The 529359-nt window shown below is 45.6% G+C and overlaps 3 protein-coding genes and 2 long non-coding RNA genes across 13 annotated transcripts; 4 read left to right on the top strand and 1 right to left on the bottom strand.

Annotated features, from left to right (window-relative positions):
* Positions 1 to 4101: 4101 nt before the first annotated feature.
* On the top strand, positions 4102 to 7315 carry LOC134929373 (uncharacterized). Its single transcript, XR_010178517.1, has 2 exons — positions 4102 to 4373; positions 7163 to 7315. It is a non-coding gene; the product is annotated as an uncharacterized LOC134929373 (long non-coding RNA).
* Positions 7316 to 42007: 34692 nt separating this feature from the next.
* On the bottom strand, positions 42008 to 309604 carry LRRCC1 (leucine rich repeat and coiled-coil centrosomal protein 1). 6 transcript variants are annotated; one of them, XM_063924032.1, is made up of 20 exons: positions 308321 to 309604; positions 257287 to 257375; positions 255526 to 255731; positions 198075 to 198140; positions 190786 to 190953; positions 183860 to 184032; positions 166370 to 166588; positions 166073 to 166284; positions 156413 to 156593; positions 156181 to 156329; positions 155182 to 155386; positions 130988 to 131127; positions 97424 to 97625; positions 95379 to 95564; positions 93307 to 93481; positions 84868 to 85031; positions 79670 to 79878; positions 79430 to 79567; positions 63837 to 63972; positions 42008 to 42386 (listed from the first exon to the last, which is right to left on the bottom strand). In XM_063924032.1, the coding sequence occupies exons 2-20, from the start codon at positions 257349 to 257351 to the stop codon at positions 42264 to 42266; spliced, it is 3117 nt and encodes a 1038-aa protein (XP_063780102.1). In that variant the 5' UTR covers positions 257352 to 257375; positions 308321 to 309604; the 3' UTR covers positions 42008 to 42263. The 6 variants fall into 6 exon arrangements, with proteins under 6 accessions (XP_063780102.1, XP_063780104.1, XP_063780101.1 ...); XM_063924034.1 differs by having other exon boundaries at positions 257287 to 257370; XM_063924031.1 differs by lacking the exon at positions 308321 to 309604 and adding an exon at positions 257707 to 257921.
* Positions 309605 to 442317: 132713 nt separating this feature from the next.
* Positions 442318 to 445569, top strand: LOC134928366 (paraneoplastic antigen Ma2 homolog). 3 transcript variants are annotated; one of them, XM_063924029.1, is made up of 2 exons: positions 442318 to 442791; positions 443828 to 445569. In XM_063924029.1, the coding sequence occupies exon 2, from the start codon at positions 444223 to 444225 to the stop codon at positions 445567 to 445569; it is 1347 nt and encodes a 448-aa protein (XP_063780099.1). In that variant the 5' UTR covers positions 442318 to 442791; positions 443828 to 444222. The 3 variants fall into 3 exon arrangements, with proteins under 3 accessions (XP_063780099.1, XP_063780098.1, XP_063780097.1); XM_063924028.1 differs by having other exon boundaries at positions 442318 to 442929; XM_063924027.1 differs by having other exon boundaries at positions 442318 to 442929; positions 443024 to 445569.
* Positions 445570 to 470656: 25087 nt separating this feature from the next.
* Positions 470657 to 499621, top strand: LOC134929372 (uncharacterized). The gene is made up of 4 exons (XR_010178516.1): positions 470657 to 470766; positions 479755 to 479866; positions 499369 to 499455; positions 499540 to 499621. It is a non-coding gene; the product is annotated as an uncharacterized LOC134929372 (long non-coding RNA).
* Positions 499622 to 500078: 457 nt separating this feature from the next.
* LOC134928365 (putative nuclease HARBI1) lies at positions 500079 to 504852 on the top strand. Of its 2 annotated transcripts, XM_063924025.1 has the most exons (5): positions 500079 to 500944; positions 501030 to 501402; positions 501711 to 501732; positions 503039 to 503593; positions 504717 to 504848. In XM_063924025.1, the coding sequence occupies exons 1-3, from the start codon at positions 500200 to 500202 to the stop codon at positions 501712 to 501714; spliced, it is 1122 nt and encodes a 373-aa protein (XP_063780095.1). In that variant the 5' UTR covers positions 500079 to 500199; the 3' UTR covers positions 501715 to 501732; positions 503039 to 503593; positions 504717 to 504848. The 2 variants fall into 2 exon arrangements, with proteins under 2 accessions (XP_063780095.1, XP_063780094.1); XM_063924024.1 differs by having other exon boundaries at positions 501030 to 501732; positions 504717 to 504852.
* The last annotated feature ends 24507 nt before the right edge of the window (positions 504853 to 529359 follow it).

Raw genomic sequence — 529359 nt, 5'->3', positions numbered from 1 at the left:
AATCATGCATATGTAATGAGCGGCGGAACGTCATGACGTCACGCCGCTCATTACATATGCGCAAACTGTGCTGGGGCCGGACGTCTCAGCGGGACTTGAAATCTTGTTTGAAAATGCGGGGGCGCCCGCTCCTGCACGCCCGCCCACCTGCCATCCTGTGGGGGTATGTATTGTTTATCTGATACTGGGGGTATACGCGTATCTTACACTGGGAGCATATATGTATTTAACACTGTGGGGGTGCATATGCTCATCTGGCACTGGGGGGCATATGCGTAACTGGCACTGGGGGGGCATATGCGTAACTGGCACTGGGGGGCATATGCGTAACTGGCACTGGGGGGACATATGCGTACCTGGCACTGTGGGGGATATGCACATCTGGCACTGGAGGGCATATGCGCATCTGGCTCTGGGGGGCATATGCGTATCTGGCACTGGGGGGGCATATGCGTAACTGGCACTGGGGGGCATATGCGTATCTGGCACTGTGGGGGATATGCACATCTGGCTTTGGGGGTCATATGCGCATCTGGCTTTGGGGGGCATATGCGTAACTGGCACTGGGGGGCATATGCGTAACTGGCACTGGGGGGGCATATGCGTATCTGGCACTGGGGGATATGCACATCTGGCCTTGGGGGGCATATGCGCATCTGGCTTTGGGGGCATATGCGTAACTGGCACTGGGGGGCATATGTGTAACTGGCACTGGGGGGCATATGCGTATCTGGCACTGGGGGGCATGTGCACATCTGGCTTCGGGGGCATATGCGTATCTGGTGCTGGGGGGCATATGTGTAACTGGCACTGGGGGGGCATATGCGTATCTGGCACTGTGGGGGATATGCACATCTGGCACTGGGGGGCATATGCGCATCTGGCTTTGGGGGGCATATGCGTAACTGGCACTGAGGGGCATATGCGTATCTGGCACTGGGGGGCATGTGCACATCTGGCTTTGGGGGCATATGCGTATCTGGCGCTGGGGGGGGATATGCGTAACTGGCACTGGGAGGGCATATGCGTATCTGGCACTGTGGGGGATATGCACATCTGGCACTGGGGGCATATGCGCATCTGGTTTTGGGGGGCATATGCGTAACTGGCACTTGGGGGGCATATGCGTATCTGGCACTGTGGGGGATATGCACATCTGGCACTGGGGCATAAGCACATCTGGCACTGTGGAGGATATGCACATCTGGCACTGGGGGGCATATGCGTAACTGGCACTGGGGGGCATATGCGTAACTGGCACTGGGGGGCATATGCATATCTGGCACTGTGGGGGATATGCGCATCTGGCACTGGGGGGCATAAGCGCATCTGGCACTGGGGGGCATATGCATATCTGGCACTGTAGGGGCATATGCGTATCTGGCACTGTGGGGGCATATGCGTATCTGGGACTGTGGGGCACATGTGTATCAGGAACTATGGGGACATGTGTATCAGGAACTATGGGGACATATGTGTATCTGGCACTGCAGATTGGGGTAAAAGTGTCTGACCACGCCCCTTTCTTGTGAGACCACACCCCTTTGTGTGGCATGCGCGCTGTTCCTTTAAGAAGTTTATCCCATAAAAAGGCGGTGAAAATTTTATTTGCTTACTAAAAAAAAATTGGCTCTGGCCGGCCCTGGCTACACGCTGTGTAAAGTAATAGCAGCGGTGTTTGACGCACCGCTGCTAATATAGCGCGGGCAGCGCTGAAGCTGCCTGCCACGTATTCTCCGCCCCCCACCTCATCTCCGCCAGTGTCTGAGCTCTGCGACGTGCTGCCAGTGAGGTGACAATGGAGGTAAGCAGCTGCATAGTTGCTTCCGTCTAACATACACCAACAATGTTGCATCAATAATACAGATCAATAGGGTAAACTTATTCAGGCATAAACAGATATAATGCAGTAATTATATACGTTCCTGTCATAGGCTTTTGCCTTTGCATGGAATTCCAACTTTAGGTGCTTCTCATGCAGATCCCTTTTTCCCTTGCGATGTCACTCATAGTCATCATATATAAAACAAGAATATTGTCTATGGAGAACTCATGCAATACGTTTTTTAATTTAGACGATCAAACAGACAGAAATTCCATACGTCACATAAAAAAATGACACATAAAAATACAGTGTAAATTAAAAAACTATGATTGTGATTATATGGTTCTCCTAACCATATAATCACAAAGCACACATCGTACAGGTGAGGTCCCAGTATCGGACCAAGAGGGGGTCATTACCAGAAGGTTTGAGAACTGAACCAGTCCTCAAATAGATGTAAAACAATGACTTCAGATGTCCTCCCGTATAAGCTTTGTTATGGATTTCGATACAGAGCCCCTCTGGATCCAATCGTGGTAGTCTCTTGTGCACCGCCAACACGTTTCAAGCCTTTCTAGGCCATTTTCAAGACCATTTGCCACCACTTTTCACCTGTGCGATGTGTGCTTTGTGATTATATGGTCAGGAGGACCTTTTTTTATAGAATTTTTACACTGTTTTTTAAGTGTAATTTTTTTATGTGACGTATGGAAGTTCTGTCTGATCGTCTAAATTAAAAAACGTATTGCATGAGATCTCCACATATTCTTGTTTTTTTGTATGATGACTATGAGTGACATCGCCAGGGAAAAAGGGATCTGCATGAGTAGTACCTAAAGTTGGAATTCCATGCAAAGGATAAAGCCTATGATAGGAACGTATACAATTACTTCATTATATCTGTTTATGCCTGAATAAGTTTGCCTAATTGATCTGTATTAATGATGCAATATTGTGGGTGTATCTAAGAAGGGAGCGCCTGGAACAATTGATACACGATTTCTTTGTGTTATTGCTCACTGGGGTGTGGGAAGCGCCCCACAAGTGTACTAATTGTTAAGGCTGACCCCATTTTGCGCACCAGAGAAAATACAATTTTGTTCTCGGATGCATAGTTGCTGACCGTGGGGTAGGGAAGTGGAGCACAGGAATGAGAAGGAGAAGAGAGAGGAATGAGGAGAGGGGGAGCTCTACAATGTATATAATGGGCTCTGTCAGGCATTATGTGTGTAAGAGGCTCTACCAGATATAATGTATATAAGGGGCTTTACCAGGCATACTGTGTGTAAGGGAGCTCTACCAGACATAATGTATGTAAGGGGTCACTCACTCCCAGCTGCTCCATAAAGTTCCGTACAGGTACAAGTGACCCGTCTAAGGTGGCCATAAATTAGGGGCGCCAAACTCAGATTTTATCTTGCCCCCCCCAACTGAAAAACGTTCTGACGCCCCTGATACCGGCTGTCGAGATCCCAGCGGTCAGGATACAGACGCCGGAATCCCGACAGCCGGGGAAATGCCTGTAAATGGAATCCTGACACAAACCCAGTATTTCCAATTGGGAATATTACTATGACTTATGCTTATTGTGTTATATACTGTAAATACATAAATAGCCACCTATATTTATTTTGCATTAGTGGCAGTGGACTCTGAAGGAGGCTTTAGCAGGCAGCGTGTGGGTAATACAGATATACAGGATCTTGTGTTGCAGACGGGAGACATCCGGCCACCGGAAGAAAAGGGATACACTGACCATTGGAAAGAAGTCATCAGAGAGAGCCGAAGATGGAATGACATCCACTGCACACACAGTGCTACTTTAGGAATGGATTTTGTGGAGCCCGGGTGGGTGTTTAGGTAACCTTGTGGTAAATTTGGGTGAGAGGCGGCGGGGACAGGTGGGGTGGCTGGGTAGGGTAAGAGGCCGTGGGGACAAGTGGGGTGGCTGGGCAGGGTGAGAGGTGGCGGAGACATGGGTGGCTGGGCAGGGTTTGAGTCGACGGGGAGAGGTGTGGTGGTTGGGCAGGGTAAGAGGTGTTGGGGACAAGGTAAGAGGCGGCAGGGACAGGTGTGGCTGGGCAGGGTGAGAGGCGGCGGTGACAGGTGGGGTGGCTGGGCAGGGTGAGAGGCGGCGAGGCCAGGTGGGGTGGCTGGGCAGGGTAAGAGGCGGCGGGGATAAGTGGGGTGGATGGGCAGGGTTTGAGGCGGCGAGGCCAGGTGGGGTGGCTGGGCAGGGTAAGAGGTGGCGGGGATAAGTGGGGTGGATGGGCAGGGTTTGAGGCGGCGAGGCCAGGTGGGATGGCTGGGCAGGGCAAGAGGCGGCGGGGATAAGTGGGGTGGATGGGCAGGGCTTGAGGCGGCGAGGCCAGGTGGAGTTGCTGGGCAAAGTAAGAGGCGGCGGGGCCAGGTGGGGTGGCTGGGCAGGGTATGAGGCAGCAGAGACAGGTGAATCACGACATATTGGCATAATGATGAAAAGTGCCAACACCTACCGCCCATCAATGACATCCTGCAGTAACTTCATCCACCAAGCCAGGCTTTAAAAGTAAGTGTTTATGTGTATTTGACATATGTATGTTTGCCTGTTTATGTATATATCTATGGTATGTGTTCTTTGTGTGAGTGTATATTTGTATGATTACGTGTTCTATGTATGTGTATACAGTATCTATGTGCTCTATGGCTGGTGATACAGATCTGATCGCTAGGCTGCTAAAATTGTAGCCCTGCAATCAGATAGTCGCCGCCCAAGAGGAGTGTATATTCACAGCGCAAGTGTGTGATCGCATGTGTACGTCGAGCTGCTAAAAACCCTCAGTCAGCGGACAGCTGCAAGTCCATTCACACCTCATTCACCGGTAGCTGGTTTTCACATGTATGTACAGTCCCTGCGCAGCTCAGGACTAACTCCTACAGGGCGATGAGAACGGGCTGATCGGGGCCGGAGCTGACCTCACACACCCTCCCTGAAAACACTTGGGCACGCCTGCATTTTCCCTGACACTCCCTGAAAACGGTCAGTTACCACCCACAAACGGCTTCCTCCTGTCAATCAGCATGCGAATCAGAGGCGGAACTACCGCCAGTGCAACCAGTGCGTTGCACTGGGGGCCGCCTCTGTCTAGGGGCCCAAAGCATGTAATGAGTCACAGCCGCCCGGAGAGAGGAGAGAGGAGAGGAGCAGCGGTAAGGGGGAGAAGGAGGAGGAGAAGGAGGAGGAGGAGGGAGCCGAAGGAGGGAGCCGCAGCAGCGCTTTACTACTGGTGGAGGTGCTGCTGCTGCTGCCCCTCTGCTTCACTATAGGCTGTCTTCCGAGAACAGCCTATAGTGAAGCAGAGGGGCAGCAGCAGCAGCAGCGCCTCCACCAATGACACAGCGCTGCTGCGGCTCCCTCCTCCACCTTCTCTCCAGCCCGGGAATCGTCTGACGCTGCACCGAGGAGCCTGAGCCAGCGGAGACTCCGGAGAGGGTAAGTATAATTCTTTCTTTCTGTCTCTTTCTCTCTTTCTTTCTTTCTTTCTTTCGACTGCCTGCCGCTATGTGTAAAAATGGCGGACTGCCTGCCGCAATGTGTAAAAATGGGGGACTGCCTGCCGGTGTAAAAAGGGGGAATCTGCCTGCCGCAATGTGTAAAAATGGGGGACTGCCTGCCGCAATGTGTAAAAAGGGGGAATCTGCCTGCCGCAATGTGTAAAAATGGGGGACTGCCTGCCGCAATGTGTAAAAACGGGGGACTGCCTGCCGCAATGTGTAAAAACGGGGGACTGCCTGCCGCAATGTGTAAAAACGGGGGACTGCCTGCCGCAATGTGTAAAAATGGGGGACTGCCTGCCGCAATGTGTAAAAAGGGGGAATCTGCCTGCCGCAATGTGTAAAAACAGGGGACTGCCTGCCGCAATGTGTAAAAAGGGGGAATCTGCCTGCCGCAATGTGTAAAAAGGGGGGACTGCCTGCCGCTATGTGTAAAAATGGGGAATCTGCCTGCCGCTATGTGTAAAAAGGGGGAATCTGCCTGCCGTAATGTGTAAAAAGGGGGACTGCCTGCCGCAATGTGTAAAAAGGGGGAATCTGCCTGCCGCAATTTGTAAAAATGGGGAATCTGCCTGCCGCAATGTGTAAAAACGGGGGACTGCCTGCCGCTATGTGTAAAAAGGGGGAATCTGCCTGCCGCAATGTGTAAAAAGGAGGGACTGCCTGCCGCTATGTGTAAAAAGGGGGAATCTGCCTGCCATAATGTGTAAAAAGGGGGACGCTGTCTGCCGTAATGTGTAACAAGGGCACACTGTCTGCCGTAATGTGTAAAAAGGGGACGCTGTCTGCCGTTATGTGTAAAAAGTGCACGCTGTCTGCCGTAATGTGTAAAAAGGGGGACGCTGTCTGCCGTTATGTGTAAAAAGTGTACACTGTCTTCCGCTATGTTTAACAAGGGCACGCTGTCTGCCGTTATGTGTAAAAAGTGTACGCTGTCTGCCGCTATGTGTAACAAGGGCACGCTGTCTGCCGCTATGTGTAACAAGGGCACGCTGTCTGCCGTTATGTGTAAAAAGGGGACGCTGTCTGCCGTTATGTGTAAAAAGTGCACGCTGTCTGCCGTAATGTGTAATAAGGGGGACGCTGTCTGCCGTAATGTGTAAAAAGGGGGACGCTGTCTGCCGTAATGTGTAAAAAGGGGACGCTGTCTGCCGTAATGTGTAAAAAGAGGAATCTGTCCGCTGTAAGGTGTAAAAGGGTCTCTACCTGGTGTAGTGGTGCTACTGTGCGGCGTAATTTGAAGAATGAAGACTACTGTGCACCGTTTTATGAATTGGTATTATTTTGTGGCCACAAGCCTTCCCCACGAAGCCACGCCACTATGTATTTTTGCGCACGCCTACGGCGCGCACTGCCCCTGTTTTGCATGCAGGGGTGGGGCTCCGATGCCGTTTCTTGCACACAGTGATAAAATGTCTAGTTACGGCACTGTTGCTAGGTATCCATTTCACTGGCCCTGAGCAGGTCCCCCTCACCAGATCCTCTCCAGGGGTGAGGGGGTGGACTTGGATGGGATGTGGGGGGGGGGGGGGGCGGCAAAGCATTTTGTCGCACCTGGGCCCACCGCTCGCTAGTTCCGCCACTGATGCGAATGGCTGTGCGATTAGAATTGTCGCACCAGCCTGTCGCTGACCGGCGATGTCTACTGTTGTTGGCCGACGTGCGTGCTCATTGCGGTGCATACGCATGCGCAGTTAATGCCTGATCGACCGCTGTGCGAAAACGTGTGTGTATGAGTTGCATGTAACTTGTATGTGTGTATGTTTTATATATAATAATAATAATAATTGTATTTATCATTAGACTCCGCGCCATGACACTGCCAGAGACAACACCGCCTGCACTGATGGACGGAATCCTTCCTGCCTCTCACCCACGTGACACATCCATGGGAAATGCTCTTCTATCTTTATTTATAATATTATCTCTTATATAATAAAGTCTTATAGTACAGACCATTATTGTGGGAGCTGTCATGTTGTGCTGTCATACATGAAACACAATTTGCGCTGTTATAATCTAGCGGATACAACTGAAATCCCGGCGGTCAGGATGCCGACACCAGAATCCCGACTGCCAGTGAAATGCTGACCGTCGGCCCGTATTTCCGTTCAGGTGGTGGTCCACGCTAACACCCGAGGGGGAATAGAATAGTGTGGGCAGTGAAGCTCGCCACTGGGCCCGATGCTTGGTGAGCGAACTCACTGCACTCGCACTTGGGATTCCGGCTGTCGCAATTCTGGCGTCGATCTCCTCAACACCGGGATTTCATCCCCAATCCAATCCATTCACTCACTGCATCCACATCAGAAATAGCCCTATAAGTTACAATGCAACATTTGTACTGATAGTCACATAACATGTTTCAGTATCAGTGTCGTTATGTGTCAAAGAAAACTCAGTGAAACACACAGTTTATAACCTGTTACATGACTTGTATGTGAATGTGGCAGATGCTTTAAAAGGCTGTTACTTATATATGATACAGGCTGAGTATCCCATATCCAAATATTCCAAAATATTGAATTTTTTGAGTGAGCGTGAGATAGTGAAACCTTTGTTTTCTGATGGCTCAATGTACACAAACTTTGTTTAATACACAAAGTTATTAAAGATATTGTATTACATGACCTTCAGGCGGTGTGTATAAGGTGTATATGAAACATAAATGTATTCTGTGCTTAGACTTAGGTCCCATCGCCATGATATCTCATTATGGTATGCAATTATTCCAAAATACTTCTGGTCCCAAGCATTTTGGATAAGGGATACACAACCTTTAGTACATACACAGGACACATTACATTAGATTACTATGGCCCTCATTCCAAGTTGTTCGCTTGCTAGCAGTTTTTAGCAGCCGTGCAAACGCTATGCCGCCTCCCACTGGGAGTGTATCTTAGCTTACCAGAAGTGCGAACGAAAGGATCGCAGAACGGCAGCAAAATATTTTTGAGCAGTTTCAGAGTAGCTTCAGACCTACTCAGCGCTTGCGATCACTTCAGACCATTCAATTCCTGTTTTGACATCACAAACACGCCCTGCGTTCGGCCCGCCACGCCTGCATTTTTCCTGGCATGCCTGCGGTTTTTTTTTTCAAACACTCCCTGAAAACGGTCAGTTGACACCCAGAAACGCCCCCATCCTGTCAATCACTCTGCGGCCAGCAGTGCGACTGAAAAGCTTCACTAGACCTTGTGTAAAAAAAACATTGGCTGTTGTGAAAGTACGTCGCACATGCGCATTGCGCCGCATACACATGCGCAGAAGTGCTGCTTTTTTGCCTAATCGCTGCGCTGCGAACGAAAACAGCTAGCGAACATCTCGGAATGACCACCTATGTTCCCACTCTCTCCCTTAAAAAACAAAAATATATCAAAAGTGATTAAAAAAGTTACACGGAGGTAACACGGAGGTAACCAACTACAGGTTCCGATTCCCTCATACATTCAATATTCAAAATAGTAAAAAAAATAATAATAATAATTTGATTCACTTTTAAGAGTAATTAACAACAATGAAATTAACAATAAAGAGTAATTAACAATAATAAGAGCTATGTTACTAGAACAATGTTGTATCTAATGTCAATGACAGTAAATTTATTTAAAAAGAAAAATAAACAGTGTACATAATAGGGATCAATAGACAAATGTCACAAAGAGATTCTCTCATACAAGACAGAAGTTGATAACTAGTGTCTTCCATTGAATGACGTCACCCCACATGTAAACTATCTTATTGGAAGTTGTACTAAAAGGATAATCACAAAAAGGGACGATCGGGATGATTGCCTAAGTTGCCCCCCCTCCAGTGTGTACTCCGAAAGACTGTTTAGTGCATCCGGTAACCTTGTCAGCGATCGGCGTAGGAGGTTACTTCCACAAAATGTAGAGAAGAAACCTCCTACGCCGATCGCATGGGGGTAATTCCAAGTTGATCGCAGCAGGAATTTTGTTAGCAGTTGGGCAAAACCATGTGCACTGCAGGGGAGGCAGATATAACATGTGCAGAAAGAGTTAGATTTGGGTGGGTTATTTTGATTCTGTGCAGGGTAAATACTGGCTGCTTTATTTTTACACTGCAAATTAGATTGCAGATTGAACACACCACACCCAAATCTAACTCTCTCTGCACATGTTACATCTGCCTCCCCTGCAGTGCACATGGTTTTGCCCAACTGCTAACAAAATTCCTGCTGCGATCAACTTGGAATTACCCCCCATGTGCGGTTTGGGGCCTATTTTTTAAATCTGCTATCCTGTCTGCCACTGCAGTGCCACTCCTAGATGGGCCAGGTATTTGTGCCGCACACTTGTGTCGCTTAGTTTAGTCACACAGCTACCTCATTGTACCTCTTTTTCTTCTTTGCATCATGTGCTGTTTGGGGCCTATTTTTTAAATCTGCCATCCTGTCCGCCACTGCAGTGCCACTCCTAGATGGGCCAGGTGTTTGTGCCGCACACTTGTGTCGCTTAGTTAAGTCACACAGCTACCTCATTGCACCTCTTTTTCTTCTTTGCATCATGTGCTGTTTGGGGCCTATTTTTTAAATCTGAAATCCTGTCCGCCACTGCAGTGCCACTCCTAGATGGGCCAGGTGTTTGTGCCGCACACTTGTGTCACTTAGCTTAGTCATACAGCCACCTCGGTGCAACCGTTTGACCTAAAAACAATATTGTGAGGTGTTCAGAATAGACTGAAAATGAGTGGAAATGAATGTTATTGAGGTTAATAATGCCGTAGGATCAAAATTACCCCCAAATTCTGTGATTTTAGCTGTTTTTATGTTTTTTGTCAAAAAACATCCAGATCCAAAACCAAAACACGAAAGGGTGGTTTTGGCAAAACCAAGCCAAAACCAAAACACGAAAGTGGAATTAGAACAAAACACAAAACACAAAAAGTGCCAGCCGCACATCTCTAGTAACAGACCCTGACATGCAAGAAGAGGCTGGCCAGTAATTTGGCCTGGGGACAAGCACACATCACTAGACCATTATCACTGGTCTATCAAAATAAAGTAGTTTAGATATAGTACACAGGGGCTTATTTAACCTATCTTTTTGGTGAGTCTATTGACTTTTCCTTATCCGTCAGTCTCAGCTCAGCCAATGTTTGGGTACTCTGAGGATCTTCATCTGTTTTAGTAATCTGTGACAAGGTGACATAAAAATGGCTAATCATAATCGGACAAGTAGGATCACCAAGTTTTAGACATATATGAAATACAGATGCTGCATGGGTGGCTCTGTTACATTTAGATGCAAACTACACATAATCCTAGCAACAATCCAGAGTCAGGCTAAGACCTCATGGGACCCTAGGCAAGATACAGACACATAAAGGGAGAAAGAAAGGATAAACGCACAAAGGCCCTCATTCCGAGTTGTTCGCTCGCTACTAATTTTAGCAGAATTGCTAATAGGCTAAAATCCGGCAGTTCTGCGCATGCGTATGCATCTCAGGGCGCACGCGCTAAGCAAATTTACACAAAACTATGCTATTTTACTCACATGCGAACTAAGCTTTTCAGTCGCTCTGCTGATTGACAGGAAGTGGGTGTTTCTGGGCGGAAACTGGCCGTTTTCAGGGAGTGTGCTAAAAAACGCAGGCGTGTTAGGTAAAAACGCAGGAGTGGCTAGAGAAACGGAGGAGTGGCTGGTCGGACGCTGGGCGTGTTTGTGACGTCAAACCAGGAACTAAACGGACTGAGGTGATCGCAATCTAGGAGTAGGTCTGGAGCTACTCAGAAACTGCAAGGAAATTGCTTTCGTTAGCAATGCTGCTAATATTAGCAGAATTGCTAATCTTTCGTTAGCAATTGCTAATCTTTCGTTAGCAATTCTGCTATGCTAAGATACACTCCCAGAGGGCGGCGGCTTTGTGTTTGCATTTCTGCTAAAAGTAGCTAGCGAGCGAACAACTCGGAATGAGGGCCCAAGTGCAGAAATATGAGGAGAGATATAGGCAGATAAAGGTGCACATTCAAATTACAGACAGACAAACAAAATAGGGAAAGATAGCGACAGACACACATAGGAGGGTAGAAAGGTATGGAAGGGGAGTAGAGGGAAGATTAATGTTATTAATTTAGCAAAACGTATATTCAGTCATTAGAGAACTTATATCACAATTGTATTTAATAATCCAAGTAAATAATTCTGTGGGTATAATATACCAAATTTAAGGTGCTCCCTGGAGTAAACATAGAATAAGCAAACAAGAAAAAGAACAGAACAGTTCTACCAAGTTAGGCAGAATAGTGTGCATGCAGGGATGGCGGAGGCGTGACATCACTGAGCGATATGAGCGGTCATATGGCTCAGTGTATACAGTCGGCCACCGACTGGCCGGCCCGGGATGGGGAAACATTACACGACGTCGCTCACAGAGCGACATCGTCTAATGGGGGTCATTCCGAGTTGTTCGCTCGCAAGTTGCTTTTAGCAGCTTTGCACACGCTAAGCCGCCGCCTACTGGGAGTGAATCTTAGCTTATCAAAATTGCGAACGAAAGATTAGCAAAATTGCGAATAGACACTTCTTAGCAGTTTCTGAGTAGCTCCACACTTACTCGGCATCTGCGATCATGTCAGTGCTTGTCGTTCCTGGTTTGACGTCACAAACACACCCAGCGTTCGCCCAGACACTCCTCCGTTTCTCCAGCCACTCCCGCGTTTTTCCCAGAAACGGTAGCGTTTTTTCGCACACACCCATAAAACGGCCTGTTTCCGCCCAGAAACACCCACTTCCTGTCAATCACATTACGATCACCAGAACGAAGAAAAAACCTCGTAATGCTGTGAGTAAAATACCAAACTGCATAGCAAATTTACTTGGCGCAGTCGCACTGTGGCCATTGCGCATGCGCATTAGCGACTAATCGCTCCGTTGCGAGAAAAAAATACAGAGCGAACAACTCGGAATGACCCCCAATGTGTACAGACCTTTACATTTTAAATAAATATTTGTTCAATTTAAAAAAAAAAAAAAAAGAAAAAGTCAGTAATGAAAGTAGTGTTTATGAGTCACATACATATTTAACAATTTGTAACAATTATGCTGATGTGGGGTATGGTTGCTATGTTCCTGGATAGAGGACACTACCTCACATTAAAAAGGAAAACAGAAAAACAGACACTGGGGCAGATTTATTAAGCATGGTGAAGTGATAAAATGGAAGGTGATAATGCACCAGCCAATCAGCTCCTAACTTCCATGTTACAGGCTGGGATTGAAAAATGACAGTTAGGAGCTGACTGGCTGGTGCGTTATCACCTTCCACTTTATCACTTCACCAGGCTTAATAAATCTTCCCCACAATACCTAACAAGTGGACACAAATGGAAATGAGAACGTTACCACGCTAATCAACTCAGTGTAATAAAAGTAGGCAAAATAATAGTGAAAATAACAATGTTGAAATATAAAGGAAAGCGAAATTAAACCGATTGCTGTGTCCCAGGTGCAGCAGCGGCTGTGATCCACAGCGCTGGCAATCTCCGGGGTGAGGCAGCCAGCATATATATTACATATATGTTTATATTGATTAACCCACACACACATACGCCCCAATGCAATCTGTGTTCAGCACTCTAGCCCACGGGCACCAGCCGCCACCGTTCTGCACTATATCCCAATATTTTTAGTTTCGAAATACAGATTTTCCATGCCTCTTCACCTGCTCAGGAGGTTGCACACAAAAAAAGAAAACTTACCTCAGCTAATTAAAGGCAAGCTTGGTTTTAAATCTGAAATTAAATTTGCTGCACGAGAAACAATTTACACATAACTGGATTGACCCCAAAGTCAGAAAAATATTTAGCGGATGTTTAGGACTCAATGGATTATGTCAGTGGTTCCCAAACTGTGTGCCGTGGCTCCCTGGGGTGCCTCGGGACACTTGCAGGGGTGCCTTGGATTTGTGATCCAGGACCAAATCAAATTATTTATGGTCAATGTAATAGGCAAAACTAGTGCTGGTGGCTGCCAGTCATAAAATATGTAGACAAACAGAAGCAAATCTTTCCCCTCAACACAGTTGAACATAAGTATGACATATAAACACAATTTACTTAATTTAAAATTTCTTTCCAAATTTCTCAATAAGAAACTTTTGGCCTAGGGGTGCCATGAAAAAAATTATTATACACTAGGGCGCCGTGACTCAAAAAAGTTTGGAAACCACTGGATTATGTAGTTCCACAAGTCTACCTTTTAGAAAATACACACACACACTGAGTGTACGTAGAATGTAAAGTATACATATTTATCCTATGAAATATTTCAAATCCCTCATTTTCCACTTTACTTCACTCCTAAATCCAGTAAATCAGGGATTCCCAAACTTGGTCCTTAAGGCAATCTAGCAGCCCAGGTTTTAATGATATCTATGCTTGAGCACCAATGGTTAAATCTAACTGATTAACTAATTAAGGGCCTTATTCAGGTTTGTTAGCAAAACAAAAAAGGCACACTAATGGGAAAAAACCCATGTGCGGTGCAGGTGGGGCAGATGTAACATGTGCAGAGAGAGTTAGATTTGGGTGGGGTGTGTTCAAACGGAAATCTAAATTGCAGTGTAAAAATAAAGCAGCCAGTATTTACCCTGCACAGAAACAATATAACCCACCCAAATCTACATCTCTCTACACGTTACATGTGCCCCACCTGCAGTGCAGAATGGTTTTAGCCATTAGTGTGCTTTTTTGGTTTGCTAATATACCTGAATAACTCCCTAAGTCACCTGTGCTTTGTTAAGTCTGTTTAACTTTCAGGAAGAAAAGCAATACCTTCTATATACAAATGTTCAGGCTGCTGCAACCTTCTAATAGTGTGTCAGTTAAACCTCTATGAAATGCATACACGTTGCATAAGCACACCGTCACGCTGTAAGCACAAAATAGCTACACGTGCGGCCTATACACTTTAACCCCTAACAGGAAAGGAAATGCGACACCAATTGTATATGTAATGTTGAGGTCCAACCCAGCAACAAGTATTTACTTAAAAGGGGATTACAACAGAAATACAATCACATAAGAGAAAAGGCTACAATCAATGGATACATACGTTTGTTCACCTGCGCAACTCGGTTCCGGTCCTCAGTCAATCTGGATAGATGCCCTTCAGAGAATAGACTGAGGCCGGCCAGGAGGCTTGGTTTTTATACAATGGTCCAAAGCATGAAACAAAGGAAATTGTAATCTCTTCTTTCATAGGTCAAAGAGCTGGTCATTTACAGTACAGGAGGGGTCATAGGTTGGTTTGAACAGGTGGGCGATGCTTAGTCCAGGTGTACTTGCAGATGTCTTCCACTGGGATCCCGCCGAATATCAAGAGTACAGTACATACAGTGTGATATTTATATTGTACTCCTGCGCATATCCATGCGCAGGAGCTTGCTAGTTTCTGCAAACTGCCATCAGAATATTGCCCTTGAAATACTGTACAACTGGATACCAAACACCACCTCCTATCTGTCCCCTCATATCCTGTAAAGTTGAATATCTCTATTGTTCCCTTTCCAAAGTAAATGTAACTTGCTGGTGTGGTGTGTGTGGGCTATGTGTAAATTATGTACTATGTGGATTAAATATGAGATATGTATTGTGGCTTTTCCATGCGAATGCGTATGCTACCGTATTTACTCATACCACGCATTATTACGCAGGACCTCGTGAGCCAATATACGCAACGTGCGGGTATGCGCATGCACGGCAGAACAAGCACGCGCACAGAGGCCACTCTGTGTGGTGTTTACACGTGATGCATGTGTCTATAATATTTTCGACTTCGACAGTCCACCCTTTGGCAGTCAACAATAACTGCCACACATTACTAATAAACTGAAAATATTTACATGTACATTATATACAGAGTTCAAATGTATCCGGAGAAGATATGTAGGTGGGAAATGTATAGCCTAGTGGGATAGGAAAAATCATGTATGTATGAATTAATGTCTGAGGGGCATGTATCATCGTTTCTTATATGTTCTAAGTAAGCTTCGAAGTATACATTAACTCCTTCTCATCCCGTATTAAGGGTCTGTAAATGGGCAAACAAACACTACCGAGCTCTTTTTAGGCAAAGGCCATTAGCCCTCACCTTTCCGGCTTCTTATACCAACAAATGGGGAGCACATTTATCTGATGATACATGGAGGGGAAACGTATGTGTGCTACTATATGTAGATAACGTTTATCGACTATGTGTGCCATTAACTGAAGATTGCAGAGATGAAGGTAAGACGCATAAAAATACATTCACAGAAATTTGGGTATGGTTGACGTCTTTTCCGGTTGGATGTTTCTGAGAAGAGTGGGAAACAGAAAGAAATGGTGAAAGAAACAGGCCATCATTTGAAATCCTTATCATACCACTGTTTCTACAGATGGGTCATAAATCAAATCTGCTGCTGTAACAACGCCCTCGCTCCTTAGACTCATCAAATTTGTGCTGTGTTTGCGCCGCGTCAAAATTCGAACACATCTGAATATCAGACCAATAATTATGACAACACCCAGTATACAAAGGAGAAACTTTCCCACACTTTCAATTACATTTTGCGCCCACTCTCCTAATCCAGAAAACCATTTGAGTGGGTTCAACCATGAGACCCAGCTGGTCAATTCATTACCCACAGCCGTCAAGGTAAGGTTGTGTTTCCTTCTGAACTCCCACTTTAACTGTAAGATATCGTCCATCTTTTGATCGATGATCTCTGTGGGGTCGTCAGTGCTGTTCGTAATATACGTACAGCACTTCACACCATATTGAGTTGCCAGAGTAACACAGTACCCACCTGTCACAGCCGTGACATAATTCAGGACCATCCTGTGCTGGACCAGCTCCTTCTTGTAGGCTTGTAACTCCCTGCCCGTATACCTGAAGGTGTCATCATACATCTCGGTGATATTATCTATCAAGTTCGCTAGCGCATGGATATACCTATAATTTATAATTCTTCTGGCAGTACGGGTGATGTCTAATGCAAGAAGAATTTGAATCCCGGTGGATTCATGGATCAAATCAGAGGCTGCATGCTCTGCCCTATCTATGAGGTGTCTCTTGCTGTTGTGTTCATAATGGGTATGAGTATAAGGTGTCTGAGCGTTGCGGTGAAGGTCTTTCATTTTGTCGTGTGTTATGGTCCTAACCTCTGGTAGTACTCTGCCAATATAACACAACCCTTCAGAGCTCGGAGTAAGCTACTTGTACGCTTTCCTTCCACATATGAAGTAGGCATTGTCTGGGAGAACATAAGGGACAAAATGCAACACCACCATATCACATATCTTCCTTATAAAGAAACTGATCCCCAGTTCTCTCATTTGCTCAGTACAAGTATGGGGCTGGATGATGTGGGCACAATACCCCTGCGATACTTTTCCAGCCCACATGGTTTTGATCCCACGTGTATACCTATACCGAAAATACTTCCCACTTGCGGCTATCTTGCGTACAAGTTCGGAGTCGATAGGTACTTTATCAGCTCTATGTGAAAAGGTCATTGTCTGGTTATTCCATGTCACTTCCCAATTTCCTGGTTTCCGGAAATTGGACATGTTAAAGCACAACAGTGACCTATCTACGTGGTACTGGTGGAGCTTCAAGCTAGGGGGCCTAGATATATTGAATTTCTTGTCCACCGGTCTCCCACCACGTAATTCGAGTACCTCATCTATCGTTAAAGGATATGGCACTAATTCCGACTTACTCTGTCCTTGAGGTACTTGTGAGCACACCCAGCATTCTGTTTGGTTTAAGACCGTACCCACTAATGAGTGGTAATCACTTAAAGGATGTCTGCCAATGTCGATATTACTGTTTGCCTGACATCTCTGGATGCACCCATCTTCTGCTATATTTTCGCAATTTCTACATATACAATATTCATCAGACAATAATCCTTCACATTGCCTCCGAGCTCTGTGACTACCAGACCTCTTACTGAAACCAGCCTTGACTTGAGTGATACGCTGCTCCTGGGGTCCTACAAATCCTTACTCTCCATCAGAACCCATTCCAGATCCTTGCTCAACGTCTCGGGGGCCCTCACAAAAACAAGTTGTCCTGATCAAAAACAGAGTCACAAGAAAAAGCCGGAACACAGTCTCTTAGTGTGAAACCATTTCGTTAAGGAACAAAAATAGGAAGAGAGAAAAAAAGAAAAATGCAGTGGGAAGGGGTGGGGGGGTGAAAAAAAGAAAAATGGTACGACAACCGTCCTTGATTTTGTTGTTCTCCTTGCTCAGGTGCCGTTCAACAGTCCTGCCTCTCAGTTTTCCCGGAACAGACTCTCTACTGATTCAAGATTCTCTTCACCTTTCTCTTTGTCACGAGTTTTCTCCGGGTCAGCGACCTTCTTGCAGTGGCACGAGTGGACCCAAGTCTCTCTCTCTGCGACCTTTAGTGCTGTCGTGTTGGTCAACAAAACTTGATACGGTCCTTACCACCTGTCAATGAGGCAACCTGAGCGTAGAAAATTTAGAATCATCACATAATCCCCAAGTTCAATGTCATGACAATTACTGTTCGGTAGGTCAGGAATCGCCAGTTTTAGATTCCTTTGCTGGTTTCTCAGTTGCTGGCTCATCCTAACCAAATATTGCAGTTATTTCGTGATTGCACTTCAAATCATCCTGGGGGTCTATCATTACATTGGGTTGTTGTCCAAAAAGAACTTCGAAGGGTGATAAGTTAAGCAGTGACCTGGGAGTGGTTATGATGCTGTACAATACTAGTGGCAAAGCCTCTGGCCACAAAATTCCTATTTCAGCCATCACTTTGCTCAGCTTGTTCTTAATAGTGCTGTTCATTCTCTCCACCTTCGCACTTGCCTGTGGCCGGTATGGAGTATGCAGCTTACTATTAATACCCATCAGTTTGCACATGACTTGAAATACTTCACCTGTAAAATGGGTACCCCTATCACTTTCAATCATTCTAGTGATACCATATCTGCACACAAATTCCTGCACAATTTTCTTTGCAGTGAACACAGCAGTATTTGTGGCAGCGGGGAATGCTTTTACTCAATTTGAAAAGACATCGGTACATACCAACACATATTTGAAATTCCTACAGGGTGGTAACTGTATGAAGTCGATTTATATTACCTGGAAAGGTCCATCTGTAGGAGGGATATGGGATGGCTCCGTTGGTATTGTCTTACCAATATTCTTCCTCAAGCAAGAAAGACATGTCATTGTTTTCTTACCTGCATGAGAAGAGAACCCTGGTGTACTCCAGTAGGCTCTCACCAATTTGCACATACCTTCTTTGCCCAGATGAGTCAGACCGTGTGCCGCCTCAGCTAGGCTTGGGAGACATGCCCTGGGGGCCACTGGCTTACTGTGTCCATCTGTCCAAAGTCCTGAGGACTCCTGACCATATCCCTTCGCCTTCCAGACTGCCCTCTCCTGTAGGGAACACAAATTTTGTATTTAAATTTTACTGTTGTGTATTTGTCGTGTGGAGTAAAAACATCTCTAGAAGAGAGAATAACAAAAAAAAAAAAAAAAAAATGTCAGGTTTGCGTTCACCTACAGGCTGTCATGCATATCAGTGTCCGTACACATTTCCCTTCACCAGTATTCCCATTCTCCACCCTTTGTGCATGACCAGGCACACTGCAAGTAATACTGCTGCCATCGTGCTGGTGAGATATACCGGGTTCGGGCAGCACTCTGAATCTCCGATAAGGCATGTGGTGTATGAACTGTAATCGGGTCCCGGTATTGTACCCTCCTGTAGGTGAACATAAGCGAAGAAAAGGAGACTTTGGAGGAAAACCACATATAGATTGGTAATAGATAAGTTTTCAGAGGTGGAGAGGATTTTATAAAAATGACAACTGGATTGGGCACTACGGGAAATGACTCTCTACTTGGTCTACCCCCCTTAAAAATCTGTGTTTGTTGTATGACTACTGGGACTATCCCAGCCATCAATCCAGTGTCCTGTCCATCCTAAGTTCATAGGGAACCCGGTATCTGTGAGATAATTTCCTCTACCTGTGATGGACATGACTCTAGAACAGTGAAATGCAACGTTAGTCTCCGTGGGTGTCTAACATACTTTGTACTTCCTGAGCGGGAGCACACTATATGTATATCATATTTAACAAAGTTTCTGTTAAGTTAGTCAGGGGCCACTGCTGCTAGGAAAATAAGTAAAGGTTTAGCACCATAGAGGCCCCATCTTAACCTCAGCAAGTTTTGTCAAAGGGTAATGTTGCATTTACTTCATTCTTCCCATTAGCCGAATCTGTGTTTTCTATATGGCTTTTGAATCCTTACTATATGTTCCTTGGTCCTGTCTATGCGTTTAATAATGTGGCTCGTGTTCTTTGTCTAGGGGGTCTATATACGTTATGTGTCCCGCTACTTCTACAGTCCCTGGCAAAATGCCCTTCCCTTTTGCAAAGATAACATGTTGTTGACCGTTTCTTACCCTCAGGGGTCTTTGGTTTAGGCAGATGGGACTTTCCTGTATGTGCCTGTATACTTACAGTCCTCAACCTCTCCTCCTGTTGTTCTCTGCGTCTGGAGATATTCTTGTGATGTTCAATAGCACACTCTCTGAGATTATCTACTGTGACCCCTCTCCAATTAGGCAAAGAAGTCAGCACCCTGACCCTCAATGCCTTATTGAGCCTGTCCATTAGCACAGAGACAGCCACCTCCCTGTAACTCGCATCGTTCCCTATATCCGATACCCCAGTGTATCTAGCCATTATTTGTAAGGCCCTATGGAAATATTCAGATATCATTTCATTTTCTCTCTGTTTTATGGGGAAAATTTTGCTCCACTTAACAACAGTAGGGAAATACAATCCTAGTTGTATGTTAATTCGTTCCACGTTCTCCTGATTGTGTTTGTTGGTCAGAGGACCGTCTGACTCATTTTACAATCCGTGATAAATTTTTGGGTGTCAATATTAGTGGGTAGGCACGCTTTCAAAAGTGTCCGCCAATCGGTGTTTGCAGGTTCATGGGCATTACCCAGATCCTTGATATACTTCTGACATCTGGCTAAATGCTTCCGGGGATCGGGGAATTCTGAAATGATTAACCGCAGTTCTGATCTGGTCCATGTCCATGGGCAATACATTACATTATTCCTGGTATCGGTTCTCAAATTGGGAGTTGCTATTTCCAAGACAGGATGTAACCCAACCATTCCGTTCCTAATTTGCTCACTGTGAGGTGTTATTGTCTCTGTGTAATGAACAGTCTCACACTTACCAATGGCTGTGATCTCACCAGTCCTTTCAGTGGGAAACACCGTAACTGCTCTTGTTGGTTGGGCCGGGCCCACCTGAGTTTCCTGCAAGGTGACTGCCTGGATGAGGGCTGAGAGTAGGATGGATCCATCATTTTCCTCCCACCTAGGACCTTGGAGAGAACTTAGGACAGGGTACAAAATACATGGGTTAGGGTTAATACATTTTACATGAATGTCCCCATCATTTGCCGATGCACCATTGGTTGTAGCCATTTTCTTCCCTTCGACATGTGTCGGTAATGGTGTGCTCGTACTCACATTCCTGTCAGGTTTGGAACTGGCGAGCCAGTTCCCTTTGCACCTCCCCCTCTTGTTGCTATATATTTAAACAGTCATTATGTCTGATCCTCTGTTTTCTAGATTTGATCAGACATATTCTAATACCTACATTCTGCAGTACCTCTGGTTCAAAGCCACCCACCCTAGGGAATGATGTCCTATCTTCAGCAGTCATACATACCCATTCATTGCAATAAGCCTCCGCGTGTGGACCATATTTTCCACACATTATAAACCGGGCTGACCCCTTGGGCCGTAGCTCTCTAGCCTGAACCCTGGCTGCCGCACGTCTCTCACTTGAGCACTTGGCTCCCATTGTGGGCCTTCTACCATAAACACCAAATACACAATGCAAGCAGATGGTGAAAGTTCTCAGAGCGCCTTCACCCGCTCTCGCCCACGCTGGCCAGTACAATGATACACTGTTGATAGTGGATCGTGATGTACCCAACTTCGGGCTCCTATCAGACCTTACAGCACCGTAATTTCTTTCGGTGGAGGTTCTGTTGGAATATTTTCCTGAGAGAGGCAGCGAAAAATTCCTTTTCGGTATCTTTCCACTGTAATTTTTGTAGGGTGAAAAACAGAAAACTCACCCTTTCCAATGGACTTCCACCAGGGAGATTTCCTGACGTAATCAGCAAAAAAAACCTTGTTTACACAATCACGTCTGTGTATGCTCTCCACAGCGCATATGACACACCTAGTATCACGTTGTGCTGTGTAGAACACACGGACGTGTGGTTCAATCGCACGGCCTATATATACTTGTTATCTATATGCCCTACGATCGCGGGAGTCGGATTCACAAGCTGCGCTCCTCAGCCGGAGCGTGACACAAAACCTTAACTTCAATTCACAATTCTATATTCACAATTCAATATCACGCTCCTGTTCAAGTCTCCTCATGACTCCAATATCATCTCTATGCTGATGACACCCAAATCTATCTTTCCTCTCCAGACCTCTCCCCTGCTCTCCTCTCTCGTATCTCCAACTGTCTCTCTGCTACCTCTTCCTGGATGTCCCAGCGCTTTCTTAAACTTAACGTCTTTGACCGAACTGATCATCTTTCCTCCCTTCCGCATAAACTCACCTCCTACAATCTCATTATCTATTGATGGCACTACTATCTCCTCTAGCCCCCAAGTGCGCTGTCTTGGAGTAATCTTTGACTCCTCCCTCTCCTTCAAACCACACATTCAGCACCTCTCACAAACCTGCCGTTTTCATCTAAAAAATATTTCCAGGATCAGACCCTTTCTGACCCAGGATGCTACTAAGACTCTTATCCACTCACTGGTCATCTCCAGACTGGATTACTGTAATCTCCTCCTGACTGGCATTCCTGACAAACACCTCTCTCCACTCCATTCTATCCTCAATGCTGCTGCCCGGCTCATTTTCCTCACCAAACGCACTACGTCTACCTCTCCTCTCTTACTAGACCTTCACTGGCTCCCCTTCCCTTTCAGAATCCATTTCAAGCGTCTCACACTCGCTTACAAAGCCCTCACCCACTCCTCTCCCATCTACATCTCTGATCTTATCTCCTTTTACATTCCCACACGTCCTCTTCGCTCTGCTAATGCACGACAACTTTCCTGCCTACGGATCATCTCCTCCCACTCCTACCTCCAAGATTTTTCACGTGCTGCACCACTTCTCTGGAATTCCCTACCTCTGCCCCTCAGACTCTCCACCTCTCTACAAAACTTCAAACGGGCTCTCAAGACCCACTTCACCAAACCCAGCCAAATCTCATCCTAACCCTCTGTTCTACACTCTCCATGTACCCCATCTGTGTCACCCCTGTCTGTCTACCCCTCTCCTTTAGAATGTAAGCTCTCACGAGCAGGGCCCTCTTCCCTCATGTGCTTATCCTTTCTTACTTTAATAATCTTCAACTGCATCAACTCCAGCAGTCTTCTGCCACCTGATACTTATTCCAGTGTCATCTGCTGATGTAACTATGTTTATTTACCCTGTACTTGTCCTATACTGTCATCAACTGTAAGTTGCTGTTTTCCTGTTTAATTATTTATGTACTCTGTAATTGGGTGCTGCGGAACCCTTGTGGCGCCACTCAAATACAGTATTTTTCTGTACAGAAAAATATCACTCCCTTTGTTTGATTACTTTACCCCAGAGGTAGTACAGTTTAAACAAAATATTATATTAATCTGCTTTTGAAATCGGATAGTTATGTGCTACAGTATTAAATGTATACTATCCCACCTTAAAATGAACAACTATCGTGTGGTCATACCTTGCGCCCGCAACTCTACGCAACCTTGCGTAAACACACAACCGTGCATGCCTCTACGCCACGTGCACGCTTCTGTACGCTGTCCTCACGTTCCGTACTACGTGTAAAAACGTGCGTTCGCAATTCAATAAAACCATATAATCTTGATAAATGTGAGCAATAAAATTACTATTACTCACTAACACAACACACAATTGTTCCGTACGCTCGCCGGAAGTCACCCACACGGGCACTCTCCTTTTGAGTGTAAACCTAAACGTTTTAGGGCGGAACTGCGTCTCGTGTTTTAAATTACACCCTTAACACGCTATCAAATATATATATATATATAGCAAACAAATGTATCCAATTTCACACAGATCTATAATGACTGTTAACCTATGGCAACAATATGTGAGAAAGCATGCAAAGTATTGGTACGCTTTGTGTACGCTTTTCGCGCCAAAAATGACAGATTTTAAACAGCTTTTTTCCTGTTCGTCCCCTGGGTTACAGCAGCACCTCTAAGACTATACAGGAACAGACGTGGTCTCACAACACAAGAGAGAGTTTCAAACACAAAGCAACAAGGCAAGGTTACTTAAGATGCGTCTCCACCCTTTGTTGGTAGATCAAAGTCTGTTTATGGCCTGCAAGTCTGTGAGTGTGTGATGAACCGGACAGAGCTCCCAATTGTTAAGTCTGTTTAACTTTCAGGAAGAAAAGCAATACCTTCTATACACAAATGTTCAGGCTGCTGCAACCGTCTAATCGTGTGTCAGTTAAACCTCTATGAAATGCGTACACGTTGCATAAGCACACCGTCACGCTGTAAGCACAAAATAGCTACACGTGCGGCCTATACACTTTAACCCCTAACAGGAAAGGAAATGCGACACCAATTGTATATGTAATGTTGAGGTCCTACCCAGCATCAAGTATTTACTTAAAAGGGGGTTACAACAGAAATACAATCACATAAGAGAAAAGGCTACATTCAAAGGATACATACGTTTGTTCGCCTGCGCAACCCGGTTCCGGGCCTCAATCTGGATAGATGACCTTCAGAGAATAGACTGAGGCCGGCCAGGAGGTTTGGTTTTTATACAATGGTCCAAAGCATGAAACAAAGGAAACTGTAATCTCTTCTTTCATAGGTCAAAGAGCTGGTCATTTACAGTACAGGAGGGGTCATAGGTTGGTTTGAACAGGTGGGCGATTCTTAGTCCAGGTGTACTTGCAGATGTCTTCCACTGGGTTCCCGCCGAATATCAAGAGTACAGTACATACAGTGTGATATTTATATTGTACTCCTGCTACTTTCTGCAAACTGCCATCGGAATGTAGCCCTTGAAATACTGTACAACTGGATACCAAACACCACCTCCTAACCTAATTCTGTCCCCTCATATCCTGTAAAGTTGAATCTCTCTATTGTTCCCTTTCCAAAGTAAATGTAACTTGCTGGTGTGGTGCGTGTAGGCTATGTGTAAATTATGTACTATGTGGATTAAATATGAGATATTTAACAAAAAGGGAGGTAATCTGCGCACTGGGGTGGTTTTACTGTATGGGATGTGCTGCTAGTCAAAAGGGTGTCCTTGCCCTTTGGTTCAATATGGATATCTGGTTTTCACCTGACTGCGCTCATCCCCTACAGTTTGAGTACTCGTGAAATGATGCAAATGGATACTTATATAAAGGTGTGTTTTACTTTCATATGTATCAAATATGACACTCAATATAATGAAACAGTGCAGATAAATATTGTTGAACATGAAAAAGGTGGTAATCACAATGTGTGCTCCACGGGGAGCACCTGTTTAACTCAGTCCTTTAATCACTCAAATTGGTGATTAAATCCTTTAGGTTCTTGGCGTGTGTGTTCTGACACAAAGGCCAATGGGCTGGAAAAAAATATATAAATGTAATGATTAAATCTGGCTGTGTTGCTTTAAAAGTCAAATATAGATTTTCCAGTGGAAATGTCTCTAGTCCTGACCGGACTGTGTGGGCTTTAAAAATCTGTCTTTAGTAATTAGATTCATATAGTTGCAGAGGACGGCGTCCCGTACCTCTGCGTGTGGAAGTCAGGTATTCGTGCACTATCGTTGCGGCCGTACTTGTAAGATGTACAGGTGCGGGGGGCAGCGGGAACCTCCTGGCAGCTCCGGACAGACTCGTCCCTCAGCTCGCACACCCGCTCTCCGGTTCGTCCTGTTAGGGATCTCCCCGTGTGCCTGCGCCGCTCGCTGGGTTGGTCGTGTTCGCGTGGGGGGGAGCTCAGCCGCAGGATCTAAACAGAGCCTGTGGCAGTGTTGCACCTCCCCACAACGGAGTACTCACCTGTGTGGTCCTCCTGCTGCCCGTCCGTCTGTACTGCTTACCGATGTCTGCACCGTAGGTCCGAGGGTCTCACAGCACTCTCCTGTCCTCCAATGGTTTGATGTCTCTTAGTCGTCTCCTCCAACGCGTTTCAACCGGATCGGTCTTCCTCTGGGAGTTTTTGCAGTGTTCTGATAGTGGTGGATGTTAAAATGGCTTGCGGGCGGGACCAGCATCAGTTCCTCCTTTGTTCCACTGATTTGATTGGTGGTTGAGGTTGTTAGTATTGCAGGGGGCAGATCACATGTTCCTGCAATCTGTCCCATTTGTAAGTTTCAGAAACAGGGAAAGTATGAAAACATGGCAATGCAAATGAAATTCCCTTTTGTTTTTTGTTTTTTTGATTGGTGGTTGAGGTTGTTAGTATTGCAGGGGGCAGATCACATGTTCCTGCAATCTGTCCCATTTGTGAGTTTCAGAAACAGGGAAAGTCTGAAAACATGGCAATGCAAATGAAGTTCCCTTTTGTTTTTGTTTTTTTGATTGGTGGTTGAGGTTGTTAGTATTGAAGGGGGGCAGATCACATGTTCCTGCAATCTGTCCCATTTGTGAGTTTCAGAAACAGGGAAAGTCTGAAAACATGGCAATGCAAATGAAGTTCCCTTTTTTTTTTTTTTTGATTGGTGGTTGAGGTTGTTAGTATTGCAGGGGGCAGATGGTATGTGGCTTGTTAGTATGCTATCTGATCACGGAGCTTTTAAAAAATTCAAGATGTTTCTTGTGTGTCAACAATTATGGTAAAGTGGATTCTTTGGTATTGTTATGAAATATTTGGGATATATATAACTTTCCTACTTTGGAGTGGTTTATAAGCCTATGTTCCCTGTGGGCTTTTTCTGGGTATTGGATATCTGTATACTAAATGATTGGTTCTACTTGCAGATGATAGACCTTATTTCATTATCAATGTTTAACCCTTTTGGTGCTAGTGTGCCAAAGGAGATTATTAAACGTAACTCTTCTTTATTTATTTTTTGTATGTAATCCCCTCCCCTCCAGTTCTTCTTGACTTCTTTCAGCCCCGTAAACTTTAGTAATGCGGGATTTGATTCATGATAGTCTCTAAAGTGTAATGAGAGTGGATGATCTTCTGTTTTTCGTTTAATATTGCGAATGTGTTCACTGATTCTGATTTTCAGTGGTCGGACGGTTCTCCCTATATACTGTAACTTACATGGACATTCTAGTAAGTATATGATGCCTTTGCTGTGGCATGTGATTCTGTCTTTGATTTTGTAACTGTATGAGTTAGTTGCAGATTGTTTCATGATAGTGGGTAATGTGCTTCTTGCTTTTACCATATGGCAACCTGAGCAGGTCCCATTTTAACATCCACCACTATCAGAACACTGCAAAAACTCCCAGAGGAAGACCGATCCGGTTGAAACGCGTTGGAGGAGACGACTAAGAGACATCAAACCATTGGAGGACAGGAGAGTGCTGTGAGACCCTCGGACCTACGGTGCAGACATCGGTAAGCAGTACAGACGGACGGGCAGCAGGAGGACCACACAGGTGAGTACTCCGTTGTGGGGAGGTGCAACACTGCCACAGGCTCTGTTTAGATCCTGCGGCTGAGCTCCCCCCCACCCGAACACGACCAACCCAGCGAGCGGCGCAGGCACACGGGGAGATCCCTAACAGGACGAACCGGAGAGCGGGTGTGCGAGCTGAGGGACGAGTCTGTCCGGAGCTGCCAGGAGGTTCCCGCTGCCCCCCGCACCTGTACATCTTACAAGTACGGCCGCAACGATAGTGCACGAATACCTGACTTCCACACGCAGAGGTACGGGACGCCGTCCTCTGCAACTATATGAATCTAATTACTAAAGACAGATTTTTAAAGCCAACACAGTCCGGTCAGGACTAGAGACATTTCCACTGGAAAATCTATATTTGACTTTTAAAGCAACACAGCCAGATTTAATCATTACATTTATATATTTTTTTCCAGCCCATTGGCCTTTGTGTCAGAACACACACGCCAAGAACCTAAAGCATTTAATCACCAATTTGAGTGATTAAAGGACTGAGTTAAACAGGTGCTCCCCGTGGAGCACACATTGTGATTACCACCTTTTTCATGTTCAACAATATTTATCTGCACTGTTTCATTATATTGAGTGTCATATTTGATACATATGAAAGTAAAACACACCTTTATATAAGTATCCATTTGCATCATTTCACGAGTACTCAAACTGTAGGGGATGAGCGCAGTCAGGTGAAAACCAGATATCCATAAATATGAGATATGTATTTGTGGCTTTTCCTTGCGAATGCGTATGCTACCATATTTACTCATACCACGCGTTAATACGCAGGACCTCGTGAGCCAATATATGCAACGTGTGGGTATGCGCATGCATGGCAGAACAAGCATGCGCACGGTGGCCACTCTGGTCGGTATTTGAACGTGATGCATGTGTCTATAATATTTTCGACTTCGACAGCTTAAATATGGATATCCTTACATCCTGAACTGTTTGGGTGCCTTGTGGACCTAGTTGAGAATCACTGCAGTGCATCCTTTCTTCTCTTTTATAGTAATCCAAATGGAAAAAACCTAATAGGACATTATTATTAACCATTACATTTGGATCAATGTAGGTTGTGATGTACTCATGAAACAGACTGCTACTTTCTGGTATAGACTAGTAGACTCGCTGCTCCTGCCTGTCTGCCCCTTATGCATTGAAAAGGTTAGACAAACTATCTCCTTTAACTGGATTGACCTTAAAAATGAATGAATGGATTTATATGCAAAGCAATGCTCTTAATAAACAGAAAGTGGACATTCTTTATGAAACAAAACTTTCCCCGTCATTAGCTGCTCGGCAGGCTTTAAGGTTCATTGAAATGAGTTCTCCACGGGTAATTACAAGTTCTTGCATCATGCAGAATGGGAAATACAAAAATTACACAGCAACATATATTGTCAGCATGATGTCCATTGCCAGTTTAATCTATTTGCCATCTGAATGGGATATCGTCTGAAGAGCTCTAGAACTGCTCTGTGGCTACACCACAGGAACTGGAGTAAAGACCATTATTGGAATAATCTCCCATGTTACTTAATAAAAAAAGAAAAAAGAAAAGACTACAATGATTTTGTCAAAATGGATATCAATTTGTGATTCAATTGAACAATTGGTGCACAAATCCTAGAAAAGGTGTGCGCGCCAAGCAGGCACATTATAAGTGACATTTCTCTGCCTTTTATCATTGAAATAGGATTTTAAGTGAATGACACAGTTGAGAATATTGCAGCAGCAATGGGAAAATATGCTAATGCTACAGAAGATGTCTAGTGTTAAAATACGACTCCTGCCAGCTTCTGTGATCCACTGCTGCTTCCAAAGATGCAGCCATCTGACCACTTATGTGAACATTGGCCATCTGAGTAACTTTCAGGTTACTCGGGAAGGCCGTGTATTCCAGGTTTGCACGGCCAGGAAATATGCACCGGAAGACACAGACCCTGGCCTTGGCACACCTACAAAACAGGGGCCCTCCAAACAGCTGCAGCATGTCAATGTGGCTTTATGGCACTGCAGTACAGGTCCTGCACATGTGCTGACCAATAGGCATTGGGTGTAAACCATAGGCAGAGCTGGCCCTAACCAATATGATGACCTAGGCAAGATTTTGTCTGGCGCCCCCTAGCACAGCCACTAGTTCTGCAGGAAATGCTTGGCATGAGTCAGCTGGTAGCTCTGCTAATGTCAGGTGCCTTTTGTTTATGAAAATGCATCTTATTTGCATTACTATGTGGCTAGGATGCACAAGCAGCTTCTGCTGATTAAAATGATATGCAGCATGTCTATATTCTGTGTGCGACTGCGGCTGTATCTGCATACGAAATGCTACATTACATTGATTTCCAGGAATACACGCAATGTAGCATTTCGGATGCAGATACAGCCGTAGTAACACACAGAATATAGGCATGCCGCATATCATTTTAATCAGCAGAAGCTGCTAGTGCCCCTAAGCATACCAAATGCCCTAGGCATTTGCCTAGGTTGCCTATGCCTAAGGCCGGCTGTGACCATAGGGTTACGTACAACTCTGAATCAAGCCCATATCGGATGCAATTGAGCAATTTATTTTCTAATGCACGTGTCCAGAGACCATGCTCACAGATACAGCTGCAATTGACATGCCTGGTCTCAGAAATGTCTTGAATACGTTTTGGGCATTCCTGGGTAGTGACTGGGAGGTGGCTATGTGGACGCAGAGACTTATATCTTATGGTAGTGTTCAGGAAGTGTCGCTGAAGTGATTGCAAGCTCAGATGCTTCATTACTTATATTGAACGCCATAGTCTGACGGACAAACTGCCCTTAGCATGGGGCTGTTGCAAGTTTCAACAGAGGTAAAGATACACCGAGTGGTATTTAAGTGTCTAAAGATACTGAAAGTGGGTATCTCAGTCCTTTCACACACAAATGCATGGCTTCTCACCAAGAAGAGTTATGCAGAGGTATTTCCAGAGTGACGCAGCTGTGTGCGTCTGGCAAAAGACACACACACCCGGGCGCTGCTGCGTCTGACATGAATCAGGCCCCTACTGGGGATCAGCAGCCCCCATGTAGTGTCAGGACATGTCAGGGTTCATTACTAATCCTGCATAGTTGCAAACAAACAGTGGTAGCAGCTCAATCATTCTGGAGATAATTATACCAGGTGCTAGAAGAGGGGAGGGGTCACAATAAACAGAAGTGAGGGTGCTTTCCCTCCCTCTGGTATCCCCCCAGCACACTGACTATTACCTGTAACAATACTTGAACCTATCTGGTAATAGAATTTCAGAGAAATTGGTCGCATGCGTTTGCAAAGACATATTTAGCTTATGAGCCGCATCACTGCTTCTCTGATGTCAGTAGTCCTAACACTACCTAATAGCAGTGCCCACATAGACCATGGGATTTGTCTACAGTAAGGCCTCATTATAAAGGCTCATACAAAAATACAGCCAGATTGAGGGCTAGCTTACCTGGGAGCCACTGCTAACATCTCCCATTAGCACTGTAAGGACCAGTATCGACTGCTGCTCCCATTCAATACATTCTCACACATGCAAACAAACAGTGGTTCTCACACATGCAAACAAACAGCTTAATACAAACAGCCCGGGCTGGTTATGCTTGTGGTTGCGAAATGGCCGCAACTTTGTTTTTAAATTTTTTTTTTTTAATGAATTTCCAACAGGTAGTTTTACTCTAAAGATCATTAGTTACAGAATCCAGTGGGATATAATTGTGCAAAATAGTTTATTTGAGTAGAGTTACTCTAATTTTAACTGGCATACATCTGCTGCATTTATCCATCTTGTCTATTTACGGAGTTAGGGAGCAAATTGCAGATTGTTATTTGCAGCCATCAGTTGCTAGATTTTCTTTCCAACCATCCAACTATTTCTATGGGTCAGCTTCATCTAGAACCTGGATAATTGATTCTTACTGAAGAAGTCAAACTGGAGTTTATAATGCTAATATAATAGTAAGAAAAGCTGAAAAAAATTGTGGCTTCCCAGAAGAGACTTGGGGGTATTTTTGACTAGTAAATGTCCACTAGCAGTTTATCACCCAGCCAAAATGCATACTGTATATGGCAGAGCATTGTATTACAGTGATAGATTTTATTTTTAATGCTAATTATCTCATAAATGAAATAAAAATGTAAGAATGTATATTTGCAGGAGATTAATTTAGGATAATTAAACTGATAAATAATAAATAATAGGATTTTAATACCTACCGGTAAATCCTTTTCTCTTAGTCCGTAGAGGATGCTGGGGACTCTGTAAGGATCATGGGGTATAGACGGGATCCGCAGGAGACATGGGCACACTATAAGACTTTGAATGGGTGTGAACTGGCTCCTCCCTCTATGCCCCTCCTCCAGACCTCAGTTAGAAAACTGTGCCCAGGGAGACGGACATTTCGAGGAAAAAATGTATTGTTTAAACACGGTGAGTGTCATACCAGCTCACACCACGAACCTACCGCAGAACGTGGCATTCAATAGAACACCAGCCAAAGGCATGAAAAAATACAGCCATATGCTGCGATAATATGCAACACAACCAGTGTGTCAACACAACCAATAATAAGACACCGCATGCCATGGCATGCACAACGTCAGCAACAGCCTGACAGAAAAGAAACACCACAAGAGTGTAACCATAACTGCAGACACAGTACGCACTGGGACGGGCGCCCAGCATCCTCTACGGCAGGCATTCCCAACCACGGTCCTCAAGGCACACCAACAGTGCAGGTTTTAGTGATATCCAGGCTGCAGCACAGATGGTTAAATCAAAATAACTGAGCTACTAATTAAGTCACCTGTGCTCAAGCCTGGATATCACTAAACCCTGCACTGTTGGTGTGCCTTGAGGACCGTGGTTGGGAATGCCTGCTCTACGGACTAAGAGAAAAGGATTTACCGGTAGGTATTAAAATCCTATTTTCTCATACGTCCTAGAGGATGCTGGGGACTCCGTAAGGACCATGGGGTTTATACCGAAGCTCCAGATCGGACGGGAAAGTGCAGACGACTCTGCAGCACCGATTGAGAAAACATGAGGTCCCCATCAGCCAGGGTATCAAACGTGTAGATCTTAGCAAAAGTGTTTGAACCCGACCAAGTAGCCGCTCGGCAAAGTTGAACCGCCGAGACTCCTCGGGCATCCGCCCAAGAAGAGCCCATCTTCCTAATAGAATGGGTCTCCACCACTTCGGTAACGGCAATCCAGCCATAGAACGAGCACACCGAATCGTATCACAGATCCAGCGTGTAACAGACTGCATAGACGCAGGTGCCCCAATCATGCTGGGAGCATACCGGACAAACAGAACCTCTGTTTTCCCAATCTGAGCCAAACTGGCGACATAAATATTCAAAGCCCCAACTACATCAAGAGACTTTGAATCAGCCAATGCTTAAGTAACCACAGGCATCAAAATAGGCTGGTTTCTGCGAAACACAGAAACCACTTTTGGCAGAACTATTATCCGAGTTCTCAATTCCGCTCTATCCACACGGAAGATCCAACAGGTGCTCTTGTGAGACAAAGCCGCTACTTCCGACACCCACTTTGCGGATGCCAAAGTCAATAGCATGACCACTCTTCAAGAGAGAAATTTTAACACAACCTTTCCTAAAGGTTCCAATCAGTGTGACACAAGTAACGCAACACCACGTCAAGGTCCCACGGTGCCAATGGGGCACAAATGGAGGTTGGATGTGCAGTACTCCTTTCACGAAAGTCTGAACTTCCGGAAAGGTGACCAATTCCCCTTTTTTTTTTTTTTTTTAAAGAAAATTTATAAGGCCAAAACTGCACTGAAAAGGAGCCTAACTTTAGGCCTGCATCCACACCTGCTTGCAAAGCATGGATAACAATGACCCAGCTGAAAGTCTTCCGTAGGAGCCTTCTTGGATTCACACCAAGACACATAGTTACGCCAACTACGGTGGTAAGGCTTTTCAGTTACTTCTTTTCTAACCTGAAGAAGTGAGGAAACGACTTCACTGGGAACATCCTTTCGGGCTAGGATATGGCATTCAACCGCCACGCCGTCAAACGCAGCCGCGGTAAGTCTTGATACACGCCCGGATCTTGCTGTAACAGTTCCTCACGTAGAGGAAGAGGCCAGGGATCTTCTATGAGTAAATCATGAAAAACTGGATACCAAGCCCTCCTTGGCTGGACCAGAGCAAAGAGGATCGCCTGAACCTTTGTTCTTCTTACGTTTATCACCTTCAGAAAGAGTGAAAGCGGAGGGGACACATAGACCGACTGAAAACACCCAAGGTATCACGAGGGCGTTTACTGCTATAGCTTGAGTGTCCCTTGACCTGGAACAATATCCCTGAGGACTCTCGTTGAGGCGAGACGCCAACATGTCCAATTGAGGCACTCCCAAAGTCTTATACGACAAGGAGAAAATAAATCAACTTTTATTAGCAGCACTCTTTCCCTTACATGAAAAATGTTTTAATTCTTCTTTAATAGCAATAACTTGTTTATAATTTTATTAATAATCTTGTAAAAATAAAGTAGTAGTTCCAATACCCATATGTGATGTTGATATCTTTTATTGGCATCACATGTGATGTATTATATGTCCCCTTGCTTTTAAGGGGTCATGTAGAGTGAAGTTTAAAATAATTAGAGACAGAAAAACGTGTGAAGAAAAATAAATAAATACACTATCGTGAATAAAGATATTTTAAAAGAAATGATAAAAGCTAATGCGTTGTCTTAATTCTGTAACTTAATCTAATACCTGTGATGTTTGATTAAAGGTCCTTAAATGTCTACTGACTATTATAGCCAGTGATGTGCAGGGAGGGTTACAAATGCAACAATGTTTACATGCTGTTGGCACAGTTATTACTTCAGTGATCAAAATGCAACATTTGTTGCTTATTGAATAAAGCTGTTTGAAACAATACTGCAATGTGAGCTTTATTCTTATTCTAAGTTACTGAATAGTGTGAGATTTTCTGCTTCTCATTGATAGGCTGATGCACACTGAATTATGCACTGATAGTATCTGTTGTTAGCTTATTCTAGCTAGATTTTTGAGGAATAGTGCCTAAGAAGCGGATCCAACTTCCTGACACTATATAGGCCCCCCACAATGAACACTTTAGGCAAGCTCAATAAAATGAATATGTTGTGCATCTCCCCTCATGAACACTGCAGTTTAAGATATAATCCCGCTTCCAATTCCTGGATGATGATATATGTTCAGCACTGAACAATGACTGCTACTATCTCATGCTGAATTCCACAGGCTTTGTTAATCAAGAACCAAGTACATGTGGATCTTTATACTTCTAGCACCTTTTGATTGACTATACAACAATTTCAGTTGCTATTGTCTTGTATTTTTTCTTTACACAAATAGCAATTCAATGAATGTTATTATTTATACATATAGCTGATATTGCTCTAGACAGTATAAATATAAATAGTTGTGCTTGTTGGTTAGGTATAATCATACATTCACAGGATTTAAGTACACATATTGAGACAGTATAGACAGCGCATTGGCATTGCTATGCGCTGTCTATACTGTCTCAATATGTGTACTTAAATCCTGTGAATGTATGATTATACCTAACCAACAAATATTAGAAAAGGGTTACTAGGGGTTACTGAATAATGCTGGCAATACATATGTGTATTATTATAGAATCATTCCCTAATATCAGTTCCTGCTTAATTTAATTACATGTGGGCAATGTGGATATTTGTGGGCCGTTTTCCCTGTTAGGATAGCTACTTAAGGCAGCAGTGAGACCTATATCGACTTGTTTAAAATGTAACAGTGGTAACTCATATATAATCCACTGAGTTAAAATAAATGGTCTCAAGCACAACTGTTTATATTTATACTGTCTAGAGCAATATCAGCTATATGTATAAATAATAACATTCATTGAATTGCTATTTGTGTAAAGAAAAAATACAAGACAATAGCAACTGAAATTGTTGTATAGTCAATCAAAAGGTGCTAGAAGTATAAAGATCCACATTTACTTGGTTCTTGATTAACAAAGCCTGTGGAATTCAGCATGAGATAGTAGCAGTCATTGTTCAGTGCTGAACATATATCATCATCCAGGAATTGGAAGCGGGATTATATCTTAAACTGCAGTGTTCATGAGGGGAGATGCACAACATATTCATTTTATTGAGCTTGCCTAAAGTGTTCATTGTGGGGGGCCTATATAGTGTCAGGAAGTTGGATCCGCTTCTTAGGCACTATTCCTCAAAAATCTAGCTAGAATAAGCTAACAACAGATACTATCAGTGCATAATTCAGTGTGCATCAGCCTATCAATGAGAAGCAGAAAATCTCACACTATTCAGTAACTTAGAATAAGAATAAAGCTCACATTGCAGTATTATTTCAAACAGCTTTATTCAATAAGCAACAAATGTTGCATTTTGATCACTGAAGTAATAACTGTGCCAACAGCATGTAAACATTGTTGCATTTGTAACCCTCCCTGCACATCACTGGCTATAATAGTCAGTAGACATTTAAGGACCTTTAATCAAACATCACAGGTATTAGATTAAGTTACAGAATTAAGACAACGCATTAGCTTTTATCATTTCTTTTAAAATATCTTTATTCACGATAGTGTATTAATTTATTTTTCTTCACACGTTTTTCTGTCTCTAATTATTTTAAACTTCACTCTACATGACCCCTTAAAAGCAAGGGGACATATAATACATCACATGTGATGCCAATAAAAGATATCAACATCACATATGGGTATTGGAACTTCTTTATTTTTACAAGATTATTAATAAAATTATAAACACGTTATTGCTATTAAAGAAGAATTAAAATATTTTTCATGTAAGGGAGAGTGCTGCTAATAAAAGTTGATTTCTTTTCTCCTTGTCGTATATGTATATCCAAATCAACTAGCAGCACCATTTATATGGATTTGTGTTGAAATATTGGTGCTATCAATACAAATTGTCATGTTATTTATATTCCCTCTATAATACCATTTATTAAAAACCTTGTGCGGGAGTTTTTCTAACTCGGAACTCCCAAAGACTTGTCACTTCTGTGAAAACTTCTGATGACGACTGTATTTCTCCCGGATGGTTATCACGTCTGCAGAGGAAATCTATTTCTCCGTCGTTTACCTCCGGAACGAAGACTGCTAATATAGTGTTTACCAGTCTTTCCACCCAGCGGTAAACTTTTGCATCTTCTGCCATTGCCGCTTTGCTCCTTAATCAGCCCTAGCGGCTTACTTATGCCACTGCTGTCAAGTCGTCTGACAGAACATGGGCAGATCACGAAGAATATGTTCGTCGAAAATAGCTCTTAATTCAAGAAAGCTTATTGCAGACAAGCTTCCCAGCTTGACCTTTTCCTCTGGAAATACATCCCTTGCAAGGACTGCTCCTCAGCCTCAGAGATCTACATGCATGGACCCCAGGATCTAATCCTAGATCCCGAACCTTCGTCCCTCAAGAAGGTGAGAATCGAGCAGACACCACAGGAGCGATGTCCTGGCCATTAGGATTATATTCTGGTGCATGTGCAGGTGAGACCCAGACCACATTTCCAACTGGTCCCTTGAAAACCACTCTGGCACTTGACCTGCTCACCAAAAAGGCCTCTTAGGCCGCACCCATCTGCTTCATTAAAAGAACCTATTGATGGATTGTCACAGCAAACCTGATCCGACTCTGGATCCTCAGACCTCTTTCCACAGGAAAAACACAGAACCTCAACCGGTCAGTATCTACTCCGATACCCCCCTCCGACATCTGCGTCGTTGGGAACAACAGCCATTCCCTGTGTTGAAGAACAGTCAGAGAGAAACAACGAATTGTACCTCTTGTTTCTTGATCTCGCCTTAATCAGGAGAGCGTCTCAGTACAGAATAACAATGGCTCATACTATTGCAAGAAAACCATCATACTGCCATCACTCCGGTGAAATGGCAAAGACAATCCTGGATATCCACCCAGGTAATCTGAATGCGGAGAACAACGCATTTAAACCTCTTAGTCTTTTTTTTTTTTTTTACAGGGACAGCAGGACAATGCCCTGAACCTGACGCACCTCTGTATGGCGTCGCGTACTACCTCCCCTTCCAGAGGGGAAACGGCAAGATCTATTAGAAAAAACAGTGAGGGGAAACATCTGTAACTCAGAATGTCCCCCTTTGGATTCTATAATTAACTCACAGGTCCTAGTCTATTCCCGGACTAACTGAAAATTAGTAGACGAGTCCCCACCGGAGTGGGGTCCAGCCAAATAGACTCAGCGACATGTGGTGGATGTGGTAGAAACAGAAAACGACATCCGCTTCTGTGAACCTAACAAGGCTGCAGAACTCTTACCTTTTCACTTTCCACTGTCTGCACAGAAAAGGAAAAAAGAACGGTATCAAACCGGTTAAAACGACTGCATCCTACAAAAGAATGCGTCACCAACCGTTGTGAAGGAGTCTAACTTACGAAGTTAGACTTACCAGTGGTATCCGCCGAGATTGACTGAACTGAGGCATCCCCAAACAGCTGTATACCGTCCCTCCAGTATCTCTCGGAGACATCCTCAGCATTTCCCCGGCCACACCTCCTGCCGTCACGCGGCAGCCTGCTGCAATGTTATAGAGTAGAATCAACATAAGCAACCTTACCCACTCTCTTTAGGGTAATTCTATCGGATGCCTATCCGAATATAACACTCCCCCACGTGCATGCAATGCAAATAAGTCCAAAGTATAGAAATAAAATATCACTTAGCTTCCTGTGTATGATCCTTTGTGACCGGGCTCCGTGTCGACCAGGAGTTGACTTCCACAGTATTCTCTCCGCGTCGGGAAGAGAATAAACATTCGGACTCCTTGAGAGGATCGAAGACCAACTCGTCACGGCCGATCTAGAGCTTAATCAACAGAGCGACCAGCACATGAGAAGAAATACTATTACATCAGCATTCATGAATATACATAATGTAATACACAATATAACACACACATCCTAACTATGTATAACATATACATAAGTGGATTGTCCAGACCCGTCAGGTCCCTAGTGACAGTAATGTGTTCTGAATGTGTATGACCATGTACTGACATGCCCCAGTTGTGGATCTACCAGGAACGTTATGGTCGACAGAAACCTTAGTAGTCGTCGACAGCAGGGAATAGTAAGCAGGCAAAAAATAACATTCTTGGAACCCCGAGGGGTCTGAGGGAAGCATACATATATAAATTCAATAACACTCCCCCCACATATACCTATAAATATATATACAGGTATAAGGCAGTTACAGCGTGTTAATTTTCACCCAGTAATAACAGTTGATGCCGACAGGGCACCCACATACGACTGTTTCCCATACCGTGTTTACTTTTAGAAGCATACAACTACTGACCTGCTGACACGGCATCTTCCGAATCAAGTAGCAACAGGCGTCGGCGATGCCGACAGTGATCCCCACAGCTGCTTGTGACAGCCCTCACACATGTCGACATAAGTCGACTAAAAACTATAGTGGGTAATCTGACAGGAAAAACACAGTTACATGCACCACAACAATGATTATACGCCCATTATTGAAAATAGTGCTATATTTCTCTCTATATAGCACTAAAACACTGTGCCCCCTCTCGTTTGTACTGTATACATAATAGCCTTGGCGGGGACATGGAGGAAAATGGCGCTGAATCTGTTGTGAGGGCTAAGCTCCGCCCCTTCCCGGCGCGCTTAAGCCCCGCTAAAATATATATATATATATTGAGCTGGGGGTTCCATATACAGCACTACACCCTGTATATATATATATATATATAATTAGCGCTGCCCAGGGCGCCCCCCCTGCGCCCTGCACCCTCGTAAGCCGTTGGTGTGTGGGAGCAATGGCGCGCGGCCGCTGCGTTACACTGGCGGGGTATCGTACGCGGTGCCCAGGCACCTAGTATGTCCCTCTTGCCAGCGATTTTAGCCTTTAGTAACTTGCTGCCCAGAGCGCTCCCCCCCAGCGCCCTGCGAGTGCCGTTGGTGTGTGGGAGCATGGAGCGCAGCGCTACCGCTGCGGTTACCTCCGTTACTGAAGTCTTCTGCCGTCACTGAAGTCTTCTTTTCTTCCAATACTCACCCGGCTTCTTTCTTCTGGCTTCTGTGAGGGGGGTGACGGCGCGGCTCCGGGAACAAGCAGCTAGGCGAACCAAGTGATCGAACCCTCTGGAGCTAATGGTGTCCAGTAGCCTAAGAAGCAGAGCCCTTAACTAAGAAGAAGTAGGTCTGACTTCTCTCCCCTCAGTCCCTCGATGCAGGGAGCCTGTAGCCAGCAGGTCTCCCTGAAAATAAAAAACCTAACAAAGTCTTTTAGAGAAACTCAGTAGAGCTCCCCTAGTGTGTGTCCAGTCACTCCTGGGCACAAAGTCTAACTGAGGTCTGGAGGAGGGGCATAGAGGGAGGAGCCAGTTCACACCCATTCAAAGTCTTATAGTGTGCCCATGTCTCCTGCGGATCCAGTCTATACCCCATGGTCCTTACGGAGTCCCCAGCATCCTCTAGGACGTATGAGAAAAATAAAGTGACAATAAAATATAACCTTTCTGAACCTGTAAGAAAATATTGTTAAGATATATCACCTTAACTAAAACTCACATTACTTTGAAATGCAGTAAATGAGATGCCCATGTGACTAGAAATCCGCTGAAGCCCTAAATCCACTATACAGTATACCTCCTTTTGGCTTCCAGAGTAAAAACCTATACACTCCACAACAGGAATTCGGATGGCGGGAAGAAAAAGGCATTGCAAGACAAAACTTTCAGGGTACACTGTAAAAGCCTCTCCCAATTTCAGTACAGTTCCGTATCACATTAAACAAGTTTTTTTTTTCTTTCAAGTAACTATTTGAAAATACTAACAAATGAATCTGTCTCCGATTCGCATGAGTCATTTTTAAAGAGAAACTCAACCCAAACATCACCCCCGTTAGAGCGCATCCCCGCAGGCAGCATAAATTCTCCCTATAACCTCCATATAAGACTGTTTTAGTGGTAGAAAGAAACTGAACAGTTGTCATAGGTGGAGTATCCGTGCAGACAGCAGCTGACTGTACATAGTGGGCAATTCAGACCTGATTGCTGCTGTGCGTTTTGATCAGAGGCAAACTGCACATGCGTATGTACCACAATGCGCAGGCGCGACAGACGGCTGCTAAGCGGATCGCCGGCCAGCGACGGGTTTGTGCGAAGGATCCATTCGCACGGGCGATCGCAAGGAGATTGACAGGAAGAGGGTGTTTGTGGGTGGTAACTGACTATTTTCAGGGAGTGTTTGGAAAAACGCAGGCGTGTCCAAGCGTTTGCAGGGAGGGTGTCTGACATCAAATCCGGTCCCGAACAGGCGGATGTGATCGCAGCGGCTGAGTAAGTCCTGGGCTGCGCAAAATAAGTTTGTGCAGCTCTGCTACACATGCAATCGCACACTTGCACAGCGAAAATACACTCCCCCACTAGGCGGCAACGATCTGATCACAGCAGTGCCCAGCGATCAGGTCTGAATTACCCCCAAAGTCTGCAGCCTCTGTTCAGGTGCTGCCTGCAGTACATGTACCTGCCCATGAAATAACCATCATCTTTTATACCTGATATCAATGCTCTTCTGGGTATTCAAGAGGGATGCAGTCAATATACCAGCTGTCAGGATCCCGGCATTCAGGTGACCGACGCCCGAATCCCGACAGCCGGAAATTTACAGACGCCCGGAAACCCAACACCCGTCCACTATTCCCACTTGGTTGGTGGGTCCACGCCACCAACCGAGTGGGAATAGAACCTGTGGCGAGCAAAGCGAGCCACTGGACCCAATGTGTGGCAAGTGCAGCGAGCCCACGAGGGGACTCGCTGCCGGGATTCTGGCAGACGGGATGCCGATGTCCATATAGTGACAGCCGCCATCCCGCCTGCCAGGATTTCATATGTATCCCATTCAAGAAAGGGTTACTGTGTGTGGGTGGTGGAGTATTCCTTTAAATCCATACACAGTAGGATTAGTGTTTATATTGGTACGATGTCCAGTCACTGGTCAACAGGCCCCATGTCAACATCCTCACAGTGTCAACATCTGAAATGTTGCCACGTGAAATGACATTCTCAGCAAACTGATGGTGAGGCAATAGGGAGGCGCATTAGATAACTGCTGGAACTGATGGTCAAATGACCGCCAGGACCCAGAGGACGACACTAAAGACACATTTGCCCGCAGGGACCAGGTATGTAATTGCTGGGCCACCAGGGATGCTAGGTTGACATTCTATCATGTCGATATGAGTGTCAACATTTCTACCATGTTGACACTCATATTGACCTAATGCCAGCTGGTACATAACGCCATGTGAGCTGTAGTAATATACATGTTTCATTTCATCAATACTAAAGATTCGTCTTTGTCTTGCAGACTGGTCAGCTTATATACAAAAAGTCATATAGAGTTTGCCCCTCCTACCCCTTCCTTCACCATCACTACAGCTGGTCAGCCTGGCACCTTGCAGTCATGGTCATTTTCCTGTGAGAAACCATTGGGTATAAATAAGATGTGATTGACAGTGTTTCTGTAAATGGATTTCATGTACTGTGAGAGGATGGAAATGAAAGTAAAGAGTAGAGGATGACATTCTGTGACATCATTGATAATACTGTATATACATTTCTCTGAAACCAGCGACAGTGAGAAAATAGCCTATCAATTCCTCCGAAACCAGTGACTTCACTAAGTATAAAGCCTAACAATTTCTCAGAATCGGTGACATGACTAAGGGACTAATGTACTACTAGGCAGCATTTTTATTAATATTAGTCCAACCCACAAAATGGCTGTGCAGGTCACGTGTCGGGTAAAAATAATGCCATGCATTTAGTGCAAATAATGTTTATTACAAACATCCCCTCGTTTGAAAATATACAGGTTAAAATGAGACAAGGTTATACTGTAATTTAGAAACATAATTTGTAAAAATATAATACTGTACATAATAGACAGTGAAACGTGAACTCTTCATTGAGTTGCATTTCACAGAATCTTCCAAAACAACTGTAAACAGATGTACTGTAGGTCTAAAGTCCGTGCAACCATTTTTACAACCTATACTCTTTCCCTAATGCGGGAGAGCTAGAACTCTTGTTCAATGTCGCTTAACGCTCTGGTGAGCCGTTTTATCTTTTCCTCCATTACTTTTTTACTCTTCGCTGATTCCTGCAGGAGCTGGCGCATTTCCTCCTCAACTTGATAAACCTGTAATGGTAAGGTAGATATAAATAAGGCCCCTCTGTATCCTTTACTGCATTTAATGGGTCTTTAATTTGCATTAACACTTATAGTTCATGCTACCAAGAGATGCTATGACCTTTTAAAGTTCAATCTGATTTGATGTCATGGTGGAGGATCAAGTCAACGGCTTATAGTGCGAGTGTGTGACCCTTCACCATGAGATTGGATCCAGGAAGGATACGATCGCATGGTGATTGACAAGCGACGAGCGTCTAGGAGTAGCAAAGTGGCGTTGGGGAAGAGGTGATCGGGAAATGCAGGTGTGTCATAGCCATTTTCAGTGGCCAGCCGATGACGTCGCCTGTGTTTCCTGCAATAGGAAACATGGCAGTGGAACCACTGCCTACACAGCCAGGGGTCAACCTCTATTCAATGCGATCGCAATTGATTTACAATCGTATCTCGCCACACATGCTAGACGGTCTTGCCCTGTGTTGGGCGTCCCCCAGCATGTGAGTACAGGTTGAGTATCCCATATCCAAATATTCCGAAATACGGACTTTTTTGAGTGAGATAGTGAAACCTTTGTTTTCTGATGGCACAATGTACACAAACTTTCTTTAATACACAAAGTTATTAAAAATATTGTATTAAATGACCTTCAGGCTGTGTGTAGAAGGTGTATATGAAACATAAATGAATTGTGTGAATGTACACACACTTTGTTTAATGTACAAAGTTATAAAAAATATTGGCTAAAATGACCTTCAGGCTGTGTGTATAAGGTGTATATGAAACATAAATGCATTCTGTGCTTAGATTTAGGTCCCATCACCATGATATCTCATTATGGTATGCAATTATTCCAAAATACGGAAAAATCCGATATCCAAAATACCTCTGGTCCCAAGCATTTTGGATGAGGGAGACTCAACCTGTATATGGTCACAGATTCTGCTGCGAGAGCAAAATCTGCAACCAACTCTGAATAGCCCACTAGAATCGCATTCACCACTAAACAAGCTAAACTTAATCAGAAAGTGTGCTATAATAAAAAGTTCTGGGGGATTGAACCTTCTTGGAGAACAAGAGATTTAGAAACAAGAGCCTAAAACGGAGATAAATTAGATTTTTAAACTTGGTACGCTTATTCCTAAAGATTTAAATTCTGATTTGAAATGAATTCTTTTCAACTTGATTTTACTATTTATGTATTTCTTTTATTTTTTTTATAAATTCTTTATTTTCAGAAAAAGTTTTTTCAGAACAAATCCATCACATAAAAACATACAATATGTTAATGCAGACATGCACCTTACAATCGAAAAACCTAGAGACTTGAAATCACCAACGTATACGAGTCTCAGAAGACAAATACAATAATAAAAAAAAAACGTCAGGCGCTAGTAGACATAAAGATAAAGAGAAAAACCTGTTAGAAGTGGTAAAAAAGAAGAAAGTGAGAGGTGAAACCAAGAACAAGGGAAGTAAGAAAAGAGATAGAGAGAGAAGAGAAAGAGTTCCACTCGACTGAAAGGAGCCATCAATAAGAGTCGTTAAATCAATGACCAACAACGCCAAGGTTACAGGACCAATCATAAGAAGGAGACGAAGGAGAGAGTACCAGGATCCCAAAATTGAACCAAAGATATAGTAAACCACAGCCTAAACTACAAATGAGGTGACGATGGATGTATTTCTTTTATTTATTGTTAATATTCCCTTATTTATTTAATCTTCTATGTGCATTTTATAAGGATGGACTTTATAATCAATCTACTTTGTATGGATATGATATAAAAGGAAAATAAGTAGAAGACTGAACCAACCACATTAAACACTTATGGAGCAGTGGGCCCTGCAGTGGTATACATTCTTTGTGGACATGCATGGTTTATAGGCTCTGATAAAATGAAAGGATGACTTTATAAAAGTGGAATGCAGAAATGTTTGTTGGAACGCAAGTTGGATACACAACGGTACACCGACTCCTGGTATACAGTGTTACTTCTGGATAGAAATGAAACACCCGGTGAAACGTATATTGCACTGTCCGGACATGTGTAGTAAAACTTTAGGTGGAACGCACAATGTTACTTCCAGACATGCGCAATACATCCGGACATATGAGCGTGTTCCTTCCAGACATGTGCAATATACCCGGTGGAAGAGGTAGCGTTTCTGTGATTGTATTAATGTAATGAGAAGCACAGCTGTTAGATGCACTGTCATTTATTGGGGTATTTATATCCGCTGATTGTGAGTAGCCACATAACGCTTCTGAAGGAGAATATATTTGGATATGAAACACGTTAAGCGGTGTGGCTGTATACACTGACCGGCTGTTGTGAGGACTCACTTGCTTTGACCTACCAAGGAGATATCCGGAGCTCTGTGAATATTCTTGGATGAGATCTGGTCTGATAACGATATGATGTCCTTGCACTTGAGACTACTTGATACATGTTTGTATATATGTTTTTACTTTGTGAGCAAATGTTCTATCATTATCTAGAGTGTCTGCACTACTGGTCTTTCTTTTTGGTTTTCTTTTTTGGTTTTCTTTATCATGCAAATGATTCCTTATGCCCATTAACGAAAATTGGATGGAAAGCGATTGACCCATTATACTACTTCATCTAGATTATTCTTCTTTATTACCACTAATTGATTCCAATAGATGGTGGGACTTTGCTTTCAGAAACTATGGAAACTAAGGGCATTTACTGCAGTTTTTTGCACATTATAATACTTGTCTATTATGATACTGTTTAGAGCACAGGTTCTCAAACTCGGTCCTCAGGACCCCACACGGTGCATGTTTTGCAGGTCTCTTCACAGAATCACACGTGACATAATTAGCTCCACCTGTGGGCCTTTTAAATGTGTCAGTGAGTAATTAATACACCTGTGCACCTGCTGGGTTACCTGCAAAACATGCACTGTGTGGGGTCCTGAGGACCGAGTTTGAGAACCACTGGTTTAGAGGAATTCTGGGTGAGCTTTCCTCTTTTAGTGCTATTGTGCTGCATTGATTTACCATTCATTTCTGTAGAAGAGACTTAAAAAAATATCCATACGTAATACAGCTAAAGACTTTACAGCTTCATACATTTATACCTTAATTACCAAGATTTCATTTTTATATAATATACATTGAATAGTTTTTTTTAATCTGTATTCAGAGGTGGTCCTTTGAACCCCAAGGAGGGAGATTTGCTCACAGTAGGTCTGCATGTAATTAGAGAAAACTGCTGTAAAAAGAACATGGGCCAAATGTAATAGAGTGAGAGTTTCAGAAAGTAAGAGATTTGGTAAGGTTTTGCAGTTTTTTTTAAAAGTGGCAATCATTTACACAGCAAGATCAACCTGGTTTTGCAGTGTAAATGATTGCCACTTTAAAAAAAACTGAAAACCTTACCAGACCTCTCACTTTCTAAAACTCCCACTCTATTACATTTGGCCCCATATTTCTGTTCCCCATAGTGGATAGCTAAAGGTTTTCAAGGTAGAGGAATACTTGGATTTTAAATGATATTTAGGCAGAAGTAACAAATGACAAAATATATACTGTTAAAGAGAAAAAAACATAAGCGTGATGCTATAAATAGAATCCCAACAGAATAAAGCTTATGGAACAATGGGTTGACATGGATTAGGTCTACAGTGAATAGGTCGACCACTATTGGTCGACCTTGACATGGATGACACATGAAAATGGTCGACATGAGACATGTCAACACATTGAATTGTCAACATGACATTGTTCAACTATTCCCAATCGTAGTCCATGTGGATGGTAAGGAATGAATAAGTTAAAAATAACTTTTATTAAAAAAAAACCCTCAACCTTTTCATATCTCGACCTGTCCCGTGTCAACCATTTTAATGTAACAACCTTTTACAGTGTCGACCATGTCAATGTCGACCAATAGTGGTCGACCTACCATCTGGATACCCATGAAAGACCCAGACCCATACAAAAATGTATTTAAGATTTTAATAAGTTGCTGTGAAGGATACCCAAAAAGGTTGCACATGCACAATTGTTTAATTTCCCCCCGAAATATGTTAAATTCAGAAAAAAACATGTTAATTGTGCATTAGAATATGCAGAAATACATCACAATTAGTTTGTTACCTTACATATATAAGTTCTTTTCACATTGTCAAAATGAGTGCCGGAGGCGTGGCCTGGACGCTGAAGTGATAAGACGTAGGGCTACTGAGCTCCTGTGGCCATGTACTTTTTATACCATAATTATATGCACCTGCAGCCCTGTCAGTGCTTCAAAGCCTGCATCTCGCCCCCCTGCCTCCCTGTGCCCCAATCTGAACCACTCCGGGAGAGTCAGTTCCGGGAGCGGGGCCTAACCCTTGGTCTGCAGCACTGGGCTCAATTTCTAGCCGCGGCTGGGGCATCTGACCGTGGCACAGTTCGCAACTCATCGTCCACTATCTGCTGGACCCGCTGACGGCTCGGAAACTAGGCAGGCAAGCCTCTCAGCCCCATTTCAGATTCCCACCTCTCTGACCGCTCTCCTGGCATTCCTTGAAGGAGTTGGATTAACTGAGCGTCGATCCCCGGCACCCAAGACCGGAAGTGCCACGTCTCTCTCCTCCTGCGTTCCTGTCTGCAGTCGCTGCTGCCTCCTAGCCCCGGCCGGCTCCTGGGACGCTGTATGCTGGCTGGTCCGCAAGCTGTGTCCTCTGGTCGTGCGTACATTACATGCCTGTTAGGCGGTGTTAAGTCTCCCATGAGCACTCCAGTGTCAATTCCCTCTCCCTGCATATGACTACCCATTACCTGTTCCTCAAGCTTCAACTCTGGGCACACCTCACTGCACAGCTAAATGGATGTCCCTCAGTTAGTGTGGCTCGGCACTGTAAGTTGAGAGGGGTTTGTTTACACTTTATAGTGTTTACTCTGCTGCAGGAGTCCTTAACATTAGTGGTTGGCGCTCCCCCTTGTGGCCGTCTCCTGTTACTGCACCACTACTTTGCTGCTGCTTTCTACTAAAACCTGATTCCTGCATGTGATATAAGCGGCAGACTTGAACCACCGTTTCTGGAGTATCCGGTGGCTGCTGTCCTGGTAAATATGCCGGAGTGACCATTTTGGATGTCTTTCAACATCTCAGCTATTTAATGGTCTGATTTTGTTATTTACGTGGAGCCGTTTCCAGTATTGTGCTTTCTTCGGAGGATTATATTTTGCTGTTTTCACCTGTTTCATGATGCCCCCTAAGCATACTAAAGTCGCTAAATCTGCCTCCCAGGATGCTTTCTTTACACCCTCATTGCAGTCTGCCAAATCTAAGGGGACCGGGGTGTCTGCCCCTCCGAAAGGTTCTCCTGTTGCTGCTTCTGGTGGGTCTTCTTCTAGCACCAGTATGGGACCCCCCCCCACCAAGGGCGATGGAGATGCACCCAATTTAAAGACGAAATGACTGCTGAATTCCGCGCGACTTTTCAGGTGTGTCAAAAGTCTATTGATGACTTGGGAGGTCATACAGATCATTTGGAGACAAAAATGGGAGAAGTCGCGGGTTCTAAAAATGACTTCATAGTTCTTCATGAGACTCTGGAGGTGGAAGTGATAGCCCTTAGAGATAAAGTCAGTGTCAGGATTCTGATTTAGTATGTCCCCGGAGGGGGCACCAGTGGGTCAGTGTAGGAGTGATAGAGGAAACTGGGAAATGGACAAAAAGTTCTGCGCATGTGCGCTTGATATTTATTATCACACAGGGATAACCGATGACAGGAACAATGAATAATAACTTAATCCGATAAATTAATATTTCAAAAGTCACTGGTAACAAATAAGCAATGAAGATGAACTTGAAACTTGATATAAATGATAAGGCAATAATGAAATCAGATGCAGCAAACAAAACTCTGGTATATAACGAATAGCCATCAAAGCACACAGTCTCTGTAGAAGCACACGTCTTTAAGCCAAGCAAGGCCCTAGCAGGAGACAGTCCCAACACAGCAAGATGTTAAGTGCTAAAGGCAATGCACAGTGTGGAATGCTGGTAATTAGGTGAAGAGGCTGAGAACACACCTGAGGAAAGTCTCTACTGCAGATTGGTGTAGCAGACTGTGGCTGGAGTTTGTAGCAAACTGGAACAATGAAGACTGGAGACTGGAACACAGGAACTTGCACACTGAATGTGACTCGCAGGAGAGCTGGAGTGGTTGCTGCTACTTGTAGTTCCACAGGAACACTGGAACAGGGAAACATCTTGGAGATGCCAGAAATAGGAGATTGCTGGAAACAAAGAATTGAAGACTGGAACCTGGAACTGAACTGCTGGGACCTGTAGTTCCACAGGTCCAATACACAGGGGTATCTCTGCAGACAGAGGACTGCAAACAGGAGACGCCTGTTCACAGAATGTGACGTGTTGTCCAAGGCAATGAGACTGAGCCAGGAACTGGAGTTTATACCCCTTGGTCTGTGATGATTGGATGTTGCATCTCTGTGAGAGCACACCCCGCTGGATTAGGCGTTCAGATCAGCTGTGAGTTAGCTGAAGCACTGTGTACTCCAGGCTGCAGTAGACTGAAAACTAGAACTGGAACAGAAATGAACTGCTGGAACCTGTAGTTCCACAGTAGTGATGCGATGGAGAATGCAGATTCATGACAGTCAGTGACTTGGAGGACAGATCTTGCGCAACAATATTAAATTGCGGAGGGTCCCGAAAACAGTCTCGAACAGCAGCTTACACGATTTTGCGTCCTCCTTGTTTCATAAGCTTCTTCCTACTGCTCAGACATCTGATCTATTAATTAATCATATCCATAGACTCCCGAAGGCTAGAAATGCTCTGGACGGTGCCTCTCGGGATGTGCTGATGTGGATCCACTTTTTCCATATCAAGGAAGCGTTCTTGAAGGCTGCCAGAACATCTAAGGAGTCTGAGGATATCCTTGAAAACCTGCAATTATTTGAAGACCTTTCTCAGGCTACACTGAATAAAAGGCTTTCTTTTCAGCACATTACGAGTGCCTTGAGGAAGGCTGGTATCCTATATCGATGGGGATTCCAGACTCATCTGCTGGTCAATAGAAATGGCTCCGCTACTTCAATTTCTACTCTTGAGGAGGGCATGAAGGCTTTCTCGAAGTGGAATATTAATAAGCCGCCTTCTGATTCACCTCCCGGCAGTGGGTTACAGCAGGACTGGTGCACGGTGGAATCACAATCCTGAGAAGCTTGCTCTATATTATTAGTTACTGTATGTGTTGACTTTTATTACTATGTTGCTTTATTCATTGTGTTTTTTAATAATTTCAGGTATTCAAGCTGTTTTTTTTTTTAATAAAGTAATTTTTATTCAGTAGTCTGGAGAATAAGGTACAGACATTGCAGAGCATCATCATATCACAAACAATACATCAAATTGTCTTGAATCAGAGCCACATTTTGAGCGAAGCTTACAGCAATGAAATATCAGGTCAATTTCAAGAGGTAATATACAAGGATTTCCTATTGTTCGGACCATTAGGGTCTGCAAAATCCGTAGCCAACTATATTAGTCTCCATTAACTTTTATATTTACACCCGTAAACTAAACAGCAAGAAAAATAACAAAAAAAACCCCAAAAAAAAACACAGAAGCAGAGTGAGAAGGAGTCATCCGATTCAGGACCACATTAGTCATACATATAAGTAGGCGAACACGCAGGGCCCAACCGCCAAACATCTCAGTATACATCAGTAACAGTAAGTTTTTGATATGTTAGCACTTCAGTGCCCACTATATTTGGGGAACCAGGTGAGAATGGGGGGAATCTATCCATGGAGACCAAACCTTTTCAAACTTGGCTGATGCGTTTTGTTTCATATAGACGTATCTTTCCTTAATTATTGTGTCGTTAATTAAGGTCTTAAGTGCAGATATTAACGGGCATTTAGGGGCCATCCACATCCTTGCAATGCAAACCTTAGCCAAGGCACATACACTGAGAGCATAGAGACCCACTGAAACAGACACAGAAGTAGAGCATCCCATCCCCAAAATACAGAATTGTGGGGTAAGCAGTCCGCCAGTCACTCCCGTACTCTCCAGAATTGACCTGACCCCCAACCAGAACACCCTCAACCTCGGGCAATCCCACACTAGATGCCAGAATGTTCCCACCGCCCCCCCGCACTTAGGACAAAGGCCAGATCCGCCCGTCCCAAAAGTAGCCAGCCTAGCTGGAGTCATATATGTTCTGTGTAAAATGAAGAATTGAATCTGTTGATATCTGAGTGATTTGGTAACCCTGGCAGGGTATTCCAGAGCAAGGACCCAGTCCTCCTCAGTTATCAGACCCAAATCCTCCTCCCATTTTCCACGGAGACGTGTCAAAGGGTCCGTATGGAGCTTGGTAAGTAGATATCCATACGCAAGGGAGACCATCTTAGCCCGACCCAAAGCAGCCACAAAGGTCTTGATGGGGAATGGGAGGATTCGTGGGGGGGAAGGTATTCAAGCTGTTTAACGGCCCTACGGATGTACTTGTGTCTTGAACGTATGCGTGAGTTCCGTCGAACAGCTCGCCTTTTTTTTCTACTATGTAACTTTTGTTATGCTCCCAGATATTTTATTTTGTTACAGAAGGTCGTTCCTCATTTGTGCAAACCCTACAGGTTTCTCCTGCAGTACGTTCTGCTATTCTAATTAGACATTGTACTATTTGTTCTATTTTTGACACATGTTCCTTACCCTTCACGATGTTATATGGCTGTATGACAGCTGTCAGCTAAGGGGGCTAAGGCTGTGTATGTTGTAGCACGTACCATGTATAGGAATGTTGGAAGACTGACCACTACCCCCCTTTGCCATGTTGGTGCTGCCGAGGTTTGGTAGCCTTCTCTGGCCTCAAGTGAGGTCATTTCAGTTTTCCTTCTTTTATTTTCTTTGTTACTTTTGTTTTTCTTATTAATCACCCTTTTATTTTGTGTCGTTGTTTATTCCCACTATCATCAGGATTACATTGCCATGATTTTATGTAAAACTGCTCTGATTACCATAGGTCTGCAATGCTATTTGTTTCAATGTTATAATGGTAAATATAGTCTCTATTAATGCTAATGGACTTAATTCCCCTCACAAACGAAGACTTGCCCTTAATCACTTTCGTAAATTGAAAGCCCATGTAGTCGCAGTGCAAAGAAACACATTTTCAAAGAGACGCCCCACCTTTATTTAGTAATGCTAAATTCCCTCAGTGTTATACAGCCAATAGGCCCTGTAAGAAGGCCGGTGTTGCAATACTGCTATCTCCGGATTGTCCTTCTGTATTGTCTGGTCAGCTGTCTGATACTAACGGGATATTTGCTTTTGATGGGTCAATTGGATGGTACTGATGTAACCCTGATATCTGCTTATGCACCTAATAATGGACAGCTTTCTTTTTGCCGTAAATTATGTTCTGTGTTTTCTACGCATAGTAAAGGGGTCGTCTTAGTGTTGAGGGATTTTAATATGGTTCTGGATTCGGTCTTGGATAGATCCAAGTCCACTTCTCCCCGATATAAGGTATCTCATGATTTTTCTAAAGGGTTCAGACAGCTTCTAGCTGAATATGATCTTTAAGATGTGTGGAGAGTAAAAGTACCCCAAGGAGAGAGATTATTCCGTTTATTCTCATGTGCATCATTCATATTCCAGGATAGACTTGGTATTGGCAGATAAATAGTCTTTACCCTCTATTACAAAAATAGATATCTTACCCATGACGTGGTCTGACCACTCCCCAGTGTTCCTGACCTGGGATACCAAAGCTAGATCAGTTCCCTCAGGCCCATAGAGGTTGAGTGCTTATTTGTTGTCCCAACCAGAGGCACAGCAGTCTCTCCAAAGGTCTTTGTCCCTATTCCTTGAAACTAATAAACCGGAGGAAACGTCAGTTTTTAATTTCTGGTGTGCTCTAAAGGCTGTGATGCGTGGGTCAGCTATTCAGACGGCAGCCAGGCTGAAGCGGGTATACAGGCAGCAGTGTGAGGCAGCAGAAGTTGAGGCGTCAACACTTGAGGAGGCACATAAAGCTGACCCAGCGAACAAGGCACTGTATAAGGCGCTGCTTAAGGCAAGGGAGAAGGTTAATACTTTCGCACTTAGGGAGATTCAAAGGAATCTTTCTTGCCTTAACCAGCTTTTTTATGTATATGGTAATCAGGCTAGTCGCTTACTGGCGCACAAGTTGAGGGGAAGGCGGGCTAAAGAGAGGGTACAGAACATTTTTAACCCTAATGGTAACAAAGTCTATGATCCTGTTGAAATTGCGAATGTATTCACAGATTATTACTCCCAATTATATAATCTTGAGACGGATCTGCTAGTGAGGAAATTGATACATTTTTGAGTGAGATAAATCTGCCATTTTTAGACAGTGTAGCCTGTCTGACGTTGGAAGCTAATGGTGGTGTATCTGCACACTCACAGTTAACCAAAAATAATTGTTTCGGAATCAAAAGTTCCTCTCAAGAACCCCTATAATTTATTGGTAATTACCATTTATATTGGGGGTGCTACCAACTACAGCTAGAATGAGTACCAGCACAAGAAGAAAAAAGGGCTGTATTGTTAGTGCACATAAGCAGTGGATTGATTTCCACTCATCCATAAAACTTAACTTTTATTATTAATCTCCTAAAACATCAGGGCTGACGAAGCTGTCAGAGGAACGGCGGAACACGCGTGTGGGCAGCGTGTGCTCAGCGTCCGTCTATGTCCAAATCCAAACACTCAATCATTAACTAGCCAGCTAATAATTTAGTAGATAGAATGGAAGTTAGATATTGATGTGAAATGCAGTCAGATATTTAGATTACAGCACAAAAGAGAATCATTTATACCATACTGAGTATTCAGCACCTTAGTAATAGAAGGCAAATAGATGGTGAATAGCAATTGAAACAACAAGTGCAGGTTATGATAATGGGAGGAGCATGTGATTAGTGTGACAGACCTGTGGTGTAGCTATCCCTACAAGGATGCAACAAATGTTTCATTTCTAACCTCCTGTATTATTTACATGAATGTGTAGACCAGTGGTTCCCAAACTGTGTGCCGTGGCACCCTGGGGTGCCGCGGGACACTTGTAGGGGTGCCTCGGGTTGGTGGTCCAGAACCAATTCAAAATATTTATTATCCATGTAATAGGAAAAACTAGTACTTGTGGCTGCCAGTCATAAAATATGTAGACAAACAGAACAAATCTTGTCCCTCACCACATAACTGAACCTAAGTATGACATATAAACATAATTTACTTAAATTCATATTTTTTATATATTTCCCAATTAGAAACTTTTGGACTAGGGGTGCCGTGATAAAAATTCTGATACTCTAGGGAGCCGTGATTCAAAAAAGTTTGGGAACCACTGGTGTAGACACCACTGTTGCCAATAGATGGCAACAATGTCAGTTTAACACTGAGACATTGTCTAGATACAGGAGAAGTTTAGATAAGCTGATGTACACTGGAGACAGAAATCAAACTGACAGGCATAATCAATGTCTCAATGCTATTGTGCATAATCACCTAATAAGCACGTGGCTGTGGCATGTGAGCAGTGAATAATAATTAAATCAAACACACAGAAAAATCTCTTTCATAATAAATATATCTTAGATATCTAAAATGGTGTGCATGATTCAGTGGTATAATAATACACCTTATAAAGAGGCAGTGTTAAATATTGGTTGAAATATACTCATTATTATTACATGTATGAACTAGAATGTGATTAGTTGAAAATAGTGCCACTAATCCTAAATAAATGAGGATGTTTCTCCTCTAAGGATAATAACTGTGTGAGCACTGGATAATTACAACTACTATATAACTAATCTGCAATGACATGCATTCTCTAAGATATATTACCTAACACTACTGGACCCAATACATTATCTTTAACAGAGGAGATTTATAAACATATTCTGCTGATTATACTTAAAGTTCAATTTCCAACATTAGGCAAATGTGTATATAGATGCCATAATTACTAACAGATGGCAACAATGTCAGCTTATGTATGAGACACTGTATATACACAGGAGAAATCTATGCAGACTATGATATCTCCAATGGTTTTTTACAGTTTCTGGGAATATGCAGAAAAATTGAAATTCTGCATATAAATAAACATACCTTGGTTATTTGCAAGGTGTGCAAAATCCAGTAGTCTAAAAAAAGACATCTTATAATGAGGCATCACAATTGATATACTGCTAATATATCTATTTTCCTCATATGTATATATGTCTAAGTGATTAGTTGAGAGGGTGCCACTAGTCTTAAATAAATGAGGATGCCTTTCCTCTAGAGACAATAAATTCGTGAGCACCGGGTTACTATCACTATCACACAAATAATTAATGTATACATATATCCTCTATAAGGTGTGTTATATACTCAACAGATTATGCACCCAACAACGCTCACTACACTCATGAATACCATACCTTGCTATGTAACCAGTGTCATTATTACCTATCAGATAATGGTTAAAGGTTTCTAATACTACAATAAAAAGAAGGAAGAAAAAAAGAAAAATAAATAGAAACAGAAATAGAAACAGTGAATTACAAGTGACTCATGTGCTGTGATCCAAGATGTAATATGAACAAATATAATTTTCTCTTTTTGAATTAAGATCTCACAATGAACATACAATGAGATCAATATCTACAAATACATGAATAGTGATAAATTAAAGAAGAATTGTATGCTGGTTTAATGCAGGATAAATACTTTAATATCGTTAGTGGACATTAGAATAAGGCACGCCGACACACATTTTTTAAATCTTTATTCACATCTATTGCACTTTTATATGTTTGTCTATGTCAATGATTTTAACCTTTATGTTTCGCCTCACCTTGTAGATTAAATAAAAGCAACCTAATGTTTTAGGAGATTAATAATAAAAGTTAAGTTTTATGGATGAGTGGAAATCAATCCACTGCTTATGTGCACTAACAATACAGCCCTTTTTTCTTCTTGTGCTGACGTTGGAAGCTCCCTGGTCCGCGGAGGAAGTTGAGAGGGCTATTGATTCGTTACCTTTAGACAAGGCCCCAGGGCCGGATGGGTATCCATCAAACTTCTATAAAACTTTGAAAGGGACCATGGCCCCGATACTGACATCCGTGTTTAATGAGGCTTCGGAAAGGGAAAATTTCCCACATGAGATGTTGGAAGCTAGGATTATAGCTCTTCCTAAACCGGGGAAGCACCCCAGTCAGTCCAAAATTATCGTCCCACTGCATTTTTGAATACTGATGTCATGTTATACGCTAAACTGGTTGCAAATAGGCTTTGCCCCTTACTCCCATCGTTTATTCACCTGGACCAGGTGGGGTTCATAATGGGCAGACAGGCTCCTGACAACACCCGTCGGGTTTTTAATGTTCTTGAATACTGTGAGAAGCGTTAGGAAACCTTTGCTGCTGCTCTCATTGGACGCTGAAAAAGCGTTTATTAGACTCCACTGGGGCTATCTTAAGGCTGTTTTGCAAAAATAGACGTTATGGTAAGAACTTACCGTTGATAACGTGATTTCTCTTATGTCCACAGGTATCCACAGGATAACATTGGGATATGGTTGAGCGACAGCGGAAATGGCACCAACACGGTCACGAGCTTTCTGGCCTCCCAGGATGCATCGGGGCCTCACCATATAGTCCCGCCCACTGACTCAGTCAGATCAGTTCTTTCCACAGCGATTTAGGCAGGAGCATCAGGTAGAGACCTGTTTAGGCGATAAGAACACACATGCACACTCTTCCATACCAGAAGGAAGAGGTTTAGTGATTGTCTAGATCCTCAAATCAGGTGCGTCAGGGTGGGATCCCTGTTGATACCTGTGGACATAAGAGAAATCACGTTATCAACGGTAAGTTCTTACCATAACGTCTATTTCTCTGGCTGGGTCCACAGGATTATCCACAGGATAACATTGGGATTTCCAAAGCCAATTTTAGTGGTGGGGACGCTCCTGATTACACAGGAGGACCTTTCGCCCGAAGTCAGCGTCATGAGAGGCAAAAGTATCCAAGGCATAATGTCTGATGTATGTGTTTATGGAAGACCATGTGGCTGCCTTACATATCTGTTCTGCTGAAGCACCCTGTTGTGCTGCCCATGAAGGACCTACCTTACGTGTAGAGTGTGCAGAGACATTAGCCGGAGTAGGGAGATCTGCATGAGAATAAGCTTCTGCTATTACCATTCGGAGCCATCTCGCCAGCGTCTGTTTACTAGCAGGCATCCTCTTCTATGGAATCCGTAGAGGATGAAGAGAGAATCTGTTTTCCTGATGGCACTAGTACGATCTACGTAGATTCTTAAGGCTCGGACTACGTCCAGCGACGCTTCTCCCGCAGATAGTCCCGGTACCTGAAAAGCTGGGACTACAATCTCTCCATTCAGGTGAAACTTTGAAACCACCTTTGGAAGATAACCAGATCTCGTTCTGAGAACTGCTCTGTCTGGAAAAAAACTAAGGAAAGGAGACTTACACGATAACGCTCCTAAATCTGACACTCTTCTGGCTGACACCATTGCCAGTAGAAAAAGTACTTTAATCGTTAACCATTTAAGATCTGCTCTCTTAAGTGGTTCAAACGGAGGACCCTGGAGGAATGTAAGAACTACATTCAAATCCCAAGGAGCTGCAGGAGGAACAAATGGAGGTTGAATATGTAAAACTCCCTGAAAGAAAGTACGTACATCCTGTAATTCAGCAATCTTTCGCTGAAACCAGTTAATGCTGATACTTGAACTCTCAAGGAAGCAACTTTCAAATCTTTATCCAATCCTGCTTGAAGGAAATCCAAAATCCTGGATACTTTAAAAGATCTTGGATTAAATTTTTTTCCAGTACACCAATGAATATAGGCTTTCCATATTCTATGATACACACGAGCTGAAGAAGGCTTTCTTGCTCTAAGCATAGTTTGGATTACTTGTTTCGAAAATCCTCTCGCTTCTAAGATAGAGGTTTCAACAGCCACGCCGTCAAAGACAGGCGATCCAGATAACTGTGGCAACAAGGACCCTGCATTAGCAGATCTGGACGTTGAGGGAGCAGTATCGGTGCTTCCACTGACATTCTTAGCAGATCTGTGTACCAATGACTTCTTGGCCAAGCTGGAGCTATTAGAATTATTACTCCCTTTGCTTGCTTTATTTTTCTCACTACTCTAGGTAACAGAGATATTGGAGGGAACAGATACGCCAGATGAAATTTCCATTCTACTGACAGTGCGTCTACAAGGACCGCTCCTGGGTCCCTTGTTCTCGATCCGTACCTTGGAACTTTGTTGTTTAGACGAGACGCCATGAGATCTATCTCTGGTAGACCCCATCTGTTCACTAGTGTCTGAAACACTTCTGGGTGTAATGCCCATTCGGTTTCCTGAATGGTGTGTCGACTGAGAAAATCCGCTTCCCAGTTCAGAACACCTGGGACAAACACTGCTGACAATGCTGGGAGATGGAGTTTTGCCCATCTTAGAATGGGAGTTACCTCCTCCATCAGTCTCCTGCTGTGAGTTCCTCCTTGATGATTGAGGTATGCTACTGCTGTCGCATTGTCTGAGCGAATCTGGACCGGTCTTCCTTGCAGACTGTCCTTTGCCTGAACTAGAGCCAAGTAAATGGCCCTTATTTCCAACAGATTTATCGGCAGGCGACTTTCCCTTGCGGTCCATTTTCCCTGGAACCAAAGGCTTCCGAGTACCGCACCCCAGCCTTGCAGGCTGGCATCTGTTGTCAGGACTTGCCATTCTTTTATCCAAAAGGGTCTCCCCTTGTTTAAATGGTCTGTCTGTAGCCACCACGCTAGAGACCTTTTTACGTTTACTGGAAACTTTAGCATCTGCTTTTTTATCGTCTGATGATTTCCGTTCCATTTGGTCAGAATAAGGTGCTGCAATGGTCTGGAGTGGAATTACGCATATTCCATCATGTCGAAGGTTGATACCATCAGACCCAACAGTCGCATTGCTGCATGGACTGACATTGTCCGGGTGTGCAACGCCTCCTGAGCCATGACCTGCACCTTGACTATCTTTCTCTCTGGTAAGAGAACTTTCTGTAGGTCTGAATCCAATATGGCCCCCAAATGAACCATCCGCTGTGACGGATTCAGAGACGACTTTTCCCAATTTATGAGCCACCCGTATCTCTGTAAACAAACTACTGTCTGTTGAAGATGGCGCCGAAGTAAATCTTGCGAATGTGCTAAGATTAACAGGTCGTCGAGGTATGGGAATATTCTTATACACTGTTTGCGCAGACAAGCTGCCATAACCCCCATGATCTTGGTAAACACCCTGGGTGCTGTTGCTAGCCCGAAGGGCAAGGCTTGGAACTGAAAATGTTCCTGGAGGATGGCAAACCTGAGGTAACACTGATGAGACAGTGCTCAAGGTACATCCAGAGATACCATGTAATCTCCCGGTTCCATAGCCAACATCATGGAGCGTAACGTCTCCATGTGGAACTTCGGGATCCAAATGTATTTGTTTAACATTTTTAGATTGAGAATTGGTCGATATGACCCATTTGGCTTCTGGATCAGAAACAGATTGGAGTAAAACCCCTGTCCCCTTTGTGATGGAGGTACTGGGACAATCACACCTGACTGCAGTAATTTTTGGACTGCTTCTTGCAGGGCATTGGCCTTCGACTCTATACGAGATGGGCTGGTGCAAAAAAATCTTTGAGGAGGCTGCCTCCTGAATGTGAACCCATACCCCTGAGATACAACCTTCTGCACCCAAGTATCTGTTGTTGACTGTTGCCATATGTGTGCAAAATGAAGGAGTCGGCTCCCAACCCTGGAATCCTCCAGGCGGAGGCCCGTCTCTGCAGGCTGATGGTTTCTGTTCAGGCTTGGAAGCTGGCTTTCTGCTAGCCCACTGCTTCCTACCCCTAGTTTTGAACTAGGGTTGCTTAGACTCCTCTTTGGCTTTCGCTTTGCTTTGCCAATGAAATGAGCGAAACTTTGAACCCTTAGACTTAGGGTTATAAGTAGCCGTAAATCTGACCTTCTTTGATTCAGCCTCCGATTCTAGGATATCAGATAATGGTTTCCCAAATAATATATTACCCACGAAAGGCAATGCTTCCAATTCCTTCTTGGACTCCGCATCTGCCTTCCAGGTACGTAGCCAAACTGCTCTGCGAGCGGCTACTGTTAAGGCTGAAGCTTTAGAAGCAACTGTACCCATATCAATTGCTGCTTCTTCCAAGTATTGGGCAGATTGTCTTAAACGGCTTAAATGATACTCTTGCTCCGTAGTAGGAGAAGAGATGTCATTCTCTAGTTCCTCTATCCATTCGCCCATTGCCTTTGCTACCCAGGCCGAAGCCATAGCAGGTCTTACCACTGCTCCTACTAGAGAAAACACATTTTTCAAAAAACTATCTACCCTTCTGTCAGTGACATCATTTAGTGAGGTAGATGACAGTGGTAAAGCAGATTTATGCACACGTCGCAGAACATGTGCATCTACTTTTGGAGGAACTTCTCTTTTCGAACAATCCGCAGCTGGAAATGGATAATAAGAACTCCATCTTTTCGGAATCTTATATTTCTTGGGCGTCGCCCAAGATTCATCCATCATTTCCGTCAGCTCATCTGACGCTGGGAATTTAGTTTTCACGGATTTTGTTTGTTTAAACACAGGTGCTTTAGATTTTAACACTGTCTTGGCTGGCTCTTCCAAAGAGAGAACAGCCTTCACAGCATTAATAAGTTCAGCTACACCCTCTGAACTAAAACTCTGCGACTGATCATCATACGGAGTATTTGAATATACTGTATCATCATCTGTTGTATCATCTTGTGTAGTCTGCCACATAGACGTATCTGTCGTGGTCTTACCTGTCCCTTGGTTGCTTGTAGAGGCTACTAGAACCAAGCCGTAGGAAGGGAGCTGCATGTATGGGTTCATAGTGTAACCTAACCCTTGAGGTGGTGCTACCGGAGCTAACCTGTCCGCTATTGAAGATAGAGTCTTTGCGAACATATTCCATGGTGGCTCTGTTGGTGGTTGAACCAATTCCTGTTTTTTACTTTGCTGAAAAGCAAAACAGTTCGCACACAAGCCCCCATAAGTGACTAATTAGTCCATACCAATTAACCCTGTCTTACAAGATAAGCATGTTAGGGATGTAGGAGTGCTTGATAAATTATCCTCGTCACTTTTGCCGCTCACAGACATGGTAATAATCTGTTAATGACTACACAATTTGTGACTGAAAAATCACCTATATATGAGTATATAGAAGTGAAATCAATCTGACCACAGTGCACCTGAATTGAGGGTCAGAACAGGACTGACATTACACAGAGTCAGCACTCATACTAGCAGTCAGTCACATGTTAAAGCATTAGACATTGTCATATGAGAATACAACCCCCATTACAACTTATAAATAAGTAGGAAAATTGTACTTCTGTTTTTAACTGGTTCTTTTTCAACATTACATGCAGAAAACACAGTAATATACAGATCTCATATGCAATAGGTACTAAAAATTAACAATTCATACTAACAAAGTAGAGAGGATTTTTAGTACTGTATACCCTTCCTCTGGAGAGCGGGATACAGGGAGACTCACCACACTTCCATATCCAAGCAAATGCGCTCGTAAGACGCTACTGATGTACACTACCGCTCTTGTATAACTGATAACGGACACAGTTGCTCAGCGACTTCCACGTGTATGCAGATGCTAAGGCCTGCGACTCGGTCTAGGCGGGATCTCTAGTGTACACAACCGCAGCATCTAAGCTGCGACGAGTACCCTCGTGGTAGCGTCTGAGCCGGAGGTGAGGTCATTCAGTCCATGAAACGAGAGACGCGCGGAAACTGACCATGAACTCGGAGGAGGGGCGGCCAGGAGAGCGTCTGAATCCTCCTGTTGACTTAAACTCTAAGGATCGCGGCCTCAAGCCTAGTCCTGGCGCCTATGATCCCTGGAGCGTAGCGCTGTCGCACTCGAGATGTTCGGCGCATCAACACACTGTTTGTAGTCTCCACCAAATCAGTGTAGCTGTGTCCGGATCCCCCTAGTAAGGGGAAATCCATAGACTCACCTTCCCCCCATGCTCCGGCCACAGCCTGGTTACATCTGCTGGACCTGCTAGAACATCCGACACAGACGCCCGTCGAGACAGCACTATTACCGCGAAGGTAAGCGTTGTTGCGACCTGGTGGGGAGTTGTTGGAGCGACTCTTTCCAGTATGCGTTTAAGATGCTGTTAAGAAAAGTCGCTCGAAAAAAAATATAGTGAGTCTATAAAAATAAAATAATAAAAGCTTGAGGCTGCTTTATTCACAGCAGCCCTGTGACCATGCGGCTTCCTGCCGCACCAAGCAAAAAACTGATCTGACTGAGTCAGTGGGCGGGACTATATGGTGAGGCCCCGATGCATCCTGGGAGGCCAGAAAGCTCCTGACCATGTTGGTGCCATTTCCGCTGTCGCTCAACCATATCCCAATGTTATCCTGTGGATAATCCCGTGGACCCAGCCAGAGAAATTTGGGTTTAGCGGTAGGCTACTCGACTCCATTTTGACCTTATATTCCTCTCCTTCAGCGAGGATATTCGTAAATGGTTTCTTCGAGTATTATGATCACTAACGGTACTCATCAGGGTTGCCTGCTTTCCCCTCTGATATTCGTGCTTGTTATCGAACCGTTAGCGGAAAAAATTAGAAGCTCTGACTCTGTCCAGGGCCCACATATTGGTGGTATAACGCATAAGATCTGTCTGTTCACAGATGATGTATTGCTGTGTTTATTGTGCCCCGAACATTCCCTTATAGCACTGATTTCGGTATTACGTAGTTCTCCAGACGTTTCCTTCTATAAACCAAATACCAACAAGACTGAGGCCCTACCATTTCATATTCCCACTGATATATTGAATAACTTACGCTCTACCTATATGTATGCTTGGCAAGTGCGCTCCTTGAAGTATCTGGGAGTGCAGTTAGCTGGTGAACATGATCTCATGTCCTGTAATTACGATCTTCTCCTTGAACTGTTTAGTGGCTTGGATGTTTCAGGAAGTGTCTTGGATGGGACGATTAGCAGCAATTAAAATGGTTTTACTACCACTCTCAGGTAGCTATAGTTGAAACAGGTAAATTAGCCTGTCAGCTTATATGGGAAGGAGACCACACGCAGTCTCTAACTGAGGAAGTCTGAGAGATTGTTTTCCATACTTGCTTTAAAGTGTCTAGATGTATTAATCATACAAAGATGTTTTATAGACTTCTCCACAGAACATATCACACCCCGGATAAACTACATGTTATTTGGCCGTCTATCTCCAAATACTGTTGGAGGAATTGTGGACAGGTAAGTTATGGCACTTCTTCAGCTGCTTTGGAGAGACGCGTTTACCCTGATCGGTAAAGTCATTGGGGTTCCTGTACAGGTCGACCCATTGGTAGCTCTTTTACATTTCTATCCTGGGGATTTGTCTCTAGGAGATAGATATATTATGGGACATATTCTGGTAGCTACAAAAGCTGCCATCGCCCAAAAATGGAGGTCTGCTGATATCCCTAGTCTACGAGCCATTGAACATAGTGTTCAGAAACATTATGTTTTCGAGATAGCAGATTGCAAATATACTTCTTCTGCATCCTCTCCACATATGATGTGGTTTAATTGGTGTCCATATAGGGAAGGGCAAGGTCTTTCTTGTGGAAAATGAATAAAAACTATAAAAAAAAATATTAGTGCCCAGATCTGTTACACATTTGTATCAATAAACTTTGTGGTTAAGGCCACTTTCACTGGCATCCCATGCTGTGCTAGAAGTATCTCAGTGTATGCAGGCTTCTACGGGACCGAAGGTCGGCCCGACAAATATTTTAACGTATCCAAAATCATTTACTGAAAAAGAAAAAAAACAAACATCGGAGCATTGCGACTTTGATCTTTCCAGCGGCTGCTCATCTGAGCAGCCACCAGGTACACAGGGGAGCTGGGGTGGGGGGTTGTTAATTTACAATTCCCTGGTGGCTGCTAATGTCTGCAGCTGCTGGGAGGTGGGTACTGCTGTGCTAACCAGTCAGCAGCACAGCAGACACTGATGCAGTGTGAAGGGAAGCAGACGAACTGGAAGGTCCCTCTGAGAGCAGCAGTTGCGGGAGGAATATCTTCCTGCAGCCACCACACAGTGTATCTTACTGGTCGCATAGTTTGCGACCAGATCAGATAATGCACTCCCTGGGGTGGTTGCAAATGATGCGACCATGTGAGGAAAGTTGGTAAAAGCACTGAGTGTGTCTTAATAATGAAATGGAATTAGAGCAGAAAAACCAAATAAGCAATATGGTATTTTATACTTCTATGTTCAGCAAGACAGTAGGAATGTAAGTGCAGAGTAAGCGAACACTATTCACGATTACAGGACACGGATGTGTGACGCTTACTTTATCATTGGCTGCTTCTATTTCCTTTTGCTTCTCACTTGCCACCTTAGTAAGTTCAGCCTGGTGGGCAGCTAGAACAGACTCCAATTGTCTCCGAAACGCATCATCCACGGAATGAAGTTTCTCCATTATAACTCTGAGAAGAGAGACATTTGCAGAAATTACAGTAAATGGGAATGGTCTACAGTCAGATTACAAGTTTCCACAAATCAAGGTGATTCTATTTTGTGAATAGTTTAGTCCAGGCCTGGACAACCTGTGGCTCTGCAGATGTTGAGAAACTACAAGTCCCAGCATGCCCTGCCACAGTTTTGATATTAGGGAATTCAAAAACTGTGGCAGGGCATGCTGGGATGTGTAGTTTTACAACAGCTGGAGAGCCACACATTGGCCAGGCCTGGTGTAGTCTATCAACATATTTCATTCACAATAAAGGAAATGTATGATTTAATAAATGTATGTGTAATAAAAAGCTTCTGGGTCTGGAACGGATCACGGCAAAGGAGTCTGAACAATAACCCAACACAGAGGACCACTACCTGCGGCTTTTCAGTTTAATTGACATGTTGTGGATGTATTATCTCTGTTATAATTTCTATATGACTTGTAGCATTGTCCCTCCAACTATCTACTGTATTATGTTATGGGGCACTAACCATTGGACCATGAACAAACATGATTGAAGCTCATGAGAATATTAGCCGTGCTGCGTTCCCAATTGCCATACTCTAAATTTAGCAATAAACTTTTCGGAAAACTATGACTGAATTGGACAATCAATTATTTACCTTTAATAATTCCTACTCTTGCATTCTTGAAGAGCCACAGAATACTGAAACACATACTGCAAACTACTTAATGGGACTGCTCACAAATGTCTTCTATCAGAAGTACCACTAAAGTCATAACTGGAAGTGAGATCCCCATTTCCCAGAATTCTGGATCCTTAATTGGTCCAGAGTCTCCAATTCAAGTTACAATAAATAGTTAATAAAGCATTTAAATAATGGCGCAAACAGTTCCTACTAGAGGGGAGGTAGTTAGTACCTCAACATTCAAATCATGTTTATATAATCCGCTTAGGGTATTGGGTTTCAAATATGTCAAAAGTGAGTTGGAATAAGGTTTATAATTGGACATTCGGTCCTGTCCCAAGATTTCCACATTCCGGGACAAGATATCGACCCTTCTCTCTCCTGCATTTCCCTGTGCATACAGTCCAGTTGTCCTTCCTTCTCGGTCACCCTCTCCCAGGTGCCGATGCTCACTGGACTTTGGGATGTGATGTGGCAATGGTCTCAAGACCTAGAAGTCAATACAATTATACCGTTGTCCTAGGAAGTACAAGCTAGTCCGATCCCCTATTCCAACTTGCCCTGGTTGTGTCTTTGTTTTTAATGTTCATGGTTAGTTTTTTGCATTAAGTCAAGTTTAATGGTGGTTTAACGAGTGAAAGCAGCAATAACCATCTGATAAAATCTTGTCAGTTAATTTGCTTTGAGCTTGATTGCAATGTTATGCTGGAAGATGAAGCACTTGTAAATAAAAAATAAGATTTTACTCACCGGTAAATCTATTTCTCGTAGTCCGTAGTGGATGCTGGGACTCCGTAAGGACCATGGGGAATAGCGGCTCCGCAGGAGCCTGGGCACAACTAAAGAAAGCTTTAGGACTACCTGGTGTGCACTGGCTCCTCCCTCTATGACCCTCCTCCAGACCTCAGTTAGGATACTGTGCCCGGAAGAGCTGACACAATAAGGAAGGATTTTGAATCCCGGGTAAGACTCATACCAGCCACACCAATCACACCGTATAACTCATGATACTATACCCAGTTAACAGTATGAACAATAACGGAGCCTCTCAACAGATGGCTCAACAATAACCCTTTAGTTAAACAATAACTATATACAAGTATTGCAGACAATCCGCACTTGGGATGGGCGCCCAGCATCCACTACGGACTACGAGAAATAGATTTACTGGTGAGTAAAATCTTATTTTCTCTGACGTCCTAAGTGGATGCTGGGACTCCGTAAGGACCATGGGGATTATACCAAAGCTCCCAAACGGGCAGGAGAGTGCGGATGACTCTGCAGCACCGAATGGGCAAACTCTAGGTCCTCCGCAGCCAGGGTGTCAAACTTGTTGAATTTTGCAAATGTGTTTGACCCCGACCAAGTAGCTGCTCGGCAAAGTTGTAGAGCCGAGACCCCTCGGGCAGCCGCCCAAGAAGAGCCCACCTTCCTCGTGGAATGGGCTTTCACTGATTTAGGATGCGGCAGTCCAGCCGCAGAATGTGCAAGCTGAATCGTACTACAGATCCAGCGAGCAATAGTCTGCTTTGAAGCAGGAGCACCCAGCTTGTTGGGTGCATACAGGATAAACAACGAGTCAGTTTTCCTGACACTAGCTGTCCTGGAAACATAAATTCTCAGGGCCCTGACTACGTTCAACAACTTGGAAGCCTCCAAGTCTTCAGTAGCCGCAGGCACCACAATAGGTTGGTTCAAATGAAAGGCTGATACCACCTTAGTGAGAAACTGGGGACGAGTCCTCAATTCTGCCCTATCCATATGGAAAATCAGATAAGGGCTTTTACATGACAAAGCCGCCAATTCTGACACACGCCTGGCCGAAGCCAAGGCCAACAGCATGACCACTTTCCACGTGAGATATTTTAATTCCACGGTTTTAAGTGGCTCAAACCAATGTGACTTTAGGAAATCCAACACCACGTTGAGATCCCAAGGTGCCACTGGAGGCACAAAAGGGGGCTGAATATGCAGCACTCCCTTAACAAAAGTCTGAACTTCAGGTAGTGAAGCCAGTTCTCTCTGGAAGAAAATCGATAGAGCCGAAATCTGGACCTTAATGGAACCCAATTTTAGGCCCATAGTCACCCCTGACTGTAGGAAGTGCAGAAAACGGCCCAGCTGAAATTCCTCCATTGGGGCCTTTCTGGCCTCACACCACGCAACATATTTTCGCCAAATGCGGTGATAATGGTTTGCGGTCACTTCTTTCCTAGCTTTAATCAGCGTAGGAATGACTTCCTCCGGAATGCCCTTTTCCTTCAGGATCCGGTGTTCAACCGCCATGCCGTCAAACGCAGCCGCGGTAAGTCTTGGAACAGAGAGGGCCCCTGCTGCAGCAGGTCCTGTCTGAGCGGTAGAGGCCATGGGTCCTCTGAGATCATTTCTTGAAGTTCCGGGTACCAAGCTCTTCTTGGCCAATCCGGAACAATGAGTATAGTTCTTACTCCTCTTCTCCTTATTATCCTCAGTACCTTGGGTATGAGAGGAAGAGGAGGGAACACATAACCCGACCAGTACACCCACGGTGTCACTAGAGCTTCCACAGCTATCGCCTGAGGGTCTCTTGACCTGGCGCAATATCTTTCTAGCTTTTTGTTTAGGCGGGACGCCATCATGTCCACCTGTGGCCTTTCCCAACGGTTTACAATCAGTTGGAAGACTTCTGGATGAAGTCCCCACTCTCCTGGGTGGAGGTCGTGCCTACTGAGGAAGTCTGCTTCCCAGTTGTCCACTCCCGGAATGAACACTGCTGACAGTGCTAACACGTGATTTTCCGCCCATCGGAGAATCCTTGTGGCTTCTGCCATCGCCGTCCTGCTTCTTGTGCCGCCCTGTCGGTTTACATGGGCGACTGCCGTGATGTTGTCTGACTGGATCAGTACCGGCTGGTTTTGAAGCAGGGGTTTTGCCTGACTTAGGGCATTGTAAATGGCCCTCAGTTCCAGAATATTTATGTGTAGGGAAGTCTCCTGACTTGACCATAGTCCTTGGAAGTTTCTTCCCTGTGTGACTGCCCCCCAGCCTCGAAGGCTGGCATCCGTGGTCACCAGGACCCAGTCCTGTATGCCGAATCTGCGGCCCTCTTGAAGATGAGCACTTTGCAGCCACCACAGCAGAGACACCCTGGTCCTTGGAGACAGGGTTATCAGCCGATGCATCTGAAGATGCGATCCGGACCACTTGTCCAACAGGTCCCACTGAAAAGTCCTTGCATGGAACCTGCCGAATGGAATTGCTTTGTAGGAAGCTACCATTTTCCCCAGGACTCGCGTGCAGTGATGCACCGACACCTGTTTTGGTTTCAGGAGGCCTCTGACTAGAGATGACAGCTCCTTTGCTTTCTCCTCCGGGAGAAACACTTTTTTCTGTTCTGTGTCCAGAACCATCCCCAGGAACAGTAGACGTGTCGTAGGGACCAGCTGTGACTTTGGAATATTTAGAATCCAACCGTGCTGTTGTAGCACCTCCCGAGATAGTGCTACCCCGACCAACAACTGCTCCCTGGACCTCGCCTTTATCAGGAGATCGTCCAAGTATGGGATAATTAAAACTCCCTTTTTTCGAAGGAGTATCATCATTTCGGCCATTACCTTGGTAAATACCCTCGGTGCCGTGGACAGACCAAACGGCAACGTCTGGAATTGGTAATGACAATCCTGTACCACAAATCTGAGGTACTCCTGGTGATGATGGTAAATGGGGACATGCAGGTAAGCATCCTTGATGTCCAGTGATACCATGTAATCCCCCTCGTCCAGGCTTGAAATAACCGCCCTGAGCGATTCCATCTTGAACTTGAATTTTTTTTATATATGTGTTCAAGGATTTCAAATTTAAAATGGGTCTCACCGAACCGTCCGGTTTCGGTACCACAAACATTGTGGAATAGTAACCCCGTCCTTGTTGAAGGAGGGGCACCTTGACTATCACCTGCTGGGAATACAGCTTGTGAATTGCCTCTAGCACTGCCTCCCTGCCTGAGGGAGTTGTTGGCAAGGCAGATTTGAGGAAACGGCGGGGGGGAGACGTCTCGAATTCCAGCTTGTACCCCTGAGATACTACTTGAAGGATCCAGGGATCCACCCGTAAGCGAGCCCACTGATTGCTGAAGTTTTTGAGACGGGCCCCCACCGTACCTGGCTCCGCCTGTGGAGCCCCAGCGTCATGCGGTGGACTTGGAGGAAGCGGGGGAGGACTTTTGCTCCTGGGAACTGGCTGTATGCTGCAGCTTTTTCCCTCTACCTCTGCCTCTGGGCAGAAAGGACGCGCCTTTAACCCGTTTGCCTTTATGGGGCCGAAAGGACTGTACCTGATAATACGGTGCTTTCTTTGGCTGTGAGGGAACATGGGGTAAAAATGCTGACTTCCCAGCTGTTGTTGTGGAAACGAGGTCCGAGAGACCATCCCCGAACAACTCCTCACCCTTATAAGGCAAAACTTCCATGTGCCTTTTAGAATTTGCAACACCCGTCCACTGCCGAGTCCATAATCCTCTCCTGGCAGAAATGGACATTGCACTTATTTTAGATGCCAGCCGGCAAATATCCCTCTGTGCATCTCTCATGTATAAGACTGCGTCTTTTATATGCTCTATGGATAGCAATATAGTGTCCCTGTCTAGGGTATCAATATTTTCCGACAGGGAATCTGACCACGCAGCTGCAGCACTGCACATCCATGCTGAAGCAATAGCTGGTCTCCGTATAATACCTGAGTGTGTATATACAGACTTCAGGATAGCCTCCTGCTTCCTATCAGCATGCTCCTTTAGGGCGTCCGTGTCCGGAGACGGTAGTGCCACCTTTTTTGACAGACGTGTGAGCGCTTTATCCACCCTAGGGGATGTTTCCCAACGTGACCTATCCTCTGGCGGGAAAGGGTACGCCATTAGTAACCTTTTAGAAATTACCAGTTTCTTATCGGGGGAAGCCCACGCTTCTTCACACACCTCATTTAATTCCTCAGATGGGGGAAAAACCAATGGTAGTTTTTTCTCCCCAAACATAATACCCTTTTTTGTGGTTCCTGGGGTAATATCAGAAATGTGCAACACATTTTTCATTGCCTCAATCATGTAACGTGTGGCCCTATTAGAATGTACATTTGTCTCATCGTCGTCGACACTGGATTCAGTATCCGTGTCGACATCTGTGTCTGCCATCTGAGGTAGCGGGCGTTTTAGAGCCCCTGATGGCTTTTGAGACAGCTGGGCAGGCACAAGCTGAGAAGCCGGCTGTCCCACATCTGATATGTCGTCAAACCTTTTATGTAAGGAGATGACACTTTCATCCATCCACTCAGGTGTCGGCCCCGCAGGGGGTGACATCACATTTATCGGCACTTGCTCCGCCTCCACATAAGCCTCCTCATCAAACATGTCGACACAGCCGTACAGACACACCGCACACACACAAGGAATGCTCTGACTGAGGACAGGACCCCACAAAGCCCTTTGGGGAGACAGAGAGAGAGTATGCCAGCACACACCAACAGCGCTATATAACACAGGGATTAACACTATAACTGAGTGATTTTTCCCAATAGCTGCTTGTATACACAATATTGCGCCTAAATTTAGTGCCCCCCCCTCTCTTTTTTACCCTATGTAGTCTGGAAACTGCAGGGGAGAGCCTGGGAGCGATCCTTCCAGCGGAGCTGTGAGGGAAAATGGCGCCAGTGTGCTGAGGGAGATAGCCCCGCCCCTTTTTCGGCGGACTTCTCCCGCTTTTTTCTATGTATATCTGGCAGGAGTATTTTTCACATATATAGTCTCTATGACTATATTATGTGTTTTTTTGCCAGCCAAGGTACTTAATATTGCAGCCCAGGGCGCCCGCCCCCCCCCCCCCCCCCCCAGCGCCCTGCACCCATCAGTGACCGGAGTGTGAGGTGTGCATGGGAAGCAATGGCGCACAGCTGCAGTGCTGTGCGCTACCTTGTTTGAAGACCGAAGTCTTCTGCCGCCGATTTCCAGGACTCTTCTTGCTTCTGGCTCTGTAAGGGGAACGGCGGCGCGGCTCCGGGAACGGACGATCGAGGTCGGGCCCTGTGTTCGATCCCTCTGGAGCTAATGGTGTCCAGTAGCCTTAGAAGCCCAAGCTAGCTGCAAGCAGGTAGGTTCGCTTCTCTCCCCTTAGTCCCTCGTAGCAGTGAGTCTGTTGCCAGCAGATCTCACTGAAAATAAAAAACCTAAAATAAACTTTCTTTTTCTAGGAGCTCAGGAGAGCCCCTAGTGTGCATCCAGCTCAGCCGGGCACAAAATTCTAACTGAGGTCTGGAGGAGGGTCATAGAGGGAGGAGCCAGTGCACACCAGGTAGTCCTAAAGCTTTCTTTAGTTGTGCCCAGTCTCCTGCGGAGCCGCTATTCCCCATGGTCCTTACGGAGTCCCAGCATCCACTTAGGACGTCAGAGAAAATAAAAAGGATATTGGTACCACCCGCGATCCTTGCTAGTAAACTGGCTGCTGGAATTTTTAAAGTGACTCCACTAATCACAAAGTAACAATAAAAAAGGAAGGGTGAAAAAATTCCTGCGCACTAGAAAGGGTAAATAACACACTTTTTTACAGTGTTGAAAACACTATAAGATGATTTTTAGATGAAAATATGTGAGATTTTTTCCTTAATCACAAAAAATCTTCACATCAGAAAATATACCACACGTGTGGTTGTCTGACAAAGGAACATATACCATACGTCTTATTTCTCGCAATACAACAATAGTGGAAAGTCTCGTAGTATGTTCATAAAAAATATATACATAAAAAAAGTCCAATAAAAGTCCGAAAATAGTCTGTTATCTGGTATCCTCCTTATTGCAGTAAGTCGTTCCCACCATATATGATTCTTTGTCTGGCTCCTCTGGCAGCGGAGAGAGATTAGCGTACCACGTGCCGGACAGTATTGCAGCACCTGGTGATATTACCGATGCAATATCACCAGGTGCTGCAATACTGTATATTTTCTGATGTGAAGATTTTTTGTGATTAAGGAAAAAATCTCACATATTTTCATCTAAAAATCATCTTATAGTGTTTTCAACACTGTAAAAAAGTGTGTTATTTACCCTTTCTAGTGCGCAGGAATTTTTTCACCCTTCCTTTTTTATTGTCAGAGAAAATAAGATTTTAAACCTACCGGTAAATCTATTTCTTCTAGTCCGTAGAGGATGCTGGGGACTCCGTAAGGACCATGGGGTATAGACGGGCTCCGCAGGAGATAGGGCACCTAAAAAGAACTTTGACTATGGGTGTGCACTGGCTCCTCCCTCTATGCCCCTCCTCCAGACCTCAGTTAGAGAACTGTGCCCAGAGGAGATGGACAATACAAGGCAGGATTTAGCAATCCAAGGGCAAGATTCATACCAGCCCACACCAATCATACCATGTAACCTGGATCATACATAACCAGTTAACCGTATGAACAACAACAGTAACGGTCCAAAACCGATTTCAACTGTACATAACCCTTATGTAAGCAACAACTATATACAAGTCTTGCAGAGTTTCCGCACTGGGACGGGCGCCCAGCATCCTCTACGGACTAGGAGAAATAGATTTACCGGTAGGTTTAAAATCTTACTTTCTCTTACGTCCTAGAGGATGCTGGGGACTCCGTAAGGACCATGGGGTTTATACCAAAGCATCCAATCTGGCGGGAGAGTGCGTATGACTCTGCAGCACCGACTGAGCAAACGCTAGGTCCTCATCAGCCAGGGTATCAAACTTGTAGAATTTAGCAAAAGTGTTTGACCCCGACCAAGTCGCCGCTCGGCAAAGTTGTAATGCCGAGACGCCTCGGGCAGCCGCCCAAGAAGAGCCCACCATCCTAGTGGAATGGGCCTTAACCGAATTTGGTACCGGCAATCCAGCCATAGAGTGAGCCTGCTGAATCGTATTACAGATCCAGCGAGCAATAGTCTGCTTCGAAGCAGGAGCGCCAATCTTATTGGCCGCATACAGGACAAACAGTGCCTCTGTTTTCCTAATTCTAGCCGTCCTGGCTACATAAATTTTTAAGGCCCTGACTACGTCCAGTGATCTAGAATCCTCCAGGTCACTTGTAGCCACAGGCACCACAATAGGTTGATTCATATGGAACGAAGAAACCACTTTAGGCAAAAATTGTGGACGTGTCCTCAATTCAGCTCGATCCACATGAAAAATCAAGTAGGGGCTCTTGTGTGACAAAGCCGCCAATTCTGACACTCGCCTTGCCGATGCTAAGGCCAACAACATGACCACCTTCCAGGTAAGAAATTTCAACTCAACCTTGTTAAGTGGTTCAAACCAGTGTGATTTTAGGAACTGCAACACCACAATCAGGTCCCATGGTGCCACTGGAGGCACAAAAGGGGGCTGGATATGCAGCACTCCCTTTACAAACGTCTGGACTTCTGGAAGAGACGCCAATTCCTTTTGAAAGAAAATCGAGAGGGCCGAAATCTGAACCTTAACAGAGCCTAATTTCAGGCCCATATCCACTCCTGTCTGTAGGAAGTGGAGAAAACGACCCAGATGAAAATCTTCCGTAGGTGCATTCTTGGTCTCACACCAAGACACATACTTTCGCCAGATACGGTGATAATGCTTACCCGTCACCTCCTTCCTAGCCTTTATTAAAGTAGGGATGACCTCTTCCGGAATCCCCTTTTTCGCTAGGATTCGGCGTTCAACCGCCATGCCGTCAAACGTAACCGTGCTAAGTCCTGAAATACACAGGGCCCCTGTTGCAACAGGTCTTCCCTCTGAGGAAGAGGCCAGGGATCTCCTGTGAGCATCTCTTGTAGATCTGAGTACCAGGCCCTTCGAGGTCAGTCTGGGACAACGAGTATCGTCTGTACTCTTCTTTGCCTTATGATCCTCAACACTTTTGTGATGAGAGGAAGAGGAGGAAACACGTAGACCGATTTGAACACCCACGGTGTTATCAGAGCGTCTACTGCCACTGCCTGAGGGTCCCGAGACCTGGCACAATACCTCCGAAGTTTTTTGTTGAGGCGTGACGCCATCATGTCTATTTAAGGAGTTCCCCAAAGACGTTTTATGTCTGCAAAGACTTCTTGATGAAGTCCCCACTCTCCTGGATGGAGATCGTGTCTGCTGAGGAAGTCTGCTTCCCAGTTGTCCACTCCCGGAATGAAGACAGCCGACAGAGCGCTTACATGATTTTCCGCCCAGCGAAGAATCCTGGTGGTTTCCGCCATCGCGACTCTGCTTCTTGTCCCGCCTTGGCGGTTCACATGAGCCACTGCTGTGACATTGTCTGATTAAATCAGAACCGGTAGGTTTCGAAGAAGACTCTCCGCTTGTCGAAGGCCGTTGTAAATGGCTCTGAGTTCCAACACATTGATGTGTATACAGGACTCCTGGTCTGACCAAAGTCCCTGAAAGTTTTTTCCCTGTGTGACCGCTCCCCATCCTCGGAGGCTCGCGTCCGTTGTAAGCAGGATCCAGTCCTGAATCCCGAGCCGGCGACCCTCCAGCAGGTGAGCACTTTGCAACCACCACAGGAGATACACTCTGGCCCCTGGGGACAGAGTTATTTTCCGATGTAAGTGCAGATGGGACCCGGACCACTTGTCCAGAAGGTCCCATTGAAAAGTCCTTGCATGGAACCTTCCGAAGGGAATGGCCTCGTAGGCCGCCACCATTTTTCCCAGAACTCGAGTGCATTGGTGAACTGACACCCTTTTCGGTTTTAGCAGGTCTCTGACCATGTTCTGGATGTCCTGGGCTTTCTCTATTGGGAGGAAGACCTTCATTTGTTCCGTATCCAGTATCATACCTAGGAACGGTAGTCGAGTTGTCGGAATCAACTGTGACTTTGGTAGATTTAGAATCCAACTATGTTGCTGGAGCACTCTCAGAGAGAGGGCCACACTGCTCAGCAATTTCTCCCTTGATCTCGCTTTTATCAGGAGATCGTCCAAGTATGGGATAATTGTGACTCCATGCTTGCGCAGGACCACCATCATTTCCGCCATTATCTTGGTGAAAATCCTCGGGCCGTGGAAAGTCCAAACGGCAACGTCTGAAATTGGTAATGACAATCCTGTACAGCGAATCTCAGGTATTCCTGATGGGGGGCATATATGGGGACATGAAGGTACGCATCCTTTATGTCCAGAGACACCATAAACTCCCCTTCCTCCATGTTGGCTATTATCGCTCTGAGTGATTCCATTTTGAATTTGAATCTTTTTATGTACAGGTTTAGGGATTTCAGATTCAAAATAGGTCTGACCGAACCGTCCGGTATCGGGACCACAAATAGGGTTGAGTAGTAACCTCTTCCCTGCTAGTGCAGGGGAACCTTGATTATCACTTGCTGTATACACAGCGTTTGAATTGCAGCTAACACTACATCCCTTTCCGATGTGGAAGCTGGTAGGGCCGATTTGAAAAATCGGCGAGGGGGCACCTCGTCGAATTCCAGTTTGTACCCCTGGGAAACTATTTCCAACACCCAGGGATTCAGGTCTGATCTGACCCAGGCCTGACTGAAAAGTCGAAGACGTGCCCCCACCGGTGCGGACTCCCTCAGGGGAGCCCCAGCGTCATGCTGTGGGTTTTGGAGCAGCCGGGGAGGACTTTTGTTCCTGGGCACCTGTCGAAGCAGGTGCTCTTTTGCCTCTGCCCTTACCTCTGACGAGGAAAGAGGATCCCGACCTCTTTTGGACTTGTGCGACCGAAAGGACTGCATCTGATAGGGTGTTACTTTCTTTTGCTGTTGGGGAATATATGGTAAAAAATTTGATTTACCTGCTGTAGCTGTGGAAACCAGGTCCGTCAGCCCATCCCCAAACAATACATCACCCTTATAGGGTAGTACTTCCATATGTTTTTTGGAATCCGCATCACCCGTCCATTGGCGAGTCCATAAGGATCTTCTCACTGAGATAGACATGGCATTGGCCCTAGAAGCCAGCAATCCAATGTCCCTTTGAGCATTCCTCATAAATAAGACTGCGTCTTTTATATGGGCTAGAGTTAAGAATGGGATCCGGTCTGAAGATCGACAGTGTCTAGGTCGACAATGTTTAAGTCGACATGGAGGGAAGGTCGACATGTGCTAGGTCGACAGGTCTAAAGGTCGACATGAGTTTTTCACATTTATTTTCTTTTTTAGAATTTTTTCATACTTAACGATCCACGTGGACTACGATTGGAACGGTAAAGTGTGCCGAGCGAAGCGGTAGCGGAGCGAAGGCACCATGCCCGAAGCATGGCGAGTGAAGCGAGCCATGCGAGGGGACGCGGTGCACTAATTTGGGATCCCGGTCACTCTACGAAGAAAACGACACCAAAAATAAATAAAAAATCCTCATGTCGACCTTTAGACCTGTCGACCTAGAAACCCTGTCGACCTTCCATCCATGTCGACCTAGTGACTGTCGACCTAGACACTGTCGATTTGATGAACCACACCCGTTAAGAATATAGTATCCTTATCCATATTATCAAATTGATCTGTCAGCTCATCTGTCCAAGCTGCAATTGCGCTACACACCCATGCCGACGCAATTGTCGGTCTTAGCACAGCCCCTGTATGAGAATAAATACACTTTAAGGTAGTTTCTTGCCTGCGATCTGCAGGGTCCTTAAGGGCCGCTGTGTCAGGAGACGGTAGCGCCACTTTCTTGGACAAGCGCGTCAGGGCCTTGTCCACAGTGGGGGATGATTCCCAAATCTCCCTGTCCTGCTTAGGGAAGGGGCATGCCATATAAATTCTTTTGGGGATCTGCGGTCTCTTTTCCGGAGTCTCCCAAGCTTTTCCAAAGAAATCATTTAATTCATGAAATGTGGGAAAATTAATAATCTGTTTCTTTTCCTTAAACATGTGTACCCTTGTGTCGGGGACCGAGGGTTCATCCTCAATATGCATCACATCCCTTATTGCCACAATCATACACTGAATGGTTTTAGTCACCCTAGGGTGCAATTTTACTTCGTCATAGTCGACACTGGAATCAGAATCCGTGTCGGTAGTAGTGTCTTGTGTTAAGGGACGCTTTTGAGACCCCGACGGGCCCTGTGAGTCGGTCCAATCCGAGGATTGACCCCCTGATGTCCCCCCTAAATCAGCCTTATCAAGCCTTTTATGTAAAGATGCCACACTTGCATTCAACATATGCCACATGTCCATCCAATCCGGAGTTGGCACAGCCGACGGGGACACACCACTCATTTGCTCCACCGCCTCCTTGGAGAAGCCTTCTGCCTCAGACATGTCGACACACACGTACCGACACCCCCCACACACACAGGGATTAACCTATAAGGGGACAAAACCCCAACCAGGCCCTAAGGAGAGACAGAGAGAGAGTATGCCAGCACACACCAGCGCTTAAAAACACTGGAATATATATACCAGATAGCGCTTTTTATATATACAGGTTGAGTATCCCATATCCAAATATTCCGAAATACGGAATATTCCGAAATACGGACTTTTTTGAGTGAGAGTGAGATAGTGAAACCTTTGTTTTTTGATGGCTCAATGTACACAAACTTTGTTTAATACACAAAGTTATTAAAAATATTGTATTAAATGACCTTCAGGCTGTGTGTATAAGGTGTATATGAAACATACATGAAATGTGTGAATGTACACACACTTTGTTTAATGCACAAAGTTATAAAAAATATTGGCTAAAATACCTTCAGGCTGTGTGTATAAGGTGTATATGAAACATAAATGCATTCTGTGCTTAGACTTAGGTCCCATCACCATGATATCTTATTATGGTATGCAATTATTCCAAAATACGGAAAAATCCGATATCCAAAATACCTCTGGTCCCAAGCATTTTGGATAAGGGATACTCAACCTGTATAGCCTTAATTCCCACTCACTGCGTTCCAAAGTGCCCCCCTCCTCTTTTTTCCAGCCTGTGAAGGTTAAGCAGGGGAGAGATCAGGGAGCCAGCTTTTCCTCATGCAGTTTCTGTGGAGAAAATGGCGCTGGTTAGTGCTGAGGATCAAGCCCCGCCCACCCGACGGCAGGCTTCGGTCCCAGTAAACTTATATAAAAAAAATAGCGGGGGATTCGCGGATTTACTGTGCCACAGCCTAATCCTGCTTATATTGCCACAAAATGAGGAATATTGCTGCCCAGGGCGCCCCCCCCCTGCGCCCTTCAGTGCCTGCTTGTGTGTGAGTATTGGGAGCAATGGCGCGCTGATGTCTTCTTGCCTTCTCATACTCACCTGGCTTCTTATCTTCGGCATCTGTGAGGAGGACGGCGGCGCGGCTCCGGGACGAACCCCAGGTGAGACCTGTGTTCCGACTCCCTCTGAAGCTAATGGTGTCCAGTAGCCTTAGAAACAGTGCCCAACTTGACAAGCCAGCTTTGTTTCTCTCTCCTCAGTCCCACGATGCAGGGAGCCTGTTGCCAACAGGACTCCCTGAAAATAAAAAAACCTAACAAAATTCTTTAATACAGAAAACTCTGGAGAGCTCTCTGCATTGTACCCTTTCTCCTCTGGGCACAAGATCTAACTGAGGTCTGGAGGAGGGGCATAGAGGGAGGAGCCAGTGCACACCCATAGTCAAAGTTCTTTTTAGGTGCCCTATCTCCTGCGGAGCCCGTCTATACCCCATGGTCCTTACGGAGTCCCCAGCATCCTCTAGGACGTAAGAGAAATGATGGTTCTGTGGTTCGGCACGTTTACTGATGCACCTTAGACTGGCTAAAACACTTCTGGGAATTATTTTCAAAGTACAAGATATCAGAGGGGATGTAATTGCCTGCAAGAAGCAGGAAGTGAGAGAATTGGTGGGGGGGGGGGGGGGGTTGGGGGCATTCTATTAGTCAAAAAAACTGCACATTTCGTCAGTTTTTAGGTCGAATTTATATTTGACCTATTCAATGCTTGTGACGTTTTTTCGACTGGTCGAAAAATTCAGCACCAGCGAAAACCACGTGTATTGGCAAATTTGCGGTTGTTTTTGCACGTTTTTGGCGCAATTTTCGCACATGCAGATTCGACAAAGAAAAAAAAAAGGAAACAGCATGGGTGAAAATGGATTAAAAAATGGGTGAAAACGCCCGCAATTGAATACCCTTTGTGCAAGTTGTCCCGTTTTTTAAAGCAGCAATCATTTACACGGCAAAACTAGGTTGATTTTGTCGTGTAAATGATTGTGGCTTTAATAAAACGAAAGAACTCGCACAAAGTCTCACACTTCCTACTTCTCGCAGGCTATTACATTCGACCTATCATCTTTATAATAAGTGATATACAGCACATTCTTATGATTCTGCCCATGATTATCATTATTGGTATGGAGAACTGACCCAGGAACATAACTCCAAAAACTCACGCACACCCTGGGTGAGCTCTTATAATGCATGGAAATCCCTCCTACTAACATCTTGCAATAGATCTATTAGAAGATGTTAAGTTCTTTAACCGCAGTTCCCAATTTACTTGATAAAACATTGATTCTGTCATGCTCAGTTTATTTAATGTGCATATAGGCTATATGTGAGCCTTTGTATTTTATGTAAGAGACTTTATGCCAGTTGTTGGCAGTAATTAACAATATACACACGTACGCTTCCAATACTGCTAATTGCGCCCAGAACAGTAAATATAATTCTGAAGACATCAAGCAGTGCCATTTTGCTTAACTCCCCTTGTTGAGTTGCAATCGTATGTGTCCGTGATAGGCGGCTATTATAGATAAAATGGGTCACTAATCATTAGATTAAAAATAAATAAATAGATGGAATTCAAATTCCTTAAAACCAAAATAGCCGTCTACTGACTTCTGGTTGTGAAGGCTTTTGTCTTTCTCTTCAATCAGCTTCTTTTCCTTGGCATCAAAATTCTCTTTCATCTGCCTGACTTGTGTCTCAAGCTGGCTTAGTAATTCCGCTTTATCCTGCCACTTCTTATTCAAGGCACTATGAATAGAAAGAGCAAATGCCTGAAATGAGCCCAGATTCAACATCAAACAGCACAAGCTACATTTAGTAAAACCTCTGCTCCAGAGTCTGGTTAATTACCTGTAAGCTTTCTTCACATCTTCCAACTCTGCGTCCCTTTCTTCTAGTTGTAGCTTGACTTCCTCCTTTCGTGCCATCTGCCTTTCCAGCTTCTCTTTCAGTTCCTGCAACTGTGTTCCTTTCTCATCATTCTGTTCCCTTAGTGCCTTCTCAAGCTCGAGATTTTCTGCACGCAGTTTTCGGATGCGTTCATCCCTCTCCTGCAGTCCCTGACCAAACACAGTGTGTAGCAGTTAACAACCTATGCCTGACTATCTGCTTCACTGCTTTCCACCAATAAAGTAGACTAGCAATAAGTTTCAGTAAGGAATGTTGTTATCCATCTACTCAGGCAAATTTACCAGTATCCTCCCCTCCTGAATGCTGGTCTAAGAGGTAGCTGGGAACAGATTTAGATGTCAATAAAATAATCGTTATGGTAGACTTACCGTTGATAACGCTATTTCTCCACAGGATAACATTGGGATATGAGGTAGCGACAGCGGATTGGCACCAAACGATCAAAGCTTTTGGCCTTCTAGCATGCAACGGGCCCGTCCCTATATCCCCGCCTCCTGGCTCAGGCAAATCAGTTGTTTTTCCAAAGCTCAAGGCAGGAGCATCATAGAGAGCCCTAATCAGGTGAGAAGAACACACATGCACACCCTTCCGTACAAGAAGGAAGAGGTTAGTATGTGAAAGGATCCTCAAATCAGGTGCGTCAGGGTGGGATCCCTACGGATCCTGTGGACTTAGGAGAAATAGAGTTATCAACGGTAAGTCTACCGCACGATTATTTCTCCTACAGGGTCCACAGGTTATCCACAGGATAACATTGGGATGCCCCAAAGCAATTTAGTGGTGGGGACGCTCCTGACTGGACAGGAGAATCCTTCACCCAAATTCAGCATCCTGAGATTCAAAGGTATCCGAGGCATAATGTCTAATGAATGTGTTAATGGAAGACCATGTGGCTGCCTTACATATATGTTCTGCTGAAGCACCACATTGTGCTGCCCATGATGGACCTACCTTACGAGTAGAGTGAGCAGAGACATTAGGAACAGGGAGATCAGCTTGAGAATATGCTTCTGAAATAGTCATCCGAAGCCACCTCACCAGTGTCTGCTTATCAGCAGGCCATCCTCTCTTGTGAAATCTGTAGAGAGCGAAGAGAGTATCTGTTTTTCTAATGGCACTGGTACGATCCACGTAGATCCTTAAGGCACGGACAACGTCCAATGATGCATCTCCCGCAGAAAGGTCCGTCCCCTGGAAAGCCGGGACTAAAATGTATTTGTTAAGGTGGAAATTAGACACCACCTTAGGAAGATACCCAGATTTGGTTCTGAGAACCACTCTATCGGGATAAAAAAAATCAGAAAAGGAGGGCGACATAAAGCCCCTAAATCTGAAACTCTTCTTGCTGAAGCAATAGCCAGTAGAAAGAGAACTTTAGCTGTTAACCATTTATGATCCACTTGTTTTAGTGGTTCAAATGGGGCAACTTGAAGGGCCTTTAGGACTAAACTTAAATCCCCAGGCACTGTAGGAGGAACAAAAGGAGGTTAAATGTGCAGCATTCCCAGGAAAAAAGTGCGCACATCCTGTAGGTTAGCAATTTTCTTTTGGAACCATACAGTCAATTCTGACACTTGCACTCTCAAGGAAGCCACCCGTAGACCTTAGCCATTCCTGCCTGAAGGAATGCTAAGACCTTGGAAACTCTGAACGCCCTATGGTCAAATTTCCGGTCACTGCACCATTGCCATATTCGGTGATAAATGCGAGCTGAGGAAGGTTTCCTTGCTCTGAGCATTATTTGAATTACCTGTTGTGAGAATCCTCTTGCTTTCAGGATGGAAGTCTCAAGAGCCACGCCGTCAAAGACATTCGATCCAGGTGCTTGTGATAGCAAGGACCCTGAGACAGTAGATCTGGACGTTGAGGGAGTAGGAATGGAGCATCCATCGACATCCTCTGCAGATCTGTATACCAATGTCTTCTGTGCCAAGCCGGAGCTATTAGTATCACGGCACCTTTTCCTTGTTTTACCTTTCGCTTTACCCTTGCTAACAGGGCGATTGGTGGAAACACATAGGCCAGACGAAAGTCCCATCTCACTGACACGGCATCCACAAAGATCGCTTTGGTATACTTTGTTCTTGATCCGTATGCGGGAACTTTGTTGTTCTGGCGTGACGCCATGAGACCTATCTCAGCAATTAGTGTAGTCCATGGGATTGGACCAGGGCTAGGGAAGTAATTGTGCGTCTTTTACCACTGTGCGACACAACGCGCCGGCTGTGTCGTTACAGTAAGCATCCTGGATATCCAGGGATACCATAAAATCCTCCAGCTCCATGGCCAAAATAATGGAACGTAAAGTCTCCATATGAAACCGAGGCACCCAAATGTACTTGTTAAGCACTTTGAGATTGCGTATGGGCCGGAACGACCCATTTGGACTAGAAACAGGTTGGAATAAAAACCTTGTCCTCATTGTGCAAGAGGAACTGGAATTATCACTCTTGACTGAAACAACTTCTGAACTGCCTCTTGCAAAGCCCTGGCCTTTGTTTACACTGAAGACAGGCTAGTACAAAAAAACCATTGATTTGTGTGTGGAAGGAAACTTTACTTTCTTGGAATCTGCTTCTGACTCCAAAATACTGTTTAATTCTACTTTGATTCTGAGTCAGCTTTCCATGTACATAGCCAAACCACTCTGCGAGCTGCTACTGCTGAGGCTGATGCCTGAGAGGCAATTGTACCCATATCCAAAGCTGCCTCTTCCATAAAAATAGCCGTCTCTTTGACATGTGCAATATGGGATTTTTGCTCTCTAGATGCCATTGAAAGATCATCCTCCAATGCATCAGACCAGGCTGTCATTGCTTTTGCCACCCAGGCTGAAGCCATGGCTGGTCTTATGATTGCCCCAGAGAAAATGTTTTTTTAGTAAACCATCTATCTTCCTATCCATGACATCATTTAATGATGTTGAAGGCAGAGGTAATGTAGATTTTCGCACCAATCGAATGACATGCGTATCTACTTTGGGAGCCACCTCCCTTTATAAACAGTCCCCAGCTGGAAGAGGATAACGGGAATTCCATTTCTTTGGAATCCTAAACTTCTTACTGGGCATAACCCAGGCCTCTTGCATAATTTCCGTCAGCTGATCTGACCCAGGAAACTCAGTCCTAACTGTTTTGGGACGTTTAAACACAGGTGCCTTAGATTTTAACAAATGCTCTGCTGCCTCCTCTAAGGATAGAATGGCTTTCATAGCACTAATTAGCTCAGGAATATCCACTGAGCTGTGGCCTTCCTCCTCGTATGCAGACCCGGAGTGCGATGAGTCCTCATCTGAAACGTGTAGACTGTGAAGATGTTGTTGTTGTTTCATGTCTGTGATTTACTTACCACTGGCCTTTTAGCCTGCTTTTGTTGAGAGGATGCCAATGCCTGTGCTGGATGTGATACACCCCAGGTGGAATGTAGCATGTAAGGGTTAATAGGGTAACCTATCCCTGGTATAAGAGCTGGTATTATCCGCTCAGCTATACTGGAAAATGTCTGTGCAAAAGTAGCCCATGGGGGTTCAACATGAACCTGTACCTGCCTCGGATTATTTAAGAGGCTTTGGTGAAAGCTAAAACAATTTGCACATAATCCATTTTGAACCAGATCATGAGAGGTTAACCCAGCTTTACGAGACAAACATGAAATGAGTGTTAGTGCTGCTGTGGAGAAAGTATCCTCCTCACCCTTGCCTCACTTAGACATGATAAATAAATCACACACCTGTACAGTGTTGCTACACAATTTGTGACTGCAATCACTTTAAATTTTGTTAAAGTGACATACAATTCGATCCCTCCCTGTTTTGCACCAGCATTGAGGATCGGAATAGACAGAAGACTGACAGAATTATTAGTAAAGTCAGCAATCACACTAGCAATCAGTCACAGGTTATGCATTAGTATAATAAGCAATATGAGCACATAATCAACTACAGATACATTTCAAGTATGTAGGAGAAACATATTACTGCATTACCTTATATAGGAGTTTAAACGTATCCAACTATTCGTACTCAAAGGTAGATAGAGACTTAGTGCTGTATCACCCAGCTCAGAAAGAGTGGGATACAGGTAGACTGCACCCCGCTTCCAGGATCGATCAATACGTTAGTGAATGCTGAGTGGATCCAGACAATATTAGAGTACACAATCGCCCTGTGAACCTACAGTGAACACAGACGCCCAAGTGAACACTGACGCACCAGCCACACAGCCGCCTATGCTGCGACTGGGTCCTTTTAGATACACAACGTCTCAGGCGGAAGCGGGAACTCATTTCATGGCGGGAAACTGGTCATGAACCGGGGGAAGTGGCGACCAAGGGAGCGTCTTACTCCCCACTGCTGACATCAACCCTAGGATCGTGGCCTCATCCTATCCCTGGAGCCTATGATTGCTGAAGACTAGCGCTGGTTCAACCGAGGTGGCAGCAGCATCAGCGACTGTTCGGTAGTCTCCATCCTGAAACAGTGCGGCTGTGTCCGTGTTCCCCCTCTAAGCGGAACCGATGCCTTACCTACCCCCCGTGCTCAAGCCACAGCCTAGTAACGTCTGCTGTACTTGCTATTACATCCTACACAGACGCCCACCGAAACAGCACTGTACACGTGGGTAAGCGTTGTCGCGACCCGGCGGGGAGTTGTTGGAGCGACTCTTTCCAAGTTATGTATAAAAGACGCTTTTTAGAAAGATCACTCAAAAACCATAGTAAGACTATAAAAATAAAATAAAAATCTTATGGCTGCTAAAAACCAGCAGCCCACTGACCATGGTCCGGCTCCTGCCGCACGAAACAAAAAACTGATTTGCTTGAGCCAGGAGAAGGGGATATAGGGACGGGTCCGTTGCATGCTGGGAGGCCGAAAGCTTTGATCGTTTGGTGCCAATCCGCTGTCGCTACTTCATATCCCAATGTTATCCTGTGGATAACCTGTGGACCCTGCCGAAGAAAATATATATATTAAGAATCCACTAAATCCACTTTCATCCGAACAAAGTAACGTTGGACGAGAGCTCTACCTTGCTAAATATTGGAACATCTCTAACAGAAAGTCTTAGAGTTACAGAGTAAGAAGCAAAATCAATAAAAGAACAATTTGGAAATGATTCACAAACAGGAATATTACTTACTTCTTTCAGTTTCCTGATGGTTTCCGTTTGATCATCAACCATTTTAGCTTTAATTCTTAGTGCATCGTTATCTCGTTCATTTTGCTTTTTCAAAGTCTCTATCTCTGTGGAAAGGACTTCAATTTTGGCATCAAGCCTCCCTCTGTCCTGGGCCAGAGAGACACCTACAACATATTATACTATTTTGATGAGTACCACACACAGGCTCCTAGAGAAATGACGGCTGATGAATACTGACTTAGACTACAAAATGTCTGCCCACGTTGTATTTATTAGGCAGATACACTTTAAGAGTAGGGTTTGGCTGTTATGTACGGAGTACACATTTTATAGCAGAGCATACTTTTTTCAAAACTATTATACAGTAATTCCTCTGAGAAATCAGTTTTTTTTAAAATAATTTGTATTTTCTTAAGTGATTTTTATTATAAATTCACTCCTCCAACCATGGCTTACATTCTGCATTTTTCATAGGCATTTCTCTGTGTTTGCATACCTCTGGAGGTGTACTACAAGTTATATAGGGGTCTATTAGTTATTTATTATCAGTTATTTATATAGTGCACACATATTCCGCAGCGCTTTACAGAGAATATTTGCCAGTTCACATCAGTCCCTGCGCAGTGGAGCTTACAATCTATATTCCCTATCTCATAAACACGCAGTCACATTCACGCTAGGATTCATTTTCTTGGGAGCCAATTAACCTACCAGTATATTTTTGGATTGTGGGAGGAAACCAGAGTATCCGGAGGAAACCCACGCAAGTACGGGGAGAATATACAAACTCCACACAGATAAGGCCATGGTGGGAATCAAACCCATGACCTTAGTGTTGTGAGGCAGTAATGCTAACCATTACACCATCCGTACTGCCAGCCTATGTAGTAAGCCTTGGAGAGAGATAAAGTGGACAAAGATAAAGCACCAGACAACCAGCTCCTAACTGTCATTTTTCAAACACAGCCTGTAACATGGAAGTTAGGAGCTGATTGGCTGGTACTTTATATCCTTCCAGCTTAGTACATAGACCCCATGATACTCAATGATCAGTGACCTCAAAATCTCTGTGACATCTCCAGAGACCTGAAAGTAAAAAAAAAAAAAAACCTTTCTAGGGTATGGCAAATAGAATGGATTACCACTGTTTCCACAATACTAGCCTTGGGATGGCACTACAGAGTGCTTTAGCGGGGAACACAAAGTGCATTAGAAATGGACACTTGGGGGTAAATTTACTAAGATGTGAGTTCTGTTTGAGATGGGATGTTGCCCATAGCAACCAATCAGATTCTAGGTATTAACTTCTAGAAGGTGCTAGATAAATGAAAAGTAGAATCTGATTGGTTGCTATGGGCAACATCCCATCTTAAATAGAACTCCCATCTTAGTACATTTACCCCTTGGTAGATAGATATAAGGCTACAGATGGAGCATGTTTCTTTATCACACACTGTGTGACTGAATACGTGTTGCATCGACTGCTTTGTTCACATTTAGCCATACCACACTACTGTTGGTGTGCAATAGGGTGGGTGGGTTTATTGCGGCATTTCCTGAACACTTTGGGAGACACCAGATTACAAATCTGTCAAACAAAAATGTAGGCTATTTGTATGTGATTAATATGATGAATTAACAGTTTTATCTGTAACTAAAAACATGTTAACCACTTAACTGGCTAATTTATTTTACAAAAAACACTCAGAAATGGTCATTTTATTTATGATTGAGTTAGGTTAAACACATCTATTTAAAAGTTATCCATCACAATTTTCTATAAACAAATAAAATAATAAAAAATAAAAACAATTGTTACAACATCGGTGACTAATACATCAGACCATGGATGACTGGTGCATTGTGACATTGCAGATTTACTTTTCCCCAGCAGCTGCTCCTCTTTACAGTTGCCAGGTAGGGGGTTTTGCTGGGCTGTCCGATCAGCAATAATTGGCTGCAAGGCAGGCACTAAGGGTTAAGAACAAGGAAGCAGAGGGGTCAGGAGGTCCCTCTGAGAGTGGCAGCTGGTGGAAGACGATCTTCTTGTATCTGCCCACTGGGCTTTTCTTACTGGTCAGATGTGATCATGCCAGGGAAATCCCAGCCTAGCCCTTAAAGAACTTATGGTCTAGGGAAGTCTCACGGTCATGCAAGTAAAATTATTACATTGCTGGAGCGGACGAGCACCACAGCTTGTAACCATAAATAGTCTGATGAGTGTAGATCTTGTGTTACACAAAGCTGACAAAGTCATAGACATGGAGCCCGGAATTTGTACAGATTGCCAGTGGCTAGAAGAAAATAGTGCACTGTCATACAGTAATTACATGCCTGAGAAATGACCTTTCCACTATATCACCATACTGTCTAGTAAGAATGGGATATAAAATAAAATATGGTTTGTAACAGACCATACATAAGAATGCTTTTTGTATGATATCATTTGATATGACAATTGACCATTTGCTCCCAAGCACTGGAAAATAGGATTTTAATTACCTACCAGTAAATCCTTTTCTCATGGGGTATAGACGGGTCCCTTGGGAACCATGGGCACTTTAGGAGTTTAATAGTGTGGGCTGGCTCCTCCCTCTATGCACCTCCTACCAGACTCGGTATAGAAAACTGTGCCCAAGGAGTGGGACAACTTCGAGAGAAGGGATTTACACAGAAAGTGGTGAGATTCACACCAGCTCACACATAAGACAAACCAAGCTAACCAGCTTGAAGAAGTCAGCAACAGCTGAACAACAGTACTTAACCAAGTAACAATGCAGTACTTAACCAAGGAATAAGGTAGTACCGAACCAAGTAACAACTGCAGGAGAACGAAGCGCTGGGCAGGCGCCCAGCATCCTCTACGGACTACGAGAAAAGGATTTACCGGTGGGTAATTAAAATCCTATTTTCTCTTACGTCTTAGAGGATGCTGGGGTCCACATTAGTACGATTAGTACCATGGGGATGTACCAAAGCTCCCAGTATGGGAGGGAGAGTGCGGAGGCCCCTGCAGAACTGATTGACCAAACTTTAGGTCCTCAGAGGCCAAAGTATCGAATTTGTAGAACTTAGCAAACGTGTTCAATCCTGACCAAGGCAAAGCTGTAAAGCTGAGACACCCCGGACAGCCGCCCAGGAAGAACCCACCTTACGAGTAGAGTGGGCCTTAACATATTTAGGACAAGGCACACCTGCCGTAGATTACGCATGCTGGATAGTAAACCTGATCCAGTGAGAAATCGTCTGCTTAGAAGCAGGACACCCAATCTTGTTGGAATCAAAGGACAAACAGAGAGAAGTTCTCTTCACATAAATCTTCAAAGCCCTCACAACATCCAAGGACTTTAAGGTAATTGAGAAGTCAGTAGCCACTGGACCACAATAGGTTGGTTGATATGAAAAGCCGACACAACCTTCGGAAGAAATTGCTGACGCGTCGGGAGCTCAGCTCTATCTTCATGAAAAGTCAAGTAGGGGCTCTTGCAGGACAATGCCCCCAATTCTGACACATGTCTAGCAGATGCCAATGCTAACAATGTGACCGCCTTCCAAGTAAGAAACTTGACCTCAACCTTCTGTAAAGGTTCAAACCAATCAGATTGCAGGAACTGCAACACCACGTTAAGATCCCAAGGTGCCGTAGGAGGCACAAAGGGAGGCTGGATGCGCAGGACCCCTTTCAAGAAAGTCTGAACCTCAGGGAGGGAAGTCAATTGTTTCTGGAAAAAAATGGACAAGGACGAAATCTGGACCTTAATGGAGCCCAAACGCAGGCCCACATCCACACCTGCTTGCAGGAAGAGGAGAAACCACCCAAGTTGAAACTCCACCGTAGGAAACTTCTTGGACTCACACCAAGACACGTACTTTTTCCAAATTTGATGGTAATGTTTAGGCGTTACTCCTTTCCTAGCCTGTATCAGGGTAGGAATAACTTTGCTGGGAATGCCTTTCCGAGTTAAGATCTGGCGCTCAACCTCCATGCCGTCAAACGTAGCTGCGGTAAGTCTTGATAAGCGAACGGCCCCTGTTGCAGAAGGTCCTCTCGAAGAGGAAGAGGCCTCGGATCTTCCAGCAGTAACTCCAGAAGATCCGCGTAACAAGCCCTCCTCGGCCTGTTCGGAGCAATGAGGATCGCCTGAACTTTTGTTCTCTTTACGAGCTTTAGAATCCTTGGGATGAGTGGAAGTGGAGGGAGCACGTACACTGACTTGAACACCCACGGAGTTGCCAGGGTGTCCACCGCCACAGCCTGAGGATCTCTTGACCTGGAACAGTACCGCCGAAGCTTCTTGTTGAGGTGTGAGGCCATCATGTCTATTTGAGGTACACCCCAAAGACTTGTCAACTCTGCGAACACCTGATGAAGGCTCCACCCTCCTGGATGGAGATCGTGCCTGCTGAGGTAGTCTACACCCGGAATGAAGATTGCTGACAGCGCCACCGCATGCTTTTCTGCCCAGAGGAGGATTCTCGTCACCTCTGACATCGCAGCTCTGCTCTTCGTTCCGCCCTGTCAGTTTATGTAGACCACCGTCGTTACATTGTCCGACTGCACTTGAATAGCCTGATCTTGCAGAAGGTGTGCTGCTTTGTAGAAGACCGTTGTACATGGCTCTTAGTTCCAGGATGTTTATCGGAAGAACGGATTCCAGACTTGACCACCTTCCTTGGAAGGTTTCCCCTTGGGTGACTGCGCCCCAACCTTTGAGACTTGTATCCGTGGTTAGAAGAATCTAGTTCTGAACCTGCGGCCCTCTAGAAGGTGAGGCAGTTGTAGCCACCATTGGAGTGAGATCCTGGCTGTCGGCGACAGACGTAGTCTCTGGTACATGTGTAGGTGAGATCCTGACCACTTGTCCAGGAGATCCAGTTGGAAGGGCCGTGCATGAAATCTTCCGTACTGTAGAGCCTCGTAGGAAGCAACCATCTTCCCCAGAAGGCGAATGCACTGATGGACCGATACCCGGGCAGGCTTCAAGACATCCCTGACCATTGAATGGATCACCAAAGCTTTCTCCACCGGTAGAAACACCCTCTGCACCTGTGTATCGAGGATCATCCCTAGGAAAGACAATCTCCTTGTCGGCTCCAAATGTGACTTTGGAAGATTCAGGATCCATCCATTAACCTGAAGTAAACGAGTCGTGAGAGTAATGCTCTGCAACAACTTCTCCCTGGATGACGCTTTTATCAGCAGATCGTCCAGATATGGAATTATGACGATATGGAATTATATTTACTCCCCGCCTGCGGAGGAGAACCATCATCTCTGCCATCACTTTGGTGAAAACCCTTGGTGATGCGGAGCGGCCGAATGGCAGTGCCTGGAACTGATAGTGACAGTCCAACAGTGCAAATCTTAGATAAGCCTGGTGAGGTGGCCAGATTGGAATGTGACGGTACGCATCCTTGATATCCTCTCCCAAAGACCTGAGATCACCGCTCTCAGAGACTACATTTTTAATTTGCATTCCCTCAAATAAGGGTTTAGCAACTTCAGGTTCAAAATTGGTCTAACCGAACCATCCGGTTTTGGTACCACAAATAGGTTTGAATAGTAACCCTTGTTTTCCAGATGAGCTGGCACCGGAACAATGACATCTGCCCTTTCCAATTTTTGAATGGCTTCCTGTAGGATAGCCTTATCTGTCAGCAAAGCTGGTAAGTCCGATTTGAAGAATCTGTGAGGTGGGATCTCTTCAAACTCCAGCCTGTACCCCCCGGGACACAATATCTTGTACCCAGGGGGATCCAGGCCGGAGGACACCCAGACGTGACTGAAATGTCTGAGTCTCGCTCCCACCTGCTCGATCTCCAGGCTGTGAGGTCCACCGTCATGCTGAGGATTTTGAGGAGACAGAGGCAGGCTTGGACTTTTTAGCTTTTGCGGACTGAAAGGACTGCATCGTGGACGTAGAAAAAGGTTTCTTCGTTGACTGAGAGGCTGAGGGAAGAAAGGTTGACTTACCAGCGGTTTCCGTGGAAATCCATGCATCCAATGCTTCCCCAAATAGAGCCTGACCTGTGAAGGGTAGGTTCTCCACACTTCTCCTGGATTCCGCGCAGCCAGAGTCTCCTGCGTGCCGAGACAGCCATGGAAGACGTCCTTGCATTCAGATGACCCAGATCCTTCGTGGACTCCACCATGAAACCCGCAGAATCCTGTATGTTACGTAAAAACAATTCAACGTCACTTCTTTCCAGAGAATCTAATTCCTCTAGCAATGTGCCTGACCACTTAACTATGGCTTTAAAAATCCATGCGCAGGCAATAGTGGGCCTTAACGTCACGCCAGACGCAGTGTATATGGATTTGAGCGTAGTCTCAATCTTGCGGTCTGCCGGTTCTTTCAAAGCGGTAGACCCAGGGACAGGCAACACCACCTTTTTAGACAGTCTAGATACAGAAGCGTCCAGTATAGGTGGGTTTTCCCACTTTTTCCCATCTTCCTCAGGGAAAGGAAAGGCAACAAGAACCCTTTTTGGGATCCGGAATTTTTTCTATGGGTTTTCCCAGGATTTCTCAAATAATGCGTTTAATTCCTTAGATGCAGGGAAGGTCAGGGAGGCTTTCTTATTGTCAGTAAAATAAGCCTCCTCAACCTGCTCAGGTGGTTTGTCAGTTGTGTGTAACACATCCCTAATGGCCTCAATCATGAGCTATACCCCTTTTGCAAGGGAAGCCTCACCCTCCCGCATATCCCCCTCACCATCTGCCGTGTCAGAGTCGGTATCAGTGTCGACCTGCATAATCTGGGCAAGCGCACGTTTCTTTGGGAATATACAAGGGGAATTTGAGGTAATGGGAACAGAAACAGATAAAACCTCCACAGATTGTTTTAAAACCTGTGCTTCAGTCTCACAAAGCGCAATCCTAGTAGAAATTTGGGATATCATTCCCTTAATAGAAGCCACCCACTGGGGTTCGGATTCCGCAGGCTGAGACATAATATTACATTCCTAAGTACATGGAATGAATTCCACTGGTGAAGATACATACTCTGCAGCACAAGATACAGAGTCCCTGGACATCGTAATGTGAGATTTACATACACACACAGAGGACAATGTCAGACACAGTTTCCCCCAAGTACCTTTAGAGAGACAAAGAGATAATGGAGGCAGCACACCCAGCGCCCCAGTAGACAGTTAGAAATAATTGTCTGGCGCAGACTGTGTACACTTAATAGACTACACAGTTTGAATGCACCCCCTCCCCCCCCCCCCCCCCCTCCCCTTCTATAACCCCCTGGTACCGCACATGATGACTGGAGGCCTGTGGAGGGTCAGTGTTCACTGTCAGCATTGCTGTGTGATTTCTGCATGGAGAAAATGGCGCTGGAGAGCTGCTGGATCCGCTCTGAGAAGCTCCGCCCCCAAAAATGGCACGTCTTCCCGCACTTGAAATTCTTTATACTGGCCTGAAGTTAGTGTTTAGCAGCAGTTCGGAGACACTGATAGAGGTAGTGACCAGACCAGTGTAAGGGTATTGCGTTGGTCCAGGGCACCCCTCACAGCGCCGCACCGCAGTACCGCTGAGCCTCCAGAGCGCAGCTTCAGTACTGCGCTCCCACCCTATAGCTGCAATTCACACCCCGGTTCCCCACTTGTCGGGTTGCCGGTGACTAACTCACCACCGCGATCTTCTGGCTCTGTTAGGGGGAGGTGGCATGCTGCAGGAGTGAGTGGTCACCTCGGGGGTTAACGATTATCACCCTCAGGAGCTTAATGTCCTGTCAGCGGAAATAGTGGCCATTAACCTCAAAGGGTTGGACACTACTTCCCCCCTAAGTCCCACGAAGCAGGGAGGCTGTTGCCAGCAGCCTCCCTGTGCCTAACTCTAATTAAAAAAAATCATAAAACTAGAAAAACTCCTATGGAGCGCCCCTAGCTGTGACCGGCCCTCCGGGCACATTTTCTAAACTGAGTCTGGGAGGAGGGGCATAGAGGGAGGAGCCAGCCCACACTATTAAACTCTTGAAGTGCCCATGGCTCCCAAGGGACCCGTCTATACCCCATGGTACTAATGTGGACCCCAGCATCCTCTAGGACGTAAGAGAAAATGGACAAAACTAATTCATACAAATTGGTTAAACCCATGATTTAACTGATTTGTAGGAACGACAGGCTTTTATCCATTTTCCAGTGTTTGGGAGCAAACACTGGAAAATGGATAAAAGCCTGTCGTTCCTACATCTATATGCTCTCATCTATTACAAGACTTTCATTCCAACCAGCCAGATCTGGCAGATAATCTGCCAGATAATTGTATAGTGTATGCTCATATTTATCAATATTTTTATGAACAGAGAGTAGTTCACTTATCTTCACTTCCAAGATAAAATCTCAGTACAATACAGTGAGCTAGCTCAAATGATTCTGCAAACAATATGAAATACAAATTGCTGAATTAAACCAATTCAATAACTTCACCTTGCTGAGTTAGCTCTTGCCCCCAGATTTTCCTTTCGGCCCTTAGCCCATCTATAAGTGACTCCTGGGCAGTAAGTTGTGAAATAAGTTTGGACTTTTCTTGCTTCAGAAGTTCAATTTGGACCATTTTATGTTTTTCTCCCTCAGTGACCACTTCCAGGTTTCGGATTTTCTTCTACAGGCACAGCAACCACAGGATTACAAATTGTTAAAAGTAAAAAAAATAATATTAAAAACATAAAACTCTGCCTGATAGAAACTAATATTATTGGCATCGTATAAATAAAGTTACAGTATACACTAATTTTGTTCTATATCAGGCTGTTAAATGATGGATTTTTATTAATACTGTGGATACCAAATATGATACCCTTGGCCTGTGTACTCTACAGTGCTACATAAACATTTTGCTAAGGTGAAGCCGTGCTCCCAAACTGTGGGGCAGATGTATTAAGCCTGGAGAAGTGATAAAGCAGTGATAAGTGCAAGGTGATAACGCACCAGCCAATCAGCTCCAATATGTAAATTGCCAATTAGGAGCTGATTGGCTGGTGCATTATCACCTATCACTGCTTTATCACTTCTCCACGCTTAATACATGTCCTTAAGGCACCCTAAAAGTCCAGGTATTAATGTTAACCATGATTTAGCACAGATGGCTTAATTAGTACCTCAGTCAATATGATTTAACCATCTGTGCTCAAGTATACATATGCTCAGCTGTGCAAGTGTGCGGGTATGGCGTACCCTTAAGAATTTAGCTGTGGGTACGCCGTACCCAAACCGACGGCCCACCGCTCCCCATCCCTCCCTCCCCAAGCTGCTCACCGCCGCTGTGAGGGAAGGAGAGCGCAGCCTGCGCCTCTCCTGCCCCTCAGTGTCTTTGTTTAATTCAGTGCCACCTGTGAGCCAATCAGAGCTTGCGGACGTGAGCTTTGATTGGCTCACGGATCGGCGCTGAATTGAACTGAGCCACCCGCCAGACACTGAGGGGAAGGAGAGGCGCAGGCTGCGCTCTCCTCCCCTCACACGTACAGGACAGCACAGCAGCAGCAGTGAGCAGCAAGGGGGATGGGGGCACTGGGGGCATGTATACCTGGCCCTGGGGGATATCTGGCACTGGGGGCATATCTGGCACTGGGGGCATATCTGGCACTGGGGGCATATCTGGCACTGGGGGCATATCTGGCACTGGGGGCATATCTGGCAATGGGGGGACATGTATATCTGGCACTGGGGGCATATCTGGCACTGTGGGGCAATGTGTATCTGACACTGTGGGGCATATCTGGCACTGTGGGGCAATGTGTATCTGACACTGTGGGGCATATCTGGCACTGTGGGGCATATCTGGCACTGTGGGGCATATCTGGCACTGGGGGCATATCTGGCACTGGGGGCATATCTGGTACTGGGGGCATATTTGGCACTGGGGGCATATCTGGCACTGGGGGCATATCTGGCACTGGGGGCATATCTGGCACTGGGGGGACATGTGTATCTGGCACTGGGGGGACATGTGTATCTGGCACTGGGGGCATATCTGGCACTGTGGGGGCAATGTATATCTGGCACTGTGGGAGCAATGTATATCTGGCACTGTGGGAGCAATGTATATCTGGCACTGTGGGAGCAATGTATATCTGGCACTGTGGGGGCAATGTATATCTGGCACTATTGGGGTCATATGTGTATCTGCCCCTCCCCCATATGTGTAGCACGCCCCCATTTTCATTGACCACGCCCCATGTGACATTTGGCCACACCCATTTTTCGACGCGCGCACACAGTACCCGTAAGACATTTTTTCTACTTGCACCACTGCATATGCTTAAAACCTGGATTGATGGGGTGCCCTGGTGACTAAGTTTGGTAACAACTGTTCTACAGGGTTACTAGTATGCACCCCAATCACACAACGCAGGACTATTGCTTCAAGTAGCTATCCTGGAGTAAAAAATGGTGGCGTACCTTTTGAAGTGGTGCCCACTGTTCTTCTATTAAGAGGAATGTTCACATAAAGGCCTTATTGGTTATTTGGGTTTTCAATTTACAAAGAACCCCAAACTTACTTTTAGATCACTTGTAGATTCTTGCTTGGCTTTGGTGATGTCCGCTATCCTTGCCTTTTGCTCCTTCACCATGGTAGTGAGCTCCTGAATTAGACTTGCAGACTGCTTTTCTTTCAGTCGGCAGCGCGAGAGGGCTTCTTTATGCTCTGCTAACTCTGCTGTAACATTATCAAAGCCATCTTTAACCTGTTACAATGAAAATGCCTTTAAATATACTGTACATTCACATAACATACACATAGGAAAACTCTTGTAAATGTGCCCACATAAGAAAAGGCTGTACTGTTTATATCCCCCAACTATAGATTTGTTTTATTTTTTAAGCTACAATAGAAAATGACATCTAGTATGTGACTGGATGCTAGATACAACACTTCCTTACTAGAACCTCCACTGCCAAGCTACACTTAGTAGATGCATGTATCAGACTAACAATATTTATTACCAGTTATTTATATAGCGCACACATATTCCACAGCGCTTTACAGAGAATATTTGACCATTCACATCAGTCTCTTCCCCCAGTGGAGCGTACAATCTATATTCCCTACCACATGTACATTCATGCTAGGGTTAATTTTGTTGAGAGCCAATTAACCTACAGTACCAGTATATTTTTGGATTGTGGGAGGAAACTGGAGTACCCGGAGGAAATCCACGCAAGCACGGGGAGAATATAAAAACTCTGCACAGTTTGGGCCATGCTGGTACTCGAACCCATGACCTCAGTGCTGTGAGGCAGTAATGCTAACCATTACTACATCCGTACTGCCCGATATAAGACCATTGTGTTATTATTATATTTCATGACTATATATTTTATATGTTTTGCAATGGTTATTAAAGAACCAGAATGAATCCCTTATTACTTTGTTAAATCTTTCAATAATCAATAAAGCTGCAAATTCCCCAGAGTCTTTCCATCAGTGAAAATGATTTCTATTCTCAATGCTTAGCTGCATTTATGATCTATACATGAATTTATGTGAAGAATGTTTGAGTAGTTGGCATCAAAAAGCAGATTACATTTGCTATGTGATATAATTCACAAATTGGTTACATGTCCCCCTTTTCTGCCTTGGGAAATCACAGCGTTGATGCAAAACCTTGCTTTTTACACTGATATTAAAATGCTTTATATTCCTCACTCATATAACTACTGTAATCTATTACTAGCACGATACAGTCTCTTGCATTCAAAGTTTATCTTAAATCATTTCAGTAAGCTATTGTGATATCACCAATAATAGCGAGTGTATTTAAATCAACCTAGATAATTGTAGCAGAAATGTACAACTGTTATAATAAAATAATAATACAAATGATTAACACCAAGGGGGGGTTTCAATTACCCGCGATAGTGCAATTTTACTTAAAAAAAAAAAAAATCACCCTATTCAATTAGGTCCTGTGGAAAACAGGTGAAAATACATAGGTCCCGTGAAAAGCCGTGAATCTATGTATTTTCACAGCACTTATCAGGAGTCTAAGGGGCACTTATCGCGGATTATGCTTCGCGCGCATATTCCACGATAAGGGCCGGCATTTGGGATAAGCTTCGCCTTATCGGGGCTAATTGGATTGCCCACGGGGAACCAATTAGCTATGGTAAATTACCGCAGCTAATTGGATACCGCCCCAAATGCTATAATTTCAAAGGTCTATGAAAATATAATGCTGGTGAGGGTCAGGTTCTCTCTTCTGTTATTTGGGGGCTATGAAAAGCTGTGGCCAGAATAATTATAGAAGCAAGATGAAACACATTCATCATACATCCCAACTGTCCCACTTTTCAGAGACTGACCCACCGCCCCACTTGCAGGCTGCAGTATACTGCTGTGGGGGATGAACAGATGTCGTACACGTGCGCACGACAACTACACAGTGTGGGGTGTCTCTGGGGCAGCCCAGCATCTATGGAAGTGCAGGACACCCCCCCCAGACTGATGAAACAGGGATGTGCCACAAGGTCACGCCCTTCCCTGTGAGGCCACACTCCATTTCCAGCGCGTGTGGTCCCAATTTAAATGGTATGCATTCATTACCTCTTTAAATCTTCCTGCTTCTATAATGAGAGCGGCACGAAACTCATCTTCTAGATCTGCATACTGTTGGGTCAGTGCATTTATTTTCTCCTGGAACTCCTTCATCTGCTGGTTATGGTGACGTTCTTCCTTGGTCACTTCCTTAGCCACAGCGTCTTGGAATTCTGGCCCATTTAATGTTACTCTTGCATCAAGTTCCTTTCTAGGGATGAAACAAAAACTCCTCATTACTGGTCAGTAACAACTAGTGGTTCCAAGTCTTGGTAATATTTGAAAATATATGTGCAGCTCTGGGGGACCTACTATCAGGATATAAAGGGAAAGAATAGAAAAGGCTTGAATGCATATCCTAGAACACAGTCACTTACGGAATGCCCAATTGTTTAAAACTGCACCTGTGGAGGGAATGAATTAATAAAGACCAGCCTCTCTCCCCGTGCTCCGTAGTGAGACTCATAGGGCCAATAAGAGGGACTTTGCAGCTTCAAGTAAAGATTTTGGTCATTGGCAAAGATAACAATCATCACTTTAGATAGGGGATACAGTCATTAGGTCGACATGGTCACTAGGTTGACATGTCACAAGGTCGACATGCGTTTAAAAAAAATAAATCACTTTTTTGAACTTTTTCATACTTTACGATCCATGTGGACTACGATTCAGAATAGTAACCTGTACCGAGCGCAGTGGCAACGGAGCTAGGCCCCTTGCCCGAAGCATGGCGAGCGAAGCAAGCCATGCGAGGGGACACGGTGCACTAACTGGTGTTCCCCGTCATTTTACGATGAAAACGACACCGAAAAAAGTAAAAAAACTCACGTCAACCTTTCTCATGTCGGCCTAATGACTGTCGATCTAGTCACTGTCGACCAATAGTGGTCGACCTAATGCATGTCGACCCTGTGACCCATACCCTTAGATAGTAACGCACATTGAATAGCCTTTACCTGAACTTTTATTTAATACAGGCTTCTCTCCTTCTAAGTACTTATCTCAGTTGGTGCTAAGCACAGGTTATAGATTGCTACAGGTTGAGTATCCCTTATCCAAAATGCTTGGGACCATAATTGCATACCATAATGAGAAATCATGGTGATGGGACCTAAATCTAAGCACAGAATGCATTTATGTTACATATACACCTTATACACACAGCCTGAAGGTCATTTTAGCCAATATTTTTTATAACTTTGTGCATTAAACAAAGTGTCTGTACATTCACACAATTCATTAATGTTTCATATACACCTTATACACACAGCCTGAGGGTCATTTAATACAATATTTTTAATAACTGTGTGTATTAAACAGTTTGTGTACATTGAGCCATCAAAAAACAAAGATTTCACTATCTCACTCTCACTCAAAAAAGTCCGTATTTCGGAATATTCCGTATTTCGGAATATTTGGATAAGGGATACTCAACCTGTATTACACTTCTCTTATTTGAATGGGATGCCTCACAGAGGACAGCATCATGATGAAATGAAGATTATAGACTGTTCTAACTGAATGAAAAGAGCTTACAGGCACTATCATTAATAAACACTTACCTTTTCATGCAATACGGAGGGCAAACCGTACAGGTCATCAACAGTATACTAACCAAAAGCGGGATAAATGCCAACAAAAGGCCTAATGTAATAACGGGATGCAGTTACATTGCCGGCAGTCAGGATCCCGCCGGTCAGGATACCGACGGCAGAATCCCGACACCTAACAATGCCGACACACGCAATCCTGACCATCAGGGTATATTCCCACTCGTGGGAGTCCACGACACCCGTAGTGTGTCTTGCAAGGGGCTTTGTTGCGCTCACCCCCCGCCAGCATTCTCGCAGCCGGGATCCCGGCGTTAGGATGCTGCTACCCTTTGCCTTTCCTTTCAAGCAGAAGGATTCCCTGTTAATAAACTACAGATACACATACACCTTTCCTCAAAGTGGCTATTTGGCACGAGACAAACAAACCATGCCATGCAACAAAGTGACACCTGAGATAGCAGGGCAATATATAAAGGCTGTTAGAGGCCATAAGGAATGTACTGGAGGTTTTTAAAAGGTTGGAAACATGATACCAAGTATTTCCAGCATTCTGTGTTACGGAAAATGTCTGCATAGTCATTTTTTAGTTTTTTGTAAACAGTTGGAATAAACAATAAAAAAGCGTTTACACTCCCTTTTCGGGCGCAGGATCCTTAACTACCTATTGCAAGGTGTAAAAGACAATGCTTGTGAATTTTATTTAATAAAATCACATTTAATAAAAAATAGGATTTTAATACCTACCGGTAAATCCTTTTCTCTTAGTCCGTAGAGGATGCTGGGGATGCTTCAAGAACCATGGGGTATAGACGGGATCCGCAGGAGACATGGGCACTTTAAGACTTTAATAGGGGTGTGAATTGGCTCCTCCCTCTATGCCCCTCCTCCAGACTCCAGTTATAGGAACTGTGCCCAGGGAGACGGACATTTCGAGGAAAAAGGATTTATTTTGATTTAAACTAAGGTGAGATATATACCAGCTCACACCTCAAGCATGCCGTACAACATGGCATTGAACACAACGCATGCAACGGCATGAATAACGACAGCAACAGGCTGACTATAAACGCAACACAACACGTGTGTAACCAAAACCAATAACTGCAGATACAGTACGCACTGGGACGGGCGCCCAGCATCCTCTACGGACTAAGAGAAAAGGATTTACCGGTAGGTATTAAAATCCTATTTTCTCCTACGTCCTAGAGGATGCTGGGGACACTTCAAGAACCATGGGGTTTATACCAAAGCTCAAGAACGGGCGGGAGAGTGCGGACGACTCAGCAGCACCGAATGAGCAAACATGAGGTCCTCCTCAGCCAGGGTATCAAATTTGTAGAACTTAGCAAAAGTGTTTGAACCCGACCAAGTAGCTGCTCGGCAAAGCTGTAATGCCGAGACCCCCCCTGGCAGCCGCCCAGGATGAGCCCACCTTTCTGGTAGAATGGGCCTTCACGATTTCGGTAACGGCAATCCAGCCGTAGAATGAGCTTGCTGAATCGTATTACAGAACCAGCGTGCAATAGTCTGCTTGGAAGCAGGAGCCTCAATCTTGCTAGGATCATACAGGACAAACAGAGTCTCCGTTTTCCTAATCTGAGCCGTTCTGGCTAAATACATTTTCAAAGCTCTAACCACATCTAGAGACTTCGATTCCGCTAAGGCGTCAGTAGCCACTGGCACCACAATAGGTTGGTTCATGTGAAACGATGACACCACTTTCGGCAGAAACTGCTGACGAGTTTTCAACTCAGCTCTATCTTCATGGAAGATCAAATAGGGGCTCTTGTGAGACAAAGCCGCCAATTCAGACACCCGCCTTGCAGAGGCCAAAGCCAACAGCATGATCACTTTCCAAGTGACGAATTTCAACTCTACCTTACTTAAAGGTTCAAACCAATGAGATTGCAGGAACTGCAACACCACGTTAAGATCCCATGGTGCCACCGGGGGCACAAAGGGAGGTTGGATCTGCAGCACACCTTCCACGAAAGTCTGAACTTCCGGAAGGGAGGCCAATTCTTTTTGAAAGAAAATTGACAAGGCCGAAATTTGTACTTTAATTGAGCCTAATTTTAAGCCTGCATCCACACCTGCTTGCAGAAAATGGAGAAAACGGCCCAGCTGAAATTCTTCCGTAGGAGCCTTCTTGGATTCACACCAAGACACATTTTTTCCAAATACGGTGATAATGTTTTGCCGTTACTTCTTTTCTAGCCTGAAGAAGTGTGGGAATGACTTCACTGGGAATACCCTTTCGGGCTAGGATCCGGCGTTCAACCTCCAAGCCGTCAAACAAAGCCGCGTTAAGTCTTGGTACACGCACGGCCCCTGCTGTAACAGATCCTCTCGTAGAGAAAGAGGCCAGGGATCTCCTATGAGCAATTCCTGAGGATCTGGATACCAGGCCCTCCTTGGCCAGTCTGGAACAATGAGGATTGCATGAACCCTTGTTCTTCTTATGATCTTTATCACTTTTGGAATGAGTGGAATCGGAGGGAACACATATACCGACTGAAACACCGACTAGGGCGTCAACCGCTATTGCTTGAAGGTTCCTCGACCTGGAACAATATCTCAGAAGTTTCTTGTTGAGGCGAGACGCCATCATGTCTATTTGAGGAATTCCCCAACGACTTGTCACTTCTGCAAAGACCTCTTGATGAAGATCCCACTCTCCTGGATGGAGATCGTGTCTGCTGAGGAAGTCTGCTTCCCAGTTGTCCACACCTGGAATGAAGACCGCTGACAGAGCACTTACATGCCTTTCCGCCCAGCAGAAAACTTTTGTGGCCTCTGCCATTGCCGCTCTGCTCTTCGTTCCGCCCTGGCGGTTTATGTACGCCAATGCTGTTATGTTGTCCGACTGAATCAGGACGGGCAGATCGCGAAGATGTTCCGCTTGTAGAAGGCCGTTGTAAATGATCCTTAATTCCATAATGTTTATGTGTAGACAAGCTTCCTGGCTTGACCATTTTCCCTGGAAATTTTCCCCCTGTGTGACTGCACCCCAGCCTCGGAGACTCGCATCCGTGGTCACCAGGATCCAGTCCTGGATCCCGAACCTGCGCCCCTCTAGGAGGTGAGAACTGTGCAGCCACCACAGGAGTGAGATTCTGGTCTTGGAAGACGGGATTATCTGTCGGTGCATGTGCAGATGGGACTCGGACCACTTGTCCAACAGGTCCCACTGAAACACTCTGGCATGGAATCTGCCAAACTGAATGGCCTCGTAGGCCGTCACCATCTTCCCCAGCAACCGAGTGCATTGATGAATCGACACTCTTGCTGGTTTCAGAAGCTGTTTGACCAGGTTCTGAATTTCTAGAGCCTTTTCCACTGGAAGAAAAACTCTCTGTAATTCCGTGTCCAGAATCATACCCAAGAATGACAGGCGTGTCGTCGGAACCAACTGCGATTTTGGCAAGTTTAGGGGCCAACCAAGTTGTTGCAGAATTGTCAGGGAGAGCGTAATGTTCTGCAGTAATTGTTCCTTGGACCTTGCTTTTATCAGGAGATCGTCCAAGTACGGGATACTGGTGACTCCTTGCTTGCGCAGGAGCATCATCATTTCCGCCATTACTTTGGTGAAAATTTTCGGAGCCGTGGACAGACCAAACGGCAACGTCTGAAACTGATAATGGCAATCCTGCACTGCAAACCTCAGGTAAGCCTGATGTGGAGGAAAAATGAGAACATGCAAGTAGGCATCCTTTATGTCTACCGACACCATAAAATCCCCCTCCTCCAGACTGGATATCACTGCCCGGAGAGATTCCATCTTGAATTTGAATTTTCGCAGGTAGAAATTGAGGGATTTGAGGTTCAGGATCGGTCTGACTGAGCCGTCTGGCTTCAAGATCACGAACAGGCTCGAATAGAAGCCTTCTCCCTGTTGCGACAAAGGAACCCTGACAATGACTTGATTTTGACACAATTTCCGTATTGCTTTCGCATACCGCCTCCCTGTCCGGCGGAGAAGCTGGCAAGGCCGATTTGAAAAATCGGTGAGGGGGAACGTCTTGAAACTCTAGCTTGTACCCCATGGACACTATTTCCAAAACCCTTGGGTCTAGGGACGAACGAGCCCAGAACTGACTGAAGAGTTTGAGACGTGCCCCCACCGGTGTGGACTCCCGCAGAGGAGCCCCAGCGTTATGCAATGGATTTGGCAGAAGCCGGAGAGGACTTCTGCTCTTGGGAACCTGCCACAGCCGGTGATCTCTTTCCCTTTCCTCTTCCTCTAGAAGCAAGGAAGGAAGACCCTCGTCCTTTTTTGTATTTATTGAGCCGAAAGGACTGTATCTGATAGTGGTGCGTTTTCTTTGTTGTGCAGGAACATAAGGTAAAAAGGATGACTTACCCGCGGTAGCCGTAGATACCAGGTCAGCGAGGCCGTCACCAAACAAGACACCACCTTTATACGGCAGAGACTCCATCGCCTTCTTAGAGTCAGCATCAGCATTCTATTGATGAATCCACAATGCTTTCCTAGCTGGGACTGCCATGGATATGCCACCGGAATTCTCTTGGGAATCTGAAACTTCTTGTCAGGATTTTCACAAACCTTTTCAAAAAGAGCGTTCAGTTCATGAGAGGGAGGAAACGTTACCTCAGGTTTCTTTCCTTTAAACATACAGACCCTTATTTCAGGAACAGCAGGGTCCTCCGTGATATGTAACACGTCTTTTATCGCCACAATCATGTACTGAATGCTTTTAGCCAGTTTTGGATTTAATCTGGCATCACTATAGTCGACACTGGAGTCAGAGTCCGTGTCGGTATCCGTATCTGCTATCTGGGTAAATTAACGCTTTTGTGACCCCAAGGGGGTCTGAACTTGTGACAACACATCCTCTACGGATTTTTTCCATGCCTGGCTCTGAGACTCAGATTTATCTAGTCTCTTATTTAACAAAGCCACATTCGCATTCAAAGCACTCAAAACATTTACCCAATCAGAAGTCGGCGAAGCCGACAGGGTCACTCCCACAGGCGTTTCTTTCCCTAATCCAGTCTCCTCCTGGGAAGAGCACTCAGCCTCAGACATGCCGACACACACAAACACACTGTGCATATAGGGGACAGACCCACAGTAAAGCCTGTCAGAGAAACACAGAGGGAGTTTGCCAGCTCACAACCCAGCGCTTATCCCGGTTCTGAAATCCCTTATATAAAGCCTCAGACCCGTTAGCGCTTTTATAATTACATATACAGCACCAAAATAACTGTGCCCCCCCCTGTTTTGCACCCTGTTACTTGTACAGCAGTGTATAGGAAGGACCAGCGTCTCTGCAGCTCTGTGAAGAGAAAATAAGAATTTACTCACCGGTAATTCTATTTCTCGTAGTCCGTAGTGGATGCTGGGAACTCCTTAAGGACCATGGGGAATAGACGGGCTCCGCAGGAGACTGGGCACTCTAAAAAAAAGATTAGGTACTATCTGGTGTGCACTGGCTCCTCCCTCTATGCCCCTCCTCCAGACCTCAGTTATGGAAACTGTGCCCGGAAGAGCTGACATTACAAGGAAAGGAAATTTTGAATCCAGGGTAAGACCCATACCAGCCACACCAATCACACCGTTCAACTTGTGATAACCTTACCCAGTTAACAGTATGAACAACAACTGAGCCTCACTCAACGGAAGGCTCATAACAATAACCCTTATTTAAGCAATAACTATATACACGTATTGCAGAGAGTCCGCACTTGGGACGGGCGCCCAGCATCCACTACGGACTACGAGAAATAGAATTACCGGTGAGTAAATTCTTATTTTCTCTGACGTCCTAGTGGATGCTGGGAACTCCGTAAGGACCATGGGGATTATACCAAAGCTCCCAAACGGGCGGGAGAGTGTGGATGACTCTGCAGCACCGAATGAGCAAACACAAGGTCCTCCTCAGCCAGGGTATCAAACTTGTAGAACTTTGCAAATGTGTTTGAACCCGACCAAGTAGCAGCTCGGCAAAGCTGTAATGCCGAGACCCCTCAGGCAGCCGCCCAAGAAGAGCCCACCTTCCTCGTGGAATGGGCTTTTACCAATTTTGGATGCGGCAATCCAGCCGCAGAATGAGCCTGCTGAATCGTGCTACAGATCCAGCGAGCAATAGTTTGCTTTGAAGCAGGAGCACCCAGCTTGTTGGGTGCAAGCAAGATAAACAGCGAGTCAGTCTTCCTGACTCCAGCCGTTCTGGAAACATATATTTTCAAAGCCCTGACTACGTCCAGCAACTTGGAGTCCTCCAAGTCCCGAGTAGCCGCAGGCACCACAATAGGTTGGTTCAAATGAAACTATGACACCACCTTTGGGAGAAATTGGGGACGAGTCCTCAATTCTGCCCTGTCCATATGGAAGATCAGATAAGGGCTTTTACATGACAAAGCCGCCAATTCCGACACACGCCTAGCCGATGCTAAGGCCAACAGCATGACCACTTTCCACGTGAGACACTTTAGTTCCACGGTCTTAAGTGGCTCAAACCAGTGGGATTTCAGGAAATCCAACACAACGTTAAGATCCCAGGGTGCCACTGGTGGCACAAAAGGGGGCTGAATATGCAGCACTCCCTTAACAAATGTCTGAACCTCAGGAAGTGAAGCCAGTTCTTTTTGAAAGAAAATGGATAGGGCCGAAATCTGGACCTTTATGGACCCCAATTTTAGGCCCATAGTCACCCCTGACTGTAGAAGGTGCAGGAATCGACCTAGCTGGAATTCCTCTGTTGGGGCCTTCCTGGCCTCACACCAAGCAACATACTTCCGCCATATACGGTGATAATGTTTTGCTGTTACGTCTTTCCTAGCTTTTATCAGCGTAGTAATAACTTCATCCGGAATCCCTTTTTCCGCTAGGATCCGGCGTTCAACCGCCATGCCGTCAAACGCAGCCGCGGTAAGTCTTGGAACAGACAGGGCCCTTGTTGCAGCAGGTCCTGTCTGAGAGGCAGAGGCCATGGGTCCTGTGCGCATTTCTTGCAGTTCCGGGTACCAAGTCCTTCTTGGCCAGTCCGGAACAATGAGTATTGTTCTTATTCCTCTCTTTCTTACTATTCTCAGTACTTTTGGTATGAGAGGAAGAGGAGGAAACACATATACCGACTGGTACACCCACGGTGTCACTAGGGCATCCACAGCTATCGCCTGAGGGTCCCTTGACCTGGCGCAATATCTTTTTAGCTTTTTGTTGAGGCGGGACGCCATCATGTCCACCTGTGGCAGTTCCCATCGGTTTGCAATCAGTTGGAAGACTTCCTGATGAAGTCCCCACTCTCCCGGGTGGAGGTCGTGTCTGCTGAGGAAGTCTGCTTCCCAGTTGTCCACTCCCGGAATGAACACTGCCGACAGTGCTTGCACGTGATTCTCCGCCCATCGAAGAATCTTTGTGGCTTCCGCCATTGCCATCCTGCTTCTTGTGCCGCCCTGGCAGTTTACATGGGCGACCGCCGTGATGTTGTCTGACTGAATCAGCACTGGCCAGTTTCGAAGCAGGGGCTCTGCTTGACTCAGGGCGTTGTAAATGGCCCTTAATTCCAGTATATTTATGTGTAGAGAAGTCTCCAGACTTAACCACAGTCCTTGGAAGTTTCTTCCCTGAGTGACTGCCCCCCACCCTCGGAGGCTTGCATCCGTGGTCACCAGGACCCAGTCCTGTATGCCGAACCTGCGGCCCTCGAGAAGGTGAGCACTCTGCAGCCACCACAGAAGAGACACCCTGGCCCTGGGGGACAGGGTGATCAGCCGATGCATCTGAAGATGCGATCCGGACCACTTGTCCAACAGATCCCACTGAAAGATCCTTGCATGAAACCTGCCGAAGGGAATGGCTTCGTATGAAGCTACCATCTTTCCCAGGACTCGCGTGCAGTGATGCGCCGATACCTGTTTTGGTTTCAGGAGGTCCCTGACCAGAGATGCTAATTCCTGGGGCTTCTCCTCCGGGAGAAACACCTTCTTCTGTTCTGTGTCCAGAATAATGCCCAGGAAAAGCAGACGCGTCGTAGGAATCAGCTGCGACTTTGGAACATTCAGAATCCAGCCGTGCTGTAGTAACACTTCCTGAGAGAGTGTTACACTGATCAACAACTGCTCCCTGGACCTCGCCTTTATGAGGAGATCGTCCAAGTATGGGATAATTATAACTCCCTTCTGCCGAAAGAGTATCATCATTTCGGCCATTACCTTGGTAAATATTCTCGGTGCCGTGGACAGGCCAAACGGCAACGTCTGGAACTGGTAATGACAGTCCTGTACCACAAATCTGAGGTACTCCTGGTGAGGTGGGTAAATGGGGACATGCAAGTAAGCATCTTTGATGTCCAGCGACACCATAAAATCCCCCTCTTCCAGGCTTGCAATAACCGCTCTGAGCGATTCCATTTTGAACTTGAATTTCTTTATATAAGTGTTCAAGGACTTTAGATTCAGAATGGGTCTCACCGAACCGTCCGGTTTCGGTACCACAAACATTGTGGAATAGTAACCCCTTCCCTGTTGAAGGAGGGGGACCCTGACAATCACTTGCTGGAGGTACAGCTTATGAATTGCCGCCAGCACTACCTCCCTTTCCATGGGGGAAGCTGGCAAGGCTGATTTGTGGTAACGGCGGGCGGGGGGAGTCACTTCGAATTCCAGCTTGTATCCCTGAGATACAATTTGTATAGCCCAGAGATCCACCTGTGAACGAATCCACTGGCTGCTGAAGTTTCGGAGACGCGCCCCCACCGCACCTGGCTCCGCCTGTGGAGCCCCAACGTCATGCGGTGGACTTAGTGGAAGCAGGGGAGGACTTTTGTTCCTGGGAACTTGCTGCATGGTGCAGCTTCTTACCTCTACCCCTGCCTCTGGCAAGAAAGGATGCACCCCTGACCCTCTTGCCTTTTTGGGAACGAAAGGACTGCATTTGATAATACGGTGCTTTCTTAGGCTGTGAGGAAACCTGAGGCAAGAAAGTGGACTTTCCAGCTGTCGCTGTAGACACGAGGTCCGACAGACCGTCCCCAAACAACTCCTCACCCTTATAAGGCAAAACCTCCATGTGTTTTTTAGAATCAGCATCTCCTGTCCATTGCAGAGTCCATAAGACCCTCCTGGCAGAAATGGACATAGCATTAATTCTAGAGCCCAGCAGGCAAATGTCCCTCTGAGCATCTCGCATATATAAGACGACGTCTTTGATATGGCCCAGGGTTAGCAAAACAGTATCTCTGTCGAAGGAATCTATGTCGTCTAACAGAGTATCTGTCCACGCGGCTACAGCACTACACATTCAGGCTGAAGCAATAGCAGGTCTCAGTAGAGTACCAGAGTGTGTATACACTGACTTCAGGATAGCTTCCTGCTTTCTATCCGCAGGCTCCTTTAAGGCGGCCGTATCCTGAGACGGCAGGGCCACCTTTTTAGATAAGCGTGTTAGCGCCTTGTCCACCCTAGGGGATGTTTCCCAACGTAATCTGTCCGTTGGCGGGAAAGGGTACGCCATCAGTAACCTCTTAGAAATCACTAATTTCTTATCAGGGGAACTCCACGCTTCTTCACACAATTCATTTAATTCATCAGATGGGGGAAAAGTCACTGGCTGCTTTTTCTCCCCAAACATATAAACCCTCTTGGCATTAACCGGGTTACTCTCAGAAATGTGTAATACATCTTTCATTGCAATAATCATGTATCGGATGGCCTTGGTCATTTTATGTAAATGTGCCTCATCATCGTCGACACTGGAGTCGGACTCCGTGTCGGCATCTGTGTCCACCATCTGAGATAGAGGGCGTTTATGAGCCCCTGACGGCTTCTGAGACGCCTGGGCAGGCGCGGGCTGAGACCCCGGCTGTCCCAAGGCTGCAGCATCATCAAACCTTTTATGTAAGGAGTTTACATTGTCATTTAAGACCTTCCACATATCCATCCAATCAGGTGTCGGCCCCGACGGGGGCGATACCACACTTATCTGCCCTTGCTCCGCCTCCACGTAACCTTCCTCATCAAACATGTCGACACAGCTGTACCGATACACCGCACACACACAGGGAATGCTCAGACTGAGGACAGGACCCCACAAAGTCCTTTGGGGAGACAGAGAGAGAGTATGCCAGCACACACCACAACGCTATATAACACAGGGATTTTCACTGCTAATAAGTGATTTTCCCAATAGCTGCTTTTTTGTATTGATTTGCGCCTAAATTTATGTGCCCCCCCTCTCTTTTTAACCCGTCTTGTACCTGGATACTGCAGGGGAGAGCCTGGGGAGCTGCTTCCAGCGGAGCTGTGAAGGGAAAATGGCGCTGGTGTGCTAAGGAAGAAGGCCCCGCCCCCTCAGTGGCGGGCTTCTGTCCCGCATTTCATGTAAAAAATGGCGGGGGGTTTTACATATATACAGTGCTAGAATGTATATATGTATGTTTTTGTGCCAAAGGTACCTCAATTGCAGCCCAGTGCGCCCCCCCCCCCCTCCCCCCAGCGCCCTGCACCCTACAGTGACCGGAGTGTGTAAGTGTGCTGGGAGCAATGGCGCACAGCTGCGGTGCTGTGCGCTACCTTAATGAAGACAGGAGTCTTCAGCCACCGATTTCGTCGTCTTCCAGCTTCTGTTCTTCTGGCTCTGCAAGGGGGACGGCGGCGCGGCTCCGGGAACGGACGATCGAGGACAGGTGCCTGTGTTCGAACCCTCTGGAGCTAATGGTGTCCAGTAGCCTAAGAAGCACAAGCTAGCTGCAAGCAGGTAGGTTTGCTTCTCTCCCCTTAGTCCCACGTAGCAGTGAGTCTGTTGCCAGCAGAAGCTCACTGAAAATAAAAAACCTAATAAATACTTTCTTTTCTAGTAAGCTCAGGAGAGCCCACTAGGAGCACCCAGCTCTGGCCGGGCACAGATTCTAACTGAGGTCTGGAGGAGGGGCATAGAGGGAGGAGCCAGTGCACACCAGATAGTACCTAATCTTTTTTTTAGAGTGCCCAGTCTCCTGCGGAGCCAGTCTATTCCCCATGGTCCTTACGGAGTTCCCAGCATCCACTAGGACGTCAGAGAAATAGGCGTTGATGAGAGCTGTGAGGGCTAAGCCCCGCCCCCTTAATGGCGCGTTTCAACCCCGCTATTTTTTAAAATATTTATACTGGCAGGGGTTCGGATTTAGTGCCTAGGCACTTAAAAACCACACTGCCAGTCCATATTGAGGATTTTTATGCTGCCCAGGGCGCCCCGGCGCCCTGCACCCTGTAGTGCAGTCTGTGTGTGGGAGCATGGCGCGCAGCGCGCGGTACCTCAAAGCCGTCACTGAAGTCTTCTGATCTTCTTCTACTCACCCGTCTTCTGACTTCTGGCTCTGTAAGGGGGGTGACGGTGGGCTCTGGGAACGAGCATCTAGGCGTACCTAGCGTTCAGACCCTCAGGAGCTAATGGTGTCCTGTAGCCAAAGAAGCAGTGCCTTGAAACTCACAGAAGTAGGTCTGCTTCTCTCCCCTAAGTCCCACGAAGCAGGGAGACTGTTGCCAGCAGGCTCCCTGAAAATAATAAACCTAACAAAGTCTTTTTCAGAGAAACTCAGGAGAGCTCCTCAGAGTGCATCCAGTCTCACTGGTCACAGAATCTAACTGGAGTCTGGAGGAGGGGCATAGAGGGAGGAGCCAGTTCACACCCCTTTGAAAGTCTTAAAGTGCCCATGTCTCCTGCGGATCCCGTCTATACCCCATGGTTCTTGAAGTGTCCCCAGCATCCTCTAGGACGTAGGAGAAATATATAGAAATAACATATGAATGGCGATGATGTGCAAATACATCAGAATATTATCGTTAAGAAAATCACATAGGTGGCAGGAATGTGATTGTACCGGTGGAAATGGTGAGAGCTGCAGGTAATAAATGCCTTGAAAAAGGGACAGAATAGTCCCGAAATGCATTGGTATTGCCCCACTGTGCCTTTCACCGCTGGATGGACTTACAGGACGCTGAGGATCACACAGTCGGCTAAGCGGGAATCCAATCATAGGAGCCACAAGCAGGGTATTTCCCGGGATACTCTGCTTCATTTAACACCTGCGGCTCCCACCATTTCCACTGGACAAAGAGAAAATAGTTTTTTGAAAACCATCTATTTTCCTATCCATGACATCATTCAATGATGTTGAAGGCAGAGGTAATGTAGATTTTCACACCAATCAAATGACATAAGTATCTACTTTGGGAACCACCTCAACAGTCCTCAGCCGGAAAAGGATAATGAAAATTCCTTTTCTTTGGAATCCTAAACTTCTTACTGGGTGTAACCCAGGCCTCTTACATAATTTCAGTCAGCTGATCGGACCCAGGAAACTCAGTGCTAACTGTTTTGGGACGTTTAAACACGGATACCTAAGATTTTAAACAAAGGCTCTGTTGCATCCTCTAAGGATAGAATGGCTTTCATAGCACTAATTAGCTCAGGTATGGCCACTGAGCTGAGGCCTTCCTCCTCGTCTCTGTATGTAGACCCGGAGTGCAATGAGTCCTCATCCTCCGATGAGTTCTCATCTGAATCATGTGTACACATAATCCATTTTGAACCAGATCCTGAGAGGTTAACCCAGCTTTATAAAACAAACATGAAATGAGTGTTGGTGCTGCTGTGGAGAGTGTATTTTCCTCACCCTTGCCTCTCTTAGACATGAATAATAAATCAAACACCTGTACAGTGTTACTACACAATTTGTGACTGCAATCGCTTTGAATTTTGTTAAAGTGACATACAATCCGATCCCTCCCTACTTTGCACCAGCATTGAGGGTCAGTATAGACAGAAGCCAGACAGAATAATTAGTAAAGTCAGCAATCACACTAGCAATCAGTCACAGGTTATACATTAGTATAATAAGCAATATGAGCACATAATCAACTACAGAAACATTTCAAGTATGTAGGAGAAAATAGGATTTTGGTTATCTACCGGTAAATCCTTTTCTCGTAGTCCGTAGAGGATGCTGGGGTCCACATTAGTACCATGGGGGTACAGACGGGTCCACCAGGAGCCAATGGCACTTTAAGAGTTTGAGAGTGTGGGCTGGCTCCTCCCTCAATTCCCCTCCTACCAGACTCAGTCTAGAAACTGTGCCAGAGAAGACGGACATCTTCGAGAGAAGGATTTAACACAGATAGTGGTGAGATTCATACCAGCTCACACATACAAGGCACATCAAGCTAACTAGCTTGAAAAACTGCTGAAACATTACTTACCAAGTAACAATGCAGTACATAACTAAACAAAGTTGTACTGAACCAGATAACGGTTGCAGGAAAACGAAGCGCTGGGCGGGCACCCTGCATCCTCTACGGACTACGAGAAAAGGATTTACTGGTAGGTAACCAAAATCCTATTTTCTCTTATGTCCTAGAGGATGGTGGGGTCCACATTAGTACCATGGGGATGTACCAAAGCTCCCAGAACGGGAGGGAGAGCGCAGAGGCTCCTGCAGAACTGATTGACTGAACTTCAGATCATCAGAGGCCAAAGTATCGAACTTGTAGAACTTAGCAAACGTGTTCGACCCAAACCAAGTTGCAGCTCGGCAAAGTTGTAACGCCGAGACCCCCCGGGCAGCCACCCAGGAAGACCCCACCTTACAAGTAGAGTGGGCCTTAACAGATTTTGGACATGGCAGTCCTGCCGTAGAATAAGCATGCTGGATAGTGAATCTGATCCAGCGAGATATAGTCTGCTTTGAAGCAGGACACCCAATTTTTTTGGGATCATACAGGACAAACAAAGAGTCCGATTTCCTGTGACGAGCAGTCCTCTTCAGATAGATTCTCAAAGCCCTCACAACATCCAAGTACTTTGACGAAATTGAGGAGTTAGTAGCCACTGGCACCACAATAGGTTGGTTGATATGAAATGCCGACACAACCTTTGGAAGAAATTGCTGACGTGTCCGGAGCTCAGCTCTATCTTCGTGGAAGATCAAGTAAGGGCTTTTACAAGACAAAGCCCCCAATTCTGACACACGTCTAGCAGAAGCTAAGGCCAACAACGTGACAGCCTTCCATGTAAAAAATTTGACCTCAACCTCCTGTAGAGGCTCAAACCAGTCTGACTGGAGGAACTGCAACACCACGTTAAGGTCCCAAGGCACCGTAGGCGGTACAAAGGGAGGTTGGATGTGCAGAACTCCCTTCAAAAAAGGTCTGAACCTCAGGGAGGGCAGCCAATTGTTTCTGGAAGAAAATGGACAGGTCCGAAATCTGGACCTTCACAGATCCCAACCTCAGGCCCATATCCACACCTGCTTGCAGGAAGAGGAGGAAATGTCCCAGTTGAAACTCCACCATAGGAAATTTCTTGGACTCACACCAAGAGACATATTTCTTCCAAATACGATGGTAATGCTTCGACGTTACCCCTTTCCTAGCCTGCATCAGGGTAGGAATGACCTTCTTCGGAATGCTCTTCCGAGCAAGTATCAGGCGCTCAACTTCCATGCCGTCAAAGGAGCTGCAGTAAGTCTTGATAGGCGAACGGCCCATGCTGCAGCAGGTCCTCCCGAAGAGGACGAGGCCTCGGCTCTTCCTGCAAGAGATTAAGAAGGTCCGCGTACCAAGCCCGACTTAGCCTTACGAGATTTAGAACTCTTGGAATGAGTGGAAGTGGTGGAAACACGTACACCGACTGGAACACCCACGGACACACCAGGGCGTCCACTGCCACTGCTTGTGGGTCCCTCGACCTAGAACAATAGCGTCAAATCTTCTTGTTGAGACAAGAGGCCATCATATCTATTTGGGGTAACCCCCAAAGGTCTGTTATTTCCTTGAACACCTCCGGATGGAGACCCCACTCCCCTGGATGGAGATCGTGTCTGCTGAGGAAGTCTGCTTCCCAGTTGTCCACTCCCGGAATGAAGATTGCTGAGAGCGCCATGCGCGTCTTTTTCTGCCGAGACGATGATCCTTGTCACCTCTGACATTGCCGCTCTGCTCTTCGATCCGCCCTGTCGGTTTATGTAAGCCACCGTCATTACATTGTCCGACTGTACTTGAATGGCCCGATCTCTTAGAAGAGGGGCCGCCTGAAAAAGACTGTTGTAGATGGCTCTTAGTTCCAGGAGGTTGATCGGCAGACCAGCTTCCAGACTTGACCACCTTCCTTGGAAGGTTTCCCCTTGAGTGACTGCGCCCCAGCCCCGAAGGCTTGCATCTGTGGTTAGAAGGACCCAGTCCTGAATCCCGAACCTGCGGCCCTCCAGAAGATAAGGCAATTGGAGCCACCAGAGGAGTGAAATCCTGGCCTTTGGCGACAAACGAATTCACTGGTGCATGTGGAGATGAGAACCTGACCACTTGTCCAGGAGATCCAGTTGGAAGGCCGAGCATGGAACCTCTCGTACTGGAGAGCTTCGTATGAGGCCACCATCTTTCCCAAAAGGCGAATGCATTTATGAACCGACACCCGGGCTGGCTTCAGGACATCCCGGACCACTGTTTGTATCACCAACGCCTTTTCCTGCGGAAGAAACACCCTCTGCACTTCTGTGTCATCCCCAGAAAAGACAACCTATGGGTTGGTTCCAAATGTGATTTTGGAAGGTTCAGAATCCAACCGTGGAGTCTGAGTAGGTGGGTTGTGAGAACAATGGACTGCAACAGCTTCTCCTTGGACGATGCCTTTATCAGCAGATTGTCCAGATATGTAATGATGTTCACCTCTTGTTTGCGGAGGAAAATCATCATCTCTGTAATCACCTTGGTGAACACCCTCTGTGCTGTTGAGAGGTCGAATTGCAGGGCCTGGAACTGGAAATGACAGTCCAGTAATGCGAAACAGAGATAACCCTGATGCGGCAGCCAAATCGGAATGTGGAGGTATGCATCCTTGATATCCAGGGATACCAGGAATTCCCCCTCTTCCAAACCTGATATCACCGCACGGAGAGACTCCATTTTGAACTTGAACTCCTTTAGAAAGGGGTTCAATGATTTTAGGTTCAGAATGGGCCTTACCGAACCATCAGGTTTCAGTACCACGAAAAGGTTTGAATAGTAACCTGTGGTTTGCAAATGAGGAGGAACTGGCACAATGACTTGTGCCTCCACCAACTTCTGGACAGCCTCTTGTAGGACAGTTCTATCTGCCAGTAGAACTGGCAAGCCTAATTTGAAAAATCGGCGAGGAGGAAAATTCTATCTATCACCCAGGGATCCAGGCCGGACGATACCCAGACGTGACTGAACTGTTTGATTCTCGCTCCCACTGGCCCCACCTCTAGGCCGCACAGTCTAGCGTCATGCGGAGGACTTTAGCGTACCTGAAACAGGCTTTTGTTCCTGGGAACCTGCAAGAGCAGGTTTCTTGGATTTAACTTGACCTCCCCTAAAGAAGGTATTGGACGGTTTGGCCTTTCTAGGCTTGTTAGGCCGAAAGGACTGTGATGCTGATGAAGAGAAGGATTTCTTTGGAGCAGGTGCAGATAAAGGAAGAAACAGAGACTTACCCGCTGTAGTCGTGGATATCCACGCATACAAAGCTTCCTCAAAGAGAGCCTGACCTGTGTAGGGTAGGGACTACACACTTTTCCTGGATTCCGCGTCGGCCGACCACAAGCGCAGCCACAGTCCCTGACGAGCTGAAACAGACATGGAAGAGATTCCCGAAGCCATGGAACCCAGGTCTTTCATGGAATGTTACGCAAAAACAATTCAACATCACCCTTATCCATCGCATCCAAATCCTCAAGTAAGGTGCCTGACCACTTTACTATAGCTTTTGCAATCCATGCACTAGCCATAGTGGGACGTAATATGGCCCCTGAAGCGGTGTACATTGATTTAAGTGTATTATCAATTTTACGATCAGCTGGCTCCTTTAAGGCGGTAGATCCCGGAACAGGTAAAACCACCTTTTTTGAGGGTCTAGACACAGATGCGTCAACAATTGGCGGGTTTTCCCATTTTTTTTTTTTAATCCTCCTCAGGTAAAGGGAACGCCACCTGGACCCTTTTAGTGATCTGGAATTTTTTCTCAGGGTTTTCCCATGCTTTCTCAAATATAGCAGTTCATTCCTTTGACGCAGAAAAGGTTAGCGAGGCTTTCTTATTTTCAGTGAAAAAAGCCTCCTCAACCTGCTCAGGTGTGGTATCATTAATATTCAATAGATCCCTGAGAGCCTCCATCATCAATTGCACCCCCTTTGCAAGAGAGGCAGACCCCCACAACACATCCTCATTACAGTCTGTGGTGTCAGAATCGGTATCTGTGTCATCTTGCATGACATGAACAAGCGCACGTTTGTGGGGGTATATAGCGGAGCGTCCTGAGGTACCAGAATTGGGCCATACTGCCACAGAGTTCTGTAATACCTGGGTTGCAGATTCATTACTTGCAACCCTGTCTGAAATCTGAGAAATCCAAGATTTGATAGAGGAAAACCACTCAGGTTCCCTTGCTGGAATCTGTGCTAAACCAGTGCTATCCTGATTACATGGAATGGGATCATGGGAGGACATATCCTCCGCAGCATATGACAGTGTCCCTGGACATAGCTAAAGGAGACCACCAAACACGCCACACACACATACACACACAGGGGAGGGCAGACAGAGTCCCCCCCCCCCTCCCCAAGAATGGCAAGAGAGACAAGAGATTGGAGCCAACCCACACACAGCGCTGCTAACCAAAGGGACAACCCTTGTCAGCGCTGACTGTGCAACTTAATAGGATACACAGTCGTATTGCAGCCCCTCCCCCCCCCCTTCTACAACCCCCTGGAACCGTTTACAGATAGCTGAAGTTGCTGTGGAGGGACCTGTTTCTCCTGATCAGCGCTGTGCAGGCAGGAAAATGGCGCTGAACGCTGCTGGGTCCGCTCTAAGAAGCTCCGCCCCCAAAATGGCGCTGTCTTCCCGCTCTTCCACTGATTATACTGGCCTGAGGATTGAGTGCTGGCTGAGATCCGAGGACCCTGACAGGCTTTAAGACCAGTGTAGGGTGTCGCGCTGGCTCAGGGCGCCTCTCACATCGCCGCACCATGTACCGCTGAGCCTCCCGGAGCCATTAATACTGCGCTCTTACCCTGCTGCCGCCATCTTCACACCGACCCCCCTGCTTGCTAGGGGGTCGGTGTCTCACTCGCCACCGATTCTTCAGCTCTGTAAGGCGGTATGCTGCTGGGGCGAGCGATCTGACCCTCAGGAGCTCAGTGTCCTGTCGGCGGAGTAAGTGGCACAGACCCCGCAGGGTGGACACTACTCCCCCCCTTAGTCCCACGAAGCAGGGAGGCTGTTGCCAGCAGCCTCCCTATAAAATAATAAACTCTAAATAAAACTTTTCTAGGGAAACTCTGGAGAGCTCCCCTAGCTGTGACCGGCTCCTCCGGGCACATTTTCTAAACTGGGTCTGGTAGGAGGGGCATAGAGGGAGGAGCCAGCCCACACTCTCAAACTCTTAAAGTGCCAATGGCTCCTGGTGGACCCGTCTATACCCCCATGGTACTAATGTGGACCCCAGCATCCTCTAGGACGTAAGAGAAACATATTACTGCATTACTTTATACATATTCAGTTGCACAGTGAAAGAAACAGCAGTAATAGTTTACCGACTCATATGCATCAGGCACTTATCCAACTATTCGTACTCAAAGGTAGATCGGGTCGGAACTGCGCATGCGCGGCAGCCGCATTGCACAGGCGCGTCGTTGCCCGGCGACGCCTCCAATGAAGAAAGCGGTCGCAAGAAGATTGACAGGAGGAAGGCAGATCCGGGCGTCAACTCACCGTTTTTGGGGCGTGGAGATCCGAACGCAGGCGTGTCGAGGCGTTTGGAGTGCGGATGTCTGACGTCAATTCCAGGACCTGCAACGCTGAAGTGATCGCACAGGGTGAGTAACTCTTACCCTAGTCTACTTCTGCACAAAACATTTTTTGCACAGCAGGGCTTCACAAGCGTTCGCAGCCTTGCTATGCAAAAAAACCACTCCCCCATAAGCGGCGTCTAGTTGATCAAACGGGCTGCAAAAAGTTGCAGCGTACGATCAACTCGGAATGACCCCCTTAGTGCTGTATCACCTGGCTCAGGAGAGTAGGATACAGGGAGACCTCACCCCGTGAACCTACAGTGAACACAGACGCCCAAGTGAACACTAACACACCAGCCACCTATGCTGCGACTGGGTCCTTTTGGATACACAGCGTCTCAGACGGAAGCAGGAACTCCGTTCATGGCGGGAAACTCGGAGGAAACTGGTCATCAACCGGGGGGAGGGGCGACCAAGGGAGTGTCTTACTCCTAACTGATGACATCAACCCTAGGAATCGCGGCCTCATACTACCCCTGGAGCCTATGATCCCTGAGGCTTAGCGCTGGTGCACCCGATGTGGCAGCCGCTTCAGCGACTGTTTGGTAGTCTCCATCCTGAAACAGTGGGGCTGAGTCTTATGTTTCCCCTACTAATCGGAACCCTTCCCCCCCGTGCTCTGGCCACAGCCCGGTAACATCTGCTGTACTTGCTAGTACATCCTACACAGACGCCCGCCGAAACAGCACTGTACGCGTGGGTGTTGTCGCGACCCGGCGGGGAGTTGTTGGAGCATATAAGACGATTTTTAGAAAGATCGCTCAAAAAATAAGAATTTACTTACCGATAATTCTATTTCTCATAGTCCGTAGTGGATGCTGGGGACTCCGTAAGTACCATGGGGAATAGCGGCTCCGCAGGAGACTGGGCACATCTAAAGAAAGCTTTAGGATTATCTGGTGTGCACTGGCTCCTCCCCCCATGACCCTCCTCCAAGCCTCAGTTAGGATACTGTGCCCGGACGAGCGTACACATTAAGGAAGTATTTTGAATCCCGGGTAAGACTCATACCAGCCACACCAATCACACCGTATAACCTGTGATCTGAACCCAGTTAACAGCATGATAACAGAGGAGCCTCTGAAAGATGGCTCACAACAATAATAACCCGATTTTTGTAACAATAACTATGTACAAGTATTGCAGACAATCCGCACTTGGGATGGGCGCCCAGCATCCACTACGGACTATGAGAAATAGAATTATCGGTAAGTAAATTCTTATTTTCTCTAACGTCCTAAGTGGATGCTGGGGACTCCGTAAGGACCATGGGGATTATACCAAAGCTCCCAAACGGGCGGGAGAGTGCGGATGACTCTGCAGCACCAAATGAGAGAACTCCAGGTCCTCCTCAGCCAGGATATCAATTTTGTAGAATTTTACAAACGTATTTGCTCCTGACCAAGTAGCTGCTCGGCAAAGTTGTAAAGCCGAGACCCCTCGGGCAGCCGCCCAAGATGAGCCCACCTTCCTTGTGGAGTGGGCATTTACAGATTTTTGGCTGTGGCAGGCATGCCACAGAATGTGCAAGCTGAATTGTACTACAAATCCAACGAGCAATAGTCTGCTTAGAAGCAGGAGCACCCAGCTTGTTGGGTGCATACAGGATAAACAGCGAGTCAGATTTCCTGACTCCAGCCGTCCTGGAAACATATATTTTCAGGGCACTGACAACGTCTAGCAACTTGGAAGCCTCCAAGTCCCTAGTAGCCGCAGGCACCACCAATAGGTTGGTTCAGGTGAAACGCTGAAACCACCTTGGGGAGAAACTGAGGACGAGTCCTCAATTCCGCCCTGTCCGAATGGAAAATCAGATAAGGGCTTTTTCAGGATAAAGCCGCCAATTCTGACACGCGCCTGGCCCAGGCCAGGGCCAACAGCATTACCACTTTTCATGTGAGATATTTTAACTCCACAGATTTAAGTGGTTCAAACCAATGTGACTTTTGGAACCCAAAACTACATTGAGATCCCAAAGTGCCACTGGAGGCACAAAAGGAGGCTGTATATGCAGTACCCCTTTTACAAACGTCTGAACTTCAGGGACTGAAGCTAGTTCTTTTTTTGGAAGAAAATTGACAGGGCCGAAATTTGAACCTTAATGGACCCCAATTTCAGGCCCATAGACACTCCTGTTTGCAGGAAATGTAGGAATCGACCAAGTTGAATTTCCTCCGTCGGGCCTTACTGGCCTCGCACCACGCAACATATTTTCGCCAATTGCGGTGATAATGTTTTTGCGGTTACATCCTTCCTGGCTTTGATCAGGATAGGGATGACTTCATCCGGAATGCCTTTTTTCCTTCAGGATCCGGCGTTCAACCGCCATGCCGTCAAACGCAGCCGCGGTAAGTCTTGGAACAGACAGGCTCCTTGCTGGAGCAGGTCCCTTCTTAGAGGTAGAGGCCACGGATCTTCCGTGAGCATCTCTTGAAGTTCCGGTTACCAAGTCCTTCTTGGCCAATCCGGAACCACGAATATAGAGCTTACTCCTCTCCATCTTATCAATCTCAGTACCTTGGGTATGAGAGGCAGAGGAGGGAACACATACCCTGACTGGTACACCCACGGTGTTACCAGAGCGTCTATAGCTTATTGCCTGAGGGTCCCTGGACCTGGCGCAATATCGAGTTTTTAATCATGTGGAAGACTTCTGGGTGAAGTCCCCACTCTCCCGGGTGGAGGTCGTGCTGAGGAAGTCTGCTTCCCAGTTGTCCACTCCCGGAATGAATACTGCTGACAGTGCTATCACATGATTTTCCGCCCAGCGAAGAATCCTTGCAGCTTCTGCCATTGCCCTCCTGCTTCTTGTGCCACCCTGTCTGTTTACGTGGGTGACTGCCGTGATGTTGTCCGACTGGATCAACACCGGCTGACCTTGAAGCAGAGGTCTTGCTAAGCTTAGAGCATTGTAAATGTCCCTTAGCTTCAGGATATTTATGTGAAGTGATGTCTCCAGGCTTGACCATAAGCCCTGGATATTCCTTCCCTGTGTGACTGCTCCCCAGCCTCGCAGGCTGGCATCCGTGGTCACCAGGACCCAGTCCTGAATGCCTAATCTGCGGCCCTCTAGAAGATGAGCACTCTGCAACCACCACAGGAGGGACACCCTTGTCCTTGGTGACAGGGTTATCCGCTGATGCATCTGAAGATGCGACCCGGACCATTTGTCCAGCAGGTCCCACTGGTGCGTGGAATCTGTCGAATGGGATTGCTTCGTAGGAAGCCACCATTTTACCCAGAACCCTTGTGCACTGAGACTTGGCTCGGTTTTAGGAGGTTCCTGACTAGCTCGGATAACTCCCTGGCTTTCTCCTCCGGGAGAAACACCTTTTTCTGGACTGTGTCCAGGATCGTCCCTAGGAACAGAAGACACGTCGTCGGAACCAGGTGCGATTTTGGAATATTGAGAATCCAATCGTGCTGCCGCAACACTACCTGAGATAGTGCTACACCGACTTCCAACTGTTCCCTGGATCTTACCCTTATCAGGGAATTGTCCAAGTAAGGGATAACTAAAATTCACTTCCTTCGAAGGAATATCATCATTTCGGCCATTACCTTGGTAAAGACCCGGGGTGCCGTGGACCATCCATACGGCAGCGTCTGAACTGATAGTGACAGTTCTGTACCATAAACCTGAGGTACCCTTGGTGAGAAGGGTAAATTTTGACATGAAGGTAAGCATCCTTGATGTCCCGAGACATCATGTAGTCCCCTTCTTCCAGGTTCGCAATCACTGCTCTGAGTGACTCAATCTTGAATTTGAACCTCTGTATGTAAGTGTTCAAAGATTTTAGATTTAGAATCGGGCTCACCGAGCCGTCCGGCTTCGGTACCACAACAGTGTGGAATAATACCCCGTTCCCTGTTGCAGGAGGGGTATCTTGATTATCACCTGCTGGGAATACAGCTTGTGAATGGCTTCCAAAACTGTCTCCCTGTCAGAAGGAGACATCGGTAAAGCCGACTTTAGGAAACGGCGAGGGGGAGACGTCTCGAATTCTAATTTGTACCCCTGAGATATCACCTGAAGGATCCAGGGGTCTACTTGCGAGTGAGCCCACTGCGCGCTGAAATTCATTGAGACGGGCCCCCCCACCGTGCCTGATTCTGCTTGTAAAGCCCCAGCGTATACTGAGGGCTTGGCAGAGACGGGAGAGGGTTTCTGTTCCTGGGAACTGGCTGATTTCTGCAGCCTTTTTCCTTGCCCTCTGTCACGGGGCAGAAATGAGGAACCTTGTCCACGAAAAGACTGCGCCTGATAATACGGCGTCTTCTCATGTTGAGAGGCGACCTGGGGTACAAACGTGGAATTCCCAGCTGTTGCCGTGGCCACCAGGTCTGAAAGACCGACCCCAAATAACTCCTCCCCTTAATAAAGCAATACTTCCAAATGCCGTTTGGAATACGCATCACCTGACCACTGACGTGTCCATAACCCTCTACTGGTAGAAATGGACAACGCGCTTAGACTTGATGCCAGTCGGCAAATATTCCGCTGTGCATCACGCATATATAGAAATGCATCTTTTAAATGCTCTATAGGCAAAAATATACTGTCCCTATCTAGGGTATCAATATTTTCAGTCAGGGAATCCGACCACGCCAACCCAGCACTGCACATCCAGGCTGAGGCGATTGCTGGTCGCAGTATAACACCAGTATGTGTGTAAATACCTTTTAGGATACCCTCCTGCTTTCAGCAGGATCCTTAAGGGCGGCCATCTCAGGCGAAGGTAGAGCCCTTACAAGCGTGTGAGCGCTTTATCCACCCTAGGGGGTGTTTCCCAACGCACCCTAACCTCTGGCGGGAAAGGATATAATGCCAATAACATTTTAGAAATTATCAGTTATCATCGGGGGAAACCCACGCATCATCACACACCTCATTTAATTTCTCAGATTCAGGAAAACTACAGGTAGTTTTTCCTCACCGAACATAATACCCCTTTTTGGTGGTACTCGTATTATCAGAAATGTGTAAAACATTTTTCATTGCCTCAATCATGTAACGTGTGGCCCTACTGGAAGTCACATTCGTCTCTTCACCGTCGACACTGGAGTCAGTATCCGTGTCGGCGTCTATATCTGCCATCTGAGGTAACGGGCGCTTTAGAGCCCCTGATGGCCTATGAGACGTCTGGACAGGCACAAGCTGAGTAGCCGGCTGTCTCATGTCAACCACTGTCTTTTATACAGAGCTGACACTGTCACGTAATTCCTTCCAACAGTTCATCCACTCAGGTGTCGACCCCCTAGGGGGTGACATCACTATTACAGGCAATCTGCTCCGTCTCCACATCATTTTTCTCCTCATACATGTCGACACAAAAGTACCGACATACAGCACACACACAGGGAATGCTCTGATAGAGGACAGGACCCCACTAGCCCTTTGGGGAGACAGAGGGAGAGTTTGCCAGCACACACCAGAGCGCTATATATATATACAGGGATAACCTTATATAAGTGTTTTTCCCCTTATAGCTGCTGTATAGTTAATACTGCGCCTAATTAGTGCCCCCCTCTCTTTTTTAACCCTTTCTGTAGTGTAGTGACTGCAGGGGAGAGACAGGGAGCTTCCCTCCAACGGAGCTGTGAGGGAAAATGGCGCCAGTGTGCTGAGGAGATAGGCTCCGCCCCCTTATCGGCGGCCTTATCACCCGTTTTTCTATGTATTCTGGCAGGGGTTAAATGCATCCATATAGCCCAGGAGCTATATGTGATGCATTTTTTGCCATCCAAAGTGTTTTTATTGCGTCTCAGGGCGCCCCCCCCCAGCGCCCTGCACCCTCAGTGACCGAAGTGTGAAGTGTGCTGAGAGCAATGGCGCACAGCTGCAGTGCTGTGCGCTACCTTGTTGAAGACAGGACGTCTTCTGCCGCCGATTTTCCGGACCTCTTCTGCCTTCTGGCTCTGTAAGGGGGCCGGCGGCGCGGCTCTGGGACCCATCCAAGCTGGGCCTGTGATCGTCCCTCTGGAGCTAATGTCCAGTAGCCTAAGAAGCCCAATCCACTCTGCACGCAGGTGAGTTCGCTTCTTCTCCCCTTAGTCCCTCGATGCAGTGAGCCTGTTGCCAGCAGGTCTCACTGAAAATAAAAAAAACCTAATCTAAAACTTTCACTAAGAAGCTCAGGAGAGCCCCTAGTGTGCACCCTTCTCGTTCGGGCACAGAGATCTAACTGGGGCTTGGAGGAGGGTCATGGGGGGAGGAGCCAGTGCACACCAGATAATCCTAAAGCTTTCTTTAGATGTGCCCAGTCTCCTGCGGAGCCGCTATTCCCCATGGTCCTTACGGAGTCCCCAGCATCCACTTAGGACGTTAGAGAAAATATAGTAAGACTATAAAAATAAAATAAAAAAGCTCATGGCTGCTAAAAACTAGCAGCCCACTGACCATGCTTCGGCTCGTGCCGCACCAAACAAAAAACTGATTTGCCTGAGCCAGGAGATGGGGATATAGGGATGGGCCCGTTGCAATCTGGGAGGCCGAAAGCTCAGATCGTTTGATGCCAATCCGCTGTCACTACCTCATATCCCAATGTTATCCTGTGGATAACCTGTGGACCCTGCAGGAGAAAATATATCCCACTCAAATCTAAATCGCTCTGCACATGTTGCATCTGCCCCACCTGCAGTGCAACACGATGTTAAGCATTTGCTAGCTTCTTTGCTTTACTTACAATCATGAAACAGGCCCTTAGTACACTATTATCGAAATAAAAGACTCAAATTAGGGAAAAAGTACTAAGCATGGGAATCACTACAGCGAAGAAGCGTCTAATGGCTCATTTACATCAGCGGCCCTTTTTCCCTGATACACACAGCATCGATGATCGTTTTCGGTCTTGATCGGGGAGTCAGGATTTTATTCATGTTTCATTTCCCCATTTCCCTGGCCTGACCATCAGAGAATCGGCAAAGATTGGCAATATGTTGCGGATGTATGGAGTGGGAATAGAACCAGTGGCGACCACAGGTCACCACCGAGCCTGCAAGGGGCTGGTTGCGATCGCCCCACCCCCCTGACGGCACTCCACCGCCGGGATGCTGACCGCCAGGATACCGGCGCCAGTAAGATGATACACAGCCAGATAAAAAGGACAGATATAAGAGGACACATCTGTAGGATATTGGACTGGTAGCTGTAAGTAAGAGTACATCATTGAAAATAGAATTTCTAAAAAGGAACAAATCTAGAACTGTTGTAATGTTATAATAAGATTTTACTCACCGGTAAATCTATTTCTCGTAGTCTGTAGTGGATGCTGGGACTCCGTAAGGACCATGGGGAATAGCGGCTCCGCAGGAGACTGGGCACAACTAAAGAAAGCTTTAGGACTACCTGGTGTGCACTGGCTCCTCCCTCTATGACCCTCCTCCAGACCTCAGTTAGGATACTGTGCCCGGAAGAGCTGACACAATAAGGAAGGATTTTGAATCCCGGGTAAGACTCATACCAGCCACACCAATCACACCGTATAACTCGTGATACTATACCCAGTTAACAGTATGAACAATAACTGAGCCTCTCAACAGATGGCTCAACAATAACCCTTTAGTTAAACAATAACTATATACAAGTATTGCAGACAATCCGCACTTGGGATGGGCGCCCAGCATCCACTACGGACTACGAGAAATAGATTTACCGGTGAGTAAAATCTTATTTTCTCTGACGTCCTAAGTGGATGCTGGGACTCCGTAAGGACCATGGGGATTATACCAAAGCTCCCAAACGGGCGGGAGAGTGCGGATGACTCTGCAGCACCGAATGGGCAAACTCTAGGTCCTCCTAAGCCAGGGTGTCAAACTTGTAGAATTTAGCAAATGTGTTTGACCCCGACCAAGCAGCTGCTCGGCAAAGTTGTAGAGCCGAGACCCCTCGGGCAGCCGCCCAAGAAGAGCCCACCTTCCTCGTGGAATGGGCTTTCACTGATTTAGGATGCGGCAGTCCAGCCGCAGAATGTGCAAGCTGCATCGTACTACAGATCCAGCGAGCAATAGTCTGCTTTGAAGCAGGAGCACCCAGCTTGTTGGGTGCATACAGGATAAACAACGAGTCAGTTTTCCTGACACTAGCTGTCCTGGAAACATAAATTCTCAGGGCCCTGACTACGTCCAACAACTTGGAAGCCTCCAAGTCTTTAGTAGCCGCGGGCACCACGATAGGTTGGTTCAAATGAAAGGATGATACCACCTTAGGGAGAAACTGGGGACGAGTCCTCAATTCTGCCCTATCCAAATGGAAAATCAGATAAGGGCTTTTACATGACAAAGCCGACAATTCTGACACACGCCTGGCCGAAGCCAAGGCCAACAGCATGACCACTTTACACGTGAGATATTTTAATTCCACGGTTTTAAGTGGCTCAAACCAATGTGACTTTAGGAAATCCAACACCATGTTGAGATCCCAAGGTGCCACTGGAGGCACAAAAGGGGGCTGAATATGCAGCACTCCCTTAACAAAAGTCTGAACTTCAGGTAGTGAAGCCAGTTCTCTCTGGAAGAAAATCGATAGAGCCGAAATCTGGACCTTAATGGAACCCAATTTTAGGCCCATAGTCACCCCTGACTGTAGGAAGTGCAGAAAACGGCCCAGCTGAAATTCCTCCGTTGGGGCCTTCCTGGCCTCACACCACGCAACATATTTTCGCCAAATGCGGTGATAATGGTTTGCGGTCACTTCTGTCCTAGCTTTAATCAGCGTAGGAATGACTTCCTCCGGAATGCCCTTTTCCTTCAGGATCCGGTGTTCAACCGCCATGCCGTCAAACGCAGCCGCGGTAAGTCTTGGAACAGACAGGGCCCCTGCTGCAGCAGGTCCTGTCTGAGCGGCAGAGGCCATGGGTCCTCTGAGATCATTTCTTGAAGTTCCGGGTACCAAGCTCTTCTTGGCCAATCCGGAACAATGAGTATAGTTCTTACTCCTCTTCTCCTTATTATCCTCAGTACCTTGGGTATGAGAGGAAGAGGAGGGAACACATAAACCGACCGGTACACCCACGGTGTCACTAGAGCGTCCACAGCTATCGCCTGAGGGTCTCTTGATCTGGCGCAATATCTTTCTAGCTTTTTGTTTAGGCGGGACGCCATCATGTCCACCTGTGGCCTTTCCCAACGGTTTACAATCAGTTGGAAGACTTCTGGATGAAGTCCCCACTCTCCCGGGTGGAGGTCGTGCCTGCTGAGGAAGTCTGCTTCCCAGTTGTCCACTCCCGGAATGAACACTGCTGACAGTGCTAACACGTGATTTTCCGCCCATCGGAGAATCCTTGTGGCTTCTGCCATCGCCGTCCTGCTTCTTGTGCCGCCCTGTCGGTTTACATGGGCGACTGCCGTGATGTTGTCTGACTGGATCAGTACCGGCTGGTTTTGAAGCAGGGGTTTTGCCTGACTTAGGGCATTGTAAATGGCCCTCAGTTCCAGAATATTTATGTGTAGGGAAGTCTCCTGACTTGACCATAGTCCTTGGAAGTTTCTTCCCTGTGTGACTGCCCCCCAGCCTCGAAGGCTGGCATCCGTGGTCACCAGGACCCAGTCCTGTATGCCGAATCTGCGGCTCTCTTGAAGATGAGCACTTTGCAGCCACCACAGCAGAGACACCCTGGTCCTTGGAGACAGGGTTATCAGCCGATGCATCTGAAGATGCGATCCGGACCACTTGTACACCAGGTCCCACTGAAAAGTCCTTGCATGGAACCTGCCGAATGGAATTGCTTCGTAGGAAGCTACCATTTTTCCCAGGACTCGCGTGCAGTGATGCACCGACACCTGTTTTGGTTTCAGGAGGCCTCTGACTAGAGATGACAGCTCCTTGGCTTTCTCCTCCGGGAGAAACACTTTTTTCTGTTCTGTGTCCAGAACCATCCCCAGGAACAGTACACGTGTCGTAGGGACCAGCTGTGACTTTGGAATATTTAGAATCCAACCGTGCTGTTGTAGCATCTCCCGAGATAGTGCTACCCCGACCAACAACTGCTCCCTGGACCTCGCCTTTATCAGGAGATCGTCCAAGTACGGGATAATTAAAACTCCCTTTTTTCGAAGGAGTATCATCATTTCGGCCATTACCTTGGTAAATACCCTCGGTGCCGTGGACAGACCAAACGGCAACGTCTGGAATTGGTAATGACAATCCTGTACCACAAATCTGAGGTACTCCTGGTGAGGAGGGTAAATGGGGACATGCAGGTAAGCATCCTTGATGTCCAGGGATACCATGTAATCCGCCTCGTCCAGGCTTGAAATAACCGCCCTGAGCGATTCCATCTTGAACTTGAATTTTTTTATATATGTGTTCAAGGATTTCAAATTTAAAATGGGTCTCACCGAACCGTCCGGTTTCGGTACCACAAACATTGTGGAATAGTAACCCCGTCCTTGTTGAAGGAGGGGCACCTTGACTATCACCTGCTGGGAATACAGCTTGTGAATTGCCTCTAGCACTGCCTCCCTGCCTGAGGGAGTTGTTGGCAAGGCAGATTTGAGGAAACGGCGGGGGGGAGACGTCTCGAATTCCAGCTTGTACCCCTGAGATACTACTTGAAGGATCCAGGGATCCACCCGTGAGCGAGCCCACTGATTGCTGAAGTTTTTGAGACGGGCCCCCACCGTACCTGGCTCCGCCTGTGGAGCCCCAGCGTCATGCGGTGGACTTGGAGGAAGCGGGGGAGGACTTTTGCTCCTGGGAACTGGCTGTATGCTGCAGCTTTTTCCCTCTACCTCTGCCTCTGGGCAGAAAGGACGCGCCTTTAACCCGCTTGCCTTTATGGGGCCGAAAGGACTGTACCTGATAATACGGTGCTTTCTTTGGCTGTGAGGGAACATGGGGTAAAAATGCTGACTTCCCAGCTGTTGCTGTGGAAACGAGGTCCGAGAGACCATCCCCGAACAACTCCTCACCCTTATAAGGCAAAACTTCCATGTGCCTTTTAGAATCTGCATCACCCGTCCACTGCCGAGTCCATAATCCTCTCCTGGCAGAAATGGACATTGCACTTATTTTAGATGCCAGCCGGCAAATATCCCTCTGTGCATCTCTCATGTATAAGACTGCATCTTTTATATGCTCTATGGATAGCAATATAGTGTCCCTGTCTAGGGTATCAATATTTTCTGACAAGGAATCTGACCACGCAGCTGCAGCACTGCACATCCATGCTGAAGCAATAGCTGGTCTCAGTATAATACCTGAGTGTGTATATACAGACTTCAGGATAGCCTCCTGCTTCCTATCAGCAGGCTCCTTTAGGGCGGCCGTGTCCGGAGACGGTAGTGCCACCTTTTTTGACAGACGTGTGAGCGCTTTATCCACCCTAGGGGATGTTTCCCAACGTGACCTATCCTCTGGCGGGAAAGGGTACGCCATTAGTAACCTTTTAGAAATTACCAGTTTCTTATCGGGGGAAGCCCATGCTTCTTCACACACCTCATTTAATTCCTCAGATGGGGTAAAAACCACTGGTAGTTTTTACTCCCCAAACATAATACCCTTTTTTGTGGTTCCTGTGGTAATATCAGAAATGTGCAACACATTTTTCATTGCCTCAATCATGTAACGTGTGGCCCTATTGGAATGTACATTTGTCTCATCGTCGTCGACACTGGATTCAGTATCCGTGTCGACATATGTGTCTGCCATCTGAGGTAGCGGGCGTTTTAGAACCCCTGATGGCTTTTGAGACAGCTGGGCAGGCACAAGCTGAGAAGCCGGCTGTCCCACATCTGATATGTCGTCAAACCTTTTATGTAAGGAGTTGACACTTTCACGTAATTCCTTCCACAAGTCCATCCACTCAGGTGTCGGCCCCGCAGGGGGTGACATCACATTTATCGGCACTTGCTCCGCCTCCACATAAGCCTCCTCATCAAACATGTCGACACAGCCGTACCGACACACCGCACACACACAGGGAATGCTCTGACTGAGGACAGGACCCCACAAAGCCCTTTGGGGAGACAGAGAGTATGCCAGCACACACCAACAGCGCTATATAACACAGGGATTAACACTATAACTGAGTGATTTTTCCCAATAGCTGCTTGTATACACAATATTGCGCCTAAATTTAGTGCCCCCCCTCTCTTTTTTACCCTATGTAGTCTGGAAACTGCAGGGGAGAGCCTGGGAGCGATCCTTCCAGCGGAGCTGTGAGGGAAAATGGTGCCAGTGTGCTGAGGGAGATAGCCCCGCCCCTTTTTCGGCTGACTTCTCCCGCTTTTTTCTATGTATATCTGGCAGGGGTATTTTACACATATATAGTCTCTATGACTATATTATGTGTTTTTTTGCCAGCCAAGGTACTTAATATTGCAGCCCAGGGCGCCCCCCCCCCCCCCCCAGCGCCCTGCACCCATCAGTGACCGGAGTGTGAGGTGTGCATGGGAAGCAATGGCGCACAGCTGCAGTGCTGTGCGCTACCTTATTTGAAGACCGAAGTCTTCTGCCGCCGATTTCCAGGACTCTTCTTGCTTCTGGCTCTGTAAGGGGGACGGCGGCGCGGCTCCGGGAACGGACGATCGAGGTCGGGCCCTGTGTTCGATCCCTCTGGAGCTAATGGTGTCCAGTAGCCTTAGAAGCCCAAGCTAGCTGCAAGCAGGTAGGTTCGCTTCTCTCCCCTTAGTCCCTCGTAGCAGTGAGTCTGTTGCCAGCAGATCTCACTGAAAATAAAAAACCTAAAATAAACTTTCTTTTTCTAGGAGCTCAGGAGAGCCCCTAGTGTGCATCCAGCTCAGCCGGGCACAAAATTCTAACTGAGGTCTGGAGGAGGGTCATAGAGGGAGGAGCCAGTGCACACCAGGTAGTCCTAAAGCTTTCTTTAGTTGTGCCCAGTCTCATGCGGAGCCGCTATTCCCCATGGTCCTTACGGAGTCCCAGCATCCACTTAGGACGTCAGAGAAAAAGCCCTTTCCAAAGTATACACTGACACAAAGGGATATGAGCACTGATCCCAAAGCTGCAATAGAATACAGAAGGATTTTTTTACTTTAATGTAACACATTTACCACATCACTTTTCTCTGCACAAACAAATGGACACAGCAGGGCAGTATCCAGAAAGGTTCTCCAGCATGGTGGAGGTTGCGGGAGTTCATATACTGCTTTTGAACATGATTTTCACAGTGGGAGATCGGACTGATAAGAGCAAGCGCTGTTAGCCCCATATTTCATGTGTGTGTGCTGTTGACAATCACAAGTACCTGTGTTCCTGCTCCCTGGAAGTAAGCAGGTCATGGAGCTGCTGGATTTTATCTTTGTGCTGACGTACAGATGCCCGAAGCAACTCTATTTCTCTTTGGGAGGCAGATACTTTGCGGTCGGCTTCCTGCATCTGCTTCATCTGTGCTCAAAAGAAGTTTCATTATTATTCTCAATATCTTAGAAAGAGATAAAAAGTCACATCTTATACTATAAGCATTAAGAGCAAAAGGAGAATACTGCACTTCCTAGACTTAGTATACTTTACTGCTTCCATCATCTGCAAATAGGGCAATTTGTGCTTAGTGGAAATTTAAAAAATATATTCAGGCAATTCACCATAGACTAGTGATGCGCAGCCAATCAATTCATGTTAGTCCAGCTCACAAGATGGCTGCCTCCATCATGTATGCAGGAAGAAGCTGAGGTAAAAAAAATAATGTACAGGCCCACTGTGGCTCTATAATAAATGAGCTGTAAGGTACTGTATATTGTTTTTTTACTCAAATAGCGTGTCTCAAACTAAACGCTAGTATATAGCAGATTGTCAGTAGTAATACAATTACATATATACATTCCACAATGAAAAGCTCTCAAGACTAAGGGGTAAATTTACTAAGATGGGAGTTCTATTTAAGATAGGATGTTGCCCATAGCAACCAATAAGATTATAATTCTCATTTATCTAGCACCTTCTAGAAGATAATACCTGGAATCTGATTGGATGCTATGGGCAACATCCCATCTTAAATAGAACTCCCATCTTAGTAAATTTACCCCTAAGAGAAAAATGTTAAATGCAGTAACAATTGCAGTTCCAGCAATAAAATGTATTTATTAATTTTTGCTAAATGTATTCACTAAAATTTATGACAAATATGAAGACTTGGGGGGAAATTCAACTGTGCCTAATAAATTTTAGGGTGAAAAAAATGGCCTTTAGTACGATTTTTTTGCTGGATGTGTTTTATTGGGCAATTAAATTACAGGTCTTTTTTTTAAAAAAGACCAGTTTTTCGGGTGAAAAGCACAGAATCTGAGATACGTTCCCAGAGTCGTATGTTCGAACAGACGTGATTGCAAAACAGGTCGGTTATTGGGGATGTAGCCTAATGAACCCTTACAGACAGTTCTAATAACTTGCATTCACTAACCACAAAGGTTAATATTGATCCAAAAGCCCTTTTGGTTTCACCAGTAGGTGCAGATCATTTCGGTTACCTAGAAGACTCAAAGGATCAGAGTTAAACCACCATAGAAGGAGCTTGAGCACCAAGCAAACACTGTACTGCAATGCATTACTTCAAACTTACTTTCACAGTTTCTAATCTAGCTTTACGCATGATAAATTATACTAACTTTCAGTGTGTCAAAAGGCACAAAATACTACCTCATACTGTATTTGGGAATATATAATAAATCTGAAAATTATAAAATGTACTTTTACTTAATTTGTTCCATATTGTCTGCTTTATTCTTCCAAGAAATATGGGTGGCATTTCTCTACATTACTGAACTCTGGAGCAAAGTAAAGACAGAACCTGTGTGATTGGTTTTCAAGTGTCCTAGGCAAAATCTATGTAAATAGACTGCAGATTGGTTGATTCATACATAGGGTTAGTGCCTGTGTATATACTGTATTAAATTAGGTAATAATGAGGCAAGAAAGGATAAGGAAGGCAGATTTAATGACCAATATACAATGGATACATAAGCAACATATGATCTAAATAAATGTATGAACATGTGCCAATTTTAATAGAGTCACATATTATATTTCAGTAATAACTGTCCTAAAACTAGATAATAATTATCAGTAATAATTATCCTAAGAGAAAAAACAGGATTTTTGTTACCTACCGGTAAATCCTTTTCTCGTAGTCCGTAGAGGATGCTGGGGTCCACATTAGTACCATGGGGTGTAGATGGGTACACCAGAAGCCACTGGCACTTTAAGAGTGTGGGCTGGCTCCTCCCTCTATGCCCCTCCTGTCAGTCTCAGTCTAGAAACTGTGCCCGAGGAGACCATCTTTGAGAGAAGGATTTAACCAGTTAGTGGCGATATTCACACCAGCTCACACATACAAGGCACATCAAGTTAACTTAGCTTGAAAACTCAGCAATGGCTGAAACATTACTTACCAAGTAACAATGCAGTACTTAACTAAAATGAAGTTGTACTGAACAAAATAATGAAAGCACAAAAACGAAGCGCTGGGCAGGCGCCCAGCATCCTCTACGGACTAAGAGAAAATTTTTACCGGTATGTAACCAAAATCCTATTTTCTCTAACGTACTAGAGGATGCTGGGGGCCACATTAGTACCATGGGGATGTACCAAAGCTTCCAGAACGGGAGGGAGAGCGCGGAAGGTTCCTGCAGAACTGATTGAGTGAACTTCAGATCATCAGAGGCCAGAGTATCGAATTTGTATAACTTAGCAAACGTGTTCGACCCAAACCAAGTTGCAGCTCGGCAAAGTTGTAACGCCGAGACACCCCGGGCAGCTGCCCAGGAATACCCCACCTTACGAATAGAGTGGGCCTTGACAGACGTAGGACACGGCAATCCTGCCGTAGAATACGCATGCTGGATAGTGAACCTGATCCAGCGAGAGATCGTCTGCTAAGAAGCAGGACACCCAATTTTCTTGGGATCATACAGGACAAACAGAGAGTCCGATTTTCTGTGACGAGCAGTCCTCTTCACATAGACTTTCAAAGCCCTAACAACATCCAAGGACTTTGATGAAATTGAGGAGTAAGTAGCCACTGGCACCACAATAGGTTGGTTGATATGAAACGCCGACACAACCTTCGGAAGAAACTGCCGACGTGTCCGAAGCTCAGCTCTATCTTTATGGAAGATCAAGTATGGGCTTTTACAGGACAAAGCCCCCAACTCCGACACATGTCTAGCAGAAGCTAAGGCCAACAACGCGACAACCTTCCACGTAAGAAATTTGACCTCAACCTCCTGTAGAGGCTCAAACCAGTACAATTGGAGGAACTGCAACACCATGTTATGGTCCCAAGGTACCGTAGGTGGCACAAAGGGAGGTTGGATGTGCAGAACTCCCTTCAAAAAGGTCTGAACCTCAGGGAGGGCAGCCAATTGTTTCTGGAAGAAAATGGATAGGGCCGAAATCTGGACCTTCACAGATCCCAACTTCAGGCCCATATCCACCAAGGCTTGCAGGAAGAGGAGAAACCGTCCTAGTTAAAACTCCACCGCAGGAAATTTCTTGAACTCACACCAAGATACAGTACATAATTTTTCCAAATTCAATGCTAATGTTTAGACGTTACTCCTTTCCTAGCCTGTATCAGGGTAGGAATAACCTTGGTCGGAATGCCCTTTCAAGCTAGTATCAGGCGTTCAACCTCCACGCCGTCAAACGGAGCTGCGGTAAGTCTTGATAGGCGAACGGCCCCTGCTGCAGCAGGTCCTCCCAAAGAGGAAGAGGTCTTGGCTCTTCTTGCAGTAGATCCAGAAGATCCGCGAACCAAGCCCTTCTTGGCCAGTGTGGAGCAATGAGGATCGCTTGAACCCTTGTTCTCCTTATGAGCTTTAGAACACTTGGGATAAGTGGAAGTGGAGGAAACACGTACACCGATTGGAACACCCACGGAGTCACTAGGGCGTCCACCGCCACTGCTTGCGGGTCATAGTAACATAGTATTTCAGGTTGAATAGAGGCAAATTGCCCATCGTGTTCAACCTGTTTTAAGTTGTGATGATTCTACATACTTGCTGAATAATGTTTTATGACTAGTTAGCTACTATAACTCATGTTACCCCCGGATTAACCACGTTGATATTTTAAGCATTATAACTTTGGATAGCTTTTTAATTCAGAAATGTATCCATTCCTTTTTTAAATCCAATTACAGAGTCCGCCATTACCAACTTCCCTGGCAGGGAAATCCACATCCTGATTGCCCTAACAGTGAAGAACCCTTTCCTCCGTTGCGTTCGGAACTTTCTCTCCTCCAGTCGCAGCGAGTGCCCACGTTTCCTAAACTGTGTTCTTTTAATAAATAATTCCTCTGATAACTCTTTGGGATGTCCCTTTACATATTTGAAGATATTAATAATATCTCCTCTTAGGCGCCTCTTTTCTGATGTATACATATTCAGCCTAGTAAGTCTTTCCTTATAGCCCAGTCCTTCTAGGCCTTTAATCAATTTAGTAGCTCGCCTTTGAACACTTTCGAGTTCACTGATGTCTTTTTTATACAATGGTGCCCAAAACTGAACACAATATTCCAGGTGCGGACGTACCAATGCCTTATACAGCGGCATGATTACATCCGAGTCCCTTGTCTCAATTCCCCTTTTTATGCACGCTAGCACCTTACTTGCCTTCTTTACTGCGTTTTGACATTGTGTATGGTTATTAAGCCTATTATCAATGAATACCCCCAAATCTTTTTCCAACTCTGTTTCCCCTAGGCGTTCCCCATTTAATATGTAGGATGCAAGTTTGTTTTTAGTCCCAAAATGCATAACCTTGCATTTGTCTGTATTGAACCTCATTTTCCATTTAGACGCCAAGAGCTCAAGTTTAGATAGATCATTCTGCAAGGACTCCACATCCAATTCTGAATTAATTACCTTACACAGTTTAGTATCATCTGCAAAGATTGACACTGTGCTTTCCAGGCCTATTTCTAGGTCATTGATAAATATGTTGAACAGTAGTGGTCCGAGTACGGACCCTTGTGGTATTCCGCTGACTACTGGGGACCAGGTTGAGGACTTCCCGTTGACCACTACTCGCTGTACCCTGCTATCCAACCAGCTGCTTATCCATGTGCAAACAGTTTTTCCTACGCCAAGCTCCTTTAATTTGATCATCAGTCTCCTGTGAGGAACTGTATCAAAGGCTTTTGCAAAATCTAGGAAGACCACATCCACTGCTTTTCCTTGATCATTATTATTGCTCAATTCCTCGTAGAAGCTAATTAAGTTAGTCTGACATGACCTGTCCCTCACAAACCCATGCCGGTTCTTGCTAATAATCCTAGCGGACTGTAGATACTCCTGTATGCCGTCGCTTAGAATTCCTTCCAATATTTTCCACACTATAGATGTTAAACTAACTGGTCTGTAGTTTCCCGGAAGATTTTTGGATCCCTTTTTAAATAATGGCACTACCTCAGCTATACGCCAATCCTTCGGTACCATGCCTGATCTAATTGAACTATTGAAAATCAAGGATAGGGGTCGTGCTAGTTGTAAACTAAGCTCCATAAGAACCCTCGGGTGAAGTCCATCAGGACCAGGTGATTTATTAATCTTAATTTTGCTTAGTCTCTCCCGGACTACTTCTTCGCTTAAACAAGTATCTAACCATGAATCATTACTGTCACAATTGTTATGCTCTACTCCCACCATCAGTTCTTCACTGGTGAATACTGATGAAAAAAATGTGTTCAGTATTTCCGCTTTTATTTCGTCATCATTTATCAATTCTCCTAATTCATCTTTTAATGGACTTATATTCTCCTTTTTTTAACCTTTTACCGTTTATGTATTTAAAAAACTTTTTAGGATTGGTTTTACTCTCTATAGCGATTTGCTTGTCATTTTAGCTGCTCTTATTGCTTTTTTGCCTTTCTTATTACATTCTTTGTAATACTTGAAAGACTCCTCCTTTCCATTAGATTTAAATGCTTTGAAAGACCGCTTTTTTTAATCCATTTCTGCCTTAACCTTCTTGTTAAGCCACATCAGTTTGAGTTTAATACTCCTGCGTTTACTGCCCATGGGAATAAAGTTATGAATATTGCTATCCAGCAACCCTTTAAAAAAATCCCACATTTCCGAAGTGTTCTTGTTATTAAACAGAACCTCCCACTCTAGGTCGTTAAGTGCACATCTAAGCATACTGAAATTAGCCTTCCTAAAATTAAAAGTTTTGGTGGAAACCCTGTAGCTATGTTTCCTGAAACTGATGTCGAATGTGATCATATAGTGATCACTGTTACCCAAAGTCTCCCCAACTTTAGTTGTCCCTCGACCTGGAACAATACCGCCAAAGCTTCTTGTTGAGACAAGAGGCCATCATGTCGATCTGGGGCACGCCTCAAAAATCTGTTTCCTCCTTGAACACCTCTGGATGGAGACCCCCTCCCCTGGATGGAGATCGTGTCTGCTGAGGAAGTCCGCTTCCCAGTTGTCTACTACCAGAACGAAGATTGCGGACAGTGCCAATGCGTGTTTTTCTGCCCAGAGGATGATTCTTGTTACCTCTGCCATTGCAGCTCTGCTCTTTGTTCCACCCTGTCGGTTTATGTAAGCCACTTTTGTCACATTGTCCGACTGCACTTGAATGGCCCGATTTCTCAGAAGATGGGCCGCTTGGAGAAGACCGTTGTAGACTGCTCTTAGTTCCAGAATGTTTATCGGCAGGCCGGCTTCCAGACTTGACCACCTTCCTTGGAAGATTACCCCTTGAGTGACTGCGCCCCAGCCCCGTAGACTTGCATCCGTGGTTAGAAGGATCCAGTCCTGAATCCCGAACCTGCAGCCCTTCAGAAGGTGAGGTAACTGCAGCCACCAGAGGAGTGAAATCCTGGCCTTTGGCGACAGACGTATACTCTGGTGCATGTGTAGATGGGATCCCGACCACTTGTCCAGGAGATCCAGTTGGAAGGACTGAGCGTGAAACCTCCCCTACTGTAGAGCCTCGTAAGAGCCCACCATCTTCCCCAGAAGGCGAATGCACTGACGAGCTGATACCCGGGCTGGCTTCAGGACATCCCGGACCATCGTTTGAATCACCAACGCCTTTTCCTCTGGAAGAAACACCCTCTGCACCTCCATGTCGAGGATCATTCAGAGAAAGGACAACCTCCTGGTTGGTTCCAAATTTGATTTTGGAAGATTTAGGACCCAACCATGTTCCCTGAGAAGCTGGGTCGTGAGTGCTATGGACCGTAACAGCTTCTCCTTGGATGATGCCTTTATCAACAGATAGTCCAGATACGGAATAATGTTTACCCCCTGTCTGCGGAGGAGATTCATCATTTCCGCCATCACCTTGGTGAATAACCTCGGTGCTGTGGAGAGGCCGAATGGGAGGGCCTGGAGCTGAAAGTGGCAGTCCAACAGTGCGAATTGAAGATAAGCTTGATGCGGCAGCCAAATCAGAATGTGGAGGTACGCATCCTTGATATCCATGGATACTAGGAATTCCCCCTCCTCCAGACCTGATATCACTGCCCTTTGGGACTCCATTTTAAACTTGAACTCCCTCAGAAAGGGGTTTAGTGATTTTAAGTTCAGAATGGGCCTGACCGAACCATCCGGTTTCAGCACCACGAAAAGGTTTGAATAGTAACCCTTGTTTAGCATATGTGGCGGTACTGGCACAATTACATGTGCCTCCACCAACTTCTGGACGGCTTCTTGCAGGACAGTCCTGTCTGCCAGCGGAGCTGGCAAGCCTGATTTGAAAAATCGGTGAGGAGGGAGATTTTGAAATTCCAGCCTGTACCACCGGGACACAATATCTTGCACCCAGGGGTCCAGGCCGGAGGACAAGCAGATGTGACTGAAATTTCTGAGTCTCGCTCCCATCGGCCCCACCTCTGGAGCGTGCAGTCCACCGTCATGCGGAGGACTTTGGTGTACCTGAAGTAGGTTTCTGTTCCTGGGAACCTGCAGCCGGTTTCTTGGACTTGGGCTCACCTCCCCGAAAGAAGGTGTTGGACGGCTTGGCCTTTCTGGGCTTGTTAGACCGAAAGAACTGTGATGTAACTGAAGAAAAGGGTTTCTTTGGAGCAGGTGTAGCTGAGGGAAGAAAGGGTGACTTACCAGTTGTAGCCGCGGAGATCCACGCATCTAACGCTTCCCCAAAGAGAACCTGACCTGTGTAGGGTAGGGTCTCCACACTTCTCCTGGATTCCGTGTCGGCAGACCACTGGCGCAGCCACAGTCCTTGACGAGCTGATACTGACATGGAAGAAATTCCCACAGCCATGGAACCCAGATCCTTCATGGATTCTACCAGAAATCCTGCCGAATCCTGAATGTTACGTAAAAACAATTCAACATCACATTTCTCCATAGTATCCAAATCCTCAAGTAACGTGCCCGACCACTTTACTATAGCTTTGGTAATCCAAGCACTGGCAATAGTGGGATGTAGTATTGCCCCAGAAGCCGTGTACATGGATTTGAGCGTATTATCAATTTTACGATCAGCCGGCTCTTTCAAGGCGGTAGACCTGGAACAGCTAAAACCACCTTTTTTGAGAGTCTGGATACTGACGCGTCAACAATAGGCGGGTTTTTTCCATTTTTTCCTATCCTCTACCGGGAAAGGAAATGCTACCAGAACCCTTTTAGGTATCTGGAATTTTTTATCCGGGTTTTCCCAAGCCTTTTCAAAAATAGCATTTAATTCCTTTGACGCAGGGAAGGTTAGCGAGGCTTTCTTATTTTCAGTGAAGTAAGCCTCCTCAACCTGCTCGGGTGTTGTATCAGCAATATTCAACACATCCCTAATAGCCTCTATCAACTGCACCCCTTTTGCAAGAGATGCCGCCCCCCGCAACACATCCCCATCATCGTCTGCAGTATCAGAATCTGTATCATCCTGCATGATCTGTGCAAGAGCACATTTATGTGAGTATACAGCGGGGAGACCTGATGTACCAGAACTGGGCCAGACTGCCATAGGGTTCTGTAAAGCCTGAGTTGCAGATTCATTTTGTGCAACCCTATTTGAAATCTGAGAAATCATAGATTTGATAGAGGATAACCACCCAGGCTCCCTTGCTGGAATCTGTGCTAAACCAGTGCAATCCTGATTACATGGAAGAGGACATATCCTCTGCAGCATATGACACAGAGTCCCTGGACATTGCTTAATGGAGACCACAGACACTCCACACACATACAGGGGAGGACAGACAGAGTTTCACCCCCAAGAATGGCAAGAGAGACACAAAGATTGGAGCCAACCCACACACAGCGCTTTTAATATAAAGGGAGACCCCTTGTCAGCGCTGACTGTGCACCTTAATAGGTTACACAGTCGTTTTGCAGCCTCCCCCCCACCTTCTACAACCCCCTGGTACCATGAGAGATAGCTGGAGTTGCTGCGGAGGAACTTGCTCTTCCTGGACAGCGCTGTGCAGGCAGGAAAATGGTGCTGAACGTTGCTGGGTCTGCTCTGAGGAGAAGCTCCGCCCCCAAAATGGCGCTGTCTTCCCGCTCTTCATAGGATTATACTGGCCTGAGGATTTATGCTGGCTGAGATCCCGGGACCCCGACAGGCTGTGTGACCAGTGTAGGGTGTAGGCGCTGGCTCAGGGCGCCCCTCACAGTGCTGCACTATGTACCACCGAGTCTCCGTGCACCCTGATGCCGCCATCTTCACACTGCCCCCCGCTTGCTAGGGGGGGTCGGTGACTCACTCGCCACTAATCTTCAGCTCTGTAAGGGGGTGGTGGCATTATGCTGGGGTGAGCGATCCCCTGTGGCGGAGAACAATCTATCCCCTCAGGAGCTCAGTGTCCTATCAGTGGAGATAGTGGCTCAGACCCCGCAGGGGGGACACTACTCCCCCCACTTAGTTCCACGTAGCAGGGAAGCTGTTGCCAGCAGCCTCCCTGTAAAAATAAGATTTTAAACCTACCGGTAAATCTTTTTCTCGTAGTCCGTAGAGGATGCTGGGACTCCGTAAGGACCATGGGGATAGACAGGCTCTGCAAGATACATGGGCACTTTAAGAAAGACTTTGACTCTGGGTGTGCACTGGCTCCTCCCTCTATGCCCCTCCTCCAGACCTCAGTTAGAGAAACTGTGCCCAGAGGAGACGGAGAGTACAAGGAAAGGATTTTTTTAATCCAAGGGCAAGATTCATACCAGCCACACCAATCACACCGTATAACTTGTGATATACTATCTAGATAACAGTATGAAGAACAACATATCATCGTCCCAAAACCGATGAAACTATAACATAACCCTTATGTAAGCAATAACTATATACAAGTCTTGCAGAAGTAGTCCGCACTTAGGACGGGCGCCCAGCATCCTTTACAGACTACGAGAAAAAGATTTACCAGTAGGTTTAAAATCTTATTTTCTCTAACGTCCTAGAGGATGCTGGGACTCCGTAAGGACCATGGGGATTATACCAAAGCTCCCAAACGGGCGGGAGAGTGCGGATGACTCTGCAGCACCGATTGAGCAAACAGGAGGTCCTCCTCAGCCAGGGTATCAAACTTATAGAACTTTGCAAAGGTGTTTGACCCCGACCAAGTAGCAGCTCGGCACAGCTTAGAGCCGAGACCCCTCGGGCAGCCGCCCAAGACGAGCCCACCTTCCTAGTGGAATGGGCCTTAACCGATTTCGGTAATGGCAATCCTGCCGTAGAATGCGCATGCTGAATCGTGTTACAGATCCAGCGAGCAATAGTCTTCTTTGAAGCAGGGCCGCCAACCTTGTTGGCTGCATATAGGACAAACAGTGCTTCTGTTTTTCTGATCCTAGCCGTTCTGGCCACGTAAATTTTCAAAGCCCTGACCACATCAAGGGACTCGGAATCCTCCAAGTCACGTGTAGCCACAGGCACGACAATAGGTCGGGCGGGCTTCTGTCCCGCTCAATTTTTTCAATACATGGCGGGGGCTCTTTTTATACATGTACAGTGCCCAGCCGTACATGTATATATACATCTGTGCCATAAGAGAGGTTTATATTGCTGCCCAGGGCGTCGGCGCCCCCCCCCCCCTGCGCCCTGCACCCTTACAGTGACCGGAGTGTGTGAGGTGAAGGGGAGCAATGGCGCACAGCTGCAGTGCTGTGCGTTACCAAGTGTCTTCTGCCGCCTCAGATGGGTCTTTTCCTCACATACTCACCCGGCTTCTTTCTTCCGGCTCTGCGAGGAGGACTGCGGCGCGGCTCTGGGACGGACGGCGAGGGTGAGACCTGCGTACCGATCCCTCTGGAGCTAATGGTGTCCAGTAGCCTAAGAAACAGAGCCCTGAACTCCGAGAAGTGGGTCTGTTTCTCTCTCCTCAGTCCCTCGATGCAGGGAGTCTGTTGCCAGCAGGCTCCCTGAAAATAAAAAACCTAACAAAAATGCTTTCTTACAGGAAACTCAGGAGAGCTCCTGAAATGCACCCAGTCTCCACTGGGCACAGTATCAAACTGAGGTCTGGAGGAGGGGCATAGAGGGAGGAGCCAGTCAAAGTCTTTCTTAAAGTGCCCATGTCTCCTGCGGAGCCCGTCTATCCCCATGGTCCTTACGGAGTCCCAGCATCCTCTAGGACGTTAGAGAAATAATAAACTCTAAAAATAAAACTCTGGAAAGCTCCCCTAGCTGTGACCGGCTCCTCCGGGCACATTTCCTAAACTTCGTTTGGTAGGAGGGGCATAGAGGGAGGAGCCAGCCCACACTCTCAAACTCTTAAAGTGCCAATGGCTCCTGGTGGACCCGTCTACACCCCATGGTACTAATGTGGACGCCAGCATCCTCTAGGACGTAAGAGAAACATAAGTGTAGACCAGGAAAATAATTCTATGATTTACCAAGCATTACACATGGCTGCGGTAACGCCTAACCCCAGGTCAGAGATATGAAATAAAGGATTAAACCTAAGTGAGTAACCTACATTTCCCAGCCTTGTCCAGTCTGCAACAAATGAAGCAATTAAAGTAAGCAATGCTCATAATCACTGATAAAAGTAAAAGTAAAATGATCATTCGAAAGCTGTAATTTGGCTAAGTCTGGTGCTCTATCTTGACACATACGTTTTTATATCACCATACAATGCTTTTAATTCTTTTATTGCTTACTTCAGTTTGTTTCATTTCTGCACATTACTTGTGTGATTTTGAATTGATGCTTCATACTATGAAATATATTTTTTTAGATAATAAAGCTGTAATTTATAGATCGCTACACTTATTCCATTACTGCAGTAATTTTCTTCCAGAAGGGAAAGGCACTTATTTCAGGTTTTACTTTTTTCTCTCTTCAATATTACATTTTTATTAAGTATTTCTGTATAGGGTATAGAGAAAAAAAAAGAAAAGGGGGAAGGGCAGGGGAAGAAGGGAGAGAGCTTATATTCTCAGCACAACACAGAATATTCAGTCAGTAGCCATGCACGGCGCTTAGCGCTCAGCAAAGGGATGCAGTGCAGGGAGGTGCAAGGATGGAGAGGCGCTCTCCCTGCTCTACATCCCTGTGCTGAGCTGATGTCTCTGCTGCTGCCGACTACTGCGCCTGTCACACTCTGACACAGGCAGCGGCAGCATGAAGCCTCCTCTCCCCTCCCACAGACTCAGGGTGCAGTGTGCAGACCAAAAAGAAGGTGTAGCTAAATGGGGAAAAGGGGCGGAGCTACACGGGACCAGGCTGAAGCTTACAACACAGGAGGATGAGCTGCCAGACTTCCTTATGTAAGTGGCTGGAAAGAGAATGAGTGAAAGTGTGTGTGTGTACTGTATATGTGTGTATATGTATACAGTATCTGTATGTGTGTATACAGTATCTGTGTACATGTATGAGTGTGTATGTGTGACTGTGTGTGTGTGTGTGTGTGTGTGTGTAATGTATGTACAGTATGTGTATGTGTGACTGTGCGGCTAATGTGTGTATGCGTCACTGTTAGAGGTGCGTCTTGTATAACCGTCCCTGCTACAGGGGGCGTCACGAGTGCAAGCGTTACTGGTACATAGGGGCATTACGTGTGCAAGCGTCACTGGTACAGGGCGACATTACGAGTGCAGGCGTCACTTTTACGGGGGGGGGGTTTACGAATGCGTCACTGTTACAGGGGGTGTTACGTGTGTAAGCGCCACTGGTACAGGGGACGTCACGTGTGTAAGCGTCACTGGTACAGGGGGCGTTACGCGTGTAAGCCTCACGTGTGCAAGCATCACTGATACAGGGGGGCGTTACGCGTGCAAGCGTCAATGGTACAGGGGACGTTATGTGTGCAAGCGACACTGGTATAGGGGGGCGTTACGTGTGCAAGCGTAACTGGTACATGGGGGCGTTACGTGTGCAAGTGTAACTGGTACAGGGGGACGTTACGAATGCAAGCGTAACTGGTACAGAGGAACGTTACGAGTGCGTCACTGGTACAGGGGGACGTTACGAGTGCAAGCGTCACTGGTACAGGGGGACGTTACGAGTGCGTCACTGGTACAGGGGGACGTTACGAATGCAAGCGTAACTGGTACAGAGGAACGTTACGAGTGCGTCACTGGTACAGGGGGACGTTACGAGTGCAAGCGTCACTGGTACAGAGGAACGTTACGAGTGTGTCACTGGTACAGGGGGACGTTACGAGTGCAAGCGTCACTGGTACAGGGGGACGTTACGAGTGCAAGCGTCACTGGTACAGGGGGACGTTACGAGTGCAAGCGTCACTGGTACAGAGGAACGTTACGAGTGCGTCACTGGTACAGGGGGACGTTACGAGTGCAAGCGTCACTGGTACAGAGGAACGTTACGAGTGCGTCACTGGTACAGGGGGACGTTACGAGTGCAAGCGTCACTGGTACAGAGGAACGTTACGAGTGTGTCACTGGTACAGGGGGACGTTACGAGTGCAAGCGTCACTGGTACAGGGGGACGTTACGAGTGCAAGCGTCACTGGTACAGGGGGACGTTACGAGTGCAAGCGTCACTGGTACAGAGGAACGTTACGAGTGCGTCACTGGTACATGGGGACGTTACGAGTGCGTCACTGGTACAGGGGGACGTTACGAGTGCAAGCGTAACTGGTACAGAGGAACGTTACGAGTGCGTCACTGGTACAGGGGGACGTTACGAGTGCAAGCGTCACTGGTACAGAGGAACGTTACGAGTGTGTCACTGGTACAGGGGGACGTTACGAGTGCAAGCGTCACTGGTACAGGGTGACGTTACGAGTGCAAGCGTCACTGGTACAGAGGAACGTTACGAGTGCGTCACTGGTACATGGGGACGTTACGAGTGCGTCACTGGTACAGGGGGACGTTACGAGTGCAAGCGTAACTGGTACAGAGGAACGTTACGAGTGCGTCACTGGTACAGGGGGACGTTACGAGTGCAAGCGTCACTGGTACAGGGGGACGTTACGAGTGCAAGCGTCACTGGTACAGAGGAACGTTACGAGTGCGTCACTGGTACATGGGGACGTTACGAGTGCGTCACTGGTACAGGGGGACGTTACGAGTGCAAGCGTCACTGGTACAGAGGAACGTTACGAGTGCGTCACTGGTACAGGGGGACGTTACGAGTGCAAGCGTCACTGGTACAGAGGAACGTTACGAGTGTGTCACTGGTACAGGGGGGCGTTACGAGTGCGTCACTGGTACAGGGGGACGTTACGAGTGCAAGCGTCACTGGTACAGAGGAACGTTACGAGTGCGTCACTGGTACAGGGGGACGTTACGAGTGCAAGCGTCACTGGTACATGGGGACGTTATGTGTGCAAGCGTCACTGGTACAGGGTGCGTTACGTGTGTAAGCGTAATTGCTACAGGGGGACGTTACGTGTGTAAACATCACTACTACAGGGTTTGTGTGCATAAACGGCACTACAACAGGGAGCATTATGTGTATACGTGTCACTGCTACAGGGGGCATTATATGCGCTGTTCCTTTGTAAAGTATGGCAGAGCGCAAATTTATAGTTAGCAGGGGGCGCTGAACACCCTAGTACCGGCGCTGTCAGTAGCACAAGGTAAGATTAGCGAAATAACACTAACCAACCAAAGATTTAGAGGTTGACTCTATTAGGGGGATTAGGTTAAATTGTAGGGAACAGAGTCCTGGAGAATGGGGAGAGCGGCTGGAGTTTCCCCTCTCCTTCCGTAATGCAGAGGTGCCAAGGATACCATTTCATGATAGGTGATGAAGTATGGGTGGAGTATTGCGATTCCACAGTTTCCATTTCAAAATGTTACTGGGCCTTTGATATAACCTTGTCTATAGTGGGCATGGAGGAGGACTTTCCAGTTTGTGCGATAACTGCTTGAGCCATTATCAGGAGATGTCCAAGGACCTAACGATCTGATTTGAGAACAAGAGGATACCACTGAAGCATAGCCAACAGGGAGTTCAGTGACAATAAGGAGAGTTATGGAAGACTTACCCATTGTTAACTCTCTTTCTGCGAAGTACATTGGGTTCCACAGGGAAACATCGGGGGGTGTAGAGTGGATCTGGATCCAGAGGCAAAAGCTGTAGCTGTCCCAGGATGCATAGCCCCGCCTCCATGCACTCTGAGCTCAGTTTTGTTAACCAGTACAATGCAGGAGCAGGCAAGAGAGAAGGCAGATGTTAGTCACATAAGAACAATCTCATGACAGGAGAAGGTACCAGTGGCTAATGCCATACAAACCCAAAGAAGCTAGGTGCGTCAGGGTGGGCGACCTGTGGAACCCAATGTACGTCACAGAGAGAGTTAACAATGATAAGTCTACCATAATTCTCCTTTTCTGCAGCAGGGTGCATTGGTTTCCACAGGGAAACATCTGGGATGTCCAAAAACAGTTCCTCAAGGGAGGGGACGCGCCTTAGCGGATGTGAGAATCCGGCGTCCAAAGGAAGCATCCTGGGAGACGAAGGTATCAAAGGCATAGAACCTAAGAAACGTGTTCACAGAGGACCAAGTAGCTGCCTTGCACAATTGTTCTGCGGACGTGCCACAGCGGGCCGCCCAAGAAGGTCCAACAGACCATGTAGAATGGGCCTTAATTGTAGCAGGCGCTGGAAGACCAGCTTGCGCGTAAGCATGTGCAATCACCATTCTAATCCATATAGCCAAGGTTTACTTATTCGCAGGCCAACCATGTTTGTGGAATCCAAATAGGACAAATAGAGCATCACGCCGTCTAATAGAGGCAGTCCTGTCCACATAGACACAGAGAGCCCTAACCACATCTAAAGACTGTTCTTTAGCCGACAAGTCTGAAGAGATAAAGGCCGGGACCACAATCTCTTGGTTCAGGTGAAAAGAGGACACCACCTTAGGTAAGCAACTGGGCCTGGTTCGGAGAATTGTCTTGTCTCTGTGGAAAATCAGAAAGGGCGGACGACAGGACAAAGCGCCTAAGTCTGAAACCCTTATTGCGGAGGCAACAGCCAGCAAAAACATGACCTTGGCCGTGAGCCACTTAAGGTCCACTGATTTAAGAGGTTCGAAGGGAGACTCTTGCAGGGCTTTCAATTCAAAAGACAGGTCCCATGGAGCCACTGGAGGGACATAGGGAGGCTTAATACGTAGAACACACTGAGTGAAAGTATGAACATCAGGTATTGAGGCAATCTTGCGCTGAAATCATACCGACAAGTCAGAAATGTGAACCTTGAGGGAGGCCAGACGAAGACCTAAGTCTAAGCCTCTTTGTAGAAAAGCCAGAATCCTGGAAGTTCTGAATCTATAAGCTTCATAATTCTTAACAGCACACCAGGGGAAGTAAGAATGCCAAACCCTGTAATAAATCCGGGCAGATACCGGTTTGCGAGCCTTCAGAATACTCTGAACAATTGCCTCGGTAAATCTTTTGGCCCTCAAAAGTGACACTTCAAGAGCCACGCCGTCAAAGCCAGTCTGTCCAGGTCTGGGTAGAGACAAGGGCCCTGAACAAGGAGGTCTTGACGCTGAGGAAGTAGAAGTGGACGCCCTGTTGATAGAGCCTGCAGGTTTAAGAACCAATGCCGTCTGGGCCATGCAGGAGCGTCTAGAATTAGCATTCCTCCTGCTTGCTTGAACTTCCGCAGTACCCTGGGCAGGAGTGACACCGGAGGGAATATGTAAGGCAGCTGAAAGTTCCACGGAACTGCCAGTGCGTCCACGGATGCTGTCTGAGGTTCCCTGGTTCTTGATCCGAAGATCGGAACCTTGTGATTGCGTCGAGACGCCATGAGGTCTACATCTGGTAGGCCCCATCTGTCCACCAGGAGTTGGAAGACTTCTGGATGAAAGCTCCACTCTCGTGAGTGAACATCTTGAAGACTGAAGAAATCCACTTCCCAGTTCAGGACACCCGAAATGGACACTGCCGATATGGCGGGCAGATGGCGTTGCGCCCAACAGAGGATTTTTGACACTTCCAACTGTAAAGATATAGGCAGGGGCTAATACTGTATTTGTGGTGTTTCAATCTTTATAGCGTTTAATGTACTTTTTATTCCCATGTCTCTCTGGCTTGTGTCACTATTACCCCATGTGCGTGTTCATCCATTAGCCTATATATTCTGAACTATAATCTTACCCCGGTAAATACAGGTGGGCTGTGACCTGGCACCTAGTGCTGTCATGTTATGTTATTGTAGGAGGATGCCAGTCTGGTATTAGGTTATTACAGGTTATCATTGCTATGCCTATTGAGTCCATCTATGATCCTCATATGGTCACACAGGAAATACATTTGAGGACCAGGTAATGTCTCTTTGAAGCTTCTCCTCCACAGGGGACAATCAGGACTTAAACCAATTTCCCTGTCATTGTTCCTTCTGTTTACTGTCATCTGTTACATCCTGGTCTCACACAGACAACGCGGAGCCTGACCCAGCATGTGGTCAGCAGGAGAAGGCCAGCTGTGGGAGGGAGTAGGGAAATACCTGAGGTGGGGTCCCACCAATCAGGAACCTGTGTCCTCCCCAGGTGAGCGCGGCATGATGGGCATTTGGAAGGTTATAAAAGAGGTTGCGCAGGTCAGCTCTGGATGTTAGTTGCAGGACTCTGGCTAAGGGGTGATTCTCTGCCAGGGTACCTTGTGGAACACATCACCAGTGCTGTGTGGACTTATATGTACTTACTACTGCATGGACTAATCTGCTATCACTGCTGTGTGGACTCAGTGATCGTTCTGCTGTGTGGACCTGTTTATCTAGAACTTCTGTGTGGAATTGCTGTGGACCTAAATCCTCTACTGGGACTTACTATCTGGACTGCTACCTGCATACTGTTTCTGGGCTATATTTACTTCTGTTTCCTGTGAATTATCTATTCCTGTGTGCTGTGCGAAATAAACCATCACTTTGGTTTCATCGGCTCTGTGTCTGAGTGATTAGAAGAACCCCGTATCCTCACACCAACATTGCCACACGGCTTCAAGTGCCTCCTTGATGGTTTATGTATGCCACTGTGGTGGGTTGTCTGACTGTACCTGAACAGGCCTGTTCCGTACCAGAGGCAGGACGAGAGATTCTTCCTTGGTCCTATGAACCTCAAATGAGTGTTGCTCCAACACCGCTCCTTATCCCTGAACATGCGGAGTCAAAGAGACTATTTGGTACCTGATCTTATGAGGTAGGACATCCCACTTGGATAGGATCAACCGTTGCAGAGGAAGAGAGTGAAAATGAGCGTACTCTGCCATGTCGAAGGACGGCACCATCAGGCCAAGTACTCTCATCGCTGAGTATATCGACACTCTGGGGCGATGAAGGAAGCGCCTTATGCTGTCCTGAAGTTTCAGGACTTTGTCTGGAGACAGGAACAGTCTGACTGTATGTATCCAAGAGTGCCCCTAAGTGCACCATGTTCTGAGCTGGGACCAGTGATGACCTTTTCCCAATTTATTAGCCACCCGTGGGCTTACAGGAAATTCACCGTCAGCTGTAAATGACTGATGAGGACTTGGTGTGAACTTGCCAGAAACAGTAGTTTGTCTAAGAAAGGGAGGATTCTGATTCCCTGGTGATGGAGGTGGGATGCCATCACGGCCATGACCACGGTGAAGAGCCGAGGAGCTGTAGCCTGTCCAAATGGCAGAGCCTGGAATTGGTAGTGAAGGTCACCAATAGCAAACCGTAGGAACTGCTGATGTGAGATGGCAATAGGAATATGCAGATATGCATCCTGCACTGTATATCCATGGATAGCATATAGTCTCCGGGTTCCATAGCCAGCACCATTGAGCGCAGCATTTCCATACGAAACTTGGGTACAGTCACAGACTTGTTCAAAGATTTGAGGTTGAGTATAGGCCGGTGTGACCCATTGGGTTTCGGGACCAGAAACATGATAGAGTGATAACCTCTACGCCTCTGGGGCTGAGGAACCGGCACAACCACTCCATTACCCAGGAGGGAACTTACAACCGTTTGTAGAGCCTGCGCTTTCAACAGTTTCAATAGGAGAGCAGTTGTGCAGAACTGGTGAGTGGGATGCCTCTTCAATGAGACAGTGTACCCATGAAAGACAACTTCCAGTACCCAAGCGTCTGAAGTGGTCGTGAGCCAGACATGGGCGAACTGTTGAAGTCGGCCTCCCAGGCCCCCCCCCTCATGCAGCAAGCTTTTCATGTTTTGCAGCAGGCTGACGGGCTGCCCAAGACTGCTTCGCCTTTGAGGTTTTGGAAACGCGAGATTGTCTATGGTATGTCTGACCTTTGGTTTTCCCTTGAGGCTGAAAGGAGCGAAAAAGTGTTAATTTTTGCCTTCTGAGAAGGATTAGTAGTGGGGAGAAAAGCTGTCTTAGCAGCTACCAGTTCAGACACAATTTTATTTAGGTCTTCCCCAAACAAAATGTTCCCAGTGAAGGGGAGGACTTCCAAAGTCTTCGAGTCCAAGTCCACTTTCCACAAACTCAAAAACAGTATGCACCAGGACACACGTAGCTGACGCCTTGGCCACCAATACACCCGCCTCAGAGGACGCTTCTTAAATGGAATATGAAGCGGTGGTAACACAAGACAGGTATTGTCTGGCATTTTCAGAGATATCCTCGGGCAGCTCTTCCTCTAATGCCTGAACCCACGCCTCAATACCTTTTGCAGCCCAAGAGGTAGGTATAGTGGGTCTATGAATAGTCCCTGTAAGGGAGTATATATGTAGATTTCAACACGCTTTCCTGACGTCTCCCTCAGGTGACAGGCAGAGTGGACGACACCACTTGGCGGGTGACAAGAGACTCCACTGGCGGCAGAGTCTCCCATTTGTTACACAACTCTGCAGGGAGAGGATAGCAAGCCAAAGCCCGTTTGGGAATAGGAAATTTCTTCCCTGGCCAGGGTTCCCATCTAATGTGCACTAGATGATCAGAATGGAATAATACAGTTTTAACCACCTTCTGCTGTTTCAACTTATCAGTTTTCTTTGCCACAGTAGTGGAATCCTCCTCATCTGTGATTTGCAGGATATGTTTAAGAGCAACCACCAGGGCAGGGACATCTATCAATAAGGGAGACTCCTCGTCAGTAACACAGGATTCAGTGTCCGACAGGATTGTATGCTCCCCCTCCTCTTCAGATGAGACACCAGAAAGGTTTGTAGACTGTGAGGAGGAAGCAGCCCAATTAGAAGGACCAGGGACACGGGAGTGACCCGAGGTAGATTTCTGTCTAACCAGATACTGGTTTAGTTGTTGCAGTTGGTTAGACAAATTTTCCGCCCAAGGTGGATTAACAGTAGGTATAAATGAAAAAATGAGCGCTAGTAGGTGAATGGGAAAAATGTGTAAATGAATGTGGCACCTGTAAAAAATAATAATTAGTTTTTTAAAAACACGATTGTTTACAGCTCTTTTGAGAAAGAGATAAGTTGGTGGTATTCAGAGTTGGATGTTCGGAGCCTAACTGTCCCTACCTTACCCACGGGATTCATCAGCCGTCGATGTTAGGGCTGTCCGTGGCCGGCGGTGTTAAATCGCTGAGCTCACCGCTGCGTCCAGCGGGAGGAAGGTGTAACTGCAAAGCCGGGAGGTGACGTCAGTCCGTGTACCGCCGGAGCTGCTTGGCGGCAGCGTGTTGCTCCCCTCTGAAGTCCCACTTGTCCACCAACGCGTTTCGTGCTATTCAAAGCACTTTTTCTCCCGGCTCCACTAGAGCACCCAGCAGGGTAGTGAATGCTGACCATGGAGGCTCCTGACTAAGTGCAGGGCCTGCGGACTTACTGGAAGGTGCATGACAAGCAGTACAGAGACCCTCATGCAATAATTCCCCCTCTGACAAATCCACAGAGCATGCTCTGCATGTTGCAGGAGCTTCCGCAGATTTGCTGCCCTTTTTGTTAGACATTACACAATGTAAACAATTGGACTTACACAGTACGATTATATAGCCAGACAAATACAATAACCTGTGGAATAAGACACGGTATAATGTGACTGTAACACAGGAGTACTATACTTATATAGGTATACAGATAAACTCTGTGCACAACTATATTGTTTGACCCAAATGCACCTAGCCCAGGGTATAGAATACAGTGACCGTTATATCTGGGAAACACTGAAAGTGAAACCACACAGCAGATACAGGCACACAGTCACATGCAATACAGAAATTATATCACAATAATGCTGCACTGGACTGCAATGTACACCTTTTCTCAACTAGTGCTGTCTCTAAGACATGTAGGATACTCAAGTGAATGTAAAGACACAGCGATATACACCGATGGCTTTACATGTGAGACCTTGCCCAGCAATCCCGGAGACCTGCTGCTGCTCTCTGAAAGATGGCGCCCAAAGTATCTGAGGGAGTGAGGCAGCTCCAGGGCAAAAAATCTGCAGGAGATGGCGCCCTGGGCCGGGGGTACAAGTTAAGTGCCACCTCCCCTATGCTGGTCTTCACCCCAGGTACTATGGAGCCCCATTAAACTGATGTTAATACACCTGACCTGCGCTCTGAATGCCCTGGTGGTCTAGTGGGGTCCCTGCCCAGTGACAGTCCACACCAGCGCCGAGGTCGGTCTCCCCAGACCGCGGACAGATCGCGGTTTATTGGCAGGTCCCAACTAAGAGACCCTCTTACCTCCTCCCCGTAGCAGCTACGCAGTCCAGGAGAGCAGTCTGCGACAGTGCCTAAGTGGGGATGCCTCCGCCGCAGGTACCCGGGAACCAGGCCAGCGGGAGTATGCGGCGGCGCTTGGGATGTGATGGAGTTGCAGCACTGAATGTCACACTGACTTACAGTGCTGCCAGCCCAGTTACTAAAGTCAAATTCTTTCAGTAGGAAAACCTTTCAGGGCTGCACAGCACAGCCCCCTGTTCAGAGACCTGCTGCTGCAGGCACCAACTTAAAACTGAGCTCACAGTTCCTGGAAGCAGGGTTATAGAGGAGGCCCCTATGCATCCTGGGATAGCTAATGCTTTACCTGTTGATGCCTCTTGATCCAGATCCACTCTACAACCCCCGATGTTTCCCTGTGGAAACCAACGTACCGTGCTGCAGAAAAAGGCATTCAACGCATCCCAGAAAGGTTGTAACATGGGGTAATTGCAAAATACGTGCACAGAAATGCCCTCTCTTGGCCACAGCCATGCCACCACAGCTCTTAGCTTTTTATATTACAGCAGCACTTCTTAAAACAGTAACGGCCGGATGTAATGCTGTCCGAGTTGGCCGGAGGCACAGGGTGCTGGGTGAATTTGAACTTTTTTTTAAAGCGGCAATCATTTACAAGACTAAACCTTGCCTTGCAAATGATTGCTGCTTTAAAGAAAAGAAAAAAAAGTCAGATTGGCCGCCAACCCACACCTCTGGCCAACTTGGACGGCTTTACATCCGGCCCTAAATGTCATTTCTGAAAGAACCAAGTGCGGAGGGAAACATTGAAAAAGTGGTGTACTGTACAGTAGCGTATAAGCTCTGGCCCAGGAACCAGAAAGTTTGGACTATAAAAAGGTATGAAGTGTGTGTACGGGGGGGTCTGTGCAATGGAGTACAAGGGCCTGTGCCAGTAACCATAGAGCCCGTGGAATAACATGTCAAGTGAAATGTGTGCCGTTATTTCTGCAGCAATTGCCAAGTGGTGGGTGAAGTGACTTTATGGCTGGTGTGGATTAACAGGTTGACAGTAAATAGGTCAACAAGGTCAAAAGGCTGACATAAAAACGGTAGACAGTAAAAAAAGGTTGACAGGGTGAAAAGGTTGACTCAAACTTTTTCTATTTTTTGATGTCATTTTGTATGTTTAACCGTATGTAAACCAAATTAGTAGTAGCGTGTATCCTCGCACGTGCTTTGGGCAAGGTGGCTCACTCAAAATCGCTTGCCACAAGTTACTATAAAAGGTAATAAATGGTGACATGGATAATAAATTAAGCAAAAATTGGAAAAACCCAAAAACATGTGTTCACCATTTATGTCTTAGCCTTAGTCATGTCGACATTTTGAATCAGTTGACCTTTTGTACGGGTATGGGTCATTGGGTAGACACAACTCAGGCCGACAGTCATTAGGGCGACCATGGAAGGTCGACATGCATTAGGTCGATAGGTCAAAAGGTCGACATGTTTTTTAAAATCTTTTTTTGTCGTCGTTTTCTTCGTAAAGTGACGGGGAACCACAATTAGTGCACCATGTACTCTCGCCATGCTTCGGGCAAGGTTACCGTTCCAATCATAGTCCACGTGGATCGTTAAGTATGAAAAAATCCCAAAAATTATTATTTTTTGTTTAAAAAAACCCTCATGTCGACATTTTGACCCGTCAACCTAGTACATGTCGGCCTAATGACCAGCGGTCGACCTAATGACTGTCGACCTAAGCTGTGTTGACCTAACGACCATATACCTTTTGTACTGTCTACCTTTTACATGTCGACCTTTTGACTGTCAACCATATAGTATTGACCTACTGATTGTCGACCTACCATCCACCACCCCTTTATGGCTGTGACGGTTGCCCTGCTGTCCATGCAAGTGACACAGGGTACATATAATGAAATGATGGTGAAAGAGGTGCTTTGCAAAATGTTAGGAAGCTCGTTTAATAATGTCTGTGTCATGTGACATAGGGCAGATGCAATGTAGACAATGGTAGCTTGTAGGCTGCCACTGCAGTAGGGTCTGTGCAATGGATACTGTACCAGTTAGATGGGGCATGTAGAAATGGGTCTATACCAAGTGCAATGGGGCTCATGCCAAGGAGACTTTATCAAATGCAAGGGGATGAGCAATATGGCATCTGTCTCACGTGTCATAGGCTCTGTGGCTACTGTCAGGGGCCTGTGCGCTGGTAAGTTCACATACAATACATGGGCTGTGCAGTGTAAAGCAGCCAGTAGTTATGCTATGAGATATTACAGGCTGCGCAGACTACAGAGTTTTTCAATGGGATTAGTGTCAGGAAAGTTGCAACCTGTAGGGGAGCATCCTCTAATAAGCTGTGAAACCTCTATATACGTATCTGTGATTGCTGTCAGTAGCCGTAACCTGTATTCAGGCTTGTCAGACTTTTACAGAACACTGATACAGTGTCTCTAGCTACTGTATACCTCCAATGCTTCTTGCTGTATCCTCTGCGTCTCCACTTTGGACAGTTCATCTTCCAACTTTCTAACAGCTCGTTCGTAGTCTTCCTCTTTACTTGCAGATTTTTTTACTTCATTTGTAAGTCTCTTATTGTCTTCTTTCAGTTGGTGCAAAAGTGCTTGTAGCGCCGATTTTTCATTTTTTTCCTTAAAGAATAATTCTTTAATCCTACAATACAGTGCAATAAGAATAAATGTCCGATTACTATATCTTCCATGCTGCAGTCTCGTAAAGAGTGTCTAACTGTGACTAAGACGTCTCTAATGTGATAAGGAAGAAAGAACTTCTTATGAAACACTCTACATTGAGAGGACCACACGGACATACTGCGGCCAGAAAGGTTTAAATGTTAAGAGAAATAATTTTGATATCATGCTTACGTAGCACAAAAAAAATAAATCTAAATCACTAGGGATACAATCTACCTTTTCAGTAAGTTACAGGCACAGTTGGCCTTTAGGGTGGTAACATATATACTGTTTTTGGCTATGGAGATAGCTGGACTGAATTGACCCGAAATAGTTTTCCGTGTGGAGCATCACTGACCAATAAGGATGATGGTGAACGCAAGATACCTGCCGGTATTTTAGAGGTTGCCGGACACAAAGGCATGACAAGTGACCACTACTGGTAGCGATCGACCAACCACACTGAGGCAGCAATATGGGATCTGTGAGTTTGCGGCCAAATTGGAAACTAACACATTTATCAGCTAGTAGGTCAGATCATAACCTGAGGCTAGCTATACTCTAAAACCACAAAAAGGCAGGGACGTCTATCATATATATGCTGATTTTTAATTGGGAGACTATCATATCTAATAAGATGGTCACTGTAATATGCAGTCTAAAGCGAAATAATACTTTAAAATTATGATTAAGCAAGTTAATTCTGAGTGTGAGCGATAATCGTGTCCTGCCTCCTACTGGTCTTATAGACAAGAGAGAACCGATGATTCCTACCTGTCCGTAGTATACACAGCCATGCTGTTAATATCTTTCTCTTCTTTTGCCTGGCACTGTAACTCTTTGATGTTTTCTGATAACTTCACCACTAGTTGCTCAGCTTTCCACCTTCGCTCTCGCTCCTGATCCAATTCTTGTACAAGTGCCTGCAGCATCAATGCCGATAAATCACAAAGAACTCTTGCTACAGTTTACTGCACGCAATATAATATAGGATTAAGAAGCTTACCCTGTATGTTGACTGCTCTACTGAATTGGATACAAATGCCTGTGTCTTGCCCCTCTGAATTGTTGGAGTTCCAGTGAGCTTGGCGCGGACCCTTTCTGCACTGTCAGTGTCTACTCTTTCTGTAGAGACACTACTGGCAGTCTCTGTTTTCCTGGGGGTGATGGGACTTTTCTTTGACACACTATGAAATAATGTCAGTAACACACAGTGGTGACACATACAGTATGTAGGTTTTAGAGCCCTTCATACAACTGTAACTATATAGTAAGGAAACAGCATTCAAAAGTATTTGCAGAAATGATTTTATTAAAGAAACATTAATCAGTCCCAAGGATCTCAAGATCATCTTGGGACAGTTCAAGTTCAACGTAAACTTATTTATCCTTTTACAGCAGTAGACTTAACTACATTACTATTAACACTACAATAACTGCAGATTACTCTCACTACTTAAAATAAGAATTTACTTACCGATAATTCTATTTCTCGTAGTCCGTAGTGGATGCTGGGAACTCCGTAAGGACCATGGGGAATAGCGGCTCCGCAGGAGACTGGGCACAAAAGTAAAGCTTTAGGACTACCTGGTGTGCACTGGCTCCTCCCCCTATGACCCTCCTCCAAGCCTCAGTTAGGATACTGTGCCCGGACGAGCGTACACAATAAGGAAGGATTTTGAATCCCGGGTAAGACTCATACCAGCCACACCAATCACACCGTACAACTTGTGATCTGAACCCAGTTAACAGCATGATAACAGAGGAGCCTATGGAAAGATGGCTCACAACAACAATAACCCGATTTAGTTAACAATAACTATGTACAAGTATTGCAGACAATCCGCACTTGGGATGGGCGCCCAGCATCCACTACGGACTACGAGAAATAGAATTATCGGTAAGTAAATTCTTATTTTCTCTGACGTCCTAGTGGATGCTGGGAACTCCGTAAGGACCATGGGGATTATACCAAAGCTCCCAAACGGGCGGGAGAGTGCGGATGACTCTGCAGCACCAAATGAGAGAACTCCAGGTCCTCCTCAGCCAGGGTATCAAATTTGTAGAATTTAGCAAACGTGTTTGCCCCTGACCAAGTAGCTGCTCGGCAAAGTTGTAAAGCCGAGACCCCTCGGGCAGCCGCCCAAGATGAGCCCCCTTCCTTGTGGAATGGGCTTTTACAGATTTTGGCTGTGGCAGGCCTGCCACAGAATGTGCAAGCTGAATTGTACTACAAATCCAACGAGCAATAGCCTGCTTAGAAGCAGGAGCACCCAGCTTGTTGGGTGCATACAGAATAAACAACGAGTCAGATTTTCTGACTCCAGCCGTCCTGGAAACCTATATTTCCAGTGCTCTGACAACGTCTAGCAACTTGGAGTCCTCCAAGTCCCTAGTAGCCGCAGGCACCACAATAGGTTGATTCAGGTGAAACGCTGAAAACCACCTTAGGGAGAAACTGAGGACAAGTCCTCAATTCCGCCCTGTCCGAATGGAAAATCAGATGAGGGCTTTTACAGGATAAAGCCGCCAATTCTGACACGCACCTGGCCCAGGCCAGGGCCAACAGCATGACCACTTTCCATGTGAGATATTTTAACTCCACATATTTAAGTGGTTCAAACCAATGTGACTTTTGGAACCCAAAAACTACATTTAGATCCCAAGGTGCCACTGGAGGCACAAAAGGAGGCTGTATATACAGTACCCCTTTCACAAACGTCTGAACTTCAGGGACTGAAGCTAGTTCTTTTTGGAAGAAAATTGACAGGGCCGAAATTTGAACCTTAATGGACCCCCATTTCAGGCCCATAGACACTCCTGTTTGCAGGAAATGTAGGAATCGACCTAGTTGAAAATTCCTCCGTCGGGGCCTTACTGGCCTCGCACCACGCAACATATTTTCGCCAAATTCTGTGATAATGTTTTGCGGTTATATCTTTCCTGGCTTTGATCAGGATAGGGATGACTTCATCCGGAATGCCTTTTTCCTTCAGGATCCGGCGTTCAACCGCCCTGCCGTTAAACGCAGCCGCGGTAAGTCTTGGAACAGACAGGGTCCTTGCTGGAGCAGGTCCCTTCTTAGAGGTAGAGGCCACGGATCCTCCGTGAGCATCTCTTGAAGTTCCGGTTACCAAGTCCTTCTTGGCCAATCCGGAGCCACGAATATAGTGCTTACTCCTCTCCATCTTATAATTCTCAGTACCTTGGTTATGAGAGGCAGAGGAGGGAACACATACACTGACTGGTACACCCACGGTGTTACCAGAGCGTCTACAGCTATTGCCTGAGGGTCCCTTGACCTGGCGCAATACTTGTCGAGTTTTATAAACATGTGGAAGACTTCTGGGTGAAGTCCCCACTCTCCCAGGTGGAGGTCGTGTCTGCTGAGGAAGTCTGCTTCCCAGTTGTCCACTCCCGGAATGAATACTGCTGACAGTGCTATCACATGATTTTCCGCCCAGCGAAGAATCCTTGCAGCTTCTGCCATTGCCCTTCTGCTTCTTGTGTCACCCTGTCTGTTTACGTGGGTGACTGCCGTGATGTTGTCCGAATGGATCAACTCCGGGTGACCTTGAAGCAGAGGTCTTGCTGAGCTTAGAGCATTGTAAATGGCCCTTAGCTTCAGGATATTTATGTGAAGTGATGTCTCCAGGCTTGACCATAAGCTCTGGAAATTCCTTCCCTGTGTGACTGCTCCCCAGCCTCGCAGGCTGGCATCCGTGGTCACCAGGACCCAGTCCTGAATGTGCGGCCCTCTAGAAGAAGAGCACTCTGCAACTACCACAGGAGAGACACCCTTGTGCTTGGTGACAGGGTTATCCGCTGATGCATCTGAAGATGCGACCCAGACCATTTGTCCAGCAGGTCCCACTGGAAAGTTCTTGCGTGGAATCTGCCGCATGGGATTGCTTCATAGGAAGCCACCATTTTTCCCAGAACCATCTCATTGATGTACTGAGACTTGGCTCGGTTATAGGAGGTTCCCGACTAGCTCGGATAACTCCCTGACTTTCTCCTCCGGGAGAAACACCTTTTTCTGAACTGTGTCCAGGATCATCCCTAAGAACAGAAGACGAGTCGTCGGAATCAGCTGCGATTTTGGAATATTGAGAATCCAATCGTGCTGCCGCAACACTACCTGAGATAGTGCTACACCGACCTCCAACTGTTCCCTGGATCTTACCCTTATCAGGGAATCGTCCAAGTAAGGGATAACTAAAATTCCCTTCCTTCGAAGGAGTATCATCATTTCGGCCATTACCTTGGTAAAGACCCGGGGTGCCGTGGACCATCCATACGGCAGCGTCTGAAACTGATAGTGACAGTTCTGTACCATAAACCAGAGGTACCCTTGGTGAGAAGGGTAAATTGGGACATGAAGGTAAGCATCCTTGATGTCCCGAGACATCATGTAGTCCTCTTCTTCCAGGTTCGCAATCACTGCTCTGAGTGACTCAATCTTGAATTTGAACCTCTGTATGTAAGTGTTCAAAGATTTTAGATTTAGAATCGGTCTCACCGAGCCGTCCGGCTTCGGTACCACAACAGTGTGGAATAATACCCCGTTCCCTGTTGCAGGAGGGGTACCTTGATTATCACCTGCTGGGAATACAGCTTGTGAATGGCTTCCAAAACTGTCTCCCTGTCAGAAGGAGACATCGGTAAAGCCGACTTTAGGAAACGGCGAGGGGGAGACGTCTCGAATTCCAATTTGTACCCCTGAGATATCACCTGAAGGATCCAGGGGTCTACTTGCGAGTGAGCCCACTGCGCGCTGAAATTCATTGAGACGGGCCCCCACCGTGCCTGATTCTGCTTGTAAAGCCCCAGCGTCATACTGAGGGCTTGGCAGAGGCGGGAGAGGGTTTCTGTTCCTGGGAACTGGCTGATTTCTGCAGCCTTTTTCCTCTCCCTCTGTCACGGGGCAGAAATGAGGAACCTTTTGCCCGCTTGCCCACGAAAAGACTGCGCCTGATAATACGGCGTCTTCTCATGTTGAGAGGCGACCTGGGGTACAAACGTGGATTTCCCAGCTGTTGCCGTGGCCACCAGGTCTGAAAGACCGACCCCAAATAACTCCTCCCCTTAATAAGGCAATACTTCCAAATGCCGTTTGGAATCCGCATCACCTGACCACTGTCGTGTCCATAACCCTCTACTGGTAGAAATGGACAACGCACTTAGACTTGATGCCAGTCGGCAAATATTCCGCTGTGCATCACGCATATATAGAAATGCATCTTTTAAATGCTCTATAGGCCATAATATACTGTCCCTATCTAGGGTATCAATATTTTCAGTCAGGGAATCCGACCACGCCAACCCAGCACTGCACATCCAGGCTGAGGCAATTGCTGGTCGCAGTATAACACCAGTATGTGTGTAAATACCTTTTAGGATGCCCCCCTGCTTTCTATCAGCAGGATCCTTAAGGGCGGCCATCTCAGGAGAGGATAGAGCCCTTACAAGCGTGTGAGCGCTTTATCCACCCTAGGGGGTGTTTCCCAACGCACCCTAACCTCTGGCGGGAAAGGATATAATGCCAATAACATTTTAGAAATTATCAGTTGTTATCGGGGGAAAACCACGCATCATCACACACCTCATTTAATTTCTCAGATTCAGGAAAACTACAGGCAGTTTTTCCTCACCGAACATAATACCCCTTTTTGGTGGTACTCGTATTATCAGAAATGTGTAAAACATTTTTCATTGCCTCAATCATGTAACGTGTGGCCCTACTGGAAGTCACATTTGTCTCTTCACCGTCGACACTGGAGTCAGTATCCGTGTCGGCGTCTATATCTGCCATCTGAGGTAACGGGCGCTTTAGAGCCCCTGACGGCCTATGAGACGTCTGGACAGGCACAAGCTGAGTAGCCGGCTGTCTCATGTCAACCACTGTCTTTTATACAGAGCTGACATTGTTACGTAATTCCTTCCAACAGTTCATCCACTCAGGTGTCGACCCCCTAGGGGGTGACATCACTATTACAGGCAATCTGCTCCGTCTCCACATCATTTTTCTCCTCATACATGTCGACACAAACGTACCGACATACAGCACACACACAGGGAATGCTCTGATAGAGGACAGGACCCCACTAGCCCTTTGGGGAGACAGAGGGAGAGTTTGCCAGCACACACCAGAGCGCTATATATATACAGGGATAACCTTATATAAGTGTTTTTCCCCTTATAGCTGCTGTATCTTTAATAGTGCGCGTAATTAGTGCGCCCCCTCTCTTTTTTAACCCTTTCTGTAGTGTAGTGACTGCAGGGGAGAGCCAGGGAGCTTCCCTCCAACGGAGCTGTGAGGGAAAATGGCGCCAGTGTGCTGAAGAGATAGGCTCCGTCCCCTTATCGGCGGCCTTATCTCCCGTTTTTCTATGTATTCTGGCAGGGGTTAAATTCATCCATATAGCCCAGGAGCTATATGCGATGCATTTTTTGCCATCCAAGGTGTTTTTATTGCGTCTCAGGGCGCCCCCCCCAGCGCCCTGCACCCTCAGTGACCGGAGTGTGAAGTGTGCTGAGAGCAATGGCGCACAGCTGCAGTGCTGTGCGCTACCTTGTTGAAGACAGGACGTCTTCTGCCGCCGATTTTCCGGACCTCTTCTGTCTTCTGGCTCTGTAAGGGGGCCGGCGGCGCGGCTCTGGGACCCATCCATGGCTGGGCCTGTGATCGTCCCTCTGGAGCTAATGTCCAGTAGCCTAAGAAGCCCAATCCACTCTGCACGCAGGTGAGTTCGCTTCTTCTCCCCTTAGTCCCTCGATGCAGTGAGCCTGTTGCCAGCAGGCAGGTCTCACTGAAAATAAAAAACCTAAAACTTTTCACTAAGCAGCTCAGGAGAGCCACCTAGTGTGCACCCTTCTTGTTCGGGCACAAAAATCTAACTGAGGCTTGGAGGAGGGTCATGGGGGGAGGAGCCAGTGCACACCAGGTAGTTCTAAAGCTTTACTTTTGTGCCCAGTCTCCTGCGGAGCCGCTATTCCCCATGGTCCTTACGGAGTCCCCAGCATCCACTTAGGACGTTAGAGAAATGTGGATTTCCCAGCAGTTGCCGTGGCCACCAGGTCTGATAGACCTACCCCAAATAACGCCTCCCCTTTGTAAGGCAATACTTCCATATGCCTTTTGGAATCAGCATCACCTGACCACTGCCTCGTCCATAACCCTCTTCTGGCAGAAATGGACAGCGCACTTAGTCTTGATGCCAGTCGGCAAATATCCCTCTGTGCATCCCGCATATATAGAAATGCATCTTTCAAATGCTCTATAGTCAGTAATATACTGTCCCTATCCAGGGTATCAATATTGTCAGTCAGGGAATCCGACCAAGCCACCCCAGCACTGCACATCCAGGCTGAGGCGATTGCTGGTCGCAGTATAACACCCGTGTGAGTGTATATACATTTTAGGATATTCTCCTGCTTTCTGTCAGCAGGTTCCTTAAGGGCGGCCCTATCAGGAGACGGTAGTGCCACCTGTTTTGACAAACGTGTGAGCGCTTTATCCACCTTAGGGGGTGTTTCCCAATGTGCCCTATCCTCTGGCGGGAAGGGGTATGATGCTAATAACCTTTTAGGAATTATCAGTTTTTTATCGGGGGAAACCCACGCTTCATCACACACTTCATTTAATTCCTCAGATGCAGGAAAAACTACAGGCAGTTTTTTCTCACCAAACATAATACTCTTTTTAGTGGTACTTGTATTATCAGAAATATGTAAAACATTTTTCATAGCATCAATCATGTAACGTGTGGCCCTACTGGAAGTCACATTCGTCTCTTCATCGTCGACACTGGAGTCAGTATCCGTGTCGGCGTCTGTATCTGCCATCTGAGGTAACGGGCGTTTTAGAGCCCCTGATGGCTTTTGAGACGCCTAGACAGGCACGAGCTGAGTAGCCGGCTGTCTCATGTCATCAACCGTCTTTTGTAAAGAGCTGACACTGTCACGTAATTCCTTCCATAAGCTCAGCCACTCAGGTGTCGACTCCCTAGGGGGTGACATCTCCATTACAGGCAATTGGTCCGCCTCCACACCATTTTCCTCCTCATACATGTCGACACAATCGTACCGACACACAGCATACACACAGGGAATGCTCTGATAGAGGACAGGACCCCACTAGCCCTTTGGGGAGACAGAGGGAGAGTATGCCAGCACACACCAGAGCGCTATATATATACAGGGATAACCTTATAGAAGTGTTTTTCCCCTTATAGCTGCTGTTTTATTTATACTGCGCCTAATTAGTGCCCCCCTCTCTTGTTTTACCCTTTTCTGTAGTGCAGGACTGCAGGGGAGAGTCAGGGAGACGTCCTTCCAGCGAAGCTGTGAGGGAAAATGGCGCCCGTGTGCTGAGGAGATAGGCTCCGCCCCTTCTCGGCGGACTTTTCTCCCGCTTTTTGCTGTATTCTGGCAGGGGTTAAAATACATCCATATAGCCCTGGGGGTTATATGTGATGTATTTTAGCCAGCCAAGGTGTTTCTATTGCTGCTCAGGGCGCCCCCCCCCAGCGCCCTGCACCCTCAGTGACCGGAGTGTGAAGTGTGCCTGAGGAGCAATGGCGCACAGCTGCAGTGCTGTGCGCTACCTTGGTGAAGACTGATGTCTTCTGCCGCCGATTTTCCGGACCTCTTCTTGCTTCTGGCTCTGTAAGGGGGCCGGCGGCGCGGCTCTGGGACCGGACTCCGAGGCTGGGCCTGTGTTCGGTCCCTCTGGAGCTAATGGTGTCCAGTAGCCAAGAAGCCCAAGCTGGCTGCAAGCAGGCAGGTTCGCTTCTTCTCCCCTTAGTCCCTCGATGCAGTGAGCCTGTTGCCAGCAGGTCTCACTGAAAATAAAAAACCTAAAACTAAACTTTTACTAAGAAACTCAGGAGAGCCTCCTAGAATGCACCCTTCTCGGCCGGGCACAAAAATCTAACTGAGGCTTGGAGGAGGGTCATAGGGGGAGGAGCCAGTGCACACCAGGTAGTCCTAAAGCTTTACTTTTGTGCCCAGTCTCCTGCGGAGCCGCTATTCCCCATGGTCCTTACGGAGTTCCCAGCATCCACTAGGACGTCAGAGAAATCTAGTTCATTTTTTAAATACTTGTTTAATTATTCAATGCATTGACACAACAGATATTGCTCCCCCCCCCCCACTACATTGTTACCACCAGAGGTGACTGTACTGGGGTGGTAATAATGTGTTTGTTTTACATAAATTGGTATTTTCCATTCAAACTTATAGGGCCACATATAATGATGTCCTAAATCGACAGCCGAACTCGGACATTTTTTTTTTTAAAAAGGGGCAATCACTTAATGGCATGGTTCTGCCCCTTTAAAAAAAAAAAAGTGTTGGGCGTCATTACATCCGGCACATAATGTCTCTATTACAGTGCCACTGTTTCCTGAATCTGAGAGCACCTCCCCTTGCTCTGCTAAACAGAATGACTGATCAGTAAGAGGCAGGGGGTGATCTTAGATTCAAGACATTCTGATGCAACTACCATGTAGCGGATATAGAGGGTCATTCCGAGTTGATCGCTAGCTGCATTCGTTCGCTGTGCAGCGATGAGGCAAAAAAAGGCACTTCTGCGAATGCATCGCAATGCGCACGCGCAACGTACTTTTACAATGAACGATGTAGTTTCACACAGGGTCTAGCGAAGCTTTTCAGTCGCACTGCTGGCCGCAGAGTGATTGACATGAAGTGGGCGTTTCTGGGTGTCAACTGACCGTTTTCAGGGAGTGTTCGAAAAAACGCAGGCAAGCCAGCAAAAATGCAGGCGTGGCTGGGCGAACGCAGGGCGTGTTTGCGACGTCAAATCAGGAACTGAATGGTCTGAAGTGATCGCAAGCGCTGAGTAGGTCTGAAGCTACTCTGAAACTGCACAAAATTATTTTGTAGCCGCTCTGCGATCCTTTCGTTCGCACTTCTGCTAAGCGAATATACACTCCCAGTGGGCGGCGGCATAGCGTTTGCACAACTGCTAAAAACTGCTAGCGAGCGAACAACTCGGAATGACCACCATAATCACGTGTACATATTGCAAGGTTGGTAAATTCCAACTAGAAGCTTTCTAGACATAAATGAATGTACTGCTCTCTTGTTTTAAAATAATTATTAGGACTATTACCATAGCTAAAGTTACTTAATATAAGTGAATATCCAAAGGAAGCACATTTGCAACATCAAAGAATGATTAAACCTGCACAACTTTATTTGGGTCAATTTTTTTTCCCCCGCCAGTTACATCATTTCATCAGCATTCGTAATACTAGCGTTGTAATTACTTAGAATCAATTAATAAATTAGTTTAAAAAACAACAACAAAAAAAAAACAACAGATCAAGGATTAAATTAAAATGTTACATAGACTGGTGGCTACGGGTTATTCACAATTTGCTGCTCTGCTGACGCCGTAGTTGGGTAAATCCAACATGTTGGAAATCCCAAATTGGCAGATTCCAACCAAAAAATTATTGAAATCTGCAAGTCTGGGATCTTTAACATGCTGAATTTGCCAAACGCGATCGATGTCCACCAATCAGCATTGCGGAATCGCGGCGCTAATGTATGGCCGCATTACAGCGTGTGTTCTGCTGCAACTTGTTAAATAAACAATCTGAATAAACAATAATAAAGAGCTGCGTCACTCAGATACCTGTTTAAAGTTCTGGCCTTCGGCTGGTGATGGCTGTGAGACTTCTGTATCTGGCTGCTCTTACAGTAACCAGGGATTTTGCTCTTTTTAGTTAAACTGGTCTTTGTCTTTACGTTTTCTTTCCCGCTTTCATAGTCACTCTCTGTTGTCAGGTCTGTGTCTCTTTTTGCTTTTAGCATTTTTTCGGGTTTATCTGTTTTGGGATTGGATGCCTACAAAGAAAGCGTACATCAACAAATTTCCCCTTTTACACCTTATAAGCTTGGCTCCTCTGTAGGATAAATTGCACTCACTAACCTTCACGAGAAGTTCGGATATCTGATCCTCTAACTTTTTAATCCTCATTTCACGGAGCATGTTATTGGTGACTTGATGAGTGGCAAACTGTTGCTCTGATGAGGAGGTGGCATCCATACAACTACTCTGATAACCGGAACCAGGGGTCACAGGCCTGTTTCTGTACTGAGATAAAACCTGATCTATTCGGTGTGTTATGGCAGGAACACTTGTAGAATCCTGATAAATACAAGCAAAAACATGCTAAGGAACAAACAGCATGTGGTAGACAAAAGCATGGACTTTGTACACATATTCAAAGTTTAATTAATGTACAGTAACAACGATGAAATAGGAGTTCCCCACTTCAGGCACCACTGTAAGGGAATGGTAAACACTACCTTATGTGAAGTGCTTACCCTGCAATACTGGGCAAGTTCTTGCTGTATACTTTTACTCTACACAGCTATAGCATTGAGCACCCATTTAAAAAATAAATTCCCACTGGGGCGTGGCCTGGAGTAGCTGAGAGAAAGAACCATCTTTCTGGCTCTCCTGCTAATAGCATTCATTTATCCTGATTCTCGCAGTCGTTGTGGTACTGAGCGGACTCATATATAGGGAAACTGGTTCCTGGTTGTCAGGAGTCCTGAGGTGGAATCGCGGTGTGGTGCTTTCCTGAGTAATCTCTGATATTTTCGGTGGTCAAGTCTACCCTCAGTGTGGCCTGGTGTCCAAGCTCCCGGCTCCATCCGCTGCATTGCGACTCACTACTTACCTGACAGCTCCCTCCTTTTGCCTGGCAGAGTTTTCTGGAGCGGTGTGGAGGACTCTTGTTGTTTGGCTGTGTTCCTGCTCCCGTTCATTTGATTTGGCATCTGCTGCTTGCTGACCGTGAACCGCCGCCATCTTGCTGTTGTGGTCTCCTTTGGCAGCAGTACAGATCCTCCTGCAGCTTCTGCACTCTGTGAGAGGTGAATAGAATCTCTTTGCCACATATATCTCTGTGCTGCAGCAGCTGTGTACCAGTGCTGTCTCCCGTCTCAGCAGTCATCTGGTGTTTTTCCCCCCCGAGTTATACTTGTGCACAGACTGCCTGATATTTCTTATTGTGCTGGTAAACACTGGCAGTGTGCTAGCTGCCGCCATCTTGCCGTTGGTCCTTATTTTGGCTGGTGCTCAAATCTCTTGTTTTGATACCTGCACGTTTTCAAGATGGTCAGCTCTCTGCAGTATATAATTCACGCCATTGCTGCCACCACTCAGAGGCTTCTCATTAAGCTGGACTACATGATGGCTATATCTCCTAGTTCTCTAGCTACTGGCCCTGGCTTCTGCTCGCCGTGTCTCAGTATTGGGGGCCTTGTCGTGTAAAAGTCCATATGTGGTCTTTTGACAGAGCGGAGCTCCGGACTAGACAGCAGTTCCTGCCGAAGGATGTCTCTGCGTTTCACTTGAATCAGCCTCTTGTGATTCTGTCCAGTTCGGGCGCTTCTGCTCCTCCGGAGGCATTGGATTCTGTGCAAGCCTTGAAGATCTATGTCAAGAGAACGACTTGGATAAGAAAGACGGATTCCTTGTTCGTGCTCTATGACGCACAGAAAAAGGGTTGTCCTGATTCAAAGCAGTCCCTTGCTCGCTGGATTAGGGTTACTATCCAATAGGCTATGTGTCAGCAGCCTTACCTGTTCCTAAGTCTCTGAAGGCCCACTCTACAAGATCTGTGGGATCTTCCTGGGCGGCTGCCCGTGGAGTCTCGGCCTTACAACTTTTCCGAGCTGCTACTTGGTCGGGGAAGAACGCTTTTGTTCTTTTTGTCCCTCCTTGCTGATTGATGTATGCCACTGCTGTGGTGTTGTCCGACTGTACTTGGATCGCGAGATCCTTGAGCAGAGGAGAGGCCTGAAGCAGAGCATTGTAGATCGCCCGATGTTGATTGGAAGGAGGCATTCGTGGGCTGACCACCTGCCCTAAAACTGGGCCCCTTGGGTGACAGCTCCCCATACTCGTAGACTCGCATCCGTCGTGAGGAGGGTCCAATCCTGAATCCCGAAACTCCGTCCCTCCAGTAGATTGGAGGACTGCAGCCACCACAGGAGGGAAATCCTGGCCCGAGGCGACAGCCGTATCATCCGGTGCATCTGAAGATGTGATCCGGACCAGTTGCTCAGGAGATCCAGCTGAAAAGTTCTGGCATGGAACCTCCCACATTGGATTGCCTCGTATGAGGAGACCATCTTTCCCAACAATCTTATGCAAAGATGGATGGACACTCAAGTAGGTCGGAGCACCATGCGGACCATCTCCTGAAGTATTCTCGCCTTGTCCTCTGGTAGGAAAACCTTCTGGGCCACAGTATCCAACAACATCCCCAGGAACAGGAGCCACTGAGAAGTTGGATAGTGCGGTCGATATGGAGCAATAAAATCTCCCTGGATGTTGCTTTGATCAGAAGATCGTCCAGGTAAGGGACAACATTCACCCCCTGGATCTGGAGTTGGAACATCATCTCCGCCATCACCTTCGTGAATACCCTCAGGGCTGTGGACAGGCTGAAGGGCAGTGCCTGGAATTGGAAATGATTGTCCAGCAGGGCTAACCGCAGGTACGCCTGATGAGGCGGCCAAATCGGAATATGGAGGTAGGTGTCCTTGATATCCAAGGAGACCGTGAATTCCTGTTCCTCTAGGCTCACAATCACAGCTCGCAGGGATTCCATCTTGAACTTGAACACCTTCAAATAAGGATTCAAGGATTTTAGATTTAAAATGGGTCTTACCGAACAGTCCGGTTTTGGTACCACAAATAGGTTCGAGTAAAACCCCTTGTCTTGTCGCGGCATTGGTACTGGAACAACAACGCGAGACTGGACCAACTTTTGGATGGCCTGTTGCAACGTAACTTGCATATCCTCTAAAGCTGGTAAGCTTGATTTGAAAAATTGTTGGGGGGAGTACTGTCGAACTCCTGCTTGTAACCTTGAGAAATTAGATTTCTGACCCAGGCACCCTGGCAGGAGGTCTCCCAGATGCGGCTGAAGCGACGCAGTTGAGCCCCCACCTCGAGATCCCCTCGGGGTGGGCACTGTCATGCTGACGCCTTACTGGATGCAGAACTGGTGGTCTGTTCCGGAGAGCTGGTGCTTGCAGGCTTTCTAAACTTACCTCTGGTGCCTCTAGTCGCATTGGAGGCACCTCTGGCCTTAGATCGAAATCTGTAAGAACGAAAGGACTGGACAGGCGGCCCCGGGTAGGAACGTCTCGCCGGCGGGGCCCCAGGGGGAAGAAACGTGGATTTCCCAGCCGAAACTCTGGAAAATAAGAATTTACTTACCGATAATTCTATTTCTCATAGTCCGTAGTGGATGCTGGGGACTCCGAAAGGACCATGGGGAATAGCGGCTCCGCAGGAGACTGGGCACAAAAGTAAAAGCTTTAAGACTACCTGGTGAGAGTCTTGAGGAAGTCCCGATTTACGACGGGACGAAACGCGTTGACGTCACATCCCCGTTTGCTGTCACACACTGACGGAAGCATCACACGAGTTACATCTGCAACGGCCTCGTTGTAAGCGCTAACCGGAGCTCCGCTGACCCGCAAGCCAGGACCGAGACTGTGCCAAGTCCAGCGGCTACATCAGAAAGCGGTAACTGGGAGCATCTATATATATATATCCACCTGCCAGAACTGAGCTCCGCTCACCTGCAAGCCAGGACCGAGACTGTGCCAAGTCCAGCGGCCACATCAGAAAGCGGTAATTGGGAGCAATTATATATACCCACCTGCCAGAACTGAGATTGTACTGCACGGGCGGTGGATGGTTTTACTGACAATCTTAGGAACGTATATATCTCTCCAGGTGACTGCACTGCCAGACATTCCCGCAAATTCGGGTAAATCATTATACAGCAGCATCCCTCTGCACTGGGACGCCAGGAGCAGAAGGGTAGGAGAGACCTTTTCCCTTGCAAAATTGTCAGTATTTGTTACAATTTGACACAATATCTAGCAGATTGCAAAGGGTCTGCTTAGTGTCGAAAGAGGTACATTGTTGCCAACAACTATACAGCGCTAGAGGTTATTTGATGCTTCCTATTTGAGTGTGTGTTATACAAACCTATTCCTTGTTTTATATATATTTTTTATGTGTAATATATTGATTATTAATTGAAGTAAAGATTGATTGAGTTATTTATAAAGCAGATTCTATGGTTTTATTTCAGTTCTGAGCATAAGCAGACACCTAAACTCATTGAATTTTAAGACACAAAAGCGCACCACTTTTTCTTTGTTTGAGACTACCTGGTGTGCACTGGCTCCTCCCCCTATGACCCTCCTCCAAGCCTCAGTTAGGATACTGTGCCCGGACGAGCGTACACAATAAGGAAGGATTTTGAATCCCGGGTAAGACTCATACCAGCCACACCAATCACACCGTACAACTTGTGATCTGAACCCAGTTAACAGCATGATAACAGAGGAGCCTCTGAAAAGATGGCTCACAACAATAATAACCCGATTTTTTGTAACAATAACTATGTACAAGTATTGCAGACAATCCGCACTTGGGATGGGCGCCCAGCATCCACTACGGACTATGAGAAATAGAATTATCGGTAAGTAAATTCTTATTTTCTCTGACGTCCTAGTGGATGCTGGGGACTCCGAAAGGACCATGGGGATTATACCAAAGCTCCCAAACGGGCGGGAGAGTGCGGATGACTCTGCAGCACCGAATGAGAGAACTCCAGGTCCTCCTCAGCCAGGGTATCAAATTTGTAGAATTTAGCAAACGTGTTTGCCCCTGACCAAGTAGCTGCTCGGCAAAGTTGTAAAGCCGAGACCCCTCGGGCAGCCGCCCAAGATGAGCCCACTTTCCGTGTGGAATGGGCTTTTACAGATTTTGGCTGTGGCAGGCCTGCCACAGAATGTGCAAGCTGAATTGTACTACAAATCCAACGAGCAATAGTCTGCTTAGAAGCAGGAGCACCCAGCTTGTTGGGTGCATACAGGATAAACAGCGAGTCAGATTTTCTGACTCCAGCCGTCCTGGAAACATATATTTTCAGGGCCTTGACTACGTCCAGCAACTTGGAATCCTCCAAGTCCCTAGTAGCCGCAGGCACCACAATAGGCTGGTTTAAGTGAAATGCTGAAACCACCTTAGGGAGAAATTGAGGACGAGTCCTCAATTCTGCCCTGTCCGTATGAAAAATTAGGTAAGGGCTTTTATAGGATAAAGCTGCCAATTCTGAGACACGCCTGGCTGAGGCCAGGGCTAACAGCATTACCACTTTCCATGTGAGATATTTTAAGTCCACAGTGGTGAGTGGTTCAAACCAATGTGATTTTAGGAACCCCAAAACTACATTGAGATCCCAAGGTGCCACTGGAGGCACAAAAGGAGGCTGTATATGCAGTACCCCCTTGACAAACGTCTGAACTTCAGGAACTGAAGCTAGTTCTTTTTGGAAGAATATTGACAGGGCCGAAATTTGAACCTTAATGGACCCTAATTTTAGGCCCATAGACAGTCCTGTTTGCAGGAAATGCAGGAAACGACCCAGTTGAAATTCCTCTGTAGGGGCCTTCCTGGCCTCACACCATGCAACATATTTACGCCAAATACGGTGATAATGTTGCACAGTTACATCCTTCCTGGCTTTGATCAGGGTAGGGATGACTTCATCCGGAATGCCTTTTTCCTTCAGGATCCGGCGTTCAACCGCCATGCCGTCAAACGCAGCCGCGTTAAGTCTTGGAACAGACATGGTCCCTGCTGGAGCAGGTCCTTTCTTAGAGGTAGAGGCCACGGGTCTTCCGTGAGCATCTCTTGAAGTTCCGGGTACCAAGTCCTTCTTGACCAATCCGGAGCCACGAGTATAGTCCTTACTCCTCTCCTTCTTATGATTCTCAGTACCTTGGGTATGAGAGGCAGAGGAGGGAACACATACACTGACTGGTACACCCACGGTGTTACCAGAGCGTCCACAGCTATTGCCTGAGGGTCCCTTGACCTGGCGCAATATCTGTCCAGTTTTTTGTTGAGGCGGGACGCCATCATGTCCACCTTTGGTTTTTCCCAACGGTTCACAATCATGTGGAAGACTTCTGGGTGAAGTCCCCACTCCCCCGGGTGGAGATCGTGTCTGCTGAGGAAGTCTGCTTCCCAGTTGTCCACTCCCGGAATGAACACTGCTGACAGTGCTATCACATGATTTTCCGCCCAGCGAAGAATCCTTGCAACTTCCGTCATTGCCCTCCTGCTTCTTGTGCCGCCCTGTCTGTTTACGTGGGCGACTGCCGTGATGTTGTCCGACTGGATCAGCACCGGCTGACCCTGAAGCAGAGGCCTTGCCTGACTTAGGGCATTGTAAATGGCCCTTAGTTCCAGGATATTTATGTGAAGTGACGTTTTCATGCTTGACCACAAGCCCTGGAAATTTTTTCCCTGTGTGACTGCTCCCCAGCCTCTCAGGCTGGCATCCGTGGTCACCAGGACCCAGTCCTGAATGCCGAATCTGCGGCCCTCTAGAAGATGAGCACTCTGCAACCACCACAGGAGAGACACCCTTGTCCTTGGAGACAGGGTTATCCGCTGATGCATTTGAAGATGCGATCCGGACCATTTGTCCAGCAGATCCCACTGAAAAGTTCTTGCGTGGAATCTGCCGAATGGAATCGCTTCGTAAGAAGCCACCATTTTTCCCAGGACCCTTGTGCATTGATGCACTGACACTTGGCCTGGTTTTAGGAGGTTCCTGACTAGGTCGGATAACTCCCTGGCTTTCTCCTCCGGGAGAAACACCTTTTTCTGTACTGTGTCCAGAATCATCCCTAGGAACAGCAGACGTGTCGTCGGAATCAGCTGCGATTTTGGAATATTTAGAATCCATCCGTGCTGTCGTAGTACTACTTGAGATAGTGCTACTCCGACCTCTAACTGTTCTCTGGACCTTGCCCTTATCAGGAGATCGTCCAAGTAAGGGATAATTAAGACGCCTTTTCTTCGAAGAAGAATCATCATTTCGGCCATTACCTTGGTAAAGACCCGGGGTGCCGTGGACAATCCAAACGGCAGCGTCTGAAACTGATAGTGACAGTTCTGTACCACAAACCTGAGGTACCCTTGGTGAGAAGGGCAAATTGGGACATGGAGGTAAGCATCCTTGATGTCCAGAGACACCATATAGTCCCCTTCTTCCAGGTTCGCTATCACTGCTCTGAGTGATTCCATCTTGAATTTGAACCTTTGTATGTAAGTGTTCAAGGATTTCAGATTTAAAATAGGTCTCACCGAGCCGTCCGGCTTCGGTACCACAAACAGCGTGGAATAATACCCCTTTCCCTGTTGTAGGAGGGGTACCTTGATTATCACCTGCTGGGAATACAGCTTGTGAATGGCTTCCAATACCGCCTCCCTGTCGGGGGGAGACGTTGGTAAAGCAGACTTCAGGAACCGGCGAGGGGGAGACGTCTCAAATTCCAATTTGTACCCCTGAGATACTACCTGCAGGATCCAGGGGTCCACTTGCGAGTGAGCCCACTGCGCGCTGAAATTCTTGAGACGGGCCCCCACGTGCCTGAGTCCGCTTGTAAGGCCCCAGCGTCATGCTGAGGACTTGGCAGAAGCGGGGGAGGGCTTCTGTTCCTGGGAAGAGGCTGCCTGCTGCAGTCTTTTTCCCCTTCCTCTGCCCCGGGGCAGATACGAGTGGCCTTTTGCCCGCTTGCCCTTATGGGGACGAAAGGACTGAGCCTGAAAAGACGGTGTCTTTTTCTGCTGAGAGGTGACCTGGGGTAAAAAGGTGGATTTCCCAGCCGTTGCCGTGGCCACCAGGTCCGATAGACCGACCCCAAATAACTCCTCCCCTTTATACGGCAATACTTCCATATGCCGTTTGGAATCCGCATCACCTGACCACTGTCGTGTCCATAACCCTCTTCTGGCAGAAATGGACAGCGCACTTACTCTTGATGCCAGAGTGCAAATATCCCTCTGTGCATCTCTCATATATAGAAATGCATCCTTTAAATGCTCTATAGTCAATAATATATTGTCCCTGTCCAGGGTATCAATATTTTCAGTCAGGGAATCCGACCAAGCCACCCCAGCACTGCACATCCAGGCTGAGGCGATTGCTGGTCGCAGTATAATACCAGTATGTGTGTATATACTTTTTAGGATATTTTCCAGCTTCCTATCAGCTGGTTCCTTGAGGGTGGCCGTATCAGGAGACGGTAACGCCACTTGTTTTGATAAGCGTGTGAGCGCCTTATTCACCCTCGGGGGTGTTTCCCAATGCGCCCTAACCTCTGGCGGGAAAGGGTATAATGCCAATAATTTTTTTAGAAATTAGCAGTTTTTTATCGGGGGAAACCCACGCTTCATCACACACCTCATTTAATTCATCTGATTCAGGAAAAACTACGGGTAGTTTTTTCACACCCCACATAATACCCTTTTTTGTGGTACTTGTAGTATCAGAAATGTTCAAAACCTCCTTCATTGCCGTGATCATGTAACGTGTGGCCCTACTGGAAAATACGTTTGTTTCCTCACCGTCGACACTGGAGTCAGTGTCCGTGTCTGGGTCTGTGTCGACCACCTGAGGTAACGGACGCTTTAGAGCCCCTGACGGTGTTTGAGACGCCTGTACAGGTATTAACTGATTTGCCGGCTGTCTCATGTCGTCAACAGTCTTTTGTAAAGTGCTGACACTATCACGTAATTCCTTTCATAAGACCATCCAGTCAGGTGTCGACTCCCTAGGGGGTGACATCACTAATACAGGCAATTGCTCCGCCTCCATACCATTTTCCTCCTCATACATGTCGACACAACGTACCGACACACAGCACACACACAGGGAATGCTCTGATAGAGGACAGGACCCCACTAGCCCTTTGGGGAGACAGAGGGAGAGTTTGCCAGCACACACCAGAGCGCTATATATATACACAGGGATAACCTTATATAAGTGTTTTTCCCTTATATAGCTGCTGTATAGATTTATCTGCCAATTTAGTGCCCCCCCTCTTGTTTTACCCTGTTTCTGTAGTGCAGGACTGCAGGGGAGAGTCAGGGAGCTTCCCTCCAACGGAGCTGTGAGGAAAAATGGCGCCAGTGTGCTGAGGAGATAGGCTCCGCCCCCTTCTCGGCGGCCGTTCTCCCGCTTTTTTATGGAAAAACAGGCATGAGTTAAATGCATCCATATAGCCCAGGAGCTATATGTGATGCATTTTTTGCCCCCTAAGGTGTTTATATTGCGTCTCAGGGCACCCCCACCCAGCGCCCTGCACCCTCAGTGACCGGAGTGTGAAGTGTGCTGAGAGCAATGGTGCACAGCTGCGGTGCTGTGCGCTACCTTATTGAAGACAGGACGTCTTCTGCCGCCGATTTTTCCGGACCTCTTCTGCTCTTCTGGCTCTGTAAGGGGGAAGGCGGCGCGGCTCTGGGACCCATCCATGGCTGGGCCTGTGATCGTCCCTCTGGAGCTAATGTCCAGTAGCCTAAGAAGCCCAATCCACTCTGCACGCAGGTGAGTTCGCTTCTTCTCCCCTTAGTCCCTCGATGCAGTGAGCCTGTTGCCAGCAGGTCTCACTGAAAATAAAAAACCTAAAACTAAACTTTTTTCTAAGCAGCTCAGGAGAGCCACCTAGACTGCACCCTTCTCGTTCGGGCACAAAAATCTAACTGAGGCTTGGAGGAGGGTCATAGGGGGAGGAGCCAGTGCACACCAGGTAGTCTTAAAGCTTTTACTTTTGTGCCCAGTCTCCTGCGGAGCCGCTATTCCCCATGGTCCTTTCGGAGTCCCCAGCATCCACTAGGACGTCAGAGAAATCCATGTATCCAATTCAACCCCAAAGAGCCATTCCCCAGAAAAGGGGAGGGATTCCACACTACGTTTGGATTCTGCGTCCGCAATCCACCGACACAGCCACAAGGCCCTGCGTGCCGACACTGCCATGGCAGAAGTCCTAGCATTAATGTTCACCATCTCCTTGAGCGAATCACAGAGGACACGTGTAGTATCCTGAATGTGTTTTAGGAGGGTTACCATAGTAACCAAGGGTATATCCCCCGAGAGACCCCCCTGAATTTGAATGGCCCAGAAATGAATGGCATAGGTCATCCAGCAACCCGCAATGACTGGCCTTTGTGATATACCTGCTGCTGTTTATATAGACGTTATTGTAGTCTCTATCTTTCTATCCCCAGGATCCTTCATCGTAAAGGAGCCCGGGGCAGGCATCATCGCCTTTTTAGACAGGCGAGAGACTGATGCATCCACCCCCAGGGGGTTCCTCCCAAAATTTTCTACCTTCAGGAGCAAATGGGAAAGTGCGCAAAAACTTTTTGGACACTTGGATTTTTTTGTCTGGATTTTTCAAGGCCTGCTTGAATAGGTAACTCTGTAGAGTCAGGGAAAGTGACATTAGGCTTATTTTGTATAAAAAAAAACCGACTGCTGTGACTCAGCTTCCTCTAGCGGGAGCTGTAACACGTCCCGTAAAGCCAGAATTAGGAGTTAAATACCCTGAGCAGAATCAGGATCTCCACTAATGGGATCCAGGTCATCCCCATCCTCAGGTATATCATCATCTGTATCAGAGAGTAGAGCAGGTAAGCCACGTTTCTGTGGACCTGCATGAGAGAGGGGGGGGGGGAGGGGCTGTGCATCTGCCCTAGCAGCTAAATCTGCAACAGCTTGTTGTAGTAGCTGAGTTTTCTGCACATTAGCAGTGAGCTGGGATGACATATCAGACATCATAGTTTTAACTGACTCTAGCCAGTGGGGCTCTGGACCCTCCCCCCCAGACCCTTCACTGATTTGTGAAGACTGACTGCAATGTTCACATGAAACAGAGTCAGTGGATAATGGAGAATCTGGTACGACATACACTGCACAGTTTGTGTTTACCCGTGATTCCCAATAAGCACAATAACATACACAGAGACAGTTATATTGCAAGCCTGCCCTACTGTATGACTCACCAGCAACACAGTCATTAGTATATAGTGAGAAAAGAATAGGGGATAGGATGCATCCCTGAGGTGCACCCGTACTGGTCGTACATACACTCGAGGTGATATCCCCCGCTTTCACAGACTGTTTGTTAAGAAATCAACAATCCAATTACAGGTGAATAGCGGAACCCCACAGTTCAACAACTTGGAGAACAGAATCCCTGAACTGAAATCGACGAACAGGATCCTCGCATAGGTCCCAGGCAGGTCAACATGTTGCAAGATGTAATGAAGTCCCATGTTGACCGCATCCTCTACGGAGAGATTTGCTCTACAGGCAAACTGCAGGGAATCCAATCGAGGACCTGCCGTCTCTTTCAACTGATTTAGCACCAGACGTTCCAGGGTTTTCATGACTACCGATGTAAGGGCAATAGGCCTGTAATCATTTAGATCTGAAATGGCAAATTTCTTGGGTACCGGGATGATGGTGGAGCATTTGAAACAGGCAGGAACCACAAAGGATTCCAAGGATTGATTAAAAATCCTTGAGAAGACAGGTGCCAACTGCTCGGCGCAGGTCTTCAGGACCAACGGCGATACACCACCTGGACACGGAGCCTTCCTGGGCTTAAGCTGTCCAAATAGCTTTGCCACCTCAGCCAGATCTACCTAAAGACTACAATCTTGATTATTAGCCTCAGGAAAAAATAGATATTGGCCGACTGTCTATACCCTCAGGCCTTTCAAACCTGCAATAAAAAGCTGGGTACACACTACTTGCTGATCGGGAGAGTTTAACCCAGCTGAGTGATCGGAAAATAAGAATTTACTTACCGATAATTCTATTTCTCATAGTCCGTAGTGGATGCTGGGGACTCCGAAAGGACCATGGGGAATAGCGGCTCCGCAGGAGACTGGGCACAAAGTAAAAGCTTTGAGACTAGATGGTGTGCACTGGCTCCTCCCCCTATGACCCTCCTCCAAGCCTCAGTTAGGATACTGTGCCCGGACGAGCGTACACAATAAGGAAGGATTTTGAATCCCGGGTAAGACTCATTACCAGCCACACCAATCACACCGTACAACTTGTGATCTGAACCCAGTTAACAGCATGATAACAGAAGGAGCCTCTGAAAAGATGGCTCACAACAACAAGATGAGCCCACTTTCCGTGTGGAATGGGCTTTTACAGATTTTGGCTGTGGCAGGCCTGCCACAGAATGTGCAAGCTGAATTGTACTACAAATCCAACGAGCAATCGTCTGCTTAGAAGCAGGAGCACCCAGCTTGTTGGGTGCATACAGGATAAACAGCGAGACAGATTTTCTGACTCCAGCCGTCCTGGAAACATATATTTTCAGGGCCCTGACTACGTCCAGCAACTTGGAATCCTCCAAGTCCCTAGTAGCCGCAGGCACCACAATAGGTTGGTTTAAGTGAAATGCCGAAAACACCTTAGGGAGAAATTGAGGACGAGTCCTCAATTCCGCCCTGTCCGAATGGAAAATCAGATAAGGGCTTTTACAGGATAAAGCCGCCAATTCTGACACGCGCCTGGCCCAGGCCAGGGCCAACAGCATGACCACTTTCCATGTGAGATATTTTAACTCCACAGATTTAAGTGGTTCAAACCAATGTGACTTTTGGAATCCCCAAAAAAAAACTACATTGAGATCCCAAGTGCCACTGGAGGCACAAAAGGAGGCTGTATATGCAGTACCCCTTTTACAAACGTCTGAACTTCAGGGACTGAAGCTAGTTCTTTTTGGAAGAAAATTGACAGGGCCGAAATTTGAACCTTAATGGACCCCAATTTCAGGCCCATAGACACTCCTGTTTGTAGGAAATGTAGGAATCGACCCAGTCGAATTTCCACCGTCGGGCCTTACTGGCCTCGCACCACGCAACATATTTTCGCCAATTGCGGTGATAATGTTTTTGCGGTTACATCCTTCCTGGCTTTAATCAGGATAGGGATGACTTCATCCGGAATGCCCTTTTTCCTTCAGGATCCGGCGTTCAACCGCCATGCCGTCAAACGCAGCCGCGGTAAGTCTTGGAACAGACAGGGTCCTTGCTGGAGCAGGTCCCTTCTTAGAGGTAGAGGCCACGGATCCTCCGTGAGCATCTCTTGAAGTTCCGGTTACCAAGTCCTTCTTGGCCAATCCGGAGCCACGAATATAGTGCTTACTCCTCACCATCTTATCAATCTCAGTACCTTGGGTATGAGAGGCAGAGGAGGAAACACATACCCTGACTGGTACACCCACGGTGTTACCAGAGCGTCTACAGCTATTGCCTGAGGGTCCCTGGACCTGGCGCAATACCTGTCGAGTTTTTCCCAACGGCTTATAATCCTGTGGAAGACTTCTGGGTGAAGTCCCCACTCTCCCCGGGTGGAGGTCGTGCTGAGGAAGTCTGCTTCCCAGTTGTCCACTCCCGGAATGAATACTGCTGACAGTGCTATCCCATGATTTTCCGCCCAGCGAAGAATCCTTGCAGCTTCTGTCATTGCCCTTCTGCTTCTTGTGCCACCCTGTCTGTTTACGTGGGTGACTGCCGTGATGTTGTCCGACTGGATCAACACCGGCTGTCCTTGAAGCAAAGGTCTTGCTAAGCTTAGAGCATTGTAAATGTCCCTTAGCTTCAGGATATTTATGTGAAGTGATGTCTCCAGGCTTGACCATAAGTCCTGGATATTCCTTCCCTGTGTGACTGCTCCCCAGCCTCGCAGGCTGGCATCCGTGGTTACCAGGACCCAGTCCTGAATGCCGAATCTGCGGCCCTCTAGAAGATGAGCACTCTGCAACCACCACAGGAGGGACACCCTTGTCCTTGGTGACAGGGTTATCCGCTTATGCATCTGAAGATGCGACCCGGACCATTTGTCCAGCAGGTCCCACTGGAAAGTTCTTGCGTGGAATCTGCCGAATGGGATTGCTTCGTAGGAAGCTCCCATTTTACCCAGAACCCTTGTGCATTGATGCACTGAGACTTGGCTCGGTTTGAGGAGGTTCCTGACTAGCTCGGATAACTCCCTGGCTTTCTCCTCCGGGAGAAACACCTTTTTCTGGACTGTGTCCAGGATCATCCCTAGGAACAGAAGACACGTCGACGGAACCAGCTGCGATTTTGGAATATTGAGAATCCAATCGTGCTGCCGCAACACTATCTGAGATAGTGCTACACCGACCTCCAACTGTTCCCTGGATCTTACCCTTATCAGGGAATCGTCCAAGTAAGGGATAACTAAAATTCCCTTCCTTCGAAGGAACATCATCATTTCGGCCATTACCTTGGTAAAGACCCGGGGTGCCGTGGACCATCCCTACGGCAGCGTCTGAACTGATAGTGACAGTTCTGTACCATAAACCTGAGGTACCCTTGGTGAGAAGGGTAAATTTTGACATGAAGGTAAGCATCCTTGATGTCCCGAGACATCATGTAGTCCCCTTCTTCCAGGTTCGCAATCACTGCTCTGAGTGACTCAATCTTGAATTTGAACCTCTGTATGTAAGTGTTCAAAGATTTTAGATTTTAGAATCGGTCTCACCGAGCCGACTGGCTTCGGTACCACAATAGTGTGGAATAATACCCCGTTCCCTGTTGCAGGAGGGGTACCTTGATTATCACCTGCTGGGAATACAGCTTGTTAATGGCTTCCAAAACTGCCTCCCTGTCAGAGGGAGACGTCGGTAAAGTCGACTTTTGGAAACGGCGAGGGGGAGACGTCTCGAATTCCAATATGTACCCCTGAGATATTACCTGAAGGATCCAGGGGTCTACTTGCGAGTGAGCCCACTGCGCACTGAAATTCATTGAGAACGGGCCCCCACCGTGCCTGAGCTTGTAAAGCCCTAGCGTCATACTGAGGGCTTGGCAGAGGCTGGAAAGGGTTTCTGTTCCTGGGAACTGGCTGATCTCTGCAGCCTTTTTCCTCTCCCTCTGTCACGAGCAGAAAAGAGGAACCTTTTGTCCGCTTGCCAACAAAGGACTGCGCCTGATAATACGGCGTCTTATTTTGAGAGGCGACCTGGGGTACAAACGTGGATTTCCCAGCTGTTGCCGTGGCCACCAGGTCTAAAAGACCGACCCCAAATGTCCCCTTTCAAAGGCAATACTTCCAAATGGCGTTTGGAATCCGCATCACCTGACCATTTTACTGGTAGAATTGGACAACGCACTTATACTTGATGCCAGTCGGCAATTATTCCGCTGTGCATCATGCATATATAGAAATGCATCTTTTAAATGCTCTATAGGCAATAATATACTATCCTTATCTAGGATATCAATATTTCCAGTCAGGGAATCCGACCATGCCAACCCAGCACTGCACCTCCAGGCTGAGGCGATAGCTGGTCGCAGTATAACACCAGTATGTGTGTAAATACCTTTTTTTGGATACCCTCCTGCTTTCTATCAGCAGGATCCTTAAGGGCGGCCATCTCATGAGAGGGTAGAGCCCTTGTTCTTATAAGCGTGTGAGCGCCTTATCCCCCCTAGGGGGTGTTTCCCAATGCATCCTAACCTCTGGCGGGAAAGGGTATGCAGCCAATACTTTTTAAGAAATTATTAATTGTTATCGGGGGGAAACCCACGCATCATCACACATTTTATTTCTCAGATTCAGGAAAACTACAGGTAGTTTTTCCCTCACCGAACATAATACCCCTTTTTTGGTGGTACTCGTATTATCAGAAATGTATAAAACATTTTCCATTGTCTCAATCATGTAACGTGTGGCCCTACTGGAAATCACGGTTGTCTCTTCACCGTCGACACAGGAGTCAGTATCCGTGTCGGCGTCTGTATCTGCCATCTGCCTGACGGCCTATGAGACGTCTGGACAGGCACAAGCTGAGTAGCCGGCTGTCTCATGTCAACCACTGTTTTTTTATATAGAGCTGACACTGTCACGTAATTTTCAACAGTACATCCACTCAGGTGTCGACCCCCTAGGGGGTGACATCACTGTTACAGACACTCTGCTCCGCCTCCACATCATTTTCCTCCTCATACATGTCGACACACACGTACCGACACCCAGCACACACACAGGGAATGCTCTGATAGAGGACAGGACCCACTTAGCCCTTTGGGGAGACAGAGGGAGAGTTTGCCAGCACACACCAGAGCGCTATATATGTATAGGGACAACCTTACAATAAGTGTCTATCCCTTATAGCTGCTAATATCTTATTTTGCCAAATAAGTGCCCCCCTCTCTTTTTTACCCTGTTTCTGTAGTTGCAGGATGCAGGGGAGATTCTGGGAGCCTTCCTACCAGCGGAGCTGTGTGGGAAAAATGGCGCTGTGTGCTGAGGAGATAGGCCCCGCCCCCTTCACGGCGGGCTCTTCTCCCGCTTTTTACTGGAAAACTGGCAGGGGTTAAATACATCCATATAGCCCAGGAGCTATATGTGATGTATTTTTCGCCAACTAAGGTAAATTCATTGCTTCCCAGGACGCCCCCCCCCCCAGCGTCCTGCACCCTCAGTGACCGGAGTGTGAAGTGTGCGGAGAGCAATGGCGCACAGCTGCAGTGCTGTGCGCTACCTTATGAAGACAGGAAAGTCTTCTGCCGCCGATTTATGGACCTCTTCTTGCTTCAGCATCTGTAAGGGGGCCGGCGGCGCGGCTCCGGGACCCATCCATGGCTGGGCCTGTGATCGTCCCTCTGGAGCTAATGTCCAGTAGCCTAAGAAACCCAATCCACTCTGCACGCAGGTGAGTTCGTTTCTCTCCCCTAAGTCCCTCGATGCAGTGAGCCTGTTGCCAGCAGGTCTCACTGAAAATAAAAAAACCTATTTAAACTTTTACTCTAAGCAGCTCAGGAGAGCCACCTAGATTGCACCCTTCTCGTTCAGGCACAAAATCTAACTGAGGCTTGGAGGAGGGTCATAGGGGGAGGAGCCAGTGCACACCAGCTAGTCCTAAAGCTTTTACTTTGTGCCCAGTCTCCTGCAGAGCCGCTATTCCCCATGGTCCTTTCGGAGTCCCCAGCATCCACTAGGACGTTAGAGAAAGATCTGTACCCAGCTTTAGAGTAGCTACAAGTGATTCTGACTTGTACTCATCTCAGTGGCTTCTCAGCTACAGCACATTAGAGAAGTGGCCCGTGGGCATGTAGTCAGGGTTGCTCATATGCAGAGTGCATGTACCATTACTAGTGATGTGCCAGAGGGCTGGGGGCAGTGCACTGCATACATATGTACGACTTAGAATACAGGCGGCCAGTCGCATTAGACATCTGAATTGTGACTGCATTGTACTTTGCTGAAAGTAAATATGGAAAGCAATTTACTAACCAGAAAGTAAGCATATCTGAAATGCATCAGGCAAAATGGCAAGAGCAGCAGTGATAAAACAATCTTGCGGGAACCACTCTGTGCAACCCAATGTCAGCTATTAGTCTCCAGGTGTTTGGGGCACCAACAAATAACATAACTGTAAAAAAACGCTGCATAACATTGCAGTTGTTCTAAAATATTAAACTACTGAAAGGTGGTGCAAAGTCACCATTAATGGTGGCTGTTACCTTTATTGCTTTGTTCCCACTGTCATTGTCGGAAGCAATCAAATATTCCAGGAAATCCAGATTGGGAAGATCTATTGCATCTAAATCAAATCCAAGAACAGGTTCGCCTGCTCTATTTACACCATCAAGGGCTTTTAACTGGGGCAAGTTTCCAAGCACCATATCTCTGTATCCTAAATGCAAAATAATGAACTATGAAGACATCTAGGTCACATGAGGTGGAATTAAAACTTAAACCGTGTTAATAAAAGCAGAATACAAATCGGTAACAGATTACAGAAGACAAAGGGTGATCTTGGGACCCATCAATGTCACAGGAATGGGACAGACAGGGTGCGCACTTGGTGGCTTGGCCTCTGAAGGCAATCTATCCTTGTTGTTACTAATGAAGCCTTAAGGGGTTACTGACGGGAGAGATGTGTGCTGAGCGATCTTAACACAGACCGCTCAGCACACATCTCTCCCCCCGCTCTGCACAGCGCGAGGGGACGGACGGACAGGGGGCCGCTCACTTCACACAGCGGTGAAGTGAGCGACCCGCTAGATTGAGCCTGCATGCATGCTCAATCTAGTACCGGCGATAGCGATGCGCGGGGACGCACATCGCTATCGCTGGGGGCATACACACAACAATTCCGTGCTTAAAATCTAAGCAATCTAGTCAGATTGCTTAGATTTTAAAAACGGATCTCTCCGTGTGTACCCCCCTTTACACACCACCCACTAATTACAATCTCCTAATGTGTCTCATTCTGCAATGACAAACCGCAATACACAGTGGTCCTGATTCAGATTTGTAAACAAAGCAAAAAATGCAAGTAACTTCGTATCTGGAACTTACCATGTTGCCATGCAAGGGGAGCAAATACTTTTATACTGTTTCTGTGCAGGGTAAATACTGGCTGCTTTTTCTTGTAGCCCACAAATGTTAAGACAGCTTTGTTTTTACACTGCAATTTTAATATCAGTTTGAAGTTGAACACACCCTACCCAACTCTAAATCTCTCTGCACGTTACATCTGCCCCATCTGCAGTGCAACATTTATTTGCAAAGTTGCTTGCTTATTTTTGTTTTGCTTTCAAATCAGAATCGGGCCCAGCGTGGCTGGACATTTTATAGTACATATGGACACTGTTGCTGTTTATGTAAATAAAATGTTTGTTTTTACAATCCAAACACTCTGATGTCACTGTAAAATATTTTACGGATAGAGCTCATGTGACAAACACTGTGACCTGCTCTAATCAGCTGATGTCATCTCCTTTACACACTGAACAAAACCCAGCAGGGGATACACATTTCATGGTTGCACATACGGGTGTAGTATGGTATGCCGGCGGCAGGGCTCCCGGCGACCAGCATACCAGCGCCGGGAAGCCGACTGCAGGCATACCGACAGCATGGCGAGCACAAATGAGCCCCTTGTGGGCTCGCTGCGCTCGCCACACTGCGGGCACGGTGGCGCGCTTTATTCTCCTTCCAGGGGGGTTGTGGACCCCCACGAGGGAGAAAAAGTGTCGGTATGCCGGCTGTCGGGATTCCGGCGCCGGTATACTGTGCGCCGGGATCCAGACAGACGGCATACTGAAGACCACCCGCACATACAGTAGTTCTGTATAAAGAAGACATACTGTAGGAAATGGGTGTCGTACGGTATGCCGGCGCTCGGGCTCCCGGCGACCAGTATGCCGGCGCTCGGGCTCCCGGCGACCAGCATACCGGCGCCCGACCGCCGGCATACCGACAGCGTGGCAAGCGCAAAGGAGCCCCTTGCGGCATCGCTGCACTCGCCACGCTGCGGGCACGGTGGCGCGCTACACTATTTTATTCTCCCTCCAGGGGGGTCGTGGACCCCCACGAGGGAGAATAGTTGTCGGTATGCCGGGTGTCGGGATTCCGGCGCCGGTATACTGTGCGCCGGTATCCCGACATTCGGCATACAGAAGACCACCCTAGGAAACAACTAATAGCGGTGATCACAGAATAGTTATCAGCTATCAGTTTATAGTCTCTGCTACTGCTGTGCCATAGACCTAAACACAATAATCACAAGGGTACTGTAGGTTGAGTACTGTTAGAGAAAGAGCGCTTTAAAAATAAAATTATTATTATTATTAGTGCTAGGTTTAGGAAATAGCAAAATAAACAAAAAAATGTTCACATACATATTGTACAGTGGGGCAGATGTATTTAACCTGGAGAAATGATAAAGAAGTGATAAGTGGAAGGTGATAATGCACCACCCAATCAGCCCCTAACTGACATTTTTCAAACCCATAATGATTGGCTGGTGCGTTATCACCTTCCACTTATCACTTCTTTATCACTTCTCCAGGCTTAATACATCTGCCTCACTCTCATATGATTAATAGCTGTAAGACAATAAAACACCTCCAGTGTTCATCAGACAATGAACTCTACACTAACACAAAATTATTGATTTCTGTGACCTATATAAAAGCATTTGGTCTACAGCCTCTTGCATATTAACTCATCTGTAACTCAGGTCCAAATGTATTAAGCCATAACAAAAATATAAAGTTGAGACACATAGGGGCAGATTTATTAAACCTGGTGAAGTGATAAAGTGAAAAGTGATAAAGTCCCGGCCAATCAGCTCCTAGCTGCCATGTCACAATGTGGGTTTGAAAAATGAAAGTTAGGAGCTGACTGGCTGGTACTTTATCTCCGTCCCCTTTATCACTTCACCAGGCTTAATAGATTCCATAAGGAGTGATAAATGACCAGCAAATCAGCTCCCAACTGTCATTTTTCAAACACAGCCTGTTAAATGGCAGTTAGGAACCTGATAGGCTGGTTACTCAGTTACAGTGAGATATCTGTCTGGTACAGCATACTGCATATCTAATAACTCGACTTTCACCTGGGTTTGTGTGTTTCTATGAATATGTTCCCATGGGAAGTCTTGTTGGTTGTTACGTCATCATGATTATGTTTCGTTCCAACTTAATGTAATTATTATTTTTTAAATTTTTTTCCATTTTTGAGTTTGATGTTATATTGTCTTTGTCACGGAGCATAATACTTCTATATATATTTTTGGGTAAAAAATAATAATTCTATAGATAACTGTCTGAATATTCTGTACTTATGTGGTTGTGTGTTTGTGTGTATACAGTATATAGCTATTTTAGCGCTTTTGACTTTAATAAAACTTGTGCATTATGAGAGACTAGTTACCAGCCCATCAAAATGACAGAACATCATAACAGTAATGTCAGAGCCGGTGGCTGTGCGTGCCCAAATGGAGCAATACTTGAATTGCGCCATCTAGCATCTGCCGGCACGTAAAACACTTGAATTCCCTCCATAGAAGTGAGGAGCAGTGTTAGTCTTTTAATATATAGGACAACATCCCCCTCCTGATTCCTTACTACTCTCAATGTTCCCTATTTATAGAACTCTGTGGCTTCTGATATCTTAGAAATGACAGTAGGGTGAACATTGCCATACAACATTATATACAGTGGTGGCCAAAATTGCGGACACTTTTTGAAATTTTAATGTTTTTCAACTTCAAATGCTTATTAAAACTGTTTCACTTAATGCGGTGCAATGATTCATATATCAAACGAAAGGAAATTTAATGTTGAATTCAGAGGTCAAATATTTGCATTACAAAGGAAGTTATGCAGTGAAAACAACACTTAAAGTGGGAAATCCCTGTGTACTTATGATGTCACTGTCCTATCAGTATTTCGTTGGGTATCCTTTATTTTTCAAGACAGCAGCACAGCGACGTGGCATTGAGCCAACCAATGTTTGGAGCTCTTCCTTATTTATTATGGAGGTGCCATGAGACAATTATAGCCCCAATTAATTCTCTTTTATTGGATGGACGCCTCAGATGTAGGAGTTTTTTTCAAACGGAACCACAAATGTTCTATGGGGTTCAGGTCTGGGCTGTTTCCTGGCCATCCCAGCACCTGTATGTCATTCTCCGTGAACCACTGTTTGCATATCTGTGCAGTGTGTCAGGGAGCTGAATCCTGATGGAAAAAAAATGGGGCATTATCTGGAAAAAGATCCCTGATAGAAGGTAGAAGTTTTCGTTGTAGGATAGTGTCAATGTACTTTCTGCTGTTCAGTGTGCCATCTATGACATGAAGGCGGCCTACAGCATCTGCTGTCGTACATGCCCAGATCATAACACTTGTAGGATTCTTTGTTGTCGCTTGAATGCAATCTGGATGTACCTCTTCCCTGATGCGACGTCTCGCATATTTTCTCCCATCACTACCAAATATCGATATCTTAGTTTCGTCACTCCATATCACTTGTTTCCACTGACCTTCTGTCCATGCAATGTGTTCTTTTGCCCACTGTATTCGTTTCTGCCGCTGCTTTTTATTCAGTAATGGCTTTTTTTCGGGGAATCCTACCTTTTAGGCCAAACTCCGTTAGTCTTCTCCGTACCGTTCTTGCACTGACAAAAACACCAGTTGCACTCAGTTCACTGCTAATGGCCGCAGATGACATCCATCTGTCCCTGACGCAAATTTGTTTTATTCTCCTATCATCAACCGCTGTTGTGCACTTTTTCCGGCCTTTTCCTTCCTTGTTTTGTATTGATTGTGTTTTCTGATAACGTAAACAAAACTTTCGTACTCCTGATGTTGTCACATTCCCACTAACTTCTCTCACAATTGCTGCATACAAATTACCATTTTCACGTTACACCACAATCCTGGATCTCTTCCTGGGTGACCAGTCACCACTTTGCCTGGACAACATTGATGTATTTATTTTTTACACCGTCAACAGCACTAAACAATATACACAAATATCCAACCGTAATTGCACTTCAGTTACCAACTTTATTCTGCAAAATGAAACAGCCAAACTGACCTTTCCCACCTTTGAACATGACCTTGCACCTGCTCATAAACAACGATTCCGATTGGCTGGTAGTAGCTGTTACTACAATCCGGTTCTTGAATCACACGCATCTGTGCTTCTTTGTCTGACTGAAAGTAGCATAACTTCCCTTGTAATGCAAATATTTGACCTCTGTTTATTGTGTTGAATTCAGCATTAAATTACCTTTAATTTAATATATGAATCAGTGCACTGCGTGAAGTATAACAGCTTTTATAAGCATTCAAATTTGAAAAACATTAAAATTTCAAAAAGCGGCCACACATATATGCACCTTGACAAAGGGGAGGCTGTGCCCCGAAACGTTGGAGCTTTCATGTTGCTGTTTTGATACATAAATTGACTCACTTAAATCTCTGAGTGCCGCGGTATACTTTCTACTATGTGACACCACTGAAACTGAGGGCACCGGAGTCCAGTACCTTATCTGTGGGAGTGCCGGCCTGAAGGAACCGTATATATATATGACAAGGGGTACCCTACGGCGCTATGTGGATATAAACTAAGCTGCACCTCAGAAAGAACCTCCTGTTAGACGAGGCTCAAAAAATAGAAATATGGATAAAAAGATCTGAGGGCGCTACAATATGGTACTGTTGGTCACATCAATCTGAATAACATATAAAGCATTAGGAAATCTCAGTTTTTAGTATTTAATGCATAAAAAGCTCACAATAATAAAAAATCACAGTGAAGTTATTCCAGATGTTAACTGATATACATTCAGATAATACACAATTCTGTTTCGGCATAGGTCCAAGATGGACTTAGTGTTAATCACTATCTTTTGTTCACAGCATATGGCGAAAGATGGATACAGTACTTGCATAAACCCAACGCGTTTCGTCCCTTTCTGGGACTTCCTCAGGGGGTATACAATCTAAACAATAAAATACAGTAACCGAATAAAAATTCAGGCCAACTGACTATGGGCTTATATCTAATGTACATATACATACCAAATGCCAGATATTTTGGAATGATCCTGAAGGGACATGGACCTCACTGTGTGTATCAGTAAAAATAGGTATAAAACCTAATAAATAAAACAGTGCATTTATGAGTATGGGTTTTTTTACTCATAAAATGCACTGTTTTATTTATTAGGTTTTATACCTATTTTTACCGATACACACAGTACCATATTGTAGCGCCCTCAGAACGGTATATATATATATATAAAATACAGATTATATAAATGCAGGAAGGGTATCCCTTATCCAAAATCGCACATTGTTGGGTCCCATACAGAGATAATGACATATATATTATAAGTATAGATATATGTAGATATATAATACATATGCCACTATCTCAACAGTATGGGACCCAAAAATGTGGGATTTTGGATAAGGTATATTCAATCTGTGTGTATGTATATATATATATATACACACACACATATATATATACATACATACATACATACACACATATATATATATATATATATATACACACACATATACACACACACACACACATATATATATATATATACATATATATATATACATATATATATATATATATACATATATATATATATATATATATATATATATATATATAGTTAGTAGAAATGAGCGGGTTCGGATTTACTCGGTTCTTAACGCCAGAATTTACACCAGTTCGGTTCACACAGTTCTGAAAGATGAGTGGCAGAAAGTATTTGATCATCTGGGATCCAAAATGATCTGCAGCCTCTGAACAGTAGCATTGTGTACCACTTATACACGAGTACGTCAGCATAAGTCCACTCCTGCCTGGTGCCCTCTACTTCTAGTAAAAAAACAGACAGACTGTAATATAATAAGAATATAGGGGGAGAATTATCAAAGCTTGGAGAGAGATAAAAGTACCAACAAATCAGCTTCTGTCATTATACAGGCTGTATTTGGAAAATGAAAGTTAGGAGCCGATTGGTTGGTACTTTATTTTATCTCATTGCAAGCTTTGATACATTTCTGCCCATCGTTATTTTGCTGTAATTATAGGAAGTCATTTCAATGCAAGTGCTGATTACCTGTTGTGTCACAAACAGGGTTGCCTTTCTCATCCTGCTTTAATGTAAGGTAATGTAAAGACTGGAGTCCCACCATACTGTGCGCTACATGGTCTATGCTATTAATGCAGTTACTATGGAGATAAAGGTGGCGGAGTTTGTGGTTCCAACCATGCAGAGGAATTAGTCCTGGAAAAAAAAAGGACACATACACATAACATCAATGGCTGCAACGCCGTTCGCCGTATCACATACAATTACAAAGGGGAATTTTTATTTTTTATTTTTCTATTGCTCCCTTCCAAAAGCTTTTTCGTTCCTTGTACTTTCAGACTCCAATTAGAGTAATCTGTGAAAACACTGCCAGTTATTGGTGTAATTCAGCTGTGGACCATACTGTATCTACTGTCAGCTTCAGCAATCTGTACAGCTCAGTGGTAAAATATAAATGCAGCTTGGGCCATTGCAACATGCAAGCTATTACATTTGGCCCAATATGCCACTGCTATCCATTACCCAACATCTATGTGTTATGTTCCTTACAACTACTGTACTAAGAGACAAATCTAAAGGCCAGAAAATAAATAATCCAGTAGCACATGCTCCGTTTTCTCACCATAAATCGTTATTAAAACACGGTGACTGGTAAAATATTAAAGCTATACTACAAGACTCCCAGCCTGAAACACTGGTGTTGCCTGGAGCCATGCGCAGTTACAATTAACGCATTTCATAACAATTTTTTGAACAGTATCTGCCAAGTTTCTTTGTAGAACTGTGAATGGGCTTAGCACTCCAGCACTGAGACAGCTCTCAGTTTCTCCACTTTTTCACCCTCCCGACCTCTCTCACCTTCATGAGCTCTCAGTTTACTGTATGAATAACCTAGCCACACGGAGGAGAAAACAAAGAATGAAAACAGAGAAACAACCCGAAAAACCAGAACCTGGAGAAACAACCAGAACATGTAGCAAAGGTCAGGACAGGGAGGGATCACAGTGACCCCCAGATGGACTACCAGGAAGGGATTTTATGAATGTAAAAAAATCTAATTGCCTCTATCATCAAATCTTGGGGACAATTCATGGATTGACTGCGGGATTTCACAAAGCAAGCCAATAAAGGAGGAGGACGTAAAATTTCATGAAGGCATGCACAGAGGACCAGGTAGCCACTCTGCACTCAGCAAGGTACCATGGCAAACCGACCAAGAATCCCTGACGGCACAAGTGGAATGAGCCCAGAGTGAAGTGAGAACAGGCTTAGCTGAGGTGAGGTAAGCTTTACAGATGGTAATCCACCGAGCAATGCAATTCTTAGATGCTGCCAACCCAGTTTTGAAGCATTTATCAGCACCAACAAAGAGTCCATGCGTCTGGTAGAAGACATATGATCTATGTAAATCTGAAAAGTCCAACAACGTCCAAGAGAGCTAATGATGAAGAATGAGAAGGCAGAGAAAGCCCACAGCAAGGCCAGGAGAACGATATCCTGATTAACTTAGAATTCACCTTCGGCAAATAGAAAGGTTTGGTCCTAAAAACCAACCTATCCAAATGAAAAATGACAAAAGGGGGCTTACAAGACAAGGCAGCCAATTTGAAAACCCTTCTACCAGAAGCAATTGCTAGAAGAAAAGTGATCTTTAAGGTAAGGTATTGCAACTCAACAGTCTCCACAGGCTTGAAGGGAGCTTTCTGAAGGGCGTCCAATACAAGATTTAAATCTCAAGGCGAAATAGCTGGGATGTACAGAGGCTGAATCCGAAGCACCCCCATGAAGGAAAGTCTCTACTTCCAGAATGGCAGCCAAACGCATCTGAAAAAGGATCAACAAGGCTGATACCAGAGCCTTGACAGAAGAGTGTTGAAGGCCCTGTGTCAGACCCTCCTGGTGAAAAGATATTGTAGATGAAAAACAGCTGCTGAGAGTCCCGATCATTCGCACCAGACAATGTACAGTTGCCAGACTCCATAGATCTGGGAAGTTACCAGTTTACAAGCCTGGAGCATAGTCTGGACCACCAGTATAGAAAACCCAAGAGCCCTCAAGATTTGGGTCTCAAGAACCATGACAAGCCAGACAAGCTAAATCTGGGTGAAGGCAGGGGCCTTGATGGATTGTTTTGTCGCAGAGGAAGATGGTAAGAAACCTCTGCCAGCATTCCCTGAAGGAAACAAACCAGTAACGTTTTATTTTACATTACTATCCCATTTCTCCCCATCTTTTCAAGTTTTATATGGATTGCTACAGACCAATATTTGTTTTGCAAATTAATCTGTAAATTGTAAAAAAAAAAAAGTCTGTCACAGCAAGTCTGGCAGTACATTTAGACTTTACTAACAAGAAATTAATACTGCGTTGGCCCGTGGTGGCTGTGTCAACACATTTTTTTTTTTAGCAAACTAGTAACCCCATCGACAAGGGGCGTCGCCCGATAACCATGCAATAACAGCCACAGGTGGTGGGTCTCTTTGCCACAGGTTCCCAAGCTTGAAATAGGATTTCTTTGCCACAGGATCCCAAGCCTGAATTTGGGTTTCTTTTTGGTTCCCAAGCCAGAGCTTCATGGCGCAGAAAATGTTTCATCAACACTCACCACAGTTGCTGGTTGCTGTATTATAAAGAAAAGAGTGTGCTCAATCTCCACGCACCACTGTTTGAAACATGTAGACCCTTCACCTTAATATAAAAGCACACAATGCTATATACTAAGCTTTTAATGTCCAAGTTCTTTTGTCAGTTTGTTCACAATGATGAACTTTTGAAGATTTCTTCAGTTCCAAAAGTCACGTTTTCTGAAAGGATTGTGTTCCAAACCAGTGCTTGATAACAGCGGAATGGAGAGCACAAAAAAATAAAATAATAGTGCAATAGTAAAAACAAGACTGATGTTTTAATAATAAATTGCACTTACAAGAATATAGAATTTGATCGCATGTAAAAACCCAGTCGCACATATAAGGTACAGCAAAGCAGCTCACTGGCGTCTACCTGAAGGTCTCCAAGAGATAACGACGGCCTCAAAGTATAAAAAAATGAGACAATGATCGTGCAGTATTAAAAACAAGGCTAATTGTTTTAATTAAGTTGCACTTACACAAAGATAAATTTAAAATCGCATATAAAAGCCCAGTGGCACATAAGGACACAGCAAGACAGCTCACAAACGTCTGTAGATGGTCTCCAAGAGGTAACGGCGGCCTCAATGCCGGTATTTGAAGTCGTCAGTCCTCGAGGTAACAAGCAGCGTCCTCAGGTGTCCAAAGGGTACGAAATCCACAGCCACACTTAACGCGTTTCGGATCACATAGGATCCTTCATCAGAAGTGTGATAAGAGTCCATATTGTAGTCCTTTTAAAGACCTCCTAATTGTATAATTCACAAAACATGTGCCAATCGATTTAGGTGCACTTCCTTCCGGCGGATCTTCCTCCAACCGGAAGTTGCGTGTGCGTTCCAGCGTGGGTTTGTATCGTTAGTTTATCAAACACACAAAATACACAAACTATTAGAGAGTCAAAAGTAAACCAACTCTTCAAACTCTCTATATACAAATTACATAATTAAAAAGCCGTCAACAGATACTAGTGCATAATGAACAAAAGAGGAATCGTCTGAATACAATAACGTCTATGCGGATGTGACGCGACCAGGAAATCCGGTATGCGTTCCAGCGCCGGTTTGCGTTCCATTGTCCTTTTCTTCCGCAATACCTATTACTTCTTTTAATTGAAGGATTTATTTTGCTTGGGCGATCATGCGCATTCCGGCGCTGGCTCACACTGCACAGACAGACCATTCAGTAAAATAGCAATCTAGGACACAAAAAAAAAATTATGTAAGAGTTTTGACATATAAAGGTCCTAACACAAATAAATCTAGAAAGGGGAGCATGATCCAGACACCAAGAGTTAGGCACAGGGAAATATAACCTCGTGATCTTAAACAAGAAAGCACCCTAACTCAAAATCACTATTCATGCCTTTTGGAGCCAGGGTTTTTAATTGGTAAATCCATCGGGTTTCTGCCATTGCTAGTCTTTTATCCATATCCCTAGTTCTAGATTTTGGTAGTATCAATTCTATTCCATAAAAAGTTTTTATATGACATTCATTTTTTCCATGGTATTTTTTGAAATGGACAGGAACAGTATGTGTCTCAAGTCCTTTTCTAATGTTGTATATGTGTTCCGCCAACCTCGTTTTTAACGCCCGCGAGGTCCGTCCCACATATCGAAGTCCACATGTACATTCGAACACATACACAACATTCCTAGAATTACAAGAGATAAACTGATTAATGGGATATGTTTTTCCATCCACTACAAATTCCTTAAATTTATTTGAATTGCTTTTAACTGTTCTACACATTAGACAGCTCCCGCAACGGTGGGAGCTCGTCGACATTAAAGGATAAATTGGTGAAAAGTAGCCTGGAAACTGATATTCGTCAGAGTATACGTACGAAGGGTTTCCACCGTTGCGGGAGCTGTCTAATGTGTAGAACAGTTAAAAGCAATTCAAATAAATTTAAGGAATTTGTAGTGGATGGAAAAACATATCCCATTAATCAGTTTATCTCTTGTAATTCTAGGAATGTTGTGTATGTGTTCGAATGTACATGTGGACTTCGATATGTGGGACGGACCTCGCGGGCGTTAAAAACGAGGTTGGCGGAACACATATACAACATTAGAAAAGGACTTGAGACACATACTGTTCCTGTCCATTTCAAAAAATACCATGGAAAAAATGAATGTCATATAAAAACTTTTTATGGAATAGAATTGATACTACCAAAATCTAGAACTAGGGATATGGATAAAAGACTAGCAATGGCAGAAACCCGATGGATTTACCAATTAAAAACCCTGGCTCCAAAAGGCATGAATAGTGATTTTGATTTAGGGTGCTTTCTTGTTTAAGATCACGAGGTTATATTTCCCTGTGCCTAACTCTTGGTGTCTGGATCATGCTCCCCTTTCTAGATTTATTTGTGTTAGGACCTTTATATGTCAAAACTCTTACATAATTTTTTTTTTGTGTCCTAGATTGCTATTTTACTGAATGGTCTGTCTGTGCAGTGTGAGCCAGCGCCGGAATGCGCATGATCGCCCAAGCAAAATAAATCCTTCAATTAAAAGAAGTAATAGGTATTGCGGAAGAAAAGGACGATGGAACGCAAACCGGCGCTGGAACGCATACCGGATTTCCTGGTCGCGTCACATCCGCATAGACGTTATTGTATTCAGACGATTCCTCTTTTGTTCATTATGCACTAGTATCTGTTGACGGCTTTTTAATTATGTAATTTGTATATAGAGAGTTTGAAGAGTTGGTTTACTTTTGACTCTCTAATAGTTTGTGTATTTTGTGTGTTTGATAAACTGACGATACAAACCCACGCTGGAACGCACACGCAACTTCCGGTTGGAGGAAGATCCGCCGGAAGGAAGTGCACCTAAATCGATTGGCACATGTTTTGTGAATTATACAATTAGGAGGTCTTTAAAAGGACTACAATATGGACTCTTATCACACTTCTGATGAAGGATCCTATGTGATCCGAAACGCGTTAAGTGTGGCTGTGGATTTCGTACCCTTTGGACACCTGAGGACGCTGCTTGTTACCTCGAGGACTGACGACTTCAAATACCGGCATTGAGGCCGCCGTTACCTCTTGGAGACCATCTACAGACGTTTGTGAGCTGTCTTGCTGTGTCCTTATGTGCCACTGGGCTTTTATATGCGATTTTAAATTTATCTTTGTGTAAGTGCAACTTAATTAAAACAATTAGCCTTGTTTTTAATACTGCACGATCATTGTCTCATTTTTTTATACTTTGAGGCCGTCGTTATCTCTTGGAGACCTTCAGGTAGACGCCAGTGAGCTGCTTTGCTGTACCTTATATGTGCGACTGGGTTTTTACATGCGATCAAATTCTATATTCTTGTAAGTGCAATTTATTATTAAAACATCAGTCTTGTTTTTACTATTGCACTATTATTTTATTTTTTTGTGCTCTCCATTCCGCTGTTATCAAGCACTGGTTTGGAACACAATCCTTTCAGAAAACGTGACTTTTGGAACTGAAGAAATCTTCAAAAGTTCATCATTGTGAACAAACTGACAAAAGAACTTGGACATTAAAAGCTTAGTATATAGCATTGTGTGCTTTTATATTAAGGTGAAGGGTCTACATGTTTCAAAGAGTGGTGCGCGGAGATTGAGCACACTCTTTTCTTTATTGTTTGTCTTTGAGGAGTATTGGGTGACTACTCTCTGTGTGTTCTTCCGCTGCAATACACTGTGTTGTTAACAGCGCACTATTATAACATCAATTTCTCATGGTTGCTGTATTAGCCTCTACCACCTCTAATGAGATGCTATTCCACTGATCCACTTTTGAGACAGCACTGCCGCGTCAGGGAACGGGGTATGTTCAATTCAAAGACCTGGGTGAAATACTGGGAGTCAGCATGGATGTGCAGCATCTTTGTACTCCGTAGGTCGATAACAGGGAGGCAACGGCTCCAAAAGATTTCCTTTGAGCTTTTGACTAGAAAAGGCCTCAGTGTCTAGGAGGTCTTTATGCCACTGTATGCGTAGGATACGTACAGACGTGTTGACAGAGATGCCAGTAATTCCTGCACACTGACCAGCTCGGATGAAATGACTTCTTGGCAGAGCATGATAAAGTTGACTGTCTGCCAGCATCCAGTGAGAGAGCCGTCTATAGCGGTTAGCCACGTAGCAATATCTGTGGGTGATAGAAGCTGGAACTGCTTACACCTGCGACAAATGAACTCTGCAAGAGGTTGCATTGAGGTGGGACAGGTTAGAGGGGGGCAGAGTTTTTAGTTAACCTTTTAGCGCCTATACTTCTGGCCAACTCATCTAACCACAGCAGATTCACGCAGTGTCCCCCAGATTCGATGATAGAGGAAAATTCAAGTCTTTAATGAGAACAACAATTTTTATTCAAAGTGCTGCAACTGATGTAAGAGAAAAATTATTTCTACAGTATATACACTTATCTCAAGATACTTCTGTTTTGAAAGGGTAAAACACTCAGACCCCAATATGGTAAACACTATGAAAGTACAGAGCAGCTCCTAAATGTATACGATGTGATAATATCATGAAGATGTTGTTGTCATAAACCATTACACAAATAGAAATTATGTTGTGTTCGATTACATTAAAGAAACCAACATCTGAATGTCAAGTCACTAATGAACCTCTTCACTGTCAATTCACAATCTAACGAAGGAAATGAGGAAACAGAGGATAGGTAACAACTTACCATTAAGGTCATGTATGCGATTATAAGATAAATTCAGTTTCTTGAGCTCTAATAACTTCTGCAGCCCTGAGGAAAACAGATCATAGCAAAAACTTTGATAACAGGAGACAATAGGTTTTTGAATTATAAAATCATACAAGAAAGGAGATAAATGAGAATGAATAAATAAATAAATAAATAAAGCTTAGGGAAACTAATGCATAAGAAGTCCATATTTGTTGTAAGAAGACTTGGCATGCGTCTGAACAGTAACCTCTTTTGTTTGGTTCATATGCAAACTGCGAGGTAAAATTGACAAATATTCCTAAAATATTATAAAAACTATTTATTTTTATTTACTTATATGCTTTTCTCTGAATCCTATATGCGCTACAAGACTTTAAAATGTACTGTATGCTTAATACTTTTGCTCCTCTCTTCTCAGCACATCTTGTACTCAATTACAGTATTTTAGTAATCAAGCCCCACAGGACAGAAACAGGGAAACTAGAGAGATCATTTGTGAAATAAAGAAAGCAAGCTTTTTCAACAAGTGTTGTCCAATGGGAAAATAAATTAACATACTGTAAGTATAAAAATGCAGTTCTCTCTAAAATCTTGTGGGGATAATTGGTACCACTGAGATATTCCAAAGCTGCGACTTTTGGTGTGTACACTCACAGATTTGCAGTCCACAGCACCTTGTGACTGAAGATCACGTAATTGTCCAAATTTTTTTGTAGAACTTGCCATAAGTCTACACAGGGGACCAAGTGGCTGTCCAGCCAAAGTACTATTTGCACCAACCAGGAAGAACTTACTGGTCTGCCTTGACACTGCAGAAAATATACTATAATTTAAACTCGTCTATTCACGTAAGTGATCCATCTAGCTATGGTTTGTTTAGCAGAAGTCAGGCCAACCTTTCATGGGCATCATAGAGGTAATCACTTTTCCTAAACTCACCTGTCCTACTGGCATATCCGCAAAGACCCAACAACTTCTAATAAGATGTCATTTTTCCACACAAACGAACATGTCTTCCAGACCAAAGATTAACATTGTCTGAACCCCTGCATCAGAGAACCCTTTTCTCTTAAGGATCATGACTAAAACAACCACATTATTCTCTTATGTTAAAATGGAACCTGGGCCAGCAGATCAATCCTCAAAATGAAAATGCCACAATGGACCCACAGACATCACTCATTCTCTTTTTATATTTTGAGAACTCAGTTCAGTATTTCTACCAGCAGAAACAGATGTACCATAGTGGGGGAATCACCTACCTCGCCAGTATACAGGCGGCGGTATGGTGCCCCCGTCGGGATCCCGACAATCGGTATGCTAACCGTATACCGACTGAGCCTATCTGTCCACAATCTGCTTAAAAATATCCTAGTAGCGAGACCTCTCAATGGGTGCTTGCTAATATAGGTGGCCTCGCAATTTGTTTTGTCTAGGTCATGATCCGGCTAGTCTTTTTCATGGTTAGGAAGCTCTTTGAAACTCCATGATGGTTGAGGATTATGAATCTGAACCCTTATTGGATTTTTTTCGCAAGAAGAATTGTAGCGTTTGGTACCAACCTTACTTCTAGGACAAGGATCTGAAACTTTGTTTCTGCTGGGAAACCCAACCAAGCTCCAAAGACTGCCATCGACTGTCACAACTGTCCAGTTCCATATTGCCGAGTCTCTTCAGATGGCTTGCATGTTCAAATGGTAATGCAATGCATTTTGTTTTTCAAACGTTGAAACCATCTACTCCAGAACTGGAGCCAACAGACATTTTACTAGTTATTGTATAGTATATTCTGACTTTGGAAAAAGAACACTTTCTGCTGTCAAGTGTTGAAAAGGAATTCCAGAAAGATCAGACTCTAAGAAGGGATCACATGTAATTCCCTAGTAACCGATAATCCAGCCATAGGCCTCCAGAGTCTGTGCCACACTCAGTGATGTGGCTAAAGCAGATTTGAGGACTCCTCATTGATAAAGAGATCAGCCAAGTAAGGAATGATCATCACACCATGACCTTAGTGAACACACGGGGCAGCTGGCGGACTTCCCAGATGGAACACATAGCCAAGACAAGACAACCGTGGATTCTAGCTACTCTTCATCTTCAGTGCTTTTGATGACAGATCTCAATGAACCTGTCTACCATTACAGAGGGCATAATTCAGACCTGATCGCTAGGCTGCGTTTTCGTGCAGAAGACGATCAGGTCTAAACTGCGCATGCGTATGCACCGCAATGCACAGGCGCGTCGCACAGGTACAAAGCAGATCGCCGCTCAGCGATGGGTTTGTGCAAAGGATCCATTCGCACGTGCGTTTGCAAGGTGCTTGACAGGAAGAAGGTGTTTGTGGGTGTCAACTGACCGTTTTCTGGGAGTGTTTGGAAAAACGCAGGCATGTCCAAGCGTTTTCAGGGAGGGTTCCTGACGTCAATTCCGGTCCCGGACAGGCTGAAGTCTTCGCAGCGGCTGAGTAAGTCCTGGGCTACTCAGAGACTGCACAAAATCTGTTTGTACAGCTCTGCTACACATGCGTTTGCACACTTGCAAAGTGAAAATACACTCCCCTATGGGCGGCGACTATGCGAACGCAGGACTGCAAAAAAACCCTAGCGAGCGAACAGGTCTGAATTAACTCCATGACTTCAAAGACTTGTGATTCATAATTTTGGCTTTGACACCAAGGAACACCCGTGAACAGTTGGGTTTAAATGATGTCTTGTAAGGCCTGATGTGTCCTTTAATCTACAAAGAAAAAAAAAAAAACATCCAGCTACTCCAAAAATGGAAGTCAGGTTTCGTTCAACCTTTGCAGAACAGATTCTAAAACTGCCCTTGTGGCCAACCCACAAATTACATTCCTGTATTCCTCACCTTCCACTTAGCAAAAGCTCTGAGATTCAGATAGTTGCCTAGATGGAACCAGGACCAAACTCTGATGCAGAGTTCTCTCTAAACATGAGGACTCTCCCATTAGATCCTGCACTGAGCTAGCAAGACCGATTCATCTGGGGGTGTTGCTGGTACAAATTCAAAATGGCCGCAGTGGGACATTCAAAAAGTGCAAAAAAACCCTGATATATAACAAAACAATCCAAGCTGTGGGCACTCTAGCAAAGAGGCTACAGAAAACGGGCATAAAAACCATGAGAATACATTTTAAAGTCTGTAAAGCCCATTTATTTAGTGTCCTATTTAGGACCAATTTAGATTTCTACATTGACGTAGTACTTGGTCAGATATATAAATGCAATCAGATAGAATTTAATCAGATATATAAAATTCAGTTCATTACCATCGTGTACAAATATTGAAAACTCCAGGGGGTACATTTACTAAGATAGGAGATCTATTTGAGATGGGATGTTGCCCCTAGCAACCAGATTCCAGGTATTACCTTCTAGAAGGTGCTAGATAAATGAGAAGTAGAATCTGATTGGTTGCTACGGGCAACATCCCATCTTAAATAGAACTCCCATCTTCGTAAATTTACCCCCAGGTGTCAAGTCAATTTATAACTCAAAACATCTATTCTGGTAAATTATATATTTACATTTGCTGTACAGCAAATTATTATTTCAAGCTATCAGCTATTTGTTTTGCAAAAGAAGGCTAAAAGAACTTGCCTGCAGCCTCCTTTAGGCCTCCTGTACACTCATGTTTACTGCGTATTCAGCTAGCATAATTAATGCATGTGTCACTAACAAATTTGACATGTATTTTCATTGGCGCAAAAGGAAGTCTGTACTTTGATTACAACTTTAGCTCAAACATCTTTTGCTTTTTAGAATCTCATGAACCACATTGTGTTTTAGTTTTTGCTGTACTTCAATATGTCGTATCACATACATAACGTGTGAAATGGATACTTTCATGCAAAGTCAACTTGTTTTTAAGTGGTCTGAAGGAACATGCACTTAAAAATTCTGACGGCTGTTGCTGTTATGTTTAGGAAATGGATGGCTTATTATAAAACATAGTCTAGTACACAGGTTCTGAAACTTGGTCCTCAGGACCCCACAAAGTTCATGTTTTCCAGGTCACTTGTGGATTTCTTTTAAAATGTGACAGTTGGTGATACACAGTGCAACTGCCAGGCAACCTGGAAAACTTGACCTGTGTGGGCTCCTGAGGACCAAGTTTGAGAATCACTGGTCTAGTACATGTTAAGCACCAACAAATTATAATGTCATTTTTTTTTATAATAGGCCATCAAGTTACCTGTTATTGACACAATACAGGCAGTTGCCATCTGCACACAAGGTAGATTTTGTTTTATTTATCAATATATCAAGGTGTACGAAAACACCAAAGCAGACTAAATTGTTACCCCCTTTATCAGCTCGTATAATGTAACATCTGACCAGTGGTGGGAAACAGGTGTCCCGTGTTCACTAGCATCCCCCAATTCTGACTTATTCTCTGCTTTGTACAGGAACAGCTGGCTTCCGAGTCATGTGACTGTCTCAGTACAACCAATCAGAAGAGAAGATCAAAGTGCAAAGCATTCTGCACAAAGTGCCTAATTCAGATTGGATAGCAAAACACGATCCAACCACAAACATTGCAAAAAAGATGCAGAAAATGCGATCGCCTCTGCCTGTCAATCAGGCAGAGGCGTTCGCAGGGTGGGGGGTGGCAACACTCAGTTTCCTAGGCGGAGACGGAGCATTGCGGGGGTGGTGAAAATAAGAATTTACTTACCGATAATTCTATTTCTCGTAGTCCGTAGTGGATGCTGGGGACTCCGTAAGGACCATGGGGAATAGCGGCTCCGCAGGAGACGGAGACTGGGCACATCTAAAGAAAGCTTTAGGACTATCTGGTGTGCACTGGCTCCTCCCCCTATGACCCTCCTCCAAGCCTCAGTTAGGATACTGTGCCCGGACAAGCGTACACAATAAGGAAGGATTTTGAATCCCGGGTAAGACTCATACCAGCCACACCAATCACACCGTACAACTTGTGATCTGAACCCAGTTAACAGCATGATAACAGAGGAGCCTCTGAAAAGATGGCTCACTACAGCAATAACCCGATTTTTTGGTAACAATAACTATGTACCAGTATTGCAGACAATCCGCACTTGGGATGGGCGCCCAGCATCCACTACGGACTACGAGAAATAGAATTATCGGTAAGTAAATTCTTATTTTCTCTAACGTCCTAGTGGATGCTGGGGACTCCGTAAGGACCATGGGGATTATACCAAAGCTCCCAAACGGGCAGGAGAGTGCGGATGACTCTGCAGCACCAAATGAGAGAACTGCAGGTCCTCCTCAGCCAGGATATCAATTTTGTAGAATTTTACAAACGTATTTGCTCCTGACCAAGTAGCTGCTCGGCAAAGTTGTAAAGCCGAGACCCCTCGGGCAGCCGCCCAAGATGAGCCCACCTTCCTTGTGGAGTGGGCATTTACAGATTTTTGGCTGTGGCAGGCCTGCCACAGAATGTGCAAGCTGAATTGTACTACAAATCCAACGAGCAATAGTCTGCTTAGAAGCAGGAGCACCCAGCTTGTTGGGTGCATACAGGATAAACAGCGAGTCAGATTTCCTGACTCCAGCCCTCCTGGAAACATATATTTTCAGGGCCCTGACAACGTCTAGCAACTTGGAGTCCTCCAAGTCCCTAGTAGCCGCAGGCACCACAAATAGGTTAGTTCAGGTGAAACGCTGAAACCACCTTAGGGAGAAACTGAGGACGAGTCCTCAATTCCGCCCTGTCAGATAAGGGCTTTTTCAGGATAAAGCCGCCAATTCTGACACGCGCCTGGCCCAGGCCAGGGCCAACAGCATGACCACTTTCCATGTGAGATATTTTAACTCCACAGATTTAAGTGGTTCAAACCAATGTGACTTTTGGAACCCAAAACTACATTGAGATCCCAAAGTGCCACTGGAGGCACAAAAAGAGGCTGTATATGCAGTACCCCTTTTACAAACGTCTGAACTTCAGGGACTGAAGCTAGTTCTTTTTGGAAGAAAATTGACAGGGCCGAAATTTGAACCTTAATGGACCCCAATTTCAGGCCCATAGACACTCCTGTTTGCAGGAAATGTAGGAATCGACCCAGTTGAATTTCCTCCGTCGGGCCTTACTGGCCTCGCACCACGCAACATATTTTCGCCAATTGCGGTGATAATGTTTTTGCGGTTACATCCTTCCTGCCTTTGATCAGGATAGGGATGACTTCATCCGGAATGCCTTTTTTCCTTCAGGATCCGGCGTTCAACCGCTATGCCGTCAAACGCAGCCGCGGTAAGTCTTGGAACAGACAGGGTCCTTGCTGGAGCAGGTCCCTTCTTAGAGGTAGAGGCCACGGATCCTCCGTGAGCATCTCTTGAAGTTCCGGTTACCAAGTCCTTCTTGGCCAATCCGGAGCCACGAATATAGTGCTTACTCCTCTCCATCTTATCAATCTCAGTACCTTGGGTATGAGAGGCAGAGGAGGGAACACATACCCTGACTGGTACACCCACGGTGTTACCAGAGCGTCTACAGCTATTGCCTGAGGGTCCCTGGACCTGGCGCAATACCTGTCGAGTTTTTCCCAACGGTTTATAATCATGTGGAAGACTTCTGGGTGAAGTCCCCACTCTCCCGGGTGGAGGTCGCGCTGAGGAAGTCTGCTTCCCAGTTGTCCACTCCCGGAATGAATACTGCTGACAGTGCTATCACATGATTTTCCGCCCAGCGAAGAATCCTTGCAGCTTCTGCCATTGCCCTCCTGCTTCTTGTGCCACCCTGTCTGTTTACGTGGGTGACTGCCGTGATGTTGTCCGACTGGATCAACACCGGCTAACCCTGAAGCAGAGGTCTTGCTAAGCTTAGAGCATTGTAAATGTCCCTTAGCTTCAGGATATTTATGTGAAGTGATGTCTCCAGGCTTGACCATAAGTCCTGGATATTCCTTCCCTGTGTGACTGCTCCCCAGCCTCGCAGGCTGGCATCCGTGGTTACCAGGACCCAGTCCTGAATGCCGAATCTGCGGCCCTCTAGAAGATGAGCACTCTGCAACCACCACAGAAGGGACACCCTTGTCCTTGGTGACAGGGTTATCCGCTGATGCATCTGAAGATGCGACCCGGACCATTTGTCCAGCAGGTCCCACTGTAAAGTTCTTGCGTGGAATCTGCCGAATGGGATTGCTTCGTAGGAAGCCACCATTTTACCCAGAACCCTTGTGCATTGATGCACTGAGACTTGGCTCGGTTTTAGGAGGTTCCTGACTAGCTCGGATAACTCCCTGGCTTTCTCCTCCGGGAGAAACACCTTTTTCTGGACTGTGTCCAGGATCATCCCTAGGAACAGAAGACAAGTCGTCGGAACCAGCTGCGATTTTGGAATATTGAGAATCCAACCGTGCTGCAGCAACACTACTTGAGATAGTGCTACACCGACCTCCAACTGTTCCCTGGATCTTACCCTTATCAGGGAATTGTCCAAGTAAGGGATAACTAAAATTTCCTTCCTTCGAAGGAATATCATCATTTCGGCCATTACCTTGGTAAAGACCCGGGGTGCCGTGGACCATCCATACGGCAGCGTCTGAACTGATAGTGACAGTTCTGTACCATAAACCTGAGGTACCCTTGGTGAGAAGGGTAAATTTTGACATGAAGGTAAGCATCCTTGATGTCCCGAGACATCATGTAGTCCCCTTCTTCCAGGTTCACAATCACTGCTCTGAGTGACTCAATCTTGAATTTGAACCTCTGTATGTAAGTGTTCAAAGATTTTAGATTTAGAATCGGTCTCACCGAGCCGTCCGGCTTCGGTACCACAACAGTGTGGAATAATACCCCGTTCCTTGTTGCAGGAGGGGTATCTTGATTATCACCTGCTGGGAATACAGCTTGTGAATGGCTTCCAAAACTGTCTCCCTGTCAGAAGGAGACATCGGTAAAGCCGACTTTAGGAAACGGCGAGGGGGAGACGTCTCGAATTCTAATTTGTACCCCTGAGATATCACCTGAAGGATCCAGGGGTCTACTTGCGAGTGAGCCCACTGCGCGCTGAAATTCATTGAGACGGGCCCCCCACCGTGCCTGATTCTGCTTGTAAAGCCCCAGCGTATACTGAGGGCTTGGCAGAGGCGGGAGAGGGTTTCTGTTCCTGGGAACTGGCTGATTTCTGCAGCCTTTTTCCTCTCCCTCTGTCACGGGGCAGAAATGAGGAACCTTTTGCCCGCTTATCCACGAAAAGACTGCGCCTGATAATACGGCGTCTTCTCATGTTGAGAGGCGACCTGGGGTACAAACGTGGATTTCCCAGCTGTTGCCGTGGCCACCAGGTCTGAAAGACCGACCCCAAATAACTCCTCCCCTTAATAAGGCAATACTTCCAAATGCCGTTTGGAATACGCATCACCTGACCACTGACGTGTCCATAACCCTCTACTGGTAGAAATGGACAACGCACTTAGACTTGATGCCAGTCGGCAAATATTCCGCTGTGCATCACGCATATATAGAAATGCATCTTTTAAATGCTCTATAGGCAAAAATATACTGTCCCTATCTAGGGTATCAATATTTTCAGTCAGGGAATCCGACCACGCCAACCCAGCACTGCACATCCAGGCTGAGGCGATTGCTGGTCGCAGTATAACACCAGTATGTGTGTAAATACATTTTAGGATACCCTCCTGCTTTCTATCAGCAGGATCATTAAGGGCGGCCATCTCAGGAGAGGATAGAGCCCTTACAAGCGTGTGAGCGCTTTATCCACCCTAGGGGGTGTTTCCCAACGCACCCTAACCTCTGGCGGGAAAGGATATAATGCCAATAACATTTTAGAAATTATCAGTTGTTATCGGGGGAAACCCACGCATCATCACACACCTCATTTAATTTCTCAGATTCAGGAAAACTACAGGTAGTTTTTCCTCACCGAACATAATACCCCTTTTTGGTGGTACTCGTATTATCAGAAATGTGTAAAACATTTTTCATTGCCTCAATCATGTAACGTGTGGCCCTGCTGGAAGTCACATTTGTCTCTTCACCGTCGACACTGGAGTCAGTATCCGTGTCGGCGTCTATATCTGCCCTCTGAGGTAACGGGCGCTTTAGAGCCCCTGACGGCCTATGAGACGTCTGGACAGGCACAAGCTGAGTAGCCGGCTGTCTCATGTCAAACACTGTCTTTTATACAGAGCTGACACTGTCACGTAATTTCTTCCAACAGTTCATCCACTCAGGTGTCGACCCCCTAGGGGGTGACATCACTATTACAGGCAATCTGCTCCGTCTCCACATCATTTTTCTCCTCATACATGTCGACACAAAAGTACCGACATACAGCACACACACAGGGAATGCTCTGATAGAGGACAGGACCCCACTAGCCCTTTGGGGAGACAGAGGGAGAGTTTGCCAGCACACACCAGAGCGCTATATATATATACAGGGATAACCTTATATAAGTGTTTTTCCCCTTATAGCTGCTGTATAGTTAATACTGCGCCTAATTTGTGCCCCCCTCTCTTTTTTAACCCTTTCTGTAGTGTAGTGACTGCAGGGGAGAGCCAGGGAGCTTCCCTCCAACGGAGCTGTGAGGGAAAATGGCGCCAGTGTGCTGAGGAGATAAGGCCGCCGATAAGGGGGCGGAGCCTATCTCCCGTTTTTCTATGTATTCTGGCAGGGGTTAAATGCATCCATATAGCCCAGGAGCTATATGTGATGCATTTTTTTGCCATCCAAGGTGTTTTTATTGCGTCTCAGGGCGCCCCCCCCCAGCGCCCTGCACCCTCAGTGACCGGAGTGTGAAGTGTGCTGAGAGCAATGGCGCACAGCTGCAGTGCTGTGCGCTACCTTGTTGAAGACAGGACGTCTTCTGCCGCCGATTTTCCGGACCTCTTCTGCCTTCTGGCTCTGTAAGGGGGCCGGCGGCGCGGCTCTGGGACCCATCCAAGCTGGGCCTGTGATCGTCCCTCTGGAGCTAATGTCCAGTAGCCTAAGAAGCCCAATCCACTCTGCACGCAGGTGAGTTCGCTTCTTCTCCCCTTAGTCCCTCGATGCAGTGAGCCTGTTGCCAGCAGGTCTCACTGAAAATAAAAAACCTAAACTAAAACTTTCACTAAGAAGCTCAGGAGAGCCCCTAGTGTGCACCCTTCTCGTTCGGGCACAGAGATCTAACTGAGGCTTGGAGGAGGGTCATAGGGGGAGGAGCCAGTGCACACCAGATAGTCCTAAAGCTTTCTTTAGATGTGCCCAGTCTCCGTCTCCTGCGGAGCCGCTATTCCCCATGGTCCTTACGGAGTCCCCAGCATCCACTTAGGACGTTAGAGAAATGGGGGACATGGGCGTGATAGCGGCAGCTGTGTGACGTCACACGCAGCCGCTGCGATCAGAAACATGGTGGTGGGCCTCCTGCGGATGCAGTGAAGCTGCGACAGCAGGAAGCAACCTTAATTTCTGCTGTCAAGCATGCTGGCCTGCCTTGAAGGAATCACCGCAAAATTTGCACCCCTAAGGTAACTCTTCCTTCTGAATCCAAAAATCCAAACCAAAATCACTTTATCTGCCTTACGTTTGGAGTTGCGGCAAAAACGCACATTTTTCGAAAATACTTAAAAACGCTAGGTTCAATTAACATTAGATATCACAAATGTTTTTTATGTGCTTAACAAAGGGTATACATTATTACCGCACAAAAAATCAGCATGGTACGGTTTCATAGTGGAGAAAAAAAATCACGAAGTTGACGTTCAATTTCTCTAACGTCCTAAGTGGATGCTGGGGACTCCGTCAGGACCATGGGGAATAGCGGCTCCGCAGGAGACAGGGCACAAAAAGTAAGCTTTTAGGATCACATGGTGTGTACTGGCTCCTCCCCCTATGACCCTCCTCCAAGCCTCAGTTAGGTTTTTGTGCCCGTCCGAGCAGGGTGCAATCTAGGTGGCTCTCCTAAAGAGCTGCTTAGAAAAAGTTTTTTAGGTTTTTTATTTTCAGTGAGTCCTGCTGGCAACAGGCTCACTGCATCGAGGGACTTAGGGGAGAGAATTTCAACTCACCTGCGTGCAGGATGGATTGGATTCTTAGGCTACTGGACACCATTAGCTCCAGAGGGAGTCGGAACACAGGTCTCACCCTGGGGTTCGTCCCGGAGCCGCGCCGCCGACCCCCCTTACAGATGCTGAAGATTGAAGGTCCGGAAACAGGCGGCAGAAGGCTCTTCAGTCTTCATGAAGGTAGCGCACAGCACTGCAGCTGTGCGCCATTGTTGTCACACACTTCACACCAGACGGTCACGGAGGGTGCAGGGCGCTGCTGGGGGCGCCCTGGGCAGCAATATATAATACCTTTTATGGCAAAAGAATACATCACATATAGCCATTAAGGCTATATGTATGTATTTAACCCGTGCCAAATGTCTAAAACTCCGGGAGAAAAGCCCGCCGGAATAGGGGGCGGGGCTTATTCTCCTCAGCACACAGCGCCATTTTCCTGCTCAGCTCCGCTGTGAGGAAGGCTCCCAGGACTCTCCCCTGCACTGCACTACAGAAACAGGGTAAAACAGAGAGGGGGGGCATATTTTGGCGATATTTTTATATATTTAAGCGGCTATAAGGAACAACACTTATATAGGGTTGTTCCCATATATATATATTATAGCGCTTGGGTGTGTGCTGGCAAACTCTCCCTCTGTCTCCCCAAAGGGCTAGTGGGGTCCTGTCTTCGATAAGAGCATTCCCTGTGTGTCTGCTGTGTGTCGGTACGTGTGTGTCGACATGTATGAGGACGATGTTGGCGTGGAGGCAGAGCAATTGCCGATAATGGTGATGTCACCCCCCAGGGAGTCGACACCGGAATGGATGGCTTTGTTTATGGAATTACGTGATAATGTCAGCACATTACAAAAATCAGTTGACGACATGAGACGGCCGGCAAACCAGTTAGTACCTGCCCAGGCGTCTCAGACACCGTCAGGGGCTGTAAAGCGCCCTTTACCTCAGTCGGTCGACACAGACCCAGACACAGACACTGAATCTAGTGTCGACGGTGATGAAACAAACGTATTTTCAAGTAGGGCCACACGTTATATGATCACGGCAATGAAGGAGGCTTTGCATATCTCTGATACTACAAGTACCACAAAAAGGGGTATTATGTGGGGGGTGAAAAAACTACCTGTAGTTTTTCCTGAATCAGAGGAATTAAATGATGTATGTGATGAAGCGTGGGTTAACCCAGATAGAAAAATGCTAATTTCAAAAAAGTTATTAGCATTATACCCTTTCCCGCCAGAGGTTAGGGCGCGCTGGGAAACACCCCCTAGGGTGGATAAGGCGCTCACACGCTTATCAAAACAAGTGGCGTTACCGTCTCCTGATACGGCCGCCCTCAAGGATCCAGCTGATAGGAGGCTGGAAACTACCCTGAAAAGTATATACACTCATACTGGTGTTATACTGCGACCAGCCATCGCCTCAGCCTGGATGTGCAGTGCTGGGGTCGTCTGGTTGGATTCCCTGACTGAAAATATTGATACCCTGGATAGGGACAGTATTTTATTGACTATAGAGCAATTAAAGGATGCTTTCCTTTATATGCGAGATGCGCAGAGAGATATTTGCACTCTGGCATCGAGAGTAAATGCGATGTCCATATCTGCCAGAAGGAGTTTATGGACGCGACAGTGGTCAGGTGATGCGGATTCCAAACGACATATGGAAGTATTGCCGTATAAAGGGGAGGAATTATTTGGCGTCGGTCTATCGGATCTGGTGGCTACGGCAACTGCCGGAAAATCCACTTTTTTACCTCAGACCCCCTCCCAACAGAAAAAGACACCGTCTTTTCAGCCGCAGTCCTTTCGTTCCTATAAGAACAAGCGGACAAAAGGACAGTCATATCTGCCTCGGGGCAGAGGAAGGGGTAAGAGAGGGCAGCAAGCAGCCCCTGCCCAGGAACAGAAGCCCTCCCAGGGTTCTGCAAAGCCCTCAGCATGACGCTGGGGCCTTACAAGCGGACTCAGGAACGGTGGGGGGTCGACTCAAGAATTTCAGCGCACAGTGGGCTTGCTCACAGGTGGACCCCTGGATTCTACAGGTAGTATCTCAGGGTTACAGGTTGGAATTCGAGAAGTCTCCCCCTCGCCGGTTCCTAAAGTCTGCTTTGCCAACGTCTCCCTCAGACAGGGCGACGGTATTGGAAGCCATTCACAAGCTGTTTGCTCAGCAGGTGATAGTCAAGGTACCCCTCCTACAACAGGGAAAGGGGTATTACTCCACGCTATTTGTGGTACCGAAGCCGGACGGCTCGGTAAGACCTATTCTAAATCTCAAATCTTTGAACCTGTACATACAAAAATTCAAGTTCAAGATGGAGTCACTCAGAGCAGTGATAGCGAATCTGGAAGAAGGGGACTTTATGGTGTCCCTGGACATAAAGGACGCTTACCTGCATGTCCCAATTTGCCCTTCACATCAAGGGTACCTCAGGTTCGTGGTGCAAAACTGTCATTATCAGTTTCAGACGCTGCCGTTTGGATTGTCCACGGCACCTCGGGTCTTTACCAAGGTAATGGCCGAAATGATGATCCTTCTACGAAGAAGAGGCGTATTAATTATCCCTTACTTGGACGATCTCCTGATAAGGGCAAGATCCAGAGAACAGCTGGAAGACGGAGTAGCACTAACCCAACTAGTGCTGCAACAACACGGGTGGATTCTGAATTTTCCAAAATCTCAGTTGACCCCGACGACACGTCTGCTGTTCCTGGGAATGATTCTGGACACGGTTCAGAAAAAGGTGTTTCTTCCGGAGGAGAAAGCCAGGGAGCTATCCGAACTTGTCAGGAACCTCCTAAAACCAGGGACAGTGTCTGTGCATCAATGCACAAGAGTCCTGGGAAAGATGGTGGCTTCTTACGAAGCGATTCCATTCGGCAGATTCCACGCACGAACTTTTCAGTGGGATCTGCTGGACAAATGGTCCGGATCGCATCTGCAGATGCATCAGCGGATAACCTTATCGCCACGGACAAGGGTGTCTCTTCTGTGGTGGTTGCAGAGTGATCATCTGTTAGAGGGCCGCAGATTCGGCATACAGGACTGGGTCCTGGTGACCACGGATGCCAGTCTGAGAGGCTGGGGAGCGGTCACACAAGGAAGAAACTTCCAGGGAGTATGGTCAAGCCTGGAGATGTCTCTTCACATAAATATACTGGAGCTAAGAGCGATTTACAATGCTCTAAGTCTGGCAAAACCCCTGCTTCAGGGTCAGCCGGTGTTGATCCAGTCGGACAACATCACGGCAGTCGCCCACGTAAACAGACAGGGCGGCACAAGAAGCAGGACAGCAATGGCAGAAGCTGCAAGGATTCTTCGCTGGGCGGAAGATCATGTGATAGCACTGTCAGCAGTATTCATTCCGGGAGTGGACAACTGGGAAGCAGACTTCCTCAGCAGACACGATCTACACCCGGGAGAGTGGGGACTTCATCCAGAAGTCTTCCACATGATTGTGAACCGTTGGGAAAAACCAATGGTGGATATGATGGCGTCCCGCCTCAACAAAAAACTGGACAGGTATTGCGCCAGGTCAAGAGATCCTCAGGCAATAGCTGTGGACGCTCTGGTAACACCGTGGGTGTTCCAGTCAGTGTATGTGTTCCCTCCTCTGCCTCTCATACCAAAAGTACTGAGAATTATACGGCAAAAGGGAGTAAGAACGATACTAGTGGCTCCGGATTGGCCAAGAAGAACTTGGTACCCGGAAATTCAAGAGATGCTCACGGAGGATCCGTGGCCTCTACCTCTAAGACGGGACCTGCTTCAGCAGGGACCATGTCTATTCCAAGACTTACCGCGGCTGCGTTTGACGGCATGGCGGTTGAACGCCGAATTCTAAAGGAAAATAAGAATTTACTTACCGATAATTCTATTTCTCGTAGTCCGCAGTGGATGCTGGGAACTCCGTAAGGACCATGGGGAATAGCGGCTCCGCAGGAGACAGGGCACATCTAAAGAAAGCTTTAGGATCACCTGGTGTGCACTGGCTCCTCCCCCTATGACCCTCCTCCAAGCCTCAGTTAGGATACTGTGCCCGGACGAGCGTACACAATAAGGAAGGATTTTGAATCCCGGGTAAGACTCATACCAGCCACACCAATCACACTGTACAACTTGTGATCTGAACCCAGTTAACAGCATGATAATAGAGAAGCCTCTATAAAAGATGGCTCACTACAACAATAACCCGAATTTTTTGGTAACAATAATTATGTACCAGTATTGCAGACAATCCGCACTTGGGATGGGCGCCCAGCATCCACTACGGACTACGAGAAATAGAATTATCGGTAAGTAAATTCTTATTTTCTCTGACGTCCTAGTGGATGCTGGGAACTCCGTAAGGACCATGGGGATTATACCAAAGCTCCCAAACGGGCGGGAGAGTGCGGATGACTCTGCAGCACCGAATGAGAGAACTCCAGGTCCTCCTCAGCCAGGGTATCAAATTTGTAGAATTTTACAAACGTATTTGCTCCTGACCAAGTAACTGCTCGGCAAAGTTGTAAAGCCGAGACCCCTCGGGCAGCTGCCCAAGATGAGCCCACCTTCCTTGTGGAGTGGGCATTTTAAGATTTTTGGCTGTGGCAGGCCTGCCACAGAATGTGCAAGCTGAATTGTACTACAAATCCAACGAGCAATCGTCTGCTTAGAAGCAGGAGCACCCAGTTTGTTGGGTGCATACAGGATAAACAGCGAGTCAGATTTTCTGACTCCAGCCGTCCTGGAAACATATATTTTCAGGGCCCTGACCACGTCAAGCAACTTGGAATCCTCCAAGTCCTTAGTAGCCGCAGGTACCACAATAGGTTGCTTCATGTGAAATGCAGAAACCACCTTAGGTAGAAATTGAGGACAAGTCCTCAATTCTGCCCTGTCAGAATGAAATATTAAATAAGGGCTTTTATATGATAAAGCCGCCAATTCTGACACACGCCTGGCTGAAGCCAGGGCTAACAGCATCGTCACCTTCCATGTGAGATATTTTAAGTCCACAGTGGTGAGTGGTTCAAACCAATGTGACTTTAGGAAACTCAACACAACATTGAGATCCCAAGGTGCCACTGGAGGCACAAAAGGAGGCTGTATATGCAGTACCCCTTTTACAAATGTCTGAACTTCAGGCACTGAAGCCAGTTCCTTTTGGAAGAAAATCGACAGGGCCGAAATTTGAACCTTAATGGACCCTAATTTTAGGCCCATAGACAGTCCTGTTTGCAGGAAATGGAGGAAACGACCCAGTTGAAATTCCTCTGTAGGGGCCTTCTTGGCCTCCCACCACGCAACATATTTTCGCCAAATGCGGTGATAATGTTTTGCGGTTACGTCCTTCCTGGCCTTGACCAGGGTAGGAATGACTTCATCTGGAATGCCTTTTTCCTTCAGGATCCGGCGTTCAACCGCCAAGCCGTCAAACGCAGCCGCGGTAAGTCTTGGAACAGACAAGGCCCCTGCTGGAGCAGGTCCTTTCTTAGAGGTAGAGGCCACGGTTCGTCCGTGAGCATCTCTTGAAGTTCCGGATACCAAGTCCTTCTTGGCCAATCCGGAAGCACGAGTATAGTTCTTACTCCTCTCCTTCTTATGATTCTCAGTACTTTTGGTATGAGAGGCAGAGGAGGGAACACATACACTGACTGGTACACCCACGGTGTTACCAGAGCGTCCACCGCTATTGCCTGAGGGTCCCCTGACCTGGCGCAATATCTGTCTAGTTTTTTGTTTAGACGGGACGCCATTATGTCCACCTTTGGTTTTTCCCAACGGTTTACAATCAGGTGGAAGACTTCTGGGTGAAGTCCCCACTCTCCCGGGTGAAGGTCGTGTCTGCTGAGGAAGTCTGCTTCCCAGTTGTCCACTCCCGGAATGAACACTGCTGACAGTGCTATCACATGATTTTCCGCCCAGCGAAGAATCCTTGCAGCTTCTGCCATTGCCCCCCTGCTTCCCGTGCCGCCCTGTCTGTTTACGTGGGCGACTGACGTGATGTTGTCCGATTGGATCAATACCGCCTGACCCTGAAGCAGGGGTTTCGCTTGACTTAGGGCATTGTAAATGGCCCTTAGTTCCAGAATGTTTATATGAAGAGATGTCTCCAGGCTTGACCATAAGCCCTGGAAATTCCTTCCCTGTGTGACTGCTCCCCAGCCTCGCAGGCTGGCATCCCTGGCCACCAGGACCCAGTCCCGAATGCCGAATCTGCGGCCCTCTAAAAGATGAGCACTCTGCAACCACCACAGGAGGGATACCCTTGTCCCCGGTGACAGGGTTATCCGCTGAATCATCTGAAGATGCGACCCGGACCATTTGTCCAGTAGGTTCCACTGGAAAGTCTTGCGTGGAATCTGCCGAATGGGATTGCTTCGTAGGAAGCCACTATTTTTACCCAGAACCCTTGTGCATTGATGCACTGAGACTTGGCTCGGTTTGAGGAGGTTCCTGTCGGATAACTCCCTGGCTTTCTCCTCCGGGAGAAACACCTTCTTTCTGGACTGTGTCCAGGATCATCCCTAGGAACAGAAGACAAGTCGTCGGAACCAGCTGCGATTTTGGAATATTGAGAATCCAATCGTGCTGCCGCAACACTACCTGATATAGTGCTACACCGATCTCCAACTGTTCCCTGGATCTTACCCTTATCAGGGAATCGTCCAAGTAACGGATAACTAAAATTCCCTTCCTTCGAAGGAATATCATCATTACGGTCATTACTTCAGTAAAGACCCGGGGTGCCGTGGACCATCCCTACGGCAGCGTCCGAACTGATAGTGACAGTTCTGTACCATAACCTGAAATACCCTTGGTGAGAAGGGTAAATTTTGACATGAAGGTAAGCATCCTTGATGTCCCGAGACATCATGTAGTCCCCTTCTTCCAGGTTTGCAATCACTGCTCTGAGTGACTCAATTTTGAATTTGAACCTCTGTATGCAAGTGTTCAAAGATTTTAGATTTTAGATTTTAAAATCGGTCTCACCGAGCCGTCTGGCTTCGGTACCACAATAGTGTGGAATAATACCCCGTTCCCTGTTGCAGGAGGGGTACCTTGATTATCACCTGCTGGGAATACAGCTTGTGAATGGTTTCCAAAACTGCCTCCCTGTCAGCGGGAGACGTCGGTAAAACAGACCTTTGGAAACGGCGAGGGGGATACGTCTCGAATTCCAATTTGTACCCCTGAAATATTACCTGAAGGATCCAGGGGTCTACTTGCGAGTGAGCCCACTGCGCACTGAAATTCATTGAGAACGGGACCCCACCGTGCCTGAACTTGTAAAGCCCTAGCGTCATACTGAGGGCTTGGCAGAGGCGGAAAAGAGTTTCTGTTCCTTGGAACTGGCTGATCTCTGCAGCCATTTTCCTCTCCCTCTGTCACGAGCAGAAAAGAGGAACCCTTTTGTCCGCTTGCCAACCAGGCCTGCGCCTGATAATACGGCGTCTTATTTTGAGAGGCGACCTGGGGTACATCCCCTCTTTTAAGGCAATACTTCCAAATGCCGTTTGGAATCCGCATCACCTGACCACTTTACTGGTATAATTGGACAACGCACTTTCACAAAGAGCTCAGGAGAGCCCCTAGTGTGCACCCTTCTCGTCGGGCACAGAAAATCTAACTGAGGCTTGGAGGAGGGTCATAGGGGGAGGAGCCAGTGCACACCAGGTGATCCTAAAGCTTTCTTTAGATGTGCCCTGTCTCCTGCGGAGCCGCTATTCCCCATGGTCCTTACGGAGTTCCCAGCATCCACTAGGACGTCAGAGAAAAAGGCATTCCGGAAGAGGTCATTCCTACACTGGTAAAGGCCAGGAAGGAGGTGACTGCACAACATTATCACCGCATTTGGAGGAAATATGTTGCGTGGTGTGAGGCCAGGAAGGCCCCCACGGAGGAATTTCAACTGGGTCGATTCCTACATTTCCTGCAAACAGGATTGTCTATGGGCCTCAAATTGGGGTCCATTAAGGTTCAAATTTCGGCCCTGTCGATTTTCTTCCAGAAAGAATTGGTTTCAGTTCCTGAAGTCCAGACTTTTGTAAAAGGAGTACTACATATACAGCCCCCGGTTGTGCCCCCAGTGGCACCGTGGGATCTTAATGTAGTCTTGGATTTTCTAAAATTCCATTGGTTTGAGCCGCTCAAATCGGTGGAGATGAAGTATCTTACATGGAAAGTAACCATGCTACTGGCCCTGGCTTCAGCCAGGAGAGTATCAGAATTGGCGGCTTTATCATATAAGAGCCCATATCTGATTTTCCATACGGACAGGGCAGAACTGCGGACGCGTCCTCATTTTCTGCCTAAGGTGGTGTCAGCGTTTCACCTGAACCAGCCTATTGTGGTGCCTGCGGCTACTAACGAGTTGGAGGATTCCAAGTTGTTGGACGTGGTCCGGGCATTGAAAATATATATTTCAAGAACGGCTGGAGTCAGAAAGTCTGACTCACTGCTTATATTGTATGCACCCAACAAGATGGGTGCTCCTGCTTCTAAGCAGACGATTGCTCGTTGGATTTGTAGCACAATTCAACTTGCACATTCTGTGGCAGGCCTGCCACAACCTAAATCTGTCAAGGCCCATTCCACAAGGAAAGTGGGCTCATCCTGGGCGGCTGCCCGGGGAGTCTCGGCATTACAACTCTGCCGAGCTGCTACTTGGTCAGGGGCAAACACGTTTGCAAAATTCTACAAATTTGATACCCTGGCTGAGGAGGACCTTGAGTTCTCTCATTCGGTGCTGCAGAGTCATCCGCACTCTCCCGCCCGTTTGGGAGCTTTGGTATAATCCCCATGGTCCTGACGGAGTCCCCAGCATCCACTTAGGACGTTAGAGAAAATAAGAATTTACTTACCGATAATTCTATTTCTCGTAGTCCGTAGTGGATGCTGGGCGCACATCCCAAGTGCGGATTGTCTGCAATACTTGTACATAGTTATTGTTACAAAAAAATCGGGTTATTTGTTGTGAGCCATCTGTTCAGAGGCTCCTACGTTTGTCATACTGTTAACTGGGTTCAGATCACAAGTTATACGGTGTGATTGGTGTGGCTGGTATGAGTCTTACCCGGGGTTCAATATCCTTCCTTATTGTGTACGCTCGTCCGGGCACAGTACCTAACTGAGGCTTGGAGGAGGGTCATAGGGGGAGGAGCCAGTACACACCATGTGATCCTAAAAGCTTACTTTTTGTGCCCTGTCTCCTGCGTAGCCGCTATTCCCCATGGTCCTGACGGAGTCCCCAGCATCCACTACGGACTACGAGAAATAGAATTATCGGTAAGTAAATTCTTATTTACTGCTGTATCGCACACATAATTAACACAAGAAACCATGAAATTTAAAAACTTGAACAGAAATTGAGACCATAACTTAAGTTGAGTCAACAATCGCATTATCTTTCCCTTGTTTGGAACCTGTTATAACGGTCTGTAATTTTCCTTAAAGTGCCAGTCCTTCCTTGGATAGTGGGCACTTCCGTTACACAGGGGATGTGAATAAAAGGAACAAAACACTGAAGGCCGGGAAAACACACTTGTTGATTGCTTTCATTTCATGAAGTGTACCAAGCACATCTTGTTCCTCCTCATTACATTGAATAATATACCCAATGTACCAGATGTTATTGTACACTGCTGCGATTTATGTTCCAGGTTGCAGATCACTTTTGTGTAAATTTTTTATGACTGTGGTCATAGTGACACTAAAGGAGTTATGCAATTAGCCACGGTAAATTAATGCTGCTAATTGTCCCACCAGGGGCTATCCAATTAGCCCCGTAAAGTGGCGGCTCGAACCGGCTTATCAGGGATTTTCTTTCACCTGCCTCGGGCAGGCAAAACCAAAGACATGGAAAAGGGGCTGTTTCTACCAAAAACACACGTTTCACTAAACCTGAGTGTTTTTGGGATATAATGTATTTTTCTACAGGCAACCAAATTAGATAGCCTGTAAAAAAAATATGGGTGAAACATCGGGAAAAATCGCCCGATGTATTTTCACCTGTAATTGGATACCTCCCCAAACTGTGGTTCCTGCTGTCTTCATACCGTCTGATGACAATCGGAATATGTGTAGTTCATCATAACTAATAGGCCGAAATAGGTGATGAGCAAATGTTCCTTTGCTGTTTCTAGACGGCTATGCAGCTTGGTTTTGCAGTCTTGCATTTCATTTTGTGACATGTAGAAAAAACTTTATGCCATGTATCTTTTCAGTCCAGCTAAACAGGTCCAAAGGTGTCAAGATGTGATGAGTTTCCACTGCTTGGACACTGGTGCGGGTGGCTAGACGTTTACTAATCATCACTAAAGTAGTGAACATACTCCAATTTTAGTAATAGTTCCGCTAAGTGTTTCATAACTACCGTAATGAAGGCATGCACAGTTATGGCTACATGGTCACGGGTATCACTTAAAACACACAGATTCACACAGTTTAAAGTGTCACACAATCATCTTGCCTAAAAAAAAAAAAGAGATGTAGCCACACTAATCGTTGCATCGTGGCAAGTGTGCCCGCAAATGCATGCCGATGGAAGCCTATGGAGCGAACGCCGGCTGTGATCAGTCGTAGCACAGTGCATTCACACTATGCCCCGATGCGTATGCCGTGCGGACGCATCGCAACATAGATGAGCGTGGCTCTATCTTGTCAAAGTCGAAAAATATCATGCTTCACATTGCCATATATTTAACCCCATGCACATACCCGCTGCTCGTGCATATAGCTGCTGTACGTGCACATGTCCGCAAATTGCGTACGCTCGCTCCAGCGAGTACGCGCGGTATATGCGTATTTACGGTAGAGTTTATGAGTTTGTAGCGGGCGACTCATTTATAGTATATTTAACCCACATAGCGGGTTTTGTAGGTAATATTCCCTTTAATAATATCTGTAAGTATGATTAGTGTAACTGGTTCAGGGACAAGGGAATTCCTCTTTGCATGATACGAAGGGTCAGACAGGGTCTGAGCGGTGGTGTTTAGTACCTAACCGAAGAGTATTTTATTAGAAACATTCCGGTGTTGGTTAGGAAGAGATCAGTCGCTCCAGCGTATAGTTATGTTTAAAAGAAGTTTATGGACATTTACAGTATTTGCAGTTTAATTACACATGCAGGGGGAATCCAGAGGATACCTCCCACCTGAGCAGTTTGAAATAGTCACAGCCCACCTGTTCAAACAAACCTATGACCTTTGGTTATAATGCGAAGACAGATTCCTGTGTCCAATGAACAATAAGATTGTAGGGCCCTTTGTAGTGTACTGTACTTTGTGTATATAAGAACAGCCAGCTTGGGCCAGCTCAGTCTTCTCTCCACAAAGGTTTTCATCATTGACTAACTAGAGAGCTGGTTTCCAGGACTGCGCTAGCGATCATTCCCCACGTGTGTAAGTTCTCTGTGACCAACTTATTCTCTGTCTGTATTTGCCATACTCTCTCTCTCTCTCTCTCACTGTTATTGTTTAGGATTAAGACGCTATTGTACATTTATGTCCAGTTATTCTGTTTAGGTGTTTTATGTTAGTGCTGTAGTGTATAAGCTGTTAACTGTTTTCCCCTTTTTACATAGCTAAACCTCGTTAGTAAAGGTGTTGGAACCTCAGCAAGGTGTCTGTGTTTCTCTAGCTAGTACAAAGGGTTTCTGAGTATCTCAATCACTCAAACAGCTTGCTTAAATATCCAGGTTAACCAGTGGTATATCATTACAGTATAATCATACTCTGTGTTTAAGGTTTAAAAGGTTATTATCTGTGTGTACGCCGTACACTCAGCGCAGCGTGTGTACGTAACTTGCGTACCACGTGCGAGGTCTTTGTACGCCAATAGCGTACGGAGTGCGTAGCACGTGCACGTGGTTTAGCGGCCATTACGGCTTGAAGGTATTAGTAAATAGCTTGTGTTCAAAGGTAGAAAATTGACTCTATCAATTGGGGGCAAGTCCGGTCCACCTCATATCCGCAGTCAGGCGAAAACGCGCAGACTTTATCGATCACCAAAGGTCGGAAAGGTGGTATCTTGTAGTGCTGATCGGATGTGCGTCTGCGTCTGATTCTCTTGGTTTGTAGGGATGCTGGTGAAATCCGAAGAAGGTAAGAACATTAAGCTATTGTCTTTTTAAATCTGGTTTTAATTTCTATTTGGTGCCAACTGCACACGCAGATTGGATTGCTTGTCTGTTTAAATAGGTTTAAAAGTATTTTTAATCGCTCTGCATAGCTTGATAGTTTTATTTTTAGCAAGAGACAGGATGGGGATTAACCCCTGGTGTCCCCCAGCACACCAAACTATATGGGTAACATGACTTGAAAACCTACATATAATAGAAATCCAGAGGTCTTCGTTACATATATCTGCAGAAATATGGCAAAGCCACCAGGCCTCGACAAGGCTCCTCTGATGCTGGTGGTCCTAAACCTAATACTATATCTGGGCCTGGGGTGCAGAACCCCACAAACCGGCATAGGCCAGCCACCCCAGGGCAGCACACATGTGAGAAGGTAAAGTGTTAGTATGTGTTAATTAAAGGGAACGCAAAATCTGTATACAAAAAGTGATACACTAGTGACGGTGTAATTAAAAGACCTAAAGGATTAATAACAGTGTTAAGGGGGGTGCTAAATAAATATAATAGTGTGCTACCCCACAGCAGCCCAGCCACTCCAATCAGGGGGAACCGCACCCCAGACCCATTTCCAGTACTACTACTACTAATAATAATAATGATAATAATGATAATAATAATAGCCCTTCTGGGTCATACTAAATATAGTGCCACATGATAATGGCACCTAACAGATATACCCAAATTGAGAGCTAACTTACCTGGAGCCACCCCTGGGATCTTCATATGGCACTGTAGGAACCAGCATGCCCTCCAAACACTGGTCCCATCTATGCCTCTCATACTAGCAAAACAGAATGCAAGTTGCTCATATCAATTTGACAATATACTTCAGGTGCTTGAAAGGGAGGGGTAATTCTAAGCAAGAGACAGGATGGGGATTAACCCCTGGTGTCCCCCAGCACACCAAACTATATGGGTAACATGACTTGAAAACCTACATATAATAGAAATCCAGAGGTCTTCGTTACATATATCTGCAGAAATATGGCAAAGCCACCAGGCGTCGACAAGGCTCCTCTGATGCTGGTGGTCCTAAACCTAATACTATATCTGGGCCTGGGGTGCAGAACCCCACAAACCGGCATAGGCCAGCCACCCCAGGGCAGCACACATGTGAGAAGGTAAAGTGTTAGTATGTGTTAATTAAAGGGAACGCAAAATCTGTATACAAAAAGTGATACACTAGTGACGGTGTAATTAAAAGACCTAAAGGATTAATAACAGTGTTAAGGGGGGTGCTAAATAAATATAATAGTGTGCTACCCCACAGCAGCCCAGCCACTCCAATCAGGGGGAACCGCACCCCAGACCCATTTCCAGTACTACTAATAATAATAATGATAATAATGATAATAATAATAGCCCTTCTGGGTCATACTAAATATAGTGCCACATGATAATGGCACCTAAGAGATATACCCAAATTGAGAGCTAACTTACCTGGGTATATCTTATTTGGGTATATCTGTTAGGTGCCATTATCATGTGGCACTATATTTAGTATGACCCAGAAGGGCTATTATTATTATCATTATTATCATTATTATTATTATTATTAGTAGTACTGGAAATGGGTCTGGGGTGCGGTTCCCCCTGATTGGAGTGGCTGGGCTGCTGTGGGGTAGCACACTATTATATTTATTTAGCACCCCCCCTTAACACTGTCATTAATCCTTTAGGTCTTTTAATTACACCGTCACTAGTGTATCACTTTTTGTATACAGATTTTGCGTTCCCTTTAATTAACACATACTAACACTTTACCTTCTCACATGTGTGCTGCCCTGGGGTGGCTGGCCTATGCCGGTTTGTGGGGTTCTGCACCCCAGGCCCAGATATAGTATTAGGTTTAGGACCACCAGCATCAGAGGAGCCTTGTCGAGGCCTGGTGGCTTTGCCATATTTCTGCAGATATATGTAACGAAGACCTCTGGATTTCTATTATATGTAGGTTTTCAAGTCATGTTACCCATATAGTTTGGTGTGCTGGGGGACACCAGGGGTTAATCCCCATCCTGTCTCTTGCTTAGAATTACCCCTCCCTTTCAAGCACCTGAAGTATATTGTCAAATTGATATGAGCAACTTGCATTCTGTTTTGCTAGTATGAGAGGCATAGATGGGACCAGTGTTTGGAGGGCATGCTGGTTCCTACAGTGCCATATGGAGATCCCAGGGGTGGCTCCAGGTAAGTTAGCTCTCAATTTGGGTATATCTGTTAGGTGCCATTATCATGTGGCACTATATTTAGTATGACCCAGAAGGGCTATTATTATTATCATTATTATCATTATTATTAGTAGTAGTAGTAGTACTGGAAATGGGTCTGGGGTGCGGTTCCCCCTGATTGGAGTGGCTGGGCTGCTGTGGGGTAGCACACTATTATATTTATTTAGCACCCCCCTTAACACTGTTATTAATCCTTTAGGTCTTTTAAGTACACCGTCACTAGTGTATCACTTTTTGTATACAGATTTTGCGTTCCCTTTAATTAACACATACTAACACTTTACCTTCTCACATGTGTGCTGCCCTGGGGTGGCTGGCCTATGCCGGTTTGTGGGGTTCTGCACCCCAGGCCCAGATATAGTATTAGGTTTAGGACCACCAGCATCAGAGGAGCCTTGTCGAGGCCTGGTGGCTTTGCCATATTTCTGCAGATATATGTAACGAAGACCTCTGGATTTCTATTATATGTAGGTTTTCAAGTCATGTTACCCATATAGTTTGGTGTGCTGGGGGACACCAGGGGTTAATCCCCATCCTGTCTCTTGCTTAGAATTACCCCTCCCTTTCAAGCACCTGAAGTATATTGTCAAATTGATATGAGCAACTTGCATTCTGTTTTGCCAATTTTATTTTTAACCCAGGCTTAAAAAAAAAAAAAAAATAACTTCAGGGGCTTGAATGATGATTTTCCTTGTGACAAAAGAAGCCGCATGGTCTGTCCTCCATTTTGTGTAACCCTCATGGATGTGGAAGGGGGAGGAGCAGCGGCCATTTTGGGAAGGTCAAATTTTTTTTTTCTGAATGGCTGATTTTCAGTTGACTCAGGAATAATCAGCCATCCATTGTCAAAAAGAAATCACCATTTATGAGTTTCCAATGCATTTATTTAATCCATATCATAATTAATTATAAATAGTTTAGATAGAGTTTAATGTAAGTTAATAGTAAAATGAATATTTGATTTAGGAAATACACAAATAAAACAAAGTTGTGGGTTTTCTTTTTTTTTTTTCTTCTGTCTCCCTTCAAGAGGCTGTTTAACTCTGCTACTTGTGAGATGGGCCATTGAGATGCAAATTAACCTGTGTAACTGCTGATACTTCTCAACTGTTTTTTTTTTTTTACTCCCAGCAGTGAAAGAAATCGCCTTCACAGATAGTTAAAAGCACATTCATATGCAAATTAGAAGCACTGAATAAGGTCTCATAGATGTAATAGTGATTAGTACATAGACGTAAATACTATATAATAGTGTGTTCATATCAATGTATGTTCTACAAGATAGCTATACAATGTGAATCATACTATTGAAAGATTATTAGATTAATTTAGAATTGTATTATATCTGTGTATTTTCACATATCTCACCTTCCTGTTTGCCATTTATCATTGATAACGTGCTGAGAAAGATTTGTTGCTATTGGTAGTTAAAAATGAAATTAAATACTTAAAGGGAGTAATTATAAGGCACACACATAGCCTGGCCTAATTAAAGGTTGATACAGTGGAATACTGTGTGATGTGCAGTAAGCGATTATAGTTAAATATCGTTTACATTTATAGAAGCGTGTTACTTGTGTTACTGTGGACGTGTCTGGCCTGTGTACACGTGTCCCTAACAAAGGGCGGGACAAGCGTACGCGACGCAAGGGCTTACACACGTAGCGTATATTACGCAACGGAGCGTATGGGTACGCCCACGTAATACAAATCACACGATAGTATTGTTTTAGTAGGCGATACGGAAGCAACGCGATAATAGCGCAAGTTAATCTCGGTGTCCCAAAAAAAATCCTTCTCTAGTTGCAACTCCTCTGGGACTAGACTGCGATACTGAATGAAAGGGATTTCTGTACAGAAACGAAAGTAAAGAGTATATGAGGTGAAAGAGTGTGTGCATATATATATATATATATATATATATATATATATATATATATATATGTTTCTCATTTTGGTTGGAACCTAGAAATCGAGTTCCCGTAGAGGTACATCCGTGAAAGTGACAGCGCGGTGGCTTGGGAGGCATCCCTTTGTTAAGTATTGAAATAAGAGCATTAGAGTATAGCAGACCAGGAGGTCACGGACCAGGAGGTCCAGGGACAGACCAGGAGGTCTAGGTACAGCGGACTAGGAAGTCCGCTATAGATAGAGTCAAGAAGCACAACCCCAGGAGGGTTGGTGCAATACCCATATAGGCCATCAAGCTCTGGCTGAAGGAATTTGCAGCCGTAATTTTCGATTCCATTGGTCGTTCCGCACATAAGATTAGTTGCTTATGTGCAGTACGATTGTACCGCATGTAATTGTGTGCATTAGTTTGTAACTTGACCCAGTACCGTTTGCGTATGAGAGGGGTCATAAACGCTATTTGTACATTCTAACGTGATTTGTGTAATTTTTTTTATTTTAAGGGAGGTTTGCTGGTCACTCAGGAACTCTCCAGCAACTGATATTTACTGGGAAGTGTAAGTGCTCTTCGGATCACACCCACACGTTCCAGTAAATAGAGGTTCAGGTTGCAGGGGCCCTAGGTTGAGTACGCCAGTGCTAAGGCAGTGTGTGGGCGTATTGGTCGACGTGGGCGAGTGTGTGAAGGTACTCGGTAAACTTTCACCGTCGGCCTACCCCGGACATCTTGGTTTTTGTAAGGGTTCGCTGAAGACCCTGATTTGAAGGTCAGAGGTAGTGAAAGCAACACCTGCAAAGATGGGGGCCAGTTATTCAGGTAGGGGGCGATCAACCTTGGTTGATTTAGTAAGCCGGCCAATAGGGTCGGCAAGGTATATCATGTGTGAGAAATACGGTTCACACACAGAGGTTTTGTGCGATGAATGGGAAAGAATGACTGTGCATGACGGGGAAAAGTTCCCACGGGTAGGCAGTTTTAGTCCCAAGGTGTTACAAAATTTAAAGAAAAGGATATGTCTAATTAAGTCCGCGAAGAGGCGGATCCGACATTATGATTGTTTACAGTTATGGCAACGGGAAAGTGAAATACAAGGAGGATTAGCTTACACAGCTGACTCTCACTTTGGTAAGAAAAATATGGCAACAAGAGAGAAAGTGGTTACAGAGAATGGCACACTGGTATATGATAATTGTGCACTTAGCAACTGTATTATTGATGATAAGAATAATTGTAACAAATGTAACAATGATAAAAGTAAAACTGTTAAATGTACAACTGTTAACCCGTGCAAGTTGCACCCCATGTTAAACTTCCCTCAGGACTACAAGCAAGAAAGTGAGCCCAGCACGATGTCGGCACCTTTTCCAGCAGCCATCATACGAGACATCCAGGTGGACGCGACCAAATCGGTAAAGGCAGTAGTCAAGCCCCCTAACGGAGGGTCAGGTGAGGTCGTGTCCACGGGTACGTACGGTGTTATATATCACGCACAAACAAATGTACCTCATATTGTAGAACCAACAAAAGATGATGTGGTTGAATTTAATCCTGTCAGGGTGATCACAGTCCCCAATGGGAAGACTGACGCTCAGGGAATCATTCCCGCCAGGGACAGTGCAATGCGCCGTCCCTGGTCCCGGACAGAATTGAGAGCAATTATGTCTGAATTCCCTGATCCTAGGAAAGATCTAGTTGCATGTCAGAGGTTTATTAAAGAACTAGGAAACTCCACAGAACCCACCAACAAAGGTTGGCGGACAGTGCTGAGGGCATGTTTGCCCTCCAGTGTTGACCCTGCGAAATGTATTACTGATTGTAAATTAGACACAGAAGTACCTCGTACGGAGGAACACAATCAGGAATGTATTAAGCAGATCAACCGACAGTTAGGAGTATATTTCCCAGCCGTTGTCGAGTGGAAAAAAATCTTCTCCATAAGACAAAGTGAGGGGGAAAGTACTTCTAATTATTTCAATCGAGCACTGCGAGTAATGGCTAGAGATACTGGGATCACGGATATTGAGAAAAATGCACAGCATAGAGATATAGCGGTTAAGGTATTAATGGATGGTTTACAGGAAGTGTTGAGAACAAGGGCACAGACCTCTCTACCTAACTGGAGAGGTGTCTCGGTGGCTGTTTTGAGAGAGTCTGCTATTGACCATGAATGGAACATCAAAAGACACCTGGAGTCACAGGGCAGTAAGCAAATGACAATCAGTAGACAAGCCCTGACCACGAAGCCACACCAGCTTAAGCCCCAAACCCCTGTGAGAAATTCAAATGTGATAGTTTGTTATCATTGTCACAAAGAGGGACATTTTGCAAGAGATTGTAGATCAAGAAATATACAAAAGTCATATCAACCCCCTAGACAATGACATGACCATGATATCCAAAGAAACAGGGAAGCACAGGGAGGTAAGAAGCCTCAGATCCCTGTGGGTAAGTCAAAGGTGATAAGATGTTATAATTGCCTGAAGGAAGGTCATTTTGCACGAAGTTGTAGGTTTAAAGATCCACAAAAGGTATATCAACCCCCTAGACAAAAACATGAGCAAAGTCATGATACACGAAATTGTAATCAGGAATCACCTAGGAAGAAGTTTGGGCCGCACCTGTAATATGCAGTCAGGAAAGTTGATCATTAGGACTGGTAGTAAACCTGAGGTTACAGTAAATGATATTGGGAGGTCAGTTCCTTGTAGACACAGGAACGGCCGGGTAAACTTTGTAATTTATCTGTAAATGTTTCTTTTTCCCCATCTCTGACGTTCATCGGCAGAACTCAAACATCACATAGCTACTTGGTCTTTGCAGAAGTCTACCTAACCCCAGTGTGACCTACCGACATCAGTGTGTCCTAGCCAGGCACAAAAGGGTGGAGTGTGGAAATACTGGTGGGGGAGACTGCGCAAAGATACCAATGGATGTGATGGTGTGACAGCCTGATGGTGAACGGAAGATCTGACAATGTTTTTTTGTTTGTTGTTTTATGTAACATATATATGAATTGTTCTCTCTATCGTTTGGTTTTTTTTTCTCTTCTCTCTCATGTTCTCATGCTTTACAGATGGTATGTCACACATCAGTTAGACAAATGGTAATGCAAGATTTTTGCTCCTTACAGAAAGATCGCAGATTTGGAAGGAATATTGTATCACCGGGAATGTTCGTTTGGAAGATTGAGAGACAGCACCTTTAAGATGACAACAGAGCAAGAAGAACAACAAGACTAGAGGACAAAAGCATCGTAACATTTTTCTTTCCCCTCAGATTATTTTTTGTACCCCCATTACAAATTTCTCCTTCTCCTCCTGTAAGATGGACTTGCCCCAAGAGACTGTGATCCGGATTTTCCTGTTGACCATGATGTTGACCAGAGCAGTCTGTTTCGGTGAGAGTACCATGGAGGTCGAGAAAGGATCTGGAATGGGTTCTGATGACCAGGATGGAGGCGTAAATTTCCAAGAGCAACATAATCACCGAGTAAAGGCGAGTATCAGAAAACGATCTGGTAGCATTGACAATAGAAGGAATTGTGAAGGATTGTTAGCTGAAGAGAACTGCATCTGTAGGCATTGTGACAATATAGTTGAGGATGGGTGCATCAAGAAATGTCAGTCCAGTTTTAATATCCACATGGACCGGCATCCATTGAGTGACTATCACTCCTTAGTGGGTAAAGTGTTAAACCAGACAGACTGTTGGGTATGCTCTCAAGTACCTCAAGGTCATAGCAAATCAGGATTAGTACCATTCCCTTTAACTGTAGGAGAGGTACTTGAGTTAAGTGGTGGGAGGCCGGTGGACAAGAGGTTTAATATCTCTAGTCCTCCTAGTTTGAAGCTCCACCAGTATCATGTGGATAGGTCGTTAGTATGCTTTAACATTTCCAATCCCCGAAAGCCGGGAAATTGGGAAGTGTCATGGAGTAATCAAACCATGACCTTTTCACACAGAGCCGACAGAATACCCATAGACACAGAACTTATACGCCAGATAGCCAACAGTGGAAGATATTTCCGGTATGGGTACACTCTAGGAAGTAGGACCATGCGAGTTGGAGAAGTATCACCAGGATACTGTGCACATATCGTACAACCAGATACGTGTACTAGACAGATGGGAGAATTAGGGTAAGGAGATTTCACATGGAAAGTTTGTAACATGGTTATGTCATACTCCGTCCCATATGTTCTCCCCGATGATGCATATTTCATATGCGGGAGAAAGGCGTATAAGTGGCTTGCCCCAAACTCAGAGGGATTGTGTTACATTGGAAAAAGTACTGCCTGAAGTAATGACTGTATCTCATATCAAAATGAAAGACATTCACCGCGGTGCCCAAGCTCCTTATACTCACACATTACGAGCACGTCGTTAAACGGCACCTGATAGAGAGGACAGAGCATCCGGCCTCTGATCTGATCCATGAATCCACCGGGATTCAATTCCTACTCGCGTTAGATATCACTCGTACCGCCAGAGGAGTGATAAATTATAGATATATATCTGCGCTAGCAAACTTGTTAGACAATATCACCGAAATGTTTGACGACACGTTCAGGTACACTGGGAGAGAGTTACAAGACTACAAAATAGAGCTGGTTCAGCATAGGATGATTCTCAAATATCTCACAGCAGTGACAGGCGGGTATTCTGTTACCCTAGCAACTCAATATGGAGTAAAGTGCTGCACGTATATTACAAACAGCACTGAGGACCCGGCCGAGGTCATAGACCAAAAGATGGATGACATTTTGCAATTAAAGTGGGAGTTTCGAAGGAAACATAATCTCACACTCGCTGCTGTAGGTAATGAGCTGACCAGTTGGGTGTCATGGTTGAACCCACGAAATTGGTTCTCTGGTTTAGGAGAATGGAACCAAGGTATTATAATGGATGTAGGGAAATTTCTCTTGTGTATTCTGGGAGTCGTCATATTGGTTGGTCTGATATTTAGATGCGTTCGGACTTTAACGAAGTGTAAAGGTAGTACCAGAGTGATGAGTCTGAGGAGCGAGGACACTGTAATAACAACAACTAATTTGATTTATGACCCAACGATAGAGACAATGTTGTGATGAAAATGTGATTCCACGGTCCGTTTCTTTCACCCGTTTCTCCTTTGTTTTCCTCCAAGGCACAAAGACATCCACTTCGAAGAAGAATTTGACAACCTCTTTTATACAGACCATTGATGAACTGTGTCACAGACACCCAATACTTTTAGTGACTTTAACTATCTACGGAAAACCCAAAACTTTAGAGACTGTAATTTTATGGACACTGGAACAGCTTTTGCTCGCCACTTACAGCAAAAGCACCGAGAGACATCAGACAACATGTACATCAGTACATCAAGACAAGACATCAGACAAGACCTCAATCGGCGACTGTTTATTTAAACTCACATAGTTTACGACTGCATTTATAACGATTGTTTCTTATCTTCATCTCTACAACCTCCAGGTAGTATCTCACATAGTCGACAGGTGATTCTCACATATTAGCATTCACATGTTCCCCCCCCTTCATGTATCATCAACTAAATGTGCTCCCCCATTTGTTGCAACCAAAAGCCGAAAAGAGCTCGGTAGAGTTTGACAGCCCATCCACAGACCCTTAATACGGGATAAGAAGGATTCAAATGTATACTTCGCAATACCTCGAAGCTTGATTTAGAACACGTACGGCACGATGATACATGACCCCTCAAACATGGATCTCATACACACATGCTTTTACTGTCTCACTAGGTCATACTTTTCCCACCTTCTCCTCTCCTCCCTTTACCCAATCATAAAAAGGTATTTACATGATGACATATATTTTTCTGTTTGAACTGTTTAGGAAGTGGCAGTTATTGATGACTGCCAAAGGGTGGACTGTCAAAGTCGAAAAATATCATGCTTCACATTGCCATATATTTAACCCCATGCACATGCCTGCTGCTCGTGCATATAGTCTGCTGTACGTGCACATGTCCGCAAATTGCGTACGCTCGCTCCAGCGAGTACGCGTGGTATATGCGTATTTACGGTAGAGTTTATGAGTTTGTAGCGGGCGACTCATTTATAGTATATTTAACCCACATAGCGGGTTTTGTAGGTAATATTCCCTTTAATAATATCTGTAAGTATGATTAGTGTAACTGGTTCAGGGACAAGGGAATTCCTCTTTGCATGATACGAAGGGTCAGACAGGGTCTGAGCGGTGGTGTTTAGTACCTAACCGAAGAGTATTTTATTAGAAACATTCCGGTGTTGGTTAGGAAGAGATCGGTCGCTCCAGCGTATAGTTATGTTTAAAAGAAGTTTATGGACATTTACAGTATTTGCAGTTTAATTACACATGCAGGGGGAATCCAGAGGATACCTCCCACCTGAGCAGTTTGAAATAGTCACAGCCCACCTGTTCAAACAAACCTATGACCTTTGGTTATAATGCGAAGACAGATTCCTGTGTCCAATGAACAATAAGATTGTAGGGCCCTTTGTAGTGTACTGTACTTTGTGTATATAAGAACAGCCAGCCTGGGCCAGCTCAGTCTTCTCTCCACAAAGGTTTTCATCATTGACTAACTAGAGAGCTGGTTTCCAGGACTGCGCTAGCGATCATTCCCCACGTGTGTAAGTTCTCTGTGACCAACTTATTCTCTGTCTGTATTTGCCATACTCTCTCTCTCTCTCTCACTGTTATTGTTTAGGATTAAGACGCTATTGTACATTTATGTCCAGTTATTCTGTTTAGGTGTTTTATGTTAGTGCTGTAGTGTATAAACTGTTAACTGTTTTCCCCTTTTTACATAGCTAAACCTCGTTAGTAAAGGTGTTGGAACCTCAGCAAGGTGTCTGTTTCTCTAGCTAGTACAAAGGGTTTCTGAGTATCTCAATCACTCAAACAGCTTGCTTAAATATCCAGGTTAACCAGTGGTATATCATTACAGTATCTCAATACTAAGACTTACAGTATAATCATACTCTGTGTTTAAGGTTTATTTAAAAGGTTATTATCTGTGTGTACGCTCGCTGTGTGTATTCCGTACACTCAGCGCAGCGTGTGTACGTAACTTGCGTACCACGTGCGAGGTCTTTGTACGCCAATAGCGTACGGAGTGCGTAGCACGTGCACGTGGTTTAGCGGCCATTACGGCTTGAAGGTATTAGTAAATAGCTTGTGTTAAAAAGGTAGAAAATTGACTCTATCAATCTGTATACAGCAAATGGGTTTAGTGTTGCTTGTGATGTGTCCCAGTGGAGTCCTTGAATTGCATCCTGACACACAGATTAATAATTTTTGGGAAAATCTAGTAACACATATCTTCTGTTCCTGTCGAATGGTTTCCTTCAACTGGCGTAGGTATTCAGCCTGCGACTTCGCTGTATACAGATGGGCTGTTGCATCATCAACAGCACTACAAATTACTTCATGGAATTGTTCCACAGTACTAGTGATTGTAACCAATTTACTGTGGACCCACTGACTATAAACAATTGTGTTCTCATCATCAATGTCACTATCATGAAAAAGTTTTTCAACTATTTTCTGAAGTGCTTCCAGACCTGGGCATTTATCACATCGGTGAAGCATACACATTTTTGAGACTGAAGAACAAACAAGGATTTCAGTTAGGTCTTTGTAGTCCATCTTTAGTGGTAGAGCAGCAAACCAGTGATTTTTTTTTTTTAACGTTTTGGCGAGTTTCGCAAACACACACAGAATGCATACCTCTTGCAGCAACACTGACTAACACACCACGTAGGTCGTAAGGAACAAACCTTAGACAATCCAACTTGAATGTCTAGAAAATGGTATTTGAAAGCAAGATAAAGCTCTTTCAAGTTTACTAGGAGTAGACTTTTCTGTTTCAATCCTTTTTCCTCCTGGAACTTTTAAAGAAACAAACTTTCTTTGCAGGGCACATGAGAGAATGTTCATCATCTTCGTAAAACTGCTGTATCTGATGAACGATTTGCACAGGAAGGGCTTTCCCTCTATATTTTTCAGGTTCTGCCAGAATGTCAAGGGTTTCTTTAAGTGTTCTTGATTGTTTAACCATGTATTCTGTGTAATTTTTAAAAATTTCATGATTTCTTGTGTTAATTATGTATGCGGTACAACATTAATTGAACGTCAACTTCATGATTTTTTTTCTCCACTATGAAACAGAGTACCATGCTGATTTTTTTGTGTCGTAGTAATGTATACCTTTGTTAAGCACATAAAAAAATATCTAATGTTGATTAAACCTAGCGTTTTTAAGTCTTTTCGAAAAAACGTGCATTTTTATCGTAACTCAAAACGTAAAGCAGTTAAAGTGATTTGGATTTTTGGATTCGGGAGGAAGAGTTACCTTAGGGGTCCAAATTTTATGGTGATTCCTTAATAAACACCTGTCATACTTCAAACAAACTAAATAAAGAAAACGCGATTAGTAAATAATTTAATAAATGTAAAAATCAATATTTAATAAAAAAGTTGTCAGACAGTCAAAATATTTGGCAGAAACAGTTGTTCTGACATCCTCTCTTAACTAAAAAAAAAAACTTAAAAATCTGAAATGGGTGGTGGACATTTAATTTTTTTGGGGGGTGGTTTGATGTGGAATGACCCACTCCTTCATTTCATAGCAATATATCCAAGTAAGATTACATGGTTTTTCCACCAGTAAAATTATAGCATTTAAGCTTTTTGTTCTCAAAATGGCGTTTAGCAAAGTAGATTTAAGAATCTTCAATGAAAAAAATAAAATAAAATAAAATAAAAAAGAAGACCGTTTTGGAATCACCAAATTCTTAAAGATGCAATCCATCACCTTCAGAACAGGTTATAATTTCTAAGGCAAAATGACAGTAAAAGTATAACTTTTAAAGATGTATTGTTTGCTGGAAAAGGTAGCGAGCATTTAGTGCTGTATGAAACGACACCGTATACTTAACTTCACAATCACATTATCTTTTTATGCTGTTTTTTCCTTAAGAACGATGAAATAAGAAAAGCTTTTCGGAGATTATGTAGGTCACTTTTTACCCAATACTTTTGGGCCTGGTGGACATGAAGTAAAAAAGTAAAGAAACTGTAGATAATCCTCTAGTTTTCTTTATTTAGTTTGGAGCATTTTGAAGTTTAAGGAATAAAGGCCTACAATTTCATTCATACCGGCATTCTATGTTTAAAAAATAAAAAGATCCTAAGAGAGCAGACAAAATATATTATAAAAATATTAATAGCAAAAACAAACAGTATAAGTAAAAAATATTACATATGAAAAATCCAGAAACAAAAATCAAACATAAGCTTATAAAAAGTACTTAGCCATTAGATCAAATAGTGAATAAAAAATACATTCTCAGAAATAAACAAAAATTATGAACAAACAAGTCATCTAAATTTTCACTTCACATGCTAAAATAGCAATAATAATAATAATAATAATAATAAAAATAATAAAAAAAGTTATATTAATAATGCAACTTGGGGTTCTATTTATTAATGAAACAACTCTAAACTTACCAAGTCATCTAGGCACACCACTGAGCGTGCTGCTGTGATTTGCGGCATTGCACAACAGGGTGCAGGGTCAAATGAGAATAGGCAACAAATATTTGCAAGTATGATATGGGGGAAATTATCACCGCTATTTGATTCCCCCGCAGTGTTATTCAATTGTCCCTGATAGCAGCCACTATCGGAGATCTTTTTCACCTGTCCAGTAAGTGAACTGTTTTCACGGTCACAATCGCAAAAACATGTGTCTGGGAACTTATCCCAGATCCTATGCATTTTCACCTGAAAATGGGTAGTTTTTCGTGCAGTAAAAATAGGTTGTAATGTAATTGTACAGTCCGAAAAAAATCTTGCGGTAAAGTTTCATTTTTACCACACAAGAAAACGCATGTGGGCAACTGAATCCCCCCCCCCCCCCCATAGTTATTCCTTTGACAAAGCTATGAGCCAATTTAAGGGTTCATCTACAATTTTTACGCACTCTGTCATAATTTCTGAATTTCCCTACTCACGCAGCAGTCATGAATTGCCATGCCCGAACACATCTATTCTATGGTGAGGGATTATCAGACCTCACTTGGACCTCTCTGTCAATGGGTGATGGTATTATGTAGATGGAATGGAAGTGCACTTAATGGTGAGCTGTGCATACAAAATGTTTTTATGGACAAAATCTATTTATGTATGGGTGGTCTTCAGTATGCCGAATGTCGGGATCCCGGCGCACAGTATACCGGCGCCGGGATCCCGGCACCCGGCATACAGACAGATATTCTCCCTCGTGGGGGTCCACGACCCCCCTGGAGGGAGAATAAATAGTGTGGCGCGCTACCATGCTCGCAGCGTGGCGAGCCCACAAGGGGCTCCTTTGCGCTCGCCACACTGTCGGTATGCCGGCGGTCGGGCTCCCGGCGCCGGTATGCTGGCCGCCGGCATACCATACTACACCTCTATCTCTCTCTCTCTCTCTCTATATATATATATTTTATATATATATATATATATATACATATATATATATATATATACATACATATACACACACACACACACACACACACACACACACTGCTCAAAAACATAAAGGGAACACTTAAACAACACATCCTAGATCTGAATGGATGAATTATTCTTATTAAATACTTTGTTCTTTACATAGTTGAATGTGCTGACAACAAAATCACACAAAAATTATCAATGGAAATCAAATTCTCACACTCAAAATTAAAGTGGAAAAACACACTACAGGCTGATCCAACTTTGATGTAAGGTCCTTAAAACAAGTCAAAATGAGGCTCAGTAGTGTGTGTGGCCACCACGTGCCTGTATGACCTCCCTACAAGGCCTGGGCATGCTCCTGATGAGGTGGCGGATGGTCTCCTGAGGGATCTCCTCCCAGACCTGGACTAAAGCATCCGCCAACTCCTGGACAGTCTGTGGTGCAACATGGCGTTGGTGGATGGAGCGAGACATGATGTCCCAGATGTGCTCAATTGGATTCAGGTCTGGTCTCACAAGGGTTCTGAGGATCTCATCTCGGTACCTAATGGCAGTCAGGCTACCTCTGGCGAGAACATGGAGGGTTGTGCGGCCCCCCAAAGAAATGCCACCCCACACCATTACTGACCCACTGCCAAACCGGTCATGCTGGAGGATGTTGCAGGCAGCAGAACGTTCTCCTTGGCGTCTCCAGACTCTGTCACGTCTGTCACATGTGCTCAGTGAGAACCTGCTTTCATCTGTAAAGAGCACAGGGTGCCAGTGGCGAATTTGCCAATCTTGGTGTTCTCTGGCAAATGCCAAACGTCCTGCACGGTGTGGGCTGTAAGCACAACCCCCACCTGTGGACGTCGGGCCCTCATACCACCGTCATGGAGTCTGTTTCTAATCGTTTGAGTAGACACATGCACATTTGTGGCTTGCTGGAGGTCATTTTGCAGGGCTCTGGCAGTGCTCCTCCTGTTCCTCCTTGCACAAAGGCAGAGGTAGCGGTCCTGCTGCTGGGTTGTTGCCCTCCTACGGCCTCCTCCACGTCTCCTGATAGCGCCTCCATGCTCTGGATACTACACTGACAGACACAGCAAACCTTCTTGCCACAGCTCGCATTGATGTGCAATCCTGGATGAGCTGCACTACCTGAGCCACTTGTGTGGGATGTAGATTCCATCTCATGCTACCACTAGAGTCAAAGCACCGCCAGCTTTCAAAAGTGACCAAAACATCAGCCAGAAAGCATAGGAGCTGAGAAGTGGTCTGTGGTCACCACCTGCAGAACAACTCCTTTATTGGGGGTGTCTTGCTAATTGGCTATAATTTCCACCTGTTGTCTATTCCATTTGTACAACAGCATGAGAAATTGATTGTCAATCAGTGTTGCTTCCTAAGTGGACAGTTTGATTTCACAGAAGTGTGATTGACTTGGAGTTACATTGTGTTGTTTAAGTGTTCCCTTTATTTTTTGAGCAATAGCTATCTATACATACATACATACATACATACATACATATATATATACACACATACATACATATATACACACATACAAACATATATACATACATATATATATATATATATATATATATATATATATACACATACATACATACTGTAAAACATATACAGACATAGTGTTAAAGTGTACCTTTAATAGCAGGTGGTGTCTAACTTGGTAGTAAATGCTCATCCATCTTTATATGCCTCCCTTACCTCACCAATAAAAATACACAAAATATTAGGATTCAGTGCCACAGTGGAAAAACAAAATCAATAATGATGCAAAATACTGTACATACCAGGAAACTTCTAACACATAATTTGAATCTAAATCTTTTTATATTAATAATATAGTATATATATATATATATATATATATATATATATATATATATATATATATATAGTATAAATATTGTTCAATACAATATTTATACTATATTGAATACAATACCATACTGAACAATAATTTTACTACATTATTAATACTTTTATTTAGACTTTCATTCTGTATTAGAATTTTCTTTGGTGCATACTGTATAATTATTGATTAGTAATTAACCACTGTGACACTGGTGTGTGTTTTCATGATGTTGCTTTATAGGTGAATAGCAATATACCCTTGATAAAGCAATCAGCCACAGGGACATAAATTGTGAAATGTATTTCTTTATAATAAAATTATAATAAATGGTGAGAAAATAAGATTTTAGTTACCGGTAAATCTATTTCTCGTAGTCCGTAGTGGATGCTGGGGACTCCGTAAGGACCATGGGGAATAGACAGGCTCCGCAGGAGACAGGGCACTTTAAGAAAGAATTTGGATACTGGTGTGCTCTGGCTCCTCCCTCTATGTCCCTCCTCCAGACCTCAGTTAAAGAAACTGTGCCGGAAGAGCTGACAGTACAAGGAAAGGATTTTGGAATCCAGGGCAAGACTCATACCAGCCACACCAATCACACCGTATAACTTGTAATAAACTTACCCAGTTAACAGTATGAACAACAATAGAGCATCAGATCAACCCTGATGCAACTATAACATAACCCTTATGTAAGCAATAACTATATACAAGCATTGCAGAAAAAGTCCGCACTTGGGACGGGCGCCCAGCATCCACTACGGACTACGAGAAAATAAGATTTTACTTACCGATAAATCTATTTCTCGTAGTCCGTAGTGGATGCTGGGGACTCCGTCAGGACCATGGGGATTAGCGGCTCCGCAGGAGACAGGGCACAAAAATAAAGCTTTAGGATCAGGTGGTGTGCACTGGCTCCTCCCCCTATGACCCTCCTCCAAGCCTCAGTTAGGATACTGTGCCCGGACGAGCGTACACAATAAGGAAGGATTTTGAATCCCGGGTAAGACTCATACCAGCCACACCAATCACACCGTACAACTTGTGATCTGAACCCAGTTAACAGTATGACAACGTAGGAGCCTCTGAACAGACGGCTCACAACAATAACAACCCGATTTTTTTGTAACAATAACTATGTACAAGTATTGCAGACAATCCGCACTTGGGATGGGCGCCCAGCATCCACTACGGACTACGAGAAATAGATTTATCGGTAAGTAAAATCTTATTTTCTCTAACGTCCTAGTGGATGCTGGGGACTCCGTCAGGACCATGGGGATTATACCAAAGCTCCCAAACGGGCGGGAGAGTGCGGATGACTCTGCAGCACCAAATGAGAGAACTCCAGGTCCTCTTTAGCCAGGGTATCAAATTTGTAGAATTTTACAAACGTGTTCTCCCCCCGACCACGTAGTTGCTCGGCAGAGTTGTAATGCCGAGACCCCTCGGGCAGCCGCCCAGGATGAGCCCACCTTCCTTGTGGAATGGGCATTTACATATTTTGGCTGTGGCAGGCCTGCCACATAATGTGCAAGCTAAATTGTACTACACATCCAACTAGCAATCGTCTGCTTAGAAGAGCACCCAGTTTGTTGGGTGCATACAGGATAACAGCAAGTCAGTTTTCCTGACTCCAGCCGTCCTGGAAACCGATATTTTCAGGGCCCTGACAACATCTAGCAACTTGGAGTCCTCCAAGTCCCTAGTAACCGCAGGTACCACAATAAGCTGGTTCAGGTGAAACGCTGACACCACCTTAGGGAGAAACTGGGGATGAGACCGCAGCTCTGCCCTGTCCGAATGGACAATCAGATATGGGCTTTTGTGAGACAAAGCCGCCAATTCTGACACTCGCCTGGCCGAGGCCAGGGCCAACATCATGGTCACTTTCCATGTGAGATATTTCAAATCCACAGATTTGAGCGGTTTAAACCAATGTGATTTGAGGAATCCCAGCACTACGTTGAGATCCCACAGTGCCACTGGAGGCACAAAAGGGGGTTGTATATGCAGTACTCCCTTGACAAACTTCTGGACTTCAGGAACTGAAACCAATTTTTTTTGGAAGAAAATCGACAGGGCCGAAATTTGAACCTTAATGGACCCCAATCTGAGGCCCATAGACACTCCTGTTTTCAGGAAATGCAGGAATCGACCGAGTTGAAATTTCTTCGCGGAGCCTTCCTGGCCTCACACCACGCAACATATTTTCGCCACATGTGGTGATAATGTTGTGCGGTCACGTCCTTCCTGGCTTTGACCATGGTAGGAAAGACCTCTTCCGGAATGCCTTTTTCCCTTAGGATCCGGCGTTCAACCGCCATGCCGTCAAACGCAGCCGCGGTAAGTCTTGGAACAGACATGGTACGTGCTGAAGCAAGTCCCTTCTTAGCGGCAGAGGTCATGAGTCCTCTGTGAGTATCTCTTGAAGTTCCGGGTACCAAGTCCTTCTTGGCCAATCCGGAGCCACGAGTACAGTTCTTACTCCTCTACGTCTTATAATTCTCAATACCTTGGGTATGAGAAGCAGAGGAGGAAACACATACACCGACTGGTACGCCCACGGTGTTACCAGAACGTCCACAGCTATTGCCTGAAAGTCTCTTGACCTGGCGCAATACCTGTCCAGTTTTTTTTTTTTTGTTCAGGCTGGACGCCATCATGTACACCTTTGGTCTTTCCCAACGGTTCACAATCATGTGGAAAACTTCCCGATGAAGTCCCCACTCTCCCGGGTGGAGGTCGTGCCTGCTGAGGAAGTCTACTTCCCAGTTGTCCACTCCCGGAATGAACACTGCTGACAGTGCTATCACATGATTTTCCGCCCAGCGAAAAATCCTTGCAGTTTTTGCCATTGCCCTCCTGCTTCTTGTGCCGCCCTGTCTGTTTACGTGGGCGACTGCCGTGATGTTGTCCCACTGGATCAATACCGGCTGACCTTGAAGCAGAGGTCTTGCTAAGCTTAGAGCATCATAAATTGCCCTTAGCTCCAGTATATTTATGTGGAGAAAAGTCTCCAGACTTGATCACACTCCCTGGAAATTTTTTCCCTGTGTGACTGCTCCCCAGCCTCTCAGGCTGACCTCCGTGGTCACCAGCATCCAATCCTGAATGCCGAATCTGCGGCCCTCTAGAAGATGAGCACTCTGTAACCACCACAGGAGAGACACCCTTGTCCTTGGAGATAGGGTTATCCGCCGATGCATCTGAAGATGCGATCCGGACCATTTGTCCAGCAGATACCACTGAAAAGTTCTTGCGTGGAATCTGCCGAATGGAATCGCTTCGTAATAAGCCACCATTTTTCCCAGGACTCTTGTGCAATGATGCACTGACACTTTTCCTGGTTTTAGGAGGTTCCTGACTAGCTCGGATAACTCCCTGGCTTTCTCCTCCGGGAGAAACACCTTTTTCTGGACTGTGTCCAGAATCATCCCTAGGAACAGCAGACGTGTCGTCGGAAACAACTGCGGTTTTGGAATATTTAGAATCCACCCGTGCTGTCGTAGAACTACTTGAGATAGTGCTACTCCGACCTCCAACTGTTCTCTGGACCTTGCTCTTATCAGGAGGTCGTCCATTTTCTTCGAAGAAGAATCATCATTTCGGGCATTACCTTGGTAAAGACCCGGAGTGCCGTGGACAATCCAAACGGCAGCGTCTGAAACTGATAGTGACAGTTCTGTACCACGAACCTGAGATACCCTTGGTGAGAAGGGCAAATTTGGACATGGAGGTAAGCATCCCTGATGTCCCGGGACACCATATAGTCCCCTTCTTCCTGGTTCGCTATCACTGCTCTGAGTGACTCCATCTTGATTTGAACCTTTGTAAGTGTTCAAATATTTCAGATTTAGAATAGGTCTCACCGAGCCTTCTGGTTTCAGTACCACAATATAGTGTGGAATAATACCCCTTTCCTTGTTGTAGGAGGGGTACTTTGATTATCACCTGCTGGGAATACAGCTTGTGAATTGTTTCCAATACTGGCTCCCTGTCGGAGGGAGACGTTGGTAAAGCAGACTTCAGGAACCTGCGAGGGGAAACGTCTCGACTTTCCAATCTGTACCCCTGGGATACTACTTGTAGGATCCAGGGGTCCTGTACGGCTCCAGCGTCATGCTGAGAACTTGGCAGAAGCGGTGGAAGGCTTCTGTTCCTGGGAATGGGCTGCCTGCTGCAGTCTTCTTCCCTTTCCTCTATCCCTGGGCAGATATGCTTATGGGGACGAAAGGACTGAGGCTGAAAAGACGGTGTCTTTTTCTGCATAGATGTGACTTAGGGTAAAAACGGTGGATTTCCCAGCAGTTGCCGTGGCCACCAGGTCCGATGGACCGACCCCAAATAACTCCTCCCCTTTATACGGCAATACATCTTTGTGCCGTTTGGAATCTGCATCACCTGACCACTGTCGTGTCCATAAACATCTTATTGGCAGATATGGACATCGCACTTACTCTTGATGCCAGAGTGCAAATATCCCTCTGTGCATCTCGCATATATAGAAATGCATTTTTTAAATGCTCTATAGTAAATAAATACTGTCCCTGTCAAGGGTATCAATATTTTCAGTCAGGGAATCCGACCAAGCCACCCCCGCGCTGCACATCCAGGCTGAGGCGATCGCTGGTCGCAGTATAACACCAGTATGTGTGTATATACTTTTTAGGATATTTTCCAGCCTCCTATCAGCTGGCTCCTTGAGGGCGGCCGTATCTGGAGACGGTACCGCCACTTGTTTTGATAAGCGTGTGAGCGCCTTATCCACCCTAAGGGGTGTTTCCCAACGCGCCCTAACTTCTGGCGGGAAAGGGTATACCGCCAATAATTTTCTATCGGGGGAACCCCGCGCCTCATCACACACTTCATTTAATTTATCTGATTCAGGAAAAACTATAGGTAGTTTTTCCACACCCCACATAATACCCTTTTTTGTGGTACTTGTAGTATCAGAAATATGTAACACCTCCTTCATTGCCCTTAACAAGTAACGTGTGGCCCTAAAGGAAAATACGTTTGTTTCTTCACCGTCGACACTGGAGTCAGTGTCCGTGTCTGTGTCTGTGTCGACCGACTGAGGTAAAATGGGCATTATAACGTCCCTGACGGTGTTCTAGACGCCTGGACAGATACTAATATGTTTGCCGGCCGTCTCATGTCGTCAATCGACTTGCAGCGTGTTGACATTATCACGTAATTCCTTAAATAAGCCATCTATTCCGGTGTCGACTCCCTAGAGAGTGACATCACCATTACAGGCAATTTGCTCCGCCTCCCAACATCGTCCTCATACATGTCGACACACACGTACCGACACACAGCACACACACAGGGAATGCTCTGATAGAGGACAGGACCCACTAGCCCTTTGGGGAGACAGAGGGATAGTTTGCCAGCACACACCAAAAACGCTATAATTATACAGGGACAACCTTTATATAAGTGCTTTTCCCTTATAGCATTTTAATATATGTAGTCATATCGCCAAATCAGTGCCCCCCCCTCTCTGTTTTAACCCTGTTTCTGTAGTGCAGTGCAGGGGAGAGCCTGGGAGCCTTCCCACCAGCATTTCTGTGAGGGAAAATGGCGCTGTGTGCTGAGGAGAATAGGCCCCGCCCCCTTTTCGGCGGGCTTCTTCTCCCGTTTTTCTGAGACCTGGCAGGGGTTAAATACATCCATATAGCCCCCAGGGGCTATATGTGATGTATTTTTAGCCATAAAAAAGGTATTATACATTGCTGCCCAGGGCGCCCCCCCAGCGCCCTGCACCCTCCGTGACCGCTGTGTGAAGTGTGCTGACAACAATGGCGCACAGCTGCAGTGCTGTGCGCTACCTCAGGAAGACTGAAAAGTCTTCTGCCGCCTGCTTCTGGACCTCTTCCATCTTCGGCATCTGCAAGGGGGGTCGGCGGCGCGGCTCCGGGACGAACCCCAGGGTGAGACCTGTGTTCCGACTCCCTCTGGAGCTAATGGTGTCCAGTAGCCTAAGAAGCCAATCCATCCTGCACGCAGGTGAGTTCACTTCTCTCCCCTAAGTCCCTCGATGCAGTGAGCCTGTTGCCAGCAGGACTCACTGAAAATAAAAAACCTAAAAACTTTTTCTAAGCAGCTCTTTAGGAGAGCCACCTAGATTGCACCCTGCTCGGACGGGCACAAAAACCTAACTGAGGCTTGGAGGAGGGTCATAGGGGGAGGAGCCAGTGCACACCACCTGATCCTAAAGCTTTATTTTTGTGCCCTGTCTCCTGCGGAGCCGCTAATCCCCATGGTCCTGACGGAGTCCCCAGCATCCACTAGGACGTTAGAGAAATAGATTTACCGGTAAGTAAAATCTTATTTTCTCTAACGTCCTAGTGGATGCTGGGGACTCCGTAAGGACCATGGGGATTATACCAAAGCTCCCAAACGGGCGGGAGAGTGCGGATGACTCTGCAGCACCGAATGAGCAAACACAAGGTCCTCCTCAGCCAGGGTATCAAACTTGTACAACTTTGCAAAAGCGTTTGAACCTGACCAAGTAGCTGCTCGGCAAAGCTGTAATGCCGAGACCCCTCGGGCAGCCGCCCAAGAAGAGCCCACCTTCCTTGTAAAAACTTTTTACTGATTTTGGCAGCGGCAATCCCGCCGCAGAATGAGCCTGCTGAATCGTGTTACAGATCCAGCGAGCAATAGTTTGCTTTGAAGCAGGAGCACCCAGCTTGTTGGGTGCATACAGGATAAACAGTGACTCAGTTTTCCTGACTCTAGCCGTTCTGGCCACATAAACCTTCAAAGCCCTGACCACATCTAGTAACTCGGAATCCTCCAAGTCACGAGTAGCCACAGGCACCACAATAGGTTGGTTCATATGAAAAGATGACACCACTTTTGGCAGAAATTGCGGACGGGTTACGCAATTCTGCCCTGTCCATATGGAAAACCAGATAGGGGCATTTATGTGACAAAACCGCTAATTCTGACACACGCCTAGCTGAAGCCAAGGCTAATAGCATGACCACCTTCCACGTGAGAAATTTTAACTCCACGGTTTTAAGTGGCTCAAACCAGTGTGACTTCAGGAAACTCAACACCACGTTAAGATACCAAGGTGCCACTGGAGGCACAAAAGGGGGCTGAATATGCAGCACTCCCTTTACAAACGTCTGAACTTCAGGAAGAGAAGCCAGTTCTTTTTGAAAAAAAAAAAAATGGACAGGGCCGAAATCTGGACCTTAATGGAACCCAATTTTAGGCCCAAAGTAACTCCCGACTGTAGGAAGTGAAGGAAACGGCCCAGCTGGAATTCCTCCGTAGGGGCATTCCTGGCCTCACACCAAGCAACATATTTTCGCCATATACGGTGATAATGTTTAGCCGTCACGACCTTCCTAGCCTTTTCTCAGCGTAGGAATAACCTCATCCGGAATGCCTTTTTCTGCTAGGATCCGGCGTTCAACCACCATGCCGTCAAACGCACCCGCGGTAAGTCTTGGAACAGACAGGGCCCCTGTTGCAACAAGTCCTGTCTTAGAGGCAGAGGCCATGGGTCCTCTGTGAGCATTTCTTGCAGCTCTGGATACCAAGTCCTTCTTGGCCAATCCGGAACAATGAGTATTGTTCTCACTCCTCTTCTTCTTATGATTCTCAGCACCTTGGGTATGAGAGGAAGAGTAGGAAATACATAGACCGACTGGAACACCCACGGTGTCACTAGAGCGTCTACAGCTATCGCCTGAGGGTCTCTTGACCTGGCGCAATACCTCTGTAGCTTTTTGTTGAGGCGGGATGCCATCATGTCTACTTGTGGCAGATCCCACCGACTTGCAATCTGCGTGAAGACTTCTTGATGAAGTTCCCACTCTCCCGGGTGGAGGTCGTGCCTGCTGAGGAAGTCTGCTTCCCAGTTGTCCACTCCCGGAATGAACACTGCTGACAGTGCACTTACGTGATTCTCCGCCCAGCGAAGAATTCTGGTGGCTTCCGCCATCACCACCCTGCTCCTTGTGCCGCCTTGGCGGTTTACATGAGCCACTGCGGTGATGTTGTCTGACTGAATCAGCACCAGTCGGTCGCGAAGCAGGGTCTCCGCTTGACGTAGGGCGTTGTATATTGCCCTTAGTTCCAGGATGTTGATGTGAAGACAAGTCTCCTGACTTGACCACAGACCTTGGAAATTTCTTCCCTGTGTGACTGCTCCCTACCCTCGGAGGCTTGCGTCCGTGGTCACCAGGACCCAGTCCTGAATGCCGAATCTGCGGCCCTCGAGAAGGTGAGCACTCTGCAGCCACCACAGGAGAGACACCCTGGCCCTGGGGGATAGGGTGATCAGCCGATGCATCTGTAGATGTGATCCGGACCACTTGTCCAACAGATCCCATTGAAAGGTCCTCCCATGGAACCTGCCGAAGGGAATGGCCTCGTATGATGCCACCATCTTTCCCAGGACTCGCGTGCAGTGATGCACCGACACCTGTTTTGGTTTTAATAGGTCTCTGACCAGTGAGCCTTCTCCATCGGGAGATAATCCCTTTTCTGGTCTGTGTCTAGGATCATGCCTAGGAGAGGCAGATGAGCTGTAAGAAACAACTGCGACTTTGGAATATATAGAATCCAGCCGTGTTGCCGTTACACTTCCAGAGAAAGTGATACGCTGTTCAGCAACTGCTCTCTTGATCTCGCTTTTATGAGGAGATCGTCCAAGTACGTGATAATAGTGACACCTTGCTTCCGCAGGAGCACCATCATTTCCGCCATTACCTTGGTGAATATTCTCAAGGCCGTGGAGAGACCAAACGGCACCATCTGAAATTGGTAATGACAATCCCGTACCGCAATTCTGAGGTACGTCTGATGAGGTGGATAAATGGGGACATGAAGGTATGCATCCTTTATGTCCAGAGTCACCATAAAATCTCCCCCTTTCAGGCTTGCAATAACCGCTCTTAGCGATTCCATCTTGAACTTGAACCTTTTCAGGTATATGTTCAGGGATTTTAAATTCAATATGGGTCTGACCGAACCGTCTGGTTTCCGGACTACAACATGGTCGAATAATACCCCCCTCCTTGTTGAAGGAGGGGAACCTTGACCACCACCTGTTGAAGATACAATTTGTGAATTGCAGTTAACACTGTTTCCCTCTCGTGGGGGGAAGCCGGCAGGGCCGTCGGTGAGGGGGCATCTTCTCAAAGTCCAGCTTGTATCCCTGAGACACAATATCTATTGCCCAGGGATCTAACAGGGAGTGAACCCACTTGTGGCTGAACTTACGAAGGTGTGCCCCCACCGGGCCTAGCTCCGCCTGTGGAGCCCCAGCGACATGCGGTGGATCTTTGTAGAGGCCGGGGAGGACTTCTGTTCCTGGGAACTAGCTGTGTTGTGCAGCTTCTTTCCTCTACCCCCGCCTCTGGCAAGAAAGGACGCACCTCGGACTTTCTTGTTTCTTTATTCGAAAGGCTGCATTTGATAATGTCGTGCTTTCCTAGGCTGTGCAGGAATATAAGGCAAAATATCAGAATTACCAGCTATAGCTGTGGAGACCAGGTCCGAGAACCCTTCTCCACACAATCCTCAGCCTTCCATATGCCTCTTAAGTCGGCATCATCTGTCCATTGCATATTCTACAGGACACGTCAAGCAGAAATCTACATAGCTTTGACTCTAGGAACCAGTATACTCATGTCTCTTTAGGCATGTTTTATATATACATATCTCTTAAGACAGCATCATTAATATATATATATCTCTATATATACATATATATGCATACTAGTGTCTCAATCTCTGCTGATAAGGTACCTGTCCACGCTGCCACAGCGCTATAAACCCATGCCGACACAATCGCCGGTCTGAGTAGTGTACCAGAATGTGCACGCTATCTGCAGGATCCCTGAGAATAGCGGTTACGTCAGGGCTACCTTTTGGGCAAACGTGACACCCTAGGGGAAGATTCCCATCATATCCTGGCCCTAGTGGGGAAAGGATACTGCCTGAGAATTCTTTGTGGGAAACTGCAGTCTCTTGTCTGGAGATTCCGCTCTTTTTCATCATGAGAGGAGGGAAATTTATCTCAGCTTTCTTCCCCTTAAACATGTGTACCCTTGTGTCAGGGACAGATGAGTCATCAGTGATATGCAAATCATCTTTTATTACAATAATCATATATTGAATACTTTTCTGCCATTTTGGCTGTAACTTTGCATTATCGTAGTCGACACTGGAGTCAGACTCCGTGTCGATATCAGTGTCTATTATTTTGGATAGTGATCAATGAGAGACTCTGAAGGTCTCTGCGACATAGGGACAGACATGGGTAGATTCCCTGTCTGTTCTCTAATCTTTTGTGCAATAAATTCACCTTAGCACTTAATTACACATATCCAAACAGGTGTCGGCGTTGTCGACGGAGACACCACTCACACACACATTTGTTCCATCTTCTCCTTAGGGGAGCCTTTTACCTCAGACATGTCGACACACACGTACCGACACACCACACACTCAGGGAATGCTCATCTGAAGACAATTCCCCCACAAGGCCCTTTGGAGAGACAGAGAGAGAGTGTATGCCAGCACACACCCCAGCGCCATTAACACAGGAATAACACAGTAACTTAATGTTAACCCAGTAGCTGCTGTTTATATTGATTTTTGCTCCTAATTATGTGCCCCCCCTCTCTTTTTACCCTCTTCTACCGTGTAACTGCAGGGGAGAGACTGGGGAGCTTCCTCTCAGCGGTGCTGTGGAGAAAAAACATGGCGCTGGTGAGTGCTGAGGAAGAAGCCCCGCCCCCTCGATGGCGGGCTTCTGTCCCGCTTTCATGTACAATTTTGGCGGGGGCTCATACATATATACAGTGCCCAACTGTATATTATGCAAACTTTTGCCAAAGAGGTCTCTAATTGCTGCCCAGGGCGCCCCCCCCCCCCCCCTGCGCCCTGCACCATTACAGTGACCGGAGTATGTGGGTGTAGTGTGGGAGCAATGGCGCACAGCTGCAGTGCTGTGCGCTACCTCATATGAAGACTGGAGTCTTCTGCCGCCGATTTCGAAGTCTTCTTGCTTCTGTCACCGGCTTCTGTCTTCCGGCTCTGCGAGGGGGACGGCGGCGCGGCTCCGGGATCGGACGACCATGAGTGCGATCCTGTGTACGATCCCTCTGGAGCTAATGGTGTCCAGTAGCCTAAGAAGCAGGACCTATCTTCAGGGATGCTTCTCTCCCCTCAGTCCCACGTAGCAGAGAGTCTGTTGCCAGCAGATCTCTGAAAATAAAAAAACCTAACAAAATACTTTCTTTTTAGCAAGCTCAGGAGAGCTCACTAAGTAGCACCCAGCTCGTCCTGGCACAGATTCAAACTAAGGTCTGGAGGAGGGACAGAGGGAGGAGCCAGAGCACACCAGTATCCAAATTCTTTCTTAAAGTGCCCTGTCTCCTGCGGAGCCCGTCTATTCCCCATGGTCCTTACGGAGTCCCCAGCATCCACTAGGACGTTAGAGAAATTAAATTTGCAGTTCTGATTTATATGCCTTTCTTCCGTCTCCTAGTTTTGTCACCTTCCCTCCTATCCCCGTGCCAATATTTAGCAACATTTAATATTCTGTGGTTTTAACTGCTGGTATTTGTATACAGGATGAGTATCCCATATCCCGGAATGCTCTGGACCAGGAGCATTCAGGATATGGGATTTTTCCGGATAACGGAACACCTGGTCCAGCGGTCGCCACGGGTGGTCGACGGTGGGCCCGGCAGTCGTCGCGGGTGGTCCGGCATGCAGTATGCTGCAAGGGAATGGCTGCAAAGCCACTTTCCCGCCGCCAGCCATCGGTCACAGTAGTCATGACGTTACTACAGGTCCGGAATATTCCGGTGTTTGGAATATTCCGGATAACGGAGACCCGACCTGTATTGGTAAAGTTGTATATTGATCTTGGAGATTTATATGTATAAAAAAGCAATATTATAATTCTAAGTACAAAAAAGAAAACTTAAGAACACTGTCCACTGTAAGAACAGCCCTCCTTCGCCTTCCACCAACCAGCACTCATACTGTAGAGATGTGTGCTTAAATTCTAAGCAATCTGACTAGATTGCTTAGAAGTTAAGCACACATTGCTCTGTGCGTATAGCCTATAGCGACAGCGATGTGCACCCCTGGCGCATCGCTATTGCTGACTCTAGATTGGCCTGCATGCGTGACAAATCTAGTTAGATCTCTCACTTTACTGCTGGGTGAAGTGAGCATTTTTTCCTCTTACATCCTAGAGGATGCTGGGGACTCCAAAAGGACCATGGGGTATAGACGGGATCCGCAGGAGCTTGGGCACACTGAAAAGACTTTGACTGGGTGTGAACTGGCTCCTCCCTCTATGCCCCTCCTCCAGACCTCAGTTAGACTTTGTGCCCAGGACTGACTGAACATACACTAGGGGAGCTCTCCTGAGTTTCTCTGGAAAAGACTTATGTTAGGCTTTTTTTATTTTCAGGGGGACCTGCTGGCTACAGGCTCCCTGCATCGAGGGACTGAGGGGAGAGAAGTCAGACCTACTTCTACTTAGTTAAGGACTCTGCTTCTTAGGCTACTGGACACCATTAGCTCCAGAGGGTTCGATCACTTGGTTCGCCTAGCTGCTTGTTCCCGGAGCCGCGCCGTCACCCCCCTCACACAAGCCAGAAGAAAGAAACCGGGTGAGTATGCAGAAGACTTCAGTAACGAGGTACAGCGCAGCGGTAGCACTGCGCTCCATGCTCCCACACACTTCACCAATGGCACTCACAGGGTGCAGGGCGCTGGGGGGGAGCGCCCTGGGCAGCATGTTACTGGGTCCTGCAGGCTGGCAGAAGGCATTTTCGGTGCCTGGGCACCGTTTTCCGTACCCCCGCCGGCATTTTCATTCTGAATTTTAGCGGGCTGAAGTGCTCCGGGAAGGGGCGGGGCTTAGCCGCACAGCTCACCAGCGCCATTTTCTCTCACCCACAGCCGTTGCATGAGACGCTGGCCCGGGACCTCCAAGCTCCACTTCAAGGGACAGGGAGCAAATCGGGGGGGGGGGGGGCGGGGACAGATATTTGGTGCATAATTATTGTAGTTACAAGCAGCGCCTTACACATATATTGTTTGGTGGGATATATGGGCGCTGGGGTGTGAGCTGGCATACTCCCTCTGTGTTCCTCTATCCAGGCTTCTTTGTGGGTCTGTCCCCTAGCTGAGGCAATGTCGGTGTATTGGTACTACGTGTCGGCATGCCTGAAGCTGTGTGTTACACCCCGGAGGAGGTTGCTGGGGGCGCAGATGCGGGTCTGGAGTTGGCTCTGTCGGCACAGCCGACACCTGATTGGCTTACAATAGTACACTTAATACAAATGTGGCCTCATTGTCTAAAAGATTAGATAAAACGGAGTCTCAGACACAGGTGTGGAGGAAATCCATGGAGGATGCTTTGTCTCAGGTGCAGACCCCATCAGGGTCGCAAAGGCGGTCGTTTACCCAGTTCGTAGATACGGATACCGACACGGATTCTGATTCCGATGTCGACTTCACTGAGGCTGCTTTACACCCACGGTTAGTTAAGAGTATTCAGTACATGATTGTGGCTATTAAAGATGTTTTACATATTTCTGATGAACCTGTGGTGCAGGAAACAAGGATTTGTTTGTTCAAAGGGAAAAAACCTGAGGTGAAGTTTCCCCCCTCTCATGAAATGAATACTCTTTGTGAAAAGGCTTGGGAGTCGCCGGACAAGAGGTGGCAGATTCCCAAGAGAATTTTCATGGCGTATCCTTTCCCCTCCGATGACAGGGAAAAATGGGAGTCGTCTACAAATGTCGACAAGGCTCTATCCCGTTTGTCTAAGAAGGTGGCGCTTCCGTCCCCTGACACGGCAGCTCTCAAGGATCCGGCGGATCGCAAGCTGGAGACGTCTCTGAAGTCCATTTTCGCTAATACGGGTGCATTGCTCAGACCTGCTGTGGCGTCGGTATGGGTGAGTAGTGCTATTGCTAAATGGGCTGAGAATTTAGCTGCTGATATGGATACCCTTTATAAAGATAATGTTCTTTTGACTCTTGGTTATATCAAGGACGCTGCAGATTACCTGAAGGATGCTGCGAGGGATGTTGGTCTCTTGGGATCAAGAGCCAATTCCATGGCAATATCGGCCAGGAGGGCGCTGTGGATCCATCAATGGAATGCTGATGCCGACTCCAAGAGAGCTATGGAAGCTCTCCCCTTCAACGGTAGTGTCTTATTTGGTGACGGCTTGGCTGACCTGGTGTCTACCGCGACGGCGGGTAAGTCATCTTTTCTTCCTTATGTTCCCACGCAACAGAAAAAGGCACCACATTCAGCAGACGCAGTCCTTTCGTCCAAATAAATACAAGCGTGGAAAAGTTCGTCCTTCCTCGCTTCAAAGGGTAGAGGAAGGGGAAGAAAGTCGCCTGCAGTATCAGGCGCCCAGGACAAAAAGTCCTCCCCTGCCTCTACCAAGTTCACCGCATGACGCTGGGGCTTCCCTGGGGGAGGCCGGACCGATGGGGGGCCGTCTGAGAATCTTCAGTCAGGTCTGGGTTCAATCAGGCCTGAATCCTTGGGTCCTAGATATAGTATCTCAGGGATACAGGCTGGAGTTTCAGGAGATGCCCCCACACCGGTTTTTCATTTCGGCCTAACCAGTGTCTCTTCCGGACAGGGAGGTGGTGAAGGCAGCAATACAAAAGTTGTGTCAACAGAGGGTCATTGTTCCCGTTCCCCCGTCCCAACGGGGGGAGGGGTTCTACTCGAGCCTCGAGCCTTTTTGTTGTACCGAAACCTGACGGTTCGGTCAGACTGATTCTGAACCTAAAATCCCTCAATCCATACTTGAAAGTTTTCAAGTTCAAGATGGAATCTCTTCGAGCTGTGATTTCCAGCCTAGAAGGGGGGGATTTTATGGCGTCAGTCGACATAAAGGATGCCTACTTACACGTCCCGATATATCCTCTGCATCAAGCTTTCCTCAGGTTTGCGATACAGGATTCTCATTACCAATTTCAGACGTTGCCGTTTGGGCTTTCCACGGCCCCGAGGATTTTCACCAAAGTCATGGCAGAAATGATGGTTCTCCTTCGCAACCAAGGGGTTACAATTATCCCATACTTGGACGATCTCCTGATAAAGGCGAGGTTCAAGGAACGGTTGTTGAGAAATGTGAATTTGTCTCTGTCGGTTCTGCGACAACACGGTTGGGTGCTAAATTTGCCAAAGTCTCAGTTGATTCCGACCACTCGGCTGCCCTTTCTGGGCATGATTCTAGACACGGGGTTACGGAGAGTGTTTCTTCCGGAAGACAAAGCTCTGGAACTACAGACGATGGTCAGGGAGCTTCTGAGGCCGACAAGTGTGTCGATTCATCAATGTACTCGGGATCTGGGGAAAATGGTTGCAGCGTACGAAGCCATTCCGTTTGGAAGGTTTCATGCCCGGGTGTTTCAGTGGGATCTGCTGAGCAAATGGTCCAGGTCTCACCTGCACATGCACCGGAAAATAAGTCTATCTTCCAGGGCCAGGATTTCTCTCCTGTGGTGGTTACAAAGTTCCCACCTCCTAGGAGGGCGTCGGTTCGGAATCCAGGACTGGGTTCTACTGACAACAGATGCAAGTCTCCGAGGCTGGGGCGCAGTCACCCAAGGAAGAAATTTCCAGGGGAAATGGTTGCTCCAGGAATCTTGTCTCCACATAAATGTTCTCGAGTTAAGAGCCATTTACAACGGCCTGCTACAAGCGAAAAGCCTTCTTCAGGGTCGACCTGTCCTGATACAGTCGGACAACATAACAGCGGTGGCGCATATAAACCGTCAAGGCGGAACAAGGAGCAGGGCGGCTATGGCGGAGGCCACAAGAATCCTTCGCTGGGCGGAACAGCACGTGAGCGCTCTGTCAGCAGTCTTCCTTCCGGGAGTGGACAACTGGGAAGCAGACTTCCTCAGCAGACACGATCTCCATCCGGGAGAGTGGGCTCTTCACCAAGAGGTATTTGCAGAAGTGACGAAACGTTGGGGAATTCCGCTGATCGACATGATGGCGTCTCGCCTCAACAAGAAGCTTCCGCGGTATTGTTCCAGGTCAAGGGACCCCCAAGCCAGTGCAGTGGACGCCCTGGTGACTCCGTGGGTGTTTCAGTCGGTGTATGTGTTCCCTCCACTTTCTATCATTCCAAAGGTGCTGGGAATCATTCGACGAGCAAGAGTTCAGGCGATCCTCGTCGTTCCAGATTGGCCAAGAAGGGCCTGGTATCCGGATCTTCAGTAATTACTTGTGGAAGATCCTTGGCCGCTTCCTCTAAGAGAGGACCTGTTATTGCAGGGACCATGCGTGTTTCCGGACTTACCACGGCTGCGTTTGACGGCATGGAAGTTGAGCGCCAAATCTTAGCTCGCAAAGGTATTCCCGGGGAGGTCATTCCCACTCTCCTTAAGGCTAGGAAGGAGGTTACGGCGAAACATTATCACCGTATTTGGAGAAAGTATGTTTCGTGGTGTGAGACCAAAACTGCTCCTGCGGAGGAATTTCACTTGGGTCGGTTTCTCCATTTTTTGCAGGCAGGCGTAGATGCAGGCCTGAAATTGGGTTCCATCAAAGTGCAGATTTCGGCTTTATCTATTTTCTTGCCAGGAAAACAGAGGCGCTGTTTGTCCTGTATGCTTCCAACAAGATTGGTCATCCTGCTTCAAAGCAGACTATTGCACGCTGGATTTGTAGTACGATTCAGCAAACTCATTCTTCGGCTGGACTACCGGTGCCGAAGTCAGTAAAGGAAAAGTGGGCTCATCTTGGGTGGCTGCCCGAGGGGTCTCGGCACTTCAGCTTTGCCGAGCAGCTACGTGGTCGGGTTCAAACACCTTTGCTAAGTTTTACAAGTTTGATACCCTGGCTGAGGAGGACCTCATGTTTGCTCAATCGGTGAAGCAGAGTCGTCTGCACTCTCCCGCCCGTGTTGGAGCTTTGGTATAGACCCCATGGTCCTTTTGGAGTCCCCAGCATCCTCTAGGATGTAAGAGAAAATAGGATTTTAGTACCTACCGGTAAATCCTTTTCTCCCAATCCGTAGAGGATGCTGGGCGCCCATCCCAGTGCGGACTGTTACTTCCAGTGTATTCTTGCTGGTTAAATTCGTTTACACACGGGTTGTGTCTTTGTTGTTTTCAGCTTGTTGCTGTTGTTAATTCATACTTTTATCTGGTTTACTGATTCTCCGGTTGTACGGTATGTTTGTGGTGTGTGCTGGTATGTTTCTCACCGTTAGTTTAAACAAAAATCCTTTCCTTAAAATGTCCGTCTCTCCTGGGCACAGTTCCTATAACTGAGGTCTGGAGGAGGGGCATAGAGGGAGGAGCCAGTTCACACCCAGTCAAAGTCTTTTCAGTGTGCCCAAGCTCCTGCGGATCCCGTCTATACCCCATGGTCCTTTTGGAGTCCCCACCATCCTCTACGGACTAGGAGAAAAGGATTTACCGGTAGGTACTAAAATCTTATTATTTATTTTTATTTCCTCGCTCAGCACACATCCGGCTGTGTGCTGAGAATCCTGAGACGTGTGCAGAGTTATCTGTGCTAGATCGCTCAGCACACATCTTTGGGAGAAATCTGTACCCCCCTTTAGTGGAATGAAACTACAAACAGGATATCAAGCAATCAATGCTGCTGAGCATGTCATTGCCAACCCAGTACCAGCACTGACAGCTCTCACTATTCCCCTAATCACCAGTCAGCGCTCGCAAATCATAAACCCTAAATAGTTGGAGTGATTGAAAAGTTCAGCCCTATTAAACTCACTAACACGAACCTTCTATTCTTGTGAGCTTGTTACATGACAGGTTCAAGCTTTGCAGGTGCATCAAGGAGTCTAGTCCTTCAATCCTGGTTATAAGGTTGGACGATAAATCCAAATGCTGTAAATTGTGGAGGTGTGCGAGCCCTTCAATCTTCAATATGTGATTACAATGCAAATTAATGGACAGGAGGTCGGAGTTCAATGACATCTCCAGCAAGCTAGTAAAACAAATAAAAATTACTAAGATCAGTAAGCGCAGATCAGAGGTCTACTAAAACAAGTCAGCAAAATATTGTGCAGAGTAAAGGGCATACCATGACCAAGCTATAACCTAAGTGTAGAGCTGGATTGTTAGCAAAGGGCCAGCAGCCTACTCTTGAGTCTAAACAGGTACTGATAACATTCACACAAAGCATGCATTTGAAAATATACCAGACTTTATTGTAATAATATGTTGTAGCTATGGGGAATAGTTGTAAATGCTGCACTTCACATTTCCTGTTCTGAAAGCCTTTCAATGGGTGGTACATAACAGGGGCGAAGGTAGGGTTGCCACCTCAGCCCTTTAATTCTCAACACATTAATTACACAGGTTCTGTGGCTGGCAGGGCTGCCATCAGAAATTACGGGGCCCGGGACTGGTAAAATAGGCAGGGCACCCCTCAAAAATAAACAATAATAATTAAATTAAATATATATATTATATAAAATTTAAAAAAAAAAACGGTGTCCCCAACACTATATTATGCACCACACTATAATACCCCAGTACCTGCTCATTGGGGTACTTATTGTCCCCCCCCTGCAGCCGCTGGAGTTACTGCAGACTGTTCGGCAGCCTGTTTCATGTGAAACTACAGAAAATGTCCCATCCAAAATGGCCACCGCCTCGAAGGAGACAGTTATTAAAGATACTAGAGCCTCCTCTAGTATCTTTAATAACTTTCTCCTCTGAGGCGGCGGCCATCTTGAGAAGGGCTTTTCAATAGCTTGCAGATGCCGGGCAGCGGCGGTGACAGGATGGGCGGCGGAGGCAAGAGGACGGATGGTGGTGGACGGATGGTTCAGCGGCATGAGCAGTCCGAGCCCTACCCTCTTTGTTAGAGAGTTCGGGCCCGGGACAGCTGTGCCCGCAGCACCCCCTGATGGCGGGTCTGGTGGCTGGCTGACTTCAAGACTCCATTTGACCTGGTTTTAATCAGCCACAGAACCTGTAATTAATGTGTCCAGAATGAAAGGGATGAGGTGGCAACCTTAGGCGAAGGAGTCCTACAATGGCCACTACAGCCAAATAAGGGGGAGGGGCGCCAGGAGGCCCGCAAGCCAACATGCATCCCAAAGGTGAGCAAACATGTAAGCATGCACCCCCTTTCGCAGCTCACTAGCCCCATTGGCCAGTGAAGGGCAGAAGGGATGGGTCCAGGGGAAGGGGGAGGCACCAGGAGTTAAAAGGGGCAGCCAGGGGAAAGAGCCCTCTCTTTCCTTTCTCCCACATACTGGGCAGCACACCACATTTCCTGTTGTGACATCCTTTCAATGGGTACATAACAAGGAATAGAGTATATTGGTTTGTCCTGGGGACTAGAAATGGCAATACATAGCCACATTCTATTCTGAACGGAGTTACATGCATCTCTCCAATCTCCTCCCGAACAACGTTATCATCCTTTATCAAACATTCATTATTACTTACATGATGGTAGGGAGATGTACTTAACGTTGAGAATCACGGTGTGTAATGTATAACCATGTATACAATGTTACAGCGCTTACCTTGTCACCTGTTTGTCCATCAGACTCAGTTCCTTGCTATGGGGATCCCCACCAGCCATCTTCATTTAGCTGGATGTTCAGATCCTACACTGGGTTTAAGAAGTATACTGTTAACACACATCCCAAAGCAGCCTGATGCATGTGTCCGTGTCTGTGTGTATATATTCAGTATATATATGTAGTGTGATCTGTGCAGTGTTACACTGTAGCACTGGGAACTCTGTCAGTGCTGCAGCTTTCATATGCATTGGGCAGCAGCAGGATAGACTACCGTATGTGATAAATACAAGGAGTCCGGGGTTATAAAGACAGAAGTAAGCAGCTCTGCATATAATAGCTGAACTAGAACCCCCAGCATACCGCCCCGTGTCACATGGCAGCTACCGCAGTGTGAGCTCCGGCATAATGGTGGTGTAATACCGTGACAGCTGGGAGCCGGTCTCCAGCAGAGCTGGCTGCTAGTTCCTTCCGTCCGCCGTGTAACGGCAATACAGCGCTCAGTGCATGCCGGAAGTTGTTGGGTGCCATGGCAACAGCACCCTCCTCCCCGCTACAGCCAGGCCCGCCTCTCCCTGCTACCGTGTACTATCACCCCTACGAGTGGCTCCCTCCCTGGCTGCAGTGTCAGGAGTGGATTGCGGTGGACGTTAGTGTCCTCAGCTCAGTGCACTGTAATACATGTGTTATTATGGCTGCCAGTGTCTGCTTATATACTATATATATAGTATCGGGTGTGGTTCATTGGGTCCACAGTCGTTAGGCCGACCACCAGGGCTGCCACCAGAAATTGTGGGGCCCGGGACTGCCAAAATAGGCAGCCCCCCCCCCCCCCCCCCCCCTCTTTTACAGAAAATATTTTAGTCAGATACTTTGGCCAAAAATTTCGCCAGGCAGAGCACATTATACACATTACACCAGGCAGAGCACATTGTACACATTAGGCCAGGCAGAGTACGTTATACACATTACACCAGGCAGAGCACATTATACACATTACACCAGGCAGAGCACATTGTACACATTAGGCCAGGCAGAGTACGTTATACACATTACACCAGGCAGAGCACATTATACACATTGGGGGTAATTCTGAGTTGATCGCAGCAGCAAGTTTGATAGCAATTGGGCAAAACCATGTGCACTGCAGGGGGGGCAGATATAACATGTGTAGAGAGAGTTAGATTTAGTTGGGTTATATTGTTTCTGTGCAGGGTAAATACTGGCTGATTTATTTTTACACTGCAATTTAGAATGCAGATTGAACACACCCCACCCAAATCTAACTCTCTCTGCACATGTTAAATCTGCCTCCCCTGCAGTGCACATGGTTTTGCCCAACTGCTAAAAAATTTCCTGCTGCGATCAACTTGGAATTACCCCCATTACACCAGGCAGAGCACATTGTACACATTAGGCCAGGCAGAGTACGTTATACACATTAGGCCAGGTAGAGCACGTTATGCACATTACACCAGGCAGAGCACGTTATACACATTAAGCCAGGTAGAGCACGTTATATACATTACGCCAGGCAGAGCACGTTATACACATTACGCCAGGCAGAGCACGTTATACACATTACGCCAGGCAGAACACGTTATACACATTACAGTATGCTGACTGCCGGGATCCCCAGCGCCAGTATGCCAAACCCAGCCAGTGGGGGCAATGGACTGGATGGGGGGGCGGGGGGGGGGGGGAGGCATTGCAATGGTGATGGGAGGGGTGAACACTAGGCAGGAGAACGGGGTACACTATGCTGAATGAGGGGAGGGGACACTGTAATTTGACTGGCTGGGGAGGTTCTAGCAGGGAGGCAGTTAGATGGGGGCAGTGGACTGGTTGGGGAGGGAAGAGGGAGACACTGGGATAGGTAGTCAGTAATATGGTGGGGGACACTGGGCTGCTAAAGAAGTAGAGGAAGGAGAGGCAGTGAAATGGTGTGGGGGGGGGGGGCACACCAGGCTGGAGAAGGGGGACACTGAACTGCATGGTGGTGATGTATTGTGTCTGGACGGGCAAGAGGGTTTTAGGTGAGGAAGCAGTGAGATGAGTGTAGTGGGCTAGTTGGGGAGGGGGGAGACATTGGGTTGGAAGGATGAGGGTCAATAATGGTGGGGGGACAGTGTGATGGAGCAGCTGCAGATACTTGGTTGAGAACACTGACCTGGGGTTACTTGGTCCCGCAGATTTGTTCCAGGCTGTCCTGACATCTAGAAGACAAAAACTTTAATCAAACAGGCACAGCAAGCTGCTGCTTGCTGATTGTGATCATCGGTGGCGGGCAGGGAGCCCGCCCGCCCGCCCAGAGATCCCGACCGCCCGCACAGGGAGCCCGCCCGCCGGCCGCGATGATAGCTGCTCACTGACCTGACGACAGTGCAGGGCAGGCTGAGACTCCGCAGAAGGGGAGCGGCGGGCAGCAGGCAGCGGTATTGGGTGGGATGATAGGTGCTCACTGTCCGACAGTGCAGAGCAGGCAGGCTCAGCAGAAGGGGAGCAGCGACAGTGGGTGGGCAGCCAGCCAGCCCGCCCGCCGCGATAATAGGTGCAGGTGCTCACTGTCCAACAGTGCAGGGCAGGCAGGCTCAGCAGAATGACAGTGGACGCCGGCATCTGAAGTCAAGGGCAGTGGTAGAGGCTGCCAGCCGCGGTCAGAGTCACCGGCGGCGGCCGCCGCCGGGAATATCCATGGTTAGCTGTTTGAACAGCCCGGGCCCTCCACTCTGTCAGAGTGGCCGGGCCCGGGACAACTGTACACAGGGCACCCCCTTGATGGCGGCCCTGCCGAACACTATTGGTCGACATGGTCATGAGGTCGACATGATTTTTCTTTTCTTTTTGTGGTGTTGCTTCGCTCGACGTGCTTTGGGCAAGATGCCTCGCTGCACGCGTCACAGGTTACTATTCCCAGTCATAGTCCACGTGGATCGTAAAGTATGGAAAAGTTCAGAACAGGGGAGGGGGGGGGGGGAGAATGTGAAAACTCATGTCGACCTCTTTCTGTGTCGACATTTGCCATGTCGACCCAAAGACCATGTTGGCCAATAGTGGTCGACCTAATAACTGTCGACCTAAAGACCGGATACCAAGTATTCCATCCACTACATACGCAGGCAGACACCTGTATCACATGAGGCCCCTTCTACCATTTGTTTCAATGGGCTCTAGTAAAAGATACGTTTTCACTGCTATCCGCCATCTTCATATTGCCATATAAATAGGCCTGTCACCTGACAAGTGAATATAGTCAGAATGTGATCACAGCAGGTGCGCTAAAAGGCAGTGTGCAGCCAGACAGTCGTACCCTAAACGGAGGATTCCCCGTCACCTCCACCAGAACCAATATACAGAAAAAGAGGGGTAAACTTATCTGGCGCTACTGGTCAATCAATCTCCTGTATCACCGATCCTTCAATCTTTTCAATCAATTGAAAAGATTGAAGGATCGGTGATACAGGAGATTGATTGACCAGTAGCGCCAGATAAGTTTACCCCTCTTTCTCTAACGTCCTAGAGGATGCTGGGACTCCGTAAGGACCATGGCTATAGACGGGCTCCGCAGGAGACATGGGCACTTTAAGAAAGACTTTGGATCTGGGTGTGCACTGGCTCCTCCCTCTATGCCCCTCCTCCAGACCTCAGTTTGTTTGATACTGTGCCCAGTGGAGACTGGGTGCTTTCAGGGAGCTCTCCTGAGTTTCCTGTAAAAGAAAGTATTTTAGTTAGGTTTTTTATTTTCAGGGAGCCTGCTGGCAACAGACTCCCTGCATCGAGGGACTGAGGAGAGAGAAACAGACCCACTTCTCTGAGTTTCAGGGCTCTGTTTCTTAGGCTACTGGACACCATTAGCTCCAGAGGGATCGGTACGCAGGTCTCACCCTCGCCGTCCGTCCCAGAGCCACACCGCCGTCCTCCTCGCAGAGTCGGAAGAAAGAAGCCGGGTGAGTATGTGAGGAAAAGACTTCAGAGGTGGCAGAAGACATGATCTTCATAAGAGGTAACGCACAGCAGTGAAGCGGTGCGCCATTGCTCCCATTCACCTCACACACTTCGGTCACTGTAAGGGTGCAGGGCGCAGGGGGGGCGCCCTGGGCAGCAATAAACACCTCAGGTGGCAAATACACATATATACATGTACAGCTGGGCACTGTACATGTATAAAAAGAGCCCCCGCCATGTTATTAGTAAATTTGAGCGGAACAGAAGCCCACAGCCGAGGGGGCGGGGCTTCTCCCTCAGCACTCACCAGCGCCATTTTTTCTCCACAGCACCGCTGAGAGGAAGCTCCCCGGACTCTCCCCTGCTTGACACACGGTGAAAGAGGGTTTTAAAGTAGAGGGGGGGCACATAATTGGCGCATATACATTATACATAAGCGCTACTGGGTAAACATTCTGTGTTTTTTCCTGGGTCATATAGCGCTGGGGTGTGTGCTGGCATACTCTCTCTCTCTGTCTCTCCAAAGGGCCTGGTGGAGAACCTGTCTTCAGAAAAGAGCTTCCCTGTGTGTGTGTGGTGTGTCGGTACGCGTGTGTCGACATGTCTGAGGTTGAAGGCTCACCTAAGGAGGAGGGGGAGTGTATGAATAGTAGGTCTCCGTCGGCAGCGCCGACACCTGACTGGATGGATATGTGGAATGTTTTAAGTGCTAATGTTAATTTATTGCACAAAAGATTAGACAAAGCTGAAGCTAGGGTACAGTCAGGGAGTCAACCCATGTCTGTCCCTATGTCGCCGGGACCTTCGGGGTCTCAGAAGCGCCCACTATCCCAAATAGATGACACAGATACCGACACGGATTCAGACTCCAGTGTCGACTACGATGATGCAAAATTGCAGCCAAGGGTGGCTAAATGTATTCGATATATGATTATCGCAATTAAAGATGTTTTGCATATTACTGAGGAACCCTCTGTCCCTGACACGAGGGTACACATGTATAAGGGAAAGAAAACTGAGGTCACCTTTCCCTCCTCACATGAGCTGAACGAATTATGCGAAAAAGCGTGGGAAACTCCAGACAAAAAACTGCAGATTCGCAAAAGGATTCTAACAGCGTATCCTTTCCCGTCACAGGACAGAATACGGTGGGAATCCTCCCCTAGGGTAGACAAAGCTTTGACACGCTTATCAAAAAAGATAGCGCTCCCGTCCCAAGATACGGCTACCCTCAAGGATCCTGCTGACCGCAAGCAGGAGGTTACCTTGAAGTCCATTTACACTCATTCTGGTACGTTGCTCAGTCCGGCAATTGCGTCGGCCTGGGTTTGTAGTGCTGTAGCAGCATGGACAGATTCTTTATCAGCGGATATTGAGACCCTTGATAAGGATACCATTTTAATGACCCTAGGGCATATAAAAGATGCCGTCTTATATATGAGGGATGCTCAAAGAGACATTAGTTTACTGGGTTCCAGAATAAACGCTATGTCCATTTCTGCTAGGCGAGTCTTATGGACCCGACAGTGGACGGGGGATGCCGACTCAAAGAGGCATATGGAGTTTTTGCTGTACAAGGGTGAGGAATTGTTTGGAGAGGGCCTCTGGGACCTCGTCTCCACAGCTACGGCAGGTAAATCGATTTTTTTGCCTTATGTTCCCTCACAATCTAAGAAAGCGCCTCATTATCAAATACAGTCCTTTCGTTCAAATAAAAGCAAAAGAGTACGTGGATCGTCCTTTCTTGCCAGGGGTAAGGGCAGAGGAAAAAAGCTGCACAACACAGCTAGTTCCCAGGAACAGAAGTCCTCCCCGGCCTCTGCAAAATCCACCGCATGATGCTGGGGCTCCCCTGAGGGAGTCCGCTCCAGTGGGGGCACGTCTTCGACTTTTCAGCCACATCTGGGTTCAATCACAGGTGGATCCCTGGGCAATGGAAATTGTTTCCCAGGGATACAGGCTGGAATTCGAAGAGGTGTCTCCTCGCCGGTTTTTCAAATCGGCGCTACCAACTTCTCCCCTGGAAAGGGATATAATGTTACAGGCGATTCAAAAATTGTGTCTTCAACAAGTGGTGGCCGAGGTTCCCCTGCTTCAGAGGGGGAAGGGGTACTACTCAACCCTGTTTGTGGTCCCGAAACCGGACGGTTCGGCAAGACCCATTTTGAATTTAAAATCCCTGAACCTTTACTTAAAATGGTTCAAGTTCAAGATGGAATCGCTCAGAGCGGTTATCGCCAGCCTGGAAGGGGGGGATTTTATGGTATCGCTGGACATAAAGGATGCATACCTGCATGTTCCCATATATCCTCCTTATCAGGCGTACCTGAGATTTGCGATACAGGATTGTCATTACCAATTTCAGACGTTGCCGTTTGGGCTTTCCACGGCCCCGATAATTTTCACCAAGGTAATGGCGGAAATGATGGTACTCCTGCGAAAGCAGGGTGTCACAATTATCCCGTACTTGGACGATCTCCCCATAAAAGCGAGATCACGGGAGAAGTTGCAGAACAGCGTATCCCTTTCACTGAAGGTGTTACAGCGACACGGCTGGATTCTCAATATTCCAAAGTCGCAGCTGGATCCTACGACTCGCCTGTCCTTCTTGGGCATGATTCTGGACACAGACCAGAAAAAGGGTTTTTCTTCCGGAAGAAAAAGCGCAGGAACTCATGACTCTAGTCAAGAACCTGTTGAAGCCGAAACAAGTGTCAGTGCATCATTGCACTCAAGTCCTGGGAAAAATGGTGGCGACATACGAAGCCATTCCCTTCGGCAGGTTCCATGCAAGGACTTTCCAGTGGGACCTATTGGACAAATGGTCCGGGTCACATCTGCACATGCATCAGCGGATCACCCTGTCCCCCAGGGCCAGGGTTTCTCTCCTGTGGTGGCTGCAGAGTGCTCACCTTCTAGAGGGCCGCAGGTTCGGCATTCAGGATTGGATCCTGGTGACCACGGACGCGAGCCTCCGCGGTTGGGGAGCAGTCACACAGGGAAGAAATTTCCAAGGCCTTTGGTCAAGTCAAGAGACTTGTCTTCACATCAACATCCTGGAACTGAGGGCCATATTCAACGCCCTACGTCAAGCGGAGACCTTACTTCGCGACCGACCGGTGCTGATTCAGTCGGACAACGTCACCGCAGTAGCTCATGTAAACCGCCAAGGCGGCACAAGGAGCAGAGCGGCGATGGCGGAAGCCACCAGAATTCTTCACTGGGCGGAGAATCATGTAAGTGCACTGTCAGCAGTGTTCATTCGGGAGTGGACAACTGGGAAGCAGACTTCCTCAGCCAACACGACCTGCATCCAGGAGAGTGGGGACTTCATCAGGAAGTCTTCGCACAGATTGCAAGTCGGTGGGGATTGCCCCAAATAGACATAATGGCGTCCCGTCTCAACAAAAAGCTACAAAGGTATTGCGCCAGGTCAAGAGATCCTCAGGCGGTAGCTGTGGACGCCCTAGTGACACCGTGGGTGTTCCAGTCGGTCTATGTATTTCCTCCTCTTCCTCTCATATCCAAGGTGTTGAGAATAATAAGAAAAAGAGGAGTGAGAACAATACTCATTGTTCCGGATTGTCCACGAAGGACTTGGTATCCGGATCTGCAGGAAATGCTCACAGAAGATCCGTGGCCTCTTCCTCTAAGACAGGACCTGTTGCAACAGGGTCCCTGTCGGCTGCGTTTGACGGCATGGCGGTTGAACGCCGGATCCTAGCGGAAAAAGGTATTCCGGATGAGGTCATTCCTACGCTAATACAGGCTAGGAAGGGCGTGACATCTAAACATTATCACCGGATATGTTTCTTGGTGCGAGGCCAGGAATGCTCCTACGGAAGAATTCCATCTAGGCCGTTTTCTCCACTTCCTACAGACTGGAGTGAATTTGGGCCTAAAGTTAGGCTCCATTAAAGTTCAGATTTCGGCCTTATCCATTTTCTTTCAAAAGGAATTGGCCGGGGCGTTGCCACGGCGGCAAGCGGGTAGGAAGCAGGATACAGGAGCTCCCCGGATTATTAATCCTGATCAACTCCTTGGGCTCCCCTAAACCTGCTTTCCGGCTCCTAACTCTCACAGTCTCTCTGGGGAGGCGGCGGGCATCGCTGTGAGACTTCTGCCCGTGTCTCCGGCCGGCGCCGGCTGCCGCCCGGTTCTCGGGCCTAGGCTGCCAGCACATCCCCGACCTCGATTTGCGGGACACTGCCGCACTGCCGCGGGCACGCGGTGAATATTGCCGCTTCCGGCGGCGTGGGGTGAGCGGCGCCCTCCCCTTGCACCACCTGGATCCCATACCTGGCTGCTCCTGTCCCCTGGAGCCCGAGATCCGTGTGCCTGAGTGAGGGAGGTGAGGCAGTGGGCCTGGCGGCCATTTTGGAAGTTCCTCCCTTCATTAACCCTTTCTGCACTGCACTGCTCTGGGAATTTACAGGAGCTGCAGGGTTGGATAAAGTGACCCAGGACACGCTGCCCTGTTTTTCTTTCATTGCCCAGCCTATATTATATTATAGCACCTCCTCTTGGGTCCCCCTGGCCCCCATCCCCACTCTGTTTCACTACAAGACGCCTGGGGCCCTGGTACATTGCTGACACTGCAATTACTGTCCTTTGCTGCACCTCCTGACACTGAATACCTGGGCTTTGAGTGCTGCTTGAACATTGATATTATGGTGAGGGGTGGTCAAAGCGGCTAAATTGGAGAAGTTCGCCCGTCAGCCTCCCACCCAGCCGACACAATCCTATCCTAAAACCTCCCCATCTACCCGACCCGTTCCCCCGGCTGGGGCCGATACGGGTGCGGATATGCAGCCGTCTGCTACTTCCATTCAACAAGTCTTGGAGGCCATAGCGGCCAGCGAACAATGCCTGTCAGACAAAATGGAGAAGGTGCAGTGCGATTTATCACTGTTACGCCAGGATGTCCAGCGCGTCCGAGAGAGAGTGGGCGAAACCGAGACGCGGGTCTCCAACCTAGAGGACCTCACTGGCCCCTTGCAATGGTCTGTGTCGGCTGTCTCCCAGCAAGTTTCGGCTATGCAAACTAAACTCCTGGAAATGGAGGGACGCCTTTGCAGAAACAACGTGAGATTCGTGGGCCTGCCTGAAAAGGAGGAGGGGGCACATCCCGAGGGTTTCCTGGGGTCCTGGCTAAAAGAGAGGTATGGCACTGAATCCTTTACGCCTCAGTTTGCGGTGGAGCGGGCGCACCGAGTGCCATTCCGGCCTATGCCTCCGGGTGCACCTCCGCGAACATTTATAGCCAAGTTTCTGCACTACAAAGACCGGGACTCCGCCCTGCGCCTGGGCCGCGTGAAGGCCCCCCTGCTTCTAAATGGTGTTCGGGTGTCGGCATTTCCAATTTTTGCAGCGGATGTCCAGAAGGATCGGCCCAGTTTCTGCCCATCGAGCGGCGTCTTCGTGACCTGAATCTTCCCTATTCGATGCTGTTTCCCTCCAGGCTGCGTGTGGTGGCGGACGGAGAAACTAAGTTCTTCAGTTCTCCGAAGGAGGCGGCGGCCTGGCTGGACAGATACGCTCCGGATGCCCGCCAGATGGCTCCGGACTGACATCCAGTGTCCGTTCTACATGGGCCTACGATATGCAAGTATAAGTCCGGGGAGCTTCCTTTTGAACTAGTTGTTCTGGACTTTGTTGGGTAGTGACTTTTACGCATTGGGTTTTGTATTGGGGTTTTTTGTTTGAATCTGTATGATACGCATAGCACTGCCGTAGGCTTTCAGATCACCAAGGTTAGAGCTCTGTTAGGGATATGTGTATGCCACAGTTCGGGGAGGTATACGGGGAGGGGGGCTGTTGTTGGGATGATGTTTGTTTTTCTGTTGTTTTTCTATTTCTCTTTTTTTCAGTTTTTTGTTTTTCATATGACCATTTATCAAACTGCGAGGTGATGTTGTGCTATTTAGAGGGGTTTGGCTCGGGCTCGGGGCCTGGGGCCTGCGGGCGATATGGTTCCAGGGATGGTACCGTGTACGGGCAGATAGAAACTTGGATAATGGTGATGGGGGGCTCCTTTTTCACCTTGTAGGGTCTCTGCACGCTGTGTCCCAGATGGTACAAAGGACGACATGTCTGCCTTAAAGATTCTGGCATGGAATGTCCGGGGCATTAATAATAAAGTAAAGCGATCCTTAGTATTTCAAATGATTAAGAAATATCGCCCGGATATTATCTGTCTGAGTGAAACTCATTTGGAGGGGAATAGGCTATTGTCGCTCCGCAGGCCTTGGGTAGGCTGGGCGTATCATTCCTCTCTCTCCTCCTCTTCCAGGGGGGTGTCAGTCATGATAAAGAGAACTGTACAGTTTGAATTAATTACGGTAAACACGGATCCAAATGGTAGGTTTGTGTTTCTGGAATGCAAGCTGAACTCCCATAATTTCTTTATTTTGTCTGTTTATGTTCCTCCCCCATTCTCGTATGATGTCCTGCAGAAGGCGGCCTCATTTATTGCTGCCTCTCCACATACTCCTGTTATTTGTGTAGGGGATTTTAACAACGTGCTGGATGCCTCTCTGGATAGATGGAGGTCTTCTCGGGATTCGGGGGCGGGGGGCAGCCAATTTATATCTCAATCTAAGTTTGCGGATTATATAGATAGCATGCAGTGGGTGGCTGTATGGAGGGCTCGCTACCCTACGCTTAGGCAGTACTCATGTTTCTCCGGTACGCATGGCTCCTTCTCCAGAATCGACCTGGCCCTGCTCTCGCCCGTGCTCCTACCTAGTGTAATGGATGTTCATTATGAGGCACGGGGGGTGTCCGACCATTCGCCCCGGTTACTGTCTCTCGATGTGGAGTGCCGGAGGGGACAGTCTTATTGGAAGTTACACCCGTCCTGGCTGATTCAGCTGGGAGAGTGCCCGGATTTACCGCCTAGGTGGGAGGGTTTCTTTGCGGATAATGTGGGCTCGGCCCCGACACCAGTTATATGGGATGCATTCAAAGCTTATTTACGTGGTACGCTGATAGGCAAAATAGCTGCCCGCAAGATAGAGTAAAGAGCTACGGAGAGACGGCTTGAATCTGAATATAGGGATCTAGAGACCCACTACTTAGCTCAGGGTACCTCTGCGCTAAAGGCAAGTTGGCTACTAGCTCAGGAGGCCTGGCTAGCTCACCTCTCGGATAGAAATGCGCGCTCCCTTTTGTTCAGGGCCACCAATATATATATATGCAGGCGGACAGGCCAGGTAGTTTATTGGCCCATTTGGTGCACTATGACCATCCTGGGTCTACGATAGTGCAGATGTCTGACCCTGATGGCTCCATAGTAGATAATACCCCCGACATAGCGCAGATGTTTTTTTCATACCTTAAAGAGGTCTATGGCTCTCAGTCGACGTGCTCCATGGAGGACCTAGACCTGTACCTGTCCAATATACCCCTTTCCAAGCTTTCCCCCGAGGCTAGGGATATTCTAGACGCGCCCTTAACTTTGGAGGAGGTGACTGCAGCGGTGGGTATGTCTCCCAGTGGCAAGTCTCCGGGAAACGATGGCATCCCCACTGAGCTGTATAAACAATACATACAGTTCTTTGGTCCCAAGCTGCATGAGATGTATACAGACATATTTGCCACTAATCAACTTCCTCCCTCAATGTCCGAGGCCGTAATTGTAGTACTGCCAAAGCCCGGCAAGGACCCCAAACTAGTAGAGTCCTATAGACCGATCTCCCTTATCCCTGCCGATGCCAAGATCCTGGCAAAAATCCTTGCGGTCCGGCTCAACTTGGTCATTACATCTATAATACACCAGGATCAATCTGGCTTCATGCCAGGGAAATCCACGACCATTAATTTGCGCAGGCTATACACTATTTTGCAGGCTCCTCATGACCTCCCCTCGGACGCGGTTGTGGTTTCCTTAGATGCGGCTAAGGCATTCGACAGTGTTGAATGGCCATATCTGTGGGGGGTCATGACATGTATGGGCTTCGGCCCTAATTTTATACGATGGATCAAACTGCTATATCAAAGCCCACGCTCCAGGATCTTGGTTAATGGCTATGTCTCTTCCTCCTTTACTCTGACTCGGGGCACCAGACAGGGATGCCCCCTCTCCCCAGCCTTTTTTGCCATAGCCATCGAACCCTTGTGTCACACACCAGAGGCAGCGGCCGCCGCGCTTACCCCTGCGTGTCTGCTGGTCCGTCTGGCGGCCCCCGCCTCCGGTGGTCGTCGGGTCCCGGCGTCTGGCTGGCGCTGCTCCCGGCGGTTCCCCGGAGTGTGGGCGCCGCCATTGCACCCGGCGTCACGTGGGCGGGGAGTGGGTGGCGTCACAGAACCGCTCCACCAATCCTGTTAGGGCGGGAGCTCCGGCGCCTGAGTATCGTCGCTTTACCAGAGGTGATCTCCAGTGCTCCTGTGACCGCTGTGCTACCTCCTAGAGTTTCCAGCATCCAGTCAACTTTCCCAGCATATCGTGCTGCTCGCTCACCTAGTCTCCAGTGTCTTTAAACATCGCTCACGAGTTCTTCAATCATCAGCATCTTTGAACACTGCTCACAAAATCTTCAGTGCCTTAATTCATCGCTCACAAGTTCTTCATTCAACAGTGTCTTTATCATCGCTCACAAGTTCTTCATTCACCAGTGTCTTTATCATCGCTCACAAGTTCTTCATTCATCAGTGTCTTTATCATCGCTCACAAGTTCTTCATTCATCAGTGTCTTTATCATCGCTCACAAGTTCTTCATTCACCAGTGTCTTTATCATCGCTCACAAGTTCTTCATTCATCAGTGTCTTTATCATCGCTCACAAATTCTTCATTCATCAGTGTCTTTAAACATCGCTCACAAGTTCTTCAATCATCAGTGTCTTTAAACATCGCTCACAAAATCTTCAGTGTCTTTAAACATCGCTCACAAGTTCTTCAATCATCAGTGTCTTTAAACATCGCTCACAAGTTCTACAATCATCAGTGTCTCTAAAACATCGCTCACAAATTCTTCAGTGTCTTTTAACATTGCTCACTAGCTCTTCATTCACCTGTGACTTTAAACATCGCTCACGAATTCTTTAGTGTCTTTCACCATCGCTCACAAGTTCTTTATTCATGTATCTCTAAACATCGCTCACAAATTCTGCAGTAGCCTTTGACATTGCCCACCAGTCCTCTTTCTTCCATGTGTTGCTGTATTGCTCCCTTCCCTAAATAAAGTTCTTCAGCATTTCTTCATCAAACACAATTGTCAGAGACCTGTATGAGGAAAATCTATATCCGGCCTTCTCTGCTCCGACCCAGCTGTGGTGCCTCTTCCCGACCATCGGCGGAGCCCCCGAGTTCACAACACTCCCAATCCAGGTCAGTGACACCTTGGCCTGTTTGGTCAGATCGTACCCGGACATTGGGGGAGTTGACATGGGCCCATGTACTGACAAAATAGCCCTTTATGCAGACGACCTATTACTCTTTTTACACAACTACAGTGTGGATATGCCTGTAGTGTTGCAGGTCATAGAGACCTTTAGCGGCTTCTCTGGTCTCCGCATCAACTGGTCCAAATAATTTATAATGCCCATTCTGGGCTCTCCTCCCCGGGTCCCAAAGATTTCCCTACCGCTGAGCTGGACAGGCCAGTTTAAATATCTTGGGATCCAGGTTACTAATGACTAGTGATGAGCGGGTTCGGTTCCTCGGAATCCGAACCCCCCCGAACTTCAGCCTTTTTACACGGATCCGAGGCAGACTCGGATCTTCCCGCCTTGCTCGGCTAACCCGAGCGCGCCCGAACGTCATCATCCCGCTGTCGGATTCTCGCGAGGCTCGTATTCTATCGCGAGACTCGGATTCTATATAAGGAGCCGCGCGTCGCCGCCATTTTCACACGTGCATTGAGATTCATAGGGAGAGGACGTGGCTGGCGTCCTCTCCATTTAGATTAGAAGAGAGAGAGTGAGAGTGAGACACTTGATTTACTGGAGCTTAGGAGTACTCAGAGAGTGCAGAGTTTACTAGTGACTGACCAGTGACCACCAGTGCAGTTTTTTTATTATATTATTATTTAATATAATCCGTTCTCTGCCTGAAAAAAAAACGATACACAGTGACACAGTAACAGTATACCATATCTGTGCTCAGCCTCAGTGTGCTGCATCATCTATGTATATCTGACTGTGCTGAGTGCTCAGTGCTCACACAGCTTAATTGTGGGGGAGACTGGGGAGCAGTAGCAGGAGTACATATTATTTAACAGTGCACACTTTTGCTGCCAGAGTGCCACTGCCAGTGTGACTGACCAGTGACCACTGTCTGACCACCAGTATATTGTGATTGTCTGCCTGAAAAAGTTAAACACTCGTCGTGTGGTGTTTTTATTCTATAAACGCATTCTGCTGACAGTGTCCAGCAGGTCCGTCATTATATAATATATACCTGTCCGGCTGCAGTAGTGATATATATATATTTTTTATATCATTATCATCCAGTCTATATTAGCAGCAGACGCAGTACGGTAGTCCACGGCTGTAGCTACCTCTGTGTCGGCAGTCGCTCGTCCATCCATAATTGTATACCACCTACCTGTGGTGTTTTTTTTTTTTCTATCTTCTTGATACTACTAGTAGCTTACTTTAGGAGTCTGCAGTGCTGCTGACAGTGTCCAGCAGGTCCGTCATTATATAATATATACCTGTCCGGCTGCAGTAGTGATATATATATATATTTTTTATATCATTATCATCCAGTCTATATTAGCAGCAGACGCAGTACGGTAGTCCACGGCTGTAGCTCCCTCTGTGTCGGCAGTCGCTCGTCCATCCATAATTGTATACCACCTACCTGTGGTGTTTTTTTTTTTTTCTATCTTCTTGATACTACTAGTAGCTTACTTTAGGAGTCTGCAGTGCTGCTGACAGTGTCCAGCAGGTCCGTCATTATATAATATATACCTGTCCGGCTGCAGTAGTGATATATATATATATTTTTTATATCATTATCATCCAGTCTATATTAGCAGCAGACGCAGTACGGTAGTCCACGGCTGTAGCTACCTCTGTGTCGGCAGTCGCTCGTCCATCCATAATTGTATACCACCTACCTGTGGTGTTTTTTTTTTTCTTCTATCTTCTTGATACTACTAGTAGCTTACTTTAGGAGTCTGCAGTGCTGCTGACAGTGTCCAGCAGGTCCGTCATTATATAATATATACCTGTCCGGCTGCAGTAGTGATATATATATATTTTTTATATCATTATCATCCAGTCTATATTAGCAGCAGACGCAGTACGGTAGTCCACGGCTGTAGCTACCTCTGTGTCGGCAGTCGCTCGTCCATCCATAAGTATACTAGTATCCATCCATCTCCATTGTTTACCTGAGGTGCCTTTTAGTTGTGCCTATTAAAATATGGAGAACAAAAATGTTGAGGTTCCAAAAATAGGGAAAGATCAAGATCGACTTCCACCTCGTGCTGAAGCTGCTGCCACTAGTCATGGCCGAGACGATGAAATGCCAGCAACGTCGTCTGCCAAGGCCGATGCCCAATGTCATAGTACAGAGCATGTAAAATCCAAAACACCAAATATCAGTAAAAAAAGGACTCAAAAATCTAAAATAAAATTGTCAGAGGAGAAGCGTAAACTTGCCAATATGCCATTTACCACACGGAGTGGCAAGGAACGGCTGAGGCCCTGGCCTATGTTCATGGCTAGTGGTTCAGCTTCACATGAGGATGGAAGCACTCAGCCTCTCGCTAGAAAAATGAAAAGACTCAAGCTGGCAAAAGCACAGCAAAGAACTGTGCGTTCTTCGAAATCACAAATCCACAAGGAGAGTCCAATTGTGTCGTTTGCGATGCCTGACCTTCCCAACACTGGACGTGAAGAGCATGCGCCTTCCACCATTTGCACGCCCCCTGCAAGTGCTGGAAGGAGCACCCGCAGTCCAGTTCCTGATAGTCAGATTGAAGATGTCAGTGTTGAAGTACACCAGGATGAGGAGGATATGGGTGTTGCTGGCGCTGGGGAGGAAATTGACCAGGAGGATTCTGATGGTGAGGTGGTTTGTTTAAGTCAGGCACCCGGGGAGACACCTGTTGTCCGTGGGAGGAATAGGGCCATTGACATGCCTGGTGAAAATACCAAAAAAATCAGCTCTTCGGTGTGGAAGTATTTCAACAGAAATGCGGACAACATTTGTCAAGCCGTGTGTTGCCTTTGTCAAGCTGTAATAAGTAGGGGTAAGGACGTTAACCACCTCGGAACATCCTCCCTTATACGTCACCTGCAGCGCATTCATCATAAGTCAGTGACAAGTTCAAAAACTTTGGGCGACAGCGGAAGCAGTCCACTGACCAGTAAATCCCTTCCTCTTGTAACCAAGCTCACGCAAACCACCCCACCAACTCCCTCAGTGTCAATTTCCTCCTTCCCCAGGAATGCCAATAGTCCTGCAGGCCATGTCACTGGCAATTCTGACGAGTCCTCTCCTGCCTGGGATTCCTCCGATGCATCCTTGCGTGTAACGCCTACTGCTGCTGGCGCTGCTGTTGTTGCTGCTGGGAGTCGATGGTCATCCCAGAGGGGAAGTCGTACTCGTAAGACCACTTTTACTACTTCCACCAAGCAATTGACTGTCCAACAGTCCTTTGCGAGGAAGATGAAATATCACAGCAGTCATCCTGCTGCAAAGCGGATAACTGAGGCCTTGGCATCCTGGGCGGTGAGAAACGTGGTTCCGGTATCCATCATTACTGCAGAGGCAACTAGAGACTTGTTGGAGGTACTGTGTCCCCGGTACCAAATACCATCTAGGTTCCATTTCTCTAGGCAGGCGATACCGAAAATGTACACAGACCTCAGAAAAAGACTCACCAGTGTCCTAAAAAATGCAGTTGTACCCAATGTCCACTTAACCACGGACATGTGGACAAGTGGAGCAGGGCAGGCTCAGGACTATATGACTGTGACAGCCCACTGGGTAGATGTATAGACTCCCGCCGCAAGAACAGCAGCGGCGGCACCAGTAGCAGCATCTCGCAAATGCCAACTCTTTCCTAGGCAGGCTACGCTTTGTATCACCGCTTTCCAGAATACGCACACAGCTAAAAACCTCTTACGGCAACTGAGGAAGATCATCGCAGAATGGCTTACCCCAATTGGACTCTCCTGTGGATTTGTGGCATCGGACAATGCCAGCAATATTGTGTGTGCATTAAATATGGGCAAATTCCAGCACGTCCCATGTTTTGCACATACCTTGAATTTGGTGGTGCAGAATTATTTAAAAAACGAGAGGGGCGTGCAAGAGATGCTGTCGGTGGCCAGAAGAATTGCGGGACACTTTCGGCGTACAGGCACCACGTACAGAAGACTGGAGGACCACCAAAAACGCCTGAACCTGCCCTGCCATCATCTGAAGCAAGAAGTGGTAACGAGGTGGAATTCAACCCTCTATATGCTTCAGAGGTTGGAGGAGCAGCAAAAGGCCATTCAAGCCTATACAACTGAGCACGATATAGGAGGTGGAATGCACCTGTCTCAAGCGCAGTGGAGAATGATTTCAACGTTGTGCAAGGTTCTGCAACCTTTTGAACTTGCCACACGTGAAGTCAGTTCAGACACTGCCAGCCTGAGTCAGGTCATTCCCCTCATCAGGCTTTTGCAGAAGAAGCTGGAGACATTGAAGGAGGAGCTAACACAGAGCGATTCCGCTAGGCATGTGGGACTTGTGGATGGAGCCCTTAATTCGCTTAACAAGGATTCACGGGTGGTCAATCTGTTGAAATCAGAGCACTACATTTTGGCCACCGTGCTCGATCCTAGATTTAAAACCTACCTTGGATCTCTCTTTCCGGCAGACACAAGTCTGCTGGGGTTCAAAGAACTGCTGGTGACAAAATTGTCAAGTCAAGCGGAACGCGACCTGTCAACATCTCCTCCTTCACATTCTCCCGCAACTGTGGGTGCGAGGAAAAGGCTCAGAATTCCGAGCCCACCCGCTGGCGGTGATGCAGGGCAGTCTGGAGCGACTGCTGATGCTGACATCTGGTCCGGACTGAAGGACCTGACAACGATTACGGACATGTCGTCTACTGTCACTGCATATGATTCTCTCCCCATTGAAAGAATGGTGGAGGATTATATGAGTGACCGCATCCAAGTAGGCACGTCAGACAGTCCGTACTTATACTGTCAGGAAAAAGAGGCAATTTGGCGGCCCTTGCACAAACTGGCTTTATTCTACCTAAGTTGCCCTCCCACAAGTGTGTACTCCGAAAGAGTGTTTAGTGCCGCCGCTCACCTTGTCAGCAATCGGCGTACGAGGTTACATCCAGAAAATGTGGAGAAGATGATGTTCATTAAAATGAATTATAATCAATTCCTCCGTGGAGACATTGACCAGCAGCAATTGCCTCCACAAAGTACACAGGGAGCTGAGATGGTGGATTCCAGTGGGGACGAATTGATAATCTGTGAGGAGGGGGATGTACACGGTGATATATCGGAGGATGATGATGAGGTGGACATCTTGCCTCTGTAGAGCCAGTTTGTGCAAGGAGAGATTAATTGCTTCTTTTTTGGTGGGGGTCCAAACCAACCCGTCATTTCAGTGAAGTGAAGTGAAGTGAAGATGTGAAGATGGCGGCGGGTCTCCCGCGGGCGCAGCTAAGCTGCGCCGACAGGAGGCTTCCTCTATTTCTGCTAACAAGCAATTTCTGCTTGTTGAAGGGGGGGAGGCTCCGGTCAGCATGCTGGCCGGCCCCCAGCATGCGCTCCAAAGGTTAGCAAATTCTGCTAATTAGCTATCCCTACTGAATTAGGCCCATGGTTTTGCCCATTATAGACAATGGGGATCATTCCGAGTTGATCGTAGCTGTGCAAAATTTTGCACAGCTACGATCAACTTTCCTGACATGCGGGGGGACGCCCAGCACGGGGTCCCCCCATCAGTCCCGTCCCCCTCGCAGAAGTGCAAAGGCATCGCACAGCGGCGATGCCTTTGCACTTCAGGAGTAACTCCCGGCCAGCGCAGCTTCAGCGTGCTGGCTGGGAGCTACTCCTCGCTCCCTGGCCCGCAGCGGCTGCGTATGACTTCACACAGCCGCTGCGCCCCGCCCCCGTTCGGTCCGGCCACGCCTGCGTTGGCCGGACCGCGCCTACGAAACGGCGACCAAACGCCGCCATTTCGCCCCCTCCCGCCCATCGATCGCCCCTGCCTGTCAATCAGGCAGAGGCGATCGCTGTCCTGCTACGACCGTCCCGCATGCGCCGGCGCACAAAGGCGCCGGCGCATGCGCAGCAGGGACCCGTTCGCTCTGCTGCGTGAAAACGGGTCGGAATGACCCCCAATGTGTGAGGCTGTGATGAGGACTGAATTAGGCCCAGAGTCAGACCCACGCACCAAGAAGTGTATTAGAAATGTGTTGGGCATTCCTGTGTTTTTACAGGTGGTTGGTTAATCAGACGCAGATGTAATGTAGTGAGGCCATGTTGCTGGTAGTCTTTTTTATATGATGAAGATACCCACATGCACTAATAGGCAGCCGTCTTGGACTATTTAATGATAGACAAGATGTCACCTCACATCCAAACATACAGAAACAGTAAAAAAAAAGTATATCATCAAACCGTCCTTAGGCGCCCCACAATTTCACAAATGAATTGTATATTCTGGACCCAGATTGTGTTCCTGATCTTCTTCCAACATGCAACAAATTTAAAAGAAACACACAATAGTGTAACTCCGTTACATTCACCAATTATTTTATAGAACTACAAATGGGATCCGTACCATGAATTAAGTCTACCCTTTGTAGACAAATGACACATTTACTGAGAAGGATGGATCCCTTCACAGTATTCACACCTCTTCTGGCACCCGTCTCCACAATATTTGATTGTCATATACAAAATGGAAATAGATATAGTGTAATACTGTTTAAAATCTATTTCTTAAAAAACAGAGGGAATAAATGGACTCTCACCATTTGTGAAGTCTACCCTTTGTAGACAAATGACGCATATACAGAAGAAGATAAATCTTATCACAGGATTTCCACTTGTTCTCGTATACGTCTCCACGTTAGAAGGATGTCATAAAAATAAAAACAAGTATAGTGTAATACTGTTTATTTTAAAATATTAAAAACAGAGGAGTGAATGGACTCTCACCATATAGGAACAAATATAAGGCAGTTGTAAACATAAACCAGGCGTCCCCAGCACCTTAAACGTCTGTCTATGGATCCTTCCCAGGCTCCCCATGTTGCTGGTAGTGATTGCATATAGACTAGAGACATTAAATTGCTCACATTGAAGGCCATACTCAGACAAATGATCTGCACCTAGCATAGGGCTGATGAAAGTTACAATGGTGCAACCGATGGTGGAGTCTAAAGACGCACAAGGCATAATTGTAGTGCCTATAGACTCTGACAGGGGGCATCTCGGGGCCTAATTCAGACCTGATCGCTTCAGAAAATTTGTTAGCTAATGGGCAAAACCATGTGCACTGCAGGGGGTGGGGGGGGGGCAGATATAACATGTGCAGAGAGAGTTAGATTTGGGTGAGGTGTGTTCAAACTGAAATCTAAATTGCAGTGTAAAAATAAAACAGCCAGTATTTACCCTGCACAGAAAACAAAATAACCCACCCAAATCTAACTCTCTCTGCACATGATATATCTGCCCCCCATGCAGTGCACATGGTTTTGTCCATTAGCTAACAAATTTGCTGCTGCAATCAGATCTGAATTAGGCCCTCTGTCCTTGCATATTTAGATGCACAGATGTACACTAGGGAAGGATATTGTAGCGTCATTAGCATAAACTCACAGACATAACTGCAGCAAAAGACAGAAGGGAGGCCGCAACTGCCTCCAACTCAGAATCAGATCTTATGAGGAAGCCCGCCCCCTCAATAGCCCCCGCGTAGCGTCTATTTCTCTGACGTCCTAAGTGGATGCTGGGACTCCGTAAGGACCATGGGGAATAGCGGCTCCGCAGGAGACTGGGCACAACTAAAGAAAGCTTTAGGACTACCTGGTGTGCACTGGCTCCTCCCTCTATGACCCTCCTCCAGACCTCAGTTAGAATCTTGTGCCCGGCTGAGCTGGATGCACACTAGGGGCTCTCCTGAGCTCCTAGAAAAGAAAGTATATTTTAGTTTTTTTTATTTTCAGTGAGATCTGCTGGCAACAGACTCACTGCTACGAGGGACTAAGGGGAGAAGAAGCGAACCTACCTGCTTGCAGCTAGCTTGGGCTTCTTAGGCTACTGGACACCATTAGCTCCAGAGGGATCGAACACAGGGTCCGACCTCGATCGTCCGGTCCCAGAGCCGCGCCGCCGTCCCCCTTACAGAGCCAGAAGCAAGAAGATGGTCCTGAAAATCGGCGGCAGAAGACTTCGGTCTTCAACAAGGTAGCGCACAGCACTGCAGCTGTGCGCCATTGCTCCTCATGCACACCTCACACTCCGGTCACTGATGGGTGCAGGGCGCTGGGGGGGGGGGGGGGGGGGGGGGGGGGGGGGGGCCTGAGCAGCAATATTAACACCTTGGCTGGCAAAAAAAAATCACAATATATAGTCCTAGAGGCTATATATGTGAAAAATACCCCTGCCATAGATCCATAAGAAAGCGGGAGAAGTCCGCCGAAAAAGGGTCGGGGCTATCTCCCTCAGCACACTGGCGCCATTTTCTTCATAGCTCCGCTGGAAGGATCGCTCCCAGGCTCTCCCCTGCAGTTTCCAGACTACATAGGGTAAAAAAGAGAGGGGGGGCACTAAATTTAGGCGCAATATTGTGTATACAAGCAGCTATTGGGAAAATCACTCAGTTACAGTGTTAATCCCTGTGTATATATAGCGCTCTGGTGTGTGCTGGCATACTCTCTCTCTGTCTCCCCAAAGGGCTTTGTGGGGTCCTGTCCTCAGTCAGAGCATTCCCTGTGTGTGTGCGGTGTGTCGGTACGGCTGTGTCGACATGTTTGATGAGGAGGCTTATGTGGAGGCGGAGCAGATGCCGATAAATGTGATGTCACCCCTTGCGGGGCCGACACCTGAGTGGATGGATAGGTGGAAGGTATTAACCGACAGTGTCAACTCCTTACATAAAAGGCTGGATGACGTAACAGCTGTGGGACAGCCGGCTTCTCAGCCCGCGCCTGCCCAGGCGTCTCAAAGGCCATCAGGGGCTCAAAAACGCCCGCTACCTCAGATGGCAGACACAGATGTCGACACGGAGTCTGACTCCAGTGTCGACGAGGTCGAGACATATACACAATCCACTAGGTACATCCGTTGCATGATCTCGGCAATGAAAAATGTGTTACACATTTCTGACATTAACCCAAGTACCACAAAAAAGGGGTTTTATGTTTGGGGAGAAAAAGCAGCCAGTGTTTTGTTCCCCCATCAGATGAGTGAATGAAGTGTGTGAAGAAGCGTGGGTTCCCCCGATAAGAAACTGGTAATTTCTAAAAAGTTACTGATGGCGTACCCTTTCCCGCCAGAGGATAGGTCACGTTGGGAGATATCCCCTAGGGTGGATAAGGCGCTCACACGTTTGTCAAAAAAGGTGGCACTGCCGTCTTAGGATATGGCCACTTTGAAGGAGCCTGCTGATAAAAAGCAGGAGGCTATCCTGAAGTCTGTATATACACACTCAGGTACTATATTGAGACCTGCAATTGCCTCAGCATGGATAGTGCTGCTACAGCGTGGTCTATTACCCTGTCAGGACAGGGATACTATTTTGCTAACCATAGAGCATATTAAAGACGTCGTCTTATATATGAGGGATGCACAGAGGGATATTTGTCAGCTGGCATCCAGAATTAATGCAATGTCCATTCTGCCAGGAGGGTATTATGGACCCGGCAGTGGACAGGCGATGCTGACTTTAGAAGGCACATGAAGATTCTGCCTTATAAGGGTGAGGAATTGTTTGGGGATGGTCTCTGGGACATCGTATCCACAGCAACAGCTGGGAAAGAAATTTTTTTACCTCAGGTTTCCTCACAGCCTAAGAAAGCACCGTATTATCAGGTACAGTCCTTTTGGCTTCAGAAAAGCAAGCGGGTCAAAGGCGCTTCCTTTCTGCACAGAGACAAGGGAAGAGGGAAAAAGCTGCACCAGACAGCCAGTTCCCAGGATCAAAAATCTTCCCCCGCTTCCTCTGAGTCCACCGCATGACGCTGGGGCTCCACAGGTGGAGCCAGGTGCGGTGGGGGCGCGTCTCGGGAACTTCAGAGACCAGTGGGCTCGCTCACAGGTGGATCCCTGGGATCTGCAAGTAGTATCACTGGGATACAAGCTGGAGTTCGAGGCGACTCCTCCTCGCCGTTACCTCAAATCAGCCTTGCCTGCTGCCCTCGAGGGGAGGTAGTACTGGCGGCAATTCACAAGCTGTACTCCAGCAGGTGATAATCAAGGTACCCCTCCTTCAACAAGGCCGGGGTTACTATTCCACAATGGTTGTGGTACCGAAACCAGACGGTTCGGTGAGACCCATTCTAAAATTGAAATCCTTGAACACTTATATACGAAGGTTCAAGTTCAAAATGGAATCGCTCAGGGCGGTTATTGCAAGCCTGGACGAAGGGGATTACATGGTATCACTGGACATCAAGGATGCTTACCTGCATGTCCCCATTTACCCTCCTCACCAGGAGTACCTCAAAATTGTGGTACAGGACTGTCATTACCAATTCCAGACGTTGCCGTTGGTCTGTCCCCGGCACCGAGGGTATTTACCAAGGTAATGGCCGAAATGATGATACTCCTTCGAAAAAAGGGATTTATAATTATCCCGTACTTGGACGATCTCCTTATAAAGGCGAGGTCCAGGGAGCAGTTTTTGGTTGGAGTAGCACTATCTCGTGAAGTGCTACAACAGCACGGCTGGATTCTGAATATTCCAAAGTCGCAGCTGGTTCCTACGACGCGTCTACTGTTCCTGGACACAGAACAAGAACAAGAAAAAAGTGTTTCTCCCGGAGGAGAAGGCCAAGGAGTTGTCCTCTCTAGTCAGAGACCTCCTAAAACAAATACAGGTGTCGGTGCATCAATGCACACGAGTCCTGGGAAAGATGGTAGCTTCTTATGAAGAAATTCCATTCGGCAGGTTCCATGCAAGGATCTTCCAGTGGGATCTGTTGGACAAGTGGTCCGGGTCGCATCTTCAGATGCATCGGCTGATAACCCTGTCTCCAAGGGCCAGGGTGTCGCTGTTGTGGTGGCTGCAGAGTGCTCATCTTCTAGAGGGCCGCAGATTCGGCATACAGGACTGGGTCCTGGTGACCACGGATGCCAGCCTTCGAGGCTGGGGGGCAGTCACACAGGGAAGAAACTTCCAAGGACTATGGTCAAGTCAGGAGACTTCCCTACACATAAATATTCTGGAACTAAGGGCCATTCACAATGCCCTAAGTCAGGCTAGACCCCTGCTTCAACACCAGCCGGTGCTGATCCAGTCAGACAACATCACGGCGGTGGCCCATGTAAACCAACAGGGCAGCACAAGAAGCAGGATGGCGATGGCGGAAGCCACAAGGATTTTCCGATGGGCGGAAAATCATGTGTTAGCACTGTCAGCAGTGTTCATTCCCGGAGTGGACAACTGGGAAGCAGACTTTCTCAGCAGGCACGACCTCCACCCGGGAGAGTGGGGACTTCATCCAGAAGTCTTCCAAATGATTGTACACCATTGGGAAAGGCCACAGGTGGACATGACGGCGTCCCGCCTCAACAAAAAGCTAAAAAGATATTGCGCCAGGTCAAGGGACCCTCAGGCGATAGCTGTGGACGCTCTGGTAACACCGTGGGGCTACCAGTCGGTGTATGGGTTCCCTCCTCTGCCTCTCATACCCAAGGTACTGAGAATAATAAGAAGGAGAGGAGGAAGAACTATACTCGTGGTTCCGGATTGGCCAAGGAGAGCTTGGTACCCAGAACTTAAAAAAATGATCTCAGAGGACCCATGGCCTCTGCCGCTCGGACAGGACCTGCTGCAGCAGGGGCCCTGTCTGTTCCAAGACTTACCGCGGCTGCGTTTGACGGCATGGCGGTTGAACGCCGGATCCTGAAGGAAAAGGGCATTCCGGAGGAAGTCATCCCTACGCTGATTAAAGCTAGGAAAGTAGTGACCGCAAACCATTATCACCGCATATGGCGAAAATATGTTGCGTGGTGTGAGGCCAGGAAGGCCCAACGGAGGAATTTCAGTTGGGCCGTTTTCTGCACTTCCTACAGTCAGGGGTGACTATGGGCCTAAAATTGGGTTCCATTAAGGTCCAGATTTCGGCTCTGTCGATTTTCTTCCAGAAAGAACTGGCTTCACTGCCTGATGTTCAGACGTTTGTTAAGGGAGTGCTGCATATTCAGCCCCCTTTTGTGCCTCCAGTGGCACCTTGGGATCACAACGTGGTGTTGGATTTCCTAAAGTCACATTGGTTTGAGCCACTAAAAACCGTGGATTTGAAATATCTCACGTGGAAAGTGGTCATGCTGTTGGCCTTGGCTTCTGCCAGGCGTGTGTCAGAATTGGCGGCTTTGTCATATAAAAGCCCTTATCTGATTTTCCATATGGATAGGGCAGAATTGAGGACTCGTCCCCAGTTTCTCCCTAAGGTGGTATCAGCTTTTCATTTGAACCAACCTATTGTAGTGCCTGCGGCTACTAAGGACTTGGAGGATTCCAAGTTGTTGGACGTAGTCAGGGCCCTGAAAATTTATGTTTCCAGGACAGCTAGTGTCAGGAAAACTGACTCGCTATTTATCCTGTATGCACCCAACAAGCTGGGTGCTCCTGCTTCAAAGCAGACTATTGCTCGCTGGATTTGTAGTACGATTCAGCTTGCACATTCTGCGGATGGACTGCCTTATCCTAGATCAGTGAAAGCCCATTCTACGAGGAAGGTGGGCTCTTCTTGGGCGGCTGCCCGAGGGGTCTCGGCTTTACAACTTTGCCGAGCAGCTACTTGGTCGGGGTCAAACACATTTGCTAAATTTTACAAGTTTGATACCCTGGCTGAGGAGGACCTAGAGTTTGCTCATTCGGTGCTGCAGAGTCATCCGCACTCTCCCGCCCGTTTGGGAGCTTTGGTATAATCCCCATGGTCCTTACGGAGTCCCAGCATCCACTTAGGACGTCAGAGAAAATAAGATTTTACTCACCGGTAAATCTATTTCTCGTAGTCCGTAGTGGATGCTGGGCGCCCATCCCAAGTGCGGATTGTCTGCAATACTTGTATATAGTTATTGTTATCTAAAGGGTTATTGTTGAGTTGTTGAGCCATCCATTGAGAGGCTCAGTTATATTTCATACTGTTAACTGGGTATAGTATCACGAGTTATACGGTGTGATTGGTGTGGCTGGTATGAGTCTTACCCGGGATTCAAAATCCTTCCTTATTGTGTCAGCTCTTCCGGGCACAGTATCCTAACTGAGGTCTGGAGGAGGGTCATAGAGGGAGGAGCCAGTGCACACCAGGTAGTCCTAAAGCTTTCTTTAGTTGTGCCCAGTCTCCTGCGGAGCCGCTATTCCCATGGTCCTTACGGAGTCCCAGCATCCACTACGGACTACGAGAAATAGATTTACCGGTGAGTAAAATCTTATTTTTACGATCAGCCGGTTCTTTTAACAAGGTAGATCCAGGGACAGATAAAACCACCTTTTTAGACAGATGGAGACAGAAGCGTCAACTATGGGTGGGTTTTCCCATTTTTTCCTATCTTCCTCAGGGAAGGGAAAAGCAACTAGAACCCTTTTTGGGATCTGGAATTTTTTCTCCGGGTTTTCCCAGGATTTTTGAAATATAGCGTTTAATTCTTTAGACACAGGGAAGTTTAGCGATGCTTTCTTATTATCTGTGAAGTAAGCCTCCTCAAACTGCTCAGGTGTTGTGTCAGTAATTTAATAGAGATGAGCGGGTTCGGTTTCTCTGAAACCGAACCCGCACGAACTTCATGTTTTTTTCACGGGTCCGAGCAGACTCGGATCCTCCCGCCTTGCTCGGTTAACCCGAGCGCGCCCGAACGTCATCATGACGCTGTCGGATTCTCGCGAGACTCGGATTCTATATAAGGAGCCGCGCGTCGCCGCCATTTTCACACGTGCATTGAGATTGATAGGGAGAGGACGTGGCTGGCGTCCTCTCCATTAGAAATTAGATTAGAAGAGAGAGAGAGATTGTGCAGAGTCAGACAGAGTTTACCACAGTGACCAGTGCAGTTGTTGTTAGTTAACTTTTATTTATTTTATTTTAATATAATATATCCGTTCTCTGCTATATCCGTTCTCTGCCTGAAAAAAAACGATACACAGCAGCAGCCAGTCACACAGTGTGACTCAGTCTGTGTGCACTCAGCTCAGCCCAGTGTGCTGCACATCAATGTATAAAAGGCAAAGCTTATAATAATTGTGGGGGAGACTGGGGAGCACTGCAGGTTGTTATAGCAGGAGCCCCCAGGAGTACATAATATTATATTAATTTAAAATTAAACAGTGCACACTTTTGCTGCAGGAGTGCCACTGCCAGTGTGACTAGTGGTGACCAGTGCCTGACCACCAGTATAGTAGTATATTGTTGTATGTATTGTATACTATCTCTTTATCAACCAGTCTATATTAGCAGCAGACACAGTACAGTGCGGTAGTTCACGGCTGTGGCTACCTCTGTGTCGGCAGTCGGAACTCGGCAGGCAGTCCGTCCATCCATAATTGTATTACAATATATACCACCTAACCGTGGTATTTTTTTTTCTTTCTTTATACCGTCGTCATAGTGTCATACTAGTTGTTACGAGTATACTACTATCTCTTTATCAACCAGTGTACAGTGCGGTAGTTCACGGCTGTGGCTACCTCTGTGTCGGCAGTCGGCAGGCAGTCCGTCCATCCATAATTGTATTATTATTATAATATATACCACCTAACCGTGGTTTTTTTTTCATTCTTTATACCGTCATAGTGTCATACTAGTTGTTACGAGTATACTACTATCTCTTTATCAACCAGTGTACAGTGCGGTAGTTCACGGCTGTGGCTACCTCTGTGTCGGCAGTCGGCAGGCAGTCCGTCCATCCATAATTGTATTATTATTATAATATATACCACCTAACCGTGGTTTTTTTTTCATTCTTTATACCGTCGTCATAGTGTCATACTAGTTGTTACGAGTATACTACTATCTCTTTATCAACCAGTGTACAGTGCGGTAGTTCACGGCTGTGGCTACCTCTGTGTCGGCAGTCGGCAGGCAGTCCGTCCATCCATAATTGTATTATTATTATAATATATACCACCTAACCGTGGTTTTTTTTTCATTCTTTATACCGTCGTCATAGTGTCATACTAGTTGTTACGAGTATACTACTATCTCTTTATCAACCAGTGTACAGTGCGGTAGTTCACGGCTGTGGCTACCTCTGTGTCGGCAGTCGGCAGGCAGTCCGTCCATCCATAATTGTATTATTATTATAATATATACCACCTAACCGTGGTTTTTTTTTCATTCTTTATACCGTCGTCATAGTGTCATACTAGTTGTTACGAGTATACTACTATCTCTTTATCAACCAGTGTACAGTGCGGTAGTTCACGGCTGTGGCTACCTCTGTGTCGGCAGTCGGCAGGCAGTCCGTCCATCCATAATTGTATTATTATTATAATATATACCACCTAACTGTGGTATTTTTTTTTCTTTCTTTATACCGTCGTCATAGTGTCATACTAGTTGTTACGAGTATACTACTATCTCTTTATCAACCAGTGTACAGTGCGGTAGTTCACGGCTGTGGCTACCTCTGTGTCGGCAGTCGGCAGGCAGTCCGTCCATCCATAATTGTATTATTATTATAATATATACCACCTAACCGTGTTTTTTTTTTCATTCTTTATACCGTCGTCATAGTGTCATACTAGTTGTTACGAGTATACTACTATCTCTTTATCAACCAGTGTACAGTGCGGTAGTTCACGGCTGTGGCTACCTCTGTGTCGGCAGTCGGCAGGCAGTCCGTCCATCCATAATTGTATTATTATTATAATATATACCACCTAACCGTGGTTTTTTTTTCATTCTTTATACCGTCGTCATAGTGTCATACTAGTTGTTACGAGTATACTACTATCTCTTTATCAACCAGTGTACAGTGCGGTAGTTCACGGCTGTGGCTACCTCTGTGTCGGCAGTCGGCAGGCAGTCCGTCCATCCATAATTGTATTATTATTATAATATATACCACCTAACCGTGGTTTTTTTTTTCATTCTTTATACCGTCGTCATAGTGTCATACTAGTTGTTACGAGTATACTACTATCTCTTTATCAACCAGTGTACAGTGCGGTAGTTCACGGCTGTGGCTACCTCTGTGTCGGCAGTCGGCAGGCAGTCCGTCCATCCATAATTGTATTATTATTATAATATATACCACCTAACCGTGGTTTTTTTATACCACCTAACCGTGGCAGTCCGTCCATAATTGTATACTAGTATCCAATCCATCCATCTCCATTGTTTACCTGAGGTGCCTTTTAGTTCTGCCTATAAAATATGGAGAACAAAAAAGTTGAGGTTCCAAAATTAGGGAAAGATCAAGATCCACTTCCACCTCGTGCTGAAGCTGCTGCCACTAGTCATGGCCGAGACGATGAAATGCCAGCAACGTCGTCTGCCAAGGCCGATGCCCAATGTCATAGTACAGAGCATGTCAAATCCAAAACACCAAATATCAGAAAAAAAAGGACTCCAAAACCTAAAATAAAATTGTCGGAGGAGAAGCGTAAACTTGCCAATATGCCATTTACCACACGGAGTGGCAAGGAACGGCTGAGGCCCTGGCCTATGTTCATGGCTAGTGGTTCAGCTTCACATGAGGATGGAAGCACTCAGCCTCTCGCTAGAAAACTGAAAAGACTCAAGCTGGCAAAAGCACCGCAAAGAACTGTGCGTTCTTTGAAATCCCAAATCCACAAGGAGAGTCCAATTGTGTCGTTTGCGATGCCTGACCTTCCCAACACTGGACGTGAAGAGCATGCGCCTTCCACTATTTGCATGCCCCCTGCAAGTGCTGGAAGGAGCACCCGCAGTCCAGTTCCTGATAGTCAGATTGAAGATGTCAGTGTTGAAGTACACCAGGATGAGGAGGATATGGGTGTTGCTGGCGCTGGGGAGGAAATTGACCAGGAGGATTCTGATGGTGAGGTGGTTTGTTTAAGTCAGGCACCCGGGGAGACACCTGTTGTCCGTGGGAGGAATATGGCCGTTGACATGCCAGGTGAAAATACCAAAAAAATCAGCTCTTCGGTGTGGAGGTATTTCACCAGAAATGCGGACAACAGGTGTCAAGCCGTGTGTTCCCTTTGTCAAGCTGTAATAAGTAGGGGTAAGGACGTTAACCACCTCGGAACATCCTCCCTTATACGTCACCTGCAGCGCATTCATAATAAGTCAGTGACAAGTTCAAAAACTTTGGGTGACAGCGGAAGCAGTCCACTGACCAGTAAATCCCTTCCTCTTGTAACCAAGCTCACGCAAACCACCCCACCAACTCCCTCAGTGTCAATTTCCTCCTTCCCCAGGAATGCCAATAGTCCTGCAGGCCATGTCACTGGCAAGTCTGACGAGTCCTCTCCTGCCTGGGATTCCTCCGATGCATCCTTGCGTGTAACGCCTACTGCTGCTGGCGCTGCTGTTGTTGCCGCTGGGAGTCGATGGTCATCCCAGAGGGGAAGTCGTAAGCCCACTTGTACTACTTCCAGTAAGCAATTGACTGTTCAACAGTCCTTTGCGAGGAAGATGAAATATCACAGCAGTCATCCTACTGCAAAGCGGATAACTGAGTCCTTGACAACTATGTTGGTGTTAGACGTGCGTCCGGTATCCGCCGTTAGTTCACAGGGAACTAGACAATTTATTGAGGCAGTGTGCCCCCGTTACCAAATACCATCTAGGTTCCACTTCTCTAGGCAGGCGATACCGAGAATGTACACGGACGTCAGAAAAAGACTCACCAGTGTCCTAAAAAATGCAGTTGTACCCAATGTCCACTTAACCACGGACATGTGGACAAGTGGAGCAGGGCAGGGTCAGGACTATATGACTGTGACAGCCCACTGGGTAGATGTATGGACTCCCGCCGCAAGAACAGCAGCGGCGGCACCAGTAGCAGCATCTCGCAAACGCCAACTCTTTCCTAGGCAGGCTACGCTTTGTATCACCGCTTTCCAGAATACGCACACAGCTGAAAACCTCTTACGGCAACTGAGGAAGATCATCGCGGAATGGCTTACCCCAATTGGACTCTCCTGTGGATTTGTGGCATCGGACAACGCCAGCAATATTGTGTGTGCATTAAATATGGGCAAATTCCAGCACGTCCCATGTTTTGCACATACCTTGAATTTGGTGGTGCAGAATTTTTTAAAAAACGACAGGGGCGTGCAAGAGATGCTGTCGGTGGCCAGAAAAATTGCGGGACACTTTCGGCGTACAGGCACCACGTACAGAAGACTGGAGCACCACCAAAAACTACTGAACCTGCCCTGCCATCATCTGAAGCAAGAAGTGGTAACGAGGTGGAATTCAACCCTCTATATGCTTCAGAGGTTGGAGGAGCAGCAAAAGGCCATTCAAGCCTATACAATTGAGCACGATATAGGAGATGGAATGCACCTGTCTCAAGTGCAGTGGAGAATGATTTCAACGTTGTGCAAGGTTCTGATGCCCTTTGAACTTGCCACACGTGAAGTCAGTTCAGACACTGCCAGCCTGAGTCAGGTCATTCCCCTCATCAGGCTTTTGCAGAAGAAGCTGGAGGCATTGAAGAAGGAGCTAACACGGAGCGATTCCGCTAGGCATGTGGGACTTGTGGATGCAGCCCTTAATTCGCTTAACAAGGATTCACGGGTGGTCAATCTGTTGAAATCAGAGCACTACATTTTGGCCACCGTGCTCGATCCTAGATTTAAAGCCTACCTTGGATCTCTCTTTCCGGCAGACACAGGTCTGCTGGGGTTGAAAGACCTGCTGGTGACAAAATTGTCAAGTCAAGCGGAACGCGACCTGTCAACATCTCCTCCTTCACATTCTCCCGCAACTGGGGGTGCGAGGAAAAGGCTCAGAATTCCGAGCCCACCCGCTGGCGGTGATGCAGGGCAGTCTGGAGCGACTGCTGATGCTGACATCTGGTCCGGACTGAAGGACCTGACAACGATTACGGACATGTCGTCTACTGTCACTGCATATGATTCTCTCAACATTGATAGAATGGTGGAGGATTATATGAGTGACCGCATCCAAGTAGGCACGTCACACAGTCCGTACTTATACTGGCAGGAAAAAGAGGCAATTTGGAGGCCCTTGCACAAACTGGCTTTATTCTACCTAAGTTGCCCTCCCACAAGTGTGTACTCCGAAAGAGTGTTTAGTGCCGCCGCTCACCTTGTCAGCAATCGGCGTACGAGGTTACATCCAGAAAATGTGGAGAAGATGATGTTCATTAAAATGAATTATAATCAATTCCTCCGCGGAGACATTGACCAGCAGCAATTGCCTCCACAAAGTACACAGGGAGCTGAGATGGTGGATTCCAGTGGGGACGAATTGATAATCTGTGAGGAGGGGGATGTACACGGTGATATATCGGAGGGTGAAGATGAGGTGGACATCTTGCCTCTGTAGAGCCAGTTTGTGCAAGGAGAGATTAATTGCTTCTTTTTTGGGGGGGGTCCAAACCAACCCGTCATATCAGTCACAGTCGTGTGGCAGACCCTGTCACTGAAATGATGGGTTGGTTAAAGTGTGCATGTCCTGTTTTGTTTATACAACATAAGGGTGGGTGGGAGGGCCCAAGGATAATTCCATCTTGCACCTCTTTTTTCTTTTCTTTTTCTTTGCATCATGTGCTGATTGGGGAGGGTTTTTTGGAAGGGACATCCTGCGTGACACTGCAGTGCCACTCCTAGATGGGCCCGGTGTTTGTGTCGGCCACTAGGGTCGCTAATCTTACTCACACAGCTACCTCATTGCGCCTCTTTTTTTCTTTGCGTCATGTGCTGTTTGGGGAGGGTTTTTTGGAAGGGACATCCTGCGTGACACTGCAGTGCCACTCCTAGATGTGCCCGGTGTTTGTGTCGGCCACTAGGGTCGCTAATCTTACTCACACAGTCAGCTACCTCATTGCGCCTCTTTTTTTCTTTGCGTCATGTGCTGTTTGGGGAGGGTTTTTTGGAAGGGCCATCCTGCGTGACACTGCAGTGCCACTCCTAGATGGGCCCGGTGTTTGTGTCGGCCACTAGGGTCGCTAATCTTACTCACACAGCTACCTCATTGCGCCTCTTTTTTTCTTTGCGTCATGTGCTGTTTGGGGAGGGTTTTTTGGAAGGGACATCCTGCGTGACACTGCAGTGCCACTCCTAGATGGGCCCGGTGTTTGTGTCGGCCACTAGGGTCGCTTATCTTTCTCACACAGCTACCTCATTGCGCCTCTTTTTTTCTTTGCGTCATGTGCTGTTTGGGGAGGGTTTTTTGGAAGGGACATCCTGCGTGACACTGCAGTGCCACTCCTAGATGGGCCCGGTGTTTGTGTCGGCCACTAGGGTCGCTTATCTTTCTCACACAGTCAGCTACCTCATTGCGCCTCTTTTTTTCTTTGCGTCATGTGCTGTTTGGGGAGGGTTTTTTGGAAGGGACATCCTGCGTGACACTGCAGTGCCACTCCTAGATGGGCCCGGTGTTTGTGTCGGCCACTAGGGTCGCTTATCTTTCTCACACAGTCAGCTACCTCATTGCGCTTCTTTTTTTCTTTGCGTCATGTGCTGTTTGGGGAGGGTTTTTTGGAAGGGACATCCTGCGTGACACTGCAGTGCCACTCCTAGATGGGCCCGGTGTTTGTGTCGGCCACTAGGGTCGCTTATCTTTCTCACACAGTCAGCTACCTCATTGCGCCTCTTTTTTTCTTTGCGTCATGTGCTGTTTGGGGAGGGTTTTTTGGAAGGGACATCCTGCGTGACACTGCAGTGCCACTCCTAGATGGGCCCGGTGTTTGTGTCGGCCACTAGGGTCGCTAATCTTACTCACACAGCTACCTCATTGCGCCTCTTTTTTTCTTTGCGTCATGTGCTGTTTGGGGAGGGTTTTTTGGAAGGGACATCCTGCGTGACACTGCAGTGCCACTCCTAGATGGGCCCGGTGTTTGTGTCGGCCACTAGGGTCGCTTATCTTACTCACACAGCGACCTCGGTGCAAATTTTAGGACTAAAAATAATATTGTGAGGTGTGATGTGTTCAGAATAGGCTGAAAATGAGTGTAAATTATGTTTTTTGAGGTTAATAATACTTTGGGATCAAAATTACCCCCAAATTCTATGATTTAAGCTGTTTTTTAGGGTTTTTTGAAAAAAACACCCGAATCCAAAACACACCCGAATCCGACAAAAAAAATTCGGTGAGGTTTTGCCAAAACGCGGTCGAACCCAAAACACGGCCGCGGAACCGAACCCAAAACCAAAACACAAAACCCGAAAAATTTCCGGCGCTCATCTCTATAATTTAACACATCTCTAATGGCCTCAATCATGAGCTGCACCCCCTTAGCAAGGGAAGCCACCCCCCTCAGCGCATCCCCATCACCGTCTGCCGTGTCAGAGTCGGTATCTGTGTCATCTTGCATAATTTGGGCAAGTGCACGTTTCTGTGGGAACATGCTAGGGGATTTTGCAGAAATAGAAACAGAGCCTGACCAAACTGCCATAGAATTCAACACCTTAGTTTCAGTCTCAGTATTAGCTACCCTAGTAGAGATCTGAGAGATCATTCCTTTGACAGAGGTTAACCACTCAGGCTCCACAATAGGGATCTGAGATAAAACATTACAATCCTGTGTACATGGAATGGATCCCTCCTGAGAGGAAACATCTTCTGCAGCATATGACACAGAGTCCCTAGACATGGCTATGGGAGATAACACCCACAGACACACACACGGAAACGTCAGACACAGTTTCCCCCCAAGTAGGCCACAGAGGGACACAGAGATTGGAGCCAACCCACACACAGCGCTTTCAGAGGCAGAAGTATTAATACTACCAGTGCTATCTGTGTGACTTAATAGACTACACAGACTTTACACAGCCTCCCCCCTCCCCCTTCTACAACCCCCTGGTACCGCACAGGATAGCTGGAATTGCTTGGAGGGACAGCTCTCCCTGTCAGTGTCTGCTGTACAGGAACTGCAGTCAGGAAAATGGCGCTGAATGCTGCTGGGTCTGCTCTGGGGAGAGTCTCCGCTCCCCAAACATGGTGCTGCTTCCCGCTCTTCATTATATTGTACTGGCCTGAGGATTTCTGCTGGCAGCGATTCGGGGACCCTGACAGGCTTTCTGACCAGTGTAGGGTGTAGTCGCTGGCTCAGGGAGTCCCTCACAGTGCCGCACTATGTACCGCTGAGCCCCGGAGAGCAGTTAATACTGCGCTCCCTACCCTGTAGCCACCATCTTCACACCGGCTCCCCACTTGCCTGGCTCTGTAAGGGGGTGGCGGCGTGCTGCGGGAGTGAGGGGTTGCCTGGGGCGGCTAACGATCATCACCCTCAGGAGCTCAGTGTCCAGTCAGCAGAGATAGTGGCTCAGACCCCGCAGGCCGTACACTACTCCCCTCCGTAGTCCCACGAAGCAGAGAGGCTATTGCCAGCAGCCTCCCTGTAAAATAATAAACTAAAAAAAAAAAAACTTTTACTAGAGAAACTCTGGGGAGCTCCCCTAGCTGTGACTGGCTCCTCCGGGCACATTTTCTAAACTGAGTCTGGTAGGAGGGGTATAGAGGGAGGAGTTAGCCAACACTCTCAAACCCTTAAAGTGCCAGTGGCTCCTAGTGGACCCGTCTATAACCCATGGTACTAATGTGGACCCCAGCATCCTCGGGGCCTAATTCAGACCTGATCGCTTCAGAAAATGTGTTAGCTAATGGGCAAAACCATGTGCACTACAGGGGGTGTGTATGTGTGTGTGGGGGGTGGGGGGAGGGCAGATGTAACATGTGCAGAGAGAGTTAGATTTGGGTGGGGTGTCTTCAAACTGAAATCTAAATTGCAGTGTAAAAATAAAGCAGTCAATATTTACCCTGCACAGAAAACAAAATAACCCAAATCTAACTCTCTCTGCACATGATATATCTGCCCCCCCCTGCAGTGCACGTGGTTTTGCCCATTCGCTAACAAATTTAATGCTGCGATCAGATCTGTCCTTGCATATTTAGATGCACAGATGTACACCAGGGAAGGGCACTGTAGCGTCATTAGCATAATCTCACAGACATAACTGCAGCAAAAGACAGAAGGGAGGCTGCAACTGCCTCCAACTCAGAATCAGATCTTATGATGAATCCCGCCCCCTCAACAGCCCCCATCGGTTAATGGTTTTCGGTATTTTGATTGTCGGGATTTTGATTGTAGGTAAATTGACAGCTTCCCTTCTGTACAGTGCATTGCTGGTATTAATCTGATACATTATCATGCATGCACTAGTTGTATTTTCTATATATATTTATCAAGGGGCCCAGACCATGCACTCTCTAATGCTTTGCTATGCCTATTTGGCTGCCACGCCTCCTCTGAAGACTGGCTACACCTCTAAACATGTGCCCCTACCACTGCATTACCCCGGTGGGCCCTTCATGCCTTAGTCCGACACTGAGCACCTCAGACCCTGGGTGTGTCAGTTGATAGACCATTGCCTGCGACATTACATGCGATCGCAGCTGCTACCACAACCACCTCTGAATCAGAACCATAATCTGCATATAACATACCCCGATAACGCCTTGCTTAATGTATGAGAGCCAGAAGTTACAATTTGCCAGGGTATGAGTCATTAGGTCGACCACTATTGGTCAACATGCATTACGTCGACATGGTCTCTAGGTTGACATGGTCATTAGGTCGACATAAACGAGGTCGACGTGGAAAAAGGTCAACATGAGTTAATTTACTTTTTTTGGTGTCGTTTTCTTTGCAAAGTGACGGGGAACCCCAATTAGTACACCGTGTCCCCCCGCATGGCTCGCTTCGCTCGCCTTGTTTTGGGCAAGGTTACTATTCCCAATCGTAGTTCACGTGGATAGTAAAGTATGAAAAAGTTCAAAAAATTACAAAAATTTGAAAAACTCATGTCGATTTTTCCCCATGTCGACCTAGTACATGTTGACCTAGTGACCATGTCAAACTATTGACCATGTCGACCTAATGCATGTCGACCTAATGACTGTTGACCGAAGTGTGGACGACCTAATGACCGTACCCCATTTGCCTGGAGCACATGCTGTGTAACGCGGAGATGAAGAGGATTATGTTACACACACCAGTGCTAACAGGAGTATACCGGTGTATGAACAGAGAGGGAAGCGAAGCAAACGAACTCACAGACAGTATAACATAACATACACAGGAGGTGATGGAATAACTAATAAACACAAAGTGAACGGAGAAGCCCAAAGGCTCAGGAATTGGGTGTCTCCCTAGTGTCAGGAATGCTCAGATGGAATAGAGCGGACAATGAAGCGAGGTGTAGTGATTTAACATGTGGAGCACCTGAAATGATGTTGCTATGAGCAACAGAAAAAACCCCAAAGGGTTACCAACGGGTGTGGGAATAAACTCCTTGGTCAGAGATAGAAATATAGACACAAGGAGAGTATCCACAATCCTAACCCCCACTTGCAGGGCACAGGTTCAGCTTACTGCCACTAAACTGACACCTGGACGCCCTGCACAGTGAGGGAGGATTAAGCAAGCAGGTCTGATAGTACAGCCGCAAACCTGCTGGGTTCACAGAATAGCAAAAGAACCCCAGCAGGTCAAACAACTGACTCCAGTCTTACTGCTAGGTCCGGATTGGCAGAATGAAGTACCGAATCCCAAGGCCTATTCGCAGTAAGCAACAAGTAAATACAAAGTCACACAGTACTAGCTAACTCTCTGGAACTGACTAACAAACAAAGATTCAGCAGCATTTGCCTAGCCTGAGAGGATGGTTTATATAGCAGGTGCTGTCCACGCCCCACTCAGACCTCACAGACTGTGAGCACAAAACCAGCGCCGGATTCCCTGCCGTGCACAGAGCCTGTAACCACTACACAGTAAAAACCCGGACCGGAGTATCAGCTGCGCTCAGGTTACTTCGCTAACACTTGCCTCCCGGTTGCCATGGCGACGTGGCAGCACAGAGCAGGAGATCCTAACAGTACCCCCCCTCTGACGAGGGGTCAAAGAACCCCTACCACCGGGTTTATCGGGGAACTGCGAGAAGAAAGAGCGTATCAGTCTGGGGGCATGAAGATCACAACTGCGCACCCACGACTGCTCCTCCCGGCCATACCCCTTCCAGTGCACCAAAAATGACAGCCGACCCCGAACCATCTTGGAGTCAAGAACCCTTTCAACCACAAACTCCCTCTGACCCCGTATCATAAGAGGAGAAGGTCTTCCACTGGAAGAAGGATTACTAACCGCCAGTTTTAAAAGGGAACAATGAAATGTTTTATTGATACCCAATGAACGGGGCAGATCTAACTGAAATGCCACCGGATTGATAACCCTGGTGATCTTATAAGGGCCGATGAACCGGGGGCCTAACTTATGAGATGGCTGTCTCAACTTCAAATTCTTGGTGGACAACCAGACGAAGTCTCCTAATTTGAAGCTGCAGGGTCTACTCCGCTTATCAAAAACCCTTTTGGTCACTAATGACACAGACACAAGGGCTTTCTTCACTTTCCTCCAAATACCCCTAAGGACCGAAACAACAGAGGAACCACCAGGCGTGGAATCCAGGGGGTCAAAAGAATTGGCCTTAGGATGATGCCCATACACACAAAGGAAGGGAGAGATCCCTGTAGCAGAGTGAGCCGCGTTGTTATAGGCAAACTCCGCCATGGACATGAGCAACCCAGTCAGTATGACACTTGGAGACATAACACCTGAGGAACTGCTCCAAGGACTGGTTCACCCTCTCAGTCTGCCCATTAGACTGTGGATGGTAGCCTGACGACAAGCTCACAGAAATCTGGAGATCAGAACAAAATGCCCTCCAGAATTTAGCCACAAACTGGGATCCACGGTCAGAGACCACATCAAGTGGCAACCCGTGGAGGCGCACAACATGCTGCATAAATAACTCAGACAGGCGTATGGCCGATGGCAACCCAACCAGTGGAACGAAATGCGCCATCTTCGAAAACCTGTCAACGACAACCCAAATGGCTGTCATCCCCGAGGATTTGAGCAAGTCCACCACAAAATCCATGGAAATGTGGGTCCATGGCTTAGACGGAATAGAGAGTGGATGTAATGGGCCGACAGGAACCCCTCTAGGAGTTTTATTTCGGGCACAAACGTCACATGCCCGAACCCACTGATCCACATCCCTAGCCACCGAGGGCCACCACACCGCCCTAGACAGCAACTCCCGAGTTCTGGCAATACCCGGATGCCCTGCCGACCTCTTGGCATGGAATTCCAGGAACACTCGCTGTCTTAACCTAGGAGGCACAAACAAGAGACCTACCGGAAGGTCTGGAGGAGCCTGCTCCTGTGCTCTAAGGACTAATGACAAGAGGTCCTGGGTAATGCCCACTTTAATACATGATGGGGACACAATGGGCAATGGCTCCTTGGTGGTCTCTTGAACTGGAGCAAAACTCAGCGAGAGCGCATCAGCCTTGATGTTTTTTGACCCAGGGCGATATGTTATCAAAAAATTAAAGCGAGCAAAAAACAAAGCCCATCGTGCCTGCCTGGCATTGAGCCGCTTCGCTGACTCTAAATATGCCAGATTCTTATGGTCGGTGAGAATTGAGACCACAAACTTAGCCCCCTCAAGCCAGTGTCTCCACTCTCCGAGTGCATCCTTTATAGCCAACAATTCCCGGTTACCCACATCATAATTCATCTCGGCAGACGAAAGTTTACGGGAAAAGTAAGCACAGGGATGAAGGCGATTATCAGACACCCCCATCTGAGAGAGCACTGCCCCAATACCTATCTCAGAGGCATCCACTTCTACCACAAAAGGACGCTCTGGATCTGGGTGTCGCAGCACCTTGGCCGAGACAAATGCCCTTTTGAGACGGCAAAGGCCGCTTTGGCCTCACAAGACCAGTGAGCAACATCCGCCCCTTTCTTAGTGAGTGCCACCAAGGGGGCCACTATAGACGAAAATCCAGCGATAAACCGTCTATAAAAATTCGCAAAGCCCAGAAAACGCTGAAGCGCCTTCAAACTAGTGGGCTGCACCCAATCCATGACTGCCTGTACCTTAGAACCCTCCATTTGGAAACCTTCTGAGGAGATAATATACCCTAGAAATGCGATTTGCTGGACTTCAAACTCGCACTTCTCCAGCTTCGCCCCAAGCTGGTGGTCTCTGAGTTTCATGAGGACTAAGCGTACATGCTTCCAATGTTCCTCCAGGGAATGAGAGAAGATTAGGATGTCATCTAGATAAACAACTAAGAATCTATCCAAATATTCCCTGAGCACATCGTTCATGAATTCCTGGAAGACTGCCGGGGCATTAGAGAGCCCAAAAGGCATCACCAAATATTCATAATGCCCTGAGTGGGTATTAAAGGCAGTCTTCCATTCATCCCCCTCTCTTATTCGGATTAGATTGTAAGCACCGCGTAGGTCAATCTTAGAAAAAATGGTGGCGGTACGAACTGAAGCTGGTCAAACAAAACCGAAATGAGAGGCAGTGGGTACGAGTTTTTAATCGTTATACGGTTCAATTCCCTGAAGTCGATGCAGGGTCGCAACGAACCGTCCTTTTTACCCACGAAGAAGAACCCCGACCCAACTGGGGACTGTGAGGGTCTGATAAATCCCTTAGCCAAGTTCTCCTGAATGTACTCTGCCATAGCCTGAGTCTCAGGACGTGACAGGGAGTACAACCTGCTCTTGGGAAGCTTAGCATCCGGCAACAAATCAATGCCACAGTCATAGGGGCGATGGGGAGGTAGTACCTCCGCAACTTTTTTGGAGAACACATCCGCAAAATCTGCATAACATCCTGGCAATCCTGGCAAACTTAGCTGCGAGAGCCTGACTGGAAGGCTCAAGCAACTCCTGAAACAATCACTATCCCAACTAAGAATCTCCCCAGAGACCCAGTCAAATTGAGGGTTATGGGCCCTTAACCAGGGTAACCCCAAAACCAATGGGGCAAAAGAACAGACAGTCACATAAAAAGACAATTTTTTCAGAGTGTGTGGCTCCAATAAACAAAGGAATTTGGCTGGTGCAGGAGGTAATTTTACCCTGGGACAATGGTTCCCCGTTTAACCCACATATCTCAATCTCTGATGCCAAAGGTAGTGAGGGAACAGAGTGTTCCAGGGCGAATTGACGGTCCATGAAAACCCCATCGGCCCCACTGTCAACAAAGGCCTCAGTCTTGACAGTTTGACCGAGGATCTCCAAAGTCACCGGAATGAGAAAAGTCTTTTTGGGAAATTCTGACTTCTGGCCTGACAGGATATTTCCCATCACCCCCAGGCCCTGAAGTTTTCCGTTTTTTTCTGGGCATGATACAGGTTGAGTCTCCCTTATCCAAAATGCTTGGGACCAGAGGTATTTTGGATATGGGATTTTTCCGTATTTTGGAATAATTGCATACCAGAATGAGATATCATGGTGATGGGACCTAAATCTAAGCACAGGATGCATTTATGTTACATATACATCTTATACACACAGCCTGAAGGTCATTTTAGCCAATATTTTTTATAACTTTGTGCATTAAACAAAGTGTGTCTGCATTCACACAGTTCATTTATGTTTCATATACACCTTATACACACAGCCTGAAGGTCATTTAATACAATATTTTTAATAACTTTGTGTATTAAACAAAGTTTGTGTACATTGAGCCATCAGAAAACAAAGGTTTCACTATCTCACTCTCACTCAAAAAAGTCCGTATTTCGGAATATTCCGTATTTCGGAATATTTGGATATGGGATACTCAACCTGTACTACAACATGACCTTTATTCCCACAGTACAAACACAAACCCTGCTGTCTCCTCCGCGTCTTCTCACGCGAGGAGAGGCGGGTAGCCCCAATCTGCATAGGCTCCTCGGAATGTTCCTCAGAGTCTGAGGTTCCCTTGGGAAAAAAGGAAACTGCGGTCTCTCTTTCAAGCCTACGCTCTCTCAGCCGTCTATCCACCCGGATGGATAACTGCATGAGCTGATCTAAGCTATCAGGCGAGGGATATTGTACCAGTTGGTCCATTATCTGGTCAGAAAGGCTCCTTCGGTACTGGTTTCTCAGGGCTAGGTCATTCCACTGGGTATCATGAGCCAACCTCCGAAACTCCGTACTATAAACCTCAGCTGGCCGTCGCCCTTGATTAAGAACCGTAATCTTAGCCTCGGCTGAAGCCATCTTGTCAGGGTCATCATACAAAATGCCCAGTGCCGTAAAAAAAGCATCAACACTTTTAAGCGACGGACAGTCAGGCTGTAACCCATATGCCCAGACCTGTGGGTCTCCTTGTAGCAAGGAAATCACCATGCCCACCCGCTGAATCTCCTACCCAGAAGACTGGGGCCTAAGCCTGAAATATAGCTTACAGCTCTCCTTGAAACAAAAGAACTGCGAGCGATCTCCAGAAAAACGATCCGGGAGATTTACTTTCGGCTCCTTAACCCCTGAACTTGCCGCTGCTGCTGCGGGAGCTCCGCTAGCGGCCTGCGGGGTGTTCATTTTAATGGACATCTCATTAAATTGTCGAGTCAGGACTTGCACCTGATCGACTACCTGTTGCAAAGTATTTTGAGGGGTATGCTCCATATTCCCACAAAATTTCAACAGGAGTAGGGCTGCTGAATATGTTACACACACCAGTGCTAACAGGAGTATACCGGTGTATGAACAGAGAGGGAAGCGAAGCAAACGAACTCACAGACAGTATAACATAACATACACAGGAGGTGATGGAATAACTAATAAACACAAAGTGAACGGAGAAGCCCAAAGGCTCAGGAATTGGGTGTCTCCCTAGTGTCAGGAATGCTAAGAGCAACAGAAAAAACCCCAAAGGGTTACCAACGGGTGTGGGAATAAACTCCTTGGTCAAAGATAGAAATATAGACACAAGGAGAGTATCCACAATCCTAACCCCCACTTGCAGGGCACAGGTTCAACTTACTGCCACTAAACTGACACCTGGACGCCCTGCACAGTGAGGGAGGATTAAGCAAGCAGGTCTGAGAGTACAGCCGCAAACCTGCTGGGTTCACAGAATAGCAAAAGAACCCCAGCAGGTCAAACAACTGACTCCAGTCTTACTGCTAGGTCCGGATTGGCAGAATGAAGTACCGAATCCCAAGGCCTATTCGCAGTAAGCAACAAGTAAATACAAAGTCACACAGTACTAGCTAACTCTCTGGAACTGACTAACAAACAAAGATTCAGCAGCATTTGCCTAGCCTGAGAGGATGGTTTATATAGCAGGTGCTGTCCACGCCCCACTCAGACCTCACAGACTGTGAGCACAAAACCAGCGCCGGATTCCCTGCCGTGCACAGAGCCTGTAACCACTACACAGTAAAAACCCGGACCGGAGTATCAGCTGCGCTCAGGTTACTTCGCTAACACTTGCCTCCCGGTTGCCATGGTGACGTGGCAGCACAGAGCAGGAGATCCTAACAGATTATTACTTCATATTTGGATACAGCAGCAGAACACTTTTCATCTCTAATTTATGAATGCCAATTATTTATTTTGCTTCAACTTAAACAAACGAGCTCTCCCAGTGGAGAAGTACTTTAATCACCACATTTTCATATTAAGTGATAAATGTGTGTTTTGTGATTAATTTCTCAGAACAGGTGTAAATATGAATACACTAACATTATATTAATCACTGGATATTGCACATTCATCTGCATGTGGTTATTCCTGCATTCTAATCATGTAGCATTAGAGAGGGTATAATTATTTTCTCTAACGTCCTAGAGCAGGGATGGGGAACCTTCGGCCCTCCAGCTATTGTTGAACTACACATCCCAGCATGCCCTGCAACAGCTTTAGCATGGCCAAATAGCAAAACTGTAGCAAGGCATGCTGGGATGTGTAGTTCAACAACAGCTGGAGGGCCGAAGGTTCCCCATCCCTGTCCTAGAGGATGCTGGGACTCCGTAAGGACCATGGGGATAGACGGGCTCCGCAGGAGACATGGGCACTTTAAGAAAGACTTTAGGCTCTGGGTGTGCACTGGCTCCTCCCTCTATGCCCCTCCTCCAGACCTCAGTTTGATACTGTGTCCAGAGGAGATGGGTGCGCTGCAGGGAGCTCTCCTGAGTTTCCTGTAAGAAAGTATTCTGGTTAGGTTTTTTATTTTCAGGGAGCCTGCTGGCAACAGACTCCCTGCATCGAGGGACTGAGGAGAGAGAAATAGCCCTACTTCTCTGAGTTTCAAGGTCCTGTTTCTTAGGCTACTGGACACCATTAGCTCCAGAGGGATTGGTACGCAGGTTTCATCCTCGCCGTCCGTCCCAGAGCCGCGCCGCCGTCCTCCTCGCAGAGCCAGAAGATAGAAGCCGGGTGAGTATGAGAAGAAAGAAGACTTCAGAGGCGGCAGAAGATGTCTGATCTTCATAGAGGTAACACACAGCGGTGAAGCTGTGCGCCATTGCTCCCGTTCACCTCACACACTCCGGTCACTGTAAGGGTGCAGGGCGCAGGGGGGGCGCCCTGGGCAGCAGTATAAACCTCTCCTATGGCAAAAGCATATATATATACATGTACAGTTGGGCACTGTACATGTATATAATGAGTCCCCGCCATGTTTTGATAGATTTTGAGCGGGACAGAAGCCTGCCGCCGAGGGGGCGGGGCTTCTTCCTCAGCACTCACCAGCGCCATTTTCTCCACAGCACAGCGCTGAGAGGAAGCTCCCCGGACTCTCCCCTGCTTACTGACGGTGACAGTGGGTTTTTCAAGGGGGGCACATAATTGGCATGTATAAAGTTTTAACAGCGCTACTGGGTAAAACATTCTGTGTTTTTTCCTGGGTCATATAGCGCTGGGGTGTGTGCTGGCATACTCTCTCTCTGTCTCTCCAAAGGGCCTGGTGGGGAACCTGTCTTCAGAAAAGAGCTTCCCTGTGTGTGTGGGGTGTGTCTGTACGCGTGTGTCGACATGTATGAGGTTGAAGGCTCACCTAAGGAGGAGGGGGAGTGTATGAATGCAAGGTCTCCGTCGGCAGCGCCGACACCTGACTGGATGGATATGTGGAATGTCTTAAGTGCTAATGTGAATTTATTGCACAAAAGATTAGACAAAGCTGAGGCTAAGGAACAGTCAGGAAGTCAAACCATGCCTGTCCCAATGTCGCCGAGTCCTTTGGGGTCTCAGAAGCGCACACTATCCCAAATAGTTGACACAGATACCGAAACGGATTCAGACTCCAGTGTCGACTACGATGATGCAAAATTACAGCCAAAAGTGGCTAAGGGTATTCGATATACGATTATTGCAATAAAAGAGGTTTTGCATATCACAGAGGAACCCCCTGTCCCTGACACAAGGGTACACATGTATAAAGAGAAAAATCCTGAGGTCACCTTTCCATCCTCGTATGAGCTGAACGAATTATGTGAAAAGGCTTGGGAAACCCCAGACAAGAGACTGCAGGTTCCCAAAAGGATTCTTATGGCGTATCCTTTCCCGCAAAAGGATAGGATACGATGGGAATCCTCTCCTAAGGTGGACAAGGCATTGACACACTTATCAAAAAAGATAGCGCTGCCATCCCAAGATACGGCTACCCTCAAGGATGCTGCTGATCGCAAGCAGGAGGTTACCATGAAGTCCATTTACACACATTCTGGTACAATACTTAGACCGGCAATGGCGTCGGCCTGGGTTTGTAGTGCTGTGGCTGCATGGACTGATTCCTTATCAGCGGAGATTGAGACCCTAGATAAGGATTCCATTTTAATGACCTAGGGCATATAAAAGATGCTGTATTATATATGAGGGATGCTCAAAGAGATGTTTGTTTACTAAGTTCCAGAATAAACGCTATGTCTGTTTCCGCTAGCCGAGTCTTATGGACCCGACAGTGGACGGGGGATGCAGACTCGAAGAGGCATATGGAGTTTTTGCCTTACAAAGGTGAGGAGTTATTTGGAGAAGGCCTCTCGGACCTCGTCTCCACAGCTACGGCAGGTAAATTGAATTTCTTGCCTTATGTTCCCTCACAGCCTAAGAAAGCGCCTCATTATCAAATGCAGTCCTTTCGTTCGAATAAAAGCAAAAAAGTACGTGGATCGTCCTTTCTTGCCAGAGGTAAGGGCAGAGGAAAAAAGCTGCACACAGCTAGTTCCCAGGAACAGAAGTCCTCCCCGGCCTCTGCAAAATCCACTGCATGACGCTGGGGCTCCCTGCTCCCCTGAGGGAGTCCGCTCCAGTGGGGGCACGTCTTCGACTTTTCAGCCACATCTGGGTTCTCTCACAGGTGGATCCCTGGGCAATAGAAATTGTTTCTCAGGGATACAGGCTGGAATTCGAAGAGGTCCCCCCTCGCCGGTTTTTCAAATCGGCTATGCCAGCTTCTCCCTCAGAGAGGGAGTTAGTGTTAAATGCAATTCAAAAATTGTGTCTTCAACAGGTGGTGGTCAAGGTTCCCCTACTGCAACAGGGGAGGGGATATTACTCAACCCTGTTTGTGGTCCCGAAACCGGACGGTTCGGTCAGACCCATTTTGAATTTAAAATCCCTGAACCTATACTTGAAAAAGTTCAAGTTCAAGATGGAGTCGCTCAGAGCGGTCATCGCCAGCCTGGAAGCGGGGGATTTTATGGTTTCCCTAGACATAAAGGATGCGTACCTTCATGTTCCAATATTTCCACCTCCTCAGGCGTTCCTGAGATTTGCTGTACAGGATTATCATTACCAATTTCAGACGTTGCCGTTTGGGCTTTCCACGGCCCCGAGGATTTTCACCAAGGTACTGGCGGAAATGATGGTGCTCCTGCGCAAGCGAGGGGGTCACAATTATCCCATACTTGTACGATCTCCTCATAAAAGCGAGATCTCGGGAGAAGTTACTGGACAGCATGTCACTTTCATTGAAGGTGTTACAGCAACACGGCTGGATTCTCAATATCCCGAAGTCGCAGCTGGTTCCTACGACGCGTCTGACCTTCTTGGGCTTGATTCTGGACACAGACCAGAAAAGGGTTTTTCTTCCGAAGGAAAAAGCTCAGGAACTCATGACTCTGGTCAGGAACCTATTGAAGCCAAAACAGGTGTCAGTGCATCACTGCACTCGAGTCCTGGGGAAAATGGTGGCATCATACGAAGCCATTCCCTTCGGCAGGTTCCATGCGAGAACCTTCCAATGGGACCTGCTGGACAAGTGGTCCGGGTCACATCTACATATGCATCGGCGTATCACCCTGTCCCCCAGAGCCAGGGTATCTCTCCTGTGGTGGCTGCAGAGTGCTCACCTCCTAGAGGGCCGCAGGTTCGGCATTCAGGACTGGATCCGGGTGACCACGGACGCAAGCCTCCGAGGTTGGGGAGCAGTCACACAGGGAAGAAATTTCCAAGGTCTTTGGTCAAGTCTAGAGACTTGTCTCCACATCAACATCCTGGAGTTGAGGGCAATATACAACGTCCTACGTCAAGCGGAGGCATTACTTCGCGACAAATCAGTTCTGATTCAGTCAGACAATGTCACCGCAGTGGCTCATGTAAACCGCCAAGGCGGCACAAGGAGCAGGGTGGCAATGGCGAAAGCCACCAGGATTCTTCACTGGGTGGAGAATCATGTCAGCGCACTATCAGCAGTGTTCATTCCGGGAGTGGCAATTGGGAAGCAGACTTCCTCAGCAGACACAATCTGCATCCGGGAGAGTGGGGGCTTCATCAGGAAGTCTTCGAGCAGATCGCAAGTCGGTGGGGACTGCCCCAAATAGACATGATGGCGTCCCGTCTCAACAAAAAGCTAAAAAGGTATTGCGCCAGGTCAAGAGATCCTCAGGCGGTAGCTGTGGACGCCCTGGTGACACCATGGGTGTACCGGTCGGTCTATGTATTTCCTCCTCTTCCTCTCATACCCAAGGTGTTGAGAATAATAAGACAAAGAGGAGTGAGAACAATCCTCATGGTTCCAGATTGGCCACGAAGGACTTGGTATCCGGAGCTGCAGGAGTTGCTCACAGAAGATCCGTGGCCTCTTCCTCTAAGACAGGACCTGCTGCAACAGGGGCCCTGTCTGTTCCAGGACTTACCGCGGCTGTGTTTGACGGCATGGCGGTTGAACGCCGTGAAACGCTAGCGAAATAAAAGGCATTCCGGATGAGGTCATTCCTACACTAATAAAGGCTAGGAAGGACGTGACATCAAAACATTATCACCGAATATGGCGAAAATATGTTTCTTGGTGTGAGGCCAGGAATGCTCCTACGGAAGAATTCCAGCTAGGCCGTCTCCTTCACTTCCTACAAACTGGAGTGAATTTGGGCCTAAAATTAGGCTCCATTAAGGTTCAGATTTCGGCCCTATCCATTTTCTTTCAGAAGGAATTGGCCTCTCTTCCTGAAGTACAGACGTTTGTGAAGGGAGTACTGCATATTCAGCCTCCTTTTGTACCTCCGGTGGCGCCTTGGGACCTTAACGTGGTGTTAAGTTTCCTTAAGTCACATTGGTTTGAACCACTCAAAACGGTGGAGTTAAAATATCTCACTTGGAAGGTGGTCATGTTGTTAGCCTTAGCTTCGGCTAGGCAAGTTTCGGAATTAGCGGCTTTATCACATAAAAGCCCCTATCTGGTTTTTCATATGGATAGGGCCTCAATTCCTACCTAAAGTGGTCTCATCCTTTCATATGAACCAGCCTATTGTCGTGCCTGTGGCTACACGTGACTTGGAGGATTCCGAGTCCCTTGATGTGGTCAGGGCTTTGAAGATTTACGTGGCCAGAACGGCTAGGATCAGAAAAACAGAGGCACTGTTTGTCCTGTTTGCAGCCAACAAGGTTGGCGGCTCTGCTTCAAAGCAGGCTATTGCTCGCTGGATCTGTAACACGATTCAGCAGGCGCATTCTACGGCAGGATTGCCGTTACCAAAATCGGTTAAGGCCCATTCCACTAGGAAGGTGGGCTCTTCTTGGGCGGCTGCCCGAGGGGTCTCGGCACTACAGCTGTGCCGAGCTGCTACTTGGTCGGGGTCAAACACCTTTGCAAAGTTCTGTAAGTTTGATACCCTGGCTGAGGAGGACCTCCTGTTTGCTCAATCGGTGCTGCAGAGTCATCTGCACTCTCCCGCCCGTTTGGGAGCTTTGGTATAATCCCCATGGTCCTTACGGAGTCCCAGCATCCTCTAGGACGTTAGAGAAAATAAGATTTTAAACCTACAGGTAAATCTTTTTCTCGTAGTCCGTAGAGGATGCTGGGCGCCCGTCCCAAGTGCGGACTTCTTCTGCAAGGCTTGTATATAGTTATTGCGTACATAAGGGTTATGTTATAGTTTCATCGGTGGTGGACCGAGGCTATGTTGGTTTTTCATACTGTTAACTAGATAGTATATCACAAGTTATACGGTGTGATTGGTGTGGCTGGTATGAATCTTGCCCTTGGATTACCTAAAATCCTTTCCTTGTACTGTCCGTCTCCTCTGGGCACAGTTTCTCTAACTGAGGTGTGGAGGAGGGGCATAGAGGGAGGAGCCAGTGCACACCCAGAGCCTAAAGTCTTTCTTAAAGTGCCCATGTCTCCTGCGGAGCCCGTCTATCCTCATGGTCCTTACGGAGTCCCAGCATCATCTACGGACTACGAGAAAAAGATTTACCGGTAGATTTAAAATCTTATTTTAAAATGCACTGTAAAATATTCTTCGCCACAGTAAGCTGCTGCATGTGCTTTGTTTTACTGGCTAAAAGGAACGTAAGTTTAACATACTTTTTATTTTGTAGACCGTACTGTTTGCAATCCATGAATGTCTTAACATCTTTGTTTTAGGATTTGCTCACTGCAGACTGCCATATTTCTTTGTTAGTATGTCCATTATTCTATGTCCATTTCAGGTAAGACATAAATAAAGAAATATAAATAATGCAGATGGGGAGAAAACTCAACAATGGGAGCGCAAAAGATTATTAATCAAGCAACAAAAAGATTTGTTTAAAAAAAAGCATCAATTTAATATACAATCATAAATTCCTAGACACACAATTCTTCCATCTAAAGCAATAAAAAATGCTCCTTTGTATAGCGAATAAACACAACCAATATCAGTAGTAAGGACAGTGAAATCGCTATAAGGGCCATTTCTAGACAAATTGCCTCCCACTGCGAACAGTAAAACTTCCACGCGCCCATCAGCCACGTGGACGTTTTTAAAATGAAACATTTGTGCATGCCAAGCACAAAAAGGGGTGGACCTTGCTACAAGGGCCTTGCATGGAAAGACTACCTTACACCCCAGTTTTTGACCCTGCACCCCCAGACATTGGCCACCACAGGGGGAAAAAAAATCCAGATTTATGCCCCTTACATTATTTTTCATTTTTATCTCCTTATTGTAATGTCCCTTACACATTGAGCCACACACCGTAATGCCCCTTACACATTATGCTACACACCGTAACGCCCCTTACACATTATGCTACACACCGTAATGCCCCTTACACATTTTGCTACACACCTAACTGCTACAGATGGAGCTGCACTCATCTAGTGCGGCTCCATCGCATACATGCACTGCCAGCGTGACTAGGCGTTCCGTCCGCCTAGCCCCGCCGAAGTGCACAGAGACGCTCTCCCATTCTAGAGAATGGGGCGCATCTCCGTCACGGACGTGCGCGTGCCTCGGGCAGAGATGCTCTCCCATTCAGGCACAGACAGAGCCACGATTGGCATGGCTCCATCTGTACTTACACATTATGCTGCACACCTTAATGCCCCTTATAACATTAAGTGCCCCTTACACCTAATTATGCCCCACACAATAGTGCCCCATGACACCATATTATGCCACACACAGTAATGCCCATTGCACGATATTATGCCCCACACATTGCTGACATTAGGACATCAGGGCTGTCACGGACCTGGGTTGAGAGAGTTGAGAACTCTGGGATTCTTCCGATGGTCGGGAAGTAGAACCATAGTTGGGTCGAAATAGAGACGGCCGAATGTAGGTCTTCCTCATGCAGGATTAATAGATAACTTAATTTTGTGAACGATGCTGGGTGCACTGAATGAGGAATGAAACGATGACTTGAGAACAGTGCTGAAGAACACTGAACGAAGAAGTGAACGATGCTGAAGCCACTGAAGAGGTGAGTGATGACTTGTGAACTATGCTGAAGAACACTGAATGAGAGATGACTTGTGAACAATGCTGAAGAACACTGAATGAGAGATGACTTGTGAACGATGCTGAAGAACACAGAATGAGTGATGACTTGTGAACGATGCTGAAGAACACTGAACAAAGAGGTGCGGGATGACTTGTGAACGATGCTGGAGAACACTGAATGAGAGATGACTTGTGAATGATGCTGAAGAACACTGAATGAGAGATGACTTGTGAAGGATGCTGAAGAACACTGAATGAGAGATGACTTGTGAATGATGCTGAAGAACACTGAATGAGAGATGACTTGTGAAGGATGCTGAAGAACACTGAATGAGAGATGACTTGTTAACGATGCTGAAGAACACTGAATGAGAGATGACTTGTGAACGATGCTGGAGAACACTGAATGAGAGCTGGAGACTAAGCTGAGAGACACGCTGTATGCTGTAATCTCTGTAGTCTGTGAGCTGAGAAACACGCTGTATGCTGGAAGCACTGGGATCTGTGAGCTGAGAGACACGCTGTATGCTGGAAGCACTGGAACTCTGTAGCTGAGAGACACACTGTATGCTGGAAGCACTGGAATCTGTAGCTGAGAGACACACTGTATGCTGGAAGCACTGGAACTCTGTAGCTGAGAGACACGCTGTATGCTGGTAGCACTGGAAGTCTGTAGCTGAGAGACACACTGTATGCTGGAAGCACTGGAACTCTAGCTGAGAGACACACTGTATGCTGGAAGCACTGGAACTCTGTAGCTGAGAGACGTGAGCCCATAGGCGTGCACACGGGGGGTGCCTGGTGCACACAGGCACCCCCTAATGTCCGGCACCCCCTCACACATGCCTGCTGCTTATGCGTGCTGATTCCTCCTTTCCCCCCGCCCGCACTGCAGCTATCGCCGGCCCTATAATTTCACGCTGTACGCAGCCGAGTAGGGCGGCACGCATAGAGGGCGCTCTGGCCGCGACAAGGTAGCCAGCATCGTCTATAATAACGCAGCAGCTGCCAGCCTTTTCACTGCTGGCGCTGCTGTCCCCCCATCTCACGATGCTGCCCTTTTAGATGTAAATGTACGGCATGACGTCACTCCGCTCTCCACAACAAGTGCAAAATGAGCTGGGACGGACGCCACTTGAAAGGAATGGAGACGTGTTTGAGTGCAGCGCGGGGGTTGCCTGTCAGCTTCCCGCAGTCTCGTGGGGCAGCATGGAGCCTTTAGGTTAGTTGAATGCAGGGATGGACTGGCCACTGTATCTACTGGGAAGATTACTGGGAGGCCGATGTACAAGTGAGGCCCACCTGTCTGCCGTGTGGTTTTTTTCCCCACAAGCCATGACAGGCAGCCGAGGGTGAGCAGCGCGGCTAGGCTGTGTGAAATGACAGGCAGCCAGTGGAGACAGTACACCTAGGGCTGACTCTCAGTGGCTGGGATGACTATAACAGTACACAGGGTGGAGGTGGGTGGAGCTAAGCGGACAGGACAGCCAGGTGGGTTGAGAAGCCGGGAGACCGAGGAGCAGAGAGGAGAAGGGAAGCTGGATTCATCTGAAGACCGGGAGAACAGGGCTGATCAGAGGGGTACAGCTGGAGCTAATGATCGTGGCTGCAGCCTGCTTCTCACACACAAGCAGATGTCTGCCTGAGATTGTGAGTAAAGAAGCAGCTCAGGGCTGGGATCATGAGCACCAGCGGGCCCCTCTGTCAGCCTTAGGCACTAATCATTAGATTAGGGTTTTAGATGGAGGTTGTGTGACCCTCCCCCACCAATCTAGTACGGGACTACAGTTTCCCCTCTCCTCAGACTTCAAGCCCTGCCCCTGCACAAACTAGTGTACAACATGTTGCCCCGCCCCCAGGTCTCCTACAGCTCCTCCCTTCCCCATCTGCTTCCACCGCCTGGGCACTGGGCAGCACAGAGGGAGACACTCAGAGGTTCCCCAGCTGTGCCTCTAACCTCCCCCCCCACCCCAGTACCACCATGTGTGCCTCTACCACCTATGTCAGCTGCCTGTGTCTCTTGCTTCCTCCATGTGTGCCTCTGCCTATCTCCCATCTGTACCTCAGCCCCCTTTCTCATGTGCCTCTGTCCACTTTCCCATCTATACTTTTGCCACATTATCTAGTATATATGCCTCTGATATTTCCCCACTCTGTAGTCTGTACCCCTGCCCCCTTTGTCATGGTGCCCTTGCCACCATCTGCAGAGGGACACTCTGCTTCTTCTCCATGTGTACCACGAACACCACCCCATGGCTGGTTGTGCAGAGCAACAAAATCAACACAGTGTACAGTGCCACATCATTCATCAGGATGGCAGGTTAGCACAATTTTTCCTTTTTTAATAACTGTATATTCTTATTTTAAGTGTGCATTTGTATGTATGGTAATATATATAAAGCAGGAATCAGCGGCACTCTGCAGACTTGGTATTAAGTTAAAATGTCATTAATTCGGTCCTACGCTGTTTCGGGGACAAAGCCCCGTCTTCAGGGACAAATCATACACAAGTGAAGTAACATGGACACACAATATATACCCTTCCAAATAGACACTCATAACAGGGATTCAACTCACCTGTCCAGGCGCCGGCGGTGACGTCACATGCTGCTGCGAGATGTCACAGTCGCAGGGAACTGGCGTCAACATGCTGCGTCGATCGGGGAACCAATCGCGGGAGTGTAGTTCCCGTTGCTGGGCAACTCCTAACAGACGATGTCACAAATGACGTTTCCCACTGCAATGCGCAGTGCTCGCAGGGCTCTGACCTCCGTCAGAGACACCGGCAGGGAACCAATCCCCGCTCTGCATATCTCGGTTACTAGGCAACCCCTATAACAAAAACAATAACAACAAACATAAAAAGAACTTATAAAACGCCCAGTTAACTAGACATAAACAGATAAACCATAAAAGAACATATAAATAGACACCGGCTCAGATGACAGTGACCAGCTCGATCATCATAATAATACAGCAAACAATTATTAAATAAATACCTCATTGGTACACCTCAGTAAATTCAACTAGTATGGTAATCGACTATTGAGCAATATCTTTCTTTAACAATTCTTTAAAAAAAAAAAAAAAAACATTTTCTTAAATTTTTTTTTTTGATGTGGCTAATTATAAAAAGCATTGGAGGCCTAGAGACTCGTTCAACCCGTGGTGACAAAGTATTGAGAGTATAGATCCATCTACTTTCACGTTGCAGAACGATCTTGTTACGGTCTCCTCCCCGATGAGATAAAGGGACATGATCTATAATGATGGCACGCATGCTGGCTACCGTGTGTCTTGCCAGCATGCAATGTCGGGCCACCGGTTGTTCGCTGGACCCCTTCTCCAATGCTTGTTTAATGGCATATATATATAAATACATAGTGTATGTGACTTAGAGATGAGCGGGTTCGGTTTCTTTGAATCCGAACCCGCACGAACTTCACTTTTTTTTTCACGGGTCCGAGCGACTCTGATCTTCCCGCCTTGCTCGGTTAACCCGAGCGCGCCCGAACGTCATCATGACGCTGTCGGATTCTCGCGAGACTCGGATTCTATATAAGGAGCCGCGCGTCGCCGCCATTTTCACACGTGCATTGAGATTGATAGGGAGAGGACGTGGCTGGCGTCCTCTCCATTAGAATAGATTAGAAGAGAGAGAGATTGTGCAGACAGAGTTTACCACAGTGACCAGTGCAGTTGTTGTTAAGTTAACTTTTATTTAATATATCCGTTCTCTGCTATATCCGTTCTCTGCCTGAAAAAAACGATACACAGCAGTCACACAGTGTGACTCAGTCTGTGTGCACTCAGCTCAGCCCAGTGTGCTGCACATCAATGTATAAAAGCTTATAATAATTGTGGGGGAGACTGGGGAGCACTGCAGGTTGTTATAGCAGGAGCCAGGAGTACATAATATTATATTAATTTAAAATTAAACAGTGCACACTTTTGCTGCAGGAGTGCCACTGCCAGTGTGACTAGTGGTGACCAGTGCCTGACCACCAGTATAGTAGTATATTGTTGTATACTATCTCTTTATCAACCAGTCTATATTAGCAGCAGACACAGTACAGTGCGGTAGTTCACGGCTGTGGCTACCTCTGTGTCGGCAGTCGGCACTCGGCAGGCAGTCCGTCCATCCATAATTGTATAATTATGTACCACCTAACCGTGGTATTTTTTTTTCTTTCTTTATACCGTCGTCATAGTCATACTAGTTGTTACGAGTATACTACTATCTCTTTATCAACCAGTGTACAGTGCGGTAGTTCACGGCTGTGGCTACCTCTGTGTCGGCAGTCGGCAGGCAGTCCGTCCATCCATAATTGTATTATTATAATATATACCACCTAACCGTGGTTTTTTTTTCATTCTTTATACCGTCATAGTGTCATACTAGTTGTTACGAGTATACTACTATCTCTTTATCAACCAGTGTACAGTGCGGTAGTTCACGGCTGTGGCTACCTCTGTGTCGGCAGTCGGCAGGCAGTCCGTCCATCCATGATTGTATTATAATATATACCACCTAACCGTGGTTTTTTTTTCATTCTTTATACCGTCATAGTGTCATACTAGTTGTTACGAGTATACTACTATCTCTTTATCAACCAGTGTACAGTGCGGTAGTTCACGGCTGTGGCTACCTCTGTGTCGGCAGTCGGCAGGCAGTCCGTCCATCCATAATTGTATTATAATATATACCACCTAACCGTGGTTTTTTTTTCATTCTTTATACCGTCATAGTCAGTCATACTAGTTGTTACGAGTATACTACTATCTTTTTATCAACCAGTGTACAGTGCGGTAGTTCACGGCTGTGGCTACCTCTGTGTCGGCACTCGGCAGGCAGTCCGTCCATCCATAATTGTATTATAATATATACCACCTAACCGTGGTTTTTTTTTCATTCTTTATACCGTCATAGTGTCATACTAGTTGTTACGAGTATACTACTATCTCTTTATCAACCAGTGTACAGTGCGGTAGTTCACGGCTGTGGCTACCTCTGTGTCGGCAGTCGGCAGGCAGTCCGTCCATCCATAATTGTATTATAATATATACCACCTAACCGTGTTTTTTTTTTCATTCTTTATACCGTCATAGTCAGTCATACTAGTTGTTACGAGTATACTACTATCTCTTTATCAACCAGTGTACAGTGCGGTAGTTCACGGCTGTGGCTACCTCTGTGTCGGCAGTCGGCAGGCAGTCCGTCCATCCATAATTGTATTACAATATATACCACCTAACCGTGGTTTTTTTTTCATTCTTTATACCGTCATAGTCAGTCATACTAGTTGTTACGAGTATACTACTATCTCTTTATCAACCAGTGTACAGTGCGGTAGTTCACGGCTGTGGCTACCTCTGTGTCGGAACTCGGCAGGCAGTCCGTCCATCCATAATTGTATTATTATAATATATACCACCTAACCGTGGTTTTTTTTTCATTCTTTATACCGTCATAGTGTCATACTAGTTGTTACGAGTATACTACTATCTCTTTATCAACCAGTGTACAGTGCGGTAGTTCACGGCTGTGGCTACCTCTGTGTCGGCAGTCGGCAGGCAGTCCGTCCATCCATAATTGTATTATAATATATACCACCTAACCGTGGTTTTTTTTTCATTCTTTATACCGTCATAGTCAGTCATACTAGTTGTTACGAGTATACTACTATCTCTTTATCAACCAGTGTACAGTGCGGTAGTTCACGGCTGTGGCTACCTCTGTGTCGGAACTCGGCAGGCAGTCCGTCCATCCATAATTGTATTACAATATATACCACCTAACCGTGGTTTTTTTTTCATTCTTTATACCGTCATAGTCAGTCATACTAGTTGTTACGAGTATACTACTATCTCTTTATCAACCAGTGTACAGTGCGGTAGTTCACGGCTGTGGCTACCTCTGTGTCGGCACTCGGCAGGCAGTCCGTCCATCCATAATTGTATTACAATATATACCACCTAACCGTGGTTTTTTTATACCACCTAACCGTGGCAGTCCGTCCATAATTGTATACTAGTATCCAATCCATCCATCTCCATTGTTTACCTGAGGTGCCTTTTAGTTCTGCCTATAAAATATGGAGAACAAAAAAGTTGAGGTTCCAAAATTAGGGAAAGATCAAGATCCACTTCCACCTCGTGCTGAAGCTGCTGCCACTAGTCATGGCCGAGACGATGAAATGCCAGCAACGTCGTCTGCCAAGGCCGATGCCCAATGTCATAGTACAGAGCATGTCAAATCCAAAACACCAAATATCAGAAAAAAAAGGACTCCAAAACCTAAAATAAAATTGTCGGAGGAGAAGCGTAAACTTGCCAATATGCCATTTACCACACGGAGTGGCAAGGAACGGCTGAGGCCCTGGCCTATGTTCATGGCTAGTGGTTCAGCTTCACATGAGGATGGAAGCACTCAGCCTCTCGCTAGAAAACTGAAAAGACTCAAGCTGGCAAAAGCACCGCAAAGAACTGTGCGTTCTTTGAAATCCCAAATCCACAAGGAGAGTCCAATTGTGTCGGTTGCGATGCCTGACCTTCCCAACACTGGACGTGAAGAGCATGCGCCTTCCACTATTTGCATGCCCCCTGCAAGTGCTGGAAGGAGCTCCCGCAGTCCAGTTCGTGATAGTCAGATTGAAGATGTCAGTGTTGAAGTACACCAGGATGAGGAGGATATGGGTGTTGCTGGCGCTGGGGAGGAAATTGACCAGAAGGATTCTGATGGTGAGGTGGTTTGTTTAAGTCAGGCACCCGGGGAGACACCTGTTGTCCGTGGGAGGAATATGGCCGTTGACATGCCAGGTGAAAATACCAAAAAAATCAGCTCTTCGGTGTGGAGGTATTTCACCAGAAATGCGGACAACAGGTGTCAAGCCGTGTGTTCCCTTTGTCAAGCTGTAATAAGTAGGGGTAAGGACGTTAACCACCTCGGAACATCCTCCCTTATACGTCACCTGCAGCGCATTCATAATAAGTCAGTGACAAGTTCAAAAACTTTGGGTGACAGCGGAAGCAGTCCACTGACCAGTAAATCCCTTCCTCTTGTAACCAAGCTCACGCAAACCACCCCACCAACTCCCTCAGTGTCAATTTCCTCCTTCCCCAGGAATGCCAATAGTCCTGCAGGCCATGTCACTGGCAAGTCTGACGAGTCCTCTCCTGCCTGGGATTACTCCGATGCATCCTTGCGTGTAACGCCTACTGCTGCTGGCGCTGCTGTTGTTGCCGCTGGGAGTCGATGGTCATCCCAGAGGGGAAGTCGTAAGCCCACTTGTACTACTTCCAGTAAGCAATTGACTGTTCAACAGTCCTTTGCGAGGAAGATGAAATATCACAGCAGTCATCCTACTGCAAAGCGGATAACTGAGTCCTTGACAACTATGTTGGTGTTAGACGTGCGTCCGGTATCCGCCGTTAGTTCACAGGGAACTAGACAATTTATTGAGGCAGTGTGCCCCCGTTACCAAATACCATCTAGGTTCCACTTCTCTAGGCAGGCGATACCGAGAATGTACACGGACGTCAGAAAAAGACTCACCAGTGTCCTAAAAAATGCAGTTGTACCCAATGTCCACTTAACCACGGACATGTGGACAAGTGGAGCAGGGCAGGGTCAGGACTATATGACTGTGACAGCCCACTGGGTAGATGTATGGACTCCCGCCGCAAGAACAGCAGCGGCGGCACCAGTAGCAGCATCTCGCAAACGCCAACTCTTTCCTAGGCAGGCTACGCTTTGTATCACCGCTTTCCAGAATACGCACACAGCTGAAAACCTCTTACGGCAACTGAGGAAGATCATCGCGGAATGGCTTACCCCAATTGGACTCTCCTGTGGATTTGTGGCATCGGACAACGCCAGCAATATTGTGTGTGCATTAAATATGGGCAAATTCCAGCACGTCCCATGTTTTGCACATACCTTGAATTTGGTGGTGCAGAATTTTTTAAAAAACGACAGGGGCGTGCAAGAGATGCTGTCGGTGGCCAGAAAAATTGCGGGACACTATCGGCGTACAGGCACCACGTACAGAAGACTGGAGCACCACCAAAAACTACTGAACCTGCCCTGCCATCATCTGAAGCAAGAAGTGGTAACGAGGTGGAATTCAACCCTCTATATGCTTCAGAGGTTGGAGGAGCAGCAAAAGGCCATTCAAGCCTATACAATTGAGCACGATATAGGAGATGGAATGCACCAGTCTCAAGTGCAGTGGAGAATGATTTCAACGTTGTGCAAGGTTCTGATGCCCTTTGAACTTGCCACACGTGAAGTCAGTTCAGACACTGCCAGCCTGAGTCAGGTCATTCCCCTCATCAGGCTTTTGCAGAAGAAGCTGGAGGCATTGAAGAAGGAGCTAACACGGAGCGATTCCGCTAGGCATGTGGGACTTGTGGATGCAGCCCTTAATTCGCTTAACAAGGATTCACGGGTGGTCAATCTGTTGAAATCAGAGCACTACATTTTGGCCACCGTGCTCGATCCTAGATTTAAAGCCTACCTTGGATCTCTCTTTCCGGCAGACACAGGTCTGCTGGGGTTGAAAGACCTGCTGGTGACAAAATTGTCAAGTCAAGCGGAACGCGACCTGTCAACATCTCCTCCTTCACATTCTCCCGCAACTGGGGGTGCGAGGAAAAGGCTCAGAATTCCGAGCCCACCCGCTGGCGGTGATGCAGGGCAGTCTGGAGCGACTGCTGATGCTGACATCTGGTCCGGACTGAAGGACCTGACAACGATTACGGACATGTCGTCTACTGTCACTGCATATGATTCTCTCAACATTGATAGAATGGTGGAGGATTATATGAGTGACCGCATCCAAGTAGGCACGTCACACAGTCCGTACTTATACTGGCAGGAAAAAGAGGCAATTTGGAGGCCCTTGCACAAACTGGCTTTATTCTACCTAAGTTGCCCTCCCACAAGTGTGTACTCCGAAAGAGTGTTTAGTGCCGCCGCTCACCTTGTCAGCAATCGGCGTACGAGGTTACATCCAGAAAATGTGGAGAAGATGATGTTCATTAAAATGAATTATAATCAATTCCTCCGCGGAGACATTGACCAGCAGCAATTGCCTCCACAAAGTACACAGGGAGCTGAGATGGTGGATTCCAGTGGGGACGAATTGATAATCTGTGAGGAGGGGGATGTACACGGTGATATATCGGAGGGTGAAGATGAGGTGGACATCTTGCCTCTGTAGAGCCAGTTTGTGCAAGGAGAGATTAATTGCTTCTTTTTTGGGGGGGGTCCAAACCAACCCGTCATATCAGTCACAGTCGTGTGGCAGACCCTGTCACTGAAATGATGGGTTGGTTAAAGTGTGCATGTCCTGTTTTGTTTATACAACATAAGGGTGGGTGGGAGGGCCCAAGGATAATTCCATCTTGCACCTCTTTTTTCTTTTCTTTTTCTTTGCATCATGTGCTGATTGGGGAGGGTTTTTTGGAAGGGACATCCTGCGTGACACTGCAGTGCCACTCCTAGATGGGCCCGGTGTTTGTGTCGGCCACTAGGGTCGCTAATCTTACTCACACAGCTACCTCATTGCGCCTCTTTTTTTCTTTGCGTCATGTGCTGTTTGGGGAGGGTTTTTTGGAAGGGACATCCTGCGTGACACTGCAGTGCCACTCCTAGATGGGCCCGGTGTTTGTGTCGGCCACTAGGGTCGCTAATCTTACTCACACAGTCAGCTACCTCATTGCGCCTCTTTTTTTCTTTGCGTCATGTGCTGTTTGGGGAGGGTTTTTTGGAAGGGCCATCCTGCGTGACACTGCAGTGCCACTCCTAGATGGGCCCGGTGTTTGTGTCGGCCACTAGGGTCGCTAATCTTACTCACACAGCTACCTCATTGCGCCTCTTTTTTTCTTTGCGTCATGTGCTGTTTGGGGAGGGTTTTTTGGAAGGGCCATCCTGCGTGACACTGCAGTGCCACTCCTAGATGGGCCCGGTGTTTGTGTCGGCCACTAGGGTCGCTAATCTTTCTCACACAGCTACCTCATTGCGCCTCTTTTTTTCTTTGCGTCATGTGCTGTTTGGGGAGGGTTTTTTGGAAGGGACATCCTGCGTGACACTGCAGTGCCACTCCTAGATGGGCCCGGTGTTTGTGTCGGCCACTAGGGTCGCTTATCTTACTCACACAGCGACCTCGGTGCAAATTTTAGGACTAAAAATAATATTGTGAGGTGTGAGGTATTCAGAATAGACTGAAAATGAGTGTAAATTATGGTTTTTGAGGTTAATAATACTTTGGGATCAAAATGACCCCCAAATTCTATGATTTAAGCTGTTTTTTAGTGTTTTTGGAAAAAAACACCCGAATCCAAAACACACCCGAATCCGACAAAAATAATTCGGTGAGGTTTTGCCAAAACGCGTTCGAACCCAAAACACGGCCGCGGAACCGAACCCAAAACCAAAACACAAAACCCGAAAAATTTCAGGCGCTCATCTCTAGTATGTGTGTGTTTGTTGTACACTTAATAAGCACGGCTTGTGCTCCAGCCCCCATTACGCTTCCGGTGTGATGTCCCAGCTTCAGGAATGAAGAGGACCAGAAAGGTGAGTAAGTATAATGAGATGAGAGGGAACGGGGACAGAAGGAGGGGAACAGGTGAGCCACAGAAATGTGTGTACATACAGTAGACATGTATGCAATATGTGGAGGCCTGATTGCATTTGTGTATGTCTGACAGGCATGCATAGGGAATGTGGGATGTCTGTGGGCATGTAGGTAGGCTGACCATATTATCCCTTTTACCTGGGACGCTCATGAATTACACAGGCTCTGTGGCTGGCTGACTACAAGCCTGCATTTCACATGGGTTTAAGCAGCCACAGAACCGGTGTAATCCATGAGTGTCCCAGGTTAAAGGGATAATATGGTCAGCCTAATGTAGGTAGATTTGGGGGTATGTGGTGAAGTCTGAGGAGCATCTGGAGTATGCTGGGACTATGGGGGTGCATCATAGCATGCACTCGTTCTGGGTACCAGTGCCTCATGGAACACCTCTGCATCCACCGGGTCGGCAGCAGGGGGTGAGGTGGTCGTGGGGAGCCCTGTCAGTTTAATTTGTACTAGCCCCATCAAATCTGTTGGCAACCCTGGGTGCAGGGGATGCCATTGTTATGTGGCCTGGACTGCTGCCAGGGCCCCACATGCCCTGTAATGCCACTGAGCAGGAAAAAGGAGAGGGAACATAAAAGGCAGTGATTGCACTTAAGCATGGCAGCAATGTCACTAGATACTGAGCGTGTCCAAAAGAAAGTGCTCCTCAATAAGAAAATGTCCCATTCGCTTACTGTAATACTGCCGCCATAGTTGCGGGACTGCTGTGCCCCTGAAGCTAAAGTTATACTGGTGGACAGTCGGGTGCAGCGTTGCGGCTACATGAACTAATTTCCTCCAGGGGCAGTGATTGCAGTGAATTCTTTTGTTGGCATTGTCTTGTGTCTGTGTCTCGTGCCCTGGTCTTCCCACTAGGGGACTATTTAGGTACAATTACTAATGAATAAGGTTCTGGTAACTGTAGCTATTCCCCTTAATCAGTCACAAAGTTTGTGAAATTACATTTTACAAATATTGGGGCAGTACACATATATATATGCCTTAGTTACACATTACAGGAATAAGGGGTCTATTTACTAAGCCTTGGATGGAGGTAAAGTGGACAGAGATAACATACCAGCCAATCAGCTCCTAACTGTCATTTTTCAAACCCAGCCTGTGACATGGCAGTTAGGAGCTGATTGGCTGGTATGTTATCTCTGTCCACTTTATCTCCATCCAAGGCTTAGTAAATAGAACCCTTAGTAACGTAGGGTTCACTGAGGACTGCTCCAGTGAGGGGTAATAACCGACAGGACAGGGAGACTACTTTTAAGTAGTGAGAGCCAGTGACATATTAACAGGTGGAACCTGTACTCACCCTCTTTATATAGCACCCCCAATCCTTATCTCTCCTATCTCTCTTTCTCTACTTATTTTCCCCTTACCTCTTAATCCACGTATTTTTCCCTATCTGTCACTTTCTCTCACTCTCTATCTACAGTATCTCACAGATACTCTTATCACTTTGTTATAATAAATGTTTCTGTCAACCATGTAGTGCCACTGCTCCTTTCTGTCATCCCCGCCCTAGTGATGGGGATAGAGTATAGTAACCAGCTGGTATATTCTCTGTGCAGCACTGTGCCCCACCAAATTTTATTCAAAACATGCAGAAGTAGGTGGACTGTGTCCGTCTACTTCTGTGGCATCACAAGTTGGAGAAAGTTGTCTGGTCTGATTAAAAAGTTGGCTAGGTGTATGGAGTCACTGTTTGGGACACTAAGGTCAGTTGGAGGGAAGTTGCTTTGGTACATGGCCAAGTTTTGCCTTGCCTATCACCAATTTATCCAGGTATAGTGATGTACTGATCCCGGCAACTTAGTTGTTGGGACCACATATAGTTGATTTGGTGACGCCCATGTGAGGCCACTTCCAGAAATTATTCCAGGGCCACTTTTAGTTCCCAATCCATCCCTGGTTGAATGTGTTAATTTCCCAAAAGCATAGACTGTTTTTCCATGGGATAGGGGAACGAAAATTGGTAAATGTCCACTATTTTGAAACGTACTTGCCTGTGAACAATATTTATTCTCCTTCAGATAACATGCAAATGAATGTTGAAGGGGTGCAGAAAAATAAAAACTTCTGTTATCCCACTCATTTCTTAGATAAGGAGCTGACTAGAGTGTGTGAGTGTAACATTAGTGAATTGTGGTTCAACAATTTATCACTCAGGCCAGTTAGGATGTTTGAACTTATTTCATTTTGTTGTGTAGATGAGCACCTCCTTCCCTATCTTATTATAAGATCATGGAAACTACTTAGAGCAGTTTTTGGTGAAGTGTGAGCTCTGCTAGGGAGCTGGCTAAGGGATGCGTTCGACTTCCCGGTGGTCTGGATGCGGGAAGTCATGTGATCGATGCCAGAATCACGATACCACTCAGAAAACCGGCACCTACAGCTGACATCCCAAAGGTGCTAAACACGCCCAATAGGCGGTGCTAGATACACCCAGTAGGTGGTGCTAAACACACCCCTCCGATGGTGCACCCCCTAATAAAATGTTCTGCGCACCCCTATGCGTGAGCCTGTGGGGTAGCTTTGCAGCGATGATAGCCCGCGCGCCTCCTTTTAAACTTCCCGTTCCTCACCCATTGGCGGAGAGGCAGTGGTTGTGTCACCAGCCCCCTCGCCCCCACGTGATTTACAAAGTGACATGGCGGCGCCCACAGACCGGGGAACTGCCGGCTGCAGCGCCACGTGCCCACCGGGACGGCAGGTAGAGAAGCCGCCTTGGAGACCACCGCACACGGAGAGGTGAGCACGGCACCGGAGCGTGACAAGGGCGTTGTCCTCCTCCAGGGCCCTGGGCTTAAACTTGCCATCCCCTGTTGTAAACATTATATTTATCTCATAAAATTATATTTAGAGAAAGAAAGCTATACATACATATATGTATATATATATATATGTATCTCCTATATAATAGCCCAGATCTGTGACTTTGTGACTCATTTGCTAATACTGGGCGGAGTCACAACCCTGGGCGGAGTTAGTCAAATGAGTCACAGATCTGGGCAAATCTATAGGAGACTAGGAGCAGAAGCAGATAGTAAGGGCATGACACAGGCAGGGGTGCATACCTCCCAGCTTTCTTCGGGCAGAGAGGGGTGCATACCTCCAAGCTTTCTTCAGGCAGAAGGAGGGACACAAGCGCAGCGAAAATGGGGCGTGACCAACGAAAATGGGGCGTGGCTTCATGGGAGGGCCCCCGTTTTAATCAGTGAGGGGGCATGCCCAGCGCTCTGTGAGCTGCTGGCATGCCTCCAGGGGCGGATTATGAGTCCGGGGGGGCCAGGGCACTTGAGACAGGGGAGCCCTATCTCATTGCTGTTCCTGCTGTGGGGCTGGGGGCGTGGCCTAATCGCGGGCCACGTGACCACGCCCCCTTATGCATATCCGGGAATTTTTTTTTATATGGCATTTTGGCCCCTCAGCTAGGGCTAAATCCAGAGGAGGTGGTCGCTCCCCCCTACACACCCGCACAGGCAGAAGAAAGCAGGGAGACTGCTGCCTCCCTGCAACACCACAGACCTGCCAACACGCAGCAGCGTGTGCTGACTGTAGCACAATGCTGCCGCTGTTGCTGGCAGGACGGGGGAGCTTCTGAGCTGGGACAGAGCTTCTCCAGCCGGGGGACCCCTAAAACTGTGGGGCCCACGGTACGTACCCCCTGCCCCCCCCCCTTAATCCGGCTCTGCTGCCGGAACCCCGGGATAGTTGGGAGGTATAGGGGTGTGTGAGGGGGTATGCCGTTCAGACAGACGGGCACCGGCTCACTGTGTGCTTGACCCCCCACATCAGCATACTCAGCAGGGTCTCTCTGGCGCGGAGGAGCGTCACTTTCTAGCACACTCAACGCTTCTTAGCTGCAGTTTTGTGGGGCACCTGCCGCTGTGCAGGTTCCGTACTGCCTCTGTTATCTCCAGCCCCGGCAACCCCCCCCGCTAGCTGCAGCACTGCCGCCCACAGTGAGGTGCGCCCAGCTCCTTCCCACACTTTAGCCAGCGGGTAGCGCTGCAGAAGTCTGCGCTGCTTGCAGGCTCCGACCCTTTCCTCCCTCCAGCCGCAGCGTCTCCTGGGAGCTAACCAGTCACTCCCAGTCTCCCCTTACCACAGTGCCCAGCAGCCGCGAGGTCCGCGCTGTGTGCATGCTATGACCCCCTCCTTCCTCCAGTCGCAGCGTCTCCTGGGGGCTAACCAGTCACTCCCAGTCTTACCTTACCACAGTGCCCGGCAGCTGCGCGAGGTCTGCGGTGTGTGACTGAGGAGGGGGGGAGGGATACTGACGGGCAGAGGAAGCAGGACTCCAGCCTGAGAGTCAGCCATGTCAAGTCCCCACCAGCAGCAGATCCCAACAGGTTGGAGTGGAACAGCAGCAGCCAGCAGCAGTGACTCCGGTACGACACATCTGTCTATCACCACTGTTTTGTCCCTAATACCAATCTCTACCGCGCCCTGTGTTCTGTCATGTCATGTCCCTGTCACCCCTGGCCTTGCCCTGTCACCCTTATCATGGCCCTTTCACCCTTATGCTGGCCCTGTTACCCCTATCCTGGCCCTGTCACCCCTGTCCTGGTCCTGCCGCCCCTACCCTGGCCCTGTCACCCCTATCCTGCCCCTGTCATTTCTGTCCTAGCCCCGTCGCCCCTGTCCTGGCCCCGTCGCCCCTGTCCTGGCCCCGTCACCCCTGTTCTGACCCTGTCACTCCTGTCCTGGCCCTGTTACTGCATGCCCTCCAACTACCTTTTTGGCAGGTACAGTACCCGCAGCGCCTCCAGACCCTTACTCAATGCACCACACCTCCGCACCTTCCCCTCCACCACATGCGGCACTCCAACCCTCCCCCACACGCTGTGCCTCCAGACCCCCTACACCACCCGTGGCTCCCACTCCTCCGCCCCTCCACCACCCACAGCACCTCCAGACCCCCTCCACCATCCACCCCCCATATATGTCTCCCCCACACCTGCCCCCCTCCACCCACAGCATCTGCAGACACCCTCCTCCATCTGCGGTCCCCCCCTCACCCACCCCTCCCCCAGCCATGGCACCCCCGCACCTGCCCCTCCACCACCTGGAGCGCCTCCGGACCCCCTTCCCCATCCGCCACACCACCCGTACCTGCCCTTCCCCTACCCACGGCGCCTCCGGACCCCCTACCCCACCCCCGGCACCCCCGCCCCTTCCCATACCACAGAACCTACGGAACCCTTCACCCATCCGCAACATCCCCGCACATGCCCCTCTCCCACCCGTGGCACCCCTGCCACTCCCCCACCTACAGTGCCTCTGGACCCCTCCTCCATCTGCAGCCCCCACACCTCTGCCCCTCCCCCACCCGCAGCACCTCCCGACCCTTCCCCATCCAGGCCCCCCCCCGCTTCCGCCCCCCTCCATCCGCAGCATCTACAGACACCCTCCCCCATCCGCAGTCCCCCCCGCACCCGCTACATTCTGTACATCGTGCCCTGCAGGTGCTGTTCACGCCGTCGCAAGGGGCTGCGCATCCTTCACCATCGCACGCCCTTCCATTGTGCAATATTTAACCACTAACAAAGGAATGCAGGTAATACTCCATATAATACAAATATTGAACCCCAGAAAGGCATGCAAGGGTTAAGGGGTCGTAGCCCCTTGCGTGCGACGGTGTGAAGAGCGCCCGTAGGGCGCGATGAAGCACCTAGTATATATATACATACATATAAAAACACATTTCCCAAGTGCGCTGTATTGATTGTATTTACATAGATTCTTCCAGGAAAACTCAATTGGATGTACTCTGTACACTGGAGAATATTAATTCCTGGGATCCTAGAACAGATAACCCCTCACCAAAAAATCCCCCAAACAAGAGGCCCAAGGCCAATTAATAAAAAATATCGGTGTAATGTCACAGATTAAACACATATACGTTTAGTAAGATTTCTTTACAGACAGTTTTACAGTGTTTATACAAAGAATTTATTAAAAAGTGAAAGTCAGAAATACCCGGTGTATGATGATGACTTAAGGCCCGTACACACTGGACGATATATCAGCCGTTCTCTTGAATGGCCGATATATCGCGGGTCCGTCGGCCAGTGTGTACGGCCGATACGTTTGTGAGCTCCGTCGTTCACAGACGTATCGCATTGGCCCCGCAGCACAGCCGACGGCCAATATATCTACCAATATATTGGCGCGTCGCTGTGTGTACGGCGGTCGGCCGACCGCCCGTACACATGCTGCGGTGGCCAGCGGTGATTGACAGCTGAACTCAGTGGGCGTGTGTACACGCCCTCCCAGTTCATGACGTCAGTCCCCGACGGATCGGGCAGTGTGTATGCACAGCACACTACCCGATCCGTCCATAGATATGTCTGCAGATCAATTGATCTGCAGATACATCTTTCCAGTGTGTACCCACCATTAGACACTCCCTCACCTTAGCAAGGTGTGAGCTCAAAAGGGAGTGTCATCACAGACTGGGTTAATAGCTCATGACTTCATGACTAACAGACCCAACGCATTTCGTCTACACAACTTCATCAGGAGTAACTTTTTAGGGGTGAAAAAATGTGATTTTTTTAAAATTAATAGACAAAAACAAGTGTAGTAGAGGATATTTTAATTAAATAAGTACCTACCAATATTAAAAGCAGGAACAGAAAAGTGCTTAAAAGTCCATGTATATAGCCTAAATGGAGAAATAAAGAACACACTATTTAAATCTGTTCACAACAGGGGGTTGAATGTCATATATTTACGTCTTCCTCATGCTGAATAGACATACCTTGATAATGAAAAAATTGATCTCATATATGGCTCTTAAAAATAGCTTGTATTCAAGCTAATCTCAGAAGTGGTAATACCCATAAACTGATGTCCTTCAAACCACCTAATCAGGAATGGAGGGCAAGGTATAAAAAATATATAAAGACCAAACTGGAGCATTTTATTAAATAAAATTGACCAGCTCTAGGGACACATACCTGAATATATTATACTGCTTTTATAATCAGAAATGGTTTTACTCAGACTTGATGGAAAAATGTGGACATCTATAAGAACCAAAAATTGGTAATTAATGTGGGGTATGTCAGCCATTATAAACCACACCAAAAATGTATAAACATACATACCACAACGGAATAGCTGGTTTTCTAAAAATAATATGGACATTGAAACTTCCAGTAAAATTCACAAATGGATCTTTAAAAGTAAGAAAACATTATTTAAATTAATATACACCTACTGTGACAATATAGAGCTCTCAATGAGAACCTCTATAAAACTCAGCTGTAGCCCATAAAGACAAGTATGAGAAAAGAGTTTATACACTCACACTTTATAAGCTCTTTTCTCATACTTGTCTTTATGGGCTACAGCTATTCAGTATGACGAAGACGTAAATATATGACATTCAACCCCCTGTTGTGAACACATTTAAATTAGTGTGTTCTTTATTTCTCCATTTAGGCTATCATATGACCTTTTATACACTGACTTTTAAATACTTTTCTGTTCCTACTTTTAATATTGGTAGGTACTTATTTAATTAAAATCTCCTCTACTACACTTGGTTTTGTCTATTAATTAAAAAAAAAAAAAATCACCTTTTTTTACCCCCAAAAAGTTACCCCTGATGAAGTTGTGTAGACGAAACGCGTGGGTATTGTCAGTCATGAGCTATTAACCCACTTAAATCAATTAATTGAACTTCATCATATGTTCTATAATGCTTTATACATATTCCAGGTTAAACCAGAAATGTAAGAAAAAAAGGCATTTTGTTTCCCCCAGCACACTGAATGATAACAGTAACCAGATGTAAATCCCACACAATATTAGAATTCAGAGATCTCGGTTACATATACTTGCGCAAATGTACGAATAAGCCCCAAAGCCGCATCAAGGCGTCTCTGTATATTTGGAGTCCCTAGCGCTATATCTAGGTGCAGGGGGTGGCACCCCAAAACACCAGCATAATCCAGAAAGCCCAGGGCAGCATACCAGTGAAAAAACTATAGTGTTAATAAATTAGTGTTAGAAAGCAGAAGCTATAAGGAAGGTGATACAAAAATGAGATGTAATTAAAATGGAGAAATAGTGTTCAAGAAATTAGTGTGTGAAAAGTATTAATAGAATGTAAAGGTATGCCACACTTAAGCCATCCAGCTCAGCCAGTCCAGAGGCACTACACCTCACACCTCCATTACCCCATTACCCCAATCTGGGTCTATTATTAACCAGCAAGGAGCCACATGATAATGGCTCCTTACTTAAATATATCTAAGCTAAGAGCTACCTACCTTGGAGCAAGCCTATAATGCTGTATATGGCATGTCAGGGCCTGCACCTCCTCCTAATGCAGGAATCTCTCTGCCTCTCACACCAGACATAAATAGTGTGGCAGATGCTCAATTAGCTTAGTGATCTCATTCAGGTGCTTGAAAAGGAGGGGTATTTCTAAGCAAGAAAAAAAGGCATTGTGTTTCCCCCAGCACACTGAATGATAACAGTAACCAGATGAAAATCCCACACAATATTAGAATTCAGAGATCTCGGTTACATATATTTGTGCAAATGTATGAATAACCCAAAGCCGCATCAAGCCATCTCTGTATATTTGGGATCCCTAGCGCTATATCTAGGTGCAGGGTGTGGAACCCCAAAACATCAGCATAAGCCAGAAAGCCCAGGGCAGCATACCAGTGAAAAAACTTATAGTGTTAATAAATTAGTGTTGGGAAGCCGAAGCTATAAGGAAGGTGATACAAAAATTAGATGTAATTATAATGGAGAAATAGTGTTAAAGAAATTAGTGTGTGAAAAGTGTTAAAAGAATGTAAAGGTATGCCACACTTAAGCCATCCAGCTCAGCCAGTCCAGAGGTACCACACCTCACACCTCCATTACCCTAATCTGGGTCTATGATTAACCAGCAAGGAGCCACATGATAATGGCTCCTTACTTAAATATATCTAAGCTAAGAGCTACCTACCTTGGAGCAACCCCATAATGCTCCATGTGGCATGTCAGGGGCTGCACCTCCTCCTAATGCAGGAACCTCTCTGCCTCTCACACCAGACATATACTGTATAGTGTGGCAGATGCTCAATTAGCTTAGTGATATCATTCAGGTGCTTGAAACGGAGGGGTATTTCTAAGCAAGAAAAAAAGGCATTTTGTTTCCCCCAGCACACTGAATGATAACAGTAACCAGATGTAAATCCCACACAATATTAGAATTCAGAGATCTCGGTTACATATATTTGCGCAAATGTATGAATAAGCCCCAAAGCCACATCAAAGCGTCTCTGTATATTTGGGGTTCCTAGCGCTATATCTAGGTGCAGGGTGTGGCACCCCAAAACACCAGCATAAGCCAGAAAGCCCAGGGCAGCATACCAGCCATTATCATGTGGCTCCTTGCTGGTTAATCATAGACCCAGATTGGGGTAATGGAGGTGTGAGGTGTGGTGCCTCTGGACTGGCTGAGCTGAATGGCTTAAATGTGGCATACCTTTACATTCTATTAACACTTTTCACACACTAATTTCTTTAACACTATTTCTCAATTTTAATTACATCTCATTTTTGTATCACCTTCCTTATAGCTTCGGTGCTTCCTAACACTGATTTATTAACACTATAGTTTTTTCACTGGTATGCTGCCCTGGGCTTTCTGAATTATGCTGGTGTTTTGGGGTGCCACACCCTGCACCTAGATATAGCGCTAGGGACCCCAAATATACAGAGATGCCTTGATGCGGCTTTGGGGCTTATTCATACATTTGCGCAAATATATGTAACCGAGATCTCTGAATTCTAATATTGTGTGGGATTTACATCTGGTTACTGTTATCATTCCATGTGCTGGGGGAAACAAAATGCCTTTTTTTCTTGCTTAGAAATACCCCTACCTATCAAGCACCTGAATGATATCACCGGTACCGGACAAGTGTTGAGGGTCTCTTACGCGTTTCTCCGCCTTTAGTATATTCAGCGGCTTCCTCAGAGAAGTATATATACTTCTCTGAGGAAGCCGCTGAATATACTAAAGGCGGAGAAACGCGTAAGAGACCCCCAACACTTGTCCGGTACCGGTCTGACTTTGCAAATACCTGCAGGCACCTTTCCATTGCTTGGACACTCCAGACATGGCACCTCTAATGGGATGATAAAGCACCAGGAGCCGGGAGACACCAGTACAAGGAACTAGAGGTCAAAACAGGTTTTTTACATACACATTCGTGTGGATCACTGCCATTGTTTCAAAGTTAAAGAAAACAGCATGCTGTACTAACTACTAAACACTGATTCTAATATTTGTTGCAACTAATCAGTCAATACCAGTGATACTAACCATTGCATCGCTAATTATTCTTAACCATTTAAAGTCAAGAGACTAACCAATCAGCAGAGCTTAAAAAGCCTATATATTAATCATACTAACAAGGCTGGGAGTTAAAACTGCATTTTGTGTTTAATACTCTGCAGGACTGACCGGAACGCAGGATGAGATTTCTTGTTATTATTAATTACTGAATTTTATATGGTATTAATAAAGGTACATATCTTTTTAACAAGCGCTGTGATCTGTGTATTTAGTTTTTTTCATTCAAGGGTGGAGTACTCTCCCTTTTAACAGCTGCTATTGATTAGTATGTTCCTTTATGTTGATTTTAATTTATGTGTACTTATTTCTACCCAGCAAATAGCGCTGAGACATTTTTTTGTGTAAGTTTTTTCAATATTATACATACAGCAATAGCACCATGTAAGTAATGGTAAGTAGCATCATAGTAAGATAAAGTTAGATAAAATCGCTTAATCATACTGCTGTGTATACCACATAATTCACAAGCCGGATCCCAGTTGTTTCCGCCTCACATTCACAGGAAGTGGAGGGCGGAACATACACTACAGGGGCCGCGTCATCCAGAGGCATACCTACACTGATAAGCGGTTACCATAGCACCCGCAGCATCCAGCAATGACAAATTCTGGTCACATGGTGCATTCCACAGTGCTCCGTGGAGCGCAAATAGGAAACCTATCCAGCCAGTCACGCCCATAGGAAATGTCTCAATGTGTACAATGCGCTCCATGGGACTCTATGGAGCGTAAACAGGAAGCCAATAGCCGCGGTATTCATCACAATCTAAAACACATATTATCAATATAGATGATTACCACCATAACACAACAGTAATATAGATGGATAATTATATCACTGGACAAAATATCAGACTGTATAGATAAAGCAATTAGTGAGAGTTGGCAGGACATATAAAGAGCCCAGAAGACAATACAGTTAATTTAAACCCATATGACATATAGGTAAGACCAACATACATTAATAATACTATAATATGCATATCACAAACTTAAAGGACAAACTACAAATATTACAAACACAATATTTAATCCATATACAAAATACACTGTACTTCTCCAGGATGCTAACCAATTAATGGACATGTGTGAAAAAGAATTTTATATATATATATATATATATATATATATAATATGTACACACACACACACACACACACACACACACACACACACACACACACACACACACACACACGGAAGTATATATGGAAAATTAAACAAGTGTAAAAGGATTTAGGATAAAAAAAATACTAAGAGGATTATTCTTGTTAAACCCTCGTGGTGAGATGGTATCCAACCGGTATATCCGCTGTGATTCAAGTTTCTTCAGTATCAGACTACGGTCGCCTCCCCGGTCCATTTTTGGCACATGGTCAATTACCATGCAGCGTAAGAAGGATACTTAGTGTCCAAGTGCCAAAAAATGTTTGGCTACTGGTTTATCAGATTTCTTAGTCTGTAGTGCAGTTCTAATGGAATAGCAATGATTAGCCATTCTTTCACGAAAGGTACACGTAGTCATTCCAGTATAGTAGAATCCACATGAACAGATATAAATCACATATTGGCTGGTACATGTGAGTCTGTGTTTAATAGCAATCTTGGTACCTTTGTGTGGATGATTGAACGTAGTTCCATTGGTCATAGATTGGCAAATTATACAACCTGAACATCTGAACCAACGTAATCTATCAGACCTTAGCCAGTGCCCGGGCTGTTCAACTGGTTGCAGTGTAGGTCGCATCAATAGTTGGCGCAAATTAGGACCTCGCCTATATGCACTCATGGATGGCAGACTACCACATAAATGAAGTGCAGTATCAGAAGTTATTAGTGGCCAATATTTCTTATATGCCACTGTCAAAGTCGAAAAATATTATAATGCATACCCCATGTACTAACCCCACACACATGCCCGCTGCGCGTGCACTTATTCCGCCGTGCGGGCGCATATCCGCAATTTGCGTAAAGTAGCTCCCCACGGCCATGCGCCTTAGCGCGTGGTATGCACATTTACGGTAGAGTTTGTGAACGCATAGAGGGTTATTAGAACATTACATATTTAACTCAAATAGTGTACATTTTAGATATAGCTCCCTTGTACCACATCAGCAAGTATCAACAGTTTAAATGGTTCCAGGACTCAGGGATTCACCTTTGCATGATAGGAAGGGTCAGACTAAGGTTAGAAGGTGATGTCTAGTATCCAGCTGTAGGGTATTTCATGAGTAAAATTCCGGTGTTGGTTAGAGAAAGATCGCATGTTCCTGCGTATAATTATGTGCAGAAGTAGAATATAGATATAGACTGTATTTACTGTATATTATGTATGTGGAGGGAAAGAGAATGAAACTCATTCACACATAAATTAAATCTCCCAGAGACTAAAATACAATGGCCTTATTTACACTAAGCTTTGAGATTCTATGAAGAGGGCAGACACCTTTGTTTACTAACATAGGCAAGTTTCTATTTAGAACAATGAGTGCTGAGTTGTCATTAGTAGAGAGAGCACCACTTTCCGTCAAACTCAAAGTGACAGGTGGGATACGCCCACAATTAGGCAAACCACACCCTAACCACACCTCTAATTATGCAAATCACACCCTAACCACGCCCCTAATCACTCCTCCGACACTCCCACTTTCCCTCCCCTTCTGATGTTGTTTTATATGAAATAAGCTGACAAAAGGAGTTATAAGCGTCGTTTAACCATTGAAAACCCTCCTGCGTATTAACTCTTAGTTGCACCAGTAAATGTTATATCCGGTTGATTTATAAAATAAGCGTACGAGCTACGAATGCTGTTTATTGGTTTCAGAGTGCTATCTATAAAAGTGTACGCTGTTATGTCTGCGGACAAAAGAAGCGTCGTGTTACGAGGGTCGGCAAACCGAAAAAAGCGTATGAAGAATGCGTATTACACAGTATTAAACCCGGGGAGTTATAGCGGCTTTGATAAGTTTTATACGTCGAATAAATATGTGTTTAAACGTGGCGATATTAAAGAATGGCTGCAAAAACAAGACGCGTATACATTACATAAGCCGGTCAGGAAAAACTATAAAAGGAACATGATCTGTGTATCGGATATAAATCGACAATGGCAATGCGACTTGGTTTCGCTCATAGATTTTGCGAAGTACAACGATGGATTTAAGTACATACTAACCATCATCGATATTTTCAGTAAGAGATCGTGGGCTGAAAGCCTAATGACTAAGAACGCTACATCAGTCGCTAATGCTTTTGAAAAAATATTTCAGCAGGGTTCCGTACCAAAGAAGCTGCAAACAGACTGCGGTAAAGAGTTTCTAAACAAAACCTTAAAAAAAGTGTTAGAAAAATACGATATACACCATTTTACGACTAATAACGACGTAAAGGCGGCTGTCATAGAGCGCTTTAATAGAACTTTAAAAACACGGATGTGGCGCTATTTCACAGCGCAGAATACTTACAGATATATAGATGTTTTACAGGACTTTATATACAGCTATAATAATACGTACCACAGAACGATTAAGTGTGCACCGTGTGAGGTGAAGCCCTCTAACGCATTGAGGATTTTCAAGACGGTGTATGGCGATTACTTTAAAGACTGTAAACAAGCGCCTTGTTTATCCATCGGTGAACACGTGCGCATATCCAAATATAAGTATATATTTCAGAAAGGTTACGAAGATAATTATTCTGAGGAAATATTTGTCATACAGAGTGTGAACACTAAAGGTCTTAAGCCGCTTTATAAGTTGACAGATCTGTACGGTGAAGTTATAACGGGTAGTTTTTACCCCGAAGAACTTCAAAGCATCCCCAAAAACTATAAAAGAATTTACAAAGTGTTAGGATCTCCTGCTCTGTGCTGCCACGTCGCCATGGCAACCGGGAGGCAAGTGTTAGCGAAGTAACCTGAGCGCAGCTGATACTCCGGTCCGGGTTTTTACTGTGTAGTGGTTACAGGCTCTGTGCACGGTAGGGAATCCGGCGCTGGTTTTGTACTCACAGTCTGTGAGGTCTGAGTGGGGCGTGGACAGCACCTGCTATATAAACCATCCTTTCAGGCTAGGCAAATGCTGCTGAATCTTTGTTTGTTAGTCAGTTCCAGAGAGTTAGCTAGTACTGTGTGACTTTGTATTTACTTGTTGCTTACTGCGAATAGGCCTTGGGATTCGGTACTTCATTCTGCCAATCCGGACCTAGCAGTAAGACTGGAGTCAGTTGTTTGACCTGCTGGGGTTCTTTTGCTATTCTGTGAACCCAGCAGGTTTGCGGCTGTACTCTCAGACCTGCTTGCGTAATCCTCCCTCACTGTGCAGGGTGTCCAGGTGTCAGTTTAGTGGCAGTAAGCTGAACCTGTGCCCTGCAAGTGGGGGTAGGATTGTGGATACTCTCCTTGTGTCTATATTTCTATCTCTGACCAAGGAGTTTATTCCCACACCCGTTGGTAACCCTTTGGGGGTTTTTCTGTTGCTCTTAGCAACATCATTTCAGGTGCTCCACATGTTAAATCACTACACATCGCTTCATTGTCCGCTCTATTCCATCTGAGCATTCCTGACACTAGGGAGACACCCAATTCCTGAGCCTTTGGGCTTCTCCGTTCACTTGGTGTTTATTAGTTATTCCATCACCTCCTGTGTATGTTATGTTATACTGTCTGTGAGTTTGTTTGCTTCGCTTCCCTCTCTGTTCATACACCGGTATACTCCTGTTAGCACTGGTGTGCGTAACATATTCAGCAGCCCTACTCCTGTTGAAATTTTGTGGGAATATGGAGCATACCCCTCAAAATACTTTGCAACGGGTGGTCGATCAGGTGCAAGTCCTGACTCGACAATTTAATGAGATGTCCATTAAAATGAAGACCCCGCAGGCCGCTAGCGGAGCTCCCGCAGCAGCAGCGGCAAGTTCAGGGGTTAAGGAGCCGAAAGTAAATCTCCCGGATCGTTTTTCTGGAGATCGCTCGCAGTTCTTTTGTTTCAAGGAGAGCTGTAAGCTATATTTCAGGCTTAGGCCCCAGTCTTCTGGGTCGTAGATTCAGCGGGTGGGCATGGTGATTTCCTTGCTACAAGGAGACCCACAGGTCTGGGCATATGGGTTACAGCCTGACTGTCCGTCGCTTAAAAGTGTTGATGCTTTTTTTACGGCACTGGGCATTTTGTATGATGACCCTGACAAGATGGCTTCAGCCGAGGCTCAGATTACGGTTCTTAAGCAAGGGCGACGGCCAGCTGAGGTTTATAGTACGGAGTTTCGGAGGTTGGCTCATGATACCCAGTGGAATGACCTAGCCCTGAGAAACCAGTACCGAAGGGGCCTTTCTGACCAGATAAAGGACCAACTGGTACAATATCCCTCGCCTGATAGCTTAGATCAGCTCATGCAGTTATCCATCCGGGTGGATAGACGGCTGAGAGAGCGTAGGCTTGAAAGGGAGACCGCAGTTTCCTTTTTTCCCAAGGGAACATCAGACTCTGAGGAATATTCCGAGGAGCCTATGCAGATTGGGGCTACCCGCCTCTCCTCGCGTGAGAAGACGCGGAGGAGACAGCAGGGTTTGTGTTTGTACTGTGGGAATAAAGGTCATGTTGTAGTATCATGCCCAGAAAAAACGGAAAACTTCAGGGTCTGAGGGTGATGGGAAATATCCTGTCAGGCCAGAAGTCAGAATTTCCTAAAAAGACTTTTCTCATTCCGATGACTTTGGAGATCCTCGGTCAAACTGTCAAGACTGAGGCCTTTGTTGACAGTGGGGCCGATGGGGTTTTCATGGACCGTCAATTCGCCCTGGAACACTCTGTTCCCTCAGTACCTTTGGCATCAGAGATTGAGATCTGTGGGTTAAACGGGGAACCATTGTCCCAGGGTAAAATTACCTCCTGCACCAGCCAAATTCCTTTGTTTATTGGAGCCACACACTCTGAAAAATTGTCTTTTTATGTGACTGTCTGTTCTTTTGCCCCATTGGTTTTGGGGTTACCCTGGTTAAGGGCCCATAACCCTCAATTTGACTGGGTCTCTGGGGAGATTCTTAGTTGGGGTAGTGATTGTTTCAGGAGTTGCTTGAGCCTTCCAGTCAGGCTCTCGCAGCTAAGTTTGCCAGGATTGCCAGGATGTTATGCAGGTTTTGCGGATGTGTTCTCCAAAAAAGTTGCGGAGGTACTACCTCCCCATCGCCCCTATGACTTAGAATGTAAGCTCTCACGAGTAGGGCCCTCTTCCCTCATGTGCTTATACTTTTCTTACTTTAATAATCCTCAACCGCCCAGATCCCACAGTTTTTTGACCACCTGGAACTTATCTCTATGTTTACTGGTGTAGTTATGCTTAGCTGCCCTGTACTTGTCCTATATTGTATTCAACTGTAAGTCACTGTTTTCCTATTTTTTATGTGCATTTGTACTCTGTAATCGGGCGCTGCGGAACCCTTGTGGCGCCATATAAATAAAGGATAATAATAATAATAATAATATGACTGTGCCATTGATTTGTTGCCGGATGCTAAGCTTCCCAAGAGCAGGTTGTACTCCCTGTCACGTCCTGAGACTCAGGCTATGGCAGAGTACATTCAGGAGAACTTTAAAAAAAATGGTGACAATTCCTAGCGCTCTAGATAAACAGAAATATGGTGACAGCCTTCAAATGACAATAAAAAGATACCACCGTTCTTTCAAATACAGACTTCCAAAGATACAATATGTCAAATGAAAAATGGCGCTCCTTTCTGTTCACTTTGTTCCTCAAAAAGAAAGAGATAAGTACATCATGGTGTAGTATATTCAAATAGTGACACTTCCTCTTTTTATGACTAAAAAGGAGATTTCTTTTCACAAAGTGAATTAACAAGGCACTTCCCAAAAAGTGACAAATTTAGCACACCTGGGTTGGTCACCTTATGGAAACTTAATTACCTCTATTTATCCCTCAAACCAATGAGGTATATGCGTGTGAATTAAATCACCCAGCAGAAAAAAACCATAGAGTTTTCCCAAATCGTGAGTAGAAGGTAGAAGGTATCCCCTTATGGTGTTGTAATTACCTCTATGCACCCCTCAGATTAATGAGGTATATGCGTGTGATGGATTCACCCACCAGGGATGAACCTGGAAAAGTTACTTGGGATAGTAGATAGATGATAATAGATCCCTTACATCCGTGTCAATCACCTTATGGTAGTCTAATGACCTCTGTATACCCCTCAAACCAATGAGGTATATGCATATGGATATTTCACCCAGCAAGATTCGGAACACAGGAATTTCTTAAAATCAGATTCTTTTATTATAATCCTCCCAGTGGGCTTGTAAAAGAGAGGATACTTACATAGCATAATACTGTTTTTTTAATATCCAATTTAAAAGACAGACAATAAAAATTACATTTAAAAAGGGGATTCACTGATGAGTCAAAACGCCTACCAGATGTTAAATAACCAGTGCAGAGAATAGAAAGTGCTGAAAGTCCTCTAGGAGTCCCGGTTACTCCGTTTAGAAATCCAGTTCCTCTCTCCAAAAGGTAGGTCCGTCTATGTCCCAAAACAGATAGTCCCCGCCGTTAGCAACGCGTTTCGGTCTCCCTTCCTCAGGCTTCCGGTATCTGTCCTCTACACAGCAAACCCTATTTAAAGGGGTTGATGATTGCTGGGAATCCGCCGCAGGCGGCCGTGGAACGCATGACGCGCGGCACGGCTTTCCGGAAGAAGTTCTTGTTTCGTCACTTCCTAGTTCGTCCGTGGAACGCACCCTGCGCTCCACGCGCCCGCCAGCGCCGGCCCCCATACTTCCTCATTGATTTGAAACAACACAGATCCTTTTAAACTAGCAAAGAAAACAAAAATATCAGGCACATATACGGGGAAAGTTTGGGATACTTTAAATTAACTAAAATACAAATAATCTGAAACACGGATTTATTTTTACTCTTCCAAAAAACATTTTAGTTCGAAGTCCGCATTCAATCCCTTTGGAAATAACGTTTCCAGATTGAATACCCACTTCATTTCTGTTTTTGATAAAACATTCTCTAAATTCCTGGATCTCCAATTAGGGGTAATTTGTTCTATTGCCCAGAAAGATAAAATCTTTTTTTCGTCACATCCATGTTTTTCTTTAAAGTGACGTGACAAAGGATGGGTTAAGAGACCCTTTTTTATGTTATAAATGTGCTCTGAAATGCGCTTTTTTAAAGGTCTTGAGGTCTTCCCTATGTATAGGAGACCACATGCACATTTTATAACATAAATGACATTCTTTGAGTCACAAGTCAGAAATTGTTTTATTTTATAGTTTTTTTCGTTGTGCTCAAACTCAGTCAATTTTCTACTATTTTTATTATTAATATAAGTTGCTCTACATGGCACGCAGTTTCCACATCGATGAAAACCAATATTTCTGATGCTGCCCCTTTTTTCCTCATATATGGCACTTTTAACTACTTTATCCCTCAGGGAGGGTGCTTTTCTATAGATAAAAGATGGATGATTGGGGAGGTGTTTTCCTAAAACTTTATCTTCCTTTAAGAGATGCCAATTTTTTTTGAATACCTTTTCTATTTTTCCATGAAAATATCCATATCTAGTTATAAAAGCCCATTTATGTCTATCATCCAACATTGACTTCCTCTCTTTCTCTTTTAGAAGGTCCTCCCTGTCTATATTTTTTATCTTTTCTATAGCTGTATTTATCGGAATTTCCTTATATCCCTTTCTTTTAACAATTACGCTTTAGTCATTTAATTTAAACGACTAAAGCGTAATTGTTCTCAACCAGAAGTCTTAAATACTCAATTATGCGAAATGAAAAAGAGATTTGGATGATAGACATAAATGGGCTTTTATAACTAGATATGGATATTTTCATGGAAAAATAGAAAAGGTATTAAAAAAAAATTGGCATCTCTTAAAGGAAGATAAAGTTTTAGGAAAACACCTCCCCAATCATCCATCTTTTATCTATAGAAAAGCACCCTCCCTGAGGGATAAAGTAGTTAAAAGTGCCATATATGAGGAAAAAAGGGGCAGCATCAAAAATATTGGTTTTCATCGATGTGGAAACTGCGTGCCATGTAGAGCAACTTATATTAATAATAAAAATAGTAGAAAATTGACTGAGTTTGAGCACAACGAAAAAAACTATAAAATAAAACAATTTCTGACTAGTGACTCAAAGAATGTCATTTATGTTATAAAATGTATAAAAGAAGAAAACGGGAAGGGGGGGGGGGGGGGGTGCGCTATCAATAGCAGCCGGTAGGGGGATGGTAAAACCCCAGAGATAGTGCAAACAGAATGTGAAAGAGAAAATTACCAGCGCTGGCTGATCATGCTTATGCAATATAAAAAACAATATAATTTCCAAAAGGCTTATAATTAAAAAGACATATTTATTTCACATGTATATCCTATAAAATAATGAATAAAAGGTGAACAAGACGGTACTCAATAAATTTTGCCACAATATCTGAATTACTTATATATCCACATTTGGCTATTAGTAGTACTCAAGGGGACTGGAATCACTTGGAGATGTCCATCACTAATCGGTTATTTTTGCATAAATCCGATAATTTGCAGATGTGAGGTATTTACCAGTGATCCTGAGAGCAGGTAATGTCCACCTGATGTGTGGCTGGATCAAATTATCCTCTTTGGCATGGAGGATTGGGTCCAGAAGGTGGATGCTGCTATTAGAATGTCCCAAATGGTGTGCACCAGAGTATCCGTAAAGCCAGTGGAGATGGTGGTATTGAGTATCCAGATATGTTTAAAAGCTCTTAAACATATCTGGATACTCAATACCACCATCTCCACTGGCTTTACGGATACTCTGGTGCACACCATTTGGGACATTCTAATAGCAGCATCCACCTTCTGGACCCAATCCTCCATGCCAAAGAGGATAATTTGATCCAGCCACACATCAGGTGGACATTACCTGCTCTCAGGATCACTGGTAAATACCTCACATCTGCAAATTATCGGATTTATGCAAAAATAACCGATTAGTGATGGACATCTCCAAGTGATTCCAGTCCCCTTGAGTACTACTAATAGCCAAATGTGGATATATAAGTAATTCAGATATTGTGGCAAAATTTATTGAGTACCGTCTTGTTCACCTTTTATTCATTATTTTATAGGATATACATGTGAAATAAATATGTCTTTTTAATTATAAGCCTTTTGGAAATTATATTGTTTTTTATATTGCATAAGCATGATCAGCCAGCGCTGGTATGTTATAAAATGTGCATGTGGTCTCCTATACATAAGGAAGACCTCAAGACCTTTAAAAAAGCGCATTTCAGAGCACATTTATAACATAAAAAAGGGTCTCTTAACCCATCCTTTGTCACGTCACTTTAAAGAAAAACATGGATGTGACGAAAAAAAGATTTTATCTTTCTGGGCAATAGAACAAATTACCCCTAATTGGAGATCCAGGAATTTAGAGAATGTTTTATCAAAAACAGAAATGAAGTGGGTATTCAATCTGGAAACGTTATTTCCAAAGGGATTGAATGCGGACTTCGAACTAAAATGTTTTCTGGAAGAGTAAAAATAAATCCGTGTTTCAGATTATTTGTATTTTAGTTAATTTAAAGTATCCCAAACTTTCCCCGTATATGTGCCTGATATTTTTGTTTTCTTTGCTAGTTTAAAAGGATCTGTGTTGTTTCAAATCAATGAGGAAGTATGGGGGCCGGCGCTGGCGGGCGCGTGGAGCGCAGGGTGCGTTCCACGGACGAACTAGGAAGTGACGAAACAAGAACTTCTTCCGGAAAGCCGTGCCGCGCGTCATGCGTTCCACGGCCGCCTGCGGCGGATTCCCAGCAATCATCAACCCCTTTAAATAGGGTTTGCTGTGTAGAGGACAGATACCGGAAGCCTGAGGAAGGGAGACCGAAACGCGTTGCTAACGGCGGGGACTATCTGTTTTGGGACATAGACGGACCTACCTGTTGGAGAGAGGAACTGGATTTCTAAACGGAGTAACCGGGACTCCTAGAGGACTTTCAGCACTTTCTATTCTCTGCACTGGTTATTTAACATCTGGTAGGCGTTTTGACTCATCAGTGAATCCCCTTTTTAAATGTAATTTTTATTGTCTGTCTTTTAAATTGGATATTAAAAAAACAGTATTATGCTATGTAAGTATCCTCTCTTTTACAAGCCCACTGGGAGGATTATAATAAAAGAATCTGATTTTAAGAAATTCCTGTGTTCCGAATCTTGCTGGGTGAAATATCCATATGCATATACCTCATTGGTTTGAGGGGTATACAGAGGTCATTAGACTACCATAAGGTGATTGACACGGATGTAAGGGATCTATTATCATCTATCTACTATCCCAAGTAACTTTTCCAGGTTCATCCCTGGTGGGTGAATCCATCACACGCATATACCTCATTAATCTGAGGGGTGCATAGAGGTAATTACAACACCATAAGGGGATACCTTCTACCTTCTACTCACGATTTGGGAAAACTCTATGGTTTTTTTCTGCTGGGTGATTTAATTCACACGCATATACCTCATTGGTTTGAGGGATAAATAGAGGTAATTAAGTTTCCATAAGGTGACCAACCCAGGTGTGCTAAATTTGTCACTTTTTGGGAAGTGCCTTGTTAATTCACTTTGTGAAAAGAAATCTCCTTTTTAGTCATAAAAAGAGGAAGTGTCACTATTTGAATATACTACACCATGATGTACTTATCTCTTTCTTTTTGAGGAACAAAGTGAACAGAAAGGAGCGCCATTTTTCATTTGACATATTGTATCTTTGGAATTCAGGAGAACTTGGCTAAGGGATTTATCAGACCCTCACAGTCCCCAGTTGGGTCGGGGTTCTTTTTCGTGGGTAAAAAGGATGGTTCGTTGCGACCCTGCATCGACTTCAGGGAATTGAACCGTATCACGATTAAAAACTCGTACCCACTGCCTCTCATTTCGGTTTTGTTTGACCAGCTTCGTACTGCCAATATTTTTTCTAAGATTGACCTACGCGGTGCTTACAATCTAATCCGAATAAGAGAGGGGGATGAATGGAAGACTGCCTTTAATACCCACTCAGGGCATTATGAATATTTGGTGATGCCTTTTGGGCTCTCTAATGCCCCGGCAGTCTTCCAGGAATTCATGAACGATGTGCTCAGGGAATATTTGGATAGATTCTTAGTTGTTTATCTAGATGACATCCTAATTTTCTCCCATTCCCTGGAGGAACATCGGAAGCATGTACGCTTAGTCCTCTAGAAACTCAGAGACCACCAGCTTGGGGCGAAGCTGGAGAAGTGCGAGTTTGAAGTCCAGCAAATCGCATTTCTAGGGTATATTATCTCCTCAGAAGGTTTCCAAATGGAGGGTTCTAAGGTACAGGCAGTCCTGGATTGGGTGCAGCCCACTAGTTTGAAGGCGCTTCAGCGTTTTCTGGGCTTTGCAAATTTTTATAGACGGTTTATCGCTGGATTTTCGTCTATAGTGGCCCCCTTGGTGGCACTCACTAAGAAAGGGGCGGATGTTGCTCACTGGTCTTGTGAGGCCAAAGCGGCCTTTGCCCGTCTCAAAAGGGCATTTGTCTCGGCCAAGGTGCTGCGACACCCAGATCCAGAGCGTCCTTTTGTGGTAGAAGTGGATGCCTCTGAGATAGGTATTGGGGCAGTGCTCTCTCAGATGGGGGTGTCTGATAATCGCCTTCATCCCTGTGCTTACTTTTCCCGTAAATTTTCGTCTGCCGAGATGAATTATGATGTGAGTAACCGGGAATTGTTGGCTATAAAGGATGCACTCGGGCAGTGGAGACACTGGCTTGAGGGGGCTAAGTTTGTGGTCTCAATTCTCACCGACCATAAGAATCTGGCATATTTAGAGTCAGCGAAGCGGCTCAATGCCAGGCAGGCACGATGGGCTTTGTTTTTTGCTTGCTTTAATTTTTTGATAACATATCGCCCTGGGTCAAAAAATATCAAGGCTGATGCGCTCTTGCGGAGTTTTGCTCCAGTTCAAGAGACCACCGAGGAGCCATTGCCCATTGTGTCCCCATCATGTATTAAAGTGGGCATTACCCAGGACCTCTTATCATTAGTCCTTAGAGCACAGGAGCAGGCTCCTCCAGACCTTCCGGTAGGTCTCTTGTTTGTGCCTCCTAGGTTAAGACAGCGAGTGTTCCTGGAATTCCATGCCAAGAGGTCGGCAGGGCATCCGGGTATTGCCAGAACTCGGGAGTTGCTGTCTAGGGTGGTGTGGTGGCCCTCGGTGGCTAGGGATGTGGATCAGTGGGTTCGGGCATGTGACGTTTGTGCCCGAAATAAAACTCCTAGAGGGGTTCCTGTCTGCCCATTACATCCACTCTCTATTCCGTCTAAGCCATGGACCCACATTTCCATGGATTTTGTGGTGGACTTGCCCAAATCCTCGGGGATGACAGCCATTTGGGTTGTCGTTGACAGGTTTTCGAAGATGGCGCATTTTGTTCCACTGGTTGGGTTGCCATCGGCCAGACGCCTGTCTGAGTTATTTATGCAGCATGTTGTGCGCCTCCACGGGTTGCCACTTGATGTGATCTCTGACCGTGGATCCCAGTTTGTGGCCAAATTCTGGAGGGCATTTTGTTCTGATCTCCTGATTTCTGTGAGCTTGTCGTCAGGCTACCATCCACAGTCTAATGGGCAGACTGAGAGGGTGAACCAGTCCTTGGAGCAGTTCCTCGGGTGTTATGTCTCCAAGTGTCATACTGACTGGGTTGCTCATCTGTCCATGGCGGAGTTTGCCTATAGCAACGCGGCTCACTCTGCTACAGGGATCTCTCCCTTCCTTTGTGTGTATGGGCATCATCCTAAGGCCAATTCTTTTGACCCCCTGGATTCCACGCCTGGTGGTTCCTCTGTTGTTTCGGTCCTTAGGGGTATTTGGAGGAAAGTGAAGAAAGCCCTTGTGTCTGTGTCATTAGTGACCAAAAGGGTTTTTGATAAGCGGAGAAGACCCTGCAGCTTCAAATTAGGAGACTTCGTCTGGTTGTCCACCAAGAATTTGAAGTTGAGACAGCCATCTCATAAGTTTGGCCCCCGGTTCAGCGGCCCTTATAAGATCACCAGGGTTATCAATCCGGTGGCATTTCAGTTAGATCTGCCCCGTTCATTGGGTATCAATAAAACATTTCATTGTTCCCTTTTAAAACTGGCGGTTAGTTATCCTTCTTCCAGTGGAAGACCTTCTCCTCTTCTGATACGGGGTCAGAGGGAGTTTGTGGTTGAAAGGGTTCTTGACTTCAAGATGGTTCGGGGTCGGCTGTCATTTTTGGTGCACTGGAAGGGGTATGGCCCGGAGGAGCGGTCGTGGGTGCGCAGTTGTGATCTTCATGCCCCCAGACTGATACGCTCTTTCTTCTCGCAGTTCCCCGATAAACCCGGTGGTAGGGGTTCTTTGACCCCTCGTCAGAGGGGGGGTACTGTTAGGATCTCCTGCTCTGTGCTGCCACATCGCCATGGCAACCGGGAGGCAAGTGTTAGCGAAGTAACCTGAGCGCAGCTGATACTCCGGTCCGGATTTTTACTGTGTAGTGGTTACAGGCTCTGTGCACGGCAGGGAATCCGGCGCTGGTTTTGTGCTCACAGTCTGTGAGGTCTGAGTGGGGCATGGACAGCACCTGCTATATAAACCATCCTCTCAGGCTAGGCAAATGCTGCTGAATCTTTGTTTGTTAGTCAGTTCCAGAGAGTTAGCTAGTACTGTGTGACTTTGTATTTACTTGTTGCTTACTGCGAATAGACCTTGGGATTCGGTACTTCATTCTGCCAATCCGGACCTAGCAGTAAGACTGGAGTCAGTTGTTTGACCTGCTGGGGTTCTTTTGCTATTCTGTGAACCCAGCAGGTTTGCGGCTGTACTCTCAGACCTGCTTGCTTAATCCTCCCTCACTGTGCAGGGTGTCCAGGTGTCAGTTTAGTGGCAGTAAGCTGAACCTGTGCCCTGCAAGTGGGGGTTAGGATTGTGGATACTCTCCTTGTGTCTATATTTCTATCTCTGACCAAGGAGTTTATTCCCACACCCGTTGGTAACCCTTTGGGGTTTTTTCTGTTGCTCTTAGCAACATCATTTCAGGTGCTCCACATGTTAAATCACTACACATCGCTTCATTGTCCGCTCTATTCCATTTGAGCATTCCTGACACTAGGGAGACACCCAATTCCTGAGCCTTTGGGCTTCTCCGTTCACTTTGTGTTTATTAGTTATTCCATCACCTCCTGTGTATGTTATGTTATACTGTCTGTGAGTTCGTTTGCTTCGCTTCCCTCTCTGTTCATACACCGGTATACTCCTGTTAGCACTGGTGTGCGTAACAGTTGGTAACCCTTTGGGGTTTTTTCTGTTGCTCTTAGCAACATCATTTCAGGTGCTCCACATGTTAAATCACTACACATCGCTTCATTGTCCGCTCTATTCCATCTGAGCATTCCTGACACTAGGGAGACACCCAATTCCTGAGCCTTTGGGCTTCTCCGTTCACTTTGTGTTTATTAGTTATTCCATCACCTCCTGTGTATGTTATGTTATACTGTCTGTGAGTTCGTTTGCTTCGCTTCCCTCTCTGTTCATACACCGGTATACTCCTGTTAGCACTGGTGTGCGTAACACAAAGTGGAAAAGATTTTAAAAAATAAGACGGTCAGATGTCGAAAATACGCGTTAGTCAAATGGCGCGGGTACCCCGCAAAATTTAACAGTTGGGTCGATGCATCGGAGATAAAAGACATATAAAGCTCATTACTATCTAAACAAGATGAGCGATGGATGACAAGTTGTTCTACATAACCTTACCCAGCAATGCCTCATCGGTTACTTTCCCGCAAAATAAGATTTCTAACTATACAACAAAACTTGCAAAGTCGATACACTTAAGCGGTGAGTGGGAAGTCGCTCTTACAGAGATACAATATCCGCACACGTGGAATACATTGGATTTACAAGATTGTAGATTGCAAATATCATGGGGTGGAACGGCAGATCAGCCGGTGGCGAGAGTCGTGAGTGTGTGCATTAAACCGGGTTTTTATGAAACAATCGATGCGCTACTGAACGTAAACAATGCGGAAATTGTACAACAGAAACTGGACTTTGGATTAAGACTAACGTACGATCCGTTTGCACGCATTGTAACATGCGACAGTAAGCGGATGTATCAAATCCACGCCGGTTCTAAACTGACATGGATACTGGGTTTACAGCCTAAAACTAAGATTTCTAAACCATGCGCCGCCATCAAAGGTGGTCAGTATACGCTGTACGTGTACACAGACATTATCGAACACCAGAGGGTCGGTGATAGTTATGTACCGCTACTCCGCACCGTTGAAATTAAGGGCCGTAACAATGAGGTGATCACAATACGATACGAGAAGCCCGATTACGTACCATTGTGCAAAGCGCATTTTGACACAGTGGCCATAGAGATAAAGAACGACCAGAACAAGAACATCTCATTTAAGTTTGGTAAAGTGATCGTGAAACTACACTTTAGACGTCGCAAAAACGATATTTATTAACTAAACAGAATGGTAGCTGTTAAAAATTATGGCGATCCTGGACTCTACGTGCAATATTATAAAACGCAAGCCGGTAATGGATTACCGGGTTTTCACGGCAGCGCGTACATGTACGGATGCGGTTTAGGCGGTATTTTTCCGAAGTCTTTTCAGAAAAGCTGTTCCTCTTTTCCGGAGGGGCTTAGAGTTAGCTAAACCGCACATGAAGACCGCGGCCCGTAATATCGCGAAAGACGTTATCGGTCAAGCCACAACGGCCGTGATGAATAAAATACACGATGCGAACCAAGCGAAACAAGATGGTTCAGGACTAATATATACAAGAAAAGGCGTGTCTAAAAGAAAACGGAAGCGTATGATAGCGCTTCCGCCATGGGACATAGCCTTTTTAAATAAAAACCAGAGACGACGCAACTCAAAGAAGAAGAGAAAGCCGAAGCGCTCCGTCGGTGATATTTTTTAAACAACATGGCTTTCATACACTCCGAGTCCGTTGAATGCGCAAAAACAGAGCTGGATCTTTTTGACGTGCCTCCGACACAAACTAGCATAGAGAAAAGTCTATACGTCGAAGTTTAACCTTTAGCGGCATTATCCGACACAGCGCCGCTTGAATTTTATATAGCGGCCAGCGGCGAACACTACTATGATCTGAACAACACACTGCTGTACGTGACGTGTAAGATCGTACGAAACAATAACACACAGCTGGTCCAAGGGGCTCGGGTTGCCCTTATTAATTACCCCATAGCTACTTTATTCAGCCAAGTGGATGTAACTTTGGGCGACAGGCTCATATCACAATCCAACAACCTTTACGCTTACCGGGCGTACATTGAGACTTAATTGAATTATAGCTCGGACGCTTTGTCAACAAAGCACACCACAGGCTTATTTTACAAAGATGTGGCTGGAGAACACAACAACAGGACGCTGGACGGACCTAATACGGTGTTCAAAAAACGCGCAGAAGCAACATCGCAGAGTCGCACGGTTGAATTGCTAGGACCGCTTCACTGCGACCTTTTCCACCAACATAAACTAATTTTAAATGCTGTTGACCTGAAGATTAAACTCACCAGAAACAAAGACTCATTCTGCTTAATGTCGGCTGAAGCGGATGCCTTTAAAATACAGATCACAGCGGCGTCCCTGTTTGTGAAAAGAGTACAGGTCTCACCGGCCGTGCGGATCGGGCACGCGCAGGCCCTGCTAAATGGCAATACGAAATACGCGATTGACCGCGTTGGGATGAAAATCTACAGCGTACCAGCGGGCAGTAGAGTATTTAATCTAGAAAATCTATTTTTAGGTCAAGTTCTGAAAACGGTCATAGCCGGCTTTGTGGACAACGAAGCATTTTCAGGTGTCCTTAATCGGAATCCACTTTGTTTTGAACATAAAAATGTGAGCTTTGCATCCCTTTATCTGGATGGAACACCGCACCCAGCAAAACCATTTCAACCAGACTTTGAACACGGTAATGCCGTAAGAGAGTATATGTCGCTCATACAGATCACAAATAAGTAGAAATCTGACGCCGGCATACTGATTGACCGCGAGGAGTACCTCAACGGCTATACGCTATTCGCTTTTGATCTGTCGCCGGAGCAGGAATGCGGAGAACACCTTTCCCTGATAAGAACAGGCAATCTACGCGCAGAATTTCGCTTTGCAGAAGCGTTGGACCGGACTGTCAATGTGATAATATACGCTCTATTTGATAACATCATCGAAATTAATCAAAGGCGCGATGTGCTGTACGATTATCTATAAATGAAATAAACTAACACTACGCTGCTGAAAAATGAACACATTACAGATAAACTGCATTCTGTACGCTGCGCAAAGCACACGGCATATTTTTAAAGGAACGTATCCATGTGATCTGTTGCCTAACGATAAACTGACGCAATACCCCTGCGCGTTTGTAATCAACACGCATAGCAGCGGGCAGCCCGACGAACACTGGTTGGCCGTTTATTTTAATGAACACGGCATTTGTTATTTCTTTGATTCTCGCCGGACAGTGACATTTTCCCAAAGAATATCATAAAGTTTTTACATTTTAATTCAAAAAGTATTTGTCACCAAAACTGTCGGTTACAAGGTTTTTCAAGCGCTGTATGCGGGCAATACTGTATTTACTTTATATTTATGATGTGTAAAAACTACAAATATGAGGATATTCTGACCCGATTTAGTAATGATACAAAATGTAATGACCGTTTAGTTGCAATACAACAAATAGTTTACCACCTTTTATCTCAGGCGCTCCTCAACTAATACAGTGTTCAATCTCTCAGATTTACAGGAGACATGTGCCCTTGGAAAATAGAACATAAAAATACATGGTGTGATATTGTAACAATGGGAGAAGACAGGTAAAACAATCTCTAGAGGTGCCAGACTCGTACCGCATCAGGTGGTCTACTAATATGTAGACAGTTGCGCAGTATTTAGAGCGGGTCACCGTCCTAGATATATCCTGACTCCTTCCAACGTCTCTGGAGTGTCTCCTTCTTATTCCAACCCAAGGTGCATGTGAATGAAAATGGTACTCCAATGGTGCATTACCATAAATAATTTATTCATAAGAAATAAAACTTTAAAAGGTGGGTTCTTACCAGACTGAATGGTCTACATGAAACAGTAGACAAAAGCATTTGTTACACATAAAACAACCAGGCGTCCCCAGGAGTAGTTGTAAACAGCCAGGCAAGAGCTCCACACACGTCCTGCTACCTTCACCAACGCGTTTCGATAACAAATGGTTATCTTTTTCAAGGTGTTTAGTTGCAATGTTTGTAAGGCGCCTGCCGAAAAGTCATTGTTTGAGTCGCTATTCGGATAAATGTATACAGAAATGTGTAACTTGTAATCATCCCTGTGTTTGAAACATTTTATGTACAATGTTTCATAACTATAATAAACAATGGGGGTCATTCCGAGTTGTTCGCTCGCAAGCTGCTTTTAGCAGCTTTGCACACGCTAAGCCGCCGCCTACTGGGAGTGAATCTTAGCATATTAAAATTGCGAACGAAAGATTTGCAATATTGCGAAAAGACATCTCTGTGCAGTTTCTGAGTAACTCGAGACTTACTCGGCATCTGCGATCAGTTCAGTGCTTGTCGTTCCTGGTTTGACATCACAACACACCCAGCGTTCGCCCAGACACTCCTCCGTTTCTCCAGCCACTCCCGCGTTTTCCCCAGAAACGTTAGCGTTTTTTCACACACTCCCATAAAACGGCCTGTTTCCGCCCAGAAACACCCACTTCCTGTCAATCACATTACGATCACCAGAACGAGGAAAAAACCGTGAGTAAAATTCCTAACTGCATAGCAAATTTACTTGGCGCAGTCGCAGTGCGGACATTGCGCATGCGCACTAAGCGGAAAATCGCTGCGATGCAAAGAAATTTACCGAGCGAACAACTCAGAATGACCCCCAATGATTTTAAACGTTATGTTGTTGTGCGAGTGTGATCTTCTTCCAAAAACATAGATTAGAAACAAAGAACAAAACAGACCATTATAAATCATAAGGATATTTTATTGTAACATAAAAAGCATATTTACAGTTACATTAATGTTGCAATATTATAACAATTGTAATTAATACGATGTTTGAAGCATTTTACATAACTATAATAAACAAACTTTTTTAAACTTTATTACAATGCCAATCCTTAAAAACAATATACCATAGAAATAGATCATAGACTCAACCACGGTGAATCCTGTAACAATCCTACATCACATTTCCTAGGCATTAAGTAACCGTGAGTCGTTGTTAAACCTGGGCTGCTTAAAACATTTAAGCGTCTTTTTTTATACACTTCTAGCGCTGGAGTTAATAAAAAGTCACCATCAACGGAGTAGGTTTCTGATTTTAAACGGTCTAGGTACATTCTGTTTGATGCATTGCCGACTACAGTGGATGGAATATTTAATTCAGCCATAGCGTGCATAATTTCACTCCACCCATTCGGCATTTTACGGCTCGACACACTGTGGCTTTGCGTTATGTGTCTTATTAAATCTAACATGTTGGATCCCTGTACAGCGTTACCTTTATACAGAAATTCGCCTTTAGCGTTCCAGTTTGTGATGTGTTTAGACCCGGCCATTTTACTCAAAAGAATTTCAGAGTTCTTCCTATACCGGGCATTAACGCCGTCCACAACATCGTGATAAACAGAGTCAGAACCGTCTGACTGATCAGAGTTGCTTGTTTGAGGATCAGTTGGCATTTTGGGCGTTAAAAGAGTTAAAGATGACATTTCTCTATCAGATTGCTTACTCGACACCAGATATTTCTGCAAAGTGGCTGTGTAACGTATAGCTTTATCATATTCCGATAAATCATTATTCTGTAGTATGTTTATGATTTCCACATCCAGACCTTGGGTGACTGTTTTACGTATATCATCATTAACCGGTTTGTTGCGTAAACGTTCTAACTGCTGCTGAGGCACTAGATACATTTTCTCCGCGTATTCCATCAACGATTAGTCAGGAGACCAGTTATTAACGGTATGGCAAAACCAAGCAACGAGCCAATAAAACCACCGGACTGCTTCACCAACCGCTTCTTTTTACCAATGTTGCATTTCTTATTGCAAAGTGATTTTATAAGGGCCCACTTCTTTTTAAGGTAATTCAACTGACGTTGTGTCAAGGGTATTTTACCTTTAAGTATGTTGAGGGCTATCTCACAAATGGTTGTCACCAAATCGTTTGAAGCGTTGGATAAAATAGCATTTCTTTGAGCGGGTGTCGCCTTTATTAACGCTTTTAAAAGCATCCAATTACGGCGTAAATGATTCGACATGCTCTCTGTCGGTGGCTCTAAGATAAATGACTAAAGTTGTAGAATTACCGCTTTTTAGAAGCATGTTTTTTAATGACATAAGCCACCGGCTCATCTGGTGGAAATAAGCCGCTTCGTAAACGGTATTCGTCAAGCGTATTGGTTCTTAAATCAACCAGTAAATAGCCATACGGTACGGTTGTCGCATTTTGGAATGCGTCCAGAAAGAACTTACTATTACCGGGGTACATTTGTCTAGCCAGAGTCGTCACCTGCAATTTATCCCGTGGATTTTTGAAAAGGACCATATATTTTGTGTTTAGATGTATCGTCCTGCTCTTTTTACCTTGGCAAAAGACATTTTGCACTAGGTACATGATACTGAGGTTTCTGTGGTGTACATACTTTGTGAATGCTTTCTCAATCTCAGAATTATTACTAGCCGACTCCATCAGATCATCAACAACCGCTAAATTAATCCTATCAGGGGGAAAAAGTTGGTCGTCGTTAAAAGTCTCAGGTAGACCCTCTATAAAACGCATGCTTGGGTAATCACGCAGAAGCTGATCGTACATAGGTTGCCAACAGCCGTAAAACCAAACAATATTATCAGGCAGGTGTGATATATGCGTAGCTGCATTTTGCAGCAGCATTTTAACAAAATAACTTTTACCCGAGTTGGAGGGGCCTGCTATAATGCATGAAAAGGGATGTTGCAGTCTGATATCCATCTTAATAACCAAACGGTAGCGTTGTGAAGTTATCTGTAAGCCTCCGTTTAGTGTAAACGCACTTTTGCGTTTTCTGCAGCATGCGGGTTTCAATTTGCCAATACTTTTTAACCAGCACTATGCCTGGTTGACGTATCACAATTTTTTTCTGGTCGTCACCTTCGGGATTTAAAGGGTAATCCAAGACCAACTCTTTCAGGCTGTCAAAGTTGACATGTTGCGCATTATCATCGTTGAGCGTGATACCTTTAACTTTTAAACAGGTCTTTCCGTTATTTTAGACGATAGCCGTATGATTTGGGGCCTGATGAGACAAACTCTGTTATATGCATACCGGCAGGTATTTCGCTAGTCAGTTCGCCTAGATAATCCCCCAACGGCGGAATCCAATCACCGGGTCTGCGGACAAAAATAACAGAGTCTGTATCGTGGTAAAGACAACGTTCTTGTAATACATCCAATAGCTTGTATAATTCAATTCTAGCATGCGCTGTTGTAAAAAGCTATAAAAACATTACAGTTACTTGATCGGGTGTAATGGTCTTTGGCGTACTTCCAATTTACCATGACAGTGTCGTCATCGATAAAGTCTAAAGCAGACACCTCATAGTGAGGTAAAAACGCGTATTCAAAAAGCTTGTCGGGATCAGACACTAGACTAGTGTTGGGCATGTTATTACGTTGACCAAACTTTTCCCATAAGGAGTTTAAAAACAATTTTGAAATTTGTCTTTTTGCGGGGTTGATTTCTATGTAATCAGGTCGTAAAGACACACCTTCATTTTTTTAGATAGGCGTCTATATACGCCCGTCGTTTCTCAGAGTCTGTACACCAATCAGGATAACCAGAAGCCTCTTGTTTATCCCTAAGATGCATTTTAATGTAACCTGAAAACAAATCGTCAGATCGTTCATCAAAATGCCACACTTCATAGATTTTACACACTTTGTAGCCCTTGTCAACTGCTAAATTTATTTCTACGGTACACCACGTACCGACGAGCGCTCGTTCCTCATCACTATGTTCGCACGACTCTGCCTGTCCAGACTCAGCGCATGTGCGACATAAAGGAAACATTAGTTTACCGAGCATTTTAACCGGTAGAACCGGAAAGAAAAGCTCACGCGGCGGGTACACTTTTACTTTAGCGATACCAAAATATGTTGTGATGTCGTCAAAATCTTTATAAATGATCCTGGGATGTTTTACAGGATATGCTTTGTTTTTGTTGACAAATGGGTACAGACTGGTAAAATCATAGTAGTGTATCTGTTCATCCGTCTGTGCTTTGTGATACAGCTTTATGGCATTTGTACGTCCGCCGTAAAGCGAATCTCGTGGGTCCAAGGGTTCGGGCAAACCTTTGCCCTTAAGAAACTCCTGTAGACGGGCATCGTCCTGTAACATTTTTTTCCACTGGCACTCCCAAATAACACGCACGTGAAATCCGCAGAGCTTAAGAAAATTAATTCTCACCTGCGTCTTGTGGCGTAATTGACCGTAGGTCGTTTGAGTCACTTTGTTTTCATCATCGGGGTTGTAACAAGCGCTACAACCATGAAAAAAACAACCTTGGAACTCAAACGCCGTTTGTACCCCATCGATCACTGAATAGCCGTCCAGGTAGTAGCAACCAACTTTCTTCTCACTCCCTTGTAACGCGTGTCTTATTTCTATGCCTTCTGTATGCGCTATGTACATTAACCACTGTATGGCTGGTGTTGAGTAACGCTTCTGAGTTTTATGATAGTTATCAGACGGTACAAGCGCCAACGTGTTATCCTTTAAAAATTTACATCGGTAGATGGCCATGCAAACAGCGGCAAGCGTGACCAGTTGAAAGGGATCAATGTATCTCTTAACAATAACCGGCTTATTTTTCTTATATACGACAACTTCCTGTTCGGTCATCGATATAACGGCATCTCGGAACACCTTACAAGCCCTCTGTAATATTACCACAGCCTCCTTGCAATAGCGTTTAAGTTCATCCTGGAAGTTAAACGACTTATGCTTACATCTCTCGTACCAATCTTTGAATTCAATCTTTTCTGTCCCCATCATATATTGCATGCCGAAATGTTGAATATCCGGCATGGCACCTATATAATTTTGGTTAGCGGCTTTGTTAAAAAAATGTGGGAAATATCCTTTTGAACCCTCAAAACCCATTGCTTTTGGTAAACGACTGAGGCGCATAGGCAAGAAATTTAAAGAATTGATAAATCGAATATTTAAATCACTCACCGTTATGCACAACAGTTTACCGCCTTGTGCCAACACAGAGGTTTTCAATTTTTCCTTAATCAATTGTTGCATTACAAAGTACGCATCATAACGCCCTGCATTATGGGCTATGAATGTGTATCCCGCAAATTTTGGTCTCATGAATGTTTTTACAAAATCTGCGATACAATCAGTGCCCTGAAATTCCCAGGATTTCTCATCCACCAGTGTTAATGCGTAACAGTAATTAGGTATGTGCACGCTCGTTTCTTGCATGCATTCAAAATCATAAAAAAATTATTTTAAAGTAGGAATCGTAGGTTTAATGTTTTGAATGTAACACAAATGACCCGCAAAATTGTCAACATTCACTTTGCAAACAGGACAGTTCATACCCCGACAAGCGTGGTTGGGATTGGTGTACAAACCACAGCGATCGCAGTGCATTTTTTGAAGGCACGGCATTTTCATAGCCAACGCTAAAGACTTGTGCATCTCTAAACAGTCTGTTGACCTGCAAAACACCCTACACTGCGTACACCTTAGCGCTGCCTGACCTGTATCAACGCAATCCTGCCTGAGACACGACTTACAAAAGAAAAGACAGTCGTGCTTATTTCTGTGGTGGTACACATTGTTGCAAAATTTACAGAAGTAACGGGCGCCAACAAAAGCTTTAATGTCCAAAATACCATAGTAATGATCATTGTGCCATAGGATGAACAGTATGTTGTCTTTGTATCGACAATCTGTGCTATAACAAATCCAGCAACCATTACTGTAATAGAAAATCTTAATTGATGACTTTAAATGGTTTTCAAAACAAACAACATCGCTAAAGCTGATCATTTTATCAAGGGGCAAATTTAATGCTTTATGAATCTCGATCGCCCTTTCGTGTATCACTTGGTCTGTGGAATTATTTTGTCCAGAAGTTTGCAGAGGCTAGCCGCCAGACACAGATTGTTACCGCTGTTATTAAAATCAAATAACAAACGACTGCGCTTTTTAATAATATAGACTATATGGAATTCTCCGTAGACCCTCCCCGTCAGGACACCGCCTACACGATTCTTGAAAACAGAGATCACAAATTTCAACTCTGTATCAAATAAAACCTCAGCATTACTTTGCAGCGTGTTTGTTATCTGATTCAAAAAACTGACGGCGTCTAATGACTCGCGTGGCTTACGGTGTGAATAGATGGCATTGTGTAACCCTCCACCTTCCAACCTTAGCTGTATACGATAGTTAGGGTCGACATTAATCATGTAGCTGTCGAGCATAGTCTGTATTGCATCGTGTATCGCCCTCGTAGCTTCTACAAATGATGTGATTCTATTCAAGTTGATAAAACGGAAATGATGGTGTAATTCAGACGCCCTGAAATTGGGGTGATCTCGTTCGTACCTGTCTATGGTTTCTAAAAACACGTTATTACTAGGCGTTTCCGGACCAGCCGGTCCGGGTGATGCTACGCGCTCGGCGCTGTCCGTCTGTGATGTCCGTCTATCTATGTGTTGTGACGGTATGTTGTCATTCTGTTCATTAAATCTACGTGTGCCTCGTCGCGCCAGTCTATTTTGTTTTCTTAAGTTTCTTAACGTTCTTATGGACCGTTTTACTTTTAAATTTCTGCTTTTATTTTTACGGCCCTGTGCTCTACGCATTGCAATGTTGTTCAAACCGCAACCTGTCATAGTCATGTCGGTGTTTTTTTACCGAATGAGTTGACCTCTAGGAAATCACAAGTCTCCCTAACTAGGTTGTTCCTTTCTATTGCGAGTTCCAGATAGCGTTTAATACATTTATTAAGCGCACGCTGATCTCGTTTGCCGCTGTGAATTATTTCTGCGAGTCGTGTTAACATTCCCGCGGACACGTGGTTCGTGTAAGTGACCTCTCTCCAAACAGCCCCTAACAGCGCATTATATTTTAATTCTGCTGCTTTACTCGCGCGATCTGCCCTCGTGGGTTTGCCTGTAGTGTTTTGTCGACCAGCACCTGTTGAACATACGTCTGATGGCCCGTCGTCAGCCTCAGCCATTGTGCTCTGACGCGACGGCCGTTGTTGTTGTCTAACATCAATACCAGATGGACCGGCAACAACATCGTCCGTCGCCGCAGAACGCTACTCAACCACTGACGCTCTAACCCCTTTGTTTGGCACTTCTGAAATATCAACACAATCATGACCATCCACAGCTTCTACGTCGGTTCTATAAAATGACTGTGCGTCTTGAAGTAAATCATAACAGACATCTGGATTTATAACGGGGTCAACCTGCGTATCTGGAATTATAATGAGTTCAACCTGTGTGTCTGGAATTATTATGGGTTCAATCTGTGTATCTGGAATTATAATGGGATCATTCTGAGTTACTGATGTTATTATAACCCTATTTTCTTTTGTATATTTGATCTTGTACTTTTTTGAGAGCTGATTGGCCCTCTTACCTTTTGCAATCTGTGAGTCATCAGTTTTATCACTAACACAGTTCGTTTGTTCATCATCATCATCATGATCGGGCAACATCTTGAATTTGTTGATGTTGTTACATCTAGTTGGCGCATCTTGTAACGCCGTCAACCGCCTTCTTTTAGACTCGGTTTTGTCTGTATAATCCAACTTCCTCTTCACACCCCTTTGCTTAGGTATTTCATTCACCCAATGCGTTGTGCGCGACACATCACTCACACGACTGTTTGGATTAATTTTACCGTACATCTGATTCATTATCAACGGCTTAGAACCAAATAGGCGTAAATGTCTGTTCGGCGGCTGCATGTATTGATTCTCTTTGTCATCGGGTCTATGCGTTGTTGTATCGGGTGTGCTTGTACGGGGCGCCGCTTCTTCGATCGTTTCATCATCCGATGTAAGTATAGAACAATATCCGGAAGGATCCATGTTGTACAATGTTTCATCGAATGCTAAAAAACAAAAACAATTAATTAGTTGCATTTTACATTTTTGCTCTGTGAAAACGTTAGCTTTTTAAATACGTGTAACAACCGTATAGCGATGTTTAATTAACTTACTATCGATAGAAAACATAACAGTTAGATGCACGGCTATGATTGACATTTTTTCTCTGTTAAAAAAATTAATGTTTTAAATATGTGTAACAATCGTATAACCACGTTTAATTAACTTACTAACTATAGAAAACATAACATTTAGTTAAATGTACGGCTATGATTGACATTTTTTCTCTGTTAAAAAATTAACATTTTAAATGCTTGTAACAAATGAATAGCGTCGTTGAATTAACTTACTAACGATAGAAAACATAACAATTAGATGTACGGCTATGATTGACATTTTTTCTCTGTTAAAAAATTAACATTTTAAATGCTTATAACAAATGAATAGCGTCGTTGAATTAACTTACTATCGATAGAAAACTCTGCTTGCGGTTCTGACTCCTGTGACGGCAGCGGGCGCAGTTGCACATCGCGCATATACTTTTCAAAGCTTGTTTCCACATATATGCGGTTAGGGCTATCTGCGAAATACAAATGAGCAATTTAAAATCATTTCATACCGTAAGACGTGATAAGGGCTAAAACGGAATAACATTTTAAACACGCTTGGTATAGAGCTATATATAAACTTACAAAGAATTAAGGTTCAAAAAGGTTTGAGATTACCTAAAGGATAAAAAAGGCTCTGTCTAGATGGACCAAGTGGTCCTTATCTAACGTCAAATTCTATGTTTCTAATACACGTACATCTACTTTGCGCACTCGGTAAAAGTGTATCATTCGTTTTAAAAAGCTAAATTTACAAACATATACATACAACTGCTTTGAGACTTCGGTGAATCAGCGTATGCCTTATAAGGATTCTGAATCGCTTCATCAGCAGAACCATTCGCGCATTCTACGACATCTGGATCTGTCCTTCTCAGCCCTTGACCGACCGATCCTACGTAAGATTAATTCTTGTTAATTATGCGAGCATAAGCATTTTAAAAACAAATTAAAATTATTCAGCAGTCGATAAACTTACGATCACAAGATTTAACATTATATATCTATAAAATAACATTATTTATGAACTGTTAAACATAGTATGACCACTTACGAGTTAGCGGTTGATAAAGATGCTCATCAATTTGCGAAAGACTAGCGATCATGTCATCGTCAGAAATTTCAAATACTTTGCGACTCTCTGACTGTTAAAAAAGATATAGTGTAGATTATATTTATCGCTAATTTATGTTTTTACATAATAATACCACTTGTAAAGATATTTTAACGACTCTACGATCAAATAAACCGTACATAAATACATACCGCCATTATTATTTTAACAGACACTTCGTCTTGAAATAATCTTAATGCTGTAAGACAAAAATTATAATAAATGTATTTTAAATATTCATGAATAAAACATATACGCTAAATAACGTATTTACACAACACTTATGAATCACAAAAATATTGTGATAATCTTTTAAATACTTTTTTAAATTAAAACAGAAAATGTTAATACGCTAATACAGGCATTGCCAAAATAAACCATTAGATGTCACTCATTCATACGTAATAGACGTGTTTGATTTTTAAAATACAATACACATCTATATATAAAAAATGATCATATAATCCTATATATATATATATATATATACACACACACCCACAACATATGCAACATTCTTCAAAATAAGTAACGTTCTGCATCCTGCGGTTATTAGCAACAAATCAACTTTTAGGGAAAAAAAAATGTCACAGCCCTTGTTAGCGCAAGATAATCTACCATTAATTATATAGGCCGTCATTAAAGTAAGTATGCCATATAAGAAAATTGATAACGTCGTAGGTAATATTTTCTAAGATGGAGAAACATAATAAAATAAAAATAAATAATAATTAAATAAAAAAAGGGTAAATAATTATAATACTTACATATACCTTGCTTGATATCTTCTGTGTGAGAGATTTCAATGCTGTGATGGTATGGCTACATGACTCTCCTTATAAAGCAGAAATATTGTTGACACATGCAAAACACAGACCCCTGCGGGTGGAGCTATAGGGGGCATGTACAAATCGAGTTTCAAAAACAGCTTATTTATTAATAAACACATAATTTTACATCTGATTATGTTATAAAACTAATTTATATGGCTTTATCTTACATAAAGCATTGCCAACATTTTGAATATAAACACGAGATGTTTTTACAAACGATATTAGGATATATATATATATATATACATGCTTAGCGCCATCTTGCTGCTATATTTTAGCAACATTTAGGTTTAATACGTATGTCTGTCAAGTATTGTTAATGTAGCCACAGCATTTCAAATGTGAAACGGCATTAATGTTTAAAATATTTAGCTCGTCAAATGATAAAAACATTTTAGTTCCTATATGACGTAGAATGATTTTACTGATTTGTACTACTGTATGTATTATTTTATATACCCATTAGGCTCTATCAATACTGGTTAGCATCTATAGACCGGCAATTAAGTATTATGTTTATTACCAGTCGTGTTACTGCAGCGCCATTAAAATGGTTCTCTCTCTATATCTCTTAACCACTAACCGCTGCTAATTGATAATATATCATTATCCATAGCGTGTATGCCATTTTACATCCGACAACCAGTCAATTACAAACTCGTGTTCTCATAGCACTCTTGATAGTCCTTAATTAATGACCAGACAAGTCTGGTCATGTCTGCTTGCAATCAAAGTTCAACCTTCGGTCACTAGCAAATTCCACAGCCTTACAAATTATCATATCCCTAGTAACAGAACTTAATTACCCTGCAACTTTCTTGTCTGTTTGCGTGGCTCAAATAGCTGTAAATGTAAACAAACATAAGGACTACCTAGTTCTCAATGTCAACTCCTAATTAAAGCAAACAGGTTTGTCTATGTGTACTGTTTGCATGACAATTAGCTATAACAGAACTTAATTACCCTGCAGCTTTCTTGTTTGTTTACGTGGAGCACTAAGATTTATCTTATCTGTAATAATGATAACTGTTCTCAATGTCAACTCCTAATATCAATAATATATTACTTCTCTGTAATTAAAACAAATTACATGTCTCTGTTTACTGGTCATTAGTTAACCAATCTGTCTGTAACAACGTAAACATCATAAGGATCAACTAGCTTTCTATGTCAACTACTAATTAAAACAAATTACACGTCTATGTGTACCGTTGATTAGTTTACTAATCTGTCACAAACACCATAGCTTAAAATACACATATAGTGAACTCTTAATGCACACATCCGTCTGTGTGCATTAATAGTTCACCTATCTGTAGCAAAGCTTAAGGATCGAGTTCAAATATCGGTCACAGAAGGTGAACTAAAGCTGCTATAAGGTTTATACAATTTTATAGATAGAACTCTGTAACCAATAAACAACATTCGTAGCTTGTACGCTTATTTTATAAATCATCCGGATATAACATTTACTAATTCAACTAAGAGTTAATACGCAGGAGGGTTTTCAATGGTTAAACGACGCTTATAACTCCTTTTGTCAGCTTATTTCATATAAAACAACATCAGAAGGGGAGGGAAAGTGGGAGTGTCAGAGAAGTGATTAGGGGCGTGGTTAGGGCGTGGTTCGCATAATTAGAGGCGTGGTTAGGGTGTGGTTTGCCTAATTATGGGCGTATCCCACCTGTCACTTTGAGTTTGACGGAAAGTGGTGCTCTCTCTACTGTCATTGTCTCACCTGAGAGGAAGGGACAAACGGGTTGACAATGCCCAGGAGCCGAGGCTGTTTGGAAAATCAGAAACAATAGCTAACCACAACAAGACCAGACAGATAGAAATTTAATATATTAACATTCCTAGTCTAAAACCCATGGAAATGTAGGTGTTCATATATATATATATATATATATATATATATAATATTATATATATATATATATATATATATATAAAGGAATAAATATATAATTCCTAACAAATTGTAATAGCAGGAGTATGTGTGTGTGTGTGTGTGTGTATGTATGTGTATATATATATATATATATATATATATGTATATATATATATATATATATATGAACATGTGGATATATGTATATCTTGAAGACTGAAATAGATAAGCATATCATGTGTGGGATTATATTGTTCAGAGTCACGTATTTATGATTAATGTGATGGGTTTAACTGATCATGGGGCGGGAACTCAGATGTAAACAACAGAAACCACATCCCAAGTCCTAGCCATCGCCCACTTCTTGAACTTACCAATGGTCCCCGGTGCACAGGACATGTCCCACCCCCTAACCAATGGAAGAAGAGCACACAGTGTCTATTGTATTATGTCTTGATCTACTGAATAAAGAGCGAGCTGCAGGCCAGGTCACTATCACAGACTTTTAACGCTTTCAACCTGATTAGCGGAGGACCGGAACCGGGAAGCGCTTGCGAATATTCACACGTATGTACATTGACTGTAGCCATTTACTCTGTTGTAGATTTATTTTGTTAGCCTGTAGTGTATAATTTGTACTGTGTTACCTTTTGAAATAATCCACGGTGGCCTTAGAACCCTGTGGTTTCAACTACAAACCGGTGTTGTGTCCTCACTTTCCTGCAAGGGTTTAAAGCGTATTTAACTGTATAAGGTTTATAAGTATTGATAAGGTGTACGCACTGCGGGTACTTTATACCGTCAGCGCTACTTAAGGTTTAAGGTGTAACATCATTGCAGAGCTTTGCTGCATAAGGTTTAAAGTGTAATCATATCATTGCATTGTATAACTGTATAAGGTTTTAAGGTGTATTAATTGGGTGTGAACACACTGCGTGTACTTTGTACCTGCAGTGCGGCGTTTGTACGCTAAGTGCGTACACGGTACGGGACTCTGTGCGCAAATAGCGTACGAAGTACGTAGCGTGAGCTAGCGACCGCAGCAGCTCCATGGTAAAGGTGTGTTTAAAGGTATAGCTTTGTGTTGAAAGGTAATATTGACATTATCACCACATTCGCCACATGTGAGGAGTGATTAAATGTACTAACCCGTACAAGTCAGTTAGTTACCCCCTTGTCATGGGCATTAAGATGGCGAGATTGTGCTTTACGTAAACATCTATCAATGACCTTTAGTAAGTACCCTCTATCAACAAATCATTGTTTCATTTCATCCAATTGAACCGCTGCGGCGTCACTCGAAGAGTTGGTCCGTAATACCCATAGAAACTGTGCGCAAAATCTTTAAAGATATATTTCTTCTCTTAAGTTGCCATAAATAAGTTGGCATAGGCTAGTGCAAAGTTAGAACCTATCACCATTCCAGTAATTTGAGCATAATAATCAGAACCATACATAAAGTGATTATTATGCAAAATTATATCAACAAGTGTAGTAATAAATTCAACTGGTGGGTGAGTATGTGTAGAAGCACTCAAATGGTGTCTAATCGCATCAATACCACCAAAGTGTGGGATCACACTATCTAAGGATTGTATGTCCATAGTCACTAACCAAGTGTCAGATGATGTGAACACAAAATTCTTAATTTTATTTAAAAATCACCGGTGTCATGAATATAACTCTCTGTTTGTTGAAACAATGGTTGCAAAAACTGATCCACATAAATAGCTAGTGGCTGTAATAGAGAGTCCCAGGCCGAAATGATAGGCCGGCCAGGGGTGACTTCATGTCTTTTGTGGATCTTGGTCAGGGTATAAATAATGGGCATGACAGGATGGTCTACTGAAAGATAATTGGCAATATCTGAGTCAATCCAACCAGCTGCCAAACCCATTTCAATGGTGTTTTCAATCAATCGCTTAGTGGACACAGTTGGATTAAATTCCAATTTAGTATATGTGGTGGTATCGGCAAGTTGGCATTTAATTTCTGTATCATACTGATGCCAATATTGAACCACCACTGCCCCGCCTCTATGGGCAGGGCAAATTAATATGTATTAATTCTGTTTAAGTGAACAAGCCAGCTCCCAGTTGTTTTTGCCTCACATTCACAGGAAGTGGAGGGTGGAACATATTCTATGGGGGCCACATCATCCAGATGCATACCTACACTGCTAAGCGATTACCATAGCACCCGCAGCAGCCAGCAATGACAAATTCTGGTCACATGGTGTGTTCCACAGCGCTCCGTGGAGCGCAAATAGGAAACCTACACAGCCAGTCACCGCCCTCAGGAAATGTCTCTATGTTTACAATGCACTCCATAGGACTCTATGGAGCGGCAACAGGAAGCCAATAGCTGTGATCTTCATCACAATATAAAACACATATTATCAACATTGTTGATTACCACCATAACACAACAGTAATATAGATGGAATATAGAATTTTCTGAGTTACCAGCCGAAACATCTATAGACCTATATCATAAACTATTAAGGTTGAGAAAACGTGAAACTGACCTTTTATTACAAGTCCAGTTATTGAGCGAGTATCACCGCTCAAAGTAGATACCCCTGAATTGATAATATCAAAAACCAGGTTGATACATACCGTTAAGAATTACTCTCATTCAAAGGAAAAAAACTTGAGACAGTAAATAATGATTAGAAATCACATTCTGTATATAGGTGGTTGATAGGTAACTCTTCTGATGGGCGCAGTAGACGCCCACCGGGATTTTGGAGATACAGAGATCACTCACAATTGGATATCTCAACTGCACACTCCTCCTCTGAAGGTGAAACCTCTGATTCTACTGATACTAGGGGTGATAGTGGCTCTTTTTTAGTTCCCAGATTACAAACATATCCCCCTTTCCAATGCGGAAACGTATCAGGAACCATCAGAGGAGAGGAGGCACATGGTGTAAGAAGAAGAGGCAGACGGCCCAAGAGATGAACCTTGTATTTAACCTCTCTTCATATTGCCTTTCTACAGCTAAAACTGAACTTCGTTATTTAGGTCTCTCATACTGTATATTCCTACTACTAAATATGATCCCTTTGATTCAATGGTGGACAATTATTTGTTTGGGAGGAAACTTCATCTTCGTGAATATTTTGGTAAATCACAGAGTGTCACAGCTCCTAATAAATGTCTTACACCTAGTCGCTTTGATCCATTATCAAATAATACAAGTATCAAATCCTACTTACTTACACGCTACTGAATATGAGAAACAGCCATGTTAATATAAAACCCAAATATTATAATTTGTTGTTGGATCAAAGACAGGCCTTCAGTTCACTTAAACAGAATGAATCCATAGTCATTCGCCCTGCCGATAAAGGCGGGGCGGTGGTGGTTCAAGAATGGCAACAGTATGATACAGAAATTAAACGCCAACTTGCCGATACCACCACATATACTAAATTGGAATTTAATCCAACTGTGTCCACTAAGCGATTGATTGATAACACCATTGAAATGGGTTTGGCCGCTGGTTGGATTGACTCAGATATTGCCAATTATTTTACAGCAGACTATCCTGCATGCCCATTATTTATACCCTGACCAAGATTCACAAAAGACTTGAAGACCCCCCTGGCCGACCTATCATTTCGGCCTGGGGCTCTCTATTTACAGCCACTAGCTATTTATGTGGATCAGTTTTTGCAACCATTGGTTCAACCAACAGAGAGTTATATTTGCGACACCAGTAATTTTCTAAATAAAATTAAGAATTTTGTGTTCACATTATTTGACACTTGGTTAGTGACTATGGACATACAATTCTTATATACTGTGATCCCACACCTAGGTGGTATTGATGCGATTAGACACCATTTGAGTACTTCTACGAATACTCACCCACCAGTTGAATTTATTACTACACTTGTTGATATCATTTCGCGTAATAATCACTTTATGGTTCTGATTATTACGCTCAAATTACCGGAACGGTGATGGGTTCTAACCTTTCGCCAGCCTACACCAACTTATTTATGGTGACTTACGAGAAGAAATATATCTTTAATGACTTTGCACCTTTTCTTTCTTTCTTTATACTTTAGATTTATTGATGATGTTTTCTTGGTATTGTCTGGCACCAGGGACAGTTTTGTAGATATGATTAATTATCTCAATAGTCTATGTGATCCTATACGTTTTACTATATTGAGCAGCAACAGATTGATTTTTTGGACGTTACTATTTTTAAACAAGGTGATAGATTTGGTTACACCTTGTATCGTAAACCCACCAATCGCAATACCATATTACATGCGAACAGTCAACACCTAGTGGGACTTAAAGAAAGTCTGACGATATCTCAGTTCCTACGGGTATTACGGACCAACTCTTCGAGTGACGCCGCAGCTGTTCAATTGGATGAAATGAAACAATGATTTGTTGATAGTGGGTACTCACTGAAGGTCGTTGATAGATGTTTACGTAAAGCACAATCTCGCCATCTTAATGCCCATGACAAGACAAGGTGGTAATTAACTGACTTGTACAGGTTAGTACATTTAATCACTCCTCACATGTGGCGAATGTGGCATATAAGAAATATTGGTCACTAATAACTTCTGACACAACACTTCATTTACGTGGTAGTCCACCATTGAGCAATTGAGGAGGTGCCCCCTCAGGTCTGGGAGCGCAGCAGCAACCTACTCCATTGTCTCCAGTACTTCCGCCAGTGAGGAGTGTGTTAAATAAATGTTTGGTTACAGATATAAACAAAAAATTTATTAAAATAAATTCAAGTAATTATGTACTGTATATAAATAAAAATACAAATATTAAATACTATGCAAAATAAAAAACAATAAAATGTAATTAAAATGCTGGGCATTGGTATAGCAGCAATGAGGGACAAACACTATATGAACAAAAGTATTCGGATGCCTGACCATTACACCAACAGAGACTGTAATGACATTGTATTTAAATACAAATACTTTAATATGGAGTTTGTCCCCCTTTTGCAGCTATAACAGCTTCCACTCTTCTTGGAAGGCTTTCCACAAGATTTTGGAGTGTATGGGAATATGTGCTCAATCTCATTCATTCTGTAGAGCACTTATGAGGTCACGCATTGATGCAGGACGAGAAGGCCTGGCTCGCAATCTCTGTTCCAGTTCATCCCAAAGGGGCTTGATAGGGTTGAGGTCAGGGCTCTGTGCGGGCCAGTCAAGTTCTTCCACACTGAACTCATCAAACCATGTCTTTACAGTCTTTGCTTTGTGCACTAGGGCACAGTTATGTTGGAATAGAAAAGGGTCTTCCTCAAACTGTTGCCACAAAGTTGGAAGCTTAGCATTGTCCAAAATGTCTTGGTATGCTGAAGCATTAAGGTTGACCTTCACTGGAGATAAGGGGCCTAGCCCAAACCCTGAAAACCAGCCCCATACCATTTTCTCTTCTCCACCAAATTCCACAGTGGGCATAATGGAGTCAGGCAGATAATGTTCTCCTGGCACCCGCAAAACCCGGGCTCGCCCATCTGACTGCCAAACAGAGAAGCGTGATTTGTCTCTCCACAGAACACATTTCCACTACTAGCCAGTGTCTGTGTACTTTACAATACTCCATCCGACAGTTGGCATTGGACTTAACTATGCTCGGCCATGGAAACCCATTCCATTAAACTCCCGCTGCACAGTTTTTGTGCTTACATTAATGCCTGTGGAAGTTGAAACCCTTCAGCCATGGAATCAGCAGAGCATTGGCGACTTTTGCGCACCATGTGCCGTAGCAGTCATTGACACTGCTCTGTGGTTTTACATGGTCTTCTGCAATGTGGCTGAGTTGCTGTTGATCCTAAATGCTTCCACTTTCTAATACTATCACATACAGTACTCTCAGCAACACTATATTATGCACTCCCCATAATTCCCCTAACACCCTATTAAGTCCCCACAGCAATTCCCGACACCATATTGCAACCCACTTTTATGCCCCTGTCACCATATTATGCCCAACACAGTAATGCCACTGACATCATATTATGCCCCCACAGTAATGCCCCTGTCATGATACTATACCCCACAGCTAGGCCCCTGTCACCAATATATTATGCCCACATAGTAAAACTGCCCCAATGCACATTATATGCTCTCAGGGGTTCTGCTTGTTGTCAGAGATTTTGATCATTGTCAGGAATTTTGCTCGTGGTCAGGGGAACCCCTCTCCGGCCAACGCCACGGGTCCGCAGTCCCAATGGGGTCCGTTGTACACGCCTGCCCCCTTCAACATTTTGAAAATGTCCCTCCCAAAATGGACATTTTTTATACTTCCAGCCAGGGCCCTATCAGCAGCGGAGGCAGCGGACTGCCCGGGCCCTGGACAGTTATGCCCCCAGCACCCCCCTGACGGCAGCCCTGCTTACATTTGACTGTGGAATATCCAACAGTGATGAAATTTCATGAACCGTCTTATTGCAAAGGTGGCATCCTATCACAATACCACCCTTGACGTCACTGAGCTCTTTAAAACGACCCATTTTGTATAACAAATGTTTGCAAATGGAGACTGCATGGCTTGGTGCTTGATTTTATACACCTGTGGCAACGGGTCTGATTGAAACACCTGAATTCAATAATTAACAGGTGTGGGCAAATACTTTTGTCCATATAGTGTATGTTCCCACTCTATAGGAAACTCACTAAACTCTAGGGATGTGTCCCATGTAGATGTGTAAATAATCTTCCGAATGCACTTACATGAACACGATGTTCAACTTTACATTATAAAGTTGCTCCTCATTGTTATTTATTTAGTACAGGTTGAGTATCCCTTATCCAAAATGCTTGGGACCATAGGTATTTTGGATATGGGATTTTTCCGTATTTTGGAATAATTGCATACCATATTGAGATATCATGGTGTTGGGACCTAAATCTAAGCACAGAATGCATTTATGTTACATATACACCTTATACACACAGCCTGAAGGTCATTTTAGCCAATATTTTTTGTAACTTTGTGCATTAAACAAAGTGTGTCTACATTCACACAATTCATTTATGTTTCATATACACCTTATACACACAGCCTGAAGGTCATTTAATACAATATTTTTAATAACTTTGTGTATTAAACAAAGTTTGTGTACATTGAGCCATCAAAAAACAAAGATTTCACTATCTCACTCTCACTAAAAAAAAGTCTGTATTTCGGAATATTCCGTATTTCTGAATATTTGGATATGGGATACTCAATCTGTATTTGGAAATAATAAGTCATACTTTCAGCCTGGAGAGACAGAGTAGTTGCTACTTAAATTAGATTTATGAGTCCCAGTTGGCCAAATCATGGCAAATAAATACAGTTTGATGAATCGCAGAAGAAATATAATCCCTCTGGAATTTATTAAATATACTGGAAGGTGATGCTCTTTCTACACTAGTAAAAAGGATTATACAAGTCTTCCTCTGTTACCTCTTTTATAAGCTGCTTTATTGTTAATTATTCAAATACAGCTTTACTATCTACAGCAGGGCACAATGATGGTGGATTACAGTATATTTCACCATTATCAGGTTGACTGAAGACATTTTAGACCCCCAGAGAGACATTTTCAGGATTTTAATATACAAAAGTACATTTCTTATTATTCTAGTAGCAGACTTTGAATTATTTATCCTTTCTAAACTACTGAAACCAAAAATTAGTTGTATGCTATATGTAAAACAGATGGATAAAATTAGTGTAGGTTTTAAAAGTCTAGACCAGGCGTGTCCAAACTGCGGCCCTCCAGCTGTTGTGAAACTACATATCCCAGCATGCCCTGACACAGTTTTGCTGTCAGAGAATGCTAAAGCTGTGTCAGGGCATGCTGGGATATGTAGTTTCTCAACAACTGGAGGGCCGCAGTTTGGACATGCCTGGACTAGACCTTCCAGAATACATTAATACCATACTGTAACATGTGTCCGGAACAAACCATGTTGCCTTGCAAGGAGATTCAAATACAATTGGCGGTTCTATAATGGGTTCCAGGGGGGCCCACACCACACACACTGCAGCAATGTTTTAATACTTACCTTTCCAGAGTGCCGCGTTGGCGCTGCAGCAAAACATGGCTGCCATGCATGTGCAATAGTGAAATTAGTCTCCGGAACATGGCGGGTGCCATGATTCAAGAGACCTGCACATATGCAGTAGACTCCGGAACATTGCCTGAGGCTACTGAGCCATGGAGAGGAGGGGGCTCACACAGGGCCCCCTCCTCTGTTAAAACACCCCTTGCAAATACATTTAGATTTTTTTCTGTAAATACTGGCTGCTTTTTCATGTAGCCCACAAATGTTAGACAGCTTTATTTTTACACTGCAATTTAGATTTGAATTTGAACACACCCCACCCAAATCTTAATCTCTCTGCACATGTTACATCTGCCCCACCTGCAGTGCAACATGGTTTTGCCCAGTTGCTTGCATTTTTGCTGTACTTACAAACGTGAATGAGGCCTATGTGTGGATCCCACAACATGTTTGAAAAACATATTTACATGTTACATGTAAAATGTACACAAATCTACACATTGTTTAAAATACTGAAGCCTACAATCCACAAAAAAGTTCCAAAAGTAATCTCAAGGCTTTCCTAATCGAAATTCAAAACAGAAATCTATCCCTGTATCCCCCCTCCCTCCCCCCACCCCCAGTTTTATGATGTAGGTACTCGCTGCTCGAGACAATTCTATTTGGGTAGGCGTCAAGACCCTTCACCTCTCACAACGTACATTAGCTTGCTCCGATGGTTCGGGTATTATCCATGAATATTAAGGGGCTGAATTCCCCTAATAAGCGTAGACTGGCTCTGGGTTATTTTACTAAGAATAAAGCTGATATTGTTGCCCTGCAGGAGACACACTTTTCATCTATTGCACCCCCTATTTTCAAAGATCGCAGATTCCCTCTAGGTTATTTCGCCAATGGCCCTTTTAAGAGGAACGGTGTGGCCATATTATTTAGAGACTCCATCTCCTTCACTCTACACTCTCAGATAGCGGATAAAAACGGCCGGTATCTTATACTGAGCGGCCTTTTAAACGAAAAACCAGTAACTCTGGTCTCGGCATATGCCCCGAACTCACACCAAGTTGCCTTTATCCGAAAGTTATGTGTAACTATTCATAAGATTCGCAAGGGCTCCCTTTTGCTCATGGGGGATTTTAATTTAGTCCTTGACCCTAAGCTGGACAGGTCTCCCAGGACCTCTCCCGCCACTTCAGTCCCCCCCAACGCCCTTCCTTAGCCTTTCGTAACCTTTTGGCTGAATTTGATCTCTATGACATTTGGCGAGGGCAAAACCCCACAGGACGGGAGTACACCTATTATTCCCCTGTCCACAACTCTTACTCCCGTATTGATTTTATATTTTCGGACAAATGGACCCTCCAGTTCGCCAGATCATTAGATATTCTCCCTATAACTTGGTCAGACCACGCCCCGCTGATTCTTAAATGGAGTGTAGCTAGCCAACACTGCCCCCCCCGTCCTTGGAGACTCTCTCCCCATTTGCTGTCCAACCCAGTTTAAAAAAAAATCATAGCTGACAGTATATCATCCTATTTGGAGTTTAATTCTCCTTCAGACACCTCCACCCTGAACTTCTGGTGCGCACTTAAAGCTGTCATCCGGGGAGCGGCGATTCAGGCGGGAGCACAGCTCAAGAAACTTAATCTACAACGCCAGACCGATTTGGAACTCAAACTGAAGGACTTAGAGGACGAAAACCAATCTAGACCTACGAAATCTTTACAGAAGCAGTAAGTAGATATTAGGTCCCAACTTCAGACAATGCTAATGGCGCGCACCCAGGCTTCACTAAATAGGATACGTCAGAAGTTTTATCTAGCGGGGAACAGGCCGGGGAAAATGCTTGCCCGGAAGCTTAGGGCTTAGCCGGCTAGGAATAGAATCAAGCTCATTATATCCTCCACAGGCACCAAAATTTCTAACCCGAGGGAGATAGCGAATCAGTTTGCCAACTTCTACTCCCATCTCTATAACCTCTCGGCAGATCCTGACACCCCACAACCTACCCCTTCCTCTATCAACTCCTTCTTAGCGGATTTAACCCTCCCAAATATTTCAGACGATCAATTAGCATTGCTGAATGCCCCATGGTCCTTATCAGAAACCCTCCAAGTGATCAAGTCCCTCCCTCAGGGTAAGGCACCGGGCCCGGATGGCTTTATTAATGACTTTTATGTTTCGTTCCAGGACCTTCTAGCTCCCTCTTTAGTGGCGGTCTACACCGATATTACCTCGCAGGGCACCCTCCCTCAGGAGATGCTCGAGGCGCGTATTGTCACGATCCCTAAACCGGGCAAAGATGTGACCTCTTGCCAAAATTATCGTCCCATTGCGTTACTGAATGGGGATATTAAAATATACGCTAAATTAATAGCCTCTCGGCTGAACGCCCTCCTCCCCTCCCTGATACATCCGGACCAAGTTGGTTTTATCCCGGGAAGACAGGCGTCCGATAATACACGCCGGGTCTTTAATCTTGTTGATTCCCTAACCCCTGAGCAAGGTCTCCTTCTGCTATCTTTGGATGCAGAGAAGGCCTTTGATCGTTTAAACTGGTCTTATATGCGAGAAGTCCTAGTCAAATTTGGCCTGCGCGATCGCATCCTCTCCTCGATATTAGCCCTGTATAGCTCCCCGACGGCCCGGGTATTTAGTAATGGTTTTTTATCTCGCCCTTTTCCAATCTATAATGGCACCCACCAGGGCTGCCCCCTCTCCCCTCTCATATTCGTACTAGCCATTGAACCACTGGCAGCTAGGCTACGAGCGGACCCACAGTTCCCTGGACTGCGATTAGGCACCACGTCGCATAAACTATGTCTGTTCGCAGACGATGTTCTCTTATTCGTAACAGACCCAGCCACAACTCTCCCCCATCTGCATACTGTTTTAGATAGCTACTCTGCAGCATCGTATTATAAACTAAATGCCTCTAAGACGGATGCTCTGCCCATTAACCTCTCTAACTCCTTGCCCCTATTACGCACTAAGTAACCGTATAACTGGAAAACATCCTCGATACGATACCTGGGTATTCTCATTCCCCCATCTACCTCCTCTGTATTTGATGTCAATCTCCCTCCTCTGCTGTCCTCCCTCCAGATGTTCACCAAATCATGGCTCAACTATGAAGTTTCTTGGTTGGGCCGTCTGGCCGCCTTTAAAATGTCGCTGCTCCCTAAGGTAATGTTCTTGTTCCGAACTATCCCTTTTATCTTCCCTAAAAAGTACTTAGATAAGGCCACTACAATCCTAACTAACTATATATGGTCTTCGCGCCCGCCTAAACTTGCTCGCGCGAGGATGTCTCTACCAAGGAGAGCCGGTGGCCTAGATATGCCCAATTTATCACTGTACCAAGAGGCCTCCCTTCTTGCCCAGATTAAAGAATTCTACAAAGATATATGTCCGGAGTGGACGTGTCTGGAGGAGGCAGCCTGCCCCCGTTTTCCCTTGAAGGATCTTTTTTGGATTCCTAGGCCCCTTCGCCCGCAGTGCTTAAATATCCTCCCCTCTACCCGTGCCACACTCCAGATTTGGGACAAATTGACTGCGGCCATATCCCCTTCCTGTCATAATCTCTCTCTGATTTCACTACAAACGGTAGCCGCTCTAGTCCCTAATCTTGGCCTGGCGGGCTGGAGGTCCAGAGGGATGGAGGTCCTGGGAGACTTGTTTAATGGGTCCGTATTCGCCTCTTTTTCTGATATCCAGAGACGCTTCTCTCTACCAGACACTGAGAGGCTTCGATATTATCAAATACAGCACTGGTGGACTAGCCTCCACCTCTCCCCCTCGCCCTACCATCACATGATATCCTGCAAGTCACAGGCCGATTTTCTAACGCTACTTCCAGAGGGGAGATTTCCTTCTGGTATAAAACATTACTCTCACTACTCCCTGTTTCTAAATCTAGAGCCCAAGTCAGGTGGGAGGCGGATGTGGGATGTGTTCTCCAAGATTCTCAGTGGCAACACATTTTTATGTCATCCTTCACTATGTCTAAATGCCTGAATCACTCCGAAATGCACGTTAAGCTACTCCACAGACTGTACCTCACACCGGAAAGGCTACATACGATCTGGCCGGCATGTTCAAAGTTTTGTTGGTGCCTTTGCGGAGAGGTTGGCCACCTCTTCCATATTTTTTGGTCTTGCCCCCATATCCAAGGGTACTGGACAGAAGTATTTGGCCTTATCAACAAAGTCCTGAACCTCGACCTCTCCCCGCTTATAGCTCTATTGAATATATACCCGCGAAGCATGGGGGTACATCTACATTATGTCCTAGGCCACATCTGCCTCGCTGCACGTGCGGCTTTAGCCCAAAACTGGAAACAACCCACACCACCTCCAGTGTTGAAGGTGATACACAAAATACAGCTGCACTTCTTGATGGAGACTGAACACATCCCATACTCCTTCACTGCCAAATCTCCATTTGTGCGCTGGATGCCTTGGCATCTATTTACCACGGAGGGTGAGGGTGCTGCATTGATACTACGTCCCCGAACCCCTGTACAATCACCCCCCAGCACATCGGCTGATGTGGCCCCCTCCCCCCCCCTAAAACAGCAAGGACCTCCTATTTGTGATATATTTACTTCAAGCCCATTGCCGTCCTGCCACCTCCATTAATTATTTTTTGTTTGCCTTACAATGTATTGGTGTGATCGACTTTGAATTGTCTGCATATGTCTGTTAAAGCGCTTTCTTACGTGCGTATGTACCTACTTCCCCCTCCCTTCCTTTTTCCTTTTTGTACCCCTGTTTGCAATGCAAAAAATTTCAATAAAAACTATTGATGGAAAAAAAACAACTGAAATCTATAGTTTAAACAAGAAGCGACTGATGCTAAATTGAACATTCTCTGCTTTGTAGAGTGTATCTTGCTTGTTTTCACACTACAGGTTGAGTATCGCTTATCCAAAATGCTTGGGACCAGAGGTATTTTGGATATCGGATTTTTCCATATTTTGGAATAATTGCATCCCATAATGAGATATCATGGTGATGGGACCTAAATCTAGGCACAGAATGCATTTATGTTTCATATATACCTTATACCCTGTATACACAGCTCGAAGGTCAGTAAATACAATATTTTTAATAACTTTGTGTATTAAACAAAGTTTGTGTACATTGAACCATCAGAAAACAAAGGTTTCACTATCTCAGTCTCACTCAAAAAAGTCAGTATTTCGAAATATTTCGTATTTCGAAATATTTGGATATGGGATACTCAACCTGTACTACGTCGCCAAGCGGACACAGGTATGGATGATATAGCGTCACATGCATATCAATGACATCTCCAATTGTGACTGAATGGGCATAACTGGATTGTGACAGGCTGCTCTCACATAGACAATGTTCCCTTAGGGCGTACTGAGGGAACTGCGGGCAATGCAGAGTTAACTGGAAGTGTAACTGCGCCTGTTTTCAGACGAGTCTTTTGCTCCTAGTACAGAGCTGGTGCAGGTGCTCACTGATAATGGTGACCAGTATCAAACCAATTGACAGATAGGGTCGATCTTGCCACATAGATGCTATAACTGTGCATATGGGCATTGTGACAAGAACACTGGGATAGTGTTTGAGGGCAGGTATATTTGTCCCAGGTTCTTGTCTTACATGTTTTAGAAAATGTTAACTTCTAGGAAAAATGCTTTTTGTTTTGTCTGAACCTTTTCAGTTTGCTGTAAAAGCTGGGTAAAGGCTCTGAGAGAGAGATAAGGCGAGTTCTAGACATTGGGCCCAGTTCGGGTCTTTGGCCTCACAGAGGGCTAATCAGGGTTTCAGCTGTGTAAGAGTGATATAGTGCTTCTAACCTGATTAGTATGGGCAGACTGCCTGGGAAGGCTGCAGGATCTGTGTGTGAGAGACACGCTTTCTGATGCAAGTAAGCTATACAGTATGTACTGAAGAACTCTGTGTTTTGTTTAGTGACAGTTAGGAACATCTTATGTTTAGTTAGTGCCGGACAGGCAAGGTATTTTTATTTTGGGGTTTGTTTTATTTTCTGTTTCAATAAAACTGGCCGGGGTCAGTTGTACCAGAAACTGGACTTGTGTTGTTCCTCAGCTGCTGCGTCCTGCCATATTCCCCAGGAAAAGGCACCTTGCACCCCTACAGTGTTACAGCATATATATATATATATATATATATATATATATATATTCTCTAACGTCCTAGTGGATGCTGGGAACTCCGAAAGGACCATGGGGAATAGCGGCTCCGCAGGAGACTGGGCACAACTAAAAGAAAGCTTTTAGACTACCTGGTGTGCACTGGCTCCTCCCACTATGACCCTCCTCCAAGCCTCAGTTAGATTTCTGTGCCCGGCTGAGCTGGATGCACACTAGGGGCTCTCCTGAGCTCCTAGAAAGAAAGTTTATTTTAGGTTTTTTATTTTACAGTGAGACCTGCTGGCAACAGGCTCACTGCATCGAGGGACTAAGGGGAGAAGAAGCGAACCTACCTGCTTGCAGCTAGCTTGGGCTTCTTAGGCTACTGGACACCATTAGCTCCAGAGGGATCGACCGCATGGAACTGGCCTTGGTGTTCGTTCCCGGAGCCGCGCCGCCGTCCCCCTTACAGAGCCAGAAGCAAGAAGAGGTCCGGAAAATCGGCGGCAGAAGACATCAGTCTTCACCAAGGTAGCACACAGCACTGCAGCTGTGCGCCATTGCTCCTCATGCACACTTCACACTCACTGAGGGTGCAGGGCGCTGGGGGGGGGGGCGCCCTGAGCAGCAATAAAAACACCTTGGCTGGCAAATATATCACAATATATAGCCCCAGAGGCTATATATGTGATAAATACCCCTGCCAGAATCCATAAAAAAGCGGGAGAAAAGTCAGCGAAAAAGGGGCGGAGCTATCTCCCTCAGCACACTGGCACCATTTTCTCTTCACAGTGCAGCTGGAAGACAGCTCCCCAGGCTCTCCCCTGTAGTTTGCAGGCTCAAAGGGTTAAAAAGAGAGGGGGGGGGGGCACTAAATTTAGGCGCAATATTGTATATACAAGCAGCTATTGGGAAAAATTCACTCAATATAGTGTTAATCCCTAAATTATATAGCGCTCTGGTGGGTGCTGGCATACTCTCTCTCTGTCTCCCCAAAGGGCTGTGTGGGGTCCTGTCCTCAGTCAGAGCATTCCCTGTGTGTGTGCGGTGTGTCGGTACGGCTGTGTCGACACGTTTGATGAGGAGGCTTATGTGGTGGCAGAGCAGATGCCGATAAATGTGATGTCGCCCCCTGTGGGGCCGACACCAGAGTGGATGGATAGGTGGAAGGTATAAACCGACAGTGTCAACTCCTTACATAAAAGGCTGGATGACGTAACAGCTATGGGACAGCCGGCTTCTCAGCCCGCGCCTGCCCAGGCGTCTCAAAGGCCATCAGGGGCTCAAAAACGCCCGCTCCCTCAGATGGCAGACACAGATGTCGACACGGAGTCTGACTCCAGTGTCGAGTGTCGACGAGGTTGAGACATATACACAATCCACTAGGAACATCTGTTACATGATCCCGGCAATAAAAAATGTGTTACACATTTCTGACATTAACCCAAGTACCACTAAAAAAGGGTTTTATGTTTGGGGAGAAAAAGCAGGCAGTGTTTTGTTCCCCCATCAAATGAGTGAATGAAGTGTGAAAAAGCGTGGGTTCCCCCGATAAGAAACTGGTAATTTCTAAAAAGTTACTGATGGCGTACCCTTTCCCGCCAGAGGATAAATTACGCTGGGAGATATCCCCTAGGGTGGATAAGGCGCTCACACGTTTGTCAAAAAAGGTGGCACTGCCGTCTTAGGATACGGCCACTTTGAAGGTACCTGCTGATAAAAAGCATAAAAAGCAGGAGGCTATCCTGAAGTCTGTATTTACACACTCAGGTACTAGATTGAGACCTGCAGATAGTGCTGCTGCAGCGTGGTCTGTAACCCTGTCAAACAGGGATACTATTTTGCGAACATAAGACGTCGTCTTATATATGAGGGATACACAGAGGGATATTTTGCCGGCTGGCATCCAGAATTAATGCAATGTCCATTCTGTCAGGAGGGTATTAGAGACCCGACACTGGACAGGTGATGCTGACTTTAAAAGGCACATCGAGCCTTATAAGGGTGAGGAATTGTTTGGGGGTGGTCTCTGGGACCTCGTATCCACAGCAACAGCTGGGAAGAAATTTTTTTTACCTCAGGTTTCCTCACAGCCTAAGAAAGCACTGTATTATCAGGTACAGTCCTTTCGGCTTCAGAAAAGCAAGCGGGTAAAAGGCGCTTCCTTTCTGCACAGAGACGAGGGAAGAGGGAAAAAGCTGCACCAGTCAGCCAGTTCCCAGAATCAAAATTCTTCCCCCGCTTCCTCTGAATCCACCGCATGACGCGGGGGCTCCACAGGCGTAGCCAGGTACGGTGGGGGGCCGCCTCAAAAATTTCAGCGATCAGTGGGCTCGCTCACGGGTGGATCCCTGGATCCTTCAAGTAGTATCTCAGGGGTACAAGCTGGAATTCGAGGCGTCTCCCCCCCGCCGTTTCCTCAAATCTGCCTTGCCGACAACTCCCTCAGGCAGGGAGGCTGTGCTAGAGGCAATTCACAAGCTGTATTCCCAGCAGGTGATAGTCAAGGTGCCCCTACTTCAACAAGGACGGGGTTACTATTCCACACTGTTTGTGGTACTGAAACCGGACGGTTCGGTGAGACCCATTTTAAATTTGAAATCCTTGAACACATACATAAAAAAATTCAAGTTCAAGATGGAATCGCTCAGGGCGGTTATTGCAAGCCTGGAGGAGGGGGATTACATGGTATCCCTGGACATTAAGGAGGCTTACCTACATGTCCCCATTTACCATCCTCACCAGGAGTACCTCAGATTTGTGGTACAGGATTGCCATTACCAATTCCAAACACTGCCGTTTGGACTGTCCACGGCACCGAGGGTCTTTACCAAGGTAATGGCAGAAATGATGATACTCCTTCGAAAAAGGGAGTTTTAATTATCCCGTACTTGGACGATCTCCTTATAAAGGCGAGGTCCAAGGAGCAGTTGTTGGTCGGAGTAGCACTATCTCGGGAAGTGCTACAACAGCACGGATGGATTCTATACATTCCAAAGTCACAGCTGGTTCCTACCACACGCCTACTGTTCCTGGGGATGGTTCTGGACACAGAACAGAAAAAAGTGTTTCTCCCGCAGTAGAAAGCCAAGGAGCTGTCATCTCTAGTCAGAGACCTCCTGAAACCAAAACAGGTATCGGTGCATCACTGCACACGAGTCCTGGGAAAAATGTTAGCTTCTTACGAAGCAAAATTCCATTCGGCAGGTTCCATGCAAGAACCTTTCAGTGGGACCTCTTGGACAAGTGGTCGGGATCGCATCTTCAGATGCATCGGCTGATAACCCTGTCTCCAAGGACCAGGGTATCTCTACTGTGGTGGCTGCAGAGTGCTCATCTTCAAGAGGGCCGCAGATTCGGCATACAGGACTGGGTCCTGGTAACCACGGATGCCAGCCTTCGAGGCTGGGGGGCAGTCACACAGGGAAGAAATTTCCAAGGACTTTGGTCAAGTCAGGAGTCGTCCCTACACATAAATATTCTGGAACTGAGGGCCATTTACAATGCCCTAAGTCTGGCAAGGCCTCTGCTTCAAAACCAGCCGGTACTGATCCAATCAGACAACATCACGGCAGTCGCCCATGTAAACCGACAGGGCGGCACAAGAAGCAGGATGGCGATGGCAGAAGCCACAAGGATTCTCCGATGGGCGGAAAATCACGTCTTAGCACTGTCAGCAGTGTTCATTCCGGGAGTGGACAACTGGGAAGCAGACTTCCTCAGCAGACACGACCTACACCCGGGAGAGTGGGGACTTCATCCAGAAGTCTTCCAACTGTTGGTAAACCGTTGGGAAAGGCCACAGGTGGACATGATGGCGTCCCGCCTAAACAAAAAAACTAGATATTGCGCCAGGTCAAGGGACCCTCAGGCAATAGCTGTGGACGCTCTAGTGACACCGTGGGTGTACCAGTCGGTTATGTATTCCCTCCTCTGCCTCTCATACCAAAGGTACTGAGAATAATAAGAAAACGAGGAGTAAGAACGATACTCGTGGTTCCGGATGGGCCAAGAAGAGCTTGGTACCCAGAACTTCAAGAAATGATATCAGAGGACCCATGGCCTCTACCGCTCAGACAGGATCTGCTACAGCAGGGGCCCTGTCTGTTCCAAGACTTACCGCGGCTGCGTTTGACGGCATGGCGGTTGAATTCCGGATCCTAAAGGAAAAGGGCATTCCGGAGGAAGTCATTCTTACGCTGATAAAAGCCAGGAAAGAAGTAACCGCAAACCATTATCACCGTATTTGTAGGGATGAGCGGGTTCGGTTCCTCTGAATCCGAACCCGCCCGAACTTTAGCTTTTTTCCACGGGTCCGAGCAGGCTCGGATCCTCCCGCCTTGCTCGGTTAACCCGAGCACGCCCGAACGTCATCATCCCGCTGTCGGATTCTCGCGAGACTCGGATTCTATATAAGGAGCCGCGCGTCGCCGCCATTTTCACACGTGCATTGAGAGTCATAGGGAGAGGACGTGGCTGGCGTCCTCTCCGTTTAAAGAAGAGAGAGACACTGTATTTTGGGGAGCATTATTAGGAGGAGTACTACTATACTGTATACTACTATACTACTTGCTGAAGTGATATTTATAGAGTCATAGGGAGAGGACGTGGCTGGCGTCCTCTCCGTTTAGAGAAGAGAGAGACACAGTATACTATTTTGGGGAGCATTATTAGGAGGAGTACTACTATACTGTATACTACTCTACTACTTGCTGAAGTGATATTTATAGAGTCATAGGGAGAGGACGTGGCTGGCGTCCTCTCCGTTTAGAGAAGAGAGAGACACAGTATTTTGGGGAGCATTATTAGGAGGAGTACTACTATACTGTATACTACTCAGACACAGTATTTTGGGGAGCATTATTAGGAGGAGTACTACTATACTGTATACTACTCTACTACTTGCTGAAGTGATATTTATAGAGTCATAGGGAGAGGACGTGGCTGGCGTCCTCTCCGTTTAGAGAAGAGAGAGACACAGTATTTTGGGGAGCATTATTAGGAGGAGTACTACTATACTGTATACTACTCAGACACAGTATTTTGGGGAGCATTATTAGGAGGAGTACTACTATACTGTATACTACTCTACTACTTGCTGAAGTGATATTTATAGAGTCATAGGGAGAGGACGTGGCTGGCGTCCTCTCCGTTTAGAGAAGAGAGAGACACAGTATTTTGGGGAGCATTATTAGGAGGAGTACTACTATACTGTATACTACTCTACTACTTGCTGAAGTGATATTTATAGAGTCATAGGGAGAGGACGTGGCTGGCGTCCTCTCCGTTTAGAGAAGAGAGAGACACAGTATTTTGGGGAGCATTATTAGGAGGAGTACTACTATACTGTATACTACTCTACTACTTGCTGAAGTGATATTTATAGAGTCATAGGGAGAGGAAGTGGCTGGCGTCCTCTCCGTTTAGAGAAGAGAGAGACACAGTATTTTGGGGAGCATTATTAGGAGGAGTACTACTATACTGTATACTACTATACTACTTGCTGAAGTGATATTATAGAGTCATAGGGGGAGAGGACGTGGCTGGCGTCCTCTCCGTTTAGAGAAGAGAGAGACACAGTATTTTGGGGAGCATTATTAGGAGGAGTACTACTATACTGTATACTACTATACTACTTGCTGAAGTGATATTTATAGAGTCATAGGGAGAGGACGTGGCTGGCGTCCTCTCCGTTTAGAGAAGAGAGAGACACAGTATACTATTTTGGGGAGCATTATTAGGAGGAGTACTACTATACTGTATACTACTCTACTACTTGCTGAAGTGATATTTATAGAGTCATAGGGAGAGGACGTGGCTGGCGTCCTCTCCGTTTAGAGAAGAGAGAGACACAGTATTTTGGGGAGCATAATTAGGAGGAGTACTACTATACTGTATACTACTCAGACACAGTATTTTGGGGAGCATTATTAGGAGGAGTACTACTATACTGTATACTACTCTACTACTTGCTGAAGTGATATTTATAGAGTCATAGGGAGAGGACGTGGCTGGCGTCCTCTCCGTTTAGAGAAGAGAGAGACACAGTATTTTGGGGAGCATTATTAGGAGGAGTACTACTATACTGTATACTACTCTACTACTTGCTGAAGTGATATTTATAGAGTCATAGGGAGAGGACGTGGCTGGCGTCCTCTCCGTTTAGAGAAGAGAGAGACACAGTATTTTGGGGAGCATTATTAGGAGGAGTACTACTATACTGTATACTACTCTACTACTTGCTGAAGTGATATTTATAGAGTCATAGGGAGAGGACGTGGCTGGCGTCCTCTCCGTTTAGAGAAGAGAGAGACACAGTATTTTGGGGAGCATTATTAGGAGGAGTACTACTATACTGTATACTACTATACTACTTGCTGAAGTGATATTATAGAGTCATAGGGGGAGAGGACGTGGCTGGCGTCCTCTCCGTTTAGAGAAGAGAGAGACACAGTATTTTGGGGAGCATTATTAGGAGGAGTACTACTATACTGTATACTACTCAGACACAGTATTTTGGGGAGCATTATTAGGAGGAGTACTACTATACTGTATACTACTCTACTACTTGCTGAAGTGATATTTATAGAGTCATAGGGAGAGGACGTGGCTGGCGTCCTCTCCGTTTAGAGAAGAGAGAGACACAGTATTTTGGGGAGCATTATTAGGAGGAGTACTACTATACTGTATACTACTCTACTACTTGCTGAAGTGATATTTATAGAGTCATAGGGAGAGGACGTGGCTGGCGTCCTCTCCGTTTAGAGAAGAGAGAGACACAGTATTTTGGGGAGCATTATTAGGAGGAGTACTACTATACTGTATACTACTATACTACTTGCTGAAGTGATATTTATAGATTAGATAGTGTGACTGTAAGTGTATTATATGACTTGTGGGGGAGACACTGACAGTGGGGAGCAGTTACAGTCTGAGAGCAGGACTCAGGAGTACATATAACGTACAGTGCACACTTTTGCTGCCAGAGTCAGTGCCACACTGCCATTGTTGTGACCACACTGACCACCAGTATAATAATATATTTTGTGATTGTCTGCTTAGGACTCGGAGTACTAGTTGCAAGTTGCAACGTGACCTGACCACCAGTTTAATAATCAATCACCACCAGTTTAATATATATATAATTGTATATAATATATATATAATATTGTATACCACCTACCCGTGGTTTTTTTTTTCTTTCTTCTTTGTACATACTACTATAGTATAGTAGCTTACTGTAGCAGTCTGCGGTGCTGCTGAGCTGACAGTGTCCAGCAGGTCCGTCATCAGTCATCATTACCAATACCTAATAAATATATTATCTACCTGTCCGGCTGCAGTACTAGTGATATTATATATACATACATATTGTGACAAGAACACTGGGATAGTGTTTGAGGGCAGGTATATTTGTCCCAGGTTCTTGTCTTACATGTTTTAGAAAATGTTAACTTCTAGGAAAAATGCTTTTTGTTTTGTCTGAACCTTTTCAGTTTGCTGTAAAAGCTGGGTAAAGGCTCTGAGAGAGAGATAAGGCGAGTTCTAGACATTGGGCCCAGTTCGGGTCTTTGGCCTCACAGAGGGCTAATCAGGGTTTCAGCTGTGTAAGTGTGTTATAGTGCTGCTAACCTGATTAGTATGGGCAGACTGCCTGGGAAGGCTGAGGGATCTGTGTGTGAGAGATACGCTTTCTGATGCAAGTAAGCTATACAGTATGTACTGAAGAACTCTGTGTTTTGTTTAGTGACAGTTAGGAATATCTTATGTTTAGTTAGTGCCGGACAGGCAAGGTATTTTTATTTTGGGGTTTGTTTTATTTTCTGTTTCAATAAAACTGGCCGGGGTCAGTTGTACCAGAAACTGGACTTGTGTTGTTCCTCAGCTGCTGCGTGCTACCATATTCCCCAGGAAAAGGCGCCTTGCACCCCTACAGTGTTACAACTTGGTGGAGAATGCGAGCAACCCCGTTCTGCGCATAAGTGAAAGCAGCAGCTTTGTGAGGCCTGCAGAAAACGGTGGTTTATGCAGATACAGCCCAGTGTGAAGTTACTGAGACTCACCCCTGAGGGTTTGATATATGTCTTGGGTGAAAGCAGCTACAAAGCCGCCTGAAAAATCTGTCGACATGGAGGATCTGCTTAAAGCCTTGCTGCAAGCTACAGCGGCTCAGCAGGAGGCCAACCGACAGCAGCAGATGGCAATGGAGGAAAATAGGAGACAGCAGCAGGTGGCTATTGACGAACTTTACCGGCAACAGCGTCAGGATAGAGAGGCCTTAACAGAAGTGGTGCAGAGCCTTGCAGCCCGGATTGGAGATGTGGCCGTCAGTGCTCCGACCAGCTCTAGTTCTATACGGGCCAGTCACTTCTTGCAGAAAATGACAGAGGCTGACGATGTGGAGGCCTACTTGACCACGTTTGAAAGGACTGCAGAGCGTGAGAACTGGCCAAAAGCACAGTGGGCCAGTCTGCTGGCACCTTTTCTGTCAGGTGAGCCCCAAAAAGCGTACTTTGATTTAAGCCCTGCTGAGGCTCGGGACTATGATAAACTAAAGACTGAGATCCTGACCCGCCTGGGAGTCACGCTGTCAGTACGAGCACAACGGGTGCACCGTTGGGTGTACGCCATGGAGAAGCCTCCGCGCTCTCAGATGCACGACCTTATTCAGCTAACAAAAAAATGGCTACAGCCAGAGACATTAACTGGTCCCCAGATGGTTGAAAGAGTCGTCATGGACCGCTACTTGAGATCTTTGCCCATGGTCCTGCGCAAGTGGGTGAGCCATGGAAACCCGGGTACTGCTGACCAATTAGTAGACATGGTAGAGCGGTATTTGGCAGCAGAGGAACTACTGATGACCACCCAGCAACCCATAGATCCTCGACAGCGCCCTTCAGTAAAGACTGGTAAGACTGTTCCGTGGGAAAACGTTGCTGGGCGGTTAAGAGAACGCAAGGCTGGAGAGACTGTAAACACTGGCCCTGGAGACAGGCCAATGGGGCTAGAATGGTCTATGTTGCCCAAATGGGTTGATAATCGTGTGGTTAAATGTTTTAGATGTGGTATGCCAGGTCATGTTGTTGCCAATTGCCCAGTCATGCAAGAACCCATGCAATGTGATGCTGCCTTTGAATGTCGCAGAATGTCTTTCTTTGCTAGGTTAGCCTGTACTGTGGTACCTTCACCTGAGCTGGAAAAACAAATGTGTGATGTGTTCTTAGAGGGTAACCGGGTAGAGGCCTTGCTAGATTCAGGAAGTTTAGTTACCCTCGTGAAAGCTGGGTTAGTGAACCCCTTAAAGGTCCAGCAAATACCTATTGGGGTAGCTTGCATACATGGGGATACCCAACATTATGCCACTGCTGAGGTGAATATAGAAACTTGTTGTGGGTCAGCAATGGTTAAAGTGGGACTGGTCCCTACCTTGGTGCATGAGGCCATAATAGGGAGGGATTTTCCTCATTTTTGGAAACTGTGGGAATCACGGTTATCAACAGATGTGAGAAGTAAAAAGCCAGTTGATAATACCGGTGATTTTATGGATGTACGTGGGTCTTCAGAACTTTCTGGCCCTTTGCCTTTTGCTAGTTTGGCTGGGGAAGTGACAGATGGGGAGTCCAGTGAGGACCCTCTTGCCGGGAACAGAGACATAGTAGTTAGAACTGAAAGCGTGCCTGACCTGGAGGTAAAGAAGGATCTGTTTGCGTCTGAACAGTTAAAGGATCCTACCTTAATAAAGGCTAGAGAGAATGTTAAGATTGTTAATGGGGAACCTGTGGTACCAGGTGACAGGGTTACGTATCCCCACATGGCCATCTGTAATGAGCTCTTGTACCACATTGTCAAAAGGGGTGAGGATGTGGTAGAACAGCTGGTAGTTCCCCAGCCTTATCGGAGAACGGTACTAGATTTAGCTCATAGTCACGTTACCGCAGGACATTTAGGGGCAGAAAAAACCACTGAAAGAGTTTTACAAAGGTTCTTTTGGCCAGGGGTTTATAAAGAAGTGTCTGAATATTGTTCTTCCTGTCCTGAATGCCAGTATCATGCCCCTAGACCCCATTTCAGGAGCCCACTAGTTCCCATGCCTATTATAGAGGTCCCGTTTGACAGAATAGCCATGGATCTCGTGGGGCCCTTGTTAAAGTCTGCTCGGGGCCATCAGTATATCCTGGTAATTATGGACTATGCCACTCGATATCCTGAGGCTGTCCCTTTACGCACTATCACAACCAAGGCGATAGCTAAGGAGCTGGTGCAGGTATTTAGTAGAGTGGGAATACCAAAAGAAATTTTGACTGACCAAGGTACTCCATTTATGTCAAGGATCATGAAAGAATTGTGCAAGTTATTTAAGGTCACTCACCTCAGGACGTCCATCTACCATCCCCAAACTGACGGGTTGGTGGAAAGGTTTAATAAAACATTAAAAAGTATGTTAAAAAAGGTTGTTGAGAGAGATGGGAAAAACTGGGATTGTTTGTTGCCCTACTTGTTAATGGCCATCAGAGAAGTTCCTCAGTCCTCTACGGGGTTTTCTCCGTTTGATTTGTTGTATGGTAGACACCCCAGAGGGTTGTTGGATATTGCCAAAGAGACGTGGGAAGGACAGCCCACTCCTTATAGAAGCGTTATTGAGCATGTAACACAAATGCAGGATAGGATTGCAGCCGTGGTACCTGTTGTCAGAGAGCACATGGAACAGGCCCAAAGTGCTCAACAGAGGGTCTATAACCGGAGTGCCAAGATACGGGAATTTGCTCCTGGAGATAGAGTTCTTGTTTTGGTACCCACTGTGGAAAGCAAATTCCTAGCTAAATGGCAGGGTCCATTTGAGATTAGGGAAAAAGTGAATGAGGTTAATTACAAAGTATACCAGCCGGGAAAGAGAAAACCCGAACAGATTTACCATGTTAACTTAATCAAACCCTGGAAAGATAGGTTGTCTCTGTCAGCGGAGCCTTGCCCTTCGGTGTCTTCACCCCGGTTGCTTCCCGCAGTGAAGGTGTCAGAGACATTATCAGCTGATCAGAACAATCAGGTTAAAGAATTTCTCATCCAAAATAGGGAGGTATTTTCAGAGCTGCCTGGCCGAACGACCATAATAAAACATGACATTGTCACAGAACCAGGGGTCAGGGTTCATTTAAAGCCATATAGGATTCCTGAAGCTCAGCGAGAAGCTATTTCTAAGGAAGTTAAAACCATGTTAGAACTTGGAGTCATAGAGGAGTCTAACAGTGAGTGGTCCAGTCCCATAGTGCTCATCCCGAAGCCCGATGGTAGCATACGCTTCTGTAATGACTTTCGTAAGTTAAATGAGGTGTCCAAGTTTGACGCATACCCCATGCCCCGTGTGGATGAGCTTGTAGAAAGGCTGGGAACAGCCAGGTTTCTCACCACATTGGACCTGACCAAAGGTTACTGGCAAATACCTTTATCTGATAGCGCCAAAGAAAAAACAGCCTTTTCGGTTCCGGAGGGGCTGTACCAGTATAAGATGTTACCCTTTGGGTTGCATGGGGCTCCAGCAACCTTTCAACGGGCGATGGATAAAATTTTGAGGCCCCATAGAAAATATGCAGCTGCCTATTTGGATGATGTGGTAATTCACAGTACAGACTGGGGGTCCCATTTGGTTAAAGTACAAGCAGTACTGGACTCAATCAGAGAGGCAGGGTTAACTGCTAACCCAAAGAAGTGCTGCCTCGCAATGGAGGAGGTCAAATACTTGGGCTTCACCATAGGCAGAGGTCTGATTAGGCCCCAATTGAATAAAGTTGATGCTATTCAAAACTGGCCTCGTCCAGTGAATAAAAAACAGGTAAGGGCTTTTTTGGGAATTACTGGGTACTATAGACGGTTTATTCCTAATTTTGCGACCACTGCGGTGCCGTTGTCAGACCTTACCAAAGGGAAGCAGTCAAATGTGGTGAAATGGAACCCTGATGCAGAAAAGGCGTTCCAAGCGTTAAAAGTGGCTTTGTGTTCACAACCGGTGTTGATAACACCAGATTTTTCAAAAGAATTTGTGGTACAGACAGATGCCTCAGAGGTAGGGATAGGTGCTGTGCTGTCCCAAACCAGAGATGGGGACGAACACCCTATCATTTATTTGAGTAGGAAACTCAATGAGCATGAAAAAAGGTATGCCATTGTGGAAAAGGAGGCTTTGGCCATTAAGTGGGCACTAGATACCTTGAGATATTATCTCTTGGGTAGACAATTCAGACTAGTGACAGACCATGCCCCTTTAAAATGGATGTATGTAAATAGAGGCAAGAATGCTCGTGTAACTAGATGGTTTCTAGCGTTGCAGGACTTTAAGTTTACTGTCGAACATAGACCGGGAACACAATTGGCCAACGCAGATGCATTGTCTCGCATCTTCTGTTTGGGGGCTACAAGTGTTCCGGCCCCTAGGTCGAAACAGGGGAGGGGGATATGTGACAAGAACACTGGGATAGTGTTTGAGGGCAGGTATATTTGTCCCAGGTTCTTGTCTTACATGTTTTAGAAAATGTTAACTTCTAGGAAAAATGCTTTTTGTTTTGTCTGAACCTTTTCAGTTTGCTGTAAAAGCTGGGTAAAGGCTCTGAGAGAGAGATAAGGCGAGTTCTAGACATTGGGCCCAGTTCGGGTCTTTGGCCTCACAGAGGGCTAATCAGGGTTTCAGCTGTGTAAGTGTGTTATAGTGCTGCTAACCTGATTAGTATGGGCAGACTGCCTGGGAAGGCTGAGGGATCTGTGTGTGAGAGACACGCTTTCTGATGCAAGTAAGCTATACAGTATGTACTGAAGAACTCTGTGTTTTGTTTAGTGACAGTTAGGAATATCTTATGTTTAGTTAGTGCCGGACAGGCAAGGTATTTTTATTTTGGGGTTTGTTTTATTTTCTGTTTCAATAAAACTGGCCGGGGTCAGTTGTACCAGAAACTGGACTTGTGTTGTTCCTCAGCTGCTGCGTGCTACCATATTCCCCAGGAAAAGGCGCCTTGCACCCCTACAGTGTTACAACATATATATTGATTTCATCTCATTATCAATCATCCAGTCTATATTAGCAGCAGACACAGTACGGTAGTCCACGGCTGTAGCTACCTCTGTGTCGGCACTCGGCAGTCCATCCATAATTGTATACTAGTATCCATCCATCTCCATTGTTTACCTGAGGTGCCTTTTAGTTGTGCCTATTAAAATATGGAGAACAAAAATGTTGAGGTTCCAAAATTAGGGAAAGATCAAGATCCACTTCCACCTCGTGCTGAAGCTGCTGCCACTAGTCATGGCCGAGACGATGAAATGCCAGCAACGTCGTCTGCCAAGGCCGATGCCCAATGGCATAGTACAGAGCATGTCAAATCCAAAACACCAAATATCAGTAAAAAAAGGACTCCAAAACCAAAAATAAAATTGTAGGAGGAGAAGCGTAAACTTGCCAATATGCCATTTACCACACGGAGTGGCAAGGAACGGCTGAGGCCCTGGCCTATGTTCATGGCTAGTGGTTCAGCTTCACAGGAGGATGGAAGCACTCAGCCTCTCGCTAGAAAACTGAAAAGACTCAAGCTGGCAAAAGCACCGCAAAGAACTGTGCGTTCTTCGAAATCCCAAATCCACAAGGAGAGTCCAATTGTGTCGGTTGCGATGCCTGACCTTCCCAACACTGGACGTGAAGAGCATGCGCCTTCCACCATTTGCACGCCCCCTGCAAGTGCTGGAAGGAGCACCCGCAGTCCAGTTCCTGATAGTCAGATTGAAGATGTCAGTGTTGAAGTACACCAGGATGAGGAGGATATGGGTGTTGCTGGCGCTGGGGAGGAAATTGACAAGGAGGATTCTGATGGTGAGGTGGTTTGTTTAAGTCAGGCACCCGGGGAGACACCTGTTGTCCGTGGGAGGAATAGGGCCGTTGACATGCCTGGTGAAAATACCAAAAAAATCAGCTCTTCGGTGTGGAAGTATTTCACCAGAAATGCGGCCAACATTTGTCAAGCCTTGTGTTGCCTTTGTCAAGCTGTAATAAGTAGGGGTAAGGACGTTAACCACCTCGGAACATCCTCCCTTATACGTCACCTGCAGCGCATTCATAATAAGTCAGTGACAAGTTCAAAAACTTTGGGTGACAGCGGAAGCAGTCCACTGACCAGTAAATCCCTTCCTCTTGTAACCAAGCTCACGCAAACCACCCCACCACCAACTCCCTCAGTGTCAATTTCCTCCTTCCCCAGGAATGCCAATAGTCCTGCAGGCCATGTCACTGGCAATTCTGACGAGTCCTCTCCTGCCTGGGATTCCTCCGATGCATCCTTGCGTGTAATGCCTACTGCTGCTGGCGCTGCTGTTGTTGCTGCTGGGAGTCGATGGTCATCCCAGAGGGGAAGTCGGAAGACCACTTGTACTACTTCCAGTAAGCAATTGACTGTCCAACAGTCCTTTGCGAGGAAGATGAAATATCACAGCAGTCATCCTGCTGCAAAGCGGATAACTGAGGCCTTGGCATCCTGGGTGGTGAGAAACGTGGTTCCAGTATCCATCATTACTGCAGAGCCAACTAGAGACTTGTTGGAGGTACTGTGTCCCCGGTACCAAATACCATCTAGGTTTCATTTCTCTAGGCAGGCGATTCCGAAAATGTACACAGACCTCAGAAAAAGAGTCACCAGTGTCCTAAAAAATGCAGCTGTACCCAATGTCCACTTAACCACGGACATGTGGACAAGTGGAGCAGGGCAGGGTCAGGACTATATGACTGTGACAGCCCACTGGGTAGATGTATGGACTCCCGCCGCAAGAACAGCAGCGGCGGCACCAGTAGCAGCATCTCGCAAACGACAACTCTTTCCTAGGCAGGCTACGCTTTGTATCACCGGTTTCCAGAATACGCACACAGCTGAAAACCTCTTACGGCAACTGAGGAAGATCATCGCGGAATGGCTTACCCCAATTGGACTCTCCTGTGGATTTGTGGCATCGGACAACGCCAGCAATATTGTGTGTGCATTAAATATGGGCAAATTCCAGCACGTCCCATGTTTTGCACATACCTTGAATTTGGTGGTGCAGAATTTTTTAAAAAACGACAGGGGCGTGCAAGAGATGCTGTCGGTGGCCAGAAGAATTGCGGGACACTTTCGGCGTACAGGCACCACGTACAGAAGACTGGAGCACCACCAAAAACTACTGAACCTGCCCTGCCATCATCTGAAGCAAGAAGTGGTAACGAGGTGGAATTCAACCCTCTATATGCTTCAGAGGTTGGAGGAGCAGCAAAAGGCCATTCAAGCCTATACAATTGAGCACGATATAGGAGGTGGAATGCACCTGTCTCAAGTGCAGTGGAGAATGATTTCAACGTTGTGCAAGGTTCTGATGCCCTTTGAACTTGCCACACGTGAAGTCAGTTCAGACACTGCCAGCCTGAGTCAGGTCATTCCCCTCATCAAGTGGAACGCGACCTGTCAACATCTCCTCCTTCACATTCTCCCGCAACTGGGGGTGCGAGGAAAAGGCTCAGAATTCCGAGCCCACCCGCTGGCGGTGATGCAGGGCAGTCTGGAGCGACTGCTGATGCTGACATCTGGTCCGGACTGAAGGACCTGACAACGATTACGGACATGTCGTCTACTGTCACTGCATATGATTCTCTCACCATTGAAAGAATGGTGGAGGATTATATGAGTGACCGCATCCAAGTAGGCACGTCACACAGTCCGTACTTATACTGGCAGGAAAAAGAGGCAATTTGGAGGCCCTTGCACAAACTGGCTTTATTCTACCTAAGTTGCCCTCCCACAAGTGTGTACTCCGAAAGAGTGTTTAGTGCCGCCGCTCACCTTGTCAGCAATCGGCGTACGAGGTTACATCCAGAAAATGTGGAGAAGATGATGTTCATTAAAATGAATTATAATCAATTCCTCCGTGGAGACATTGACCAGCAGCAATTGCCTCCACAAAGTACACAGGGAGCTGAGATGGTGGATTCCAGTGGGGACGAATTGATAATCTGTGAGGAGGGGGATGTACACGGTGATATATCGGAGGATGATGATGAGGTGGACATCTTGCCTCTGTAGAGCCAGTTTGTGCAAGGAGAGATTAATTGCTTCTTTTTTGGTGGGGGTCCAAACCAACCCGTCATTTCAGTCACAGTCGTGTGGCAGACCCTGTCACTGAAATGATGGGTTGGTTAAAGTGTGCATGTCCTGTTTATACAACATAAGGGTGGGTGGGAGGGCCCAAGGACAATTCCATCTTGCACCTCTTTTTTCTTTAATTTTTCTTTGCGTCATGTGCTGTTTGGGGAGGGTTTTTTGGAAGGGACATCCTGCGTGACACTGCAGTGCCACTCCTAGATGGGCCCGGTGTTTGTGTCGGCCACTAGGGTCGCTTATCTTACTCACACAGCTACCTCATTGCGCCTCTTTTTTTCTTTGCGTCATGTGCTGTTTGGGGAGGGTTTTTTGGAAGGGACATCCTGCGTGACACTGCAGTGCCACTCCTAGATGGGCCCGGTGTTTGTGTCGGCCACTAGGGTCGCTTATCTTACTCACACAGCTACCTCATTGCGCCTCTTTTTTTCTTTGCGTCATGTGCTGTTTGGGGAGGGTTTTTTGGAAGGGACATCCTGCGTGACACTGCAGTGACACTCCTAGATGGGCCCGGTGTTTGTGTCGGCCACTAGGGTCGCTTATCTTACTCACACAGCTACCTCATTGCGCCTCTTTTTTTCTTTGCGTCATGTGCTGTTTGGGGAGGGTTTTTTGGAAGGGACATCCTGCGTGACAGTGCAGTGACATCCCTAGATGGGCCCGGTGTTTGTGTCGGCCACTAGGGTCGCTTATCTTACTCACACAGCTACCTCATTGCGCCTCTTTTTTTCTTTGCGTCATGTGCTGTTTGGGGAGGGTTTTTTGGAAGGGACATCCTGCGTGACACTGCAGTGACACTCCTAGATGGGCCCGGTGTTTGTGTCGGCCACTAGGGTCGCTTATCTTACTCACACAGCTACCTCATTGCGCCTCTTTTTTTCTTTGCGTCATGTGCTGTTTGGGGAGTGTTTTTTGGAAGGGCCATCCTGCGTGACACTGCAGTGACACTCCTAGATGGGCCCGGTGTTTGTGTCGGCCACTAGGGTCGCTTAGCTTAGTCATCCAGCGACCTAGGTGCAAATTTTAGGACTAAAAATAATATTGTGAGGTGTGAGGTATTCAGAATAGACTGAAAATGAGTGTAAATTATGGTTTTTGAGGTTAATAATACTTTGGGATCAAACTGACCCCCAAATTCTATGATTTAAGCTGTTTTTTAGTGTTTTTTGAAAAAAACACCCGAATCCAAAACACATCCGAATCCGACAAAAAAAATTCGGTGAGGTTTTGCCAAAACGCGGTCGAACCCAAAACACGGCCGCGGAACCGAACCCAAAACCAAAACCCGAAAAATTTCCGGCGCTCGTCTCTACGTATTTGGCGAAAATATGTTGCGTGGTGTGAGGCCAGGAAGGCCCCAACAGAGGAATTTCAGCTGGGTCGTTTTCTGCACTTCCTACAGTCAGGAGTGACTATGGGCCTAAACTTGGGTTCCATTAAGGTCCAGATTTCGGCTCTGTTGATTTTCTTCCAGAAAGAACTGGCTTCACTGCCTAGAGTTCAGACATTTGTAAAGGGAGTGCTACATATTCAGCCCCCTTTTGTGCCTCCTGTGGCACCTTGGGATCTCAACGTGGTGTTGAGTTTCCTAAAATCACATTGGTTTGAGCCACTTAAAAGTGTGGATTTGAAATATATCACGTGGAAAGTGGTCATGTTATTGGCCTTGGCTTCGGCCAGGCGTGTGTCAGAAGGGGCGGCTTTGTCATGTAAAAGCCCTTATCTGATTGTCCATATGGATAGGGCAGAATTGAGGACTCGTCCCCAGTTTCTCCCTAAGGTGGTATCAGCTTTTCACTTGAACCAACCTATTGTAGTGCCTGCGGCTACTAGGGACTTGGAAGATTCCAAGTTACTGGACGTAGTCAGGGCCTTAAAAAATTATATTTCCAGGACGGCTGGAGTCAGGAAAACTGACTCGCTTTTTATCCTGTAGGCACCCAACAAAATAGGTGCTCCTGCTTCTAAGCAGACTATTGCTCGCTGAATTTGTAGCACAATTCAGCTGGAGCATTCTGCGGCTGGTTTGCCGCATCCTTAATCACAGAGCCGGCCCTAACCAATATGATGCCCTAGGCAAGATTTTGGCTGGTGCCCCCTAGCACCACCGCTAGTTCCGCCTCTGACCCTGCACCCCTTTCCCAGCACCATCACCCCCCACCCATAGCAGTCCTTTTTTTTTTTTTCCTACCCCCTGTAATTTAAATAAGAACAGTGTGCACATTTGGCCTTACACATATGCCGCACATTATTAGTGCCCTTATACACATAATGACACACATAGTGCCCCTTACACATATGTTACACATTATTAATGCCCTTATACACATAATGACACATGTAGTTCCCAGCGTGAGTCAACTGGCAGCTCTGCTAACGTCGGGTGCCTATTTTTTTATGAAAATGCATCTTATTTGCATTGCTATGTGGCTAGGATACACAAGCAGCTTCTGCTGATTAAAATGATATGTGGCATGCCTATATACTGTGTGCGACTGTGGCTGTGTCTGCGTACGAAATGCTACACACAGAATATAGGCATGCCGCATATCATTTTAATCAGCAGGAGCTGCTGATGCCCCTAGGCATACCAGATGCCCTAGGCAATTGCCTAGTTTGCCTATACCTAGGGCCGGCTCTGCTTAATCAGTAAAAGCCCATTCCACGAGGAAAGTGGGCTCATCTTGGGCGGCTGCCCGAGGGGTCTCGGCTTTACAACTTTGCCGAGCTGCAACTTGGTCAGGGGCAAACACGTTTGCTAAATTCTACAAATTTGATACCCTGGCTGAGGAGGACCTTGAGTTCTCTCATTCGGTGCTGCAGAGTCATCCGCACTCTCCCACCCGTTTGGGAGCTTTGGTATAATTCCCATGGTCCTTTCGGAGTTCCCAGCATCCACTAGGATGTTAGAGAAAATAAGATTTTACTCACCGGTAAATCTATTTCTCGTAGTCCGTAGTGGATGCTGGGCGCCCATCCCAAGTGCGGATTGTCTGCAATACTTGTATATAGTTATTGTTAACTAAAGGGTTATTGTTATGAGCCATCTGTTGAGAGGCTCAGTTATGTTTCATACTGTTAACTGGATATGGTATCACGAGTTATACGGTGTGATTGGTGTGGCTGGTATGAGTCTTACCCGGGATTCAAAATCCTTCCTTATTGTGTCAGCTCTTCCGGGCACAGTATCCTAACTGAGGCTTGGAGGAGGGTCATAGTGGGAGGAGCCAGTGCACACCAGGTAGTCTAAAAGCTTTCTTTTAGTTGTGCCCAGTCTCCTGCGGAGCCGCTATTCCCCATGGTCCTTTCGGAGTTCCCAGCATCCACTACGGACTACGAGAAATAGATTTACCGGTGAGTAAAATCTTATTATATATATATATTGTAAAGTCCACACTCACAGTTTCCAAATTGTATCAGGCGGTGCTCCATGAAGGCCTTTGTGACCAATAAATAAACAAATGTAGGTATAGGTACTCACCACAGAATTCACCAATGCAGTTTTATTGATAACTCACGAACATTCCATAGCAGTAAATAACATCTTAAATCGTGTCGAAGTTTCAGTCCCTTCTGGACCTTTGTCAAGACCAACATCACCAAAAATCAGACAATCATTCTGGAGCATACAACACAGGTCTGACGCCAAGCCCACATGGTCACACCCACAGGAAATTGACAAACAATTATGGATAAAGTGCTGCAATAGCGGCATTAACATAACAAATTGAACTATTACAATAGCGTACTAGCGCCCCACACACCACTCAGATCAATCATCACGGGCTGACACATAGTGGAGCGATATATCATCAAGAAATAAAGCAAGAAGCCGTTGGCCGGTAGTGCTGTGCGTTCGACTTCACGTGGAATGCACACCCGGCGCCGAGAGCGGACGTGACGTCATTCACTATCCGCCGGACCCGACAATACAACAAAACACTTGCTGGAACGCAGGAATTACAGTCAATGCATTTCACTACAAATAAAACAGTGACTTATAGAATTAGCTATAACATATAATAACCGCCTCTCACATTAAAGGCCATATACATAATAGACAATAGAGTGGGTGACCAATGCAGGCCAGCCTGTAAATCAGGGGCAAAAAGTCAGTACAACACCAACATAAAAAAACACACTAACAATATCTAAGATACACATTCATTTAAAAACAAATATTAAAATGCATAGTAAATAAACAAACAAAAAAAGAGTCCATAGTACTAGACTCTGTCAGACCCTTTGCAGCCCTAACGCAAAAAACTGTATGGATTGGATTCATTAAGGCCGCGTGGTGCGGTCGTACCTAATTCATAAATCCATTTAACCTCACGTTGTCTCAAAAGTTTTTCTCGGTCACCTCCCCGCAGTGGTTTTGGTACATGATCTATGAGCATGCATCTCAGACTGGATACTGCATGCCCCATAGTAGCAAAATGCTTGGCCATAGGTTTATCTGAAGTCTTAGTAATTAATGCCGTTCTTATTGATGTTCGGTGATTCGCCATCCGGTCTCGAAAATTGTATTTTGTCATGCCTACATAATAGTAACCGCATGGACAAACAATGATATATATGACATAGTCCATTTTATAGTGCAACCTGTATCTGATTTTTATCTTCACACCACTATGTGGGTGTGTAAAACAATCTCCAGCCAACATTGATCTGCAAGTGGTACAGTCCGGACACCTATAACACCCTGTCCTCATCTTTGGCATCTAGGATTCCACGGGATTACAGGGCTGTAGAGTAGGTCTCATGCGCAGTTGACGGAGATTTTTACCACGTCAATACACACACAACGGAGGGCCCAGACTCAGTCCTTTGAAAACTGGGTCAGTTGAAATAATGGGCCAATTACGTTGTATTATTTGCTGTGTGCGTGTAGATGAAACATTGTATGTTGTAGTGAATATCATGTGATTCATGTTGGTCATTGAATTCTGTCAATTAATACTGTGGGAGTGCCTATATCGTGCTTTAACAAGACATCAAACTACTGTCCGTGCCGAATAGCCACGCTCCAAAAATCTCATCTGCACCTGTAGAATTTGTTCTTCTGCTGTCTTTGTCAAGGTGTTATTTTGTAACACTCTCATAAATTGCGATATAGGAAGACTTTCTTTTGGATGGGATGGGTGGTGGCTGGATGCATGTAATAATGTATTGTGGTCAGTCTCTTTTTTATAAAGCGTAGAGGGCAAAATTCCATTGTGTCTAAAGACTGTGACATCCAAAAAATTTACTTCATCCTTATTAATCTAATAAGTAAAGCGAATAGGGCTGTTCAGGGTATTTAATAACTGACCATCTCATGAAACTCTGCGTCTGTGCCCAGCCAAACAACAAAAACATCATCTATATATCTACCAAAGTAGAGTATCTTTGACCCAAAATTTGGTAATATAAATTCACATTAATATTTATGCATAAACAAATTAGCATAATAGGGCACCAAATTTGAACCCATAGCGGTACCGTTCCGCTACATGTAGTATTCGGAGCCATAACAAAAATGTTTTTTCCATAACACTACATCAGCTAAATCCAATAAAAACTGTATAGGAGGTCCCTTATGCCTACCACTGCTCAATGATTCTTTCATGGCCAAGAGGCCCAAATTGTGTGGTATAACAGTATACAACAACTGTATGTCCATCGTAGCTAATAAGGCAGTATCGGGGATGATACCTAAAGATCTAATTTTGTCCAAAAAATCAGGGGTGTCTCTGATATAACTGGACATAGTTTTCACATATGGTTGCAAAAATGTGTCAACAAAAATAGCCAATGGCTGTAACATAGTTACATAGTTACATAGTTAGTGAGGTTGAAAAGAGGCAAAATGCCCATTGGGTTCAACCTGTATCCGTATTAAGCAGTGCATATTATAATACACCAGCCAAAATAATGGTTTCGTACCTATTGACAACTATATTTCGTATCACTCCCATATACATAATGTCAATATGTTAAATTCTCTCCTCTTGCCTCAGTGAGTGCACACGGGTCCTATACAGAGTTTTATTAATAATCAAATCCACTGCTAACTGTTTGTATTGACCCTTTACATATTTGAAGATATTAATAATGTCTCCTCTTAGTCTGCTCTTTTCAAGGGAATACAAATTTAACCTAGTAAGCCTTTCCTCATACTCCAGTGTCTCTAACCCTTTAATCGGTTTAGTAGCGCGCCTTTGAACTCTTTCAAGCTCCTCGATATCTTTTTTATAATATGGTGCCCAAAATTGAACACAATATTCTAGATGCGGACGTACCAATGATTTATACAGAGGCAGGATTACATCCTTGTCCCTTGACTCAATACCCTGTTTTATGCTCAGAAGGACTTTACTTGCCTTCTTTGCTGCATTTTGACATTGTGTACTGTTATTAAGCCTATTATCTATGAGAACCCCCAAATCTTTTTCCACTACTGCTACCCCTATATTTTCTCCATTAAGAGTGTAGGATGCAAATTTGTTTCTAATCCCAAAGTGCATAACTTTGCATTTTTAAATAGTGAAGCTCATTCCCCATTTAGACGCCCAAGTTTCAAGTTTAAGTAAGTCATTCTGTAGACTCCACATCGATTTCTGAATGAATTACCTTACACATTTTAGTATCATCTGCAAAGATTGACACTGTGCTTCCCAGGCCTATTCCTAGATAATTAATAAATATATTTAACAGTAGCGGGCCAATTACGGACCCTTGTGGTATTCCGCTGACTACTGGTGCCCAGCTGGAAAACATCCCATTAACCACTACTCGTTGTACCCTGTTATCCAGCCAATTTCCTATCCATGTATAAATAGTATTTCCTAGTCCAAGTTCCCTTAATTTGATGATCAGCCTCCTGTGAGGCACTGTATCGAAGGCTTTTGCAAAATCTAAAAAGACCACATCCACTGCTTTACCCTGGTCGAGATTATCGCTCTCTTCCTCTTAGAAGCGAATTAAGTTAGCTTGACATGATCCGTCCCTCACAAACCCATGCTGACTATTGCTAATAAACTTAGAATTTCGCAGATAATCCTCTATGGTATCCCTCAAAATTCCTTCCAATATTTTACCCACTATAGAGGTTATACTAACTGGTCGATAGTTCCCAGGATAATTTTTAGATCCCTTTTTAATTAATGGCACTACCTCAGCTATACACCAATCCCTCGGTACCATACCTGATCTAATTAAATTATAGAAAATCAAGTATAAGGGTCTTGCTAGCTGAGCCCTAAGCTCCATAATAACCCTCGGGTGAAAGCCATCTGGGCCTGGTGATTTATTAATCTTTATGTTGCTTAGCCTTTCCAGGACTAATTCCTCACTTAAACACGTATCTAGCCACGAATCATTATTGTCGCTGTCATTATGCACTACTGTCATTGTCTCATTCTCCCTGGTTGAATACTGATGAAAAAAAAATTGTTCAGCATATCCGCTTTTATTTTGTCATCGTTTATCAAGGCTTCCAGTTCATCTTTTAATGGACCTACATTTTCCTTTTTTAACCTTTTACTGTTTATGTATTTATACAACTTTTTAGGATTGGCTTTACTCCCTATAGCTATTTGCTTTTCGTTTACAATTTAAGCTGCTCTAATTACCATTTGCATATTTTATTGCATTCCTTGTAATACTGGAATGACTCCTCCCCTCCATTTGATTTAATTACTTTGAAAGCACACCTCTTATTAGCCATTTCTTTTTTGACCTCCTCATTAAGCCACGTTGGTTTTTGTTTAGTACTCCTGCGTTTATTGCCCATGGAAATTAATTTGTGAATATTGCTATCAAGCAACCCTTTTAAAGCATCCCACATTTCCGAAGTGTCCTTACCCTCAAACAAAACTTCCCGGTCAATGTCGTTTAGTGCCTGCCTCAGCATATTGCAGTTAGCTTTTCTAAAGTTTAATGTTTTGGTTGCTTTGTTTCTTGAAACTAATGTCGAATTAGGTCATATAGTGATCACTGTTTCCTAAGGTCTCCCCTACTGTAATGTTTGATATAATGTCCATATTATTGGCAATAACTAGGTCCAGAATATTATTACCTCTGGTTGGGTCCTCAACTAATTGAGACAAGTAATTTTCCTTTAATGTGTTTTGAAACCTGCTGCTCCTAGCTTTTACACACAAATTACAAAATCAAGATGGGTGCTGGACTAGAGAAACGATCCCAAAACTTGAGAGCCTTTCCACAACATATATTGTAAAGTCCACACTCACAGTTTCCAAATTGTATCAGGCGGTGCTCCATAAAGGCTTTGTGACCAATAAATAAACAAATGTAGGTATAGGCACTCACCACAGAATTCACCAATGCAGTTTTATTGATAACTCATGAACATTCTGTAGCAGGAACTATGTGCCAGCCCGTGATGATTGATCTGAGTGGTGTGTGGGGCGCTAGTACTCTATTGTAATAGTTCAATTTGTTGTGTTAATGCCGCTTTTGTAGCACTTTATCCATAATTGTTTGTCAATTTCCTGTGGGTGTGACTATGTGGGCTTGGCGGGTATATATGGTAGAAAGGGTCAGACCTGTGTTGTGGGCTCCAGGATGATTTACTGATTTTGCACTGTTGGTCTTGACAACGGTCCAGAAGGGACCGAAACAGCAACACGATTTAAGATGTTATTTCCTGCTATATATATATACATACATACAGTATATATTGTGACAAGGTGCACAAACACGGGGACGCAGATGAACACTTTCGGTGTTTATTTGGAACAGCAGGTCACCACATAGCAAGTTACATCCATATGCAGTTGGTATTACAGACAGTAGCATACAGGCACTCTCAGCATAGCAGACTCTTGATAGGCTCCAGTAGTCCCTAGTCTAACCCACACACCCCGGCCTATCACTTGGGTAGCTATTCCACCATCAAGAGCAAGGTGACTCTGCCCTGGAAACCCTTATATCAGGAAGTCCCAGGTGCTGCTGATGACACACCTGGGATTCTGCTAGAGATGAGCGGGTTCGGTTTCTTTGAATCCGAACCCGCACGAACTTCACTTTTTTTTTCACGGGTCCGAGCGACTCGGATCTTCCCGCCTTGCTCGGTTAACCCGAGCGCGCCCGAACGTCATCATGACGCTGTCGGATTCTCGCGAGGCTCGGATTCTATCGCGAGACTCGGATTCTATATAAGGAGCCGCGCGTCGCCGCCATTTTCACACGTGCATTGAGATTGATAGGGAGAGGACGTGGCTGGCGTCCTCTCCATTTAGATTAGATTTAGAAGAGAGAGAGAGAGAGAGATTGCTGTGATACTGTAGATTAGAAGAGAGTGCAGAGTGCAGACAGAGTTTAGTGACTGACGACCACAGTGACCAGTGACCACCAGAGACAGTGCAGTTGTTTGTTTTATTTAATATATCCGTTCTCTGCCTGAAAAAAACGATACACAGTCACACAGTGACTCAGTCTGTGTGCACTGCTCAGCCCAGTGTGCTGCACATCAATGTATTGTATATAAAGCTTATAATTGTGGGGGAGACTGGGGAGCACTGCAGGTTGTTATAGCAGGAGCCAGGAGTACATGATAAATAATATTATATTAAAATTAAACAGTGCACACTTTTGCTGCAGGAGTGCCACTGCCAGTGTGACTAGTGGTGACCAGTGCCTGACCACCAGTATATTAGTAGTATTGTATACTATCTCTTTATCAACCAGTCTATATTAGCAGCAGACACAGTACAGTGCGGTAGTTCACGGCTGTGGCTACCTCTGTGTCGGCACTCGGCAGGCAGTCCGTCCATCCATAATTGTATTATATACCACCTAACCGTGGTTTTTTTTTTCTTTCTTTATACCGTCGTCATAGTCATACTAGTTGTTACGAGTATACTACTATCTCTTTATCAACCAGTGTACAGTGCGGTAGTTCACGGCTGTGGCTACCTCTGTGTCGGAACTCGGCAGGCAGTCCGTCCATCCATAATTGTATTATAATATATACCACCTAACCGTGGTTTTTTTTTCGTTCTTTATACCGTCGTCATACTAGTTGTTACGAGTATACTACTATCTCTTTATCAACCAGTGTACAGTGCGGTAGTTCACGGCTGTGGCTACCTCTGTGTCGGAACTCGGCAGGCAGTCCGTCCATCCATAATTGTATTATAATATATACCACCTAACCGTGGTTTTTTTTTCGTTCTTTATACCGTCGTCATACTAGTTGTTACGAGTATACTACTATCTCTTTATCAACCAGTGTACAGTGCGGTAGTTCACGGCTGTGGCTACCTCTGTGTCGGCACTCGGCAGGCAGTCCGTCCAACCATAATTGTATTATATACCACCTAACCGTGGTTTTTTTTTCATTCTTTATACCGTCGTCATACTAGTTGTTACGAGTATACTACTATCTCTTTATCAACCAGTGTACAGTGCGGTAGTTCACGGCTGTGGCTACCTCTGTGTCGGCACTCGGCAGGCAGTCCGTCCAACCATAATTGTATTATATACCACCTAACCGTGGTTTTTTTTTCATTCTTTATACCGTCGTCATACTAGTTGTTACGAGTATACTACTATCTCTTTATCAACCAGTGTACAGTGCGGTAGTTCACGGCTGTGGCTACCTCTGTGTCGGCACTCGGCAGCCCGTCCATAATTGTATATACCAGTGACCTAACCGTGGTTTTTTTTTCTTTCTTTATACATACATACTAGTTACGAGTATACTATCTCTTTATCAACCAGTCTATATATTAGCAGCAGACACAGTACAGTGCGGTAGTTCACGGCTGTGGCTACCTCTGTGTCGGCACTCGGCAGCCCGTCCATAATTGTATATACCACCTAACCGTGGTTTTTTTTTCTTTCTTTATACATACATACTAGTTACGAGTATACTATCTCTTTATCAACCAGTCTATATATTAGCAGCAGACACAGTACAGTGCGGTAGTTCACGGCTGTGGCTACCTCTGTGTCGGCACTCCGCAGCCCGTCCATAATTGTATATACCAGTGACCTAACCGTGGTTTTTTTTTCTTTCTTTATACATACATACTAGTTACGAGTATACTATCTCTTTATCAACCAGTCTATATATTAGCAGCAGACACAGTACAGTGCGGTAGTTCACGGCTGTGGCTACCTCTGTGTCGGCACTCGGCAGCCCGTCCATAATTGTATATACCAGTGACCTAACCGTGGTTTTTTTTTCTTTCTTTATACATACATACTAGTTACGAGTATACTATCTCTTTATCAACCAGTCTATATATTAGCAGCAGACACAGTACAGTGCGGTAGTTCACGGCTGTGGCTACCTCTGTGTCGGCACTCGGCAGCCCGTCCATAATTGTATATACCAGTGACCTAACCGTGGTTTTTTTTTCTTTCTTTATACATACATACTAGTTACGAGTATACTATCTCTTTATCAACCAGTCTATATATTAGCAGCAGACACAGTACAGTGCGGTAGTTCACGGCTGTGGCTACCTCTGTGTCGGCACTCGGCAGCCCGTCCATAATTGTATACTAGTATCCAATCCATCCATCTGCATTGTTTACCTGAGGTGCCTTTTAGTTGTGCCTATTAAAATATGGAGAACAAAAATGTTGAGGTTCCAAAATTAGGGAAAGATCAAGATCCACTTCCACCTCGTGCTGAAGCTGCTGCCACTAGTCATGGCCGAGACGATGAAATGCCAGCAACGTCGTCTGCCAAGGCCGATGCCCAATGGCATAGTACAGAGCATGTCAAAACCAAAACACCAAATATCAGTAAAAAAAGGACTCCAAAACCTAAAATAAAATTGTCTTAATCTTACTCACACAGTCAGCTACCTCATTGCGCCTCTTTTTTTCTTTGCGTCATGTGCTGTTTGGGGAGGGTTTTTTGGAAGGGACATCCTGCGTGACACTGCAGTGCCACTCCTAGATGGGCCCGGTGTTTGTGTCGGCCACTAGGGTCGCTAATCTTACTCACACAGCTTCCTCATTGCGCCTCTTTTTTTCTTTGCGTCATGTGCTGTTTGGGGAGGGTTTTTTGGAAGGGACATCCTGCGTGACACTGCAGTGCCACTCCTAGATGGGCCCGGTGTTTGTGTCGGCCACTAGGGTCGCTAATCTTACTCACACAGTCAGCTACCTCATTGCGCCTCTTTTTTTCTTTGCGTCATGTGCTGTTTGGGGAGGGTTTTTTGGAAGGGCCATCCTGCGTGACCACTGCAGTGCCACTCCTAGATGGGCCCGGTGTTTGTGTCGGCCACTAGGGTCGCTAATCTTACTCACACAGTCAGCTACCTCATTGCGCCTCTTTTTTTCTTTGCGTCATGTGCTGTTTGGGGAGGGTTTTTTGGAAGGGCCATCCTGCGTGACACTGCAGTGCCACTCCTAGATGGGCCCGGTGTTTGTGTCGGCCACTAGGGTCGCTAATCTTACTCACACAGCTACCTCATTGCGCCTCTTTTTTTCTTTGCGTCATGTGCTGTTTGGGGAGGGTTTTTTGGAAGGGACATCCTGCGTGACACTGCAGTGCCACTCCTAGATGGGCCCGGTGTTTGTGTCGGCCACTAGGGTCGCTTATCTTACTCACACAGCGACCTCGGTGCAAATTTTAGGACTAAAAATAATATTGTGAGGTGTGAGGTATTCAGAATAGACTGAAAATGAGTGTAAATTATGGTTTTTGAGGTTAATAATACTTTGGGATCAAAATGACCCCCAAATTCTATGATTTAAGCTGTTTTTTAGTGTTTTTGGAAAAAAACACCCGAATCCAAAACACACCCGAATCCGACAAAAATAATTCGGTGAGGTTTTGCCAAAACGCGTTCGAACCCAAAACACGGCCGCGGAACCGAACCCAAAACCAAAACACAAAACCCGAAAAATTTCAGGCGCTCATCTCTAGATTCTGCTACTGCTTCCAAAACCTGGTCTGGATCCTCCACATTACTTCCACATGGAAAAATGCTGTCTCTGCCACAATATGTCTATCGCAGTCCTCGCACATTCGGACGTACGGCTGTACACCAGAGAGGGGCTTTGCAGCGGCATTACTATAAAGTCGCAGACAGTATAGCAGCAAAATGCACACACTGTTGTGGCTGCATCTAACTTAGAATCAGCCCCATTGTGTATGCAGAAAAATATCCAAAATAAGAATGGCTTAGAAAGATATTCATCCTTAAAATGAAAATCAGCATATTAAGGCATTGCTGATCTTGAACACTTTTGTTTTCCATTCTATGAAGTATGTGATGGTATCACAGGCATGAGAACGGTGATAGTTTATTGGGTGAGTGTGCTGTGTGAAGGTAGGAATTTACAGTTGAGGTGTCACAGATCCATTTGTATGTATTAGGCATATACTGTACTGCGATTCTGTCACCATGGCAGATAAATACAGTTCTAGCTAATCACACATCCCATCCTGCAGGATCACCCAGCAAAAGCATTTTACTAAAGAAGAAATCAGCAACATAGATTTTACAGGGCTGACCAGGGCCGGCAACAGAAATCTTAGGGCCCTGTACAGTGATATCTCTGGGGTCCTCACACCCCACCAGAAGAGGCCAGCACAGGGCACAGGAATCCTGACCAGTGGTGCTGCTGGCATGTCCCGTAACTGACTGCAACCGAGCTGGACATGGAAGAGCACACACTGCGCCACACAATCACTGTATATGAGAGGCTCCTGTCACTCTAATGCCGCAGCCACACCACCTACAGCTTGCTGCCCTATCTAAACAAGACAGCTCACATCCCTGTGAGGCACTAAGCAGTGTATACTTGGGGCCCCTCTGATCCTTGGGGCCCGGTACAGGTGTCCCCTTCGATCCCCCCTGTCGCCGGCCCTGGAGATGTCATGACGTCTCTCCCATAGTGCGCACTGACAGAGCCGGGAGCCTGAGCTCAGTAGTGAGATCCTGCCGCCAGCTTCCGCTGTGAAGAAAGAGCCGGGCGTCCGCTGGTAACACAATCTCAGCGGGCGCCCGGCATCACCCTGCGGAGCCGGGCACACATCGGGTGAGGTGAGCCGGAGGAGGCGGAACTGCGTTCCGTCTCCAAGTGGAACTGATGGAATGCAGTTCCGTCCCATTCCGGCTCACTTTAACCCATATATATATATATATATATATATATATATAATATATATATATATACATATCTATCTATCTATCTATATATCTCACAGGGTTGTGGTATGTTAGATAGACAAGACTTAGGTCGACCACTATTGGTCGACAGTAAGTAGGTTGACATGGTTTCTAGGTTGACAGGGACACTAGGTCGACATGACAAAAGGTCAACGTGAGTTTTTTCACTTTTTTTGGTGTTGTTTTCTCCGTACAGTGACGGGGAACCCCAATTAGTGCACTGTGTCCCCTCACATGGCTCGCAAGCTTCAGGCAAGGTGCCTCGTTGCGCTCGGCACAGGTTACCGTTTCCAATTGTAGTCCACGTGCATCGCAAAGAATGAAAAAGTAAAAAAAATGATTTTTTTTTGAAAAACTCATGTCGACCTTTTCTCATGTCGACCTAGGACATGTCAACCTAGAGTCCCTGTCGACCTAGAAACCATGTCGACCTACTTAATGTCGACCAACAGTGGTCGACCTAAACATTGTCGACCTAGAGACCAGATCCCTTCCCACAGAGCAGAAGACGTGGTACTCACAGGACTTTACTTAGTCCACATACAAACCAGTGTCAAACATCTACAGCGCGATGTAATGGCGTCTGAGATCGCCGGAGGTGCGGAGTGCCTGCCGATCTTGGGCTTTTTTAAAAGTGATTGGCACTTTAAAACAAAGTCTGAAATCGGCTGGCATCCCGCACCTCCGGCGATCTCAAACGCCATTATATCCCGCTCCTAGTGTGTGGTAGCTTGTTGACTGATGAGAGCTCCATTTTAATCTATCACGTCCGGAGGCACCTGGACATATATATATATATATATATATATATATAGATATATATAGATATGTTGATATATACATACACACACACACACACATATATATTATGTATATTGTGTACACTTTTTTTATTTTGTATTGTCAGTGCATGTATACCTTGAAGAAAACATTGGTGGGCATTGAAACATCGGTGATTGTAACATGCTATGAGCTTTAATATATTCTATTGAAAAGTAAGTCTTGGTGTGCCGCATTCTTTCATTGCCTATCACTACTTTTGCTGAAGGCACCAAGCAAACTGAACCTTTGTATGTGAGCTAGTGCTGGTTCCTTACTCGTATTGAAAAAATAAATAGAAAAATGTGTGTATATATTAGAGATGAGTGGGTTCAGTTCTCCGAGATCCGAACCCCCTTGAACTTCACCTATTTTACACGGGTCCGAGGCAGCCTCGGCTCTTCCCACCTTGCTCGGTTAACCTGAACGCGGCCGAACATCATCATCCCGCTGTCGGATTCTCGCGAGATTCGTATTCTATATAAAGAGCCGCGCGTCGCCGCCCTTTTCACTCGTGCATTGGAGATGAACTGAGTGGACGTGGCAATGTTCTCTCCCTGAAAAGCTCCATATCTGTGCTCAGTGTGCTGCAAATATCTGTGCTCAGTGTGCTGCAAATATCTGTGCTCAGTGTGCTGCAAATATCTACGTTCTCTGCCTGAAAAGCTCCATATCTATGCTCAGTGTGTTGCAAATATCTGTGCTCAGTGTGCTGCATTTTGGTGACCAACAGTATATCGTTGTACAGTACAGTAGGCCATTGCTGTATCTTGCATTTCTGTGTCACTGCAAGTATCTATACCATATCTGTGCTGCATTTTTGTGAGCAGTATATATAGTAGTACAGTGCAGCATTTTGGTGACCAACAGTATATAGTTGTACAGTACAGTAGGCCATTGCTGTATCTTGCAGCTCTGTGTCACTGCAAGTATACATTCCATATCTGTGCTGCATTTTTGTGAGCAGTATATATAGTAGTACAGTGCAGCATTTTGGTGACCAACAGTATATAGTTGTACAGTACAATAGGCCATTGCTGTATCTTGCAGCTCTGTGTCACTGCAAGTATCCATTCCATATCTGTGTTGCATTTTTGTGAGCAGTATATATAGTAGTACAGTGCAGCATTTTGGTGACCAACAGTATATAGTTGTACAGTACAGTAGGCCATTGCTATTGATATAATAATATTACTGGCATATAATTACACACAATAAAAAATGGAGAACAAAAATGTGGAGGGTGAAATAGGGAAAGATCAAGATCCACTTCCACCTAGTGCTGAAGCTGCTGCCACTAGTCATGGCAGAGACGATTGTATGCCATCACCGTCGTCTGCCAAGGCCGATGCCCAATGTCATAGTAGAGAGCATGTAAAATCCAAAAAACTAAAGTTCAGTAAAATGACCCAAAAATCTAAATTAAAAGCGTCTGAGGAGAAGCGTAAACTTGCCAATATGCCATTTACGACACGGAGTGGCAAGGAACGGCTGAGGCCCTGGCCTATGTTCATGGCTAGTGGTTCAGCTTCACATGACGATGGAAGTACTTATCCTCCCGCTAGAAAACTGAAAAGAGTTAAGATGGCAAAAGCACAGCAAAGAACTGTGCGTTCTTCTAAATCACAAATCCCCAAGGAGAGTCCAATTGTGTCGGTTGTGATGCCTGACCTTCCCAACACTGGACGGGAAGAGGTGTCTCCTTCCACCATTTGCACGCCTCCTGGAAGTGCTGGAAAGAGCACCCACAGTCTATTTCCTGATATTGAAATTGAAGATGTCACTGTTGAAGTACACCAGGATGAGGATATGTGTGTTGCTGGCGCTGAGGAGCAACTTGACAAGGAGGATTCTGATGGTGAGGTGGTTTGTTTAAGTCAGGCACCCGGGGAGACATCTGTTGTCCGTGGGATGAATATGGCCATTGACATGCCTGGTCAAATTACAAAAAAAATCACCTCTTCGGTGTGAAATTATTTTAACAGAAATGTGGACAACAGGTGTTAAGCCGTGTGTTGCCTTTGTCAAACTGTAATAAGTAGGGGTAAGGACGTTGGAGCACATTTATCAGAAGTCATTGACAAGTTCAAAAACTTTGGGTGACAGTGGAAGCAGTCCACTGACAACTAAATCCCTTCCTCTTGTACCCAAGCTCCCGCAAACCACACCACCAACTCCCTCAGTGTCAATTTCCTCCTCCTTAGACAGGAACGCCAATAGTCTTGCAGGCCATGTCACTGGCAAGTCTGACGAGTCCTCTACTGACTGGGATTCCTCCGATGGATCCTTGAGTGTAAGACCTACTGCTGCTGGCGCTGCTGTTGTTGCTGCTGGGAGTCGATCATCATCCCAGAGGAGAAGTCGGAAGACCACTTGTACTACTTCCAGTAAGCAATTGCCTGTCCAACAGTCCTTTGCGAGGAAGATGAAATATCACAGCAGTCATCCTGTTGCAAAGCGGATAACTCAGGCCTTGGCAGCTGTGTTGGTGTTAGGTGTGCGTCCGGTATCCGGCGTTAGTTCACAGGGACTTCGAGAATTTCTTGAGGTAGTGTGTCCCCGGTACCAAATACCATCTAGGTTCCACTTCTCTAGGCAGGTGATACCGAGAATGTATACAGACGTCAGAAAAAGACTCACCAGTGTCCTAAAAAATGCAGTTGTACCCAATGTCCACTTAACAACGGACATGTGGACAAGTGGAGCAGGGCAGACTGAGGACTATATGACTGTGACAGCCCACTGGGTAGATGTATGTCCTCCCTCAGCAAGAACAGCAGCGGCGGCACCAGTAGCAGCATCTCGTGATAAAGCTAATTATTTACCTTTTAACATAAGCTATTTACTAATACCGTGTAGCCGTAATGGCCGCTAAACCACGTGCACGTGCTACGCACTTCGTACGCTATTTGCGTACAAAGACCTCACACGGGGTACGCAAGTTACGTACACACGCTGCGCTGGGTGTACGGAATACACACAGCGAGCGTACACACAGACAGTAACCTTTATAAACTTTAAACACAGAATATGCTTACACTGTAAACCTTAATACCGTGGTACTATAATGGTGTAACACTGAACCTTTGTGAGTATGCAAGCTGTTTGAGCAATTGAGATGCTCTGAAACCCTTAGCACTTATATGGTGAATCACACAAACACTTGTTAAGGTTCCAACACCTTACCAGATGATTTTTAGTAAGTAAAAGGGAAAAGTACAGTTAACAGCTTATACACTACAGTCCTAACATTAATAACTAAACAGAATAACTATACAGGAATATACACAATAGCGAACGATCGCAAATACTAATAAACAGAAAGAGAATAAATGGCAAACACTTACAGGATAACAAAAGAGAACAATTGCATACACACAGAGTAACGAAATGGCCACAGAGAAACTATGCTATAAACGAGTCGCCCGCTACAAACTCATAAACTCTACCGTAAATACGCATATACCGCGCGTAATCGCCGGAGCGAGCGTACGCAATTTGCGGACATGTGCACGTACAGCAGACTAAATGCACGAGCAGCGGGCATGTGCATGGGGTTAGTATATGGCAATGTGAAGCACGATATTTTTCGACTTTGACAGTCCACCCTTTGGCAGTCACCAATAACTGCCACTTCCTAAACAATTCAAACAGAAAAATATATGTCATCACGTAAATATCTTTTTATGATTGGGTAGAGGGAGGAGAGGAGAAGGTGGGAAAGATATGACCTAGTGAGATAATAAAAGCATGTGTGTATGAGATCCATGTCTGAGGGGTCATGTATCATCGTGCCGTACGTGTTTTAAATCAAGCTTCGAGGTATTGCGAAGTATACGTTTGAATCCTTCTTATCCCGTATTAAGGGTCTGTGGATGGGCTGTCAAACTCTACCGAGCTCTTTCCGGCTTTTGGTTACAACAAATGGGGTGCACATTAGTTGATGATACATGAAGGGGGAGAATATGTGAATGCTAATATGTGAAAATCACCTGTCGACTATGTGGGATACTACCTGGAGGTTGTAGAGATGAAGATAAGAAACAAGCGTTATAAATGCAGTCATATAACTATGTGAGGTTTAGTATACAGTCGCCGATTGGGGTCTTGTTGATGTCTTGTCTGGTGTCTTGTTGGGATCGTCGGGTCTTTACTGTAGCTTTGAGGTTTATTGGCAAACAAAAAGCTTCTTCAAGTGTCCATAAGAAGAATTACAGTCTCTAAAAAGCTCATCAGGTGTCTGTGACACAGTTCATCATTGGTCTTGTATAAATGGTCATCAAATTCTTCTTCCAGGCTGATCTCTTGATACCTCGGGGAAAATCAAAGGAGAAACGGGTGAAAGAAACGGACCGTGGAATCACATTTTATCACAACATTGTCTCGATTGACGGGTCATATATCAAATTAGTTGTTGTTACAATGCCTTCACTCCTCAGACTCATCAATTTGGTACTACGCTTGCAATTTGTTAGAATTCGAACACATCTGAATACCAGACCAATCAGTACGATAACTCCCAAAACACACAAGAGGAGCTTTCCTACATCCATGATGACTCCCTGAGCCCATTCGCCTAAACCTGAGAACCAATTTCGTGGGTTCAACCATGACACCCAGCCAGTCAATTTATTTCCCACAGCAGCGAGTGTAAGGTTGTGCCTCCTTCGAAACTCCCACTTTAATTGCAATATATCATCCATTTTTCGATCTATAACCTCGGTTGGGTCCTCAGTGTTGTTAGTGATGTATGTACAACATTTCACGCCATACTGAGTCGCTAGGGTGACACAATACCCGCCTGTTACCGCTGTGAGGTAATTGAGAACCATTCTATGCTGGACCAGCTCTGTTTTGTAGGCTTGCAGCTCTCTTCCAGTATACCTAAAGGTGTCATCGTACATCTCGGTGATATTATCTATCAGGTTCGCTAGCGCATTAATATACCTATAATTTATAACTCCTCTGGCGGTACGGGTGATATCTATCGCGAGAAGGAATTGAATCCCGGTGGATTCGTGAATCAAATCAGAGGCCGCATGCTCTGTCCTATCTACAAGGTGTCTTTTAACGATGTGTTCGTAATGAGTGTGAGTGTAAGGAGCTTGGGCATTGCTGTGAATGTCTTTCATTTTGTTATGGGTAATGGTCATTATTTCAGGCAGTACTTTTCCAACGTAACACAATCCCTCTGAGTTTGGGGCAAGCCACTTATACGCCTTTCTCCCACATATGAAATATGACTCATCGGGGAGAACATATGGGATAGAAAAGGACATGACCATATTACAAACCTTCCATGAAAACAGTCCTATCCCTAACTCTCTCATTTGTCTAGTACACGTATCAGGCTGTATGACATGTGCACAGTATCATGGTGATACTTCTCCAACTCGCATGATCCTACTTCCTAGAGTGTACCTATACTGGAAATATTTTCCACTGTTGGCTATGTGGCGTATAAGCTCTGAATCTATGGGCATTCTGTCGGCTCTGTGCGAAAATGTCATGGTTTGGTTGTTCCATGACACCTCCCAATTTCCCGGCTTTCGGGGATTGGAAATATTAAAACATATTAGGGACCTATCTACGTGGTATTGTTGGAGCTTCAAACTAGGAGGACTAGAAATATTAAATCTCTTGTCCACCGGTCTCCCACCCTTTAACTCAAGTACCTCTTCTACTGTTAAAGGATATGGCACTAGTCCTGACTTTCTATGACCTTGAGGTACTTGTGAGCACACCCAACAGTCTGTCTGATTTAACACTTTACCCACCAATGAGTGATAGTCACTCAATGGATGCCGGTCCATGTTGATATTAAAACGGGACTGACATTCCTTGATGCAACCGTCCTCAATTATGTTGTCACAATTCCTACAGATACAATTCTCTTCAGCTAACAATCCTTCACAATGTCTATTAATAACATGGCTACCAGATCGTTTTCTGATACTCGCCTTTTCTTGGTGATTGTGTTGCTCTTGGAATTCTACGCCTCCATCCTGATCACCAGAATCCATTCCAGATCCTTTCTCGACCTCACTGGTACTCTCACCGAAACAGACTGCTCTGGTCAACAACAGGGTCAACAGGAAAACACGGACTGCAGTCTCTTGGGGCGAGTCCATCTTACAGGAGGAGAAAGGGAAAGTTGTAATGGGGGTACAGAAAATAATTGAAGGGGGAAAAAAAACTTGTTACGATGATTTGTCCTCTAGTCTTGTTGTTCTTCTTGCTCAGATGTCATCTCAAAGGTGCTGTCTCTCAGTTTTCCCAAAACGAACACTCCGGTGATACAATATTCTTTCCCAATCAGTGATCTTTCTGTAAGGAGCATAAATCTTGCATTACCATTTGTCTAACTTTTGTGTGACATACCATCCGTAAAACATGAAAGAACAAAAAGAGAGAGAACAATTTGAAAAGAAAAAAAACATTATCAGATTTTCATCAACAGGCTGTCACATCAACATGTCCACCAGTATCTCTGCATAATCTCCCCCCACCAGTATTTCCCCTCTCCACCCTTTGTGTCTGGCCAAACACAACGATGTTGGTAAGACAAACTGGAGTTAGGTAGACCTCTGAAAAAGACCAAGTAGTCATGTGACGTTTGAGTTCTGTTGGTGAAAGTTACAGATGAGAAGAAAACATTTAAAGATAAATTACAAAGTTTACCCGGCCGTCCCTGTGTCATACAAGGAACTGACCTCCCAATTACATTAACTGTAACCTCAGGCTTACTGTCAAGGCTAATGATCAACTTTACTGGCTGCAAATTACAGGTGCGGCCCAAAATTCTTCCTATATGATCCCTGATTACAATTTCGTGTGTCATGACTTTGCTCGTGTTCTTGTCTAGGGGGTCTGACTTTATGTGGGCTGTTACAGTTGCTGGCATAATGCCCTTCTCTTTTACAAAGATAACAAACCCTTGGCTTCCTCCATGTGCCAGTGGCCTGGGGTTTTGGTCGATTTGATGCCTCCTCTAGTGTTTGGATGCTCATCACCATTGACCGCTCTCCCTGTGCTTCCCTGGTTCCTTGGATACCACGGTTATGTTGTTGTCTAGGGGGTTGATATACCTTCTGTAGATCTTTAAACATACAATCTCGTGCATAATAACCTTCCTACTGGCAGCTATAACATCTTATCACATTCGACTTACCCACAGGGGTCTGGGGCTTCTTACCCTCCTGTGACTCCCTGTGTCTCGTGATGTTCCAATCATGATCAATAGCGGTCTCTCTCAAAGTAGCCACCGACAAACCTCGCCAACATGGTTGGGTGGTCTGTACCCTCGTCCTCAGTACTTCCTTTAAACCATCCATTAACACATAAACTACTACTTTATGAGGTGCATTTGTCTGTGTATGATATACAATACCGTACTTACCTGTGGACACGACCTCACCTGACCCTCCGTTAGGGGGTTTGACTACTGCCTTTACCGATTGGTTCGTGCCCACCTGGGTGTCTCGTATGATGGCTGCTGGAAAAGGTGCCGACATCGTGCTGGGCTCACTTTCTTGCTTGTAATCCTGAGGGAAGTTTAACATGGAGTGCAACTTGCACGGGTTAGAATTTGTACATTTATCAGTTTTCCTTCTATCATTATTACATTTATTACAATTACTCTTATCATTAATAATACAGTTACTAAGTGCACAATTATCATCATATCCCAGTATGTCATTCTCTGCAGCCATTTTCTCTCCTGTTATGTATGGTGGTGGTGCGGTGGCTATCAGTTTCCTGATAGAGTTTGTACCAGCCGCTTGAGCCAATCCTCTTTGAATTTCACCTTCCTGTTGCCATAACTGTAAGTAATCATAATGTCTAATTCTTCGCTTCCCGGACTTTATTAGACATATCCTTCTTCTTAAATTGTGCAACACCTCGGGATTAAAACTGCCCACCCTGGGGAACTTTTCCCCATCATTCACAGTCATACGTTCCCATTCATTGCATAATACCTCTGCGTGTGATCCATATTTTTCACACATTATGTACCTCGCCGACCCGGCTGGGCGCGGAATAACATCAACCTGAACCTTGGTTGATCGCCCCTTACTTGAGCAACTGGCCCCCATTATTTGCAGGCGTTGCCTTCTCAGCGAACCCTTACAAAAAACCAAGTTCCCAGAGGTAAGGCGACGGTGAAAGTTCAACGAGTGCCTTCACCCACTCTCACCCACGTCGACCAATATGGCCACACGCTGCTTTAGCGCTGGCGTACTCAACCTAGGGCCCCTGCAACCTGAACCTCTATTTACTGGAGCGTGTGGGAGTGATCCGCAGAGCAATTTCCCTCCCCAGTAAATATTAGTTGCTGGAGAATTCCTGTGTGATCAGCGAACCTCCCTTAAAATAAAAAAAACCTACACAGATCACGTTAGAATGTACAAGTAGCGTTTATGATCCCACAGTAAATCTTAGTGGGTATCAAGGTAACAAACTAATGCACACAATTACGTGCGGTACAGTCGCACTGTGTATAAATAACTATTATTTATACGCCTTACGACCAGCGGAATCGATTGTTTAGGCTGCGAAACCTTCAGCCGGAGCTTTATTCTTAACACGGGCCTATATGGGTTTTGCGCCAACCTCTCTGTGGGTTGCGCCCACTGCCTCTGACCTTTCTTAAGTCAGGGTCTTTAAACTTAGTGACCTTCTGGTCTGCTTTAACACTAATTGCTCCTTTTACCTTAAATCACTTTTAACGTGAGATGGCCTTCTCCCACGCCACCACGTGTTCACTTCACGGGTGTACTTCTACGAGATCTCGAATTTTCTCAAGGTTCACCCCAAAGAAAAATTTACTTTCATACACACGCTTCTATCACTTCATATATACTTTGATTTTTCTGTACAGAAAATTACTTGCATTCAGGTAACACAGGTTAATCCCAGAGGAGATGCAGCAATAGAAGGAACCTTTTAAAACTAGTTTTGGGAACTGAAAGAACTTGTGCTATTATCACGTGGCTACTATACCGCCCACACTAAAACAATGTTATCGTGTGATTTGTATCTAGTGGGCGTATCTGTACGCAAGTTGCATAATATACGCTCCTTGTGTACGCTTTTGCGTCGCGTACGCTTGACTCGCACTCGGTGAAAGACACGTGTACACAGCTTGGATACGCCCGCAGTGACACAAATAACACACTTCTATAAATGTAAACGATATTTAGCTATAATCGCTTACCGACCACCACACAGTATCTGCTATGCTGCGTGCGTGCTTTTTATAATTACACCCTTAAATATTACTGTTTACTTTTAACTAAAATAGCAGCAAATTTTCTCAGTACGTTATCAAATGCAAATGGAAAACAGGATGGTGAGATATGTGAAAATACACAGATACAATACAATTCTTAATTAATCTAATAATCAATGCTTCCAATAGTATGATAGCCATCTTGCAGAGCATACATTGCTGTAAGCACACATATATAGTATTACATCTATGTACTAATCACTATTACATCTATGAGACCCATTCACTTCTCTAATTTGCATATGAATGTGCCCTTGACTGTGTGTGAGGGTGAGTCTCTTCACTGCTGGGGAAAAAAAACAATTACACAGGTTAATTTGCATTTCAATGGCTATCCTACAACAAGCAGAGAATCCTAGAAGCTTGGAGGTAAAGAAACAAAAAAAACCCAAAACCCCCCCCCCCCAAACTTTGTTTTATCCGTGTATCGTTCTTAAATCAAATATTCATTTTACTATTAACTTACATTAAACCCTATCTGAACTATTTATAATTGATTATGATATGGATTAAATAAATGCAGCGGAAACTCATAAATGGTGATTTCTTTTTGACGAAGGACGGCTGATTATTCCTGAGTCAACTGAAAATCAGCCATTCAGAAAAAAACTAAATTTTTTGACCTTCTCAAAATGGCCGCTGCTCCTCCCCCTTCCACATCCATGAGGGTTACACAAAATGGAGGGCAGACCATGCGGCTTCTATTGTCACAAAAAAAATCACCATCCAAGCCCCTGAAGTTATTTTAGGCCTGGGTTAAAAATAAAACTATCAAGCTATGCAGAGCGATTATAATACTTTCAAACCTACTTAACAGAAATTAAAAACCGTTTAAAAAGACAATAGCGTAACCTTCTTACCTTCCTCGGATTCCACCAGCATTCCTACAAACCAAGCGAATCAGACGCAGACGCTCATCTGATCAGCACTACAAGATTCCACCTTTCCGCCCTTTGCTGATCGATAAAGTCTGCGCGTTTTCGCCTGACTGCGGATATGAGGTGGACCGGACTTGCCCCTAATTGATAAAGCTAATTATTTACCTTTTAAAATAAGCTATTTACTAATACCGTGTAGCCGTAATGGCCGCTAAACCACGTGCACGTGCTACGCACTTCGTACGCTATTTGCGTACAAAGACCTCACACGGGGTATGCAAGTTACGTACACACGCTGCGCTGGGTGTACGGAATACACACAGCGAGCGTACACACAGACAGTAACCTTTATAAACTTTAAACACAGAATATGCTTACACTGTAAACCTTAATACCGTGGTACTATAATGGTGTAACACTGAACCTTTGTGAGTATGCAAGCTGTTTGAGCAATTGAGATGCTCTGAAACCCTTAGCACTTATATGGTGAATCACACAAACACTTGTTAAGGTTCCAACACCTTACCAGATGATTTTTAGTAAGTAAAAGGGAAAAGTACAGTTAACAGCTTATACACTACAGTCCTAACATTAATAACTAAACAGAATAACTATACAGGAATATACACAATAGCGAACGATCGCAAATACTAATAAACAGAAAGATAATAAATGGCAAACACTTACAGGATAACAAAAGAGAATAATTGCATACACACAGAGTAACGAAATGGCCACAGAGAAACTTACACACTTGGGAATGAATCGCATGCGCTATCTGGAAACCAGCTCTCAGTCATCATGGGGAAAACCTTGTGGAGAGAAGTGAGAGCTGGCCTGGCTATGGGGGTCTTTATATACACAGCATACTGTACACTACAAAGGGCCCTACAATCTCATTGTTCATTGGACACAGGAATTTGTCTCTGCATTATAACAAAAGGTCATAGGTGGGTTCGTACGGGGGGGATGTGTCTCTCTCCAACTGCTCAGGTGGGAGGCATCCTCAGGACTCCCACCTCATGTGTAATGGACTGCAAATACTGTAAATGTCCATAAACTTCTTTTAAACATAACTATACGCAGGAGCGACTAATCTCTTCCTAACCAACACCGGATTGTTTCTAATAAAATACTCTTCAGTTAGGTACTAGACACCACTGTTCAACCTTTGTCAGACCCTTCGTATCATGCAAAGAGGAATCCCTATGTCCACGAACCATTTACACTAAACATACTTGCAGACATTATTAAGGGGATTAATATCTACAAAACACACTATAAAGGTTAACTATGCTATAAACGAGTCGCCCGCTACAAGCTCATAAACTCTACCGTAAATACGCATATACCGCGCGTAATCGCCGGAGCGAGCGTACGCAATTTGCGGACATGTGCACGTACAGCAGACTAAATGCACGAGCAGCGGGCATGTGCATGGGGTTAGTATATGGCAATGTGAAGCACGATATTTTTCGACTTTGACACTCGCAAACGCCAACTCGTTCCTAGGCAGGCTACGCTTTGTATCACCGCTTTCCATAAGAGGCACACAGCTGACAACCTCTTACGGAAACTGAGGAACATCATCGCAGAATGGCTTACATCAATTGGACTCTCCTGGGGATTTGTGACATCGGACAACGCCACCAATATTGTGCGTGCATTACATGTGGGCAAATTCCAGCACGTCCCATGTTTTGCACATACATTGAATTTGGTGGTGCAGAATTTTTTTAAAAATGACATGGGCATGCAAGAGATGCTGTCGGTGGCCCGAAGAATTGCGGGCCACTTTCGGCATTCAGCCACCGCGTGCCGAAGACTGGAGCACCAGCAAACACTCCTGAACCTGCCCCGCCATCAGCTGAAGCAAGAGGTGGTAACGAGGTGGAATTCAACCCTCTATATGCTTCAGAGGATGGAGGAGCAGCAAAAGGCCATTCAAGCCTATACATCTGCCTACAATATAGGCAAAGGAGGGGGAATGCACCTGACTCAAGCGCAGTGGAGAATGATTTCAACGTTGTGCAAGGTTCTGCAACCCTTTGAACTTGCCACACGTGAAGTCAGTTCAGACAGAGTCAGGTCATTCCCCTCATCAGGCTTTTGCAGAAGCAGCTGGAGAGATTGAAGGAGGAGCTAAAACGGAGCGATTCCGCTAGGCATGTGGGACTTGTGGATGGAGCCCTTCATTCACTTAACCATGATTACCGGGTGGTCAATCTGTTGAAATCAGAGCAGTACATTTTGGCCACCGTGCTCGATCCTAGGTTTAAAGCCTACGTTGTATCTCTCTTTCTGGCAGACACAAGTGTGCAGAGGTTCAAAGACCTGCTGGTGAGACACTTGTCACCTCAAGCGGAACGTGACCCGTCAACAGCTCCTCCTTCACATTCTCCCGCAACTGGAGCTGCGAGGAAAAGGCTAAGAATTCTAAGCCCACCCGTTGCCGGTGATGCAGGGCAGTCTGGAGCGAGTGCTGACATCTGGTCCGGACTGAAGGACCTGCCAACGATTACTGACATGTCGTCTACTGTCACTGCATATGATTCTGTCACCATTGAAATAATGGTGGAGAATTATATGATTGACAGCATCCAAGTAGGCCCGTCAGAAAGTCCGTACGTATACTGGCAGGAAAAAGAGGCAATTTGGAGGCCCTTGCACAAACTGGCTTTATTTTACCTAAGTTGCCCCCCCTCCAGTGTGTACTCCGAAAGAGTGTTTAGTGCAGCCGGTCACCTTGTCAGCGATCGGCGTACGAGGTTACTTCCACAAAATGTGGAGAAGATGAAGTTCATCAAAATGAATTATAATCAATTCCTCTGTGGAGACATTCACCAGCAATTTCCTCCAGAAAGTACACAGGAACCTGAGATGGTGGATTCCAGTGGGGACGAATTAATACTCTGTGAGGAGGGGGATGTACACAGTGAAAGGGGTGAGGAATCGGAGGATGATGATGAGGTCGACATCTTGCCTCCGTAGAGCTAGTTTGAGCAAGGAGAGATTGATTGCTTCTTTTTTTGGTGGGGGCCCAAACCAACCAGTCATTTCAGGCACAGTCATGTGGCAGACCCTGTGGCTCAAATGATGGGTTTGTTAAAGTGTGCATGTCCTGTTTATACAACATAAGGGTGGGTGGGAGGGCCCAATGACAATTCCATCTTGCACCTCTTTTTGTAATTTATTTATCTTTGCATCATGTGATGTTTGGGGCCAATTTTTTTAAGTGCCATCCTGTCTGACACTGCAGTGCCACGCCTAGATGGGCCAGGTGTTTGTGCCGCGCACTTGGGTCGCTTAGCTTAGCCATCCAGCGACCACAGTGCACCTCTTTTTCTCTTTTCTTTGCATCATGTGCTGTTCGGGGAATGTTTTTTGGAAGGGCCATCCTGCGTGACACGGCAGTGCCACTCCTAGATGGGCCAGGTGTTTGTGCCGCCCACTTGGGTCACTTAGCTTAGTCATCCAGCGACCTCGGTGCAAATTTTAGGACTAAACATAATATTGTGAGGTGTGAGGTGTTCAGAATAGACTGGAAATGAGTGAAAATTATGGTTATTGAGGTTAATAATACTATAGGATCAAAATTACACCCAAATTCTATAAATTGACGCTGTTTTTGAGGGGTTTTTGAAAAAAAACACCCGAATCCAAAACACACCTGAATCCAACAAAAAATTTCCAGGGAGGTTTTGCCAAAACGCGCCCGAATCCAAAACACGGCCGCGGAACCGAATTCAAAACCCAAACACAAAACCCGAAAAATTTCCGGTACACATCTCTAGTATATATATATATATATATATATGAACAAGCAGCACTGTAAGACTGAGTTATAAAGTTAATGTATTAAAACACATAAGTGCATAACATTCCGATGTTTCGCTGCACAACTGTCCCTTTATCAAGGTGTGCCCCGAAATGTTGGAATGTTATGTGGTTTAATACATTAACTTTATAACTCAGTCTCCGAGTGCTGCTGCTTGTTCACATTGGTTTATATTGGATTTATGCCAGAGGGCACCGCAGCAGTTAACATTCTACTGGGGAGTGGTGGGGTGTGTGAGGTCATGCTGATGTCATAATGACAACTGCCTTTATCAGGGCTGTGCTATTGCTATCTCTCACATATGCCACCAGAGGCCTGAGACGGCATAGCACACCAGCAGAAGGTTAGTGACTGGACAAAGATTAGGGCAGCTTAGTTTGAATCGTTCGCAGACTTTTAGCATGACTACTATAATGTATGACTTATGACCTTGGGGATAGCATAGATAGTATTGGATAAAAAACAAAATCTCACACCTACTGGGACAGTGCTGTTACTTAACAACCATGAGCGGCTGCAAACAGGTCATTGGAGATATTTGAAGAGCGCTGTCTAGCTGGGCCTATAATGTCCCTAATTAAATCCTTTACATCTGGCTGCACCTATGACATCTCCTTGGAGTTGTTTGGTGACCCTATAATGTTGCAAGGTAAATCCTTTACTCTCTCTCTGTCTGCCTAAATCCCAGTGTGCCAGTTTTGCAGTATGTTCCATTTCTATTAATTTGCAGAGGTGTAAGAGAATTATATTGTGCTTTAGTGAATACTTTTGTTTTTATCCAATATTATATACAGATGTAGCCACGCTGATCATGGCTACATCTAAGGTAAACATGCACCCTCGACGTAGCTATGCACACCTGCGCCTAGCCATGCCGAGCTGCGGCATTTGCCGCTCCCATTCATGTGAAATGGGCGCACAAACATCTTAGATGTCCAGACGTACGCGGTGCAGTTGCGCCTAACAAGGTGCAATCGCGGTATGATGTAGCCACGACGAGATTGGCTACATTTGTACAGTTTTAACTCCCTGTGAGCATCAGAGACGAGTGCTATGGTGGTTAACACTGTCCCCCTCCCCCCCCCATCTCTTGCTCTCTGTTTTCACTCTCTCACCATCGACGGTAGGTGCGTTCTTCACCAGCCGGGTAGAAGGTAAAAATAGGAGATTTTAGGTGTCTTTAGGGATGACTGGGTTATGCAAGTTAGTGGGTGGGCAGGTGGGGTGGGCAAACTCTGCATAGTCTCTTAATGCCTAGAGGGACGGGCAGTCCTTCGGCCATGGGTCCCCAGAGGTTTCCTCCACAAGGGGTTTTTTCCTCTCCTGAGTGCTGAAGGATGACTCGTCCTGAGTCATGAGGCTTCTGCCATCTTGTTCCTCTTATAGGACAAGTTTGTAAGATTTCTGGATCAATCTTAGTCCGAAATTCCCTATTTTATAATGCAGAGTAAATAATAATAATAATTACAACATAATAATAATAATAATAATAATAATAATAATAATAATCAGAAGAAGAAAAAAAAGAAGATCAAGAAGAAGATCAAGAAGAACAAGAAGAAAAAATAGGCTATATTTTACTTAAAATAAAAATAGACATTTATTTTTTAAATATATTTTGCTTGATGCTGCCTTTATTTTTATTTTTATTATTCAAAAGGTGAAGAAAGAACACATATTTGGGGAGACAAAAATATCAGGAGAGTTCAGAACCATGTATGTATGTAGAGAGTACCAGGCAAGGCAGCCATGTTGGGTGCAGTACATAGGTTACATAGGGGGTCATTCCGAGTTGATCGCAGCAGGAATTTTGTTAGCAGTTGGGCAAAACCATGGGGGTAATTCCATGTTGATCGCAGCAGGAATTTTGTTAGCAGTTGGGCAAAACCATGTGCACTGCAGGGGAGGCAGATTTAACATGTGCAGAGAGAGTTAGATTTGGGTGTGGTGTGTTCAATCTGAAATCTAATTTGCAGTGTAAAAATAAAGCAGCCAGTATTTACCCTGCACAGAAACAAAATAACCCACCCAAATCTAACTCTCTCTGCACATGTTATATCTGCCTCCCCTGCAGTTCACATGGTTTTGCCCAACTGCTAAAAAATTTCCTGCTGCTATCAACTTGGAATTACCCCCCATGTGCACTGCAGGGAGGCAGATATATACCATGTGCAGAAAGAGTTAGATTTGGGTGGGTTATTTTATTTCTGTGCTGGGTAAATACTGTCTGCTTTATTTTTACACTGCAAATTAGATTGCAGATTGAACACACCACACCCATATCTAACTCTCTCTGCACATGTTAAATCTGCCTCCCCTGCAGTGCACATGGTTTTGCCCAACTGCTAACAAAATTCCTGCTGCGTTCAACTTGGAATTACCCCCACAGTGCGATAAGCAAAACATGGCAGTAAGTCATAGAAGGGTAAAATGAAAAGCAACTAACAGGACACCTAGTTCTCCAGCTTACACAGTAAGGAAAATGGTCTTACTCTGTAATTGCTTTTAGACATTTTAATGGTGCCCATAAATTTGTGCGATTGAGCGCGAGTGTGATATTGCGCTTTGATTTCCCTTGAAGCTCCTCATGTGATAAATCGCATCAAAAGTACATTTTTTGTGCATTCGATGCGCATACAATCTTGCGATTTATCACATGTCCCTTGTGACCAGAAATCAGGTGACCAGAAATGGGTGGAGGGGAGTGTCCTCGAGGTGAGAAAAAAAACCTCACAGATCGCACATCGCAGTGCAATAAATTGAATGTGGTAAAAACAGCATGCGATCGCACGTGCGATTTGATAAATATTAAGTGCAGCACATATCTTGAGATGCGTCCAGCGTGCCCGCGCATCGCATCGGGGGGACACATTCGATGTGCATACAATCCTGCGATTTATTACACCGATGCGGTCAAAATCGAAGGGTTGTACGTACCAGATATCTCACAAGTGTATGGGCACCATAACGGTTGCATCTCACTTTTAACTTTATTTTAATGGAAACACTTTTTAAATAATATTTTTGATTATGAGTACTTTACCTTTTGTTTTTAAATAGGACTGTGGGCCTAATTCAGAGTTGTACGCTATTGTAACTGTGATTTTCTATGCTACGCAATTTCTTATGGTAGGAAGTGGAAGCCAGTGATTGCAGGTCGGGGGGTCTCTCCGTTTCCCCCTCTCCTGCCCCTACATGTACTTTGTGGTTGGAGTTGCTACCGTTGCTACTTACATAGAAGCTCAGCGATAGCGCTAATACAGTAATGCAGCTGGGGGCGTCACGCCTCCTGCTGCATTACTGATCCGAGCTGCGTTCTAGGACGCAGTATTAGGTCATCTGCAACACCATCAGCCGAGCTTTGTGACCCATGGGGTTGCGCAAGACCGTAGACGAAGAAACAACAAGGAGGCAAGAAATTCTCTGTCCTCGGATGAAGATCTTGGCATTGTCCCTCCCCCGCAACAGCTGTAACATGCCTCCGTTTTGGGAAATAGATGCCATTGCCTCCCCCTCCCCACCCCAAAATGGCATCAGATTGTCAATCACTGACAGCCTGATGACGTAGTGCGACTGACATCACAGACCCATACTGGAGTTGCGCAGTACAGGTCCAGCGCATGTACAAAGTACATCAGCACTGTGCAGCATGCACTGCTATAGCGACAGGACCTGAATCTGGTCCCTACTGTACATGTCCATCTCAGGACATGTCATCATCGATTATTATACAGATACACTGTCTTTATTTTCTACAATGTGGAAACATATTCTAAATATACAACAAACACAAATAACTATTATGTGTACAAGTGTAATTATAATAGTGTACAAGAAGCAGAAGGCTGTGCATCCTGATTGTAACACATTGTTAGTATTAGGTCACAAACAGAAGTTTCGGAACAGAATGGGTGGGGCAAGGGGGCAATATGCCCCCTCCAAACCAGACTGATGCGCAGGCGTGGGTGGGGGGAGCTCTTACCTCCAGATCCCTATGGGAAAATCCTCCTTTAAAAAGTGTGCTGCTGCAGTCTCAGTTCCAGATTAAGGTCCACATAGGCCTGGAGCTGAAATTTATGAAGTGGCTATAGTGCAGTGACGTGCGGTGGCTATAGTGTGCTGCTGCAGTGGGTGCGATCAGCATGGTCTGCACTGTGGGGGTGTGGCACGTGACTAGCACCTCATTCTTGCCAGTGGCCTACCCTGCACTTGAAGGAAGCATTGCAGACTCACAACATCTCCTATCCAGACCCTGCAGAGCCGTAAGCGAGGTGCTGGGTGAGAGGGTACATGATGAGGCTACTGCTTACCTCCTATAATAGGGTTCCTCCTCATCATCTCCTGGTCCATCCCCCACCGACTACGTCATAATGAGGATTGGCTTTAAATAAACATTCTGGGTATAACTGTATAAGACAACACAATAATACCCACAAAAAGATTAAAAAAAAATATTTCTAGAAAATGAGGAGGGCTAACAGCCTGTAGAGAGGGATGGGTTCTTGTAGGTTCTGATAATAGTGAGCAGGGCTTAAAGTTGTTCTGGAGAGGTAGTGGAACTCATCTCCACCGCCACCTACTCCCCTCCCATTAGGCGGAGCCAGGGCCGATGGTAGGGTGTTTGGCGCCCCCTGCAAACTACAAATTTGTGATCTAACTTTCATATTGTCTAAAGGAATAGTACGTGCAGAAGGTGCGCTGATCATAAAAGGTGTGTGGTAACACAAGGAAGGGGCGTGACCACACAACAGTACCCCCAATTCATATTACACTACACAGTAGCACAATCTTATTGTCCTTACACCGCATGTAGTGCCCCGGATTCATATTACACAACAGAGTAATGCAGCTTACTCACGTTACAACACACAGTACTGCCCCATATTCATGTTATGCTACACAGTAGTAGCCCTTATACACAATGCCCACAGTATCAGTGCTGCTTATAAACATAATGCCCACAGTAGCTGTGCCGCTTACACACCTGCCCACAGTATCAGGGTCACTTATGCACATAAGAATGCCTGCGATAGCAGTACCGCTTATACACATGCCTACAGTATCCGGGTCACTTATGCACATAACTGATAACCATAACTGATTTAATGAGCCTTTCGCAGTTTCACTGTACCGGCCGTGTGTACTTACACGTGCATGGCTTAATCTTTGAGACAAGCATATGCTACTGGCAGGATCAACCAGGTAGCTCTCGGTATACACATGCCTACAGTATCTGTGCCACTTATACACATAATAAATGCCACCCCAGCCCCACTTGCCTCAAGTGTCCATGGTGTTTCCTTATCGGCATCCACTGGCTCCCATTCTAATGGTCTCATTCCCACCGCAGCCCAGCTTCATTGGATGGGGACTGGGGGAGATTAGCTAAGGGACTCAGTCACAGTCTAGCGCCACCTGCCTGCCTTATCTATTAATGTGGGAGCACCGGCTCATAGAGCGGAGGCAATGCTGCCTGTATAAATTTCCCATAGACGGGCAAGGTGGGCTGGCAGAGGCGGAGCAGATCCCGCCTCTAAATACAATTGATGGAACACCCTGTCCCGGTCCACTTTCACCCCTGGTAATGAGACTCCTACTTCTACAGTACAAAGTGCCATTAATACTCCTTATGAACGTTGCATACATTAAATTTAGTATCATTATGTACAGGCATCGGTTGGTTGTGGATTAGGGAACATAACAGGTTTTGTGTATGTGTTGTGTTTAAAGGTAGAGTATAGCAGTATTTTTCCTGGAATACTGTATATATGATGTCCTAATCAGTTACAGTATAAACAGAGATATACACTATATTGTATACATACACACACACTATATATATATATGGTATATGGTGGTCCTAGAGAGGTGGTGGAACTACCCCCCCCCCCGTCCACCCGGCGCCCATGCAGCAAAGGGGCATGATCTCAAAAAGAAAGGGGCGTGGTCACACAATAGTAATAATGACCACAGTAGTAGCACCCCTAATACACATTATGCCCACAGTAGTAACACCCCGTAATACACAAAGCCCACAGCAATAGCACCCCTTTTACAATGCCCACAGTAGTAGTGCTCCTTATGCAATGTCCACTGTACTGGTAGTGCCCACGGCGGTAGTGCCCCTTATATAGAGCCTATAGTAATGGTGCCCCTTATGCAGTGCCCCCAGTAGTAGTGCCCCTTATGTCCCCAGGAGTGATGCCCCTTATGAAGTGCCCCCTTTACAATGCCCTCATTAGTAGTGCCCCCATTAGTAATGTCCCTGTGTAGTATTGACCCCAGTAGTAATGTTGCCTGTAGTAATGCCCCCAGTCATTAGCACCCTGTAGTTTAGCCCAAGTAGTTATGCCCCCCCAGTAGTTTAGCCCCCATTGGTAATGCCCCTGCAGTTATGACCCCAGTAGTTTACCCCCACTTTAGTTTAGCCTCCCAGTGGTAATGCCCCCAGTAGTTTAAACCCTGTAGTTTAGTCCTCATGTAGTTTGCCCCATGTAGTTTAGCCCCCCAGTAGTAATGCCCCAGTGGTAATGCCCCAGTAGTTTAGCTCCATGTAGTTTGCCCCAAGTAGTAATGCCCCCAGTACTTTAGCCCCTGTAGTTTTGCCCCCAGTAGTAATGCGCCTGTAGTTATGCCCCAGTAGTAATGCCCCTGTAGTTATGCCCCCAGTAGTAATGCCCCCTTGTAGTTTATCCCCCCTATAGTAATGCCCCCTTGTAGTTTAGCCCCTGTAGTTATGCCCCCAGTAGTAATGCGCCCCTGTAGTTATGCCCCAGTAGTAATGCCCCTGTAGTTATGCCCACAGTACTTTTCCCCAAGTAGTAATGCCCCCAGTAGTTATGCCCCCAGTAGTAATGCGCCCTTGTAGTTATGCCCCCAGTAGTAATGCGCCCCTGTAGTTATGCCCCCAGTAGTAATGCACCCCTGTAGTTTGTCCCCAGTAGTTTGCCCCCTTGTAGTTTGCCCCTAGTAGCTTGCCCTCTTGTAGTTTGCCCCAGTAGATTGCCCAGCTTGTAGTTTGCCCCCAGTAGATTGCCCCCAGTGGTTAGCCCCCTGTAGCTTGCCCCCAGTAGTTAGCCACCCTGTAGCTTGCCCCAAGTAGACGCGCTGCTAATACAGTCACACATATGTTTAAAAAAAACAACACCATACATACCAAGCTCTGCTCCCATGTCCGACAGCTGTGATCCTTCTTGCGACTACTCCCCGGCACTATGAGAGAGACGTCCAGGGCCGGCAACAGAAATCTTGGGGCCCTGTGCAGTGATATCTCTGGGGCCCTCACACCCCACCAGAAGAGGCCAGTGCAGGGCACATGAATCCTGGCCAGTGGTGCTGCTGGCATGTCCCATAACTGACTGCAACCGAGCTAGACATGGAAAAGCACACACTGCACCACACAATCACTGTATGTGAGAGGCTCCTGTCACTCTAATGCTGCAACCACACCGCCTACAGCTTGCTGCCCTATCTAAACAAGATGGCTCTCTGATCCTTGGGGCCCAGTACAGGTGTCCCCTTTGACCCCCTCTGTCGCCGGCCCTGGGGCTGACCTCCCAACAGGCAGATCAGTCAAATCAACAGAAATGGTTAAAGCTGTTTTTTGTTTCAGGCACTGCTTAAAACGCCCATAATTATTGTATGTCCTCTTTGCAAAACTGTTGACTTCAATGTCTTTAAACTTCAGAACAAACCTCAATTTCTCAAATGTTTTACAATACACAGCACATCCACACAGAGCCGGCCCTAACCAACACATACATGACCCTCTCCAGGAGGGACACAATGCTCTACTTCTGGATTTTTCTCTTAATGTATGATTGCCGACACCTGCGTTGAACAGGTTAATGGATAAGAAAGGTGTTTCTGCACAGGTGATGGCAATCATAAATTAAGCTTGAAGTCCAGGAGCAGAGCATTCTGTACCTCCTGGAGAGGGCCATGTTGGAGTTTTGCCAACATGATGCCCTAGACAAAATTTTGGTTGGTGCCCCCTAGCGCCACTGCTAGTTCTGCCTTTGACTCTGTGCCCCTTTCCCAGCACCATAGCAGTCCTCATTTTGGTGTTCCTACTCCCTATATTTTAAATAGGAACAGTGCACACATTCGGCGCACAGCCCAAAAGGGGCGTCTTCTTGCTGGGAAAGGGCAAGGCCACACAGTAGTATTCCCAACTCAAATGACACCACACAGTAGTTCAACCTTATTCACATTTTATCATGTGATAGTATCCTTTATTCATGTTACATCACACAGTAGTACCTCTTTACCTTATATACGTTGCTCCTTACAGTAGTGATCCTTATTCACATTACATCACACTGAATTGATCCTTATTCACATTAAACTACACCACATTGCTCTTTATTCACATTAGACCACATAGTACTGCCCTTTCTATATGTTACGCCACACAGTAGAGCACCTTATACACATAATGCCACACATTAGTAATGCCCTTATACACATCATAAGACACAGTAATGCCACTTACACATATGACACACATTATTAATGTCTTTATAAACATAATGCGCCTTACACATTATGCCAACCTTTATTAATGCCCTTATACACATGACACACATAAAGTCCCTTTCACATATTACACACATTATTAATGCCTTTATACACATTAGGGTTCATTCAGACCCGTTCGCTGCTGTGCGAACGGGTCAGAACTGCGCATTGCACACGCGTGTCGTCCGTCGCCGGGCAACGGAGTGCCCAGCGAACAAAAAAGACGTAGTGCTGGACAGAAGAAGATTGACAGCAGAGAGGCGTTCCGGGTGGATACTCACCGTTGGAGGCCATTTTAGAGGAGTGGTTGTCCGAACGCAGGCGTGTCCAGGTAAATGGAGGGCGGATGTCTGACGTCAAAGCCGGGAGGAACATCGCTGGATCAATCACACAGGGTAAGTAGATCTAGGCTTACTTTTCAGCTGCACAAAACTTTTTTAGCAAAGCAGGGCTGCACAAGCATTCGCAGCCCTGCTAAGCTAAAATACACTTCCCCATAGGTGGGGATTAGTTGATCACACCAGTAGCAAAAAGTTGCTGGCTGCGATCAACTTGGAATGACCCCCATTGTCCGGCCATTTGCAGGGAGGGATTCTGATGTCAGCTCCAGGGAGGATCATCGTAGCGGGTGAGTAAGTCTTCAGCTGTGCAGAGACTGCACAAACTTTTTGCTCTTGCATCTCTCTGCACAGCCGATCGCAGCCCTGCACAGCTCAAACCCCCTCCCCTGTAGGTGGCGATTACCTGGTCACAACAGTGCTAAAAATAGCCTGCGTGTGACCAGGTTGAAATGACCCCCAATGTCCCTTTCACATATGCCGCGCATTATTAGTGCACTTATACACATAATGACACACATAGTGCCGCTTACACATTTGCCGCACATTATTAATGCATTAATACACATGGCACACATAATGCCCCTTACACATATGCCGAACACTACTGCACAACCAACCCACCCAAACACAGCACTTACATGTCCGCTAACACTGTGACCTCTGCCTCTGCTTGGATACAGATGTGTCTACATACATCTTGCCTCAATACGTCATGCAGCATTAGATACTTTGCATGAGTCAGCTGGCAACTCTGCTAACGTCGGGGGCCTTTTTTGATGAAAATGCATCTTATTTGCATTACTATGTGGCTACTAGGATGCACAAGCAGATTCTGCTGATTAAAATGAAATGCGACATGCCTATATTCTGTGTGGCTGTATCTGCATATGAAATGATACATTACAGTCATTTCCAGGAATACACTGTAATGTAGAATTTCGTATGCAGATACAGCCGCAGTCACACACAGAATATAGGCATGCTGCATATCATTTTAATCAGCAGAAGCTGCTTGTGCCCCTAGGCATACCAAATGCCCAAGGCATTTACCTAGTTTGCCTATGCCTAGGGCCGTCTCTGCATCCACAAGTTCATTGGAATATAAAGCCATCGCCTCACCCCAAGGCTACACAATGTCTTCTCAAGGTCAAAATGCTAAGTTTGAAGCAACAGTGTTTGAGGCCCCTTACAGCCCTAGGATCTTGATTTCCAGTACTCATTAAAAACATTGGGGTCATTTCACAGTTGGATGCAATTGTACCCACATTGCGTGCATGCAAATAAAATCAGACATTCACTCCATGGGGGTAATTCAGACCTGATCACTTGCTTGCGTTTTTTGCAGCGCTTCCATCAGGTCAGAACTGCACATGCGTATGCACTGCAATGCGCAGGTGCATCACACAGGTACAAAGCGGATCACCGCTCCGCAATGGGTTTATGCGAAGGATTCATTCGCACAGGCGATCGCAAGGAGATTGACAGGAAGAAGCCGTTTCTGGTTGGCAACTGACCATTTTCTGGGAGTGGTTAGAAAAACGCAGGCATGTCCAAGCGTTTGCAGGGAGGGTTCCTGACGTCAATTCAGGTCCCGGACAGGCTGAAGTGATTGCAGCGGCTGAGTAAGTCCTGGACTACTCAGAGACTAAAAAGATCTGTTCGTACAGCTCTGCTACACATGCGTTCGCACACTTGCAAAGCGAATATATGGTGACTATCTGTTAGCAGCAGTGCAAAAAACCCCTAGCGAGCGATCAGGTCTGAATTATATCAAGTTCTTCATATCTATTTATTATTATTGTTATTATTATTATTATCCTTTATTTATATTGCGCCACAATGGATCCGCAGCGCCCATTACACAGTACATAATCAAATGAGCAAACAAGAAAACAGCACTTACAGTTCAAGACAATATAGGACAGGCATAGAAAACCAGGGCTTAGGTGCCATCAAAGGGAGTAAGTAGTATAAGATTGTGTAAGTAAGAAAAGGAAAGGCACACGAGGAAAGAAGTCCCTGCTCTTGCGAGCTTACAATCTAAAAGGTGAGGTGCTTACAGACTGGGGTGACACAGAAGGGGTAGACAGTGAGCATAGACAAGAAGGTTAGGAGGAAAGTTGGCTGGGTTTGGTGAAGAAGTGGGTCTTGAGAGCCCGTTTAAAGTTTCGTAGAGAGGTGGCGAGTCGGATGGAGAGAGGTAGAGCATTCCAGAGATAGGGAGCAGCACGTGCAAAATCTTGTAGGTAGGAGTGGGAGGAGGTAATCAGTTGGCAGGAGAGATGGCGTGCATTAGCAGAGCAAAGAGGATGGGTGGGAATGTAAAAAGAGGATATGAAAAGAGGCTCCTTATGAAGGCTTGGAGTATATTGAGTGATGAGACCAACCCTAATCATGGGGTATTTACCCTGCTTCCTTCTAACTTACGTTATAGATCTTTGCTGTGTAAGACCAGCCGGTTGAAACGTAGTTTTTTTCCTAAGGCAATTAATATGCTTAATGGTCTAAAGGGTAGATAGGAGTGTAGTATCTGCTCATGTGTCTACTTGTGTTCTTATGGTTTTTAAAACATTTTATTGTGCCTTATTGGTACTTGTACTTTTGTGATATCTGTTTCGTTCATATTGAAATTTTATTGTTTGTTCACATGTTGAATACTTAATGATAATAAACTCAAACTCAAGGTCAGAGATGTAAGAGGGATAAGAGTGGGTGAGGGCTTTGTAGGTGAGTGTGAGAAGCTTGAATTGGATTCTGAATGGGAAGGGTAGCCAGTGAAGGTCCTGCAAGAGAGGAGATGTGGATGTAGTACATTTGGAGAGGAAGATGAGATGGGCAGCAGCATTGAGGATAGATTGGAGTGGAGAGAGGCATTTTTGAGGGAGGCCAGATAGGAGGAGATTGCAGTAGTCCAGTCTGGAGATGACCAGTGAGTGGATGAGGGTCTTAGTAGCGTCCTGGGTGAGAAAGGGTCTGATCTTGGAGATGTTTTTGAGATGGAAATGGCAGGTTTGTGAGAGGTACTGAATGTGTGGTTTGAAGGAGAGGGAGGAGTCAAGGATTAATCCAAGACATCGCACTTAGGGGCTAGAGGAGATAGTTGTGTCATCAATGGATAATTAAATTGTGGGAGGTGAGGTTATGCGGGAGGGAGGGAAGATGATCAGCTCAGTCTTAGACATGTTAAGTTTAAGAAAGTGCTGGGACATCCAGGAGGAGATAGCAGAGAGACAGTTGGAGATACGAGTGAGGAGAGCAGGGGAGAGGTCAGGGGAGGAAAAGTAGATTTGAGTATCGTCAGCGTAGAGATTATATTTTAAGTCAAAAGAGCTAATGAGCTCACCTAATGCCACATAATCTATGCCACCAGATGCCATCATCATTATCAGTGGGCTAAACAGAAAGACTTTTGCTATTGGCATTAAAAATAATATACTGCAAATCTGTGTGTACAGTATGTAGCAAATAAAACAGAGGAGATTTTGTCATATTTTTATCAAAAAAATTTTAAGCTTGCAGCCCATCGTCAAGGGACCCCAGTTTTCTGCAAGTCCCTGCACTAGCAAATATGCCTAGCACACCATTACATTGCCATTAAATGTACTCATCTTCCAGATGCAGACAGTAGCATCTATACAGGGCTAGGCACACAACCAGGCATTTTATAGCCTTAATTGAAAGCTGCCATGATAGCACTAGGCAACATTTTGTGAATCAAATCAGAAAAAAACTATAATTGATTTTACCCATATTGTACATGATACCCGCTGTGTGGCAATATTAATGCCATCAGATGCCATCATCATTATCAGTGGACTATTGCACCATGTTTCTCCCTGGAACAAAGGAGATCTGGGTCTTGCAGCCACAGTCAGTGCCGTGGATGACAGTCACAACTCCAGACGTGGGTGTAAGTCACAAATCCAAACAGCAGTGGCACTGGCACTTGGATGACCATGGGCAACCATGATGCAGGAGCTTTGGAACATCCAGGGAGACACCAGACCACCGCACTGGGAACCCAGGCGATGCACCCCAGCAAAAGCCAAATAAAGTTAGTCATTACCAGAGGTAGGACTGGACCACTGCCAAGGAAGGACAAGTCACCACCCGACATGAGCAGGAGTCCAGCGAACCTACATTTTCCAATCCAAACAGGACAAGTTACTTGTAAAATCTATGCCGGTAGCAAGCCGATGGGAACCTAACACTCAGGGGTAAACTTACTGAGGTAGGAGTTTTTTTTAGAACTGGTGATGTTGCCCATAGCAACCAATCAGATTCTATCTATTATCTTCTAGAAGCAGCTAGAGAAATGTTAAGTAGAATCTGATTGGTTGTATGGGCAACATCACCAGTTTTAAAAAAAAACTCCCACCTTAGTAAATTTACCCCTCAGTAGCAAGAGATGGGATGCACAGAACTCCAATTAGAGAAGTGTGTGGGCCTGATACCAAGATGCCACAAGTGTGGTTATGGCGAGAAGGACATTTGTCAAGGCACTGTTAATAGGGCCATAACCCAGGGAAACAATAGAAAGCCTTCACTGGTTAAATAAACAGTTGCTCATACTCCTGACTTTGTAATGAATCGTATTTTGACAGTTTAAACTGGCTTGGAGGAATTTTATGTGATAGATGCTTCCAAATTGGAGGAACACCGAGAGGAGCACAGGTAAAATGGAACCATCTAGAATGACCTGCCCACAGGAATTCTTGATTTGTTTCTTAATTATTAAAATAATAATCGGATACTCAGGAAGCACATGACCTGAACAGATATGGCCATCAAAGGTCAGTTATTGTCAATTTGATGTTTTTCTGTGATTTCCCGGCTATTTCGCAAATCGCAGATTTACTAAAGGCAAAATCAACCGCATAAATCAGGTGAAACACTATTAACACTCCAATAGATGGCAATACACCATTGGATAATACATTGTATCCTTAAAATGGACACAAATAGAAATATTGGATTTACTAAGAACCGTGTTTGTAAAATTGTTCAAAATTATACCACAATAGAAGAAATAAACAGACCTGCCTATGAGCGTCGGGTTTGATCAAAGCACTGGACTAATCAGTATAACCTGTGCAGGCATTTGCATATTCTGCTGAGTGGCAGCTCCTGATTGGCTGCCGGTCCAGGAGCTCTGATTGGCAAACGGTTAGCTCTATAGTCATTATATAGCTGCGGCTCTGTCACTCCATCTTTCTGCCAGTGCATAGCTAGCCCGGCTCCCAATCCACACTGCTGCCACCCGGGCCTCATTTTGGTCTAGGCCCAGGACTGGAACCATTTGGGATCGGCAAATCAGGCATTTTCACCATGTTTAATTTCCCAGATTCCCCATCAGATCGCCAATCATTGCTGGCCGCAGATCGACAGATTTGTACGTCAGTGCCAGTGGGACCGCTGATATATGGGGGCAATTATGCCTTTATGTGCTTCAACTCCTGTATATGCTTCAACTTCTTAAACTTTAAAACAAGACAGTACTTCATATCAGACTAGTACTGGCTTGTTTTAAAGAGGTAGAGAGGGCTTGTTGTGCAAGCCTCTCTGCCTCTTATGCAGGTGCAGTACAGTACACTGCTGGGCCCAATGGCAAAACTTAGGTAGGGTCCAGTCATGCCACTGTAAACCTGACTCACTGATCTGCTCTGAAAATCATGGAGAGGGGGCTCTCCAAAGCATGTCTGTTAGAAGAGCTTTCCGCTATGCTGGTTTTGCAGGGGACTTTTGGGGGAACCTTGCCTCTGGAACCTATGGACAAACCCCCTGTCACCACAGTAGTTACACAACGCTCTTGTGTAATGTTTCCATTGATAATTTTGCAGAATGAACTTATTACCCTCAAGATCTAGCTATCAAAAGAAATTGAATATTGATACACTATACAACACAATTTATTATTAAATAGTAAATACACATAAGAAACTGATTATTCACATTATTTTTCACTGTATATTTTAAAAAGAGTGGAAATAACATCCAAAAATGGAAAATCCTAATGATTGAACGCTTAATGATTTCTGTTCTTGGAAAATTAATTATTGATCTAGCAAGTCATGAAGTTTAAAAAGATAAATTAGCATTTGCTATAAAAAGCAATCATACTTACTAATAAATGTTAATGGTAAAGTATGGCACGTATATGCAAATTTTGTCTGAACAGCTAATTTTAATTTCAATCGCATCTTTACTGAAAAATATTCAAAATTAGAGGAATAATTATTTGTTCATCCACTTATGTAGTTTGTTACTTTTTTCATGTGGATTCCAGCCTGTTTTAAGTGCAAAGGTAATAAAAGTAAACCATAATAATAAATAAATAAATAAATAAATACATATACATTTAGAAAAATGCTAATTAAAATGATAAAGAAAAAAAGAAATTTGGAAAGAAAAGCTCCTACCATGTAGAATGTACCTCATGTAAATTGAATCTAGTCTATTTAATGTAGAAAAAATAAAATGAGTTATATTTCTTTCACTTGTTTGAAATAATGAAATGTGTCCATTTACAATTGTAATCATTATTTATTGAAAATGATATGGTAATTTGCGTAAGGACTGCGGAGTGCAACTTCAATAGGTTTTATGTTATTTGACAGCTTTTTGAAAACATAACACCAGCTACAGCAATATATCAACTGTATTAAATTAAAAAATTACATACATATACAAAAATCTGAATAATTATGTTTACTTGTCATAGCAGCAGGTCATGCCCTTGTTTGCAGTACCATCTAAATATGTATTCAACATTTTACTGTATTTACAGGAGCAGATGTACTAAACTTTGAAGAGTGATGAAGCGGAGAGACATAAACTGCCAACCAACCAGCTCCTTAGGCTGTGTACACATGGGTTGGGTATGCGTGATCGGCGGTCAGGAGACTGGCGGTCAGCATTCCTCCAGCGGTATCCCGGCAGTTGCACTTGCCACACTGCGGTCTCGGTGGCGACCGTAGGTCGCCACAGGTTCTATTCCCACTCTATGGGTGTCGTGCACACCCATGAGTGGGAATAGTCCCTGCTAGTCGGCATGGCGATTGTCGAGATTCTCAGTGGGTGGGATGTAGGGGGAGGTGATGTGACCGGCGGTCTCCTGACCACCGGTCACATAACTTCATCCTGTACACATTAGACAATATATAATTTCGATTAGGGTCAGAACAATATTTGGGTTATATTGTCTAGTGTGTACTCCCAATTGCGCACTCCTGTGGGTCATTTGCTGGGTCGTCCTGCTGGGTGTGCTGCACACCCAATGGGACAATCCTGGCAACGACGGCATGTATTCTATATGCTGCATTGAATGCGTGTGCCATCCACACACTACAGGAAGAGGATGGGGCTGCCCCATAACTCCCGGAGCGCTGGTCAAGCCGCCTTCATGATGAGAAATGGGGGTGTGATCACATGTAGCGCCCCCAAAACATGATGCAGCAGGGGGTGGGGCACCACGGACCTGATGTTATGCCCCCTTTTGAGCGCGAAGTCCCGACCCACGATTTTAAAAAGTTGGGAGCTATGGCAAAACCATGCTACACTGCTGGTGGGGCAGATTTAGATTTGTCCAAACTGAAATCTAAATTGGTGTGAAAAAAATAAGCAGCCCAGTATTTGTGGGCTACATGCAAAAGCAGCCAGTATGTAGCCTGCATGCAAAAACAAATAAATATATTTGCACCCCTTGCGCTGCAACATGGTATGCCCAAGTGCATAGTTGCTTGCTATTTTTGACACATTTCCAACTGAGAATCAAGCCCATAATGAGCAATTTGAAATAAAGAATAAAAAATATAAATTTCTGCAGCAGGGTACATTGTGTTCCACAGGGAAACTTCGGGGTGTAGAGTGGATCTTGATCCAGAGGCACCAACAGGCTAAAGCTTTAGGCTGTCCCAGGATGCATTTGGGCCTCCTCTATAAACCCCGCCTCCAGGCACTGGAGCTCAGTTTTGAGTTGGTGCCTGCAGCAGCAGGTCACTTAACAGGGGGGCTGCACTGGGCAGCCCTGAAAAGCTTTCTAAGAAGACTTCAAGGGCCGCAGCGCTGATATGTCAGTGTGACATTCTGTGATGCAGCTCCATCACCTCACAAGCGGCATCGCATACTCCCACGGCCTGTTCCTGGGTACTTGCGGCAGAGACGCTCCGGTTTTAGGCACATGGTCGCAGACACTCTCCTGGTTCGCGTGGTTGCTACGGAAAGGAGGTAAGAGGGTTCCCCAGGCGGGACCCGCCATTAATTCGCATTCCTGTCACGGTCAAGGGAGACGGACCATGATGTTGGCGTGGACACTGTCACCAAGCAGGGACCCCACTAGACCGCCAGGGCATAGGAGTACAGGTCGGGTGTACTAATGCCCATTTTAATAAAACGCCTAGGGCGCCATCTACAAGCGTGTCCATGCATTTGCAGGGAAGGTCCATGACGTCAATTCCGGTCTCAGACAGGCTGATGTGATCGCAGCGGCTGAGTAAGTCCTGGGCTGCGCAGAGACTGCACAAAATCTGTTTGTACGGCTCTGCTACACATGCGTTCGCACACTTGCACAGTGAAAATACACTTCCCCTGTAGGCGGCGACTATCTGATTGCAGCAGTGCAAAAATTGCTTGCTAGTGATCAGGTCTGAATTAGGCCAAAGGTGCTTCTGGGTTATATATATAGTGCGTCACAGTATTTACCCATTACTTGTATTCTACTGTGTGCTCAGTCACATAATACCAGATTTATTCGTAGGTGTTGTGTACTGTATATTCAGTTACATACTAACGGATTTATTCGCAGGTATTGTACTCTGTCTGGCTTTATCGTACTAAACCGCTCTATTGTTGCATTTGTGTACAATGTCTAACAAGAAATGCAGTAAGTCTGTGAACGCTCCTGCATCATGCAGAGCATGCGCCAAGGATTTACTAGAGGGGGAAGTTTTGTATGATGGTCTGTGTACTGTGTGTTATACTCTCGCAGTCAGTCCGCAGCTCCTGTAACCAATCAGGAGCCACCCTGGGCTGCGTTCACAAACCTACTAGGTACTCTGGTGGAACGACTTACGCCCCCTATGAGACCACCTGTGCCACTACAGCCACAAATTGTCCCTATGGTTAATCCGTCTTGGGTGGAAAATTTGTCTAGCCAGTTGCAGCAATTAAAGAAATCCTTGGTCAGAAAAAAACCTACTCCAGGTCACTCCCGTGTATCTGGGTCATCTAAGCGGGCTGCTTCCTCCTCACAATCCACAAATCTCTCAGATGTTTCATCTGAAGAAGAGGGGGAGCATACTGTCCTGTCAGACACTGAATCAGATGTTTCTGACGAGGATTCTCCATTGCAAATTGATGTCCCTGCCCTAGTGGTTGCTATTAAGAAGATCTTACAAATCACTGATGATGAGGATTCCACTTCTGTGGATAAGAAAACCGATATGTTTAAATGACAGAAGGTGGTTAAAAATCTATTACCCCATTCTGATCATTTAGTGAACATCAGGCAGGAACCCATGTCTAATCCAGGGAAGAAATTCTCTTGGTCTAAACGGGCCTTGGCTCGCTATCCTCTCCCTGCAGAGTTATGTCGCTGGTGGATTCTCATGTCACCCGCCTAGTAGTGTCATCCACTCTGCCTGTCACCACTGTCAATTCACTGAAGGAACCGACAGATAAGCGTGTGGAGGGATGCCTGAAATGTATTTACTCCCTTACAGGTGCTGAACATAGACCCACTATTGCAGTCTCATGGGTTCAGGCATTAGAGGAAGAGCTGCCCGAGGATATATCTGACAATGCCAGACAATACCTGTCTCACATTACCACCGCTGCCTTTTACATTCAGGAGGCGTCCTCTGAGGCAGGTGTGTTGGCAGCCAAGGCGTCGACTACGTCTGTCCTGGCTCACTGTATTCTGTGGTTGAGGTCATGGAAGGTGGACCTTGACTCCAAAAAGACCTTGGAGGTACTCCCCTTTAAGGGGGACATTTTGTTTGGGGAAGACCTTAATAAAATTGTGTCTAAGTTAGCAGCTGCTAAGACTGCTTTTCTTCCAAATACTAATCCTTCTGCACAGAAGGCAAAAAAGGTACCACTTTTTGTTCCTTTCGGCCTCAAGGAAAAGCAAAAGGTCAGGCATACTCGAGACAGTCATGTGCTCCCAAAACCACAAAGCCCAAGGCTAAACAATCCTGGGTGGCCCGTCAGCCTGCTTCTAAACAAGACAAGTCTGCCGCATGACGGGACGGGTCTCCCCCTGGGGGACCCCAGGGTGTCAGGCTGACTTCTGCAGTTCACCCAGGTCTGGTTAAAGACCACTTCAGACACATGGGTGCGGGAAGTTGTCTCTCATGGGTCCGCATAACAATTGTGCAAAGCGGCTACGTGGTCTTCAGTGACCACGTTCATTAGGTTCTATGCCTTTGATACTTCCACCTCCCGGGATGCTTCCTTTGGACGCCGGGTTCTCATACCTGCTAGGGCACATCCCCTCCCTTGAGGACCTGATTTTGGACATCCACAATGTACCCTGCTGCAGAAAAGGAGAGTTATGGTAGACTTACCATGGTTAACTCTCTTTCTGCGAGGTACATTAGGTTCCACAGGGCACCCACCCTGATGCACCTAGCTTCTATGGGTTTGTATGGCATTAGCCGCAGGTCCCTTCTCCTGTTGTGAGAATGTGGTTCTATGTGACTACCATCTGCCTTCTCTCTTGCCTGCTCCTGCATTTGACTGGTTAACGAAACTGACCTCCAGTGCCTGGAGGTGGGGTTTATAGAGGAGGCCCCAATGCATCCTGGGACATCCTAAAGCTTTAGCCTGTTGGTGCCTCTGGATCAAGTTCCACTCTACACCCTGATTTTTCCCTGTGGAACCCAATGTACCTTCAGAAAGAGAGTTAACCATGGTAAGTCTACCATAACTCTCCTTTTATAAATTGTGTATAGCTCCTCAATTATAAAGTAGGATATACAGTAAGTAACCCTAACGGGGTTTTCTGGCAAAGATCTGTGATTATCCTGTCTGAAGAAACGGTTGTTTTGTCGGAGGAATGTGTTAAGGATTATTACTACTGTACTGTATCTCAATTCCCTACTGAAATTACACTTACCAGCAGGAAACCGAAATCCTCCAACACCATCCTCATTTGTGGCACAGATGTCAGTGAGGTTGCAGTGGGCTTATGCCGGAGCTCAGTTTCCTCAGCCCGGCCACTCCATCTACACAGTGGCACCTTCTGACCATTTCCTGCTGACTCCTCAGATACCAGTTCTATGGTGAGAAATTTGTCTATGGGATCCTGACTGCCTGGGATACAGTAGATCCTTCTCAACTATTGTAATATCTTGTACTCACCGGAATCTCTCCAATCTCTAAGAAGTGGTGAGCATATAATCATTAGAGAACCTTTTTCATATACCCTGTAGGATCTTGTACAGTATCTGTATTTTGTGTGTATTAGCTCACATACTAATATAGTTTTTTTTTTAATTTGTTCAATCTGTGTTTTATAATGTGCAACTGTGTATTTTTTATGTGTTTTTTTTCTCCCGTGAGCTCTTTTGTTTAATGTTTGATAGGTAATTTTATTTATTATTGGTTTTGTGTTCGTTTATTCTATTTTTAACACTCTGGGGGTAATTCAGATCTGATCGCTAGGGTGCGTTTTTTGCATCCCTGCGATTAGGTAGTCGCCGCCTACAGGGGAGGGGGAATTCGCTGTGCAGGTGTGCGATCGCATGTGCAGGAGAGCAGCACAAACAGAAGTTTGTGCAGTCTCTGCACAGCCCAGGACTTACTCAGCCGCTGCGATGATCGGGGCCAGAGCTGACGTCACGATTCCTCCCTCAAAACACTGGGTCCCTCCTGCGTTTTTCCAGACACTCCCTGAAAACGGTCAAATGCCACCCACAAACTCCCTCTTCCTGTCAATCTTCTTGCGATCGCTGGTGCGATCAGATTTTTGGCACCATCCTGACTCTTCCCAGCACTCCCTATCGCTGCGTACCATCGCGCCTGTGTATTGTGGTGCATACATATGCGCAGTTCAGACCTGATCACCCGCTGTGCGAAAACGCACAGCTGCAATCAGGTCTGAATTAGCCACTCTGTCTGACTATTATTTTGGTAGCAGGAAGTGCCACAACCCTCCTTCTGTTTTTTCATACCAAGCTATATGATAATATAAGGCCACACAACAGGGTGTTTGGATATATGTGAGCATATGGTGTGACAGTTGTAGACTTTGGGCTTCACGATGCATTTTGACTCTGGACATACGTATACAGGAAAAAATGTACAAATGAAAAAGCTTATTTATGTGCAGATGCTCAGTGCATGCACCGGTTGGGATACCGGTTGTCGGGATTCCAGTCTCCTGACCCTGTCGGGATTCCGGCGTTGGCATTCTGACGGCTGCCGGGATTCCAATGTCAGTATTCCGTCTGCCGGGATCCCGAAAGCAGGTATCTTGTACTGCAAAGGACCCAAGGAAGCAACAGAAATACTGGAATAGTGACATCATGCCACTCTTTTAGTGTTTTATGCACCTCATAGCCATAGGCCATCTAGGTGACCAACTAGGTTTATGAATTGGAGTGCTGGCCTTGCCTTGACCTCTCCAGAATGACGAGTGGTGACTTTCTCTTGCAAACATATCAAGAAAGTTTTTCATCTCTAATATAATATCAAACTTCTCATAACTATGCATGAATAAATTCTAAAAATGTAAATAGTAGTGAACGTTAATGAACATTAATGATTGACATATGTGCTGGAGACAGTGGTTGGATTTGTGACAAAATGGCTATTATCAAGTTGAAAACCATTTCAATAGCATCATCAATTGCTTTTGTCTCAATGGATGACAAATATATTGCCTTGAGCAGTGGAGGATTCTTTGATTAATGTAACCGTGACAACTCATTCTGTTTGATTGATTTGTTATTTTAGAAGCTTATACTGTATCTATTTGCTGGTGATAGGAGAAAAATGGATAGAGAGACAGATACTATCTGAAATGTAACTGTGTATATTGTTTTATTGAGCTTGAAGTCATAGAGCCCATGACTTTCTTCAATCAAAGTCACTGTGATATCTTAAAGTCACTGCCACAAAAAGTGTTCAGTAATGGCAAAGGATATATTATCAAGACTCTCTTCAGACTATTTGCAAATGGGTTGTTATGGCAAGAAAACATATTTTATATATATATATATATATATATATATATATATATATATATATATATATATGTAGCCCTACTGGTAATTTTAATATATATATATTGTAATATATTGTGTATACATATGCATATGTAATCTGTCATGTTACATAGGGCATGAAATGAAGGAGTTAAGCTCATGTACTGCAGTATGTGGGGAGAAGTTTCTAGATTGCCATGAGGCCAGGAGATCGTTGGGGAGAGCATGAGGACGGAAGGGAAAGGGGCCCCTGCGCATGCTGTGACAGTTAGTCCCAGACAAACAGTACCTGTGAGAGAGGCAGCATCCCAGCGGGCAGCTCGAGTGACAGAGCAGAGAGCGGGGGACGGAGACGCTGGCAGAGAGGCAGTCCTGGTAGCGGCGATGCTAGAGACGCTGCAGGCATGGAAATAGGCGCTGGCAAAAAGATAGTCTCGGTGACAGTGAGGCTGGAGAACGCTGCAGGCAGACAAATAGCCCCTGGCATAGAGGCAGTCCCGGTGATGTTGGAGAGCCAGAGAGCTGTGCAATAGAGGCGCAAGCAACCAGAGTAAGAGGGAGAATGGTGAGGAGTGAGATCCTGTCAGTGCTGAGGACTCACTGATTGGTACAAGAACTACAATAAGAGGTACCTACACTATCTGTCTTACAATAATCAGACAGAGGGGGTGGAGAGGCAGAGCGTAGAGGAACAAGAGGAATAGGAGGAGTCGGGGGAGCTACCAGAGGTGAGCAACTATCCGTTGTGTCGCCTCCCCCTGGCAAGGTAACTCCTTCAGTACTAAAGTACCCCAAATGCTTGAATCCTCACTGCATTAACTGTATATATTATAAATGTTTCAACTGAACTTTAATTTTAGAGACACCATAAGCATTCTTCTGTATTATATGGACTGAGGCCAGTTATAGAATACACATTACTATATAGACTGTGGCCGATTATATACTACATACCCAGAGATGCTACAGGTGCACTATTGTCACATATAGACTGAAAGCCCAGAACTGTAAAGCCTGTTAAAGTAGAAAGCTGCAAAAAGAAGCACCCATATCGGGATAGCTATTGAAATAGAGACATTCCTGAAGGAGGGGCAACTATAGACTGAAAGAGAAGTAACTATTAGCGAACTGAAGGCATACCGTTTCTCTTATCTACCAGCATGACGAAAAGATAGAAACGCCTTAGAGTAATGATAGACTTTACTAGTAAAGCCTCACGACACAGAGAAACTGATGATACTAAATCTGGATAGCTGTCAGGGACAATAGGATGTGTATATGCTTTGATATAGCCAGCTGGTGACCATTTACCATCAGAGAGAAAAGTCAGTAATAACCAGCCTGACCAGTCAGAGTGGAAAATTAACCCCTAACTGGATGTTAAGAGGAAAAGTGAGTTATAATAACAGTGTCATCGCTGAGTAAAGTAAAGGAAGCAGTCCAAGCTGGATATATTCTATAACTGAGGCAGTATAACTGTAGCATGTAACAACTCGGAAACCATGGGCCCCAACAGTGCACAAATGTTTGTATAAACACTCGGGTCGATCTCATTTTTTAAAGATCTGATATGGTACCAGAGGTAATTTTTTGTTATGCATGCGAATACATTGTATAGGATGGGGAGAGTATAGTGATTAACTTGCGTAATAATTATTATATAGGTGGTAATGTTTGTTGGAACGGTCTAAAGAATTTATTGACGCTGATAGCCCAACTATAGTTGTACAATAAAGCTATTATACTTACCACTGCCTGACTCTTCTGCTAGGGGACCCGACATGCCTAATGGAGAGAAAACAGGTAAATGAATTATTGGATTGTGTGTAATGCATTATCTATACACATAGGCGACTACACATTAGATACGGCTTACCCAAACAAGCCGGGTGATATAACACAATAGTTAATAGTTTGGGTGGAGGCACAAAGGTAGTTGATAGTAACTCTCTCAAACAGCTACCCCAGAGCAGAGCAAGGGGGTTACAAAGTGGAGGCACTGCTGAGATCCTGAGTAGAGCCAGTAAAACACAAGGTTGGGTAGCAATATCTGAAGATTATGGAAGTACTGACAGGGGAAGATGTATATGTATGGGGTCAGACGAAGAAGAAGGACCCCAGAAGGTGTATAGGAATTGGGGGAGACTTTGTAGGGTTCTCTGATGAAGATGTGGTTGGTAAGACTGGCGCTCTGTATGGAATAACTAGACCCATAATAGTGGATAAACGGAGGGGAGCAGCGGGAGAATCAGTTGCCATATTAATAGAAATAGAAAAGGAACCAGATGCTAATTTGATACCACATATGATGATGGCAGATGAGAATATGGGGAAGAAATGGCGCATCATATTACCTGTTAGGAAAGAGAATGAAGTAGATGATGCTGGCCCTTCGGGAGCTCCTGTGAACATCTCAGAGAAGGGGAAAGGAGATTCAAATGTAACAGGTGGACAATTTCAAACAATAGTAGATCGAGTTGTTTCCCAACTAGAAAGTTGGCACTACGAGGGGAGTTATCGTAGGCTAAGAATTTTTTCGGGCATTGTACCTGTACCTACAGGGGAAGATCCATATGAAGCTTGGAAAGAGGCTGCAGTACAACAGGCAGAAGAATGGCAGTGCCCAGATCAGATTAAACGTCAGAGGGTGGTAGAGAGTCTCCGGGGTCCCGCTATGGGAATAGTGCAAGCGGCTAGGCAAAGCAATCCCAACGCTACTTTGGAGACATATCTTGAAGCCCTAGATTATGCTTACGGTACGCTGGAAGATGTAGGGGACTTAATATCTCGACTACACCACACATTTCAGGAGCCTGGGGAGAAACTAAGTTCATATGTGATTCGGGTTGATAAACTATTATACAAAATTGTGGATAAGGGAGGAATAAGCAGAGAAGAAGTGGATAAGAGTCGAATGAAACAGCTGCTCCGAGGGGCTTTGACTACGGACTCGGTTGCACAGAAGCTGAGATGCTCTGGAACAAGAGAACCTGCTCCTGCTTTCAATGAGTTGTTGAAGGAGGTAAAGCAGGAAGAAGCGTTAATAGAGATGCGAGAGAAGACAATAAAGAAGATTAAAGTGGTACAGTCTACAACAGAGATCAATTCCCTGGAGGATAAACTATTAAAAATGATGGAAGAACAAAACAAAAAGATAGATCAGTTTATAGCTACCTACAATGCTCATAGTTCTTCCCAGAATAACTCTCCCAATGAGAATGTAAGAGGGAAGAGGAACACATTCTCAAATAGAGGATGTTTCAAGTGTGGGAGGTTTGGACATAGGGCTTTTGAGTGTAATCTTAATCAAAATATCTCCCGAGTGCCTAAAAACAGCTCTGGTAGGGAAGATGCTGACCAGGGAAACGGACGGGGGAGGCCCGTGGACCCCACACAGGCCTCCTAGAGGTTGGACATTGTGCAACGGGGAGCACGTGGTGGAATGGGATCCTTCCTGAAGGGTTAATGGGACCAGCTCCGATAATGACTGCCCAGATAGACGGGCATAATTGTGATATCTTGATTGATAGCGGCTCTCAAGTATCAATAATCTTTGAAGATTGGTATAGGATGAACATCCCGGATGTACCAATTAAACCCCTGTCCGGGTTAGTGATATGGGGTCTTAGCGTGGAGAAATATCCTTACTTGGGATATGTCGAAGTAATGATAGAATGTGGACAAGAGTGTGAAGACGAGACAGAGAGACTCCAAGTGCCCTTAATTGCATTGATTTGCCCAGGAGTTCCACAGGAGAGAGGAGAGCCACCGTTAATTATTGGAACCAATACCAGGATATATCCCATCCTTTTGAAATGGCTAAGTAAACATGATGACTTGGCTGTTATGCCTAATTACTCCTATGGTGTGCAAATTGAAGAGGAACAAGGGGAGAACATCAACAAATTTGATATTTGTTTTCGGGGAAGTGAACTGCCACCTGAGGAAAAACATAAGATAATTGAGGAGTTGGAACGCCGAGAGCAAGCTTTCTCTACTGGGGAGTGGGACCTAGGTCGAGCAAAAGGGGTGGAGCATCATATTGTCCTCACAGACACTACTCCTTTTCGAGAACGGTCCCGGCGTATAGCCCCCGCGGATTTCGAGGATATGAGGAAACACCTGAAGGGACTATTGGAGAATCAGGTAATCATGGAGTCAAAGAGCCCTTATGCCTCTCCAATTGTCATCGCTCGAAAAAAAAACCGGCAATATACGAATGTGCATTGACTATCGAACACTGAATCAAAGGACAGTGACAGATCAGTATACGGTGCCCAGGATCGATGAAGCCTTAGACTGTCTACAAGGAAGTACTATCTTCTCTGTTCTAGACTTAAGAAATGGGTATTACCAAATACCGATGTGCCCTCAGGATCGAGAAAAGACTGCATTTATATGTCCCTTAGGATTTTACGAATTTCTCCAAATGCCGCAGGGAGTAAAGGGAGCACCGGCCACCTTTCAACGGACAATGGAGAAGACGATAGGTGACATGAATTATCGGGAGGTAATTGTGTATCTAGACGATATAATTGTCTTCGGGACGACTATAGAAGAACATAACCAACGCCTTCTAAAAGTTTTAGACAGGTTGATTGAAGGTGGCCTGAAACTATCAGTAGATAAATGCCACCTATGTCAGTTAAGTGTCAAGTACCTAGGGCACATAGTAAGTAAGGATGGAGTAGCTACGGATCCGGACAAGGTGAAAGCAGTGACCAACTGGCCGCGCCCTACTAAGTTGAAGGAATTAAGATCGTTCCTTGGGTTTTGTGGCTATTACCGGAGGTTTGTTCCGAATTATTCAGCTACTGCTAAACCACTAACCGACTTAACAAAGGGATACTTGTCTATGACAGAGAGAAAGACCTCAAGGACAACAAGGAGTGGTGATCTATACAAGGTTAATGAACCATTCGGAGAAAGGTGGACAGGTGAATGTGAAAGGTCTTTTAATGCCCTGAAAGAGAGCTTAACGAGTGCCACTGTATTAGCTTATGCAAATCCCAATTTACCCTATGTACTACATATTGATGCTTCCATAGAGGGCTTAGGAGGCGTATTATATCAGAGACATCAGGAGGAATTGCGGCCTGTATCTTTTGCCAGCAGAGGGGTATCAGACAGTGAAAAGCGATATCCTACGCACAAACTTGAATTCTTGGCGTTAAAATGGTGCATCGTGGATAAATTTCACGACTATCTATATGGAGCCAAATTCGAAGTTCACACTGACAACAACCCCCTTACTTATGTACACACTACCGCCAAGTTGGATGCGACAGGGCATCGCTGGTTGGCCGCTCTGGCACTGTACGACTTCTCTCTGAAATATCGGCCAGGGGTGAACAATGTTGATGCAGATTCATTATCAAGAATCCCAGGGCAGTCAGCAGAAGGGAAGGAGGACGATGAATGGATTGAGATACCGGCTGGAGAAGTTCGTGGGATGTGCCGCATCCTACAAATAGAGAATCATATAAAGCATGCACAAGTGGGTGCATTAGGAGCAACTCCTGAAGCACTTCCACTATCCTACTGTTGGATCAATTTACTGGAGATGGAAGGTTTGGAAAAATTGAAGGAGGGCCAGATTAGGCAAGATCAACTTCAAGACCCTTGTATTGGACAAAGGATGAATGGAGCCGGTAAACAGAGGAATGACTATATGAGGCCAGAGATAGAGGAGGAAGTTAGGCTATTGAACAAACAGAAGAAGAACCTGCTTATGAGACGGGGAGCACTACACAGACACACAAAACAGAGCGATGGAAGAGAGAGATACCAATTGGTATTACCAAGGAAGTATCGGATGAGAGTTATGCAGTTTTTACATGATAACCACGGACACTTAGGGTTTGAAAAAACTCTAAAACTGGTAACCGACCGGTTTTATTGGCCGAAGATGAAGAGAGAAATAGAGAAATACTGCGGCAATTGTGGGAATTGTATCGTAAGAAAGACTTTGCCTGAAAGAGCGGCCCCGCTAGTAACGTTCAAGAGCAATGGTCCTATGGACTTAGTATGCATGGATTTCCTAACGTTAGAGGTAGAATCAGGAAAGAAATGTAATATACTAGTGGTGACGGATCATTTCACCCGCTATGCTCAGGCCTATATAACCCCTAACCAGAAGGCAGTCACAGTCGCGAATACTCTTTGGGATCAATTCTTTGTCCACTATGGGCTACCAAACCGGTTACATTCGGATCAGGGTAGGGACTTTGAAAGTAGACTAATTAAGGAATTGTGTAAGAGCTGTGGGATATCCAAATCAAGAACAACGCCCTACCACCCACAAGGAGATCCACAACCAGAGCGTTTCAACAGGACATTGTTGAATATGCTAGGAACATTAAGTCCTGTAGAAAAAATTCATTGGAAAAGACACATTGGCCGACTAGTGCATGCATACAATTGCACCCAGAGTGATGCCACAGGATACTCGCCATATTACCTGATGTTCGGAAGAGAAGCTAAGCTTCCAATAGATGTGAGCATGGGTGTTTCATCTGGGGAAAGCTCCTATTCATCCCATCTGAAATATGTAAAGAAGTTAAGGGAAGAGTTGAAAAAAGCGTATGAATTAGCAGAGCACACAGCTGATAAACTAGGAAAAAAAAAAAAAAATCCGATATGACAGGAAAGTGCGAGATCACGCATTGGCACCAGGAGATAGAGTGTTACTTAGACGATTGGGAATGCCAAAGAAATTCAAGATTATGAACAGATGGAAGGAACAGCCATATGTAGTGATAGAAAAATTCCCAGATCTGCCAGTGTACAAACTACGACCGGAGAGCGGATCAGGAGCAACTTTAACCTATCATCGGCAGCATCTGCTCCCCATCGGACGGGAAGTACGTTTAGAGTCCTTTCGAGAGGAGGGTGAAACGCCATCCACCAAGGGATTGGTAGATCCAGGAATAGAGACCAATATAGCTAATGAAACTGATAGTATAAATGAAGAAGATGAGATAATTGGCTATTATTATAGAGAGTCAGCTAATAGAGTCGAAGAGCCTACCAAAGAAAGTATTAGAGATGTTCCCGAGGATATATCTGGAATAAGAGCAGAACTATTGAGTATAGAGAGCTACGAATGCTATCCTGGAACAGGGCTAGCAGAAGATGGAGACCCCGGAACAGGGCTGGTAGAAGATAGAGGGGAAGTACAAGGGGATTTCAACTACTATAATTTCAATGACACAGAATGGATAGATGAAGGGGCACATAATAGACCAGAAAGACAGAGACGGGCTCCTTTAGTGTTAACTTACGATCAGTTGGGGGTACCTTGTATGGTGCCAAGAGTTAATCACATGGGTATGGTGTTATCTTGGCCATATTTTAGCAATTAAATAAGATAAAGAATATGGTGATCCAATTCAACGAGTGTAAGTAGATCACCAGGGGGAGAGTGTAGCCCTACTGGTAATTTTAATATATATATATTGTAATATATTGTGTATACATATGCATATGTAATCTGTCATGTTACATAGGGCATGAAATGAATGAGTTAAGCTCATGTACTGCAGTATGTGGGGAGAAGTTTCTAGATTGCCATGAGGCCAGGAGATCGTTGGGGAGAGCATGAGGACGGAAGGGAAAGGGGCCCCTGCGCATGCTGTGACAGTTAGTCCCAGACAAACAGTACCTGTGAGAGAGGCAGCATCCCAGCGGGCAGCTCGAGTGACAGAGCAGAGAGCGGGGGACGGAGACGCTGGCAGAGAGGCAGTCCTGGTAGCGGCGATGCTAGAGACGCTGCAGGCATGGAAATAGGCACTGGCAAAAAGATAGTCTCGGTGACAGTGAGGCTGGAGAACGCTGCAGGCAGACAAATAGCCCCTGGCATAGAGGCAGTCCCGGTGATGTTGGAGAGCCAGAGAGCTGTGCAATAGAGGCGCAAGCAACCAGAGTAAGAGGGAGAACGGTGAGGAGTGAGATCCTGTCAGTGCTGAGGACTCACTGATTGGTACAAGAACTACAATAAGAGGTACCTACACTATCTGTCTTACAATAATCAGACAGAGGGGGTGGAGAGGCAGAGCGTAGAGGAACAAGAGGAATAGGAGGAGTCGGGGGAGCTACCAGAGGTGAGCAACTATCCGTTGTGTCGCCTCCCCCTGGCAAGGTAACTCCTTCAGTACTAAAGTACCCCAAATGCTTGAATCCTCACTGCATTAACTGTATATATTATAAATGTTTCAACTGAACTTTAATTTTAGAGACACCATAAGCATTCTTCTGTATTATATGGACTGAGGCCAGTTATAGAATACACATTACTATATAGACTGTGGCCGATTATATACTACATACCCAGAGATGCTACAGGTGCACTATTGTCACATATAGACTGAAAGCCCAGAACTGTAAAGCCTGTTAAAGTAGAAAGCTGCAAAAAGAAGCACCCATATCGGGATAGCTATTGAAATAGAGACATTCCTGAAGGAGGGGCAACTATAGACTGAAAGAGAAGTAACTATTAGCGAACTGAAGGCATACCGTTTCTCTTATCTACCAGCATGACGAAAAGATAGAAACGCCTTAGAGTAATGATAGACTTTACTAGTAAAGCCTCACGACACAGAGAAACTGATGATACTAAATCTGGATAGCTGTCAGGGACAATAGGATGTGTATATGCTATGATATAGCCAGCTGGTGACCATTTACCATCAGAGAGAAAAGTCAGTAATAACCAGTCCGACCAGTCAGAGTGGAAAATTAACCCCTAACTGGATGTTAAGAGGAAAAGTGAGTTATAATAACAGTGTCATCGCTGAGTAAAGTAAAGGAAGCAGTCCAAGCTGGATATATTCTATAACTGAGGCAGTATAACTGTAGCATGTAACAACTCGGAAACCATGGGCCCCAACAGTGCACAAATGTTTGTATAAACACTCGGGTCGATCTCATTTTTTAAAGATCTGATATGGTACCAGAGGTAATTTTTTGTTATGCATGCGAATACATTGTATAGGATGGGGAGAGTATAGTGATTAACTTGCGTAATAATTATTATATAGGTGGTAATGTTTGTTGGAACGGTCTAAAGAATTTATTGACGCTGATAGCCCAACTATAGTTGTACAATAAAGCTATTATACTTACCACTGCCTGACTCTTCTGCTAGGGGACCCGACATGCCTAATGGAGAGAAAACAGGTAAATGAATTATTGGATTGTGTGTAATGCATTATCTATACACATAGGCGACTACACATTAGATACGGCTTACCCAAACAAGCCGGGTGATATAACACAATAGTTAATAGTTTGGGTGGAGGCACAAAGGTAGTTGATAGTAACTCTCTCGAACAGCTACCCCAGAGCAGAGCAAGGGGGTTACATATATATATATATATATAAAGCAATAGAGAATAGCGCCTAGGTAAATTCAATAAGAGCCCTTAAAATAGAGGAAGAATACTGACTCTTTAGTCAAACCTAACACTCCTCACAAGTAAGTGAGTGGCCGCTCTTAAACAATATGGAGATAAATATTTAAAAAAATGAAGTATAAAAAGCGCCTAATAGTGTCGGTGAATCACTCTTCGTGAATATAAACGTGATGATAGAACAGACAAAGTATAACAACTTAGCTGCGGATATTTCTGGTAGATGACTCTTAGAAGCCGGACATGTAAAGGAGAGATAAATTTGACATAGTGTGTACTGTTTTAAAATTTCACAGGTGTTTAAAAACCAATTTAGGAACTATGCTGGTTCCAAATTTTTAGTAAAAAACTATATTGGTTAAAAACGATAACAGTTTAATAAACACACTCCTGCCATATATAGACAATAAACAGTAAAATAGGTTTAAGGACGTATATAGCAGCTCATTCAGTTGTAAATGTAGGTATTAATCGTACAAGATTATGAAGTATAGCAGGCTTATCTGTCCACATATAGAAATTTTGGGATAGAATTCATCCGTAAATGCAAGTATCAAACGTACAAGATAAAATATAAAAGCATGGCTTATCTGTCCACGGATGGGAAGTCAGAGGGGTAAGCATCTAAGAGTCATCTACCAGAAATATCCGCAGCTAAGTTGTTATACTTTGTCTGTTCTATCATCACGTTTATATTCACGAAGAGTGATTCACCGACACTATTAGGCGCTTTTTATACTTCATTTTTTTAAATATTTATATATATATATATATATATATATATGGATACACAAATCCGGCACTCTGAGGAAAGTGTTACCTCCTGGAAACTCGCTGGTGTGCTATCCAAGAGAAAGTTTCCCATAAATATTGAAAAACACAGGCGGCACTCCCAGACTTGTAAAGGTGAAAAAACTTTATAACAACGTTTCGGGGGGTCTCACCCCATCATCAGGCTAAAATTCATAGTACAAAGTGAACAGATTTATACTCACCGGTCTTCTGTGCTCCCGCCCGTCACCGGCAGCCGCCACAGACTCCGTCACTGTACTTCCGGCCTCAGACTGCTGACATCAGCGGAAGCTACGGACAGACGCAACTTGCGCCGGGAGGGACTAGGACAAAGCAACAGAGCGCCGATGAGTTACCATAACAACATATAAACAATACAGTGATAAAAACAGAACTCAGATGCGGGGAAAACAAACAAACCCCCACAATCAAAAATCGTGCAAAACACAACTACTACATGTATGTGGTAACTACCTCATTATAGCACAAATTACCTAACAGCACGCAGGTATATATGACCTATGCAAATCATTACTAAAAGAAACACTAGCATCTCTATACTTATAGTCATACCTTGTACATATGGTCATATCTAACTTGCAGCTTTGTTTAAGAAAACTTTCTTGAGGGGAATTATATATATTTTTATAGAAGGTTGTATATATTTGTTTGGAAGGAGAGCTATGTGTATTTTATTAAAAAACTACTACATGAATCTTATACAAAAGATTATTTAAATACCAAAACCTACAACACATAACTATCTCCCAAACATATCTCCCAAAGTATAATTATTGCTCATTTAAGAAAGATATAACCCAAAGAACAAAGCACGAACCATAGTTAATAATTTATAAAAAGGCAGAAAGACTTAGGGACTCATTGAGCCCCCTAGGGCTAACGGTATCCAGAGTATGGATCCACCGTGCCTCCAATTGAAGAAGTTTCTTAGCTCGATCTCCCCTACGTAGGGAGTCCGGGACCTGTGCAATCATCCTGTATCTCAAGGCCGACATACCATGCCTGGCTTGTGCAAAGTGCCTTGCCACAGCCTGGTCACTGGTGCCTGCCACTAGTGCTGCCCTAATGGCAGCACGGTGTTGGGCAATTCTTTCTTTGAATTGCCTCTCTGTCTTGCCCACATAATGGAGACCACAGGGGCAAGACAAGAGGTAAACAACAAACCTGGATGAGCATGTCAAGACAGACTTGATGGTAAACTGTTTGCCCGAATACGGGTGACTAAATTTATTACCTGTAATGAGTGCACTACACGTGGTGCACCCTGTGCATTTATAACACCCTCCCTTTCTCGACAGAAAGTGTTGTTTAGGGGGCTCCATCCCTGTGATGTCTGTGCGCACTACCAGATCTTTAACATTAGGTCCCCTAGTAAAACTGGGGAGCAGCCGGGTATCCCTAAGAGATGGCAATTCAGGATCCGAACTAACAATGGGCCAAAGACGTTTGGCCTTTTTACCTATATATTTGCTTTTGGTCGTGTATCTGTTAACCCATGGAACCCTCTGCATAGTATTCAATTTAGGTACTTTATCTTTAATTAAATCCTGTCGATCAAGTGCCAATGCCTTGCTCTTAGCCTGATCTAATAATGCTTTGGGATATCCCCTAGCTAGAAATTTATTGGCAATGTTGTCCACTTGTATCTTTCTCTCATTAGCATCACTAACGATGCGGCATGCTCTCACAAACTGTGAGAACGGCAAGCTGTCCCTTGTGGCCTGTGGATGAAAACTACTATAACTCAGTAAAGTGTTGCGGTCGGTGGGTTTAACGTACATACTAGTACTGAGCTGTTGTCCCACCACACTGATGTCTACATCTAAGAAATGGACTCCCTGCTGACTGATGTTGGCTGTGAGTTTGACTGGACTCAAGGAAGAATTGTGTTGATTAATAATACCTTCCAAATGACTCACCTCTCCAGTCCAGAAAAGCAAAATATCATCGATGTAGCGATAATATTTAAACACAAACTTACTAATGTTGGGGTCCTCGAAAAACAACTTATGTTCAACTTCGTGCATAAAGGAATTTGCATATGAAGGGGCCACTCGGCTCCCCATAGCACACCCCGCTTGTTGAAGGAAAAAACTTCCGTCAAATAAGAAGTAATTGTGTGTTAGTGTAAATTCCAATAATTTGCAGAAAAAACCCACATCCGGACCCGTATACACCGGACTGCTGGAAACCAGTTTAAATACTGCTGTCAAACCCTGCTCGTGCGGTATACACGTGTATAGACTGGTGACATCTATACTGGCCATCACTATACCTTCAGGTACTGTTATGAATTCAGCAAAACTTCTTAACAGGGAAGAGGTGTCTTTCAAATGCGTATCAGTATGTTGAATAACAGGTTGCAAATAGAAATCTAGGGAACTGGATATCGGTTCACACAACGACCCCCGGGCAGAGATGATAGGTCTGCCAGGCGGTCGTTGCGGATCTTTGTGCAATTTGGGGATTGTGTAAAAAACTGGGACTGTCTTAGCTCTTTCCTAAATCTATCCGTAGGATCCACTGTTAATTTACAATAAGTATTGACATCATCTAGCACATGCGGCACACTCAGACTTGTAAAGGTGAAAAAACTTTATAACAACGTTTCGGGGGGTCTCACCCCATCATCAGGCTAACATTCATAGTACAAAGTGAACAGATTTATACTCACCGGTCTTCTGTGCTCCCGCCCGTCACCGGCAGCCGCCACAGACTCCGTCACTGTATTTCCGGCCTCACACTGCTGTCATCAGCGGAAGCTACGGACAGACGCGACTTGCGCCGGGAGGGACTAGGACAAAGCAACAGAGCGCCGATGAGTTACTATGACAACATATAAACAATACAGTGATGATGGGGTGAGACCCCCCGAAACGTTGTTATAAAGTTTTTTCACCTTTACAAGTCTGGGAGTACCGCCTGTGTTTTTCAATATTTATGGGAAACTTTCTCTTGGATGGCACACCAGCGAGTTTCCAGGAGGTAACACTGTCCTCAGAGTGCCGGATTTGTGTATCCATATCTATTGCTACGGGTGGCCCATGCTTTGGAACCTGATTAGCTATCATGGCACCACTACAGTGAGAGTTATACTCCTCAGGACTGGCAGTGTTTTGCACTTAGCACTTTTACCTGCACAGGTCTCTTTTTTGTATATACAATTTTTTTTGCACTTGCACTTTTTCACTGCACAGGATAAGCACCTTTTTTACCTTTTGACAACATGGCAGTTTCTGACAATGCAGCGGCAGAACTTGTTAATCAAATGCTGGTATGTGACACGACTGATACGTTCAGCTTCTCAGACGCTGAAGCACATGGCATTCTTCTTTCTGAACCGGCCTTTGATTTGGGCTCCAGTGGCTCTAATGAAGATTTGTTTCGTGAATGGTTTAAGCTAAAAAAACGAGAGATGTACTTTCGCTATCATGGGTTAACATTATCTGAATACTTCAGGAATAAACAGATCCCACGTGGCTTCAGAATGCATAATATCCCCACCATCGGACGGTATAGCATTCCTTTCTGTTCCAAGTGGATTGCGATATTAAATAAGTGTTCGATGGACCTTATTCTCCTCGTGATTGAGGAATCCACTAAAGAACTGAATTCTACTAAAGATAAAATTGTCAGTTTTGAACAGGAACATCTTGGGACTTTACGTGAGGATAAGCAGACTGATTGGCTGAATCAATTACAGAAAGATCTTGAGGGATATCAAAAAGATCTTCTTAAATTCAAAAAAGAAAAATTGCTTAAAGTTCAGCAGGATTATGCTGAGCATAGAGTATACAATTGGCTGAACACCACCAACAGACCACCACGTGGGACAGTGCATTTCTCCAAGATGAGAGGACAATCTAAAAGAGCCGGACCTTATTCAAGTACGTCGGCAAGCGACAGTGACCAGGCGCAGGCTTCCAGACACATCCCTTTAGGTGTGGACACCCGGGCCCACAAGGCAGGGTCCAGAAAAAACCCATGCGAAGGGGGAGGCAGACGCAGAGGCAGAGGGCAAACAAGCCTCCAAAGGGTCCAAGGACCTAATATTTAATCTCTCTAGTTGTATGTTGACCGAAGCAGAGACTCAGGTTTTAGCCAAGGGTCTTAGTTTTGTCCCCACACATTTCCACCAGGAGTTTCAAGGGATGGTTGACAACTTCAAATTTCATTGCAAACTCAAGATTAGAGAATTTTTTGACAAACAGAGTAATAAAGGACTGAGCACATCCTGCAGGAGTGGTGATGTTGTTAGCCATACTAAGAAGTTTAAACCTGTTTCTACATTTGACCCGCAGTCTTTTAATCCTGCAGTGAGGACCTTTTCTAGATTATTAGAAGGGTGCAATAAGGAAGCACATGGTACTCCTCCGTATGTTCATCAGAATTTAACAAGGGATGAACACTCTGCTTTGATGAACTTAAGCAAGCGTCAAGATATCATCATTAGGGGTGCTGATAAGGGGGGAGCCATAGTGGTCATGGACCTTAGTACCTATAGAAAAGAGTGTCTTAGATTGCTAGATGATGTCAATACTTATTGTAAATTAACAGTGGATCCTACGGATAGATTTCGGAAAGAGCTATGTTCTTTAGTAGAGGATAGTGTTAGCAGGGGCATAATTGATGGTGACACTAGAGATTTTTTGTGCAAGAAATCACTGACAGTCCCCGTTTTTTACACAATCCCCAAATTGCACAAAGATCCGCAACGACCGCCTGGCAGACCTATCATCTCTGCCCGGGGGTCGTTGTGTGAACCGATATCCAGTTTCCTAGATTTCTATTTGCAACCTGTTATTCAACATACTGATACGCATTTGAAAGACACCTCTTCCCTGTTAAGAAGTTTTGCTGAATTCATAACAGTACCTGAAGGTATAGTGATGGCCAGTATAGATGTCACCAGTCTATACACATGTATACCGCACGAGCAGGGATTGACAGCAGTATTTAAACTGGTTTCCAGCAGTCCGGTGTATACGGGTCCGGATGTGGGTTTTTTTCTGCAAATTATTGGAATTTACACTAACACACAATTACTTCTTATTTGACGGAAGTTTTTTCCTTCAACAAGCGGGGTGTGCTATGGGGAGCCGAGTGGCCCCTTCATATGCAAATTCCTTTATGCACGAAGTTGAACATAAGTTGTTTTTCGAGGACCCCAACATTAGTAAGTTTGTGTTTAAATATTATCGCTACATCGATGATATTTTGCTTTTCTGGACTGGAGAGGTGAGTCATTTGGAAGGTATTATTAATCAACACAATTCTTCCTTGAGTCCAGTCAAACTCACAGCCAACATCAGTCAGCAGGGAGTCCATTTCTTAGATGTAGACATCAGTGTGGTGGGACAACAGCTCAGTACTAGTATGTACGTTAAACCCACCGACCGCAACACTTTACTGAGTTATAGTAGTTTTCATCCACAGGCCACAAGGGACAGCTTGCCGTTCTCACAGTTTGTGAGAGCATGCCGCATCGTTAGTGATGCTAATGAGAGAAAGATACAAGTGGACAACATTGCCAATAAATTTCTAGCTAGGGGATATCCCAAAGCATTATTAGATCAGGCTAAGAGCAAGGCATTGGCACTTGATCGACAGGATTTAATTAAAGATAAAGTACCTAAATTGAATACTATGCAGAGGGTTCCATGGGTTAACAGATACACGACCAAAAGCAAATATATAGGTAAAAAGGCCAAACGTCTTTGGCCCATTGTTAGTTCGGATCCTGAATTGCCATCTCTTAGGGATACCCGGCTGCTCCCCAGTTTTACTAGGGGACCTAATGTTAAAGATCTGGTAGTGCGCACAGACATCACAGGGATGGAGCCCCCTAAACAACACTTTCTGTCGAGAAAGGGAGGGTGTTATAAATGCACAGGGTGCACCACGTGTAGTGCACTCATTACAGGTAATAAATTTAGTCACCCGTATTCGGGCAAACAGTTTACCATCAAGTCTGTCTTGACATGCTCATCCAGGTTTGTTGTTTACCTCTTGTCTTGCCCCTGTGGTCTCCATTATGTGGGCAAGACAGAGAGGCAATTCAAAGAAAGAATTGCCCAACACCGTGCTGCCATTAGAGCAGCACTAGTGGCAGGCACCAGTGACCAGGCTGTGGCAAGGCACTTTGCACAGGCCAGGCATGGTATGTCGGCCTTGAGATACAGGATGATTGCACAGGTCCGGGACCCCCTACGTAGGGGAGATCGAGCTAAGAAACTTCTTCAATTGGAGGCACGGTGGATCCATACTCTGGATACCGTTAGCCCTGCCTTTTTATAAATGATTAACTATGGTTCGTGCTTTGTTCTTTGGGTTATATCTTTCTTAAATGAGCAATAATTAATTTAGTGATGTGCACCGGAAATTTTTCGGGTTTTGTGTTTTGGTTTTGGGTTCGGTTCTGCGGCCGTGTTTTGGGTTCGGACGCGTTTTGGTAAAACCGAAAAATTTTTGTCGGATTCGGGTGTGTTTTGGATTCGGGTGTTTTTTTCAAAAAACACTAAAAAACAGCTTAAATCATAGAATTTGGGGGTCATTTTGATCCCATAGTATTATTAACCTCAATAACCATAATTTCCACTCATTTTCAGTCTATTCTGAACACCTTACACCTCACAATATTATTTTTAGTCCTAAAATTTGCACCGAGGTCGCTGGATGGCTAAGCTAAGCGACACAAGTGGCCGACACAAACACCTGGCCCATCTAGGAGTGGCACTGCAGTGTCAGACAGGATGGCACTTGAAAAAAATAGTCCCCAAACAGCACATGATGCAAAGATAAAAAGAGGCGCAATGAGGTAGCTGTGTGACTAAGCTAAGCGACCCTAGTGGCCGACACAAACACCTGGCCCATCTAGGAGTGGAACTGCAGTGTCAGACAGGATGGCCCTTCAAAAAAATAGTCCCCAAACAGCACATGATGCAAAGAAAAAAAGAGGCGCACCAAGGTCGCTGTGTGACTAAGCTAAGCGACACAAGTGGCCGACACAAACACCTGGCCCATCTAGGAGTGGCACTGCAGTGTCAGACAGGATGGCACTTGAAAAAAATAGTCCCCAAACAGCACATGATGCAAAGAAAAAAAGAGGCGCAAAGAGGTAGCTGTGTGACTAAGCTAAGCGACCCAAGTGGCCGACACAAACACCTGGCCCATCTAGGAGTGGTACTGCAGTTTTCTAGCGAGAGGATGAGTGCTTCCATCCTCATGTGAAGCTGAACCACTAGCCATGAACATAGGCCAGGGCCTCAGCCGTTCCTTGCCACTCCGTGTCGTAAATGGCATATTGGCAAGTTTACGCTTCTCCTCAGACGCTTTTAATTTTGATTTTTGGGTCATTTTACTGAACTTTTGTGTTTTGGATTTTACATGCTCTCTACTATGACATTGGGCATCGGCCTTGGCAGACGACGTTGATGGCATTTTATCGTCTCGGCCATGACTAGTGGCAGCAGCTTCAGCACGAGGTGGAAGTGGATCTTGATCTTTCCCTATTTTTTTAACCTCCACATTTTTGTTCTCCATATTTTAATGTGTGGAATTATATGCCAGTATCATTAGCAATGGCCTACTACTATATATACTGCGCACAACTAAAATGCACCACAGGTATACAATGTAGATGGATAGTATACTTAATGGATGACGAGTGACGACACAGAGGTAGGTACAGCAGTGGCCTACCGTACTGCTATATATAGTATACTGGTGGACACTGTCAGCAAACTGCAAAACTAAAATGCACCACAGGTATACAATGTAGATGGATAGTATACTTAATGGATGACGAGTGACGACACAGAGGAAGGTACAGCAGTGGCCTACCGTACTGCTATATATAGTATACTGGTGGACACTGTCAGCAAACTGCTAAACTAAAATGCACCACAGGTATACAATGTAGATGGATAGTATACTTAATGGATGACAAGTGACGACACAGAGGTAGGTACAGCAGTGGCCTACCGTACTGCTATATACAGTATAATGGACCTGGTGGACACTATCAGCAGACTGCTAAACTACTAGTATATAAAAAAAACCCACCACAGGTATACAATGTAGATGGATGGATAGTATACTTAATGGATGATGAGTGACGACACAGAGGTAGGTACAACAGTGGCCTACCGTACTGCTATATACAGTATAATGGATCTGGTGGACACTGTCAGCAGACTGCTAAACTACTAAAATAAAAAAAAAGCCACCACAGGTATACAATGTAGATGGATGGATAGTATACTTAATGGATGACGAGTGATGACACAGAGGTAGGTACAGCAGTGGCCTACCGTACTGCTATATACAGTATAATGGACCTGGTGGACACTGTCAGCAGACTGCTAAACTACTAGTATAAAAAAAAAGCCCCCACAGGTATACAATGTAGATGGATGGATAGTATACTTAATGGATGACGAGTGACGACACAGAGGTAGGTACAGGAGTGGCCTACCGTACTGCTATATACAGTATAATGGACCTGGTGGACACTGTCAGCAGACTGCTAAACTACTAGTATAAAAAAAAAGCCACCACAGGTATACAATGTAGATGGATGGATAGTATACTTAATGGATGACGAGTGACGACACAGAGGTAGGTACAGCAGTGGCCTACCGTACTGCTATATACAGTATAATGGACCTGGTGGACACTGTCAGCAGACTGCTAAACTACTAGTATAAAAAAAAAGCCACCACAGGTATACAATGTAGATGGATGGATAGTATACTTAATGGATGACGAGTGATGACACAGAGGTAGGTACAGCAGTGGCCTACCGTACTGCTATATACAGTATAATGGACCTGGTGGACACTGTCAGCAGACTGCTAAACTACTAGTATAAAAAAAAAGCCACCACAGGTATACAATGTAGATGGATGGATAGTATACTTTATGGATGATGAGTGACGACACAGAGGTAGGTACAGCAGTGGCCTACCGTACTGCTATATACAGTATAATGGACCTGGTGGACACTGTCAGCAGACTGCTAAACTACTAGTATAAAAAAAAAGCCACCACAGGTATATAATACAATGTAGATGGATGGATAGTATACTTTATGGATGACGAGTGACGACACAGAGGTAGGTACAGCAGTGGCCTACCGTACTGCTATATACAGTATAATAAATGGACCTGGTGGACACTGTCAGCAAACTGCTAAACTAGTATAAAGAAAAAAAGCCACCACAGGTATACAATGTAGATGGATGGATAGTATACTTATTAATGGATGACGAGTGACGACACAGAGGTAGGTACAGCAGTGGCCTACCGTACTGCTATATACAGTATAATGGACCTGGTGGACACTGTCAGCAGACTGCTAAACTACTAGTACTACTAGTATAAAGAAAAAAAGCCACCACAGGTATACAATGTAGATGGATGGATAGTATACTTTATGGATGACGAGTTACAACACAGAGGTAGGTACAGCAGTGGCCTACCGTACTGCTATATACAGTATAATAAATGGACCTGGTGGACACTGTCAGCAAACTGCTAAACTAGTATAAAGAAAAAAAGCCACCACAGGTATACAATGTAGATGGATGGATAGTATACTTATTAATGGATGACGAGTGACGACACAGAGGTAGGTACAGCAGTGGCCTACCGTACTGCTATATACAGTATAATAAATGGACCTGGTGGACACTGTCAGCAAACTGCTAAACTAGTATAAAGAAAAAAAGCCACCACAGGTATACAATGTAGATGGATGGATAGTATACTTATTAATGGATGACGAGTGACGACACAGAGGTAGGTACAGCAGTGGCCTACCGTACTGCTATATACAGTATAATAAATGGACCTGGTGGACACTGTCAGCAAACTGCTAAACTAGTATAAAAAAAAAAGCCACCACAGGTATACAATGTAGATGGATGGATAGTATACTTATGGATGACGAGTGACGACACAGAGGTAGGTACAGCAGTGGCCTACCGTACTGCTATATACAGTATAATGGACCTGGTGGACACTGTCAGCAAACTGCTAAACTAGTATAAAAAAAAGCCACCACAGGAGTGTTTTTCAGGCAGACAAACGTCGTATACTGGTGGTCACTGTCAGCAAAACTGTGCACTGTACTCCTGCTATAGCTGCTCCCCAGTCCCCACAATTAAGCAGTGTGAGCACTCAGCACAGATATATAATGCAGCACACTGAGCAGTAGCACAGATATGGTATGGAGCGTTTTTTTCAGGCAGAGAACGGATAAAAAACTGGTGGTCACTTTACTTATCAGCAAAACTCTGCACTGTACTCCTCCTAACAGCTGCTCCCCAATCCTCCCCACAATTATAGTAAAAATAAGATTTTACTCACCGGTAAATCTATTTCTCATAGTCTGTAGTGGATGCTGGGAACTCTGTAAGGACCATGGGGAATAGCGGCTCCGCAGGAGACTGGGCACAACTAAAGAAAGCTTTAGGACTACCTGGTGTGCACTGGCTCCTCCCTCTATGACCCTCCTCCAGACCTCAGTTAGGATACTGTGCCCGGAAGAGCTGACACAATAAGGAAAGGATTTGGAATCCCGGGTAAGACTCATACCAGCCACACCAATCACACCGTATAACTCGTGATACTATACCCAGTTAACAGTATGAAATATAACTGAGCCTCTCAACAGATGGCTCAACAATAACCCTTTAGTTAAACAATAACTATATACAAGTATTGCAGACAATCCGCACTTGGGACGGGCGCCCAGCATCCACTACGGACTACGAGAAATAGATTTACCGGTGAGTAAAATCTTATTTTCTCTAACGTCCTAAGTGGATGCTAGGAACTCCGTAAGGACCATGGGGATTATACCAAAGCTCCCAAACGGGCGGGAGAGTGCGGATGACTCTGCAGCACCGAATGAGCGAACTCTAGGTCCTCCTCAGCCAGGGTATCAAACTTGTAGAATTTAGCAAATGTGTTTGACCCCGACCAAGCAGCTGCTCGGCAAAGTTGTAAAGCCGAGACCTCTCGGGCAACCGCCCAAGAAGAGCCCACCTTCCTCGTGGAATGGGCTTTTACAGATTTAGGATGCGGCAGTCCAGCCGCAGAATGTGCAAGTTGAAACGTGCTACAGATCCAGCGAGCAATAGTCTGCTTTGAAGCAGGCGCACCCAACTTGTTGGGTGCATGCAGGATAAATAGCGAGTCAGTCTTTCTGACTCCAGCTGTCCTGGAAACATAGATTTTTAGGGCCCGGACTACGTCCAGCAACTTGGAATCCTCCAAGTCACGAGTAGCCGCAGGCACCACAATAGGCTGGTTCAAATGAAAAGCTGAAACCACCTTTGGGAGAAATTGTGGACGAGTCCTCAATTCCGCCCTATCCATATGGAAAATCAGATAAGGGCTTTTACATGACAAAGCCGCCAATTCTGACACACGCCTGGCCGAAGCCAAGGCCAACAGCATGACCACTTTCCACGTGAGATATTTTAGTTCCACGGTTTTAAGTGGTTCAAACCAATGTGACTTTAGGAAATCCAACACCACGTTGAGATCCCAAGGTGCCACTTGGGGCACAAAAGGGGGCTGAATATGCAGCACTCCCTTATCAAATGTCTGAACTTCAGGTAGTGAAGCCAGTTCTTTCTGGAAGAAAATCGATAGAGCCGAAATCTGGACCTTAATGGAACCCAATTTTAGGGCCATAGTCACCCCTGACTGTAGGAAGTGCAGAAAACGGCCCAGCTGAAATTCCTCCGTTGGGGCCTTCCTAGCCTCACACCACGCAACATATTTCCGCCATATGCGGTGATAATGGTTTGCGGTCACTTCTTTCCTAGCTTTAATCAGCGTAGGGATGACTTCCTCCGGAATGCCCTTTTCCTTCAGGATCCGGCGTTCAACCGCCATGCCGTCAAACGCAGCCGCGGTAATTCCTGGAACAGACAGGGCCCCTGCTGCAGCATGTCCTGTCTGAGCGGCAGAGGCCATGGGTCCTCTGAGATCATTTGTTGAAGTTCTGGGTACCAAGCTCTTCTTGGCCAATCCGGAACAATGAGTATAGTTCTTACTCCTCTTCTTCTTATTATCCTCAGTACCTTGGGTATGAGAGGAAGAGGAGGGAACACATAAACCGACTGGTACACCCACGGTGTCACTAGAGCGTCCACAGCTATTGCCTGAGGGTCTCTCGACCTGGCGCAATATCTTTCTAGCTTTTTGTTGAGTTGGGACGCCATCATGTCCACCTGTGGCCGTTCCCAACGGTTTACCATCAGCCGAAAGACTTCTGGATGAAGTCCCCACTCTCCCGGGTGGAGGTCGTGCCTGCTGAGGAAGTCTGCTTCCCAGTTGTCCACTCCCGGAATGAACACTGCTGACAGTGCTAACACGTGATTTTCCGCCCATCAGAGAATCCTTGTGACTTCTGCCATCGCCATCCTGCTTCTTGTGCCGCCCTGTCGGTTTACATGGGCGACCGCCGTGATGTTGTCTGACTGGATCAGTACCGGCTGGTTTTGAAGCAGGGGTCTTGCCTGACTTAGGGCATTGTAGATGGCCCTTAGTTCCAGAATATTTATGTGTAGGGAAATCTCCTGGCTTGACCATAGTCCTTGGAAGTTTCTTCCCTGTGTGACTGCCCCCCAGCCTTGAAGGCTGGCATCCGTGGTCACCAGGACCCAGTCCTGAATGCCGAATCTGCGGCCCTCTAGAAGATGAGCACTCTGCAGCCACCACAGCAGAGACACCCTGGTCCTTGGAGACAGGGTTATCAGCCAATGCATCTGAAGATGCGATCCGGACCACTTGTCCAACAGATCCCACTGAAAGATTCTTGCATGGAACCTGCCGAATGGAATTGCTTCGTAGGAAGCTACCATTTTTCCCAGGACTCGCGTGCAGTGATGCACCGACACCTGTTTTGGTTTCAGGAGATCTCTGACTAGAGATGACAACTCCTTGGCTTTCTTCTCCGGGAGAAACACCCTTTTCTGGTCTGTGTCCAGAACCATCCCCAGGAACAGTAGACGTGTCGTAGGAACCAGCTGGGACTTTGGAATATTCAGAATCCAACCGTGCTGTTGTAGTACCTCCCGAGATAGTGCTACCCTGACCAACAACTGCTCCCTGGACCTCGCCTTTATAAGGAGATCGTCCAAGTACGGGATAATTAAAACTCCCTTTTTCCGAAGGAGTATCATCATTTCGGCCATTACCTTGGTAAATACCCTCGGTGCCGTGGACAGACCAAACGGCAACGTCTGGAATTGGTAATGACAGTCCTGTACCACAAATCTGAGGTACTCCTGGTGAGGAGGGTAAATGGGGACATGTAGGTAAGCATCCTTGATGTCCAGTGATACCATGTAATCCCCTTCCTCCAGGCTTGAAATAACCGCCCTGAGCGATTCCATCTTGAACTTGAACCTTTTTATATAGGTGTTCAAGGATTTCAAATTTAAAATGGGTCTCACCGAACCGTCCGGTTTCGGTACCACAACATTGTGGAATAGTAACCCCTTCCTTGTTGAAGGAGGGGTACTTTGACTATCAAACAAAAAGAAAAAACTCTTTTGCTGCGCCTGTGTGTAATGATCTATTATAAATAAATATAAATTGAACCTGGATCTTATGGCGTGGGAAAACGCATTCGCCACTATAAGGAGATGTGCAGTACTCCTATGGGGTTAATCGAGTTATGGAATGAAAATAGAGGCGCTCATGAGAAACACACACCAAAATATCACAGGTTCAGTATCAGCCAAGGAATAATGCAGAAAATATAAAATATATATATATTTATTAATAGTGATATAAAAATACTATTTCATAATGGAAAATTCACAATTGATATTCCTCATGATTTTAGCATGATATATAAGATACAAAAGTTTAAAAATTACATGAATTTATCTAAATCTTAATAATATATTAATATACTTAAGAAATCACTGAACTATACGATTCAAGAAATGTGTATCAGAATGTTGCAGTCTCTTTTAGAAACACTGTTGCCACAGCTGCTAAACGTGATTCCTGAATGTGTCACATTGACTGCTCGTATTATTAATAGTCAGCATAAATTGATATGTGAAATACCTCTCCGCAAGGGCTGGTGAACCCGAGCGTCCCCGGGTGAGTCCAAAAGTTGCCCAGTAGATAAAGAAGCTGGAGGGTACGTAGACTATCTGAATCTATCGGCCGTCCGCGGCTTCACCAACAGCAGCCGCGGACGGCTTTCTACGTGGCCACACGATCAGCTGCAGACGCCGCACGGCTACGGCAATCATCTCCAGCGTTCTCCACCTCGGTCCTTACCGGCGGACGGTGCACGTCCAGGTAGCTTGGAAGGAACGCACACATATACCCGGGCTTAAGATACCACCTGATCCAGCAGCTATACATCTGCCGCTCACAATTACCTGCACAGCACTTGCAAGGTGAAATAAGCAGGGTAATCAAACAAACCGCGCAGCCGGCCGATAGATTCAGATATTCTACGTACCCTCCAGCTTCTTTATCTACTGGGCAACTTTTGGACTCACCCGGGGACGCTCGGGTTCACCAGCCCTTGTGGAGAGGTATTTCACATATCAATTTATGCTGACTATTAATAATACGAGCAGTCAATGTGACACATTCAGGAATCACGTTTAGCAGCTGTGGCAACAGTGTTTCTAAAAGAGACTGCAACATTCTGATACACATTTCTTGAATCGTATAGGTCAGTGATTTCTTAAGTATATTAATATATTATTAAGATTTAGATAAATTCATGTAATTTTTAAACTTTTGTATCTTATATATCATGCTAAAATCATAAGGAATATCAATTGTGAATTATCCATTATGAAATAGTATTTTTATATCACTATTAATAAATATATATATATTTTATATTTTCTGCATTATTCCTTGGCTGATACTGAACCTGTGATATTTTGGTGTGTGTTTCTCATGAGCGCTTCTATTTTCATTCCATAACTCGTACTTTGACTATCACCTGCTGCGAATACAGCTTGTGAATTGCCTCCAGCACTGCCTCACTGTCCGGGGGAGCTGTTGGCAAGGCAGATTTGAGGAAACGGCGAGGGGGAGACGTCTCGAATTCCAGCTTGTACCCCTGAGATACTACTTGTAGAATCCAGGGATCCACCCGTGAGCGAGCCCACTGGTCGCTGAAGTTCTTGAGACGGGCCCCCACCATACCTGGCTCCGCCTGTGGAGCCCCAGCATCATGCGGTGGACTCAGAGGAAGCGGGGGAGGGCTTTTGTTCCTGGGAACTGGCTGTATGCTGCAGCTTTTTCCCTCTGCCTCTGGGCAGAAAGGACGCGCCTTTAACCCGCTTGCCTTTCTGGGACCGAAAGGACTGTACCTGATAATACGGTGCTTTCTTTGGCTGTGAGGGAACATGGGGTAAAAATGCTGACTTCCCAGCTGTCGCTGTGGAAACGAGGTCCGAGAGACCATCCCCAAACAACTCCTCACCCTTGTAAGGCAAAACTTCCATGTGCCTTTTAGAATCTGCATCCCCTGTCCACTGCCGAGTCCATAAACACCTCCTGGCAGAAATGGACATTGCACTTATTTTAGATGCCAGTCGGCAAATATCCCTCTGTGCATCTCTCATGTATAAGACTGCGTCTTTAATATGCTCTATGGTTAGCAATATAGTGTCCCTGTCTAAGGTATCAATATTTTCTCACAGGGAATCTGACCACGCAGCTGCAGCACTGCACATCCATGCTGAGGCAATAGCTGGTCTCAGTATAATACCTGAGTGTGTATAAACAGACTTCAGGATAGCCTCCTGCTTCCTATCAGCAGGCTCCTTTAGGGCGGCCGTGTCCGGAGACGGTAGTGCCACCTTCTTTGACAGGCGTGTGAGCGCTTTATCCACCCTAGGGGATGTCTCCCAACGTGACCTATCCTCTGACGGGAAAGGGTACGCCATTAGTAACTTTTTTGAAATTACCAGTTTCTTATCGGGGGAAGCCCACGCTTCTTCACACACTTCATTTAATTCATCAGAAGGGGAAAAAACCACTGGTAGTTTTTTCTCCCCAATCATAATAACCTTTTTTGTGGTACCTGGGGTAATATCAGAAATGTGCAACACATTTTTCATTGCCGTAATCATGTAACGGGTGGCTCTATTGGAATGTACACTAGTCTCATCATCGTCGACACTGGAGTCAGTATCCGTGTCGACATCTGTGTCTGCCATCTGCGGTAGCGGGCGTTTTAGAGCCCCTGATGGCTTTTGAGACGTCTGGGCAGGCACGGGCTGAGAAGCCGGCTGTCCCACATCTGCTATGTCGTCAAACCTTTTATGTAAGGAGTTGACACTGTCGCGTAATTCCTTCCACATATCCATCCACTCAGGTGTCGTCCCCGCAGGGGGTGACATCACATTTATCGGCACCTGCTCCGCCTCCACATAAGCCTCCTCATCAAACATGTCGACACAGCCGTACCGACACACCGCACACACACAGGGAATGCTCTGACTGAGGACAGGACCCCACAAAGCCCTTTGGGGAGACAGAGAGAGAGTATGCCAGCACACACCAGAGCGCTATATAAAACAGGGATACACACTACACAGTGATTTTTTCCCTTATAGCTGCTTATATAACACAGATTGCGCCTAAAATTAGTGCCTCCCCTCTCTTTTTTACCCTATGTAGTCTGGAACTGCAGGGGAGAGCCTGGGGAGCGATCCTTCCAGCGGAGCTGTGAGTGAAAATGGCGCCAGTGTGCTGAGGGAGATAGCCCCGCCCCTTTTTCGGCGGGCTTCTCCCGCTTTTTTTATACTGTTATGGCAGGGGATTTTTCACATATATAGTCTTAAAGGCTATATTATGTGTTAATTTTGCCAAGTAAGGTACTTATATTGCAGCCCAGGGCGCCCCCCCCCCCCCAGCGCCCTGCACCCATCAGTGACCGGAGTATGTGGTGTGCCTGGGGAGCAATGGCGCACAGCTGCAGTGCTGTGCGCTACCTTAATGAAGACCGAAGTCTTCTGCCGCCGATTTCCAGGAACGTCTTCTTGCTTCTGGCTCTGCTAGGGGGACGGCGGCGCGGCTCCGGGACCGGACGACCGAGGCTGGGCCTGTGTTCGATCCCTCTGGAGCTAATGGTGTCCAGTAGCCTAGAAGCCCAAGCTAGCTGCAAGCAGGTAGGTTCGCTTCTCTTCCCTAGGTCCCTCGTAGCAGTGAGTCTGTTGCCAGCAGATCTCACTGAAAATAAAAAACCTAAATATTACTTTCTTTCTAAGAGCTCAGGAGAGCCCCTAGTGTGCTTCCAGCTCGGCCGGGCACAAAATTCTAACTGAGGTCTGGAGGAGGGTCATAGAGGGAGGAGCCAGTGCACACCAGGTAGTCCTAAAGCTCTCTTTAGTTGTGCCCAGTCTCCTGCGGAGCCGCTATTCCCCATGGTCCTTACGGAGTTCCCAGCATCCACTTAGGACGTTAGAGAAATAAATTTAAACAAGCAATCAGTCTCTCAGTCTCAGATCAACTGTCTCGTATTAGTAGTGTACGGAGAGGACGCCAGCCACGTCCTCTCCCTATCAATCTCAATGCACGTGTGAAAATGGCGGCGACGCGCAGCTGCTTATATAGAATCCGAATCTCGCGAGAATCCGACAGCGGGATGATGATGTTCGGGCGCGCTCGGGTTAACCGAGCCATACGGGAGAATCCGAGTATGGCTCGGACCCGTGTACAAAGGCTGAAGTTCGGGGGGGTTCGGTTTCTCGGAAACCGAACCCGCTCATCACTAATAATTATACTTTGGGAGATATGTTTGGGAGATAGTTATGTGTTGTAGGTTTTGGTATTTAAATAATCTTTTGTATAAGATTCATGTAGTAGTTTTTTAATAAAATACACATAGCTCTCCTTCCAAACAAATATATACAACCTTCTATAAAAATATATATAATTCCCCTCAAGAAAGTTTTCTTAAACAAAGCTGCAAGTTAGATATGACCATATGTACAAGGTATGACTATAAGTATAGAGATGCTAGTGTTTCTTTTAGTAATGATTTGCATAGGTCATATATACCTGCGTGCTGTTAGGTAATTTGTGCTATAATGAGGTAGTTACCACATACATGTAGTAGTTGTGTTTTGCACGATTTTTGATTGTGGGGGTTTGTTTGTTTTCCCCGCATCTGAGTTCTGTTTTTATCACTGTATTGTTTATATGTTGTTATGGTAACTCATCGGCGCTCTGTTGCTTTGTCCTAGTCCCTCCCGGCGCAAGTCGCGTCTGTCCGTAGCTTCCGCTGATGTCAGCAGTCTGAGGCAGGAAGTACAGTGACGGAGTCTGTGGCGGCTGCCGGTGACGGGCGGGAGCACAGAAGACCGGTGAGTATAAATCTGTTCACTTTGTACTATGAATTTTAGCCTGATGATGGGGTGAGACCCCCCGAAACGTTGTTATAAAGTTTTTTCACCTTTACAAGTCTGGGAGTGCCGCCTGTGTTTTTCAATATATATATATATATATATATATATATATATTGTGGAACAGTGATCAGTCCTTGCGCAAAAGATCCTTAGGGCATCAGAGGTTTTTTTTTCCTTTTTATCCAAGTGCCGCTTCAATCCACTCCGTGCCACCGGAGTCAGATAAAGACTAAAGGACAAACGGAGAGCACACTCGTGAATAGTATAAAAGACACAATTTTACTTGAAACATTTGCTCACGTACATCAAGGTTAAAATAGATCAGCATAAATGGCACAATCACTTAGCCGCTCTGCAGCAATGTTGTGGCTTGCTTCTCAACCAGCTGTGATTTCAGCAGGTGATGTCACAACGTCCACGTCTTTGGCCACGCCCAATGCGTTTCATCCAATGGGAACTGATGAAATGCGTTGGACGTGGCCAGAGACGTGGACGTTGTGACGTCACCTGCTGGAATCAGAGCTGGTTGAGAAGCAATCCACAACATCGCTGCAGAGCGGCTAAGTGATTGTGCCATTTATGCTGATTTATTTTAACCTTGATGTACGTGAGCATATGTTTCAAGTAAAATTGTGTCTTTTATACTATTCACGAGCGCGCTCTCCTTTTGTCCTTTAAAATATATATATATATATACAAATGGATGTGCGGCACTCCAGACGACTTAAGTAACAATGTTTAAGCCTGAAGACGATGTGTTAAACATTGAAACGTTGCTTTCATTTACTGCCTAAGTTTCGTTACTTAAGTCGTCTGGAGTGCCGCACATCCATTTGTGTCTATTGAACTTTATCTTTACCGGCGCGGGTGTACAGCTGATGGGAGAGCCGGTACTTTCTGCTTTTATATATATATATATATATAGTCCCAGGAATGAACCCGCACTCGGATGCTGATAATCTGAATACAAAGAGGGTGCCCTCAGCAAATATAATTGCACAAAAAAAGGAAGAAGGCTGCGGCACTCCGTAAGCAGAAGATGAATATATTGGTTTTTAAAAAATCATAACAGCAGTGTATATGTCAGCAACGTTTCGGTACACGCAGGTACCGTTCTCAAGCTGTGTGCTGCTGCAAGATGAAATCAGAATAAACAAGAATCACTAAAATATACTTACTTAAATAGCCCCCCGCTGCTGAGAGAAGCCGGTGTACGGCGGCGTCCCGCATGGAGTCCGTCCATGACGGGCGCTTGCCGATGACGTCACTCCACACAGCGCCGGGAAGTTCCAGGGGAGCGTGATGCGTTGCCTGGAAACCAGACGCTGGGGATTGAGTTCTCTCGCCGGCCTCCCGCAGCAGCTAAAGGAGACACAAAACTGGACATGTTAATTGAAAAAGTAATGTATGTATAAACAGTAAATGGATATGAGAAAATATAAGAAAATAGGAGTCACATGTACAATACCGTGAGGGCACAGGCAATATGTCTGAACACTCACTGCTGAAAGCAGCAGATAGCCATAATGGTAATGGTAACAAAAACGGCATGGCCTGGAAAAAATTAAATAAAACTACAACAAAACAATGGGGAAACAGAAGCCATAATTACGGGGCCTGGATGTTCTAATACTATCATAGGCCTCACGTAATGAATAAAAAAGGGGAGGGCAAACTAATGGCCCATAATTCGTCATTAATTGTAAATAAGCTGCATGTAAGCGCAGCATATCACAAGTATCAAATATGCTAAATGTTACTATATAATAGGATGCCCTGTTACAAAAAGGTGTTCCAATTGTAGCGTTCGTTCAATCCAGCTGGTGATACTGTATTAAGACGGTGTATCCACGACATCTCACACTTCAAGAGCTTTCCATTGCGATCACCACCACGAAGTGATGGCGGAATGTGATCAATTAACATGTGTTTCAGCGAGGATAACGGATGCCCAAACTGTTGGAAATGTCGGGCAACAGGTTGATCAGAGCTTCCACTGGCAATGGCTTTTCCAATGGAAGATCTGTGGAGTGCCATACGTTCTCGTGCTGTACGAATTGTTTTGCCCACATAATACAAATTGCATGGGCAAATAATAATGTAGATCACATGGGTGGAAAGACATGACAGGGTATGCTTCAAGAATATATTTTTTGAAGTGTGAGGATGTTGAAATGATGGACCAGTAAGCATACGGGAGCAGGTGGTGCATCGCGGGCATCTGTTACCAGGCTGCTACAGATGCCCGCGATGCACCACCTGCTCCCATATGCTTACTGGTCCATCATTTCAACATCCTCACACTTCAAAAAATATATTCTTGAAGCATACCCTGTCATGTCTTTCCACCCATGTGATCTACATTATTATTTGCCCATGCAATTTGTATTATGTGGGCAAAACAATTCGTACAGCACGAGAACGTATGGCACTCCACAGATCTTCCATTGGAAAAGCCATTGCCAGTGGAAGCTCTGATCAACCTGTTGCCCGACATTTCCAACAGTTTGGGCATCCGTTATCCTCGCTGAAACACATGTTAATTGATCACATTCCGCCATCACTTCGTGGTGGTGATCGCAATGGAAAGCTCTTGAAGTGTGAGATGTCGTGGATACACCGTCTTAATACAGTATCACCAGCTGGATTGAACGAACGCTACAATTGGAACACCTTTTTGTAACAGGGCATCCTATTATATAGTAACATTTAGCATATTTGATACTTGTGATATGCTGCGCTTACATGCAGCTTATTTACAATTAATGACGAATTATGGGCCATTAGTTTGCCCTCCCCTTTTTTATTCATTACGTGAGGCCTATGATAGTATTAGAACATCCAGGCCCCGTAATTATGGCTTCTGTTTCCCCATTGTTTTGTTGTAGTTTTATTTAATTTTTTCCAGGCCATGCCGTTTTTGTTACCATTACCATTATGGCTATCTGCTGCTTTCAGCAGTGAGTGTTCAGACATATTGCCTGTGCCCTCACGGTATTGTACATGTGACTCCTATTTTCTTATATTTTCTCATATCCATTTACTGTTTATACATACATTACTTTTTCAATTAACATGTCCAGTTTTGTGTCTCCTTTAGCTGCTGCGGGAGGCCGGCGAGAGAACTCAATCCCCAGCGTCTGGTTTCCAGGCAACGCATCACGCTCCCCTGGAACTTCCCGGCGCTGTGTGGAGTGACGTCATCGGCAAGCGCCCGTCATGGACGGACTCCATGCGGGACGCCGCCGTACACCGGCTTCTCTCAGCAGCGGGGGGCTATTTAAGTAAGTATATTTTAGTGATTCTTGTTTATTCTGATTTCATCTTGCAGCAGCACACAGCTTGAGAACGGTACCTGCGTGTACCGAAACGTTGCTGACATATACACTGCTGTTATGATTTTTTAAAAACCAATATATTCATCTTCTGCTTACGGAGTGCCGCAGCCTTCTTCCTTTTTTTATATATATATATATATATATATATATATATATGTGCCAATAGAGGAATGGGCGCCCTTGGGTCATACTACCACCCAATATTCAGATGAGACAAACCTACATTCTCCCTGAAACATTAACTCCTAATTTGTAAGCATAAAAAAATCACATTAACATGTTCCATATAAAATTTATTAGAACATAGAACACAAGCAATGATACAAAATGGTATAGTATCCTTTCTTGGCAGATGACACCAAATAGTACAGAGGACCAGTAGAATTAACTTTAACAGATTCCTCCTTCTCCTTATAACAATTCGGAGATTGATGTTAAGAACATTGTAATAACATTGGATTCAAATACATATACTTTGATATGGAATTGGTCCCCCTTTTGCAGCTGTAACAGCTTCCACTGTTCTTGGATGGCTTTCCACAACATTTTGGAGTGTTTATGTAGGAATTTGTGCCCATTCATTCTGTAGAGCATTTATAAGGTCAGGCATTGATGTTGGACGAGAAGGCCTGGCTCGCAATCTCAGTTCCAGTTCATCCCTAAGGTGTTTGATGGGGTTGACGCTGGGCCTCTGTGCGGGCCAGTCATGTTCTTCTACTCCAAACTAATCAAACCATGTTGTTATATTACTTGCTTTGTGCACTAGGGCACAGTCATGTTTTAATAGAAAAGGGCCTTCCCCAAATTGTTGCCACAAAGTTGGAAGCATAGCATTGTCCAAAATGTCTTGGTATGCTGAAGCATTAAGATTGCCCTTCACTGGAGATAATGGGCCTAGCCCAAACTCTCCATACCATTATCCCTCCCCTACCTAACTTCACAGTTGGCATAATGCAGTCAGGCAGGTAACAATCTCCCTGTCATCTGCCAAACCCAGACTCACCCATCTGACTGCTAAACAGAAACTGTGATTCTTCACTCCACAGAACACATTTCCACTGCGCCACAGTCCAGTGTTGGTGTGCTTTACACCACTCCATCCAACCCTTGGCATTGGACTTGATGATGTGAGGCTTGCATACAGCTGCTCGGCCATGGAAACCCATTCCATTAAGCACCCCGCTTGACAGTTTTTGTGCTTACATTAATGCCAGTGGAAGTTCAGAACTCTTCAGCTATGGAATCAGCAGAGCGTTTGCGACTTTTACGCACAATGCACCTTAGCAGTCATTGACCCCGCTCTGTGATTTTACGTGGTCTTCGGTTTCATTGCTGAGTTACTGTTGTTCCTAAACTCTTCCACTTTGTAACAATATCACTTACAGTTGACCGTGCAATATCCATCAGGGATGAAATTTTCACGAACAGTCTTATAGCAAAGGTGGCGTCCTATTACCACAGTTGAAGTCACTGAGCTCTTCAGAACGAGCCATTTGTATCACAAATGCTTGCAAATGGAGACTGCATGGCTAGGTGCTTCGTTTTATACACTTGCGGCAACGGGTCTGATTGAAACACCCGAATTCAATAATTAACAGGTGGACAAATACTTCTGTCCATTTAGTGTGTATATATGTACTACATATTCCTATTCGAATTAATGGAGCAATCGATGGCTGCCATGTTGCAGCAAAGATGAGCATGTCCACATCTGTGTGTGTATATATATATATATATATATATATACATACACACACACACACAGATGTGGACATGCTCATCTTTGCTGCAACATGGCAGCCATCGATTTCTCCATTAATTCGAATAGGAATATGAATAGTTGCACACACAGAAATCCACCGCACTCACCATTCCTAGAAATGGGGTGCACACCTGCACTTATCATTCCCAGAAAAGGGTGCAGTGGCCTGTGCCCACATTATGGTATACAGTATATATATATATATATATATATATATATATACTAGGTGCTTCATCGCGCCCTACGGGCGCTCTTCACACCATCGGAAGGGGCTACGCCCCCTTAACCCCTGCACGCCTTTCTGGGGTTCAATATATGGAGTATTACCTGCATTCCTAATTTTGTTAGTGTTTGAATATTGCACAATGATAGGGCGTCCGATGGTGAAGGGGGCGTAGTCCCTTGCAAAAGGAAGGGGTTTGGGGAGTGGGGACCGCGGATGGGGGAGGGGGTATGAAGGCGCTGTGGGTGGGGTAGGAGCAGGGGTGTCGCAGGTGGGGGATGGCAGCTGCAGGGCTGTTGCGGATGGAGGAGGGGTTCCGAAGGCGCTGCAGATGGAGAAGGGGTGGGTGCGGGTGTGCAGTGGATGGGGGAGGTGTCCAGGGGGCGCGGTGGGTGGGGGAGGGGTGGATGCGGGGGTAACGTGGGTGGGGGAGTGGCGGGTGCGGTGCTGTTGCGAATGGTGTAGGCGATGCGGATTGGGAAGGGCCTGCTGCGTGGGTGGGGTAGGGGATCCAAAGGTGCAGCGGGCGGGGGAGAGCCAGATGCGGGGTGTGGCGGATGGGGGAGGGGCTGCTGCAGATGGGGGAGGGGTTTGGAAGACACTGCGGGTGGGGTAGGGGGTACGAAGGCGCAGTGGGTGGGGGTGCCACGGGTGGTGGAGGGGCAGGTGCGGGGGTTTGCGGGGGATGGGGAGGGGTCCAGGGGCGCTGCAGGTGGTGGAGGGGCAGATATCAGTGCACATAGTCTCTGTGGTAGTTAGTGAGGGTTGGTGATGGTGTGAGAGGGGTGAAGGCCAGTACACAGACAGGCAGTTAGAGAGCAGGATGAGGGTGACAGGGCATAGTGACGGGGAGTACTTAGCAGATATAGGGGTGGGCTACAGGGGTGATGTCAGTGTGTGTACCTTTGCTCTCATGTGTGAGGTATGTGAGGTATATGTGAGGTATGTGTGAGGTAAGGATGTGCGGGTCGTGGTGGCCACTAACCTCCAGGCTGCTGCTGTGAGATGGTGACTGCAGAGGGAGGGAGCTCAGACCCAGCAGCAATGGGTCGTGGTCAGCATTCCTTCCTGGCCCCATTCCGCCGCACACTGTCCGCCCCGTCTGACGGGCGTCATTCCTCCATCCTGCATGGCAGCGTCAGCTGCTGTGATCGCGGAGCATAGGTAAGCGTCCGGAGCCCTGTGGGCGGGCAGGCATGGTGTTTCCCTGGAGAGGTGCGGCGCGCGTCCTTAGGCTGCAGACGGAGGGAGCTCCAGCCCAGCAGCAATGTTGATTAGTGCGTGTCCCGTCCTGGCGCTCTCCCGCTGCACATGCTCCGCACCGCTTGCCGCTGAGCATGGCAGCCCTTGTCTGTATGCTGCAGATGCTGATCTAGCGGTGCCTGAGCTAGCGCCCTCTCCCTGGGGTGTGGGTGTCAGGCGGCAGGTATGGTGTGTAGGTGGGAGAGGAGCTGCGGGCGGCGACTCGCTGCCTGCAAGTACCCTCCATATCAGCGCTGTTCCCCTCCCTGCAGATAGTGTCAGTGGCCGTGGTGTACTTTTGCTACTGGTGGCCAGGGCCGGTGCTAGGGTGTTTGGCGCCCCCCTGCAAACTATGAATTTTGCGCCCTCCCATATTCCTTTGTTGTGCATCGGGAAAAGTGGTGTGGTCTCACAACTAAGGGGCATGGCCACACAATAGTACCCCCCATTTAAAATTACGCCACAATGTAGCACAATCTTATTCATCTTATACGTAATGCCCCACCCGTAGTAGTAGCGTCCTTATACGTAATGCCCCACCCGTAGTAGTAGCGTCCATATACGTAATGCCCCCCCAATAATAGTAGTGTCCTTATACATAATGCCCCCCCAGTAGTAGTAGCAGTTATATGTAATGCTCCCCAACAGTAATAGTAGCATCCTTATACAAAATGCCCCCCCAGTAGTAGTAGCATCCTTATACATAATGCCCCCCAGTAGTAGTAGCATCCTTATACATAATGCCCCCCAGTAGTAGTAGCATCCTTATACATAATGCCCCCCCAGTAGTAGTAGTGTCCTAATACATAATGCCCCCCCAATAGTAGTAGTGTCCTTATACATAATGCCCCCCCAGTAGTAGTAGCAGTTATATGTAATGCCCCACAACAGTAATATTAGCATCCTTATACGTAATGCCCCACCCGTAGTAGTAGCGTCCTTATACGTAATGCCCCCCAGTAGTAGTAGCAGTTATATGTAATGCCCCCCAACAGTAATAGTAGCGTCCTTATACGTAATGCCACCCCTGTAGTAGTAGCATCCTTATACATAATGTGCCCCCAGTAGTAGTACCGTCCTTATACATAATGCCCCCCAGTAGTAGTAGCATCCTTACATGTAATGCCCTCCCAGTAGTAGTAGCACCGTCCTTATACATAATGCTCCCCAGAAGTAATAGAGTCCTTATACATAATGACCCCCCCAGTAGTAGCGTCCTTATATGTAATGCCCCCCAGTATTAGTAGCCTCCTTATACGTAATGTCCCCCTATAGTAGTAGCGTCCTTATACGTAATGCCCCCCCATAGTAGTAGCGTCCTTATACGTAATGCCCCCCCTATAGTAGTAGCGTCCTTATACGTAATGCCCCCCCATAGTAGTAGCGTCCTTATACGTAATGCCCCCCCTATAGTAGTAGCGTCCTTATACGTAATGCCCCCCCTAGATTAGTAGCGTCCTTGCATGTAATGGCCCCCCAAGCAGTGGCGTCCATAAAGTGCGCACACACAGACATACCTCACACACACACAATTCACACATATATACAAACACACACACCCCACCATATATACACCCACACACACACACACACACACACACACACACCCACACACCCACCCACCCACACCCCCCCCCCCACTATATACACACACACACACACACACACACACACACACACACACACACACACACACATTTCTCTCTCACCCTCCACTTACCAAGTCTGGCTGGCCGTCACTGCAATGCTGATTCCACCACTGTTCAGCTGTCTGTTCCAGTGTAGCTCCACCCCTCTATTCCGTGTAGCTCCCCCCCCTCGTGACACCGTAGCTCCGCCCCCTTTTCGGGAGTCGCACAGCACACAACCCGCTGTCACAGGTGATTGGGGGGGAGGACAGGCACAGCAGCCGGCAGCTAGTGGCCATCATCACCTCCTATACTGTAAGGTAGGGTCTTGCACCTGACTGCTGCTGGCACTGGGTATGGAGTAGCTCCCTGCAGCAGATGCAGTTGACTCCGCCCAGCTCTGTGACTCCGCCCAGCGTTATGGGCACAGAGTCACAGATTAAGGCAAATATATAGGAGATATATACATATATATATATATATATATATATATATATATATTGAAAATTTATTAAAATAAGCAGTAGTAAAAAAAATAGAACTAATGGGTAAATGGTACAAATACTGCAGGGAAATACGATGAGTTTCGCAGAATATCCGTCTGCTCCATCAGTGTGGACCAGGCTGGATATTTTTGAAAGTGTATTATTTTATGTATGTTTTTCTTTGCCATATACCATAATGGTACTAACAGTGAAGTATTTTTTTTTAAACATTTTTATATAACAATTTATTATACATATTTTATTATAGCCCATCTATTGACGTTGAAGAAACACCAGAACCACTCACTTCTTCCCATGTATCTTTTCTGAAGAACCCCTTTGAACGGCTCCTGCTGTTATTGGCTGCCCACTTAAGCTAGGTACGCCCCATAGATATATTATGAATACTGATGCTTTCATTCAATGTACATGATCCTCTCATAGGTGGTCATTCCGAGTTGATCGCTAGCTGAAAATGTTCGCTGCGCAGCGATGAACCAAAAACATGGAACTTCTGCGCATGCGTATGCGACGCAATGTGCATGCGCGACGTACTTTCACAACGGCCGATGTAGTTTTGCACAAGGTCTAGCGATGCATTTCAGTGTCACTGCTGACCGCAGAGTGATTGACATGAAGTGGGCATTTCTGGGTGTCAACTGACCGTTTTCAGGGAGTGTTCGAAAAAACACAGGCGTGCCAGGAAAAACGCAGGCATGGCTGGGCGAACGCAGGGCGTGTTTGTGACGTCAAATCTGGAACTGAATGGTCTGAAGTGATCGCAAGCTAGGAGTAGGTCTGGAGCTACTCTAAAACTGCACAATTTTTTATTGTAGCCGCTCTGCTATCCTTTTCGTTCGCACTTCTGCTAAGCTAAAATACACTCCCAGAGGGCGGCGGCTTAACGTTTGCACGACTGCTAAAAACTACTAGCGAGCAAACAACTCGGAATGAACCCCATAGTGTGATGTCCAATCCAAAGTGGGTTCCAATGTATCAATACCCGGAAACGGGCCAAGCATGTTAGAAGATAGAAGCCTCAGGCAGCATTACTTCATACCCTTGTGAACCCCAGCATGCATACACAAGCTGATGATCGAGATTTAACCTCAAACAGACCGGACCAGTCAAATCTGTGGGTGATACTTTACCGGAGAGAGGAGCAATCGACAGCACGAGCACAACAGCAAAACCAGCTATTCAGCGCTCAATGTGACGGGGCAAGAGGACTAAGCGGGTTTGCGCTCCCTTTAAGTATTGTATTTGTGACCCTGTTGCAGCTATACAGAGCTACTATTGCTAGCCATATAACTATGGGCCCGATTCAAAGTTAAGCGCAGTAGCCGACGAAATTGCACTGCTGCGCTTAGATAACCAATCCCGAGCTGCCATTTAAAACATCCATTCCCGAACTGCATCTGTTGTAGATGCAATGTTGCGTATTTCGCTGTTTCATATGCTATGCGGCAAGTATCTGCACCATCAATGAACTCACCCTATGCTGCGTAGCTCTTACCCTACCTGTAGACTGCTTTCCCGTAGACCTCTGTTATGGCTTCTGGCACTCCCTTAAAATGCCCCTCACACTACTCTATTTTAACCAGACACTCCTCCATTTTCACTAGACACGCCTCTGGTTTTCCAGCAACCCCCAGTAAAAGCTAAGTTACCACCCACAAATGGATGCTACCTGTCAATCACATGCGTCTAAAACTGCAAATGGCACATTTTCATTATTTCGTGCTTAAAATACCGTTGCACACGCGTCGTGCTTCTTTGACGCATGAGCAGTAGATCGATAATCGGGAACTGCATCCAACCTTGAATTGGGCCCTATATGAGACATGTACTACTATTTTGTATGCTGCTTATTTAAAGAACTTGCACTTGTAACTTTGTTGCAGTTATATGGAAGAACTGCCGCTCATATCTATGTGAGGCGTGCGCAGCTATTGATCTTTTCAGCACGACGCTCACGTAAAAGAAACTGCAATTGTGACTTTGTTACAGTTATAAGGAATTACTGCCGCTTATATCTATGTAAGGTGTGCACAATAATTTATCATCTCAGCACAACTTCCAGTTAGGTTGCACCACAGTGTATCCTGTCTTTGCGTTCAGCTACCCAAACTTTTGGATCAGTATGAAATCAATAAGATCTATAATAATCGTAGGGTCTTACCCACAGCGCTGTGGGACGTGTTTTATATATTGACTACTTTCCTTTTGTTTATGGGATGTTTCAAAACCTTTTGATTTGATGTTTCATTATTTTTTACTGCATTTTAATTCTCTTGTATTTTATTTTATATATCCTACTGCTTTTTATCATCCGTTTTATATCTAAAATAAATTTTATTTGTCATATCCCCACTGGTATATGTCTGTATATCCTACTCATAACAGGTTGTGTAAATGTTTTGGTATGTGCATGGAGTGCGATATTTATTATTTACATATAGATACACACTCTGGGCCTAATTCAGACCCGATCGCTGCAACGGCAGCGATCGCAGTCTAAAGCCTTTTGGGGAGTGCAACCGCGCACCCCGTGAGGCCCAGTGAGATGCAAAAGCATCTCAGGGCTGCAATCGCCTCTGCCTGATTGACAGGCAGAGGCGGTCGTGGGACGGGAGGTGGCACGGTCCAAACAATGCAGGCGTGTCCGGACCGTTTGCAGGAGCGGGCCGCGGCACCTGTGTGACGTCACATGGAACATGGATGTCACAACTGAGGGCTGGTGCTGACCAGGGGGAAGCCTCAGTTGTAGGGGCTGAGGTATATATGTGTACCTGGGAGGCAGTACAGGGTTCTTGGACATGCAGGGAACCTTTAGAACAAATGCCCGAAGGCGTGACCACGACAACAAGGGAAAGTTCAAAGGTTTTATTAAACACAGTTCAGAGGAATACTGATAACTTGGTACTGGTAATAGGAAATACAGTTCAGAGAAATACTTGGGATCGATGACGGAACACCGATGGTGACTTGGAATCAATGACGGAACACCGATGGTTACTTTGGGATCGTTGGTAAGCTTTGAGTGAAGCTGGGGTTCGCAGATAGAAATGCACTATTGTACAAGGAAGCACAGGTGAAGCATGAAGTGATGCTGGGGATCGCTGGAGAATGGCTGCTGGAAAGCCGGAGTTCAGACACAGGTGAATCAGGGTAGACTGTAGAGGGTTAATCACTGGAGTGTCGGGTTACACTGCAGAGTGTAATCACCAGGGAGTCAGGCTGTACTGCAGAGAAAGTCCATGGAAGGACTGCACACTAGAATCACTGAAGACAATTGAAGCACTGACATCTTTCCACCCCAGGAACAGGATATTTATACCTGCTGGGAAGCAGGGATTGGCTGGCTGATTAACCAGAGACCAGAGTGCAGCTGCTGTGTAATCAAGCTGAGAGCAGAGTGCAGCTGATAGGCTGAAAGGTAACATGTGATTAGGAAAACATGGCTGCGCCCATGGTAGCTTTTGGAGGGAAAGATTGTTTGTAACTTGAATGTGAGGTTTAACCATGAAGCTGCCAGAATCACAGTAAAGAGATTTGAGACAATGAGATGCAGCGTGCTGCACACATACAGTGCAGATGCAGGGCCGTCTTTTCATATGGGCTCAATGGGCTCTTGCCCAAGGGCCCCAGGAGTATAAGGGCCCTATGCTGATAGCTGAGGGTCCCCTCTTTCCAGGGGTACCAGATTTTTGAAAATCGGCCCTGGGGAACCGGAGATATCCGACTTGAAAGCAGTGGTCCCCATCCAAGCCTGTTAATTGCTCTTCCCAGCTAGATATCTTGGGTTCTGTCTGATTTAGAGTTATTCTGAGGGTATCATCCAAAAGCTGGGACTCTCCCCTTTCAGTGAACACTGGCATCTTGTCTCTATTATGCCCAGAACCAGATATATCAGCCTTCAAACAGCTGGTCCCTGCTCCAGCTCCACACGCCTAATATGCAGTTTTATATGTTCGTTGGTGAATTGCTCTGGCTCCTGAACACTGATCCCCAAGTCCCCAGTACCTCCTGAAAGGTGGGACTCTTTAGTTTTTTATCCCATTCAAAGCTAAGAAATATATTTTCAGGAACTTGAGATATCTGCAGTCAAGCAAGCTGCCCTCCTACCGGAAAATTATAAATATTAAGCCCACTCCACTATCCACCCATCCCTTACAAAGTAAACACCCCTTACCACCCTGGAAGTCATGTATCAGGGCTTCTTCATTCAGCCTAATGCCCCCTCTACAGTTTAGCCCCATCTGTGAGGTAAAGGAGTAATTAGCAGAAATTACTGCTCCAGGTCCTACATGCTGAGCGGAAGATAGAACACCCCCTACCGCCTGCGGGACATCAAAGCTGCTGCTGATAGCACCCCCCACCCCTACTGCTGGAGGATAGGTAGGGGGCCCAGTGCATTGCTGTGCCCAGGGGCCTACACTTCTGTTAAGGCGGCCCTGTGCAGATGGAATCCAGGCTTGGAACACTGGGACAGTCTCAGGAGGCATTTGGAAGGTAAATACTGATAAGGAATTACCTAGATCGTGACAGCACCCCCTCCTTTAGGAGTGGCCCCAGGACACTTCTTATAAGTTCTTTACCTGAACAAATGGAAGGATCTAGATTGAATCCTGATGAACTTGAACTAGCTGGGACCAGAGGAGACTGTACCGGATCTATGGACGAGACCAAATTAAGTCCAGACAACCTTGAACCGGTTGAGACCGGCAGAGACTTTAGACCGACGGATAGGACCGGATTAGATCCGAAGGTATTGGAATCGGCTGGAACCGAAGGAGGCTGATCCGGACAGACGGATGGGACCGGATTGGGTCCAGAAAAGTTTGAACCGGCTGGGACCGGAGGAGTCTTCGGATTGACGGTTGAATCAGCTGGAACTGAAGGAGTCTTTGGACCTACGGATGGAACCGGATTGGGTCCAGAGATATCGGAATCGGCTGGAACCGAAGGAATCTTCAGACAGACGGATGGAACCGGATTGAGTCTAAAGACAGTTGAATCAGCTGGAACTGAAGGAGTCAGAATCCGGTTAGAACCGGAATGAGTGGTATCCGAGTGTTCAGTTAGACCATCCTGGACCTGGTCCATGCTGGATGCCAACAGGGTGGTGCTCTCTGAAGACGGCAAACAGGAGTTCATAACTGCATCTGTAGCACAAAAATTTCCATCTGGGAACTTGGCTCTGGATACTTCCCTTGGGACTGAAACTTTGGTGACCCCTCCTGGGGTTGATGAATCAGACACCTCTCTCAGGGTTGTTTTCTCCAGCACCCCTCCTGGGGTTGACAGATCAGAAACTCCTTTTTGAGAAGACTCATATGCCCCTACTAGAGCTTGAACATTGGATACCCCTCCTAGGGCTGTAGACACAGACGCCCCTCCTTGGGCTGTAGACACAGACGCCCCTCCTTGGGCTGTAGACACAGATGCCCCACCTTGGGCTGAGTAAAGAGCATCATCATTCCAGGAAAGTTCAGACGCTAGGATCTGGTACTGTACCAGATATTTACCGACTGTTCGTGTCCCCTGACGTAGCCGGAGGATATCAGAGGAGGCAGAGGTCACACGACCTGGTTCATCAAAGATGCGCCTGAAGGTTGCCACGAAATCTGCATATGAAGAGAGCAGGGCATCAAACTTCTCCCATAGAGGTGATACCCAATCGAGGGCGGAGCCACTGAGGAGGGAGATGATGTAAGCAACCTTGGTGCGGTCAGTTGGGAAACTGCTAGGCTGTAACTCAAAATATATCTCACACTGATTTAGGAAACCCCGACAGGCTTTTGGGGAACAATCAAACTTGGCAGGTGTCGGTAAATGGAGACAAGGAGCAGAAACAAGAATGGTGGGTGGGGATACCACCAAAGGTACTGCAGTCGGCACACTGGACGCCCCTGAACCACGGAGGGTTACTTGTATTCCATCCAGCCGAGAGGAGAGGTCCTGGAGACAGCGGATCACATGGCCCTGTGCAGTCTCCTGACGTTCAAGGCAGGCTGCAAGTTCTTGCATCGGCCTGGTCGCTTGGACCTGGTCTCCGGCCGGATCCATTAGGTCAGTGCTTACTGTCACAACTGAGGGCTGGTGCTGACCAGGGGGAAGCCTCAGTTGTAGGGGCTGAGGTATATATGTGTACCTGGGAGGCAGTACAGGGTTCTTGGACATGCAGGGAACCTTTAGAACAAATGCCCGAAGGCGTGACCACGACAACAAGGGAAAGTTCAAAGGTTTTATTAAACACAGTTCAGAGGAATACTGATGACTTGGTACTGGTAATAGGAAATACAGTTCAGAGAAATACTTGGGATCGATGACGGAACACCGATGGTGACTTGGAATCGATGACGGAACACCGATGGTTACTTTGGGATCGTTGGTAAGCTTTGAGTGAAGCTGGGGTTCGCAGATAGAAATGCACTATTGTACAAGGAAGCACAGGTGAAGCATGAAGTGATGCTGGGGATCGCTGGAGAATGGCTGCTGGAAAGCCGGAGTTCAGACACAGGTGAATCAGGGTAGACTGTAGAGGGTTAATCACTGGAGTGTCGGGTTACACTGCAGAGTGTAATCACCAGGGAGTCAGGCTGTACTGCAGAGAAAGTCCATGGAAGGACTGCACACTAGAATCACTGAAGACAATTGAAGCACTGACATCTTTCCACCCCAGGAACAGGATATTTATACCTGCTGGGAAGCAGGGATTGGCTGGCTGATTAACCAGAGACCAGAGTGCAGCTGCTGTGTAATCAGGCTGAGAGCAGAGTGCAGCTGATAGGCTGAAAGGTAACATGTGATTAGGAAAACATGGCTGCGCCCATGGTAGCTTTTGGAGGGAAAGATTGTTTGTAACTTGAATGTGAGCTTTAACCATGAAGCTGCCAGAATCACAGTAAAGAGATTTGAGACAATGAGATGCAGCGTGCTGCACACAGACAGTGCAGATGGAATCCAGGCTTGGAACACTGGGACAGTCTCAGGAGGCATTTGGAAGGTAAATACTGATAAGGAATTACCTAGATCGTGACAATGGAAAGTGGCGGTTAGCTGCCTGCCAGCGCTGCTAGGCTGCGCAGGCAGGGAGCTTCTTGGCGGGTGCAAAAGCATCGCCGCTGTGAGATTCGTTCGCACCCGCATGGGGGGGGGGGAAGGGGGGGCAGGGCCTGACATGTGGGGCGGATCTGAGTCAGGCAGGAGACCCCAAGCTGGACTTGTATCCTGGATCAGATCGGAAGTTCGGGCTGGTCGGGTTCTCAGAGAACCAGACCCGCTCATCTCTAGCCATCACACATATGGTCAACACAAGTTTTTTGGAGTTTTTCACATATTTTTCAACTTTTGCTTAATTTACTATCCACATGCACTATGATTGGGAATAGTAGCCTGACTGAAACGTGGCAAGCGAAGTAAGCCTGCGAAGGTATACAATACGTTTGCAATAATTGTGTTTACATATGATGAAAAATTACAAAAACTTGTGTCAACTTTTTTTGTTGTTGACCATTTCCATGTCAACCTTTTGTACCTGTTCACCTCCTTTTCTACTGCCTATCTTTTCCATGTCGACCTTTTGACCCTGTTGACCTAATGCATGTTGACCATGGGGTTGACCTAATGACTTTCTATCTAATTACTGTCGATCCTCTATACCACACGCCTCCGATGTCCACTGCTGTTGTTCATTGACTTGTCCTATTGGATGTGCTGCATATCCAGTGGGATGATTCCACATCTGATGCAGCCTTGTTGCATACAGCATGTAACAATACATTGTGCCATTGTACAACAGATTGCTTAGTGTGTACAGTGGATGCAATGTATCACATCGCTGTGCTGCTCATTCTCACCGTCAGATGGTGAGTGGCCAGCTTAACATTGTCACCCTCAAGTCATCTCCTGGCATGGGTTATCACCAACTCTGATGATACTGAACCTGCCTTGCTGTGTACCATACCCCTGCTTAATCCTTGACTCCTGTCCTGTCTGTGTGCGTTTTTCCCACAGCATGTGGTCAATGCTGATGATTGCAACTGCGGATGGAAAAACAGTGTAGTGGGATAGGTGCTGTGGCAGGAGAGGTACTTTGCCACCTGTAAGCTACACACAGGGTCCTGGGGTGGATGGGAAGTGTGGATTGACCGGGTTCCCATCCATTTGGCCCAGCCTAGGTCTTATAGGCTTTTTAGCCCAAGAAGCTGCTTTAAAGCAGAGTCTCTCCCATGATTCAGGGCTCCTGAAGGCAGTTAGTGTCCAGGTGATAGGCCTGCTAGGGACAGTGGGATCCGGAGGGCAGGGCCACTAGTCTCAGGATGCTGGAACCTCAAGGGTTCCTTATTAAGTAAGACGGAGTGAGGCAGGGCCTAACCTCCCTGGTGGTTTATACTAAAGACAGTGATCTTTGTTTTATGTATATCTTTGTTTTTGAGCAACCTGAATAAAAGGTATTTGTGGTTTCTGCACAAGCCTGGAGTCGTCGTTGGTGGCATTTTTGTAGCAGAGTGCATTCTAGCAAGACTCCTGTTACAGTGTCCACATTCAGGGGCACGTATATTTGGCATACATGGATGGATTCTCTGATTAGCAACCTTGGATGTGTCAGAATCAGTCCCGGAAAGCTCAAAGCCCCATGTTCTAAGCGACAGACATGGAATAGCAGGGACAGTAAATGACAGTTATTCGCCTGATGTGTTTGTTTTAGACAGAGCTTGAGTAAAAAGAAATATATTTTTATTGACTGAACACCATCAGCAGTTGCTTTCTGCTATACCAATGTAACCTCATTACGCTGAGAAGTGGCTTCTTGATACTGAATTAAATGTGCAACCTGATTGCATAGTTGTGTCATTTTAATTGAGCTGTCGGCTTTCATTTTTCTGTGATATTAATAGTCACTTTTAGTCGCTGATAGCGCTGGCTTTTAATTTCCCACGGTGAATGTAAATACAGACATAATGTACTTTGATGCCATTCTGCTTACTCATACACCATGAAAAGTGAGTATCCAAATGACAAAACACATAAGCAATAAATGAGAATAAAGATTTTACATTCATCAAAATTAATATACTGTTTACACACACAGCAGACTGAGAATAATTTGCTCTTGTTTTCCTGTTAGACGTCTGTTTAGTTTGAACTTAACGTCTCAGTTAAATGATATGCCAGTCAAAAAATATAATGGGTTCCCACAGTCACTTGTAATACTGAATGCAATGTCTGTCCATCTGTCTATCTTCCGTTAATTGTGACAAATGAAATTAAAGGCCTTCTCCAGCAAAAATACTGGATTTTGTTTTACTAAATGCTTACTTGCAATGTAATACCCTCTGCTGCTCTCTCCATTGCCCCACTCTGTACTGCACCCTATTGTGTCCCTACTCATTCCACATCAATGGCCACCCAATGCGATCCTTACTCATTACAGCCAAGAATAAGAGCTGCGTAGGGGCAGTGCTCATATTCTCAACCATAGAACTATCTACTGTACAATTTACTCACTGCATCAACCACCACCTATCAATGAACCAGTGCTCATTCCTGAGGTGCAGGAAGATCATGTCATGCTTACAAGCTGCTGTGGACTGAAAGCATAGGTCCCTGGTTGGATAAGATCCCATGGCCCCAATCTGTGAGGTACAGAGATGTCCTGACAGATTTGGCATCCTAGGCTATCTTAGAACAGATTATTCTTGACCACTTGTCTGGCACATGGGAAGTGACTGCAGCCAGATGGTCTACAAGTGCAGAATGATTCCTGCTGCTCTTCCTCCAGCACCAGGCAGTGATGTACAGATGGAGCCCTCCTCATCTTTGCCTTTAGTAGGATTAATTGAGCCAGGGCAGTCGGACTTAATCCCCTGCTGTAATGACTTAATCCCCTGCTGTATTGTTCTTTCTGTATTGTATTGCAGCTGAGAACAATAGATGAAAGGCTTATGCTAATAAACCTTGGTGCACCTAGGCGCAGCACAGAAGCCTAGATGAACGTGGCTCCATCTGTAGTGGTCTGTGACTGCCAACATCAGTGGCGATTTTGCTGAAGTTCCCCTTTGAGCACGATTCCCCAATCTGATCAGCTGGGGGACTAATCACTCCTCACTGTACCCTCTTCATTGTGCTCTGCAAAGTGTTGGAGCAGATTTATGGATACTGGGGGGTAACTGATTGATGTCACAACGGAGTTTATTTTCACTGTGGGGGAGGGGGGGAGATCTATTGACACTGATAGTTTATTGCCACTGGGGGTGAGTGTAGTAGTAATTCTTTAATGGGGATCATAGGGCACTGATTGTAGAGAGCTAAAACCAATGGGGAATCTATTGCCATTAGAGGGTGGGGGGTAATGTTACAGTGGGAACGGGTGGTATTCAGTATGCCGGCTGTTGGTATCCCGCCGCTCATTGTACCAGCGCCGGAATCCCGACACCCGGCATACCGACACCTATTCTCCCTCTTAGGGGTCCATGACTACCCTGGAGGGAGAATAAACAGCACTGTGCCTGCACCGTGGTGAGCGCAGCGAGCCCGCAAGGGGCTCATTTGCGCTCGCCCAGCTGTCGGCATGCCGGTGGTCGGGATCCCAGCATACCGGCGCTGGAATCCTGACCCTATACCGGCATCCCGGCCGCCGGCATAACATACTACACCCGTGGAAACAAATGGACACTGGGATGATGCTAAGCAGTCCTATTCAGATTTTTTTTTTACACTAAAATATTGAAATACATTTTTAAACATATTACAGGTTGAGTATCCCATATCCAAATATTCCGAAATACGGAATATTCCGAAATACGGACTTTTTTGAGTGAAAGTGAGATAGTGAAACCTTTGTTTTCTGTGGCTCAATGTACACAAACTTTGTTTTATACACAAAGTTATTAAAAATATTGTATTAAATGACCTTTAGGCTGTGTGTATAAGGTGTATATGAAACATAAATGAATTGTGTGAATGTAGACACACTTTGTTTAATGCACAAAGTTATTAATAATATTGGTTAAAATTACCTTCAGGCTGTGTGTATAAGGTGTATATATAACATAAATGCATTCTGTACTTAGATTTAGGTCCCATCACCATGATATCTCATTATGGTATGCAATTATTCCAAACTACGGAAAAATCCGATATCCAAAATACCTCTGGTCCCAAGCATTTTGGATAAGGGATACTCAACCTGTATTGACTTTATTAAATGTCAAAAATCATCAATTTTTGATGTTGTAACTGGAAACATAATAATCAGTTAAGTGTTTAAACAACATAGAGTGCCCCATCCACCAGAGGAGTAGTGTCCTGAGCGTTCATTTATATGGCCTATGCCCAATGCTGGCTCTGGTGGGGCAGCTGCAATGCAGTACGGATGGTGTAATGGTTAGCATTACTGCCTCACAGCACTGAGGTCATGGGTTCAGTTCCCACCATGGCCCTAACTGTGCGGAGTTTGTATATGCTCCCCGTACTTGCGTGGGTTTCCTCCGGGTACTCCGGTTTCCTCCCACAATCCAAAAATATACTGGTAGGTTAATTGGCTCTCAACAAAAATTAACCCTAGTGTAAATGTGTCTGTGTGTACATGTGATAGGGAATATAGATTGTAAGCTCCACTGGGGCAGGGGTTGATGTGAATGGGCAAATATTCTCTCTGTAAAGCGCTGCGGAATATGTGTGCGCTATATAAATAACTGGCAATAAAATAAAATATTAACCACTGACTATGTGCTGCCTTGTTAATACATATATTAATATTATCCATATAGACATCAGAGAGGGGTTAGAATAGATATAATTCAGAGTAAGCCAGGAGACTGATTCAGTGAGGAATGCTATGTAGTAGCTACAGATGCAGCATCTGTGTATACAGCGGCTGTGATAAAAGACACAGGAGGCGTATCATGTAAATACATATCAACCACAGGCTTTTGTGATCTGCTGCTGCCTACAAACATGCATCATTGGATCATCTGTGTCACCCTTGGACACAGGGTCGGACTGGCCCACAGGTGTACCAGGGAAACCACCGGTAGGCCCCACTGCCTGAGGGACCTCTCTATCCTCTAGGGATCAGGTTCCAGACTGTGCACTTGTATTATACATGGTAGATATGTTGCATTACACTGCACTAAACTATTGTGTATTTCAAGTCTCTGTGGAGGCTGGCCAAACCCCCTTTGTAGGCTGGCCACACCCCTATCACTGCATTCCCCCCGGTGGGCTCTTCATGCCCCAGTCCAACACTGCTTGGACATCTGAGTAACCCCCAGGTTACACAAAATGTCTGGAGAAATCACCAGGGACGTGCAGTCAGCATTAATGATTAAAATAATACAAAGAATATACTTATGACACATATTTTGTGTTACAATTATCATCTTTATATTATGCTAATCATTTTAGTACCTTAAATTGGTTTGGGAGGAACCAATAGCAGTGCCTCCCGTCGGCAATTGGAACGGGATTAAGCGGTGTGGGGGGGGGGGGGGGGCAGGGCCAAGCACTTGGGCTGTAAAAGCTCATTAAAACAATGGTGAAAGTGGCACTTCTATAAGTGCCTCGTTGACAGGGAGACCACGCACATGTCAGCGAGGCAGCTGTGGTTGGACAGCGGATCCAGAGCTGGATCCGTTGTCCAATCACCCATATGTGGCTGGGGACCCGGTGGTGACTGGTGTTGGAGTCATCCAGGCTATAGCAGCGGTGGTGCTGAAGGCAGTGGTGTGCATGCGGTTGCTCCCAGCCAGCAGCAGCGGTACTGTCCCGGACACCCAGGTGAGACAGGGGGCCGCTGGACTGGGTATTGAACTGATATTATTATATATATATATATATATATATATATATATATATATATATACATATATATATATATATATAAGTTGTAACACTATAAGGGGACAATGTGCCGTTTCCTGGGGTAAATGGCAGCACGCAGCAGCTGAGGAATCACACAAGTCCAGTTTGTGGTGCAACTGGCCACAGCCAGCTTTATTTTACAGAAAATAAAACAAACACCAAAACAAAATACCTTGCCTGTCCAGCACTAACTAAACACAAGATGTTCCTAACTATCACTAAACAAAAACACAGAGTTCTCCAGTAAACACTGTGTAGCTCAGTTGTATCAGGAAGCGTGTTTCTCTCACAGAGATCCTGCAGTCTTCCCAGGCAGTCTGCCCACATTAATCAGGCTAGAAGCCCTATAAGGCTCTTGCACAGCTGAAAGCCCTGATTAGCCCTCTGTGAGGCCAAAGATCTGAACTGGGCCCAATGTCTGGAACTCGCCCTATCTCTCTCTCAGGGCCCTTATCCAGCTTTTCCAGCAAACTGAAAAGGTTCTAACAAAACAAAAGTATTTTCCTAGAAGTTTTCATTTTCTAAAACATGTAAGACAAGAACCTGGGACAAACATACCTGCCCTCAAACACTATCCCCCTCCCCTGTTTCGACCTAGGGGCCGGAACACTTGTAGCCCCCAAACAGAAGATGCGGGACAATGCATCTGCGTTGGCCAATTGTGTACCCGGTCTATGTTCGACAGTAAACTTAAAATCCTGCAATGCTAGAAACCATCTAGTTACATGAGCATTCTTGCCTCTATTTACATTCATCCATTTTAAAGGGGAATGATCTGTCACTAGTCTGAATTGTCTACCCAAGAGGTAATATCTCAAGGTATCTAGTGCCCACTTAATGGCCAAAGCCTCCTTTTCCACAATGGCATACCTTTTTTCATGCTCATTGAGTTTCCTACTCAAATAAATGATAGGGTGTTCATCCCCATCTCTGGTTTGGGACAGCACAGCCCCTATGCCTACCTCTGAGGCATCCGTCTGTACCACAAATTATTTTGAAAAATCTGGTGTTATCAATACAGGTTGTGAACACAAAGCCACTTTTAACGCTTGGAACGCTTTTTCTGCATCAGGGTTCCATTTCACCATATTTGACTGTTTCCCTTTGGTAAGGTCTGACAACAGCACTGCTGTGGTCGGAAAATTGGGAATAAACCGTCTATAGTACCCAGTTATTCCCCAAAAAGCCCTTACCTGTTTTTTATTCACTGGACGAGACCAGTTTTGAATAGCATCAATTTTATTCAATTGGGGCCTAATCATACCTCTGCCTATGGTGAAGCCCAAGTATTTGACCTCCTCCATTGCGAGGCAGCACTTCTTTGGGTTAGCAGTTAACCCTGCCTCTCTGATTGAGTCCAGTACTGCTTGTACTTTAACCAAATGGGACCCCCAGTCTGTACTGTGAATTACCACATCATCCAAAAAGGCAGCTGCATATTTTCTATGGGGCCTCAAAATGTTATTCATCGCCCGTTGAAAGGTTGCTGGAGCCCCATGCAACCCAAAGGGTAACATCTTATACTGGTACAGCCTCTCCGAAACCGAAAAGGCTGTTTTTTCAGATAAAGGTATTTGCCAGTAACCTTTGGTCAGGTCCAACGTAGTGAGAAACCTGGCTTTTCCCAGCCTTTCTATAAGCTAATCCACATGGGGTATGGGGTATGCGTCAAACTTGGACACCTCATTTAACTTATGAAAGTCATTACAGAAGTGTATGCTACCGTCTGGCTTCGGGATGAGAACTATGGGACTGGACCACTCACTGTTAGATTCCTCTATGACTCCAAGTTCTAACATGGTTTTAACTTCTTTAGAAACAGCTACTCGCTGAGCTTCAGGAATCCTATATGGCTTTAAATGGACCCTGACTCCTAGTTCTGTGGCAATGTCATGTTTTATTATGGTCGTTCGGCCAGGCAGCTCTGAAAATATCTCCCTATTTTGGATGAGAAATTCTTTAACCTGGTTGTTCTGATCAGCTGATAATGTCTCTGACACCTTTACTGCGGGAAGCAACCGAGGTGAAGACACCGAAGGGCAAGGCTCCGCTGACAGAGACAACCTATCTTTCCAGTGTTTGATTAAGTTAACATGGTAGATTTGTTCGGGTTTTCTCTTTCTCGGCTGGTATACTTTGTAATTAACCTCATTCACTTTTTCCCTAATCTCAAATGGGCCCTGCCATTTAGCTAGGAATTTGCTATCCACAGTGGGTACCAAAACAAGAACTCTATCTCCAGGAGCAAATTCCCGTATCTTGGCACTCCGGTTATATACCCTCTGTTGAGCACTTTTGGCCTGTTCCATGTGCTCTCTGACAATAGGTACCACGGCTGCAATCCTATCCTGCATTTGTGTTACATGTTCAATAACGCTCCTATAAGGAGTGGGCTGTCCTTTCCACGTCTCTTTGGCAATGTCCAACAGCCCTCTGGGGTGTCTACCATACAACAAATCAAATGGAGAAAACCCAGTAGAGGACTGAGGAACTTCTCTGATGGCCATTAACAAGTAGGGCAACAAACAATCCCAGTTTTTCCCATCTCTATCAACAACCTTTTTTAACATCCTTTTTAATGTTTTATTAAACCTTTCCACCAACCCATCAGTTTGGGGATGGTAGATGGACGTCCTGAGGTGAGTGACCTTAAATAATTTGCACAATTCTTTCATGATCCTTGACATAAATGGAGTACCTTGGTCAGTCAAAAGTTCTTTTGGTATTCCCACTTTACTAAAACCCTGCACCAGCTCCCTAGCTATCGCCTTGGTTGTGATAGTGCGTAAAGGGACAGCCTCAGGATATCGAGTGGCATAGTCCATAACTACCAGGATATACTGATTGCCCCGAGCAGACTTTAACAAGGGCCCCATGAGATCCATGGTTATTCTGTCAAACGGGACCTCTATAATAGGCATGGGAACTAGTGCGCTCCTGAAATCGGGTCTAGGGGCATGATACTGGCATTCAGGACAGGAAGAACAATATTCAGACACTTCTTTATAAATCCCTGGCCAAAAGAACCTTTGTAAAACTCTTTCAGTGGTTTTTTGTGCCCCTAAATGTCGTGCTGTAACGTGACTATGAGCTAAATCTAGTACCGTTCTCCGATAAGGCTGGGGAACTACCAGCTGTTCCACCACATCCTCACCCCTTTTGACAATGTGGTACAAGAGCTCATTACAGATGGCCATGTGGGGATACGTAACCCTGTCACCTGGCACCACACGTTCCCCATTAATAACCTTAACATTCTCTCTTCCCTTTATTAAGGTAGGATCCTTTAACTGTTCAGACGCAAACAGATCCTTCTTTACCTCCAGGTCAGGCACGCTTTCAGTTCTAACTACTATGTCTCTGTTACCAGCAAGAGGGTCCTCACTGGACTCCCCATCTGTCACTTCCCCAGCCAAACTAGCAAAAGGGTCAGAAAGTTCCGAAGACACACGTACATACATAAAATCACCGGTATTATCAACTGGCTCTTTACTTCTCACATCTGTTGATAACCGTGATTCCCACAGTTTCCAAAAATGAGGAAAATCCCTCCCTATTATGGCCTCATGCACCAAGGATGGGACCAGTCCTACTTTAACAATTGCTGACCCACATCAAGTTTCTATGGCCCTCATTCCGAGTTGATCGCTAAGAGTCATCGCATCGCAAATGTCCGAAATGTAAGTATCTGCGCATGCGCAAATGCGTGATTACGCATGCGCGAAGACATACGTACGACAACTGTGCAAAATTACTTTGGGGAAAAAAAGCCGTAACTGCCAAACGAAAACGAGGAGTGGCGTGGGCGTGGCGGAGGCGAGACTTCGCAATGCTCCGACATGGGCGTGAAAGTGGGCGTACTGTGTGGGAGTATGCAACTTGCAATGGGCGTGTTTTTCGCAAATAAACTTTGTCGCTGTTAAAACTAACATAGGAAACCGTAGCAACATTCACGCAGCAGCAGAGTAGGTCTGCAGTTACTCTACATTTGCGAAGTACTGGTACAAGTGTGTATGCAGTAATTAGCAGTTAATTGGAGAGCACATTCATCTGATGTTCAATTACTTGTTAATTACTGAGCACATGAAAGTTACCAACCAGCAATTGACTGAACACACATTACATGTTTATTCTACTCACATATTAATCTCACACACTGTGAAATAAGGTTGTTATTTGTGTTTAACTTGGTGTGTAAGCATTGTGACGAAATGTTTTAATGTGTGTTAGACTACTAAATACAAACAAGTTACATTTTTATTTAAAGTTATATAATTCTGCAACATTCTGATTAATTAACCAACACCCACATAATGCCGCATACACTATGTTTTATTTTTAAAAGTCACAATAATATATGTTTTTAACATCTGTCAATGTTTTCAATGATGTCATGTTGTCCAAAGATATTTTATCAAGTTGTCGTGTCTGTTTTATTAATATGGACATTAAAGTGTGGTGCAAAACATACCTTTTTTAACACTTTTGTTTAATTTTAAGGAGAATTAGCAGATTGGTCACCAAGTGTCTATATGTTGACCTAATCTTTTGGTAACTAAGATTTTGCTAATGCATTACCTTCAAGAAATTGCACACATTTTTTTTTTTTAATTTTTATTACAGTAATAATATTATCCAACATTTAAACATGGCTCCACATGAGTCTCACAGGCAGAGATAGACCAAGCACCAAGCAGATGGCACTGACAAAAATTATATAGCAGAACTCAGTACTCTGCAAATTTCTGCTTCTGACAAAAGTATCTTATAAATTCATAAATTCAACATATTTCACACCCTGCCACACAAAAATTTGACACAAACTGAGAAATAATTAGTATCCACCACACAAACACAACAATACACAGCACACTAGTGAGAGGAAGATGGCTCTGTTGTTTTTTAAAAGAAACTCACAGGCTACAATTCCTCCAAACAGAAAAAAGTCATTTCACTAAGAGGGAGTGATCCATTCTGGCCACACAAGCCAAGTCCAAAATAACATAGAGGCAACTACAAAAACATGGGTGCTGCCCATCTGGAGAGACATCACTTTCTTCTTTTTCGCCCCGCCTGAGGCTGATCTTCTTTGCTTGGTCTGCGGAGTGACCTTCGTTGGGCCTGCCCAGTGTCCTGTTCTTCCTGGGCAGGGGCAGGGGAGGGAGCCGATGTGGTTGGCTCTCTGCCACTGTGGGCAAGGGAGACAGCGATGGCCTGGAGCCCTTGCAAGATGTTAGTTGCAAGGCTTTGGTTTGAGGAGGCCAGTTGTTCTTGGGCCTGCCTGATCTCTGCCAGACTTTGGCAGAGTTGAGCAACACCTTGCTCAACACAGGTTCGGATCTCAGTGAGCCGGACAGTTATCTGGCTTACCTCCCGGATGACCCCGTCTTGAAATGTGTTTAGGCTCTCACCATACCTAGCAATTTCAAGCAGGATCTCCGGGATAGCAGAGGGTTGGGTGGGGGGGCCAGTAGGAACCTGCATAGGTGGGTTTTGTTGGCCCACACTGGCAGACCCACTAGGTCCCTCCACCTCAGCCTCAACCACATAACCGGCCTGTGACTCAAACTGTTCACCCCCCTGTGCTGTGTTTTGTGGCAAGCAAATAGAAGAATGTGTGGGGGAAAAGTTGGAGTCAAAATTAGTTTAAGATTATTAATACAGTTCAAATTTCAGACAAATACATGTGTAAACTTACCTTCCAAGTCATGTCCCGTCAGAATCTCAGGCAGGTCCGTGTCCATATGAGACACCCCTTGGCCCTCCTCATAACTCACACAGGCCATCGCCATCTCCTCCAAGTCAGTAAACTCCACAGCGACAGGTGGTCCCCCCCCTGTTGCCCTTGAGGCATTCCACTCCGCAGCCCTCTTTGCCTTCAGGCGGGATTTGAAGTCGGCCCACCTACATAAATATTGTGAAAGAGGGAAAAAGTTGAGTCTTCTTATTGTTCAAAGTAAATATATAGCACACATGTTCTGCTTGTGTTTGCTAGACATAACATGACATGTAACTACATTTTTTATGCAACTTAGCACAGAAAAAGGATTGTCAAGATGCACTTACCGTCGTCTCACTTCCTGTGATGTTCTGACGACAGAGCCAACTTCATTCACAGATTTTGTGATGTCTCTCCAGATGCGTTCTTTGGAAGCAGCCCCCATGTTTTTGGGGCCCCTATGTATTTTGGACATGGCCTGCGTGACCAAGACACGCAACTCCCTCTTAGTGAATGCAGGCTGTCTTTTTTTCCGTCTGGAGGTAGCCTGTGAGGTTTCTTCAGGTTGGTCATCTCCATCTTCCTCCTCACTAGCAGCTTCTGTCTGCTGTGTTTGTGTGGCTAAAGTCAATTCTCCCTCAGTTTGCTCACTATGTGTGTGTGGCAGGGTATCCACACTCAATTGTTGAGGTTCAGAAGCAGAAATTTGCAGAGTACTAGGTCCTGCATTAACCTCCGCAGAGGCGTATTCTAACAAGCGCCTTTGACACTCTAGCCGTTGTTTCTGCAATGCCATCTGCTGCTCTGCAATGCGGTCTATCTCTGCTGCGATTTGCTCACGAGAAGCCATGTTTGTGATGACGTGTGTACGCCGAGGTGTGTGCGCTTATATACCTACGTGCGACTCGTTAATTCACACAGGTGTACACTGTTATTCTGTTGAATGATTGCACTGCTTATTTAAGGGCCTACTGTGCATGCTGTAAGTGTTGGTAGTTTGGCGTTTGAGTTGTTGGCTTGTGCGGGAAGGTGATAGTGGAATTGGCAGAGTGAGTAATTGTCAAGCATACCTTTGTCCTTTTCTTTGCGTTTTGAATATAGACAGTGGCATTTTTTGTGGGTATTTTCGTTTGTGAGTATTCTGTTTTTTTTTGTTTTTTTTTGTGTTGGCAAGTTTTTTTAATACATTTTAATATTGTAATTTTTATAACACATATATATTTTGCAAGTCCATTTGTGAAAATATTCCCGTGCTTCTTTGTTTTGACTGTCATTAGTGTTCTCTTGTAGGAGTTTACTTTTTGGTGAGAAAAAGCAAATTTTTTTTCGATTTTGGGTGTGGTCCACAAAAACAAGACTTTATTTCTTTAGGAGCAGGTAAGTGTCGTTGGCCTGTGTTGGAGCTTGTTTGTTGGAAGTGTCTGTATGCTGTTTTTGACTGTCATTTGTGTTCTCTTGTAGGAGTTTATTTTTTGTTGAGAAAAACCAATTTTGTATTCATTTTTGGGTGTGGTCCACAAAAACAAGACTTTATTTCTTTAGGAGCAGGTAAGTGTCCTTGGCCTGTGTTGGAGCTTGTTTGTTGGAAGTGTCTGTATGCTGTTTTTGACTGTCATTTGTGTTCTCTTGTAGGAGTTTATTTTTTGTTGAGAAAAACCAATTTTGTATTCATTTTTGGGTGTGGTCCACAAAAACAAGACTTTATTTCTTTAGGAGCAGGTAAGTGTCCTTGGCCTGTGTTGGTGCTTGTTTGTGTTTGTTAAAAGTTATTTTTTTTTTTTTTTTAAAGTTTGCTAAACAAAGTGTTTGGGTTTTCCAGGATTGATCTGCAAAGTAGTGTTTGTCTTTCCTGGACTAGGTACTAAATTTCTTATTTTTTTGGGTTTTTTTTTTTAATAAAGTTTTTTTGCATTAATATATGTTTTTTATATCCAAATATTAAATTTAGTTTTATTTGCTTTTTATTTTTGCATTTTGGACATGAATTCAACACAGAAAAAATGTACGCTCCTGCAGTAAGTTGACACCACAATTGTAAAAACAGTTATTGTGTAAAATTTTGGAAAACTTTGATTTTTTTTTTTTTTAACATTTCTTAACATTCTCTCCAAAAAGTGTGTGATGTCAATACATATTGCGGCAGAAGCCCTACCTCCCCAACCCACGCCAGCACTCCCACCCCAACCGCCAGCCCCACAACCACAGCCGGCTCCTCATCAACCAAGGCAACGGAGGCGTGCTAGGCCACCAATTTTCAGAACCCGTGTCAGACTTTTTGGGATGCCAGATGATGTGGTGGTGCGTAGATACCGGCTGCCACCACATCTAATCCTAGACACTCTCTCCATAATAGAGAGTGATCTGGAGTCTGAAATTCGGTATCCTACAGCAATACCACCATTGACACAATTCCTTGCAGTGTTACATTTTTTGGCCACAGGATCATTCCAGCATGTGGTTGGAGACCTGGTTGGCATGTCGCAGGGCCAGTTCAGTAAGGTCCTGCGACGTGTCTGCCAGGCTTTCCTCAAGCGTGTTAAGCAATTTATTGCTATGCCTTTGGATGTTGGTGCCCTAGATGTGGTGAAGCGGCAATTTGCGGAAGGTGGTAGTCGCTTCCCACATGTTATTGGGGTTGTGGATGGCACACATGTAGCTATTCAGCCACCAAAACATAATGAAGAAATTTATAGAAACAGGAAACTGTTTCATTCTCTGAATGTAATGGTTGTTTGTGGGCCATCCCTCCAGATCCTTTCCCTGAACGCAAAGTTTACTGGAAGTTCCCATGATGCGTATGTCATTAGACAATCAGGGATATGGCAGAGATTAAGATCAAGTCAACGACCAGACATGTGGTTATTGGGTGAGTTGTTGCTCAAATATTTTTGATTAAAAAAAAAAAAAAATTTAAAATTTTAAGATCTAAATTTTTGCTTTTATTCCAACAGGAGACCGTGGATATCCTTGCACCCCCTGGCTCATGACTCCTTACCGTAATCCCAGGCCAGGACCACAGATGGCATTTAACTCCGCGCTTACTGCCACTAGGCAGCTGGTGGAGCGCACAATTGGTGTCCTGAAAGGGCGGTTTCGTGTTCTCCACCGCACTGGTGGCGACATCATGTATTCGCCGGAGATGGCAAGTAAAATAGTGGTCCTGTGCGCAATACTCCATAATATCGCGGTAAGGAGTAGTGTAGAGCTTCCTCAGGCAGAGGAATTGCCTGATGAGGAGCCAGGGGTTGTGCCACGCTTCGGTGGGGGGAGTGTGACACGGAGGGGGAGCCAAGTGAGGGCAAGAATTGTAGCAGAATATTTCAGGTATAGTGTTTATATATTTTATATTTGCCCAAATAATACAACACAGTATGCTTCTGTTTTATAAACCATGATTTCAATTTGTATGATCTTGTAAAGTGATTGGGTACGGATTTTGTGGTGTTGGAATGTGTAATTGTTTTTGGTTCAAAATACAAAAACACGTTAAGCTTACAATGTTTATTTTGAAATTTAAATACTGTAATGTTGCTAAATAGTATCCTTATTTGTTTTATATCATCAAATCCTGATTATGTAACCAAACACACAAACAAATGATACTCAATGTTTCACACTTTGTGACTGTCCAGCTGAATGATCACACGAACTGTGGTGAGTACACAGATATGTTTAGTATTTGTAACTAAAGTCTGTGTCACTGTGTGTGTTTTGTTTGCTTAAATTTGTGTACCAAACATTTTCGCTTCTGCTATTGCGTTTTTACGCTCGTGCCAAATAACACTCTGCTTTTCACAGCATTGCAGAGATCAATAAAGTTAATAGAAATGACAACATAGATTTTTGACCAATCACATGCTAACAGACACTATAAATATATGCCCAAATAAGGAAAACGCCATTGCCATGATGCGTGCAGCACCGTTCACCAGGCGGGAGCTCCGCGTGCTGGTTGCGGTGATGGACCGCCGCGTAGGCCGCGTTGGGCGCTTCATCCCCAATCGGGTGAAGCGCGAGGCCTACGCGGAGGTCCGCCGCCTGCTGCGGACGCGAGTCCGCAGCAGGCGGACAATCATCCAGCTCGAAAGGAGGTGGAGTGATCTCCGTAGGCGGACTCCAGATTTGTTGGCGGAGATCCGCCATCAAATCCGTGCGCTGCATACACGAAGTAAGTTACCTTACATAAGTTTTTTGCACTAAATTGTGCTAATGTGTTATTTTCCAATTTTTGGCCTTCCGTAATTTAAGTAACAATTGTTAAATACAATGAGCACTGCAGGGGAAGCATATGTAACATGTGCAGAGAGAGTAAGTTTTGGGTGGGGTGTGTTAAATCAGGTGCAAAAATTTGCAAGGCTAAAATAAAGCTGCATGTATTTACCCTGGCCATAATTTTAAATTATAAAAAAAAAAAACACTCTCTCGGGACATGTTATATCTGCCACCCCTGCACTGCACATGCTTTTGGCCAATTGCCTACTAAATACCTGCTGTAAACCCCTTGGATTTGCAGACATTTTACAGTAAGTGGTAGGCTAATTGCAACCTGCAATGCCCTTTTATGGAAATTAGGACACTGTGTGTGGTTAGGTAAAACAGTACTGACTGTAGCAAAGTAACACCAAACAAGTGCATGTTTACAAAAAATAAGAAGCAGGCAGGAAATTAATCCACAATACTTGATCAGTGCAGGCTATATAATAAGGTGCCTTGAATAGTAATCTGGTGATGTTGCTGAGACCAATCACTATGACTCAATTGCCTAGATTAAGGAATGAGCTTCAAAGTTAAATTTTAGACTCATTTTGTTTGCTGTGGCCAACATGAAGAGGATCTTAACATGTTTGCTTTTCTTTGGAACAAAACAAATAATTTAACAATGAACAGAACATTGATAAAACAAATTGATTACTATGTAATTTATCATGTTTGAACAATTTGAACAATATTATCATTCTAGGACAACAACAACGGCAAAACTCCCCACCCCCTTCCCCTTCTCACTCCCCCTCCCCTTCTCACTCCCCCTCCCCTTCTCACTCCCCCTCCCCTTCTCACTCCCCCTCAGCTTCCCAGTCCCCCTCAGCTTCCCAGTCCCCCTCATCTTCCCAGGCCCCATCAGCTTCCCTGGCCCACTCCACTTTACATTCCCCTTCTCACCACACCTCTCCATCTCTTTCTGGGACCCCTTCTCCTCCTTCCCATACCCCTTCTCCTTCAAAATCAACATCACAATCTGAACCACCCTCACCCTCTATTGCTTTAACTTTTTCTCCGCCCCCCTCGCCCTCTCAATCAGACCCCCCCTCTGAAATTGCGGACCAAATCCAGCCTCCTTCCCCCATCCAGCCTCCTTCCCCAATCCCTCCTCCTTCCCCAATCCCTCCTCCTTCCCCAATCCCTCCTCCTTCCCCCATCCAGCCGCCTTCCCCCATCCAGCCAACATCCCCACCAAGTGAATGGGCAGAGGAAGCCCCTGCCGAACGTTCCGGGAGTCTGGATGTTGCCGTGGAAAGTAAGTATATTTTAATTTTTTAAAAAATGATTACCCACTTACACTTACAATGCCAAAACATGCAGTGTTGTACTGTTTGAATTCTTGGACCCTGGAAAAATATTTAAAAATTTCATCATGGTGTACATGTTGCCTTTACATATTTGTGAGTGTCATTATATGTACAGTGTGTATGTGTGCAATGTTTTGTGTGTCCACTCTAGGTTGACACTCATTAGGTAGCCAGGGTTGCCAGGAGAACAGGGTTTATATGTGTTACTTTTTCTGGGAAACAGTTAGACCTGAGTGGAGTTTAGTATGTTTGCCTTTTACACTTGGGCCTGTGTAGTCTGAATATTTACACTTAAAAATCACATGCTTCACTTTGTTATGCAGCCTAATGACACACTGTTTTTTTGTGTGAAAGTTACATTCTCAAAATTAATAAGTGTTCGAGTCAAACATGTTTGCACTTATTTAGTAAGGGCAGCTTTCATGGAGTGTGGGAATGCTATGATATGTTGGCCTTCTGAAGATGTGGATATGCAGTGTGATGATGCAGGACCAACCCACTAAAAATAAAAAACAAATAAAACAAATGGGAATGAATGCCAACATGGTGTCACATTGACGAAGATGGTAGTTATCTTTAACATGGGATGTCGGACATAGCAATCAATAAGATTATACTTAAAAAATTGGGATCCACTTCTACAATATAATAATCATATTTTTGCTTGATTGCTATGGGCAACGTTCCATCTTAAATATAACTCACATAGTAGTAAATGTAACACATGGTCTGGAACACTTTAAAATCTGATAAAAAGGCTGAGCAGGCTTGTGTGTTCTGCTAATGATTGTACCATAAAACAGGCAGGATGTAGTAACTTTGCCATTAAAGCAGGCCTGTCCAAACTGCGGCACTCCAACTGTTGAGAAACTACACATCCCAGCATGCCCTGACACAGCTTTGCCATTCCCTGACCACAAAACTGTGTAAAGGCATGCTGGTATATGTATTTTCACAACAGCTGGAGTCCAGCAGTTTGGACATGCCAGCATTTAAGTGTGCTTTGCGCCTTGCTTGGCTAATAAGTAATGTAATTAAGTTATTAATGTTTGTGTTGCATCTTAATTTCAGATGTTGCAGTTGGAGATCCCACAAGTTTTTCAGGGATACTTTACACCATGCGCCAACACCTGCAAGGAATGATGGATTGTGTGGACCATTTGCAAAAATTTGCTTGAGTTGTATTGTTTGATTTGTAAAAAAAAAAAAATATTAACAAATACAAAAATAAAAAAGTTGATTAAAGTTAACCGGGTGTTGTGTTTATTAATGCAAAAAAGGATCAGCAGATTGGCAGGCAGAATTTGTTTTGTACAAAAAATTACACACATCTAACGTTACATTTTTACCAAAAAAAAAAGGAGATTATTGTGTTAAGAAACATGTAAACACCTTCATTCACAAACAACACCTTTAAAAATTAAAAAAGTGAAAAAAATAAATAAAAAAATTTTACACTTTGACATGTTGATGGCCAATTATGGCAACAAAGTGTTAATTTTTTTTTTATTCTCACACTTAATTGTTTTGGAACATTATCAATCATTACACTAATTGGGTTCGTAATTGAAAAGGGCTTGTGGTCTTTAAAAGGAAAGGTGTCATTGCACTTAATAGGCCAAAAAAACATTTTTGTGCGTTTTACCTTAAAAGTGTGCACTTTTACGCAAAACTTTGTAAATATACTCAAACTTAGTATTTTTACGATTAAGTATGTGTTATTGCGATGATTTCGCAATGCTGCGATGGTTTCGCATTACTGCGATGTCATTTGGCGTACGCCCACTTTGTGTAATACTGCGTACGAATGTGCAAAAATACGTTGGGGGCGGAGGTTCGCATATTTACTACATTAACGCAACTTTGCGAATATGTTGTGCGACCGAAAAACTTAGCGATCAACTCGGAATGAGGGCCTATATTCACTTCAGCAGTGACATAATGTTGGGTATCCCCATGTATGCAAGTTACCCCAATAGGTATTTGCTGGACCTTTAAGGGGTTCACTAACCCAGCTTTCACGAGGGTAACTAAATTTCCTGAATCTAGCAAGGCCTCTACCCAGTTACCCTCTAAGAACACATCACACATTTGTTTTTCCAGCTCAGGTGAAGGTACCACAGTACAGGCTAACCTAGGAAAGAAAGACATTCTGCACATTCAAAGGCAGCATCACATTGCATGGGTTCTTGCGTGACTGGGCAATTAGCAATAACATGACCTGGCATACCACACCTAAAACATTTAACCACACGATTATCAACCCGTTTGGGCAGCATAGACCTTTCTAGCCCCATTGGCCTGTCTCCAGGGCCAGTGTTTACAGTCTCTCCAGCCTTGCGTTCTCTTAACCGCCCAGCAACGTTTTCCCACGGAACAGTCTTACCAGTCTTTACTGAAGGGCGCTGTCGAGGATCTATGGGTTGCTGGGTGGTCATCAGTAGTTCCTCTGCTGCCAAATACCTCTCTACCATGTCCACTAATTGGTCAGCAGTATCCGGGTTTCCATGGCTCACCCACTTGCGCAGGCCCACGGGCAAAGATCTCAAATAGCTGTTCATGACAACTCTTTCAACCATCTGGGGACCAGTTAATGTCTCTGGCTGTAACCATTTTTTTGTTAGCTGAATACGGTCATGCATCTGGGAGCGAGGAGGCTTCTCCATGGCGTACACCCAACGGTGCACCCGTTGTGCTCGTACTGACAGCGTGACTCCCAGGCGGGTCAGGATCAGTCTTTAGTTTATCATAGTCCCGAGCCTCAGCAGGGCTTAAATCAAAGTACGCTTTTTGGGGCTCACCTGACAGAAAAGGTGCCAGCAGACTGGCCCACTGTGGTTTTGGCCAGTTCTCACGCTCGGCAGTCCTTTCAAACGTGGTCAGGTAGGCCTCCACATCATCAGCCTCTGTCATTATCTGCAGGAAGTGACTGGCCCGTATAGAACTAGAGCTGGTCGGAGCACTGATGGCCATATCTACAATCTGGGCCACAAGGCTCTGCACCACTTCTGTTAAGGCCTCTCTATCCTGATGCTGTTGCGTGTAAAGTTCATCAATAGCCACCTGCTGCTATCTCCTATTTTCCTCCATTGCTTCCTGCTGTTGTCTGTTGGCCTCCTTCTGAGCCGCTGTAGCTTGCAGCAAGGCTTTGAGCAGTTCCTCCATGTCGACAGACTTTTCAGGCGGCTTTGTATCTGCTTTCACCCAGGACATATATCAAATCCTCAGGGCGAGTCTCAGTAACTTCACACTGGGCTGTATCTGCATAAACCACCATTTTCTGCAGGCTTCATAAAGCTGCTGCTTTCACTTATGCGCAGAACGGCATGCTCGCATTCTCCACCAAGTTGTAACACTGTAAGGGTACAAGGTGCCGTTTCCTGGGATAAATGGCAGCACGCAGCAGCTTAGGAATCACACAAGTCCAGTTTGTGGTGCAACTGGCCACAGCCAGTTTTATTTTACAGAAAATAAAACAAACACCAAAACAAAATACCTTGCCTGTCCGGCACTAACTAAACACAAGATGTTCCTAAATATCACTAAACAAAAACACAGAGTTCTCCAGTAAACACTGTATAGCTCACTTGTATCAGGAAGCGTGTTTCTCTCACAGAGATCCTGCAGTCTTCCCAGGCAGTCTGCCCACATTAATCAGGCTAGAAGCCCTATAAGGCTCTTGCACAGCTGAAAGCCCTGATTAGCCCTCTGTGAGGCCAAAGATCCGAACTGGGCCCAATGTCTGGAACTCGCCCTATCTCTCTCTCAGGGCCCTTATCCAGCTTTTCCAGCAAACTGAAAAGGTTCTAACAAAACAAAAGCATTTTCCTAGAAGTTTTCATTTTCTAAAACATGTAAGACAAGAACCTGGGACAAACATACCTGCCCTCAAACACTATCCCAGTGTTCTTATCACAATATATATATATATATATATATATATATATATATAGTGCAGTGTTTTCTACTAACCGTGGAAATGATAGATTATAGCACTCTCCCGTCAAAAATCAAATGAAGTCAAAATAATGTCTTTACTATAAAAAACAAAACAGTTCCACATATACTGGTAGTCTCTCACCAATGTTTCGGTCCCCAACCAGGACCTTTCTCAAAGTATCCCAACAGTCCAAATGTGTCAAGAAGTCAAAGATGTGCAGTTTACATGAAGTGGAACAGGACATCATGTAAACTGCACATCTTTGACTTCTTGACACAGTTGGACTGTTGGGATACACGGTTAGTGGAAAACACTGCACTGTACTATGGGTTCATCCCTATATGGGATGGGACTCCGATTGGCACCCCAGCGGCTGTCTCAGTTGGGTGAGAGTGTGGGACAATCCCTCTTTTATATATATATATATATATATATATATATATATATATACTGCTCAAAAAAATAAAGGGAACACTACAATAACACATCCTAGATCTGAATGAATTAAATATTCTTTTTTCCCCCAAAATTTTTTTATTGAGACATCATGGATATGATAGTACAGAACAAAGTGTATCGAAACAGTATATATATTAGTACAAAGTGGTTATAACTGGAGGTTGTACATCAGATTCACATTTTGGTTTGTTTTTCCCAACAATAAAGACTTTAGCATGTTGCAATATCAATCATTCGGTAAACTGATGTTATTATATATAAAACATGTAACCATGAGGGAAGCCGCACCACCTTTCGCTCTCAGACCAAAGATACAGGTTGGTCCTGTGCAGCCAATCTAGTTAGGTACCATGTTGTGTTCTTGAGGCTGTTATGGATGTGTAGTCGTGTATTTAGGGGTAAAGTGGAGATATAGGATTCCCAGAGATTAAAGAAACGGTCCACTTGTTTACCTCTATCCACAATAACCTCCACCCAGTCCATCCTGAATATATGGTGTAGTTTATTTAAAAATAATGGTATCTGTGGTGGCGTACTATCTATCCATCCCTGTAGTATCGTCTTTTTCCCTGCCGCACTTAGGGCTATCAGTAATTTTTTACATTCTGATGGCATGCGGAGAGTGGGATCAACGATACCCAAAACTGCCCATTCGGGGGGTAAAGGGCACATAGGTTATTAATTTAGCCTTTGCGTATCTCCGAACAAGATGCCAAAAATATTGCACAATCGGACATGCCCACAAACAATGGTAGTTATCAGCCTCACTCTGGTGGCATTTCGGGCAAGAATGTGTTTCTGACGCTCCCATATGGAAGCGTCGCAGCGGGGATAAATAGGTGTTATGATACACATTGAGAAATAATTCAGTATACATACTTGCTGGGAGGACCTTTCGGGAGTAAAGTAGTGCTTTTTCCATTGTTGGTATGGTTAGTTCAGGAAAGTGAGCCAACCATTTGCACATGCCACCCGTCAGAGTAGCGTGATCTAATATTTTCCTCAAAAAAGTGTAGTGTATGGATATGACCTTGTGACTCGGTACAGGGTGCACTAAGAGGCTATCTAGGGGGTCGGTCCAGTCCCCTTCCGCAAAATGTGTGAGAACATGCCTGGCGTAGAATTGTGTTTGCAGAAATGGTAGGGGAGACGAAGTGACCACAGCATGTCTCGTTGAAACCTCTGAAAAAGTGAGCAGGCAGTGGTCTTACACAGATACTAATGAGCGAAGCGATGTTATACCATCCTCCCTCCAGATTGTGAAGGGGTGGGCAGCCATGCCGTCTAAAAATTCTGGGTTCGTAATTAGGGGTAAGTGTAAGGAGTGGTATGGATTCAATTTCGCATCATGGCGCAGTGTGTGCCATATTTTCCTGGTAGACCACAGGAGTGGGTTGGACCGTATATGGTCTGGTATTTCCCAGTCATGCTGGTGGAGAAAACACACCAAACCTACATTTGCGAGGAAGATCTGTTCGAGGGATGTATTCGTATAGATAGAGCTGTTTTGTAGCCAATCTATTAAGTGTCGCAGAAGTGCGACATGATTATAGACCACTACATCTGGAAAGTTGATACCTCCATTAGATTTAGGCTGGGCAAGTTTACGCAAAGCAATACGTGCCCGGCCCCCCTTCCATATAAAGTTTCTGATAAGTGTGTTAAACGTTTGTGCGTCCTGCTTAGTCAGTAGTATGGGAAGCGTTTGCAATGGGTACAGTATACGTGGTATAGCCACCATTTTTAGTAGGTTGGCCCTGCCTAGATATGACAGTGGAAGGCGTTCCCATCTTTTAATGTCATCAGTTAGCGTGTGTATGGCCTTGTTTACGTTGAGTTTGTATAGTTCAGACATATAGCGTGGCACCATTACACTCAAGTATGTAATATATGTGGACACCCAGTGTAAGGGAAAGTGTGAGGTCCAACTTGGACACGTCACATTGCCATATAACAATGAAGCTTTAGATTTGTCCATATTAATACTAAATCCTGAAATGTGGCCAAATAATTGGATCTTGTCTAGGATCAAAGTAAAGGAATGTTCGGGGTCAGATATATAAAGGAGGATATCGTCAGCGAAAGCAGACAGTTTAATTTCCTGACCTCCCACTTTTACACCCTTAAAGACAGACCAATCTTGTAATGTCCTGAGCAACGGGTCGAGGGCCAGATTAAATAGCAGCGGCGATAGAGGGCATCCCTGATGGGTGCCCCTTTCTAAAAGGAACCGTTGGCCCCTGATCCCATTTATTAACAGAGAGGCAGATGGATTGTTGTAAATATATCGTATATAGTCAATAAAGCCTGTGTCAAACCCTCTTCTCTCCAACACAGCAAACAATTGTGGCCACAAGACCATGTCAAAGGCCTTATTGGCGTAGAGACTAAGAAGCATATTTGAGTCTGTACATGGAGACTGGGATGCTGCCACCGCCGCTAGCGCCATGCGGATTGCTTAAACCGCATGCCTGCCCGTCACAAAACCCATTTGTGTTGTGGTAAAGATTTCAGGGAGAATGGATTGAAGCCGCGTCGCCATTATTTTGGCCAATAATTTATAGTCGACATTTAATAGACTAATTGGTCTGTAGGAGGAAAGAAAATTGGTGTCCCTACCAGGTTTAGGGATAAGTGTAATAAATGCTTCATTAAAGAGAGGGGATGGAGAACTCCTTTCATGTATGGCATGAAACAATTCCAATTAGGGTGGGGACAATATGGGCCTGTAACATGCGGTAATAATCTCCCGACAGGCCATCTGGACCTGGAGATTTACCATGAGGTAAATTGGAGATAGCAGTGTTAATTTCCTCCGCCGTTATGTTTCCCACAAGGGCTTCTCTCTGATCCCAAGTCAGAGGGGGCAATACCTCATCTGTGAGCATCTGTGTTTGTATATCAGTATCTATTTGTGTCGAACTAAACAAGTATTGAAAATAGGATTGAAATTGTTCCCCTATTTCTTGAGACTTGGTAATAATGTGACCAGACCTGGTAAAGTCTAAGGACTGTTTCGCCTGGGTAGCTAAATAAGTTTCAAGAAGGCATCTGGCCTGTTTGTATTCAGCGAGGGTGGTTTCCGTTGGGGTAGAGGTGTATGTTTGGAAGACCATGGACATTGTTGCTTTTAACGCAGTGTATTTCAGTTTGGATTCCCTTTTTTTCCGGGTGACATAACTAATAATGTGACCCCTCATCACTGCCTTAGAGGCATTCCAAAAGACGTCGGGTCTATCCCAGTAATCTATATTTTCATCAACGTAATTGGTCCAATGGTATGTAAGATACAGTTTAAAGTCTTCTGAGTCTGCCAGGTACTGTGGGAATCGCCAAATACGGTCTGTCGAGTGCATATGAGGATGTGTTAGTGCCAACGTGATGGGGGCATGATCAGAGACCAGTATGTCAAGTATGTCCACCCCAGCAACTTGGGACATCAAGTCATCGGCAATTAAGAACTTATCAATATGAGACAACGTTCCATGTGCCAGCGACAGATGGGTATGTGTCTTATCGGTTGGGTTTAGCAATCTCCATGGATCAGAGAGGTCTAAGGAATCTCGAAATGTCAATAAATGTCTGCTCTGTGAGTCAGTGGTTCTCGGCATAGTCGGTGATCTGTCAACTGTAGGGTCGTCCACCATATTATAGTCTGCACCCACTATTAGGGGATAGTTAGTTCTGCCTAGAAGAACGTGGGTGACGTCTTGAATAAATGAGTGTGTATTAACGTTCGGGGCGTACAAGTTGACAAGGGTAAATTTAGTATGGAAAAGCTCTATGTCCATTATGATGTATCTGCCTTCGGTAACAATGATTTCTGTCAAAACCGTGACAGGGAGATTTTTTCAAAAAAGTATGGCTACCCCTCTGGCTTTCGTACGAAAAGGAGCAGCGGTACAAGAACCAAGCCACAGAGCTTTTAGTACATTTTCTTCGCCCGTAAGCCAGTGTGTTTCCTGTAAGAAAATCACATCTTGGTGAGAGCGTTTAAGGTGCGTGAACACACATCGTCGCTTGACTGGGGAGTTAAGTCCTCCTACATTCCAGGAAATGAATTGTAGTGGTTTCGGGGGTAGTACCTCAGATGAGGAAGAAACTGCTAACGGCATAGCTACCCAATCCCCTCAGGGCAGTGAAATAGCTGACAGATAAGCAATAAAGTCAAGTGTATGATGGCGGCTCCCCTCCTATCCCAGGGTCCCCAGGGTAACAAATATTTCAACAGCACAAACATTAGCATAACATAAAATGCATTGCACAGTCTCAGTATTGGAGATAGCAATAGTGAACCATAATGACTCATAACTCTATTTTCTAACATTTTCCTAACAACCAAAACTATGGTGGGCACCAGCTAGGCCTAGTGGTGCGCCCAATGAACACTAACAAAATAGAAATATAAGGTAGGTTAACACACATCCGCCCGAGGCGGGAGTACCTGAATCGCTCAACCTCTTGTGCCCCATCGACTGATAACTTAATCATTAGGCGACCTCGATGGGGATCTGTGAGTCAGGAAACGAGACCTCGCCATCTCCGGGTCAGTATAAAATATCTGATTTCCATTTTCTGAGACCCGCAGTTTGGCTGGGTACAGCAAGGCGAATCGGATATTTTTACTATGTAAGTGGGAACAAACTTCAGAAAATTATTTTCTTTTCTGAGCCACAGCTGCCGAGAAATCCTGAAATATCAAGATCTTGTGGCCCTTGACTAACAATTCTCTAGTTTTACGGTAAGCTACGAGAATTTGTTCCTTGGCCCTATAGTCTAAGTAGCGGGCGATGACCGGTCGGGATCGCTTCCGCGTCCCGTCCTGCATTGCTCCCAGCCTATGTGCTCTTTCAATGTGTAGGACTTCAATATCATCTATGATTCCCAATGAGGTTTGGAGGTCTACACTAAGATAGGAGGAAAGGGCTGTGCCTGTCAAGGACTCCGGAATACCTATAAATCTAAGGTTATTTCTACGGGATCTTTTTTCCAGGTCCTCAACTTCATCTTGCAATTGTTGTATAAATTTATCCTGGGTTGAAACCCCCTCCTGACAGGATTGGACTAGGTCTTCAGTGTCACTCATCCTCGTTTCCAATGCGGAAATACGCGTCGCATGAGAGTCTATGCGAGCTAAACCCGTTTCTAGGCGGGCCTGTAGGTCGTCAAATCTTTTATCAAGCAAGGGCATAAGAAAATCCGAAGTTTCTTTAGCTGTCAGGGGGGAGGTTTTATCACTAGGTGAGCTAAATGATTCTGACCCATGTCCAGCTGGGGAGGGCGGACCTGATTTAGGGGGGGCGTCCTTCCCCTTCTCCGCTTTGTAAGAGGTGTTGGATTGTTTCGGAGGCATGGTTTTGTCGAGGTATTTGTCCATACCCCAGGGAGTGAGATGTGGAACAATCAGCATCTCTTATAGGCACCGATCCAACAGGTACAGGCAGTGATATTGAAACAAAGATAATTATAGATGAAGCTCGAGCGGAAGTGTGAAACCAGACTAAATCATTTAGAACATACTTTGCTACATCGACCTTCCCTCTAAGGGAAAAGGAAAGCTGCAGTTATTTACATTGATCTATGGCCTGTGAGAAAGCCTGCGGGGCGATCCTTGCAACAAGCCATGGCAGACCCCGGCTGGGGTGTAAACAGATATCTGAAAGCAATGTGAAATGTCAAGCAGTACAGGATAGAATTATCGAATGAAAAAAACAAACGTCACATACAGGTCTCAGCGGGTGAAAAGAGGAAGAAAAATATTTCACACAGCGTAGGAAGAAGGAAAAAACAAAACAAAAAACAAACGTCACATAGAAGTTTCCAAATGAGAAGACTATAGGAACTCTTAAAAGAGACCACGGGGCGACCCCGGCAACAAGCCACGGCAGTCCCCGGCTGAGTCAGACAAATATCGGAAAACAGTTTAAGATGTCAAGCAATACAGAATAGAATTATCGAATGAAAATAATAAACGTCACATACAGGTCTCATCGGGTAGAGAGAAGAAGCAAGTTATATCACAGTGAATTCATTGAAGAAAGAAAATAACAAACGTCACATAGAAATTCCCAAGTGGGAATAACATAGGTATATCACACAGAATCCCTGGTGTATGCAAAATAACAAACGTCACATTAGGTTCTCCGCAAAAAAAAAGAATAAAATATTACACTCGAAAATGAGAGAAAAATAACAAACAGCACAAAAAGGTTTCAAAGGAAACCAGCATAAAGTGGAATATAAATGGGACTCGGAATAATGGGTCAGAAACAGCAAATAAGGCTAGTGGTCGGCAGCCCAATGGATAAAACGGAAAGTCCTCTTCTGGGAATAAAAGTCTCTGGAGCAGCACCAGCCGGTACTATATGGTTCTCGGTGATATAAAAGGTTTCTCAACTGGGGCAGGCGGAGTGTTATGACCAGAGGCGACAATATAGGCAATAAGGGGTGTTATCACATCTCTGATAATTGCAGATTGGGGAGGTGGGACCCTATAGAGATTCCAAGAGGGGGCCAGTTCATCCTGAAAGTGTATAAATGGCTCCCAAACTCTTTTTAAATGTTCAGGGAAAATGCAGGGAAGGGGGAGAAAAATGAAGAAGTAGGTAAAGGTAAATTCAGTTGGGAGGGGGAAGAATAAATTGCAAAAGGGAGGGGCGGGGGAAGGGTCACACAAGAGTGGGGAAGGTACCAAGGATAGGACAATGTAAAAGAAGAAAGGGGGGAATGTTAGTAAGAAATGTTGGGGAGAACAAACAGTATTAGTACCTGGGGTGTTTGCAGGGCCATGCACGTGGATAGATGCAAATGGTATCAAGGCACCCCCAGGACCACCAGCCAACAAACGGTGATGGATTCCGCAACTCTGGTCTCCCCTGGATGGTGTCAGCAGAAGAAGGTGTATGGCAACAATCCTCAGCGACAGGGACAGGAACGGGGCACTATGATCCACAGATGTCCAAGCGGGGATGGATCCACAGTCTCTTCAGCGTCTACAGACGGTAGCGCTGGCAGGAGCAGAAAGCAGCGTCTCCAGTGAGCTCGACGTTCTCTGCAGGAGAAGCACGGGTGAGTAGACAGCCACGGCGATCCGTGCGGGCACTCCCGGTGGCACAGATCCAGGCAGGTTACAGGGGTCTCAGTCAACTTGGCTGTCCCAGCCCGTGCTGCGCTCCTACCCCCGGTAGTTAGAGGCAGCAGATGTCAGGGGGGGTCATTGAGGATATCTTCCACCCGGCAGGCCAAATCTCCAGCGCACGGCCTCGGGAACCCACGGGCCGCGTCCCGGGCACTCACGATGGGGGTGTCACCCCTCGAGGCACACAGAAAGGCGCCCCGTAGTCCGGACACTCAGAGGATGCGGGTCCGCAGCACAAGGGACCAGGGGAGGCAGAGGGGGTAGGATAGTCGGCGTTCTGTAGCTTCAGGTACGGTCCTTCCGGATTTCGCGCCAAAAGCAAATGGTCGTCCATGCCATCTGTATAAAACGGATCGACTTCGGTGGATAATAGGTCCACAGGGGCGAGTGGGGTATCAATTTGTTCCTCTATACATGAGGGGCACACTCCTATCAAGAATGTGTCCCCATGAAGACAGGAAAAGGAGGATTGGTGTGGATAACTCTATCCCCTGTGCAGATAGAGATTAAAAAGTGGCCATGCTAGATGGGGCCCACCGGAAGTCCGAATAAAATATTCTTATTAAGTACTTTGTTCTTTACATAGTTGAATGTGCTGACAACAAAATCACACAAAAAATATCAATGGAAATCAAATTTATTAACCCATGGAGGTCTGGATTTGGAGTCACACTCAAAATTAGAGTGGAAAAACACACTACAGGCTGATCCAACTTTGATGTAATGTCCTTAAAACAAGTCAAAATGAGGCTCAGTAGTGTGTGTGGCCTCCACGTGCCTGTATGACCTCCCTACAATGCCTGGGCATACCTGATGAGGTGGCGGATGGTCTCCTGAGGGATCTCCTCCCAGACCTGGACTAAAGCATCCGCCAACTCCTGGACAGTCTGTGGTGCAACATGGCGTTGGTGGAGGGAGCGAGACATGATGTCCCAGATGTGCTCAATTGGATTCAGGTCTGGGGAACGGGTGGGCCAGTCCATAGCATCAATGCCTTCATCTTGCAGGAACTGCTGACACACTACAGCCACATGAGGTATAGCATTGTCTTGCATTAGGAGGAACCCAGGGCCAACCGCACCATCATATGGTCTCACAAGGGGTCTGAGGATCTCATCTTGGTACCTAATGGCAGTCAGGCTACCTCTGGCGAGCACATGGAGGGCTGTGCGCCCCCCAAAGAAATGCCACCCCACACCATTACTGACTCACTGTCAAACCGGTCATGCTGGAGGATGTTGCAGGCAGCAGAACATTCTCCTTGGCATCTCCAGACTCTGTCACGTCTGTCACATATGCTCAGTGAGAACCTGCTTTCATCTGTGAAGAGCACAGGGCGCCAGTGGCGAATTTGCCAATCTTGGTGTTCTCTGGCAAATGCCAAACGTCCTGCACGGTGTTGGGCTTTAAGCACAACCCCCACCTGAGGGCGTCAGGCCCTCATACCACCCTCATGTAGTCTGTTTCTGATCGTTTGAGTAGGCACATGCACATTTGTGGCTTGCTGGATGTCATTTTGCAGGGCTCTGGCAGTGCTCCTCCTGTTCCTCCTTGCACAAAGGCGGAGGTAACGGTCCTGCTGCTGGGTTGTTGCCCTCCTATGGCCTCCTCCACGTATCCTGATGTACTGGCCTGTCTCCTGGTAGTGCCTCCATGCTCTGGACACTACGCTGACAGACACAGCAAACCTTCTTGCCACAGCTCGCATTGATGTGCCATCCTGGATGAGCTGCACTACCTGAACCACTTGTTTGGGTTGTAGACTCCGTCTCATGCTACCACTAGAGTGAAAGCACCACCTGCTTTCAAAAGTGACCAAAACATCAGCCAGAAAGCATAGGAGCTGAGAAGTGGTCTGTGGTCACCACCTGCAGAACAACTCCTTTATTGGGGGTGTCTTGCTAATTGCCTATAATTTCCACCTGTTGTCTATTCCATTTGCACAACAGCATGTGAAATTGATTGTCAGTCAGTGTTGCTTCCTAAGTGGACAGTTTGATTTCACAGAAGTGTGATTGACTTGGAGTTACATTGTGTTGTTTAAGTGTTCCCTTTATTTTTTTGAGAAGTGTGTATATATATATATATATATATATATATATTTATAACGCAGTAGAGGAATTGACGCCCTTAGGTCCTATTCCCACCTAGTAATTAAATAGGACTCAACAGAGGTCTCTAGAATATATGATTGCTCAATATTTTAGAGCATAAACATCACATTAACATGTTCCATAAAAAATGTATTAAAACATAAAAACATAAACAGTGGTACAGGAAATATTAAAGTATCCTTCCTTGACAAATGATTCCAAACAGTTGTACAGAGGACGAGTAGAATTATCTTAACAAACTCCTCTTTCTCCTTATAGCAAATCCGGAGATTGGTGTTAAAAATAGATAACCCAATGCGTTTCGTCTTGCTCTAAGACTTCATCAGGGGTCCATCTATAAATGTAAACCAATTTATCAGAATATTTCACTGATTATACAAAAATATAAAAATAAGGGAACATGTCAATGAACAAAGAGACATGCAAGACAGAGCTACAAAGGACAACAAAAGTGTATACATACACCGATCAAATATACTTATTACAGGACAGTTTTTTCAAAAAAGTTTACAAAGAATCAAAAACATATACAGAAGAAATATATATATACATGGAAGAAAAAAGAAGAAAGAAGAAGAAGAAGAAGAGGGAACATCAGAACATGTCATGATATCTTTAAATGACATACCTTGAATGCTTGGCAAGTACTGATAGTGTGTCAATGAAATAGCAAATAAGCGTTCAGGATACTTGAAACCCACTCCCACATCGGTGGGGTACACAGATGAAAATTAGATTAGGCCTAATTAGGAAAGTATTAGTTTTAGTAACTTGAAAAATCTCTTGATTTACACACTATAACTGATTTATTATTAGCCAATCAGTGTACTAGTGAGTTGAAAAACATACCTTATGGTTCAAATGCTTGAATAACAAATTCGAATACGCAGGTCTAACAAAGGTTCATATGAGTGTGTGACCTGATAAAATTATTGATATTAATCAATTAGGGGTCTATCCTCATCAATCAGCATAAATTAATAAAGCTTATAATATGTAACTATATACAGAAATTCATTAGTCCAATGTGGATCTTTCCTGAAAAATATTCTCACCAATCTAAACAACATTAACCCTGATATTGGGCTACGAGGTATTCTTAGAATGCATAATTAATTATTTATTAATTTATTGATTTAATTGGGCTCCATAAGGGGTTGTCCCCCCGGATATTTCATACATCATAGGTTAAATACAAATGAATATATGTATACATGCTATTGTTAATATTCGGGATGTTGAATTAATCTCAATAACCTACTAATATAATATGAATTTATATATTTTATATAACTTACAGTACTGATGTTATTAACCCTTATTAACAATTTAATAATTAATTAACAATAGCATAATGCAAAAAAATAAATAATAAGAAAGATTACAAGCCAATAGAATAATAAATGGAGCCATGTTTAAAAATGGTGCCAACAGACCCACACCACGTATTCCCACCTAGTAATTAAACACATACACATAAAAAATACATGCGGCACTGGCTGTAAATAAACCAAACATCACAGTAGGTATTATAAAAATAGATCCATGAAACAGCATGCAATTCAAAGAGGATACAAGGATATGTCACACAAAAGTGAAATGCATCAAAATACAATATAACAAGGACCAGTATCACTGTATCATCCGATATAAATAAGTACATGTATCCTTGTATCCTTTTTTGAATTGCATGCTGTTTCATGAATCTATTTTTATAATACCTACTCTGATGTTTGGTTTATTTACAGCTGCCGCATGTATTATTTATGTGTATGTGTTGTTTCACTTTGGTTACTATGGCGACGAGCGCGATGTGGTGACATCACTTATGGGCGTCATTACAATGGACCCGCGCTGTTTGGCGTCCTCATGTGTTATGGACATCTATTTTAAATAGGTATGGTGTTTTCACTTATTTTGTATCCTGATGATGAGATAGATTAAATCTCGAAACGTTGATATATTCCTGTTGTTCCTGTCCTTATTCACCAAGTGCCGCCTACAGTGTATTCTATATATATATATATATATATATATATATATATAAAATATAATATTATATATATATATATATATATATATAAAATCAGTGCCTCGCCAGCCTATGACCTCACCGCACGTCACTGGAAATCACACTGGCAGCCAGGGGCTGTGCCCCCATTTTCTGGAAGACTGCCCATCGCCATCCCCAAATGCCAGCAACATGTCAATCAAACTGCGGCTTTTGGGACGCTATGAATGACATCGTAGACCCAGATCTGTACATACTCAGTGCAGCTTCTGGGCATGTGCAGATCTATGAACATCAGAGATGTATATAAACATTGGGTTTACGTACAGTACATCTCTGAATCAGGCCCAATGTTCAGAAATGTCTGTTAAGCGGATTTAGATTTCATGTGTCAAGCACTTACTACTACCACTTTTTTTCTGTGGTTTTGCTGAAAAAAGGGAAATTACTACTTTCTAAAATAGTAGCACTATGGACTTGTGTAACTAATACTGCTAGAATAGCCAGCACTTAGCCTTGCTTGTCACCTAACACATAGCACCATCTGAGGATGCTACCATGTGTCACTTACAAGTCCCGTTGCCAGATCCGGACTTCCACGCGAATGCGGGATTCATCCACGAAGAGATCTCGTAGTTATGTGAAATCTTGTGCATGTTTGTTGGGACCAGGCAGGAGCCATGATGTAGCACACCACCACTAGGGGGCTGTAATACATGTTGGTGCTATTGCTTACTGCTTTGCCTCTATAAATGGCAAAGCAGCAGCAGCTCTTTTGGCACAATATGTGCTGTAATATTACATCTTCTTATTAGTATATTTTAAAAAAGAATGTAATATTTATCTGTGTAAACTGATGCACAGGAAATTAGGAAGTATCTTCCTGCAACTATAGGGCAACTTGATGGGTTGCCGTTTGAATAGAGCCACGCTGACTGTTCAGAGCGAAGCAGTTCCCACACTCTGAGCAGAAAGTGAGATTCTATTCATTCCTATGTAGTGTCCACCAGTGACCTCTCAGTACTGATGTGATATACAAAGATAAAGAGTGTGTACTAGTGGGATTTCCCCTGTAACAACTACCAACAACTTTGCTGTGCCAAGCATTGGGGACTTCTGCACTCTAACCGGTACCGACAAACCGCTTTTCTTGACCTAATATGGACATTTCTGCTGGAGAGAGTCCTACCTGGGATATGACTATATTGCTAAAGGAGTCATTTAAGTGTCTACCCTAAAGCTTATTTAGTCATCATTGCTATTTATTCCAGAGCACTGTTACAAGTTTTATCTATTTTGATCGTTTTTTTATATATATATTTTTAATTATTGTGTAGTGTAATAAAATGTATTTGTAAATTGTTTTACACCAGACCATCCCACAAGTATTGTTGTTGATAGTACACACTCTTTATCTTTACCCAGTTTATATTTTGGGGATCTGATCACCCCTGTTACCAGCTGCTGTTGACCGCGTACTTAAAATAACCTCCTTTGTTTCCTGAAAAAATAGACAAGTTGCATTAGGGCTTCCCATCTGTATTTCCTTTCAATTGTTGATTCAGCATATGTCTTTTGTGCTTTTTTATATTTCTCTAACGTCCTAGAGGATGCTGGGTACTCCGTAAGGACCATGGGGAATAGACGGGCTCCGCAGGAGATAGGGCACTTTAAGAAAGCTTTGGACTCTGGGTGTGCACTGGCTCCTCCCTCTATGCCCCTCCTCCAGACCTCAGTTTTACACTGTGCCCAGAGCAAGATGGGTGCACTGCAGAGAGCTCTCCAGAGTTCTCTGCCTAGAAGCATTTTTGTTTGGATTTTTTCTTTCTACATTTAACTTTTTCACAGGGAGCACTGCTGGCAACATGCTCCCTGCATCGTGGGACTGAGGAGAGAGGAGCAGATCTTCATGTCAAAGATAGGCTCTGCTTCCTCGGCTACTGGACACCATTAGCTCCAGAGGGGGTGAACGCATGTTCATACTGGGCGTTCACCCCCGGAGCCGCGCCGCCGTTCTCCTCACAGAGCTAGAAATACAGAAGACAGAAGTCGTCAGGCGGCAGAAGCCTTCAGCTTCACTGAGGTAACGCACAGCACTGCAGCTGTGCGTCATTGCTCCCATACACCTCACACACTCCGGTCACTGTAAGGGTGCAGGGCGCAGGGGATGGGGGGGTGCCCTGGGCAGCAATATAAACCTCTGCATAGCAAAAAGACTATATACATGTACAAGTGGGCTCTGTACATGTATATAAAAGAGCCCCCGCCATATTTTACTAAGTTTGAGCGGGACAGAAGCCCGCCGCCGAGGGGGCGTGGCTTCTCCCTCAGCACTCACCAGCGCCATTTTCTCTCCACAGCACTGCTGAGAGGAAGCTCCCCGGACTCTCCCCTGCTTACACACGGTGAAAGGGTGCTTAAAAGAGAGGGGGGGGGGAAGCACATAATTGGCGGTTTACATATTATACAGCGCTGCTGGGGAAAAACAATTTGTGTTGGTCTCCAGGGTTATTGCGCTGGGGTGTGTGCTGGCTTACTCTCTCTCTGTCTCTCCAAAGGGGCCTTGACAGGGATACTGTCTTCAGGAAAGGGGATCCCTGTGTGTGTGTGAAGTGTGTCGGTACGCGTGTGTCGACATGTTTGACGAGGAAGGCTCGCTTAATGTAGAGGGGGAGTGCTTGAATGTCAGGTCGCCGTCGGCAACGCCGACACCGGAATGGGTGGATATGCTGAATGTCTTGAATGCAAATGTCAATCTATTGCATAAAAGAGTAGACAAGGCAGAAGCTAGGGATCAGTCAGGTAGCCAGTCCATGCCTGTCCCTGGGGCGCCAGGTCCTTCGGGATCTCAGAAGCGCACCATATCCCAGATCGATGACACAGATACCGACACAGATACTGACTCTAGTGTCGACTATGAAGATGCAAAATTACAGCCAAAGGTGGCTAAGGGTATACGGTACATGATTATGGCCATTAAAGAGGTTTTGCATATTACTGAGGAACCCCCTGTCCATGACACGAGGGAACACATGTATAAAGGGAAAAAGCCTGAGGTCACTTTCCCATCCTCATTTGAATTAAGTGACTTGTGCAAAAAGGCTTGGGAATCTCCGGATAGGAGACCACAAGTCCCCAAAAGGATTCTCATGGCGTATCCTTTTCCACAAACTGATAGGATACGCTGGGAATCTTCGACAAAAGTTGACAAGGCACTGACACGTTTGTCCAAAAAGGTGGCACTGCCTTCTCAGGATACGGCTTCCCTCAAGGAACCTGCTGATCGCAGGCAGGAAATTACCTTAAAGCACATTTACAATCATTCCGGTACTATTGCTCGACCGGCTATGGCGTCGGCCTGGGTTTGTAGTGCGGTTATAGCATGGGCAGATTCCTTATCTACGGAAATTGACACCTTAGATAGGGACGCCATTCAAATGACCATAGAGCATATCAGAGATGCTGCCTTGTATATGAGGGATGCTCAGAGAGACATTTGTTTATTAAGCTCCAGAATAAATGCTATGTCTATTTCTGCTAGGCGGCTCTTGTGGACCCGACAGTGGACGGGAGATGCCGATTCAAAGCGGCATATGGAGTCCTTGCCTTACAAGGGGGTGGAGTTGTTTGGAGACGGCCTCTCGGATCTTGTCTCTACGGCTACGGCTGGTAAGTCAAATTTCTTACCTTATGTCCCCCCGCAACATACAAAAAAGGCACCTCATTATCAAATGCAGTCCTTTCGTTCCAATAAAAACAAGAAGGTACGTGGATCATCCTTTGTTGCCAGAGGGAAAGGCAGGGGAAAAAAAGCTGCACACAGCTAGTTCCCAAGAGCAGAAGTCCTCCCCCGCGTCGGCAAAGTCCACCGCATGACGCTGGGGCTTTCCGGGGGAGGCAGATCTGGTGGGGGCTCGTCTTCGGTTTTTCAGCCACGTCTGGGTTCACTCGCAGGTGGATCCCTGGGCATTAGAGATTGTTTCCCAGGGATACAGGCTGGAATTCGAAGACTTGCCTCCTCGCCGATTTTTCAAATCGGCTCTGCCGGCTTCCCCGTCAGAGAGGGAGCTAGTGTTGACGGCAATCCAAAAATTGTATACTCAACAGGTGATTGTCACAGTTCCTCATCTCCAGCAAGGAGAGGGATATTACTCAACTCTGTTTGTGGTCCCGAAACCGGACGGTTCGGTCAGACCCATTTTAAACCTGCAATCTCTGAACCTGTACTTGAAGAGGTTCAAGTTCAAAATGGAATCACTCAGGGCGGTCATCGCCAGCCTGGAGGGGGAGGATTGGATGGTGTCCCTGGACATAAAGGATGCTTACCTTCATGTTCCGATATTCCCCCCCGCATCAGGCGTTCCTGAGATTTGCAGTGCAGGACTGTCACTACCAATTTCAGACGTTGCCGTTTGGGCTTTCCACGGCCCCGAGAATTTTCACCAAGGTAATGGCGGAAATGATGGTGCTCCTGCGCAGGCAGGGGGTCACATTTATCCCATACTTGGATGATCTCCTCATAAAGGCGAGATCTCAGGAGAGGTTGCTGGACAGCGTGTCTCTGTCCATGAAGACGTTGCAGTTACACGGCTGGATTCTCAATATACCGAAGTCCCAGCTAGTCCCTTCAACGCGTCTGACCTTTTTGGGGCTGATTCTAGACACAGACCAGAAAAAGGTTTTTGTTCCGATCGAAAAGGTTCAGGAACTATTAAAACCAAAGAAGGTTTCAGTGCTTCATTGCACGCGGGTCCTGGGGAAGATGGTGGCTTCCTACGAGGCCATCCCTTTCGGCAGGTTCCATGCGAGGACCTTTCAATGGGACCTTTTGGACAAGTGGTCCGGGTCCCATCTACAAATGCATCAAAAGATCACACTGTCTCCCAGGACCAGGGTATCTCTCCTGTGGTGGCTGAACAGTGCTCACCTACTAGAAGGTCGCAGGTTCGGCATTCAGGACTGGGTCCTGGTGACCACGGACGCAAGCCTCCGAGGCTGGGGAGCAGTGACACTGGGAAGAAATTTCCAGGGTCTCTGGTCAAGCCTAGAGTCTTGTCTCCACATCAACGTCCTGGAGTTGAGGTCCATATACAACGCCCTGCGTCAAGCGGAGGAATTGCGTCGGAGAAAACCGGTTCTGATTCAGTCAGACAATGTCACGGCAGTGGCTCATATAAACCGCCAAGGCGGAACAAGGAGCAGAATGGCCATGGCAGAAGCGACCAGGATTCTACGCTGGGCGGAAGGCCATGTAAGCGCGCTGTCAGCGGTGTTCATCCCGGGGGTGGACAACTGGGAGGCGGACTTCCTCAGCAGGCACGACCTGCATCTGGGAGAGTGGGGACTTCATCAAGAAGTCTTCGCACAGATCACGGATCATTGGGGACTGCCTCAAATCGACATGACGGCATCCCGTCTCAACAAAAAGCTAAAGCGGTATTGCGCCAGGTCAAGGGACCCTCAGGCAGTAGCGGTAGACGCTCTGGTGACACCTTGGGTGTTCAGATCGGTCTATGTGTTTCCTCCTCTTCCTCTCATACCCAAGGTGTTGAGAATAATACGAAGAAGCAGGGTCAGAACAATACTCATTGTTCCAGATTGGCCACGGAGGACTTCGTATCCGGAGCTGCAAGAGTTGCTCGCAGGGGATCCGTGGCCTCTTCCTCTAAGGCAGGACCTGCTGCGGCAGGGGCCCTGTCTGTTCCAAGACTTACCGCGGCTGCGTTTGACGGCATGGTGGTTGAACACCGGATCCTAGCGGAAAAAGGGATTCCGGAGGAGTTCATTCCTACCCTGATCAAGGCTAGGAAAGACGTGACGTTAAAACATTATCACCGTATATGGCGGAAATATGTTTCTTGGTGTGAGGCCAGAGCCGCTCCTACGGAGGAGTTCCATTTGGGCCGTCTACTCCACTCCCTTCAAACAGGAGTGACTTTGAGCCTAAAATTAGGGTCCATACAGGTCCAGATTTCGGCCTTATCCATTTTCTTTCAAAGAGAATTGGCCTCTATTCCTGAAGTACAGACGTTTGTGAAGGGAGTGCTGCATATTCAGCCTCCTTTTGTGCCTCCGGTGGCGCCTTGGGATCTTAACGTGGTGTTACGGTTCCTCAAGTCACCTTGGTTTGAACCACTCAAAACTGTGGAGTTGAAATACCTCACGTGGAAAGTGGTCATGTTGTTGGCATTAGCTTCGGCAAGACGTGTTTCCGAATTGGCGGCTTTATCACATAAAAGCCCATACTTGGTTTTTCACGTGGATAGGGCAGAGTTGAGGACTCGCCGTCACTTTCTGCCAAAAGTGGTCTCCTCTTTTCATGTGAACCAACCTATTGTCGTGCCTGTGGCTGCACGGGACTTGGAGGATTCCGAGTCCCTGGATGTAGTCAGGGCTTTGAAGATTTATGTGACCAGAACGGCTAGAATCAGGAAGACTGAAGCTTTGTTCGTTCTGCATGCGGACAACAAGGTTGGCGCTCCTGCTTCAAAGCAGACTATTGCTCGCTGGATCTGTAACACGATTCAGCAGGCGCATTCTATGGCAGGATTGCCGTTACCGAAATCGGTTAAGGCCCACTCCACTAGGAAAGTGGGCTCTTCTTGGGCGGCTGCCCGAGGGGTCTCGGCATTACAGTTGTGCCGAGCAGCTACTTGGTCGGGGACAAACACCTTTGCAAAGTTCTATAAGTTTGATACCCTGGCTGAGGAGGACCTCCTGTTTGCTCAATCGGTGCTGCAGAGTCATCCGCACTCTCCCGCCCGTTTGGGAGCTTTGGTATAATCTCCATGGTCCTTACGGAGTCCCCAGCGTCCTCTAGGACGTTAGAGAAAATAAGATTTTACTTACCGGTAAATCTATTTCTCGTAGTCCGTAGAGGATGCTGGGCGCCCGTCCCAAGTGCGGACTTCTTCTGCAAGACTTGTATATAGTTATTGCTTACAGAAGGGTTATGTTATAGTTTTCGGTGGTACCGTGGCTATGTTGTTGTTCATACTGTTAACTGGGTAAGTTTATCACAAGTTATACGGTGTGATTGGTGTAGCTGGTATGAATCTCGCCCTTAGATTTACAAAAATCCTTCCTCGTACTGTCCATCTCCTCTGGGCACAGTTTCCCTAACTAAGGTCTGGAGGAGGGGTATAGAGGGAGGAGCCAGTGCACACCCAGAGTCCAAAGCTTTCTTAAAGTGCCCTATCTCCTGCGAAGCCCGTCTATTCCCCATGGTCCTTACGGAGTCCCCAGCATCCTCTACGGACTACGAGAAATAGATTTACCAGTAAGTAAAATCTTATTATTATTATTATTGTTTTCTTCTTAAGGATTCTGGGTTGTTGTTTTCTTCTTAAGGATTCTGGGTTGTTGAATCTCTAGACCAGTTTTTGTAACTTTACTAGTAGCATAATCACGCCCATGTTGGCTATTCATCAGTTGCAATCTTTTCCAATTGATTATTGCATGGCATTTAGTGCTGTCTTTGTATACCATTCTTTATTGTTTTTTTGTTTAATTTTTCTTTCACTTCATTACTTTTTTACTTTTTTCTTCAAAAATTAATCTACCTTGGTACAATAGTACAATCTATCTTTATTTGATTTTCATGTGTTTATTAATGTCTGAAAATATATTTTATTAGGGCAGTGTTCATATTAGGGCAATATGCATGCACATTAAACTTTTGTACATGGCACAAATATGTGTTGTAAATTTAAATGTTTACGTTTGTGTTGGGTAGCAAACTGATTTATCTGAAATAAATGTGCTCAGTAGCTCACACAACACATTGAGTTTATGTCAACATTACGGCAATCCCATTGTTTACCTAAGAGTGATACCCAGTGGTGTGTATAACATTTACATTCAACTTATAAAGCTCTGCTGCCTTTGATTCACAAAATTGCTTCATCTATATACAAAACTCCAGGCTAAAATCATTAAAGTCACGAAATGACTTGTATATTATTCTGCAGTGAGTGGTTTGGTTTGCTGTCTAGATAGGTTGATGATGGATAGTTTAAACTCACATTGATCTATACACTCTGAAGTGAAAAAACAACATACAGTTTAATGAAAAATCACTATTGCTAAGAAAAAAAAAATAGACATGGAAGAAAAAAGCTTTTGTGTTCTATATAATATATAGTTTTAAAATAATAGCTGTTGCCTGGCAGTTTTTTGTATGTTTATGAGTCAGTCTGTCCCTCTCTCTCCTCGGTATCTCCATCTCTCTATTCCCCCTTTTGTTGCTCTCCCTCTCTATTTCCAGTTCTCTCCCTTTGTGCATACCTTTCCCTTTGTCCTGCATTGGTTCCCATCTATACATTCATGCATGGCGCACTCACTACCTATACATATCCCTGCTCTCCAGTGGAAAAAAGCAATGGCATACCTGTTCACTAAGCAGATGCATGTAACTTCTTGGTAAAGTGGACATATGCTGCTTTGCTCCCTATATGTTACAGCCACCACAATGAGGTCATTATTATCAATCTAGAACAATCTAGGATAATTTCCATTAATAGCTTGGAAGTGCATGGTTCCAAAGCTGCTACTAGAAAATCATACTATGGGTTAAGATTTTGCAGCATCACAATTGCCACCTCCTCGTCATCTACTTGGATGCCTAGTGATGTCAGTTGCTGAGAGATAGACAGCATCATATCTATATATTCATTCATTTTCTTGCACGCACTTAGCTTACTGTCAGACAGAGTGCGCCTCAGGTTAACGCTTCTCATTAAGCCGTTGTCTTTAAAGAACGTCTGCAAAGCTAACCACATTTCATGGATGTCAAAAGAGATGCATATACACTGTTGGATTCAACCTACATAAAGTTATGGAGACAGCATCTTCTACTTAACAATGAGAGTTACAAGCATGCAGTGGGGAGAATTGTTGCATGTTTCAACAACTACATTACCAGATACTGCAACCACAATAGGAATTCTGTGAAGATCTCTGAGCACGCCTTGACAAATATAATGGAATGCAGTCATTAAAGACATGAATCTGGAGTTACATATCTGCAAAATATGACCTTAATCTCACTTGATATGTGGATTAGTTTGGTCAGGTGACTACAATGCTCAAAGTTATCAAGTTGCTATTATTAAAATTGGGCAATAGCAGAAGTATCAGCAGAAGTGTATCTACAGAGGCCAAATATACTTCAGCTGCTTATACTAGCCAAAAGATTATTACTATTCAATAATGCTAGAGGGCCAACACTTCAATCAGCATTAATATATAAAGACAACCAAGGATGTAACAAGCTTGTTTATAGAGATGACGGCTAATGTAGTGTTCGGTGGCATTGTTGGGCTTGGTCATGTTCCATGGTGACTTCAACAAGAATCACTGAGTGGACTAGAAAGAGGAAGAGAGGCCCTCACAAGTTCAACAGAAAGTGGTGGTAACACAGAATAGCTGTGTCATCATTCAGATGGAACTTAACCGGCATGGCATACAAGCACCAGTGCAGGGCATACAGAAACCATGTCTATTTCTGATTCTCATTTTAAGTAGTGGGCCTAGGACAGGAAGAGGGTGCTGGGCTCCCCTGGGGTTCCAGGCAGTCACTGGAATCACTAAGTGTATTTGCGAAAAGAGGAGTTGTGCCAAAACAGTATAAGGAGAAGTTCAGTCCCCAAATGCAAAGGATAAGACACACCCATACTAACAAAGGGGGGAAGAAGTACTATTCAGTGCAGTGTGCCAGCAGAGCCTGCAAAGTAAAGCTGGCAGAGGAGGGGAAAGTTGGCCCATGCTTCATAGAGCTCCTCCTCTTGTCCCCTAGAACATAGATCCTCTGCAGAGGACAAGATGGGGTGTTGTGCCCAATACAATGGAAGGTAATAGAGAGACCTCCTGTAAGGTAAAAGGGAGAGTCCACTGGAGGGAATATCGACAATGAGACAGGGTAGCTGCTTCACAAACAAAGACCAAAAGTGAAGTAGTGGTGGAACCCTGTTTGATTGCACCCAGATGCTACCATAGTAAGGGTGTCGCTACAAGAGGCCAGTGTGGCTTGAGGGGAATACTGCTGGAAAGAG

This window comes from Pseudophryne corroboree, chromosome 5 (assembly GCF_028390025.1).
Source record: "Pseudophryne corroboree isolate aPseCor3 chromosome 5, aPseCor3.hap2, whole genome shotgun sequence".
NCBI lineage: Eukaryota > Metazoa > Chordata > Amphibia > Anura > Myobatrachidae > Pseudophryne > Pseudophryne corroboree.
Note: the sequence above shows the minus strand (reverse complement) of the source record. Positions and strands in the feature narration are given on the sequence as shown.

What these genes read in the sequence shown, in the direction of transcription:
- LRRCC1 (XM_063924032.1), bottom strand. Translation starts at nt 257,351, where the DNA reads ATGAAGATGGCTGGTGGGGATCCCCATAGCAAGGAACTGAGTCTGATG. An exon ending in TCGCATACATGACCTTAATG is followed by an intron (nt 190,954 to 198,074) that starts GTAAGTTGTTAC and finishes TTTTTTTTCCAG; the next exon opens with GACTAATTCCTCTGCATGGT. An exon ending in TACAGCAAGAAGCATTGGAG is followed by an intron (nt 131,128 to 155,181) that starts GTATACAGTAGC and finishes TTTTGAGCACAG; the next exon opens with ATGAAGCAGATGCAGGAAGC.
- LOC134928366 (XM_063924029.1), top strand. Translation starts at nt 444,223, where the DNA reads ATGGAAGTACTGACAGGGGAAGATGTATATGTATGGGGTCAGACGAAG.
- LOC134928365 (XM_063924024.1), top strand. Translation starts at nt 500,200, where the DNA reads ATGTCAATACATATTGCGGCAGAAGCCCTACCTCCCCAACCCACGCCA. An exon ending in ACCAGACATGTGGTTATTGG is followed by an intron (nt 500,945 to 501,029) that starts GTGAGTTGTTGC and finishes TTATTCCAACAG; the next exon opens with GAGACCGTGGATATCCTTGC.